The sequence below is a fragment of the Cetorhinus maximus genome, chromosome 1 (genome assembly GCF_964194155.1).
Source record: "Cetorhinus maximus chromosome 1, sCetMax3.hap1.1, whole genome shotgun sequence".
Lineage (NCBI taxonomy): Eukaryota > Metazoa > Chordata > Chondrichthyes > Lamniformes > Cetorhinidae > Cetorhinus > Cetorhinus maximus.
The window spans coordinates 75,531,476-76,108,191 of NC_135879.1; positions in this window are offsets into that span (position 1 = coordinate 75,531,476).

Consider the following 576,716-nt stretch of genomic DNA (forward strand, 5'->3'; position numbering starts at 1 on the left):
GAACCAAATTTTTAATTCCTCTCTGACCACAGGGGAGCTGCCAGAGGACTGGAGAACAGCTAATGTGGTTCCGTTATTTAAGAAGGGTTGTAGAGCGAAGCCAGGGAACTACAGACCAGTGAGTCTCACGTCAGTGGTAGGGAAATTATTGGAGAAAATTCTGAAGGAGAGAATCTATCTCCACTTGGAGAGGCAAGGTTTGATCAGGGATAGTCAGCATGGCTTTGTCAGAGGGAGGTCATGCCTAACAAATTTGATTGAATTTTTAGTGGAGGTGACCAGGTGTGTAGATGAGGGTAGTGCAGTTGATGTAGTTTATATGGATTTCAGCAAAGCCTTTGACAAGGTCTCACATGGGAGACTTATAAAGAAGGCAAATGCACATGGGATACAGGGTAATTTGATAAGGTGGATTCAAAATTGGCTTAGTTGTAGGAGGCAGAGGGTGATGGCAGAAGGATGCTTTAGTGACTGGAAGCCAGTGTCCAGTGGCGTACCACAGGGATCTGTGCTGGGTGCCCTATTATTTGTCATTTATATAAACAACATTGGTGACTATGTGGGGGATAGGATTAGTAAGTTTGCAGAAGACACAAAGATTGGTCAGGTGGTTAAAAGTGAGGTTGAGTGTCTTGGGCTACAGGAAGGTATAGGCGGGATGGTCAAATGGGCAGATAAGTGGCATATGGAATTTAACCCTGAAAAGTGTGAGGTGATACACTTTAGAAGGAGTAATTTGACAAGGACGTATTTAATGAATGGCATGACACTAGGAAGTTCTGAGGAACAAAGGGACCTCGGCGTGTGTGTCCATAGATCTCTGAAGGCGGAGGGGCATGTTAGTGGGGTGGTGAAAAAGACACATGGGACACTTGCCTTTATCAGTCGAGGCATAGATTACAAAAGTAGGGAGGTCGTGTTGGAGTTGTATAGAACCTTGGTGAGGCCACAGCTGGAGTACTGTGTGTGGTTCTGGTCGCCACATTATAGGAAGGATGTGATTGCACTGGAGGAGGTGTAGAGGAGATTCACCAGGATGTTGCCTGGAATAAAATATTTACGTTATGAAGAGAGGTTGGATGGACTTGGATTTCTGAAACTTGAATTGTGAGCTTTACAAATCTAAGGAAAAGATCTAAACATACTAGAGTTCTTTGGAGAGGTAAGATACCCTTTTCGAGAGCTTCCAGTAGTCCTTTGGAATTGTTAACAATAAATCTGAGTGTGGGTAAAAGGTGGATAAGAACTGTGGAACTGTCAAGCTATCAAGTCATTTCAATTCCCTGCCCTTTAAATTTTGAGGGAAAAAAAACAGCCTACTGCGACTCTCTTTTGAAACAAAAAACAGTGCTTGCAATTTCAATAAATGTTTGTTGACATATGCCTGAGGGCTATCATTATGGGGTTAATATTGTTTTACAACTTCCACAACCATTCATTATCACAGCGAGGGGCCTATAAGTTCATAATTTGATTGACAGTTTTAAGTAGTTATAAACGGATTAGCTGCATTTGTTGTGGGCCTAGGAATACAAATGTTTGTTTTTATACGGGATAAGGGTTTAAGTACTTGAGAGGATTTAAATGTATTCAATGGGCTTTTATGAATGAGAATGTCGTTTTTAATATAGTGAAGTCTGAAATAGATACTTAGAACTTTTTTATTTCATCTCAGCATGGCTCCTGAGGTCTGCCCATGGTGGATACTGAGTAACATGGAGGGTGTAAGGGTTTAGGGACATGGGTTAGCATGAGTTGCATGAGTTGGCATTAAGTTGGCATGGAGGCAATGAGGAGCCATGGGGTCAGTAGAGCGGCATGAGGTGGCATGAAGAGTTTGAGGGGCCATGGGGGTGGGTGGGGGGCATGAGACGGCATAGGTTCTCGTGGATGGGGCATGGGGAATGTGAGAGGGGTGAAAGGGTATGAGCGATGAGGACTAGAGGGCCTTCCTGTTTTTATTATATCTGGGACTAAGTCCCAGAGCACCGAGGTGGGCCTTTAAATGAGCACACCTTGGCACTCAGCAGCCTCTGTGTTGCTTCTGCACTATTTCTGGGGAAAGCAGGCCCAACTCCAGAGAGCAGCACTCCAACCCCTTCCCTGTACCCCCGCCCCCCAACCCCTCCTGTCCCCACGAGCCTGAAATGAAAATCTGACCTTTCAGGGAAGTTTCTCCCAAGTTGTGTTTGGGGAGTTGGGAATTTTCCCGACTTTGTGCATCCAACTTAGGAGCACAAATCCGACCCCCGGTATCTGTTTACTGCTGCATTTTCCTGCAAAACAAGAGCTTGGTATAACGAAGGGCGAGCCTAGATTCTAGCCTGCAGCCAAGTGTGAATGTATACTCCATGGGACAGTGTTAGAGGGGTGCCTGGAAATCCCCATTCATTGGAAAATCACCACAAAATGAGAACGCAGACTGTATGTTCTTAAGAGGGCAGATGCCTCTTTACTGCATCCAAATAATGGGGATCGATATCCGTGTGCAGCATCCAATGGGTGAGCAACGTACAGAGCCACAGGGACATGCAGATGGCAAAATATAAGTGCTCATTGTTGGGTGCAGGAAGGAAAGTTGGCAATTTAGCTCCTTTGGGATCAGAGGGAATGTGCGAATACAGAAAGCAACTTATTTCAGTGTCAGGGAAACTGAAAAGAAGGCAGCAGCAGGAAGAAGCTTCAAAACCTCTAAATTCCCAAAGGAATGAAGGAGTGCCTGTCCCACTTCCAGCTTTCCCTCACTAATGGGTCCTTTAAAGAGCACTGTAAATGCTCCTGACCTGTATCACTAATGATTTATTTTTTATTTGTTCATGGGGATGTGGGCATCACTGGCTAGGTCAGCATTTATTACCCATCCCTAATTGCCCTAGTCCAGAGGGCATTTAAGGGTTAACCACATTGCTGTGGGTCTGGAGTCACATGTAGGCCAGGCCAGGTAAGGACAGCAGATTTTCTTCCCTAAAGTACATTATTGAACCAGATGGGTTTTTACAACAATCAGCAATGGTTTCATGGTCATCATCAGACTTTTAATTCCAGATAATACCAGGGGTGGGGGCTGGAACCTGAGGGCAAATTCAGAATAGGGAACGGGAGATGGAGAATTAGTGAGTGACTTAATCTGAAAGGCAGATGAAGCACAGGTTAAAAAGTATGCAGCACAGGAATTTGGCAGTGTTAAAAGGTGTATATGTAAATGCAAGGAACTAAGTAAATAAAGCCAATGAGCTGAGGCCACAGATAGATATATGGCAACATGATATCATTGCTATAATGGCAACTTGGCTTAAAGAGGGGAAAAATGGCAGCTCAACATCTCTGGATATAGAGAGCAGAAATTTTCACTCGGTGGGCGGGCGCGCGCCCGACCCGCTCGAGCGTGAAATGACTTGCATTGATGTCGACCAAGCATGCCAATGTCAATGCGCAGTCATGCAATAGTTTGTTTGGCGGGAGTGTGCTGGAGCTGGCAGCATGCCCGCCGACAATTGAAAGGCCTATCAATGCCATTAAGTTATCAATTAACGCAAATTTTTCGGTGCCCCGTCCAACCTAACGGGGTTAGGTGAAAAGGCCGAGCAGCATTTACATTTCTTGGAAATCTCATCCACGGGCGGGATGAGATTTCCAAAAGCAAATAAAAATAAAACAAAAACTTTAATTTTTCATTAATAACATGTCCCTGCTCATATGGCAGAGTCACATGAGGGAACATGTTTTATTACATTTTTATTTTCTTTGTTTTTTCATATCTCTTCATCTCAGTGACAGGAAACAAAGGGTAATAGTCGATGGATGTTTTTCTGAGTGGAAAAGGGTTTCCAGTGGCCTTCCACGCGGCTCAGTGTTGGGGCCCTTGCTGTTTGTCATATATATTCATGATTTGGACTTAAATGTGTCAGGCATGATTGGAAAGTTTTCAGATGACACAAAAATTGGCCATTTAGTTGATAGTGAAGAGGATAGCTGTTGTCTCCAGAATGATATCAATGGTTTGTTTGAGTGGGCGGAAAAGTGGCAGATGGAATTCAATCCAGAGAAGTGTGAGGTAATGCATTTGGGGAGGGCAAAAATAGCAAGAGAATACTCAATAAATGGGAGGATATTGAGAGGGGTTGAAGAAATGAGAGACTTTGGTATGCATGTCCACAGGTCCCTGAAGATGGCAGGACAGGTGGATAAGGTGGTAAAGACATGGAATGCTTTTCTTTATTGGACAAGGTATTGAATACAAAACAGAGATGTCATGTTGGAACTTTATAAAGCACTGGTTAGGCCACAGCTGAAATTTTGTGTACAGTTCTAGTCACCGCATTACAGGAAGGACATAATTGCTTTAGAGAGAGTACAGAGGAGATTTACAAGATTGTTGCCAGGCCTTGAAAATTGCAGCTATGAAGAAAGATTGAACAGGCTGGGGTTGTTTTCCTTAGAACAGAGGAGGCTGAGGGGTGACCTAATTGGGGTTTACAAAATTATGAGGGGCCTAGGTGGGGAGATAGGAAAGACTTGTTTCCTGTAGCTGAGAAGTCAATCACCAGGGGGCACAGATTTAAGGTGATTGGTAGAAGGATTAGAGGGGACATGATGAAAAACTTTTTCACCCAGAGGGCGGTGGGCATCTGGAATTCATTGCCTAAATTGATGATTGAGGCTGAAACACTCAACTCATTTAAAAGGTACCTGGATCTACACCTGAAGTACTGTAACCTGTAAGGGTATGGACCAGGTGCTGCTGGAAATTGGGATTAAAAATGAGAGGTTTGTTTCTTTTTTCTCTTTTTATGGCCAGCGCAGACACAATGGGCTGAATGGCCTCTTTCTGTGCCGTAACTTCTCTATGGTTCTAAACTCCAAATTTGGAAACTCCAAGATATCCGAAACCAGTGTAAACAAACACAAAATTGAATTTTAGATAATTGACATTTAGAAAACAACACACTATTATGATCCTGGACCAGACCTCCAAGTTTTTGGTGCAATCCAGATAGGGACCAGTAACACTTTGTTTAAACTAGACAAAGTTTGAGATCCAAGGTATTTGTGGATAAAGCCACAAGATTCCACCATTTTTCAACAAACAAAATAAACAAAATAAATTTATGATACAAGGTCAGAAAGATAAAACAATTCACAATATTTATCTTATGCTCTAACGTTCAGAGTTAACTTGAGGTACATGTGAATTAACAGGCAAACTGGTCAAACACTCTACACTAAAAGGCAAATGCAATGACAGATGCCAGGGATTTCTCAGTGACCCAGCCAGATGTCAGTGAACACTGTGAGTCAACCAATATCATTTAAACTCTGTCTCCCTCATAAGGGATTCCAGTCTTCACCTTCCAAGATCCATCCTCTGAATTCACACCAAAAAATGGTCTGACTCAAACTGCCTCGACAACTGCTCACCTCCCAAGACTATGGGCGGATTCATCCCAGATTTGCACTAAATGCAGTCGCAGGCGGGAAAAAGGACGTTTTACCTGTCAGCCACAACAGCGCTTTACGTGCTGTATCGTCCCCTTCCCGGCACATCCCACCTCCTTAATAATGCATTCCCGGGAAACAGGTTAGGTCACTGGTGAGGCGGCCTCTGATTTACCAGTCCCGCCATCACATCAAGCCTTCAGTAAACCGGGCGCCATATTTAAAGGCAACCCATCTTCACTCTTCAAGGGATAGAAAGCTGCTGGGAACTGATGGCTGCCAAAGGGAGGAAAAATGCTGCCTCCAAATTTAGCAATTACTCCGTTAAGCACCTATTGGATGCAGTGGAGGCCCGTCACAACCCCCTAACCCCACTCTGGGTGAAAATCAGCAAGGATGCCAATCCAGCATTGGGGGTGGTGGCAGCAGTGGTCAGTGCCAACGCCTGCAAAAGAGGACAGCTACCCAGTGCAGGAAGAGGATGAATGATCTCTTCCATTCTGCCAGGGTAAGTCATTCTTCTCATCACTCTCAACTCACATACCCACAAACCCATCACACATCCACAAGGATCTCATACCTCAAGGGACATAACTCTCATACACACCCTCATATCTCCATCAGGCTCATATCCTCATCAGGCTCATATCCTCTGGAGCTCGCATCGTCACCCTGTCCATGGCTCCGCTCACCACACAAACATTCCACACAGTCCCATGTGTCCTGCTCACACTCTCTCCATCTGTTTTCATGCAGGAGAAGCTGGCTCACATCAGCAGGAAGAGGTCCCAGACCGGGGGTGGAGTGGCCCACGTTAGGCCCCTCACTCACTTTAGAGGAGTGTGGCATCGCGCTGACTGGTGAGAATGTGGACCCTGCCTGCGACGATGGTGAGGTCGGTGGCGAACACCCACGTGAGGATCCTGCATTACATCATTCCCTCTCTCAACGTAAATATGGGTGCTCTCTCTCCTGCTTTTGACTCTGCTGCCATGCACTATTTATCTCTGCTTTGGTTCACAGGGAGTTCTGCCAAGTGACCAACTCCCTCAGCCAACCAAACCTTCAGGTCCATCACTGTCCTCCCCTCCAGCCAAGAGGACACCTCCTCCATTGAAGAGCTGGAAATAAGCAGCCTGGAAGACCCGTCACAGCGCTTACCCACACCCTGCAGCAGCGCAGAGATGCACATCTTGGTGGGACCTAGATCTAGAGCAGGCTTGAGTTCACAATCTGGTGGTCACCACACAGACATGTGTCCGCAGCAGGAGGAGACAGTTCCAGCTGAGTTCCCTGGCTCTTGGAGGGCTGCTAGGGAAGAGGCATCTGTGAGGTCCGAGTCAGGGGTGTGTCCACCCGTTCCCTGCTAAACTGGTACCACATGTGTGGACACTGAGGTTTCCATGGGGAGGATGGCAGACACCATGGAGATCCTGGCCCAGCAGAACACGGAGATGGGCGCAGACTTGCACTCCATCATGGTAGCCATGGGTGAGTTCCTGCAATGGCAACGCGAGAGGGAAACTGGGTAACCTGATGTCCCTCTAGACGCTCCTCCCCCTTAAGGAGTCAGGCCGGGGCACTCGGCCACCCGAAGGGAGGAGGAGCAGCAGCTGGACACCCCTGGGTCATCCACTCAGGAATCTGAGAGGCTGTTCTCTCCTTCCGAGTCCTTTTTGCTTGTGAGCCCCTCAACCTCATCTTCTGTAACTGCAGAGGGAGCAGCTGGCCCACAGGAGGACAGCCAAAGCAAGCCAGGGGCCTCAGTACCTCGGATCTGCAGAGGATCCACGCCAAAGTCATCAGAGGCAACAGGGCCAGCCATTGCACAGGCTGTCTCCATCCCTCCTGTGGATGTCAGGGCAGCACCTAGAAGAAGTGGTAGGCCTAGAAAAGTTAAGAATTTCTCATGACAAGATGTTGCACGGGTGAACACATTTTGTCACTTTATAATCTGAAAATATATTCACTTTCACTGAGTAATGTGTTAAAGTGTTTTTCAACTTCATTTACAGGCTGCACGAGTCCTCCCCCACGTTGCCCTGCACTAGCAGTTCAGCAGCACATAGTTGGACCACGAGTGATTCTGGAAGGAGAAGTGTGTGTGTGGCAGGGTGTTTTGGAGCTTTGTGCAAGCATTCTCCCACACACGCAGAGCCTTCCTCCATCACACTCATCTCACTGTCCCAGCATTCTCAATGCTGCCTGCTGGGGTTCTCTTTCAGTTGTCCGTCTGAGCTGACCTGCATCTCCGCTGATCACACCCCCGCGCAGCACCTGTGCCCGTCCAACACGAGGCTCCGCTCACTTTCAGTTTGAGAAAGATGGCAGTTGGCACATTTCTGCTTAGCTCCCCCATCCTTTTCCCTCCCCCAGTCACCCGTGTCCTTTCCCCCATCACCATTGACCTCCCGGCTTCACCTTCCACCTCCCCATCGTCACCTACCAACCAAACCCCTTTTCTTTCCGGGGTGTCCAGGTGAACAAGCATGTTGCCTACCATCCTAAGAATCCCACCCTCATCCACATTGACCTCCCTGACCTCCTCCTTCCCATCCCCAGGGTCCATGTCTGCCTCCGAGTCCCCACCAACCACCCTCACCATCCCTTCTACCGTTAACATCGCACCCTCATCCTTCCACTCTTCTGTTTCACTCTGCCCCCTCTCATACTCACCATTCCCTTCTACCACATCCCGCCCCCGGAGGCAGCCATTGACTCCACAGACACCTCTCTTGCACTTTCACCTGGACACACCCCCACTTACTGTCTCCTCCACCCTAACTCCCTCCTCCCCTCGGACTCCTTCCTCGCCATGGACTCCTTACCCCCCTCCGAACTCCCTCCTCCTGCACTCCATCCCCCCACTGAACTCCTTCCTCCTTCCAAACCCCTTCCTCCCTCCCCATACTCCCTCCCCCCTCCCAACCTTACTCCCTGACACCTTTGCTCTCCTCCCTCCCAGCTTCACCCCACCCCCCCAGTACACTTTCCTCTCCCAGTCACACCCAGATCTTCCTCTCCCACTCACAATTGGACCTTCCTCTCCCCGCTTCGATGATCATCCATGACAGCCCATGGCCAAGACCGTGATGTCCCAAAGTAGACATCAATGGAGACCTCCCACCTTCCGTGAGCTGCTTAGTGATGGAGCCAAGGCCATGGCAATCCACCCTCGAAGGCCCAGTAGCTGTAGGGCTCCAGCATCTTCTACTCCTCAGATGTCCACGATGTCAGCAAGGCCCTAACAGTAAGTCCCAACTTTTGCATGTCACACTTGTCAAGAACGTGTTCTGGGCCGGCGTGTTTTCCTGCCAACTTGGGTGGTAAATTTGACATGGGGAATGATCTGGGCGAACAGGCAAGATGATGAGATGCTAATGCATTGAAATTAGTTTCCCAACGTTGGACAGTGAGAAAGGTGGCCCGCCATTGATGGGCGGAGTGGGTGATCGCAAATTGGTTTCACTACAGCGTTAAACTGATTTTTGGCCTTCTCACCATATTGTCCGCTCACGCCCGCCATGATGCCCGACACAAATGGGGGTGGAAAATTCTGGCCTATGTTCCTCTTGGCCTAACAATGGAACAACAAAAAAAATTAAACGCAAGTTCCTTTCCTGGTTTTCTTCTAGTCCTGACAGGTTCCGTTAATCGGAAAAGTTATGAGGGTGACCCTGCCCAGGGCATGGTTAAGATGACAGATAAGTCTTGCTGCCTACTGGTGAGTACTCTGCTCAATTGTTATAAAAAAATAGGTTAATACCAGTACCTGCAGGAAGGCATCAAAGGGGAAAGTTGCAGTGGGCATTTTAACTGCTTGTCTGTCCAGTCTCAGTCTGGCTGAATGGGTTAAAATTTCCCCAAATAACACAAATCATAAGTTTTGCCATCTCCTTGGAATCAGACCGACAGCCAAAAAAGCCGTATATGGTTAGTAGTACTGGTGAAAGTGATAATGACTGCTACGCTAAATTTCTGCATCGCTGAGCTCTGCTAGATATCACAAGGGCCAGTTGGTATACAGGATGCAACATGGCCGAGGTGACAAATGCCCATTTTTTAATGTGTTTTATGAGTTTGTGTTCCTGGTGTGGAGCTGCTCCCTCCAGGATGTATACATGGAAGTTAAATGATGCCCCTCCTGCCTCACAATTTTCCATCCATCAAAATCAATGGATGGAAAAATCATTGATGGAGTGCGGCACAAGGCCTGAATTATCCATATGTATCCCTGTGGCAGAGGCACCACACTGTCCTACACTCAAAAGAATCAACACAACGATACCACAATAGCTGGAGAAGAAGATTCAATTTTGCAAGTCATATGACTTGCCAGAGCACAAGGCATCGCTGATTACACTTATGGCAGCATTCATGTGTCTGCAGGCAATGCTTTCCTTTTGATCAATAAAATGGGTCATTGCTGCACTAACATCCAGATGGTATATTGGAACCAGAGACAAATCTTATAAGTTAATGCTTTTTTTTCACAATATGCTCAATAATGCATATATTAATAACTAACTTGTCTCGAGCGCATGTCCATGTCTTTTCAAAGAGACAAATTGTGCACTTTTAGCTACAAATAACATTAGTGTCCTGAGCCAACCAAACAGCCGCACTTCTAATAATGTCCTTTATGAGTTTGGCAAAGCCTACTTTGTGGAGACTGGCTGCCTTCCACTGACTCAAATTTAAATGCAGTTCAAATGTTTAGGCTGTCAAGCACTCAGCTTTCGCACACAATTGTAGGCGGTCAGACTTCAATGGTGCCAAATTGATTATTCCTGCTCTCAGTGAATTGCAGTTGATACTTGGACAAACTGTGGAAGTTAAGTTAGCAAAAGCGAGTTATTAATTAAAAGCTGAATGTATCATTCAAGGCATCTCACTGCTTGTTAGCCCTTAGAGTTTTGTTGATATCTGACTACCTGCAATTGAAGTTACCAGTGACCGATGTGCTTTGTTAATGTGTCATTGAATACACCTGTTGCTGTTTTATCAGCCATGTTTTTAATGTTATTTAACCGCTGACTTCAAAAACTTGTGTTACTTTGAAAAAGAAAATAGGACCAAATTGCGTAGACCCCAAAAACAGACACAGGGATCACAATGTGCAATTAACCCACACCCGTTGAGTGGAAAGCAGGCAATACGCCAATTCATTATAATGCCTGCTCATTATAATGATTTCTTTGTGCAGGATGTTCTCCCCGCACTGTTTAGTGGCTGCAGGCATCAGCAGGGAGCCAATATTGTTACTAACATGGCTACTTAAAGCTAGTCCACACTGCTTAAAGAAAAGCTGCAGAAGGTGCTGGTAGCCAGGAATCTGATCTGATGGGCAAGTGTTAAGAATGGCTAATGGTGCAGTTAGTAGAATATGCCATTTAAAGATGCAATCACTGACATACTCATACAAGGTCACTAAATTTCTTCTGGCACTGCAACCAGAACCCTTAGACTGTCGGCATTGACCTCCAAGCTATCAGTTCCCATTGCCTGGCCTCGGAAAGAGTGACAAATAGCTAACTGTGGCAAGGAGATCTTGATGAAAAGGGTGGAAAAGAGGAAAGATGTCCTGTTTCCAGAAGGATTCAGGAGATCCTGCAGACACTTTCTTGGAAGGCAATGGGAGCTGATGGCTGTGGAGGTCAATGTCAGGAGTGTCAGTCAGTGAATGTATCTTCAAATGCCATATCATACCAACTGCACCATTAGCTCAGTTCATCATACCCTCATCACTCACTTACCAATAATCTCTATGAATCAGGACTCATACCTAACATTCATAGCTTCACCTTATCCTCACACACTCAGCACTGTTGCATCTCTCAAATCCACATCTCACAGCTTGCATGTAGCACAAGCTATTCAAGCATGACAGTCACATCATTTAAACTCATTGCACAACACTCACTTATACTTTTCTCTATCTTGCTGAAGAAGGTGAAATATAACCTGAGGCAGCAGGAGCAGCAAACTGAGGGGCAGAGACCTGTCTGAATACTTCAACCCCATGGAGGAGACGGGGTGCTGGTCATTATTAAAAGGGCCATTGCTGAGGCTGTGGCCACCGGTGGGTCTGAAGCCATTAAAAATGACAGTATTCTCATACCTAATCCTCCTTCTCACATTCCACTTCTCCCTCATCCCACAATCTCTTCCGACTGGGAAGCTGTAGTTGGAGTAAGCATCCATGGCTTACTTTGCCCTCTCCCATACGTGAACATTACACTAGTCTATTTTCCTTTCAGATATCCAAGAACTTTAACCTGGCCAGCCAGCGGAGGAAGAGCAAGAAGACAGTAACAACAAAGACACACTGCCACTCGATTTCACATTCGCAGCCATCAGTTCAGATACTGGCACTGCGTGCAATTTACATATGCATAGAGGCTGGACTTGCACTTGGTGAGTCACTGGGCACTAATGTACTGCAGCCAGAACAGAGGGAAAGATGGACAAGGCTGTGCATTAGTTCCGCTGCAGAGGACTGGATTGTAACTTTGGTGTCCAAGTTACAGGAGAGCACACCCAAATGTTTGGTGCATTAGAAAGTCTGTCAGAAAGCCTGTGGTCAATGTCAAGGAGGAATTCAGGACTAACTCAGCACAAGGCTTTGCACATAGAACTTGGAGCCCATCTTTTCTAACGTAATGAGTGCTGCACTGGAAGCTCAAACTGAAGTCATGCAATCTCAATTTGCTGCCATTGAATCTCAAATTACAACCAGCACTGCTGTGTATGCTAGTGTGCAAAGGCATTTCTAAATCATCACAGCACTTCTGAAATCTGCTCTCCAACAGATCCCTAAAGATTCTCTGTAGGTATGGCCTCCTGCTGAGAAACTTTAGCCCCTGCTCCTCCTCAATCCTCTTGCAGTTTGACCTGACCTGTGTGGAGTCTACTCATTCCCCAATGCTCAATACCTCACAGAAAACTTACTAGACCAACCATGTTTAGAAGCAACTGGTTTGTGCACAATCTTCAAGTCACCAAAAAACTTCAGCACCCGCAAGTCCATTCCTTATAATATATTGAAACTTTAACAAGTATGGAAAAGCACCTAAAACATGTAGACTTCAGCAATAGCCATCCAGGAACTAACCTGTAAGTAGTAAATGATCCCTTTAAATAGCATTGAGGTGTGAGATCTTTTATGCCGCTAAATGCATGTTCAGGAATTTAAGTGAGAGTGCAAGCTGGAGTGTGGTACTCCAAAATGACAATTTCAGCATCAAATCAGTGTTGCATGCTATGACCTATCTACTTTCCATGCTGTGGGGGTACAATAGGTTCACACGTGTACTAACCCCTTTACCTTTATGGCATCCGCCACACTTCATGCCAAAACCGTGCGTGCATGCTTCATAGCAATCAAAAATCAGGCATGATTTCAGACAATTTCACCCACTGCAACAGCGGTGAACATTAAGATTTCTCATTTCTAACTTTTATCTTTTGTCTTTATCTCCTGGAGTGCATCAAAGAGCCCTGAATAGAGAATTATTCGAAAAGCACGTAAGAAGCCAAGTGATCAAAAAATGATTTTACAAAAGGATAAAGATAAACACCAACTTTTTTTATCCATAAATTGAAAATGAAAATGTATTCCCTTTCCATGTGACCAATTACTTCTAGAATGATTCAATAACACCAATGGATTCAATAAATATTGTGACATAAGCCCTGTTTATGCTCCAGCTGTTTATTCACAGTTGTTGCTGATTTGAAATAAATTATCAATGCAAATGATGCAGACATATTTAGTGAAGTAAAAATACCCCTCTCAATATCAGATTTCATTTAAACTCAGCTCCAAAGTCAGCAGGTTTGCACCAAGTTGATTGTAAATATTTAATACAAACCTCCTGCTGATGCCTGCATGCAGCAGCTAAAAATAAAATGTGTGGTAATTTATTAGTACTTAATGAGGCTAAAGCTACATATAAAATACAGGTTAAATATCTGACACAGTGGGTGATGGCTTTCTGTAAAATCCATTAGAGAATTTCACCTCCATGATTAAAGCACTAGTGTGGCATTATATGTACAGTGTACCTATAAATATTCTGACCAGTGATAGCAATTGTTGCTAATTAATTGATTTAGCTACCCAAAACAGAGCCAATTGACCTTTATAAAAGAATAATAGCATTTTTTGTTGAGACTGTGCTATTTTGAAGGGAAAAGTAGAAAGGATTCACATTTATATGGTGCTGATCAAGTCTCCCCAGTGCCACAAAGTACTTCATAGACAATTTAATACTTTGAAATGCAAATGCCAGTTTTCCCACAAGAACCCACAAACAGCGATCAATTGAGTCAACAGTTAATCTGTTTTTGTTTGATGGAGGATTGTGAGAGCTCCTTGCTCTTTTGCAGATGTGATCTTCAATATATACTGGCCAGACGGATAGAGCCTTGGCTTAATACTTCAAATAAAGGGCAACACCTTGAACAATGTGCACTCTCTCTATAATGCACCACATTTGACAGCCTGGATTATGTGTTCAAATCTGGGAACAAGGCTTGACCCTTCAACTTTCTAAGTCAGAGTGCTGCCTAAAATAAGCTGACACTAAGCTAAAGAAATGTTTCAAACCCCAAAATGGACTGCTGTGTGGAAAATATTTACAAATTCTGTGAAACCAGATATAGTTAGTTCTTTTTAGCAAAACAAAAGACAACTTATATTTATGTAGTGACTTTAACATAATAAGACATTCCAAGATGCTTCAAAATATGACACTGAGCCTTATGAGGACAGATGTCCAAAAGCTTTGTTAATGAAGTAGGTTTTAAAGAGTGTCTGCCGTCTGTGCATTATGTCCCCCACCTACAAAAATGCCAGAATTTTAAACAGAGCCATAAAGGGGCTGAACACTTCCAAATCAATGTCTAATCTATCCATGAATTGCAAAACTTCTTTTTGCAGATTTTCAGTATTAATAGTTTTAAGCTTTGTGCTTGAATGCATATTCAAAATTTGATCCCAAATTTGCAGATGTGCTCATAAAATTTAAAGCATGTAAATGAGAATTGGATTTATACACAAATTTCAATATTTATGGGTTGGACTCTTAATTGACTCTGTTAGTTGATCCATAAATTCCTAGCAAAGCAGAAGAAAGTTCTTTGGATAAATAAATTGCTGACTGGTGTAGCCAAAATAGTTTCCGTGGTTTTGAAAGGCAGAAGGTCACTATTGAGAAAGAAGACTAGTTTGACTCATCTGTCAATAGGGTTTAGGCCAACAAGTTAAACATTACACAGGGCAATGAGGTAAGCACATTATAATGTTCTTACAGTAGAAATATGGTGGTATGCAGATAATTATTTATTTCTGTTTACTTCCAAATGATATGCATAGCGGACAACATGATTAAGTTATTCATAGATAAAGCATAAGTATAAAAGTATACACAAATATACTTATGAGCCCAGATTTAATAGGATAGAGTTTCCCTTGTTTCTGTTGGCAGAAATCAGCAGAATCCAAGGGCAGGATTTTCGGGTCGTTGGGCAGGCGCAGCGGGCAGGCCCAGGAGCAGCCGGGAAACGGCCCACTGCCCACGATCAGCCCCCGACCATGATTTCATGCTGACTGGCCAATAAATGGCCAGCCAGCGTGAAAGGCACGCTGAGAAGCTCGGCGCTGCTGGGGTGGGGGTGGGAGGAGACCGAGCGCTGAAGTCAGTGCAGGTGCGGGGGAGCGTGCAATGAAAGCTCCCTGAAAGTCAGAGAGCTGAAGTATTTTAAACCAATGAATAAAGTTTTTAAGATCTCTGGAAAAAAATGTCCACCCAGCAGACTCGCTCACCTTAACATGTAGATTTGAAAAATTCTGCCCCAAAATTTTTATTTTTTAAAATTTAATTATGGAATCCACATCCTGCCCATGAATGAGATTTTCTCAGAAATCCAAAGGCCTCCTGGCCGATTCATCTGCCCACCAACAGTAATGTTGGACGGGCAGCGAAAAATACAGGTTAATGAATTGATTAATGGCCTTAATAGGCCTCTTAATTGTCAGCAGGTGCACTGCTGACTCTTGCACGTGCCCACCGACTAAAACATCGCGTGAGTGCGCGTTGACGTCGGGACGCTTACCTGACGTCATTGGGTGCTATTTCACGCTTGGGCGTGTCGGGCCTGCGCCTGCACACCGAGTGGAAATTCCTGCCCCAAGAGAAATTGGCCAAACCATTGTAAAGGATCATGGACTTTGAAACAAATGAGTTTTTTCTGATCTTGTACATTGGTTTAAGACTCAATTTACTCAAACTGGGCCCCGTTCACAAAGCATGCCACACCCTCAGATTGAAACTGCAAGTTTCTATCAATTTTACTGGGTCGGAAAGTCTCTACAAACTGCACTCATTTACCTAGGTGCTTAGGCACAAGTAGCCATGTTTCAAAAGTTTATTCATATCAAAAAGTAGTTAATTTACTGAGAAAGCGATTGCTGTGCACAAACAAAGCTATTAATAATTCAGTGTAGTTTTTTAAAAAAAGTGCTTTGCAGTGATTTTAAATCAGGTCACTCATAGGTGGAGAGCTGGATGCCCTTATTAAAAATGTTTATTTTTGGTGATAAGCCCATTTTCACCCGTATTCATAAAATTGCAACAGGTTACCCCTCTTACACACAGGAAGGCATATGTTTAATGGAAAGAAAATAAAAGTAACAATTATGTTCTATTAGCGTGTCCAATGGCACTGGTTCATAACATTTTACTTTTTAGTGGTTTTATGAATAAACTTTATCGAAACAATAATCCAAGCGGTGCAAATTCTGCCGCAATATCCAAGTTGTGGCCAAAGTAGAATCTCTAGCCCAATGTATGTTGTATACTAGTTAAATATGAATATGGAATCAGGTTGAATCGTTCCCTTGTAATTTCTGATAATTCTGTAATAAAAGCAAAATAATGTCTCATACTAACATTATTACAAAACTATTTTAGATTACTTGTATTATAATGTGTCTTAACAACAAAAGGTGGAGTGGAGTTGCAATACAGCCCAATGACTTAAATTTCCGTTCATTCAATTACTAGACCCATATGCGTAAGTGCAAAAGCAAAATACTGCAAATGCTGGAAATCTGAAATTAAAACAGAAAATGCTGGAATTACTCAGCAGGTCAGGCAGCATCTGTAGTGAGAAATACATTTCATATTTCAGGTCGATGATCTTGAGGCAGCATCTGTGGAGGGAAACAGAGTTAATGGTCCGGATTTCTGCTACCGAGGGAGGTAGCTCAAGTCAGGAAAATTTCTGGCTTGCTGCACCCACCTCGGTAGGAAGGCCCCTGAATGGCATGATCTTCAGATGGGTGCAGAATGAAGTTGGGACTGTGGCCCCTGAAGTGGAGCGTAGGTGGCCAATGGGGTAGCCAAGTGCCAAGGTGGGCTGGTTAAAAGGCCTACCGTGGTGCTCTGGGACTTGTATCTAGCCCTCATACCCCCCTCCCCCCATCCACTCCCATGCCACCTCCATGCCAGATCATGCCTACTCATGCCCCCAGACACTCCCAATGGCCCCTCATACCCTCCATGCCAATTCATGGCTCGCCCATGCCCACTCACCCAGTATACCCTTTCCTGCTGTCAATACCCAAACTACCTGCTGGACTTATCCTTTTATGAGTCTGGGCTCTCAGCTAAACATGCATAATGGGGCTTGCCTGAGAATCCAGACTCATAAAATCTTATCTGAGTGGGCATTTATTTGGACATTTGGAGAGAAATGCTGACCTTGCATCTTTAGTATAATAAGTTATTTTTTATGTGATCTCTTCTGTCAATGTTTAAATGTTTAAGTGCACAAAATTAAGAGATGTGAAGTGTTTGAACCCTCTGTTATTGATACTTTAACAGTCTGTTTGATTGAGACTTTTTAGGGTATCCTGGTGAATGAGCATGGAAGGGCCATGAGTTGGCATGGAGCGTATGAGGGGCCATTGGGGGTAAGTTGGGGGCATGAGTTGGCATATAGGTGGCATGGGGTTTATGGAGGTGGCAAGGGGGAATGGGTAAGGTCTTTTGAACATGCCTTTCAAAACGTTCCTGAACCCAGGCTATGATTCATGGCTCCTCTGAGGGGCCATGAACCATGAGTTCAGCAGAAGTTGGCCTAACTCCAAGAAAATTGAGGAGGGCTAGGACATGCTTACCCTCCAATGGAGCTGGCCAAGTCAGGAGTGCATGGTATAAGCTCTCTACCCACACTCTTATCCCATGCCAGGGAAAATTGGGGCTGCCAGGAAAGGGACAGGAAACTGGAATTGGTTCCTGCCTGCCATTTTTAAATAGCTCTGGAGTCATTATGACTCTGCAAAAATCTAGGCCATTAACATTTCAAGTTGATGATCCAAGAGTTTAAAACTGTTTCCACAGATGCTGGCTGATCTGCTGATTTCCAACAGTTTCTATATTGGTTAAGTGCGTAATTGTGTAGTTAGATCAACTTCACCCTGTTTGGACTTGGAATTCTTTGACATGCTCCATATAGTTACCTCATACAGAAGTACAATTTATTGGGTTTCATTTGTGGATTTCAGGATGAATTGTTTTATTTCATCACTCCCACCCTTTCTAATGCTACCAGCTCAAGAAATGGGAGACTATGGTTCACTAACTAGGGAGAGGAGAATTGTACAATAGGCTCTAGTATGGTAACCACACCAATATATAGATCAGTCTAAAGAATTAAGGCCAAGTGTTGGTCCATGTTATTCTTCGGATGGGGCGTCAAGACTCGTGACCTGCCTCCTGATAGAGGTAGGCAGCATGAAAATTTTGTGCTGCCACAGTGCTAGCTGTCTCTGCACTCAGCAGGGTGATGAACAGTGTGTGCTAATGGCACATGGTGCATCCAGCTTTCTGTTCTTAATGGCAGTCTGTCCCTCTTAAACAGCACCTGCACTGAATGATAGGAGGTTGCTGCTGACTATTATTGCTGCAGTTCCAAATAAGGAAAATGAGACACCATAGCAGAAAGAGGGATCCAGGTCATGGATGTGGTGCTGGAAGCCTTAGTGATAGAGGTGAGCTGCAGGAGAGACACCATGGGCAGAATGTTTCCCTTGTTTGGCTGGCTCGGCAGGAGCAGGCGGGTGCAATTGAGAAGCCGACTGCTGCCCACGATCAGGGCTGCACTGCAATTTCACGCCAGCGGGCCAATTAAGACCCATCCAGTATGAAACGCAAGTGGCAGCACTTAACGCTGCCTGTTTTGGTGGGGGGGAGGTGTGGGGTGGGGGGGGGGGTGGGGGGGCGAGGGCAAACTTCACACTAGCACGCAGGTGTGAACTTGAAAATCTCCCTGAGGTACAGAGATGCCTCAGGGAGATGAGCAGTTTTCAAAATAAAAAATTTTAAATGTTAAAAATGTTATAAAAAATGTCCCTTTATGTGTCACTGTCACATGAGCAGGGACATGTTATTAAATAAATTTTAACATTTTTATTTTATTTTTATCCCGCTTGTGGATGAGGTTTCCACAAAAATGCAAAGGCCGCTTGACCTTTTCACCTGCCCGCCAACCATAAAGTTGGATGGGCAGCGAAAAGTTTCTTCTAATTACCTTTTGAATGGCCTTAATAGGCCTTTTAATTGTCGGCAGGCGCTCTGCCAACTTCGGCGTGCACCCACCGACTGAAATATCGTGCGAGTGCGTGATGACATCGCGCGTCACTTTACGCTCAGTTGGGTCGGGCGTGCGGCTGCTTACTGAGCTAAAACTTCAGCCCCATGGTTCCATGGGGAGGTTGGGGGGTTGGTGGGGGAGTGCTAGGGAAGTCCTCAAGGACAAGCCTCAGAAAGCATCGGGGTCAGGTGGCCAGAGAAGTCAATTCCCAATATATGTCCCCAAGGATCTTGCAATCATGCCCCAAGAAGTCTAATAACCATAAGCAGGTGGTCAAGGTTAATAAATGCATCTTCCCATGACATCTCCATCAGTGTCTCATACTGCTCAATGCCCCTATCAAGCCCCTATCACTCACCTAGACGAGTACTACGTTCTCAGGACCACACCAAACATCCAGATACTCCACATCACCCTCACACATCTACCAATGTTGCCATCCTCACATCCATCTCTTGCTGCCTCCACATATCTCCAGCTAAGGCACATCACCTAAACACAGTGCTACATAATCACTGGCATACTGTCTTCTCACTTGAAAGACAAGGTGGCACACAATATAAAGGAGCAGAGCAGACCTGCTGGGAGAATAGGCCACCTGCATTTCCTAAGCTCTAAGGGGGAGATAGCTCTCCGAATCCTGAGGCCGGCAGTAATGCTGTGCTATCCGGCATCACTGATGTATGTTCCTGTGTTATGCCCCTTTTTAACCCCCAACTCACTCACATCCTGCTATCTGGCATGATGAGTAAGGTGCAGATAATGTCACGATGGACCATTTCCTTTCCGTCCTATTCCATCTTCCCTTTCCAATTTCTTGCTTTCAGACACCCAAGGACAGTTGCAAGACCAGCTCCAGCGGCCTCTGGCAGAAGGGAGAGAGCAACAACACAACACTGAAGAGGCCCTGTCACTTGATCTCACATTCACAATCACCAGCTCAGATGTTGGCACTGCACATAACTTAGAGGGTGGCATATAGATGCGGTGAGTCATGGGGCATGAGTGGGCTGCAGCCAGACCAAGGGGAAAGAATGGTTAGTGTACCAGCTCACCAGAGGGTGAGATCGAAGACAAATTCTGTTACAGGGAACTTGGAAAAGGACCTTAATGTGAAGGCATACAGGGGAACACTGATGAGCATGCATGCCAAGATGCTGGGCTCATTGACTGCCCTTTCGGACTCCTGTCATTTCCTGGAGCATAGAAGAATATGATTCAAAGCTGGTAGAGGGCATGGAACAGACCTTACCCTTCCCACAGCCACTGCTCTATCTTCCTGTCATGGTTGTAGAGCCAGAGGTACTGTCACTGCTGCCCCAACACCTGTTGCATGCTTTGTGTGGACTGGTCAGCAAATCCTCTGCCTTCCCTGTGAGGATGCAGCAACACTCCCTGTCAAATCCAGGAAATTGTTCAGCACCTCTTAAAACATTCCGGAGTACCTCCAGAGGCTTTGCAATAGCAGATATTATCCAAAATTATTTTACCAGCAATCTGGGTCCCTTTAACTAATGCTGGTGCTGGGCCCTCCTGCAGTTGAACGCTAGCTCATTGGTTAGTGACAAGCAAATTTGTCCGAGTGCAAATTTGACATTTGAGCCTCACATATGCCAGATTGGTGCATTCAGAAGCTTATGGCGTGTGCAGGGGACACACATGCAAGTGCCCTTCTCAAGATGATGCTCCTGATAAGCTGCACTGGAAGAAGTTGGCGGTGCAGTGTGCATTGCCAGGAGGGTGATCGGCTTCAGAGGCACCATCTCCAGCTGCACTGTGGATCCAATTTTAGCGCCTTACTTAGCACCACGGTTTTTCCGCCTACACAAATCTCACTTGAAGTGACTTAGCTCAGCAAGAAACAGATCCACAACAAAACAATTTATGCACCAAACAGCCAATGATACATTGGCTCACCAACAGTCCATCTATTGTCTGCCAAGCAAGTGGCTATAGGTGATTGGCCTGGGGTTATCAGTAGCTAAGGGTCATTAGCCCCCAAGGTGCATTGGCAGCTGAGGCGCAACAGCAGCTAAGGTACTTCGGCATCTAAGATTAATTAGCATTTAAGGTTTCTCGGCAGCTAAAGTTCATTGGCTTCACTCTGCCCCAGGCATTTGGCTTTTATTCCTATTCTAATTTGCAGTTATCTTCTATCATATGCTCATTATTAAATCTGACCAATATTCTCAAAGTAACCTTTGTTTTTTGTCCATTTCTTATTATCTCTATCTTCCTCCTGTCAATGTAGCTTTGTTCACTTCCGTAGCACCTGATTAATTCGAAGTGGAGACCTCATTGTGGTCAAATAGTTTGCAAGGAAATGGCCAATTTGGAAGAAAGGGCCTCATTCATTTGCAATAATGTTGCAGCATTAAGGATAATATTCTAGAAGCTGGAGGATCAAGTGACCTGAAATGCACTCATCATTCAAACCCATCTTGTGAACTTGTACAACATACCCGTAAGCTGCTGTAGTATCTGCTAATGAAAAAAAAGTAAGTGCTTACTGAATATAAATTGAGCAGTTAAAGGTTTAACTTTCATGAGCTTTAAGTCCCCATCTTCTGTTGTTCAAGCAAACCCAACAGGTTCCATGGAATAATTCACAGACGAAGATAATTCAATCCAGAGTGCTGGCATGGGGTTTGGTGGGGGGGAGGGGGTGGAGGGCAGCGCGTCATGTTGTGAGAAGGCAGTGAGTGGATAAGAAATTAAGTAGGGCACTTCCACTGGTTCGATTAGCTCTTAACCTGTCTGCTGACATGAGCATTCAATATAGCACATGGGAAAAGGAAACTCGGACTGCATTCCCACCGTGAAAAAAGCAACTAAAAAGGGCTCCACAAATTACATTGACCCCAACTGGCACAGTTGAAATGCACATCCAATTTTTCTTGTGGAATACAGATGATGCAAGGAGCAATTTCTAGCCATAAGAGGAGCTGTACACTACAGTCACATTAAAACATATGATACAGAATAAAGTGTTTAAAATGAGGGACTTAAATTATCCTAATAGAATAATAATTGCATAAATGGCAGAGAGGGGAAAGAGTTTCTAAAGTATGATCAGGAGAATTTTCTATACCAGTATGTTTCTAGTCCAATGAGAAAGGAGGCATTGCTGGATCTGGTTCTAGGGAATGATGTGGGACAAGTGGATCATTTATCAGTGGAAGAAGGGAGAGTGATCATTGTGTCATTGGTTTAGGTTGGCTATGGGAAAGGACAAAGAGCAATCCAGAATAAGAATTGGGGGAGAATCAATTTCAATGGGTTGAGAACGGCTTTAGCCAGGTAAATTGGAATCTAAGATTGGGAGGGAAGACTATAACTGAGCAACGGGCTACCTTAAAGCGGAGATGGTTCAGGTGCAGTTGGGGTACATTCGCACAACCTGGAAAACAGGACAAACAAAGCCAGGACTCACTGGATGACAGAAGAGATAGAGGGCGCAATTTAATGCTGGCTGGGAAACAAGGATGAGGTGGGGGGTGTGATGAATTGTGCAGGAGGCGCTGTGCCAGATCGCCAATATCAGGATAAAAGGCCCAAATGAGCCTGGCGGCAGGGAGAAAGGGGATGACAACACTGACACCATGTGATGGGAAGGTCAATGGCTTAGCACATAATCACTCATTAAGCTGGAACCTTTTGTGATTAAATGGTATGTTTGAAATTAACCTTGGGGATCACAGGCCTTCTGTTTTCCAGCCATTTAAAGTTAATGGTGAGCAGGCTAGTTAGTCTATAAGGGAAAGGTGAGCCACTTGGAGCCGCCCAGCACCACTCAACCATTTTCTTCCAAGAGGCAAAAACGTTTGAGAAAAGTTATAGCTCTTTGAATAAAAGGGACAGTAGCAACATGGATACAACATTGAAGAGTGACAGGAAGCAGAGAGTAATGGTTAATGGATTTTTTGGGGGCTGTAATGTTTGTAGTGGAGTTCCCCAGGGGTCCATATTGGGACCCTTGCTTTTCCTGATGTATATTAATAATCTAGACCTTGGTGTACAGGGAACAATTTCAAAATTTGCAGAGTATAATAAAATTTGGAAACATTGTAAACTGTGAGGAGGACGGTGTAGAACTTCAAAAGGACATAGACAAATTGGCAGAATGGGAAGACAGGTGGCAGATGAAGTTCAATGTGGAGAAATATGAGGTTATACATTTTGATAGGTGGAACATGAAGAGACAGTATAAAATAAAGGGTGCAACTCTAAAGGGGGTGCAGGAGCAAAGGGACCTGGGTGTATATGTGCCTAAGTCATTAAAGATGGCAGGACAGGTTAAGAGAGCTGTTAATAAAGCACGCAGTACCCTAGGCTTTATTAATAAGGGTATAGAGTACAAGAGCAAGGAGGTGATGTTGAGCTTGTATAAGACACTAGTTAGATCTCAATTGGAGTATTGTGTATAGTTCTGGACACCGCATTTTCAGAAAAATGTGAAGGCATTGAAGAGAGTGCAGAAGAGGTTTACGAGAATGATTCCAGGGATGAGAAACTTCAATTATGAAGATAGATTGAGAAGTTGGGATTCTTTTCCTTGGAGAAAAGAAGGCTGAGAGGGGATTGGATAGAAGCATTCAAAATCATAAAGGAGCTTGTCAGGGTAGATAGGGAGAAACTGTTCCCATTGGTAGAAGAATTGAGATCCAGAGGGCATAGATTTGAAGTAACTGGTAAAAGAAACAAAAGCGATGTGAGAAAAAGCTTTTCCACACAGGGAGCAGTTAGGGTCTGGAATGCATGGTCTGAGAGTCTGGTGGAAGCAGGTTCATTCGAGGCTTTGAAGAGGGAATTAGATGATTATTTGAAAAGAAAAAAACATACAGGGTTATGGGAAGAAGTCAGGAGAATGGCACTAGGTGAAATGTTCATTCATAGAGCTGGTGCAGTCATGATGGGCCAAATAGCCTCCTTCTGTGCTGTAATGATTCTGTGAGGTAAGAGGAGGTTGTGAATCATCATGGGGAAGGACAGGATCACTGCGGGAGATCAAGGGGCACTGTGGGGAGGACAAGGTTCACCTCAGGAAGGACAAGAGTCATCTCAGGAAGGTTTAGGGTCACTGTGAGGAAGTTGAGGGTCACTCCGGGGAGGTCAAATGCAGATTTAACTGATGGTAGGAGCTTGGCAACTGTGGAAGAGACACTTCCAACACAGGGCTTGTTGTTTCCTGAAGGCCAGGCACCCAGTGGAGGACATACCCTTGCTAGGATCTTGACAACTGTGGAACTTTGGGAGCCAACATGAGTCAAGTTCACTCGATATTCCTGCAGTCTCAGGCACAGGAGGAGCAGTGGAAGGGGAGGCTGAATCTAGGTCCAGAGTCACAAATGGTGGGAGGCCATCAAGGAGCTCAGATTGCAGCCTGACCAAATGCTGAGGATGGTCAAGAGGGAGCCAACCAGGGGCCACTCAGTTGAAGATTATTGCCATGTCCCAGGGTATACACATCTTACCTCAACTACTTCCAAATGTCCAAGAGCCAATGCCAGTTATGATTGCGGGTGTCTCATGAGGCCAGTACGGACCTGTGTCTCCTGGGACTCAGAGGGAACCCAATGCCTATAGCTTTGAAAGTGACAGTGGAATTAAACTTCTGTGCCAATGGCTGCTTCTGGGCTTCATCAAAGTGATGAACACCTTTTTAAAGAGAGCAGGGGAGCTTGTGTGAAACAGGACAATTCCAGAGAGCCAGACCGAAAGACCTGTGGGCTTCATGGCCATCACAGGGTCCCAACATGTGCAGGGGCTATCAATTGCACACAATAGAAAAGGCTTCCATTCCATTAATGTATAATTGGTGTGCGACCACAGCGGGAGACATATCCTCAAGGTATGTGCTCCATTCCCAGGAAGCTCCAATGCCACTTACATTCTGTGCCACTCCCAGCTGCCAAAACTCTTCAGGGCCCCACATGACTGCACAGGTGGATCCTGGGCAAAGGGGTTATCCACTCAAGACATGGCTAATGACACTGGTGAGGTACCCTTGAACTCCAGGAGAAAACTACATGTTGGCACAACTGAGACATGGCAGAACTCATGCCTAGATGGACTCCACCATCATTCGCGCATGGCTGTGCATAGCCTCTGGATGATCTACCAGATGTCCCCTGCCTGTCATTGCATTTCCAATAGGTTTTGTGCTCACCAAGGGCCTGGCTTCCAACAATCCTCTGAATGTAAGGGCGTTCGCTGTCACAGCCTCCATCAGCTGCTCCAGCGTGTCTGTGATGTACTCACCAGAGTGTGACCCCAATTCTAAATGGAAACACCGAGATGACAGATGTGTGTGCTGGTGGTGGGTGTGGGGAAAAGATGTGACAGTGCATAGCCTGAGGCTTTGATGCCCTCCTCCTCAGAGGTGGATTGCAAGATCATGGGTGATAGAGAATGCTGTCCCTCTGGAATGTGAAGATCTGCATTGGAAAACAGAATCCCCCTTCCCATCCATCTCTGACTTGTCTACTTTCTACCCGGTGACTGGCACCAAGCTTGAGGATGCCCCCTCAATCTCTTCTCTCTGCACCCCTGCTTCATTGCCCATGGTTGCATAGCTGCCCTGCTCACTGAAAAATTACACCACCTCTTCCTCTGCAGGTGTGAATGGCCTTGAGTGCTCTTCCAACTGTCTTTGCCTGATCTTTGGCATTGTGGGCCATTTTCTCCTGCAAACAGAAGGGGCGAACAAGTCTCCTCTCTCTAGTGTTATGAACCCCATGGGGAAACCATAAACTAAAATAACCAAATTTACTGAATGAGCCCCAAATGAAGAAATACCACAAAAGATTTCACTTTTGTATCTTTTACTCTAACATGAATCAGAACCAACGTAAATGAATGATACTTAAAATAAAATGGTAAATTTCACTTTAAATAGTGGATACAACAAAGATATATCTTATATAACACAAGCATTCCCCTTCAGCATGAATGGCATTACGTGGCTACACAGTTCCCACAGTTCCACAATATCCTATTCTTTATTCATGCAGGGACCTACCTGACAACAGTTTTCACCTCTGAATTTCATGGATATGATTATCATCAGGAAAACACACTTCTACAAACCCTCTCTCCCTTGGGCCATGACAACCCTGATGGTGCAGCTTTCCAGAGTTCCTTTTCAATTGACCAACCAATAATACCCTGATCTATAGTTTGGCCACTTCTGGGAAAACACCCAGCTCTTTCACATTTCTGGGACATTCACACAGCTAGACTTTATTAGTTAGCTCAGGCATTGTCTCCAAGAGCTCCTTTCTTGTTTTTCGCCAAACAGAAAAACTGACCCCTTCCTGAGAGTGATTTGCTTCTCTTGTCAAGAATTCTGTGTTCCTCTTTTTGTACCTGTCTGCTTTCTCTTTGTGTCTGCACCTGTGCCTTCTCCCTCCAGTTCCTCTGTTTTTAGCTCTCCTTTGTGTCTGCAGCTCTCCATTGTGTCTGGCCACATAGCATCCATACCTTAAATTCCTTCTTGTTGGTACTCCTTCCAGGTCAAGGGCTGCCAGGTCACATGGACCAATATTTCTTATTATCCAAGAAATTTACAATTGACTCCTTTGCAATTGATGGAAACTCTTAAAAATCCTTTTCAAACATTTTTTTTAAAACAAATACAGCTTCCACAGATATTTTAAAGAAATTATACATTTTCCTTACTATACTGCTTCCAGGCTAAAGATTTTCACATTGGATAACCAACCCCCTTATCTGCAGCAATTCCTCAGACAAATAATGGGGCCTCCTGGTTGTCCTGTCCACATTTCCACTCTCACTGCACTTGTACAAAGATGGAAGCATAAACCTCAACTCCACAGTCACATGCATCCAAGCTTCATGATGTATCTGCTGAAGGCTTACACTTCTTCCACCTGCCTGCCCAGTCCCTCCCCTCACTGAGACCTACTGCTCTTTGCCCTCACGGGAGCCACATTGTTCTAATTATTCCATCATGCACATCCTGGTGCCGCAGAGGGGATTGTTGGCCCTCTTTCTACACTGTACTCAGATGCACCTGCAGATACCACTGCTGCTATCCTCCTCCAGGTTTCTTTTGATCAGGCGAGAGGGCCTCCTGATGCCATTGGTGGAGAAGAACACCACCCGTCATTTCTGGGCAGCCTGCAGGAGAAGCTGCAGGGAGGCATTGCTGAACCGTGAGGCTACCCTCTGCTCTGAGCCATGTGCCAGTTGGATGTTCCCTTCTTGACGCCAATCACAGAATCAGGACCAACAATGACAAAGCTGGAATCCTGGGTAATGAGCTTGGCATACAGCTGAAGAAGAAAAGATTGAGGCTGGAGGTCTGTTCAGGAGTTGCATTCCAATCTGCCCCTAATACACTGAACCTGCTGCCTTGTAGCCACAGCAGGCGTGTCCAAATGGTGCTTAATATTGGCACCTGCACCTCTGACCCCATTAACCGATGGTGGGTTCGGAACCTTCCTTCCCCTTCCACTGTATAATTGACCAGGCCCTGTGCCTCTACCACGCTCTTTGGCCAACTGCTGTAAAATCGCAGTCAGCCAGCCGTTCCCGCCACTAGCGACAGTGCTGTCCACTTCAGGGTCTGCCGCCAGGACCCATGCTAAATTGTGCTCAGAGAGTAAGAAGAAGCAGAAAAAGGGAAGATGTCAGGTTGATAATATAAGCATAAACTGGGTTGAACTTAGCTCAGGGGGGAAATTAAAAAATAAATAAAGGTAGCCAGGACAGAATATGAGAATATACTGGAAGCCAATATAAAAAGGAAACCAAAAGTCTTCTATCAGCATATAAATAGTAAAAGGATGGTAGAAGAAGGAGTAAAGCTGATTAGGGACCAAAAAAAAAGGGATTTATGCATGGAGGCAGAAGGCATAACTGAGACACTAAATGAATACTGTACATCAGCTTTTACCAAGAAAGAAGATGATGTCAAGGTTGTTGTGAAAGAGGAGGTAGTTGAGACATTAAAAATTGATAAGGAGAAGAATTAGAAAAGCTGGCTATATTTAACGTTGATAAGCCACATTTTCCAATCCTCCTTACACTCAGGAGTGGTGCCAGAGGACTAGAAAATTGCAAAGGTTTCACCCTTATTCAAAAAAGGGTATAAGTATAAACCCAGTAATGACAGGCCGGTCAATTTAACATCTGTGGTGGGAAAATGTTTAGAGATGCTAATCTGGGACAAAATTATCAGTCACTTGGACAAACGTGGAATAATTGAGGAATGGCAGCACAGATTTGTTAAGGGCAAATCATGTTTAACTATTTGAGTTTTTGATGAAGCAACAGAGGGGATTGATAATGATAAGGTGGTTCATGTGGTACACATGAGCTTTCAAAAGGCCCTTGATAAAATGGCACATGACAGACTTGTCAGCAATATAAAAGCAAAATGCTGTGACAGGAAACAGGGAGTACTGGTGAACGGTTGGTTTTTGGATTGGAGGAAAGTATATGGTGGAGTTCCGCAGGAGCTGGTCCAAGACTACTGCTCTTCTTTATCCATGTCTACGACTCAGTTTTGGGTGGGCAGGGCACAACTTCAAAATTTGCACATGACACAAAACTTTTGTACTGTGAACTGTGAGGAGGATAGCGACCGGAGAGGACATAAAATGGGTTGACATGTAGCAGATGAAATTTAATGCAAAGAAATGTGAAGCAAATACATTTCGGTCAGAAGAATGAGGAAAGAGAAATGAGGAATGAAATAAAGGGTACAATTCTAAAGGGGGTCCAAGAGCAGAGGGACCTGGGACTATTTGTGCATGATTTGTTCAGGGTGGCAGAACAGAATAGATTGTTAATAAGACAGATGGATCTTGGTCTTTATAAATAGAGGCATAGAGCACAAAGGCAAGGAAGCTATGGTGAACCGTTATAAAACACTGGTAAGGCCTCAACTGGGGCATTGAGTCCATTTCCGGGCACCACAATTTAGGAATGATTTGAAGGCTTTTAGAGTGGGTGCAGAAAAGATTTACGAGAATGGTTCCAGGAATGAGGCACTTCAGTTACGAAGTTAGATTGGTGAAGCTAGAGATGTTCTCCAGAGAAAAGGTTGAAAGAAGATTTGATAGAGGTGTCCAAAATCATGAAGGATCTGGACAGAATAGACGGGGAGAAAGTGTTCTCATGAGCAGAAGGGTCAAGAACCAGAGGACACCAATTTAAGGCAATTGGCAAAAGAACCAGGTGAGACATGAGGAATTACATATCAAATGGAATGCACAGCCTGAGACTGTGATGTCGGCAGATTTAATCGTGACTTTCAAAACCGATTGGATGATTATCCGAAGAGAAAATAATTGCAGGGCTATGGTGAAAAGGCGGGGGAGGGGCTGGGGTGGTGGTGGGGGTTTTGGGACCACCTGATTCCATCTTACTGAGAGCTGGCACAGGCACAACGGGCTGAATGGTCTCCTTCTGTGCTGACAATTCAATGATTCTATGATTCCATGGATTGTGACACTTTTTATTGTTGTGACAAATACTGAGTCATGGGATTGCTGTCTAACCTTTGTGAACAAATTAGACTGAAATGCAATAAACTGGGTTTCTTAACGTGCTACTTTTTTGCACAGACCACTTAACTGACTTAAGGTCAAGTTGGGTATCTTGATGAGATTTCAGTACATATTAAATTCGGAATAAGTGATTCATTTAAAATTATAATTTGGTTCATTTTTTAAAATTACACAGTGCTGCATTTTAAAATGGTTTTCTGGAGCGTAATAATGACTACATCTGGATGAGAAAAGTACCTTAAAACCAAATGTCTAATTTTGCTACTTCATTCGCTTGACACTATCAAGTTTAAAATTATAATTACAAACATTTTTTATGAGCTATATGTAGCAGGATGTTATAAGTTGGAAGTTTGCTACAAACTTAAGTATAGCTCAGAACTAATTTTACATTAATTCTTACTTAAACTACATTTTTGCTACTGTATTTGAAATAGTGCCTTATGTTTAAAATATAAACCGGTTTATATTTCATTACCACTCTGGCATGGCATTTCAATGAAAAGAGTTAAAAAATCAGAAATAAGTCGGAAGCTCAAATGCCACAAATATCATTTTGGAAGGCAGTATTTTAAACTATTTCTAATTTTTTCCACCCTGTTGTAATTTATTACTTGTTTCCCAATGCATCTCTTACAGTCAAACTATCTCAGCAGCCATTATTAGAGGAAATATTCTTCATGAAAAGGCATTTGGTAAGTGCGCTTTTATTTAAAAATTTAGAAGAATTGTTCATCACGTTCATCACGATGATGTTACAATAATGTGATGTAATGAAGTGTTTCAGCGCTGTTTATGTCACTGCCCATGTGTTTTGAAACAAATTTAGTACAAGTACTGCCAAGCACGTTTGTGGGAATTTTGTGTTCCTTGAAAGCTGCTCTATCGTTAATCAATGAGTTGGATTTAAAAAGTAACAAAATAGCCAGTAAATGGATAGAAATTACTGTTAATGTCTTATTGGATGTATGCTTATCCTAATTCCTTTCTCTGATATTTCAGCAGAGATATCATTCTAGTTACAATAAATACATGCGATACCCCAAGAGAACTCGGAACAATTGCCTCACGGACAGTTTGCTCCTGTTATTGGAGATGGTTTAAATTAATTTGGCACTAGGATTGGAACAAAGATGTGGTATTAGATAGGATAATCAAGCTGTACAATGGATTGGGAGAGACAGATAACCAAGAGTATGAATTAGTGAGACATTAGGTAGGGTCAGACTAGAAAGGAATATGATAAGATCTAAATTACACTTACAGTGTGTGTATCTAAAGCACAAAGTGTCATAAATAAGGTTGGTGAGCTACAGGCACAAATAGGCACTTGGGAATATGAAGTCATGGTGATGATGAGGACCTGGCTCAAAAAATGGCAAGGCTAGCTGCTAAATATTCTTGGATACAAAGAGTGGGATTTTACAAAATCTGTTGAGGTCCCAACATCAGCCGGAAATGCATGTCAGCAACGCGCATAGGCAGTTGGTGGGATTCACTCTTAACTTTACGGATGGCAGCTAATTAAGGAGCTGCTGCTGGGGATGGCACCCTGTTTAGAATGGCTGCCCACCTCCAAGAGCTGCCAGTCCAATCAGAGAGCCGGAGGCTCAGCAGCACCACCAGGAGCAGTGGCTATTGCAGAGACAGGCAGGGCCACTACTGCACTCAGGAGATAGGCCGAAAATATTTATTAAGAAATAAATGTTTAAGTGATTGAGAGGAAACCTCCCCAAGGAAATTTTATAGTGAAAGAGGAGGTAATTGAGATACTGGATGGGCTAAAATTTGATAAAGAGGAGGCACTAGAAAGGCTAGCTGCACTTAAAGTTGATAAGTCACCAGGACTTATGCATCCAAAGATACTGAGGGCAGTAAGGGTAGAAATTGCAGCAGAACTAACCGTAATCTTCTAATCCTCCTTAGATATGAGGGTGGAGCTAGAAGAATGGAGAATTGCAAATGTTACACCCTTGTAAAAGTCCTCTCCCTTCCTAAGCTTATGGCCTTTGGTTACTGAGACATGGACCAGTGGAAATAGATTTTCTTGATTTACCTTAAAGGTTAAGCAATGCTCTATTTTATAATCTGTGCCCAATTTTATAAACCTAGGATCACACATGCTGTTCTTCTGGCTTTATAAAATTGTCTTTGCGCTTTTAAAACTTCAAGTCTCTAAACCCTTAAATCTCTCTGCACATGTACTTTAAAAGTTTTGCCATTTAGCATAGATGCTTATCCAGTACTTTTATGGCCACCCAAGGGAGTGGACCAGGCCTCATTAATGCTTCATCCAAAAGATGGCACTTCTGACATTGCAGCACTCACCCAGTACTGCACTGGAGGGTCAGCCCAGGTTTTTGTGTTCAAACCTCTGGAGCAGAACCCCAACCCTCTGAGTCAGAGGTAAGAGTTCTACTAACTGAGATAGAGCTGGAACATATATGTGCTATGCCCCTTTTTTGTTGAGTTTTAGTCTTAGATTTGTCATATGTCTCTTTTAAAAGGCTAAATTTTGATTTCAGTTTTCCTGTTCATCCAAGGAACTCCAGCTTTTGCTGAACATCCTTTCCTTCTTTTTGAAATGTGTCTGATCTGTACACCTACCATCCCCTGTTTGAATACTTCTTACTGTTTGTTCATTGCCTTATCTGAAATGTTTTTTTGCCAATCTACTTGAGCCAGCTGCTTCGTATTTTGCTGACTTTTTTTCAATTCCTCTAGTCTTTGATCACTCTCTTGTTTAATTTTTATACTGAAGCTAATTATTTTTTTTGGTCAATGTTTTCTGGATGCACCTCCCCCCTTAGAAGATCACACAAGAAGAAATGTGCAATCAATCTTAATTCATCCTTCAAGAACAATTCTCCATCCTAATCATCTGGTTGCTTCTTAAGCGATTTTCACCTCCACTGCACCTAAAATTGCATTTAAAGGGTTGACTGCATTTTGCGCAAAGAAAGACCGAGGCCGGGGTTTTCCGTGCCCCCTGGCATCAGGCTTGTTCGGCAGTGTGAGCAGACAATATGGCGAGAAGGCCAAAAATAGGTTTCATGACAGCGTGAAACCAGTTTGCGATCGTCCGCTCTGCCCACCGATGGTGGGCTGCGTTTCCCATTATCTAACGTCAGGAACCTCATTGTAATACATCTGCATATCATTATTAGGCCAGCCTGCCGGACTCATCCACCCCCCACCCCCGACTCCCCACCACCCCGGATCGTCTGCTCCCGTCGGTGTGTTTCACAGCAGCACATAAGTGAGCTGCACCTGACAAGCTGCACTTCAGTCGGGACTTCAAGGTTTGTTTGCCTACCTCGCTTCGGTCAGCACTCGCAGTCAGCAGCGCAAGGCTTCACAGACAGCACCACATCACCTTCAGAGGGGCTCACGGGCAGGTCTCTACCTACCAGATCAGGCATATGTGGGTGGCTGTTCAACGGCTGCGGGGCTAGGGCTTGTTTGGGAAACGGGGAGAAATGGCCTCAGGCGAGGGAAGAGGCTGCAGGACGAGAGCTGTACTAGGGAAGGAGGGTATCGTCGGGTGTGTGTGGAGGGGGCACATGTTGATCTGTGCAAGTAGCCTCAAGATAGTGAGGGATGAGGAGATGAGGCCAGGTGGACATGTGAGGGTGTGGGTGTGTGACAATGGGTGGTGATGTCCCTTGAGCTGGCAGTGAGTGAGATGCTTGTAAATGTGTGATGGGCTTGAGTGTGTGGGTTTAGAGTGATGAGATGGATGCCAAACCTGGCTGCAGGGATGAAATCATTCATCCTCTATCTGCATTAGATGGCCAACCTCTTCTGTGCAGCATTGGCATTGACCATCGCTGCCACTGTCTGCCATGCTGGATTGGTGATACCGCTGCCCATCCTGCCGGCAGAGCGGGGTTAGAGGACATCATAGTTGGCCTCCACGGCATCCAAATGACATTCCAGTGACACATTATTAAACCTGGAGGCTGCAGTCTTTTGCCTCTCGTGGACATCTTCCCTGCAGTAGTCGTGGGCTGGAAGCACTGATGTGTGTGTATGCGGCAGGACTTTAAATATGGTGCCCGCTGTGATGGAGCAGCGAGGTGATGGTAGGCGGGCCAATGAGAGCCCGCCTGCCATGGAAACAGTGTGTTTCCTGGGAATGCATAAATAATGTGGCGGGTTTGGGACAATACGGCGTGAAAACCCACCATCATGGACATTTTACCTGCCCACTACAGCACTTAGTCCAAATCTGGGATGATTCTGCCCCGAATATCAGTCTTAAAGTTATTAATTTGAACTTCTGCCTAATTAGCCTACTACCACAGCTAGTTTAAGGACACAATGACCTAATTGTTAGGGTAATGGTCTACTGATGCTGAAGTCCTGAGTTCCAATCCCAGTCTAACAAATTGAGAAAGTAAACTTAGAAATTCTGGTAGTTGGTGAAAATATTTACCATAAAAGCTGGTGGAGCACCGTGAAACCCAACTGGTTCACTAATGTTTTTCAGGCACGGGAATTAAAGTCAAAGGCTTTTTGAAGAGAAAACACCAGAAATGCTGTAATGAGAATGGTGCTGAGCCTTCAGTTGCTGGATATCAAGCATGTGGCTCATACCATCTGGCTGAACAAGCCAAAAAAATAAAAACAAGGACAAGTGGACAATCATGGAACACACAGGTAATACAGAAATAATGTACCTGTGGTGATGACCCGAGAAGTAGCCAAACAATACGTAAGCTGGTAGACAGGCATAAGGCATTTCTACAAAGCTATTTGAGTGGTGTGCAGACATGTTTGATGAAATTAAAAGATAGCAGTTAAAGCTTAATTCTAGCAAATAAGGGTCATCCACTGGAAATGGAAGGTTTCAACAGGGCAGTACTCTCTTTTCCCACAGGAGCTGAGTTGTCGGTGAGAGTTATGGTGGAGTAAACCCCTCCATGGTGCCTGGAGCACAACAACAATATAGATGCCCCTGCTGATTTTCAGAGCCATAGGAATGGCTGATGTATCCAATAAGCAAAGAAAGAAGCCTTAGACAATTAGATGTATTCAGATTTCAAGCCCACCAAAGAGTTTCTAAATAAGATAATTCAAATATCTATTTTTTGGTTTTCAATTTCAGTTTTGTTTCTCTTGTGGGATGTGAGGTGATTGTGTAAACATACTGAGATTAATCTCTCTTCTTAAGAAAAGCCATGGATTTAGCTATTATTAATAAAGGCATTATGCATCAAGCAAGTAATAGATCTCTTGGAGTGTCCTGAAAATAATAAATAATGATGATTGCTATCTACAGCATCTTTCAATAATGGAAGCATTCAATGTACATTCTCAAATATGCTCAAATAATATGCTCACATTAAGACATAAATTTACATTTTGTGCTCTCCTAATACTAATGTCACATGTATAGGTCTGGGGGGAAATGGATGAATGAACATTCTTGGTTAGTCACTAAATATGATCCAAAGTGTAACAGTGAGATTGGATAATAGGTATGTTCCTTTCTCTTGAAACCACAGAGTTACAGATATTGCTCCGAAAGTGGCTTTCTCTTCACTGCAGGTTACCGACAAATGCAAGTCAAATGCAAAAGAATGGTGATCAAAAATTCTGATGACACCAAACGATGCAGGACACCAAATTGGAAGGATGCAGCACTGAAATTGCAAAGAAGAGTTCAGTGAGATAATTAAGCACAATGACAGATGCATCTTAATGTGCACAAGTATAAACTACTGCGCCCAAGAAAAAAATGAGAGACAACATGCATATTGCTGTGTGATGCTGCTGGTGGGAAGATACCATGCTCCTCCAGGGCTGCCTTAAAATCTTTGAAACAGTAGAGTATTTAAAATTATATTGTGCGTTTTGTCACCTTAAGACTACCATACACACATGTACCAGTAGAGGGTGTCTAGAAGGTGAATAAAGGAATCCATGTCTTAACAATACATGCAGCAGGTCTGCTTCTTACAGAAACTTACTGAATCTCACTTGTTTCTTCCCAGCAACTTTACAGAATCCTCCATCCAAAAAAAACACAGGAAAATTTCCAATAGTGAGTATGTACGAGCAGGAAGGGCATAGTGCATGGGAGCTCTGTGAAAGAAAAGTCATAAAATAGACAGTCATTAACTGCAAAGCACAAAACTTAGCTGAGAAATAGGTTTTCTAGGATTCGTTGCAAAGTAGCAAAGTAAACCTCCCCAAAATCATAAAGCACTGGAATCACCAACTCCGAACCCTCCACATGACCAAACCCATGCCCCGTGATCAAAAACACCCAACCCCCTCACAAACAGACCCCTGCCCTGTGATCAACAACGCCCAACCCCCTCACAAACAGACCCTTTCCCCGTGATCAACAACACCCAAACCCCTCACAAACAGACCCTTTCCTCATGATCAACAACACCCAAACCCCTCACAAACAGACCCCTTCCCTATGATCAGCAACGCCCAACCCCCTCACAAACAGGTCCCTTCCCTGTGATCAACAACACCCAAACCCCTCACAAACAGACCCCTTCCCCGTGATCAACAACGCCCAACCCCCCTCACAAACAGACCCCTTCCCCATGATCAACAACACCCAAACCCCTCACAAACAGACCCCTTCCTCATGATCCACAACGCCCAACCCCCTCACAAACAGACCCCTTCCCTGTGATCAACAACACCCAAACCCCTCACAAACAGACCCCTTCCCTGTGATCACCACCTCCCACCCCCTCACAAACAGACTCCTTCCCCATGATCAGCAACGTCCAACCCCCTCACAAACAGACCCCTTCCCCGTGATCAGCAACGCCCAACCCCCTCACAAACAGACCCCTTCCCTGTGATCAGCAACGCCCAACCCCCTCACAAACAGACCCTTCCCCGTGATCAACAACGCCCAACCCCCTCACAAACAGACCACTTCCCTGTGATCAACAACGCCCAACCCCCTCACATACAGGCCCCTTCCCCGTGATCAACAACACCCAAGCCCCTCACAAACAGACCCCTTCCCCGTGATCAACAATGCCCAACACCCTCACAAACAGACCCCTTCCCTGTGATCACCGCCCCCCCATCCCCTCACAAACAGACCCCATTACCCGTAATCACCAACTCCTAAGCCCCCACCATCAGACCCCTCCCCCTATGATTACTGCCTCTTACCCCCCTACGATCAGAACTCCCACACCCGTGAACACTGATCCCTCCCCACTGATTAATCACGCTCCCACAAACACTGATTCCACAATAAAACACAATCCACTAACTAACCACTACCATGCCCTTGTAAGTCCCTTTCCCCCCACCCCACCAATTGGACCTCCTCCTTGAACACTGAGCACCCAATCCCTTTTTCTGCTCTCAATCTGTCTCTTACACAGCCCCCACCACCCCCCACCCCTCCGATTAACCCTATTCTACAAGCAATTTTGTACCAACCTCACTCTCCCTCATGATCTCCACTTCAGCTACGCGAACTTACCTGTTCCAGGATGGAGGCGTCTGCTGCAGTGTATCCCACACCCACTCCATGCTCCACCCACACCCCTTCAGGGAGCCAAATCTGTCAGATCAAACTGGCTTCTGGCCAGGAATCCTGTTTTCAAAAAAACTCCACAGCATTCGGGGATCCTGACCAGAAATCCTCCCATCCCTGGGAATATCTCTGAGGCTGAGGTCACAGGAATTTCCAATGTAAGAAGTCCCTGACATCAGGCCTTATCCAATTGTGTGTCTAGTCTTACAAATGATGCTGGAGGTTCTGTCACTTACAAGGCCCCATGGGATGGACCAACGCAGACTCGTATCCAACTTCCTAGGCTATCTAATCGGGGTGAGTTTTTCCTATGGTGGACAGGCTGTTCAGGAGCGGGCACAGACGGGCACGGAGCCGATCACCGCCCACGATCGCTGCATGCCATCATTTTACCTGGCCACCCAGCGTAATGAGCCACCGGTCAGCGCTACCTATCCAGGCGGGAGGAGGAGGAGGAGGGAGGGTCGGGGTCTGTGCTCTTTCCCATATGCGCGGGAAAGAGTGCAGAAATCTCCCAGAGGCACGTAGCTGCCTCAGGGAGATTAAATTGGTAATGAAACATTTTAATGAATAAAGTGAAAAATTATTTAAACATGTCCCCTCATGGGACAGTGTCACATGAGCTGGAACATGTTTGTGAAGTTGACAAAATTTATTTAATTATTTTACAAAACCTTCAGGAAACCTCATTCCGCCCGTGGATGAGGTTTCCTGAAAAACGCAAAGGCCGCCTGGGCTCTTCACCTACCCACCAACCTTAAGATTAGACGGGCAGCGTTGTTATTAGAGTAAATTAATTTCTTAATGGCCTTAATAGACCGTTGACAGTTCGGCGAGCGCGCAACCACCTCTGACACGCGCCCACAGATCAAAACATTGAAATGTCGCGCGATGACATCGGGACGCACACCTGAGGTCATCTCGTGTCATTTTATGCGTCAGCGTGTCGAGCCCACCCCGCGCACTGACGGCAATATTCTGCCCACAGCCTTAGTAATGCACCAAGAATGCTATATAAATAAGTTACAATTATTTTGACACATTTCTGTCATGTAAAAGGATTCCATCCAAGTCAAAGGGGAGCTATAAAAATGAAATTAGTCAATAGAAAGTGTTACAACCTAGATGGGAGGAGTTCATAAATTATCAAGCCCCAGTACTCTGCAGGCTGTAGCATTAATTTAAATATTTAATTTTCCCACCGACATGGCCAATTGTGTACCTATACCTTTCGTACCCAGAAGAAAAGAGAATCTGACCAAGCTTCTTTCAAAAACTCAGAGTAATTAATTTATTTTAAAACAAGGCTTCTTTTAACAAGTTGCAAGTACTGGTTAACACACAATTGCAATTGGGAAGTATGACCATCTATCTCATCCTAAAGAATTCCCCCAGCACATACACAGAAACACACACAGACAAACACAGGACAAACTGATAGAGTATCTCTGCAGAGATGGGCTTTGGAGGATGGGTGTTATAAAATAAAGGATAAAGGCCACAGGATCTCGATGCAGTCGACCTGGAGTTCTCTCATGTGCTCGTCTCCATGGATGTTCGGAAGTTCTCACCAACTGGTCCAGCTTTACAGGTCAAAATACAGACTGCTCACACTCAGATGAGGGTTCTCTGGCCACAGGTTGATAACCACACACAATTTTAGGCAAGGTGGAGGGAAGGAGCCAGTCAAGGTAGCCTTCCTTCCTCAGCTTGGTCTCCAACAAATCTGCCTTCAAAACCAGCAGGTTCAGAACTTATTTTTTCCCTCTCTCCCATGTGATTGCCTTTTGTCTCCCAGCTTCTCATTAATTAAAGAGCTCTGCAATTCAACACAAACAAATAACTCTTTCTCAAGTACCACATAGGCCAGGTGATTTCTTGGAAGAGGCCTGCTTGTTTACAGTTCCAAGGTGAACTTTTTAAAAAAACTCCCAGGTTAGCATCTACATGTCCAGATCATGCCAAATCCTACTATTTTGTAAAAGAAAACTTCAGTCTTGAGAGATATGATTCTAACAGAAGTAACCTCCCCTTGATTAGTGGTAACAGATCCTGAAGGACACAGATCATAGCTAGCATTTTAACTCATGAAAAAGATATTTATCTCCTAAATATACCACTCAGAATCGAGACCATTTGCTTTCTTACATATGTGACACCTATTTGTAGCAGTCACCCATTTAATATTACTCACTGAAACTGCAAATCTGTTTTCTGCATTGTGCTACCTACCAATATATCAAGTACATCAACATCTTTATAGACATAGGGTAAAACAGATAATTACAGTAATTTATGTTTTTATTTTCAGTCTAATAAAATATAATTGGAATGTAATCTAATTTTCATAGTACTTAAGTTAAAAACAGATTTAAAATCCTAGTATGTAATTATATCTTTATAAATTCAGTTTAGCTGTACAATGTTTCATTAACTGGATGCCTGGCCTTCATTACTAGAAAGCCTGAGTTCCTTTATTTAAGTGTCCTTCAAACTAAATGAAGCATGAAAACTATTGCACTGTAAATGTCGGCATCTGTAGTAAAGAACACTCTCCTCAACACTTTATATTTGAATTTTACCTTAATTATTTCATATATAACATCATGGAAATGACACATTGGCATATAATTTTAGAACCCATTCTTGAAGGAAAAGTTTCAGAAAATTTGATGTTTTATCCCAATTATTATTGTTTTTTGAATTTCACAGACCGTACAATGTTTGAATAGTCAAAGACACTGTATTCTCTTTAGCCTGCCAGAAGCCACAAGTGACAGAATGAATGGAAATAAATCTACATTAGATTCAGTGCTGAGACTTAAATGTCCAATTCATATCTGGACATGAGGTAAAAGTTTTCCACGGTAACTTTTTTTCATTTTTAATACCTTTGTCTGAGATGAAATGGAAGGAAGCCAATTACACAGACGTTACTTAAAATCAGTGATGTGCGATATTGACCCACATGGCCTGTCCCACAAAGTGACTGAAGTTCATTGTCTGAATCTAAACTGGGTCTGCCTGCTATGCATAAAAATGGGGAAACCTTTGGTCTCAATGTGTATTTACTGTCAAACAAGTTCAGCATGTTATTTATTAGCAATACAGTATTTAACCGTTAAATATGGAATAGAAACAGAAAGTGCTGGAAATACTGAGCAGGCCTGGCAGCCCCTTGTGGAGAGAAACAAAGTTAACATTTCGAGTCGAATATGACTCTTCTTCAGAACTGAAGGAGGGTAGACATGAGATGGGCCATCGAAGTGGGAAGAAGAAAAGGTAAGATTTGGGAAAGGGCAGAGGGTGGGAGGGATTAAATGACAAAGTTGTCATGGAACAAAATGCCAAGGGAGTGGTAATGGCCGTAGTAAAGAGGCAATGCATTTGTCCAGAGAGAGTGTACACACCAAAATAATGAACAGATATGTTTGAAAGCAAAAAAATGGAAAACAAGATTCAAACCGACACATGGCTAAAAAGCAGTGTCAAAATGGAGGACAGAGTTCATGATCTGAAGTTGCTGAAGCCAATGTTGAGTCCAGAAGGCTGTGTAAAGTGCCTAATCAGAAGGTGAGGTACTGTTCCTTGAGCTTGCATTGAACTTCAGTGGATCACTGCAGCAAGCCAAGGACAGGAATGAGAGCAAGGTGGTGAATTAAAATTGCAAGCAACTGGAAGCTCCAGACTGAGTTCACAGGCTGAGCATAGGTAACGCCTTTGGAAGAGTGAGGGACAGAAACTAATGAGAGGAAACCATTTACAGTATCAGCTGGTACAGGATCAGGTTCAAAACTGCAGGAGTTGGGTCTCATGAAGAAGTTCCAATGATTGCGGAGTCTAGGGCCAAAAATTAGAGCCAGTTCTTTTAGGAGTGAGATTAATAAATTTGTAGAAGTTTGGAACACTCTTCCGCAAACGTCATTTGCTGCTAGGTCAATTGTTAATTTTAAATCTGAGATTGATAGGCTTTTGTTAACCAAAGGTATTTAAGAATCTAGAGCAAAGACGGATATATGGAGTTCTGTCACAGATCAACCATGATTTCACTGAATGGCAGAATAGGCTTGAGGGGCTGAATGGTCTTCTACTTTCCCTATAGCCAGAATTTATATTCGGCATGCGGGGGTGGGCCCGACACGCCGGAACGTAAAATGACGCGCGATGACATCGGGCGTGCGTCCTGACGTCACCTTGCACCATCATGATATTTGGGTAGGTGGGCACGCCTCTATCCTCATACTGCGTCCGCCATTAATTAATGGGCCACTTAAGGCCCTTGAGGTACCAATTGAATTTGATTTTGCGCAGCCCGTGCAATTCTCAAGGCGTCGCACGGGCCCAACAGGCAGGCGGGTAGACCATATTTTCAGAAACCTCATCCACGGTCAGGATAAGAGGGATGAGTGGGCTTGCTAATGCAAGTTGTTAGTACTTTCGATTATACCTTACTGCTACTTGCTTGTGTGAACAGGACAACTTCATTTCACTTCAGAGCTGCTTTAACAGAAAGAACAGGCTTCAGTTCAGGATTCCAGAGGAGTCACAACACTTGGGGCCTTCCAGGTATCAGACAGCCTTCCCTTACCCTGGGAATGGGGATTGTGGTCACTGCTGGAGGCACCTCCTCTGAGGAGGAAGAGAGGGCCAGTAGGGGGAGGAGGCCAGGTATCCCTATTCAGCATCGAGGGGAGCAACCTGTGGGAGGAAAGGTGCGGGCACAAGGGGCGCAGGGCCAACAGGAAGTCCAAGGTGGAAGGGGCCACAGGGGATGCCATTATCCTGCTGCCAGGGTTTACAGGCGGCAATGCAGCTACCTCAATATGTCTGAGGTGCAATGCCGAAGGAGGCTCTGCTTCTCAAGGGACAGCGTGACCTCCATTTGTCTGATGATTGGCCCTGAGTTCAGCTCCGACTATGCGGGTGCACACCCCATTCCCGTGACGCTGAAGGTCAGGGTGGCCCTCAACTTCTATACCTACGGCTCTTTCCAGGGGTCAGTAGGGGATCTGTGCGGAGTCTCCCAATCAGCTGTTCACAGTTGTGTCAAGCTGGTGACAAGCGCTCTGTTCAGGTGTGCATTGACTTTCATTCACTACCACACGGACGAGGCCAGCCAGGCAGAGCGAGCCAGAGGCTTCGCGGCCATTGCTGGCTTCCCCCGTGTCCAGGGTGCAATAGACTGTACACATGTGGCCATCAAGGCGCCAGCAGGTGAGCCCGGTGCCTTTGTCAACAGGAAGGGCTTCCACTCCATGAACGTGCAGATAGTGTGTGACCACAGGATGCTGATTCTACAAGTCTGTGCAAGGTACCCAGGCAGCTCCCACGATGCCTACATCCTGAGACACTCCCAGGTGCTGGGGCTCTTCAGTGCTCCAGCGCGGCTGGATGGATGGCTGCTGGGCGACAAGGGTTATCCCCTCAGAAGGTGGCTCATGACACCTCTCCGCCATCCCAGAACAGAAGCTGAGCAGCGCTACAATAGGAGCCACGGCACCACAAGGGCGGCGGTAGAGAGAGCCATCAGTCTTCTCAAGATGCGCTTCTGATGCCTGGACCATTCAGGGGGTGTGCTGCAATACCCTCCAGATCATATGTCACTGATAGTGGTTGCATGCTGCAATCTGGCGCTGGAAAGGGGGGACACAGTGGAGGAAGAAGATATTGCTCTGGCTGCAGACAATGAGTCCAGTAATGAGTCCAAAGAACAGCTCACTCAGGAGAATGCTGAGGGGATAGACGCTAACCTGGGCAACCTCCAGGGAGGCAGGGACACCCGGGAGGCTTTGATCCAATGATCCTTCAGTTAGCCTACTAAAGATAAACCACCACCACATGCCAGGGCTGCAGGCTCCATTCTCAATACCTGCGAGGAACATTTGTTTGCTGAACACCTTGCACTATGTGCCATTTCATTAAAGCTCAATGACAAATGAGTCACTCATAACATCATGTATTACCCTGCACCTGCAGAACAAATGAAGCACCCAGAGGCTTGTTGAACACAAACACATTTATTGGTGTGGTGCCTGGCATACATAAAACATAAAACAAATTAAATGTAAACGTGTTCTCCACCGCACCTACTTATATAAAACTTAAAAGTGGGGGAAAAATAAACACTAGTGATAATCCCATGTTGTGCCTAAGGTGACTTACGTTTGCATTTGCAGGTACAACGACTAGGCACTCTCCCCTCGCTGGCACTGGCATTGAAGACAGACTACTCACTCTGCTGTCCTGTTGGCCTTGATGATCTTGGCGGGCGTCCATGGCCCATGGAGCCTTTGCTGGCCCTGCCTGGGAGGGAGCGGCCAGTGGCATGGCTGGCATCTCCCCAGTTGCCACAGCCTTATCGGATGACTCGGTCACTGGCAGAGGGGAAGAGGAGCTGCTGCCCTAACCCGGAGCACCCTGAGAGGAGCCCACAGAGATGACAAGCAGCTCATGCGCCAACATCAGGTCGCTTTGGACCTCCCTGCTCACCTTTGATGGATGGGCACCTAGCTGGGATACTCGGTGCCCAATCCATCTCCCACACTGACACTGACCAGCTGAGGTCAATACCGCTGTGAGGGCTTGCAGGTCCGAGCGCAAGCCCAGGAAACCCTGATTGGTCTCCTGGAGGAGCCTCTCCATGAGAGTCGCCTCTGTCTCCATGGAGGACACATTGCGCTCGGCCATGAGGGTCATTGCATTGCTCATGCTCCACATGGACCCCTCCATCACGGAAACCATGGCACGCATCACCTCATGTATCTCGGCCAGATCCTCCCATTCACCCTGCTGGACTTTCAGCATCTGCTACCTCAGGGACAACTCCAGAGGCCCATCATCAGCCACTGACTGAGCATGTTCCTGGTCCCCAGCAGTCCTCCGACTGCCGATACCCTGAGCACTCTCTGTCCCGACCTGCACCTCAAACGAGTGTGAAGAGCCCTCATTGCTGTGCACCAAGATACTAGCCGACGACCTAAATCCCACCGAGGTGCTGGTATCTGCGCTGGTGCCTGTCTGGCTGAGAGGGTGTGCCGCTGGTGAGTTTGTATCATCTGTGTCCTCTGGGGTGAGCGGCGGAACTTCAGGCTCCTGACCCCAACAGGCTTCTGGTGAGTCGGAAAGGAAGAACAAGGACATGTCATTAGTTGAAGTCATTACACTGTTAATGTGCATGGCACCCGGATTATGGTGCCCTCGTCTTTCCGTTATCAACGGGGATTCCATGTTCGAGGCTCACATCAATATAGAGACTCCAGTGGAATGGTTGCAATGACAGGCATTCTGACCTCGGTGCACGGCACTCTTACCTCCCTGTGGCACCCCAACCTCACCATGGCCGGTTGACCTTGGCGCATGGCACCTCTCCAGCTCCAGTGCCTCCTTCTCGTATCTGGTCAGGATGAGAAGGTGGGGCGCTCCTCCGCCAGTCTGCGGTCACTCGGCATTATTGTGTGCTGTTTTCTCCTGAAAGGACAGAGGAGCATTGATTAGTCCACCCTGTACCTGCAGTGCCTTTGCAGCCTGGCCAACCCCACCTGAGGAATACCTCACAGGGCTCAGCTGATTCATGACCCTCAAGCCAGAAGACACTCATTCCAAGCAACCAGCGCTCACCCCCTTGCCCAGATGCTGCCTCATTGACATTTACCACTCACACTCTAAGAACTCTGAGGTCCGGGGGGTGGAGGGGAGGAGGCGCTCCTAACTGCTGTGCTAAGTGACCCATGCCAACATGGTACCCACCCTTCCCGATCGCAGGAGATCATTGAAGTGCTTACAGCACTGCACCCATGTGCGCCTCACCACATGGGAGCTCACCCTGGATGCCACCTCCACCCTGGCATTTTTGGTGAGGTGGGGGGGCCTCCTCCTCCCATCCCTTGGGACAAAGGTATCTCAGCATGCTGCCACCTCCTCCAGGAGGGCAACGAGACACTCGTCAGAAAACCTCGGGGCCGACCTGCCCTCCCGCCTGCCCTGTTCTGCAACAATGTTCTGCATCGCAACAGTAATGCGAAGTCATTGGCAGCCTTGGCATGGCTGCCTGCACTGTTTATAAGTCTGCCGCCGGGTCGCCATTGGACGGACATTTAGGCTCCTGCCCCTGCCCGCCCCTTCACGCTGATGCTGGAGACGCGCATTACGCTGGGCGGGCCTTAATTGGCCCGCCCGCGTAAAATGGCGGTGCGGACCCGATTGTGGGCAGCGGACGGGTTCCCGACTGCCCCCACCCGCTCCCGCCAAGCCCACCTGACGCGGGAAAAATTCTGGTCTATGTTCCTAAAATGAGATCAGAGATGACATGAAAGGAAAAAGGAGAGAAACCAGATAAACCATTTTGAAAATGCTCAGCCAAGCTGTGGTTAGCATCACTTGCACTGAAAGATTCCCAGGTTGTTGTGATTTTAGTTTAGATAGTATCTAGTTTGGCAATCATATACCATCAGTCAATTACACTATCTGCTCAATGCACATGGCAAGCAGAACAAACTCAATCTTACTGTCAATGAGTTATCTCTTCAATTGTTCCACGTATCACGGGGTTTTGTTACCATCAGTTGGAATGAGAAGTATTTACATCAATCCAGGTCCACAGATGCAAAACCTCTGGTCCCAGTAGTAGTTACAGCAGTTCCGTTTCATGCCAGACTGCTCCACCATTAACATGATGTTTGTAATCACAGCACTGGCACAAAGATGCCTGGAGTTCAGCAAACAGTTTTTCACAGCCTTTGTTGATTTCCAAAGAGGCTATGATTCAATCAATTGCAAGGCTTTATGGCTGCTGCTGCTGGCAGGAAACAAACTGTCAATGATTGAATTGTTATACCATGGCTTCAATAACTACATTCATGTTGGAATCCAGCTAGACTTTGTATTTTGTGACAAGTGTAGTGTTCATTAAGGATGTGTTATGGGTTCTGAATTCCTCATCGCAGTTACAAACCTAATTATGATGACAACAATGATAGAACCAATGGCTGGGATTCACATTGATGACATTTATATTGCTAGGCTTGTGCTACAAATGAACACAATTGTCTGAAACCTGCAGTTGTCTGACCAAAGAAACTATCAGCTTTGGAATGAGAATAGACTGGCCTGTGAGGAAAGAAATGTGCTTCAGTCGACAGCACTTGCTTGCCTGAAAGTTAGAAATGTCACTATGAGCAATGCCATGCAAAAGATCTACTTTTGTAGAGACATCCACTGTGGCAATATTATTCTGGAAAACAGCCAAAGAATTGGCCTTACCTTATTCATCATGTCCAGCCATCTGTGTATCTGTGGTGGAGGAGAATTGTTAACCTGTAGGCAGTCTTCCAAACCTTTCATTAGAACAGAGGAACAAGAGTAGGCCATTCAGCCCCTTAAGCCTGTTCTTCCATTCAGTTAGATCATGGCAGATCAGACCTTGGTTTTCTAACCCTTAATACCCTTGCCTAACAAAAATCTGTCAATCTCTGTTTTGATATTTTCAATTGAAATACCCTCAATAGGTTTTTGTGGCAGAGAGCTTCAGATTTCCATTATCCTTCGTGTGAAAGAGTGCTTCCTGACATCACCCCTGAGTGGCCCAGCTCCAAGTTTAAGATCATGACCCCTTGTTCTGGACTCACCAACCACGCCTTCTTGTTCTTTGTGACAGGCTCAGAGTGGGCTGGATTTTAACTGTTCGATGGGCTAGCAGCAGGGGTTTCCCAGTGGCATGTGAGGATTCTGGATGTTTCAGCAGTATGTTTGTCAACAGTTTTACAGTAGGTTGTTTTTAATGCAGCCATGACATTAGCATTTGACTTCCAGGTTTCCTGCCCAATTAGTGCGACAGGGTATGATAATGACCCACACTCAGCCTGTTTCAGCTGAGCTATTTCAAGAGATTCTGACAGGATGAAAGTTGAAGGGTTGTCCAGGTGCCTCAAAAGAACAAGACACTCCAGCAATGGACTCACAACATTGCAAGACTACAATCTGCTTTACTGATGCCTCCTGAGAGTTAATGGTGTGGGCTGTAAGGGCCCACTGGGAGATTTTCTTCCCTGGTAACCGGAGGAAGAAGTCTGTCACAAAGAACATGAAGCATGGTGGGACTGTAGTGCCATGTTCCCGAATTCAGTGCTGGAAGGGGCTTAATGACCTAATCAGGTCAGGAAAGGTGAGTGGCATGCTGCATCCAAGTATACTATTATGTGCATCTAACCCCAATGCCCTCACTCTACCTCCACAAGCTTACCCCTGTACGTCGCTCCTCATAGCAAGTCACCCTGCACCAGTTGCACCAGTCCCTCTATGTCTCACATCTCCTTCTGACCATCCACCACTGGCACTCACTCTCATCTTAAAACAAAATCAGACCTATCCCCCAGTGACATAACGCAAACGTTATCCATCCACTCAACATATCCCATTACTCTCACTCATAGGTTTCTTCTTTCCCTCCTTGCAGGAGAGAGTGCAGAACATGAGGGAGAGGCAGAGAACCAGGCGTGGCCTTCCAGTCATCTTCAGATTGATTGCGGCAGAGGAGGGGATGCTGGAAATGAGCCCCAACATATCCAGCCATCAGGGATGGAGAGTTGGGGGTCTCCAGCTACCTGGCGATGGAGTTAAATAACACACAACCACATGGCAAACAACACTCACTCAAGCTTAATGATGAAATAAGTGAAATATGCTCTTGTGCACAGTGACGACCTAACACATTCTCACTTTGACCATTTAAAATTGTGCCTCTAAACTCCCGAAGGCCCATCAAGTGTTCCACAGATAGAAGATGAAGACTCCTCAGTGGAGGACACTCACCCTGAGGATGCACCCTCACAGCACTCATGCTGACCATCCATCAGCTCAGATACACACACCTTGGTTAGACCAGCACCCAGTTAATTGGATTCTCACAGGGTGCCTCAGATATCACAAGTGAGTAAGAGCTGATGGTGGAGACAGTGCACAGCTGGATGCAAATGCTGAGCCATTGTTGGTGGGGGTGGGGGGAGAGGGGAGCAGTCATGTATGAGGAGGATAATTCTGGAGGAGCAGCAGAAAATCTATGAGGTTCTGTCAGCCTCTCCAGTCACACTATATATGCTTCAAGAGATTGGATGAGGTCATCTCAAACAGGAGGCCCACCATGTCACAGGCCTTCACAATGATGCCTACGTCCACAGAAAGTGTGGCCACCTGTCTGAAACATTAGACATGGCATTGAAAGGAGTGCATGCTGGCCCTCACCACTGCCCTGCACACTCTGAACACCACCTTAAACGGGACTGATGAAAACCTCGCCTTGGCCATTGAGCGTCCCACTGAATTACAGCAAAGCACTCTCCAGCTCTTGGCTAGTAGCAGAGAAATGGGACTTGATTGTGGGGACTCTGCCGAAAGTGATTCCACTTCTCCCAGATTGCCCCCTTTCAGTCAGTGCCCCACACGTGACCTCCTGCCCTAATGGCCAAGTCTGCCCCTGGACTGGTGCAGGTGGGGTAGCCTTTGATGGGGCCCTCACAGACTTTAAAACCCATAGGATTTTGGCCAAGAGCATTTGAGCAGTCGAAGCAGGGGAAGGAGTAGCCTGCTTCTGGCACTGCTGAAAGCACAGGAGTTACACCATGAAGGGGCAAATAGGGAAAAAAGAGTAAAGAACTGTGATTGCACAAAGGTGTACACATGGGTGTTGAATGCAATGTTAGATTGTTAAGTTTTTGCTTAACTTTTCTGTAAGTTTTATATTCTTTACGCCACTTTTGCATATTGCCCATTTTTAACAGCTGCCGGGCAAGTGACTTTCTCTCTGCTGAGGAAGGGTGAAACAAGAGTTAGAGATGAGCAATAGGTGTCTGTGACAGGGATGCTATGTTGATGTAGGACTGCTTTATATTGATGGACAGGGGGAGGGGGGTGGGCGGTGGGCCAGCTGGGTTCAGTATTCAACTGTCAGATGGGTGCACTGTTTCACACTTACAAAAACCTGCCAAAAATTAGGGAATCCCAGGCAGCTATGTGCACCATTCCTGGCGCCCTTACCACATCAAGTCCCTCCTCCTTTTCCTGTTCTCGAAGCAGTGCGCTCACATTGGGCTGAATTGTTTTCGAGAAGGGTCACATTCCACCTCCTGTGCGGAAATTGAGAGTCTTAGCACCATCACCGGTAGCAGTGGTCCCTGAAGCTGCAGCATAGGGGAGAGGGCATCTCAATATCAAAGCTCCTTCAAAGACGAGTGAGTTTCTTCAAAACAGCCGGGCCTGGCAGGCAGGCCCCAGTGATTGGGGCTATGGGTGGCCAAGCTGGGGAAGTGCCTGGGCTGCAGGGGTGACGATTGCTGCTGGGGGCCCCCTCTCTGGACCCTGCAGCAAACCCCGCTCCCGTGAACCTGCTGGAATGCCACAGTGACGGAAGCGGCCCATAACTGGGCCCTTCGGTGGCTCAAATGGCCAGAGGTTCCCACTGCTAATAACACGCCATGGTGGCAGGAAGACATCGGACTCTCCTCCAAAAGCCTACTCCTGCCACATTACCAGCTCTTCTTCCTCCAAGCCAGTTGGGGGCTGGGAAAATTCAACCCACTGTTAGATCAGTGGCAGAACTTTACGTCTCGCGGGTGGGTGCATGCCCGACCTGTTCGGGTGTAACATAGCGCATGATGACATCAGGTCATGATCTCAGGATTACTACCAGAGCCATGTGCTAGTCAGAGTAGAAATAGCAGGATATATCGGATGAATACGTGGCTGAAGAGATAGTGTGAGGGGGAGGGTTTCAGATTCCTGGGACATTGGGACCAGTTCTGGGGGAGGTGGGACCAGTATAAACTGGACGGGTTACACCTGGGCAGGACCGGGGTTAATGTCCTGGGGGGAATATTTGCCAGAGTGGCTGGGGAGGGTTTAAACTAAAATAGCAGGGGAACTTATGCAAGGAGTCAGAGGAGGGGGAATCAAGGGCAAGAACAAAAGACAGAAAGGGGAATAAGAAAAGTGATAGGCAGAGAAATCAAGGGCATTTTCAAACAGGGCCTCAGTGAAAAATAGTGGGAACGGGACAAGTAATGTTAAAAAAAAGCCATAAGGCTTTGTGCCTTAATGCAAGGAGCATTCACAATAAAGTGGATGAATTAACCGTGCAAATAGATGTAAACAGGTATGATGTAGTCAGGATTATGGAGACATGGCTGCAGTGTGACCAAGGATGGGAACTGAACATCCAGGGGCATTCAGTATTTAGGAAGGACAGACAAAAAGGAAAAGGCGGAGGAGTTGCATTGCTGGTTAAAGAGGAAATTAACGTAGTAGTGAGGAAAGATATTAGCTCCGACGATGTGGAATCTGTATGGGTAGAACTGAGAAACACTAAGGGGCAAAAAACATTAGTGGGGGTTGTATATAGACCCCCAAACTGTAATGATGATATTGGGAATGGCATTAAACAGGAAATTAGAGATGCATGTAATAAAGGAATGTCTGTAATTATGGGTGACTTTAATATGCATATAGATTGGGCAAATCAAATTAGTAACAATACCGTAGAAGAGGAATTCCTGGAGTGTATACGGGATGGTTTTCTGGATCAATACGTTGAGGAACCAACGAGAGAACAGGCCATCCTCGACTGGGTATTGTGTAATGAAAAAGGGAATAATTGGCAATCTAGTTGTGCGAGGCCCCTTGGGGATGAGCGACCATAATATGATAGAATTCTTCATCAAGATGTAGAGTGACGTAGTTGATTCTGAGACTAGGGTTCTGAATCTTAATAAAGGGAACTACTATGGTATGAGGCACGAGTTGGATTGGGAAACGTTACTTAAAGGGATGATGGTGGATAGGCAATGGCAAACGTTCAAAGAGGGCATGGGTGAACTGCAACAATTGTTTATTCCTGTCTGGCGCAAAAGTAAAATCGGAAAAGTGGCCAAACCATGCCTTACAAGGGAAATTAAAGGTAGTATTAGATCCAAGGAAGAGGCATACAAATTGGCCAGAAAAAACAACAGACCTGAGGATTGGGAGCAGTTTAGAATTCAGCAAAGGAGGACCAAGGGATTGATTAAGAAGGGGAAAATAGAGAACAAGAGTAAGTTTGCAGGGAACATAAAAACTGACTGTAAAAGTTTAAATAGGTATGTGAAGAGAAAAAGATTGGTGAAGACAAATGTAGGTCCCTTACAATCAGGAACAGGGGAATTTATAATGGGGAACAAAGAAATGGCTGACCAACTAAATACATACTTTGGTTCTGTCTTCACAAAGGAGGACACAAATAACATACCAGAAATGTTGGGGAACACAGAGTTTAGTGAGGGGGAGGAACTGAAAGAAATCAGTATTAGTAGGGAAATGGTGTTGGAGAAATTAATGGGATTGAAGGCTGATAAATCCCCAGGGCCTGATAATCTACATCTCAGAGTACTTAAGGAAGTGGCCCTAGAAATAGTGGCTGCATTGGTGGTCATGTTCTGAGATTCTATAGACTCTGGAACAGTTCCTGCAGATTGGAGGGTAGCTAATGTAACCCCACTATTTAAAAAGGGAGGTAGAGAGAAAACAGGCAATTATAGACCAGTCAGCCTGACTTCGGTAGTGGGGAAAATTTTAGAGTCCATTATAAAAGATATAATAGCTGTGCACTTGGAAAACAATGGCAGAATCGGACAGAGTCAGCATGGATTTATGAAAGGAAAATCATGCTTGACAAATCTACTGGAATTTTTCAAGAATGTAACTTGTAGAGTTGATGAGGGGGAGCCAGTGGATGTGGTTTATTTAGACTTTCAGAAGGCTTTCGACAAAGTCCCACATAACAGATTAGTGTGTAAAATTAAAGCACATGGGATTGGGGGTATTGTATTGAGATGGATAGAAAACTGGTTGGCAGACAGGAAACAAAGAGCAGGAATAAACGGATCTTTTTCCGAATGGCAGGCAGTGACTAGTGGGGTACCGCAGGGATCAGTGCTGGGACCCCAGCTATTCACAATATATATAAATGATTTAGATTAGGGAGCTAAATGTAATATCTCCAAATTTGCAGATGACACAAAGCTGGGTGGGAGGGTGAGCTGTGAGGGGGATGCAGGGATGCTTCAGAGTGATTTGGACAAGCTGAGTGAGTGGGTAAATGCATAACAGATGCAATATAATGTGGATAAATGTGAGGCTATCCACTTTGGTAGCAAACACAGGGAGGCAGATTATTATCTGAATGGCTATAAATTGAGAGAGGGGAATGTGCAATGAGACCTGGGTGTCCTCGTACCCGAGTCATTGAAGGTAAACATGCAGGTACAGCAGGCGGTAAAGAAGGCAAATAGCATGTTCGCCTTCATAGTCAGAGGATTCGAGTACAGGAACAGGGATGTCTTGCTGCAATTATACAGGGCCTTGGTGAGACCACACTTGGAATATTGTGTGCAGTTTTGGTCTCCTTATCTGAGGAAGGATGTTCTTGCTGTAGAAGGAGTGCAGCAAAGATTTACCAGACTGCTTCCTGGGATGGCGGGATTGACACATGAGGAGAGATTGAATCAGTTAAGATTATATTCGCTGGAGTTCAGAAGAATGAGGGGGATCTCATAGAAACCTATAAAATTCTACAGGACTAGACAGGGTAGATGCAGGAAGGATGTTCCCGATGGTGGGGGAGTCCAGAACCAGGGGTTACAATCTGAGGATACGGGGTAGACCATTTAGGACTGAGATGAAGAGAAATTTCTTCACCCAGAGAGTGGTGAGCCTGTGGAATTCGCTACCACAGAAAGTGGTTGAGGCCAAAACATTGTACGTTTTCAAGAGGGAGTTAGATTTCATTCTTGGGGCGAAAGGGATCAAAGGATATGGGGAGAAAGTGGGAGTAGGCTGTTGAGTTGGATGATTAGCCATGATCATATTGAATGGCAGAGCAGGCTCGAAGTTTTGAATGGCCTACTCCTGCTCCTAGTTTCTATGTTTCTATGTGAGGGTCCCAACGTCATCGCGCACTCGCACGATATTTCCATTGGCGGGCTCAAGCAGACGCTTGAGCCCAGCCCGCCATTAAGAAACAGGCCACTTAAGGCCATTAAAAAGCCAAATGACGGCAATTTTTTTGTTGCCTGTGCTATTTCTCACTCAGCGCACGGGCAAAATGGGCAGATGGGCAGCCCACAATTTCAAAAACTCATCCAAGAATGGGATAAAAAGGGTCAGCAGCATTGCCAGTGTGAGTAGCGAGGAGTTTTGGAGATAGTTTGCAGCTGGTGACTTCATGGTACTTGACAGCTTCATCTCTGTTCCGGGTTTCATTTTTAGCATTTCCAGGCTTCACTTCAGGTCTCCTTGGTGTCTCCAAAGGCCCCTGGAGGATTCAGACCATGCGGACTCTTCCAGGTATCTAACAGCCTTCTGTTATCCTGATAATGGGAATTGTGGTCTCTGCTGGTGGCACCTCCTTTGAGGAGGAAGAGAGGGGCAGAAGGGGGAGGAGGCCACGTGTCCCAAAGCAGCTTCCAGTGGAGTGACGAGTGGGAGGAGAGGTGCAGGCACAAGGGGCTCAGGGCCAGCAGTAGGTCCAAGGCGGAAGGGGCTGCAAAAGGCGCCACTATCCTGCTGCTAGGGTTTACAGGCGGCGATGCAGCTACCTCAATATGTCTGAGGTTCAATGCCAAAGGAGGCTCTGCCTCTCAAGGGAGACACTGACCTCCATTTGTCAGATGATCGGGCCTGAGATCAGCTCCAACTATGTGGGCGGACACCCCATGCCAGTGGCTTTGAAGGTCACAGTGGCCCTCAACTTCTATGCCTCTGGCTCTTTCCAGGGCTCAGTGGAGGATCTGTGTGGAGTCTCCAATCAGCTGTCCAAAGTTGCATCGAGCTGGTGACAGAAGCTCTGTTCAGGTGGGTACTGACCTTTATTCTTTACCATTCGGATGAGGCCAGCCAGGCTGAGCGAGCCGGAGGCTTTGCAGGGATTGCTGGGTTCCCCTGCGTCCAGGATGCCATCGACTGCACACATGTGACCATCAAGATGCCAGCAGGTCAGCCGGGTGCCTTCATCAACATGAAGGGATTCCACTCCATGAACGTGCAGATAGTGTGTGACCACAAGATGCAGACTCTGCAAGTCTATGCAAGGTACCCTGGCAGCTCCCATGATGCCTACATCCTCAGACACTCCCAGATGCCAAGGCTTTTCAGTGCTCCAGCCCGGCTGGATGGATGGCTGCTGGGTGACAAGGGCTATCCATTGAAGAGGTGTCTTATGACACCCCTCTGCCACCTAAGAACTGAGGCAGAGAAGCGTTACAATACAAGTCATGCCTCCACAAGGACGGTGATAGAGAGGACAATTGGTCTTCTCAAGATGCTCTTCTGATGCCTGGACCGTTTACGGGGAGCACGACAATATCCCCCAGAGCGGGTGTCACTGATCGTGGTTGCATGCTGCACTCTCCACAATCTGGCACTGGCAAGGAGCGACCCATTGGAGGAAAAGGATCTTGATGCAGCTGCACAGGCTACAAATGATGAGCCCACTAGTGAGTCAGAAGAGGAGCACGGTGAGGTGAAGACTGAGGGCATGGAGGTAGACCTCAGTAACCTCCAGGGAGGCAGGGACACTAGGGACGCTGTTGTGACCTGTGAGTCCCAAATGCATGCTGCTTGTGAGGTGACCGAGCTGGTACTTCAGAGTAGTTCTGCAGACACTTCTTAGGTGTTTATTCTGTTCATTTACAAGGTACTCAGCAGCTACACATGTGTGCTTCTACACCAAACTCTATCTACATACTTCTGCTGCTCACTTGCTGGCGGCTGACTTCCAACTAACTACGAACTAACTACTGAGTTAGCCCGCGCTACTCCACTATTGGTTACACAAGATCATGTGATCTTCCTTTACAATATTCTTCTTAAAGGTATACTACACATTAAATAAAAACATAATTACCACATCCCCCGTCCTTTACTTGGAAACATATTTTTACATTTACAATTACAATTTTTTCAAAATAGCAAATTATTTGCACTGATAAGTAATTTACAAATTCAGTCTTTCTGGGGGTTTTCCTTTGGCGTGTAGAGGGTTTCATCTCTACAACTTCACATGCTTTGTTAGGAACCTCATTTTCTCGAGTTGTCTGAACATCAGGTTCTTCGGCAGATACCTACAGACCTGTTTCCTCAACTCTTGTAGGCACAACAGGCACTTCAGATATGTCTGTACTAGGTTGAGTTCTCTCAACAGGAAACATTGACTCAGTGGTGAACACTGGTGGAATCATTTATTGGTGATTTGTTTCTCTCTTCCTCAAATGATCCACATGTCTCTGTAAGACTCAGCCTTCCACCTTCACATGGTAAGATAGGGATCCAGTCACTGCACTTATTTCACCTGATAAGCACTTTGGTCCTTCTCCAAAGTTCTTCACATATACCATCTCTTGCATGGTAAATTTCCTCCCACGATCATGCCAGTCGTATCCAGTTTGCTGACTTCCTAGACTCCATTCCACCTTCCCCCACTAAGTTCGGCATTATTAAGGCCAATCTTGTCTTGAGATGGTGTTTCATTAATAATTTCACAGGTGTGACACCTGTTGTTGTGTGAGGTGTGATTCTACAATGAAAAATAAAGCGTGCTAGCTTGGTTGCTAGGGAATCTCCAGTTAATGTTTTCATGCCAGATTTGAACGTTTGAACTGCTTTTTCAGCCAGTCCATTTGAAGAAGGGTGCTATAGTGAAGTTTTCACATGTGTTATGCCATTGAGGCTGATAAATCGTTGAAACTCAGCACTCTTAAATGCTGTGCCATTATCAGATACAACCACTTCTGGAAGTCCATTAATTGCAAAACTTTGACATAGCTTCTCAATTGTAGCAGAAGATGTTGGTGACTTCACCTCATATATGTCCATCCATTTTGAGTGGGTGTCAACAATGAGCAGAAACATTGTTCCCATGAAAGGTCCAACATAGTCAATGCGTAACTGTACCCATGGTCTTCCTGGCCACTCCCAAGGGTGTAACGGAGCTGTTGAAAGTAACTTTTGCAATTGCTGACATTGCACACAATTCTTCACTAAGCTGTCTATTTCTCCATCCATGCCTGACCACTGTAGATAACTGCGTACTATGGTCTTCATTCGGGAAGTTCCTAGGTGTACACTATGTCGTTCAACTAACAATAGCGCTCTTATCTTTGGAAGAACTATCATTCGTGCTCCCCACAATAAGATACCATCCTGGCTGATTATTTCATGCCTTCTGTTAAAGTACAGTTTCACTTTGTCAGATACAGGCTCTTGCGACCAACCATGAAGCACTTGTTCTCGTTCTTGAGATGGGACTGGGTCCCTGCTCCTCTAGTCTCTGATCTGTCCAGCACATACCGGTGATGAATCTAAGAAATTTAATAATAACATGAGTTCTTGTGGAACTGGGACATCATCATCATTTTCTTGTAAAAGCAAACGACTCAGTGCATCAACGTTTGCAATTTGATTTCCAAGCCCATGTACAAAAGGATACTTGTATGCTGCCAGGATCAGGGCCCAATGTTGAACACTTGCCGAGGCTATGGATGGTATAGGCTTGTCCTCGCTGGACAATCTTAGCAATGGCTTGTGGTCTGAAACAAAAGTAAAATGGCAGCCATGTACATACTGGTGAAATTTCTTGACATTTAAGATGATTGACAGGCCTTTTTATTTCTGTGAGTATCCCTTTTCTGCTGTTGTAAGTGTTCTTGACACATAACCTACAGGCCACCCTGTGCCATCGTCCATCCGATGGGAGAGCACTGCTCCCGCTCTGTAGGGGGATGCGTCAAATGTCAGCGCCAATTCTTTCCTCTGGTCAAAATGTACTAATAGGTTGGACGAATGCAACAATTGTTTCACCTTAGTGAAAGCTTCTTTCTGGGGTGCTTCCCAAGACCAACGTTAGTTCTTCTTGAGTAGAGAATGTAGGGGGGCCGGCACTGTAGACAAATTGGGTAAGAACAGCCCATAATAGTCGATCATTTCTAGGAATGATTTGAGCTCTGAGGTGTTCTTTGGCGCAGGTGCCTCTCTTATGGCTCTCACTTTCTCCACAACTGCGTGGAGGCCTTGTGAATCTACCCAGTGACCCAAATAGATTACTCCCTCACTTTGAATGTGAACTTTTTAAAAAAATGCAATTTAGGCTGCAAGAAACGTTTTAAGACATCTAAGTTTGCCAAATGATCCTTTTCAGTAAGTCCTATCACCAGAACGTCATCTAAATAAACAACAACCTGGGGCAGCCCCTGCAGTAAGCTTTCCATTGTTCCCTGGAAGAAGGCGCAAGCTGAAGAGACGCCGAAAGGTAATCAAGTATATTGGTACAACCCTTTGTGGGTATTAATTATGAAAAATTCCTGGGAGGCATTATCCAACTCTAATTGTTGATAATCATGATTCATATCAAGTTTCATGTAGGTGGTTCCACCAGCCAGCTTGGCATACAGGTCTTCAATTTTTGGCATGAGGTGTCTGTCCAGCTTAGCCACTTTGTTAACTGTCAATTTGTAGTCTCCACAAATTCAGATGCTTTGGCCAGGTTTAAGTACAGGAGCTATTGGTGCTGCCCTCTCAGAGAACTGCACAGGTTGTATAACACCCAGTTTCTCTAATCTGTCCAGTTCGGTATTGACATTTTCCTGCAGTGCATGAGGTACTGGTTATGCCTTCATGAATCACTTGTCGCCTTTGGATCCACATGAATTTTTGCCTGCAGCTCCTAGTTCTTCCCAAGTTCATCCATGAAGATTGAGGTGTATTTTTGTAGTAGCTCTGGTATCCCACTTGCTCTTAGCTGGAAAATTTCAGCCCATTCTAACTTAATCTCCTTCACCCAGCTTCGTCCCAGGAAACTTGGCACTTCACCTGCCACCACCATCAAGGGTAGCTTTGCTGATTGGCTTCTGTAATGGAAAGTAACTCTGCTTATGCCTTCGACTTGGATGTCTTCACCTGTGTAAGTTTTTAATTTAGCATCAGTTTCTTTCAAATTTAATTTCTGTTCACTGTAATTCAGATATTTAAGGTGTTGTCACCAATTACTGTAGTGGAAGCTCCTGTGTCCACTTCCATCCAAATAGGTCTGCCATTCACTTTCATTGTTACATAAATTAGTCCTGTTTTCTCTACCTTCAAATTAAATAACGAATAAATATAAGATTTTGTTGCTTCAGGCTCTTCTATGCTGTAAATCTCATGGGGTTTTCTTTTTTGCTTGAAAATCTGCCTGATTCTTTCCTTACACTGTCTTATTATATGTCCATTTCAATGATAACGAAAACATGCATTTTTTTAAACTGCCAATCATTACTAGTCTGCTTATTCCCACCTCTGTTGCCATTATTCCTTATTTTCACTGCTGAGTCAATTCATTTTATTCTTCTGCTAGCGGTGGCTGTTTCCTGCTTCTCGGCAGAGTCTTGCATTTTTGCATCCTTTTTGGCTGGGGCTTCCTGCCCAACATGGAGGACGATGCCATTTTGGGCTCCCTGTATGGCTTTTGAATCCCTTATGCACTTTCCATGGCCAGTGCTATCCCTAGCACCTTCTTAAAACCCAAATTTGTTCTGGACAGCAATTTCTTCTGAATCATGTTCTCATTCACCCACACACTAAAAGGTCTCTGAGAATGCCATTTAAAGATGTATCAAACTCACAATGTTCTGTTAACTGTTTCAAGCTTGCCACATAACAAGCAACTGTCTCCCTCGGGGCTCTATTCCTTGAATTTAACTTGAACCGTTGCAACGTTACCAAGGGCTTTGGCTGGTAATGACCCTTCACGAGGTCCACAAATTCATCAAAATTTTTCGAATCTGGGGCACTGGCTGCCATCAAATTTTGAATTAAGCCATAGGCTTTATTCCCACATGTAGATAAGAGGATCGCCCACTTCTCCTCTTCCCCATAATGTCGTTCGCTTGGAAATGGAACGCAAGGCGCTCAATATAATGAGACCAATTGTCTGTGACTGGATCGAAAGGATCAATTCTTCTGATTTGCGTTCTGTGAGGAGATTACTTTGAGTATTTGGAAATTCTACTTACAATTACTGTGCGAGGTGCAGCCCAATTTCGCTTCTCTCAATTTCTTCCGTTAAGTGATTTTACTCTCAACGCTAATTCGTTCTATTTTCCTTCTATCCTTCCTTTTTCATTGTCGCCAGTTTGTTATGTTCCCATCGCACGTTTGTTGGGTCCCTGTTTTATCCTTGTTTTAGCCTTGTTGCCAGCTTGTTGTGACTTGTGAGTCACACTTGCACGCTTGTTGCAGGGTGACGGAGATGGTACTTTAGATAGAGTAGCTCTGCAGACACTTTTTGTGTGGAACACATTCTGTTCATTTACAAGGTACTCAGCAGCTACACATGTGTGCTTCTGTACCAAATTCTATCTACATACTTCTGCTGCTCACTTGCAGACTACTGACTTCCAACTAACTACTAACTAACTACTGAGTTAGCCCACGCTACTCCACTAATGGTTAAACAAGGTCATTGATCTTCCTTTATAACATTCTTCTTAGATAAAACCATGGTTACCACAGATGTCTTGATCCAATGCTTCTTCAGCTAGTCCACCAAAGATCAGCTTCAAACACATGCCAGAGCTGCCTCCTCCATCCCGGATGTCTGAAATGACCCTTTCATTTGACCCCAAAGCCCACTCAGTGCCTGTGCAATAAAGTTTCAAGCCACCTACGTCCAGCATTACAAATTGGCGTACCCTGCACCACATTAAATAAAAAAGGCCATTACGACAAAAGAAAATTTAACTCACAATGACAGTCCAAACAAATTAACAGAACTTTCTTTGATCTTCAACCCCAAACCAGTAAACGTAAACAAAACATTGCACAACAGAAGACCACCCGTGACTAGACCCTCTTGTGTTCATGGTGCCTTAAACTTACGCTTGCAAGTGCTACATCTTGGTACTCCCCACTCGCTGACACCGGCATTGGAGACAGCCTGCTCACTCTGCTGTCTTGTTGGCCTTGATGACCTTGGTGGTCGTCCTCTGGCCAGTGGAGCCTGTGCTGTCCCTGCCTAGGAGTGAGTGGCCAGTGCCACAGCTGGCATCTTCCCAGTCGCCGCAGCCTCATCAGATGCCGCAGTCACTGGCAGAGAGGCAGAGGAGCTGCTGCTGTCATCCAGGGTGCCCTGGGAGGCGCCCGCAGAGACGACAGGCAACTTGTGTACCAACGACAGGTCGCTTTGGACCTCCCTGCTCACCATTGATGGAGGGCACCTAGCTGGGATACTGGGTGCCTCGTCCATCTCCCACACTGAAATTGACCACCTGAGCTCAGTGCCTGTGTGAGGACTTGCAGGTCCGAGCACAATCCCAGAAACCCCTGATTCTGTTCCTGGAGCTGCCTCTCCATGAGAGTCGCCACTCTCTCAATGGAGGAGGCAATGTGCTCGGCAATGAGAGTCACCGCAGTGCTCATGCCCCACATGGACTCCTCCATAACGGAGACCATGGCACGCATACCCTCATGGATCTCCACCAGTTCATCCTGGACATCTCGCTGGACATCCAGCATCTGCTGCCTAAGGAAGGACTCCAGAGGCTCATCATCTGCTTTCAACTCAGCACCGTCCTGGTCTCCAGCAGTCCTCTGACTGCCAGCGCCCTGGGCACTCTCTGTCACCACCTGCACCTCAACGCTGAGCACCGACATTCTAGCCAAGGATCTAACACCCAGCGAGCTGCTAATATCTGCGCTGGTGCCTGGTTCACAGAGCAGGTGTGACGCAGGTGCATCTGGAGCATAGCAGGCCTCTGGCATCAGGGGTAGCTCTTTGGGGTCCTGCGATTGGGTGTGTAGTGGCAAACCTAAGGGAGAACAATAACATATCATTAGTTTAAGCCATCACACTATCACTGTGCATGCCAGGCCCCCTGGCAAGACCATGGGAATCTGCATCATGGTGCCCTTGTCTTTCAATGATCAATGGGGACTCCAGTTTTGAAGCTCCCATCAGTGATGAGACTACACAAGAATGTTTGCACCATCCAAAACTCTCAGCTCTGTGCACTGCACTCTTACCTTCGTCCGGCCTCTCCACGGCCGGTTGACTGAGGTGCATCCTGCTTGTATCTGGAAAAGATTAGGAGTTTAGTGTGGCTTCCGCCGGTCCACAACCTTTCAATGTTATTATGGGCCGTCTTCTTCTGAAAGAACAGAGGCGCTTTGATTAGCCTCCTCTCTACCCCCAGCGCCATTGCGGCAGCCAACAGCCCCCCAGCACTCCCCCAGCCCACCACCTGCCAACCACTGAAGAGCAGCGTTTCATGCTGGGTGGGCTTTAATTGGCCTGCCAGTGTGAAATCGCGGTCGGGGGCTGATCGCAGGAGGCGGACCGTTTCTTGGCCACACCAGGGCCCACCTGACGACCCGAACATCCTGCCCCAGGAGATCCAGTCCTCACTGCTATTTGGTGTTATGCAAGAGCTGCCGCACACTACTCCATTCTCAGTACCCAGCATGGTGCATACTGAAGGATGCCCCTAGATTTGTCCAGGTATCTAAGGTGCACCTTCAGCTTACAGATTGCTTGCTTAATGTTAGGCGGCTTTGATTGTATCATGGATGCACTGCATCATTGTCTGGTCTCCTAATGAGTGTCATCAACCAGATCATCAGTGGGTAGCCCTAGTTACCAAGGAGCCATTCGCTAACACTATTTCAAGGTGTGAGGCTTAGGGAGACTTGACTGGTGTAGGACAAAAGTATCATGGCACCTCCCTGAGAATCTTGCATAGATATCTATGACAATCTTCTAATGGTTGTACACAAACTGCACGTTATCGCAACAGAAGTCCACATGATTGATGAAGACTCCAGGGTGACCCAGGGGCAAATTTGTGTGGTCGATAACTCCCTGGACTTGAGGGACTTCAGCCAGTGGTACAAAGCTCATCATCCACTTGTTCTGACTGGCCTCATCAGTGCAAAGTACACCTATTTCCCAGCCCTGGCCAATATGTTATTGGTCTCCTGTGAAATGCTTTTGTGGGCAACAGATATTGAGATTCTGCAAATATCCCCTGCAAATCCCTGGAAGGAGCCTGAAACAAGGAAATTAAGGAAGATGGTGACTTTAACAGACACTGGCAATGCATGCCCACCTGGTCCACTTGGCAGAAGGTTTTTTTCCAGTAGGCAGCAAGTGTCAGTGAGCACCTGGCGTGATACCCTGAGCCTCCCAAGGCACTGGTGCTCAGATACATCCAGCAAGCTGATCCTCTGCCTGTGTAGCTTGGGTTGGGTGTATGATCTCCTGAGAGCTGCATCTCTATGCTTGTCCTCAATGTTTGTGGAGTAGCAGGTGGGTGAGGGGAAGGTTGCTGCTACTACTACTCATCTTGGTCCTCATCTGAAGTCCAAGGTAAAGCTTCATAAGTGGCACTGATGCTGCACTTACTTTTGACAGATGGGAAGTAGAGATCAGGCACACAAAACTCCAAAGTAATAGAAATGATCTCCAAGTACTGGAAATCACCTCCCAGGTAGTGAAGACACACTCTCAGCACACTCCTGTGAGAAAAACCTTTAGGTTAGGCAAGGAAGCAGCTGTGGGGTTTGAGTACTATTAGGATTTTTTGCCTGTCATTTATTCAACCCCTTCAATTCGTGCTGTCCCTTCAGCTTGCATTTACTGGCAAACACTACAAAGCCCAGGAAACCACTGCACTCAAAGTTAGATGCGGAAGCCAAATTAAATAAGCTGCTAATTGCTTTTTTATGTATTCTAATTGGCAGCCCACCTTTCCCGAGTGGGTTTCCTGTTTGCAGCCAAAACACACTGAGGTCAAAGACAGAAGTCAGCAGTTTGCTGCTGCTATTTCGGTGCACCATTCATTTCAGCCCTTATAACCAGCTTGACTGGAATTTTCTGCGTCCTTTGGCAACATTCCGGAAGGCAGGAAGGCAGGCAAAGTAAGGCAGGATGACATGGGGGCGGGGTGCCTGAAGTCTTCCCTCCACCATGCCATTTTACCAGCAGCAGAAATTGGCAGATTGGTCGCCAGCTGGGAGGCCAGTTGAGACACTAAAGGGTTACTTGTTGCCTCTGTAAACATTTTGGCCACATCCGGAGTGGGGTCTGCTGCCACACTGGAGACAACCCAATGAAACCTAGTGGCCTCCTACGGTTTCCTACTTTATGGGCACCCCATAACAATGGCCGCCCTGGTGCCAACAGTGCTGCTGGCGCTCAATAAAACCTCCCTTCCCAACCCCCCACCCTGCTGCCGGAGGAGGGCAGGCCTCGGCATTCACTGACTCCACTTAGCTTTCTTTGAGTATGCCTCATCATTTCAGGTGCCCTCTCTCTGGTTTTGCCACCTCAGCAGTGGCCACCGCTAGAAGTGGCGCTGCTGAGCTGCCAGCCCACTGATTGGCTTGCAACTCCTGAGGGTGAGCACCTGACCTTAATAGGGATGGCAGCCCTGACAGCAACCAAATTGTTGTCTGAGCACTGTGAAATGGAGCCAAGTGTCCCGCAGATAGCCAAGGCTGTGTCGCCCAATTTTTGTGCACATTATCAGGAAACCCGCCACAAGAATAAAATTCACACCAACAGAAAGGTCTCACATCGTTCTCATTCCCAGATCTACTGTGACTTTATTGGCTACATGTAATTGATTGATTGACCTTGTCACATACATTACGACAACTGCCTAATTACATACATTCCCACTCATGCAAAAACTCTTTGATGAAATGATAAGAAAAAGGCACGTGAGTTTGAAAGTTAAGACTGAGTACAATCAGAACTCAAACTGAGGAGATTTTGGGGCGGGGAAAAGCAGAGAATTGAACAGTTTTCAAATCACCATATTAATCAACAGTCAAGTTAAAGGTTGGATCACCTAAAGTAAAGTAAGACCAATAAACAATATTGCAAAGTTATACTTCTCGTTCTTTAGACTAGTCTAAATTAATTGAAATTCAATTGAAGATTGCTTTCATGTAATTTGTTATAAGGACAATTTAGCAATGTTTATGGCACTTAGCAAACTCACGATCATTTCTTGTAGAAGATAAAGCACAGGGAAACAAATAAACTTACACACATTCCATAAATGGCACATGAGGCTTCCATTTGCATGAAAGCTGCTAAATCTTAATCAAATCAATTACATCATAAATGGTGTTATTTATATGCAGATACATTCTGTGACCTCAAAGTATGAATCTCTTCATTCAGCACCAGGGTTAATATTAATCTAACTTAAGCAGCATGACAGACAGATAAAAGCTATGCCCCAAAAATCATTAGCAAATAATTTAAAGATTCCATGTATTATAAATAGAAAATACTATAGGTGTACACAATCCTTTTCTCATATTTTCAAAAACCAACAAACCATGTTTGGCAATTCCTTTGAGCTACTAGGTTTATCCTATGCCTCCATAAACTTTCACAGAATCACAGAGTCACAGAATCTTAACGGCACAGAAGGAGGCCATTCAGCCCATCGTGTCTGCATCTGCTCTCCAAATGAACATTCTGACCTAGTGCCATTGCCCTACCTTTTCCCTGTACCCCTGTTCCTTGTTTCTATTCAAATAATCATCGAATGCCCTCTTGAATGCCTCGATTGAACCTGCCTCCACCACACTTCCAGGCAGTGCATTCCAGACCTGAACCACTCGTTGTGTGAAAAAGTTTTTTCTCACGTCACATTTACTTCTTTTGCAAATCACTTTACATTTGTGCCCTCTCACTCTTGATCCTTTTACGAGTGGGAACAGCTTCTCCCTATGTACTCTGTACAGCCACCTCATAATTTTGAAAACTTCTATCAAGTCTCCTCTCAGTCTTCTCCTCTCCAAGGAAAACAGTCCTAACCTCTCCAATCTATCCTCATAGCTGAAGTTTCTCATCCCTGGGACCATTCTTGTAAACCTCTTCTGCACTCTCTCCAATGTGTTCACATCCTTCCTATAATAAGGTACCCAGAACTGTACACAATATTCCAGATGAGGTCTAACAAGGTCTAACTAAATAATGAGGACTAACTATATAAATTCAGCATAACCTCTCTGCTCTTGCACTCTATACCCCTATTAATAAAGCCAAGGACACTATATGCTAAATTAATCCTCTCTCCACCTGTCCTAATACCTTCAATGATCTATGCGCATATACACCCAAGTCTTTCTGCTCCTGCACCTCCTTCAAAATTTCACCCCTTATTTTATATTGTCTCTCCATGTTCTTCCTACCAAAATGCATCACCTCACACTTCTCCGCATTGAACTTAATCTGCCACTTATCTGCCCACTCCAACTTGTCTATGTCCTCTTGAAGTTCCACACCATCCTCCTCACAGTCACAACACTCCCAAGCTTCGTGTCATCCGCAAACTTGAAATTTTCCCCTGCACACCAAGATCTAGATCATTAATATATATCAGGAACAGCAAGGGTCTCAATACTGACCCCATGGCAATTCCATGTACCTCACATCACCAGCATTACCCTCATTGACATTTCTGTTACCTCTTCAAAAAACTCCAGCAAGCTAATTAAACACAATTTCCCTTTTAGAAATCCATGCTGGCTCTTCCTTAGCAACCCATATTTTTCCATGTGATTACTAATTTTATCCCAAAAAATTGTTTCTAGAATCTTGCCGACCACTGAAGTTAAACTGACTGGTCTGTAATTGCTGGGCTTATCCTTACAATCTTTTTTGAACAAGGGCGTGATGTTTGCAATTCTCCAGCCCCCTAGCACCGCCCCTGAGTCTAGGGAAGGCTGAAAGATTATTGCTAGTGCCCCTGCAATTTCTACTCTCATTTCCTTTCAATATCCTTGGGTGCATCTCATCCGGTTCCATTGCCTTGTCAACTTTAAGTAAGGACAGTCTATTCAACACTTCCCCTTATCAATTTTGAACACTTCTAGTGACAGAGTTTCCTCATCTGTCACCATGGCCTGGTTTGCATCTACTTCCTTGGTAAAGATGGATGCAAAGTTAATACCTCAGCCATGACCCCTTCATCCATGTGTAAATTCTCTTTTAAGTCCCTAGTCAGCCCTACTCCTCCTTTTACCACCCTTTTACTATTTATATGCCTATAGAAGACTTTGGGATTCCCCTTTATGTTGGCTGTCAGTCTTTTCTCATAACTGCTCTTTGCTTCTCTAATATGCTTTTTCACCTCCCCTCTGAACCTTCTGTATTTCTCTTAGTTCTCAATTGTATTTTCTACCTGACACCTGTCATAAGCACACTTTTTCTTCTTTATCTTAATTTCAATCTCCTTTTTAATCCACGGAGCTCTGGATTTGTTTGCCCCACCTTTCCCTTTCGATGGAATATACCTTGACTGTGCTCGAACCAAGTACTTTTTGAAGATAGTCCATTGTTCAGCCACAGCTTTTCTTGCCAATTTTTCATTCCAGTCTATCTGGCCCAGCTCTGTTCTTGCCCCACTGAAGTCGGCTTTCATCCAGTTAATTACTTATTTTTAATTCTGGATTACCTATCATCCTTTTCTATCATCATCCTAAAACATACAATACAATGATCACTGTCTCCTACATGCTCCCCTACTAACACTTGATCTATTTGGCTCGCCTCATTTCCAAGAACCAGGTCCAACAGTGCGTCTTTTCTTGTTGGATTGGACACATACTGCTATAGAAAATTCTCCTGAACACAAACTAGGAACTTTTGTCCCGCTCTGTCCTTTACACCACCACTGTCCCAGTCTACATTTGGGCAATTAAAGTCACCCATTATAACTACTCTATAATGCCTGCATCTCTCTGTAATTTCTCTGCAGGTTTGTTCTTCTACGTCCTTCTCACTTGATGGCGGTTTATAACTACACCAAACAATGTAATTGCATCCTTTTTGTTCATTAGCTCTAGCCAAATTGATTCTGCCCTTGGACCCTCTGGGACATCCTCTTTCTCCAGCACTGCACTACTCTCCTTAACCAATACAACCACCTCTCCTCCTTTCCTTCCTTCCCTATCTCTTCTGAACACCTTGTACCCGGGAATATTTAACACCCAGTTCTGCCCTTCCTTGAGCCAGGTCTCTGTTATCGCCACAACATCATACTTCCATATGGCAATCTGTGCTTGTAACTCCCCAATCTTATTTACTATACTCCGTACATTCACATACATGCATAGTAACCCCAATTTAGATTTTGTTACTTTCTCCCTTACCCCAACTTTACGTATTAACTTACCATTCTCTATATTAGTGCTATCTGTCCCTCCCAGTATTTTGTGCACCCTGGTATTTCACTCTAATATTTTTTCTTGGTTCCCACACACTGAGTTAGTTTAAAGCCCTCCCAACAGCACTTGCAAAACGCCCCGCGAGGATATCAGTCCCGGCTCTGTGATGGTGCCATCTCCTCCAGAGCCAGTCCCAGGAATCTAAATCCCTCCCTCCTGCACCATCTTTCCAGCCACGCATTCATCTGCCTTATCCTCCTATTTCTGTACTCACTAGCACGTGGCACTGGGAGCAATCTGGAGATTACTACATTAGAGGTCCTGATTGCTAATTTTCTACCTAGCTCCCTAAATTCTGATTGCAAGGCCACATCCCCCTTCCTATCTAAGTCATTTTCCCAATGTGGACCATGACCTTTGGCTGATCACCCTCCCCCAGAAGAATGTCCTGCAGCAGCTCTGTGACATCCTTGACCTTGGCACCAGGGGAGCAAAACACCATCCTGGAGTCACATCTACGGCCACAGAAATGCCTGTCTGTTCCCCTAACCAATGAATCTCCTATCACTACAGCTCTCCCTTTCTTCTTCCTCCCCTCCTGTACAGCTCATGGTGCCACAAACTTGGCTCTGACTGCACTCCTCTGAGGAACCTGATAATGACCATGAAACCATTGTCGATTGTTGTAAAAACAAATTTTGGTTCACTAATGCCCTTTAGGGAAGGAAATCTGCTGTCCTCACCTGGTCTGGCTTACATGTGACTCCAGACCCACAGTAATGTGGTTGGCTCTTAAGAGCCCACATCCCAGGAACGAATAAAGAAAAGAAAAACAGCACCCTCACCAGCTTCCAAAACAGAAAGCCGATTTTTGAGCGGGACCCCAGGGGACTACAGCACTACCTGCCTACTTCTCTTGGACTGCCTGGTCGTCACCCATTCCCTCTCTGTCTCCAGGCTCTTAAGCTGTGGTGTGACCACCTCTTTAAATGTGCTATCCAGGTAGCTCTCAGCCTCATGGATGTGCCACCGTGACTCCAGCCGCTGCTTGAGCTCTGAAACCCAGAGCACAAGTCTCTGCAGCTGTCAGCACTTCCTGCACATGTGGTCATCCAGACGCCGGTAGCGTCCATGACTTCACACATATTACAGGACATGCATTCTACTTGGCTGAGCTGCCATGCCATGCCTTAACTCTACTTCCCTTATGTTAACTTTATTCTAGTTTGGATTATTTATAATTACTTAATTATATTGGCCCTAAATTTACCTTATTCTTGATGCTTCTCTGTTAAATCCAAGTATAGGAACTTTAAAAATATTACGCTTTTCTAATTTACTCACCAGTTCCTACTTACCAAGACTACCACTCTTCTTTATGAGGAAAGGTAAATAAAGAAAGGAACACCTCCTCCCTTCTCACCGAACTCCCTGTCACCAACCTCCAACTGAAGCACCCTACTGCAGCCAAAGACAGCACTCCAGTGCAGACAAACCAAGTTCTTTTAAGATCACCTCAGACCTCATTATAATTTCCAAATATTAAGGGAATTTATTTTCCCAAAGAACGCCAAACCAATAAATCACTGTCATATATAAAATTAGATACTGGTATTAGGCCCTCTTCCACATAACTCCTCAACTGGACAGAAGATCATAGCCCCAAGGTTAACCTCACTTTACACACTGGCTACGAGAATGTATTATGTGCCATGACTGATCCTACTCTCTTTGGATTGAACATGTGCTTTCAACCTAAACTCCAGCTCTAAACACCAAATGGTATCAGTTGAATGGACAGCAAACAGCTTAACACAGTAAACTGTATATTTACCTAATATCCACAATATGCAAAAAATATAAGGATACCACATCTTGTCTTTATATTGGCCCTGAAATTCCAATGGTTTTGTTGGGTAGAAAGCCTGGCAAGCTATTTGAGTGGCGAGTACAGTTGGTATTTAGGACCTGATCCAATAGTTTCCTATCCCATTTAAGTTCCACTATAAATTCAACAGAAGTAAGGGCAGGAGAAAATCCATTGCCCTAGAAAGAGTATGGTCATGCAAAAGATGCAATTCTAAGCTGATGGCATCAATTATCCTAGCTCGAGGAGCTACCAATTTAAGATATTTTAAAACAGGGGTAACTTAAATCGGTGCATGAGCAAAACTGGTGCTGGATTAAGATTAATTTTAGAGCTCCATGATAATATACTATAGAGTCCAAATTTTACCTTGAAGTGGTTTGTTCTATCAATGTATTTTCTTTATTTTTGAGAATCCAACCTTCATTTGGAAATCTCCCTCAACAATGGTTTTCTTCTTCATGGGACTGCTCTAAGGAATTCTGTACAGCTGTATATGACCAAGGTGCAAAGGTAGTTAAAGAAACAGAGCAGATAGCTTTCTGGTGCTACTGTCCTAAAGAGGTGGAATCCTCTCTTCCTCTCCATCATGGGGATTATTATATTGGTTTACAACTGATCTTAGATGAACAGACCTGACAAAATTATGAATATCCTTTATCCCATGAGGAAGTATCCTGAACATACTGCAAACCCTCCGAAATAGTGCCCTGGGGAATTGAACTTTAAATTATTAACATGTTGTTTTCTCCATATGCTGTCACCCAAAACCTAAATGCCACAACTCAAAACTGGCATATTGAAGATGCCATGTCCCTAAGCCTCTGTGTTCTGCAAAATGTAGGCAGAGGTTCTTGCAGCTGTCATTCACTCCAGCTTCTTTGCATTGCGGATAGGCCATCTTTGATGTTGCCCCAAAGGAAAGCATTTCACTTGACTGCCATCTGCCATTAGTCTCTCGCGAGGCTTTGCAGTGCCTTCCTACACATTTGATGCTCTCCTAGCATTCTTCTTATATGGCAAAAGCCCTGAGATGCTCTTCAGTCAGAGGCTTCACTCAGGCATGTTATGCGCCACTTCCAATATCTCTGCCTGTAAAAAAAGAATGCAAATTCTGGAAACATTCAGTGGGCGAGGCAGCATCTGCGGAGATAATAGACAAGACATTTTGGGCACGGGGCCATCTTCAGATGGTGAACAGTATTGAAAAAATAACAGGACAAATAAGAGGTAGAATGGAGAAGACATGCAACAAAACCACACAGAACCTTTGTTCTGTTCCTTTTTAAATGTTATCATCATATAATTTGTATACTCTATGTATTGCAGTGTATTGTAGTCCTCTGCAGAATCCCATGTGTGCATTGTTCCTGTAATAAGATTATGAGATAAAGTTTTAATAAAGACAAAATCCAAGTTTTTGTCACAACTGGTTTTCTAACATCCTAACAGTGATCAATTGCCATTAAGAACTGTTAAAAATTAACAAACGCTCACATTTTCATAACAAAGTGACAAAGTGTTAATGTCCAAGGTATAAATGTCCTCATTCTGACTAAATTACCTTCTCAACCTTCGAAAATCAAGGGAATACAATGCAGACTGTCCCCAATTTAAATCTTTAATCCCCAGTATCAATCAGCTGAACCTGTGATGTACCACTTTCAAGGCCAATACATCCCTCTTGACGTTCAGTAGCAAAAACTGGACATAAGTGCTGAAGGTGGAGTCTGAGCGAAGACCTCTACAGCTGAAGTCACCGCTGTCCCTTGAGATAAAGGCCAACATTGCCTTAGCCTTTCTGGTTATTTTTTGTACTTGCGCACTAGTTTTTGGCTCAATTTTCAGAATCCACTACCCTGACAACTAAGATAATCCTTTGCAAGGCAACTTTTAAATAATTCAACTTCTTTTCAAAATTCTTACCACTGAGGGAGCCAAATTAATCTAGCCAGTTTCTTGGAAATTCAAATTATTCTCTTATTCCTTTCAGGAGTTTTAGATTGACTGGCTACATCTCTGAGACTTATAAACTGTGAGCCCCTCTCCCTCCAATTCAGACAGAATCATTCTTTAGTATTCTTGAATTTGACCACCTGGATTTTATTTGACCATTCAAACTTAAAAAAGGCAGTGCCAGCTATGTACAAACTGTACAAACTACACAGCATTATTTACGCTTCAGATTTCATTCCTAGCCTGTAACTGATGACTCCTACAAAACTTGGTATAGGAATCTGGATGCAGATTCCTCTTCAGAATTTGACTATAAAGCAACACCTGCGTGGAGTACAAAGAGAAAAACCAATTGGCAAGAATTGTATGCCAACAAAAATGTCATCCCCATTTTTATATTTAATTTAAATGGTCAGAAAACTTCATGGATAGTGGTTGGATTTAAAGGAACAACCTTGAATCAAAATGAGACAAATGTACCTTTTTTTAAAATCATATTATTGTCTCCCAGTTGTGCTGTCAAAGCAGTGCCCGTGAGGAATGAAGACTTAAACATTCCTGATGTGAAGCATTGTTTTTTATTGATTTTTTTAATACAGAATATTGTCTAAATACATGTGGGCCTAAGTTCACACATTGCCTTTTCCATGTGTTTTATGTCTTGGGTAAATGAGTTTGTTGGCCAACCGAGCTCTAACTGCATGCCTTCCTATGTTCTCATCAGTTGCTGTTTGCAATCAATAGCGGGGAGAAAGTGATGTAAGAATAAACAGTAATGGTTTATTGAGACATAGGGCAGAGCATCAGATCATACGTGCTCATCCAGAAACCTCCAGAACTAGACTTCCAGTTCCTAGTTGCCCATGCAGTGATTTGTCAGTGCTGTCACATGATCAGTACACTTGCATTTTCTTAAAGGGATAGGGTATTTCACTTTACCACATACCTCCCACTCTAATTAAAAGTACAGCTAAAAAGCTTAAAACATATTAACTATTTACACAAAAACTATTTACAGGTCAGGTCTTTCAGGAGGCCTTCTTTGATAGGTTGAATGTCGTAGCCCAACAACCTCAGCTGGTGTTTCAGAGACCTTTTCAGGGGCAGCTGCCCACTATGTCCCTCAGTGGATGATTTCACCAACTTCCCGGTGCAGTCACATTCACTCCTGCTGCCCCTCCCCTCCAATTTGAAACAGATAAAGGGCAACAAGCACAAAGTAATACAGCGATGAGCTACATGATGTGTGAGAAGAGGGAGGAAAAGGAAAAAAAAATCCTTTTTGTTTTTCTTTACAAGGAAAATTATTTCTCTTTTCTTCCTGCATGTCCTTTTCTTGGGAGCACTGACCTGTATCTCTATCTTCTCTTTAATTTTGCTGCTGGCTGGACTAGACTCAGGCGTGAGCTGAACATGAATGAGCTCAGTAGTTGGGTTTTCCAACAGCTCTTCTGAGAATTCAGGACCTTCTAGCTTTAAAACTTTGGGGCTTTTACGCAGCTGCTGCTTCAGCTCTTCCAATTTTTTCCTATTCACATCAACAGTTTCCTGGAGAATCATATATTGTTGCCCCTTCCCAACTAAGTCATTCCTTAACTCAGCCAGAGACTGGCTTAACTCTTCCTTTTCTTCTTCATATCTTTCTCATGGCACAAATTTGGAGTTGATTGAATTTTGTATGAAAGTCCTTTAATAGATTTTTCATTTCCTTTCGCAGGGTGCTGACTTCAGCTTTAACTCTGTCCTGGTATAACACTTCTACAGGCTTCTCCCATTGGGTATTTGTGTACTCATTTTTTCTTGCAGCAACACTTTTAGTTTCAAATTGGGAAATTAGTGGGCCCTCAAGATTTATCCCTCCCAGCCTGTTCCTTCCAAGGAGACTTGGTCCCCTGCTTGACATTACAAATAGGGGCAATGTTGCAGACTGTACCTCATACTGCAATTTGACTTGACATATCCCTTTCACATTTATTTCTTCCCTTGTGTATGTCTTTATCTTTGTGTCCAAAACTTCTAACTTCAAAGGGTGGGTTCCTTTACTCAGATATCTAAATGTATACTCCCCACTGACAGACATTGATGCTCCCGTATCAACTTCCATCTTAATGAATTGTCCGTTAACTGTAATGATTACTTAGATTGGTTCGGTTCTACCCACTTTAAGGTTAAATAACGAATGGATGTCTGATTCTACTTCTTCTTGCTCTTCCATGAGCCTTATTTCACAATTTTCCCTTCTGCCTTTATAGTGTTGTTTTAGCCTTTCTCTGCAGTGCCGCCTTATGTAACCATAGAAGTGGCAGATAAAGCACTCGACTTGTTTGAGTTGTCGTTCGCTCACTGGAGGCCTGGATGTATTTCTCTCATTCATGTTGTGGGTTTTCACTGCAGTACCGTTGTTTTTCAATGATCTAGAGCTAGAAAGCAGTTCCCACCTTTCCGTGAAGTCCAAAGTTTTCGCGCCTTTTGTTGCCAGATTGTCCCGCTCGACCAGATAGATGGCACCATTTTGTGTATCTTTTATAACTTCAGAATTTCTAACAGCACTCTCCATCGCATTAGCTAATTCTAATGCCTTACTGAAGTTTAGACTAGGTTCGGCTAGCAAATGCCTTTGGATAGCATCATCTCCAATCCCACATATCAGCTGGGCTCTCAACTTATCACTAATGGACGTTCTGAATTTGCAATGTTCAGTTAGTGCCTTTGAAATGACCACATAGTCAGCTATTGTCTCATCTGGAAACCCTGTTCCTTGAATTGAACTTGAAGCGCTGCATAGTAATTGCACACTTTGGTCTCAGGTGGCTCTGTAAAATTTTTATTAACTAGTCGAAAGCCTTTGAGTCTGGGATGCTAGGTGATGTAAGGCTGTGAATCGGCCCATACATTTTGCTCCTGCATGAGGATAAAAGAATCACCCTCTTCTTCTCCTCCACCACAATGCCGTTAGCGGTAAAAAAGAAAGCTCGGCGTTCAACATACTGAGCCCAGTCATCTGAAATGGGGTCGAATAGATCGACACGCCTGAACTGCGGCATTGTGAAGGACTACAAGGGGACTGCGCTTCTGATAGGCTTTCCAGGTAATGCCAAATTTAGGTGTTTGGCTTACCGCAAAGTTGTGCTCTCTCTGGGGTCTCTTATAATTTTCTGTCCATAGCCATTTTTCATGCATTTATATTTTTAAGTGTATTGCTGCTTTAAGAGCAGTCACCTTTTTTTAAACTCTGTCTCTGCAGCTGTCAGCTTTTCTCTGCTGGGTTTCATGCTCTTAGCGAGTTTTAGCGGGACCCCCATAATCGTGATTCGGCAGGTTTTTAAGAAATTTTAAAGTGCAGCACTGCTTTCTGCTCCGATTGCCAGTTGTCACCTATTTTACTAAAAGTGCAGATGCTCTTTCCAATGCTTTGCTCATCTGCTTTGTGGACTCACACTCAGGGATCTTACAATGTTTTTATCCTTGTCGCCACTTATGTGTCTTGGGTAAATGATTTTGTTAGCCAACCAAACTCTAACTGCACATCTTCCTATGTTCTCCTCAATTGCTGCTTGCAATCAATAACGGGGAGAGGCTGATGTAAGAATAAACAGTGATGGTTTATCGAGATATTGGGCAGAGCACCAGATCACACATGCTCACTCAGAAACCTCCAGAACGAGACTTCCCGTTCCCAGTTGCCCATGCTGTACAGTGATTCGTCAGTGCTTTCACATGATCAGTACGCTTGCATTCTCTTAAAGGGACAGGGTACCTCACTTCAAAATGTGCTTTTTTGTGCACTTACAGTCACAATAACAACTTACACTTATACAGCAAATTTCAGCATAGAAAACCATCCAAAGTGTTTCACAGAAGGAAACAGATGCTGAGTCCAAGAAAAACTTAGGAAGAGGGGATAAAAGATTTGACAAAGAAAAATTCAGCTCTGTAACGCTGCTGCTGCTCCAGGTGATGCAATGTCAATCAGCTGTTTCAACTGAATTTGACACATGATTTACAAACTTGGAATAGGCAGATCCACTCAATATATTTACATGTCACTCACAAAGAACATCCTTACAGCAGTTAGTTAAAGGGGCACGGGTGAGGTGCAGGGGACTGGAGAACAGTTAATGTGGTTCCGCTATTTAAGAAGTGTTGTAGAGATAAGCCAGGGAACTACAGACCAGTGAGTCTCGCGTCAGTTGTAGGGAAACTATTGAAGAAAATTCTGAAGGAGGGAATCTATCTCCACTTGGAGAGGCAAGGATTGACCAGGAATAGTCAACATGGCTTTGTCAGAGGGAGGTCATGCCTAACAAATTTGATTGCATTTTTGAGGAGGTGACCAGATGTGTAGATGAGGGTAGTGTAGTTGATGTAGTTTATATGGATTTCAGCAAAACCCTTGACAAGGTCCCACTTGGGAGACTTATAAAGAAGGCAAATGCACATGGGATACTGGGTAATTTGATAAGGTGGATTCAAAATTGGCTTAGTTGAAGGAGAGAGAGGGTGATGACAGAAGGATGCTTTAGTAACTGGAAGCCAGTGTCCAGTGGTGTACCACAGGGATCTGTGCTGGGTCCCCTATTATTAATCATTTATATAAACAACATAGATGACTATGTGGGGGGGAGGATTAGTAAATTTGCGGATGACACAAAGATTGGCCGGGTGGTTAACAGTGAGGTTGAGTGTCTTGGGCTACCACAAGATATAGATGGGATGGTCAATTGGGCAGATAAGTGGCAGATGGGATTTAACCCTGAATAGTGTGAGGTGATACACTTTGGAAGGAGTAATTTGACAAGGAAGTATTCAATGAACGGTATGACACTAGGAAGTTTTGAGGAACAAAGGGACTTGGTGTGTGTGTCCATAGATCTCTGAAGGCAGAGGGGCATGTTAGCAGGGTGGTGAAAAAGGCATATGGGACACTTGCCTTTATCAATCGAGGCATAGTTTACAAAAAATAGGGAGGTCATGTGAGAGTTGTATAGAACCTTGGTGAGGCCACAGCTGGTGTACTGTGTGCAGTTCTGGTCACCACATTATAGGAAGGATGTGATTGCACTGGAGGGGGTGTAGGGAAGATTCACCAGGATGTTGCCTGGGATGAAACATTTAAGTTATGAAGAGAGGTTGGATAGATTTGGGTTGTTTTCGTTGGAGCAGAGAAGACTGAGGGGCGACCTGATCAAGGTGTATAAGATTATGAAGGGCATGGACTGGGTGGATAGGGAGCAGCTGTTCCCCTTAGTTGAAGAGTCAGTCACGAGGGGACACAAGTTCAAGTTGAGGGGCAGGAGGTTTAGGGGGGATGAGAGGAAAAACTTTTTTACCCAGAGGGTGGTGACAGTCTGGAATGTGCTGCCTCGGAGGCTGGTGGAGGCGGGTTGCCTCACATCCTTTAAAAAGTACATGGATGAGCACTTGGCACGTCATAACATTCAAGGCTATGGTCCAAATGCTGTTAAATGGGACTAGGTAGGTAGGTTAGGTGTTTCTCACGTGTCAGTGCAGGCTCGATGGGCTGAAGGGCCTCTTCTGTACTGTGTGATTCTGTGATTCTGTGACAGGGACCCAATTGGCAGGTAAGGTAATTTAGACTAACTTATTTTACTGTAAAGTTTCTGAAAATACTTTGGAGGCATTGCAGTGAGTTTCTTGATGTGGCAGAGAATGGTGCCACATCCTTACAGGGAGAGCAGAGGATTTGGTGCCCTGTCAACACAAAGGCCACAATTATGGTGTCCCTGGCTATGCAATACGAGACGAAGACCAACCAGGGGCTATGGGAGGACAAGCTCCACACAATACCCTTTGCCAAGTTGTAGCTGGTTTCCTCAATGTTCCAAGACAGTGACAGGGGGCTGTCTCACAGGCCTGCCAATACATCCAGCATCTTGGTGCGTATCCTCATCAGCTTTTTCCTGTATGGTGCCACATTAAAGTCTTCATCTGAGTCCCCTGCAGCAGAACCCATCAACGACCTCGCCCTCTGGTGAATTGGCACTATCCTTTCCCCTTGGCTTAGTTGCAGCTCACTTGTGCCTCCTGACTCATCACATGCAGGTCCTGACTTTGTACTAGCCTCTAAGGTATCTGCGGTGCTCATATTTTAATTGGTGGCTGTGAATATCAGATCAAGTAAGGAGACATCTTCGTCAGTGGTGTGGTGTTGCCCTCTCTCTTCCTCCTTGGGCTGCTGTGGCTGGGCAAATGGCAGTGCTTTGGTGTCTGAAAGATAGATGAATTGATAAATAGAAATAGCATAAATAGAAATAAATGAGCATACTATGATAGACATTTCAGAGGTGTAATTGTAAAGTGACCAGGGCTGGGAATGAATGCCAATCGTATTTGACATTTTGGGAGGATAGGAACAAAGCAAAAGGAGGTGGAGTAGCGCTGCTGTTAAACAATGAGGGTGAGAAACGATCTTGGTTCAGAGGATCAAGATGTAGAATCAGTTTAGGTGGAGATAAGAAAGTACAAGGGAAAGAAGTCACTGGTGCAAGTAGTTTATAGGCCCGGTAACATTATTGGCACTGTAAAGCAGAGTATACATGAAAAATTAATGGGGGCTTGTACAAAAGTTACTGCAATAATCGTGGGTGATTCTAAACTTCATGTAGATTGGACAAGTCAAATTGACAAAGGTAACCTTGAGGATGACTCCAAAGAGGCATTCAGAACAGTTTCTTACAACAGTATGTTCTGGAACCAGCAGGGATAGGCTACTTTAGACCTGGTAATGTGGAATGCAATGAGATGAATTAATGATCTCATAGTAAACTACCCTCTAAGAAATAGTGATCATAACATGAAAGAATTTCATATTCTGTTTGAGAATGAGAAACGTGTGTCTGAAACTAGTGCTTAAAAATTTCTTAAAGGCATTTACAAAGATATGAAGACACAGTTGGCTAAAGTAGACTGGAAAAATAGGTTAAATAGATAATTAAGGAGATAGTTCCTAATTATCAACAAAGATATGTCTTGTCAAGAAAGAAAGACTCTAACAGAAGGATGAGCCATTTACGGCTAATTAAGGAAGCTAAGGATGATAAAAAATTGAAAGAAAAGGCATACAATGCTACAAAGATTAGTGGTAAACCAGAAGATTTTAAAATTTTAGAAGCGGCAAAGGATGGCTGAAAAAATAAAGAGGGAGAAATTAGAGTATGAGAGTAAGCTAGTAAGAAATATAAAAATTGACAGGAAGAGCTTCCATAAGCATATAAAAAGGAAAAGTGTAATTGAAGTAAATTTTGGTTCATTAGAGGATGAGACTGGGGAATTAATATAGGGAAAACAGGGAAATGTCAGGGACTTTGAACACTTATTTTATATCTGTCTTCATAGTAGAAGACACAAAAAGAAACCCATTAATAGTAGAAAATCAAGGGCAAAAGGAAAGGAGGAACTTAAAACAATCACTATCATTAGAGGAAAAGGTGCTAGGAAAACTAATGCGACTAGTGGCTGACAAGACTCCTAGACCTGATGGCCTGCACCCTAGGGCCTTAAAAGAAAGTGGCTACAGGGATAATGGATTCACTGTTGTGATCTTCTAAAATTCTCTAAATTCTGGAAAGATCACAGCAGGTTAGAAAACCACAAATGTAACACTTCCATTCAAGAAATGAAACAGAAATCAGGAAACTATAGGGCATTTAGCTAAACATCTGTCATTGGAAAAATGTTGGCATCCATTATTATGGAAGTAGTAGCAGGACATTAGAAATCATAGTACAGACAGAGTCAACATGGTTTTATGAAAAAGAAATCGTGTTTGACAAGTTTATTAGAGTTTCTTGAGAATGTAGCAAGCAGGGTGGATAAAGGGGAACCAGTTGATGCTGAGTATTTAGATCCCCAAAAGGCTTTGATAAGGTGGCACATAAACTGGTCACGGCACAAGAGCTCATGGTATTGGGGGTAATATTAGTATGGATAGAAGACTGGCTAACTAATAGAAAACAGAGAGTCGAGGTAAATGAGTGCCGCAGAGATCAGAGCCTCAAATCTTTTAAATCTATATTAATTACTTCAATGAAGTGACTGAGTATATTGTAACCAGATTTGCTGACAATATAAAGATAGGTAGGAAAGCAGGCTCTGAGGAGTGCAGAAGTAGTCTACAAAGGGACATAGATAGGTTATGTGAGTGGGAAAAAAATTGGCAAATAGAGTACATTATGGGAAAATGTGAAATTGTCCACTTTAGTAGAAGGAATAGAAAAGCAAAAATACTATATCAATGGAGAGAGATGACAGAATGCTGCAGCACAGAGGATTTTGGGTGTCCTCCTACATGAATCACAAAAAGTCAACATGCAAGTATAGCAAATAGCGAGGAAGTCAAACAGAATTTTAGCCTTTATTGCAAGGGAAATCTTGCTACAACTGCACAGGGCATTGGTGAGACCAAAACTGCACATATTACAGTGTACAGCTTTGGTCTCCTTATTTAAGGAGAAATATATTTGCATTTGAGGCAGTTCAGAGGAGGTTCACTGGGTTGATTCCTGGGGTGAAAGGGTTGTCTTATGAGGAAAGGTTGAGCAGGTTTGGCCTATATTCATTGGAATTTAAAAGAATGAGAGATGATCTTATTGAAACATATAAGATTTTGAAGCGGCTTAACAGGGTAGATGCTGAGAGGATGTTTTCTCTTATTGGGAACTTGGAATCACAGTTTCAGGATAAAGGGTCTCACATTTAAGATGTAGTTGAAGAGGAATTTCTTCCCTCAGAGGGTTGTTAATCTGAAATTTTCAACCGCAGAGAGCAGTGGAGGTTGGGTCATTGAATAGATTCAAGGCTGAGTGTGATGAGATGGTAGACTGGGCAGGTTTCAACAAGAAACAGATAAAATTTATTACAGAGGGCTTTTTCAGATGCTACATGCTTGATCAGGACTCTCATCAGGCAGCCCCACCCCCCAGATTACCCGTGCTTAGGGCTCATTGGTTGAAGCCTCCAAGAAAATTATGTGACCCCTATAGACAGCAGGAGAGGCTATACTTTCAGTTACTACATTTCCCCCTTTAGTTTTTTACAGTTTCTATTTACAGAGAAAAAATTGAATACCCAACAACATTTACATATATACAACTTCAGGTAATCAAAGGTTAAGTCTCTGAGGTGCTCTTCTTACGTGGTTAGAGTGGCATAGATCTACCACTTAAAGTTCCTCCACAGGATCAACATGATCAGGAACTGCAGCATAAGATACATCATTAGAAAGTGACAGTTCAGGGTTATACAACTCTACAGAGCCACTGGGCATGTTTATTCTAAGTTGATCTGTCACCTCAGGGATTGATGGTTCAGTTACACTGCCCTAAATTTCTCTTCTACCAGATGCAAACCCATGGTGTCCATCCTGTAACCCAGGTAAGTAACTTCTGCAACTTGAAATGTACATTTTTCTTTCTTTAATTATACACCATCTTCCATGAATCTTCTTAGCACCTCCTCCAGGTTGGCCTAGTGTTTAGTTTCAGTTGACCCAGTGATAAGAACATCATCTAGATATACTACCACTCAGGGAAGTCCTTGCAAAAGACTCTCCATTGTCCTTTAGAAGATTGCACATGCAGATGATACTACAAAGGGTAGGCGGATACACTGATAAAGACCCTTTGTTGATAGTCACGTATCCTCTAGATGTGCTATCCAGCTCTAATGGTTGATAAGCATGGCTCATATCAAATTTTGTGTAGGATTTGCCTTCAGCTAGCTTTGCATATAAGTCATCTATCCTTGGAATGGGGTACTTATCTAGTTTGGGTGACTTGTTAATGGTCAATTTATAGTCCACAAAAATGCATATGGTTTCATCAGGCTTAACCACCGGATCAATGGGTGCTGCCCATTCTGAGAATTGGTCAGGTTGGATAATGCCCAGCTTTTCTAATTGGCACAGTTCTGCAACCAACTTCTCCTTCAATACATAAGGCATAGGTCTGGCATTAAAGAAATTTGGTGTCGCCTGAGGATCCACATATATTTTTGATGGCAAGTCTTTTAACTTCCCTAATTCCCCTAATTCGTCCTGAAATACATTGTCATTTTTCCTTAGCAGTTCAGGAACTTCTGCTGTTTTCAGATGAAATATTTTAGACCAGCCAAGCTTGATTTTCCGTAACTAGTCTCGACCCAGAAAACTAGGTCCTTCTCCTATCACTATTATCACTGGAAGCTGGGCTGTCTGTTGCCAATAAGACACTGGCACTGTGGCGATGCCCTTTACCTGTGTAGATTCTCCAGTGTATGTTTTCAACTTACGATCGTCCGCTCCAGATTCAGTGGCTGGGTACCTTCATTTAGGTATTTAAATATGTTCTCTCCCACCACTGTGGTTGAGGTTCCACCTCCACCTCCGTTAGTGGTAGCTTCTCATTAACTTGGATTGTGACAGTGATAGGTTCAGTTTTTACAGCGGTGACATTATACAGGGAATAAATGTCGGTGTCAGCAGCTTCAGGTTCTGCCGTATTTTTCAATTGAATCATGTTGGTTTGCTGCTTTACAGGCTGTTTCAACTTTGCCCTGTATTACCTTACTACCTGACCTTTCTTATAGCAGTAATGGCATTCTGCCTCCTTGAATCTGCAAGTGTCTGGTTTGTAGTCACCCCACATCTGTAACAAATTGACCTTGTTGCTGCTGAAGTGTTTCTACTAGTTCTTCTCGTGTTTCTAACAGCGGACGTTGCCTCTCGCTTTGCTGCTGTGTCCCTGGTTTCTGCAACAAGCTCGGCAGTAGGTTTCCGCCCCACATGAAGAACAGCGCCATGTTGTATGTGTTGCAGGTCCTGTGAGTCTCTCACCGCACTTTCCATGGCGAGGGAGATTTCCAGGGCGTGCTTCAAATTGGTGTCAACCTCTGCGAGTAAGCGGTGCTGTACGCCGTCACCCTGAACTCCACAACCTAATGAGTCCTGTAGCATCACTTAGTGTGTGTCCCCAAAGTCGCCGTGTTCTGTCAACTGCTTCAACTTTGCTACATTTTGACTCCATAGTCGCATTGTAAGGATCAATTCGCTGCAGAGTGGCATGACTGGTGAGTAGTCTTTTCTTTTTCTTAAGATTCATTGTATTCACGTCATCAAGGCAAGGTGTAGCATCAGAGCTATCCCATCTTCATCGCCAAATGTAATAACTTGATGGAGTGGACAGGTTTCAACAAGAAACAGATGAAATTTATTTCAGAGAGCTTTCTCAGATGCTGCATGATCGATCAGGGCTCTCATCAGGAAGCTCCATGCCCTGGATTACCCGCGCTTAGGACTCAATGGTTAGAGACTCCGAGAACATCATGTGACCCCTGATAGACAGCAGGAGAAGTTATAATTTCAGTTACTACACTGAGATAGATTTTTGATCTTTAAGGGAGTCAAGGGTTAAAGGCGGGGGTGGAGGTTGGGGGAGGAAGGTAGGGAAAGGAGTTGAGGCCACAATCAGATCAGCCATAATCTTATTGGACAACAAAGCACATAGGGTCAAATGACCTACTGCTGCTCCTATTTCTTATGTTCTTATCTGTGGCCATAGAGCTAGGCATCATCAGCATTCATGTTGAAGCTGTAGATGATAATATTGAGGGACAATATGTAGATAAGATCTTTGATGAACTCTGGAGTTGAGGATGTGGGGTGAGAAAAAGAAAACTCTGCTGGCGATGTTCTGGCTTCGAGTGAATAAGTAAGAGTGAAAACAAACTGGGACAGCCTGATAGGGCTGATTTACTCCAAGATTCTGCTGGAAAAATGTCCCAGCCTAAATTCTGCTCGATTTCTGAGCTGGTTGAAGAAATGCCTGTCTTCCCAACAGCAGCTACATGCAAATAATGGAAAAGGGTGGGATGACACCAACCATCCTAAATTCTGTGATTTCCATCTTCCCACCTACCATGATTTAAAAGACATTGGGTGGAATTGTGCATTGGGTTTGCACAAAGGGTGGCAGTAGATGTGGAAAACGATATTTTACCCGTCGGCTGCAATGGTGGGTTCTCACGCTGTATCGTCCCCTTCCCACTTCATAAATTATGCAGTCATGGGAAACACGCTGTCTCGCTAGTGGGCGCCCTCCAATTTTCCGTCTATGCCATTACCTCACCGTTTCCTCACTCTGGGCGCCATACTTAAACTGCAGCCACATGCACAGTTCTCAATGCTTGCAGCCCAGGACTGTTCCAGTGAAGACATGATCCCAAAAGCCAAGAAGAGTGCAGCCCCCCCACTGACTCAGTGACGCATCCCTGCAACGCCTTTTGAACACCATGGCCAGAAACTTACCTGCGTCGGGTGAGCTGGGTGGGAGAGGGCCAATTAAGGCCCACCCAGCATGACGCACGGCTGGTAGTGCTCAGCGCTGCCTGTGCAGGCAGGGGGAGGAGGGAGATTCGGGGCCTGCGCTCTTCCACACATGCACACAAAAGAGCGCAGGAATCTCCCTGACGCACGGAGCTGCCTCAGGGAGATTAAGTTGATAGTGCTAATTTTTAATAAATGATCTGAAAAATTATTTAAACATGTCCCCTCATGTGACTGTATCACATGAGCTGGGACACGTTTGTGTACTTCTCAAATTTTATTTAATTATTTAATTAAACTTTCAGGAAACCTCCCCCCGCCCTTGGATGAGGTTTCCTGAAAAACGCGAAGGCCGCTTGCGCTCTTCGCCTGCCCGCCAACCTTAAAGGTGGACAGGCAGTCCTGTTAATCAGCTTAATTAATATCCTAATGGCCTTAATAGTGCAGTGGGCATGCAGCCGCCTCTGGCGTGTGCCCGCTGGACAAAATATCTAAATGACGCACGATGACATCAGGATGCATGCCCGACATCATCGCATGTCATTTTGCACGTTGGCATATCGGGCCCGCCCCCGCATGTCGACGGCAATATTCTGGCCCATGGAGGCCCACCGCGATGTCGTCTACCCCCACCCTGGCCGCAGGAGGCCCATCAGTCTCACCACCCTGGCTTGGGAGGCAGTGGCAGTGGTGGTCAATGCCAATGCTGCACATAAAAGGTTGGCCATTCAGTGCAGTAAAAAGATGAATTATCTCATCCGTGCTGCCAGGGTAAGCCAACCATTTCATCAGACTCAACTCACCCACTCACAAGCCCATCACTCATTCACTGGCATCTCACTCACTGCCAGCTCAAGGGATCTCACCACTCACTGTCTCACACACAGCCTCATATCTCCATCTGGCATCATCTCCTCTGAAGATTGCCCCTTCATCCCATCCATGACTCCACTCAGCACACACAAATGCCGGGCATCCTTCCCATTTGGCCTGGCATGCACCTTGCTCACATTCTCTCCATCTGTTTTTATGCAGGACAAGATCACGTATAACCAACGGGAGAGGTCCCAGACTAGGGGTGGAGTGCTGGACATCAAGGTCCTCACTCCCTTCAAGAGTCACGCATTGGAGTTGATGGGAGAGGGAGTTCCTGCAGTGACGGTGAGGTCGGCAGCAAGCACCCATGTGAGGATCCTGCATCACATCATCCCTCTGTCAATGCTACTCTGAGTCCACTGTTCTGTGTGTAACATGGCTGCCAAACACTAATAACCTGCACTTTCTCTCCTAGGCACATCTGCCATGTTGCGCTCAGGCAACCATAACCCCGAGTCTAGCACCGAGACCACCTCAGATGACGATCCTGAGGGCAACACTGTTGAAGACCCGTTATGGAGCTAACCAGCACCTTCCATTAGCGCAGCGACACACTCCTCGGTGGGATCTGAATGTAGAGCAGCTTCGGGATCACAATCTGGTGAGCACAGCACACAAACTGTTCCACAGCAGGTGGAGGCAGGGACATCTGAGGTCACCAGCACTTGCTGGAGGCAAGGAATGTGCTCAGTCCAAGTCAGATGATGGACTCGGTCCTCAATCGGTTATTGGAGCTGTAAAGACAATCATGGGAACATTAGGGGAGGGGATGTCTGGTGCTCTCCTCAGATGACAAGGGACGATGGAGGAGTCCGTCCACCTTAAGCCCGAGGTGTTCACCCCATCATGTTGATGCACTGAGGTCAACACTAGCAGGATGGTGGCCGCCATGGAGACCTTCATCCAAGATATCAGTCCTGCACTGATGCGTGGGCTGAACTCCATTGCTGGTGCCTGAGTTGGCCTCCAACAGTGTCAACATGAGAGGGGTGCAGGGCAGCTCAGTTTCACTCTAGCTTCCCCTTCTCCTCAAGGAGTCAGCCAGAAGCCCTCGGCACCCATAGGAAAGAGGTTCAGCAGCTCAAACCCCGGGGCCATCCACCCAGGTGACTAGGAATGTCCGGTCGATCCAAATATGGTCTTTCTGTGACCCCATCATCTCCATCTCCACAGGCCGAGGAGGGTGCAGCCGGCCAACAGCAGAATATCCAAAGCAGGCTGAGGCCCTCTAGGTCTAGCCCTGCGGAGGATGCCCGCCAAGGCCATCACAGACAGGGTGTAGCAGTCAGCAGGCTGCCTCCACCTCTGCTGTGGATGTCGGGGGAGCACCCAGACGTAGCGGCAGGGTTGGTAAGTTAAGAAGATGTAGTTGCACAGACTGGGCATGGGTGTTAATCATTTGTATATAATGTTCATGATTGTAAATAAACTCCCAAGAATGTCTCCTTGCCTATGGTTCCTTGTTCTGATGAGCAGTGTTCATGTCGTGCTGATGTGAAACTTTGGTTCCTGCACAGGATAAAGGCAGGTGTCTCAATCCAGGGCAATTGCCCCATAAAAACACAAACACAATCACCCCATAAAAAAGCTGGAAGACATTAACAGCAATGGGAAAGATTTTCCATTCATCGGGGATGCTTACTGGAATCAGGTAGCTATGACCATGTATGAGATCGAACTCGATGATTGGAAAGCAATCAAAAGAGGGGTTAGGCAAGGTTGTATTCTCTCACCCGGGTGTTTGTCCCTATACAGCGAATGCATTCTCAGATGGATTGAAGGGTTGGAGGGTATAAAGGTAGGTGCAAGAGTCATGAACAACATCTGCTATGCTGACAACACCGTACTTATAGCAATAAATGAAGAAGGTTTGCAAAAATTAATCAGTACAATTGTAAAGGAAAGTGGTAGATATGAGCTGCAAGAAGACTGTGTGGCTGATGGCAGTGCACATGCCCTCAGTGCTCAGGCTCGTGTCATGGAGACACAGTGGAGACCCTAATAGTCGCTAGATTCCAGGAGGATGATGACAACATGGAGTGAGGACACTCCATGGATCTTCACATTGTCTCTGTGAATGCCTGACTCCTGTGTGGCTGATGGCAGCTCACTTGCGCTCTGTGGTCAGGGTCATATCATGGAGACACAGCCGTGAGCTGTATAAAGGTAGGTGTGAGAGTCATGAACAGCATCTGCTATGCTGACAACACCGTACTTATAGCAATAAATGAAGAAGGTTTGCAAAAATTAATCAATACAGTTGTAAAGAAAAGTGGTAGATATGAGCTGCAAGAAGACTTACACTATGGTAATGACAAAGAGAAAGGACATTCCAGACTGCAACACCATAATAAGTGAAAGCAAGTTAGAACATGTCAATCAATCCAAATATATAGGAAGCACAGTAATATCTGTAACCTTCAGAGCAAAGTGATAGCCCAGCTTCACACTCTCTGGACACATTACTGATGCCTGAACCTCAATGGTGCTTGTCATTGCTGCCAGAATGTTGTGGGCAGGAGTCACAGAGTCCTATCATTCTCCCTGTGTGCTCTCAGCACCTTTGAGGTGCGGCTGGCCCCCATGACAGCATCTGTGTCCGGTGACAGTGTGGTCCTGAAGGGGACAGGTGCTGAAGGCTGTCAAAGGATCGGGTGCACTTAAAGCTCAAGGCAGTGTCTCCATGACCACAGAGCGCAAGCGAGCTGCCATCAGCCACACAGGAGTCAGACATTCACAGAGACAATGTGAAGATACATGGAGTGTCCTCACTCCATGTTGTCATCATCCTCCTGGAATCTAGCAACTATTAGGGTCTCCGCTGTGTCTCCATGACACGAGCCTGAGCACTGGGGGTATGTGCGCTGCCATCAGCCACACAGGAGTTAAATGCTCACAGATGCAAGATGAGGATGTCAGGGCTGCCCTCACTGTATCTTGTCATCATCCTCCATGAATCTTGCGCTATTAGGACCACACGAGCGCGCCTGCCTTGTCCGGCCAATATGATGGCATCATCGACGGAATCCTGGCTTTCGAGGACCTCATGATCCTCATCCCCTTCAATGATCTCCTCATTGGAGGAGTAGTGCAGCTTTTCTTTCTCCTCCTCAACCAGGTCCTCCCCCCATTGCAGTGACAGGTTGTGGAGTGCAGCAAGCTACAATGATGCGTGACACCCTCTGGGGACTGTATTGCAGTGTTCCACTGGACCTGTCGAGGTACCGGAACCTCATTTTCAAACTGCCCATCGTTTGCTGCAGCAAAGTCTGGGTTGTTGGATGAATCTCGTTGTCCCGTCTCTCTGCTGCAGTCTGAGGTCGCCACACAGGTGTCATCAGCCATGTCCTCTGTGGGTGGCCTTTGTCCTTGAGGAGTCATCCCTGCAGCCTCTGTGGACCCTGGAAGCCATCAGGAATCTGAAACCTGCTGAGGATGTGGGAGTCGTAGACACTCCCTGGGAATCATGCACAGACCTGTAGGATGTGTTTGTGGTGGTCGCAAACTAGCTGAACATTCAGCAAGTGAAAGCCCTTGCAGTTCATATATTGGACTGCTTGTTCCTATGGACATCTAAGCACCACATGAGTGCAGTCGATGGCACCCTGAATCTGTGGAAAACCAGAGATCTGCGCAAAACCACACTCTCGCTTCCTAGCTTTCCTGATCCCCGTCAAAATGCACAAAGTTCTGATCCTCCACGAAGCTGTTGTCCATGACCTCCTGGATACACTTGTGTGAGATCCCACACAGGTCACCTGTGAAGCCGTGGAAGGAGCCACTGACATAAAAATGGAGCACCGTGGACACTTTCACAGTCATTGGCAGTGAATGCCTTCGAAGTCCCCATGGTGCCAAATCCTGCAGCAGGTGAAAGGTGTGACTGACCAGTTCCTTAGACTGTGCAGTCTTCAGCAACACTGGTTCTCGGTCATCTGCAAGAATCTGCAAGAGTTGTTCTAGCGAAGCACCTATGAGCGATGGCTCACTGTGGATCTCCAGCTGCGTGCACAGGAGGCCCAGCCGCCCCTTCATCTTGAGGGAGGTGCTCCTCCCTTTGCAGGTAGGCACTTCCTCCACACTCTTCTCCTTATCCTCTGCTCCCTGTAAGCCATGAGGCATAACGCTAGATCACCAGGCTCCATAATCCTGATATTCTCCTCTTGCAGGGTCAAAGAGAGAGACATGTGGCTTAGTATATGTCTCCTAAGGACCTCTCTTCGTTAAGTCTCCAGCTCAGGTTTTGTCTCAAGGCCCCTTCACACATGCCGGAATGTGTTGGCCACCACTTGGATGGCCAGTGTGTAATGCACTTCATGGCTGGCCTAAACCCCACGCATCTCCACCCCACTCCACTTGACAGATTGGCGGCAGCTTCGGCCACTGGACTGAATGCTGTACTCTCAGCTCAGGCACAGGCATTCTCCTAACCCGCACTGCAAGGCTGCGCTGTTAGCTTGAACCATGAGGGATACTGATCCAAGCCTGATTAAAGACATTGTAAGGGGCTGTGAGCACCTCCACCAGTGACTGTGCCATGGCCACCTCTCGCAAGAGAATTGTACAACTTGCCCAGTTGTCCAATTGCTCTGCTGCCCCCTAAAATGCACATTAATTTGCAGTCTGCGCCTGAGGGCTGAAATGTTCTGGAGCATTTCGTGGCACATTCATGCTTTTGGGTGGCTCGACTTGGCAGAAACGCTTCAGGGGCCCGACTCCAAACATGTCAATGGAACTGCTGCTGAACAGTCTCAACTGCGAATGAATGTGTATGGCCGCTTTTCTCACCCTCCGCCCACTTTCCCCCCAACCTCTCCTGCCCCAACATGTGTTTGTGCACTTTCATCAATCTGTGCTGCCTTTCCCCCCCAACCCCCCAGCCCCACCCGCACTGGTAGCCTTGCCCTGGCACCGCACTGAAAGCCAGCCAGGAAATAGCAACTTGCCTGTGCATCCCCTATCACCAGCGAATGCGCAGTGCCTTTTCCTTGATGACCCTCACAAGTGCTGCACAAAGTTGTGTGCATTCACTTCCGAATTCCCCTCGAAGTTCAGCTCGCTTGGTGCACACTTTTTCAAGGCAGCCGTAAATCATGCCATTCTGAAGTTACGCTGACGTGGGAGGTAATTTTGATGTGGGGATTGATTCTGGTGTGCAGGCATAATGATGAGATGCAAATGCATTAAAATTAAGTTCCCGACATTGGACGGTGGGAAACGTGGCCCGCCATTGACATTCAGAGCAGATGATCACAAACTAGTTTCACGATGGCGTAAAACCTATTTTTGGCCTTCTCTCCATATTGTCTGCTCATGCCGCCAAACACGCCCATCGCCAATGGGAGCGGAAAATTCTGCCCATTGCTTATGTGGACGTATTCATCAAGGCAGAAGTACTTTGCTAACAGGACACTCCTCAAATGAAATTCCTTGTGGAGACTTTTGTCAGTAACTTGGCATTCACTATGCAGGTATTGGAGAAATGCCTTCACTCTTAAATTTGGGAAACTTCCAATACATTCTGCCTTACCTTTAAAAAACATTCTATTTCAAGGCAATTATTGAGCTGGAACCTCGGGGCTGCACAATGCAAATGCCATTGGAAGTCAGGGGAGGGTCAAAACAGCCTAGCAATATTCATTGAGTTGGATCTATAAACCTAGATGCACTTTTTGAGACTTTTCTCAGAAACTTAGTCTCAGGAGATTGCGCTTCAATAATCAAGTTTTGGAGGAGCTCTATTCACTGCAAAAATCATGTCCAAAACATGTACTGTTCTGATTGTGGCAAAGAAAGTGACCTCAACTCTCAGGTTTTACACTACAGGGGATTTCTGTCAGAGTAGCAAAGTTGTTGTGCATTCCTTTATGAGGAAAGTGGCAATGCCCTCTTTGCCAGGGCTACTTAGTTTATACAACTGACAGCGGTCCCAGACAAATGAGTGAGAGGATGATCAATCTTTTTTACATTCCTGGATTCCCCAGAGTGGAGCTGTTGTGAACATTGCTTTTCCCAAATGTATGTCCATGAGCCAAAAAGGCTTCCATTCCTTAAATTTGCAGCTCATTTGCAATGAGAGTAATAGCTTCTTGTAAGTCAATTCATGACATACTGGAAGCTGGCAGATATATTTTGTTGTGCACTTCATCAGTTCTATTTCAACAGCAAAGGTAAAGGTTAAAATGATTATTAGGTAAAAAGAGATGGTGGAGATTTCCAAAGCTTCTGCCACCTCTTTGTAGAACCACCAGTTCTGCAGGCGAGCATTACACTGAAGTACAAATGAACCTTCCTTTAAACATCACAACAAATGCAACTTCTTTCTTTAGACAGCTGAAGGGCAAACGTATTTGGCACACCTTCACAGATGAATAGATTACTGTTACTTGGAAATCTTAGCTCATCAAATACCTGCCTCCTCTCATCAACCTCTATACGATATCAGTAAAATTCGTGCTCCATCCAGTCAATCATCACATCCTAAATCTGAGCCTCAACACCAGCATAATCCCATTATCAAACCTTTCAGGAATTTATTCTAACCATTAATAAAAGTTATTAGGTTCTGTCAACATGCACACTCCTTTTAATCACCCAAGATATTATAAGGGGATTTTTAATGACTCCTTCAGGTGCTTAAAGAGCCTCCAAGGTGACTAAGGTTGGATCTTGAGCTGAAATACCAGTCTATCACATGTTTATCATAATCAGGCATCTTAGTAAAGGAATTGAAACACATGCATGGAACAGCCACCTGGAAGATTGTTAAGGGATTGATTTCCACTAAAATTGCCTGCTAGTGCTCATTAAGGAGGCTACACGGCATTTTGCTGGATAGTGTTTGATTTAACATTGTCTGCTAACAGTGAACATTCGAAGGTAAACTGGTAAACTAGTTGTTGTAGAGGATTTCAAATCCTATGTAAAGGTGTCTGACTGCACTTCAATAGTACTTCATTTGCTTTCGGGTGTCCTGTGGTTGTGAAAGGCGCTAAATAAGTGCGAGTCTTTCTTTCATATCACATGTTACTGTTCATTTGCTGCTGGAGATTTGAAAGGGATTTTTGAAACACATTGGGAGACTTCTCTGGGACACTTTCTCAAGTCTCCATGAATACTATCAAAATATTTCACTGCCTGAAAGGGTGGTACAGGCAGAAACTCTCATAACATTTAAGAAGTATTTGGATGTGCACTTACGTCGCCAGGTCATAAGGCTATGGGCCTAGAACTGGAAAATGGGATTAGAATAGTTAGGTGCTTGTTTGACCGGCGCAGACTCGATGGGCCAAAGGGCCTTTTTCAGTGCTACAGACCTCTATGACTATGACTATCTGGAAGTTGTCAGAAGACTTCACCTAAAAACAGTAAGTGCAGTACTACTCTCCTTTATGAGGCACTTTATAAGTAGAAGGAAAAGGGGGTCATGGACATCTTGCTAGGGGTCTCCCTTAGTCTGTGGGAGGAATGGGAAGAGGGCTTCAGGCCAGGCAGAGCAGCAATAGCTGATGCAAGAGAGAGAGAGAAGATGCAGGAAGATGTGGTGGTATCCTTGGCTCCCTGTGGTACAGAGCATCCCTTCTTCTGTGGATCTCCTCCACCATGACCTCCAGTGCTACCAACAAGAACCTGTGCATCATCTCACTTGATCCCTGAGGCAAGCTGAAACCTGTGCACAATGTCAACCAGCACATTCTGCACCTGCAGTGAAAATTGGTGAGTGGAGCCCCCATATAGTGGCCTACAAATATCATGTCTGCTCACTGCCTGAGCACTAAACCTACAGGTTGAGGACCTCTAGGCAAATTCAAATTATGGTAATCAGCAATTTGTACCAACATTGCATGCTAAAACGGACTTTTAAGCTGACACATTTTATTAGCACAGAAACCATTTAGTGCCTGCTTTCAACATTTGACCAAAATGTAGTAAGGATCATCCTCAGAATCCTAATGGCCTGAGTTAGAGAGAAAATTAGATCTGACCTTTCAGACACTCAGTGTGCCTTTGTAGAGGATAAAGGACAAAATGCAATCCATCTTTTCAAAACCTTGGCAGAAAGAGCCATTGAAATGCAAAATTACCTATACCTATGTTTTATTGATTATATTAGAACATTTTATGAACATAATAACCCCATAAAAAAGCTGGAAGACATTAACATCAATGGAAAAGATTTTCCATTCATCAGGGACGTTTACTGGAATTAGGCAGCAATGACTACATATGAGAACGAACTTAATGACTGAAAAGTAGTCAAAAGAGGGGTTAGACAAGGCTGTATTCTCTCACCTGAGTGTTTGTCCCTATACAGTGAATGCATTCTCAGAGGAATTGAAGGGTTGGTGGGTATAAAGGTAGGTGCAAGAGTCATGAACAACATCTGCTATGCTGACAACACCGTACTTATAGCAATAAATGAGGAAGGCTTGCAAAAATTAATCTGTACAGTTGTAAAGGAAAGTGGTAGATATGAGCTGCAAGAAGACTTACACTATGGTAATGACAAAGAGAAAGGATATTCCAGACTGCAAAACCCTAATAAATGAAAGCAAGTTAGAACATGTCAATTAATCCAAATATATAGGAAGCACATCAACATCCGATGTCAAAAGCAATACTGAAATCCAAAAAACGATTGGAGAATCTGGAAGTGTTTTTTACAAATTAAGCAACATCCTCAGAAACGTCAGCTTGAGTCTTGAAATGAGAATCCATGTACTAAAATGTTATGTTTAGTCAGTAATGAATTACGAATTTGAAACCTGGAGCATTGGGAAAGAGACGGAAAATAAAATCACTAGCTTCGAAATATGGTACTTAAGAAGGATCCTAAGGGTAAGCTGCGTGGAGAAAAGAACTAACAGAGAAGTATTGAATGAGGCCGGAAGAGCAAGAGAACTATTAAATAATATCAAAAGAAGATAAATAGAGTTCTTCACGGACATGTTTTCTGTGCAGAAGCATTGGTGCCTAATCACCACCGGAAGGATTCATGGAATAAGAACAAGAGGGTGACAGCAAAGGAAGCAGCTAGACAGCATTAAAGACTGGCTTAACCAGAACTCCAACAACGATGTCATTCACTGTTGCTATGATTAGCAAGCCTGGAAATGAATGGTCACATATACCACTTGGTATGGCACGTTAACAATGATGACCCTATTCTAATACTTCTGCTACATGCCATTCAAGGTCCTGGGGCCTGACATGTAGTTGGTCTCTTCAAGATGTTAGTAACCACTTGAGATGGAGCTGGTCCTTCTTTTAGGGACCGTAAATCCTGAGATTAACATTTTGTTACCAACTCCTTGGCAGCCTGGTCCTGCAAAGTTACTAAATTTACCCACTTTCTTTAGAATTTCTGATGTTATTACAGTATGACTACACTAAAAAGATGAAGTTGATTTAAGTTTTATTGCATTTGGTTGCATTCATGTCATTATGCATTGAATGCATGTTTCCTCGATCTTTTCAACAATGCAAACCTTATGCCCGTCAAAATCTCCCCAGTCAGCAAAAAAATGGCTGAGAGCAGCAATCCAGCAGGTACTACCCTCTGCAATGTGTATACAAGCCAGTCTGCTCCAAGGACATCCATTCTAAGAAGCTAGGCATCCATTGTACCTCTCCAAGGATTCCATTGGAGATCTTTGCTAACTTCATCATGAATATTTGCAAATTCATTCTTCCGCCATAATTGGGAGTCACCCATCCTAACAGCTGATTCTTTGGCTTGGTGTTAATAGTTTACAGATAATGTTTCTGAGAAGTTCTTTGGGATTTTTTTATGTTAAAGGCAGCATATAAATACAAGTTGCAGTCATTGAGCTTGGCCCCATTGACTTGAGGAAGCAAAACTGGTGGTTGAAGCAGGGAAAACAACAGGGTGGAGAAAGTAATTGGTTTGCTAGGAACAAGAGTTTTTAAGCAGAGATAGTGGGGTATTCAGTTGTTATCATGAAGATATTAATGAATATAATATTATTGGAAGCTATTTTTCTTTTAAAACTGAGGTTTAGTCTGTGGATGTGTCTTAATTAGATTAAAGCCAGCTAGTCTGGGTACTTTGATGTGTACTAGTTTTGAGGTGTAAGAGAGGTAGAGTGCATTTGCATTTTTTGAATAAAGCATTGAAGGAGGCAAGTGAAATCTGGCACCTAGCTAGCAGAGGCCAAGCAATGTTTATATTACCAATAAAATTGGTACTATGAAAGGGGTTTTATTGTTAGAAGAGGCTGGTGATGCAATGAGAATTTACATTCTATGAGATATGCTAGGTGTAACTTCAGCAATATTTGTGTGTGCATTGCAGAGGCAATGCAAGATCAAAGTAGTTGTAAGCCTATAACCGTCTCCACAGGAATCAAAGTGAAAGGAACCTCATTTTGAACTTGTAAGGTGAAAATTCTTTGCCTGGTGTCTGGTTAAGTCTATTGGTTGCTGCTGCCTTAATGGAGATTATTTTGGGAATTTGTTAAAAGTTATGATAGTAGTAATTTGTAGCCATGTGTACATATTTAACTTGTGTAAATCAATAAAATCTTTCATTTAGTTTAATATGAAACCTCTCGAGAACTGGTGGTCTGATTCCTGAATTTAGAGTTGCATCTCAAACATACAACTTAAAAATATAGTTTATGACAGTTGTTATAAGTTTCCCTTTGGGATTTTTAAATAACTCAGCTTTACCAAAAGGCTGCCTCATAACAGTTTTACTGGAGGTGTCATTAACAGAAGCAGGGCTAGGGAAAATGAAGTTGAGATATTGAAAACAAATAAAGGGTGAGTTGAGGAGAATTGTATTTATGGGAAAATGGGAAGGATGGTAGGATTGGGGAAGGGGAAGCAATTGTGGTGGTAATAGAAACAGCAATGTAATCAGGGATGACCTTGTCCATGATTGAACCTCAGATACATTTGAACCATAGGAATGGATTATCTACTGTGGTCTTTCTTGATCTGAGTTTTCACTCATTGACAATAGAATGTATAAGTGCCAAAATTAGAAAAGCATGTAGTAAGCAGTGGTTTTAATGAGGAATTTAACTTTCATACAGATTGGAGCAAAAGGACTAGCTCATATCAGAAAGGTAACAAAATTTTGAGTGTGTTCAGGATGATTCTCTGCAACAATATGTCCTAGAACCTCGAATGAGGCCATCCATATTAGATCTAGTAATTAGTAATGAGCCAAATATACTAAATAGCCTCATGAAGTGTAAACGTTTATCTAATAGCTATTAAACCTGCATCATGTGCCTGGGAACTTATGAAGAAGATGGCCATTTTTACTTTGAAAAAACAGTATGGAATATGAACAATTTACCTTGACAAGATGGAAGCGGGTCAGGCAACCTTTTTTGTGTTATTTGTACAGACAGGGAGTAACTCATGTCTGGGCATGTCTCTGGGAGGTCATGAAAATGTAAATGACCTTTTGGGGACATTCCATTGAAGAGACATCAGAGTGAAACAGATCACTTGCTGAGTTAACAGATACCATTGTTTACATGTTCACAAAAATGGAGATACAATAGTTTCTCAGACTTGATATCTGCAAATTGAAATTCTACAAAGATGTGTAAGAAAGTGCAACTGGCCAGCATTTATCCCCCATTGTGTGAACAATGGGAATGCTGACACTTTGGTCACATTACAGAAATTTGTTTGTATAAGGAAACACCTTATTAATTCACAAGGACAGGCCAGGGTAGGCAGTTTGGGACAAAGAACACAAAGGGGCAGAAAAGGAAGAAGCCTGCCTAGAAAATTCACCACAGGCACAGAAGTGGAGCTAATTTGTTTTATCTGCAGAATTGTCTCTTCACAACAGGAGCTCGATCAAGCTCCACTGGAAAAGCCAGAAACCTACTGTTGCTTGGAGTATGCCACTGCAAGTACATCACCAGAAACTTCCAAACTCCATTGTCTTCAGCAAACCAAGAGAGAGACCTCAGGATTGCAATGTTTCCAACTACCATCTTGGCGAGTGACAATAGAAGTAACTTTCTTGATTCTTTATGAAATTGAAGTGCATGCCACATCCCTTGTAACCATCTTTTCTTGCGCGTATATGTTTTGCGTGAACGTGTGGGCGTTATTGCGTTTACGTTTCAGGTGTTGAGAAAAATGAACGTTTATTCTTTATTTTAATTTAAGCCTATGAGAAAGCCTATCTTGCATCTGTTCTTGAAAACAACAGCACTCAAGGGAATAAAACAATAGATCTTGTTGTGGTCAGTCAAGAGGTGGGAAAAGAGGGATATCATCCCACATCTCTCCCCCTCTCTGTAACAGAGCAAAAGTAATATGATTGAGTTCAATGTTGCATTTGAAAAGGAGAAGCGCACAACAGTTAATAAGATTTTAGATTTAGGTAAAGCTGACTCCAACAGGGTGAGACAGAAACTGTTAACAGTAAATAGGACAAATCTGTTAAAGGGTAAAAATCAGTGGGAGGTGTTTAAAACTGAACTTAATGTGATACAGAATCAATGCAAACCACTGAGGGACAAGAGCTCTACTTGTCAAAATTGGCAGCCATGGATGACAAAAGAAATGATAGGCAACATAAAAGCAAAAGGAAAAGCACACAAAGAAGGAAACATTGGCACATACCTTGGTGACTGGGAAAGATGCAAAGAGCAATAAAAGGTGGTACAATGGATAATAAAAACTACAAAAAGGAGTATGAAGTGAAACTTGCAACATATATCAAAATCAAAACAATTTATTATACTTGTAGAAAAACATGTGATCAGGAGCAATTAGGTCCCTTAAAAGCTGATAATAATGATATTGTAGATGAACATAATTAAATGGCAGACCTGTTGAATAATTACTTTGCATCAGTAGATGAATGCATGCCGGAAATCCCAAGGAACCAAATATTGAATCAGCGATGGGAAATCACCAAAATTAACATTAGGAAATCCAAAATAATGAAGAAAATAATGGCACTAAAGAGTGAGAAGTTTTCAGGACCAAATGGTTTCCATCCCAAGGAATTAAAGGAAGTAGGTGAGGGCATTGCTGTGGCTTACCTATAATTTTTGAAAGTTTTCTCAAATCAGGACCATCCCTTTAGATCGGAAAATAACATATGTCACACTACTATTTCAAACAGGTAAGAGAGGGAACCCAGGGAATTATAGGTCAGTTAGCTTAACATACGTTGTCAGGATATTGCTGGAATCTATAATCAAGGATAGAGTGACTGAACACCTTGGCATTTTTCAGCTGATCATAGAGAGCCAGCATGGATTTATGGAGGGTAGGTCATGCCTGATGAACCTGATTAAATTTTCTGAAGAGATGACCAAAATAGTAAATAGAGGAATTTCTATGGAGGTTATTTATATGGATTTCCAGAAGGCATTTGATAAAGTTCCTCATAAACAACTGTTAGCTAAAGTTGAAGCTCATGGAATTGAAGGCAAATTATTGTTCAGGTAAGGAAATTGGCTGAGTGATAGAAGGCAGGTAGTAGGGGAAGAATTTTCGTGTTGGCGAGTGGGGGCGGGGCCCACTCGCCGACGTGTAAAATGCCACGCGATGACGTTGGGTGGGCGTCACCACATGTCATTTAGATTTTCAGTTCAGCAGGCGCGCAGCCAAGTCTGCTGCATGCCCGCCAAACTGTCAAAGGCCTGTTAAGGCTATTTAAATAGTCATTAAAACAATTAACCTTAACGTTGGCGGGCAGGTGAAGAGCCCAGGCGGCCTTTGCATTTTTCATGGAACTTCATCCATGGGCGGGTTGAGGCTTCATGAAGGCTTCATTAATTAAATAAAATATTTTAACAAAATTCATGAACATGTCCTGGCTCATGTGACACAAAAATATTTCCTGTTCTTTATTTAAATTTTTAAACCTTAAACTAATCTCCCTGAGGTACCTCTGTGCCTCAAGGAGATTTCTGCGCTCTTTCGTGCGCATACACATTAATTGAATTTACTAATTAACTTAAAGTTCACCAGCTGCCATGTTGAGATTTGAACCCGTGTCCACAAAGCATTAGCCTGGGCCGCTGGATTACTAGTCCAGTGGCATGACCACAATGCCACCATGTCCCCATAATTGATCAATCTAGAGGTATTAATACATTAATAGATGTTCATAAACTGTGGCAAATGAATTTCAATGTAGGCAAATGTGAGGTTGTCGATTTAGGATCTGAAAAGAGATAAATCACAGTACCTTTTAAATTGTGAAAAGCTTGAAATAGTGGAGGTCCACAGAGAATTAGGAGTCCATGTATATAGACCTTTAAAAAGCCATGGTGAGGTACAGGAAGTAATAATACAAGAAAGTTCAAGAGAATGCTGGACTTTATATCTAGAGGACCGGAATACAAAGGAATAGAAGTTATGCTACAGCCAATAGAAAGGCCAGTTTAGACCACACCAGGAGTATTGTGTTCAGTTTTGGGCCCCACACCTTAGGTAGAATGGGCCTTAGAAGGAGTGCAACATAAATTTACTTTGGGTGGAATCGTCCCAGATTTACACTAAGTGCGGTAGTGGACTTGAAGAAAGTCTTTTTTACCCACCGGCCACAATGGCGGATTTTCATGCCATATCTTCCCCCTCCTGCCTCATAAATTATGCAGTCATGGGAAGCAGATCAGATCGCTGGCAGGTGGCCTCTGATTTACCACCATGCTGTTACTTTGCAGCTTCTTCATGCTGGGCGCCATATTTAAACTGCAGCTGCACGCATGGCTCTCAATGCTTGCAACTCAGGACTGCTACATGGCCCCAAAAGCCAAGAAGAGTGCGTCAGTGATGCGTTCCTGGGACACCTTCTGGATGCTGTGGAGGCCCACCGTGATATTCCCTACCACCACTCTGGCCACAGAAAGCCCATCACTGTCACCACTCCAGCTTAGGAGGCAGTGGCAGTGGTGGCCAGTGACAACATTGCACACAAGAGGTTGGCCATCAAGTGCAGAGAAAGGATGATCTCATCTGTGCCACCAGGGTAAGTCACCCATCTCATCACTCTAAACTCACCCACTCACAAGCCCATCACACATTCACTGGCATCTCATTCACTGCCAGCTCAAGGGACATCACCACTCACACTCTCACACATACTCTCACATGTCCATCTGGCCTCAGCTTCTCTGGAGACTGCCTCCTCATCCTGTTCATGGCTTCACTCAGCACACACACATGCCTGTCAACCTTCTCATTTGGCCTGGCATGCACTTTGCTCACACTCTCTCCATTTGTCTTTATGCAGGACAAGATCACGTACAATCAATGGGAGAGGTCCCAGACCAAGAGTGGAGTGCCGGATATCAAGGTCCTCACTCTGTTCAAGAGTCAGGCATTGGAGCTGGCTGGAGAGGACATTGACCATTCCTGCAGCGACGGTGAGGTCAGCGGCAAACACTCATGTGAGGATCCTGCACCACTTTATCCCTCTCTCAACACTGTTCTGTGTTCAACGTGGCTGCCAACCATGAATAATCTCCACTTTCTGTCCAAGGCACGTCTAACACTTTGCCCTCAGGCAACCTTGAACTCGACCACAGTGCCAAGAGCACCTTGGATAAGGACCCTGAGGACTGCACCGTTGAAGACCCATTACAGCGCACACCCATACCCTCCATCTGCTCAGCGACACACACCTCGATGGAACCTAGAAGAAGAGTAGTCTCGGAATTGCAATTGGGTGAGCACAGAATACAATTTGTTTCACAGCAGGCGGGGGTGGGGGGGAAGATTCTTGGTTGCCAACACTCAGTGGACTGCTGAAGACAAGGAAACTGCTGAGTCCGAGTCAGTTGATGACCCTCTGGAGTCGGTCCCCAATCAGTTGCTGGAGCTGCAAAGACAATCTCGGAAATATCAGGAAGGGATGTCAGATGCATTCCTGGAATTGCAAAGCATGAGGGGGGAGTCCGTCCGGCTTCAGTCTGAGGTGATAGTGTTAGAATGCCGACGCGCTGAGGTCAACATTGGCAGGATGGTGGCTGCCATTGAGACTTTGATCCAGGACACTACCACTCAAGAGTCAAACGTTCACAGGCGCAAGGTGAGGATATCAGGACAGCCCTCACTGCATCACGTCATCATCCTCCATGAATCTTGTGGCTATGAGGGCCTCCCGAGTGAACCTGCCTCGTCTGGCCAGTGTGAGGGCCTCATTGCAGCAGCCTTGCCTTCATGGGCCTCATTACCATCATCCTCTTCGATGTCCTCCTTGTAGGAGGAGATGTGCAGCTCTTCCATCCCCTCCTCAACCAGGTCCTCCCCAGTTGCAGCGCCAGGCTGTCTAGCATGCAGCAAGCTACAATAATGCATGACACCCTCTGGGGAGGGTGTATTGCAGTGCACCACTGGGTCTGTTGAGGCACCTCAACCTCATCTTCAAAATACCTATCATTTGCTTCACCAAAGTCAGGGTCGCAGCATGAGCCTTATTATACCATCGCTCTGCTGCAGTCTGAAGCTGCTGCACAGATGTCATCAACCATTTCCTCTGTGGGTAGCCTTGTCCCCGAGGAGCCAACCCTGCAGCCTCTTTGGACCCTGGAAGATGTCAGGGGTCTGAGACCAGCTAAAGATGTAGGAGCTGTGGACGCTCCCTGGGAATCGTGCGCAGACCTGTAGGATGTGTTTATGGTGGTTGCAAACCAGCTGAACATTCAGCAAGTGGAAACCCTTGCAGTTGACATAGTTGACTGCTTATTGCCATGGGGATCTAAGTGACACATGAGCAGCCAATGACACCCTGCACCTGTGGAAAACCAGACATCTATGCAAATCCCAGTGCTCTTGATTCCTGACTTCCCTGATGCCAGGTGAAATGCACAAAGTTCTGTGCTTTCGTGAAGATGGTGTCCATGACCTCCTGGATGCACTTGTGCACGGAGGCTTGCGAGATTCCACACTGTGGAGCCCTGGAAGGAGTCACCGGCAATGGATGCCGTCCATGTCCATGTGGTGCCAAATCCTGCAGGAACTGGCAGATGTGGTCAACCAGTTCCTGAGACATGCACAGTCTTCGGTGATGCTGGTTCTTGGTCATCTGCAGTCTATAGACACTGGATCTAGTCAGGCACCTACTAGCGACAGCTCGCTGTGGATCTTCATCTGTGTGTGCAGCAGGCCCTGCAGCCCCTTCACCTTGAGTGAGCTACTCCTCCCTTTGCCGAGCCAGGTGCCTCCACTGCTCCCTTCTCTTTCTTCTTCTCCTCTGTTCCCTGTAAGCCATGAGGCAGACTGCTAAATCACCAGGCTCCATGATCCTGATGTTCTCCTCCTGTGAGTCAGAGAGACATGTGGGTTAGCATATGTGTCCTAAGAACCTCTTGGTTAAGCCTGAAGGCCCCTTCACACATGCCGGAATGTGTTGGCCACCACTTGGATGGCCAGTGTGTAGTGCACTTCATGGCTGTTCTAAACCCCACGCATCTCCGCCCCACTCCACTTGACCAATTGGCGGCAGCTTCAGCCACTGGACTGCATGTTGTGCTCTCAGCTCAGGCACAAGCATTCTCCTAACCCGCACTGCAAGGCTGCGCTGTTAGCTTGAACCATGAGGGATACTGAATAAAGACATTGCAAGGGGCTGTGAGCACCTCCACCAGTGACTGTGCCATGGCCACCTTTCAGAAGGGGATTCTGCAACTTGCCTAGTTGACTAATTGTTCTGCTGCCCCCTAAAACACACATTAATTTGCAGTCTGTGCCCAAGAGGTGAAAAGTTCTCATCATTTGGTGGCACTTTCATGCTTTTGCATTGCTTGAGTCAGCAGAAAAGCTTTAGAGGCCCGACTCCAAGCAGATCAATGGAGCTGCTGCAGGACAGCCTCAGCTGCAGAAGAATGTTCACTTTTGTCAAGCTTTCGTGGTGTGCGTGGCCATTTCCCTGAACCCCCTCCCCCAAGCCCTCCCACCCCTGCATGTTCTTGTGTACTTCCTTCAGTCTTTGCTGCCTTGCCTCACCGACCCTCATCCCCGGCCTCACCTACACTGGAGCCCTTGCTCCAGCACTGCACTGAAAGACAGGTGGGAAAAATTGACTTGCCTGTGCCCCCGCTGAATGGGCAGCACCTCTTCCTTGATAAGACCGTAAGACCATAAGATGTAGGAGCAGAAGTAGGCCATTTGGCCCATTGAGTCTGCTCTATCATTCAATGAGATCATGGCTGATCTGATAATCCTCTACTCTACTTTCCTGCCTTGCCCCCATAACCCTTGAATGCCTTACTGAATAAAAATCTGTCTATCTCCGCTTTGAATATTCTTAACGACCCAACTTTTACAGTGCTCTGTGGTAGAGAATTCCACAGATTGACTACCCTCTGAGAGAAGAAATTCTTCCTCATGTCTGTTTTAAATGGGCGGCCCCTTACTCTGAGAATATGCCCTCTGGTCCTCGACTCTCCCACAAAGGGAAACAACCTCTTAGCATCTACCCTGTCAAGCCCCCTAAGAATCTTATATGTTTCAATAAGGTCACCTCTCATTCTTCTAAACTCCAATGAGTACAAGCCCAACCTGCTCAACCTCTCCTCATAAGAAAATCCCTCCATACCAGGGATCAACCTAGTCAACCTTCTCTGGACTGCCTCCAATGCCAGTATATCTATCCTTAGCTAAGGGCACCAAAATTGTTCACAGTATTCTGGTGTGGTCTAACTAGTGCCTTGTATAATTTAATGTCCTACGGGTGATGCTCATGAGCGCTGCACAAGGATCTGTGCACTCACCTTCAAGTTCCCCTTGAAGTTCAGCTCGCCAGGTGTACGCCTTTTAAAGGCAAGTTTGAAGCACGGTGTTCTGAAGTCACACAGATCTGGCCACAATGATGAGATGCAAATCCATTAAAATTAAGTTCCCGACGTTGGATGGCGGGAAATGCAACCAACCATTGAAGGGTGGAGCGGGTGATCACAAACTGGTTTCACAACAACATCAAAATGATTTTTGGCCTTCTCGTTATATTGCCCATTCACACCCACCGTCAACGGGACTGTGTGATTCTGCCCTTTGACGCAAAGTTTTAAATCACTAGGCAGGGCAACACAAACTAAGATTGGATTTCCTAGAATTTAGAAGGTTATGTTATGTTTTTATAATGATATAAATGCACCAATCACTCATCAGGGATTGTGTAAACAAGTTGTGGGTTCATTTATTTAGACTAGGCACATAAGAACAGCTATACAAAGGTAGAAAGCTTGAAAACATCAGCAGCAGAGCTGTGGGTGCCGTGCTGTCTACTCACTGGCAAATGTGAAACAGCGACTGATTACATGACACACTTCCGTTCTAGAGATGGAATACTGCTACCCCTTAAAGGCACATTACAACAGGTTACAGGGTGATTTGATCAAAAATTTTAAGATATTAAGGAGAACTTAGTGGGAAGATAGAGAGAAACTATTCCCATTGGTTGGAGAGTCCAGTGTGAGGGAACATTGAAATATTAGAGTCAGGATTTTCATAAATGAAGTTAGGAAGCACTTCTACATGCAACGGATGACAGAAGTTCAGAAGTATCTTCCGCAAATGGTAATTAATGCTAGGCCAATCTTTAATTTTAAATCTGGGACAGATAGATTTTTGTCAACTAAAGACATAGCTCAATATGAAGCTAGGTCACAGATCAGCTATGATCTCACTGAATGCAAGAACAAGCTCAAGGGGCTAAATGGTCTAATTGTGTTGCTATGTTCTTATGTTCTTATAACCCCATCTCTGAATGCTTGCTCATTCTGTACAATAGATATCAATTCTCCTGTTAACTACTGATTTCTATCAACACTTGTTATTCTAGCTTCATAAACCAGTAAACTGGGTTGACTCAACTGGCTTTAAGGGTTTGTTACTTTGTGTATTTGTATTTTTGATTCATATACAAACAGAAAATTCCAGAGGGAAATGCTGAATCGAAAACAAAAGTTTACATTTATCTAAATATTTATCCCTGCTAAATTTGGGTTTCTATCTAAGCAAATTGGAGGGCAGGTATTGAAAATGCCAAGATTGCAGGATTATTTTGTACAAGTCTTCAACAAGAAAATGCTGCAGTTGATTGCTTCAGGGATTCACACATATTTGTGAATAACAGCCTTGCCTGGCTTTAAAAGAAAAGCTCACATCTCTGTCATTTCAAACATAAATTCAAATCTTACTTATTTAAATTATCCATGACCAAACTTGAAGACCTTCAATATGGAAGACACCATCAACTTAAGCAGAGTAAATTTCAACAGTATTACCCTTTTCCCGAACAATATTTCAATTTTTCCTCCTGATAAGCATTTCACCCAAGGCATCGAGCTGTGCTGTTCCTTCTGCTTGTCTCACTGTTGTGTTGATATAGCTCTGTTCATTTCCTTGGCACTTGTCATTTTCATTTTGTTCAGGGTAGATGAAACCTGACTAATCCATTCTCACCTCAATCTTCAACTTAAGCTGCAATAACACAGAATACTATTTTACTCAAAATCAATTTTGAAAAGGCAGCCCAGGGCAGAAATTTTTTTTAAAATGTCTCAACTGAATAGCCTTTTCTCTACTTACCTAGAAATTCAAATATTCCAGTTGTATACAAAGGACATTTTCACTTTCAGAAATTATTGGCTCAAAATACTCTATCATGAGCCACAAAGTTATCAAATTTACTTCTTAAATGCAACTTTGTTATTTGTTTCACATTTCCTTTCAATGTGTTAAATTCAGCTGCAGTTCAAGAGAGATGGAAAAAATGTGTGCACATTTTTATTAACATACTGTCCCAAAAGTAAATTTTGCAGTGCAATGATGCACCTTGCCATGTAATTAGTATCCATTGGAGAATTGCAGGACAACTGCTATGTCTTTGAAACTAAATACATTTAGGTGTGTCGAGAAGGTAACTGTTTTAATGGTAGTTTATCTGAACTAAACCTTGTCAAGTGCTTGATCATAAGCACATCATTTTATTTCAATGATTCCCTACATTCATTGGTTATAAGGTTTGGAAAAATATTGCCAGCACAATTTACATAAAGGTGGATTTTTCAACCAGCGCGATTGGATCCGCTAATGTGGACTGGACACAAGGTGTTACGTTTGTGAGTTATAAAGGGCAGAATCTTCTGCCTGATGGGCGGGCCGGTCGGGAGCGGGCGTGGAGCCGATCGCCGCCTGCGATTGGCTATGTGCCGCCATTTTACGTGGGTGGGCCAATTAAGGCCCGCCCAGCATGATGCACGCCCAGTAGCGCTCAGTGCTCCATGTGCGGGCAGGGGGAGGAGGGAGAGTCGGGGCCTGCGCTCTGCGAGAGAGCACAAAAACCTCCCTGAGGCACGGAGCTGCCTCAAGGAGATTAATTTCATATTTGAGAATTTTTAATAAAGAAGGTAAAAAATCAATTACACATGTCCCTTCATGTGACAGTGTCACATGAGCTGGGACATGTTTATGAAATGAGCAAAACTTATTTATTAATTTAATAAAACCTTCATGAAACCTCATCCCGCCCGTGGATGAGGTTACATGAAAAACATGAAGGCCGCTTGGGCTCTTCGCCTGCCTGCCAACATTAAGGTTGGACAGGCAGCATTGAGAATTAGTTTAATTGGTGTATTAATGGCCTTAACAGGCCTTTGACAGTTCGGCGGGTGCGCAGCCGCCTCCGGCGCACACCTGTCGAACAGAAAATCTGAATGACGTGCGGTGAAGTTGGGACACACGTCCAATGTCACCGCACGTTATTTTATGCGTCGGTGTGCCACCGAACAGAAGATTCTGCCCAAAAAGATACTTTTCTTTGAGTTCAGTATCACTCTAAAAGAGATAAGAAAGGTGTGCATTTATATAGTGCCCTTTACAACTTCAGGATGTCCCAAAGCAATTTACATGTAAGAACGTACTTTTAAGTGTTGGCCGTACGGCAGCAGCCAATTTGCACACAGCAATGTTCCACAAAGAGCAATGGGAAAATGACAAGGTAATCTGTTTTAATGATATTGGTTGAGGGATAAATATAAGTCGGGATCAATATTGACTCATTTTAATCACATAAAGGGTTTGGAAAAGAGTTTTTATCTGGATTTTCGCATCAGCTGGGAGTTTACGTGACTCCAAGCAGGTCAAGGAGCAGCTGTTTAATGGCCTCAACTGCAGAAGAATGCTCACTTTTGACAAGCATCTGCAAATGTGTGGCTGCTTCCCTCAACCCTCAACCCCCTCCCCACACCACCTAGCCATCTCATAACCTCCAGCATGTACTTGTGTAGGGACTGTCTGGATCACGCTGCATAAGTATCAAGGGCAGAATTTTGCCCTTGGTGTGCGGGCTTGATGGGGGTGGTCGGTCAGCCGACCGCTGCCTATGATCGGGCCCGGAAGGCGATTTCACAGTGGCGGGCCAATTAAGGCCCACCCAGCACGAAACATGAGCGGCAGCGCTCAGCGGGCGGGGGAAGGAGTGGGAGCCGGGCGAGCATGGCCTTCATGCATGTGCACGAGTGCGCATTGTATAACCTCCCTGTGGGAGGGAGAGGGCTCAGGGAGATGAACTGATTTCAAGCAAAAAATTAAAGATTTTATAAATGTTATGAAACATGTCCCCTCAAGTCACTCTGTCACATGAGCAGGGGCATGTTATTAATGAAAAAATAAAGTTTTTATTTGATTTTTATTTGCTTTTGGAAGGTTTCCAAAAAAAGTGCAAAGGCCGTTTGGCAGTGAAAATTTTATTTTAAATAACTTTTTAATGGTCTTAATAGGGTTTTCAATTGTTGGTGGGTGTGCTGCCGAATCCGGCACTCTCCCATCAACTGAGGTATCGTGCGAGTGTGCAATGGCGTCGGGACGCATGCCTGACATCATCGCATGTCATTTTGCACTCAGTCGGATCGGGTGAGCGCCCAGCCGCCAAGCAAAACATTTTAGCCCATGACTGAATTGAACAGTCTAGATGGACTAATTGGTCTTCCCTTGTTAGACATTTCTATATGTTTGTATGTATCATTGGTCACTCCTGGAGTCAAACAGAGAACCCCTATCACTGCATGACTGAAAAAGCCATTTGCCACCTGCATATCTCCCCAAGTTTGGATGGCGAAAGAATAACATGCAGTCAAACTCTGGGTATGAACCTGTAGGCAATTTTATTTAAAATGAAACAGGAAAAGGAAGATAATCATCATAAAGAGTGGGGCTGAAAATTTCAACATTCGGCCTGAATATAACATATCTAGATCCAAGTCTAACTTATGGCTCTATCAACAAATTCCCACTGCAGCTACTGCAGGTGCAAGCTAAACAGGTTGAAGATTTTCAACCTCAATACATTTACAGCAATTGCAAACATTTACTAATCTCTTCAAAATATCAAAAGCAACAATTGTGTCTATTATGCACTAAGCTCAATATAAGAATGACATTCGAAACACAAGCAATTATTTCTGATGCGCTGCTTTCTCTCAGCAGAGCCCTCTGCCTAGGCTTGTAACCCCTGAGGTTTCAATCTGATTCGTGAGGCGAGTGCAGGCAGCAAAAAATAAACCTACAATCCATATTTCCTAACTGCAGAGTTTGTTGTCGAAAGGCCTGCAAAGATCCATGGTGCTCACCAATGTTCCCCTTAAAATGTAATTGTATGGCTGTTTTATCAGTGCGCGGTCCCTTTAAATTGTTCCAAGCATCTGCTATACACCCACATACACACTATGGCCCAGATTTGCACCACATCACAGCGAAAATCCTGAAACTGGCTGAAAATTTTAAGTCCCATCCCCAAATGTTCCATTTTCATGGGAGCGGGGGTGGAGTTGGGCCAGTGCGCATGCATGGCACAGTTTATGGAGCCAGGTGACCATTTAAATCACCAGCTGCCTCCACTGAAGTGGGAATTTGGTCGGCCAGGAGTGTGAAACTCGAAGTATGCAAACTAGAAAAGGCAAAATGAGGTCTGAGCTTGGTGGATTCATTTGGATAGCCAGGATACACCTTTGGATAGCTAAAGGTACTCTTTGGGAGAGGTAAGGCACCCTTTGGGACTGTTAAAAGTGAACATGATTATGCACTTTTTACACACCAATTTATTGGAACTGTCAAGCTGTCAAAGAACTGTCAAAAAATTGTCACGCTGTCAAAGAACTGCTCAGCTGTCAAAGAATTGTCAAAGAGATATCCAGCTGCCAAAGAACTGTCAAGGAAAAGCAGGCTATAAAAGAACTGTCAAGCTGTAATGGAACTGTCAAAGAAATGTCTAGCTGTCAAAGAACTGACAAGCTGTCAAGGACTTGTCAAAGCTGCCAAGCAGCTGTCAAAGGATACTAAGTGAGTTTGCATGGAGGGGGTAAGGGCAAAGGATGGTGAGTGTGTGGCATGTGTTAGTATGAGTTGGCACTAAGTTGGCATAGGGACTATAAAGGGTCATGGCCACATGGGTGGCATAGGGGTTATTAGAAACAATGGAGGCTGGGTAGAGGGGCATTGGTTGGCATAAGGGGTATGAGGGGCTATGGAGGTGGGTAGAGGGGTAAGGGTTGGCATAATGAGTATAAGGGGCCATGGGGGTAGGTGGTAGCCATGAGATGGCATGTGTTGGCATGGATTGAGCAGAGGGAGTGTGTGGGGGTGTGAGGGGGGTCAAGAGTGAGGGCTGGAGGAATGTTCATTGTTTTAGCCTTTTTTGTTTATTTATTTCAACACAGTGCCAGAGCACAGAGGCCAGCCATCTATCCAGCCTTCTTCCGCACACAGCAGCCTCCGCATTCGCTCCAGCAGCGGCAGCCCGACTTCCCATCCCGCCCACCCACCATGAATGTGCATCCAACCTGTGGGTTAACATTTTCAAAGGTCAGGTTCGCAGAGCTGGGAAATCTCTCGTCTCTGCGCACCCGACCCGGGAGCGTAAATCTGGGCCTGTATTTGCCATGGAACAAGGCCTTCACTTCCAGGCTGCTGCATGGCCACATATCCACACAGTCTAGCAGGAACATGGATCCTCACCCTCTCACAGACCTGGCTCAAATATCCAGCTCAGAAAAAGCCATCAATCTAATGTATTACTTTTGGAAGAAAAGATGTCTGAAGTAAGCAGAATGGCCTTAAAATTCTTAAAATTTTGAATGACCTTTGAGATGGTCCACATCCAAGTAAAATGCACATCAAGATCTTGTGACGACATTTGTACAGTACGGCTTATCATCTTTTTGCACACAGATCATAATGACCCCACCCAGGACAGATCACTTCCTGTGACAGGAAGTGGCACAGGACAACCTGCTTCCAGAAGCTTGTGATATCAGGCCAGAAACACTTTCCACCAGTTCTAGCAGAAAATTCTGTGGAAAGAAAATGCCTTTCACGATCCCTTGCGTCATTTTCGGATAACCATCATTCAGCTCCGCAATACCTTTCATAGTCTCTCAGTGAAGAACAAATCTTCATCGCCACATGAAAGGGGAATCAGAAGGACTCAGAAAATCATCCACAAAAACACCAGACTGCCATAGAAATTTCATATTTAGTGACTGAAGGAGATTATTGAGCTCACTACCTGGGTGGTAATCTGGTGAATCAGATTACTCATCCATCATAAAACTTGCCTGATTCCATTGAAAACATTGCCCCGCTTGCACTTTGCTCTGTCTTTTCACTGGGTGGAACCTTCCCAGATTTGCACTGTGCGGTAGCGGGCGGGATAAAAGAGGTTTTATCTATTGGCCACAATGGCGGATTTTTGTGCCGTTTTCTCCTAATCCCGCCTCATTAATCACGCATTCCTGGGAAAAATGCTGTTTCATTGGCAGGTGGCCTCCAAGTTGCCCACCACGCAGTCACCTTGCTGTTTCGTCATGCTGGGTGCCACATGTACAGAGCAGCGATGCGCACACCTCTCAGTGCTTCCAGCCCAGGACTGTTGCAAAGAAAACATGGCCCCGAAAGGCAAGAAGAGTGCAGCCCCCACCCTGGTGCAGTGACGCATCCCTGGGACACCTTTTGGGTACTGTTGGAGCCCGTTGTGATGTTCTCTACCCCCCCACTCTGGCCACAGGAGGCCTATCAGTCTCACCACTCCGGCTTGGGAGGCGATGGCTGCGGTGGTAAGTGCCAATACTGCACAGAAGAGGCTCGTCATCCAATACAGAAAGAAGATGAACAATCTGATTCCATGTTGCCAGGGTAAGGCAACCATCTCATCACCTCATCACTCTGAACTCACACACACTCACAAGGTCATCACACATTCACTGGCGTCTCACTCACTGCCAGCTTAAGAGACATCACCACTCACTCCCTCACACACACCCTCATGAGTCCATCTGGCCTCATCTCCTCTGGAGACTGCCTCCTTAGCCTTCACCCTCTTGAGGCCACTTGCACAGATCAACATGTGCCCCCACACACACCCTGGGATACCCTCCTTCCCCAGTAATTCTCTAGCCCTGCAGCCTCCTCCCTTGCCTGAGGCAAATTGTCCCCCTTCCCCAAGCAAGTCATAGCCCGGCAGCCATTGAAAAGCCAACCCCATCTTATGGCTGGTCTCATAAGTAGAGACCTGCCTATGAGCCCCCCTAAAATTGATGTGGTGCAGCCTGCGAAGCCTGGGGCTGATGACCACCACGAGTGCTGTCTGAAGCCAGGTAGGCAAACAAGCCTCAAAGTCCCAAGCAAAGCCCAGCTCGCCAGGTGCACTTATGTTCAGTTGTGAAACACGTCGGCATCCAATCATGTTGACATGCCCGGGTGATCCAGAGTGAGGGATCATTATAAGCTGGGCTTATAATGAGATGCAGATGCATTACACTGACGTTTCTGACGTGCAGCGGTGGGAAACACTGCCCGCCATTGATGGGCGGGGTGGACGATTGCAATTTAGTCATAAAACCAATTTTTGGCCTTCCTGCCATATTATCCGCTCACGCCCGCCATGACACCCGACTCCAGTGAGCACGGAAAATTCCACCCACCATTTTTAACCACTGCGTACAGATTCCCTAAGAGTCCTCTCAATCAAGCTTTCATGATTGAATTGCGGCTAATCACGCCTGTAAGTCTCACACTGACCATCAGCCCAGCTGGACCAGCACTCTGCACAAGTGAGCTGCAAGGAGCGGTCACAGATGTGGCTGGCTCTCATGTTAGTGACAGTGAATCTATATGAATCTAGCCGGCATAATTGGGAGACTTTGACCTGGGCCTGTGGGGCATTGGGCATGCAAAGGACACACCACTAGAAACAGACACTGCAAGGAATCAGTTGCGCATGTCTGGGGTCCAAAAAATAACCTGGGCTACTGGTGGAACTCCCACCTTCCTCGATTAGGACCAACCTCCCAGGCTTTGTTTGAGGCCCTACAGCTTGCCTGAAGAATTCAAATGAGGAAGGAACCTCGAAACTATGGGGGTCACTCCAACACCGGAATAAGGAGCTGACCAGTGCAATCCACCGGTCAGCTGCTCAAAAGTCAAAATCAGTCTCATTGATTTCAAGGTTGCGATTCTCTTAAAGTATAAAACATGATGTTGCCAACTTTGCCCACAAACATTCAGACATTAGTCCAAAACATATATTTGTATCAAGATCTAATAGACAGACATCAATATTGATGAAGTATGGTCACACTTATCAAGGCTTAGCTTCTTTCGGGCAGGGAGAAGGAGATAATTTTTTAGATTTTCAGTAATCGCAAAACCTAAGCCGGACCTGGAATATGATGTCTCTCAGATTTTCTGGAATCTCACATGCGTGTCCAACCCCAGAACAGCCCAAAAAGAGTAGATATGACAGATCAATTATTGCTTTCTGTTCATATTTCTGAAATCAATTCAAAACCTAGCCCTTATTTCTGTGCACGATAATTCACATTTATATTATTCTCTTCATGTAAGTATAAACATTAGAGCAGCGCTTTCTAAAACTTTTCCTGTTGTGACCCCATTTTAATGCTTCACACTTGGTACGTCCTCAGACTGAAAATTGAGAGAGTGGGTGGGGGAAGAAGCCACAACGCCTATCATTTTGGAGGCTCTGTTGGTGGCAGAGATCAAGCCTCAGAGCCCACTTCATTAGGCCATGACCACCTGCAAAAAAAATCGCACATATTTAAAGGGGCCTCGCAGCCGATCCCAGGGCTGTCAAATCAGAGTCTTTACTCTACAGCCGCCATTGCTGCCTCAGAGCTTATGAACCTGATTGCTCGTCCCCTGACCGCACTGCGGGGGGGATCACAACTCACGGTATGGGATGTTTCTTGTGCAATGGTTCTTGGACATATAGAAGTTCAGCTAAATTGGTGTCTCAGTTCATCTCAGTTTGGTGTCTGATCTGCATTCTGTAAGAAGTTGCACTAAATTATTGGTAACCTGAAGTGCGTGAATACAGAATGCATGAGCTGTGCCAGATGGGACTTGAGTAATTAACCCCTCCATTTTTAGAATAACATTAGTCTCCATGGCAACTCTTGACAAACACACTCTTTGGCATCATATTGTTGACCTCACTCAGAATGCCTGGAGAATGAAAGGAACAAGATAGCAGTAAACTGTGTTCAATAATAAAATAAAGGCCAAAGCAGCAATGATGCACATGCATGCTCACATAAAAGTATGTGATTCATGCAGCCAAATGCTGAAGTCTGAGTCAGATAACATGGTACGATCTAATATATCTTTTCATTTTTCATACAATTTCAGCCTAGAATTTGGCAAACGTCTGTCATGGCATTTTCCAGAGATTTTAAATTATAATAACTGTAAGTATGTACTTTGTCAACCCTTTATAGCTAGAGATGCCCAGAATAACTCATTTATCAATTCTGGCAACAGTAATTTAAAATAATTCTTTGGTATTTGTTTATAACTAGAAAATGCAAAAAACAAGTCAAGCATGCAAAGGCTAGTCTCTCGTCCAAATAGCAAATTTGTACTTTGGAATGAGCTGAATACATTATATGTATACAAACAATGCATTATACAGTCATTCAGTTCTCTGCATTCTGGAGGATCCATTAAGCTCTGAGCTCATTTTCCTACAACAATGTTAGCTTCTGACAGTGTGTCAGGATTCCTAAACCACACGCAGCAGTGGAAATAAAAGATACTCTTTAGGTGATATTGGGTGAGCTGCCAAAGTTCTATTAGTGAACAATATAATTGTAGTTGTAATTTGAGGTGTAGCACTGATCTGATAATACTGGTGATTAGTTCAAAATGAGTCTTATAATCAACAAGAAAGAGATGTAGACCCATTGAAACACGCAAGGGTTGATTTTAAGAAAATGCATGATTACAGTAGGGTGTTCTTCCCATGACTTTCCCATGACCTTCGTGGGAGCTGACTTGCAGGTCCCTGTATCTACTAGCATAATAACACAACCCGTAATAACAGCATCCCCTCCTGATTTGGATTGGATATTTGTGCCTTTCACACACATCCTTCTTCAATCTCTCCAAAGATGGGCCAAGCAAAAACTTGGTAACATTAGGCCAGTTACAAATTGTCAAGCTGCTTCACTTCACAGTAATCTAAAGATACAGGACAGCCATTAGAGCAGACTCATTCAGCTCAATTTGCAATTCATCTTTGCCTAACAATGCACAATAAAAAGCATACCACTCTACCCCAGATCACTGAGGTGTCTTCCTTCACTTACACAAGAGGGTTTCTAAATATTTAGCAAAAGCCTTCATAGATGCCCCCTTAACAAACCATACAGCTTTTGCAGCCTTCCTCACTTAAAAAGCCTCACTGCTCGTCTGTCTATCTCATCACTTGCTACTCACAGCTAGAAAAGGGATCAAACATTTTCCAAAACATTGGATCCAAAGATAAATGAAGTGTTATTTTTACAGTCTTTGGGGAAAACAACATCAGAGCTATCTCATTAGTATTGTAAATACCTATTATTTCAGACCTTCATTTTATTTCCATGGATGCACATTGCAAAAGCTCAGAACAGAGCTCAAATTAATTTTCCCAAAGTTATTTGGTGGAAAATAGGCAAAACATCCTAACATGGTATTTTGATTTCAGATTCTAAGGTTTAATTCCAAAAGGTCCAATACCTCTTTTATTTTACTCAACTGGTACAAAAAACTGAAGGCAATAAATAATGGAGGTGTCTTAATAATTCAGGCCCAGATTTTCATCCTGGGTTGGGCACGCAGGAGCCCAACCTTTAAAAATGGCTGCCTGGAGGTCGGATTTTCAGTCTGGGAAAGCAGGCTGGATTAGAAGTCAGGGTGGGCAACTCGGGAAGAACTGAGGAGGATTCTGGGTGCAGCATGGTGTCCAAAGTTTAAAAATAAAGATTAAAACATGAAACATGGCAGCCCTCAGCCCTCACTCCCTGACACACACACACTCCCCATGCCCCATCCATGCCAACCCATGCCACCTTATGCCCTACAACGCAATCCCATAACCTCTCATACCCTCCATGCCAACCTATGCACCTTTACCCACCCTGATAGTCCTTACACCTACGATGCCAACTCACTTAGTGTCCATCATGGGTAGGCCTCAGTAGTCATGTGGTGATTAGATAAAATAAAGCCCTGTAAAATAAAGTTCAAAGTGTCTATTCTAGACTTCAATCTCTTGAAAAATTTGCTCTTGTTCATAAAAACCCATTTACTACATTTACATTCCTTCAAGTAAATAAAACCTTATAACAATAACATTTCACTCAAGTGTATAATCCCTTATAACAAAAAGCACTGGAATTCATAGTCCCACATCAAATAGTCTACAACCACTTGCTGCTGTCAATCAAACTGTGGAATGACAGGCATCCTACTGTGATAATGGATAGTTGTGAAATCAGCCATGCAACACTAATTCAGGTAGATTGAACTAGCAGGCAATCACTTTTTAATACTCCAGACATTTTTTCCAAGGTTTAAAGGGCTGGAATTTTAATTGCTTTGACAGCTTGACACCTCCCTTTGACAGTTGCCTTTGACAGGTTCTTCTGACATTTCTGACAGTTGATTTTGACAGGTCTGTTGACAGTTCCAATAAACTTGAGAGTAATGAGTTTATGCATATTTTACATACATTATGCCTACTGTTAACAATTACAAAGGGCACCTGACTGACACACTCCAAAGGGTACCTCACCCCTACCAAAGAGCACCTTACATCCCCAAAAGGTGCCCTGGCACCAAATCCAAAGGGATACCTTACCTCTCCAAAGTGTACCCTGGCTATCCAAATAAATCCAGGTTCAGACCTGCTCTCACCTAGACTAAACTGCATACCCTGGGTTTCACACTCCTGGCCTACCAGAATCCCACTTCAGTGGAGGCATTCGTGATTTAAATGGCCAGCTGCCTCTGTAAACCCCGTGTGTTTGAAAAGTGGCCAACCCCCATTCCCACCTCCATGAAAATGGGAAGCACCATTTTTGGAGCAGGACTTGTGATTTTTGACCACTTCCACCATTTTCACCATGCTGGAGGCGCTCTCCATCGTGGCAAAATCCGGGGCCTCAGTCACTGGAACTGAAAACCCGTCTTGTGTGGGAGTAGATAAACTGGCAACAAATTCGAACACTTCCAATTACTATTCACATGTAGCATACTGGGAAGGAATAACATTCATGCAGGCTCAGCATGTGTAATTCTGACAAAAGCCCATGCCTAGGAAGGCAGCGGCTGCCTTAATTGGCAGAGGACCAATATGGTGAGTGGCTAGGACCACTTAAAACCAGCCTGCACCTCTTAAAAGGGAGGTGCATTGTGGCTGGTGGTGATACTGGCAATCATGTAAGAAGTGACTCTGACCAGGGAAATATTGAAAAATGGCAAAACATAGCAGAGAGTGGACTTCATGTTTTTCTGGCACTGCACCTAAGAGGCCTTGTGAAGGTAATGCAAAGTAGGAGAGATATTCTGTCTTCACAGGAGGCCAGGATTCCCTCCAGATACACGTCAGAAGTCAGCGCAGCAGACAGCCATCGAGGTAAATGTCAGTGTTCAGGTCCCGGGGAGCTGAGTTCAAAGGCCTCACACGAGTGGTCAAGGTCAGTCACCCTATCTGCCCAGTATTCTAAAGTCTGCCCAATATTTTCCTGAGAATTGCAATAACCAGTCATATTTCAGTATGTAGAGTAAGAGGGGAGGAGACGGGAGGTGCTCGGTACTTGATGCCTTTGTCTGCTCCTTTCATCTCTAACCCCTGGTTCCCGTTGCAAAGGTTCCTTCCTTTTTATTTTGGCTACATTTATTTGTGCCGTAACATGAGGGGGAGCACTACCTGCACATGTGAAAATATAGTGTCATTATCAATATTAGTGTGTCAGGTGTCTGCATTAAAACAAACAAGTTGGCTTTACACAGACTAACAATAAAGTTCAGGTTACCTATTTTTAGGTCTGTGCAGTCCTTAACCAATTGCAGGTACTTGTCTCTCGTCCACCTATCATTTAGCAACTGTTCCCTCTATAAAACATGTTGCCAATAATTCAGTAAATGATGAAGATAGATAATCAAGAAATTTCTGCAAATGAGATTGCCAACTTCCAATGAACTCAGAGACTGTGGAGAATAGGTTGTAATATTTTGTTTAAGAACACATTTTGGTAAATTAAAAATTACTTTGAGTTAAATATTAAAGGGAAGGATCATCATCCAATGTAGGGCTCAAAATCATGACACTGGGATTAAGAGTCTATTACCTAGTAGGTACCCAGGCTGTATGGGAACTCCCTGCACAAAGCTTTCCAAACCTAAACCAATGGCAATATATAAGCAGCTGTAGCCATGTGTTAGATTTGCCACATGAAAGGATTGTAGGTCAAAATAAATTGACTTTTCACCAACTGCACTGGGAGATCTGATGAAGTTAAGTTGTTCTTCCAGGCAGATGGTAGCATTCTGCAGTATTTGATGTATTTATATTTAAATAACATGTGCACACAACTAATTTTCCATCAACAGTCTCTCCCAGCTAATCAATTTTAGTTCACTAATTCAACTTAGTTTTTTTTAGCCAGTTCTGCCATCAACCGGAAGGGCATCAGGAACAGTTGCACAAGCGTACTCAGCCCACGCCACACCATCAGCACATGCACAACTGTTCCTCATGCCTTCCTGGTCAGTGGCAGGCTTTATTTTACTGATATTTTTCTCTCTCTCTCTCTCACTTTGTATGATTTAGTGTGCCTCTGTTCTGGTTAAACTGGGCTCAGGCTTGGAAAATAAAAAACCCTGCAGTTATTTTTGACAAACCCCTTGAAACCTTTTCACAAATATCTATGGGTCTGTGGAACTCCTTTTGCGAACTCCTGATTTAGAGGATAGCATAAAGGTGGGACCTGAATGAGTGGCCAGTAGCCAGAACAGGGCAAAAGGGTGGTAGAGGGGCCAGCTCCACAGAGGTCACACATGAGTTCAACAGCAGAGGACCCAGAGCACACTTTGGCTGATGGCCTACAGAGAAACACTGATGGGTATTATTATAATCCCCGTGGATACCAATAACCTTTTAAAAGAGATTAATTTTCCAGTGCCAATGGAAATAACTGAAGGACAGGATTTCACATTTTAAGACTTTTATTCCAACAAACAACCTAAAATCAACATATTCCAAGCATTATTTCACAAACAATTAATACACCAAACTAAAGAAAAGGTACTTTAGCATTAATTAACATTTGAGATACAATCTTACGATCATTTTTGCTGTGCACCGCACTTCTGACAGATATTTAGTATTACAGGAATTATCAGCTCTCCAGCAGACTCACTTCTGTTGCACTAGGTCGAAACTTCCAGTGTCCTTTGAAAATCATTCCACTCAGCCTGAATATTCCAGGCCCAACTTTCACCAGCAATGCACGACTCAGCAACTCCTTGTTCCTTAAATCTCCCAAAGTCCCATTGTTCCTGTTTCCTTCTTCTCAAACAGAAAACCAACTCTTACAAGAATCCTGCTTGGCTGCTAACACCAGAAAGCTCTTCATAGCAGTAATTCCTTTTCTCTCTCCCTGTGTGTTTCAGAAAGCAACTGCCTCTTTACTGTGAGTTACTGTGGGAAATTGTGGAAACTGTCGCTTGATGGTTCAGTTTGAGTTTCTTCCCCATGGTTTCCAGATCACATAAGCCTATCTCTGGGTGGAGGTTTTTAATATGATTTCACCATCCACTATCCAGAGCATTCTATTTCACCTTAAATTAAAGGAGACATGTTAAAACATAACCATCTTGTAAGATCCAGTGTTAGTAACAGTATGAACAATCAAATGCTAGGTACATTGGGAACCTACCAGAAAGCCAGCATTCAATGTCCAGGAGAATGGAGAAGTCCAGCACCAACTTGGCACAGGGCTTTGCATAGAGCCTGGAGCTCATTCTTTACAGCATAGTAATGGTGCCTAACTATATTTGCATGCTCATCAATCCAACCATGATGCAGCATTTGATGGTCAGTTTCACAGTTCCTAATCCAGCTCAAACAGCAGACTCCCAATGTTTGCGTGCTGCAGTGGAAGCTCAGACTGAGGTCATGCTGTCATGTTGTTATGAAATAAGCCCATGAGCATATTTGCTACATAAACATCAAGGCACCAATGACGCATAAGGAAGTGGTTAACACATTATTTGTAGGTTCATTTATTAAGGATCAGATAGATAATCAAAATCCCACATTGTTGCAGATCTTGGTAACAGCCTGAGCTGTTTTCTGCTACTGCATACAAAGAGTGAGACTAAGACTGAATCGCAGGATATATTGCACCATTTCCCTTCTGGTGATGTATATGGATACATATTCGTACCTTAAAGGTAAACTGCAACATCCCCCCTTGCTTTTTTTTAAATACCCCTCCTTTCAAAACAACTGTAACTATTTACAATACATGGGTGTGCTTATTTACACATTACAGATTTGTGATCTGAAAAACTCATATACTTATAAGTCCCTGAAGTGTAAAGGTGGTCTGCTTGTATGCCCCAGTTTAGTGATTGTAATATTGTCTGGAGGTTTCTTTATCTTCTCACAGTGGTCTGTGGGAATGTCACGCTTGGATGTTGCTCCTGGTTGCGCTTGGGACCTTGTTCTGGATGCAATAAGATTGCACAGTAGTTGAGGCATTGGTATGTTTCTGATTTGTTCTTGGTTGTGCTTCATCATTGCACTTGTGTGTGTGATGATTTAATAGGACCTTGGTTCCCAGCAGATCCTTGTCACTTCAACTGGTTACCATGTCTCTTCTATGGGATCTTGGATTCAAACTTGTTGTCACAGCTGTAAGCTTGGCAACTCTGCACCTGCATTCCTGTCATCAGTAACTTTCTCCTGTATTCTTAAAAGCTGCTCTCTAGTTTCTTGAGAGTCTTCTCATCTGATCTATGCTCATGTGTGAGTGATGAACCTGTTGTAGTATGTCACATCACAAAGATTTCAGTATGATGACCTGCTTGCCTTTAAAAATGACTCCCCAGGAAATGCCTAGCTCATCCTGATATGACCAAAAGTGTCTCCCATGTTTGTGGACTGCTGAATAGAGGCAGGACATCCTTCAATGGTGGTTTTCGAGAGCTCCTGTAGTGTAGAATCTTTCACTGTTTCTTCTTGTATTTGCTGACATTTGCGTTGTGTAAAATGCAACAGGTCAATTTGCAGAACATCTTCAAATTCAACAACGATCAAGTCAGCCTGCAGATCTAAGGATATGCCTGCTGTCTTCGCTAGATGAGGCACTCTGCTAAGCGCATCTGATGTGACCATCAGGCTAACAAGTCTGTACCTAATCTCGCAGTAGTAACCTTGGGGTGCACTGGACAATGATTTCCTCAAGTCATCTCCAGTGGCTTGTGGTCGGTTTCTACCACAAACCTCTTGCTGAGTAAATAGATGTGAAAACATATAATTCCAAACATCAAGGCTAATGTTTCCCACTCAATGTTAGATTAATTGGACTGCACCATGGATAGGGGTTTCCAAGCAAATGTAATGGGTTTACCTTTCTTAGTATACTTGCTTCTCAACCCTCTTGTGCTGTGTCTGCTTCTAGCTTGATTATCTCCCTAGGATTGTAAAATTGCATTACAAATGCTTCCGATAATGACAGTTTTCGTGCTTCGAAGAGATGTTGGTGGTCTACATGCCTCCTGTTGCAGTTGTATTAGTTGAGGACTGTGACCGCTTTAAATAAATTGCTGCCTCTCAGCTTCTTGTATTTTCCCCTATTCACTTTGACACATTCCACTACTGCTGTAATACCTGGGATGGGTGTCGCTGTTGCCAGCTTTGCAAACTTTTCTGAAACTCCACCCATGAAGATGGGTTGTGGCAGAAGTGCACCACAATACTCCACAAAGTAAATTATGGTATTGTTGCTTTTTTTTTTACCAGCTCCCTATTTTGCCTGTCACTATCGCAACCTTAGCCTGATTTCCACACTGTTTCTTGCCTCTCCTTGTCCATGATTGATCCAGTCCACGCTCCAACTACTCACCTTTCCTGACTGAGCAAAGCCCAGTGCTGGTCCTCTCGATGCGCTGTCTTACTTTTGGAGCTGGAGACAGTGCACTGCGATCCCCCACTAGAGCTCACGTATGCAGCATTGACTAAGCACTGCTACAAACTTCAGTGTTGTCTGCTTACCAGCTTGTTGACTCAGTATGGGCATGGCGCTGTGTTTTCAAAGCTTTTCACTGCAGTCACCATGCTGCATTTTAAGAACTCTTTGATCCTATGAATTTATTGTGGTCTAAAAAGAAAACTCTCTTATCACTGCTACCATGTCGAGGGTATTCTTGAATATTCTCAATGCTGCCACCATGTGGAGCCCTTAAAAAGAAATCCAACGCTGCCACCAGGTTGTGTTCTTATAAAATAAGTCCATGAGCTTATTTACTGTATAAGCATCAAGACACCAGCAACACATAAGGGATTAGTTAACTCACTATTTGTAGATTAGTTAATTAGGGATCAGATAGATAATAGCAGTCTTACATCATTGCTTAGCTTGGAAATGCATCTGAGCTGTTGTTTGCTCACTGAAAACAGAGAGTGAGACTGAGACTGAGGCTGGGATTTTCCGGCCTCACTGCAGGCGAGTGAGACGGTGTCCCGCCAGAAGCGGTGGGACCGGAAGATCCCAGCAGCAGGCAGGTGCTGAAAATCCCTCCCTGGATCACTAGATGCACTGCATCATTTCCTTTCTGTTGATGTATACAGATACATATTCACACCCTTAAAGATATACCGCAACAATGCAAGCTCAGACTTCAGCCTTTATGGCTGTGGATTAAAGTGTGCAAAGGGACTTTCAATGTGCCACAGCAGTCCAGCAATTTGTCCTCCAACAGATCGCTAGGATTGCTGGGACGCCACCCTGGGGACTGGCAGTAACCCCTGGTGTTCAAGTTCCTCCATGGCCTCATACCTGCCTGTCTCTGTAACCACTTTTAACCCTAAAAAGCTTCACAAGCTCTGTGTTGCTCAACTGTAGGCTCTATCCATGAAATTGGGAATTCTCTCCTACAAAATTCTGCTGAGACTAGGTCCACTGAAAATTTAAAAACTTGAGATTGATAGATTTTTTTTTAGGCAAGGATACCCACCCCGACCAGATCCCCATAATACAGGGGATGGGTAAGGCACCCACGAAGGCCTGCCTTTAGGCTTTTGGGGCCCTTAAATGGCCATTTATTGCCCACTGAAGGCCCCCAATCCACCTCCACAACCATAACATGCTAGGCAGTGGCGAGCAGGTGCAAATGAGAAGGCCGCTTTTTTGACAAACTTGTTGAAAAAGCAGGGAGGAAGAGAGGTTAGGATGGTGCAGAAAAGATTTGCGAGAACATTTCTGCAGATGAGGGACTTCAGTTAATTGGATCAATCGGAGATACTGGAGTTGTTCTCTTCAAAAAGAGAAGGTTGAGATGTGATTTAATAGAGGTGTTTAAAGTCATGAGGGGGCTCAACAGAGTAGATAGGGAAAAACTGTACCCATTAGCAGAAGGGTTGAGAATCGGAGGACACTGATTTAAGGTGACAAGAAGAAAAACTTCTTTATGTAGCGAGAGGTTAGAAGTTGGAATGCACTGCCTGAGAATGTGATAGAGGTAGATTCAATCATGGTTATCAAAATGAGATTAGATATTAAGAACTGAAGACAAAAAAATGGTAGGACTAGAGGGAGAGGATGGGTGTGGGACTTACATTGCTCTTGCAGAGACCAGCACAGATATGATGGGCCGAATGTGCTGTAACCATTCTATGATTCTTGATTCTATGTCCAAACTACTTTCAGGTTATCTAATGGCCTAAGGAATTTTTGGCCATAAATGGCCATTTACATTTAAATCTTGCTTACTGGCTCCTTTGGAATTGGTAGCAGTCTCCAGTGTAAAAACTCTTATGGCATATAGAATTTGTGAGAAAATTTAAAATTGTTGAAGATGAAATTCCACTAAATACCGATTCTTATGGGAATTGTATCGCCTAATCGAACTGAATAATTAACAATGTGAAAAAAACATTGATTGAGTTATAGTCAGTTTTATCATCAAAGCAGGACTGTAATGCTCTGAGCGCCCTTTCCTCAAGGCTCCCAATATAATAATCATTAATAAATTCAGAGGGCATTTTAACATTTTCTGACTAATTTTAATCACTACAAAATAATTCCTGATGCATATTCATGCATTTTATACAATTTGCATTGCTGCCTCTATTGATTCAATGCTGCACAGCCTTTATGCAGCAATTGACTAGAGGTAAAAGAACAGCAAAAAGGTTTGATTGTGCACTTATAACAAAAGAATTGGTTTAAATATTCAATAGCTTGATTAATTTTACATAAATATGTAGGTAGTTAGTCCTTGTATAGGAACATTGGAACAGGGGTAGGCCTTGAGTCCCTTTCACCTATTCTGCTATTCATTGAGATAATGGCTAATCTGTATCCTAACTCCATCCACCTGCATTCATTCCATATCCCTTAATATCCTTGGCTAGTAAAAATCAATCGATCTCAGGTTTAAAATCATTAAGTGAATTATCATCTACTGCTTTTTTTTTGGGAATGTCATATGCCTATGACTCTTTGTGTAAGGAAACATTTCCTAATTTCTCACCTGAACTCTGATTTTGTTATGTCCCCTCGTCCAAGATTCCCCCATCAGTGGAAAAAAAGTTTCTTCCCGTCTACTGTATCAATTCCTTTCAAAATCCTCAAGACTTCAAAGAAATCACCCCTTAACCTTCTTTATTCCAGGAAATGCAAGCCTATTTTAAGCAATCTCTCCTCATTCTTTTACACTTGGAGCCCTAATAACATTCTGGTGAATCTGCAATGCACTCCTTCAAAGGTCAAATTATCATTTCTAACATGCAGTTTCCAAAATTGAATGCTGTGCTCCAGATATGGTCAAACCTGGTCTTGGTATATCTGTAGAAAAACTTGCTCCTCTTTATATTCAAGCCATTTAGAAATAAAGGCTAACATTCCATTAGGCATTTTGGATTTTTGCTGCCTGACTATTAAATTTTAATGACATATGTACCTGGGCACCTAAATCTCTGAACCTACACTGTTCTTAACTTTTCAGCATTCAAAAATATACTCAGGTCTATTCCTTTTTAGTCCAAAATTGCATGAACTCACACTTGACTGCATTAAAACTCACCTGCCACAGTTTTGCGCATTCAATCTATTAATATCTCTTTGTAACTTTATGGGCAGAATTTTCACCTTGGCGGGTGGCGTGTGCCCAACCCGCTCGAGCATGAAATGATACGTGTTGACGTTGGACGAGTGTCCCAACGTCAATGCGTAGCCACACGATAGTTCGGTCAGCGGGCGTGTGTGGGAATCGGCAGCAGGCCCACCAATGATTAAAGGGCCTATTAAGGTCATTAAAATATCAATTAATTTAAATTTTTTGCTGACACATGGGGGGACGTGTTTCATAACATTTATCAAATCTTTGTTTTCCTTTTGAAAATTTTTCATCTCCCTCAGGCAGCTCTCTGCCATATCTACTCACCATGTCACCAAAACTTAGGCCAGAATCTTCGGGTCGGCATGCGGGGACGCAAAATGACGCGCGGTGATGTTGGGCGTGTATCCCGACGTCACCACGTGTCATTCAGATCTTCAGTTTGGCGGGCGCGCAAGGGAGTCGGCTGCATGCCCGCCGAGCTGTCAAAGGCTTATTAAGGCCATTTAAAAACTAATTAAAATAATTAACGGAGCTGCCCGTCCAATCTTAAGGTTAGCAGGCAAGGGCAAAGAGCCCAGGCGGCCTTCGCATTTATCATGAAACCTCATCCACAGGCCGGATGAGGTTTCATGAAGGATTTATAATTCAAATAAATGTTTTAATTAAAATTCATTGACATGTCCCAGTTCATGTGACACTGTCACATGAGGGGACATGTCTGAATTTTTTTTTTTCTCTTTAATAAAATTTTTCAAAATGTAATTAAACTCCCTGAGGCAGCTCCGTGTCTCAGGGAGATTTCTGCGCTCTTGCGCGCGCAGCCTCCTCCAACTCAGCCTCCTCCCCCCCGCCCACACAGGGAGTGTTCAGTGTTTCCGGGTGTCCGTCATGCTGGGCGGGCCATAATTGGCCCACTCATGTAAAATGGTTGCGCGCAGCCGATCGCAGGCGGCTATTGGCTGCGTGCCCGATCCCACTCAGCCTCCCGGACAGGGAGAAAATTCTCCTCTTAGGTATCTTGCACTATGTTGTGTTATCTGAGTCTCTGGGCCAGATTTTCATCTCCCATTGGAGATGGGAATTGGGTTGCAAAACACTGAACTTGGTTTTTATTTACTGGAAAATCAATTTTCCTCTGTCTTCCAAACCCCACACCATTTTTGTGTGGCCTTTTCCTGGTTTGGGAAGGTGTTGGGGAGCATTTAAACAACATTGAGAGCTAGGCTGCTGTGTTGGACAACCAAGGCAGGGCCTTCAAACTGGCCTAACTCCACGGCCACACTCCTCATGAGCTCTACTGCAGCTCCCAGAATGCACTGCAAAGCTGGCCTGTGGGAAAAGACAAAAACCCTGGGCAAAGTTGCACATGGATCGGGCGTGCATTTAAGTCGGCACAAAAAAGTGTGAAGAACCGGGTTTTCCCAAGCCCACAGGAAAGTCTGGCCCCTCTGAGGCAGAATGTTATGGGTTTCAGTCCCATTCCAGAGGCTTGAGCACAAAAATCTATGCTGACCCGCCAGTGCTGTCCTAAAGGGCTGCTGAGATATTAAACTGAGGCCCCATCTGCTCTCTCAAGTGGACACAAATAATCCTGTGGTACTAGTTTACAATTGAGCGGGAGAGTTATCCCCAGTGTCCTGGTCAATATGTATCCCTCAATCTACATCACTAAAAAAATAAATTATCTGGTCATTATCACAAAGCTGTTTGTGAGTGCTTGCTGTGTACAAAATTGGCTGCAGCAATCTTTATATTAAAACAGTGACTCCATTTCAAAAGTACTCCATTAGTTGAAAGTGCTTTGGGATGTGCTAAGGTTGTGAATGGCACAATATAAATGCAAGAGTTTTAAAATATTTTCTAGTTAATAAGTTTAGTTAATCATTGAGCTCCCAAAATGGATCCTTGTGAGCCATCTCTAGTCACCTCCTTCCAATTTCAGTACATACCAATTATCCCTATTCAGTCTTCTACTGTATAACTTATCTCCTAACGAAGTCAATAATGTGCCTTCAATCCCATGAGTTTTAATTTTAACTTCCAACCTTTTATATGGGACCACATGAACTAAATCCATCGACATTCCCCTTCCACTACTTTAGTTATTTCCATTACTGAAAAAATTCGATTAGGTTCATTAGAAGTTATCTACTGTTTCCAAATCCATGTTGGCTCTCTCTAATCTGCTCAAATTTCTCTTAGTGCCGGGTCACTCTGTTCTTGATTTTCGAAAGCAATAATTAGAAAGCTCAAGGCAGTAATTTCTTAACTTTTCATTAATGAAACACACTTTAATCAGGGCATTTAGAATCGGGGACAAGTAACAAAATTGAAAACAAATTGACGACACAACAGAAAACAGAGGGCAGAATTTTCCCTGCCTGCTGACATTGGGTGTTCTTGGTGGCATGAGTGGACAATATGGCGAGAAAACCAGAAATTGGTTTCATAGTGTCGTGAAACCAGTTTGCGATCGTCCGCTCAGCCTGTCGATGGCGGGCCGTGTTCCCCGCCATTGGGCATCAGGAACCTCATTGTAATACATCTGCATGTTATTATAAGGCCAGCCCTCCAGAATCATCCCCTCCCCCAACCCCACTAGATCGTCTGCCCACGTTGGCGTGATTGCATACCGGTGCGGAACACATCTTGACAAGTGTGACATGCAGAAGTTGGGACTTACCGCCAGGCCTTTGCTCAAATTGTGGACGTCCGAGGAGCAGAAGATGCTGGAGCCCGACAGCAATGGCACACTGGAGGAATGTCCATGGCATGTTGGGGGGATTCTCATGGACATGGCTCTGGGGCAAAGCAGCTCATGGAAGTTGGAAAATCACTATTAAGGGTTTGCTCACAATGGATGATGGTTGAGGGGGTGGAGAACAAGTCCAGCTGTGTTTGGGAGAGGGAGGTGTACTGGGAAGTGGGGGGAGAGGAAGGTCTAGGGTTGATTGGGAGAGGAAGAGGTGTCAGGATGGGGTGAGGATGTGGGGGTGGGGTGGGGTGATGGGAAGTGAAGGTGCCAGGATGTGGTGAGGTTGGGAGGGAGGGAATAAAGGTGTTGTGGGGGGTGGTGAGGTTGGGAGGGGAGAATAACGGTGACGGGGGGAGGTTGGGAAGGAGAATGGAGTATGGAGGAGGAGGAAGTGACTGGGGAGAAGATGGCAACTGGGGAGGTAGCTGTAAGGGGGGTGGGGGTAGAAGGTTAAAGGGAAGGAATTTGGGGAGGGGAGGAGTGCAGAGAGGGGAGGGAGTCTGGAGAAGGAAGGAGTGTTGAGAGAGGAGGGAGTAAGGCTAGAGGGAGAAGCAAGGGTGGAGGAAGGAGTTGGGAAGGAGTAATGTTGGAGGAAGAAGTAAAGCTGGAGGAAGAAATAAGTTTGGAGGAAAGAGTCAGGAAGGGGAAGGACTAAGTGGGGAAGGAGTCTGCAGTTGGTGGGGGACACCAAGAGGGGTGAGTCGGGGGCGTGGGGGCATGGGGAGGGGAAGGGGTTCCAAGGGGAGAAGGGGTTCCAGGGGGGAAGGGGTCTGGAGGGGCGGATGTCCAGGTGAATGTACAAGGGAGGGCTCTGAAGAGTTCATGACTGCTTCCTGGGGAGTAAACTGAGGGTGGGCGTGGAACGAGGGAATGGTGAGAATGACTGAGGACAGAGCGAGGAGGTAGGGTGGGAGGGCGACGGTAGTGGTAGAGGGTGGTTGGTGGGGACTCAGAGGCAGACACGGACCCTGGGGGTTGGAAGGAGGAGGTCGGGGAGGTGAATGTGGATGGGGTGGGCTTTTCGGGAAGGAAGGGAGCGTACACGTTCATCTAGACATCATTAAAGGTAAAGGGTTGTGGCTGGTAGGTCACAGAGGGGAGGGAAGGTGATCCTGCGGGGTCAACAGTGGTGGGGGAAAGGAAATGGGTGACTTGGAAGAGGAAGAAATGGGGGGGAATGCACGAAAAACTGAATCAAGACCATGCTGTCTAAATTGAAAGTGAAACGAGATTCGTAGTGGGCGAGATTTGGTGCTGCATGGGGATGTGATCAGTGGGTAGGCGGAGATGCAGGTCAGCTCAGATGGACACTGAAAGTGAACCCCAGCTGGCAGCACTGAAAATACACAGGACGTTGAGATGAGTGTGATATGTGAAAGATTCACATGCATGGGAGAGTGCTTGTATGAGGCTCTGAAAGGCCCTGCCACCCACACACTTCTTCTTCCAGAGTCGTTCATGGGCCAGCTTCTCCCTCTGCAGTGACAGAGGATGATGTTGAGGGGCTCACAGGCAAAGGGGACTTGGAGGTTGAGGACAGCCTCTGAGATTCCTGAGTGGATGACCCAGGGGTGTCCAGCTGCTACTCCTCCTTCCTTCAGGTGCCAAGAGGCTCTGGCCTGACTCCTTGAGGGGAAGCATCAGGAGGGTCATCGAGGTGCCCCATTTCCCTCTCATGTTGTCACTGCAGGAACTCACCCATGGTTCCCGCGATGGAGTGCAGGTCTGCTTACATCTCCATGTTCTGCTGTACCAGGGTCTCCATGGTGTCCGCCATCCTCCCCATGGAGACCTCCATATGTCCACATGTGGGCACCACTTCATCAGAGAGCAGGCAGATGCACTCCTCCGACTCACGTGCCACTCTGTTGAGGGTTTCCAACAGCTCTGCGTGATGTTCCCCTGCCTTCTGCTGACTCTCCACAATGAGTTGGAAGGACAAATCCAGAGGCTCATCATCTGACTCGGACCAGCAGTCCTCCAAGTGCCGGGGAGCTCGCATGAACCTGCTTCCTCCTGTTGCAGACACGTGAACGTGTGGTGAGCACCAGATTGTGAACCCAAGCCTGCTCTAGATCTAGGTGCCACCGAGGTATGTGTCTCTGTGCTGTCGGAGGGTGTGGGTAAGCACTGTGACGGGTCTTCCAGGCTGCTATTTCCAGCTCTTCAATGGAGGCGTCCTCTTGGCTGGAGATGAGGATGTTGATGGAGCTGAGGGACTGGCTGGCTGAGGGCGTCAGTCGCCTGGCAGAGCTCCCAGTGAACCAAAGTAGAGATAATTAGTGCATGTCAGCAGAGTCAAAAGCAGGAGAAAGAGCACTCACAGTTGCGTTGAGAGAGGGATGATGTGGTGCAGGATCATCATGAGAGTGTTCGCCACCGACCTCACTGTCACCGCAGGTACAGTCCATGCCCTCACCGGTCGGTGCGATGGCACACCTCCTCAAAGTGAATGATGGGCCTAATGCAGGCCACTCCACCCTCCCAGCCTGGGACCTCTCCCTGCTGATGTGAGCAGGCTTCGCCTGCAGGGAAAGAGGTGGAAAGAGCGTGTGGTGAGCGGAGCCATGGACAGGATGAGGACGCGAGCTGATGGAGATGTGAGGGTGTGTGTGAGAGTTAGTGCTGTTGTCCCTTGAGGTGTGAGATCCCTGGATGTGTGAAGGGTTTGTGAGTGTGTGAGTTGAGAGTGATGAGGTGGTTGACTTACCCTGGTTGAACAGATGAGGCCATTCATCCTGTATTGGCACTGGCTGTATGTCCCCTTTTGCAGGGCATTGGCGCTGACCACCGCTGCCACTGCCTCGCATGCTGGATTGGTGATGCAGCTGCCCTTCCTGCGGCCAGAGCGGGGATAGAGGACATCACGCCAGACCTCCTCTGCATTCAAAAAGTACTCGAGGGACACGTCACTAAACCGGGGAAGTGGGGGCAGGCTACAGCCTTTTTGCCTTCCAGGGCTATCCTGGCTTCCATGCAGCAGTCCAGGGCTGGATGTGCTGAGAGGAGTGCGCGCGGCCGCACTCTAAACATGTTGTCCGGTTTGATGAAGTGGTGAGGTGATGGCCGGCAGGCGAATGAAAACCTGCCCACCATGGAGGTGGCGCATTTCTGGGGAATGCATAATTAATGCAGCGGGTTTGGGATGAAGTCACCATTGTAGCAGGCAGGTAACATGTTGTTACTGCACTTGGTGTAAATCTGGGACACTCCCGCCCAGAGAGTCAGGTTTAAAGACAGTTTCTCAGACTAATGGAAAGTGGGAAGTGCATTCGATAGGGATCAATTCTAGACCCATGTTTATCACCATTTGCACAAATGAGTGGAATCAGGAATTGGGGGTACCGTATAAAATTTGCAAATGACATCAAATTGGAGGATATATTAACACTGAGGAAGGCTGCACCAAAATATAAAAAAGATATGAACATGCTTATAGAATGGTGTGTAGATGGCAAATGATTTTCAACATAGCTAAACGTGAAGCGTTGAATTTTGGTATGAGTAATCAGGAGGCCTCCTCCTCCTTGGAAAATAACTGGGGGTTAGAGGCACAAAGGGATCCAGGGGCACGGATTCATGTATTAAAGTAGCAATGCAGGTTAACAAACCCATAAGAAAATGCAAGCAAAGCACTGAAGTACATTTTTATAGGAATATAATTCTAAAGCAGAAAAGCTATGTTCAACCTATATAGAATCTTTGTTTGACCACACGGTGCACAGTTCTTGTTCCTATATTACAAAGAAGATATAGGAGCACTGGATGAAGTGCAAAAAGCATTTAAAAGGGTGATACCAGAACTTATAAGGTGAAATTATCATGATAGAATGAACAATCTAGGACATTTTTCACTGGAAAAGAAAAGATCAAGAGACTAATGGAGGTTTTTGAAATTATGAAGTGATTCAACAGGGTAGAGGAGATGTTTTCACTTGCGGAGGAGACCAGGACTAGGGGTCATAAATAATTCATTAAGGAATTCAGGAGAAACTTCTTCGCTCAGAGAGTGCTTAGATTGTGAGACTTCTGGCTACATGAAGTGATTGCAGTTGCTTGAATTGATTGATGTGAATAGCATAGATGCATTTAAAGGGACGCTATTACATGGTGGAGTAAGGAATAGAAGTATATGTTAATAGGGTGAGAGAAATAAGGTGGGAGAAGGCTTGTGTGGAGCATAAACATCTTGGGCCATTGTAAATAGCCTGGAGGCAAAATTGGGCTGGAAACACCTATTTTCTGGGCACTATGAATAAGTCCCCTTTGCATCCTAACATGGTATCTGCAACGTGCATGCACTTTTCTGATGCAAAGCGCTCCAGATGTCAAGCTGGTAAAGGCATTAGCACACAGGCACTTAAGTATGCTTGTGTGCCAGAAGTATGCAGAGCAAGCAGACCATGATGTCAATCAGCATGCAACACTGATTTCATTCTAGCACTGCCATTTTGGAGCTCAATGCTCTTTCTCGAACACGTACACCTGAACACGCTAAGTTGCATGAAGTATGCCCCCACTAATGCTATTTAAAGGGATCATCAACTACTTACAGGTTAGCTGCTGGTTTATTTATTTTGACTATTGCTGCAATGCAACATATTTTGGTGCTTCCCATAGTTGTTTCAAGCTTCAAAAGCCTACAGGGAGTGGTCTACAGGGAGTGGTGCAGCAGGAGCTGAAGTACTTTTTGCTGACTTCAATGTTTCTGCACAAAATTGCCTGCTTCCAGACATGGGTGCACTAGTAGGTACTCACCTTGGAATTGAGCAGGACTGGGAGAATAAGCAGAAGCCACTCAGAGCAGGACAGCTTCTAGAAGAGGGAGGGGGAGAAGGAAGAGGAGGATGAGGAAGAGGAGCAGGTGGAAGAGGAGGAAGAAGAAAGGAGGCTGCAAGCTCGACAGCCCCTTTCACTTTGAGCTGTACATAAAGAACAAATTGAAGTGCCATGCCAGTAACCTCAGTACCAGTTCTCCGTTCACCAACAGGCCCAGACTCCTTACAGAGTGCAAATCCTGTACTCTGGACCCCACTACCTCATGGGGCATCCTGCCCATGTGCTCAAAGATCTGTGGGTTGAGAATCAGCCTGTTCAGTCGCATGATGACTAATGGTCCTGAGTAGACATCATCCTCGAATCGAGAGACAGCTGATGACACTGTCAATGTCCCTCTGTCACTGAACAACGCATCGTCTTGACCACAATGCAGAAATAAAAGTCAACAGAAAATACACATTCCAAGTCAGATTTATAAATTAAATCATATCATATTGTATATAAAATTAAACTAACCCCCCCTGGTCCCCTAATCCCCCCCTGAATGACATGAAGATTGGTGGGGTGGTAAATAGTGAGGGGGATAGCCTTAGATTACAGGAGGATATAGAAGGGCTGGTCAGATGGGCTGATCAGTGCCAAATGGAATTTAATCCGGATAAGTGTGAGGTGTTGCATTTGGGCAGGACAAACAAGGCACGGGAATACACAATGAATGGTAGGACCCTGGGAAGTACCAAGGATCAGAGGGACCTTGGTGTGCATGTCCACCGGTCCCTTAAGGTAGCGGGACAGGTAGATAAGGTGCTTAAGAAGGCATATGGGATACTTGCCTTTATTAGCCAAGGCATAGAATATAAGAGCAGGGAGGTTATGCTGGAACTGTATAAAATGCTGGTTAGGCCACAGCTAGAGTATTGCGTGCAGTTCTGGAATCCACATTATAGGAAGGATGTGATTGCACTAGAGAGAGTGCAGAGGAGATTTACTAGGATGTTGCCTGGGCTGGAGAGTTTTAATTATGAGGAGAGGTTGGATAGACTGGGGTTATTTTCTTTGGTGCAGAGGAGATTAAGGGGGGACATGATTGAGGTGTATAAAATTATGAGGGGCATAGATAGGGTAGACAGGAAGGAACTTTTACCCTTGGCGGAGGGATCAATAACCAGGGAGCATAGATTTAAAGTAAGGGGCAGGAGGCTTAGAGGGCATGTGAGGAAGAATATTTTTGGGAATCTGGAACTCACTGCCTGAAAGGATGGTAGAGGCAGGAACCCTCATAACATTTAAGAAGTACTTGGATGTGCACTTGCAATGCCATGGCATACAAGGCTATGGGCCTAGTGCTGGAAAAAGGGTTTAGAATAGTGAGGTACTTGTTTGACCAGCGTAGACTTGATGGGCTGAAGGGCCTTTTTCTGTGCTGCAGACCTCTATGACTCTATGACTATGGTCATTTCCTTAGTGCCTCTTTGAACACTGGTATCCAGAGTAATGATGGCAGCAGTCTGAGCTTCCAATTGCGGCATTAAGACTTCTGGTCGAAGCTGCTTGTGCTGGAATGGAAGGTGAGGCTTCAGCCATCAGCCACAGCTTCATGGTTAGGTCCACAAGTATGTTGATGGGGTTGGTCACCAGTTCCATGCAGGAAAGAATGGGCCCTGTAAGATCTGTGCCAAGATGGTGCCAGTATCTGCCATGTTCCATGACACTGAAAGCTGTCTTTCTGGCAACAACAACAAAAACTTATGTTTATGACACGCCATTAATGTAATAAAACATCCCAGGGCCTTTCACAAAAGCATTATAAAACAAAATATGACACCAAGCTTCATAAGGAGATATTAGATGGACTGACCAAAAGCTGGATCAAAAAATATGTTTTAAAGAGTATTTTAGAGGAAAGAGAGGTAGATGAGTGGTGTATGCAGGGCATCCTCGAGCTTCATTTCAGACCTAGGCAACTGAAGGTATGGCCACCAATGGTGGAGGGATTAAACTCGGTAATGCAAAAGAGGAAAGAATTAGATCACAAAATGCTGCAAAAACTCAGCAGATCTGACAGCATCTGTGGAGAGAGAAACAGAGTTAACGTTTCAAGTCCATAAGACTGTTCTTCAGACTTGAAACCTTAACTCCGTTTCTCTCTCCACAGATGCTGTCAGACCTCCTGAGTTTTTTTCCCACGTTTTCTGTTTTCATTTCAGATTTCCAGCATCTGCAGTATTTTGCTTTTATATAAGAATTAGATCGGCACAGATATCCTGGAGGATTATGGGGCTGAAGGAGGTTACATAGATAGAGAAGGAAGGGCCATGAATGATTTTGAAAACAGGGATAAGAATTTTAAAGTCAAGATGTTGTTTAACTGGAAGGCAATATAGGTAATGAGTATAAGGGTGATAGGCGAATGGAAGTTGTTGTGAGTTACGACATGGGCAGCAGAGTTTTGGATGGTCTTAAGTTTGTTGTGGATAGAATATGGGAGAACAGCATTTGAATGCATTGAAATAGTCAAGTCTAGAGCTAACAAATGCATGAATGAGAGTTTCAGAAACAGATGTGCTGAGGCAGGGATGAAATTAAGGTGATGTTATGAAGGGGAAAATAGATTTAGTGATGGCGAATAAATGTGGATGGGAGCACATCTTGGTCACAGGTCTGACAGCACGGTTGTGAACTGTCTGGTTTAGTCTCAGACAGTTGCCAGGGAGTGGGATGGAGTTGGAATTCATGATTTCCCAATGCACCAAGCATTTCATTGAGTACATCCATTAGCTTTTGCCTGTAACCTGGCTCATCAAAGACCTGACCTGAGTCCCCTGCGGCAGAGCTGCTGTGCAGCCTCATCCTCCCATCAGTGGCATTTATGCTGTCCATTCAGCTTGCCCTTGCTGAGGTGAGGTTATGCCCAGTGTCTCACCATATACGGATCCCACCTCTATACTGTCCTTTTACTCATGTGCAGTGTCAGTGTCTAAGTTGGCTGCTGCAAGTGTGAAATTGAGTGACACTTGTCTTCTTGCATTATCTTCACTCCCTGGCCAGGTTGCAATTTTTGGGTGCCTGAAAGGAGAAACAAAAAAGGGTACGGTTGTGATGTGGGGGCAAGAGACGAAAGTAAAAAGTGCATTCTTACACCATCTGCATCTTGTAAGTCAGAAGAAATTGTGAGATGAGGTGGAGTGAGATGTGAGGAGGATTAGGCATAAGGATACTGTCATCTTTGATGGATTCAGCCCCGCCACTGGCTATGTCCTCAGAAATTACTCTTCCCATAATGGCCAGCACTACCTCCTCCATTTGAGTTGGAACATACATCCATGACCCTCTTCCTCCAGTTAGTTGCTGCTGCTTCCAGTTATGCATCACCTTCCCCTGCAACAGCGGGGCAGGTGTGTCAGTGAGTGTTGCGCACTGTGTTTGGATGATGTGTCTATCATCGCTGAATAGCTAGTGGTATGTGGAAGTTGTGAGATGTGGGTATGAGGCTTGCAGAAATGTTAAGTGTGTGAGGGTGAGGTGAAGCCACACACATCTGGTGTGAGTTCTAATTGATAGAGATTGTTGATATGGGAATGTGGTCAATTGAGCAATGGTTGAAGCTAATGCTGTATTTGATAGGTAATGGCATTTGAAGATGCATCCACTGTCCTTGACGACTTGAGTGAGGTTATTGAACTTCTTCTGGCATCATATAAAAGTCATTGGAGCTAAAACCCCAGCATTGACCTTCAGAGCAATCTGTTCCCATTGTCTTCTCTTTGGATAACCTCCTTGTCTCGTATGGATCCAGGAGAGTTTTCCTCCTTCCCATCTCCACCTCCAGTACAGTATCCAAAATCCTCCTTGCACCCTTTCTCCCACGGTCAATCTTTTTAACTGTCACACAACACTATTCACATAAGGTATTCTATCTTTTCTTCAGTCTTGGTATAAAACCTCGCACTCAATCTGAATATAGCTTTACCTACAATTTTTGAAGTTACTTTAATGAAATATTGTTAAAACACTATTAAAATCCTCCTTAGACTCGGGGGACTGGAGAATTGCAAATGTTACACCCTTGTTCAAAAGAGAGTGTAAAGTTAAACACAGCAATTACAGGCCAGCCAGTCTAACCTCAGTGCTGGTGAAGCTTTTAGAAACAATAATTAGGGACAAAATTAATAGTAACCTAGGCGAATGTGGGTTAATTAAGGAAAGCCAGTGTGGATGTGTTAAGGGAAAATTGTCTTTGAGCAACCTGTTTGAGTTTTTTGAAGAGGTAACAGAGAGGGTAGGTGAGGGTAATTCTGTTAATGTGGTGGTACATGGACTTCCAAAAGAGATGTGAGAAGGCGAGGCACAACTTGTGAGCAAAGTTAGAACTCATGGAATAAAAGGACACCATCAACATCGATAAGAAATTAGTTGAGTGGCCTTTTTCTGCTCTAAATATGATGTAATGTGTAAAGGCTAAACTGTCAGGTCATAACTTTAAAGTGTGGGATTAAGAGTAGGACCTTGAGCCTACACAGCCATTCTGTTGTTCATGGTTGATTGGTACTTGAACTCTATTTAACTGCCTTGCTCCCTATTCCTTGATGTTTGTGTCAGCTGTGGCTCAGTCCATAGCACCCTCGCCTTTGAATCAGAAGGTTGTGGGTTCATGTCCCACTCCCGGAAACCAAGAACTGTGATTGTACTCAAAAGAGTTGCAATCTGTGACTGTTGATAACTCGAAAGAATTTTTGGAGGTGTCAGCTGTGGCTCAGTTCATAGCACCCTCGCCTTTGAATCAGAGGGTTGTGGGTTCATGTCCCACTCCCGGAAACCAATAACTATGATTGTACTCGAAAGAGTTGCAATCTGTGACTGTTGATAACTCGAAAGAGTTTCCTTGATGTTTGTGTTGCAAATTTTAATTAACTCATCATATACTGCTATTGTGAAGGGGAAAGGGATCCTGATTTTCACTAAGCTTTGTGGAAAAAAATGCTTCTTGGTTTTTATGCCGAACTAAACTAGTTCTAATTTTAAAAATCTTGCAGGTCGAGTACAATGTGGGAAAATGCAAAGCTGTTCATTTTGGCAGGGAGAATAAAAAAGCAGAGTATTACTTAAATTGAGAGCGGCTGCAGAATTCCAAGGTGCAGAGCGATCTAGGTTTTCTAGTGCATGGGCAGGATTTTGCCTTTGTCAGGCAGGCTCGGTGGGGGTGAGTGGGAGCGGCCGGGAAGCCGGCTGCTGCTCGCGATCGAGCCGCGAGCGCAATTTCACGCTGGCGGGCCAATTAAGGCTTCAGCATTGCCTGCGTGAGGGTTGGGGTGAAGGGAGAGCGAAAGGGGAACTTTACGCATACGCACGGGTGCACACAGGTAAGGCTCCCTGAGGCACTGAGCTGCCTCAAGGAGATGAAGATTTTAAAAATTAAAAATAAAGAATTTTAAAATGTTAAAAAACATGTTAGTAATGAAATGTTAACATTTTTATTTAATTTTTAATTGCTGTTGGAAACCTTATCCAGCCCGTGGATGAGGTTTCCTAAAAAATCCAAAGCCCACTTGGCCTTTTCGCCTGCCCACCAACCATAAGATTGGACGGGCAGCAAAAAATTTAATTCAATTGGTACTTTAATGGCCTTAATAGGCCTGTTAATTGTTGGCGAGTGCGCTGCCAACTCCCGCACAATGCTGCCAGCCGAAATATTGTGCGAGAGTGCAATGACATCGGGACGCTCGCCCGACGAGTGAAAAATTCTGGCCCATGAGTCACAAAAAGTTAGTCTGCAAGGAGTTGGACATAAAAGTAAGGATGTTATGCTTCAGTTATATACAGTTATATAAGGCATTGGTGAGATCACATCTTGAATACTGTGTGCAATTTTAGTCTCTTTATTTAAGGAAGGGTGTAAATGTGTTGGAGATTGTTCAGATTGATACCTGGAATGAGTGGGTTGTCTTATGAGGAAAGGTTGGACAGACTGGGCTTGTTTCTACTGGGGTTTAGAGGAGTGAGAGGTGACTTGATTGGCGTATATAATATTCTGAATGGTATTGATAAGGTGGATGTGGAAAGAATATTTCCTCTTGTTGATGAGTCCAGAACTAGGGGGCACTGTTTTAAAATTAGGGATCGCCCATTTAGGACAGAGATGAGGAGGATTCTTTTCTCTCAGGGGGTTGTGCGACTTTGGAACTCTACCTCAGAAGCCAGGGTCATTGAATATTTTTAAGGCAGAGGTAGATAGATTCTTGTTAGGCAAGCGAATCAAAAGTTTTCAGGGTAGATGGGAATGTGGAATTTAAAGTGCAAACAAATCAGCCATGATCCTATTGAATAGTGGACCAGGCTCGAGTGGTTGAATGACCTACTTCTGCTCCTATTTCATATGTTCGTATGGCACTGTAACCCTTTGAGTGCAGGATGTCATTATGAGAGTGTGAAATTGGAGTGAGCTGGAGGTTGACTTACCCTGGCAGAGTGGATGAGATCATTTATCCTCTTCCTACACTGGATGGTACTTCTTGGCCGGGTGGCCCACGAGCTGCCCTCCCTTGCAACCGCCTCCCAGGATGAAGAGGTGAGGCAGTGGAACTCTTGGAGCCATCATTTGGGTAGTGCTGGGGGACTCCACGAATGTGGGCCTCAAGTGAGTCATTACTAAACCTTGGTGCAGCTATTTACTTGGGTGCAGACATCTTGAGATGATTCCTAATCACAGCAGGGTTGGAGAGGGTGAATGTTTGTATTCGGGTGGTGTTCAAATATGGCGTCTGGACCTTCAATCCCTTTAGGTAAAAGCAGGGTGGACGAGTCAGTTCCTGGCCCGTCATGTGATTTGGAGAGCTACTCGCTGACGCATAATTAATTAGCTTCCAAGCGTGAAATTGGGCGTGATTTCCTGCCGTGCTGCCCAGCGGGACACGCTATGAAACCCGCCTGCCGCAGCATTTAGTTTCCAAAATGGAAAATTGCCCAAGGAGTATGAAGAAGCTGTTTTAATAAAAGGAGCCATGTTGCTCTAGTCTGTCTCTGTCTGTTTCTAATCCCTAGAACTCTACAAGGCAGATATTAGGAGGAAACAATAAAATAAAAGTACTGCAGGCACTGGAAATCTGAAACAAGAACAGGAAATGCTAGATCCTAGGAGGATGTTCCTCCTGGTTGGGGAGTCTAAAGCTAGGAGTCATAGGGCTGAACTTTTCTTTTTGGTTTGGGAAGGGTAAGTCAGGCCATTTCCCGACATTGTGTTCCCAACTTCGGAAAGTCAGCGCATTCTCTGGAATTTTAGTCTCCTAGAGTCGGGTGTGGGCTGGAGTCAGAGCCATCGCCTCCCAGTGGAGGCCTGAGGTAGAATCAGAGGTGGGCAGGTGCCGAGGCTGGCAGATTAGAAGGCCCACCTCTGTTTACTGGGGCATTGGCCCAGTTCTATTAATCATTGTTAGGCCCTCTTCCTCCTTCACCCCTCATCCACCCTCACCCTCCCACCCACTCTCATGCTCCCCCCCACATTCCCTATTCCCTTATGCCTCATCCATACCAGCCTTGCCCTCACCATGCCTCTAGGTCCCTTCCATGCTCTCTCATATCTCTCATGCCTCCTCCCTAACCCCTCATACTTTCCATCTGCCTCTATGCCCCTCATATCTCCCATGCCCATCCATGTATCCTCCATGGCAACTTACCCAGCATCCATTATGTATGGAACTCATGAGTCATATATTAATGAAATGTTCATGAAAAAAAAATCAGCCATTCAAAATCCCCTTGAATAAACTTGCCCCCTCATACAAGCTCATAGAGCTGGCAATAAAACACAGCCATTCATACTCCCATTGAAAAAAGCTTTAACTAGCAAGTGCTAGCTAGTAACAATATTGGACCCCTGATGATGCATGCAGCCAATGAACAGCGTGGTCAGTGCTGGCTGTTTACAAAAATCATTATAATGAGCAGGCAGCACAAAGTCGACATGCTGTCTGCACTTTTGGGGTAATCACACATCATAATCTCAACGCTCGTTTTCAGGAGCCATTCAATGGAATCCCCATTGTAGTTAAATCAAGATTATACTTGCTAGCGTGTGATTACAAAAACAACAACAACTTGCATTTATATGGCACCTTTAATGTGGTAAAATGTCCCAAGGTGTTTGACACTTTGAGACAATTCATGGCTTGGAGGATTAATGATCCAAGTCAAGATTAATTTGTATCCATCTTGTCCCACTGTGTAAGAGTAAATAAACTCCTGTTCTTAAGCAATGTCTCAGAGAAGACATTATAGAATTTGTCACAAACGTGTAATTGTGAAATTATAGGGTGGAAATTTCCGTGTCAATTGGCGTCGGGGGTAATGAGCGGACAATATGGCAGGAAGGCCAAAAATTGGTTTCACATCATCGTGAAAGCAGTTTGTGATCGTCCGCTCTGCCCATCTATGGTGGGCTGCCTTTCTCGCTGCCAGACGTCAGGAACTTCATTTTAATACATCTGCATATCACTATAAGCCCTGCTCGCCAGAATCATCCCCCCCATGCTGAATCGTCCGGACACGTCGGCGTGATTGCACACCAACATGTTTCACAACTGAACATAAGCAACATGTACTTGGCAAGGCCAGCTGTTAGGCGGGGGTGGCATTTCAACGGCTGCAGGGCTATGGCTTGCTCGGGGAAGGGGGAGAAGTGGACTCAGGCCAGGGGAGAGGCTACAGGGCGAGGGCATTACTGGGGAAGGGGGGTTTCCCAGGGTGTGTGAGGGGGCACGTGTTGATCTGTGTGTGGCCTCAAGAGGGTGAGGGCTGAGGAGGCAGTCTCCAGAGGAGATGAGGCCAGGTGGAGATGTGAGGGTGTGTGTGTGAGAGTGAGTGGGTGAAATGCCAGTGAATATGTGGTGGGCTTGTGTGTGTGAGTTTATAGTGATGAGATGGTTGCCTTACCCTGGCGGCACGGATGAGATCATTTAACCTCTTTCTGCACTGGATTGCGAACCTCTTCTGTGCAGCATTGGCACTGACCACCTCTGCAACCACCTCACTAGCTGGATTGGTGACACTGATGGGCCTCCTGCGGCCAGAGAGTGGGGGTAAAGGAAATTGCAGCGGGCTTCAACAGTGTCCAGGATGGGTTCCAGGGATGTATCACTGAATCAGTGTGGGGGGCTGCAGTCTTCTTGCCTTTCGGGACCATGTCTTCTGTGCAGCAGTCCTGGGCTGGAAGCACTGAGAGGTGTGCGCACGGCTGCACTTTAAATATGGTGCCCGGTGTGAGGAAGCGGCGAGGTGACGGCGTGGCAGTGAAATGGCATGTTTCCCGGGAATGCATGATTAATGAGCTGGGATTAGGACAATACGGCTCGGAAACCTGCCATTGCAGCCGACGAGTAGAACATCTTTTTTCCTGCCCGCTACCGCACTTAGTTCAAATCTGGGATGATTCTGCCCACAGATTTTGGGAAATAGCTAATCTCCCTTTTTAAATGGCCACAAGGAGCCTTAAAATTGGCTGCCAAAAGTCATCTGACCTTTTCAAATGCAATGTGGCCAAGTTTCTAGGAAGCTTTAAGTGGCAGACATCCCCAGACAGGAAAAGACTTTTTAAATTCAATGAGTCCTCAAACAGACAATGGCTTTCCGTGAAGCTATGAAAACCTTGGCCCCAATTTGAACACTGCAGATGATAATGGGGCTTTGGATTGCTAAATGGGATTACCACTTACCTTATTTGGAAGGTGACTTGTCATTTGGTCTAGATCACATGATAGCAGCTATTTTAAGTTTTTGAACTGTATAAAGACAAGCTGCAAACAATCATTTTGTGTGCAGAGCCCCAGGAGGAACTCTGAGAAACAACTTCAGAGGGCCATGGAGGCCATGGGAGGACCAAGAGGAAGGTTTTTTAAAGAAATCAACCGCTGCTACTGCTGAAAAGGACCAGGCAACCTGCAAGTGCCACAGCTGCAGAATTAGTGAGGAATAGGAAACCTTCTTCCTCTCCCAAAAACCCACTGACCTGCTGAATCCACCTGAGAAAGGCAAACACTGACAGGTCAACTGCAGAAGCCATTGCAGCTGCTAACCAAGCCTTAAGTAAGTTTCAACCCCTTCACTTCAGAAAGAAAGGAACTCAAGCAGTTGGCCCGCAATGCTATCTCACAGAAATTGATTTAAAATCTTTTCTTTAAGTATCTTTTTAACTTTATGTGCTTTTAATCTTTGTATTGGTATTTTAGTTAATAACTTTATCACTCTTACCTAAGTAACATTCCGCAGTAGTCTTTGTAATAAACTAACCTTTATCTTGTTTAAGACTAAAGCTTGTCTGCGGGGTTATTTTTAATTGAACCATTCATCAATTACAAGGGGACTACATACACAAAATCTTAGCTCATGGACAACTTCAAGGAAATGATTTTTATGTGGTTGTGACAAAGCATATGACATTTTGGTGGAGATGAATTCCGAGGGAGATGCACAGGCATTTTTCTGCCTATCTCCTCACACCCCCAACCCCCCCAAGCACCCCACCCCCACCCCATGTCGAAACTTCAGTTTGGTGACGTATCTATGGACATTTCCAGCTTCCCCTGGGAACATCTCTGAAGAATTTGGCTTTAATTTATTTGTGCAACAGTGTGCCCCTCTAACTTCTGATCTGCTCTATTGATGGGCAGTCCAATGATGTTGTTACAAGCACTGAAACCTGTTTCTATCGTGGTAATAACAGTGTCCTTGAGACTTCGGAGAGGGCCATGAGGGCAAAAGAAGAGTGCAGAGGTTCCACCCTGTCACAGAGCCATTGAAATTTCTACTCAAAGGTATTTAATAGGACAGATAAATTAAACCAGGAGCAAAACTTCCAGATACATCAGCCAGGCAACAGAACATAGGTTTGTGAACAGAAATATTTAGAAAAGAAATGTTTATTTACGCAGAGGGCGATTAAGAACTGGAATGGGTCAACAGGAAGGGTGGTTGAGGTCAGGATTCTGGAAATATTCAGGAAATAGTTTGATGTGGTAACAGAGGGACGGTGGTGTTGACATTCTGTAAGAGTGAGGTCAAAAGGGCTGAAATACGTTTTTATATTGCACGCTACCTTGTGAATTGATAACAACCTGAACTAGATACCTCGGTTTCCCAGCATCACCTTCACTCTGACCATGATTGAGCTGAGCAGCAGACTGCCCTCCAAAATATGCATATTTGATACTCATATGTTCCTTTGTAAAGCAGAAAATGAATCACCATGATTTAAAGCCTGAATGATTAGAAACAGGGATTGAATTTCGCCACAGTCCTCGGGCTGTCAAAATAGTAGTCAGAGCTTCAAATTTTAGATGCTCTGTGGGCTGCCTGTTTTTATACAATAGCAGTGGTGTTCTTGTGATGTGATGTCTCATCTTATGAACTGCAACAAATTTTAACAAACTCTTGCCATAGCAACAGAGTGCATTGGCCCACATGATCACTGAACTGTGTTGGGTACTATTCCTCCTCCAGCGATGTTAAATATCTGTGTGAAAGCATTCTTTCAATATACTGAAAGCATTGACATTTCTCAGTGCTTTCATTCTTCCTTATAGTTAGGTATCAATTGGACAGGCAATATGACCCATTAGCATTAGGAGCAAAATGTTAAATATGCAACTTGTAGAACGGAAATCATAAATTGGCTGATTTTTTTTTTATATTGCCTTAGTGTCATTGCAGGTTATTCACATTTCCGGGTATGCCTGATCTTTACATTGATAATGCTGAAAGGGTGAAATGTGCTGCCTGCTGACAGATTATCGTGAATGGTCCCTACAGCTGGCTGCTTAGCGATGGTAGACATCATCCTTGCAAGATGACTCTCGTGACTTTTCTTGGCTCCTGCTGGAAGAGACACTCTTCAGTGGATCTAGAATTCCATGCCATTCATGGAAGTTGTTGCTGATATTGCTATCAAGCGGCACTTACACAAAAGCCATTGAATACTTTGCATATCTTGGCAGCTACCTTTCTCAAAAGGTTACCATCGAAGAGGAGATCCAGCACAGAATGAGCTGTGCCAGAGCAGCTTTCCAAAAATTACGTAACCAAGCCTTCAACAACAGAGATCTCCATGAGACGATAAAGGCGTTAGCCTATAATGCTGTTGTTGTCACCATTCCTCTATATGGCAGTGAGACTTGGGTCACCTGCCAAAGGCACCTTCGGGTGTTGGAAAATTTCCACCAGCGGTGTCTCCACTGGATTCTCAATGCCAAATGGGAAGACAGGTAAACAAACACCAGCATCTTCATTGGAGCCAATTCCTCCAGCATCACAACCATGATCATAGGAAATCAGCTCCGCTGATCAGAACAAAGCATCCACAGACCAGATAGTCGGCTTCTGAATCAGCTCCTCTATTCACCACTTACGGTTGGCACCTGACCTCAAGGTGGAGAGAGAAAATGTTTTAAGGACACGCTGAAGGCATCATTGAAAAGTGAACAAATCGACATTGATACATGGGATGAGTGGCCATGCCATGTGACAATGCCTCATCCAGCAAGCCCCAGCACAGTTAGAAGGTGACTGCATTAACTCTGATGCTAAGAGGCTACAAAAGTGGAAGGAGAGAGGACAGAACCTTGGCTCGAGACAGCACCCCCTCCCTCAGGGGAACTCCTGTCCTCTCTGCCCAAAAATCTCTGGCTCCAAGATTGGCCTGCTGGATAATCTGAGGACACACAAATCATGAAGACTGGCAGAGGTCATCTTCATTTCGAGAGACGGGTGACAACGAGGATGACACATCAGCTCACCTGTACTAAATTTGGGGTTCCACCAGTGCCACTCATTTCTATGCCTCAACATAGCCCTGGTCCAAATGTGGGCACAAGAACTCAAGAGGTGAGGTGAGAGTGACTGCACTTGACAGCAAGGCAACATTTGAATGGGTGTGGCCTCAAGGAGCCCTAGCAAAACTGAGCTCAATGGGAATCAGAGGGAAAACTCTCCACTGGATGGAATCATGCCTAGCACAAATGTTGTGATCGATGGAGGCCACTCATCTCAGCCTCAGGCCATCACTGCAGGAGTTCCTAACCTTCAGCTTCTTTATCAATGACCTTCCCTCCATCATAAAATTGGGAGTGGGGATATTCACTGAAGATTGCACAGTGTTCAGTACCATTTGCAACTCCTTAGATACTGAAGCAGTCCATGTCCATATAAAGCAAGGCGGGGGCAACATTCAGGCTTAGGCTGATAAGTGGCAAGTAAAATTCATTCACACAAGTGCTAGGCAATGACTATCTCCAACAAGAAAGAATCTAATCATCTCCCTTTGGCATTCATGGCATTACCATTATTGAACCACAACCTGAAGATGGTTGGGCTGAAGACACTACCTGAGGAATTCCTGCAGTGATGTGCTGGAACTGAGGTGATTGACTTCCAACAGCCATAACCATCTTCCTGTGTGCTAGGTATAACTCTAACCAGTGGAGAGCTTTCCCCCTGATTCCCATTGACTCCAGTTTTGCTAGGGCTCCTTGATGCCACACTCGGTCAAATGCTGCCTTGATGTCAAGGGCAGTCACTCTCACCTCACCTCTGGAATTCACCTCGTTTGTCCATGTTTGAGCCAAGGTTGCAATGAAGTCAGGAGCTGGCGGAACCCAAACTGAGCATCAGCGAGCAGGTTACTGCTAATCAAGTGCTGCTTGATAGCACTGTTGATGACCCCTTCCATCACTTTACCAATGATCAAGTGTAGACTGATGGAGCGGTAATTGGTCAGGTTGGATTTGTCCTGCTTTTTATGAACAGGACATATCTGGGCAATTTTCCACATTTCTGAGTAGATGCCAGTGTTGTAGCTGTAGTGTTGCCACAGTTGGCTAGGGGTGTGGAAAGATCTGGAGCACAAGTCTCCAGTACTAAAGCCGGAATATTGTGTGGGCCCATAGCCTTTGCATATCCATTCCCTCAGCCATTTCTTGATATCACGTGGAGTGAATCGAATTGCCTGAAGACTGGCATCTGTGATGCTAGGGACCTCCAGAGGAGGCCCACTTGACTCTTCATCTTGAAGTACAATTACAGCTAAGGTAGTAGTGGCAAAGTTAACCCAATTTTTTACTCAATATGGATTACTGATGGAGATCCAGTTGGATCAAGGGTCCAATTTTATGTCTAAAGTTTATCAAAACACAATAGGCAGAATTTTTCGTACCTGCTGGTGGTGGGTGTGTTTGGCGGTGTGAGTGAACAATATGGCGAGAAGGCCAAAAATCGTTTTCACAATGTCATGAAACCAGTTTGCAATTGTCGGCTCTGCCCGTCATTAGCGGGCCCCATTTCCCACCATCGGACATCAAGAACTTCGTTGTAATACATCTGCATATCATTATAAGCCCAGCTCACCCGAATCATGGATCATCCAAGCACGTCTGTGTGATTGGACGTGAATGTGTCTCACAACTGTACATAAGTGACGTACACCTGGCGAGCTGCACTTCACTCGGGACTTTGGAGTTTATTTACCAACCTTACTTCGGGCAGCACTCATGATAATCAGCATCAGGCTCTGACAGCACCAGATCACTTTTAGGCAGGCTCACGGGCAGGTCTCTACCTACCAGGCCAGCTATAAGGCCGAGGTGGCTTTTCATTGGCTGCAGGGCTAGGACGTGCTTGGGGGAGGGGGAGAAATGGCCTCAGGCAAGGGAAGAGTCTGCAAGATGAGGGCTGTACTGGGGAAGGAGGGTATCCCAGGGTGTGTGTGGGGGTACAAGTTGATCTATGCAAGTAGCCTCAAGGTGGTGAGGGCTGAGGAGGCAGTCTCCAGAGGAGATGAGGCCAGATAGAGATATGAGGGTGGTGTGTGAGAGAATGAGTGCTGATGTCCCTTGAGCTGGCAGTGAGTGAGATGACAGTGAACGTGTGATGGGCTTGGGTGTGTGAGTTTAGAGTGATGAGATGGTTGCCTTACCCTGGTGGCATGAATGATATCATTCATCCTTTTTCTGCACTGGATGGCGAATATCTGTGCAACATTGGCACTGATCACCACTGTCAACGCCTGATCATTCAAGCATTGGTAATGTTCCTGCCCGACCTGCGGCCAGAGTGGGGGTAGAGGACATCACAGCGGACCTCCACAGCATCCAAAAGGTGCTGGACGGATGTGTCACTAAACCTGGGGCTGAAGTGTTATTGTCTTTTGGGGCCATGTCTTCATTGCAACAGGAAGCACTGAGAGGTGTGTGCGCGGCTGCATTTTAAATGTGGTACCCGGCGTGAGGAAGCAGCGAGGTGATGAGGTGTGGTGAGCAAATTGGAGCCTACCCACCTGTCATCAAAACAATGTGTCTCCTGGGAATGCAGTATTAATGAGGCGGGATTGGGATGATACGGCATCAAAAGCCACCATTGCGGCCAGCGGGTAAAAAGTTCTTTTTGCAGCCCACTATCACACTTAGAGCAAACCTGGGACAGTCCTGCTCACTGTGTAGCTTAGGTATAAAACAGCTAAAATCCACAGCATATCATCCACAACACAGGAAGCTTTAGAGAGGTATCATCAAACCCTCAAAACAATGATTAAAGCATATTGTCTTGAATACCCCCATGATTGGGACAAAGAACTGGATTATCTTTTATTTGCTACCTGAGATTTACCAAATGACTCTATTAGTTTTAGTCCTTTTGAATTAATTTATGGGCATGAGATAAGAGGTCCTCCGAAATTAATCAAGGAAAAATATTTAGGAGAGAGGGACAAATCCTCAATGTTAGATTATGCGTCCGTGTTCCAGGAACAGCTTATGGGAGCCTGCAAAGTGGCTCAAGAACATCTTAAAGTTTCTCAAGCAAAGATGAAGGAGTGGACAGATAAGCAAGCTGTGACCCGAAAATTAAACCAGGGAATGAAACGTTAGTGTTATTGCCTTTACAGGAGGGACCTCTGAAAGCATGTTTAAGTGCCCGTAAAAGTAATCAAAAGGTTTGGGAAAGTAAATTATTTGATAGACACCCCAGATTGCAGGAAGAAGTATCAGTTGTGTCATGTCAAATGTTAAAACAATACCATCAGAGGGACGAAGGTAAAATGGAACAGCTATGTCAGGTAGTAAGGACAGTGGAGGACAAAAGAAACAGCGAGAGTGAGGTGAAAGGAGATTTAGGCAGTCCACAAATCGAGCCTCTTACTATCCAGTTAGCTAACACTGAAATATTAGGATAGTTAGTCACCATATTTTCATACTTAGAGGTGGGACGACAAGAGGATTTAGTAGGGTTACTTACAGAATTTAACAGAATCTTTAAGGACAAACCAGGATGTACAACATTAGCTTTGCATGATGTGGATGTAGGGGAATCTTCACTTATAAAGCTACACCCTTATTGCTTGAATCCAGAGAAACCAGCTCAGTGACAGCAGAAATTCAATATATGGTAGAAAATCACCTAATCGAGCCTAATTAAAGCAGTTGGAGTTCTCCAGTGGTGTTAGTTCTTAAAACTAACGGGGCCTACCAGATTCTGCATAGATTATGGAAAGGTTAACGCAGTAACAAAAATGGATTCCAACCCAATACAGGCTGTGCCACGTTCCTTACTAAGATAGATTTGTTGAAAGGATACTGGCAAGTACCTTTAACGTCGAAAGCTAAGGAGATATCGGCTTTTGCCACGCCAAATGGGCTATACCAATGCCGAGTAATGCCATTCGGACTAAAAAGTGCTCCAGTCACTTTCCAAAGATTAATGAATCAAGTAGTCAAGAACGTTCCTAACTGTGTGGTTTACTTGGATGATGTATTGATTTATAGCTACACATTGAAAGACCATCTAAAATGATTGGAAGCTTTATTTAAACAATTACAGTCGGCAAATTGAATAACAAACCTTGGCAAGAGTGAGTTTGCGAAAGCGCAATTAACTTATCTAGGGCATAGGTAGGGCAGGGACAAGTATTGCCAAGAACAGTAAAAGTACAAGCTTTGATGGAATTTCCTGTCCCTAAAACTAAACGGGAAATCATAAGATTTTTGTGATGTGCCGCTTCTATCGTGAATTTGTGCAAAACTACAGCACAATAGCTGGAATAATGGATTTATTGCAACAGCAGGCAAAGGTGGCATGGTGAAGAGAGTGCCAGATAGCTTTTGAGAAGCTGAAAGCGATCCTAACTATTGAGCCAGTGTTAACTGTTCCTAATTTCATTAAACCCTTCAAGATTGCAATTGACGCTAGTGACTTGGGGGTGGGTGTGGTCTTATGCAGGAAGATGAATCAGATATAGAGAAGTCAGTGGGTACTTTCTGAAGAAATTACGTCGGTATCAAAAGAGATAAGCCGTGGTAGAAAAGGAAACCTTGGGATTGTTACTGGCTCTTAAACATTTTGAGGTATATGTCTGTCATGGCTGTAAAGAAACTCAAGTATATACTGACCGTAATCCTTTGGACTTTATGGAAAGATTTAAGACTCAGAATGACAGACTGTTCCAATGAAGCTTGCTAATACAGTCTTATAACTTAAAAATTGTTCATATTGCCAAGGAAGATAATATAATTGCTGATGCATTATCAAGAATGTAAATTCTTTAAAATTGTCTGGAAAGAAAGAAAGTCAGAAAACTGTACAGATTCTGCACAAGGAATGAATGACTGAGTGAGTGCATGTTTAAATTCTGTTTATATGTCATACGTATCTTTTACTGTACACTTTGCGATGAAACACATTTGGAAATGATGTTTCATTTCTTAAAGACAGTGGCATGTTGGAAGCATATCCCTCAAGACTGAATTTTTTTTACAAAATGGAAGGACTTGGCATTATCTGTACATTTGGATGCTGAACTGGGATTTTTTTTTAAAAAAAGGTTGTAAGTTCAGCTTGGAACAGTCAACAAGCAGGCCTCTTCCAAGAAATCACCTAAACTTTATGGTACTTGAGGAAGATCTGGTTATTTGTTTTGAACTGCAGTCACTTTAACTGATGAGGGAAAATACTGAAGAAAAGCAAAGGCTAGAAACTTGCTGGAAATCACATGCAGAGAGACAAACATTTAAGTTTTGAACCTGCTGGTTTTGAAGGCAATTTTGTTGGGCAACCAGCTGAGGAAGGACGGCTACCTTAACTGGCTCTCTCGCTACCTTGCCTAATATTGTACACGGCTATCAACCCGTTGCCAGAGAACCCTCACCTGAGTGTAACTAGTCTGTATTTGGAGCTGTGAAGCTAAGAGCAGTTGGTGAGAACTTCCAGATGTCCACCGGGACCAGCGCCCGTCTTCACATGAGGGAATCCAGGTCGACAGCGTCGAGACACTGCACACTTTATCCTTTACCTAATAATGCCCATCCTCTAAAGCCCATCTCTGCAGGGAGAGTCTATCTCTTTGGGCTTTGTTTGTCTGTGTGTGTGTGTGTCTGTGTGTGTGTGCTGGGGGAATTCTTTAGGGAGAGATAGATAGTTAAACTTCCTGACTACAATTGTGTGTTGACCTGTACTTGCAACTTGCTAAAAAGGAGTTGTGTTTTATAATAAACAATCATTCTGAATTTATTGAAAGAAGTCGGGTTGAACTCTTTTATTCTGGGCGCCAGCAGGGGAAATGGGTGATTGGCTATTTTGGTGAGAAAATTAAACTTTTAAATTAATGGCGCAGCCTGCAGAGTAGGGGCTGGGTCATATGTGCACTCCTCCCATCCCGGTTGTAACACAGGCCAGGAAACGACCGCCACCCGTGATCGGGGCCTAGCCACGATTTTCAAACTGGCGGGCCAATTAAAGCCTGCCCAGCGTGAGACACGCACGAGAGCACTGCCTGTGTAGCAGGGGGAGGAGGGCGAGCGCAGAAGTATGTACATGCACGTGGGTGAGCGCAGGTAAAGCTCCCAGAGTCACAGAGCTGCCTCAGGGAGATGAAGATTTTTGAAAACAAAAAAGAAAGATTTTTAAAGTGTTAATAGCAGGTCCCCTCTGTCACATGAACAGGGACATGTTAGAAATGAGTTCGAAAAAATGTTAATTCTTTTTTAAATGCCTGATCAAAACCGCATCCCGCCCGTGGATGAGGTTTCACAAAAAATCCAAAGGCTGTTTAATGGCCTTAATAGGCCTGTTAATTGTTGGTGGGCGTGCTACCGACTCCCGCGTGCGCCCGCTGGCCAAAATAACGCGCGAGTGCTCAATGGCGTCAAGATGCTTGCCCGCTGTCATCACCCGTCATTTTACGCTTGCTTGGGTCGGGCGCGCACCCGCCTGATGAGCGAAATATTCTGCCCTCAGTTGTTTAATTGTCCACCACCATTCACAACTGGATGTGTCAAGACTACAAAGCTTAGATCTGATCCGTTGGTGAGCATCCCAACGTCATCACCTACTTGTGCGATATTTCGGTCGGCGGGCACACGCAGGGGTTGGCAGCGTGCCCACCGACCATTAACAGGCCTATTAAACCCACTAAGGCTGTGGAATTGCTTAGCTCTGTCTATCACTGGCTGCTTACATCTTTTGGCATGCAAGTAGTCCATGTCTTGCAGTCCACGTCCAAATGCAGCAAGACCTGGACAGTATCCAGGCTTGGGCTGACAAATGGCAAGTAACATTCGTGCTACACAAGTACCTGGAAATGACCATCTCCAAAAAAGAGAGAATCTAACCATCGCCCCTTGACATCCAATGGCATTACCATCACTGAATCCCCCACTAGCAATATCCTAGGTGTCACCATTGACCAGAAGCTGAACTGGGCTAGCCATATAAATACTGTGGTTACAAGAGCAGGTCAGAGGCTAGGAATTTTGCAGCAAGTAACCCCATCTCCTGACTCCCCTAAGCCTGTCCACCATCTATGAGGTACAAGTCAGGAGTGTGATGGAATACTCTCCACTTACCTGGATGAGTGCAGCTCCAACAACACTCAAGAAGCTTGACACCATCCAGGACAAAGTAGCCCACTTGATTGGCACCCCATTCACCACCTTAATTATTCACTCCCTCCACCACCGAAACACAGTGGCAGTAATGTGCACTATCTGCAAGCTGTACTGCATCATCTTGACAATGCTCCTTTGACAGCACTTTTCAAACCCATGAGCTCTACCATCTAGAAGGATAAGGGCAGAAGATGCTTGGGAATACCACTACGTGCAAGTTCCTCTGCAAGCCACACACCATCCTAACTTGGGACTGTATCGCTGTTCCTTCATTATCACTGGGTCAAAATCCACGAACTCTCTTCCTAACAGCAATGTAGGTATATCTACACCAGATAGGTTACAGTGGTCCAAGAAGGCTCCTCACCACCAACTTCTTAAGGCAATTAGGGATGGGCAACGAATGCTGGCCTTGTCACCGATGCTCACATCCCACGAAAGATTAAAAAAAAGCAAAGGCTAAGCAAAGTTTCACCCAATTAATATTCTTGCAACTTCATTGCTGATACGTTATTTGTGAATAATTGATAAATAGGATTATCATCAAACCATAACCGTGAGCGTTAGACTTATTCAGAGTACATGTTTATTCCAATTTCCGCTTAGCAAAAAGCTAGAGAAATATTATATATAGCTTTGTGGTAAATTAAGGAGGTTAGTAGGTTTGAAATTCATGGTTCTTATAAACATGTAACATGAGCTGTCATTATTTTCTTTCATCCACTAATATTAGCAAATTCACTGTGAGTATTATGCAAATTAAAGAAAATATATCCCAGTGACTTGATCTAAGATACCTATTTTGAAGAATAATTAGACTGACCTGAACAACAGTGAATAAAAATAAATGCCTACAATGTCAGTGGTTGATGTACAAAGGCTAAGAAGGCACATCCCCATTAAATTGATGTTTATTTTCATATTGTTGTTAAAATAAGGATGCTATGTAACACAAAACACAGTCTGTACAACATGTCTGTTTAACCACCTCTAACCATTGTGTTATGAATGAGCGAGGAGGTGTGAGCTGGTTCCCCTTTTATTCAGCCTCCTTGGCAGGTGGCAACAAAGGTTTTAAAAATTATTTTCCCCATAGACATCTTTTCTAGTTCAAACATTTTACTAAGGAGCCAATCAAACCAGGCTTTATTGAATCAAAGAAAGAATACTTCATTAGTTACTAAAATCTGAGAAAAATAATAAAAGACACAATGACACAGACACACAGAGATATCAGAAGTAAGAAAATTTAGAGTCCAAATGAAAGTTTAAAGAATATATGAGTAAGTCCTTTGCTTGCCTGTGAGGTGTAGATTGTGGAATGTTGCAGCCATTGAGGTTAGATGGTGTCTGCTAGATTTCTGGAATTAACTTTGTTCAGGTTTGCACTCTGTTGAAAACACACTTTTTTTTTCCCAGAGAAAGAGAAATAGAGAGAGAGAGAGAGTACTTTCCTCCTCTTTCTCAGCAGAGTTCTTAGATGACTGTCTTGTTTCTTTTCCTCCTGCTTTCCCGCCCCCCCTCTTCTGTTTGTCAGACCCAATTTCAAACTAATTTCTGTATATCAGAAGGGAATTCAATTAGCATGTCTTGCATCCATTGTTGTAGTGATTAGTTTTTGTGATCTTTCAAGTTAGAAACCCTTTGACACATTTTTGAGATATAAATCAACACAAGATGGAATTATTTCATCCTCCACAAGGGGTTTGGAAAGTCTGATGCGTACCTGATCGAAGTCCAGCATTTTGCATCTTTAATGCCTTCCTTTCAACAATGTCCCTGTTTGAAGTGGGTCTTGACACCCCACCAGGTGTGCAATTCCATGTATCAGGTCTGCAGTGCAATTTATTTAGACTTTCCAGAGAAGTGGTCAACTTTACAATATCAGACATCATTTGACTGCTGGTATCCATCTTTGGTCAGTGCCTTTGTTTGCATTTTTTAAAAACAGGCCTTCTTTAAACAGTTCAGTATGCCTGTGGTTAGCTGGTGAAGTTGTAGGCAGCTCTCACTCTGTCACAATACTTCTGTTGCCGTAACAAATGTTGGCAGAATACGGATATTTGTCTGTGATGTTGACACGGCCAAAGCAGAGGTAAATGTATAAACAACTGTGAAATTCATATAATTATATTCCTAATACAGCACTCCATAGTTGGATTATTTCCCTCCTTTAGCACTGACAAGTTATAGTAGGCAGCAAGTGCAGTTTGTTGCCTGTGTCATCTTCTGCTTATATTTTCTGAACATATTTTTCTCACAGAAGATGTTTTGGCTGAATAAACAATCTCTGATTTTCTTCCTGTGGAGATCCAAGTCCCAGCATGACTTTGTGGGATGAGGTAGAATGACTAGAAGTGAACCTTTGACAATAACCATGGAACTGCTTGATGAAGTTGCCCAGCCTGAACAGAATGCTTCAATCCCTCCCCTCCCCCCAAAAAAACATTAGGGCTCCTTGTCTTAGGGGATCCAAGCTTTGATTTTCAGGTTGGCCTCACATCTGTCCCTGTTCATATGGAGAGGTTCCAAGTACCAAGTATGGCATTCCTCTGGGTATTTTTTTGTTATAATGTTAATGACGAATCAGGGAAGTACACAATGGAGGAGATGAGAGTGAGGCAAATGATTGCCCTCCTCCAAAGATTTTACAGGATATGCAGATTATATGACAGTTTTAATGGCAAGGTCTGGATGTAAAGGGTCTGGTTTGTGAATTGTATATTAACTGTCTTTAAATGTAGGCAGATGAGGGGCATTAATTGGGGATTCACTTGCGCTCCTATAATCAAGAACAGACTGAAACTGTGATTGTTGGGTGAGTATCTGTATGTTTGTGAAGAGCATCTATGTAAATAAATATTGATATAAGTGTGTAAAGATTGGCTCTAGTTCTATCCTTCACTGTTTGGCTTTCTGAATATAACATGACTCGCTTAAGAGGCAATACATGAGCTGTGCCAGCTACAATTTTCAACTGGCTGAGATTCTATAATCAGGGGAACAGATAGGCGCTACTGTGGCCGTCAACATGACTCCAGGATGGTTTGTTGCCTCCCTGGTGCCAGGGTACGGGATGTCACTGAACGGCTGCAGGGCATGCTGAAGGGGGAGGGTGATAAGGCAGAGGGCATGGTAAAATGTTGGTACCAATGACATAGGTAGAAAGAGGGATGAGGTATTGCATCAAGAATTCAGGGAGTTAGGCAGTAGACTAAAAAGCAAGACCTCTCAGGTTGTAATCTCTGGATTACTCCCAGTGCCACGTGCTAGCGAGCTCAGAAATAGGAGAATAGCACAGATGAATACGTGGCTTAAGAGTTGGTGCAGGAGGGAGGGTTTTAGATTCCTGGATCACTGGGACCGTTTCTGGGGAAGGTGGGACCCTTACAAGCGGGACGGTCTACATCTGAACCAGAGCGGAACTAACATCCTTGCGGGCGGGTTTGCTAGTGTTGTCGGGAGGAGTTTAAACTAACTCGACAGGGGGAGGGGACACAGAATGTTAGCAGAATAGGGACACATCATAATACAGTAAAACAATCAAGTCAGAGGGAGTACAGTTGCATTAAGTTTCAAGGGAGTAAGGAAAGGCTGGATTGCCTCTACTTTAATGCCAAGAGTATTACAGGTAAAATGGATGAGTTAAGAGTGAGGATTGACATGTGGAATTGTGATATAGTAGCCATCACTGAGACGTGATTGAGGGAGGGGCAAGATTGGCAGCTCAACATTCCAGGATATAGAATTTTTAGGCGAGACAGGGGAGGGGATAAAAGAGGAGGAGGCATTGCATTATTAGTTAAGGAGTCAGTTACTGCAGTAAGGAGAGATGATATCTTGGAGGGGGCATCGAATAAAGCTTTGTGGGCAGAGTTTAGGAATAAAAAAGGGGCAGCCACATTGTTAGGTGTTTATTATAGACCCCTAGATAGTTAACGGGAAATTGAGGAACAAATATGTGCACAATTTGCAGAGGTATGTAAAAACAATAACAATAGGGTAATTATATTAGGTGATTTCAACTTTCCCAACATTAATTAGGATAGACATAGTGTTAAGAGCTTGGATGGAGTGGATTTCTTGAAATGTGTGTAGGAGAACTTTTTAGATCAATATGTAGAGAGTCCAACAAGGGACAGCGCAGTGCTGGACCTAATTCTGGGGAATGAAGTCAGACAGGTGGCTGAGGTGGTGGTGGGGGAGCATTTTAGTGATAGTGACCACAATATGGTACAGTTTAAGTTTGTTATGGACAAAGAAATAGGCAAGTTGCAAAAAAATGTTTTGGATTGGGAGAGAGTGGATTTTCGTAAAATAAGGCAGGATCTGGCCAAGGTAGACTGGGAACAGCTACTTGTGGGGAAATCTACAGAGGAGCACTGGGGGGCATTCAAAAAGGAAATGGGGAGGGTACGGGCTCAACATGTTCCCTCTAGGGTGATAGGAAGGAGTAACAAGCCTAGAGAGCCATGGATGACCAAAGGTATTCAGGTTACGATGAGAAAGAAAAGAGAGGCTTTTAGCAGGTACAAGGGAAGCAAATCAGCAAAGGCATTCGTGGAGTACAGAAAGTGCAGGGTGGAGATTAAGAAAGAAATTAGGAGAGCAAAGAGGGGATATGAGAAAGCTCTGGCTAGTAAAAGTAAGGAAAACCCTTATAAGGATTTATATATATGTATATCAATGGGAAGAGGATAACCAGGGAAAGAGTAGACCATGGGGGCAATCTATCAGTGGAGCCAGATGATATCGCTAGAGTGTTGAATGAATACTTCACATCCGTCTTCACCCAAGAGTATCAGGATGAAGGTATCGAACTCAGGGAGAGAGGCTGTGAGGTACTCAAGCAAATTGATATAGGGAGTGACAAGGTATTGGAGGTGTTGGCAGGCTTAAAAGTGGACAAATCTCCAGGTCTGGATGATTTGTGTCCCAGACTGCTGAGGGAGGCAAGGGAGGAGATCGCAGGGGCTCTGACCCAAATTTTTAATTCCTCTCTGGCCACGGGGGAGGTGCCAGAGGACTGGAGAACAGCTAATGTGGTTCTGCTATTTAAGAAGGGTTGTAGAGAGAAGCCAGGGAACTACAGGCCAGTGAGTCTCATGTCAGTGGTAGGGAAACTATTGGAGAAAATTCTGAAGGAGAGAATCTATCTCCACTTGGAGAGGCAAGGTTTGATCAGGGATAGTCAGCATGGCTTTGTCAGAGGGAGGTCATGCCTAACAAATTTGATTGAATTTTTTGAGGAGGTGGCCAGGTGTGTAGATGAGGGTAGTGCAGTTGATGTAGTTTATATGGATTTCAGCAAAGCCTTTGACAAGGTCCCACATGGGAGACTTATAAAGAAGGCAAATGCACATGGGATATAGGGTAATTTGATAAGGTGGATTCAAAATTGGCTTAGTTTTAGGAGGCAGAGGGTGATGACAGAAGGATGCTTTAGTGACTGGAAGCCAGTGTCCAGTGGCGTACCACAGGGATCTGTGCTGGCTCCCCTATTATTTGTCATTTATATAAACAACATATGTGGGGGATAAGATTAGTAAGTTTGCGAATGACAGAAAGATTGGCCGGGTGGTTAACAGTGAGGTTGAGTGTCTTGGGCTACAGGAAGATATAGACGGGATGGCCAAATGGGCAGATAAGTGGCATATGGAATTTAACCCTGAAAAGTGTGAGGTGATACACTTGACTTGACAAGGAAGTATTCAATGAATGGCATGACACTAGGAAGTTTTGAGGAACAAAGGGACCTTGGCATGTATGTCCATAGATCTCTGAAGGTGGAGGGACATGTTAGTGGGGTGGTGAAAAAGGCAAATGGGACACTTGCCTTTATCAATCGAGGCATAGATTACAAAAGTAGGGAGATCATGTTGGAGTTGTATAGAACCTTGGTGAGACCACAGCTGGAGTACTGTGTGCAGTTCTGGTCGCCACATTATAGGAAGGATGTGATTGCACTGGAGGGGGTGCAGAGGAGATTCCCCAGGATATTGCCTGGGATGAAACATTTAAGTTATGAAGAGAGGTTGGATAGACTTGGGTTGTTTTTGTTGGAGCAGAGAAGACTGAGGGGTGACCTGATCAAGGTATACAAGAGTATGAGTGGCATGTACAGGGTGGATAGAGAGCAGAAGGGCCAGTCACAAGGGGACATAATTTCAAGATGAGGGGCAAGAGGTTTAGGGGGGATGTGAGGAAAAACTTTTTTACCCAGAGGGTGGTGATGGTCTGGAATGCACTGCCTGGGTTGGTGATGGAGGTGGGTTGCCTCACATCCTTTAAAAAGTACCTGGATGAGCATTTGGCACGTCATAACATTCAAGGCTATGGGCCAAGTGCTGGTAAATGGGATTAGGTAGGTAGGTCAGCTGTTTCTCATGTGTCGGTGCAGACTCGATGGGCCGAAGGGCCTCTTCTGCACTGTGTGATTCTGTGATTCTGAGATCATCACTTAGGACAACTCTGCGTGTGTCTATGAAAGAGGCAGCTGAACTCTGTCCGCTACCTACTCATTTCAAGAAGCAATGGGAATGTGGGAAATGTCTTTGAGGGTGTTGACTAGACATACATTCTTCAGAACACTGACCCAATGTTTAGCAGACGTGGAGAATTTGTTCAGTTTAATATGGCAGCATGATAAGGCCAGTCACTATTTTTCTTTTCTCATTGCTAGGCTCCACAAGTTGCAGGGCACACACAAAAGGCAGAACCATCCCAGATTTACACTAAGTGCAGTAGCAGGCGTGAAAAAAGGCGTTTTACCTGCTGGTTGCAAGGGCGGGTTTTCATGCTGTATCGTCCCTTTCCTGCCTCATTAATTATGCAGCCATAGGAAAGATACTGTCTCACTGGTGGGTGGCCTCGGATTTGCCCGCCAAGCCATTATCTCGCCGCTTCCTTACGCTAGGCACCATATTTAAACTGCGGCCGCATGCACACTTCTCAATGCTTTCAGCCCAGGGCTGCTGCAGTGAAGGCATGGCCCCAAAAGCCAAGAAGAGTGAAGCCCCAAATTCAGTGACGCATCCCTGGGGTGTCTTCTGGGTGCCGTGGAGGTCCACCATGATGCCCTCTACCCCCACTCTGACTGCCTGCAGGAGGCCCATCAATTTCACCACTCTGGCTTGGGAGGCGGTAGCAGAGGTGGTCAGTGCCAATGCTACACACATGAAGTCGGCCATCCAGTGCAAAAAAAGGATGAATGACCTCTGAATCGCCCGCCACACTATTACCTCACTGTTTTCTCACTCTGGGGTGCCATATCTAAACTGCAGCCGCGCACACAGTTCTCAATTCTTGCGGCCCAGGGCTGCTCCAATGAAGACATGGTCTTGAAAGAGAACAGTTCAGTGACCTGTCACTGGAATGCCTTTTGGAGACCCACCGTGCTGTCCTCCAACCTCGCCCTGGCTGCAGCAGGTCCAGCAATCTCACCACTCAGGCTTGGGAGATGGTGGCAGAGGTGGTCAGTGCCAACACTGCACAAAACTGATTAGCCGTCCAATGCAGAAAGAGGACGAATGATCTCTTCCATGCTGCTAGGGTAAGACAACCATCTCATCACTCTAAACTCACATACTCACAAGGCCATCACACATTCACTGGCATCTAACTCACTGCCAGCTCAAGGGACATTACCACTCACTCTCTCACACACATCCTCACATCTCCTTCTGGTCTCATCTCCTCTGGAGACTGCCTCCTCGGCCCTCACCATCTTGAGGCCACTTGCACAGATCAACATGTGACCCACATACACCCTGGGATACCCCCCTTCCCAGTAAAGTTCTTGCCCTGTGTAGTAACTAGATGTATTGTCCCTCCCTCCTGTCAATCACTCATCATGTGATGCGATTACAGGGGCTTCGACCAATAAGCTTATTGCATGGGTAATCCTGCGGGTGGGGCTTCCAGCGGAATGATCGTGTCTAGAGTGCAAGCACCTCTACATGCCTCCTAAATAAAGTTTCGTCAAATCTGCTGCTCCATCAAGTTATTACATTTGGCAATGAGGATAAAACTGACTTCCGCTGCGTACTTCACCCTGGCTGATTTGAGTAAAACGAAGTTGAACAATACTTACCACTCATGCCGCTGTTTGGAAGAATCGATTCATACGATGCTAACATTGAAGATGCCCCGCTCACAGGATTACCTGTGCAATAAGCTTATTGGTCGAAGCGCTCGTAATTGCATCACATGATGAGTGATTGACAGGAGGGAGGTACAGTACATCGAGTTACTACATAGGGCAAGGGCTTTACTGGGGAAGGAGGTATCCCAGGGTGTGTTTGGGGGCACATGTTGATCTGTGCAAGTCAGTATGTCGAGGGACTCGGGTTCTATTTCATTGCGAATGAGATTACTGCTGAAGAAAAACGTAAAGCTATCCTGCTGAGCGCATGTTGAAAGCAAAACATATAACCTGATTTGAAACCTGACTGCCCCGAACGCGATCAGCTCTCAGTCGTACAGTGAGTTAGTGGAACTTGTAAAATCACATTTTCAGCCCAAACCATCTGTGATCATGCAGCACTTCAAGTTTTATTTGAGAGATCGTGCCCCAGGAGAGTCCATTGCTACCTTTGTGGCGAATCTGAAACAGTTAACCGAATACTGTGAGTTTGGGGATGCCTTGAATCATATGCTGCGGGACAGACTTGTATGCAGAGTCAAGGACGATGCCATACAGCGCTGCTTGTTAGCCGAATCCGACATCGATTTCAAGCGCGCCCTGGAACTTTCTCTTGCTATGGAAAGTGCTGCGAAAGGCTCGCAAGCTTTGCAGCATGTGGATAATGGCGCCATACTCCATGTTGGGCGGGAACCTGCCACTCAGTGTGGCAAGAAAACCGGTACAGCAGATTTTAAATGTAATTCTATGCCCACTACACGAAGACTGAGAAAGCCCAATGGTAACGCATCAGCTAATAAGATATACATTTGCTACAGATGTGGGGGAAATCATGGAGTAGGCGTTTGTAGATTCAAAGAGGCAGAATGTACTTATTGCCACAGGGAAGGACACCTGCTTAGGCAGTGTAGAACAAAGCATAAGCAAACAGCAAAACAACAAACTAATCTAATTGAGCTAACTGATACAGCAAAGGCTGAGGCTGCTACTGCTGATGTATACTCTCTGTATCGTGTGACTGCTGTTAAATCTGAACCCATTACAGTGAAAGTGCAAGTGAATGGCGAGCAACTGCAGATGGAGGTGGATACCAGTGCTTCAACTGTTGTTGTTGGGCAGCACACGCTCAAATATCTCAGTTCAAATACCTCCATTGACATTGGAGGGGACGTCCACCAAGCTGAGAACTTACACTGGAGAATCCATTCAGGTCGAAGGCACTGTGTAGTCATCTGATGTGTAATATACCTTTAAGACAAGTATTTGTAATGTAAGGTCACATGATCTTAATATCCAATAGCAGAGTAGCACGGGCTACTTCTATGTGACAGTCTTGAGTTAGTCACTGATGAGTGAAGACAAAGTTTTATTTTGTGAGCAGACAAGTATAGTTGTAGAGTTAAGTTTGTAAATAAGCAGCATGTGTTTATTCTAACAACAATCTCCTGATGTTCTCTGTCTCTTTACCAACTCAGTCACCCTGAATCAAGTGTGCAACCCGGATCCTTTAGCCCCAACAAACGAAGGGCACTGGTTCCAACACACTTCTGCTGTCCCATTCTGCTCCAAACAACAGACAGCCCAGATGTAATGTTCAAGAACGCTCCACTCCGGTTAATTAACGTGTATGGCCCGGCACAAGGGGCTGAGCGGCTGGAGGTTTTTCAGCTGCTCCCACTGCTGCTGGCGACCTCCAGGCCGGTCATTCTGGGCGGGGACTTCAACTGCATCATCGATGCGGCTGGACGATCCGGCAGGGCCGGAAGCAGATTGGACGCTACGTCCAGATCCCTGATGGAAACAGTTAAGGATGCCAAGCTGCACGACGTCTTCAGCAACCCTGCAGACGGAGCGCAGCGTAGATACACCTGGTCGCGGCCAGACGGGTCCATTCGTTCCAGGATAGACTTCCTGTTTGTGTCCCGTGCATTCACAGTCAGATCCACCGACGTCAAGCCGGTGTTCTTCTCTGACCACTGCCTCCTACTGGCGGACTGCCACTTGGAGGAAGACCTGAGGGTGGGCAGGGGGGCATGGAAGCTAAATGTGCAACTGCTGACCCCAGAGAACATTGAGGAGCTCAAGAGGGATTACAAAGGTTGGAGAACCGTGAAACCCCTCTTTGAGTCCCTGACACACTGGTGGGAAGTGATCAAGGGAAGCATCAAGAGGTTTTTCATCCGCAAAGGCACCCAGAAAGCTAGAAAGGAACAGAGGGAAATGTCCCGACTCCAGGAAAAGATGCAGAATCTGCTCCGGCTGCAGTCGATGGGGGTCGATGTCAAGGAGGAGCTCCAAGAGGTGAAGGGCCAGCAAGCCTCGCACTTTGCCTCGGAGGCCTCCAAGATCATCTTCCGTTCCAGAGTCCGCTCCGTGGAGCAGGATGAGACGTGCTCACGTTTCTTCTTCCAAAAGGTACACAGAGAGCGCTCTGTGATCAGCAGCCTGAAGGAAGAAGACGGCTCAGTAAAGTCATCACGGTCCGACATTCTGAGGATCAGCAAATCCTTTTATGCCGGACTGTATGACGTGAAGCCCACGGACAGCACGGCCTCCCAGTCCTTCCTGTCCTCTATCACGGAGGTCTTAGACCACAGTACGCGGGAGAGCCTAGACAAACCGCTAACTCCTGACGAACTGACTAAGGCCCTCGAGTCCTTCGAGAAGAGTAAAACCCCCGGAAGCGACGGCCTGCCGGCGGAGTTGTATTCGGCTCTGTGGGACTTGATCGGCCCAGACCTGCTAGAAGTGTACGAGAGTATGCTCCTGGCCGGCAGCATGTCAGAATCCATGAGGAAAGGCATCATCACCCTCATCTACAAGCACAAGGGGGAAAGGGAGGAAATTAGAAATTGGCGACCCATTTCACTGTTGAATGTGGACTATAAGATTCTGTCCAAGGTCATCGCCAACCGGGTCAAATCCGCTCTGGAATTGGTGATTCACCCTGACCAGACCTGCTCTGTGCCAGGCAGGAAGATCTCTGACAGCCTGGCGCTGCTCAGGGATACGATTGCCTATGTACAGAACAGGGGTGTGGATACCTGCCTCATCAGCTTGGATCAGGAGAAGGCCTTTGACAGAATATCGCACACCTACATGGGGGATGTGCTCTCCAAAATGGGCTTTGGGGAGGGAATTCGAAATTGGATCCAACTGCTCTACACTAACATCAGTAGCGCAGTCTCAATCAATGGGTGGGAAACAGATAGCTTTCCGATTAAATCTGGAGTCAGGCAGGGCTGTCCTCTCTCGCCTGTCCTTTTCGTGTGCTGCATAGAACCCTTTGCCGAATCCATCAGGAAGGATCCGGGCATAAGAGGAGTGATGATCCCAGGCAGTGGAGGCACTCAGGTAAAAGCCTCCCTGTACATGGACGACGTCGCCGTCTTCTGCTCGGATCCGCTGTCGGTGCGCAGACTGATGCACGTCTGCGACCAGTTCGAACTGGCCTCGGGAGCCAAGGTAAATCGTGGGAAGAGCGAGGCCATGTTCTTTGGGAACTGGGCTGACCGATCCTTTGTCCCCTTCACTGTCAGGGCTGACGGCCTGAAGGTGCTGGGGATATGGTTCGGAGGGACCGGGGCATGCGTTAGAAACTGGAAGGAGCGAGTGGCTATGGTGAAAAGGAAACTGGGCATGTGGGAGCGACGCTCCCTCTCCATTGCGGGTAAGAACCTGGTCATCAGGTGTGAGGTACTCTCGCTGTTGCTGTACGTGGCGCAGGTCTGGCCCATTCCACACTCCTGCGCGATGGCGATCACTCGAGCCATCTTCCGCTTTATCTGGAGGTCGAAAATGGATCGTGTCTGCAGGGACGCGATGTACAAGCCTCTAGATAAAGGGGGAAAAAACGTGCCCAACATCGCCCTCATACTGATGGCCACCTTTGTGTGTGGCTGCATCAAGCGGTGCGTAGACCCTCAGTACGCAAACACCAAGTGTCACTACGTGCTGAGGTTCTACCTGTCCCCGGTGTTGCGAAGGAGGGGTCTGGCCACGCTGCCGCGGAACGCTCCAAGTAGTTGGACCGTGCCGTACCACCTGTCCCTGGTGGAAAAATTTATGCAGAAAAACACCTTTGACCACAAGTCCATCAGGCAGTGGTCAGCACGTAACGTCCTAGAGGCCCTGAGGGAAAAGGAGAGGGTGGACCCTGTGGGATGGTTCCCCGAGCAGACTGTCAAAGTCATTTGGCAGAATGCCTCATCGCCAGAACTTTCCAACAAGCACCAAGACGTAGCTTGGCTGGTGGTGAGAAAGGCCCTCCCCGTCAGATCCTTCCTACACGCCAGGAGTCTCACCCCCTCTGCACGTTGCCCTCGAGGTGGCTGTGGTGGGGAAGAGACCGTTGTTCACCTCCTTGTGGATTGTGCCTTTGCAAAGAAAGTCTGGAGAGAGATGCAGTGGTTGCTGTCGAGGTTCATCCCGAGCAGTTCTGTGACACAGGACTCTGTGCTCTACGGGCTGTTCCCAGGGACACACACCGAGACAAACATCAACTGCAGCTGGAGGATCATCAACTCGGTGAAAGAGGCGCTTTGGTCTGCCCGAAACTTGTTGGTCTTCCAGCACAAAGAGTTGTCCCCGACCGATTGTTGCGGACTGGCACAATCCAAAGTCCAGGACTACGTGCTGAGGGACGCACTAAAGCTTGGGGCAGCTGCCGCAAAGGCGCAATGGGGAAGGGTCGCTGTCTAAGACCTTTCTACCACAGCGCACCGAGAGACTGGGAACTGTTTAGAGCCCCTCGGGCTGTACAGATCAAAATGAAAGGCTGTAAATGATTGTAATATTGTTTGTACTGATGCACCTGGTGATACATTATGTAAAAGTTTAACCTGGATTGTACCCTTGTAATGTTGTTTTTGAAATGGTTTGGAATGTGATTGAAGATAATTTATGAATAAAGTATATTTTTACAAAAAAAAACAGACAGCCCAACTGCCTGTGATAATCGTAAAGGGGAGGGGCCCAGTCTATTGGGTCGAGATTGGCTGCAGAAAATAAAACTTGACTGGTCAGAAATATTCCATCTGAAGTCCAATGCAATTCTAAAGCTCTTGAAGAAATATGACACTGTTTTTCAAGACCAATTGGGAAAACTGAAGGGCATGCAAGCTAAAATACACGTAGATCCCCAGGTAACACCATAGTTTTTCAAGGCCAGACCAGTACCTTACTCACTAAAAGAAAAAAAGTGGAAACAGAAATGTGCAGGTTGGAAAGTCTGGGAATAATTTGGCCTGTCCAGTTTTCTGAGTGGGCCGCACCTATAGTCCCAGTTGTCAAGCCAGGCCAGACTATACATATATACAGTGACTACAAACTGACAGTCAACAAAGCAGCAAAGTTAGACAAATACCCCATTCCTAGAATCGATGACTTGTACTCCAAGTTAGCAGGAGGCAAGCCATACACAAAGCTAGACATGAATCATGCCTATCAACAATTGCAATTGAATAGCACGTCAAGAGAATACATGACAATTAATACCCGTAATGGCCACTACCAGTACACCCGATTACCTTTTGGAGTTTCATCAGCAAGCGCTATTGTTCAGTGAACCATGGGGAGTCTCCTGCAGGGACTTCCACATGTGGTTATGTGCTTAGATGACATTCTCATCACTGGACTGACCAAAGCTGAACCTTGAGGAAGTGCTGAGAAGATTTACGGAAGCAGGTATGCATTTGAAGTGAGAAAAACGCACATTTCAAGCATCGGAGATAACCTGCCTGGGTCACAGAATGGACACTATGGAGTCACTTCCTGTTGAAGACGAGGTCCAAGCAAGTAAAGATGCACCATTAGCCTCTAATGTGACAGAGCTTAAATCTTTCCTAGATATGATTAATTACTATAGCTGGTTTTTACATAATCTGTCCACTGTACTGGCACCACTATGTTTGTTGCTGAGGAAGAACACTGCTAGTCATTGGGCCACAGCAAGAAGAAGCCTTTGTAACAGCAAACAAACTGCTTCATTCATCACACCTGTTCATACATTATGACCCATCTAAAGAGCTAGTGTTGATGTATGATGCTTTTCCTACAGTGTAGGAGCTGTTCTGTCACATCAAATGGAGGATGGATCAGAAAGACCCATTAGCTACATTTCAAGAACACTTTCCCCAAGCTGGGAAGGGCTACTCTCAGTTGGAAAAAGAAGGATTATCGGTTATATCTGGTGTCAAGAAAATTCACCAATACCTACACGGGTGACATTTTACGATTGTGTACGACCTTAGAACACTGGCAGGTTTGTTTAGCGAAGACAAAGCTATTCCGTTTATAGCTTCGTCGACAATCCAACGTAGGACTATGGTGCTATTAGCTTACGAGTACACATTCATGTACTGCCCTGGCTTGCATATAGCCAATGCAGATGCACTTAGTTGTCTTCCATTACCGGACAGTCTTGTCAATACACTCATTGCACAAGAGTAAGTGTTATTGTTAAATTTCTTGGATTCATTGCCCGTGTATGCCAAACAGATCAAGAATTGGACAAACAAAGACCCAGTACTGTCAAATGTCAAAGATTTTGTTTTACAAGGATGGCCAAGAACACTTGTGTCTGATGACTTACAACCATTTTATTCCAGAAACACTGAACTGAGTTGTCAAGACGGAATTTTGCTGTGGGATTCAAGAGTCATGGTCCCATCATATGGTAGAGTCACTCTTGGCAGAGCTCCACAGTGCACATCCAGGCATATCGAAGATGAAGATGCTGGCATGTAGCTATGTCTGGTAGCCAGGATTAAACAGTGACATTGAGAGCATGGTTAAACACTGTTCCCTTTGCCAGCTACACCAGAAGCTACCTGTTTCAGCTCCTCTTCACCCATTGGGATGGCCTGCTTGACCTTGAGTTAGACTGCATATTGACTATGTGGGACCATTTTTAGGCACCATGTTCCTATTAATCATCGATGCACATTCAAAATGGCTTGGTGGCTACGAAGTAAAAATGCCAACTTCAGCCGCAACTATTGTAAAGCTGCATCATTGCTTCAGTATACGTGGTTTACCAGAGAATATTGTTTCTGATAATGGAACAGTTTTCATCAACGTGGAATTTCAGAGATTCGTGGACCTGAATGGTATCCGGCACACAAAGACCACTCCCTGGCATCCTTCATCCAATGGTCTTGCCAAAAGAGCTGTCCAGACTTTTAAATCTGGTATGAAGAAGTTATCTGGAGGTACTCTAGAGTCTTGCCTTTCAAGATTTCTCCTAAGTTACCGCACAACACCACATACTACTACAGGCTTGACACTTTCACAGTTACTGATGAAATGCCGTTTGCTTACGCATTTACACTTGGTGTTTCCAAATCAAGAGGGGAAGGTGACACAGAGCCAGAATAATCAAAAATGGAACCACGATCGACACAGCAAGGCTCATACGTTCCATGGAGGCGACCTTGTGTACGTGTGTAATTTTGGAAGTGGGCCCTGTTGGACTCCAGGAGCCATCATTTCAGAGACTGGTCCATTATCTTTTCAAGTGCAAGTCAAAGACAGAATTGTACGTAAACATCTTCATCTTCGATATGCCGGGGTGTGCACTGTGGAACTCTGCCAAGAGTGACCATCTACCCTCTCTACATGTAGATCATAATAGGGTTAGAAAAACATCCCAATGAATGCAAGATCGACCTGCGATTGATGTTTCGCTGCCGAATTCTGAGGGGTGTGATCGTCCTAGAGCTGACATCCACACGTATCTAAGGGGTTGCCAAATACAGAACTAACCAGTTCCAATGATGTATCTCCTAATGCAGCTGCAGATCCCATTAATCTTGTTCAGGAGCCTCCTTCGGTGGAGCTAAGCTGCTCTAACCGTCTCCGCTGAGCTCCCCAAAGACTTGATTGGTAATCACGAGAGACTGTACAAATGTTTGCTGTTTTTTTTAACATTTTTAAAATTGTAAAGGCAAGAAACTTAAAGGGGGAGGAAGTGTTGTAACTAGATGTTTTGTCCCTCCCTCTTGTCAATCATTCATCATGTGATGCGATTACAAGGGCTTCGACCAATAAGCTTATTGCGTGGGTAATTCTGTGAGCAGGGCTTCCCACGGAGAGATTATGCCTTGCGTGCAAGCAGCTCTACATGTCTTCTAAATAAAGTTTAGCCTTTTTTTCACTGAACCTGCTGCTCCATCAGGTTATTGCACCCTGCAGCCTCTTCCCTTGCCTGAGTGAGTCCAATTCTCCCCCTTCCTCAAGCAAGCCCTAGTCCTCCAGCTTTTGAAAAGCCATCCCCGGCTTATGGCTGATCTGGTAGGTAGAGACCTGCCCGTGAGCCCTCCTAAAAGTGATGTGGTGCTGCCTGTGAAGCCTGGTGCTGATGACCGCGAGTGCTGCCCGAAGCAAAGTAGGCACACAAACCTTGAAGTCCCGAGTGAAGTGCAGCTTGCCAGGTGCACGTCACTTATGTACAGTTGTGAAACATGTTGGCGTGCAATCATACCAATGTGCCCAGATGATCCAGCATGGGGGGATGATGCCAGTGAGCAGGGATTATAATGAGATGCTAAAGTATTGAAATTAGATCCCTGACGTATGGCAGTGGGAAACGTGGTCAGGTGGAGCGGACGATCGCAAACTGGTTTCACGGCATCGTAAAACCAATTTTTGGCCTTCTCGCCATATTGTCTGCTCATGCCCGCCATGATGCCCTCCACCAAATGGACCAGACAATTCATGGCATTTTGAGCTCCTATCATTAATACTCTCACCTGTCTTGCTAAATATCCAGTTTGTATGTGGCCAGATGCAAAGAATTTCTTCATGTCAATGCCAGGTTTGCTAAAAGTTGCCATGAGTTCTCACAAAATGCCATCAACCAGAAATGTTAACTCTGTTTCTTTCTCCACTGGTGCTGTTTGACCTGCTAAGTATTTCCAGAAATTTCTGTTTTTATTTCAGACTCATGCAGATCACCTCCCATCTTTGCCATTCTACTAGGTCCTGAATTGTTGCTCCTACAGATCAGTGAGTTGGTTGGCCATCTGGCTGCTATCAGCTCTGGGAGGCAGCAGCCTACAACCCTGCTGTCTGGCTCTGGAAAGGATGTCTGCAGACTACTATCTAATCTGTCTCCTCCTGCCACCAGGGCAGCAGTCAACTAAAGCCATCAGCTGTGACTTTAGCCCGAGGTTGAGAATGTAAAAATGTGATCCTAGGAACAATATGATTGTAATAGAGTGAACAGTCGACAATTGTCTTAAAAAATGTGAAAGAACCCTGCCATATGACCCAGGATAGGTCTCAAAAGATTATAATTTCCTCCTGTGTGAATTGTCATTCAGAAAGAGTTAATCCTTCTGGGGATGAGGAGGAGGATGAAGGAACAGACCTTCCATTATTCGATCATGTGGAGGAAGTCCTTGGGGCAAACAGGAAATTCTGGGAAATCAATTGCCAGAAGCTTGCGAAAAATAGCTTCACATTATTAACCACTAATTTCAATAAATATCAACGGTGGGATTCATCAAAGGCTATGATCCAATGGAAACTTCCCTTTGATTGCCCAAGGCTGACAACTAGTCCTCAAAACAACCTTTCTTTGTCTCTTTTAGGGAGAAGTCTTTCCTTCACAAAGTTGTCATAAAGAATGGAGATCCCTATATAGCATTGGAATAATGTGCAGTCTTTGGCAGACAATTTTCCAGTTTACTAACGAGAAATTTAAAGCTAGCGGCTCCTGTGCCTAACAGCATACTAATTCATGTTTCTAACTTCACTATGAGGTGCTTCTTGAGAGACATATGCTGGAGGGCTGGCAGGCTTCCATTAGAGTCTTTGAGAACCAAGGAGACAATCGCCTCAGTGATGCTGATTGCCTTGCAGAGCTTTTTTTCCAGTTTTTTCTCTCAGGTAGCCAGGTCCAGGTCCGAAGTTCGTGCTGTCGTGCTGTCGTTGATGGTCGCACAAAGTACAGAGCCTAATTGTCACTATCCTGAGCAATAGGGAATTTTGTTTTTACACTGCATTGCACTGAAGCTGGGCATGGGGTCAGTGGATCAAATTGTTGCCATGGGAATAGGTAGAATAATCCTTTTTAAGCCCCAGAATCTCTGTGAAATAGTGCCTTGAAAGCTTTCCTACAAGGCCCCAGTCGAACTGGTTGCAGCAGCCACTCTGAAAATCATTCTTATCCTTAGAACCATCTCCTGATGTCTTGTTGCCACAGATATTCCCAGACTGCACACTCTCCAATCTGTTTTAATATTTGTGGCATATATTGTTACCACATTGTTACAGAGATAGGTAATGACTTCCTCCACAACTCTTATCACAATCATGGAAACATCCTATTTCACTTGCACATGAGAAGAATCCTCCTGTATTATTGTTCTCTTAAAAACTGGGACCTTAACTTCAGCTCCTCGGCTGAGGTAAATCATTTCTCTGGTAAGCCATGATTGCCAGTTTCCAGCTCCTCCTGCTTAGTGATTCACTCAGTGGTACTCAGTCTGGCTCATTAATTAAATGCTCCTGAGTTAGGTTCCAGGATGCCCTCAAGACTGGATATCTTCAGGAGGAACACCACGTAGAAAGGTTACAATGGGAAAGCTTTTCGGCAATGGGCCCTCACACGTGACTTTGAAGGAGTAACCAAGAAATAATAAGCAACCCTACAATTTAGGTGAACTTCTGAAGACTGTAACAACTCACTGCACTTTAGTCAATCCCTTCCATTACCAGCCTATCTCTGACAGCTCACCTCCCTGTTCCTTTTTTGTTCCCTCCTTGATGTGTTTCCCAAGGAGTTTGCTTGGTATTATTAAGTGGTCAGATGGTTGCAATTCCTATACCGTGACAGTTTTGCAGCCAATTGCTTTTTCCTTAATGTGGTAATTATGGTTTTATCTAATGTGCAATATAGCTTTAAGAAGAATGCTGTTAAGGAAGATCACATGATCTTTAGTAACCAATAAGAGAGTAGTGCGGGCTACCTCTGTAGTTAGTAGTTAGTGGCATGGTGATAGGGTTTGAAGTGAAAACACACATATAGACCTGAATTTTTCCCTCATCGGGTGGGCGCATGTCCGACCCGAACGAATGTATAATGATGCGCGATGATGTCGGGCGAGCGCCCCACTGTCATTGTGCACTCGCGCGATATTTCAGTTGGCAGGCATATGCGGAAGTTGGCAGCGCACCCGCCGACAATTAACAGGCCTATTAAGGCCATGAAAGTACCAATTGAATTAAATTTTTCACTGCCCATCTAGCCTTATGATTGACGGGCAGGCGACAAGGCCAAGCGGTCTTTGGATTTTTTGCGAAACCTCATCCACTGGCGGGATGAGGTTTTGTTCAGCCATTAAAAAAAAATAAACATTTTTCAAACTAACAAAGTCACATGAGCAGGGACATGTTATAAACATTTTTAAATTCTTTATTTTCATTGTTCAAGATCTTCATCTCCCTGAGGCAGCTCTGTGCCTCAGGGAGCTTTTCCTGCAAGCATGCGCAAGTTTTCATGCTTGCCTTCCTCCCCCGACTTCCCCCCCACAGGCAGCGCTGAGCACTGCCGCACACATTTCACACTGGCCCACCAGCATGAAATCGCCTTCCGGCCCGAGCGCAGGCAGCAGTTGGCTTCCCGACCACTCCTGCTGGCCCTCGCCGAACCCACCCGATGAGGGCAAAATCCTTGCCATAGTTACTGCTGAGTACCTTTGTAAATAAACATAATGTTTTCCACCTAATGAGTGTCTTCTGATCAACTCTATCTATAGTACCAACTCAGCCACCACTATCCACAAGCGTGCGATGAAGCTCCATAAGGTCCCACAAACTGACAAGAATAAAGTGAGGATAAAGCAAGGATTAAACAAGTTAACGGAAGAAATCAAGAGAAACAAAATCGGGCTGTATCTCACACAGTAATTGTAAGTAGAAGTTCATTCAAATTAACAAAATAACTCCCTCTCAGAATGCCGCAATTTGGATGAATTGATCCTTTCGATCCAGCCATGGATGATTTGGCAAACTTAGAAGAATTCTTTAAACATTTCTTGCAGGCTGGAGTGCATATAAAAAAAGAAAAGTACATGTTCCAAGCCAGGGAGGTAATCTATTTGGGTCACTGGGTAGATTCACAGGGCCTCCACCTGGTTGAGGAGAAAGTGAGGGCCATAAGAGAGGCACTTGTACCAAAGGATGCCCCTGAGCTCAAATCATTCCTAGGAATAATCAACTATTATGGGTATACTATATCCAGGTATATCCCAAATGAAGACCATAGCACACAGCTACCATGGTGGCCTGGGACGGGTGGAGAAATAGAAAGTTTGGTGAATACTTGTGTGCAATGTCAGCAACTGCAAAAGTTACCTTCAACAGCTCCATTACACACTTGGGAGTGGCCAGGAAGGTCATGGGTACGATTACACATTGACTATGTGAGACCTTTCATGGGAACAATGTTTCTGCTCACTCAGAATGGATGGACATATATGAAGTGAAGTCACCAATGTCTTCTGCTACGGTTGAGAAACTACGTTAGAGTTTCACCATCAACCTACTGCCAGAAGTAGTCGTTTCTGATAACAGCACTGCATTTACGAGTGCTGAGTTTCAATGGTTTGTCAGCATCAATGGTATCACTCATGTAAAAACTGCACATACCACCCTTCCCCAAATGGATTGGCTGAAAGGGAGGTTCAAACATTCAAGGCAGGCATGAAAAAGGTAACTGGAGGTTCTTTAGCAATCAAGCTAGCACACTTTCTTTTTCATTATAGGACCACCCCTTACACAACAACAGGTGTCGCGCCTGCAGAATTATTGATGAACCGCCATCTCAGGATGAGATTGTGCTTGGTAAGGCCGCATTTGGGGGACAAGGTGGAAAGCAGTCAGGGAAGCCAGGAAACTAGACACAACTGGCATAGTCACGAGAGGAAATTAACTGTGGGAGAGATGGTACCCGTGAAGAACTTTGGAGAAGGACCAAAGTGGTTACCGGGTGAAATAGTGCAGTGACTGGACCTCTATCTTACAGCGTGGAGGTGGAAGGCCAAGTCATATGGAGACATGTGGATCATCTAAGGAAAAGAGAAACAAATCGCCAAGAAATGATTCCACCAGTGTTCATGACTGGGTCAACGTTTCCTGTTGAGAGAACTCAACCCAGTGCAGATGTGTCTGATGTGTCTGATGTACCTGTAAGAGTTGAGGATACAGATCTGCAGATGGCCACCGAAGCACCTGATGCTCAGACAACTCCAGAAAAGGAGGTTCCTGAGAGGGCATTAGAAGTTGTAGGGCTGAGACATTCTACACGCCAAAGGAAAACCCCAGAAAGACTGAATTTGTAAATTACTTACCAGTGTAAATAATTTGCTATCCTGAGAAAATTGTAATTGTAAATATAAAATTTATTTCTGAGTAAAGGGGGAGGATGTGGTAATTATGGTTTTATCTAATGTGTAATATACCTTTAAGAAAAATGCTGTTAAGGAAGATCACATGATTTTTAGTAACCAATAGGAGACTAGCACGGTTTACCTCTGTAGTTAGTAGTTAGTAGTATGGAGAAAGGGTTTGAAGTGAAAACACATGTGTAGTTACTGCTGAGTACCTTTGTAAATAAACAGAATGTTTTCCATCTAAGAAGTGTCTGTTGATCAACCCTATCCCTCGTACCAACTCTGCTACCACTTACAATAAGCGTGCGGCGAGGATCCAACAAATGAATACAGCATGAGGAACACATCTAATTGACTCAATCAAAATCCTAATCATGAAATCGTCAACTAATATGTTATCTTGGCAGTAGCTCCGCTTTCAGTCTGTCAGAATCAAATTACATGTATTGAATGTGCACAACATGTTTAATTGCTCATTTTATCTTTGAAGGACCCCTGTGAGATGGATAGCTTTCTCTTTTGCATAAATAATTACCTGGGTTGATTATATTGAGGAAAATTGGATGGAGTGGATCACTCATAAGAACTGGAGCCATACTGATTTCCTATCATTAACATAAATGGTGTGTTCAACACGTCCATGTGATGTGTCTTGTGTGTAGGGGAAAAGAGTTTGCATGCTTTCTGCTTTTGAACACTAGTTTGCTTCACATTTCAACCTACACCGCTAGCTAGCAGCAATGTGAAAAACAGAGCCAAGTATGTAAGTCTTTGACCGTCAGTACACAGCCTTTCCATTGGCAGGTCCTCAGCTGTTTCTCCTCCTGGTGACACATGGAAACTGGGTCCCTCGTGGTCCCAGGTTAAAGATTGAGAGGTAAAGGTTCAAAGGAGTTGCCCATTTTGCCCTTGTCAGACTACAGCTCTTGGCTGAACCCATCTATCCCGAATCCCAGTGTGGTTTCAGAACTGGAAGATCTACAATTGACATGATCTTCCCAGTCAGGCAGCTGCAAGAGAAATACTGTAAACAAAGGAAAGCACTATAAAGACATTTTTCGATCTCAGCAAGGCATTCAACCATGTGAGTAGAGGCTGTTTACTTAAGCTGCTGGAGAAAATTGGCTGCCCGTCGAAGCTGCTCATTGTGATCTCCTCTTTCCATGACAACATGTTGGGTAAAGGCAGCTATGATGGGGAAACATCGGAATACTTTGAGATGCATAGTGGGGTCATCAGGGTGGTGTTCTGGTGCCAGCACTCTTTGGCATATTCCACTCTTTGCTGCTGACATATTTCTTAAGGTCATCTACAGGGTGTCTACTTAAATACCAGAACTGATAGAAAGCTGTCCTGTCTTGGTCTTCTGAGGTCCAAGACAAGTCATCAGAGTGTTGTTCTACGCTGACAATGCCACACTGGCATTCTATACTGAGAAACACCTCAGCGGCAAATGGGCAGACTCTCTCACACCTGTGAAGAGTTTGATTTAACCATCAGCAGCAGGAAGACAAATGTCATGGTCCCCAGGTTGTTGCCATGCCGCCATCCATCAGCACTGACAATGTGATCCTAGAGGTTGTTGATAGCTTTGCATATGTAGGTTCTACCAACAATCTATCACTTGATGCCTAAATCAAAAGCTGCAGCAGTTATGTCTAAGCAGTGTAGGAGAGCGTGGAACAACAGCAACCCTGACTGAGGATATCAAACTGTGTCCTCAGCGCACTCCTCTACAGTGGTGAGACCTGGAATAAATATGCTAGGCAGGGGAAAAGGCTAAACAGTTTCCACCTCCACTGTCTCAGACATATCCTTGACATCTCTAGGCAGGACAAAGTCACCAACTCAGAGGTCCTGGAGTGCACTAATTCCATCAGCATACATTTGTTAATAAACCAACAATGTCTGCACTGGTTCAGCCATATTCATTGGATGGATGACAATCATATACCTGAAGACCTTCACTAAGGTGAACTGGCCGCTGAGTCATGAACTCCTGGTGTAGAAGTACACCTGCAAGCAAAATGTGAAGATGGCAGACATTGACACTGACAACTGGGAGACAGTTGCTGACGGTCATGACCTCTGGAGGCTGACTGTTTGGAAGGGCATTGGAAGAGGCAGGCAGGAATGGAAAGCACAGCTGACTGAGGAGAGGACTAAGGGAAAGTAGAAGACAGCAAATTATGTACCTTCTCAGCCCACTCTCTTCCTCTGCAGCAAATGCAGCACAGACTGCCATGCCAGAATAGAATTCCTGAGTCACACCAGGCGATGCTTAAAACAGAGTTGACCATCATGCTGAAACCAATGTCTTACAAGGCTTAAATGATCCTTTCACCATCACCCAGTGTCATGAAGAGATGTTAATGTCTATAATGTTACTGGAAATTATTTTTAAATTGGAATTGTATTGGGGTCTGTGTCTATGTGTGTGTGTCTATGTGTGTGTCTGTGTTGCTTAATTGGATTAAAGCCAGCTAGCCTGGGTGCTTTGATGTATAGTAGTTTTGAGATGTTAATTAGATAAACATAAGGAGGAAAAAGTAAAGTGCAATTTGCATTTTTAAATAAACCATTCAAAAGAATGGGTGAAATCTTGCACCTAGATGGGAGACACCAAGCAATGTGTTTATATACTAATAAAATTGGTTGAATGAAAGGATTGTTGTTAGGAGAGGTAAAAATTTTTAAAAACTAGTAATACACTGAAAAATGTACATTCAAAAGAAAAGCTGGATATGAACAGAAAGGAGTTTGTGTGTGAGAGTCAGAGGCATTTAACAACTAACCAGCCTGTAAGCCTACAACTGTGTCTGCAAAGGAAATAAATTGAAAGGAACCTCATTTTGAATTTGTACGGTCAAATATGCTTTGCCTGGTGTCTGTTTAAAGTCTATGGGCTACTGTTGCCTTGGTGAAGATTTACCTGGGAGTGAGTAGTTTGGGGATTTATTTAAAAGCTATAATAGTAGTAATTTGTAGACATGTGTTTGTGTTTAATTTGTTGTTAAATTAATAAGTGTTTAATTTAGTTTTATATGAAAAACCTCTTGAGGCTTGGTGGTTTTATTCCTGAACTCAGAGCTGCATCTCAAACATACCAATTGAAAATATAGGTTATGACAGTTGTTCAAGTTTCCCTCTGGAATTTAAACAACTCAGCCTTTACCAATTGCTGTGTCACAACAACCAGCACCACCTTCTCACAATTTCCTCCATGTATTCTGCCCAGTCAGTTATACACCAAAGCACAACAAAGCAAAATTGAGTTTTCCTCCCATCTTTCATATAGTGCAGTCACACAGTAGAATGTCACCACATAATATTGGGGAAAGAATGCAAAGACTATTAGCTTCTCAGGGAAAGTAGGGATGGGACATGAGTGCAGCACTAACAGCATAGCATACTTCCTGAGGACAAATAAAAATAAATTGTACAAATACCTGACATGCTTTTATGAAGTTAACGGGTTAACATCTCCAACAAAGAAGATGGGAAAAATATTTCACCCGACACATTGAATATTCAAACACACTTAGTGAAAAACACAATTCCATCCACAAAATCATTAGAATGTTGTTAAATTTTAGCAAGAACTGTGCCAGCAAAAAAAGAAAGTGCAGGACACATGGAGAATAAAAGCCAGTCCCTTTGAATTAAGCTCTCTGCATTGCAGGACCTAAATTATTCAGTGCTGTCAAGTGCAGAAAAAGCCACTGGCAGCATAGTACACTGAGTTTTCCTTCTCCCATCCCTCTCCTCTTCACCTAAATTTAAGCATCTGACAAAAACACACCTTATGCTTTAGCTTTGTCAACTTTGAAGATATAATACAATGTACACATGATGTTACCATGATTGTTGCATCATAGATAGAAGGAAACAGCTTGACCTTGAATTTAAGAACTAGCCAAAAAAAAATCATGGGCGGAGCTTTCTGTGCCCTGTGACGTTGGGCATCATGGCGGGCGTGAGCGGACAATATGGCGGGAAGGCCAAAGTTCAATTTCACAATGTCGTAAAACCAGTTTGCAATTGTCGGTTCCGCTCATCAATGGCGGGCTGCGTTTCCCACCGCCGCACGTTGAGAACTTCACTGTAACATATCTGTATATCATTATAAGCCCAGCTTGGCGGAAGCATTCCCCCACGCTAGATCATTCGAGTAAGACGGCATGATGTCGACATGTTTCACAACAGCATTTATAAGGCGTGCACCTGGCGAGATGCACTTCGAGGGGAATTCGGAGGTGAGCGCACAGTAACGTTGCGCAGCGCTCGTGAGTGTCGCCTGTTGGACCTCAAGGTTGAGGCGCCGTGCATTCAGGTGAGGGCACAGACAAGTCGCATTTTCCTGGCTGGCTGACAGGGTGGTGCCAGGGCAAGGGCTGCCCTTCGGTTGAGGCGAGTTGGTGGTGGGGAGGGTGGGGTGCCAAGGGCTGCACTGCGGTTGATGGTAAGGGGATGTGTGGAGGGAAGTGGCCACGCATTAGGGACACCTTGTATAAAGTTACCATTCCTCCATAGCTGAGACAGTTCAGGCACAACCATACTGACATGCGTGGAGTCAGGCCTCTAGCTTATCTGCCCACTCAAGAAATGCAGAGGCCTGAAAGTGCCACCAAATGTTCCAGAGCTTTTCACCCCTCGGGCACATACTGCAAACTAATGAGCATTTTAGTGGACTGCTGAACAGTTGGACAACTGGGCACATTGTGCAATCTCCTTGCTAAAGCTGTCCATGGAGCAGTCACTGGTGGAGGCACTCACGGCCCCTTGCAATGTCAGCATCCCAGTTTAGACCAATCTCTCTCATGGTACAAGCTAACAGCGCAGCCTTGCAGTGCAGGTTAGGAGAATGCCTGCGCCTGAGCTGAGAGCACAGCATGCAGTCCAATGGACAAAGCTGCTGCCAATTGGTCAGGTGGAGTGGGGCGGAGGAGGGAGAGGTTTCGGGCAGCCATGCAGCACACCAAACTCTGGCCATCCAAGTGGTGGCCGGCACTCTCTGAGATGCATTAAGGGGAGTTCAGACTTAACCTGGAGAGGTTCTTAGTACACCATGCTAACCCACATGTCTCTCTCTTTCATCCTGCAGGAGGAGTACATCAGGATCATGGAGCTTTTGATCTAGCTCTATGTTTACAGGGAGAGGAGATGAAGGGGAAGAGAGTGACGGAGGCGCCTGACTGGAGACAGTTAGGAGCAGAGCCTCAGGAAGAAGGGGCGGCTGGGGCTCTCGTGCACACTGCTGAAGAGCCACAGCGAGCCGTCGCTGTCGGCACCTAGCTACACCCCTATAGACATCGCCTTTCATTCATGCAGATGGCTGAGAACCAGTGTTGCGGAAGACTGCGCATGTCCAGGTGAACTGGTCGATCACATCTACCACCTGCTGCAGAATTTGGCACCACGGGGACATGGAGGGCATTGACTTCTAGTAGCCATGAAAGTCACCACTACAACAGACCCAGATTTCTGTGCAGGTTATCCTTATCTCTTGCTGCTATGTAGTAGGTGATTAGCATAATCCCCAAGGAAGCATCATAACCACTGAAATAAAGTTATAGCCAGAGCTCATAGACCTTTGGCTTTGAATCATGATTTAACATTGTGTTCACAACTTTGTTCAAGTAGCATTCAAAATAATTTTACTTGAGCTTATTAACCCCTTTGTTGGTAATAATTGCACTGTGCAATTTTAACACAGAATCCATACCACTTAGAGCATTCTCTGAAATGGTTCTGATGGTTTCTGGGAAGTAATTTCCCTTTCAAAGTATTACAGGCTTGAGGTTGTATTTTTTTTACTGCCTGACTCATAGCCAGAATGTGCTTGTTAGGAGCGATGGAAGCAAGCATTACAGTGGCAGTGTACAGCAATTATCCACCCTTCTTGGCTTCATCTACTTCACAAATGCTGCTTTTGCTAAAGATGTTTAATCTAAGTAAGCTTAATAAACATCTTCTTTATTTATTTCAAAAGCAACTGCTATCATTTGAATAAGAAAATCAAGCTGGAAAAACAACGTCCATCTAGAATATTCTGAGATTATCTTGTATTTATGACATGATCATTGCCAATAATGTTTCTATAAGAGGATGGGTTTCCAACTATTTGTACCGAGGAAATACTCAATTATCAGGCTGAAAAGGAGTAATGGAAGCACATGAGGCTTGTTGTATCAGACCCCTTCCTCCAAAATGTTGTCCCAAGATTTCCTGACCCATCTCAAAATGATGTATCTGGTTCTGTGCCTGAAGTAAACACAGTCCTGCTGCACAAATGTTAATTAAAGACAACTATTTACCGTAGTGTTTCCTGGGATTGTCACTGGCATAAATCCATGATAAAATGGGTGTTATTAGCTGGAGTGCTCATTTTAAAAAGGCAGTTGCAGACTTCAGCACCAGACTAGAGGACAAGATAAAGATAAAGGAACAGTGCTTGGCTCACTCTTAGATAACTTCTCTGTGCCTCTCATCGACATTTTATAATGCTTTTCAAAATGCCTACAGCAGGATTCTCTAGAGCAAGCAGCCAAACAACACAGCAAGACATGGTACCCAAGCATAGAAAGGAAATACAGAATATTTCTGAAATTCTCATGGAAAATGTTGGAAACCACTCAGCAAGTCAGGAAGAGGATTGTGAGGTTCCTATTTCAGATGGATGACCTTTTGTCAAAACTGATCTTTTTCTGACTCAGACCTCAAGCCTCCTTTAAAGAAATTGAATTAAGGAGGCCCAAGTACCAGTGTGGTGGTGTCAGCAAGTCAGGGTTGTCATTCATGCCACCGAAAGGGAGTTGGCACTGAGTTTAAGAAATTCAACATGCTTCATCAGGTCAGGAAAAGAACATCCAATATCGTCCTTTCGTTCTTTATCCATCCTGGGAGGCAGTGCACTATTCACCTTCTTAAAGCTGGTTGCCAGTTCTAGATGGTTGCTAGCTTCCCTCTCAAGGAAAAATCTTTTAATGGGTCACCAGTACCTACCCGCCCATTGAAATATTTTTGAAAATTCTGGTTACAACAGAAAAACAATAAACAGAAATTAGTATGCTTTTATGGCAAAAGTATCTTTCTCAACTGTTCAGAAAAATGTCTAGAGATATTCATCATTTCTAGTGGTAATGTTTTAACAGGGTGACACATATTAAAAACAGATTCTATTGACAATGATCCCCTCCACCCTTTCTACAAAAATACCTATGGCAAAATTATGTTTTAAACGGGACATATATTTGCTTCACTTATCTTTTTATTCAAATGATAGTTTATGATTTTGGTCTCTTGTGTCTTAAATTGCATGCTTATGCTACACTTGAGTTTAGGTTGGAATTTGGAGTGTTCCAGGCCTTTAGTGTCTCAGCAATGACAATATTCCATTGTGGAAATGCCACCTCCACACGTGCTGTAATACCTAAAAACACTAATCCCTCTATCACTCTCTGGCTTCCTCATATTGCTGAACCTAGAGATCGTAAATGGCCTTTGGTAAGTTTTTGTCAAATTGTTGGATATTCTGCATTATCCATTTTTAAAATAGTTCAACGGATACTTTTCCAAATGATAATGAAGGCTGTGAGGTTGGGTTCCGCACCGCTGCTGGTGACAGTGCTGTGGAAGCTCCAGACTGAGAAAGCTGCCCCAATCACCACTGGTCACTTCCAGGGTAGACCCATCAGCATGCCCTCAATCACAGGGTGCTAGCTCAAACATGCCATCCATGCAGACTGGGTGGATCATGCCAGCGCGTAATGCAGATTTGATGCACGATCTTCCATTTTGAATCACGCAGATCCAGTTACCGCCCTGTTTTAAACACTTCAAGTTCAGCTGCACAAGAGCCCTCCTTGAGCCTGATTTAAAGGGCACAGCATCCAAGTTCAAGGCGAGGTGCTTTTGCCTTACCTTTGCTAGCGCATAGTAAATGGACATTGTGTTATTGGAGGAGTTTTGCAAACATATTCGATTTTCAAGATATTGGTGCTGGGACTTGACAAGGAGGCCCGAGGAGTTGTTTGGCCTATTGGGAGGAACCCTGGTTTCAGTAATGGGATCCTTAGCTGTAGTTCCTCTGGGGCTGCAGCATGATATGGGTCGGGATTTTCCGGCCCTGTCGTGGGCAGGACCCGCCGTGGGCGAGGCGGTGCCCCAGCCAGAAGTCTATTGACTTGTGGCGGGACCAGAAGATCCCGGCGGTGGGCAGGTGTGGAAAATCCCACCCATGAAATGGAGCACAGACAGCAAAGAGGGGAAGCTGTGCACAGAGGGAGGAGAAGGAGGAGGAGGGGGGCCCTCAGTTGAAAGCTCAAGCCACCAAGGACCTTTATGGATACTTTTCCTACTTCTATCTCAGCCAGGAGCAATGCCTGAGGCACTCATGTTTCATAAAGGAGGTGTTCACTCAACTGACCTACAGCTGCACTGCAGGGCAAAGATGGCACTGCTATTTTCTGGCAAGGTCACCATGACCCTGAATTTCTGTGCCTGTGGATCTTTCAAAGCCTAAGCAAAGTTCTCACCTGTGCCCTCTGCAGCAGAACTCTTAAACAGCCTCATCCTCCAGTGAGCTGGCATCCACACTATCCTTTCCCCTTGTGTTGGCTGAAGCCCTCTTGTGTCTGGTGCACGTGCAGGTCCCACCTCTTTACTAACTTCTAAAGTTTGCACAGTGCCAGTATCTGAGCTGATGGTTGCAATTGTCAGATCAAGTGAAGGTGCTTCTCTTCAGAGGTCATGTCCATTAGTAAGCCTTACTCATAAGGCTGTGACTGGCCAGGCAACAGGTCTTAGGTATCTGAAAGCATAAATGCAGAAGTGGAGGGGTTGGTGTGAGAGAAAAGGTTGTGGGGTGGAAAGCAAGAGCGCCATTATCACACTGGTTGCAACTTGCACCTCATGCCAGATAGCTGGGTGAGGCTGAAGTGGGATTTAAGAAGAGAACAGAGGAACATAGGAGCAGGAGTAGGCCATTCAGATCTTGGAGCCTGCACCACATTCAACTAGATCATGGCTGATCATAAACCTCAACACCACTTTCTTGCACTGTCCCCATATTCCTTGATGTTATTAGTATCTAAAAATCTATCGGTCTCTGCCTTGAACATGCTGAATGACTAAGCTTCCAAAGCCCTCTGAGATAGAGAATACCAAAGATTCACTACCATCTGGGTTAATAAATTCCTCCTCATCTCAATCCTAAATGGCTTAAGCCTGGAACATAATGTCATCCGGACTTCTTGCGATGTTTGATACTACGACCTCAGTGACAACTGGCCACATGATGCAGAATATCCTCTCCTTCAGAGAGCTCAGGTGATGCAGGAATGCCTATCCATCAGTTCTGCTCTGCCCCCACCCTGTTATGAGCCACCTTGCCCCGCAGGAATGAGGAGGAGGAAAGAATGTCAGTGAATGTATTGTAATTTGTTTCTGCTATAGCTGGAGTTATGCTATGCAGCGGCAAGAGGTGAGTGTGAGGTTGGCAGTACTGATAGGTGAAAGTGAGGTGGAAGCTCTGCATGTTAGGCCAGAGTCCTGATTGCTAGGGATTGCTGGTGGGTGAGTGATGTGTCTGTAGTGCATTGAGTAGTGTGAAAGGTTGGCGGTGTGGTGGATAGATGTCATGTGAAGGTGTATTTACTGACCTTGACTATGCATGTAAGGTCATTGAGCTTATTCCTCCACTGAAGCCATGCTCTTGGGCCAGACACTGGGAATTTATCCCCCTGGCCACCTGCTCCCATTTCCTTTTCAGGGCTTGCCTTGAGGGCCTCCTGGCTCCCTGCAGATGAATTGTGTCTCTGTTCCTTCCCACCACCTGGACTAATACTTCCAGTATCAGAAAACCTGGGAACATTCCCTTTTGCTTGTTGTTTCATTTTCAGTACTTTTGCTCCTGTCCAAGTATCCCCTTGACAGTCTGCAGTTCAATGACTGCAGCAACCTTTTGAAGAGAGCCAGGCTGCCTTTAAGAGGTGCAAGCTAGTCATGTGTTAAGCTAGCCATTCACACTACAGGGTCAACTGTGGAGCAGGCAGCCAGTCAGCAGATCATTTCTTGCTGGGCTACGTGCTGAAATAATTTTGATGAAGAGGCAGCAGAAAGTTTGTATACACGCCTCATGAGGCTGACCACGTATTGTGATCCCTGCACACAAAAATGGACCTTAACAAACTTTTCCCCTTAAATGTTCACAAAGGCACTGGGCAGAATCTTATCAGCCCCGTGGAGGCATGGCTGGAGTCAGGACCAGGAGCAATATTTGGAAACAGCCCATCGGATTGGCTCGCCGCTGTGTTCCCACCTCTGAGTGCTCTTGCCTGAGGAGGCCACAATATCTACCTGTCCAGCATCGGTGGGTAAACAATTAGGCAAATTAAGGGGTCAGTTGCTGCTGCCGCCAGCTTCTTCCAGATGTTGGATGGGCCCCCATTGAGGCCAGAGCCCGACCGATACCTGGAGTTGGTCTCCCGACAGTATAGGCCCAGGGCCATCCGCACTTCCCCTTAATTCCCCCATCATGGGGCTACTGGGGTGTGAAGGCCACAGGTAAGGCCATTAATAATCCTGTGTGTGGAGGGGCTCCCCTCTGAAATGGTGACCTGACCTGGCCATTTTCTTATTTTTTATTTTTTAGAAGACTTCAGAGGGCGCTTCATTTTGAGATGCCCTCACACGCCCCTATCAGCGTCTCCCAGTGGGGCTGTTGGCTGTCCAGAGCGTCAGGCCCTCTGACTGGGCGTCCCTCCGCAGGAATCCACTCATCCCTCTTTTGGCCCTCAACGTTGGTAAAATCACACCTACTAAATCAGAGTGAAGTTCAATAAACAGCTGTTTACCTTGAACAGCTTTTGCCTACATTGAATGTCTATAGTTTCTATTTCAAATGTTGCAAATTGCAGATTTTTTTCAGTAAAGTGAGCTTCCCAATTTATTGAGCCTGCTTAAGGCATAACATTAATTTCAGAAATTATCACATTTCATTCACCTGTCAGTTTTGATTATTTGTAGTTTAAATAAGAAACATTCTTCATTTTCTTTAAAAATATAAAGTGGTCCATTTCACAATTCTTTAAAAAGTAATTTCTTTAGTGTTTTTCACCAATAACCAATCCTGGTTATTAAAATATTTAAGGTTTCAGCTAAAATGCATCCTCGGCTCCATAGGGAAGTAATGGTGGAAATTGTGGAGCATCTGGCCACAGTCTTTCATTCCCCTTTAGAGGGCTGGAGGACTGCCAAATATTACACCTCTGCTTAAAAAAGAGAAGACAGATAGACACAGGAATTACAGGCCTGTCAGCCTAATGTCAGTGGTGGAGAAACTTTTACAGACAATAACCTGGGACAAAATGAATTGGCACCAAAAATTTATGGGCTAATAAATGAAAATCAACATGGACTTGTAAAAGGCCAGTCATGTTCGACTGGCTTGATCGAGTTCTTGGATGGAGTAGTGGAGAGAGTAATAAGACCATAAGGCATAGGAGCAGGAATTAGGCCATTCGGCCCATCGAGTCTGCTCCGTCATTCAATCATGGCTGATAAGTTTCTCAACCCCATTCTCCCGCCTTCTCTCCGTAACCTTTGATCCCCTTACAAATCATGAACCTATCTATCTCGGTCTTAAATACACTCAATGACCTGGCCTCCACAGCCTTCTGTAGCATTGAATTCCATAGATTCACCACTCTCTGGCTAAAGATGTTTCTCCTCATCTCTGTTCTAAAAGATCTTGCCTTTACTCTGAGGCTGTGCCCTCGGGTCCTAGTCTCTCCTACTAATGGAAACATCTTCCCCACGTCCACTCTATCCAGGCCTTTCAGTATTCTGTAAGTTTCAATCAGATCCCCCCTCATCCTTCTAAACTCCATCGAGTATAGACCCAGAGTCCTCAAATGTTCCTCATATGTTAAGCCGTTCATTCCTGGGGTCATTCTCGTGAACCTCCTCTGGACCCTCTCCAGGGCCAGCACATCCTTCCTGAGATACGGGGCCCAAAATTGCTCACAATATTCTAAATGTGGTCTGACCAGAGCCTTATAAAGCCTCAGCAGCACATCCCTGCTTTTATATTCTAGTCCTCTCGAAATAAATGCCAACATTGCATTTGCCTTCTTAACTACTGACTCAACCTGCAAGTTAACATTAAGAGAATCCTGGACTAGGACTCCCAAGTCCCTTTGCGCTCCAGATTTCTGAATTCTCTCCCCATTTAGAAAATAGTCTATGCCTCTATTCTTCCTACCAAAGTGCATGACCTCACACTTCCCCACGTTGTATTCCATCTGCCACTTCTTTGCCCATTCTCCTAACTTGTCCAAATCCTTCTGCAGCCTCCCCGCGTCCTCAATACTACCTGTCCCTCAACCTATCTTTGTATCATCTGCAAACTTAGCCAGGATGCCCTCAGTTCCTTCATCTAGATCATTAATGTATAAAGTGAAAAGTTGTGGTCCCAACACTGACCCCTGCGGAACTCCACTAGTCACCCGCCGGCATCCTGAGAAGACAGCCAATCTTCTATCCATGCTAGTACCTTGCCTCTAACACCATGGGCTCTTATATTACTGAGCAGCCTCCTGTGCAGCACCTTGTCAAAGGCCTTCTGGAAGTCCAAGTACATAACATCCATTGGCTCTCCTTTGTCTAACCTACTCGTTACCTCCTCAAAGAATTCAAACAATTTGTCAGGCATGACCTCCCCTTGATGAAACCATGCTGACTTTGCCCGATTTTACGATGTATTTCCAAGTATTCTGAAATCTCATCCTTAATAATGGACTCTAAAATCTTACCAACGACCGACATCAGGCTAATCGGCCTGTAATTAACCGTGTTTTGCCTCACTCCCTTCTTAAACCGGGGGGTTACATTAGCGATTTTCCAGTCCTCTGGGACCCTCCCTGACTCCAGTGATTCCTGAAAGATCGCCACTAACGCCTCCACTATACCTTCAGCTATCTCCTTCAGAACTCTGGGGTGTAATCCATCTGGCCCAGGTGATTTATCCACCTTCAGACCTTTCAGTTTTCCTACCACCTTCTCCTTGGTAATGGCCACCATACTTACCTCTGCCCCCCGACTCTCTTGAACTTTGGGGATGTCACTCGTGTCTTCCACTGTGGAGACTGACGTAAAGTACCTATTCAGTTCCTTCGCCATTTCTTTGTTCCCCACTACTACTTCTCCAGCGTCATTTTCCAGCGGCCCAATGTCAACTTTTGCCTCTCTCTTACCCTTTACATATCTAAAAAAACTCTTGCAATATTCTTTTATATTACTGGCTAGTTTACCCTCATATTTAATCTTCTCCCTCCTTATTTCTTTTTTAGTTGTCTTCTGTTGGTCTTTGTAGGCTTCCCAATTCCCTGGTTTCCCACTGCTCTTCGCCGCATTGTATGCTTTCTCTTTAGCTTTTATGCTGTCCCTGACTTCCCTTGTCAGCCATGGTTGCCTCGTCCTCCCTTTAGTATGCTTCTTCTTCCTAGGGATGAATTTTTGCTGTGTCTCCCAAATTACTCGCAGAAACTCCCTCCATTGCTGTTCCACTGTCTTTCCTGCTAGGCTCATCTCCCAGTCAATTCTGGCCAGCTCCTCCCTCATGCCTCTGTAGTTGCCTTTATTCAATTGTAATACCGTTACATCTGATTCCAGCTTTTTCCTATCAAATTGCAGGGTAAATTCTATCATATTATGGTCACTTCCTCCTAAGGGTTCCTTCACCTTAAGCTCCCTTTTCAAATCTGCCTCATTACACATCACTAAATCTCGAATTGCCTATTCCCTAGTGGGCTCCACCACAAGTTGCTCCAAAAAGCCATATCGTAGACATTCCACAAATTCCTTTCCTTGGAATCCACTACCAACCTGATTTTCCCAGTCTACCTGCATATTGAAATCCCCCATGATCACTGTAACTTTGCCTTTCTTACACGCCTTTTCTATCTCCTGGTGTATCTTGTGCCCCACATCCTGACAACAGTTCGGAGGCCTGTACATAACTCCCATTTTGTTTTTTTTTTACCTTTGCGATTCATCAATCCTACGCACACAGATTCTACATCATCTGACCCTACGTCATTTCTTGTTATCGATTTAATTTCATTTCTTACAACAAAGCAACCCCACCCCCTCTGCCAACCTGCCTATCTTTACGATAGGATGTATATCCTTGGATATTTAGCTACCAGTCCTGATCCCCTTGCAGCCATGTCTCCGTAATGCCCACCACATCATACCTGCCAATTTCTATCTGCGCCACAAACTCATTTACCTTATTTCATACACTGCGTGCATTCAGATACAACACCTTCATTGTCGTCCCTTTATCTGATGTGCTTGAAGTTAGATTCCTAGCACTTTCCAAACACTCTGTCCTATTTTGTGTTCTGGAGAATTTAATAGCCTCTCCTGGGCTCTCCTTTCTTTTCAGTTTTTTCATAATTTTCCATGAAGTTGAATCCACCCCCCCACACGCTAACCTGCTGCTTTGTTTCCCATTAGTCATATTTCTTGGAGTTTTACCCTTCCCTCCCCCCCCCCAACTTTCTGGTTTAAAGTCCTATTGACCACCCTATTTATCCTTTTCACTAGAACATTGGTCCCAGATCGGTTCAGGTGGAGACCGTCCCAACGATATAGATCCCTCCTGTTCCAATACTGATGCCAGTGCCCCACGAAATGGAACCCCTCTTTCCCGCACCACTCCTTTAGCCACGTGTTTACTTCCCTTATTCTCGCGTCCCTATGCCAATTTGCACGTGGCTCGGGTAGTAATCCGGAGATTATAACCCTTGAGGACCTGTTCTTTAATTTAGTTCCTAATTCCTGATAATCCCCAAACATGTCGTCTTTCCTAGTCTTACCTATGTTATTTGTCCCGACGTGGACCACAACAACTGGATCCTCCCCCTCCCTCTCCAATATCCTTTCAAGCCGGTCAGAGATGTCCCTCACCCTGGCACCGGGCAGGCAACATACCATGCGGGACTCTCGATCCTGCTTACAAAGGAAGCTATCAGTTCCCCTAATTATAGAATCCCCTACAACTACCACTTGTCTTTTTGCTCCCCCCTCTTGAATGGCCTCCTGTCCCACGGTGCCGTGGTCAGCTGGCTCATCCTCCCTACAGCCCTGTTCCTCATCCACACAGGGAGCAAATACCTCGTACCTGTTGGACAAGGTCAAGAGCTGAGGCTTCTCTGTTCCTGAACACAGGATCCCTCTACCTGCCTCACTTGCAGTCACACCCTGCTGACCCTGACCACTGACCGGACTTGAGGTACTTAATCTACCGCGTGTGAACGCCTCCTGAAACAAAGCGTCCAGGTAACTCTCCCCCTCCCGGATGTGCCGCAGCGTCCGGAGCTCGGACTCCAGCTCATCAATTCTGAGCTGGAGTTCCTCCAGCAACCAACACTTGCTGTACATGTGGTCACTGTGGCTCGCAATGGGATCTGCCAGCTCCCACATCATACAGCTACAGCACATCACCTGCCCTGCCATCTCGACTTAGATAATTATTTAATGCAGTTGATGTTGCATATATATGGAATTTCAAAATGCTTTTGATAAAGTATCAACTTCAGACTTTAGGAGGACATAGAAAGGCTGGTAAAATTGGTGGAGTCATGACAGAATTAATTTAACACAGCTAAGTGCGAAGTGTTGCATTTTGGTAGGAATAATGTGGAGTAGTACAATTCTAATGGGTTGGGGTATACATAGACAAATCTTTGAAAATGGCAGGACCAGTTGTGAAAGCTGTTAAAAAAGCATATGGGACCCTTGGTGTCGTGGTAATGTCACTGGACCAGTAATCCAGAAGCCCAGACTCTGGGGACATAGGTTCAATTATTACCACAGCAGATGGTGGAATTTGAATTCAGTCAATAAATCTGGAATATAAAGCAAGTCTCAGTAATGGTGACCATGAAACTATCATTGACTGCTGTGAAAAAACCCAACTAGTTCACTAATATGCATTCTCCTCCATGTTGAACACCACTTGGGGGAAGCACTGAGGGTGGCAAGGGTGCAGAATGTACTCTGGCTGGGGGATTTCAATGTCCATCACCGAGAGTGGCTCAGTAGCACCACTACTGACCGAGCTGGCTGTGTCGTAAATGTCATAGCTGCTAGACTGGGTCTGCGGCAAGTGGTGTGAGGGAACCAACAAGAGGGAAAAGCATACTTGACCGCATCCTCACCAACCTGCCTGCCGCAGATGCATCTGTCCATGACAGTATCGGTAGGAGTGACCACCACACAGTTGTTGTGGAGACGAAGTCCCGCCTTCTCATTGAGGATACCCTCCATCATGTTGTGTGGCACTACCACCGTGCTAAATGGAATACCTTTTGAACATATCTAACAACTCAAGACTGGGCATCCATGAGGCACTGTGGGCCATCAGCAGCAGCAGAATTGTACTCAAACACCATCTGTAACCTCATGGTCCGGCATATTCCCCACTCTACCATTGCCATCAAGCTTTGATAATGTAAATAAAGACAAACTATTTCCAGTGGCAGGACGGTTGGCGACTGGAGGACATAGAGTTAAAGGTAATTGGCAACAGAACCAGAGGCAACGTGAGGAAACAATTTTCTACATGGCAAATTGTTGTGACCCAGGAATGCACTGCCTGAAACATTGTTGGAAACAGATTGAATAGTAACATTCAAAAGAGGATAAATATTTGAAAGGGCTCTAGGGAAAGAGCCAAGGAGTGGGATTAATTGGATAGCTCTACCAAAGAATTGGCACAGACATGATGTACCAAATGCTTCTATATACTGTATCATTTTATATGATTAGTGGAGACAGCCTACCAGTCTTAAGAAGAAGAAGAATTAACCCAGCATGTTGATGAAACAGGAACAGGGCTCTGTATAACTATAGGGTCCTAAGAGAAGTTTTCAAGTGAAATAATATTTGTTGGAGCAGTTTTTCCAACTACACACCCCACTTTCCCATTTACCCAGCTTGCCCTTTCCCTTCCTCTTCTTCTATGTCATCTAGCAAGCCTGCAGGCTTATTCCCTGCTCATCTGGATGAATGGGTTCACAGGTTTATCTCCAGTGCTACTCTGGTAAGCCAGCACAACTTGGGTATAGGCAGAGGAATATCTGATGTGCAGCTGGGTCCCTCCTATCTGATTCCCAGATTTCCGACCAGGCATGACAATGAATAGTCATTCAATTATGCATGTCTTCCTGGCCCCTGTTTTAAGTAATGAAGATAAGTTAAGAGCAGATCTGCTTTGAAAAACAAAGTTGCTGTGAGGCCTATTAATAGAGATTCACATCATTTTTAAGGTTATGGTGAAACCTGCTATCTCCCTCAGCAACATCTCTCAATTGTTGCAAACCTCTGTGATCGGAAAGTGAACATAATCTGCATTTAGGCCCACACGCCCCATTTTAGACAGTACTTTGCATGCGCTGGGTATAAGGGGCCATTCCCTAAGCACTACATCAGAGAATCATGCTGAGAGTATCTTCCTCCATACCATGTCCACCCCCAGTTCACTCCGCAGGAGGCAGGCATGGACCTATCCAAACCCTCCCGTGCATGTTCACCTGCACATCCCTCCCTCCGCACCCCTTCCCCCCTTGCATCCCTTCCCCCTCATGCCTCCCCAGAACCCCTTGTTTCCCTGCAGCCTCTTCTCCCCACCCTGGAACCCCTTCTGCCCCAGCCCTCCCCCTACCTCCCTGAACTTCCCCCTCCGCTTAGTCCCTCCCCCTTCCTGATTTCTTCCTCCACCATTACCTCTTCCGCCACTTTTCGTTCCTCCCCTCTCCTCATTCCATCTAGACACCTCCATTCCCCCCACCCAACCTCAGCCTTCCGACACCTCCTCCTCTCCCAGCCGATCCTAGCCCTTTCTGTTCCACTTCCTCACCCATCGCCTGTTGTGAGGATCAATGGTGACTTTTCCAATTTCTGTGAGCTGCTTCGTGGCAGAGCCATGTCCATGAGAATCAACCCAGCATGCCATGGACATTCCTCCAGTGTGACATTGCTGTTGGGCTCCAGCATCTTCAGCTCCTTGGATGTCAGTGATGTGAGCAAAGCCCTAGCGGTAAGTCTCGACTCCTGCATGTCACGCTTGTCAAGACATGTTCTGCACCGATGTGCTTTCCCGCCAACATGAGCGGACGATCCACAGGGTGGGACGACTGCAGCGGACAGGCCTAATAATTATATACTGATGCATTGCAATGAGGTCCCCGACGTCCGATGGCAGAGAATGTGGCCTGCCATCGGCAGGCTAAGCGGAAGATCACAAACTCGTTTCACGCCGTCATGAACCGATCGCGCCACATTGTCTGCTTGTGCCACCGAACACGCCCGATGCCGCTGGGCACAGAAAATCCCAGCCGTTGTCCTTGCACAGGTTTGGTCAAGATGTTTGGCAGTGGAAAGGTTAGGTTTGTACATACAGGTCATGTTTTACCTTCATGAAAAAGAAGGAAGTTGGGAAGAATCAATAGAGTCTGAGGAATTGGATAGTTGGCATATGAATAGAGTAAAGTTACTCTAACACAAGTGGTGCCTGAAAAAAGTTCATATCTGAGTCAGGGTCAGACAGACATGTCTGATGAAGTGGGAAATTTAATTGAAGGTCAAGATCAAAGTCAGTCTTTGTTGGAGAAAACTTCTCCTTAGACAAGATGGGTCAAGGTCTTTGCCCAAATTCTGAAAGTTTGGGTCAAGAAAGAAAGTATCCTCTTAGGAATAGGAACCCACTGGTTAAATTTGATGTTTAACTTTTAAATAAATTAAAAACAAGAAATGAACATAAGTTATATGGAACTTGAACATTGTGTAACATTTTTACTAAGGATAGAGGAGTATAATAACATCCTATTGTGGCCATCTGTGTATGTATATTGAACAAAACTGAAATAAACCAGTTCAGCTTGGTACTTGATCTCCATGGGCAGAATTTTACACATCGCAGGCGGGCGCGTGCCTGACCCGATCGGGTGTAAAATAACACAGGATGACGTTTGGTGAGTGTCCAGACATCATTGCGTACTCGCGTGACATTTTGGTTAGTGGGCACACGCAAGAATTGGCAGCCAGTCTGCCGACAATTAAGAAACCTATTAAGGCCATTAAAGTATTAATGGAGAGAGATTTTTCGCTGCCCGTCCAACCTTACAGATGGCGGGTGGGCGATTTGGCCAGGCGGCCTTTGCGTTTTTGAGGAAGCCTCATCCACGGGCAGTATGAGGTTTCTGACAGTAACAAAAAAAATTAAAATGTTTTGACATAATTTTCGTTATGTATATGTTCATGTGAGTGAGTCCTATGTGGAGACATTTTTTTTCAGATTTTCTAAACATTTATTTTTGATTATAAAATTCTTCAGCCCCCTGAGGCAGCTCTATGCCTTCAGGGAGCTATCATTGTGCACTCCCTGGTGCCTGCGCAGACTTCAGCACTTGCCCTCCTCCCACTCTCACCCTGGCAGTGCTGAGCCTTATTAGCCAGCGTGAAATCGTGGTCGGTGTCCGATCACGGGCAGCGGACCATTTCCCGGCCGCTCTCGGGCCTGCCCACCGCGCTCGCCCGACAACCCAAAAATCCTGCCCCTAACAGTGGCTGACAGTGTCTTTTTGACTTTCAAAGCCACCACAACAACCAGCTTCCATGGCACCACAAGGTGCTCCAATGGAAGACTGAACAGCCTCTACTGCACTACTCAAATTTTCCTCTGAATGGCAAAGTTTTGCAGTGGAAGCTCAGGTACTGGCATGTTGGCTATGGGCTCCTCAATTGAAAGTGGCTTACAGGTGTTTCAGCTGCTCAGTTATCTGTCCTGCAGCATGTCTCTGTGCTGGCTGAAGAGATATCGTGAGGGTAGTGGAGTGAGAATCACAAAGCAGGAACCCACTGCTTCTCTCTGGATGGCAGAATTCCTGCTCCCTCTCCTGCCACTCCACCGTTGCCATACAAGCATACGAATTAGGAGCAGGTGTAGGCCACTCGGCCCCTCAAGGCTGCTCCGCCATTCAATGAGATCATGGCTGATCTGAATGTAACCTCAACCCCACATTCCTTCCTACCCCCGATAACCTTTCACCACCTTGTTAATCAAGAATCTATCTAGCTCTGCCTTAGTAATGTTCAAAGACTCTGCTTCCACCGCCTTTTTAGAAAGAGAGTTTACAAAGATTCGCAACCCTCTGAGGGAAAAAAATTCGCCTAATCTCTCCTTAAATGAGCAGCCCCTTATTTTAAATAGTGACCCCTAGTTCTAGATTCTTCCACATGAGGAAACATCATCTCCACATCCACCCTGTCAAGGCCCCTCAGGATCTGAAAGGTTTCAATCAAGTCGCCTCTTACTCTTTCTTCTGAATTCCAGTAGATATTAGCCTAACCTGTCCAACCTTTTCTCATCAGGCCATCTGCTCATTCCTGGTATTAGTCTAGTAAACCTTCTCCAAACAGCTTCTAATGCATTTACAATAAGGAGACCAGTACTGTAAACAATACTCCAGATGTGGTCTTACCAGTGTCCTGTCCAACTGAAGCATAACCTCCCTACTTTTGTAATCAATTCCCCTCACAATAAATGATAACATTCTATTAGCTTTCCTAATTACTTGCTGTACCTACATACTAACCTTTTGTGATTAGTGCACTAGGACACCCAGATCCCTCTGAATCTCAGAGCCCTGCAATCTCTCACCATTTAGATAATAAGCTTCTTTTTTTATTCTTCCTACCAAAATAATCAATTTCACATTTTCCCACATTATACTCCATTTGTCAGATCTTTGCTAGCTCACTTAACCTATCTATGTCACTTTGTAGCCTCCTTATGTCCTGCTCACAATTTACTTTCCCACCCATCTTTGTGTTGTCAGCAAATTTAGCCACCATTCCTTCAGTCCCTTCATCCAAGTTATTTATATAAATTGCAAAAAGTTGAGGCCCCAGCACTGATCCTTGTGGCACACTACTCATCACACCCTGCCAACCAGAAAAAGAGGCATTTATGCCAACTCTCTGCTTCCTGTTAGCTAACCAATCTTCTATCCATGCCAATATGTTACCCACTACACCATGAGCTTTTATTTTCTGCAATAACCTTTGATATGGCACTTTATCAAATGCCTTCTGGAAATCTAAGTACAGTACATCCACCGTTTCCCCTTTATCCACAACACATGTGACCCCTTCAAAGAACTCCAATAAATTGGTTAAACAGGATTTCCCTTTCAGAAAACCATGATGACTCCACCTGATTGACTTGAATTTTTCTAAGTTCCCTGCTATAATGTCTTTAATAATAGTTTCTAACATTTTCCCTATGACAGGTGTTAAGCTAACTGGCATGTAGCTTACTGCTTCCTCTCTCCTTCCATTTTGAATAAAGGAGTTACATTTGCTATTTTCCAATCCAATGGAACGTTCCCTGAATCTAGGGAATTTTAGAAAATTAAAACCAATGCATCAACTATCTCACTAGTCACTTCTTTCAAGACCTTAGGGTGAAGTCCATCCAGACCTGAGGATTTGTCAGCCCACAGCCCCAACAATTTGCTCAGTACCACTTCCCTGGTGATTGTAATTTTCCTGAGTTCCTCCCTCCCTTCCATTTCCTGATTTACAGCTATTTCTGGGATGTTACTTGTGTTCTCTATAGTGAAAACCGAAGAAAAATACCTGTTTAATTCATCCGCTATCTCCCTACTTTCCATTATCAATACCCCATACGCGCTTTCTATAGGGCGAATGCTCACTTTGTTAACTCTTTTCTTATTTAAATATCTAAAGAAACTCTTATTATCCATCTTTATATTCCTAGTTAGCTTTCCCTCGTACTCTAATTTTTTCCTTCCTTGTTAATCTTATTGTCATTCTTTGCTGCTCTTTAGATCCTTTCCAATTTTCTGACCTGCCACCCATCCTTACACAATTAGATGCGTTTCTTTAAGTTTGATACTGTCTTTAACTTTTTTAGTTAGCCACAGAATATGGGCCTTCCCCTTGGAATTTTTCTTTCTCATTGGAATGTATATATTCTGTGTATTCTGAAATATTCCTTTAAATGTCTGCCACCGAACTTCTATTGACATATCCCTTAACCTCATTTGCCAGTTCACTTTAGCTAGCTCTGCTTTCATGCCGTTGTGATTGCCCATAATTAAGTTTAAAATATTAGTCATGGACGCATTAATCTCTCCCTCAAAATGTAAAATTCAATCATATTATGATCGCTGCTACCTAGGGGTGCCTTCACTTGGAGGTTATCAATTAACCCTATCTCGTCAGTCAATACTACATCTAGTATAGCCTGCTCTCTGGTTGGCTCCAGAATGTGCCATTCTAAGAAACTATCCCAAAAACATTCTATGAACCCTTCATCCATGCTACCTTTGCCCATCTGATGTTTCCAGTCTATACATAGATTAAAATCCCACATGATTATTGCAGTACCTTTCTAACAAGCTTCCATTATCTCTTCTTTTATACTCTGTCCTACCATGTAGTTATAATTATGGGGCCTGTACACCACCCCCACAAGTGACTTCTTGCCTTTATCATTTCTCACCTCAACCCAAACCGCTTCTATATCCTGGTTCTCTGAACTTAGGTCATCCCTCTCAAAATGCTAATACTGTCATTAATTAACAGAGCCACCCCTCCACCTTTTCCCAACTTCCTGTCCTTCCTATATGTCATGTAACCTTCAATGTTCAGGTCCCAATCTATGTCACCCTGTAGCCATGTCTGTGTAATGTCTATCAGATAGTACTTAATTATTTCTAATTGCACTATCAATTCATCAATGCTACATGCGTTTAGATACAGAGTCTTTAGTTTTGTCCTTTTATTATTTTTGTAGCATCTATCCTTATCTGCCGATTTACTCTAGATTTGTACTCTTTGTCCCTTTCTGTCAAAGTCTGCTCATCACTTTTCATATCAATGCCTTCCTCTCTTGCCTTATCTCTACTCTTTGGTTTATCACATCTTCCAAAATTTGATCCCTTATGCCCATTATTCAGTTTAAAACCCTTTCTATTTCTCTAGTTATTTGGCTCGCGAGGACACCAGTCCCAGCACACTTCAAGTGTAGACCTTCCCAACAATACAGATCCACTTTTTCCCAAAACTGGTGCCAGTGCCCCACAAACCAGAACCCACTTCTTCCAGACCAGTCTTTGAGCCATGCATTCTCTATCATTGCCTGTCAGCCAGGTGGGCCACACTGCTGAATCCCATGCTGAGATGCTGCAGCCTGAGGCAGGGGCATCATGGCCTAGAATCACTCAAGAGAGTCGCAGAAGGGCACCTGAACTGCCTTCTTCAGATTTTCAAAAAAGCATCCACCTCACATGCTGCTGCTATGTGGGTTGGGTTCATAGAAGTGCTTACAGAAAACCAACTGGGGGTAAACATCAGGTGAATGGATTAATAATTGTTAGTATTGTTGGTTGTGGCATGTTTTTATTGTTTGTTTTTACTCTAGAAAAAAGGCTGATGATGGTAATTGGGTATTAGTAAGGTTTCTTATACTGTGTTCTTCATGGGAATGGGTTAGAGGGATTGAGTGCAGATGGTTGGAGGATGGGCTTCCTGCTGGATCCTCAGTTGTGGGAGGTAACGCAGGTGGCCATTGTGCTCTGATATCTGATGTTGGAAGATGTCTCTCAGAAGTGCTCTCCAGTTGGATTGTGGGAGATCCTCTTTCAGGCGCAGGGCAGGTCCTGGAATCCTCTGGTACTCCTCCCATGTCTATTTCCTCCTCTTCCTCAACCTCATCCTCCTCGATTCCTGCCTTCACCTTTTCTTCAACCTCCTCTTCCTCCTGTCACTCCTGACCCTCTGGCAAAATAGCTGCTGGTAACAGCTGGTCTCTCATGGTCGACAGTTTATGGATCATGCAGCAAGTCACCACAAATCTGAAGCCCTCTTCACCACCTGTTCCTCCTCTCTCTTTCCCTCAGCTCCAGCAGCTAGAGTTGTTCTACATGGTCTCATCTCCTTATTTCCTTTTCCAGGCCAAGGTGGACCTCTAGCAAGATTCCCATAACCGACCACTCTCTTTCTCTTCGTGACTCTTATAAGGTCTCCAATAAGTTACAATAAAACAACACTTACCCTATTTAGGTGAATTCATCAGTGAACTTGCAGAATAAAGTTTGATAGAATTTTAAGAAGGCAGGTTGACAGTATGCACCAGAAAAGTCTTCAGGGCGGAATCGTTCCGGATTTGCACTAAGTGCGGTAGCAGGTGGGGTAAACAACATTTTACCCATCAGCTGCAGTGGCGGCTTCTCATGCCGTATCGTCCCAAACCCACCGCATTTAATTATACATTCCGCAGAAACATGCTGTTTCCATGGCGGACGGGGCTTCATTTGCCCACGTCATCACCTCATCATTTCATCACGCTGAGTGCCACATTCAAAATCCAGATACGCGCACACCTCTCAGTGCTCCCAGCCCAGGGCTGCTGCACAGAAGATATGGCCCCAAAAGGCAAGAAGACTGCAGATCCCCGGTTTAGTGAAGCGTCCCTCGAGCGCATTTTGGACATCATAGAGGCCCGCCGTGATGTCCTCTACCCCTGCTCTGGCCACAGGATGGGCAGCTGCATCACCAATCCAGCATCAGAGGTGGCAGCAGTGGTGGTCAGTAGCAACGCCCTGCCGTGTAAGAAAGGCAAGGTTACAGTGATCATGGGGGATTTCAATATGCAGGTAGACTGGGAAAATCAGGTTGGTAGTGGATCCCAAGAAAAGGAATTTGTGGAATGTCTACGAGTTGGCTTTTTGGAGCAGCTTGTGGTGGAGCCCACTAGGGAACAGGCAATTCTAGATCTAGTGATGTGTAATGAGGCAGATTTGATAAGAGAGCTTAAGGTGAAGGAGCCCTTAGGAGGAAGTGACCATAATATGATAGAATTTACCTTGCAATTTGAGAGGAAAAAGCTGGAATCAGATGTAATGGTATTACAGTTGAATAAAGGCAACTACAGAGGCATGAGGGAGGAGCTGGCCAGAATTGACTGGGAGATGAGCCTAGCAGGAAAGACAGTGGAACAGCAATGGCAGGAGTTTCTGGGAGTAATTTGGGAGACACAGCAAAAATTCATCCCTAGGAAGAAGAAGCATACTAAAGGAGGGACGAGGCAACCATGGCTGACAAGGGAAGTCAGGGACAGCATAAAAGCTAAAGAGAAAGCATACAATGCGGTGAAGAGCAGTGGGAAACCAGGGAATTAGGAAGCCTACAAAGACCAACAGAAGACAACTAAAAAAGAAATAAGGAGGGAGAAGATTAAATATGAGGGTAAACTAGCCAGTAATATAAAAGAAGATTGCAAGAGGTTTTTTTTAGATATATAAAGGGTAAGAGAGAGGCAAAAGTGGACATTGGGCCACTGGAAAATGAGGCTGGAGAAGTAGTGGTGGGGAACAAAGAAATGGCGGAGGAACTGAATAGGTACTTTGCGTCAGTCTTCACGGTGGAAGACACGAGTAAAATTTCCCAAAGTTCAAGAGAGTCGGGGGGGCAGAGGTGAGTATGGTGGCCATTACCAAGGAGAAGGTGCTAGGAAAACTGAAAGGTCTGAAGGTGGATAAATCACCTGGGCCAGATGGATTACACCACTGAGTTCTGAAGGAGATAGCTGAGGAGATAGTGGAGGCGTTAGTGGTGATCTTTCAGGAATCATTGGAGTCAGAGAGGGTCCCAAAGGACTGGAAAATCATTAATGTAACCCCCCTGTTTAAGAAGGGAGTGAGCAAAAGACAGGAAATTACAGGCCGTTCCACCCAACGTCATCCTGCGTCATTTTATGTGTCGGCGAATGGGCCCCGGCCGCGCTCGCCTACCGGAAGATCCTGCCCTCTTCCGCCACCTTTAGTCCTTCCCCGCACCCTGACTCTTTCCGCCAGCCTTACTCCTTCCCCCTTTCCAACTCCCTCCTCCACTCTTACTTCTTCCTCCACCCAGACTCCATCCCCTCTCTGCACCCCTTCCTTCCCCTGGACCCCCTCCCCTCTCCACACTCCTTCCTCCCCCTGGACTCCCTTCCCGCTCCACACTCTTTCCCCCTCCGAACTCCTTCCTTTACACCCTCCACCTAACTCCCCAGTTGCCCCCATTACCCACTTCTCCCCCTGTACTACATCCCCTCTCACAAACTCCCCCAATATCTTTGCTCCCCCTCACAGACTTACCCCCTGACACTTTGTTTCCCCCCTCCCAACCTCACACCCCCAACACCTTTCCCCCGCCTCCCAACTTCATCCCCCCCACAACCTTACCCTCGACACCTCTTCCTCTCCCAGTCTCTCCCACCCCCCAGTACACCTTCCTCTCCCAAACACAGCTGGACCTTTCCCTCCACCCTCTCGACCATCATCCCTTGTGAGCAGACCATCAAAGGTGACTTTCCAACTTCCGTGAGCTGTTTCGCAGCAAAGCCATATCCATGAGAATCCACCCAGCATGCCATGGACGTCCCTCCAGTGTGCCATTGCTGTTGGGCTGCAGCATCTTCAGCTCCTCGGACGTCCACAATTTGAGCAAGCTCCTGGTTGTAAGTCCGAACTTCTGTACGTCACACTTGTCAAGATGTGTTTTTCACCGAAATGCAATCATGCCAACTTGGGAGGATGATCCAGCGGTGGGGGTGTATAATCCTGTTGGGCTAGCCTTATAATAATACGCAGATGTATTATGCAAAGGTTCCCGGTGTCTGATGGCGGGAAACATGGCCCGCCATCGACAGGCTGAGCGGACGATCGCAAACTGGTTTCACGTCTTGAAACTGATTTTTGGCCTTCTCGTCATGTTGTCCGCTCACACCGCCAAGCATGCCCGATGCCACTGGGCACAGAAAATTCCATGCTCCGTCTCAGATGTCCTCTTCACATTATAGTCAGTCGACCTCAGTCAGAAAGTGAACTATGAAAGCTGCATATGGCTTTAGGTATCATTCGCAATCGTCAGTAATGACCTCTTTACTCCTGTTTAGCTGGCCGCTGTTACTAGAGGTTAGCAAGCACAGTGCTAGTCTGCAAAATGGCATGCAGCCTCTTTAATGACTGTTCAGTCACGTTTTAATTGGTGATCAGAGGTTTAGTCATTCTCTGGTCAGTGGTTCCTCGTGTGTACTTGAATCCCTTTACGAAGATGGTGACTAATGGTGGGCTAACTTAGCATTGCAGCTCAAGGCCTTGGTCATCGTGAAGATTTTGTAGTGCTAAACTACCACTGCTATAGTGGGAAAGATAGCCCCAATGCTGTTTTCTATTCATTGATATCAAACACAGCAGTATAAACTAGTACTCAATCATTCTATATATTGTGCACTGTTGAATTAAAATGTGAAAATGAGAGCCACAAGATTCTTTGCTGAAAACAGAACTTCACCCCAACATTCAGAACATTATTACTTATATTTTATCTAATCACTACTTTTATTCATCAACCTAGTTTATGCTGTCACTTATTTTAAGTGGGGGACATGACTCCATTCAAACATTTCTAAAGGGCATGCTATTGTTCCTAATAGATTGCAGCAGTAATAGAAGAAGGTCCCTGGTGCCAAGAATCAACTATAGTGTGTATTATTATCTGAAGTTTGGTTCTATCTGTGTTTGCAGTGGTGATCAGTGTGATTGCTGAGCAAATTATAGCTTTTTAACTCTACTTATTAGCTTACCATTTGTCTGTAGACAACATAGGCAAATAATAGTCATTCAGATTTGATTATAGCCCCAAAGGGATATTTCCTTCTGCCTATTAACTTATGGGTAAAGTAAACATGAGCTAATGGCTAGGCAAGTGGTGATAGATTTTATGATAGTTATTGTTGTGTATGCTTCAAAGTGTAGCAGCATGCCATTGTAGTGTAAAGGTGTTCAGCAGAGCAAGAGTTAATGTAGACTGGAGGAAAGTACCACCCACGTCATGATGCAGAGAATCACATGACAGTAGAGTGTGTAGTAGAGAATGGAAGGAGTCAGCATGGAGGCAGCGCCTATGCATGGCAGTACCTGGGTTATGCACAGTTATAGGTTAACAATAAACGGTTTATGTTTAAACATAAAAGTCTTCAGACCTCTTAGTGAGACACCAAATGAACATTTACAACATGCTGGCAGCTAAATAAATGAACCCAGAACCTCAAAGCAGCTGGAGAAGGACACCAGAATCCAAGGTATGAAAAACTAAAGAAACCGAAGCCTGACCTGAGAGAAGTGCATCTAAAGTTGTTATGAGGCAGATGATGTGCACCAGGCACTTCAAATCCATGAGGGAAACTTGATCACGCAATTTGTATTTTATTTTGAGATGCATGCCCTGAATTCAGAAGTAATAAGAATACAACAACTTCAGAGGCTTTTTTAGAAAACTAAATAAAACATTTATTAACAAAAGAAGATATTTCAAGCACATACATAGGTCTACAAATTACTACTTTAATAACTCCTAAAGCCCCTAATTAATCAAACTCCCAGTTACACCTCCATTAAGGAGACAGTAAAAACAAATAGATTTAAACAGACCCAGGCAAAACAACATTATACCCGGAATAGTGAGTTTCAAAGTGAGTTTTCTCAGCTTTGGTTCCTGTCGACAGCAACTTGATGCACAGAACTGGAGGCTTTTCACACTTATTAGATCTTAGAATGCTTTCACCTCTGACACATAGCCTCATCTCCTTTATACATGTTTCTCCCTTTGTAATGCAAATTCCATTATCCCCCATATGTTTTTGCTACTTTACTTTTCTCACAATACAAACCTTTACATAGTACTAAGTTTATCAGTAATCTTTGGGAAAAATAAAAACACTGTTCAGCTTGGCTTCTTCTGGCTCGGTGTAACATCTTGCCATCTCTTTAAAATTCAAACTACCCTAATTTATCAAAAAATGCAGATGTTCCTTACACCTCACAATCTAAAACATTAGCCGTGTTTACGTACTTAGCATTTCAAACCTAGCTTCTTGTCGATAACTCAAAGTCTCCAAACCAGCTGTCTCCAATTCAATTAAATCACACACACACAAACACACACACAGAAACTAATTCAAATCCCACTATTAACCCACTTATACAATAAATCACAATAATATTATGAAAATTATTATTTTTCATGACAAAGTGATGACACAGTTGAAAATTGCCTAAAAAGAGAAAATGACGACACAGTTGGAGATTGCCTAATTAAAGAGCTCCATTACAGATGTGGGGGTTGAAAGATGCCACCAGGGCATGTGGAGGTCCATTGCCAGACCTGATCAAAAAACACAGAGTCAAGGGGCTGAATTTTCCCCCTGTTGGGGAGGGGAAGTTGAAGAGCGGGCACGTACAGGCGCGCCCCAGATCGGAGGCGTGCCGCCATTTTACGTGGCGGCCCAATTAAGGCCCACCTAGCATGACGTCCGCACGGAAGCACTATGCACTCCCTGTGTGGACGGGGGGAATACCAAAATCAAAAGAGCGCACTCATCTCGCTGAGGCTAAGTGCAGCCTCAAGGAAATCGGCTGTAAATGTAAAAAAGATAAAAATAGAAAAATAAAATTTCCCTAACATGTCCCCTCATGTGACAATGTCACATGAGTTGGGACATGTCCATAATTTTTACAAAACCTTTATTAAATTTTCTTAAAGCCTACATGAAACCTCATCCCGCCTGTGGATGAGGTTCCATGTTTTATCTAGTTCCCGCCGGGGCTCCTCGCATGCCCGCCAACCTTAAGGTTGGGCGGGCAGGTCCTTTAATTACTTAATTGACCCTGTCAATGGACTCAATTGGCCATTGACAGGTCGGTGGGCACGCAGCTGACTTTGCTGTGCTCCCGCCTCCTTGAAAATTTAAATGGGGTGCGGTGACGTCAGGTGTTCCCCCCAGCGTCACCGCGCGTCATTTTATGCGTCGATGAGTGGGCCTCGCCCCCACTCGCCAACGCATAACATCCTACCCCAGGAACTTGACCTGATTGTGAAAAAAAGGCTGAGCAAATTTCAAAAAATGGAAAGGAAAAAAGGATGACAAAAGAAAAATCCGCTGTATAGAAGAATCCATTGTGTAGCTGAAGAGAGCAACCTGAGTGAAGGCGTAGTTCAGAGACCTGGCAAATCTCAAGAAGGATGAGCAAAATACAGTTAAAAACAACAGAACTTACCTTTTAAAATAGGCAGTCACCAGGGTCAGCAGAGTTTGTTCAGAGTGACTTTAAATTCATTTTGCTTCTCTTCACAATGGTCCAAAGGAACAAATTTTGACTAAGGGACCCTTGTAAAGTGTAAAGATCCTTCAGCAGATTTTCCTTTTCTTTGCGAAGCTCGATTGCTTTTTCTTGAGTTTTCATGTAATGCAGCAGAGTCTCCTTGAGTTCATTCTGCTGTTCTTCCATTCTGCCATTTAAGAGAGTCTTCAGAGTTGTAAGAAAGCTGCAGTGCAAGCCGGCACCATAACGAGAGATGGCTGAGTTGGTCTGAAGTAAAAAAGAAAGTTTTAAAAATGACAGTAAGAGTAAAAAACAAATCACCTTGAAATCAATTTTAAAAGGACAGAGGCATGAATTGCCAGCAAACACAATCAGTTTTAAAAGTTTTTTTTTGTGGTGTGCAGAGTTGAAAAAAAAAAGCCTGTGGTTAAAGTTGGGAGCATGCCGAACCAAACAAAATATATGAAGTTCAGAGGAAATAAAACAGGCAGCAGCGAAGCCATATTGACCACAGGGGGGGGAAAAACCAGCTCCTGCATAGCTGTTTCTAAAAGGGCAATGACATTTAAAGCAGCAACTGAAAAAAAAATTAAATGGTCACGGGGAACCACCAGACCCATTTTGACTAAGCAAGGGCTAAACCAAGCCCAAGATTGGGAGTCTTGGAGAAGAAAAATTTAAATTACAGGAGTATATCAGGATTAAGTATGGAATCAAAAGAAATACAATTGATAAGTTTCTATGCTTATTTGGTATGTGTGTGGATGAAACAACCATAAGGCAAGGTATAGATGGTGAATTTGGTGAATTATCAAAAGGCTTTGATTAATATTTTAAACTCCAAGTTATGAAAATAGCAAAAGAAGGTCTAGAACACCCCTGGTAAAGCTCAGTAGGAGCAAGGAGACCCCGGAATGGGGGAGGCAGAAGACCCCAGGCTGGGGAGACAATACTCAAGCAAGCCACCAGATGGTTACAGGCTATGTCAGTGTAATGAAGTGCATGAGCTGAAGAGTTTAGTGCAGAAGGAAGAAAAGGTTGAGAAGCAGTGAAAAGCTTAAAAATAAAGCTTTTTGAAAGTGCTGACACAGGACCCAAACTGTAACAGCATATGGCAGTGCAGAGTGAGTAGATGGCTGTGAATGAAGGAAAGCTATCTGAGGTAAGCCAAAAGGAACAAAACCTGCAAAAAGGAAATGAAGCTATTCCACAGGAAAATGTTCATATCAACGCTGAGCTGGAAGATTTGAAGCGTAAGGTTCAAGCTGAGCATATACCATTGAAAATGGACAATAAACTGAAGCAAGAGCAACTTTGGAGCTATCAATAGCAACAAAACAATGCACTGAAGTGCAGTGTGAGTTGGCAAGAGGTCAACAAGAAAATAAACAGTTGAAAGAGCAGCTGATTGTTTTTTAAGATCAAATGCAAAAGGAGTACATAACCCTTCAGCGGCATGAAGAAATGAAGTCTCTCTTAAACAGCAGAATGGAAGAACAGCAGAATGAACTCAAGGAGACTCTGCTGAATTATAAGAAAACTCAAAGACAAAGCAATTGAGCTTCGCAAAGAAAAGGAAAACCTGTTGAAGGATCTTCACACTTTACAAGGATCCTTAGTTGAAGTTTGTTCCTTTGGACCATTGTGAAGAGAAGCAAAATGAATTTAAAGTCACTCTGAACAAGCTGAAGAACCAGTTGGCAGAGAAGACTCGGTAATTTTCAATATTCCAGCGGGAAGCCAAAAAGTACAAGAAAGAGACTGAAGAGCTGAAGAACCAGCTGAATGGAAAACAGGAGGCCTTGAAAGCAAAAGCCTTGTAACTTTCCAAACTGTGAGTGGATAATGAAACTATACATAGCACAATTACAGGACTGAATCAAGTTAAGATGTTGTTGGAGACAGACATGGCCTACAGTGAAACCAAAATGAAGGACAAAGACAAAGCTCTTCTGCAGACAGAGAAAGAAAAGACAGGAATAAGATCGGAAAATGTAAATCCAATGTTGAAGCTCAAGGAACTAGAAGAAAAATCACTGGATGCCTCAAACAAATTTAGAACCAATGAGTTGTTGAAAAATGACATGGCTGAAATGAAGATCAAGAACCAAGAATGTCAAGAAAAAATTGAACAATTGCGAGGGAAAGTAGAATTCTCACAAAACAACATGCAAAGTCTCAGAAGCAATTAGCAGAAGTAAAATTAAAGAATGTGTGCTTGAAAGATAGCACAGAGGAATTAGGCTCTGCTAAGGAAAAATGGATCAGTTTAGAGAACCAACTTTCACGCATGAAAGAGGAGTTTGCTAGTGACAAACAAGAACTGATGAGAACATTGGAGTGTCACTCGCAGGAAGTTGAAGACTTGAAACAGGATTTGAAATGCCTAAATAATAAACTTGTGGAAGCAGCTCAACAAAGACAGGTCTTCGATTAAAACTTGATGAATTTCGATGTTAAATATCATGAAAAATGCCTGGAACAGGAGAAGGAATTGCTGATGAATCAGAATAATTGGTTGAATGTGGAATTAATAACCAAGACTGCTGAAGCTCTTGAACTTTGGTACAATCTGAAGAACATGAAAAATGAAATGCGCAGTACAGAAGAGCAAATCCACACTTTAAAAGCAGAAAAAGAAAATTCTAAGACACAGATTGGTGATCTGATGAATGAATTGGGAGAATCTAAAGAGCAGTCAGTCACCATGGAAGAAATACTCCAAAAGGAATTGCATTGGTGCTGTTGTTAAGTGTGTATAAGAATTTTACAGATAGCTCTGAGATAAAGGCAACTGAACTCACCTGAGTAGTTGCTGAGCTGAATGAAAAGATACATAAGCTTGAAAAAGGATTGGAAAATAAAAGAGTAAAGAAATATTTGGCTGAAATTGTGCAGTGAGTGGAAATAAAGGTTCCATTTTTGAAGCATCAACTTCCAGCAGAATATGGAAAAGAAAATCCCAGTCCACTCTAGGAATGAATGGAGTCAGATTCCCTTTGGGAGGAGTGGGACAAACCCACAGTGTCCAAACAAAACAGACGGGTTGTCGATAAAGAGAAACTCAACTCGAAGGAGCACAAAAAACGAATCAAATGGAGACAACCAAGTACCCGAAACACAGAGTACCACAATTTCACCGCTAAACCAACAACATCAACCCAAAGCAATGGAGACTACCATTCCTCTGAATATGACAGACCAAGATGTAAAAGAATTGTTCAGTCTCAAAAACGTCTGAATTTATAAAGTGAGAGATTTGAGGGAGGTGGGGAAGGGGGTGTCACGTAAAGTAAAAATTGTATTGTGAATAGTTAAACCTCGTTGGAAGGGAGGGAAGGTTTTTTTAAAAAAAGAAAGGGGGTTGTTGTATATGATTTAAAGGGTAGCAGCATGCCATTGTAGCACAAAGGTGCTTGACAGAGCAAGGGCTAATGTGGGACTGGAGAACAGTACCACCCTTGCTATGATGTAAAGAGTCACATCACAGTATAGTGTCTAGCAGTATCTACAAGGAGCCAGCATGGAGGCAGCACCCATGTATGGCAGTATTTGGGATATGTACAGTTATGGGTTAACAATAAATGATTTATGTTTAAACATGCAAGTCTCCAGATCTCTTAGTGAGACATTAAATGAACTTTTACAACAGTTATATTTTAAAAATAGATGAAAAATGCTGGTGGAAAAAAATGTACATGAGAGGCATTCAAGGCTTTGTTAAAGGTTAATCAAGGAAAAAACTCATGCAGAATTTGAGGGTTACAAAAAGCTTTAAATGGAAAGTAACTCCCAAACTCACATTTTAATCTTAAAGAATGCGCTGCAGCTGCCTCTCGAAAGTTTTCTCCATGCCATTCCACTCTGCATGGAGGGATTTCCTGTATGGACTACTGCTGGACCCTCTCCACTCCATTTCCCTGATCGTCTTCCATCCAATCATGAGCTGGCATTCCATCTTGCTATCCAGCAGAGGCAGGAGTCCCCAGTGGAGAGGTCTCTAAGTGGGAGTCCTCCTCTGTTCCATTGAGCAACTTATTTTTATTCATTCATTGATGTTGGCGTCACTGGCTAGGCCAGCATTTATTGCTGATCCCTAATTGCCCTTGAGAAGGTGGCGCTGAGCTGCCTTCTTGAACTGCTGCAGCCCATGTAGGTACACCCGCAGTGCTGTTAGGAAGGGAGTTCCAGGATCTTGACCCAGTGACAGTGAAGGAACAGCAGTATATTTCCAAGTCAGGATGGTGAGTGGCTTGGAGGGGAACTTCCAAGCGGTGGTTTCCCATGTGTCCGGTACCGTTGTCCTTCTAGATGGTAGCGGTTGTGCGTTTGGAAGATGTTGTCTAAGGAGCCTTAGTGAGTTCCTGCAGTGCAACTTGTAGATAGTACACACTGCTGCTACTGTGCGTTGGTGGTGGAGCGCGTGAATGTTTGTGGATGGGGTGCCAATCAAGTGGGCTGCTTTGTCCTGGGTGATGTCAATCTTCTTGAGTGTTGTTGGAGCTGCACTCATCCAGGCAAGTATTCCATCGCACTCCCAACTTGTACCTTGTAGGTGGTGGACAGGCTTTGGGGAGTCAGGAGGTGAGTTACTCATCGCAGGAAAGTTTTTCACTGGCCAGTTTTTCACAGGCCATTCAATTTATTTAAAGCAGTGTCACAGACTCCCAGCCTGTCTAACTTCTGCAGCATAGGTAAGTTGAAGAATCATGTATCTATTGAGTGTGAGAGGTTTTTAGCCCCTCTTCCATCTTTTCAAGTGGCTGCTCTTCAATTTCTGGCTGCATCAAAGTTACAATTTTTGGTTACTTGATGTGGAAGGCAGTGGATAAATCAAAAGATTTCCTCATAGGTTTGGTCCTAGCCTGGCCAAGATGGCCATTAACAGGTCTGGCAGAACATGGTCGGTGGAGTTGTTTGGTCTGACTGCCTGCCCTGAAAGTAGAGCACAGAGTGTCCAGCAGTAAAGTTGAGGCCTTCACAACTGGTGTGCACTGGAAGGACAGGAGCGCATAGTTGACACATAAGGGCCGGAGAGCATTAGTGTAATAAGAACAGGAGTATGGCATTCAGTTCTTTCAGCCTGCTGTGCCATTCAATATGATCATGGTTGATCTTCCCTAAAGCGTGGCTCTTTCCCTCCCCCACAAATCCACCCCCACCCCGCACTAAACTCTGGCGATCCAAGTGGTGGCCAGCACTGTTCAGGATGAATTAAGGGGCCTTCATAGTTAACCAAGACAGGTTCTTAGTACACCCAAGCTAACCCCTGTATCCCTCTCTTTAATCCTGCAGGAGGAGTACATCAGAGTCTTGGAGCCTGGTGAGCTAGCTGTGTGTCACGTGGCTTATAAAGAGTGAAAATGATGGGAAAGAGAGCGACTGAGGTGCCTGGCTGCACAGAGGGAGGAGCAACATCCTAAGGAAGAAAGGGCGTCTGGGGCTCCCCATACACCACCGAAGAGACACAGTGAGCTGTCGCTGGTTGGTGCTTAGCTAGACACAAGATCTATAGGCACCGGCTTTCATTCCTGCAGATGACCAAGGACCAGTGTTGCTGAAGACTGCGCATGTTGGTCACATCTGCCAGCTACGGCAGGATTTGGCATCATGTGGGCATGGAGGGCATCCAATGCCAGTGGCTGTGAAAATGACAACAGCGCTCAATTTCTATGCCAGTGGCTCCTTTCAGGGCTCCATAGGTGACCTCTATGGGATATCATAAGCCTCCACCCACAAATGCATGGACGCCATCTTCGTGAGGGCACACAACTTTGTGCATTTTGCCTGGGACCAGCAAGAGCGATTGGATTTGCCCAGATCTTGGGTTTTCCACAGGTGCAGGGTGCGATTGACTGCACTCAAGTGGTGCTCAGATCTCCATCGCACAGTCAACCATGTCAATCGCAATGGATTCCACTCGCTGAATGTGCAGCTGGTGTGCGACCACCACAAACAAATCCTGCAGGTCTGCGCACGGTTTCCGGGAAGTGCCCATGACTCCTACATTCTCAGTCAGTCACAGATCCCTGAAGTCTTCCAGGGTCCAAAGAAGCTGCAGGGTTGGCTCCTCGGGAATAAGGGTTACCCACAGAGGATGTGGATGATGACACCTGTGCGGCAGCCTCAGACTGCAGCAGAGCAAAGGTATAGCGAGGCTCATGCTGCAACTCACATCTTGGTGGAGCAAACCATCGGGATGCTGAAAATGAGGTTCCGGTGCCTGGGCCGGTCTGGTGGAACCCTACAATACAGGCCACAGAGGGTGCAATGCATCGTTAACACTTGCTGTGCCCTTTACAACCTGAACTGCAATGAGGAGACGAGCTGGCTGAGGAGGAGATGGAGGAGGACACTGACGGGGATGAGGGTGAGGAGGTCCTCGAAGGTGACGATGATGGTAATGATGCCAGAAGAGGCAGGTGCGCTCAGGAGGTCCTCATAGCTGCTAGGTTTGTGGAGGATGATGACGACATGCAGTAAGGAGACCCCATAGATCCTCACGTTGCATCTGTGAATGTTTGATTCCAGCCTGGATGATGGCAGCGTGAATACGCTCTGTGAGATTGCTCCTGTCATGGATATGCAGTGGAGGCTCTAATAGTGGCTCGATTGCAGGATGATGGTGATGACATGTAGCGAGGACACTCCATTGATCTTCACATAGCCTCTGAGAATGTCTGACTCCTGTCTGGCTGAGGGCAGCTCAGTTGTGCTCTGTGACCAGGGTCATATCATAGAGACAAAGCTATGAAACTTTAAAAGCATCTGATCCTTTGACAGCCTTCAGCACCTGACCCCTTCAGGAGCACAGCATCACTGGTCACAGATGCTGAAGGGATGTGGGTCAGTCCCACCTTAAAGGTGCTGAGAGCACACAGAGAGAATGAGAGAACTCTGTGAAGTCTGCCCACTACATTCTGGCAGCAATGACAAGCACCATCGAGGTGCAGGCTTCACTAATGTGTCCAGTGAGTGTGAGGCCGGACCATCACTTTGGTCTGAAGGCGGTACAGAGCACAGGGAAGAGGCCCTGGACTGAGACACCTGCCTTTATCTTGTGCAGAAAGGTTTCACATCTGAGTGACACAAACACTGTTCATCAGAACAAGGAGCCACAAGCAGGGAGACATTCTCGGGAGTTTATTGACAATAGTGAACAGTATGTACAAGTGATTAACACCCATACCCAGGCTGTGTAACTACATCTGCATACCGAGGTGTCAGCTGTGGCTCAGTTCATAGCACCCTCGCCTTTGAATCAGAGGGTTGTGGGTTCACGTCCCACTCCCGGAAACCAAGAACTGTGAATGTACTCGAAAGAGTTACATGCGATCTGTTGATAACTCGAAAGAGTTACATCTTCTTAACGAGGTGTCAGCTGTGGCTCAGTTCATAGCACCCTCGCCTTTGAGTCAGAAGGTTGTGGGTTCACGTCCCACTCCCGGAAACCAAGAACTGTGAATGTACTCGAAAGAGTTACATTCTGTGACTGTTGATAACTCGAAAGAGTTACATCTTCTTAACGAGGTGTCAGCTGTGGCTCAGTTCATAGCACCCTCGCCTTTGAGTCAGAAGGTTGTGGGTTCATGTCCCACTCCCGGAAACCAAGAACTGTGAATGTACTTGAAAGATTTACAGAGAGAGCTTTTGGCACATTGGTAGTGTCCCTATCTCTGGGCCAGAAGCTCTGTGTTCAAGTCCCACTTCAGGGCTTGATAGCCCTGGAAAGTCCACCCATAATGTGGCCAAGCAGGTTGATTATCAGCCTGTAAATTCTTCCAATATGCATGATGGCAGGTGATAAGAGCGGAAGAATTCCCTGGTCAGTCATACTGCGGAAGGCAACGGCAAACCACTGCAGTACTTTGCCAAGCATAATCATGGGTGAAGTCCATGGTTGCCAATACCCTCTTAGGACAGAGGACCTGAAGGAGGAGGAGGAAGTCCATATACACATCAACTTTACTGCCCTTATCCACTCTCTCTGGCTCCCGAGTTGGACAGGAACGCCCGGCGGAGGGTCCAAACGTTTCTCGCTGGGCTCCTGAGGGAGGGGAAGGATTAAAAAGTCCTCTCCTTCTTTTAAACAAGGTGACGGTGTATATACTCTTTGACAATGAAGACAACTATAGCCAGCCTCAACATCCGTGGCAGCAGGGACGCACAGCGCAGGTTCCGGAACTTCTCGGTCCTCAGGGACGGGAAGTATGCGGTGTGCTTCCTGCAAGAAACCCATACCATTCCGGGAGACGAAGCTACGTGGCTCCTGGAGTGGCGAGGGGGGGTCTGCATGAGTCACCTAGCCTCCAATTCAGGCGGGGTGGCTATCTTGTTGGCCCCGCATTTTCAGCCCGAGATCTTGGGGGTCAAGGAGCCGGTGCCAGGCCGGTTGCTGCACCTGACTGTGCGCCTGGGGGGCGCGGTGCTTCACTTTGTGAATGTGTACGCTCCCCTGGGCTTGCAGCAGCAAGCGAGCTTCTTTGAAGAAGTGTCCACTCATCTCGGCTCCATCGACGCGGGCGAGTGCATCGTCCTCGGGGGGGATTTTAATTGCACCCTCGAGGCCCGGGACCGTCACGGTACCCAGCACCGTACGCGAGGTGTGAGTAAGTTACGGGACTTGGTCAGGTCCTTCGACTTGGTGGACGTCTGGCGAAATCTCCATCCCGATTCCAGCGTTTTCACCTTTGTGTCACCTGGAGTCGGAGCGTCCAGACTCGACCGTCTTTACGTTTCCAAGGCGTACGTGTCCTGCGTTCCGGCGGCTTCCGTGCAGCAGGTGCCGTGCACGGACCACCGTCTGGTGTGGGCGGAGCTCGCTCCGTTTTGCGCTCGGACGGGGTCCGCGCACTGGCACTTTAACAACCTGTTGCTGGAGGACGAGCGGTTCCTGGACTCGTTTCGTCGTTTCTGGGCCGGCTGGAGAAGGAAGCGGGGAGGCTTCCCCTCCTTGAGGCTATGGTGGGACGTGGGCAAGACTCACGTCCGAGTTTTCTGTCAAGAGTACGCGAAGGGGTCGACAAAGAGGCGGAAATCCAGGGTGGAGGAGTTGGAGAAGGAGGTGCTCGACCTGGAGGCACGTCTCCGTCGGCCCGACGCGGACCCGGCCCTGCGGTCGGTGTACGATGAGAAGAAGGGCGCGTTGCGGGACCTGCAGCTCGCCGGGTCCCGGGGCGCATTCGTGAGGTCACGGATCCGGTTCCTCAAGGACCTGGACCGTGGCTCCCCCTTCTTCTACTCGCTGGAAAAAAGGCACGGGGTTCGTCAGCAGCTCTTTACGCTGCTGGCCGACGACGGATCCCTCGTCTCGGATCCGGAGGGCATCAGGGCCATTACCGGGAACTTTTACACTGCCCTGTTCTCTTCGGATCCGTCCAGCGAGGATGCTTGCAGAGTTTTGTGGGAGGACCTGCCGCAGGTCGGCCCGGAGGGCGCCGGAAAGCTTGACTCCCCTATAAGTCTGGGGGAGCTGACCGGCGCCCTCGATGGTCTCTCCAGGGGAAAGTCCCCGGGACTTGACGGGCTGACCGTGGAGTTCTTCAGGGCGTTCTGGGACGTCCTGGGGGGCGACTTCGCGGGGGTCCTGGGGGAGAGTATCGCTACCGGGGAGATGCCCCTTTCGTGGCGCAGGGCCGTGATTGCCCTGTTGCCGAAGAAGGGGGATCTCCGCCTACTTAAAAACTGGCGCCCGGTCTCCCTCCTCAGCACGGACTATAAAATATTCGCCAGAGCCATGTCTTCTCGGCTCGGCACCGTGCTGGACCGCATGATCCACCCTGACCAGTCCTACACCGTCCCGGACCGCTCGATTTACGACAACGTCCATCTGGTCCGGGACATAATCCACCATTCCCAGAGGGCTGGTCTGTCGAGCGCCTTCCTGTCCCTTGATCAGGAGAAGGCGTTCGACAGGGTGGATCACGAATATTTACTCGGGACTCTGCGAGCATTCGGTTTCGGGACGCACTTTGTCGCCCGGATCCGACTTCTGTACACCGCCGCGGAGTGTCTAGTGAAGGTTAACGGGTCCCTGACGGCGCCCCTTCGCTTTGGGAGAGGGGTACGTCAGGGCTGCCCCCTGTCCGGCCAGTTGTATTCTATTTGCGTGGAGCCTTTCCTGCGCCTCTTGCGGAGGAGGTTGTCGGGATTGGTTCTGCGCGGGCCGGGCATCGGGGTGGTCCTTTCGGCATACGCCGATGACGTGCTCCTAATGTTTAATGACCCGGCTGACCTGCGGAGGATGCGCGAGTGCCAGGAGGTCTACTCTGCGGCTTCTTCTGCCAGGATCAACTGGGAGAAATGTTCTGGACTCCTGGTCGGCCCGTGGCAGACGGATCCCCTACCCGAGGAGCTCAGGCCTTTCACCTGGAGCAGGACCAGCATCCTCTACCTGGGGGTCCATCTCTGCCCTGCCGAGGAATCCTGGCCGGCCAACTGGCAGGAACTGGAGGCGAAAGTCACCGCTCGCCTGCGGCGCTGGACAGGACTGCTCCGAGTGCTGTCTTACCGGGGTCGAGTTCTGGTCATAAACCAGCTGATCGCCGCCATGTTGTGGTATCGGCTGGTCACTTTGACCCCTCCCCCGGACTTTGTCGTGAAAATCCAGAGAATGCTAGTCGACTTCTTCTGGGACAAAAGATTGCACTGGGTCGCCGCTGAGGTTCTGAGTCTCCCGCTTAGGGAGGGCGGTCAGGCGCTGGTGTGCCTACGCACGCAGGTGGCGACTTTCCGTCTTCAGACCCTGCAGCGATACCTTTACGTCGAGCCTCCTCCGAGATGGTGTGCCCTGGCGACGTATTTCTTCCGCCAGGTGCACGGCCTGAATTACGACGTGCAGCTCCTGTTTGTAGATCAGAGGGGCCTCGGCTCCTTCCAGGTGTTGCCCGTCTTTTACCAGGACCTGATCAAAGTCTGGAACGTGGTCGCCACGCGACGCAGCTCTCCCCCGTCAGGAGTAGCGGCTATCGTCAGAGAGCCGCTGCTCAGGAATCCGCCCCTCCGTCCCTTTCAGTGGCTGGCGGAGAGGAGGGCTGTGGCTGCCGGGGTGACCAGGGTCGGGGACGTGCTGGGTGGCGGAGGACTGGGCTGGATGCTCCCGCAGGAGTTGGCGCGTGGCGCGTCAGTGAGTGTCCAGGTCGCAGCCGATGCCATCCAAGACCTAAAAACGGTCGTGCTCGGACCCGAAGTCATTTTAGGTCTGGAGGTGGCCCAGGTGCGCGGTGATCTTCCGGCTGAACGTTCCCCTGTTCGGACGGAATTCCACATTGGCCCCAAGCCCCGAACCCTCCCTCGGGTGCCGGTGCCCCGCAATAATATGAGCCGCCTCGGGGACATGCCCTCCGTGCCATTTGGCACGGTGCGGAGGGGTTTTCTGTACGGACTGCTGCTGCACACCTTCCATTTTCTCGCCCTGGTCCGCCGCCCGGACACGCCCTGGCGTGCCTTGTTGCCGTCCGGCGGCGGAGGCCCCCGATGGGAGGCCCTCTACGGAGGTGTTCTCCCACTTTCTATCGGGGACCTGGGTTGGAGGGTGTTGCATGCAGCAGTCCACTATAATCGTAAAATGTGTAGGTTCACGGACTCCCAAGACACCTGCTCTTTTTGCGGTCTTGTGGAGTCCGTGGACCACGTGTATATAGGGTGTCTTAGGCTGCACTCCCTTTTTAGTTATTTAAAAAATCTTTTGTTACTGTTTTGGTTGCACTTCAGTCCCACGCTCCTGATCTACGGACACCCGGTGCGGAAGGGGGTCGGGAAGGAGGAGGACCTCCTCGTGAACCTGCTCCTGGGTCTGGCCAAGTTGGCCATCAACAGGTCCAGGCAGCGGGCGATCGACGGGGGAGTCCCGCCCGATTGTTTGTCCCTCTTCCGCGGCTACGTTCGCGGCCGGATGTCCCTGGAAAGGGAGCACGCAGTGTCTGCCGGCACCATCGAGGCCTTCCGTGCTCGGTGGGCACCGCGGGGTCTGGGGTGTTTTGTTGACCCCTTTAATCACATCTTAGTTTGATGTTTGTAAGGTTCCTTCAAAGTTTTTCCTTGATTTTACAGCTGACCTGACTTAGGGGCTGTGCTTGTTTTCTCCCTTGTTCTTTTTGCTCATTTAGTTTATTGTTTTGACTCAAAAGAGTTACATCTGCATACCGAGGTGTCAGCTGTGGCTCAGTTCATAGCACCCTCGCCTTTGAATCAGAGGGTTGTGGGTTCACGTCCCACTCCCGGAAACCAAGAACTGTGAATGTACTCGAAAGAGTTACATGCGATCTGTTGATAACTCGAAAGAGTTACATCTTCTTAACGAGGTGTCAGCTGTGGCTCAGTTCATAGCACCCTCGCCTTTGAGTCAGAAGGTTGTGGGTTCACGTCCCACTCCCGGAAACCAAGAACTGTGAATGTACTCGAAAGAGTTACATTCTGTGACTGTTGATAACTCGAAAGAGTTACATCTTCTTAACGAGGTGTCAGCTGTGGCTCAGTTCATAGCACCCTTGCCTTTGAGTCAGAAGGTTGTGGGTTCATGTCCCACTCCCAGAAACCAAGAACTGTGAATGTACTCGAAAGAGTTACATGTGATCTGTTGATAACTCGAAATAGTTACATCTTCTTAACGAGGTGTCAGCTGTGGCTCAGTTCATAGCACCCTCGCCTTTGAGTCAGAAGGTTGTGGGTTCATGTCCCACTCCCGGAAAACCAAGAACTGTGAATGTACTCGAAAGAGTTACATTCTGTGACTGTTGATAACTCGAAAGAGTTACATCTTCTTAACCTTCCTAACCCTGCTGCTACGTCTCGGTGCTCCACCGACATCCACAGTGGAAATAGAGGCAGCCTGCTGACCGCTACGCCCTGTCTGTGATGACCTTGGCAGGCGTCCTCTGGAGGGCTGAGACCTAGAAGGCCCCGGCCTGCTTACGGGGTCCTGCTGTGTGGCAGTGGTGCCCTCCTCGGCCTGTGGAGCTGCAGCTGCTGAGGTCACAGGAAGAGGGGATCCGGATAGGCCACACACTCCCAGAGTCACCTCAATAGATGGCCCTGGGGGAGTGTGGGGGGGTACACCTGCTGATCTTTCTCCCTATGGGTGACCTTGAGGAGAAGGGGTAGCTGCAGTGAGATCGAGCTGCCCTGTTCCCCTCTCGCGTACACACTGTTGAAGGCCAACTATGGTGTCGGCGATGGAGTTCAGCCGGCGCAGCAAAGCAGGGGCGACACCCTGGACCAAGGTCTCCATGGCGGCCGCCATCCTATCAGCTTTGACCTCAGTGCATTGGCATACCGACGCTATCACCTCAGCCTGAAGGGGGACGGTGTCCTCCATTGTGCCTTGCAATCTGAGGAGTGTAGTGTACATCCCTTCCTGATGTTCCCGAGCTTGTCTTTGCAGCTCCAGAAACTGTGACATGACTGAGTCCAGAGGCTCATCATCTGACTCAAACTCAGCAAACTCCTGGCATCCAGCAGTCCTCCGAGTGCCGGACACCAGGGAAGTCCCTGCCGCCATCTGCTGTGGATCAGACAGTGCGATGTTCTGACCAGATTGTGATCCTGAGGCTACTCTAAAGCTAGGTCCCACCAAGGTATGGGTGAGCGTTGTGACAGGACTTCAAGGAGGATGCCTTCAGATTCCTCTTCAGAGGCTTGATTAGAGGCCTTGGGTTGTGGATTCCATTGGCTGTTTGGCAGATGTGCCTGCGGAAGCAGTGGGAGATAATTAGTGCATGGCAGTGGCCTGTGAAACAGGGCACATCACTCACGGTATGGTTGTCTGATGGTAGTTGCATCACTGGATCTTTACTTGGTAGAGCAGCGCCGACCTCACCATCAGCACAGGAAACATCCAGATCATCGCCGGCCAGCTGGATGGCTCTGTTTTCAAAGCCTGTGAGGACCTTGATTTCAGGCTTTCCTCCACCAGTCTGCTGCATCTCCTTCTTGTTGTGTGCCAGCTTCTCCTGCATGAATATAGATGGAGAGAGTTTCAGCGGGATGTCTGTCAGGCCAAATGATAAGTATGCCTGGCATGTGTGGGTGGTGAGTGGTCCCATGGACGGGATGAGGACAATGAAGGTGTGTGTGAGAGAGAAAATGGTGATGTTCCTTGCACTGGCACTTGTGGCATTAGGTGGCCATCCTCTTTTGCAGTTTGTTGGCGCTGACCACTGCTGCCACCACCCCCCAAGCAGGATTGGTGATGTTACTGCCCACCCTGAGGCCAGAGCAAGGGCAGGGTACATCACGGTGGGCCTCTACGGCATCCAAAAGGCACTCGAGGGGCATGTCATTAAACCTGGAGGCTGCAGTCTTTTTGCCTTTCAGGGCCATATCTTCCGTGCAGTAGTCCATGGCTGAAAACACTGAGAGGTGTGCGCAAGGCTGCACTTTAAATATCGCGCCCGGTGTGATGAAGCGGCAAGGTGATGGCATGGAGGGCGAAGGAGAGCCTGCCCACCATGAAAACAGTGTGTTTCCCAGGAATGTATAATTAATGAGGCGGCTTTGGGACGATATGGCGTGGAAAGTTGTCATTGTGGCCAGCAGGTAAAACATCGTTTTACCCACCCAGTACTGTACTTAGTGCAAATCTGTGCGGATTCTCCCCATGCCTCATTCTTCTACATTCTAGGAGATGGAGGACTGGTCTAATCAATCTTTCCTCATTCTTCTCAGCCCATGAAACAGTCCAGTGAACCTTCATTGCGCTGTCTCCAAGGCATATCCTTTCTCAGGTAAGGAGACCAAAACTCTACATAGGGTCTTACCGAGACCTTATATAATTGCTGTAAAACTTCTTCATTATTACCCTCAAACCCCTGTGAAATAAAGGCTGTCATACCATTTTCCTTCATCATGACCTGAAATGTTAACTCTGTTTTTCCTTATCATTGCTGCTTGACCTGTTGAGTACTTCCAGCACTTTTTGTTTTTAACCCTTATCATAAACCTGTGTTAACTCTGCCTAATCATATTATCATTCTTCATGTGCTCTCTCTCACCACATTTTCATAATACATGTTAGCAATTTTAGCATTTTCCCTACTTGATGTCAGGCTAACTGACCTATGATTCCCTGTTTTTCTCTCTCTCTCTCCCCCTCTCTCTCTTTCTCAAATAGCAAATTTACATTACCTTCTAATCCATGGTGACTGTTCTACAATCCAGGGTATTTGGGAAAATCAAAACAAATGCATCCACTATCTCTGTCATTACTTCTTTTAGAACATGGGCAGGATTTTCCCAGACGGTGGGGTTTTCCTGCCCTGCCAGCCAAAGAGTCAGCGGGAAACACATTGCCATTGATACCGGCTGCCCTGTAGCCTTTTTAAATTCCAAGGAGCATTAATTGGCTGGAGATGGGACTTCTACCCCTCACTCGGGAGGAGGTCCTGCCTCCGAGAGCTGCCGACCAATCTGATTGGCTGGAATCTCTGTAGCCCCAGCAACGCCAGCGGCAACATGGGCCAGGACTGGGTGTTCAAACGGTCCCCAGGTTCAAAGTCCCGGAGTCCAAGGCCGGGTAAGTGCAGGTGCTCGCACGGGTGGGGAGCTGAGACCAGGGGAGGTGATGAGAAAGGGGCGGGGGACTTCATGGGGAAACCGGGGGAGAGGGGGTACCTGCGGCAGGGTGGGAATGGGGACAGACCTTGGTGCGGGGGAGGGGGCACCCGATGCGGAAAGGAGGTTGTTGAGGGAGACACCCCCACCTTCCCGCTCGAGGCCCAAGCTGGATGACCTGCCAGGCAATGCCCCTGCCCCTGTATCCCTCCTGCCAGCCTCAAAATTGAGGCCGGGTAGGAAATGACCCTTAAGTGATTATTAACTGAAAACTTAAGGGCATCAATTGGGGTGAGGGCAGGCGGGTCTCCCTAGGCTTGTCCATTCTCCACATTGTGGATAGCTAGGAGTAGGCAGCAGTGTGGTAGGAAGACCACCCAGGGAATTTTACAGGGCCCTCCTGCCTGCAAAACCTCCAGTGGGAGGCCGGAAATTTCCGCCTCACGGACAACAACGTTTCAATTTGATATGTTTCTTTTTATTTCATTTAAATTTTGGAGTTTATTGCTTGTACTTCTTTAAAAATTTGGCATTCTGTTAATTTTATTTCTGTTGATTACAATATCATCTTAACTGGCATTTAAAAAGAAAAGCCGGCATCACCTTTATCATAGCAAATAAGAATGGGCAGCAAATGCGGCCTTGCAACCATCATGCACATCTGAAGAAAAAACAGTTTAGCTATTGTAGTCTGCTATTCCCAATACTCCAGTTCACCCTGTCAAACATCCACTTGCATTGGAATTTCCCTCAAATATTTTTAACCTGGTCAATAATTTTAAATGTTCATCACTCTTTAACTAATATTTTTTTCTGATAACTGTTGTGATTTGAATCCCACAAAGCACAACCTGCTCACAATTAGATTGTTGCCCTTCTCTGCACCCACTCCAACATGCTTTTGCAAGTGTAGTGACACAAACTCTACATAATATTCCAAAGTTAGTCAGTGTAATTTCTGTGGACTTAGGATCTGCAAAATTAGAGTCCATAGCGCTGGCAGTTTCAGTGCTATTGGTGCCGTTTTTTAACCGATATGGCATCCCCGCCATGTTCACGCACTCCTGATGTGGCACTTGCCAAATATCATCTTGGTGAGTGCATTGGGAGCTTGTACTGTAAGTATTATGAGTCGGCAGATTGTGGCTTCAGTCAGTGTGTAACACTGATTTGATGTCAGTGCTGCCGTTTGCAACCTTGCTGCTTCAGCTAGTGCCCTCTCTTAATATAGCACAGCCTAAGCATTCAGGAGCAGGAAGGAACACCGACCAGCACTGTTTAAGCAACAACTTGCGATTTGATTGCTGATTACTTTCTACCAGCTCCGTTTGAGTTTGTGGGAATGCTGGGTTTTTTTGAGGAGTTGATAAGAGTTGCTGAAGTCTTCAGGAAGTGGGGAGGCTTTGATTGGTTGTGCAAATGCTCTGAATACACCACTTGCCCCCAGTCTAGGGGACTATAGCTACAGACCCCCTTGGGCTGCAGCATGAGAGAGAGATGGAGCAGAGGTGGCAAAAAAGAGAACATGCTGCTCACCAATGAAGGAGTAGGAGGGGAAAAGGGCTTTTAAGAGCAGGCCTTATCCACCTAGGATCTACGAGGGGCACATCACTTCCCTCCACCTAAACCAGTAGCAGCCTGTGTGCCGACTGTGCTTTCCAAAGGAGGCACTCACAGAACTAGAAGCAAACAGGCTTCCTCAGGACAGGGTGAGGTTGGCACTGCCAGTGGTGTTAAAAGTGACCATAGCCCTGATTCATTTCCTGTTGGGATCCTTCCAAGCTGGGCCAAGTGACATATGTAACATATCCTCATCAATTCACACATACACTCTCTCACTCCTCTCACACACACACATACACACACATACACACTCCTCACACACACACACTCACACATACTCCTCTCACACACACATACACACACACATACACGCTCCTCATACACACACATACGCACACACACTCCTCTCTCACACACACACTCCCCTCTCACAAACACACACACACATACACACAAACTCCCCTCTCTCACACACACACGCATTCCTCTCTCTCACACACACTCCCCTCTCACACACACACTTACATACACACAAACTCCCCTCTCTCACACACACACCCCTCTCTCTCATTCACACACACACACAGTCCCCTCTCTCTCACAAACACAGATGCGCACACACACCCCTCTCTCTCACACACACACACACTCCCCTCTGTCACGCACACAGACACACACAGACACACAGCCCTCTCTCTATCTCCCTCTCTCACACACACACTCCCTCTCTCTCTCTCACACACACATACACACACACACACTCCTCTTTCACACACACACACTCCTCTCACACACACACATACACACACGCACTCCTCTCTCTCACATACATACACACACTCCCCTCTCTCTCACACACACACACAGACATACACACTCCTCTCCCTCACACACACTGCCCTCTCACAAACACATACACAAACTCCCCTCTCACACACACACACGCATTCCTCTCTCTCACACACACTCCCCTCTCACACACACACACTTACATACACACAAACTCCCCTCTCTCACACACACACCCCTCTCTCTCATTCACACACACACACACTCCCCTCTCTCTCACTCACACAGATGCGCACACACACCCTCTCTCACACACACACACACACCCTCTCTCTCACACACATGCACACTCCCCTCTCTCACACACACAGACACACACACACACACAACCCTCTCTCTCTCGCCCTCTCTCACGCACACACACACACACTCCCCTCTCTCGCACACAACTCCCCTCTCACTCACACACACACACACACACACTCCCCTCTCTCACTCACACAGATGCGCACACACACCCCTCTCTCTCACTCACACACACCCTTTCTGACAAACACACACACACACACACACTCCCCTCTCTCTCTCTCACAAACACACACACACTCCCCTCTCTCTCACACAAACACACGCATGCATGCACACACACACACTTCCCTCTCTCACTCACACAGAAACACACACACCCCTCTCTCTCTCTCTCTCACACACACACACACACACACACACTCCCCTCTCTCACTCACATAGACACACACAAACACACTCCCCCTCACTCTCTTTCTCTCTCTCACACACTCACACACACACCCCTCTCTCTCATTCACAAACACATGCACACACACATTCCCCTCTCTGTCACTCACACAGATGCACACATACACCCCTCTCTAACACACACACACACACTCCCCTCTCTCACTCACACAGATGCGCACACACACCCCTCTCTCTCTCTCTCTCTCACACACACGCACTCCCCTCTCTGACTCACACACACACATCCCTTTCTCACTCGTACTGACACACATATACACACACCCCTCTCTCTCTCTCTCACACACACGCACACTCCCCTCTCTCACTCACACACACACATCCCTTTCTCACTCGTACTGACACACATATACACACACCCTTCTCTCTCTCACACACACACTCACACACTCCCCTCTCTCTCTCTCACACACACACACACACCCTCTCTCTCACTGATGCACACGCACACGCACTCTCCCCTCTCTCTCTCTCTCACACACATGTACTTCTTATACTTGAGATAGGACTGGGTCCTGACTTGCCCAGTCTCTGATCTGTCGAGCACATACCAACAAGGAATCTAAGAAATTTAACAGTAAAACAAGTTCCTGTGGAACTGGGATGTGCTCATCATTTTCTTGTAAAGGTAAATGATTATTGGCATTGGCATTTGCGATTTGTTTGCCAGCCCTATGTATGAAGGTGTATTTGTATGCTGCAGAATTAAAGCCCATCGTTATATTCTTGCTGAGACTATGGGTGATATAGCCTTATCTTCACTAAACAATCCAGCAATGGTTTGTGGCCTGGGACGATTGTAAAATGGTGGCCGTGTATGTACTGGTGAAATTCCTTGACACCAATATGATGGACAGGCCTTCTTTTCCTATCTGCGAGTATTCCTTTTCCGCTGTGGTGAGCGTACTTGATACGTAACTATTGGCTGTTCCATGCCATCGTCCATCCGATGAGAGAGCACTGCTCCACTCTGTAGGGAAAGGCAAAACATGTCAGCACCAATTCTTTTGACTGGTCATAATGCACTAATAGACTAGAGCAACAATTGTTTTACCTTTATGAAAGCTTCTTTCTCGGGCGCCTCCCAAGACCAATGTTGGTTCTTTTTGAGTAGAGAATGCAGGGGGGCCAGCAATGTAGAGAAATTGGGTAAATATCGCCCATAATAGTTGATCATTCCTAGGAATGATTTGAGCTCTGAGGCGTTCTTTGGTGCAGGTGCCTCTCTTATGGCTCTCACTTTCTCCTCAACAGGGTGGAGACCCTGTGAATCTATCCAGTTACCCAAATAGATTACCTCCTTTGCTTGGAACGTGCGTTTTTTTTTTAGACACACTCCAGTTTGCAAGAAATGTTTGAAGATTTCTTCTAAGTTTGCCAAATGCTCTTTCTCAGTGAATCCTGTCACCAATACATCGTCTAAATAGGCTACAACCTGGGGCAGTCCCTGCAGTAAGCTTTCCATTGTTCTCTGAAAGATAGCACAAGCAGAGGAGACACCGAAAGGCAATTGTGTATATTGGTGCAACCCTTTATGGGTATTAATTGTGACAAATTCCCGGAAGGCATTATCTAACTCTAGTTGTTGATAAGCATGGCTCATGCCAAGCTTTGCATACATTGTTCCTCCTGCCACTTGGCATACAGGTCTTCAATTTTTGTAATGGGGTGCCTGTCTAGCTTAGCTACTTTATTAACCGTCAGTTTTTAGTCTCCACAAATTCAGACACTTTGGTCGAGTCTAAGGATGGGGATTATGGGCGCTGCCCATTCTGAGAACTGAGCAGGTTGTATGATGCTCAGTTTCTCTAGTCTGTTCAGTTCAGTGTCAACTTTTTCTCACAGGGCATATGGCACCGGTTTTGCCTTCATGGAGTGAGGGGTTGCTTCTGGATCCACATGAATCTTGGCCTGCAGGCCCTGGATTTTCCCAAGTTTGTCCTTGAAGTTGATGGTGTACTTTCTAAATAGCTCTAGTAGCCCACTTGCTCTCAACTGGAAAATTTCAGCCCATTCTAACTCAATCTCCTTTAACCAATTTCACCCCAGGAGGCTTGGCCCTTCACCTGCTACCACCATCAAGGATAGCTTTACCGATTGGCTTCCATAATGGACAGTTACTCTGCTTGTGGCTTTTACTTGAATGTCTTCACCCCTATATGTTTTTAGCTTGGTGGCTGTTTCTTCTAAACTTAATTGATGTTCACTATTATTCAAATATCTGAAGGTATGTTCCCCAATTACAGTAGTGGAAGCTCCCGTGTCCACTTCCATTCTAACAGGTTTGCCATTTACTTTCACTACGACAAATATTGGTTCTGTATTTCCAACTTTCAGATTAAACAACGAGTAAATGTCTGAATTTGTTGTTTCCGGCTCTTCTACATTGTAGATTTCATTGGGCTTCTTCTTTTGTTTACAAGCCTGCTTGAATCCTTCCATGCACTGCCTCATTATATGTCCATTTCTGTGACAATAGTGGCATTTGATTTTTTTAAACTGCCAATCGCTAAAAGACTGCTTGTTTCCACCTCTATTAAAATTATTCCTTGATCTCACTGCTAAGTTATTTTTCTTTATCCTTCAGCTAGTGGGGGCTGTTTCCCGCTTCTCGGAAGAGTCTTGCATTTTCATGCCCTTTTCAGCTGGGGTTTCCCGCCCAATGTGGATGATGGCGTCATTTTGCGCGCCCTGTATTGCCTTTGAATCTCTTACAGCACTTTCCATGGCCGGTGCTATCTTTAGTGCCTTCTTGAAATCGAAGTTCACTTTGGACAATAATCTTTTCCGAATAGTGTCTTCCTACACACCACACACTAAACGATCTCTGAGCATATCGTTCAGCATCGTACCGAATTCACAATTTTCCATTAGCTGCTTCAAATTTGCCACGCAACATGCAATGGCCTCACCCAGGGCTCTATTTCGTGAACTAAACTTGAATCTCTGTGTCGTGATTGAGGGCTTTGGGTGAAAATGACCCTTTGTGTGGTTTACCAATTCATCAAAATTTTTTGAAACTGGGGCACTGGGTACCATCAAACTTCGAATCAAACCATAGGTTTTGCTCCCACAAATACTCAAGAGGATCGCTCGCCTCTTCTCTTCTCCGTAATCTCTTTTGCTTGAAAAAAGCATGTGAAGCATTCTATGTAATGAGACCAATCATCTATGGCTGGTTCAAAAGGATCAGTTCTCCCAAATTGTGGCATTTTTGAGAGGGGATAATTTCTTCAACTCTAACAGAGCTTGCTGCTTACAATCACTGGGTGAGGTACAGTGCCGATTTGTTTTTAACTTGATTTCTTCTGTTCAATGCTGTTTTATCCTCATTGCCAATTTGTTGTAAGGGTGGCCGAGTTGCTACTATTAATGATAGAGTTGATCTGTAGACACTTCTTGGGTGGAAACATTAATTTACAATATACTCAGCAGCAACTACACGTGTGCTTTCAACTCCAACTCTATGTCTACACTGACTGCCGAGGTAGCCTTTGCTACTCTCCTATTCGTTACTAAAGATCATGTGATCTTTCCTAACAAGTATTATTCCTAAAGGTACATTACACACTAAATAAAACCATAATTACTGCAAACACACTCATTCTCCCTTCTCTCCAACAAACTCTCCATTCTCTCTCCCTCACACATGCATACACATACACTCATCTCTCTCATTCTTTCTCTCATACACACACACATATGCACGCGTGTGCACACACACACACACTCACATCCTCCCCTCTCTCCCATGCACACACACACACACACACTCACATCCTCCCCTCTCTCTCACTCACGTACACTCACACACTCTCCCCCCTCACACACTCATGTACACTCTGCCCTCTCTCTCACAAACACACACACACTCATACACAACTCACACTCTCCCAACTCTCATCCACAAATGCACACTCTCCCAATTCTCTCTCTCTCACCCACACACACACTCTCCCCTCTCTCCCTCTCTCTCCCTCACACACACACACGCTCCCCTACTCCCCTCTCTCTCACCCATACACAGATACTCTCCCAATTCTTTCTCACACACTCCCACCTCTCTCTCCCTCACACAAACACTCACATTCTCCCCTCTCTCTCACCCACACACACACTCTCCCTATTCTCTCTCTTGCACACAGACATGCACTCTCTCCTCTCTCTCTCTCTCTCACACACAAAAAAACACTCTCTCCTACTCCACTCTCTCTCACCCACTCTCCCCTATCTCTCTCTCACACACACACACACATAGGCACGCACATGCACAAGCACATGCACACACTCCTTTCTCTCACCCACACACACATGCTCTTTCCTCTCTCTTACCCACACACTCTTCACTCTCTTTCACCCACACACACACGCACACACACACTCCCCATTCTCTCACCTACACACAAACACTCTCCCCCTCTCTCTCACTCACCCGCACACACTCTCTCCTCTCTCACATGCTAGTGAGCCCATTCTTCTCCTCCCCTTGAGGCTAGCTCTCACTCTGAGGTCTGCTCTCACTCCAATGCCCCTTCTGCCTCTTGCCCTGAGGGCCACTCACCCTCTCGATCTAAGGCCCGCTCTCTCTCTCACTCCAAGGCCCACTGTCCCTCTCATTCCAAGGTCTGATCTCCATCTCGCTCTGAGGACCACTTTCTCTCACTCTTGCCCTGGAACTTACCTTGAAAACTTACTTCCCCACAGATTGGTTTCTCCATGCATTGGCCGCTGATAGCCTATCAGCAGCCAACGATGGGAGAAATCAGCCTCTGATTGGGCAAACAGGTTTACAAAATGTTTTAAATGTACGTCAGTTGAATGTCCAGCAAGGTTGGTGGGCCGAATCCAGAGGCCTCGGGGGCCACCATCTGGCCCGCTAGCCATGAGTTGGACAAGCCTGATCTAGAAGGACAAGGGCAGCATGGGAACACCACCACTTGGAAGCTCCTCTCCAAGCCTCTCACCATCCTGTCTTCACTGTCGCTGGGTCAAAATCCTGGAACTCTTTCCCTAACAGCACTGTGGGTCTACCTACACCATGTGGACTGCAGCGCTTCAAGAAGGCAGCTCACCACCACCTTCTCAAGGGCAATTCGGGATGGGCAATAAATACTGGCGAGCCAGGAATGTCCACATCCTGTGAATGAATAAACAAAAATTGTCACCACTAGAAGGGTTGGGCTCTAAACACTACATGATGTCCTCTACCATGTTTTTTAAATTAGTTCATGGGATGTGGGCATCACTGCCTCAGCCAGCATTTATTGTCCATCCCTAAATACCCTTGTTCAGAGGACATTTAAGAGTCAACCACATTGGTGTGGGCCTGGAGTCACATGTAGGGCAGACCAGGTAAGGACAGCAGATTTCCTTCTCTAATGGACATTAGTGAAACCAGAAGCGTTTTTATCAGCAATAGTTTCATGGTCATCATGAGACTTAGATTTTTATTGGATTCAAATTCCACCATCTGCCATGGTGGGATTTGAACCCAGGTACCCAGAGCATTACCCCTAGGTTTCCAGTCCAGTGACAACACCACTACGTCATCCTCTATGCTCCTTGAGAGTGACAATAGGCTCTCTGGCAAGCCTGCCAATGCACCAAGCATTTCTATGTGTATACCTATCAGCTTTTCTCTGTACTCTGCCCCAATTAAAAGCCATAAATGAGCGCTCTGTAGCAGAAGGCATGGGTGCTTTCCCCTGTGCCCTGGCAGCAGCCTACTCATAACCAATGACTCACCATGTGCACCTTCCAAACCCACGACCACTAACAACTAAAAGGACAAAGACAGCAGGTAGATGGGAATACCACCATCTGGAAGTTCTCCTCCAAGTCACTCACTGTCCTGACTTGGAAATATATTGCTATTCCTTCACCGTTGCTGGGTCAAAATCCTGGAATTCCCTTCCTAACAGCACTATGGATGTACCTAAACCACATGGACGGTTCAAGAAGACAGCTCACCACCACCTTCTCAAGGGAAACTAGGGATGGGCAATAAATGCTGGCCCAGCCAGCGAAGCCCACATCCCGTGAATGAATTAAAAAAAAGCTTCTCACTCTATGCTACGCCTAAAGTACCTGCAGAGCTAGTATCTGAGGTGGCATCTGTGCATGTGAGATCGAGGAGAGTTTCTTCAACATCAGTGTCCCGCTCTTCTTGGCCTTCATGCTCCTGCACCACTGCCTGGCCAGGTGGCAATTCTTATTTATCTGAAAGGAGAAAGGCATATGGTTAGTGTTGTGGTGAGGAAAGCTGTGTGATGGGGGGGAAGTAAGAAGTGCACGCTTACACTATCTGCAGCTTGTATATCAGAAGAGATTGTGGGATGAGGGAAAAGTGGGTTGTGAAAAGGAGGATTAGGTAGGAACACGCTCTTATCTTCTATGCTCTCAGCCCCACTGCTGGCCATAGCCTCAATGACAATCATTCAAATTATGGTGACCACCGTATCTTCCATGGGAGTCAGGAAATACAGCTATGTCCATCCCTGCCTGTTAGCTGATCTTGCCACTTATTATGGACCATCTTGTTGGGCAGGAGAGAGGGAAGTGTGTCAGTGAGTTTGGTGCAATATTTTGGGTACTGAAGTTCTCATGGTTAGGTAGTAGTGAGTGTAAGCTGTGAGATGTGGTTATGAGCCTTGCAACAATGTTAAATGTGTGAGGGTGAGGTGTGACCAAGAATGTTAAATATGGGGAATCGAGATTGTTGGCAGGCGAATGAAGGTGCTGTTGTGAATGGAGCAGTGTGTGAGGCTAGTGGTGTAGTTAGTAGAATATGGCATTTGAAGGGGTATTAACTGATCGCTGATGTGAAGTCATTCAACTTCTTTCTGCACTTCATCCAAGTCCTCAGAGCTGGACTGCTGGCTTGTGTGAGGGTGAGGTGAAACTATGAATGTTAGATATCAGTCATGCTTGGTAGAGGTTGTGGGAATGAATGAAGGAGGCTTGTGGTGAATTCCGCTGTGTTTGTAACTAGTGGGACAGTTGGGAGGGTATGGTATTTGAAGATGAATTCATTGACCTCAATCCCTTGCGTAATATTATTAAGCATCTTGTGGCACTGCTTCCAGCTATTCGGGGCTAAACTATTCGCATTGACCTCCATGGTTGTTTTCTCCCATTGCCTTCTAAATTACCTTCTTCGTTGGGTGCTGCTGCCACAATACTCTGGAGCTCAGCGTTTTCCGTCATACTCCGCAGCAGATTACTATGTACCTGTCTGGCAAAGGTCACTACACACATATCTTGTTGACATTCAATTGGATGAATCAATGTGCAGCATAACATCCCCATAACAGCCCTCCCCTGGCTTCCTGCCCTCACAAACATCACTCCCCTACACATTCACCAACTGACGGAAACCCACAAGCTGGTTGAAACCACCCATGCTGCACCTCTCTTATCACCATGGTGAACTGTCCAACTGACCCACCTGCTGCCTGCCTTCCATCTCACTGCCCCATATGCTTCAGCCAGAAGTGCCAAGTGGATGATCCATCCCGGTCCCCTTTGGAGGTCCCCAGCACCACAGATGCCAGTCTTCAGCTAATTCGATTCACTCCACATGATGTCAAGAAATGGCTGAAAGCACTGAATACTGCAAAGGCTATGGGCCCTGACAATATTCTGGCATTAGTACTGAAGACTTGTGCTCCAGAACTTGTTCCACCCCTAGTCAAGCTGTTCCAGTACAGCTAAAACACTGGCATCTACCTGGCTATGTGGAAAATTGCCCAGGTACGTCCTGTACACAAAAAGCAGGACAAATCCAACCCAGTCAATTACCGCCCCATTAGTTACTCAACAGTGCTATCAGGCAGCACTTGCTTAGCAATAACCTGCTCACTAATGCCCAGTTTGGGTTCCGCCAGGGCCACTCAGCTTCTGACCTCATTACAGCCTTGGTTCAAACATGGACAAAAGAGCTGAATTCCCGAGGTGAGGTGAGTGTGACTGCCCTTGACATCAAGGCTGCATTTGACAGAGTGTGGCATCAAGGAGCCCGCGCAAAACTGGAGTCAATGGAAATCTCTGCTGGTTGGAGTCATACCTAGCACAAAGGAAGATGGCTGTGGTTTTTGGAGGTCAGTCATCACAGCTCCAGGGCATCACTGCAGGAGTTCCTCAGGGTAGTGTCCTCAGCCCAACCATCTTCAGCTGCTTAATCAATGATCTTCCTTCCATCGTAAGGTCAGGAGTGGGGATGTTCATTGATGATTGCACAATGTTCAGCACCATTCACAACTCCTCAGATACTGAAGCAGTCCATGTCCAATTGCAGCGAGACCTGGACAATATCCAGGCTTGGCAAGTGATAAGTAACATTTGTGCCACACAAGTGCCAAGCAATGACCATCTCCAACCACAGAGAATCTAACCATCGCCCCTTGATGTTTAATGGCGTTACCAACACTGAATCCCCCACTATCAACATCCTTGGGGTTATCAATGATCAGAAACTGAACTGGACTAGCCATATAAATACTGTGGCTACAAGAGCAGGTCAGAGGCCAGGAATCCTGTGATGAGTGACTCACCCCCTGACTCCCCAAATCCTGTCCACAACCTACAAGGCACATGTCAGGAGTGTAATGGAATACTCCCCACTTGCCTGGATGAGTGCAGGTCCAACAACACTCAAGAAGCTTGACACCATCCGGGGCAAAGCAACTCTCTTGATTGGCACCTCATCCACCAACATTCACTCCCTCCACCACCGACGCACAGTAGCAGCAGTGTGTACCATCTACAAGATGCACTGCAGGAATTCACCAAGGCTCCTTCGACAGCACCTTCCAAACCACAACCACTACTATCTAGAAGGACAAGGACAGCAGATGATGGGAAAACCACCCCCTGGAAGTTCTCCTCCAAGTCACTCACCATCCTGACTTGGAAATATATCGCTGTTCCTTCATCGTCGCTGGGTCAAAATCCTGGAACTCCCTTCCTAACAGCACTGTGGGTGTACTAACACCACATGGACTGCAGCGGTTTAAGAAGGCAGCTCACCACCACCTTCTCAAGGGTAACTAGTAATGGGCAATAATGGCCAGCGAAGGCCACATACCGTGAATGAATAATAATAAAAAAAGAATTCTGATTGTGCACTGTACTTATGTATTCACTCATACAATGTCTATCTCTGTTTACTGAAGTTTGAATATCACAGAATGAAATGCATCTGACACCTGACAGGTGCAGTCATCCATCAGCAGATCATTTTAGATCACCTTATGAAAAATTGCCCTGTCTATGTTCAAATCCTTTAATTAGCCCAGACCAGCTCCCCTTCTCAATGACCAGATGTTAGAAACTATGGAGTTTTTATCTTTGGAAATGAAACTATTATTTGCAGTTACTTCTATTGATACTTCCTCTGCACTCTAATCTTCTTTCGACCATGACCAGGCTCACCCCCTCGCTGACCTCTCCTACACGAGGTTAGTAAACAAAATCAGAGCACATGGGATTGGGGGAGTAATATAGTGGCATAGATTGAGAATTTGTTAGCAGCCAGGAAATGGAGAATAGGACTAAATGGGTCATTTTCAGGTTGGCAGGCTGTGATGAGTGAGCTGCCACAAGGATCAGTGCTTGGGCCACAATTATTCACAATCTATATCAATGATATGGATCTGGGGACCAATTGTAATATTTCCAAGTTTGCTAATGACACAAAGCTAGGTCGGTATGTGAATTGTGAGGAGGAAGCAAAGAGGCTTCAAGGGAAACTAGACAGGTTAAGTGAGTGGGCAAGAACATGGCAGATGGAATATAATTTGGAAAAATTTGAAGTTATCGACTTTGGAAGGAAAGATAGAAATGCAGAGTATTTCTTAAATGGGAAGTGTTGATGCCCAAAAGGATCTGGGTGGCCTTGTTCATGAGCCACTGAAAGTTAACATGCAGGTGCAGGAAGCAATTAGGAAGGCAAGTTATACGCTGGCCTTTACTGCAAGAGAGTTTGAGCACAGGAGTAAAGTCTTGCTGCAATTGTATGGAGTCTTGGTGAGACCGCACTGGAGTATTACATACAGTTTTGGTCTCCTTACCTAAGGAAGGATATATTTGCCATGGAGGGAGTGCAACAAAGTTTCACCAGGCTAATTTGTGGGATGGTGGGATTGTGCTTAGAGGAGAGAGTGAGGAAACTGGGCCAATATTATCTAGAGTTTAGAAGAATGAGATGTGATCTCATTGAAACAACAAAATTCTTGTAGGGCTCAACAGGGTAAATGTGGGAAGGATATTTTCCCTTGGTTGGGGATCGAGAACAAGGGGCAAAGTCTCAGATTAAGAGGTAGGCCATTTAGGGCTGAGATGAGGAGGAATTTCTTCACTCAGAGGATGGTAGATCATTGGAATTCTCTACCACAGAAGTCTGTGGACGCTCAGTCATTGAATATGTTCAAGACAGAGATAGATAGATTTCTAGATAGCAAAGAAATCAAATGATATGGGGATAATACAGGAAAATTTTGTTGAGGTAGATCAGCCATAATCTAAAACAAAAACAGAATTACCTGGAAAAACTCAGCAGGTCTGGCAGCATCGGCGGAGAAGAAAAGAGTTGACGTTTTGAGTCCTAATGACCCTTCAACAGAATCTAGTTGAATAGCAGAGCAGGCTCGAGGGGCCAAATGACCTACTCCTACTCCTATTTCCTATGTTCCTATTTTCCTACCCTTCATCCCTCTCCACTCAATTCCTAATGACTGAATTAATTTTCTTTGCTCCATTGCTCTTGAATTTTATGAATAAGAATTTTTCATTTTATTATTCCCATCCATTCCAAAATTATCAGGAATTTCCCCTCACAATGACTCTCATTGATTCTTATTTCTTCATCAATTATGACACAACCTCTGACCTCCCTCTTCTCTCTCAGAGCCTTTGGTGTACTGTTATCACCCAGCTGCATGTTCACTTCTTCCAAAATATCTTCCATTTGGCTTCTGCCTTCCCAAAGCACTGCCCTGGTCAAAGACGCCGACTTTTGTGATTGCAGCCATGGCACCTTATCCCTCTATTTCCTCTTTGATTTTTTTGCATGGTAGTTGACATGATCATCCAGTCTTCCTCTTCTCTGTAATGAATCTCCATGAGCCTGCTGATACATAGTCCCATTCCTACTTGTCCACAGAAAGAATTGGTTCTACTAAGGGATTCAAGAGCAAAGTAGATTTAACAACAGGACTTAATACTTCCCAATTAATGCTGCATAATTAACACAGACTTGACAATCATCTATACTTCAGTGAGGAGCAATGTTTGTCGGGGCTGCACTTCTGCAGGGATGCGCCCATAACATAATCGACATCCCAAGTCATTTTTATATTACGGGTAAGACTTAAGCAGGAGTAGGAAGTTGACTACTACTGGTGCCTGGAAGGATCCAATGTCAATGATGTTTACTGTACTGTTCATTTTCCTTTTCATTGATAATACCAACTGGATGCTCTGGCTAGAATGGCAGTCTAGTTGCCATATTGCATCATTGACATGGATCAGTGTTTGTGAAAATTGTTGCTCATTGAGGTCCAGGGAGCCGCTCAATCTGTTGTCCATTCTCTATACTCCCAGATCAAGGCCACCTTTTCTGCAGTTCCTGCTCTTCCTCCTCAATGAACTTTCCTTTACCAAACACTTAATTACAGCAAATAAATGGAGGTGGTAGGGCAATTAAAATGCTTTAATTTGAATATGCAGTTGAATAATAATAATTAACATATAACACTGGTATTCAGCCTTTCAAGTTATTAGAAAATCTATTTACTTTTAGCAAATTTTAAAATTCTATGGGAAGAATTGCTAGCCTTTTAAAGGCAACATTTTGATTGATACTATGGAGCGGCATGAGCGGGTAATATGGCGAGAGGGCCAAAAATCAGTTTTACGTCGTTGTGAAACCAGTTTGTGACTGTCTGCTCCTCCTGTCAATGGCGGGCCGCAATTCCTGTTGCTGCACACCAGGAACCTAATTTCAATACTTTAGTGTCTTATTATAAGCCCTGCTCGCCGTAATCATCCCCCCATGCTGGATCATCTGGCACGCCGATGTGTTTCACAACTGCACATAAGCGACATGCACCCAGCGAGCTCAGGATTTTGAGGTTTGTTTGCCTACCTTGCTTCGGGCGGTCATCAGCACCAGGCTTTGCAGGCAGCACAATATCACTTTTAGGGGGGCTCAAAAGCAGGTCTCTACCTACTAGACTAGCTGTAAGGCAGGGGTGGCTTTTCAATGGTTGCAGTGCTAAGGCTTGCTTGGAGAAGGGGGAGAACTGGCCTCAGGCAAGGGAAGAGGCTGCAGGACGAGGGCTGTACTGGGGAAAGGGGATATCCCAGGGTGTGTGTGAGGGGGTACATTTGATCTGCAAGTGGCTTCAAGATAGTAAGGGCTGAGGAGGCAGCCTCCAGAGGAGATGAGGCCAGATGGAGATGTGAGGGTGTGTGTGAGAGAATGGTGATGTCCCTTGAGCTGGCAGTAAGCGAGATACCAGTGAATGTGTGATGGGTTTGTTAGTGTGTGGGTCTAGAGTGATAAGATGGTTGCCTTACTCTGGCAGCACAGATGAGATCATTCATCCTCTTTCTGCACTGGATGGCCAACCTCTTCCATGCAGCATTGGCACTGACCATCACTGCCACTGTCTCCCAAGCTGCAGCGGTGAGATTGTTAGGCCAGAGTGAAGGTGGAGGGCATCGTGGTGGGTCTCCAAAAGGCATTCCAGTGATGGGTCACTGAACTCTTCTTGGCTTTCAGGACCATGTCTTCACTGGAGCAGTCCTGGCCTACAACATTGAGAACTGTGTGCACGGCTGCAGTTTAAATCTGGCACCCCGAGTGAAGAGCAGTGAGGTAACAGCCTGGTGGGTGATTCAGAGGCCGCCCACCAGCGAGACAGCATGTTTCCTGTAGCTGCTTAATTTATGCAGCGGGAAGCGGACAATATGGCATTAGAACCCGCCATTGCAAACGGTGGGTAAAACGTCATTTTTCACGCCCGCTACCACACTTAGTGCAATCCTGCGATGATTCTCCCCATGGGCTAAATTTTCAGCACACCTGCGGTACCACCCTCAGGGCCAGAAGCAGGAGGCAGTGCTGTCTGGGTCAGTTGGGGGGGGCGGGGTGCAGGGCAGTCGGCGTGGGCTAGGGACTTCTATTGTGCGGTGGCCAACCAATTAATGTCTGGTAGGTAGAGGAGAAATTCAATAAGCGCCAGTGGTGTGACAGCACGAGGTCATAATGCTAGAAATGCTACTGTCACCTTTATAGGGTGCCAGCCCTTTGATAGATCCACTGGCAGGAACAGCAGTGAAAGTTGGTCCTTCTAATAATGGCAGAGGCAAGATCTCAGATGGACCCATTCCTGCAGATTGTCCCCCAGGCTGTTCGGGTAAGCTGGGAGGTCCTCTACCCCCAGGGCGGGAGAAAGAGACCTGCTGGCCAGACCAAACAAACCTGGATGGAAATCACAGAGGAGGTCAGCAGCCATGAGGTCATCCCTAGAACCTGGCTGCAGTGCCACATAGTAAGTGACCTTCATCACAATGCATCACACCTTGCTTGCCTTATGGACTTCATGTTGCAATGCATTAAGGTAAGTTTGTTCGAAAAGGAATACCAACTCCGTTCCTGGCAATGGGACTAGGCAGCAGCATTGGCTGTGGCAGGCATGGTAATGCATTGGTGCATGGTCCCCTCCCATCTGAAGAGACTCCTGTACAGCCATTTCTGGATGGCCACATGCAGAAAACATTCATGCGGCACTGTTACAGACAGGCAAGCAGCCAGCATTATAATCAATGCATATGACTTTGTCAGGCAACTAACAAAAGTTACTGTGTGCTTGCAAGAAAAGACATCCGACAATACTCAGGATAGGATGAAGACCATGGAGCAGGAGGCACTGGAACGTGGAGGGCAGCACAGAGGCCATTCCATTGCTGATGGTGAGGCGGGATAGAGACATGAGAGAGTGAGAGGCCTAATGGATGGGCAAGCGAGTCCCTGCTAAACATGAGGCCGCTATGTCCACCACAAGTCTCATGGGGCTCTACTAAGTGTCTCATTAAGCACCTCTGCTCTAAGGAAAGCAACCACAGTTTCTTTCGCCTCTCCTGTATTCCTGTGAATTTCCTCTGCAGTCACTCTGAGGCCTTGACATTATTTATGGAGTGTGTTACCCAGAATTAGCCAAAGCTGTTCAGCTGGGGCCCAACCAATGATTTAGAAAGGTTGCCACAACATCCTTATTTTTGTACTCTATGCCTCAGTTTATAAATTCACAGATCCCACATAATTTTTCAAAAGACTAATCTTCTAATACTGCCACCTGCAAAGATATATTTTCCCACAGGTCTTTCTGTTGCTGCATCCCTTTTAAAATTGTACTATTTAGTTTACATTGCCTCTCCTTATTCTTCCGACCAAAATGCAAACTACACACTTCTCTGCATTAAATTGCATTTGCCATCTATTTGTTCATTTCAGCGGCCTAAGTCCTCCCCGTGCCTGTTGCTACCTTATCAAAGTTCATGTTATCTGCAAACTTTTTTGTTTAGCAATTGCATGCTAGAGGTCATTTGTTAACCCATAATTTTCCAAGTGACAGTTCTGCCTGAGATTATTGTCTCTAAAAATTCTCCACCACCAATGTCAGGCTGACTGGTGTGTAGTTGCTGAGTTCTCTCAATTTTGAACAAGGGTGCAACATATGTAATCCTCCAGTTCGCTGGCAATGCTCCCGTATCTCAGAAAAATTGGAAGATAATGATCAAAGCCTCTGCTTACCTCAGCAAGATAGGATGCAACCTGTTGGGACCAGGTGACTTTTCAACTTTGAATGCTGCCAACCTTTTAAGTACAATACCTCTTTATCTATTTTTATTTTATTCAATTTCTCTACTAGCCCCCCCTTTTCTGTGACATTGGCAGCATCTTCTTTATTAGTGATGACAGATGTGAAATATTTGTTTCGTTCCCCAGACATGTCCTTTATCTCCATAAGAATATTTCCTTTTTGGTCCCTAATCTGTCCTACCCTTCCTTTGACCACCCTTTGACTATGGTTAGAAAGGACCTTTGTGTTCCGTGTTATATTATCCACTAATCTTTCCATAGAAATGTATCTGGTCTCTACAATAACTATCTCTTCTTCAGTATTGCTGAAAAAAGAGATACGCTGTCAAAGGTTTTCATCTTGCACTCATCAGGACAGAGTCACAAGAATAACTTTTCATTGAACGTGCCCTTCCAACACCAACCCCCACCCCCTAAAATGTTCATTTAGCATTTTGCTTTCCAATTAGTGCTCCAACTTATAACTGAAGTGATGATATGGATATTTTGAATTTGTGACCTCTACCACCTAGAGGGATAAGGGCAGCAGACACATGGGAACAACACTGCCTGCAAGTTCCCCTCCAAGTCACACACCATCCTGACTTAGAACTATATCACTGTCCCTTCACTGTCACTGGGGCAAAATCCTGGAACTCCCTTTCTAACAGCGCTGTGGGCGTCCTTACCCCACATGGACAACAGTGGTTCAAGAAGGTGGCTCACCACCATCTTCTCAAGGGCAGTTAGGAATGGGCAATAAATGCTGGCCTAGCCAGCGAAGCCCACATCCCTTGAACGAATAAATAAAAAAAATTCTAAGTGCTTTGTTCACATGAAGAATGGCCAGTGAAATATTAATGGGCAATAAATTTGAATTTAAAGCTCACCTGCAGCAATTAACTTTGAATCATTCAGCAGGAACACACGCAGCTGGTACAGTACATTTAAATAATAACATTCACAAGCTTTATTTTGTGAGGCATCAAGGTCAGTGATTCATATTACAGGTGTTACACACCTTTCGAGGAGTGAAATTGTTCTTCAACAGGAGTGCCAAACGGCCTCGTAGTGAACAATAGCACCATTTCCCATTGGAAGAAAATTGGCTATTGATTGATACATTTTTGGACTTTTAGGAATCAAGGAATATGGAGATCAGGCGGGAAAGAGAGGTTGAGGTTAAGGATGAACCATGTTATTATTAAATGGTGGAAGAGGCTTGAGGAACTGAATGAGTCCTGCTCCTGTTTCATATTTTCTAATGATGTAACAGAAGCTGTCAATTCACTGTGAGTTCATTCCCCAATTTCACCCTCTTGACATTCTTGGAAGGTAATAATGATTAAGACGAAACCTAAAAATTCATTATGGGATAATTTATGTGGCAGGTACTTGTTGGTAGGAAGTTTCATATGGTCAACTGGTTCTGAAAGAAGAGCACCCAGACTTCATAGGGCTGAATTTTCCATGCCAATTGGAGGTGGGCTGGGAGGCTGAAAGGGTCAGAATATTGGGCCAGAAGGCATCGGTATGGAAGCCCGAAGACATCAGAACTAGGTATCATGAAAGGCGGCAGGCATGACGGAAGGACCTCACACTTGCACATGGCTTGGAGGTAGTTAAGGCTGTTTTTAATTTTACCAGGGGTTTTCTAGACCTATATACCATGAGATTTCAGAGCCTCATCAGGAATAAGGAGGCAGTGAGCTAGTGGGAGGCCAGTTGTGCCTCAAGAAATTAGCCACCATGAGTACTAGCTTGCCTTGGCAAGGAGGGCAGAACAACCTGGGCATTAGCATTGTCAGCCAGGAGAAGAAACGTGACAGGGATGCAAGGGTATACCAACGTTGTAGCATATTGAAATGGCACTTCTGTGGGTAAAGGCAGAGTATAAAGAGGTCTGGAGACTGAGTGAATTAACATGCCTTGGGCCTCAATCACTCAGGCTTTGGTTTGTCCAGAGGGGAGAAGCAGCTTAAAGGGAGAGAGCTGTAGCAACAGGGAGTGGATCAGCAGCAAGGAGAGGGGCAAAAGGAGCACCAGCCTCAGGGGTGTCGTGGGTGATGTAGGGGAAAGGCACAGGGGGTATATGCAACCAGACTCCTGTTCAGGGTAAAGGTTACCCCCAGAGAGGCTCTACAGGCCGTGGCTCAGCTACCTTCAGATATTGGAGCATTGACTTTATTGGAATATCTCTTACTGTGTTTACATCTTTCCATGAAGTCTACAAGAGAGAACGGTATCATGAGAGTTTGCATCACTCCCTGTGATGATGTATACTGTGTCTCATTAGCACGCCACACAGTTAGAATTAACTCCTTATACTACAGGAACCATTGTTGGATTCCCCCAGTGACAGGGTCCCAACAACTGCATGTAAGTGCCCATCAATGTACCCACTGACCAACCAGCAGTTTTCATTAACAGGAAGGGGTCTCGCTTGCTCAATGTACAACTGGCCGTGACCACCTCAAGTACTTCCTGCAAATGTGTGCAAGGTTCTGGGGAAGCAGACATGACACCTATATAACTAAGGCAGTCTCGGGTACCAAAGGTTTTTAGGACTCCAAGTGCCTTCAAGGATGAATGGGCTACCCATGGAAGAATTGGCTACTGATGTATTGATCTAAAGGAAAGATACAACACCTGCCAAGGCACAAATCAAGCCAGGATCAAGCATGCCCTAGGGCTTCTAAAGATACAGTTCCAATGTCTGGGTAGATCTAGTGCAGCCCGTCACTATGCCCCAGCGAGGGTCTTATGCACCGTGGTGCTGCGTGCCCTGCACAATCTGGTGCTACAGAGGGGAAAGCAATGGAACAATGAGGATATTAGTTGAGCAAAATGCCTTCTCCAAAAGTGAGGAGATGGAGGAAGATGATGACCTGGCGCAGGATGCTGAAGAGGCCAAGGGAGCTCAGGCCAGGCACCATGCTTAAATGCAAGGGATGCTTGGGACTTGCAAATACAGACATGGTTCACATGATCTTTACTAACAGATCCATGCAATCCAATAAGTCTTTAACATTCTACAGCCCTGCTGTTGCCTCCTTCATTGACCTTGCCATTTCCCTGCATTCAGTTAGACATCACATGTTTTTTATTCATTCAAGGGATGTAGGCTTCGCTAGCTGGCTCGGCATTTATTGCCCACTCCTAATTGCCCTTGAGAAGGCGGTGGCGAGTGGCCTTCTTAAACCGCTGCAGTCCATGTGGTGTAGATACACCCACAGTGCTATTAGGGAGGGAGTTCCAGGGTTTTGACCCAGCGACAGTGAAGGAACAATGATATATTTCCAAGTCAGGATGGATTGTAGCTTGGAGGGGAACTTCCAGGTGGTGGTATTCCCATCTGTCTGCTGCCCTTGTCCTTCTAGATGATGGTGATTGTGGGTTTGGAAGGTGCTGTCTAATGAGCTCAGTGAGTTTCTGCGGTGCATCTTGTAGATGGTACACACTGCTGCCACTGTTCATCAGTGTGGAGGGTCTGAACCTTTGTGGGAGGGATGACAATCAAGTGGGCTGCTTTGTCCTGGATGGTGTCAGTCTTCTTGAGTGTTGTTGGAGCTGCACTCATCCAGGCAATTGGAGTTTTCCATTACACTCCTTGTCGATTGTGGACAGGCTTTGGGAAGTCTGGAGGTGATGGCATGGAAAGTGCCTCCACCCCACACTTATCATGGCTGCGATGAATGATCACCTTCCTCTGGCTGCCAGAGTCCTGGGGGGCCCTGGCATGCTGAGGGGCTCCTGCCTCTTTCATTGCAGCTGGGTGAGGCAATTGTGTCACTGACAGAGCGGCTGAGGAGCTGCTATCAATGCCCAGGGGCACACTGAGAGTAGCCCCATATGCTTCAGGAGTGGTTTCTTCTCCATTGCAAGGCATGCCTGTATTCCCTGCTCACTTGAGGTGTCCAAGGAGCTGTCTATGAGTCCATTTTCCTCATCCCTTCTTGCCAAACCATTGCCGCATAAGGCTCATGAGTTGGCGATGACATACAGCTCTGTGTATCTCTCCAGCACCCACCAGCTTGTGATCCCAAATCCATGCACAAATGCATACCCACTGGGTATACTACTGTATCTGACTATCCATGAGAGTAGACAATCTCTCCATGGAGGAAGCCAAACATGTACATGCCAGAGACATGGCAGTACTCATGGCTTGGATGAACTCCTTATTATCCGTGCCAGAATGTGCTTACCATTTGCGATCTCTGTTCGATGTTACTTCACCTCCTATTGTAGCTGTCTTGCTGTTGACTCCAGAGGCCCATCACCAGCCCAAAGCTCAGCTTTGCCGGGCCCTCTAGCAGGCCTCTGACTGTAAGTGGCCTGGGCTGTCACAGCCTGCGTCAGCTGCTCAGGTGAGTTTGTGATGCACTCACCAGCTTGTGATCCCAAATCTATGCACAAACACATACTCACCCAAGCAAAGGTATCTTCCCTGGTGGAGGGTGTAGTGGAATGATGTGACAAAGTCCCCTCTGAAGCTCCCTTTTCCTCCTCAGAGGTTGTTAGTTGTCCTCCGGCCTTTTGCTCTGACTGTTTTTCTCTTTGACCTGCATGAGTGCAAAAATTAATTCATAGGATAATGCACATTGCATCACCCCCTTCAGTCTTCAAAATCATGAAGAATTTTGCAGAGCAAATAAGAAGAAACTGTTTCTAGTGAGCAGAAGCATGGTAACCAGATTTAAAGCGAATGGGAAAAGAACCAGAGGCAAAATGAGGATTTCTTTATTAAGCAGTGAGTTTTTGTGATCTGGAATGCACTCCCTGAAAGGCTGTTGGTAGCAGATTTGATAATTACTTTCAAAAGGCAAGTGAATAAACACTTGAAGACTTGCAAGCCTAAAGGGGAGAGGAATGGGACTCATTAGAAAACTTTTTCAAAGAGATGACAGAGGCACAATGGCCAAAGTTTTCTTTCTGGGCTGCATCATTCTGATTATTGCACTTCAAATCTTATAAACATTATTTCAGTGCATTGTTATTCTATAGCAAATATTACTGATTTTTTTTATTCATTCATGGGATGTGGGCGTCACTGGCTAGGCCAGCATTTATTGCCTATACCTAATTGCCCTTGTTCAGAAGGCATTTAAGGGTCAACCACATTGCTGTGGGGCCTGGAGTCACATGTAGGCCAGACCAGGTAAGGACAACAGATTCCCTGAAGAACATTAGTGAACCAGATGGATTTTTACAACAATCAACAATGGTTTTGTGGTCAACATTAGACTTTTAATTCCAGATTTTTATTGAATTCAAATTCCACCATCACACCCAGGTCAGAGCATTACCCTAGATCTCTGGATTACTAGACAGTACCACTACGCCACCACCTCCCTAGATTGTTTGCTGTCAATATGAGCATATGAACACACAATGCATCTGCCTAACAATCCACTGTTCTCTATTTAATTGAAACATTAACCCTCTTAAAAGATAGGAATAGCTAGTGGCACTGCTAAAATAGGAAATAGAGGAATGTCAAACTGATGAATTAAAAATATATTACCAACAGTATTATTAGGGTTTAGTGTAGTTTGTAGCTGCTGTCCTTCTGGAACAAATACTTCTGATCATTACATTACAAGTTACTTTAAGTCATGTTCAGTTATTTTTTTCCAAGGGCCATGAATTATTGCTATTTTTGCTTGGATGGGAAATAACCTGTGATTTCCATTGACATGCTTATTTTTGGGATTAATATTAATTTTGAAAACTTGGCAATTCAAATTTTCCTGCATTAATGCTGATTTCAAACTTTTCAAGCGCTTTAGTTAACCCAGCTGTGGAAAGCTTAATTCTGTGGCTGGTACATCTCAGCCATGTAATTGAAAAGCTTTCTGCTCATGGCTGTGTCTGAATTTGTGGATGAAAGGCTGAAGTGCAAAGATGGCCTCTTTTTAATCCTTAGAAATTATCAACACTGAGGCCAGGGAGGAAGTTACTGTGAAGGTGACTGTTCTGTGCATGACAACCCTCCTCGCCCACACCCAGATCAGGGATAAGCACAGGCTGAAGTTCAATGACTTGTGCAACACTATGAGGGCAAGTCAATTCTAATGCATAAAGCAAGACAGCTGAATGAATAGCCTTTACCTTGGTAACGGGAAAGCCCCTGAACTGTTTGCACTTGTTAGAGGTGAGGATGAAGGAGGCAGCTGGGAATAAGGGTTTTCCTTTGCTCTCTTGAAATAAGCCTAAAGGAGTGGGCAGTTTTACCAGAGGAGAGGGATGCCCACTAGAGTTTGCTGTGGCATAGTGAGATATTGTAATTATTTGACTAAACAGCTTCTGCTCCACAAATGTCCGTGTCTTGCATATTAGACTTGAGAGAGCGAAGACAGAAGCCAGGATAGTGGGAATGCCTGAGACAGAAGACAATAAAGAGCAGAAGGCCAGGTAGTTGGAAGCTTGAAATTGCAGTTGTAAGTGAATGGTGCAGAGGGAATTGGGGTTGGAAGGGTGTAAGGGATGGACTGCATCATGTATCAGCTGTGGCTTAGTTGGTAGCTGTCATGAACACTGAGCTTTACAAGATTGTTATGATTTGAAATGTACTTTTAACTCAAAGTAAAACAGAGAATTCTGGATAAACCCCTCAGCTCAGAGATATGCCCATGTGATCTGGTCACCATGTGGAGAGAAACACAAAGAGAAACACTTGAAATGTGATAGCCTTTGACCCAGAAGCAACAGCAATAAGGAAAATTTGTAATTACATTAAAACTTTTGGGGAATCTGTAATGATTTATAAAAATGTTCAAAAAGAACTTTTAAGAATTTGTATCATCTGTAAAAGGCTCAATTGTAATTTTTGGATAATAAGAAATACTGGTTCATGTGACTTGATGACCCTTGACCTGGAAGCAGTACCAAGAGGAAGGAAGATAAAATACATCAAAGAAAGAAGGAAGAGCTGGGGATGGAGGACAGGCAATGAACAAGCCAAGCCAAGCCTAGCCTGAGAACTGGATACCTTAACAGTTGGAATGTAAATTATTGCTGTCACTGTTCCTTTCACTTCCAAGTGATTGAATACCCAGAATTGGACAGACCATGTGGAGATGAAGGTAGTTCTGGTGAGTGCATGCTACCATGAATGACAGGAACTGAGAGTTGAGAAGGTTCCAGAAAGTGATTTGCCATATAGGGAATATTGCACAAGCAGAACCCTGTTTATACAGATACTGCTTCCTGTGGAGAATTAGCTAAGTTATTTAAGGAATTCTGCTTGGAAGAAAAGTGTGGCTAAAATATAGACCAGGCAGGTGGAGGTTTTTTTATTCATTCATTGGATGTGGGCACTGCTGGCTATGCCAGCATTTATTGCCCATCTTTAATTGCCCTTGAGAAGGTGGTGGTGAGTTGCCTTCTTGAACTGCTCCAGCCCATGTGGTGCAGATACACGCACAGTGCTGTTAAAGAAGAGTTCCAGGATTTTTACTCAGCAACAGTGAAGGAATGGCAATATATTTCCAAGTCAGGATGGTGAGTGGTTTGGTGGGGAACTTCCAGGCGGTGGTGTTCCCATATATCTGCTAGGAGTGGACTGTCTTCTATCTTCATGAGATAGTCTTTGCTGTATCTGCCATTCTATGTGGAATTTATAATTTGTATAGACTGTGGTTTACTTATTAATTAATGTTTAATTTACAGTTATTCTGATTCATGTTAAAACATGGTTACAAAAAGGGAAAGCAGTGGTGTGGTTGTGATGTTGCTGGACTATTAATCCAAAGGCCCAGGCTAATGCCCTGGGGACATGGGTTCAAACCCCATCAAAATCCTGGAAGTCACTCCCTATCAGTAATGTGAATGTATATTCATTACATGGACTCCAGTGGCTCAAGAAGGCAGTTCACCACTATCTTCTCAAGGGCAATTAGGGATGGGAAATAAATGCTGGCCTAGACAGCAATACCCATATATTGAGAATGAATAAATTTTAAAAAGTGATATCTTGCCCAGTAATTTCTTCATTTGGGGGTCATTCAATAAATTTGATTCTTTGCTTTACAGATCCCAACAAGGATCAAAACAAAATTGGGGGCTCTTTTGAGATTGAACCAGAGACTGAAATGGGTTCACTGAAGCTTTCTAGCATTTAAACAAATACAATTTTACATTTGCTTCTGCTGTACTTTATTGGTAAATCAATACGAGGCCCTTTGAAGATCAAGCCTTGTTGAGAGAGAGGATCTGACTCTCAGAGACTTGAAACAGTTGAGAAAATATCACTTATAAGCTGTAGAAGAGCACATGCGGATTAACATAAGATCAGGAGCTAAGAAGGGTAGGATCTTGAAGACTTGGCTAAGTATATGGTGTTCAAGGAAGGAAAGGCCAGTTCTGTTAGTGATGGAGTACAACTGTCCAGAATTGGAAAATAAATAGAGCTAAAGAACTAAGGAAGATTGACTTAGAGGGAAATTAGCAAGAGAGGAAAGAGGTAAGGAAAGAGAGGAAAGAAATAAAGAGAGAGATGTGAGTTCCCATTACACGAACTTGGGTTGACGCGGAGAAGCCAGACTGATTCAGAGAGAGCGCCTCTTAATTTTGATCGGTGAAGAATTTTTGCTGAGTACCTAAATTTAGTGAGGAGGAGTGGAGATGTATTTTGTGTCCTTCGAGAAAATTGCCACAAATCTCAATTGGCTGAAAGAGCATTGGGCTACGCTCCTACAAAGTTATTTTTATAATTAAATTTTTTTCATAGGCTGTAGGCATCACTGGCAATGCCAGCAAGGCCTGGAGGGCAGATTTCCTTCCCTAAATAACATTAGTGAACTAGAAGATGGGTTTTTAAGTCAACAATGGTAATTTCATGGTCACCATTACTGAGACTAGCTTTATGTTCCAGATGTATTAATTGAGTTTGAATTCTACCAGCTGCCATGGTGGGATCTGAACCTGTGTTCCCACACCATTAGCCTTGACCTCTGGATTACTAGTACAGTAACATTATCACTGCCACCATCATCCCCTAATTTGATAGGGAAGTGTTTCGAGATGTATTCATCTCAATCATCAGAGTAGTTGTGTGATTATAAGGAAGTAAAGACTACTGTACTCAACTCTTACCAGTTGCTGCCAGAGGCCTATAGGCAGAAATTTAGAAATCTGAAAAAGAGAACTGGCCAGACCTATGTGGAATTTTCCAGGGAAAAGGAAATGGCATTTGATAGGCAGTATAGGTCGACAAATGTGGAACAGAACTTTGATAACCTTAGGGAGATGATGTTGGAGAAATTCAAAAATAGTGTCCCTTTAGGGTTAAGGCCTCACCTGGATGACCACAAAATTTGTGAAATGAGGGAAGCTTTGATAATGGCAGATGATTATGAGTTAACTCATGAGATGATTTGGAAAAAGGCTTTACTTTGGAATCTTCCAGAGAAACTAGAATGAGTGGAAGGTTAATGATGTGAAGAGGTCAGGCCCTGCTGAGAAAGGGGGAAAGGTAAATAACCAAGCCCTTTTGGGGTTAGTAGATGTGAAGTTCAGAGAACATGTTTAGTTCAAAGGGACCAATATGCTACTTCTGTCAACCGAAAGGATGTGTGAAGGGTCAATGTTGCAAGTTAAAAACCAAGCCTTTCATTTTTGTTCAGTCAAGGGGTGTTCCTCAAGTGCTAGTGACCTGTCCAATAAAGTTCATGACAAGCAGGGAGTCCTCCCCACATTCACTGAGAGGATGAAACAAGTGATGGGAAGCTATAGAGATTTTTTGCTTGAGGATAAACTGTCCTCTTGTTCATCTAGTGAGACAGGCAAATCCTTTATTATCCTTAGAGTTATAGGATCAGCACAGTCATTGATGGCAGGTGACATGAAATTCTGTCCGAAAGGTTTACTGAATAGAACGAAAACAAAAACAGAATTACCTGGAAAAACTCAGCAGGTCTGGCAGCATTGGTGGAGAAGAAATCAGTTGACGTTTCGAGTCCTCACGACCCTTCGGCAGAACTGAAGTATAGTTAGGAGAGAGGTGAAATATAAGCTGGTCTAAGGTGGGGGGCGGGGGGAGAGAGAAGTTGAGGGTGGGGTGGTTGTGGGGATAAGCAAGCAGTGATAGGAGCAGATAATCAAAAGATGTCACAGACAAAAGTATCAAAGAGGTGTTGAAGGTGGTGATATTATCTAAGAAAAGTGCTAATTAAGAATGGAAGGCAGGATACTCAAGGTACAGCTCTAGTGGGGGTGGGGTGGAAAGACTAACAAAGTTTTAGTTTTAGATTTAAAAATAATGGAAATAGGTGGGAAATAGGTGGGCCGTGTCCAGCCCATATCCCGCGCATCCGCCCTCATGCCTTCTCCTCCTTCCCAGAAACATGATAGGGGCCCCCTTGTCCTCAATTATCACCCCACCAGCCTTCGCATTCAAAGGATCATCCTCCGCCATTTCCGCCAACTCCAGCATGATGCCACCACCAAACACATCTTCCCTTCACACCCCCTTGCGGCATTCCGTAGGGATTGTTCCCTCCGGGACACCCTGGTCCACTCCTCCATCACCCCCTACTCCTCAACCCCCACCTATGGCACCTCCCCATGCCCACGCAGAAGATGCAACACTTGCCCCTTCACTTCCTCTCTCCTCACCGTCCAAGGGCCCAAACAATCCTTTCAAGTGAAGCAGCATTTCACTTCACCCCTAACTTAGTCTACTGCATTCGTTGCTCCCAATGCGGTCTCCTCTACATTGGAGAGACCAAACGCAAACTGGGCGACCGCTTTGCAGAACACCTGTGGTCTGTCTGCAAGAAAGACCCAAACCTCCCTGTCGCTTGCCATTTTAACACTCCACCCTGTTCTCTTGCCCACATGTCTGTCCTTGGCTTGCTGCATGGTTCCAGTGAAGCCCAACGCAAACTGGAGGAACAGCACCTCATCTTCCGACTAGGCACTTTACAGCCTTCCGGGCTGAATATTGAATTCAACAACTTTAGATCTTAAACTCCCCCTCCCCCCATCCCCACCCCGTTTCTTCCCCCTCCCCCTTTTTTTTCAATAATTTATATAGATCCTTCTTTTCCCACCTATTTCCATTATTTTTAAATCTAAAACTAAAACTTTGTTAGTCTTTCCACCCCACCCCCCACTAGAGCTGTACCTTGAGTATCCTGCCTTCCATTCTTAATTAGCACTTTTCTTAGATAATATCACCACCTTCAACACCTCTTTGATCCTTTTGTCTGTGACATCTTTTGATTATCTGCTCCTATCACTGCTTGCTTATCCCCACAACTACCCCACCCGCAACTTTTCTCTCCCCCTGCCCCCCACCTTAGACCAGCTTATATTTCACCTCTCTCATAACTATACTTCAGTTCTGCCGAAGGGTCGTGAGGACTCGAAACGTCAACTGATTTCTTCTCCACCGATGCTGCCAGACTTGCTGAGTTTTTCCAGGTAATTCTGTTTTTGTTTTGGATTTCCAGCATCCGCAGTAGCTTTTAGCTTTTTGTTTTTATCTCTGTGTTTAATTGACTGACACCTCTCTTCAAGAAATGCCCTCCCTGAAGAAGTACTGTTCTGTTATCTGACAGGATTTCCGCCTGTCTCTTCTGCCCTGCTCACCTTCATTGCTTTCCATTTCTCTCCTGGTGTTTGACAAGGTGTTTACTAAAACCCGCTTTCACAGCCATATTTCCTTTCTCAGTGACTGTCTCCATCTCCGACTCACCCCATGTGGATTTCAACTGAAATTCCATCCCTCTTGTTTCGAACCCACCCAGGATTACAGGTACCTCCGGGACATAAAACGTTTCTCGGACTGCTGTTCCCATCGCATTCTGAGATCCACACTCAGTGCCATGCGCCGCCATATGAACACACTCGACCTCTCCCTCCAGCAGCACCGCCGCACCCTTTTTCAAAGCTGCGCGTGCCCCCAGTTTCATTTTATTCTTCGCCTCATCCGTCGCCTCAACAAGAAACTATTTCTCTTTCTCTCAAGTGCTAAGGAACGCAAGCTCCAACAACTCATCGACACCAACACCCATCTGGGACCCTCCACCCCTGCTTGTCCCTCCGTCCCCACCCCATCTTCCAATCCCAGCCCCAGCCGCGTATTCACTATACCCCCTGACCTTCCCCTCTCCGATGCTGAACGTTCAGTGCTCAGCAAAGGACTTAGCTTCATACCCTTACGCCCTCATCTCAATGAATTTCGGGCTCGGCATGATGCTGAACTCTTCTTCCGCCGTCTTCGTCTCCGTGCTCACTTCTTTGGGCAGGAGTCCTCTCCCCGTTCAACGGATCCTTTTACCCGCCTCCAATATTCTCCCTCCACCTGGACCCCTCCCTCTGGATTCTTACCTTCTCTTGATCTTTTCATTGAGAACTGTCGGCGTGACATTAGCCGTCTCAATTTCTCTGCTCTTCTCACCCATTCTAATCTGTCTCTCTCTGAACTTGCTGCACTCCGTTCTCTCAGGTCCAACCTCAACATTGTCATCAAACCCGCTGACAAGGGTGGTACTGTTGTTGTCTGGCGCACTGACCTCTACCTCGCAGAGGCTGAGCGTCAACTCGCAGACACCTCCTCCTACCTCTCCCTGGACCATGACCCCACCACAGAACATCAAGCCATTGTTTCCAGGACTGTCACTGACCTCATCTCCTCTGGAGATCTTCCTCCCACAGCTTCCAACTTGATAGTCTCCCAACCTCGGACGGCCCGCTTCTACCTCCTACCCAAAATCCACAAACAGAACAGTTCTGGCAGACCGATCGTGTCAGCCTGTTCCTGCCCCACGGAACTCATTTCTCGTTATCTTGACTCCCTTCTCTCTCCCCTTGTCCAGTCCCTTCCCACCTACATCCGTGATTCCTCTGACACCTTACGTCACATCAACAATTTCCAGTTCCCTGGCCCCAACCGCTTCCTCTTCACCATGGATGTCCAATCCCTCTACACCTCCATCCCCCACCAGGATGGTCTGGGGGCCTTAGCTTCTTCCTTGAACAGAGGCCCCAACAATCCCCATCCACCACTACTCTCCTCCGTCTGGCTGAACTTGTTCTCACACTGAACAATTTCTCCTTTAACTCCTCTCACTTCCTCCAAATAAAAGGTGTGGCTATGGGTACCCGCATGGGCCCCAGCTATGCCTGTCTCTTTATGGGGTATGTGGAACATTCCTTGTTCCAGTCCTACTCCGGCCCCCTCCCACAACTCTTTCTCCGGTACATCGATGATTACTTCGGTGCTGCTTCGTGCTCTCGTCGGGACCTGGAAAAATTTATTAATTTTGCTTCCAATCTCCACCCCTCCATCATTTTCACATGGTCCATCTCTGACACTTCTCTTCCCTTCCTTGACCTCTCTGTCTCAATTTCTGATGATAGACTGTCCACCAATATCCATTACAAGCCTACCGACTCCCACAGCTACCTCGACTACAGCTCCTCACACCCCGCTTCCTGTAAGGACTCCATCCCATTCTCTTAGTTCCTTCGCCTCCGTCGCATCTGTTCTGATGACGCTACCTTCAAAAACAGCTCCTCTGACATGTCCTCCTTCTTCCTTAACCGAGGTTTTCCACTCACTGTCGTTGACAGGGCCCTCAACCGTGTCCGGCCCATATCCCGCGCATCCGCCCTCACGCCTTCTCCTCCTTCCCAGAAACATGATAGGGTCCCCCTTGTCCTCACTTATCACCCCACCAGCCTCTGCATTCAAAGGATCATCCTCCGCCATTTCAGCCAACTGCAGCATGATGCCACCACCAAACACATCTTCCCTTCAACGCCCTGGCGGCATTCCGTAGGGAACGTTCCCTCCAGGACACCCTGGTCCACTCCTCCATCACCCCGTACTCCTCAACCCCCACCTATGGCACCTCCCCATGCCCACGCAGAAGATGCAACACCTGCCCCTTCACTTCCTCTCTCCACACCGTCCAAGGGCCCAAACACTCCTTTCAAGTGAAGCAGCATTCACTTGCATTTTCCCTAACTTAGTCTACTGCATTTGTTGCTCCCAATGCGGTCTCCTCTACATTGGAGAGACCAAACGCAAACTGGGCGACCGCTTTGCAGAACACCTGCGGTCTGTCCGCAAGAAAGACCCAAACCTCCCTGTCGCTTGCCATTTTAACACTCCACCCTGTTCTCTTGCCCACATGTCTGTCCTTGGCTTGCTGCATGGTTCCAGTGAAGCCCAACGCAAACTGGAGGAACAGCACCTCATCTTCCGACTAGGCACTTTACAGCCTTCCGGGCTGAATATTGAATTCAACAACTTTAGATCTTAAACTCCCCCTCCCCCCATCCCCACCCCGTTTCTTCCCCCTCCCCCTTTTTTTTCAATAATTTATATAGATCCTTCTTTTCCCACCTATTTCCATTATTTTTAAATCTAAAACTAAAACTTTGTTAGTCTTTCCACCCCACCCCCACTAGAGCTGTACCTTGAGTATCCTGCCTTCCATTCTTAATTAGCACTTTTCTTAGATAATATCACCACCTTCAACACCTCTTTGATCCTTTTGTCTGTGACATCTTTTGATTATCTGCTCCTATCACTGCTTGCTTATCCCCACAACCACCCCACCCGCAACTTCTCTCTCCCCCCGCCCCCCACCTTAGACCAGCTTATATTTCACCTCTCTCATAACTATACTTCAGTTCTGCCGAAGGGTCGTGAGGACTCGAAACGTCAACTGATTTCTTCTCCACCGATGCTGCCAGACTTGCTGAGTTTTTCCAGGTAATTCTGTTTTTGTTTTGGATTTCCAGCATCCACAGTAGCTTTTAGCTTTTTGTTTTTATCACTGAATAGAACGATACTGATTAAGGGTATTGATGGAAATAGTTACCCATTCCTTTGTATAACATTAATTTAAAATGTGCTTAGTTACTGATCCTGTTCCTATGGATGCTGTTCCTATTTTACCTGTCAAAAGTGTTGATTTCTTGTTAGGAAATGACTTGGCTGGGGATAAGGTATAGCTGTCTCCAGTGGTTTTGGTAAAGCACATTTGGGCTGTTGAAATAGGAATTGTAAACACCATCTTAAAGGCAGGTAAACATATTGGGTTTTATAAGATTGGAAAGTACAATTGTATGCTTCAAATGAAGCTTGTTTTGCAAATGTGATGTATGATTGTTTTACCTGTGTAAAATTTAATATGAATGTTAAAGTAGTTATGGTGCTAACAGCTTGCTGTAATCTGAACACTGTTGTAAAGAAAACATTACTGTGGTAAAGCTTTCTTTTCTTTTCAAAGGTGGGGTGGAAGTGTAATAACATTTGACCCAACACCAGTACAGTAAGGAAGTTATAATTTCTTTAAAATGTCTGTGGAATCTGTAATTGTTTTTAAGAATGTTTGAAAAGGACTTTTAGGGGTTTGCATCAATTGTAAAGAGATCAATTGTAATTTCCTTGGAAACTAAGAAATACTGATCCATGTGACCTGGCAACTCTCGACCTGGAAGCAGTAGCAACAGGGAGGAAGTTAAAACAAGAAATCCTAAAATTGAGGTGAATAACTCAAGCATGCAAAAGAGCTGAGAGTTTGTATCAGAGGACCTTATTATGAACCGGGTACTGTCGGTTGGTTGGTTGAAAAGGAGCACTGGAAAGCTAAATCATTAGGATTGACATGACCGGACTGAGAGAGGGTTCATACACGTGTGCCTTGTCAGTGTTAACGCAATCTGGGGACCTCAGATGAAATGCAGCTGCCGGTGAATGTGACTCAATGACTGAATCGATTAAGTGGGAAAGTAAAAGATCCTACATTCATGAGGCCAAGCTAGAAAGACTGTGAGATTACACATGGTGCCACATCTCTGTAGGAAGTCATGTGGGTGCTTGTGGTTTGTTGTATCGGCTATTCAAAGTGAAATTTACATTTCTATTTGAAGTATCTTTTGCCTGTTAATTCATGTTTAAGTCAAAGCTACAAAAGGTATAATCTTGTTACTAATTTCTTCATTTGGGGGACCTTGGGTAAATTTGGTTAGTTTGGTTTATGGTTTCGTAATGGGGAATATTTAACTAGAGTTCAAAGGAGGGGCAAAAATAGGAAACAGATGCTTGACAGGCACCGTCTGCAAACACGGGCTTGGAATTCCTGCTTTGCCCACAATCCGGCCACAAATTGTACACAAGATTGTGCTCATTTTGAGAAGTCTCTTTTCCCTCAAATTTCCACTCAAAGCCATTTGCATTACACCGAATGTAAAACTGACATGAACTAGCTCAATAGAGCAGCATCTTAGAATGTAATTATTTCTTAAATGTTTCTTTCAAGAATATGTCTTGACTTAGGGGTGGTAACTTTGTGATAAAATGGATTTATCATAGAAAATGAACACTTTTAATCATTGTCTAGTTCACCCCTTATGAGGTAATCAAATTTAAATAACTGAAATTGACTTTTTAAAAATTATACAGAGCTATTTGCTTGTCAGCCATGACTCAGTTGGTAGCACTGTTACCCGAGTCACACAATTTTGGCTTCTTTGCTACTGGTAAAGTATTAACCAGAACTTGGATAGCTTTGAGTTAATTAAGGAGAGCCAGCCTGAATAAGTAAAAGGCAGATCATACTTGACTAATCTAGTTGAATTTTTTGATGAGGGGAATGCAGTGAATGTTATCTACGTGGGTTTTATTAATGCTTTTGACAAAGAACATCATAAAACGCCAGTTAACAAAATTGAGGCGCATGGAAAAGGCAGACCAGTGCCAGCTTGGATTAAAAATATAGCTCCTGGACTGAAAACAGTGCATCATAGTAAATGGTTATTTTTCAGAATGAAGGACGGTTGACAGTAGTGTTCCCCAAGGGCCAGTGCTAGGAGTCCAGTATTTTTTTGATATATATTAATGACTTTGATCTTGGAATACAGAGTATAATTTCAAAAATTGCCAATGATATGTACTAAAATTGGAGGTGTGGCAACAAATGAGGATGATACCAATTGACTGCAGCAGGACATAGGCTAGAAGAATGAGTAGACAAATAGCAGACGGAATTTAAAACTGAGACATGGGAGCTGATGCTTTTTTTCAGAAGGGATAGGGAGAGGCAATAAAAATTTAATAGCATTGTTCTAAAGAGTGTGCAGGGACAGCGGGTTTATGTGTGGAAACCCTCGAAGGTGGTAGGGCATATTAAGAGAGTAGTTAGCAAAGCATATGGGATCTTGGGTTTCATAAATAGAGATATTGAGGACAAAAGCAAGGAGGTTATGCTGAACCTTTTGTAAAGCTCTGATTAGGCCACGGCTAAGGTATCGCGTCCAGTTCTAGTCACCACAATATAGGAAGGATGTGAGGTGCAGAGGAGATTTGCCAGAATGGTTCCAGGGATGGGGGATTTTAGTTACAAGGTTAGGTTGGAGAAGCTGGGGTTGTTCTCCTTGGAGCAAAGGAAGTTGAGGTGAGATTTGATAGAGGTGTACAAGATTATGACAGATTTAGATAAGTTAACAAAAGTGTAGCTGTCCCCATTAGCTGATAGTACAAGGACTAGGCTACAGAAATTTAAGGTTTTGGGCAAGAGATACAGGAAGGATTTGAGGAAGATCTTTCTTACACAGCACATGGTAATGACCTAGAAAACTTTGCTTACAAGGATTTGTTGGAAGCGGAGACAATCAATGATTTCAAAGATAAGTTAAATGGCACTTGAGGGAAGAAAGCTTGCAAGCTGCAGGGACAGGGCAGGGGAATGGAACTGACTGGAATGCTCTACAGTTGACATGGACCCAGTGTGCTGAATGGCCGCCTTCTGTGCCGTTATGACATTGCCTAGAAGCAGAGATGTTTATTTGTCTTTTAAAAAGTGAAATGCATAGCAAAAAACTAAATTATTATTGTCAAAGGTCAACTTTCCCTGTTCCTCGCTACAGGATAGCTACATGCGGTGTGTCTAAAAATACAGGATTTACAATGAAGAGTTGTGGCCAATATGACACTTGCTGGCACATCATATTAGCTGTACTCCTGCAGTTAACAGTAAAGTCAGGTGCAAAAATAGCACTGCAGTGTTTGTAGCAGCCCAGAATCATGACTAACTCGCACAGGCACCCATAAAAAAGGAGCGTATTCGTGGTAATACTGATGTTACAACACTTTTTTAATTTCTTTCCTTGTAATGTAGTGTGGCCACATTTCTTCTGCTTGGCAGCCTTACACAGCCAGATCCTGGGACTGAGATGGCTCTTGATCTTTGTTAATAATACCCATGATGGATCTGCTTCAGGCTGCAGCATGTCCATAAGTACTGGAGCCGTAACACTGGACAAAAAGGAATGAGTGACTCAATACCAAGCGATGTGGGAAAACAATAATTTTTATGAGATAACTATTAAACAATTATTAATGATTAAGAGAAAAGGAAAGAAAGATTGCTTCATTAGCAAAAAAGAAAACAAAAGATTTTGGCCGGAATCATCCCAGATTTGTATTAAGTGCGGTTGCGGGCGGGGAAAAGAATGTTTTACCCGCTGACCGTGGTGGCGGCTTTTCATGCCGTATCGTCTTAATCCCACCTCATGATGTTTCGAAGGCAGGTGGGCTCTCATTCGCCCACCATGCTGTCACCTCACTGTTTCCTCACGCCGGCACAATATATGAAGTGCAGCCACCATAGGCCTCTCAGTACTTCCAACCCACAACTGCTGTACAGAAGACATGGTCTTGAAAAGCAAGAAGGCCACACTCCTCGATTTAGTGACGTGTCCCTGGAATACCTTTTGGACACTGTGGAGGCCTGCCGTGATGTTCCCTACTCCTGCTCTGGCCACTGGAGGGGCACCAATATCACCAATCCGGCTTGGGAGGCATGGCAGCGGTGGTCAGTGCCAATGCCCTGCAAAAGAGGACAGCCACGAGTGCCACAAGAGGATGAATGATCTCCTCCTTTCCACCAGTGCAAGTCACTCTTCTCATCACTTACAACTCACACAGTCACAAACCCATTCACTGCCAGTTCATGGGACATCACCATTCACTCTCTCACACATTTTCATTGTCCTCATCCCATCCATGGCACCGCTCACCGCCCACACATGCTAGGCATACTTATCATCTGGCCTGGCAGGTGTCCTTCTTACATTCTCTACATCTGCCTTCATGCAGGATAAGCTGGCACAGGACAAAAGGGAGAGGTTGTGGACTGGCAGAGGAATGCCTGACATCAAGGTCCTTAGGGACTTTGAAAATTGAGTCATCCAGCTGGATGGCAAAGATCTGGACCATTCCTGTGCTGATGGTGAGGTCAGCAGTGTTCAACCAAGTGAGGACCCAGCTGTACAACATCCATCAAACAACCATGGTGTGAGTGATGTGCCCGCTTTCTCAGGTGACTGCCATGCACCAATTATCTCTCCTTGCTTTCGCAGGCACGTCTGGGAAACAGCCAAGGGAGTCCATGATCCAGGCCCTCGACTCAAGCCTCGAAGACACCTCGGAAGAGGAATCTGTTGAAATCCCAACTGAACAACCATCACAGCGCACACCCATATCCTCCACCAGTGCAGACATGCGACTTGGAGGGACCTAGTTCTAGAGCAGTTTCAGGGCCACAATCTGATGAGCACGTCTCACTGTCTGATCCACACCTTGTGGCAGCAGGGACATCCCAGGTTTTTAGCACTCGGAGGACTGCTGGAGGCCAGAAATTTGCTTAGTCCGAGTCAGATGATGAGCCTCTAGACTCAGTCATACCTCAGTTGCTGGAGCTGCAAAGGCAAGCTCGGGAACATCAGGAAAGGATGTCTGCTACACTGCTCAGATTGCAAGGCATGATGGAGGACTCCATCCACATTCAGTCTGAGGTGATAGCGCCAGCGTGCCAACGGACCGAGGTCAACACTGGTAGGATGGCAGTCACCATGGAGATCTTGGCCCAGGACATCAGTCCTGCACTGCTGCATGTGCTGAACTCCATCGCTGATGCCATAGTTGGACTCCAACAGCGTCAACGCAAGAGAGGTGTCGGGCAGCTCGATCTCATTCCAGCTTCCTTTTCTACTAAAGGAGTCAGCCAAGAGCCCTCGGGCACCCATAGGAAAGTGGATCAGCAGGTGCACATGCACACCCTGGGGCCATCCACCCAGGTGACTCGGGGAGTGTTCGGCCCATCCGAATCCCCTCTTCCTGTGACCCCAGCAACTCCAGCTCCACAGGCCGAGGAGGGTGCCACCGCCACACAGCAGGACCCTGAAAGCAGGCCGGGGCCCTCCAGCATTCATCCCTCCAGAGGACGTCTGTCAAGGTCATCACAGACCGAGTATAGCAGTCAGCAGGCTGCCTCGAACTCTGCTGTAGATGTCGGGGGAGCACCAAGACGTAGTGGCAGTGTCAGGAAGGTTAAGAAAATGTAATTGCACAGCCTGGGCATGAATGTTAATCACATGTGCTTACTGTTGACTATTGTAAATAAAGTCCCTAGAATGTCTCCTTGCCTATGGCTCCTTGTTATGATGGGCAGTGTTCAGGTCACTCAGATGTGAAACCTTGGTTCCTGCACAAGATAAAGGCAGGTGTCTCAGTCCAGAGCCTCTTTCCTGTGCAGTGTGTAACTTTCAGACCAAAATGATGGTCCTGCTTCACACTCACTGGACTTATTACTGATGCCTACACCTCGATGGTGCTTGTCATTGCTGCCAGAATGTTGTGGGTAGACATCACAGAGTTCTATCATTCTCTGGGTGCTCACAGCACCTTTTTAAGGTAGGGCTGGCCCCCCATCTCCTCAGCATCTGTGGCCGGTGACGCTGTGCTCCTAAAGGGGTCAGGTGCTGAAGGCTGACAAAGGATCAGATGCTTTTAAAGTTTCACGGCTGCGTCTCCATGATATGACCCTGATCACAGAGCACAAGCGAGCTGCCCTCAACCAGACAGGAGTCAGACATTCTCAGAGGCTATGTGAAGATCTATGGAGTGTCCTCACTGCATGTTGTCATCATCCTCCTGGAATCTAGCAACTAATAGAACTTCCATTGCGTCTCCATGACAGGAGCCTTATCATAGAGGGTATGTGCGCTGCCTTCAGCCAGACTGGAGTCAAATATTCACAGATGCAATGTGAGGATCTATGGTGTTGCCTCACTACATATCGTCGTCGTCGTCATCACCTCCACAAATCTAGCAGCTATGAGGGCCTCTCGAGCATACCTCCCTCGTCTGCTCAGTACGATAGCCTCATCGCCGACATCCTCACCTTCAAGGGCCTTCTCGCCCTAAACCCTGTGGAAGTCCTTGTTTTGGCAGGCAGGTGGAAAATGCCAAGCTGCCCAAATGCCAGAGGGAAACTTGAAGCAGCTGCCACAACTATTTTTGCAATTTGTACTTATTTCAAGATGCAGACTTTGAATTCAGTAAAAAGGCGGCCACCAAGTCTTATAGGTTTCTTACAAAACTAAATTAAACCTTTTTTAATAGAAGAAATGATTTTAAGCACATACATAGATCTACAAATTACTACTATGATAACTTCTAAATCCCCTAATTAATCGATCCCGCCCCACTCCAGTCATACCTCTGTTAAGGCAACAGGAAGACAACATGGATCTTAAAAGACCCAGGCAAAGTAACACACAATATCCTGAACAGTTGAATTCAAAGTGAGTTTTTCTCAGCTTCAGTTCCTTATAGACAGCAGCTTGAGGCTTAGGTAATGGAGGCTTATCACACTTGTGTTAGATCTTAGAATTCCTTCTTCCCTACATGCTACCTCATCTCCTCCTTTATTCAGATTTCCCCTTTGAATGCAAATTCCCATTGTTTCACTATGTCTTTGGACTTTACCGCTCTCAAAATAAAAATTTATCATAATAACAATTGTTCCAGTAACCTTTGGGAAAAATAAACACACTGCTACTTAACTTTTCCTGGCTAGGTGAAACATTTCACCCCCTCTTTTGAAATCAATCTAGTCTGGTTTATTTAAAAATACAAATGTTCCCTTTACACCTTTTATATTCTAAAACTATCCCCATGTTTAACTACATAACATTTCAAACCTAGCTTATCTTCCAATACATCAAAGCCTTCAGACCAGCTTTCGTTTATATAATTATGTCCCACACACACACACACACAGACTCCCTATTACTCTACTTTACAATAAATTCCAATAACATTATGAAAGTTATCACTTCTTCCTGACATTCTCCTCATCCAAGGAGATGTGCAGCTCCTCCAACTCCAGCTCCTCTCCTCGTTGCAGCACCAGATTGTAAAGGACACAGAAGGCGACGATGATACATGACGCCCTCTGTGGACTGTATTGCAGGGCTCCACCAGACCAGTCAAGGCACCAGAACCTTATTTTCAGCATCCCAATAGCTAGCTCCACCAAGTTGTGAGCTGCAGCATGAGCCTCGTTATACCGTCCCTCTGCTGCAGTCTAAGGCCACTGCACAGGTGTCATCAGCCACGTCCTCTGTGGGTAGACCTTGTGCCTGAGGAGCCAACCCTGCAGCTTCTGTGGACCCTGTAAGACTTCAGGGATCTGAGACCTGCCAAAGGTGTAGGAGTCATGGACACTCCTTGGGATCCATGCGTAGATCTGCAGAATGCATTTGTGGTGGGTCACACACCAGCTAAACATTCAGTGAGTGGAAGCCCTTTTCTTGATGTAGTTGACCGTTTGTTTTTATGGAGATCTGAGCCCACATGAGTGCAGTCGATCATGCCCTGCACCTGTGGGAAACCTGAGATCTGGGCAAATCTCAGGGGTCTTGCATCCTGGCTTTCCTGGTCTCAGATGAAATGCACAAAATTACGTGCCTTGTGGCAATGGTGCCCGTGCTCCCATAGATGTATTTGTTGGTGCAGGCTTGTGATATCCCACAGAGGTGACCTGTGGAGCCCTGAAAGGAGCCACTGAAGTAAAAATTGAGTGCTGTGGTCACTTTCACGGGCACTGGCAGTGGATGCCCTTTATGTCCCTGTGGAGCCAAATCCTGCAGTAGCTAGCAGACATCACCGACCAATTCCCTAGACACGTGCAGTCATTTACAACTATGGTTCTCGGTTATCTGCAGGAAAGAAAGGCGTGTCTATAGACCCTGGGTCTAGCTAGGCGCTGACCAACAACAGCTCACTGTGGCTCTTCAGCAGTGTGAGCAGGAGCCCCAGCCACCCCCTTCTTCCTGAAATTGCTGCTCCTCCCTCTGCCCAGTCAGGCGCATCCGTCGCCCCCTTCTCCTTCATCTCCGCACTCTGTAAGCCATGAGACATACAGCTAGTGCACCAGGCTTCATGCTCCTGATGTACTCCTCCTGCAGGATGAAATAGAGATGCATGGATTAGTGTGGGTGTTCTAAGAATCTCTCTTGGTTAATTCTGAATGCCAGTTAGCGCATCCCAGAGAGTGCTGGCCACCACTTGGATGGCGAGAGATTAGTGAGCTGCATGGCTGCCCGAAAGCCCACCCACCTCTGAATGGTGATAGCTTCGCCCATTCGACTGCATGCTGTGCTCTCAGGCACAGGTATTCTCCTAACCCACACTGCAAGGCTGCACTGTTGGCTTGAACCATTGGGGAGACTTTACAAGGGACTGTGACCACCTCCACCAGTGACTGCTCGATGGGCAGCTTTAGCAAGGAGATTGTGCAACGTGACCAGTCGTCCAACTGTTCTGCAGTCCACTTAAATGCTCATCAGTTTGCAGTCTGTGCCCAAGGGGTGAAGAGCTCTGGAGCAATTGGTGGCACATTCATGCCTCTGCATTGCTTGAGCGGGCAGATAAGCTGAAGGCCCGCCTTCAAGCATGTCAATGTGGCTGCATCTGAACTGTCTCAGCTGCGGAGGAATGGTCACTTTATACAAGGTTTCCCCATTGCATGGCCACTTCCCTCCCCCTCATACCCTGCAGGTGCTTGTTTCACTACCATCAACTGCAAGGTGGCCCTTGCCCCCACCTCAACACAACTCCTCACCTCTGGAGTTCAGCCTTTGCCTTTACCCCCCCCCCACCCCCCCCCCCCCCCCCCCCCCCCCTTCCAAATTGCCTCAACCACAGGGCAGCCCTTGCCTCGGCATCAGACTGTCAGCCAGCTGGGAAGAAGCAACTTGCCTGTGCCCTTGCCTGAATGTGTAGTGCCTCAAATGTGAGGTCCAACAGGCGACCCTCGCGAGCGCTGCACAACGTTACGGTGCACTCACCTCCGAGTTCTCACCTTGCCAGCTTCACTCCTTATGAATGCAGTTGTGAAATAGTACCCGGGTGATCAGATAGTTCCAGCACGCTGGGCTTATAATGATATGCAGATTTTTTTTTATTAATTCAGGAGCTGTGGGCTTTGCTGGCTAGGCCAGCATTTATTGCCCATCCCAAATTGCCCTTGAGAAGATGGTAGTGAGCTGCTTTCTTGAACCGCTGCAGTCCATGTGATGTAAGTACACCCACAGTGCTGTTAGGAAGGGAGTTCCAGGATTTTAAGCCAGCGACAGTGAAGGAATGGTGATATATTTCTAAGTCAGGATGGTGAGTGACCTGGAGGGAACTTCCAGGTATGGTGTTCCCATCTATCTGCTGCCCTTGTCCCCCTAGATGGTAGTGGTCGTGGGTTTGGAAGGTGCTGTCTAAGGAGCCTTGGTGAATTCCTGCAGTGCAACTTGTAGATGGTACACACTGCTGCTACTGTGCACCAGTAGTAAAGGGAGTGAATGTTTGTGGATGGGGTAGCAATCAAGCGGGCTGCTTTGTCCAGATGGTGTCAAGCTTCTTGAGTGCTGTGGGAGCTGTCCTCATTCAGGCAAGTGGGGATTATTCCATTCCTCTCCTGACTTGTGCCTTGTAGATGATGGACAGGCTTTGGGGAGTCAGGAGGAGGATTGTTAACCTCTGACCTGCCCTTGTAGCTGCAGCAATTATATGGCTAGTCCAATTCAGTTTCTGGTCAATGGTAACCCCCAGGATGTTGATAGTGGGGGATTCAGTGATGGTAATTGTTATTACACAGCAGTTGGTAAAGGCTGAGTTGTTTAAATCCCAGAGGGAAACTTGGACAACTATCATAACCTTTATTTTCAATTGGTATGTTTGAGATGCAGCTCTGAATTCAGGAATAAGACCACCAAGCCTCAGGAGGGTTTTTATATAAAACTAAATTAAACATTTATTAATTTAACAACAAATTAAACACTTACACAAGTCTACAAATTACTGCCATAATAACTTTTAAACAAATCCCCAAATTAATGACTCCCAGGTAAATATTCACCAAGGCAACAATAACCCATAGACTTGAGGTCCCTTGCAATTTGGTTCCTTTGCAGACACAGTTGTAGGCGTACAGGCTGGTTAGATCTTAAATGCCTCTGACTTACACACACAAACCCCTTTCTGCTTATACCTAGCTTTTCCTTTGAATATAAGTTTTCATGCTATCCTAGGCTTTTAACGTCACATCTTCTACAATAAAATTTTTATCCCACTAGTTTTATTAGTAATATAAGCACATTGCTTGGCGTCTCCCAGCTAGGTGCAAGATTTTACTCCCACTCTTGAATACTTTATTCAACAAATGCAAATTTCCTCCTTGACACCTATGTTTCTAAACTTCTCCATATTTATCTAATTACTATTTCAAACCTCCTTCTTTCTATATATCAAAGCACCCAGACTAGCTGGCTTTAATCAAATTAAGACACACAGTCAAACACATAGACACAGACTCTACTACAATTCCATTTTAAAAATAATTTCCAATAACGCTATAGACATTAATGTCTCTTCAAGACAGTAATGCCATTGAATGTCAGGGGGCAGTAGTTAGATTCTATCTTGTTGGGGATGGTCATTGCCTGGCACTTGTGTGGCGCAAATGTTATTTGTCACTTGTCAGCCCAAGCCTGGATATTATCCAGGTCTTGCTGCATTTGGACATGTACTGCTTCAGTATCTGAGGAGTCACAAATGGTGCTGAACATTGTGCAATCATCAGCGAACCTCCCTACTTCTGACCTTATGATGGAAGGAAGGTCATTGATGAAGCAGCTGAAGATGGTTGGGCCTAGGACACCACCTTGAGGAACTCCTGCAGTGATGTCCTGGAGCTGAAATGACTGACCTCCAACAATCACAACCATCTTCCTGTGTGAAGTGTTTTGTCATTTCTTAACAATTAATAATACACACACAGCTATTTGCTTCTGAGCCCCAGCTTCCCTGTGAAAAAAACAGAAAGTTCCTTTATTCCTTATGCTACACCAGAGGGCAATACATCCAAGACTGAGAGGTTTTTTTTTTATATAACATTTCTTTTTAACTAAAATGTCCTTTTACAAAAAAAAATCATAAATGCACAAACATCACATCTCCTCCCCCTTAAGCCAGGAACAAATCGGTCAGGTGGTTTGCAGATTCGCTTTGGCCTAGAGAGGAGTGTTGGCTTAGATATCTCAGTTTGTTTGCTTAGAAATGGAAGGTTCTGCTGTTCCACTTGTTTCTGTTCAGGTTCAACAGTTGTAGTTACAGGTGCTATAGGTTTGTCAGTTGAATCAAGTCAGGTTTCACCAACTGGAGCAGATGCTTCCCAGAAATCTTCCACTGTGACTGGAGATCCCTGGAAATTTGGTTCCTTGGATTTGGCTTCTCTAATCTGGTCAGTGTATCTCTTCCAGGTTCCACAGGAAGATTCAACATCATAGGCCAGCAGTCCTTGACGTGTGATGATTTTTCCCAGGAGCCATTTTAGGGTTCCACAGTAATTTCAGACCCAAACAGACTGACTAAACTCACAAGCAGGTTTACTTGTGTCATGTGACCTTTTCTGATCAAGCTGCCATGAACCAATCTTTCCTTGCAAATCCGGACACAGCAAATCCGTTCTGGTATGCTGTTGTCTTCCAAACATCAGCTCATCAGGAGATACGTCTGTTGTTGAATGTGAAGTGTTATGATACATCATCAAAAGGTTCTTCAGCTTCAACTTCCAATCTGTTTGCGTCCTCCCCTTCAATATGGCCGTTTTGAATGCCTGACCAAAGCATTCCGCTTCACCATTTGAGATGGGTAGTAAGGCGAGATGAGGGTCTGCTTGATCCCATTGTTTTTCAGTAATGTTTGAAATTCACATGATGTGAACTGTGTGCCAATGTCAGACACAATCTGCTCTAACAATCCAAAAGTAGTGAACACATTCCGGAGAGCGTCAATGGTCTTTGCTGAAGTAGTCAACTTTATGGGAATAGCGTGAGGCTGCTTTGTGCAGGCATTCACCGCAATCAGGAATGTATGTCTGAGAAGTGGTCCGGCAAAGTCCACATGAAGTCTCTGCCATGGGTGGTCAGGCCAAGTCCACGGATTTAATGGGGCAGGTACAGGAGAAGACTTCATTTCTTGGCATGGAAGGCAATCACTGACCATGCCTTCAATATCTTTATCCGGGTGTGGCCATCATACATGTAGATGAGCTAATGCTCTCATTTTGACAATTTCCATGTGACTGGGGTGAAGTTCTTCTAACACTCATATTTGGAATTTTGGAGGAATAACAACTCTGATCCCCCATAACAAACAACCGCCTTGCAGAGTCAGCTCAAATCTGCGCATGTAGTAAGGTTTAAGCTCAGTAGTCACTTCTTGAGGTATATACCAATCCTTCTGTGTGTACAGGTAAACTTGGGAGAGCACAGCATCTTTTGGCATTTCAAGTTGAATTTGATCTGCTTTAACAGGTAACACACCTATCAGGTTCACATTGAAAACAGTGACTTCACTTCGGGTTATGGCGCTGTGGTGTAACGGAAGTCTGGAAAGTGCGTCTGCATTTCCATGATTCTTCGTAGAGCCAAATGTAATTTTGTACCAGTAAGCAGATAAGAACAATGCCCACCTTTGTAGGTGTGCAGCGGCAAGTGTTGGGTTTGTGACTTCGGGCTAAGTAACCAAGTCAAAGGCTTGTTGTCTATAATTAATGTGAATTTACACTCATACAAATACTGGTGGAACTTCTTGACTCCATAGATTAGCCTAAGAATTTCCTCCTCAATTTGGGCATCATTTTGCTCTGCCTTGGACAATGTGCGTGAGGCATACGCAATGGGCCTTTCGCTGCCATCGGGAAATGTGTGGGAGATGACAGTTCCAACATCATATCCAGATGCATCAGAAGCCAGGCTGACAGGCAACTTTTCATTGAAATGTGCCAGGACATTAGCAGAAGTGAGTTCTTGCTTGAGTTACTCGAAATCTTCCTGACAGGCTTGTGACCAATCCCATTTTGCATTGTTCTTCAGCAGATTATTCAGTGGTGCTGCCTTGGTAGCCAAATTGGAAGTGAACTTGCTGTAGTAATTCACAAGTTCCAAAAACGAACAAAGCTCCTTCACGTTTAACTGCCTCCATCTTTCTGGGTGAGGTTGAGGGGCCAGTTTCATCGATCATATGTCCCAGGCACTTCACTGAGGACTTCAGAAATGAGCATTTGGATTTCTTACAGCAGATGCCGTGTTTTTCCAGTCTACGCAGGACTCTGCCTAGGTTCTCTAAATGAGTTGGGAGGTTTTTCCCAGTGATGAGCATGTCGCCTTGGAAGCAGGATACACCAGGGAGGCTATGCAGTACTTTGTCCATGGTCTACTAGGTTAAGGCTGGTGATGATGCGATTCTGAATGTAGTCGTTTGTATTGATATAGACTTCTGTGTGTGCTGATGGTTGTATACTTCCTGGAATCTTCACTCAGCTGCATTTGCAAAAGTGCCTGTGATAGGTCAAGCTTTGTGAATAATTCACCTCCATTCAGAGCAGCGAACAGGTCCTCAGTTTTCGGTAACAGGTGCTGATGCACTTCCAGGAAAGGATTAATGGTGACTTTATAGTCACCATATATTCTGATAGGCCCATCATCCTTCACTACTGGGATTATTGGAGCTGCCCACTCTGCATAATTAACTTTCTCAATTATCTGAAAGTTTTCAAGTCATTCTAGTTCCTGCTTGATTTTCTGTCGCATTGAGTAGGGAACTGAACGTGGTTTGAAGAACTTTGGAGAAGCTTTGGCCTTCACAGCAAGTTTAGCTTCAATGTCTTTAATAACTCCAAGACCTTCTTTGAAGACATCAGTATGCTTGTCTAATAAGGACTGCAGCATGGGGTTGCAATGCACTTTATTTGTTTTACTCCAGTCCAGCCGAATTTCTTTTAGCCAGTTCCTGACATAAGCGATGGACGATCCCCTATCACAATAATAAATAGCAACCTTGCTATTTGATCTCCATATTTAACTTGAACGGACATTTTTCCAAGTATATTCACAGGCTCACCAGTGTAGGTGCTAAGCTGGAGGAGGATTTTCTCTAATGGACATTTCTTGAAATTTTTCCCCCAAGTCTTCTCTGAAGCAGTAGAAACAGATGCTCGAGCGTCAACCTCCATTAAAACAATTTTACCATTTAAGGCAATGCCAACTTTTAGTCCTTCAGTTAGTTTCAGATCAGACCGAATTCAATACAATTGCTCTTCTGCATTGTCGCTGTTAGCTTCATTTCTGTCTTGTCTGGACTCGCATTACTTTTGTATTTTGTTTCCAAGTAATGTGTCTTTTTAAACTGCCTGTTTATTTTCAAGCGTGAGTTGTCTGTGTGCTCCTCATGATGCCCTTTTCTTGGTGGTACTGCTTTACCGTGATCAGTCTTTGATCGACACATGGTGCATGTGTCCTTTTTTTCCACAGTAACAACAATCAGCAGGTTTCCATTTACAGGCCTCTGCATTATGCCCTATTCCATTACAGTGGTAATATGTTTGGAAACAAGTATACTCTGACTTTACAATTTTAACTTTGACATTGTTACAATGCACTTTCAAATCTCCAGTTTGTTTCTCTGCCAGTTCTATGCTTTGCGCAATCTCGAATGCTTTCTTAAGTGTTAACTCAGTCTCCACTAACAATCTACGCTGAAGCAATCCAAGCGATCACACAACGCTTCTTCCAGGTAACCTTTAAAGTCACAATGTCCTGCTAATTTTTTCATCTGAGCCAGGAACTGGGAAACTGACTCACTCTCATGCTGTTCTCTTCGGTGAAACTTGAATCTCTTGGCAATAATGGCTGGTCTTGGATCGAAGTGCTTTTTCAAAACGTCCACAAGGTCTTTAACGTTTTTATTTGCTGGCTTGTCAGGAGTAATGAGATTTCTCAGTAAAGCAAAAGTTTTCATTCCGATGACTGTGAGAAACACTGAGGTCTGCTTTTCCTCTTCAATCTCATTCGCAATGAAAAACTCTTCCATTTTCTCGGCATAAACTACAAAGTTCATAGTAGCAGGATCAAAAGCCTCTAAAGCCCCAAAGAATGATGATCCCATCCTCATCGCCATTTGAAATGTTTTGTCACTTCTTAACATTTAAGAATACAAACACACACAGCTATCTGCTTCTGAACCCCAGATTCTTGTGAAAAAAATCAGAAGGTTCCTTTGTTCTGTATTCTACACCAGAGGGCAATACATCTGGGACTCAGCACACCCTACTGACAGGTTTTTTATATAACACTTCTTTTTAACTAAAATATTCGTTTACAACAAGTCACAAACGTTAAGCACAAACATCATATTATGCGCTGGGAATGACCCCAACCAGTGGAGAGTTTTCCCCCGATTCCCATTGACTGCAGTTTTGCTAGGGCTCCTTGATGCCACACTCGGTCAATTGCGGCCTTGATGTCAAAGGTAGTCACTCTCACCTCACTTCAGGAGTTCAGCTCTTTTGTCCATGTTTGAACCAAGGCTGTAATGAGGTCAGGAGCTGAGTGGTACTAGCAGAACCCAAACTGGGCGTCATTGAGCAGGTTATTGATAAGCAAGCGCTGCTTGATAGCACTGTTGATGACCCATTCCATTACTTTACTGATGACCGAGAGTAGGTTAATGGAGCGGTAATTGGCTGGGTTGGATTTGTCCTGCTTTTTGTGTACAGAACATAACTGGGCAATTTTCCACATAGCCAGGTAGTTGTCAGTGTTGTAGCTGTACTGGAACAGCTTGGCTAGGGGCGCAGCAAGTTCTGGAGCGCAAGTCTTCAGTACTATTGCCGGAATATTGTCAGGGCCCGTAGCCTTTGCAGTATCCAGTGCCTTCAGCCATTTCTTGATATCACATGGAGTGAATTGAATTGGCTGAAGACTGATATCTGTAATGCTGGGGACCTCTGGAACAGGACAACATAGATCATCCACTTGGTACTTCTGGCTGAAGATTGTAGCAAAAGCTACAGCCTTATCTTTTGCACTGATGTGCTGGGCTCCTTCATCATTCAGGATGGGGATATTTGTGGAGCCACCCCCTCCAGTGAGTTGTTTAATTACCCACCACCATTCACGACTGGATGTCACAGGACTGCAGAGCTTAGATCTGATCAGTTGGTTGTGGGATCGCTTAGCTCTGTCCATCACTTGCTGCTTATGCTGTTTGGCATACCAGTAGACCTGTGTTACAGCTTCACCAGGTTGACAACTCATTTTTAGCTTTGCCTAATGCTGCTCCTGGCATGCCTTTCTGTACTCTTCATTGAACCAGGGTTGATTCCCTGGCTTGATGGTAATGGTAATGGGGGATATGCCGGGTCATGAGGTTGCATATTGTGTTCGAATGCAATTTTGCTGCTGTTGATGGCCCACAGTGCCTCATGGATGCCCAATCTTGAGTTGCTAGATCTGTTTGAAAACTATCTCATTCAACACGATGGTAGTGCCACACAACACATTGGAGTGTATCTGTGGCAGGCAGGTTGGTGAGGATGAGGTCAAGTATGTTTTTGCCTCTTGTTGGTTTCCTCACCAACTGCCGCAGATCCTGAGTGGCAGCGATGTCATTTAGGATTCGGCAGTTCGATCAGTGGTGCTACCGAGCCACTCTTGGTGATGGACATTGAAGTCCTCCACTTGGAGTACATTCTGTGCCCTTGCCACCCTCCAAGTGGTGTTTAACATGGAGGAGCTCTGATTCTACAGCTGAGGTAGGGCGGTAGGTGAATATCAGCAGGAGGTTTCCTTGCCTATGTTTGACCTGATGCTATGAGATTTCACGAGTTCCAGGGTCAATGTTGTGGACTCCCAGGGCAACTCTGTCCCTACTGTATACCACTGTGCTACCACATCTGCTGGGTCTGTCCTGCCATGGGATAGGACATATCCAGGGCTGGTGATGGTGGCGTCTGGGACATTATCTGTAAGATATGATTCTGTGACGATGACTATGTCAGGCTGTTGCTTGACTAGTCTGTGAGACAGCTCTCCCAATTTTCGCACTAGCCTCCAGATGTTTGTAAGGAGGACTTTGCAGGGTCGACAGGGGTGAGTTTGCCATTGTCATTTCCAGTGCTAAGTGGTCTATCCAGTTTCATTCCTTTTTTGAGACTTTTTAGTGGTTTGATATAACTGAGTAGCTTACTAGACCATTTCAGAGGGCAGTTAAGAGTCAACCGCATTGCTGTGGGTCTGGAGTCACATGTAAACCAGACCAGGTAAGGACGGCAGATTTCCTTCCCTAAAGGGCATTAGTGATCCAGATGGGTTTTTTTTTCAACAATTGACAATGGTTTCATGGACATCATTAGACTTTTAATTCCAGACTTGATTTGAACCCAGGTCCCCAGAGCATTACCCTGGGTCTCTGGATTACTAGTCCAGTGACAATACCACTACTCCATCATCTTCCCTGATGCATTAAAATGTAGTTCCCGATGTCCGGTGGCAGGAACCGTGGCTCGTCATTAAAAGGCAGAGTGGGCGGTTGAAAGCGTGTTTCACGATGGCATGAAACCAATTTTTGGCATTCCCACCATATTGTCCGCTCATGCCCGCCATGACGCCCGATGCCCGCCATGACGCCCGACGCCAGTGGGCATGGAAAATTTCACACTTTGTATTACATATATATTAAAAGAAAGGAAGTTAGACGACTTTACGTAGGTACTATATGTACTATATTACAAATACATACAAGTTTGTTTTATTCATTCACAGGATGTGGGCTTCACTGGCTGGGCCAGAGTTTATTGCCCATCCCTAGTTATCCTTGAGAAGGTGGTGGTGAGCTGCCTTCTTGAACTGCTGCAGTCCATGTGGTGTAGGTACACCCACAGTGCTGTTAAGAAGCGAGTTCCAGGATTTCGACCCAGCGACAGTGAAGGAACGGCAATATATTTCTAAGTCAGGATGTTGAATGACTTGGAGGGGAACTCCCAGGTGGTGGTGCTCCCATCTATCTGCTGCCCTTGTCCTTCTAGGTGGTAGTGGTCGTGGGTTTGGAAGGTGCTGTCAATGGAGCCTTGGTGAATTCCTGTAGTGCATTTTGTAGATGGTACACACTGCTGCTACTGTGTGTCGGTGGTGGAGGGAGTGAATGTTTGAGGATGTGGTGCCAATCAAGCAGACTGCCTTGTCCTGGACGGTGTTGAGCTTCTTCAGTGTTGTAGGAGCTGCACTCATCCAGGCAAGTGGGGAGTGTTCCATCACACTCCTGACTTGTGCCTTGTAGATGGTGGACAGGCTTTCGGGCGTCAGGAGATGAGTTACTCGTCACACGATTCCTAGCCTCTGACCTGCTCTTGTAGCCACAGTATTTATATGGCTAGTGCAGTTCAGTTTCTGGTCAATGGTAACCCCAGGATGTTGATAATGGAAGATTCAGTGATGGTAATGCCATTGAACATCAAGGGGCGATGGTTGGATTCTCTCTTGTTGGAGATGGTCTTTGCCTGACACTTGTGTGGCGTGAATGTTACTTGCCACTTGTCAGCCCAAGCCTAGATATTGTCCAGGTCTTGCTGCATTTGGACATGGACTGCTTCAGCATCTGAGGAGTCACGAATGGTGCTGAACATTGTACAATCATCAGCAAATATCCCCAATTCTGACCTTATGATGGAAGGAAGGTCATTGATGAAGCAGCTGAAGATGGTTGGGCCATCATACTATGTTATAAATGATAGCCCCAAATTGGTCTGATCACAAAAGCTCCCCAAAATGGTAAAATTCTCCTTGGTTCATACATCACCAAGTCTCCAAATAACCTTGTACATGGGTGAACCCTCCCCCCCTCCCCCGGCCCCAGGTCAGCCACTCTGTCAATGGGCCTCTACCTCTGGAAGTCTTGAGTGGTTGACTAATCCACTCCATTTTCAGCCCCAAATGTTGGACGCTCCATTCCAGCCTTTCAAGGTTTTCTCAAAACAAGTGTCTGCTAAATATGAGTCCTTATCAAATTCTCCTCACTAGGCACTTTAAGGTTTTCAGACTTCACAAAATTCCAGTTGTTTACATATCTTTTGATGGTGTCTCCCATCTGCCATCGATTAGGTTATATATCGTCCATTAATCAAACTCCATCTCCTGATTCTACACTCTAGTTGACCACCTCACATGCAAGGTTATTCAATGGCCAGTATTTTGACATTGGCGTGCAGGGGCGGGCCCGACATGCCGATGCGTAAAATGACGCGCGATGACGTCTGGTGTGCGTCTGGAAGTCATCGCGCGTCATTTAGATATTACATCCAGCAGGCGCGTGCCCGCCGAACTGTCAACGGCCTATTAAGGCCATTAAAAAACCAATTAAAGTAGTTATCAACACTGCCCATCCAGCCTTAAGGTTGGCGGGCAGGCGACGAGCCCAAGCGGCCTTCGTGCTTTTTAGGAAACCTCATCCACTAGCGGGATGAGGTTTCCTAAAGCTTTTATTAATTAAATGATAAAATTTTCCTGAATATAAAAACATGTCCCAACTCTCTCTCCTCCCCCCTCACCCGCACAGGTAGCACTGAGCACTACCGGATGTGCGTCACGCTGGGCAGGCCTTAATTAGCCCGCCCATGTTAAATGGCGGCACGCAGCTGATCGCGGGCAGCGATCGGCTCCATGCCATCCCGCACCTGGTCCCAACCCGCCTGCCCGACATGCAGAAAATTCCCCCCATTGTCTTGGCTTGTAGTTAGTTCAAGGGTCATCGAATGCAGTAAAACAATGCTTCCTATTACACAATAATAACTTTTATCTCAGCACTAACCCCAAAAGGAAAACAATGGTTTAAAGATGAAATACCAGCTGTGAACGTGGCCAGTATGAAAAACAATTTGGAGAAAACAAGCCCATAGTTAATAATCTCACCACTGATTAATTATTTGACTTAAAGCACAATCACATTTAGTTTTAAATCAAGGTCTACAAAGTAATTTTTAAACATTCAATTCAGGCTTAATACAGGTTCTTTTAAGATCAAGAGCAAAGCAGAAATAAAATGCAAAAATATATTGCAAACATTAGTGACTGCAGGCCTCAGGCCTTCAGCCTTGCCTGCTTGTTAAGGTGGTAGAGTGTTGTGAATGTGTTGCAATCAGGAATCAGAATGCCATCATCAATTGGCAGGTCTGACCTGGTCCTGCCCTTGGCCCCCATGTCGCTGTGCCTGCTCATCTGTGGGTGAGTATAGACACCACAGGCAGATTACCCACTCTTCCAGTGAAGAGGGCAATTTACCCCATTAGAGCTGTGTAGGTCAGACAGGTAGGGGTGGTAGCTTTCCTTCGCTAAAGGACATGAGTGCAGCAGTTTTTTAAAATTTATTTTTCTTTAGTATTAACCTACAAACTAACACATTTATTGAATCCAATTTTAATGATTCAATTTGGAAAGGTAGGGAAAGTAGACGGAACGGTGGTGAGTAGCTGTGTTAATCAGAAATGACATAATGGTAGCAGTAACAAAGGACACAACCAACAAAGGGATTGAAATAGAATCCATGTTTAGAATGATTACAGCAAAGAAAGAGGCCATTTGGCCCATTATGTCTGTGCTGGCTCTCTGCAAGATCAATTCCGCTAGTCCCAGCCCCTTGCTCTTTCCTCGAATGGTTTTAACAACAAAAATGCAGGAGTTAACTTAATGGCATGGTGAGTGCTGGGATAAAATTAGATTTGCATAAGCCTAGTATCAAAGTATAATTAACATGACATGTAGGGATAACTGGTCCAGTTAAACCATTTTTAGATTTAATTACAGCAATAAACTTCAAGTGGATATTGCATATCTACAATTAGCACACAGCTGAAGGTGAAAAAAGAACTCAAATCCTAAAATGATTTTGATTTTGACATGAATACCCAAATTTCTGTTATTGTTAAATGATTTAGCTCTCATTGAATCTCCATATTCAGTGATAGAAATTGTTACCTGCAATTATTTGGAGATTGTTGGAGAAATATTTTGGGCAATATGGGATTTAAACCATCTGAATGGGTCTAAGGGAATTTTCATGCATTATTGAGCTCTTAAAGGCACAACAACAACTGCAATTTTTATTTTTATATAGCCTTTAACATAGTAAAACATTCAAAATAGGATACTGAGGCACTTATGGAGATATCAGGGCAGATGACCAGTAGCTTGGTCGAAGAAAGAGGTTTTAAGAGGCCTTTTGAAGGAGGGTTGAGAGATAGACAGATAGGTTTAAGGAAGAAATTTCAGAGCTTAGGCAGGTGAAGCCAGGGCACCAATATAGAATGATTAAAATCAGAGGATATATAAGAGATCAGAATTAGAGCAACACAGAGATCTGAGAGGGTTGTAGAGCTGGAGAAAATTAAAGAGATAGGGAGGGGCCAAGGCCATTAGGGCTTCTTAAACAAGGATGAAAATTGAGGCATTGCTTAACCGTGAGTCAGTGTAGGTCAGCAAGTGCAGGGGTGATGGATGAACGGAAAGTGGTCCAAGGTAGCACTTGGGTAACAGATTTTTAGGTTAACTCAATTATATGGAATGAAAAAGAAAGAAAGACTTGTATTTATATCACACCTTTCATGATCACCAGACATGTCAAAGCTCTTTACAGCCAATGAAGTAATGTTGAAGTGTAGTCACTGTTGTGATATAAGAAATGGAGATTGTAATGGAGGGTAGAATGTGAAGGGCCAATTCGAATGGGCATTGGAATAGTCAAGTCTCGAGGTAACGCATGCATAAATGAGGGTTTCAGCAGCAGATAAACTGAGGCAGGGACAGAGTCGAGTGATATTACAGAGATAGAAGTAGGCAGCCTTAGTGATGGTGCTGAAATGTAGCCAGAAATTCTTCTCGAGATCAGATATGATAACCAAGCTGTTCACAACCTTGTAAGCCTCAGACAGTTATCAGGGAGAGAAATGGTGTCAGTGGCTAGGGAACAAAGTTTGTGGTGGGGTGGGGCAGAATACAGTACTTTGGGCTTTCCAATATTTAGTTGGAGGAAATTTCTGCTCATCCCAAAATGGATGTTGTACAAGCAGGCTGACAATTTAGAGACAATGGAGGGATTGAAAGAGATGCTGATGAGGTAGAACTAGGCTTCGTCAATGGTACGTGTGGAAAAAACATTTTTGGATGATGTTGCTGAGGGGCAGAATGTAGATGAGAAATAGAAGGGGGCCAATGATAGATCCTGAGGGGACAGCAGAGGTAATGGTATGGGAGCAGGAAGAGATGCCATTGCAGGTGATTCTCCAGCTGTGACTGGATAAATATAAATGGAATCAGGCAAGAGCTGTCTCACCCAGCTAAACAACCATGGAGAGACGTTGGAGGACAGTGATGTGGTCAACTCTGTCAAAGACTGGAGACAGGACAAGAAGTGCAAGAAGGGCTAGTTTGCTTTTGTCACAGTCATATAGGATATCTGTTATTGTTGTGTTGCCTTGGAAGACAATGGGTGCCTTATTCTAGTAAGAGATCTGGCTGGAGGTAAAGATCTTTCCTTAAAAGCTCTTTTATTTACATAACTAACTATATACAAGGTTACAGAACATCAGGACAGAGCTACTGCTCCTCTCAGGCTCTTCTCACTCATCTTTCTCTGAGTGACATCATTATGACATAGCACCTTATGCACATGTGCAGTAGCTATTATTAGAGCAGTGTTAGAGGTAACCTTTTACTTTACAGATGCCATTTGTGCTATGGCAGGTGTGGAAACCTGATTGGAGGGATTCACGCATGGAGTACCAGGAAAGATGGGCACAGGTTTTGGAGGTTACAGTACGTTTAAGAATTTTGGAGTGGAAGGGGAGGTTGGAGATGCGGTGGTCATTTACAAGGATGAAAGGGTCGTGAGTTATTTTTTCGAGGAGCGGGGTCAAGAGGGCTTGAAGGAGGTGGGTGTCGGAGGGTGGTGGTGGTGGGGGCAATACCTGAACACAGAGAGAGAGAGTTGTTAACAATATCAGCTTATTGAGCTTATTTGAACACAGCGATGGATCGAACTTTGGTAAAGATGCAATGCAGGTAATTTAACTTCACCACTTGCAGTGTCAGTGTTTGAGCTGGTGATGGCGAGTGTGATTGAAGTGATGGTGCTGTGCCTTGTTGCCTTCTTGTTGGTGTGCCTTCACAGCCTGAACAGATTTTGCCTCTTCTGAAAGGAAAATGGCACACGGATAGGTTTGTGATGTGTGGGGTGGGGTGAGCAGAAAGTAAGAGGTGCAGGGTTACACCAGAAAGGTGCGTGGGTAGGGGGGAGGATGGGGGGGTTGTGGAATGTGAGAAGGAGGATTACGTATGAGGATACCATTATCTTTGATGGTTTCAGCCCTGCTGCTGGCCACAGTCTTATCAATGGGCGGCACAGTAATAATGATCAGGATCACCTCCTCCATGAGGGTTAGAAAAGCCCTGCCTGTCCCCCTCCAGTTAGTTTCACCTGCCTCTGATTGTATGCCACTTTTTCCTGTGAGAGAGAGGCAAGTGTGTTAGTGAATGTGGTATAATGGGTGGGATTTTCCGGTCCCACCCACCGCAGGACTGGAAATTCCCGCCCAAAGTCAACGAACCTTTTGCTGGTCCATCAAATTTCCTGTCCCGCCTGTGATAATTCGTGTGGCGGGCGGGAGTAGAAAATCCCACCCAATGTGTTTGGTTGACGTGGCTGTCACGTTTGACTAGCTGGAAGAGTGTACAAGCTGTGCTACGTGGTTGTGAGGCTTCTAACAGTGCTACGTGTGTGAGGATGAGCTGAAGCATATGAATGAGTGATGAGGGTGTAGTGATTTGAGCAGTGTCTGAGGATGGTGGTGCATCCGTTTAGATATGGTATTTGAAGATGCACACACCTGACCTTGACACTCCTGGAGTCATTAAACTTCTTAAGGCATTCATGGGGCTTAACTCCTGGTATTGACCTCCAGGACTATTTGCTCCAACTGCCTTTTGAGCATATGTTCAGAAGGCCTTCTGGGGATACAGGACATCTCGACTACTTTCCGCCTCCTCCACCAAGACCTCCAGTGCAGCATCTGAAAACCTTGGAGTCTGTTCTATCCCAAGTTGCGCCACCCTTCAATGTTGTCCAGGTCAGATTCACAGCCTGCATGACTGTCAGCACCTCCTCCAGCTACAATGCACTTCCTTTAATAAGACTAGGCTAGCTTTAATTGGACAGGATAACTTTAAATGGTGCTGGCAAGTTACAATTTTGGGATCCCTGCTGATATGTGCAGCCAATGAACAACATAGTTATTGCTGCCTGCATGCAGCAATTTGGGAAATAAGCAGGCAGCATAAGGCTGGCAAGCTGCTTGCATTACATTGAGCAGGCATGGTTTCATCGCAAATTCTAATCTTTAAACCTGTTTTCAGAGGTTATCCAATTTAGTCCCCCACTATTATTATGTGGTAAACCTGGCGTCCATTTCTCGTGCCTGTGCGGTTAAATTTAGAAATCCCGAAGTTGCTGACAGAGGTGCAACTCCTTCAGCTTGCAGCACTGTTGTAGCCCTTGCCATTAAACTCAAAACTGAAGTGATTGCAACAACATTATTTCAGCAATGGCGTCTTATTCCCTATTTGGCAGCCTCCTATGCACTAGACCACTTTTTCAAGTCACTGTTCATGAACTATGTTGAATATCAAATGGGAGTATTGACGAAGGACAAGAATGAGAGACAGGTTAGTATCTTTACAAAGTAGTATACAAGTATCACGTGGAGCTAGACCCGCTTTTGAAAATAGGTAAAACTTGTAAACAATACCTATTAACAATTCTTTTCCCTGAAAGTACACATTTGTCTTAAGAGAGCACCTCACTGATTTGGCAAGCAAATGATTGAGATTCAGTGCCGGATTCAGTGAGATGATAATATCCACATTTTGTTACCAGCACGCAAGATTGTCATTATAACAATAGAGTCAATCAGTTGAAAATTGTTCCAATACTGAACTATGATAATATTGCTATAACAGAGACCTGGCTCAAAGAAGGGCAGGACTGGGCATTAAATATTCCTGGGATGTGGAGGAACAAATTTGTAAGGAAATTATGGAGAGGTGCAAGAATTATAGAATAATCATAATGGGGGACTTCAATTATCCAAATATAGACTGGAATAGGAATATTACAAAGGGACAAGAGGGGCAAGAGTTCCTGGAATGTGTTCAAGATAATTTTCAGCAGCAGTATGTTTCCAGTCTAATGAGAGGACATGCCTGGTTCAGGGGAATGAGTTGGCCCAAGTGGATCAAATACAAGTGGGAGAGCATCTAGGCGTCAGTGACCATTGTATCATAAGGTTTAGGTTAATCATCGAAAAGGAGAGAGGACAATCCAGAGCAAGGATAATTAATTGGGGGAAGCCAACTTCGATGGGATGAGAATGCATCTGAGTCGAGTGAGTTGGAATCAAATATTGGCAGAAAAGACAGTGGCTGAACAATGGGCCGCCTTCAAAGAAAAAGTATTGCAGGCAATGTCAAGGTATATTCCCTTGAAGGTGAAAGGTAGGGCAAATAAATCTAGAGTGCTCTGGATGATGAGAGAGATAGAGGTAAAAATGAAAAGAAAGGAGTGTGCATATGACAAATGTCAGGTAGAAAATGCCATGGAGAATCAGGCTGAATATAGTTGGACCAGAGGGGAAATGAAGAAATGAATAAGAAAAGCAAGGAGGGAGCATGAAAAGAGTCTGGCAGCTAACATAAAAGGGAATCCCTTAAGAAGGTTACACAAAGCACAGGGAAGAGGCCCTGGACTGAGACACCTTCTTTATCTTGTGCAGGAGCCAAGGTTTCACATCTGAGTGACACGAACACTACTCATCATAGCAAGGAGCCATAGGCAGGGAGACATTCTTGGGAGTTTATTGACAATAGTGAACAGTACGTACAAGTGATTAACACCAGTGCCCAGGCTGTGCAACTAATTCTACTTAACTTTCCTAACCCTGCTGCTACGTCTTGGTGCTCCTCAGACATCCACAGTGGAGATGGAGGCAGGCTGCTGAATGCTATCCCCTGTCTGTGATAGCCTTGGTGGGTGTCCTCTGGAGGGCTAAGACCTGGAGGGCCCCGGCCTGCTTTCAGTATCCTGCTGTGTGGCAGTGGCACCCTCCTTGGCCTGTGGAGCTGGAGCTGCTGAGCAAAAGGGGATTTGGATAGGCCGGAGTCACCTGGATGGATTGCGCCAGGGGGTACACCTGCTGATCCTCTTCCCTATGGGTGCACAAGGGCCCTTGGCTGACTCCTTGATGAGTAGGAATAGCTGGAGTGAGATTGGGCTGCCCCACACCCTTCTCACATACACAATGTTGGAGGCCAACTATGACATCAGCGATGGAGTTCAGCTCACACAGCAGTGCAGGAGCGACGTCCTGGACCAAGGTCTCCATGGCAGCCACCATCCTACCAGTTTTGACCTCGGTGCGTTGCAATGACGGCGCTATTACCTCAGTCTGAAGATGGACAGACTCCTCCATTGTACCTTGCAATCTGAGGAGTGCAGCGCACATCCCTTCCTGATGTTCCCTAGCTTGCCTTTGCAGCTCCAGCAACTGTGACATGACTGAGTCCAGAGGCTCGTTATCTGACTCGGACTCAGCAGATTTATGGTCTCCTGTAACCCTCCGAGTACAGGGGACCTGGGAAGTCCCTGCCCCTGCCTGCTGTGGATCAGACAGTGCGATGTGCTCACCAGATTGTGATCCCGAAGCCACTCTAAAGCTAGGTCCCCCCCAGGTGTGTGTCTCTGCACTGGTGGAGGGTGTGGGTGAGCGCTGTGACGGGACTTCAGGGAGGATGCCTTCAGATTCTCCTTCAGAGGTTTCTTCAGGGCTTGATTGGAGGCCCTGGGTCAAGGACTCTGTCGGCTGTTTGGCAGATGTGTCTGTGAAAGCAAGGAGAGATAATTAATGCATGATAGTGGCCTGTGAAACAGGGCACATCACTCACAGCATGGTTGTTTGATGGATGTTTCACTGATGGATCCTCACTTGGTAGGGCACCGTTGGCCTCACCGTCAGCACAGGAACAGTCTAGATCTTCACTGGCCAGCTGGATAACTGTATTTTCAAAGTCTGTGAGGACCTTGATTTCCTCCATCGGTCTGCGACCTCTCCCCCTCTTTTGTGTGCCAGATGGTCCTGCATGAATAGAGATGGAGAGAGTGTAAGTGGGACGCCTGCCAGGCCAGATGCTAAGTATGCCTGGCATGTGTGGGTGGCGTGTGGTCCCATGGACGGGCTGAGTACAATGACGGTGAGTGTGAGAGACTGAATGGTGATGTCCCTTGAACTGGCAGTGAGTGAGGGCGTTCCCAATCCTCAGGTCTGTTGTTTTTTCAGGCCAATTTGTATGCCTCTTCCTTGGATCTAATACTATCTCTAATTTCCCTTGTAAGCCATGGTTTGGCCACCTTTCCTATTTTACTTTTGCACCATGTGCATGTGTTGGTAGTGAGTAGCCCCATGGATGGAATGAAGACAATGAAAGTTTGTGTGAGAGACTGAATGGTGATGTGCCTTGAACTGGCAGTGAGTGAGGGCCCTGTGGATGTGTGCTGGGTTTGTAGTGTGTGAGTTGAGAGTGATGACAAGAGTGACTTACCCTGGTGGAACAGAGGAGATCATTCATCCTGTTTTGGCACTGGGTGGCTCCCAATCTGGATCGATGATGTTGCTGCCCATCCTGTGGCCAGAGTGGGGGTAGAGGACGTCACGGTGGGCCTCCACCAGCGTCCAAAAGGCACTTGAGGGACACATCATTGAACCTGGTGGCTGTAGTCTTTTTTCCTTTCAGGGCTGTTTTCCATGCAGCAGTCCTGGGCTGGAAGCACTGAGAGGCGAGTGCCCGGCATGATGAAGCAGCGAGGTGATGGCGTGGCAGGTGAATGAGAGCCCGCTCGCCATGGAAACGGCATGTTTCCCAGGAATGCATAATTAATGTGGCGTCGTTTTACCCGCCTGCTAGTGCAAATCTAGGACGTTTCCATCCTTATGCTCTGACAACTTAGGCAGTAGTACAATGGTGCAACAACTTAGCTCTTTTGTCCAAAATCTGCTTTTGGGGTTTGAACTGGCAATTGTCTGGCTTGGAGGAAAAGATAATGCCAACGGAGCCAAGATGATGCAGTAAGGATCATATTCTTTTTAATATTGATATGAATTCTTTTTAATATATATTTTTCTTATTAAGTAATGTTCGAATCAAAAATGGGTCCTTCTACATTTACTAATTGTGTAAAATATGTTAGCAGGTCCCCTATGACATTGCCCAAGGTTGTTCAGGGGAGATGATGCTTCCAGAAGTTCATGTCTGTCGTGTTCCTTGTGAGTTAAATAAGTCAATGAAAGAGAAAATCGACTGAGGTGTAAAATGGACTGCTGATTAGTTATCAGCTATTTTTGTGGGATTGCTGAAGACTAATTTCACACCTTCAGTTTCTATTGTCAGCAAATGAAGCAACAAAAACTTGAATTTATTTAGCATTTTTAACATAGCAAAATATCCCAAGGCACTTCACAGGAGCATCATCAAACAAATATGACACTGAAAGTGGAAATGTCCGCTCCCGTTTGCGATGTTAGTGGGCGGGAGGGGGAAATATTGAGAGATCGCAAAAATCGGTTACACGTCATCGTAAAACCTGTTCGCAATCATCCGCTCCACCCATCAATGGCGGGCTGCGTTTCCCACCGCCACACGTTGGAAACCTAATTTCAATACTTTAGCGTCTAATTTTAAGCCCTGCTCGCGGGAATCATCTCCCTACACTGGATCATCCGGGTATGTCAACGTGTTTCACAACTGTCCATAAGCGATGTGTACCTGACGAGCCGCACTACTTGTTTGCCTACCTTGCTTCGGGCAGTGCTCATGGTCATCAGCTTCGCAGGTAGCAACACATCACTTTTAGGGGGGCTCACGGGCAGGTCTCTACCTACCAGACCAGACATAAGGCGGGGGGTGGCTTTTCAACGGCTGCAGAAGGGGGAGAAGTGGCCTCAGGCAAGGGAAGAGGCTGAAGGGCGAGGATTGTACTGGGGAGGGGGATACTTTAGGGTGTGCTGGGGGGACATATGAAGATCTGTGCAATTGGCCTCAAGATGGTGAGGGCTGAGGAGGCAGTGTCCAGGGGGGATGAAGCCCTGAGAGTGAGTGGTGCTGTCCCTTGAGCTGCCAGTGAATGTGTGATGGGCTTGTGAGTGTGTGAGTTTAGAGTGATGAGGTGGTTGCCTTACCCTGGCAGCACAGATGAGATCATTCATCCTCTTTCTGCACTGGGTGGCCAACCTCTTCTGTGTAATGTTGGCACTGATCACCACTGCCACGACCTCCCAAGCCGGAGAGGTGAGATTGCTAAACCCCCTGCTGTCAGAGTGGGGTTGGAGGACATCATGGCAGGTCTCCGAAAGGCATTCCAGTGACGGGTCACTGAACTCTTCTTGGCTTTTGGGACCATGTCTTCACTGGAGCAAACCTGGGCTACAAGCATTGAGAACTGTGTGAGCAGCTACAGTTTAGATATGGCGTTCGGAGTGAGGAAAGGGTGAGGTAATGGTGTGGCGGGCGATTCAGAGGCTGCTCACCAGCGAGACGGTGTGTTTCCTGTGGCTATATAATTAATGGGGTGGATAGCAGATGATAAGGCGTGAAAACCAGCCATTGTGGCCGGCAGGTGCATCTTTATTTTTCACACCTGCTATATACTTGGTGCAATTCTGGGATGATTCCACCCTGAGCCACATAGTAAGATATTAGGATTGATGGCCAAAAGGTTTGACAAAAAGATTGATTTTAAGGAGCATCTTAAAAATAGAGAGAGAGAGAGAGAGGTGGAGTGGGGGGGTGGGTGGTGAGGTTTATGGGGGGAATTCCAGAGCATAGGGCCTAGGTAGCTGAAGGCACGGCATCCAGTGGTGGAGCGGTTAAATTTGGGATTGCTTCGTCGGACTTGGAGGAGTGCAGAAATTTCAAAGGCTTTGTAAGGCTGGAGAAAGTTATGGAGATAGCAAGGCTTGAGGCAATGGAGAGATTTGGACAAAAGCATTGGGGAGAAAAAGAAATTAGATTAAACCACATGAGAAACACAAGAAGCTGATCTGTTTGCAAGGTTTACTGGCACTTGTATTTCTTTGGAGCAGCAATGTCCTTTCTGTTGCTGTATATGCCTGGCCATTGAGTAATACTGGCTGAGGGATAGTGGGAATTCAATATAGAATGTGTTGGTGTGCCTGCATGGCCAGAAGGTTCTTGATCCAGAAATGTATCTGCAGGTAGCAGTGACCTTTGACATTAAATGTTTTAGGTTACATCTTTGTTTAAAGTCCATTGCTGCTCAAGGGGATGTTACAAAGTCCACATGCTGCACTTCTTAATTTCTTCAAGCTTCTCATGGTCCATTTCCATTTCTCACTTTTCAGCATAAGAAGAGCTAGTGGAATTGTTACTGGTGTGAAATATGAACTCTCTTGGCCAGACGGGTTATCTGGATGCTCTGGGTTGCCCCCAAACAAAAGTCTACAAATTGCTTGTCCATTCCACAATAAAGAGAAATACTTGAAAATTTCATTTCTCAAACCTAGAGGCGCAACAAAAGGAACTGGTCAAACAGACAATGACCAATAAGCTAGCCAAAGCAGATGAAAAGATACAGGGGCTGTAATTCAATCTGTGTTCTCCACCCCACGATTTTCCATCCAATGAAGTGTCACAGGGTGAAGCCTAATTTTTCACCCATCTAAATTTATCTTTTAGAGGCTCTAGAGGCTGCTGCACTTTGCTCTGTTTTTTTTTGTTGCACTAGAATGCCACTGCTCCATTGATGCAAGGCAGCACAGTCACTAGAGATGTTTTCCATTGCCCCCAAACCACCCAATGCATATTTTAATGGGAATTGCGCCATGAGGCATGACAAAGGCCAGGATTTTCCGGCCCTGTCGCGGGCGGGACCCGTCATGGACGAGGCAGCGCCCCAGCCAGAAGTCCATTGACTTGCTACAGGATCGGATGATCCTGGCAACGGGCGGGTGCGGAAAATCTTTCCCAAAGTCTCTTGTGCCCCTGAGCGGACACAGGAAAAATGAAGCACAAATGTAGACCTGACCCACCAATGAAAATTTAGAGTTTCTGCTGCGCCTGTGCCAGTTTTGCACCAGTAATACGATGTTAGTCCCCAAGGTATTAACTTTAGGAAAGCTCAGTGACGACTAATTTGGGAAATAAAATGAAATTCACATTTGTACCACAAGAGATGATATTCTGCGATTAGTATTGTGATACATTGGAGGCGATTTTCATCTACTACTGCTTGGACAGTAAGTAATTGGATGGAGCAAACAAACTTGGCCATTGTAAAATCTGTTTCATTTTCATCCCATAGATGAAAGCTTAGTTTTCTACAATGGATGGATGGTCAGCTTCCTAAGTTCTGTCCAAGAGGTTGAAGATGAAATTCACCCCTGTTGTTCCGGCAGATTTCTAGAGCTTGCCTTTGCTAAACTATACATAACATTCCTCTAGGCTGATATGAAAGCAAAATACTGTGAATGCTGGAAATCTCAAATCAAAACTAAAGAAAAAATGCCAGAAATACTCAACAGCATTTGCAGAGTCTGTGGAATGAGAAACAGAGTTCATGCTTCTGGTAGGTGACCTTTCCTCAGAATGCTAGGCACAATTTTAACTCTGTGCAAGTGGGTGTGTTTTCATTTGGGTAACATCGGGACTGCCCATTAACTCTGTCTCTCTCTCTCTCTCTACAGATGCTGCATAACCTGCAGGGTATTTCCATCATCTTTTGTTTTTATTCCTTTTTAGCTGATACTAGATGCCAGAAGCTTAAAGTAGACAAAACAATCAGTAAATATATGAATCAAAAATTAAATAAAACCATAATATTCGACTCAATGTGAAATACTATGACTGGCTTTCTGAAAGGAACAATTGCTACAATCGGATAGAATGAAAATATCTGTGAAAAATGGTCGTCAGTAAATGGCCTTATATCAATGCTGCTGCAGTTCAGCTCCAAATCTTTCTTCTTTTGTTGTAACGTGATGGCAGAAATTCAGATCACATTTTGGATGGAAGTTGAATTTCTCAACTGTGATTTCAGAAAATTATACTCTGGGTTCCCACGTGGCTTTTTTGTGTGAACTAATTGGATTTCTGTTGCCTAGCTACTGATACCACACTAAATGGGATTCCAAAACCAGATTAAGTGCTGCAAATCAACATTCTTTTTTGGCAGCCACATGAACAGAAATAAAATAATTGTTTTGTATGTGGTTTGCTTTCAACTTTAACAGTGACACCCATGGCATTTCTTTTAAAATAGCTTTTGATTTTTGAAAGGCTTGTGTCTTGTCCTAGATACTGAGTGATTTTTAATCAGAAGTAATTAGGTATAACTCTGATTACATGATTATTTAGCATGGATGCAAATTGAATATTAAATATGTTTAAATGAAACTGAAGATACATATAAATAAATAGATTTAAAAGTTATGTATCTAAACTTAGGAAAAGTTCTACCTGAAAGGCTGCTAAGTTTAAAGCAGTTTAGACTTCTGGACCTGAACTGGATTATACAAAAAATCATGAATGCGAAGAAGATGGAGGTAATTGTTGGCAGAGTGATATCAGGATCAGATACAATATTTCATGGAGTATCATAAATTAATGTTGGGAAACCCGTTACTTCTAACTTATCTAGAATTCAGAAATCCAATGCAATTCTTGTAAAACTTACAGCTACCAAACCCACAACATCTAGTACCTAGGAGAAGGACAAGGACATCTGATGCATGGGAACACCACCACCTGCAAGTTCCCCTCCAAGCCACACACCACCCTGACTTGGAAATATATATAGCCATTCCTTCACTGTTGCTGGTTCAAAATCCTGGAACTCCTTTCCTAACAGCAGTGTGGGTGTATCTACACCACATGGACTGCAGTGGTTCAAGAAGACAGCTCATCGCCACCATCTGCAAGGGCAGTGGGAGGCAGTGGCATGGTGGTATTATCACTGGACTAGTATTCTGGAGACCCAGGATAATGCTTTGGGGACCAAGGTTTGAATCCCACCATGGCAGATAGTGAAATTTGAATTCAATAAAAATCTGGAATTCAAATGATAATGAAACCATTATCAATTATCGTAAAAATCCATCTGGTTCACTAGGAAAGGAAATCTGCCATCCTTATATCTGGCCTACATTTGACTCCAGACCCACAGCAATGTGGTTGACTCTTGGGATGGGCAATAAATGCTGGCCTAGCCAGTGATGCCCACATCCTAGGAATGATTTTTTTTAAAATTAGGGATAGGCAACAAATGCTGTCCATGCCAGTGATGCTCACATCCCATAAATGAATAATTTTTAAAAATTGTGCAGCATCTGTGATATTTGGATTGCATTTTAGGGAAACTGGAGTCAGAGTATCCGTTCACAGACAGGTTGTCTGGAACAAGGAGGTCCTGAATGTTTCAATGCTACCTCCTCTTTCCCTACCTCCTCTGGCTCCTCCTACTCCTCACTCACTGCACTGTTTCCCCTCTCTACTGCTGTGTTCCATTTTCAAATCATGTAGCAGCCCAAGAGTGACTATAAACCATTACTGAAGCAGACTTTCTCCTGACAGGCCAAACAGCTCCTCTGACTTCCTTAGAAAGATCCAGCCCCAGTCCCTTGAAAATCTAAAAGGTTTGCAAAACTCCTCTAATCAGAATGAACATAGTACTTCCACTACCTAGCAAAAGTAAATCAAAATCATCTCACTTGGAATTTGGATGCTTAACCGTTTAAATTATGCTCATGAGGGCTCCCTCATGTGGGAGTGTTTAACAGAGGATGTTAATAGAATCTGCTTCGTCCAAAATGGGAGATCATACATTAAATCAGTATCGTGCACACGCCATGTCTCTGTTCGTCATGGCCACACTGCAGGCCACAGAGATGGTTGAATGCATTTCACTCACCATTATTTTACTTCCAGGCTACAGAGTCCAATTTCAGGGCCATGTTGTTCTAATAATAGCCCAGAGTCTATTGCCTCTTCTTACTGATTTGCCAATCAGTAGAAAAAAAATTATCGATTTCCCTTCAAAACTTTGCATGCATCTATTAGATCCTCCACCATTTTTGTTCCAATGAAATAAGCCCTACTTTTGCAAACCTTCCTTAAGAATTACAAAACTCTCACTCCTAGTGCCATCCCAGTGAATCTTCACTATCTTTTTTGAGGGTTCTCATTACCTTTCTAGAATGGCACTAAATGCCACAACCATGGCCTAATGAGCATCATGCACACATTTAAAATCACTTTCTTGCAATATACAGTGGGTCCTATACATAAAACACAGAATCCTATTTGCCATTTTATTGCCTTCTCTGCACGTACCCCCACATTTGAATGCTATCTCTTTGATGTCCTGGATCTTTATGTAACTACATGCTGCTATTATTAACAGTATACTCTTTCTCCATTCATTTTCCCCAAAACATATGGTTTCACATTTCTCTTATGGATTTGCTACTGTACTGTCCTGCATTCTCTCAGTTTATCATGCCCCCACCTCCCTAATTTGTTATCAGCAGAAAATTTCAGTATCATTCCTCTTCCAGCTGTCATGTCTGTGTGAATCTTGAGTTGGTATTACAGTAAACTTTGTGTTATCAGGAACTCCAACAACTAGGATTCTCCACCAACTGGAATTTCTGATCTTCCTTGAACATGAATCATCACTTTACCAACCAGAAGCAATTACCAAGTTATCCAGAACCCATACCTGTATAATGTATTATTTATACTTTAATTTATGTTTTAATGTACTGTTGAGGATTTTTGTTGGCTATCCCTCGCTAGTGAGGATGACTGTATTCCATGAGTCTGAAGGTGGCTGATGAGGCCAATTCAGGATCTGCAGACTTCATGGCACATAGAGCATTTGCTGTTATATGGGATGTCCGGTCGTGTATTACTAGTTCAGATCATGGCATGTTCTTTTCACCGGTTTTGCTTTTCCTCTTCATTTTTGTTGTCGTTGTGTCTCAAAACGCTGGGATCCTTCCCACAGACTCTGCTGTCATTTGGTCTGATCCAGAACAATGGTCTCCAAGGAGTTGACGTCAATGTTGCATTTCTTAATGTTGGCTTTCAGAACATCCTTGAAGTGTTTCTTCTGTCCTCCTCTGGTGCCTCTGCCCTGACTGAGCTGGGAGAAGTCGACCTCCTTTGCGAGCCTGGTACCTGACAGCTGAGCTAATGACCGACCTAACGAAGCTGATGATGGATGGTCATTGCCTCATTGCTTGTGGTGCCTGTTTGTGAGAAGAGACTTATGTTGGTGCATCTGTACTCCCACTTAATATGTAAGATCTTCCACAGGCAGCATTGATGGTATGACTCCAGTGTTTTGAGGGTGCCTCCTATACATTGCCAATGTTTCAATCCTTACAGTAAGGAAGGCACGAAAACACGGTAGACCATGAGCAAGGTTTCAGTTTTGATGTCACAATCTTCAAGCATTCAGGTAGCCAAAGGATGCACCAGCAAATTTCAGGCAATGCTGGATTTCATCAATGTCAGCCTTTTGTGCAAAATAGCTTCTGAGGTACTGGAAGCGTTCCACATTTTCCAGGCATTCATCTTGAATCCTAATCAATCGGCTGGAGCATGCACATTTGGAGCTTGGCTTTGGTCTTCTGAATGCTGAGTGTAAGTCCCATTTTCTCATATGCCTCAGTAAATAGGTCGTTGATTCTCTGGAGATCCATTTCCAACACAGCATTTACTGTAGCATTATCAGTGCATTGGAGCTCAGTGACTGAGGTTGGGGTGGTCTTAATTTTTGATTGGAGTCATCTGAGATTAAATAGTTTACTGTCCATTTGATAAATAAGCAGATTAGAAGAAAAAGGAATACTGTACTTCCTGAGTACTTGCCTGTGAGTTCAAGTATTCCTTTGGTAAATGGAACTCTGTTAACTGGCATTTTTGATTAACTGGCACTATCAATTCCCCACATGCTGGATAATAAAGATCTTATTGTAGTGAGCTACTCAACTGCAGAGGAGTGTTACAGCTAAGACCCATCCTTCTAGTAGGGATGGGAAAATGGATATGGAGCAAAGGCAGGAAAATGAAGATGAAGTGCAGATCAGCTATGTTATAATTAAATGATAAGGCCTGAAGGGCCTCTTACAGAGTTACATAGATAGCAAGTGGGAACCCTTGTTTACTTTTTTGTATTCTAGCCCAAGAACACTGAAGCCAATTATAGAAATCCTGGCAGTGGTTCAGTCAATCTGAATTAAAACCTGGTGTCTCCCTGAGATCTGTATGGTTCAGTTTCTCACCGGATCAACTTGCAGAGCCAGTGAGTCAATGGTGAACGAACTTAGGCCCATGGCACAAGGTACAACAAAGTGTGGGAAGAGAGATTCAATAACTTAAAAAGCTGAGTTTATGAAGTGGAATTACCTGTCCCAAATTGGGACATAATGGAGACTAGTTGGAGAAAAAAAATGGCTGCTGAGCAGGGGGACATAAGTTCTTCCTCCGTTTCCAACCTCCGACATTTTCAGTAGTGCGGGAAAGGGCACAGGTCTCAGAACAGACCTGTGCCTATTATGTGGCCAATTGAAATCATTAAGACCTTAATAAAAGGCTTCAGATCCAATGGAATTTTGTGGGAGGCAGCTGTGATTCCGGAAACCTCAGCAGCCCATTTAATGCATAGACCTACCTGGTGTCTGTTGCATGTGCCTGCATGCAATTTTAATGTAAAGGTGCTCGGCAGAGCAAGGGTTAATGTAAGATGGAGAATAGCACTCCCCACAGCATGATGTGTGGGAGACAGAAGATCACAGAGTGAGGGAGACAATATTCAAGTAAACCACAAGATGGTTGCCAACCATGTCAGTGCAATGAAATGCACAAGTTGAAGAGTTTGGTGAAGAAAGAAATGGCTGAGAAGCATCCATAAAATAGAGCTTTTTGAAAATGCTGATGCAGTACCTATGCTGCAATGGCAGGTGGCAGTGCAGTGAAAAGATGGCTGTGAATGAAGGAAAGCTGGATGAGGTAACTCAAAAGAAGCAAAATATGAAAAAAGTAACTGAAGCTGTTCTACAGCAAAATGTTCCCATTAGAGCTGAACTGGAAGGTTTACAGCGCAAGATCCAACTGAATATATAACTTTTGAAAATGCACGGTAAACTGAAGTCTTCAATGAACCAAACCATTCGAGGTCTGAACAAATAAATTTCAGAGACGACACAAAGTTATAAGAAGAAATAAACAACCCTCCATTCCACAGTTGGCAAATCAAAGCAGATGTAGAGCCAGGCAAAACAGCAGGTAGAAAAGGCACGTAAAGAAGGTGGGATCCTGAAAGACTCATTGAAAAATCAATATGTAACCAGGGAAAAACATGGAGCTAGAAAGGATGTTGAATATTACTTCAGGAAAAGTTGCTTTGGAACAATGAGTAGCAATGAAATGATGCACTGAAGCCCAGAGTGATTTGTCAAGAGGTAAACAAGAAAATCAACAGTTGAAAGAACAGCTGATTGTCCTTCTAGATCAACTGCAAAAGCAATGTATAATCATTCAGCAACATGAAGAACTGAAGACTGTCTTAAACAGCAGCAGGGAAGCAGAGCAGAAGAAACTCTAGGAGATGCTGCTGAATTACAGGAAAACTCAAGGTGAAGCAAGCGATCTTTGCAAAGAAAGGGAAAACCTGTTGAAAGACCTTCACACGTTACAAAGATTCCTCAGCTTAAGGTTTGTATCTCTAGAAAATTATGAAGGGAAGCAGAAGGGATTTAATGTCACTCTGAACAAACTGAAGAACAAGTTGGCAGAGAAGTCGGCAATGATCCATATTCCAGGAGGAAGCTGAAAGCTACAAAAACAAGATAGAAGAGCCAAAGAACCAACTGAATGACAATGAGGAGGCATTGAAAATAAAAGCTGTAGAACTTTCCAAGCTGCGAGCGGATAATGAAGCCATGAGTAACACAATTACAGAACTGAAACAAGACTTCACTGGAGACACACCTGGCCAACAGTGAAACCAAGACGAAGGTCAAGGACAAAGCTCTGCTGCAGATAGAGAAAGAAAAGACAGGAATGAGATTGGAAAATCTAAATCAAACACTGAAGTGCAAGAAACTGGAAGAAAAAGCAGTGGCTGTCTCAGACGTGTTGAGAACCACTGAGCTGAATGAAAAGATTCATAGGCTTGCAAAATGATTTGAAAATAAAACAGCAAACAAATGTTTGATTGAGATTGCAAAGCAAATGGAAATGAAGCTTCCATTTGCGAAACGTATACGTCCAGCAAGAACCTGGTGACAAAAAATTTGAGTCTGCTCTAGGAACGAATGAATGCACATTCCCTTCAGAAGGAACAGGACAAACCCACAGCATCCAAAAAAAGCAGATGTCACATGGTAACAAACTCTGAGAACAAGCTAGAAGAAACCTGCATGGAGTAGCACCATGCATGGCAGTAGCTGCGATCTATACATAGTTAAGAATTACCAATAAATGATTCATGTTTAAACATACAAGCCTCAAGCTCTCATCAATGAGACACCAAATGAACCCATAACACAAAGTGCCCCCTTCAGACAGTCCTGCATTGTACTTCCCTTGCTGCATCAGAGGAGGTGGAGGCAGAAAGCTCACATCTCTGCCTTTCTGGTTGTAATGACAGTGCTAGTCATCCTCATCTTGGAGGGACCCTTTGAGGCCTATTCTGAGGCTGCTCTGCCAGCACCTCTGCAAGGTCAGCCCTCAACACCAGGCCCTCCTCCATGGATGCTTCCTCTGTAGAGGGGCTGAGGAAGGGTAACGGTGCTGCGAGGAGTGTAGCACTCCCATCCTCTTCAGGCACATCCTTATACCTTGGTTGGCACTCTTCCTGCCTTAAGGTTACTGCTGGCGTACCACTGGCACCCCCTCCAACCACCTGTGGGCCACATGCATGACTGGCCCATCCTGCCTGCAGCTCATTTCATGTATTCAATGGACTGCAGAGCTCAGGTGCTGAACTGACTGGTCTAAGCAGCAAAAAGCAGCATGAGCTTTGTGCAGGACAGGGTGCTGCTCCTGCACATACTCCAGGCATTCCGCATATGTCTCTCCATGAAGTTTGCAACCCTCTCATTAGAGGAGCTGATGTGCTCCAAGCCCCAAGCATGGTCGAGCTGATTTGCTGCAAGGACTCGCACAGCTTCAGGGAACTCCGACAGATGGGGATACATCTGCTTCTGGTTCTCCAAGTATCAACCCTCAATCTGTGATTCATGAGGGCCCTCATCATTGCCAAGCTGAGCATCACTATGACTGTGTGCAGGCCATCGTGAAATGGCTTCCTGTGTCAAGGTTATTAAATGCTAGACCTCATTTTGCTCTTCACCCCCATGGGATAGTGTGAAACCAGGAGTGCTCAAGGCTTTTGAAAGAGGTTATTTTATTCAGGGTTACATGTGAAGAGAGGCCTCCCAAAGTGACTGGTCTGCTCAATTACACCACTTTGCTGGCACCTCCAGCAGCTGCATGTTATAGTCTGCACACACAGGCAGGAGAGAAGAGAGAATGCTCAGGGTTTTGTCTTTGTAATGGGTCCCCTGTGCCAGGAGAAATGAAGGCTCAAATGAACGGGCCTTTCTAAACCTTTAACAAATGATTTTGTGCTCTTTATGCGGAGCTAGTTTGCAGAGGGTCATACAACCAGGGGACCACAGAGAGAGGCTTTGGAATAGATTTTTGTCTTACCTGAAGGTCCCTTGTCAGCACTTAAAAGTGAGTCTAATGATTCAGGCACACCACTGGGGGCTGAGGCAAGCCTTTTTATTCTGCATGCACCAGAGTCGGCGTGCCTTTGTTCCCATGTCCTGGCAGTTTAATGGGGTGGCAGACCCATCTCTTACCTCATTAAGGCCCTGACCCAGGGAAAATCACTGCTGGTACCAGATTCGCAATGGAGGGGGGATCTTGACCTGAAACCGAGCCCATCTCCTGATCTCCTGTTTCCCACCTCCTACAGGAAACTTTGGCCCCAGGTGTTGCCAAGCCTGACATTTTAAAGTTTGCCATTCTTTTCACATGTTCATTGATGCAACAAAAGTCAGACCTAAAAAAGGGAATACATTTCTGCTTGGGCACTCATTGTCATCTTTGAGTTCTATCAAAGGGAATAACTTGTGTGTCTGCTCTAAAAATCTGCCTCAAGCTCAAATTCAGAACACCAATTCACCAGGGTGAATTCTTGAACTTCACACATCAGCCATTCCAGAGACAAAACACAAATGTCAAACGCCATAAAAAAAAATGTGCTCATCCCCTCAGCAACTTCAGGTTTAAGAAATTCAGTGCCTCCTGAGCTTGCTTATTCTTTAAGTTTTGACCTCACCTGCTCTGCTGTTGAAAAAATAGTTATAACTCCCAGAGTTTCCACCGGAGCTTTGGCAGCAAATAGCAAAATTCTCTGCACTTTTTTGATGACTTTTCACGTCAAAAGGCTAATCTGTTATTCGAAGCAATCAGCTGCATTACAGTAAGATAACGGTCATTTTAATCAACATTCGGTTCAAGTCACAGCAACTGGTTTCCATTTCACCATGATTTTGTCAATAGTCTGCATTCTGATTAAAGCTGATCTGTAGAAAACCTTCATAAAGAGGAAACTGGTGGAGAAAGAAAGCACACTCTAGTTATCCAATTGTTTTGCTAGTGGAAAATACCACTCGTACAGTCATTGCTTCATAGCAGCATGAAGTGGCCCTTAACCCGGCACTCAAATGTTTGAATCCCCACCAACAGAATGCTGCCGTCAGGTCAAAAATGACTTGCTGCCTACCACACAATTGAGCAATGCCATGTATAAGTTTCAGTGTTGCTGCAATACCAGGTACCTAGGCCTTATGCCCCAAAGCTCATCAAATCAAATAAATCATTTATCCCTAATAGGCAGAGTACAGGCCATACTCAACCAACCCACGCTTGCAAAACTCAAAACAAAATGTCTATTGTTAGATACTGTTGGACACCATCAGATATTGCCCAGGTATATCCTGTACACAAAAAGCAGGAAAAATCCAACCCAGCCAATTACCGCCCCATCAGTTGACTCTCGATGATCAGTAAAGTAATGGAAGGGGCCATCAGAAGTGCTATCAAGCAGCACTTGCTCAGCAATAACCTGCTCATTGATGCTCAGTTTGGGTTCCACCAGGGTCACTCAGCTCCTGACCTCATCACAGCCTTGATTCAAACATGGACAAAAGAGCTGAACTCCCAAGGTGAGGTGAGAGTGACTGCCCTTGACATCAAGGCAGCATTTGACCGAGTGTGGCATCAAGGACCCCTAGCAAAACTGGAGTCAATGGGAATCAGGGGAAAAGCTCTCCACTGGTTGGAGTCATGCCTAGCACAAAGGAAGATGGTTGTGGTTGTTGGAGGTCAATCAGCTCAGCTCCAGGACATCACTGCAGGAGTTCCTCAAGGTAGTGTCCTCAGCCCAACCATCTTCAGCTGCTTCATCAATGACCTTCCTTCCATCATAAGGTCAGAAGTGGTGATGTACACTGATGATTGCACAATGTTCAGCATCATTCATAACTCCTCAGATACTAAAGCAGTCTGCATTCATACACAGCAAAACACAACATTCAGACTTGGGCTGATAAGTGACAAGTAACATTCGTGCCAAATAAGTGCCAGACAATGACCATCTCCAATAAGAGTGAAGATAGCCATCTCCCCCTGACATTCAATGGCATTACCATAGCTGAATCCCCCACTATCAACATCCTGGAATTACCATTGACCAGAAACTGAACTGGATTAGCCATATAAATACAGTGGCTACAAAAGCAAGGTAGACGCTAGAAACCCAGAGAAAAAGCAAAACACTGCAGATGCTGGAATTCTGAAAGAAATACAGAAAATGCTGGAAAAGCTCGGCAGGTCTGACAGCATCTGCGGAGAGAAAAACAGAGTTAATGCTTTATGTCCATGTGACTCTGCCTCAAAGTCCTGTAGTGAGTAACTCACTTCCTGACTCCCCAAAGCCTGTCCACCATCTACAAGGCACAAGTCAGGAGTGTGATGGAATACTCCCACTTGCCTGGATGAGTGCAGCTCCAACAACAATCAAGAAGCTGAACACCATCCAGGACAAAGCAGCCCACTTGATTGGCACCACATTCACAAACATTCACTCCCTCCACCACTGATGCACAGTGGCAGCAGTGTATACTATCTACAAGATGCACTGCAGGAACTCACCAAGGCTCCTTAGACAGCACTTTCCAAAGCCATGACTGCTACCACCTAGAAGGACAAGGGCAGCAGACACATGGGAACACCACCACCTGCAAGTTCCCCTCCAAGCCACTCACCATCCTGACTTGGAAGTATATCACCATTCCTTCATTGTCACTGGGTCAAAATCCTGGAACTTCCCCTCCCCTAGCAGCATTGTGGGTGTACCTACAATGGTTCAAGGCAGCAGCTCACTACCACCTTCACAAATGCAATTAGGAATGGGCAATAAATGCTGGCCTAGCCAGAGACATCCACATCCTATGAATTAATTTTAAAAATATGATTCCATGATTAGGCAGCACTTGCTGAATAATCCTGAGTTTTTTAATAGCTACATTATAATAACCAATTTAAGATAATCAGTCAAACTTGTAACATGACTCATTTACGCTTGCTAGAACTAACATATACTCATACACAGGGACCCATTTTCGCAAAGCAAAAGAAATACATTCAAACCTTATGTCTTATTTCTATTACCAGAGAGCTTAGGGAGCCTATAATTCCCTGTTGCTTTCTCCATGGCAATGCCCCATCCAATCAAAGTTGACTTGCCAACCAATGAGCACCCTTTTCTCCTGTAGTATAAATTGTAGTGATTATTTGAAATTTGGAATTCTTGCATTTGTCCTGATGTGTGCAAAATGAATAACTTCGGCTACATGTCTCTTGCTTCTGCAATATTCAAGCTTTCCAATTCCTTTTTGTTGTTGAAAATCCTAGAGCCAGTGCCACTTTTACAGCCACATGGTTGAAAAAGATATGGGGGAGACAAAAGACGTCACTAGGTATTGATTTGTCAATATCAAGCTCAGGTGTTTGTTACGGACATGAGGAAGAGGCAAACCTTACCCTCTCACTGTCTGTCGTGACCACACACGCACACATGCACATCCTCCCAGGAATTGTTGGTCAGATGCAGTGTCCTGCCTAACACTCACCTCCTCCACAGGACCGCAAGGCACTCATCCGAGAAATAGGGCCGAGTGCCCACCCAGCTTACCCTCCCTCCTGACGTTTCCAACCGCTGGTGAGCATTTTGTTTGAATGAAATTGTTTCCTGGACATACTCCAAAGATTCTCCCCTGGCAGCCTTCAGGTACCTGCCTCTGCTGGTTTTAAAGCACCTTCCGGGTCGCCATTGGACCTATCACCCGACAGGCTCCCGCCTCTGCCCAGCCCTTCCCTACCATGTCTCACGCTGGGCAGACCTTAAATAGCCATCCAGCGTGAAATCACATTTGTAATGTGACCGTGGCCAGGAGTGGATTTCTACATCCGCTTCCAATCCTGCTGACTTGGTGCACATGCCAAGCGTGAAATTCAGGCCTATCGATATATTTTGTAAAAGAGTTAACAAAAGTGAGCATTGGTCCTATACAAAATGAGCCTGGGGAATTAATAATTGAAAATAAGGAGATGGCAAAATGAATTGAACCAATATTTTGCATTCGTCTTCATTATAGAGGATGCAAGTAAGATCCCAGAAATAGCTGTAAATCAGGAAATGGAATGGAGGGAGGAACTCGGGAAAATTATAATCACCAGGGAAGTGGTACTGAGTAAATTGTTGGAGCTGCGGGCTGAGATATTCCCAGGTGCTGATAGACTTCATCGTAGAGTCTTAAAAGAAGTGGCTAGTGAGGTAGTTGGTGTTAATTTTCCAAAATTCCCTAGATTTGTGGAAGGTTCCATTAGATTGGAAAAGAGCGAATATTCAAAAAGGGAGGTAGACAGGAAGCAGGAAATTATAGGCCAGTTAGCCTAAAATCTGTCATAGAGAAAATGTTAGTTGCTATTTAAAGACATCATAGAAAGGCACTTGGAAAAATTCAGAGTAATCAGGCAGGGTCAACATGGTTTTGTGAAAGGGAAATTATGTTTAACCAATTTATTGGAGTTCGTGAAGCAGTAACATATGCTGTGGATAAAGGGGAACTGGTGGATGTACTGTATTTAGATTTCTAAGAGGCATTTGATAAGGTGCCCCATCAAAGGCTTTTGCAAAAAATAAAAGTACATTGTGTAGAGGGTAACATATTGGCATGGATACAAGATTGGCTAGCTAACAGGAAACAGAGGGTGAGCATAAATGAGTCATTTTGCTGGTTGGTAAGATGTAATGGGTGGTGTGCACAGGGATCAGTGCTGGGGCCTCAACTTTTTACAATTTATATAAATGACTTGGATGAAAGGACTAAAGATAGGGTTGCTAAATTTGGTGTTGACACATAGATAGGCTGGATAGTAAGATGTGAAGAGGACACAAGGAGGCTGCAAGCGTTATAGATAGGTTAAATGAATGGGCAAAGACCTGGCAAATGGAGTATAATGTGGGAAAGTGGGAAAAATATCCATTTTGGCAGGAAAAATAAAAAAAAACAAGTATATTGTCTTAACAGTGAGAGATTACAAAGCTTTGAGATACAGAGGGATCTAGGTGTCCTAGTCCATGAATCGCAAGTAATTAGGAAAGCTAAAAGAATATCATTTATTGCGAGGGGGATTGAATACAAAAATAGGGAGGTTATGTTTCAGTTGTACAGGGCACTGGTGAGAGCACATCTGAAGTACTGTGTACAGAATTGGCCTCCTTATTTAAGGAAGGGTGCAAATTTGTTAGAAGCAATTCAGAGAAGGTTTGCTAAACTAATACCTGGATTGGACGTGTCTTATGAAGAAAGGCTGGACAGGCTAGACTTGTATCCACTAGAGTTTAGGAGAGTAAGAGGTGACTTGATTGAAATATACAAGATCCTGAGGGGTCTTGACATGGTAGATGTGGAGAGAATGTTTCCTGTTGTGCAAGAATGCTAGGGGCCATTGTCTAAAAATAGAGTCACCCATTTAGGCTAGATATGAGGAGAATTTTTTTGTCTGTCAGAGTGTGGTGCATCTTAGGAACTCTCTTCCTCAAAAGGCAATGGGAGCAGAGTCTTCGAATATTCTTTGAATATTTTTAAGGCAGAGGCAAATAGACTCTTGAGAAGCAAGGGGGTGAGCAATTATCAGGGGTAGGCGGGAATGTGGAGTTGAGGATACCATGAAATCAGCCATGACCTTATTCAATGGCAGAGCAGGCTCGAAGGACCAAGTGGCCTACTCCCATTCCTAATTCATATGTTCATATGAGATATTAGAATCAACTTTGATTCCAGTACAATGAAAGATGTGGAGAGGAAGGAGAAACTGCAGGAGTCTGCTTTGGAGGAATTAGAAAAAGAAATACGAATATACATACGGACATACGAAATAGGAGCAGAAGTAGGCCATTTGGACCCTTGAGCCTTCTCCGCCATTCGATACGATCATAGCTGATCTGTTTGTTTTGAATTCAACATTCCCATCTACCTCCGATAACCTTTGATTCCCTTGCATAACAAAAAACTATCTACCCCTACCTTAAAAATATTCAATGACCCCACTTCCACCACCTTCTGAAGCAGAGTTCCAAAGTCGCACAAACCTCAGAAAAAAATTCTCCTCAATCGCCATCCTAAAAGAGCAACTCCTAATTTTGAAACAGTGGCCCCCTAGTTCTGGACTCATCCAGAAGAGGAAACATCCTTCCTATGTCTACACTGTCAATACTGTTCAGGATCTTATATACTTCAATCAAGTCACCCCTCACTCTTCTAAACTCCAGTGGAAGCAAGCTCCGCCTGTCTAACCTTTCCTCATAAGATAGCCTGCTCATTCTAGGTATCAATCTGATAAAACTCCTCTGTAGCACCTCCAATGCATTTACATCTTTCCTCAAATAAGGAGACCAAAGCTGCACACAATATTCGAGATGTGGTCTACCAATGTCCTGTATAACTGAAGAATAACATCCTTACTTTTATGTCCAGCTCCTCTCGTAATAAAAGATAGCATTCCATTAGCCTTCTTAATTATTTGCTGTACCTGCATATTAACTTTTTGTGACTCATGCACTAGAAGACCTAGATCATTTTGCAACTTATAATTCTGCAGCTGTTCTCCATTTAAGTAATATTCTGCTTGTTTATTCTTCCTGCCAAAGTGAACGACTTCACATTTTCCCACATTATACTCCATCTGTCATATTTTTGCCCACTCACTCAACCTATCTATATCTGTCTGCAACCTCCTTATGTCCTCTTCACAACATATTTTCCTACCTATCTTTATGTCATCCACAAATTTAGCTACCATGCGTTCACTCCCCTCACCCAAGTCATTAATATGAATAGTAAAAAATTGAGGCCCCATCACAGACCCTGCAGGACTCCATTCGCCACATCCTGCCAATCAGAAAAAGACCCTTTTATGCATATTCTTTGTTTTCTGCCAGCCAGCCAATCTTCCATGCAAGCTAATACATTACACCCTACACCATGAGCTGTTATTTTCCGCAATAACCTTTGATGTGGCACATTATCAAGTGCCTTCTGAAAATCCAAGTACAGCATGTCTACAGGCTCCCCATTATCCACAGCGCATGTTACTCTTTCAAAGAATTCCAATAAATTGGTTAAACGTATTTTCCCTTTCACAAAACTATGCTGACTCTTCCTGGTTACCTTGCGTTCCTCTAAGTGCCCAGCTACAACCTCATTAATGATCGATTCCAACACCTTCACCACGACAGACATCAAGCTAACTGGCCTATAGTTTGCTGTTTTCTGTCTCCCTCCCATCTTGAATAGAGGGGTTATATTTGTTACTTTCCAATCTGGTGGAACCTTTCCAGATACTAGGAAATTTTGGAAAATTAACACCAATGCATCTACTACCTCATTAGCCACCTCTTTTAAGACCCTAAGATGAAATCTATCAGGGCCTGGAGACTTGTCAGCCTGCAGCTCCATCAGTTGCTCAGTAACACTTCCGTAGTGTTTGTAATTTCACCAAGTTCCCTTCTGCTTTCCACCTCCTGATTTACAGCTATTACTGGAATGTTTTTTGTATCCTCTATAGCGAAGACAGAAGCAAAATATTTGTTCATTTCTTCTGCCATTTCCTTATTATCTACTATTAACTCCCCACCGTCACCCTCTAGAGGACTAACACTCAGTTCCTCTTTTTCCTTTTAAATACCTGTAGAAACTCTTGCTATCCGTTTTTACATTTCTAGCCACTTTCCTCTCATACTCTAATTTCTTACTCCTAATTCATTCTCTGACATGCGTTATATCCTGAGCAATCATCTGACCTGCCACTCATCTTTGCGCAGTTAAATGCTTTTTCCTTAAGTTTGATGCTTTCCTTAATTTCTTTAGTTAACCCCCACGGATGGTGGGTCCTCCCTTTAGAGCTTTTATTTAAAGTAGGAATATACTTATTCTGAGTATTCTGAAATACCCCCTTAAGTGTCTTCCACTGCTTCTCTATCAATTTATCTCCTAGTCTAGTATCCCTGTTTACTTCAGCTGGCTCAGTTTTCATGCCCACATAGTTGCCCTTATTTAAGTTTAAAATACTAGTCTTAGACTCACTCTTCTCCCTTTCAAACTGGATGTAAAATTTAATCATATTGTGGTCGCTGCTACCTAGGGGTGTCTTCATTCTGAGGTCATTAATTAATCCTGTCACATTACCCAAGACCAAGTCTAATATAACCTGCTCTCTGGTTGGCTCCAGAACATGCTGCTCTAAGAAACTATCTTGAAGGCATTCTAGGAACTCTTCATCCAGGCTACTACTGCCAATCTAATTTTTCTAGTTTAGATGTAATCTAAAGTCACCCATGATTATTGCCGTTCCTTTATCACAAATGCCCATTATTTCTTCTTGTATACTTTGTCCTAAATTGTGGCTACTGTTAGGGGGCCTGTAGACTACACCCCCTAGTGACTTCTTTCCCACACTATTCCTCATCCAAATGGATTCTACATCCAGATCTCCTGAACCAAGGTCATCTTTAACTATTGCACCAATGTCATCTTTGATCAACAGTGCTACCCCTCCACCTTTACATAGTTTCTTATTCTTCTTGACTGCCATATACCTCTCAATATTCAGAACCAAATCCTTGTCAGACTGCAGTCATGCCTTCACAGTGGCTATCAGATCATATTTATTTACTTCAATGTGTGCTATCAATTAATTTACTTTGTTATGAATGCTACATACATTCAGATACAGAGCCTTTAGTTTTGTCTTTTTGTTATCTTTGTAACATCTAGTATTCCTAGGTTTAATCTCTCTGTCCCTTCCTGCTATTATATGACCCTCATTTCCCATATTACTATTATGGTCTCCTGCCGTGAATCTACCCCTTGATTTGCCACATGTACCCAAGCTTGGTCCCTCAACAACACCCCCCCCCCCCACCCCCGTTTTGTTTAAAGCCCCCTCTAATTCCCTAGTTATGCAATTCACAAGAACACTTGCCCCAGCATGGTTCAGATGTAGACTGTTCCAACAGCACAGCCCCAGCCCCTACTTTCCCCAGCACTGGTGCTAGTGCCCCACAAACCGGAATCCATTACTCCCACACCAATTTTAAGCCACACGTTCATCTCTCTGATCTTATTTGCCCAATGCCAATTTGCATCCAGAGATTGTTACCTTTGAAGTTCTGCTTCTCAATTTGGTACCTAGCTTCTCATACTGACTATGCAGAACCCCCTCTGTGTCCTGCCTATGTTTTTGGTATCTACATAGACCACGACAACTTGAGCCTCCCCCTCCCACTGCTAGTTCCTCTCCTGCCCTGAGCAGATATCCCAAACTCTGGCACCGGGCAGGCAATACAGCCTCCAGGACTCTCAGTCTTTGCTGCAGAGAACAGTATCAATCCTCCTCACCATACTGCCCCCTACTACCACTTCATTCCCTGTTTGCTCTCCCTGCTTGAACAGCTTCCTGTACCATGGCTTGCTGGCTCATCCACCTTGTAGACATCATTTTCATCCACACAATTTGTGAGCACCTCAAACCTGTTTGACAATTGCGAAGTCTGAGGCTTCTCCACTATAGTCCACTCAGTCCCGTTACCTGCCTCATTCATGGTCATATTCCCCTGTCCCTCATTGTTGACCAAAACAGATGATCCTATTCTAAGATCCATACCAGCTTCTGGAGCAAAGCGTCCAGGTATTTCTCCCCTTTCCATATGTTGCGTAGTGCCTGCAGTTTGGCTTCCAGATCAATAATCCTAATCTGGAATTCCTCTAGCTGCTTATACTTGCTGCAGGTGTGTTTGTCCTGCATCACCTTGACATCCAAAAGCTCCTAAATTCCACAGCTGCAACATAACACCTGTCCTGCCATCATTATTTATGTTATTTAGTTAGCTCAATTTAATTACTCACTTAATTAACTTAGAATAATTCCTATATATACCACACCTCTTTCCCGCATATACTGAATTCCCATGTGAACCAAATTCACTACTCACGTAGCCTCCATCTCACTGTGGTATAGTAACCTGGCTCCTCATGCACCCTTTACTGATCGTGTGGTTTGAAAAGCCTGTCTCTTTTATAGACCCTCTAATGAGTCTTTAGCTAGCTTAACTTCCTGCTACAGTAATTAACATCACTTGAACCAATTGCTTTCAGGTGATTGACAGATAACTGCCACTCCAGGCAGTTCTCTACTTAACAAGCTAACCTAACTGATTTGAAGTTTAGCACTATGTCAGATCTTGATTCTTAACCTATAGTTAAAACCTGAAAAGGAAGTACCAGAACTTTTCATGTGAACCTAATTTGCTACTCACTCAGTCTCTGTCTCACTCCGGTGTAGTCACCTGTCTCCTTGCACGCCCTTCACTGGGACTGTAACATGAGATGAAAAAGATGGATGACAAATTGGTTCATATTGCTGTCCAAAGAAGTGTTAACAAGCTAAAAAAAAATGCCAAACACTTAAGTTTGTACTAATCCATCAAGAGATTCTTCTAATTATACAAAAAATAATTAATATTATTATCAACTGCTATTAATCTTTTAACTCCAACCAAATGAGGAATGATAAATTTTCAGTATGGTCAATTAAAGAATCAAAAAGCCAACATTCAGATACATTTAACCATTTGTTTGAGTCAAACAAAATGTTTTGTAATGAAAATAAAATTGTATCCCTTTTTGGTATAGAAACAATAATAAATACAACTCACTCTGTTAGCAGTCACGAAATCCCATCCAGTGCCTAGCGTTGTTTTCCAGGATTATTGCACAACTTCAAGAGCATTGTTTCTGGCCTGACACAATGATTCTGACAGTCACAGGATGACTCTGCTTCCTCACTTAAGGCAATGTTCCAACTGAATGGTTCTCGTGACCTCTCCTGTAAACAAAATCATGTCAAAGTGAAATTTCCATTGAAATTCTATGGTACCTGTGCAGAGATAGTAACTGTGTATATATGTGTGGAGTGTGTGTGCTGGATGGATAGACAATGTTCTTATACAACAGTGAATTTGCCTTATTTTCTCCTTTACTTGGAAGGAAGCTTCTCCTGATGCAAGAAACTGAAGTGTGAAGTTCTTTCTGAATCCAAAATTATTATTTTCTACTCAAGCACAGTCACCCAAATTTAACAAGGTGCAAATTAACATTTGGCACTGAAGTGACAGTTCAGCTTTGCTTGAAATACCTGACAGCTCGCTGTTTAGGTTCATAGCAGGATGGAAATAGGATCCTTTGGCACTGTTCCCAACCTTAAATGGAGGCCAAATCCCCTCAATATGGAAAAACTGACAATACCATCAATGTGTTTAGAGGAAACTTATGCCCAATAAATGGTAGAAAGTAGGCCTAAACCCAGTGCAGCGAGCAAGAAATGTCTAATTACTTAAATAAATCACTGACAACCTAACCAAGATGAAGGTACAATATCAATCTTGGCTATGGTTGGTTCCAGAGCAATTCATGCATGCAATTCTATTTTGGCAGCCACTAGAATTACCATCTTCACTCATATATTCATCATAAGGTTCGTATAGGTTTTCAATAGACGTAAAGCATAAAGGGAATCAATGCAACGTCGACCATGGATTAAATTTTGCATAACTAGATTCAGTGGGAAATTAGTAAATATTTAAACCTGCATAGTCCACTAAAAGTTGAAAAGCAGATCGACTTTGAAAGCAATTCTCTTGGTATTGCAGCTTTTCTCCTTATTCAGTAATAGATAGCAAAGCAACCCCCAAAATATTCATAATTCACTTATTGCTCTTTTGAGCTACAAATCCTATAATCTTTTATTTCTCATTTGGGAGGCTGAAATGTTAGATATTTTGCCATTAAGAACACTGAGACCTGGAAGTTCCTGCAGTATGCACCACATGGTTATGTTCGGTGAAGGCTCAGTCAAAGTTCAGAATTTCTATTGTAAAGCCTGGAATCCAGGTTACATGCATGAACTGCAAGGACCACAGGCTATCAGGACACAACTGTGGCCACCCCGGCTTTTCCAATTCAAACTTTTTGTTGGACATCTTGGAGACTTAAAGATCAACAATCAAACTACTTCAAAGCAAAACAGTGAAAAACAGCAGGATAGCTCAACGAGGAAATAAGTGAGTGGGGCTTCATCAACCAAGAGTGACTAAAGTATAACTTTAATGACTAAGGTAATAAACATAGGTAGAGATGTCAATTAACTATAGTGTATAGGTGGGATGTTTAGAAAGATTAATTGCTAATAAAACTACTCAAAGGATCCAAGAACGGATAGGTCAGGAAGTCTTGTTAGAAGGAAGTATCATTGAAGTAAACAACCAAGACTGTTTATGTAAACAGGCAGCTCTCAAAGGGTTCAGAAGCAGATGAATCCTGAGGTTCTCCTATCTGCAACATTTATCTTAGATATAGGCAAACTAAGGGTTTTTGCGGGAAGACAGTGGTGTAATGGTATGTAACTGAATAGTAATCCAGAGGCCCAGGCTAATGCTTTGGGGACAAGGATTCAAATTCCAATGCTGCAGCATCTGGAATTTAAATTCAATCAGTAAAATCTGGAATTGAAAGCTAGTCTCAGTGATGGTGGTGACCATGAAACTATCACCCATTGTCATTAAAATCCACCTAGCTCACTAATGCCCTTGAGGGAAAGGGATCTGCTATGCTTACCTGATCCAGCCTACATGTGACTCCAGATCCACAGCAATGGGATTGACTCTTAACTGCCCTCTGAAATGGCCTAAGCCACTCTGTTCAAGGAAAATTAGGGATGGGCAGAAATGACTGGCTTTGCAGTGAAATCCACATCCCATGAAAGAATAAATTTTTAAAAAGTTAGTGAGCTCCAATGATTTGGGGTTGTGGAATTTTTGGGCCCACAAGGGCAGGAAACGTGGCATGTGAAGTGACTTAATTAGGCAGGGGTGGGACATTTCGATTTTCTGATGGCGGGTTGCAATGCAGAGATAAAGTCAGTGGAGTGTACGTGGTGTGTCGAGCATTACACTAGCCTGTGGCGGGTTCCTACTTGCCTTTTGTATGCCATAAATACTCATTAGTGTAAAACTTTTTTAAAAATTACATCTTACCTTCAAGGTAAAATCAACAGCACACAAGAATCTCATGGCACCTGGTTCATGATCGTTTAAATGTGGCGTGCACCAGTCAGCTTTGTGCCATGAGGTATGCCAGTACTTTTAGCTTTCTGACTAAGCTAGTCTCAATAAATAACGATGTTGCATACATGAATAAAGTGAAAGCAAAATAATGTGAAATACTTACAAGTGAAATTTTATTTTGAAAATCACCAGTCCCACCATTGTGCTCTCAAGTCTTAAGTCAATGGCAATGTAGTTGAGCAGGAAAGTTGTGGCCGTAATGCAGAGCCTCCCTATTTTATCAGAAGGTTCTTTAATAGGCAGCCCATAGATGCAGTATTGTCAGCTGATGGCGGGTTTCACCAATGAGAAGCTTTCCCTGCTGCTAAATCAAGCGTGTTTTGTATGTACACTGCTGGTGCTTAGAATTTCAATTATAATTGCATGGGAAACGGCAAAAAGAAAGTGGAAGTGGTGCACAGTTCTAGTTACAACGTCAGGAATGACACGCTGTTGACAAAATCCCAGTCATAGAAACTGAAAGTCACACTCTTTATATAGTTAGATTAATCCTGGTTCTCCCTAGCCTATTCAGTTGAAAGAATTGGTCCATAATTTAGGCTTTTCATTACTTTATAAACCTCAATTAAATCACCCCTAAGCTTGCACTTCTCTGAAGTATACAGACCCAGCTCTTTCAGATCATCTGGTTAACTAAGATGTTTTAAACTAGGCATTAATCTTGTGGCCCTCCTGTGCACCCCTCCCAGATACTTACGCCGCAATATTTGTTCGATTTCAGAACTTGGGGGCAAGAGTTATGGTCAGGAAATGGTTGCCTGAATGCTGTAGAGCTTTAACTCAATGGTGTTTTTTTTTAAACAGATTCCTGCCCAGAAGCCAGCCTGATTGACAGGCTTTGAGGCTTTTTGGCAGTGAAATCATGCAACACCAGGCAAATAGGTTTTATAGATCCTGGAGGTAGAGACAGCCAGGTGGGTAGGTAGAGAATGCTTGGGAGGGTGGGAATTGATTACAGGGTAGTCGAAGTTCATGGGGCTTCAGGGAGCGAGCAGAGGGAGTTGGAGATTCAGGGTTTGTACTGGAGGTAATAGGTGAGCACTGGAGGATTATTAGTGATGGAAATGGGTCAGCTAGAGATCATGGAGGCAGGAGGAGTGTTTAAAGATAAGCTTGTTGGGCCTGGAGGAAATACTCCTACTTCTCCTGGCACAAAAGCAGTGCTGTAAATCTGTGTAACTGGTGGATTCAGCCCTTATTGTCTCTTTTTTTATGTGCTGGGTTTCCCAAGGGCCAGGAAACCAAGCGAACATGGGTTAAAAATAGAAACTCTAAAAAATATACACACAGTCTCCTTAAATAATTTCAATGACTGTCCAGTCTCCTGAGAACAAACTGGTCACCCAACCCTTTTCAGGAAGTTAAAATGACCCCCTCAATATCTTCCAGCAGATGAGGCCAAAACCGGAAGCATTAAAGCTGAGGCCTAACCAAGGTCTTGTACAACAACTAAATGGTGTTTCTTGTTTCATAGAGAATTTTCCTATAAATAAAACCTTGAATCCTGGTTTCTTTAGCTATTGCCTCATAGCATTGTCCATGAACATTTAGAGTGATGCACTTCAACACTCTTACCTGTTTCTTTCACTACTGGTTTTAATTCTGTTCGTTAAAAGGTGTAAGCATATTCAGCATTTGATTTGCTCACATGCATAAGGCTAAAATTTTCTAAGTTTAACATAAATTTACAAGCTTGTGTCCATTTTCCAACATATTAAGATCTGCTTGCAATATTCGAGCACTTTGTATAGTCTTAACACTTGCACGCAAATTGCTTTCATCCTCAAACTTCCAGATTATTCCCCCAACACTTATAGTAATCAATAATGAAAATAGTAATGATCCTGACACTGATTCCTAAGGGATTCCAGAGATAACCAGTCTCCATTGAAATCCAAATTCATCAACTACAAACTTCTGCCTCGAGGCAGTCAGGTAATTCTAAACCCATCTTGTCAGATTGCCATTAGTTTCATAAGATTCTCTTTGTAAAGAAACCCCTTGTGTGGTACCTTTCCAAAGGTTGCATAGAAGTCCAGGAAGACAATGAGTCAGATTTTCGTCATGGAGGTGGAAAGCTCGAGTCAGGTAATCTCCAGGCTCTGCAGAGCTGTCTCCATGGAAACAAGTCCCACACGCATAAATTTTGCTCCAGGGGTAGGGGTTGCAGGGATGTGATCGAGTCTGGCCTCCCGCCCCTGGAGGCAGTTCAGAGGCAGCCATGGAGATGGGTGAGTGCTGAGGCGGGCTATTTAAATCGCCTTCCTTGGTCCTCTAGGACTTTGGCCCAGTTTTCTAAAAGGGTGGTAGACCCTCAGCCTCCCAGCCTCATCCTTCCCACTGACCCCATGCCACCCCACACCTCCATGCCACCTCCATGTTATCTCATACCACCATGCCAACTACAAGCCACCTCATTGCCCCCCATGCCATCTCCATGGCCTCTTACTAGTATCCAGTATGGGCAAACCTAAGGAGCCATGTAGCCATGTGGAGATGAAAAAAAAACTTCTAGCAATCTAAGAGAGCTCTCACTCAAACACATTTGATACACAAAAAAAATTCACGAAACCCATGCAAAGATTTTAAATCCCCACAAGTGGTTAATCTGTTATGAAAACAAACTTCTACTCAGCAACCACATCAAAGACGGCTAATCCATTAATAACCTCCTAAAATTATAAATAAAAATGTGAATTCAGCCAAGCATAAAGATCTCCTCTGGCGTCGACCTGACTCTGGGAAAATCTGGCTCAATTCCTCCCAAATTATCCTCATCCTGGTTACAATAAGCAATCATGAGTGAAATTTTTTTCTACAATGGTATGGTAAACAATGGATCAAATGGCCTGTAAGTTTCTATGAATCACCAGATGGGGTAATTTGATGAAGCTGAAAGAATTTGGTGTATCACTGGGCAAGGATATGTTTGACACATGATGCAGTCTCCAGCGAGCAATGCCTGAACAGATTCATCGTGAATCAGGACTAACTGCTGCAACAATGCATGAGGACAGGGTCAATATAGCTCTTAAGCATTCACCTCTGATCCTTTGGGAAACATCACATCCTTCATGAGCACAAAAGATCTTACTCAGACAATACAATTAAATCAGAATTTTCATTTAAACTGTATAATGAGACATTCATATGAAATATTTTTTAAAATTTTTGCCAATTACAATTCACTGATGTTATTTGTAAAGTTTCTAAATCTTCAAAATTTTTAATTCTCCCATTTTGGCAGTCAGCCAAGTCTTTTGGTGCAAGGTCAGATTCAACAAGCTGTTCACTTCCTTCCTTGGAATCCAAGATCACCCTTTCAGAGTTCTCTTGCTGAACCATTTTAACCTGTCCCCAACTTTTTATTCTTTTTTTTCAGCCTGTATGATGCTGCCCAAGACTTCTCGTTTTGCTGGTCTGGCACTGGCTAAACTAACTTTCTACTCTGGAATTAGCCTTCTGGCCATTTCTGTTCCCTGAACCTTTCAGCCCCAACTGCAGCCTTCCAGAACAAAGGCTCTTTCCAGCATTTAAATGGCCCCTCCTCAGATACTTTCCCATGCGTAACCATTTCATTTTATCCTTTGTTTTATTTTGTACTATTAATTTAATCATAATTTTTAAGGCTTCTATTCATGAATATTTATTAACAGAATCATCTTTTACATCTCATTTAGATTATTGAATTCATAACTATCTATTAATATAGCTATCTCTAAAAATTAATTTAACGTTTTTCAATTAATTAATATTGATTCATTTAATCATGTTTAATATTTGATTTTTAAATTTTAATTTTATGAATATTTATACATTTATAAATTTAGATACTTTTTTATTCATTAATAGAATATGGGCATCTTTGGCAAGGCCAACATTTATTGCCTATCCTTAATTGCCCCTGGGAAGGTGGTGGTGAGCTGCCTTCTTGAACCATTGAATCCCATGTGGTGTAGATACACCCACATTGTTGTTAAGGAGGGAGTTCCAGAATTTTGACCCAGTGGCAATGAAGGAACATTGACACATGTTCAAATCAGGATGGTGTCTGACTGGGAGGGGAACTTGCAGATGATGATGTTCTATTAAGCATGCTTCCAGGAGGTAGAGGTCATGGGTTTTGAAGGTGTCAAAGAAGCTTTTGTGAGTTACTGCAGAACATCTTGTAGATGGTACACAATGCAGCCTCCATGTGCACCAATGATGGAGGGAGATAAGGCACTATTGTGCATGGAGAACAACATGAGACCATGAAGTAGCACACAATGCAGTGGGAACCAATGTCACCCATAGCTGCAGCTGGATACCAACTAAAAAGGAGTGATAAACTGTTGCCTCTGACTCACTCTGGTCAACACCCCAGGAAATAGACTAGTATATGTGAAGTATACATGTTCCCTACAGTTGGTGGCCTCATGTCTGTTTGCCAGCAGAGAAAGGGGGCTTGGGAGATGTGACTTGGAGAAACAGCAGAGCCACCTAGTGATGGGAGTATTGAAAGGCACTTATAATAATAAATGTAGGCTATTTAATATTTATGTTACTTATACTTATAATCAAGCTTTCTCTAGATATTACTACATGTGACAGAGGCATGAAAGAGATGTGAGAAAGTTTGACAAAGGTATGATAGATTGGGTGACAAAACCACAACAAAAGAAATACACACAGTTACAAGGGCTTCAATGTTATAAGTGGATATATTGTATACGATTAAAAAACTAAAAAGTATTCTTGAAACTTTGTACTAGTTTAAAGAAATTGCTTCAGGTTCAAACTGTAAAAAGCTAAAATGTAATAAATAATAGTGGGACAGTGGGTGTGTAGGAGTGTTTAGAGATTTGACATTTCTGATATGCAGAATCATAATGTAACACAGCACAGTAGGAGGGCAAGGCCATTCAGCCCATTATGCCTGTGTCACTTCTTTAGTGGAGGTATCCAACTGGTTCCACTCCCCCATTTTTTTGCCCATCATCCTGTATTTTTTTTTCCTTCAAGCATGTACCCAGTTCCTTTTTGAAAGTTACTATTGAATCTTCCTTCATTTTGGAATGGTAACATAGTGGTTATTTTACTGGAGGAGGAATCCAGAGACCTGGACTAATAATCAAATTCCACCATGGTAGCTGGGATTGTAATTCAGTTAATTAAATAAATCTGGGGCAAAAAATGGTATCAGTAATGGTGATCTTGCCACTCCAGACCCATTAAGAGAAGGAAATCTGCTTTCCTTATCAATCTGGCATATGTGTGACTCCAGATCCACAGCAATGTGGTTGATTCTTAACTGCTCTCTAAGATAGTTTAGCAAGTCACCGAAACAGCATGACAAAGTAAATTAAAGACAAAACCAAATGGATCACTCAATATCGACCTAGGCATTGGATTTGCAAAGATAAAGGCGCATTCAGCCCACCAACACTGCAAAGTCCTTTCCACTAACATCTGGTTACTTGTGCTAAAACTCAGAGAGCATACCAAACAGATGTCAAACAACAGCCTGACATAGCCATACTCACTGGATTATTCCTTACAGCCAATGTCCCAGGATCCTCCATCACCATCCTTGGATATGTCTTGGTCCGCTGGCAGGACAGACCCACCAGAGGTATCGGCACAGTGGTAAACACTTTGGAGTGAGTGCCTCCGAGATTCTTCCATATTGACTTTGGACCTCATAAAGTCTCATGGCATATGGTCAAATAAGGGCAAGGAAACCTCATGCTGATTATCACCTATCACACTCCCTTCACTGATGAATCAATACTTCTCCATGTGGAATACTTGGAAGAAACATTGAGGGTAGCAAGGGCACTGGGTGGGGGAGGGGGAGGGGGTGCAGTAGTGGGACTTCAATATCCATCACCAAGAGTCGCTCAATAGTACCACTACTGACTGAGCTGGCAAAGTCCCTAAAGACATGTCTGTCAGATTATGTTTGCAGCAGTTGCTTAGAGAAGCTGGTGACAATACAACACAGGATTACATATATGCTCATCAGTTGGAAGCAGCATACTATAGGCAGAGAGCTAAGCGGAGCAGATAAATGTTCTGCAGTCTTGCCATATTCAATCAAAAATAGCATTGGATAATTAAATAACTAACAGAAAGAGGCTCCATAAGCATCCTCATCCTCAATGTTGGTGGAGCTCAGCACATCAGTGCAAAAGACAAGGCTAAAGCATTTATAACCACCTTCAGACAGAGGTGTTGATTGGAAGATCCTCTCGGCCTTCTTCTGACATCCCGACTATCACTGATGCCAGTTTTCAGCCATTTCAATTCACTACACTGGTATCAAGAAATGGCTAAATGTGCTGGACACAGCAAAGGCAATGAGCCCTGACAACATTTAAGTTGTAATGCTGAGGACTGGTGCTCCAGAGTGAGCTGTGCCTCCAGCCAAGCTGTTTCAGTACAATCATAGCACTGGTATTTATGCAACAATGTGGAAAATTGCCCAAGTATGCCATGTTCATAAAATGCAGGTCAAATCCAATCTGGCCTATTGCCGCCCCAGCAGTCTACTCTCAATCTTTTTTTTATTTATTCATGGGATGTGGCCGTCACTGACTTGGCCAGCATTTATTGACCATCCCTTACTGCCCTTGAGAAGGTGGTGGTGAGCTGCCTCCTTGAACTGCTGCAGTCCATGTAGTAAATTATCAAAACAATGTGTTGTCAACAGTGCCATCAAGTGTCAATTACTCAGCAACAAGCTGCTCAGTGACACTCGATTTTGGTTCCCCTAGGACCTCTCAGCTCCAGATCTCATTACAACCTTGGCCAAAACTAAAAAGCTGACTTCCAGAGGTAAGGTGAGAGTGGCTGCACTTGATATCAAGGTAACATTTGACCTAGTGTGGCACCAAGGAGCACCAGTAAAACTGAGATCAATGAGAATCAGGAGGGTGGCTCTCCACATGAGCACAAAGTCATGTGTTTGTAGTTATGGTTGTTGGAGGCTAGTCATCAAGGAAATCTGTGTCTTTACCCAGTCTGATCTATATGTGATGTCAGGCCTACAACAAAGTGGTTGACTCTTAATTACCCTCTGAACTAACCTAGTGTTGTAGGGTGGCCAAGTTGTACTATTAATGATAGAGTTGATCTGCAGACACTTCTTGGGTGGAAACATTAAGTTTATTTACAATATACTCAGCAGTAACTACACGTGTGCTTTCAACGCCAACTCTATCTCTACACTGACTACTGTTGTAGCCCACGCTACTCTCCTATTCGTTACTACAGATCATGTGATCTTCCTAAACATGTATTATTATTAAAGGTACATTACACACAAAATAAAACAATAATTATTACATTCCTCCCCCTTTAACTTGCCAAACATATATTTACAAGCATATATTTTTCAAGACAACACGATATTTACACTGGGTAAGGAATTTACAAGTTCAGCCTTTCAGGTGGTTTCCTGATACGTGTGAAACATCGCAGCTGCACAACTTCAGATTGTCAGGAACCTCCTTTTCCGGAGTTGCCTGATCATCAGGTGCTTCGGTGGGTGCTGGAAGTTCTGTATCCTCAACTCTTATAGGGACATCGGACATGTCAGTCCTGGGTTGAGTATCGGCAACAGGAAACGCAGACCCGGTCATGGTTACCGGTGGAACCAAATCTTGGTGATTTGTCTCTCTCTTCTTTAAATGGTCCACCTGTTTACAAATGATCCGGCCTTCCACCTCCACATGGTAAGATTGAGGTCCAGTCACCGCACTTATTTCACCCGGTAACCACTTTGGTCCTTCCCTGAAGTTTTTCACGTATACCGGCACTCCCACAGTAAATTTCCCTTTCGCAACTATGCCAGTCGTGTTTGGCTTTCTGGCATCCCTGACTCCTTTCCATCTTCCCCTTTAAATTCAACATTATTAAGCTCAATCTCATGCTGAGACAATGTTTCAACAATAACTCTGCAGGTGTGACACCTGTTGTTGTGTGAGGGTTAGTCCTGTAATGAAAAAGAAAGCATGCTAGCTTGGTTGCCAAGGAATCACCAGAAAGTTTTTTCATGCCTGTCTTGAATGTTTGAACCGCCCTTTCAGACAGTCTGTTTGAGGAAGGGTGGTACGGTGCTGTTTTCAAATGAGTGATACTGGTGAGACTGATAAACCGTTGAAACTCAGCATTTGTGAATGCCGTGCCATTATCTGAAACAACGTCTGGTAATCTGTGAATGGCAAAACTCTGATGTAGTTGCTCAATTGTAGTGGCCGGCATTGGTGACTTCAGCTCATATACTTCCAACCGTTTTGAATATGCATCGACAAAGAGCAGAAACATTGTAATTGTTCCCAGGAAAGGTACGACGTAGTCAATGTGTAACTGCACCCAGGGTCTATCTGGCCACTTCTATGGGTGTAATGGAGTAGTCACTGGTAACTTTTGCAATTGCTTACATTGCATAAAGTGCTTTACTAAACTCTCTATTTCGCCATCCACTCCAGGCCACCATAGATAGCTGCGTGCTATGGTCTTCATTTGGGAAATTCCTGGGTGGGCACCGTGTAGTTCAACTAAAAGTGGCCCCCTTCCCTTTGGAGGAACTATCACTCGTGCTCCCCACAATAAGATGCCATCCTGGCTGGTTATTTCATGTCTTCTGTTGAAGTACGGTTTCAGCTCATCAGAACCGCGCTCTGGTGGCCAACCATGTAGCACTTGTTCTTGTACCTGTGATAGGACAGGGTTCCGACTTGTCCAGTCTCTGATCTGCTGAGCACATACTGGCGAGGAATCTAAGAAACTTAAGTAAAACAAGTTCAAATGGAACTGGGACATGCTCATCATTTTCTTGTAAAGGCAAACGTCTAAGGGCATCGGGGTTTGTGATTTGATTGCCAGGCCTATGTACGAAAGTGTATTTGTATGCTGCCAGAATTAAAACCCATCGTTGTATTCTTGCTGAGGCTATGGGTGGTATAACCTTGTCCTCACTAAACAATCATAGCGATGGTTTGTGGTCTGAAACAATTGTAAAATGATGGCTGTGTATGTACTGGTGAAATTTCTTGACAACAAAGATGATGGACAAGGCTTATTTTTCCATCTGCGAGTATCCCTTTTCCGCTGTGGTGACCGTTCTTGATATGTAACCTATTGGCCTTTCTGTGCAGTCATCCATCCAATGAGAGAGCACTGCTCCCGCTCCGTAGGGAGATGCATCACATGTCAGCACCAATTTTTTCGTCTGGTCATAATGCACTAATAGATTGGATGAGTGCAACAATTGTTTCACCTTTATGAAAGCTTCTTTCTGGGGTGCCTCCTAAGACCAACACTGGTTCTTTTTGAGTAGAGAATGCAGGGGGGCCAGCACAGTAGTCAAATTGGGTAAGAACCACACATAATAGGTGATCATTCCTAGGAATGATTTGAGCTTTGAGGCGTTCTTTGGTGCAGGTGCCTTTCTTATGGCTCTCACTTTCTCCTCAACCAGGTGGAGGCCCTATTAGTATTTCTGTACCTTCTTTTTATACGCAGTTTTCTTTCTAGCACAGACTTAAATTTTGGCCTTTTTGATTTCACTGTTGGCCAGACTTCTCTCAGATGCAAGCTCAACCTGTCTGAGCTCAGTGGCTGAGTCTCCCAAAATTTCATCATCTATCTGCCTCTTGGGAAGTTCTGCAATTTTTGCTTCCAAAGCCTCTTTGGCTTCATTCAGCTGATACTTCAGCTCTTTGCTAGACAGCTAGCTTCACTGACCTGGCACTGCCTTGGAGTTTATCCAAACTCCTGTCTCTTGGCTGTATCCAGCTATTCGTGACTCCCAGGGCTTCCACTGAATCCTCTTCGATCACCAGGGCTTCCCCTGCATCTTCTTCACGTTTCTTCTGCCATGCTTCCATTTTACTGTTTGAGACAGTCTTCATTTCTTCAACAAAAACAAAAATACCTGGAAAAACTCAGCAGGTCTGACAGCATCTGCGGAGAGGGATACAGTTGACATTTCGAGTCCGTATGACCCTTCATCAGAACTAAGACATATAGAAATGAGATGAAATATAAGCTGGTGGAAGGGGGTGGGACAGGAGAGCTCGATAGAGGGCCAGTGATAGGTGGAGGCCAAGAAGAGACTGCGAAAGGTGTCATAGACAAAAGGACAAAGGGGTGTTGATGGTGGTGATATTATCTAAAAGATGTGCTAATGGGGACATTAAGGGAAGCAAGCTAGTGGCAGATGGCCCTAGTGCGAGTGGGGTGGGGGAAAGGGATCTAAATGGGCTAAAAGGTGGAGATGAAACAATAGATCGAAATAAATTTAAAAATAGGAGGGAAAAGAAAAAAATATTGTGTAAAAAAAAGTTATACATTATTGGAAAAAGGGGGATTGGAAAGGGGGTGGGGATGGAGGAGAGAGTTCATGACCTGAAACTGTTGAACTCAATATTAAGTCTGGAAGGCTGCAAAGTGCCTAGTGGGAAGATGAGGTGCTGTTCCTCCAGTCTGCGTTGAGCTTCATTGGAACATTGCAGCAGGCCAAGGACGGACATGTGGGCATGAGAGCAGGGTGGTGTGTTGAAATGGCAAGCGACAGGGAGGTCTGGGTCATGCTTGCGGACAAACCGAAGGTGTTCCGCAAAGCGGTCACCCAGTCTGCGTTTGATCTCTCCAATGTAGAGGAGACCACATTGGGAGCAGCGAATGCAGTAGACTAAATTGAGGGAAGTGCAAGTGAAGTGCTGCTTCACTTGAAAGGAGTGTTTGGGCCCCTTGGACGGTGAGGAGGGGAGAAGTAAAGGGGCAGGTATTGCACCTTCTGCGGTTGCATGGGAAGGTTGCATGTTGCTGAATAGTAACACATTCCTTTTGCATTTGATCTTGAAAGACATGAAAGAATTCACCAAGGCTCCTTCGACAGCACCGTTCAAACGCACGACCACTACCATCTAGAAGGACAAGGGCAACAGATAGATGGGAACACCACCACCTGGAAGCTCCCCTCCAAGTCTCGCACCATTCTGACTTGGAAATATATTGCTGTTCCTTCACTACCACTGGGTCAAAAGCCTGGAACTCCCTTCCTAACAGCACTGTGGGTGTACCTACACCACATAGACTGCAGTCGTTCAAGAAGGCAGCTCACCACCAACTTCTCAAGGGCAACTAGGGATGGGCAATAAAATCTGGCCCAGCCAGCGAAGCCCACATCCCAAGAATGAATAAAAAAACACTGTTATTTAAACCGTTTAATTTCTTGTTACCCTCCCTCTGGGATCTCCTGCTGCCCTTACTGAAGTTGCCTTCTCTCTGGGGTCTCTTGTTCCCTTCAGTAGAGTTATCTCTCCTCGGGCAGAGTTGCCCTCTCTCTGGGGCCTCTTGTAGCCTTCCACATAGCTGCCCTCTCTCTGGGGTCCCTTGTTGCCTTCTGCAGATTTGCCCTCTCTCTGGGGTCCCTTGTTCCCTTCGGCAGAGTTGCCCTCTCTCTGTGGTCTCTGTTGCCCTCTTTCTGTGGTCTCTTGTTCCCTTCTGCAGAGTTGCCCTCTCTCTGGGGTCTCTTATTCCCTTCTGCAGAGTTGCCCTCTCTCTGGGGTTTCTTATTACATTCGGCTGAGTTACCTTCTTTCTAGGGTCTCTTGTTGCCTTCTGCAGAATTGCCCACTCTCTGGGGTCTCTTCTAATTTTCTGTCCATAGCCATTTTTCTTGTATTTACCACTTTAAATGTATTGCCACTTTAAGAGCAGTCACCTTTTATTTTTAACTCGGGCTGTCTCTGCAGCTGTTGGCTTTTCTATGCTGTGTTTCCTACGCTTTGAGTTTTGGCAGGATCCCCGCGATCGTGTGCCTTCTCTTTTAACTTTGTAAAACTTTGTTCCTGTTCAGAAAATAAAAACACAGCAGCAATTTCTTCACCCTTTTCTGGGTGATTCTGCAGATTTTGTTTTTAACTCTGCAGGTTCTTTTGATGTTGGACGTCTCGCACTTCAGGAGACCCAGTGGCCCAATTGGGGCATTTATTTTTTGTTCAAATTTAAAATTGCAGCACTGCTCTCTGCTCCAATTTCTGCCCCCCTCCTTCTCCTTGCAAGCTGTGTGCCAGCCTCTCTAACCTACTGAGTCTGCGGGTCAGCCACCTATTTTTCAATGTACAGATTTTCTTTTTTTTAATGGTTTGCTCACCTATCTTGTGGATTCTCACTCGGGTCTTGCAATTTTTGTATTATTTTTTAAATGTCGGGAATGTTCTGGGGGACTTTTCAGCCATTTGGATCGGGCCCCATTTTATCTTTAACTTAAAGCGACAGCATACCTGGTGAGTATATATTCCTTTCTTTTTAATTATCTTAAACACTCACAATCGCCGGGCGAGAAGCAGTGCCAAATTCTTTCTAATTTGATTTATTTTGTTCAATCCTGTCTTATCCTTATCACGAGTTTATTGTAGGGTGGCTGAGTTGTACTATCAGTGATAGAGTTGATCTGCAGACATTTCTTGGGTGGAAACATTAGTTTATTTACAATATACTCAGCAGCAACTACACGTGTGCTTTCAACTCCAACTCCATCTCTGCACTAACTGCGGAGGATAGCGCAGGCTACCAATTGCGCTATTCTCCTGTTGGTTACTACAAATCATGTGACCTCCCTTAACAAGTATTATTCTTAAAAGTACATTACACTGAATAAAACCATAGTTACTATACCTAGCAAGCCTCTCAGTTGTGTCAACCACTAGAAAAATATTTAAGAAGATCACCATATAACTGTAGTGGTTGAAGAATGCATGTCACCACCATCTTCTCAAGAGCAATTAGGGATGAGCAATAAAGGCTCACCTTGCTAGCCATGCCTACATCCCTAGAATGAATACAATGCCTCAGCCCCAGGACATCTCTGCAGGAGTTTCCTCACGGTAGTGTCCAAGGCCGGACCATCTGCAGTTGCTTCATCAATGACAATCTACTCATCCTAAGATCAGAAGTGGGGATACTGGCTGATAATTGCAGAGTCCAGTTCATTCACACCTCCTCAGATATGGAACCAGTCTGTGCCTGCATGCAGCAAGACCTGGACAATATCCAGGCTTGAGCTGGTAAGAGGCAAGCAGTATTTGTGCCCCACAAGTGCCAGGCAATAACAACCTTCCAAAAAAGCACCTTCCCTTGAGAATAAATGAGAATACGCCTGTCAAATCCCACACCCACCAACATCCTAGGGGTCACCATTGACCAGAAACTTAACTGGACCAGCCATATAAATATTGTGGCTACAAGAGCAGATAAGAGGCTGGAAATCCTGTGGTGAGTAATTGAAATCCTGATCTCCAAAGCCTGTCCACATAATCGGCTTCTGAAGTAGATCCTCTATTCACAAATTAAGGATGGTGCCTGATCTCAAGAACGACAGAGAAAATGTTTTAAGGAGACTCCAAAGACTTCATTGTAAGTGGACAAATTGACATTGAAGTGTGGGATGAATTACTCTAAACCATGCCATGTAGCAACTCCGAATCCAACTATTACCCCTTGATGTTCAATGGCATTACCATCACTGAATCCCCCACTATCAAAATCCAGGAGGTTACTATTGATCAGAAATAGAACTGGACTAGCCAATATAAATACTGTGGCTACAAGACCAGGTCAGAGGCTAGGAATCGTGCAACGAGTAACTCGCCTCCTGACGCCCCAAAGCCTTTCCACCATCTACAAGGTACAAGTCAGGAGTGTGATGGAATACTCCCCACTTGCCTGGATGAGTGCAGCTCCTACAACACTGAAGAAGCTCAACACCGTCCAGGACAAAGCAGTCTGCTTGATTGGCACCACATCCTCAAACATTCACTCCCTCCACCATCGACACACAGTAGCAGCAATGTGTACCATCTACAAGATGCACTGCAGGAATTCACCAAGGTTCCTTAGACAGCACCTTCCAAACCCATGACCACTACCACCTAGAAGGACAAGGGCAGCAGATAGATGGGAACACCATCACATGGAAGTTCCCCTCCAAGTCACTCACCATCCTGACTTGGAAATATATCGCTGTTCCTTCACTGTCGCTGGGTCAAAGTCCTGGAACTCCCTTCCTATCAGCACTGTGGGTGTACCTACACCACTTGGATTGCAGCGGTTCAAGGAGGCCTTCTCAAGTGCAACTAAGGATGGGCAATAAATGCTGGCCCAGCCAGCGAAGCCCACCTCCCATTATTGAATTAAAAAAACCAACCACAATGCGGTCAGAAACTGACTGGATAAACTCTGCTGCGGAGAAGCAAAAAAAAGGAAGGAGAGAGAGCCAAAACCTGACTCAAGACCCCACACCCCTCCCTCAGGGAAACTCTTGTCCTCTTTGCTCAAAGACCTGTGGCTCTAGGGTTGGCCCGCTGGGTCACCTGAGGAAACACAAGTCATGAAGCCAGGCAGACGCCATTCTCATTTTGAGGAACTGATGAGATTGGCTCAGCAATAACCTGCTAACCGATGCTAAACTTGGGCTCCACCTGTGCTATTCAGTTCTTGAACTCAATGCAGCCTTGGTCCAAACATGGACAAAATAACTCAAGATGGGAGGTGGGAGTGAATGTGCCTGACTTCAAGGCAACATTTGGCCGAGGACAGAATGTTTAGATCGGTGGGCAGGCACGATCGGCGGGTCTGGGATCAGCTGGGGAACAGATCACCGACCGCAATCGACCCCCGATGACGCGCTGAAATGCTGGGGTGGGGCAGGAGGAGGGCGAGTGCTGAATGAAAGCTCCCTGGAGGCAGAGAGCTGCCTCAGGAAGCTGAAGACTTGAAAACGGCTAAATAAAGTTTGTAAAATCAGGAGAAAATGTCCAAACATTACAATCAGTTACCTGAACATATACGTGATAAAAATGCTGTCCATAGATTTTTTTTTTTTTACATTTAATAACAGAAACCTCATCCCGCTCTTGAATGAGGTTTCATGAAAATGCAAAGTCTGCCTGGCCGATTCACCCGTCCACCAGCCGCAAGGTTGGACGAACCACGAAAAATAGGAGACAATTAACAACTTTAATGACCCTAATCAGCCTCTTATTTGTAGGTGGGCAGGCTTCCAGCTTTTGTGCATGCCCGTCGACTGAAATATCACGCAAGCGTGGGATGAAGTCAGTTTTCACATCCGATCAGGTCAGGCGCAGACCCGCACACTGACCTAAAAATTCTGCTCCGAGTGTGGCATCAAGGAGCCCTAGCAAAACTGAGGTCAATGGGAAACAGAGGGAAAACCCTCAGTTGGTTGGAGTCATATCTAGCACAAAGGAAGATGGTTGTGGTTGTTGGAGGTCAATCATCTCAGCTCCAGAACATCACTGCAGGAGTTCCTCAGGGTAGTGTCCTAGGCCCAACCATCTTCAGCTTTTTCAAAAATGACCTTCCTTCCATCGTAAGGTCAGAAATGGGGATGTTCGCTGATGATTTCAGTGTTCAGCGCTATTTGCAACTCCTCAGATACTGACAGTCCATGTTCATATGCAGCAAGACATGGACAGTATTCAGGCTTTGGCTGATATGTGGCAAGTAACATTTGTGCCACAAAAGTGCCAGGCAATGACCATCTCCAACAAGAGAGAATGTAACCACCTCCCCATGACATTCAATGGCATTACTGTCGCTGAAACTGCCACTATCAAAATCCTGGGGGATACCACTGACCAGAAACTGAACTGGACCAGCCACATAAATAATATGGCTACAAGAGCAGGTCAGAGATTGGGAATTCTACAGAGAGTAACTCACCTCCCGTCCATCATCTACGAGGCTCAAGTCAGGAGTGTGATGGTGTCATGATAATAAAGGAAAAAACACCAAACTGCATCCAGAAATATTGGACCTTAAAAATAAGACCTGAGTTTTTAAAAAATGCACATAAGCCACTGGCTGGAATGTGGCAGAGTGACTCCCTAAGAGGTAATGGAACCGCACCCTGTTCCGGGCAAGGTACTTCTAAAGACATCCAGAAGCTAATTGCTCCCTCCAGTAGAGACAATGAGACAGAATGGGAGATGAATATATTCTCATCAAGAAATCCTGTGAGCAATGCCCAGACAGAGTTATGAATTTGCTTCCCACTTGGAATATACAAAGGAAGGTTAAAAATGAGCTGAAAAGCTGCCCGAATTCTGTCTGTTGGTGGGTGTTCTGAGAAAGAGCAAGTGCTGGAAGCTTCACTCAGAAGTAACAGCCACACACAGTATCCCTGCAAATTGCCATTTTGCAGATATTCCGATCTCTTTCCCTCCCTACCGAATTCAACACTACTTGAACCTTGAAACCAACTATTCCTCTACTGGAGTGTCATGAAGAAATTAATGTCTATAAGATTATTGGAAATGTTTTTTTAAAATAGAGTTTAGTGGTGTCTGTGTCTATGTGTGTGTTTGTGCATGTGTCTTAACTGGATTAAAGCAGCTGGTCTAGATGCTTTGATGTATAGAAAGGAGTAGTTTTGAAATGGTAATTAGATAAACTTGGGTAAGCTTAGAAACATAGGTGTCAAGGGGGAAATATGCATTTTTAAACAAAGCATTCAAAAGAATGGGTGAAATCTTCCACCTAGCTGGGAGATGCCAAGCAACGTGTTTATTTTTTTCAGTTTACTAATAAAATTGGTGGAATCAAAGGATGTTATTGTTAGAAGAGGTAAAATTAAAAACTCTAGTAATACAATAGGAAATTTACATTCAAAGAGAAAGATATGTATAAAGGAGAAAGGAGTTTGTGTGTGTAAGGCAGAGGAATTTAAGATCTAACCAGCCTGGAACCTGTGTCTGCAATGAATCTCATTTTGAATTTGTAAGGTCAAATGTGATTTGCTTGGGGTCTTTTTAAATCTATGAATTTTACTTTTTTTATTCATTCATTGGATGGGGACGTCACTGGATAGCCCAACATTTATTGCCCGTCCCTAAATGCCCTCTGAGCAAGGGCAATTAAGAGTCAACCACATTGTTGTGGGCGGAGTCACATGTAGGCCAGACCAGGTAAGTATGGCAGATTTCCTTCTCCAAAGGACATTGATGAACTAGATGGTTTCAAGGTCAACATTGGACTTTTAATTCCAGATTTTTAAACTGAATTCCTGCCCGTGGTGGGATTTGAACCTGGGTCTCCAGGTAAATACCACTACACCATCGCCTCTCCTGAGCGTCCCTTTTGCCTTAACAGGGGTCTAACTGAGATCCTGATTAATTAGGGTATTTTTGTAGTTATTATAGTGGTGATTTTGTAGACATACATTTGTGCTTACAATTTTTCTTGTATTAATAAATGTTTAATTTAGTTTTATAAAAAACCTCGAGACTCTGTGGTCTTATTCCTACTGAATTCAAAGCCTGCATCCCGAAACATACAAATTGCAAAAATAGATTATGACAGTTGTTTCAAGTTTGCCTCTGGGATTTGAGCAGCTCAGCCTTTACCATCGACTGTGTCAAAATAAGTGTCAATTCTACTGGAATCTCGAATTACAACGGCCACAACACTCAATCACCTACTCCCTACAAGTCAAGGACTGTTCCGTATCCCTTTTTTTATATATAAATATTCACTTTATATATAAATATTCACTTATTCCCACATTTCTGAAGTCCCTCATCCCATGGTGCAATTCTAGTAAATTCCTTCTGCATCAGCTCTAATGCCTTGACATCCTTCCTAAAGCATGGTGCCCAGAATTGAACACAGTACTCTAGGCCTGATTAGTGTTCTATAAAGATTTAGCATAACTTCAGTGGTTTTGTAAATAATGCCTCTATTCACAGGGTTCTATGTGCTTTTTTAACAAAATTGTCAACTTGTCCTGCAACCTTCAATGACTTGCATGTATAAGTTGCAGCACTCTCTGTTTCTGGATCACCTTTAAAATTGTACCATTTAGTTTATACTGCCTTTCTTCATCCTACTAAAATATAGAACTTCGCACTTCTCTGTGTTAAATTTTATCTGCCATGTGTCTGCCTATTTCAATCTATTAATGTCATCCTCATATCTGTTGCTATCCTTTTCATTGTTTACTATATCTGAGTTTTGTATCATCTGTAAACTTTGAAATTATACCCTCTATAAACCCAAGTCCAGGCCATTAATATACATCAAAAAGTGCAGAGGTCCATGAGGAACACTACTGTATACTTCCCTCCAATCTGAAAAACAACCATTCACCACAACTCTGTATTTTCAGTCCTTGGGCCAATTTTGTATCCACGATTACTGTCCATTTAGTCCGTGGGTTTTAATTTTGCTATCGAGTCTATAGAGCAGTGCATTATTAAACACCTTTTGAAAGCCCTTATAAATTTTTGACTTCCAGTAACAATGGTAACACAAATGTCTTCAGATAACGATCAGACTAGTAATAGTCTGCTGCCAGAGTTCAACAAATAAAAGTAAAGATATGACCTGCTTTAGGTCATGGAGAGCGACATTCAAATTAATTCAGGTTCTGCTTCATTAAGCCTTGAAAGGGGGAAAATTGGCTGATGTTGAAAGGTAGAGGGATTTGAAATTCAAACTCACAAGCCATTAAAGGCACCACCTCAAATAGATAAGACCATTAAAAATAGCTAATAGAATACTGGGTTACATGGCAAGGAAAATGTAATGTAGGAGTTGAGATGTAATGATGAGTTGAACTAAAACCTGAATAAGGCTAAAGTCGGAGTATTGTGCACAGTTTTAGGCTTCATGGGACATTGAGGCAATGGTTGGACCAAGGATGCTGCCTAATATGAGGAAATACGAATGCAACAGAAGACTTGAAATATTGAAGCAGTTGTTAGAACAGAGAAGTCTACAGGGTAGTTTGATAAGTGATATAAGAATAAATGGAAGTGATTTAGAATGGACAAAACTTGTCTGGTAAATTACAACCACCCTTCCCCGCACACACATGCACATATACACAGACACGCATACACACACAAACACAGTGTAGGACAGTGTTCAAGATAAAATATTGTGTGCTTGTGACATAGGGATGGCAATAATCATGGATGATTTTAATCTACATAAAACTGGAAAAATCAGATTGACAGTAGTAGCCTGGATGAGAAGTTCTTAGAATGCTTTTGAAATAGTTTCTTCGAGCAGCATGTTCTGGAACCAACCAGAGAGCAGGCTATATTAGACTTGGTATTGTGTAATATGACAGGACTGATTAGTGACCTGAGAGTAAAGGCACCCCTAGGTAGCAGCGATCACAATATGATTGAATTTTACATCCAGTTTGAAAGGGAGAAGAGTAGGTCTAAGACTAGTATCATAAACTTAAATAAGGGCAACTATGTGGGGATGAAAGCTAAGCTAGCGGAACTGAACTAGGAAACTCGGCTAGAGGATAGGTCAATAGAGAAGCAGTGGCAGACACTTAAGGGGGTATTTCAGAGTATTCAGGATAAGTACATTCCTATTATAAAGAAATGTCCTAGTTGAGCACGATTTTCATAGAGTCAGGCCAAATTTTCAAAGTGGTGGTTCATGGCACTTCAGAGGAGTCGGGAACCATAGTCCGTATGAGGGAAACTTTTGAAAGGTAAGTTCAAAATTCCCCCTCATGCTCCCCAAACCAAGGTATGCCCCCCATCCATGACCTATGTCCGATCATGCCGCCATGCTAAGGTATGCCCCCCAAGCAACCCCTATGGCCCCTTATGGCCCCTGTGCAAATGTATTCCCCCACCTACCTCCTATGGCCCCTCAAAGCCCCCATGCCAAGGTATGCTCTGCAAACAACCCCCAATGGTCCCTCATGTCCAGGTATGTCCCCCACTCACTCTCTATGGTCCATCATGGTCCATCATGCCCTCATGCAAAGATATGCCCCCCCACCCATCCCACCTCCTATGGCCCCTATGGATTTCTGTGCAATCAGCCAAGAATGTATAATGAGGCTTGGCTGAGTGCACAGAAATCCATTAAACTGTTCAAGCACCTGAAACCCAGGGAAAATATTGCTTGATTGACAGCTATTCTGTCAATTTCACAAAGTTTATTTATACAAGGTGAAGAGGTTTCAAACACTTGCAGTTTCAGCTATTTGAATGATTGACACTTTTATTGGGCTGTAGTAAAATTATTTTTTTTCAGAAAGTAGAATGTTATCAATGAATCACCTTTTTAAAGCTGCTTTTGCATATTCTACTATCACAATAGCTTTCATTGCTACTATGTAGTATGTAGTAGGTGAATGAACTTGGAAGTACCATAGTTTGCAGAGCATACTTTGGCATGGGTGGGGGGTATGAGGTGGCATGCTTGGGGCTTGGGGAGTGCGGTAGGCGAAGGGGTGTGAGGGGTGAGGGCTGGAGGGTCTGTTTATATTATAGCTGGGGCAAAGTCTCACAGCACCAATGTGGGCCTTTAAACAGCCCACTTCTACAATCAGTAGCCCCTGTGACAGCCTCCAAGCCTTATCCCTGATCGGTTGGCCTGACTTCAGCCAGTACCTGCCCCCCAAAGTGAAAGTCCCTTGTAGGCAGTCTCTCTCGAGGTGGGCGGTCAAGCACAGAATTTTCTCAACTCCTGCTACCCGCCTCAGGATGAAAATACAGCCCAATAATCCATTTAGTGAATTTGCAGCAGGAATTTTTCCACAGGATTGTGATACCTATTACAATAGGTCAATGGTTACGGGTAACTTCTGACTGATCCAATTTGTTAACTAAAATGGTACAGTCAGCATGATAAATATCCTGATCTTAACATTTATTCTAGCCATCAATTTACTTCAAAATGCACTAGTACTAAGAGTGATTGATATCCTTCACCCTTCTTTCTGATGGTACCACTAAATCAAAAGACCTTGTCCGTGAAAGAGGAAGAGGGGTTTAGGGAAGGAATTCCAGAGCTTGGGGCTGAAGCAGCCAAAGACACAGCCACCATAGATAGAGCAATGAAAATTGGGGATGTGCAAGAGGACTGAAATGAAAGAGCATGGATATCTTGAAGGGTTGTCGGGCTAGAGGATCCATGGGTAATCATGAAACCAAGAATGGTAATGTTAAAGCCAAAGAATTGCCAAACCAGGAGTCAATGTGGTTCAACAAGCACATGGGGTGATGGATGAATAAGACTTGATGCGAGGTAGGACACAAATCGCAGGGCTCAAGTTTACAGAAAGTGACATGTAGGAGGGTGGCCAGGAGAGCATTGGAGTAGCTCAGTCTAGAGATAATAGAAGGATGGAGGAAGGATAAAGCAGCAGATGAATTGAGGCCAGGGCAAAGATGGGCAACGTTACAGAGGTAGACAGTCTTAGTGATGTAGAGGAGATAGCTCAAGATGGTGAACGGTCTGTTTCAGGCTCAGACAGCAGCCAGAGAGGAAAATAGACATGGTGGTTAAGAAACAGAATTAATGGCATGCATTAAAAATAATGGTTTTGGTGTTCCTGCCCAGCTGGGCAATGGAGGACAGGTGTCAGAGGAGAAAGATCTGGTCAACCAAATCAAGGACTACAGACAGGGCATGAATGGTGAGGAGATATAGTTTGACGTGGGTACAGTTGCATAGGATTTTATTTGTAACTTTGGTAAGGATCATTTCAGTGTTGTTGCAGGGATTTATACTTATTTGGACAGCTTGGAAAGATGGACACACATTTGGAGAGTTGACAACACAGCATTCGATAGTCTTTATCTGGAGCTATCCATACAATCCATTTATCCAATGTTTTTTTCTGAAGCGTTGAAGTATTAATAAGCACAGCTTTAATGCTTTATTTTGGATTCAACATCATTCTGCAGAGATCAGTTTTCATGCCTTGCAGATTTGATAAAAGACTTATGACAGATTTTACTCATCTTTGTGCTGGGGTTAAAAGATTCATCACCAGTGGGAGGAAAATAAAAATCTTTTCAATCTCAAACCTTGCTACAGGCTTGTTAATTTTATACTTTTATCCAATTTGTATGCAGCCATAATCAAAGCAAAATAACAACATTATCTATTCTTCTTAGAACCTTAAAACTGACCCTTTCTCCTACTCATCTCTTTCTCTTTAATGGAAAACTAGTTCTCAATTGATAACCAAGCCTATTAAATCAAATGTAATCTCTTCACATATCTCTAAGCTCTTTTTCTACACATCAATGTTCCTTCAAGTTTAGGTAAACAAAACATACACATATGGTGTATGTGGTCTCACCACTGATGCATATATAAGATTGAGATAAACTGCCTAATGGATTTTCATAAAACAACACCCTTCAAAAATACATGCCATAATTTAATTCACTTTTGAAGTCACTGTCCCAAAACTTAGCCCGCCTATTTTGTCACCAAGCATTGATTGACCTACTTTGTGTTTCCGGCATGTTGTGTATTTGTTTCAAGATTCTAGGATTTGCAGCTTTTAAAATTATTTTTAACAATAGGTTTATTCATGTCAATCTTTCATTATAATGCATATTAAGATCTCAGTGATCCCACGATTGTGCTTTCCAGCTGATAAACACTTCTTTCATGATGCCTTCCTTTGAAGTACATTTAGTTTTATTTGCTAGAGATCTGTTATTGTTATTTCCTAATTTGACAAAAAATTTGAAGCAAATTTCCCCTTTGCTTGGACACAAAGGGTCATCTGGGTACTGTGGAGAAAGAAAAATCAGACAGGGAGGGCATGTAATGGAACTGCCTATTTTTTCTTTATATGCTGCGCTCAGTTGATCTTTTATATGAAATGCAGTAAAAGGAGCATCAGCCTCCTAAAGTTTTCTGCATACTTGACACTTATCCTGCAGTATAGTTAAATATACATGATATAACATGGAAAGATTAACTGGAGAGTGTGCTGTGGTTGATCTGGCTAGACACAGAAACGTATACCTTTCTGTTGCCTACCTTATCAACTATCTATATAATTCTCTATTTATTTTTCTTTCCACACTATTTATCTGTACTGTTGCCCTGAATAGTCTATTCCATTCATTCAATTTCTCTGCATAAAATAGTTAAATCTAAACTGTGCCTTGTGTCTTGAAGAGATAAATATATATAATGTTATTGGAACTTATTTTTTGAATTTAATTGTAGTGGGATGTGTGTATCTTAATTGGATTAAAGCCAGCTAGTCTTGGTGCTTTGATGTATGGAAAGAAGTAGGTTTGAAATGGTAGTTAGATAAACATGGAGAAGTTTAGAAACATAGGTTTCAAGAGGGAAATTCAAAAGAATGGGTAAAATCTTGCACCTAGCTGGGAGGTGCCAAGCAATGTGTTTATATTACTAATAAAATTAGTTGGATGAAACTTTTATTGTTAGAAGATGTGAAGTTAAAAGCCTAGGATACCATGGAAAATTTACATTCAAAGGAAAAGCTAGGTATAAACAGAAAGGAGTTTGTGTGTGTAAGGCAGAGGCATTTAAGATCTAACCAGCCTGTATGCCAACAACTGTGTCTGCAAAAGAAACAAATTGCAAAGGAACCTCATTTGAATTTGTAAGGTCAAATGTGCTTTGCCTGGTGTCTGTTTAAAGTCTATGGGTTACTGTTGCCTTGAAGAAACAGTGTTGGATTTTGCCAGCCCTCTGGACTGGGAGATGGAGGTGCCCGTCAAATGACACAAGAAGGTAGGGTGATGGGTGTCATGTGGCCATCATCTTCCCAAATTTTGCCAGCAATGGGAAAGGTGGTGGATAGCCCTCCCGCCCAGAGGCCAATTGAACCACTTTAGTGGCCAATTAGGGGCCTCTTACCACCACCACAGCCATTTTACCAGCACCATGAGGTAAACTTGTTGACCTCCCAGGGAGTTTGTGGGGTTAAGTGGGGGCAGGGATGCTCTCCTATCAGGCATGCAAGCCCACCCAGTGGCAATGGCTGCCCCTGCAGCAACAGTGCTGCCTGCTCTCACCAACTCTCCCACCCCTACCGCACTGGGACCTGCCTGACACCCCACCCCCACTTACCTGATTGCAAGAACACCATCCATCCATTCTTTTTTATTCATTCATGGGATGTGAGCATCACTGGCTTGGCCAGCATTTATTGCCCATCCCTAATTGCCCTTGAGAACGTGGTGCCACTGCTTTCATTGTGGAGGGAGTGAATATTTGCACCTTCTTCTTTCAGCTGCAGCTCCAGCAGTGGCCATTGCTCCCAGTGGCACTGCTGAGGCTACTGAGTTGCTGGCCCTGTGATTGGTCAGCAGCTCCTGGGAAAGCCTGGTCTGGCAGCAGCCAATTGATTGGCTGCTGCTGACAAGCTGCAGCCCTGGCTCCCATAGACCATCAAAGTGGGGTCTACACCCACTTTTGGGCAAGTCGGGCGGGACCCTCACCACGATAACAAAATTAAGCCCAAAGTTTCTGTGCAAGGGGCAACAAATTTGGAAGGGTGGGATTAAAAAAATAGGGAACAGGCAAATTAAATCTAAGAATCTGCATAAGTTGGGAAGGATAACTGATGAATGGAAAATGGTATTTATTGTGAACAAAGTCAAGGTCAAATGACAGTGGGAATATAAACTAAATCACACCAGGCTACAGAACATGTCAAGGCATGTAATCTGGAGTATCGGTGGACAATGCACAGAAACCAACAGTACAATCATATCTAAGGGTATAATGCAAGAAAGATAGAGCAGAAGTCCAAAAAAGTGGTCATGAGTTCTTGGAGTACTATGTAGAATGCTGGAGCCAGTGGAGGCAGTGTAGAAATGGATAAAAAAAACATACATCTAATTTAGACATACGAGAAATGAAGAGGAGTTGAAGAGTCCGGAATTGTTTATCTGGAAAAGAGAGGAATTGGGGATAACTCAGCAATTTTTTTTTTTGTTGTTTCTATGACAATCCAATTGTTTCATGGTCATTTTATTTATTGACGTTCTTGTCATGATAATAGTTGATTGTGGAAGTGGACTCCAGTATTAGATACTATACGGTACTTTGTACTAGTTAGGCAGTCACCTGACCTGGGATTGAGGGTCAGATATCACATGTTGGAACCTGTTTTGATAGAATTCAGTTATTGCAGATATGTGTTTAAATTAGGAAAATGTGTTATCAAGAAAGTTAGCTCAGCTACAATGTCGACGGCCTGTGTGCACCATTGAAACAAAAAACAAGACATGGGCCAGGATTTTCCATTCGTTGGGCGGGGCGGGAGCAGTGGGCGGGCCCGGGAGCAGCCATGAAATGGCCCACTGCCCGCGATCAGCCCCCGACCGCAATTTCACACTGGCTGGCCAATTAACGACCAGCCAGCGTGAAATGTGGGCTGAGAAGCTTAACGTTGCTGGGGTGGGGGTGGGAGGAGAGCGAGTGCGGAAGTCTGCGCATGCGTGGGGAGCACACACTGAAAGCTCCATGAGGGTACAGAACTGCCTCAGGGAGCTAAAGAATTGGAGAAACAAAGATGACATAAACATGTCCCCACATATGAATCAGTCGCATGAAGGGGGACATGTTTAAAATTATGGTGAAAAATATTTAATGGATTTTTATTTACCTTTGGAAACCTCATCCCGCCCATGGACGAGGTTTAATTAAAAATGCAATGGCCGCCTGGAATATTCGCCTGCCTGCCAACCTTAAGGTTGGATGGGCAGCAAAAAATACAAATTAATTAATTGCTTAAGGGCCTTAATAGGCCTCTTAATTGTCGGCGGGCAGGCTGCCGACTCTCACGCTTGCCCTCCTACCGAAAGATCGTGAAAGCGCACAATGATGTCGGGACGCTCGCCCGATGTCATCGCGTGTGATTTTACGCCCGATCATTTCAGGCGTACGTCCTCCCAATGAATGTAAAATCCTGCCCATGGTGTCAAAAGTAAACTAAACATAACAATGGAAGTTCTGAAACCACCAACAGAGCTCGGTTTGGAGGGAAATCTCACCAAAAACTGGAGGAGGTTCTGGCAGGGATTCGAGTTGTACCTCACAGCAATGGGCAGTGATAAAAAAAGACCCTCAGTTCCAGTCTTCCATTTTGCTTCAGATAGCAGGGGAAGCAGCCCTAGAAATCTATAACACATTCACATTTGAAAATGATGAGAAACAAAATGATTCGAAAGAAATAATGGAAAAATTTTAAATCTACTGCAGCCCTAAGAAAAACATCGCATATGAAAGATATCAATTTTTTCATGCACACACGGCAGTGACAACATTAGTCAGTACGTAACTGAGCTAAGAAAATGAGCTAAATCGTGTGAATTTGGAGAGCTTGAAGGACCACTTATCCAAGATAGAATGATTTGCAGAATCGCAAATGACACTGAGAGAACATCATATGAAAGAAGTTGACCTCACGCTGGAGAAAGCAATAAATATATGCAGAGCCCCAGAGACAACAAAATGCCAGATTAAACAGGTGACAGAAAATGATAAACCACACACGGTCAAGCAGTCAGATGCAGTTAAACAGAAACAGCTCCGGGAAAGAACAAATAGACAGCCTGAAGGTAAAAAGAACAAAACTGTTATTAAAATATTTAAATGCAGCCAATGTGGAACAAAGCATTTACCATCTAGTTGTCCAGCCTATGGAAAGCAGTGCAAGAACTGTGACAAACTAAATCACTTTACTAAGATGCGTAAATCAAAGAAAGTGCACACGATTTACACAGACACTGAAACTGAACTTTTTGTTGGTGCAGTAACAACAAATTCCAAAGAAGATGAATGGAAGGTTGATTTAAAAATTGCCAACATGATGGTGAATTTCAAGCTTGACAAAGGTACACAAAGCAAACGTTGTAAGCTAAGCAAAGAAAAACAGCTAACTAAAACAAAAATGAAGCTGTCTACTTATACAGGTGAAAAAATTGCTGTTGAAGGCAAGCTCACACTTAAAGTGAACTACAAAAAAAAACAGTCCCAAGCACTTCCATTCATAGTGGTGAAAACTGGTGCAAAACCGATTCTTGCAACCAAAGCTTGAAAATCTGAAGCTAATCAAGAGAATAATGACTGTCACCATTGATGACACCGAGCGAGTATAAAGATGTGTTCCAGGGGATTGGCTGCCTAAAAGGAGAACACACCATTAAGATTGATGAAACTGTGACACCCAAAATACACCCGCCCAGAAAAATACCAGTAATGCTGAGAGACTGACTGAAAGCAGAGTTGGACAGAATGAAGAAACTTCACATCATCAAGAAAATCAAAGAACTGACAAAGTGGGTTAATCTAATTGAAGTTATCGAGAAACCAGATGGGAATCTGCGAGTCTGTCTGGATCCCAGACACCTAAACCAGACAGTACAAAGAGAGCATTACCAACTGCCCAAAGTAGAAGCGATCTTGTGTAAACTAGCTGATTCTAAATACTATTCAGCCTTGGATGCGAGTTCAGGCTTCTGCCAGGTCAAGCTGGGTAAACACAGCTCCTATCTCTGTACCTTCAACACACCATACAGGCAATACAGGTTTTTACACTTACTTTTCGGTATTAATTCAGCTCCGGGGGTGTTCCACAGAACAGTGAAGCAGCTGTTTGAAGGGTTAGAGGACATGGAAACCTATATCGATGATGTGCTGGTCTGGGGAGCCTCACGAGAAGAACACAACCACAGACTGAGGCAGATGGTGGCCAGAGCTAGAGAAAGGAACCTCAAGTTGAAGAAGGAAAAGTGCAAAATAGGTCTTCATGAAATCCTTGGGACATGTGCTAACAAGTGAGGGACTGAAGCTGGACCAGAGTAAAATCGAAGCAGTCGTGAACATGCCACCCCAGAATGTAGGAAGGACTTGGAAAAGTTTTTAGGAATGGTGACCTATCTTGGGGAATTCATTCCAAACATGTCAGACCTGACAGCTCCTCTCAGAGAACTTCTACATAATGATGTGGAATGGCACTGGGAACAAAGTCACCAGGAAGCCTTGACCAGTCTGAAGAGAAAACTGACCCAGGCACCAGTGTTAAAGTATAACAATGTCAGTCGGCTGGTCAAGGTCTCGGTGGATGCTTCAAAGTCTGTCCTAGGAGATGTCCTCTTGAAAAATGAGGCAACAGTTGCATACACTTCAAAGGCAATGACCGAAACACAGCAGCAGTATGCCCAAATAGAGAAAGAAATGCTAGCAATTGTGTTTGGCTTAGTTTGTCTATGGCAAAGACGTGGAGGTAGACCCCGATCATAAGCCTTTGGAAACTATACTCAAAAAGCCCCCGAATTGAGCGCCACCAAGAATCCAAAGATTATTGATGTGTCTGCAGAAGTACCAGGTCAGGGTTAAGTACAAACCAGGCAAGGAAATGTACATAGCAGACACTGTTACGTGCAATCCTACCCATCACAGAGGAAGAGGATAAAGAAACGGATGCACAGGTTCACATGCTGACAAAGAACTTACCTGTGGCTGTAACCAAACTGGATGAGATCAGGGAAGCCCAAGAACGATGCCATCCTGAGAAAACTGCAGCCAGTGAGCTGCAGCATGCAGGACCTGCTCAAACTGAGACAGCAGAAGCAGAAACAGTACTTTGATTGAGGCGCCTGACCTCTGCCTGACCTGAGCATGGGAGTGACAGTGAGGGTTCAGCATGAAGGGATCTGGAATCCTGCTGTTGTCACAGGAATCACAGAAGAACCAAGGCCTTACATAGTGCAGACTCCAAACAGACAACAGTACAGGAGAAACTAAAAATTCCTATGGAAAACAAATGAAACGTAACCTTGCTCTGAACCAAAAAGTGCAGCTGAAGATGAAAAAACAGAATGCACCAATGAAGCAATAGATAACCAGACAAAGCCTGAGGGTCCTGAAAACTATCCAAAGGGTGATAGTGACACAGAGTTGGAGAAGGTACTTTGTCCTTCAAAATCACCTCTGTCACCATTCAGAACATCCAGTGGAAGAATTGTGAAGAAACCACAGAGGTACAGATTTGAGTAAAAGACAAAACAGACTGATCAAAATAGAGTGAGAAAGAATAGTTAAGGAACTTTGTTTACTTGAGTTGTATAAAAACTTTCTTTTTAAAAAGGGAAATATTATGATAATAGTTGATTGTGGTAGTGGACTCCAGTATTAGATACTATATGGTACTCTGTACTAGTTAGGCAGTCACCTGACTTGGGATTGAAGGTCAGATAGCACATGTTGATATCTTGATTGAATTCAGTTACTGCAGATATGTGTTTAAATTAGGAAAATGTGTTATCAATAAAGTTAGTTCAGCTACAATGTCGATGGCCTGTGTGCACCATTAAAACACAAAAACAAGACAGTTCTGAAGGAGCCAACCCATTTACCCAGTACTTTAGAAAATTTGGGGAATTTGTGCTTCCTTCAGGTTATGGAGATCATTCACACTGGAAAATAAACATATAATGAATGATGAAATTACAGAATAGTTACAGAACATAAGGAGGCCATTCAGTCTGTTGAGTCAATGCTGGTCCTCTGCAAGAGCATTGTAGCTCATCCTACTCCCCCATCCTTACCCCGTGGGCCTGCAATTTTTTTATCTCTTCAGTTGCTTATGCAATTCCCTTTTGAAGGCCATAATTGAATCCTCCTTCACCACACTCTCAGAAAAGTGCATTCCAGATCTTAATCACTTGCTGGGTAAAAAAGATTTTCCTCATGCCACCATTGGTTCTTCTGCCATTCACCTTATATCAGCATCCCATGGTTCTTGAGCCTTCCATCAATGAGAACAATTTCTCTCTGTCCAATTTCTTTCTGCCCAAACCCTTCATGCTTTTGAACACTTCTACCAAATCTCCTCTCAACATTTTCTTCTTGAGGTAAGCTATTTTGTGGGTGACCCCACACCATCTATATGGTCCGTAAATGGTACCTCTTCTGCTGTAGTTTTACAGCTGTTTGAAAAAGTGTTTTTGATGGTGCCATATGATCTTGGACTGCCCAACTTTCCAACTGTTGCCGCATCTCAGAACTGAGTTTAATGCAGCCACAAGCATGTTAAAAAGGCAACTATGATTAAAAACTGAAAATGCTGGAAAAACTCAGCAGGTCTGGCAGCATTTGTAGAGAGAGAAACAGAGTTTACGTTTCAAGACCAATGTGACACTTCTACAGAACTCAAATGGAAGACATCTGTGATCTTGATTGTTCAGCTGTGAATCAGACGTTAATGAAGTCCTGAAAGGACCATATGGCATAACAATTTAATACTGCGATCTCTATTAGCAATGGAGTGTAAATTCTGCTCTTATACTGTAATCTCTTATACTACTCTTATAATTCTGGATCCAGAAAATGGCACAATTCTTCTGTCGTGTTTCCAGTGAAGCAGATCCTCCTTAGCAGTACTCTGAAATGAGATTGAGCCCGCTCTATTGCCAACAGCAGACATATTGCTTTGGGTGATAGCAAACCTTGGTGGTTATACTTCCATGGCCGCAAATCCACCTGGATGTCATTTGCTACTTACTCTGTTTCTTCCAAACAGATTCAGAACATTGACACTTAATGTTTAATGCTTAATACTGAATACTTAATGTGCTGAAACCATTGATTAGATCCATTCTGGACTCCAGCCAGTTCCCTCCATTGCTCAAACACTAAGTTATATTGTAGCAGCATCAAAATGATGTGCAGACTTGGCTAAAAGAATTTGCATTGTATCTTATTACCAAAGGAAAGAAATGATAACCTGGCTCTGCCCATGAACAAGCATTAGACCTGTTCATTTCCAGGAGCAACTTGCAAAGCATGGGCAAATGTTAGCAATCACTTCATTCGCATTGACATATAGAATTACTTGATAATTAAAATATGCCCCAATTCTAAAGTACAAGCAACTACAACATCTTGGAATCGTGTGTTTAGTTCTGGTCACTCTGCCACAAGAAAAGAATAGAGGCAGTGAAAAAGATACAGATGAAATGATAAGACTCATCCCCATTGTAAACTCAAGCTGTACAATTTACAAAGAAGGTAGCTAATGGGAAAGTTCAGTGCCACCTCCTCAACCTCTGATTTGTCACGCTGCTCTTCCAACATTAAGTAGCAGATGAGCAAAAATTTCCTCCATTGCCTTAGGTCTCTGTCGCTAACTCCATTTACAAGGCACCGACCATTGCCTTCTCTGCCCACTGTCAGAGACAGAGCATTTTTGCAACATTGGCATCCTATTTGAACCTGAACAGAGCTTCCTACCCAATGTCCTCTCCATCGCCAAAACGACCTATGTCCATCTCCATAATATCACAGGAATCTGCGTCTATTTCAGTGCATCTGCTGTTGAAACCTTCGTACTCGCCAAGTCCAATGCTCCCCATGCCAGCCTCCTATATTCTATTGTAAATTTTGCATCACCGATCTACTGATAGGCAAATAGTATGTTGGCCTTCACTGCAAAGGATTTGAGTACAGGAGTAAAGAAGTTTTTCTGCAATTGCATAGATCTTTAATGAGACCGCACTTGGAGTATTGTGTACAGTTTTGGTCTCCTTATCTAAGGGAGGATATGCTTGCCATAGAGGGAGTGCAACGGAGGTTCACCAGACTAATCCCTAGAAGGGTGGGATTGTCTTAGGAGGAGAGATTGAGTAAACTGGGCCTGTATTCTCTAGGGTTTTCAAAGAATGAGATGTGATCTCATTGAAATCTCCCATAATGAATGTTTGAATGGAGTTGGTGGATCGGAATCTGCCTTAACAGAACAATATGGATGCATATTTATAGTGAAGAAATTTCTCTCATCTCAGTCCTAAATGGTCTACCCCGTATCCTCAGATTGTGACCCCCTGGTTCTGGACTCCCCCACCATCGGGAACATCCTTCCTGCATTTACCCTGTCTCATCCTGTTAGAATTTTATAGGTTTCTATGAGATCCCCTCATTCTTCTGAACTCAAGCGAATATAATCCTAACCAACTCAATCTCTCCTTATATGTCAGTCCCAGCATTCCAGGAATCAGTCTGGTAAACCTTCATTACACTCCCTCTATAGCAAGAACATCCTTCCTCAGATAAGGAGACCAAAACTGCACACAATATTCCAGGTGTGGTCTCACCAAGGCCCTGTATAATTGCAGCAAGACATCCCTGCTCCTGTACTCGAATCCTCTGGCTATGAAGGCCAACATACCATTTGCCTTCTTTACTGCCTGCTGCACCTGCATGCTTACCTTCAGCGACTGGTGTATGAAGACACCCAGGTCTCGTTGCACATTCCCCTCTCTCAATTTATAGCCATTCAGATAATAATCTGCCTTCTTGTTTTTGCTGCCAAAGTGGAAAACCTCACATTTATCCATATTATACTGCATCTGCCATTCATTTGCCCACTCACTCAGCTTGTCCAAATCACACTGAAGCATCTCTGCATCCACTTCACAACTCACCCTCCCACCCAGCTTTGTGTCATCTGCAAATTTGGAGATATTACATTTAATTCCCTCATCTAAATCATTAATATATATTGTGAATAGCTGGGGTCCCAGCACCGATCCCTGCGGTACTCCACCAGTCACTGCCTGCCATTCAGAAAAAGACCCGTCTATTCCTACTCTTTGTTTCCTGTCCGCCAACCAGTTTTCTATCCATCTCAATACACTACCCCCAATCCCATGCGCTTTAATTTCACACGCTAATTTCACATGCTTATGTGGGGCTTTGTCGAAAGCCTTCTGAAAGTCCAAATAAACCACATCCACTGGCTCCCCCTCATCAACTCTACTAGTTACATTCTCGAAAAATTCCAGTAGATTTGTCAAGCATGGTTTCCTTTTCGTAAATCCATGCTGACTCTGTCCGATTCTGCCACTGTTTTCCAAGTGCTCAGCTATTAAATCTCTTAGAATGGACTCTAGAACTTTCCCCACTACCAACGTCAGGCTGACTGGTCTATAATTCCCTGCTTTCTCTCTACCTCCTTTTTTAAATAGTAGGGTTACTTTAGCTATCCTCCAATCTGTAGGAACTGTTCCAGAGTCTACAGAATCTCGGAATATGACCACCAATGCATCCATTATTTCTAGGGCCACGTCCTTAAGTACTCTGGGATGTAGGTTATCAGGCCCTGGGGATTTATCGGCCTTCAATCCCATCAATTTCTCCAACACCATTTCCCTACTAATACTGATTTCTTTCAGTTCTTCCCTCTCACTAAACCTTGTGTTCCCCAACATTTCTGGTATGTTATTTGTGTCCTCCTTTGTGAAGACAGAACCAAAGTATGTATTTAGTTGGTCAGCCATTTCTTTGTTCCCCATTATAAGTTCCCCTGTTCCTGATTGTAAGGGACCTACATTTGTCTTCACCAATCTTTTTCTCTTCACATACTTATAGAAACTTTTACAGTCAATTTTTATGTTCCCCGCAAGCTTACTCTCGAACTCTATTTTCCCCTGCTTAATCAATCCCTTGGTCCTCCTTTGCTGAATTCTAAAGTGCTCCCAATCCTCAGGTCTGTTGTTTTTTCTGGCCAATTTGTATGCCTTTTCCTTGGATCTAATACTATCTCTAATTTCCCTTGTAAGGCATGGTTTGGCCACCTTTCCTATTTTACTTTTGCGCCAGACAGGAATAAACAATTGTTGCAGTTCACCCATGCACTCTTTGAATGTTTGCTATTGCCTAACACCGTCATCCCTTTAAGTAACGTTTCCCAATCCATCATAGCCAATTCGCGCCTCATAGCATCGTAGTTTCCTTTATTAAGATTCAGAATCCTAGTCTCAGAGTCAATTACGTCATTCTACATCTTGATGAAGAATTCTATCATATTATGGTCGCTCATCCCCAAGGGGCCTCGCACAACTAGATTGCCAATTATTCCTTTCTCATTACACAATACCCAGTCTAGGTTAGCCTTTTCTCTCCTTGTTTCCTCAACATATTGGTCACGAAAAACATCCCGTATACACTCCAGGAATTCCTCCTCTATTGTATTGTTACTAATTTGATTTGGCCAATCTATATGCAGATTAAAATCATCCATAATTACAGATGTTCCTTTATTGCATGCATCTCTAATTTTCTGTTTAATGCCATTCCCAACATCACCACTACAGTTTGGGGGTCTATATACAACCCCCACTAATGTTTTTTGCCCCTTAGTACTTCTCAGCTCTACCCATACAGATTCCACATTGTCGGAACTAATACCTTACCTCACTATTGCGTTAATTTCCTCTTTAACCAGCAATACAACTCCACCGCCTTTTCCTTTTTGTCTGTTCTTCCTAAATACTGAATACATCCTTGATGTTCAGTTCCCATCCCTGGTCACCCTGCAGCCATGTCTCCGTAATCCCGACTATATCATACCTGTTTACATTTATTTGCACGGTTAATTCATCCACTTTACTCTTTGCGTTAAGGCACAAAGCTTTAAGGCTTGTCTTTTTAACATTACTCGTCCCGTTCCCATTATTTTTCATTGAGGCCCTGTTTGATTCTTGCCCTTGATTTCTCTGCCTATCACTTTTCTTATTCGCCTTTCTGTCTTTTGTTCTTGTCTTTGATTCCCCCTCCTCTGACTCCTTGCATAGGTTCCCATCCCCCTGCCATTTTAGTTTAAATCCTCCCCAACCACTCTAGCAAATACCCATCCAGTTTGTGCTGGTCCCACCTCCTCCATCCCATTCTCTCAGTTCCTTCGCCTCCGTCGCATCTGTTCTGATGACGCTACCTTCAAAAACAGTTCCTCTGACATGTCCTCCTTCTTCCTTAACCGAGGTTTTCCACCCATGGTTGTTGACAGGGCCCTCAACCGTGTCCGGCCCATCTCCCGCGCATCCACCCTCACGCCTTCTCCTCCCTCCCAGAAACATGATAGGGTCCCCCTTGTCCTCACTTATCACCCCACCAGCCTCCGCATTCAAAAGATCATCCTCCGCCATTTCCGCCAACTCCAGCATGATGCCACCACCAAACACATCTTCCCTTCACCCCCCCTGGTGGCATTCCGTAGGGATCGTTCCCTCCCGGACACCCTGGTCCACTCCTCCATCACCCCTTACTCCTCAACCCCCACCTATGGCACCTCCCCATGCCAACGCAGAAGATGCAACACCTGCCCCTTCACTTCCTCTCTCCTCACTGTCCAAGGGCCCAAACACTCCTTTCAAGTGAAGCAGCATTTCACTTGCATTTCCCCTAACTTAGTCTACTGCATTCGTTGCTCCCAATGCGGTCTCCTCTACATTGGAGAGACCAAACGCAAACTGGGCGACCGCTTTGCAGAACACCTGCGGTCTGTCCGCAAGAAAGACCCAAACCTCCCTGTCGCTTGCCATTTTAACACTCCACCCTGCTCTCTTGCCCACATGCCTGTCCTTGGCTTGCTGCATTGTTCCAGTGAAGCCCAAAGCAAACTGGAGGAACAGCACCTCATCTTCCGACTAGGCACTTTACAGCCTTCTGGGCTGAATATTGAATTCAACAACTTTAGATCTTAAACTCCCCCTCCCCCCATCCCCACCCCGTTTCCTCCCCCTCCCTTTTTTTCAATAATTTATATAGATTTTTCTTTTCCCACCTATTTCCATTATTTTTAAATCTACAACTAATACCTTGTCAGTCTTTCCACCCCACCCCCACTAGAGCTGTACCTTGAGTGTCCTGCCATCTATTCTTAATTAGCACTTTTCTTAGATAATATCACCACCTTCAACACCTCTTTGATCCTTTTGTCTGTGACATCTTTTGATTACCTGCTCCTATCACTGCTTGCTTGTCCCTACAACCACCCCACCCTCAACTTCTCTCCCCCCACCCCCCACCTTAAACCAGCTTATATTTCACCCCTCTCCTAACTATACTTCAGTTCTGTTGAAGGGGCATCTGGACCCAAAACGTCGACTCTTTTCTTCTCCACCGATGCTGCCACACCTGCTGAGTTTTTCCAGGTAATTCTGTTTTTTTTTTTGGATTCCCAGCATCCGCAGTAGTTTTTTGTTTCCACCTCCCCCAGAACTGGTCCCAATATCCCAGGAATCTGAAAACCTCCCCCTCACACCATTTCTTCAGCCACATATTCATCCGATATATCCTGCTATTTCTACTTTGACTAGCATGTGGCACTGGTAGTAATCCTGAGATCATGACCTTTGAGGTCCTACTTTTCAACTTGCTTCCTAACTCCCTATATTCTGCTTTTAGGACATCATCCCTTTTTTTTCCTATGTCGTTTGTACCAATGTGTACCAAGACCACTGACTGATCACCCTCCCCCTTCATTCTGTCCTGCAGCCTCTCTGAGACATCCTTGACCCTAGCACCAGGGAGGCAACATACCAACCTGGAATCTCATTTGCAGTCACAGAAATGCCTATCTAATCCCCTTACAATTGAATCCCCTATAACTATTGCATTCCCACACTTTTTACTCCTCCCCTGTGCAGCAGAGCCAACTGTGGTGCAACAAATTTGGCTGTTGCTGCTTTCCCCTGAGAGGCCATTCCCCCCAACAGTATCCAAAGCGGTATACCTGTTTGGCAGGGGAATAGCCACAGGAAATTCCTGCACTGTCTGCCTAGTCATCTTGCTCTGCCTGGTGGTCACCCATTCCCTTCCTGCCTGTGGACTCTTAGCCTGCAATGTGACCACCTCTCTATACATGTTATCCACGATACTCTTTGCCTCGCGGATGCTCCACATTGCCCCCAGCCACCGCTCCAGCTCCAAAACCTGGGTTTCCACAAGCTGCAGCTGGATACACTTCCCACACACATGCTGGCCCCGGGCAATGGAAATGTTCCTGATTTCCCATATAGAGCGGGAGGAGCACACCACGGCTTTGAGCTCTCCTGCCATGACTTATCCCTTTAAATTAAGTTATCTTTTGGAAGATACTCAATATCAAATAATATCAATTACTCTAGGGCCCTTCTTCCCTGCTCCTCGTTGTTACAGAATATAGCCCTTACAAACAATGAACCACAAAATAAGACCTTAAAAACTATAAGCAATAAAACTAGGAAATACTTACCTCACAGTACTCAAAGGAACACCTTGTTCCCTCCTCACCGAACCCCCTAAGTCCAAATTCCAACTAAGGCACTCTGCAGCCCAAAGCAACACTGTAAGGTGGCCTGTTTTTATACTCTCTGAATCTAGCCTCTGAAAACCTGTTTAAGCCAGTTATCTAATTAATTAGTTGTAGCTGCAAGCAGAGCCTGTATAAACCCTGTTTTAAAGCTGGCTTAAAACTCACCTTCTTCCAATCCAAACAGCAACTTTTAGTTAATTACTAAATTAAAGCGAGACTAGACTTTAGATAGAAATTAACCCTTAAATTCCCTAAGTCACCAAACTCCAACTTAAGCATTCTACTGCAGCCCAAAGCAGCACTCCAATGCAGGAAACGTCCTGCTTCCCCAGCAGGAATTCAAAGGGAATGGCTGGGGGTGGTAGAGGAGGTCAGAAGTCACAATTTTACCAGGAATACATGGGTCCAGTGCTGCAAGCACTTCACCGTCCACATAAGATCTGGGAAGGCAAGTGGCATCTGGGTGAGAGGTCTCCAACTTTATAAACAGCAGCATTTTACATGAGCTCAGCAGACTGAGTACCCATTGTGCTCCCTCGTATTCTCAGAGCTAGTGTCCAGTGTCATTAGTCCCTCACATGTGGGGTGAAATTGAGAATGGGGCACAGCTGAGGAGCACAGCAGTGCTAGTTTATGTAATACTCTGAGAGTTGAGGGAGAGCGGCCTACTCGTGCATCATCTTCCCCTCACCTTGCAGGTGAAACATGTCCACAATAGCCGGGAGATGGCACAGACAGGAGGTGGAGTGTCAGACCATCACCAACTCATGGCCATCGTGGAAGTGACATTGGATATGGGTGGGTGGGGGGGGCAGTGGGTGGGTGGGGCTGCCATCCTGGCAGGCCATTAGCAATGGCAAGGCTGCAAGCCAGGAAGAGCAGGGTCATTTTATAGCTCTATCCTCAGGTGATGGGCATGGAGGAGGTTTTTTTGCTGTGGTGTGTAAACTGCTGTTATCTTTGCGGTTGTTTGTACTAAAGTATCTGCTGAGCTGTCTGAGTTCTCATCAACACCTTCTTCTTCCTGTCTTCCCTACAGGGCCTGCAGCCTGGGCCATGCAAAGGGAGCCAACGCCTATGTCGCCAGCCTCCTCAGCTGGAGCCACTCCACAGCCAGCACCACCACATCCGACCTTCACACACTCACCCCAGAAGGGCCACAATCTAGACCAGAGCAGGGAGAACAAGGTGGATAGCATATAATGAGTGAGCAGGAGGGGGAGAGTGAGGCAGAGTCAGCTGTGGGCAGTGCCCCTCAGAGAATGGAGGACAAAACACAGGCATGATCCGCAGGTTTAAGATGCTGGGCCCTGTGGATCACACACAAGGGGGGGTCTTGCTGGAGCATGGGACGTTAATGAGGTCCCTGTTGTTGGGGATTCCTGAGGCATTGCGGAGCCATAGACAGACAATGGAGAAGCCCATATAGCACTTCCTCAGGTAGTGTCCTCAGCCCAACCATCTTTAGCTGCTTCATCAGTGACCTTCCTTCCATCGTAAGGTCAGAAGTGGGGAGGTTCGCTGATGATTGCACAAAGTTCAGCAACATTTGCGATTTCTCAGATACTGAAGCGTTCCATGTCCAAATGCAGCAAGATCTGAGCAATATTCAGGCTTGGGTTGACAAGTGGCAAGTAACACTCATGCCACACAAGTGCCAGACAATGACCATCTCCAACAAGAGAGAATGTAACTATTGCCCCTTGAATATCAATGGCATTATCATCGCTGAATCCCTCACTATCAGCATCCTGGGGGTTACCATTGACCAGAAACTAAACTTGACTAGCCATATAAATATTGTGGCTACAAGAGCAGGTCAAAGGCTAGGAATCGTGCAGCGAGTAACTCACCTCCTGACTCCCCAAAGCCTGTGCACCATCTACAAGGCACAAGTCAGGAGTGTGATAGAATACCTACAATACAGGGACTGCAATGGATCAAGAAGGCAGCACACCGCCGCCTTCTCATGAGCAATTAGGGATGGGCAATAAATGCTGACCTAGCCAGTGATGTCCACAACCCATAAATGAATAAAAAAAAGGTGCTCCATCTTGGCTCAGGGATTTAAACATATGAGCTCCTCCACTGAGAGAGTGGCCACTGTCATGGAGAACCACATGCAGCACCACTCTGAGTGGATGCAGGAGCAGCACACTGACATTCACAGAAAGAGTGAGACTTTCTGTAGCATTAAGTGATCAGTGTCGCTGATGGCAAAGAGATGCATGGACTGGATGCCAGCTATACCTCCAGGCAGTGGCCTCATCAGCAATTGACAGTGCCTTCAAAGAGATTGATGAGGAGTCCACCCCTCAGAGCATCTCATCATCATCATCCTTTGCCTCTTCAACCCCCGACTCAGGAGCAATCTGTGCCACAAGTCCCTGTGACAGAGGCTGCCCCTACAATGATACAATGCAGAAACCTGTGGAGGAGCCCCCATGGGCACCTCCAAGACAAGGACAGATGTCATAAGCATCTCAGCCAGATGCAGAGACAAGGGAGCAGGCTAGCTCCGCTTACGGCAGGGAAAGGGGCATCACCATGTAGGAGTGCCCATGAGCGCAAGGCACCACACGGTTTGTTTCATTTTACGGGTCACCTGAGTGATGTTTGCTCCGTTTGTGTTTTCAATGATTTGTGTAGTCATTAAAATATTATTTGATGATATCACTCAGACTTCTATGTGTTCATGGATTGTAGTAGAGACTGAGGAGAAGACTGAGGGGGTAGGAGGGTTGCAGGGGGTTGAGGGAAGTGCCTATAGACTTGCTGCAGGTGCTGCGTCTGTGAGGTCAGCCAATGGTGGCAATGGAGACCCTAAGCTCCATGTTGATGGATGGCAATGGGAACATCCAATGTGTGCGCTGGATGGAAAATTGTCACGGAGGTTCAGGATCCGATTGGGAGTCATGTGACATAGGCCAAAGAGCCACTTAGGTGAAGTTGATCAATCGGTGTGGCCAGGCAAGTCAGCCAATCGCCGTAAGGCCAGGGATGGTGTCAGTGGCCTCCCTCCAAAGCACGGGCACCGGGTTTCTCCGCAGCATCCACTTTGGCCTCATCTACCCCCTCATCTTCCTCCTCTCCGCCCTCTTCTGAGAAAGAGTGGTGTATCATTCCCTCTTGCGCATCCAGCTCCAGTCCACTTTGTATAGGCACAGCGTGCAGCAAGCAACCACCAGTATGGAACACACTGGCTGGTTTGTTATGGAGGGCACCATCTGATCAGTAAGGCTACAGTAGCACATTTTCAACATGCTGATTGTTTGCTTATTTCAGGTTCTTGTAAGCACATGACCCTGATTCTAACATGTCTCTGTTTCCATGTCTGGACACCAGACTTGTGTCAGGAGCCACCTCCTCAGTGGATAACCCTTATCCCTCAGCAGCCTGAAGAAGCATGGTACACCACATGGACTGCAGCGGTTCAAGAAGGTGGATCACCATGACCTTCTCAAGGGCAATTAGGGATGGGCAATAAAAGTGCTGGTCTAGCCAGTGACGCCCACATCCTGTGAAAAAATAAAATGATTTGGTCTATAATGCACACACACAACTGAGCATACACCTGCAAGATGCACTTCCTGTAGTCACAGATCAGGAGGGCATTCAGTAAGTGAAATCCTTTTCTATTGAGGAATCTGACAGGCCCATCCATCAAGGCTATGTGGGTACAATAACCCCCTGAAGCTGGGGGAATCCATTGATGGTGGCAAAGTCTAATGTCTTTAGTGTCTGTGATGGCCCCTCTGTATCTAAATGGATGTATCCCCTGGTTGTTCTCTGGAATAAGGCATCTGACATGCCTGATGGTGTGATGAGCTGCCGATTGTGATATGCCACCCAAGTCCATGGTAGACCCCTGGAACTACCTGAACACATAAAAATTTATCACAGTGCTGACCTTGACAGCTGCAGGTAGAGGACTGCTGTGGGAGACCGTGTGGATGCAGCTCACTATGCATTATAGAGCAAATCATTTTATTTTTTTCACAGGATGTGGGCATCACTGGCAAGACCAGCACTTTTATTGCCCATTCCTAATTGCCCTTGAGAATGTGGTGGCGATCCACCTTCTTGAACCACTGCAGTCCCTGTGGTGTAGGTGCACCCACAGTGCTGTTAGGGGAGGGAATTGCAGGATTTTGACCCAGCGCCAGCGAAGGAGCAGCAATATATTTCCAAGTCAGAGTGATGTGTGACTTGGGGGAGCTTCCAGGTGGTGGTGTTCCCATATATCTGCTGCCCTTGTCCTTCTAGATGGTAGAGGTCAGAAGTTTGGGAGGAAAGTCTGAGACCATCTGCCTTGATAGGCACAGACTCCAGCAATGGCACTTGGTCTTCTGCAGGTAACTGATTCATGGGCAGTATAGCCAATGTCTTGGGCAGTACCTTCTTCATCTCGCAGCCTCCTCCTGGCCAGGAGAATGTCTCTGCTGAGGCTCCTCCTCGTTGCTGTCAGAGTAGCCTGTTCCTGTCTCCAGTCCCTCAGCTGTCAGTGGTTTGTGCAGCAGGGCTTTCTCTGCCAGCCTCTGCTGCCCAGGTGAAGCTTGCAACCTGACGCCCCTCTCAGGACTCCAACCGCACAATAGTGAGAAATACAAGCCTCTCAGCACCAGTGATGCAACTCTGTGCCACTGGTTGAGCAGCTCAACATGATTGTTCATCTTTTATATTAGTCGATCAACACCCCCAGTAGTCCTGATGCCTCCCCTGCTATGTGTACGCCAGCTTTACCCGTGTTCCAGACACCGTGACCTGGATTTTCACCAAGTCGGGATGACTTGAGAGTCTTTTAAGAATGGCGGGTGGGCCCTGATTCCAGAATTCCCAATCCCATTCCCGGGCTGTCTGATTTTCGGAATTGCCTTTACCAGGCGCCATCTGTTTGCTGTAAAAAGCCCACATCTGGCATTCCCAACCTGGGCAGCTCCATTGCGGAGAGAGATATCTCCTACTCATCTGCAATTTTCATTAAGTCAGGCTAGGTTTTTAAAGAGTTGTGACTCAAGATCTGCACGAGGAGACCTTGTCAAAAGTAAGCTCAAAAGGTCCTCCTCATGTCCTCCATGCCACACTCTAACCTTCCACCCACCTCCATGGCCCCTCATGCCTCCTTATGCCAAGCTAGGGCACTTACATGCCCATTGTCCAACTATACAAAGTATAGAACCAATGAACAGGATAGAGTCAGTAGGATGTGTTAAAGAAATCTTTTTTAAAATTCATTCATAACTTCCTACTATGTGAAAGAAGGCAATAAAAGTGTCAATCATTCAGACCCTTTAAAATAACAATAATAAAATCCACAAACCCTTGGAACCACAAGGTTGTGTCAATAAACATTGTGAAATTGACAGCAGAGGTCAAAGAGCCTGAGCTGTCAATCAAACAATGTTTTCTCTGAGGCGCAGCTATTTCAACAAACCTAATAATTGTCTGGACTCTCAGCCAAGCCTCATTATGTATGCTTGGCTGAGTGCCAAGACATCCATTTCTCTTCTTGAAACACCTTCCCCTGCAATTGAAAACCCAAAACTGGCCGGATGATGCATTTTAATTGGCTCCATAGCTAAACAGGCACTTAATTGGAGGTGTGGCAGGTTCCACACCCCCGCCCAGTATGTGGTTCGATGCTGGGTGGTACATCCAGTTTCATTCCTTTTTTGAGGCTTTGTTGCAGTTTGATACAGCTAGGCAGCGATAGGGCATTTTTAAGAGTTAACCAAATTGTTGTGGGTCTAGAGTCACATGTAGGCCAGATCAGGTAAGGACGGCAGATTTCTGTCCCTGAAGGACATTAGTGAACCAGTTGGGTTCGACAATCGACAATGGTTCCATGGTCATCATTAGACTTTTAATTCCAGATTTTTGTTGAATTCAAAATCCGCTATCTGCTGAGGCATTACCCTAAATTTCTGGATTATTAGTCCAATGACAATACCACTATGCCATTGCCCCGTCATAAGGTTAAAAAAGCAGAATATTTTTTTTAAATGTGTGAAACTAAATGCTGATGTTCAGAGAGACTTGGGCATACTTGTACAAGGAACACAAAATGTTAGCATGCAGATACAGCAAATAAGTAGGAAAGCAAATGGCATTTTAGCCTTTATTACAATGGGATTGGAGTACAGGAATAAGCAAGTCTTGCTGCAGTTGTATAGGGCTATGGTGAAATCACACCTGCAGTACTGTGTGTAGTTTTGGTCTCTATATTTAAGTGAAGATAAACTTGCATTGGAGACAGTAGGGCAAAGTTTCACTATATTGGTCCCCAGTGAGAGGCGAGTAAATTGGGTCTATATTCTCTGGTGCTTAGAAGAATGAGAGGTGATCTCATTGAAACATTCAAGATTATGAACGGGCTTGACAGGGCATATGCTGAGAGGCCGTTTCCACTGGCTGGGGAATCCAGGACATGAGGGCACAGTCTCAGGAAAGGGTTGGGACTGAGATGAGGTGAAATTTCTTCACTCAAGGGGTTGTGAATCTTTGGAATTCTCTATCCCAGAGAGTTGTGGACTCTCCATTGTTGACTATATTTATTGATGAAATAGATTTTTGGTCTCTCAAAATTAAGAGGTATGGAGTTGAAACCTAAGATCAGTTATGATCATATTGAATGGTAGAGCTGGCTTAATGGGCCTCATGGTCTACTCCTGTTCCTATCTCTTGTGTTTTTGACTGCAGTGTGGTAGCTAGCTATTGGTTCAGTCTTATACTTCTTTGTGTGGCCACATAAATCTCAGATGCACATTGCAACCATTGGTTCCTTCAGGAATGTCTATACCATTTCTTGTTCATCGTTGGTTCAACGTTTAGTCAGTTATTTCCCTACATCGGCTACGTGCCACTTGTTCCTTCCTAGTAGGGTTTTACGTCAAGACTATACCAATCAGACCTGTGATTCTATAGCAACCCAAGCTAGTTGTTAGGAATGTTTAAAACAGACTTTTCCTCCAAAATAAATGCAAAATCCTCAACAATCGAGTATTCCCCAGTAATGACGGGCGGGATTTTCCACACCCGTCCCCCACTGGGATTTTCCAGTCCTGCCGCAAGTCAATGGACTTCTGGCTGGAGCACCGCCTCGGTTGCGGCTGGTCCCACCTGCGACAGGGCCAGAAAACCCCAGCCGTAATTTTAATATTCTTCTTTTGGGGTGAACTTTAAAACCAAACTCAGATCACACAGAGGCCCCAAATTACACAATTTCATTTTGCCAATATCACATTTAGTAATTTTCTTCACTAGCATAGTTATGCATAATCTATATTTCTTTACTACCACCATTACCACTCCCTTTGCCTTTTGTTCCATGGCATTATTGGTATTTAATTTCTCCCACCCTCTAACGTATCCCAGACCTTCCTTTCTGTTCCACCTGACCCCCCTCCTTTTTCAACAGCATAATGCCAATACATTCCTACCTCTCTTCAGTACCAAAGAAGAGTAATATTGGGCTCAAAACATTAACCCTTTTTCCTCTCCACAGATGCTGCCAGAACTGCAGAGTTTTTTCCAACATTTTAAGTTTTTATTTCAGGTCTCCAGCAACTGCAGTACTTTGCTTTTAGATTATTATGCATAATCTATCTTGTATTTCTGCTGCTGAAACTCTTATCCATGATTTTGATACCTCCAGTCATGACTATTCCAATATAATAAAAGCATAATACTGCAGATGCTGGAAATCTGAAACAAAAATAAAAATAGCTGGAAAAACTCAGCAGGTCTGACAGCATCTGCGGCGAGGAACACAGTTAACGTTTCGAGTCCGTATGTCTGTGTTCTGATGAAGAGTCATACGGACTCGAAACGTTAACTGTATTCCTCTCTGCAGATGCTGTCAGACCTGCTGAGTTTTTCCAGCTATGACTGTTCCAATGCTCTCTTGTTCAGCCATCCATGTTGAACACCTTTCTTTTAAATTGAGCTCATCCAAATCTGCTGCCCATAACCTAACTTGCACCAAGTTCTGTTCATCCCTCACTTGTATGTTCTCAGAACTACTTGGGCTCCCAGCTAGCAATGTTTTGATTGAAACATTTTCATCCCTCCCTCCAGGGCCTTTGCCATTTTTATCTCGGTAATGTCCTCCAGCCCACCAACTCTCTAACAGTTCTGCAATGCTACAATTTTTGCCTTTCGTGCATTTCTGTTTCTCATTGTTCCACCATTGGCAACCATAATTTCTGCTATGTAGACCCAAAGTTCTGGAATTTCCTCCTTAAACCTCTCTACCTCTCTCTTCCTTGACATGCTCCTTAAAATCTACCTCTGTGACCATATTTTTGATCATTTGTCCTAACTTCTCATTATTTTGTTTGATAATACTCCTGTTGTTGCCCTAAATTTTAGCTAAAAGTCTATTTGCATAAAATCAGTGAATTTAAGACTCTAATTGAACATTGCACTTGAAATTGGATTTTACCTCTCGGTAACAGCATTAAATGCAGATAATGATGTTTCAAGGAATGAATATACCTAGTTACAACAATCTTTCTCCAAGCTGTCAAACCTGCTCAATTTGTCAGCAGTAATTTCTCATTGTGAAGAAGTCAGTAAGTAAATGCCAGGAATTCTCTCGGGATCATACCTGTTTTGTTGTTCACCTGTGAAGCAATAATGGGATTAATTTCCGCTTCAAATAGCTCTTTTTGTGAAACATACCAACACTAAAAGGCAAAATCCACTCGTGACAATTTTGATGAAGTAATAAAGCAACATTGAAAGATACTTTAATAAATGATATGATGATAAATAGTTCACTTCTCTGTTTCTGGCTGGAGCAATGATCAATTTTTCTGGTGAGTATGATTATTTTTACCAAAAACATGCCATTTTTTTCAGGTAGGTTAATCAAAATGGTAAGATAGTACTTAACAAACATGGAAATCAATCTGTTAAATGTTATTGTTCACAATTGGTTAGAATTAATAACAAAACCTCAGACTCTGAGCAGCTGATAGAAGCAAACAACGTACCTTGTACCTCAAATGCTCATCTGTTTTTTTGAGGGAGGTCTTGACGAACAGAATGCGTTGTCAAGTGATAATGGGAGTGAATGTGATACACATAATAGAACTATTACATTACAGGACAATTACCCAGAGTGGGTGCTCGGGTGACAAATGCCCCATAGGATTCTAATGGATGGAGGAATGCAACAATTGTCAGGTGTGGAGGAAAAGCTACTGGCAAGTTCAAATATTGGTTGAATGTTTACGATGATGGCCAAGAAGTGAGGTCCATGAACTGACAGAAAAGGATGAAAAAGTGGAACATAAGGAAGTGCAGTGCAAGTATTGATAGTGGGCACAGAAATGATTTTTTTGTCATGAGCTGTAGAATGTTTTACCAATAGTGCAAGAGGGAGATCTCAAAGTCATAGTCCCCATAGACATAAAGTGAAAGTAGGGGCCATAGCTTGAATAGATTAGCCAACAAAATAAAGACCATAGAACAGTCAAGAAACAGAAGTCCTTATGATAGTCAAGTTTTGATGGCTGCCAATAAGCCTGAGGATAAACTAATAAAAGAAGCAAAACAAAAGGAGCTAGATGGTTGGAGAAAGTTTAGAGTTTATTCTGAGTACCAGATAAGAGTCAACAAGCTTTATCACATAAGTGGAGTTGTACTGAAAAAGTCCTTTAAAGCTAAAGTGGGGTTAGTGTCTCAGGATTCTGAAGAGTGATTGGGCAATACGGATGTTAGAGTGGACTGCACAACAGCTGAAAAAGTAATCATAAAATTCTTTTTAGCTCTTTTGGCCCTATATTTATGTATGTCCAGTGACATAAAGGCCACATTTCTTCTGGCCAATACTTTTCAGAGAAAAGTGTTTCTGAAGCCATCCATAGGGGCAGCAGATCCTGAAGGAAACTATGGAAACTAAACAAATTCTTTGGCATGAATGATGCCTCCAGAGTATCATATTTTTTGGTGAGATCAGGTTTTCTGAAAATAGCTTGTATTCAAGTAAAAGCAGATCCCCACAATGTTTTATTGGTACCGTGAAGTAAGCTCTCATAATACATCTTGTTGATTTCTTATGGGGTGATATTGTAGAATTTGAGAAATATATTATTAATAAGATTTGGGCAGAATTTAGACCCAGACTTGTGGGGCCTTTAAATATATTGGTTTAGATATTCATCTAAGTATATCTGGAATAACTTTAAATCAACAATCCTATTTAGAAAGTGTTACTATCATCCAAATTAATCATATTAGGTAATCACAGAAGAGTGATCTTACATCTAAAGAGTCAGAGCAAATGCGAAGCTTGGTTGGCTAGTTAAACCAACTGTGCACTCAGACTAGGCCAGATGCTAGTTTTGATGTGTTGGAATTAAGTACTAGAATGAAACACCCTATAAAGTATGGGATATCTTAAGAGCAAATAAGCATTGCAAAAATTACATCTGGAAAAAATGCGCACATAATTTCCCATCCCGAAAGAACATGAAGCTATATAATTTTCTTTTAGTAGATTTTCTGATGATAAATTTCTTGATAGGTATAGGCTGGTTTCATAGGGCAGAATTTTCCATTTGATGTGTGGGGGCGGGCACCACATGTCCACGTGTAAAATGACGAGTGTTGACATCGGGTGAGCGTACCGACGTCACCGCGCGCCATCGCGATATTTCGCTGGGCATGTGCGCGATGAAGTCTGACACGCCCACCAATAATTAACGGGCCACTTGAGGCCCTTTAGTCTTCAATCGACGCCGATTTTTTGGCGTCCGTGTGATCTTCGGGTTGGCGCATTGGCGCAACGGGCAGGCGGATCGGAGACATTTGTATTAACCTCGTCCACGGGTGGGATGAGGGCTCAGTGGGGTCGTGAATTTTCTCTGTGAAGTATTTATTGGTGAAAGTTTTTCAAACATTCCTGTGTGATCTGCAGTGCTTCAGAACCTATCCCAGCTGCTTTTCCTGAACTCTTAACCTTCAGGTCAGCACTCTGCAGTGAGGAATCTTTTCTGGGCCTGCAGGTTTCAGGAAGCCTTCCCTTAGCCTGGGTATGGGATCTGATCTGTCCACTGAAGGCAGCTCCTCTGAGGAGGAAGGGAGGGCTAGAAGGGGGAGGAGGCCAGGAGTGCACATTCAGCCTCCAGGGGAGCCACCTTTGGGAGGACAGGCGCAGGCACATGGGGTGCGGGCCAAGAAGTAGACCAAGGAGGAAGGGGCTGCAGAATACGCCACTATCCTGCTGCCAGGGTATACAGGCGGCGAAGCAGCTACCTCAATATGTCTGAGGTGCGGTGCCGAAGGAGGCTCCGACTCTCAAGGGAGACAATCAACTATATCTGTCGGATGATTGGCCCTGAGATGTCCCCTAACTGTGACACCCCATGCCAGTGGCTCTAAAGGTCACAGCTGCCCTCAATTTCTATGCCACTGGCTCCTTCCAGGGCTCGGTGGGTGATCTTTGCAGTGTCTTCCAATCAGCTGTCCACACTTGTGTCAAGCAAGTCACAGACTTTCTGTTTAGGTGTGCATTGACCGTCATCTACTACCATTGGGACCAGGCAGGCCGGACATAGCAAGCCAGAGGCTTCGCGGCCATTGCTGGCTTCCCTCATGTCCAGGGTGCAATAGACTGCACACATGTGGCCATCAAGGTGCCAGCAGGTGAGCCCAGTGCCTTCGTCAACAGGAAGGGCTTCCACTCCATGAACGTGCAGATAGTGTGTGACCACAGGATGCAGATTCTACAAGTCTGTGCAAGGTACCCAGCCTGCTCCCATGACGCCTACATCCTCAGACATTCCCAGGTGCCAGGGCTCTTCAGTGCTCCAGCCCGACTTGATGGATGGCTGCTGGGTGACAAGGGCTATCCCCTCAGAAGGTGGCTCATGACACCTCTCCGCCATCCAAGAACAGAAGCTGAGCAGCGGCACAATAGGAGGCAGGGCGCCACAAGGGCTGTGGTGGAGAGAGCTATTGGTCTTCTCAAGATGCACTTCCGATGCCTGGACCGTTCAGGGGGCGCACTCCAGTACCCCCCAGATCATGTGTCGGTGATAGCGGTTGCATGCTGTGCTCTCCACAATCTTGCACTGGAAAGGGGGTCACAGTGGACGAAGAAGATGTAGACACAGTGTCTGCGGCTGCACACGATGAGTCCAGCAGTGATTCAGAGGATGAGCATACACAGGGGAATGCTGAGGGGGTAGACGCTGTCCTAGGACCACTCCAGGGAGGCAGGGACACCCGGGATGCTTCAATCCAACGGACCTTCAGCTAGCACAACACAGATGGATCACCAGGACAAGCCTGGGCTGCCGCCTCGATTCTTGACACCTAAGTGCAAAATCTGCCAGGTCAGCAGCACTAACTAAGGCCCTTGTAAATAAAGCTGAATGTCCAACATATCACTCATTACACTTTTGTCAACCATACACATGCAGAAGAAACAAGGCACCCTCAGCCGTGGTCACACATCTGGCATTTAATATGTGAAATAAAAGAAGTTATCACAAATAGAAAACAATAGTGTAAACAATCAAAAAGAAATCATAAGGACCTCATCTTGGGCCAACACAAAAGCACCAGTGAAAAACCCGTGGTGTGCCTAAGGTGCCTTATGCTTTCGTTTGCAGGTGCTACATCTTGGTGTTGCCCCATCGCTCGGAGTGGCACCTGAGCCGGCCTGCTGTCTCTGCTGTCCTGTTGGCCTTGATGACCTTGGCTGTCGTCCTCTGGCCCGTGGAGCCTGTGCTGGTCCCACCTGCGAAGGAGCTGCCAGTTCCACAGCTGGCACCTCCCCAGTTGTCACAGCCTCATCAGACGATATGGTCACTGGGAGAGAGGCACAGGAGATGCCGCCCTCAACCGGAGCGTCCTGAGAGGAGCCCACAGAGACAACAGGCAGCTGCTGCACCGATGTGAGGTTGCTTCGGACCCCCTTGCTCACCGTGGATGGATGGGCAATGAGCTGGGAAGCTTGATGCCCACACTATCTCCTACACTGGCACTGACCGGCTGAGGTCATTGCTGATGTGAGGGCTTGCTGGTCAGAGCACATCCCCAGGAAGCCCTGGCGGCTCTCCTGGAGCAACCTCTCCATGAGAGTCGCCACTCTCTCCAAGGAGGACGCATGGCGCTCGGACATGTGGTTCATTGCTTCAGGGATCATCCGCGTAGACTTCTCCACCACGGAGGTCAAGCCAAGCATAGCCTCATGTATCTCCCCCAGATGCTCCCACACACCCGGCCGCATTTTATGCACCTGCTGCATTGCGGACAACTCCAGAGGCACATCATCAGGCACCGACTGAGCATGTGCCTGGTCTCCTGCAGTCCTCTGACTGCTCGCACCACGGGCACACTCTGTCTCTGCCAGCTCCTCCAGCAAGTGTGAAGTGCCCTCACCGCTGTGCCCTGGGACATTAGCCGTTGTTGTAATTCCCACCGAGGTGCTAGTATCTGCGCTGGTTCCTGCCTGGCAGAAATGGTGTGACGCTGGTGAGACTTCAAGCCACTCAGATGTGAGAGGGGGCCTCTGCTGCTCCTCCTCCCGGCCCTGTTCCGATGATACTGAAAGGAAGAACAAGGACAGTGGATCAGTTAACGTGCAGACAATGACAAAGCTCATCCCTGTCCCCCCGGCTCATTATGAGCTCAACCTTCCATAACCAATGGCCCAGCAATGTTGCAACAATAACTAATTTAACAATCATCAGTGCTATGGCTGTTGGGGGGACAATGCTGACCTCACTGTTGGGCTTAAATACCTGGCTGTGTCATCCCAGCCTCACCGACACCAGTGGACCTGGGTGCATGGTGCCTCTCCAGATCAAGGGCCTCCTGCTCAAAGCGGCTTAGTATGGAATCCTGTGCCTGGACACCTCCAGTCCTCACACGCTCGGCCGCGTTATGCACATTCTTCTCCTGAAAAAGAGAGAAAGTATTGACTAGAGCAAATTGCACATGGACTCTGTTCACGCACGGCCCACCCCAAACAGAGCCTCAAGTGCCTCCTCACCCCCCTGCTGCCGATCACTCACACAAAGATGCTAGGCCTGCTCCCCACCCCCTCCACCTTGGTCACATGCTGACTACATCACATTAAGAACCACACGGTATTTCCTCCCGTAGTAAGGAAGCGCAAGCACGTGCATCGTAGAGGGCAGCAGATGGTTCATTGCCACGCCACTTTGAAGCTCCCCTTCCACCATCTCATCACCCTGACTAGGACATGTCCTGCAGTTCTGAGTCTGCGCCCAGGTGCAGCTCCTCCAGGCTGTCCCCAAACCAGTCACGTGGGACTCAGATCAACACATGCTGTGGTGGAAAACTCGTCTCCTCATGACCCACTCAGGCTGACCTCAGCATGGGCACTATCTGCTTGCCCACCCAGCAAAGGAAAAATGTCATCAATGATTCAATGCAGTCATGACACTGAGATTTGGGGGAGGGGGGAGGGGGGAGGTGCCGCAGATGGTAAGGCTACCTGCTGGGTTAAATGCCTAATGCCAACATGGTACTCACCCTGCCAGAGTGCAATAAATCATTGAAGCGCTTACGGCATTGGATCCAGGTGAGCTACACCACGTCGTGGGAGCTCACCACCTCCGCCACCTCCTCCCAGGCATGTTTCATCAAGTGGGGGGGCCTCCTCCTCTCATCCTGAGGGACCAACACCTCCCACCGTGCTGCCACCTCCTCGAGGAGGGCAGCAATGCAGTCATCTGAAAAATGAGGGCGCTCTGGCCCCCCGCTGGCCTACCCTCCAGCCTGGCCTGCTCCGCTGGCCTACCCTCCAGCCTGGCCTGCTCTCCCAAACCCCTCTGCTGCGGCCAAGCGCTGGCCATTGTGAGTAGCCTACAAAAAGGCTGCTAGGCCTTCTTTTATATAGACTGCCGAGTCGCCACTGGACCCAGCGGTCTGTGCACGCCCGCCGCTGCCCGCACACTCCTGCTATCCTCGGGAGTTGGGAAATACGCTGGGCAGGCCTTAATTGGCCCATCCGCATAAAATGGCAGCGCGGACCTGATCGCAGGCAGTGATCATTCCCATTCCGCCCCCCCGCCAGACGGAAAATTCTGCTCATAATATTTCTAATACGTGAGAATGGGAAATTGTGTCCTTTAGCTTGGGAAGTTAAGAAAATTAAAATGATGGTTTAAAATACTCTGGCTGGGGAAACACTGGCTCCTGTGGAAACAGTGGATATGGGATTCTGTTTGCCAAATGTTTTCAATGAGCCTCAATGGGTCTAATGATGATGGTATACCAATTGAATGCTACGTAAATTATCGTTCATTGGGGGATAATTTACATTCTACGAAAAGGGTGAGTGAGAAAAGGTAACAGATTGAAAGGAAATCTCTAAAATTAAATGGATGGATTCAAGCCACCAACTGTCAAATTGTTTCACCAAAAGAAATGCAAGTAGGAAGAAATTGTTAGAGGAGAGACATCTCACAATGAATCGTTCGTGCCCTCTGGCGTCGGGCATGTTCAGTGGCGTGAGCAGACAATATGGCGAGAAGGCTAAAAATCGGTATCATGGCTTTGTGAAACCAGTTTGTGATTGTCCACTCAATCCACCGATGGCGGGCCACGTTTCCCGCCATCGGACATTGGCCACCTCATTGTAATACATCAGCATATCATTGTAAGACCAGCCCACCGGTCTCATCTCTCCCCGCAGCTGTATCATCTGCCCATGTCGGCGGGAAAACACACCGGTGCAGAACGCGTCTTGACAACTGTGATGTGCAGAAGTCGGGACTTACTGCCAAGGCCTTGCTCACATTGTGGATGCCGGAGGAGCAGAGGATGCTGGAGCCCAACAACAACCTGGAGGGATGTCCATGGCATGCTGGGTGGATTCTCATGGACATGGATCTGCTGCGAAGCAGCTCACGGAAGTTGGAAAATCACCGTTGATGCTCACAAAGGATGATGGTCAAGGGGGTGAGAAGGGAAGGTCTAGGATCGGCTGGGAGAGGAAGACGTGTCAGGGGGTTGAGATTGGGAGTGGGAGAATGAAGGTGTCAGGAGGATGTTGGGGGGAATGAAGGTGTTGGGGCAGTGAGGTTGTAGGGGGAGGGAGTAAGCGGGGGTTAGAGGGAGTAATGGGGGAGAACATGGCAACTGGGGAGGTAGGTGTATGGGGGGTCGGTGTAAGGGAAGGAGTTTGGAGGGGGAAAGGAGTGCAGAGAAGGGAGGGAGTCCAAGGGGAGGAAGAAATATGGGTGGAGGAAGGAGTTGGGAAGGGGTAAAGCTGGAGGAAGAAGTGAGGGTGTCTGAGGGAGACAGGAAGGGGGAGGGACTAAGTGGGATGAAGTCTGGGGGAGTGGGAGGACCAAGGTGGGGGGTAAAGTCTTCTGTGGGGGAAGGGGTTCCAGGGGGAAAAGGGTCCAAAGGGGGAAGGGGATCTGGTGGGGGGAAGGGGTTGGAAGGGGGGCAGGAGATCCGGGGGTAAAGGGGTCCTGAGTGGGGGAAGGGGTCCGAGGTGGTGGGGGGGTGGTTGCTGGATGTCCAGGTGAATGTGCGAGGGAGGGTTCAGTTGCATCCCTGACTAGGGAGCGAACTGAGTGTGGGTGTAGAATGAGGGAATGGTGAGAATGACCGAGAGCAGAGTCAGGCAGTAGGGTGAGTGTTCGGCAATAGCGGAAGGGATGGTGAGGGTGGTTCATGGGGACTTTAAGGTAGACAAGGACCCTGGTGGGGGGAAAGAGGAGGTCGGGGAGGTGAATGTGGAAGGGGGTGAGATTTTCGGGAACAAACCTGGACATCCCCAAAGGAAAAGGGTTGTGGCTGGCAAGTCATGGGGGCGGGGTGGTGAATCCAGACCATGCTGTCCAAATTGAAAGTGAAACAAGAGTCGCTATGGGCGAGATCAGGTGCTGCATGGGAGTGTGATCATTGGGTGGGTGGAGATGCAGGTCAGCTCAGATGGCCAACTGAAAGCGAACCCCAGCAGGCAGCATTGAAAATGCTCAGAACAGTGAGATTAATATGGTAGCTGAAGGATCCACGTGCGTGGGAGAGTGCTTGCACAAGGTTCTGAAAGACCCTAACAGAATTACCTGGAAAAACTCAGCAGGTCTGGCAGCATCGGCGGAGAAGAAATCAGTTAACGTTTCGAGCCTTCATGGCCCTTCGGCAGAACGGGCCATGAAGGCTCGAAACGTTAACTGATTTCTTTTCCGCCGATGCTGCCAGACCTGCTGAGTTTTTCCAGGTAATTCTGTTTTTGTTTTGGATTTCCAGCATCCGCAGTAGCTTTTAGCTTTTTGTTTTTATCTGAAAGACCCTGGCCCACACACACTTCTCCCTCCAGAATCACTCGTTGGCCAGCTGTTCCCTCTGTGGTGCCAGAGGACGAGGTTGAGGGTCTCATAGGCAAAGGGGATTCTGAGGGAGATGACAGCCTCTGAGATTCCCGAGTGGATATCCCAGGGGTGCCCAACTGTCTCTCCTCCTCCCTTCAGGTGCTCAGGGGCCCCGGCCTGGCTCCTTAAGGGGAAGGAGCATTTGGAGGGAAGTCGAGGTGTCCCGTTTCCCTCTCATGTTGCTACTGCAGGGACTCATCCATGGCTCCCACGATGGACAGCAGGTTTGCACACATTTCCATGTTGTGCTTACCAGGGTCTCCAAGGCATCCACCATCCTCCCCATGAGGCCTCCATACACGCACATGTGGGCACCACTTCATCAGAGAGCAGGCAGATGTACTCCTCCAACTTGCGTGCCACTCTGCTGAGGGCTTCCAACAGCTCTGTGTGACGTTCCCACACCTTCTGCTAACTCTTCACGATGATTTGGAAGGCCAAATACAGAGACTCGTCATTTGACTCAGGCCTCACAGAAGTCTCTTCCCCAATAGTCCTCAGAATGCCGCGGAGCACAGCTGAACCTGCCTCCTCCTGCTGCGGACATATGTCCGTGCGGTGACCACCAGATTGTGAACCCAAGCCTGCTCTAGATCTCGGTCTCACCAAGGTATGTGTCTCTGCGCTGGTGCAGGGTGTGGGTAAGTGCTGTGATGGGTCTTCCAGGCTGCTTATTTCCAGCTCTTCAATGGAGGAGGTGTCCTCTTGGCTGGAGGTGACGACCTGGATGGAGTTGAGGGACTCGCTGGCTGAGGGTGTTGGTTGCTTGGCAGAGCTCCCTGTGAACCAAAGTAGAGATAATTAGTGCATGTCAACAGATTTAAAAAGCAGGAGAGAGAGCACTCACATTTGCATTGAGAGAGGGATGATGTGGTGCAGGATCCTCAGGTGGGTGTTTGCTGCCGACGTCATCATCAGGCACGGTCCACATCCTCACCAGTCAGTGCACACTCCTCAAACTGAGTGAGGGGCCTAATGTGGGCCACTCCATCCCCTGGTCTGGGACCTCTTCCTGCTGATGTGAGCAGGCTTCTTCTGCATGAAAACAGATGGAGAGAGTGTGAGCAGGACACATGGGACTGTGTGGAATGTTTGTGTGGTGAGCGGAGCCATGGACAGGATGAGGACGCGAGCTCCAGAGGATATGAGCCTGATGGAGATGTGAGGGTGTGTGTGAGAGTTAGTGGTGTTGCCCATTGAGGTGTGAGATCCCTGTGGATGTGTGATGGGTTTGTGAGTGTGTGAGTTGGGAGTGATGAGAAGAGTGACTTATTCTGGTGGAACGGAGGAGGTCATTCATCCTCCTGCGGCACTGGGTGGCTGTTCTCTTTTGCAGGGCATTGGTGCTGACCACAGCTGCCACCACCTCCCAAGCCAGATTAGCGAGTTTGCTGCCCATCCTGCAGCCAGACTGGGCTAGTGGACATCACGGCGAGCCTCCGCTGCATGCAAAATGCGCTCGAGGGATGCGTCATTTAACCAGGGCACTGCAGTCTTTTTGCCTTTCGAGGCCATCCTGTCTTCTTTGCAGCAGTCCTGGGCTGGAAGCACTGAGAGGTGTGCACGTGGCTGGACTTTAAATATAGCGCCTGGCGTGACGAAGCAATGAGGTGATGGCGTGACGGGCGAATGAGAGTTTGCCTGCCATGGAAACGATGTGTTGCCCGGGAATGCATAATTAATGCAGTGGGTTTGGGAGGATACGGTGTGAAAATCCGCCATTGCGGCCAGCGGGTAAAATGTTGTTTTACCCGCCTGCTACTGCACTTAGTGCAAACGTGGGACAATTCCACCCTGTGACTGCGAGACTTTGAGGTACTTGTTTGTAATCTGTGTCTCTGTAAATAAAGTGTATAAAGATTAGCTGCTTTCACCAACTTGCTATCTGGAATAGCATACTAGGGGGAGAATTGAAGGGTTGGTGTGAGTGGGGAGGAGAGATCAGAAGGGTTAAGGGAGATTGGAGGTCACAGCCAGGGAACACAAATGAATGAAGGAGGAATTGGAAAGGCCAGCTGTAAGAAAACTGTGGCTCAGGGGGACATCATAGCTCAGGATCTGGGTATCTGATTGCAAAGGAGGTGGCAGAAGGCATATAAGCTGAATCTAGCGAGGAAGTGGAAAGATGATTACCTGAAGGATCCACTAGTCCTCACATATCTTTAGCTGTCAGGTTAAATTTAAAATGGAGATTAAATCTGATGTACACAGCTTTGCTATAATATTTAAATGACCAGCCTGCCGTCCGGGAGTGAGTTGGCTGTCCAGCCCATGCCCCGCCTCCATTAAAAACGCAAGGGTGTGTGTTCAAGGCAAGTTGGCTTTGGGTTTGAGATTTTTAACACTTTAACATCCCAACTGATCCGAGCCTTCCCTTCCCCCCATCTTTGACAGTTAAAATTCTCCTCAAAGTCTCAAGTTGAGAGATCATGAATCTGAAGCGTTAACTCGATTTCTCTCTCTACAGATGCTACCTGACCTATTGAGTATTTCCAGCATGTTTTGTTTTGTTAAAGCTACACATACCCTGGACAATGTGCTTAGTAAGAATAAAGAGGGAATGCAGAGTAAGTTTCCGTGCACATGGAGGAGAAAACAGTTTTGGTTGCTCAAAGGCAGTTGTCAAGCTTGATCCATTCATCATGTGGGTGCCATCAGTACAAAAACCTTAATGCTTCAAGAAGACCTATCACCATCTTCGCAGGGCAATTAGGGATGGACATTAAATTCATCTTTGATACTTGCGGCCACTCCGTAGGAGCATTTTTTTTAACGAAGACAAAGGACTCCAGGTTGGAACTCAGCAATGTAGCAGTTCACAGATAGGAACATATTAGACAAGTCAGGTGGCAACCATGGAAACTGGAGAGAATTTAAGTTGAATGCTATTGTCCTAGAAATAATTAGCTTAAGGAGTTTAACATATGTCTTCCACTGGGCTTTCTAACTGTAATCAGGAAGTGTGGGAATTAAAGGAGGATATGATCGTTAGGGGTTAAATATGCATCCTCTTCATGCCCTTGATATTATTGTGATCTAACCTACAAATAGTACAGGCATTCATTGTAATATCAGCAGTCATTCCCAGCCTGCTGTGCTGCTTATTATTTGTATAATGAAATTATAGAAGTAATTTGCTGACCTTATGCTCCCAGTGAGGAGCCTCCCCTGTTGAGATCCCATATTGGATGGCCAGAAAATTGTAGGCAATACATGCTCACACTTACGGTATATATTTTCACTGGGTGAGGCTTCCCACTGAGAGAATAAAGTTGTACAATCTCCCCTAATAAGTTCACCTTGACAGCTCAATGGGGAAGAAGAGCTGAATTACGGTCAATTATGTTAAATGAACTGTAGAATTACTGCACATAAGTCTTAGTAAGTTTTAAGTTTCATTATATCTTCTAGCTAAAATCATTAAGTACAAATGACCAAAGAGGCCAAAAACCTGGCAGGTAATTAAGAGAAGAATCAAGTAATCAATAACTTGCATAGATTTCTGGATCCAACATTTGTTGAAATTGTTTGTTTAGTAAAATAAGAACTAATTTGATTGAGGAATGAATAGTTCAATTGTGGAAAAAAAAATGCTCTTGCTCCAGAAGTGAACATGACACCATAATTTGCCATAGCACATCATCTAGTCTTGCACATTCAAGATTAAATTTTTAAATATTTCTGCATGGGAATTTGCTGAATTTGTGAGTAGGAAACAGGAGACTGGATTTTCAAAGTGGTGTTAGGAAGCCAATACCTGGATTATTTCTGGCTCCAGGCCCCATGCCTCAACTTTGACACTCTCGCGACATGATCTTTGAATTTTAATGGTATAATTCGCCTGGAAGTGAGCTCAATGACCAATTAAAGGCACCAAGTTCAACCAGGAAGTGGGAGCTGCCTGTCTGTTGCCAGAAACAAAGACAGGCAGCAGCCATGTTTGGGGCTGCCATTGCCTTGCCAATTACAGCAGGCAGCTCCTCAGATGGCCAGGAAGTCCAATGCAGTGGATAAAGGCCATGAAGGACAAGGTTAGGAACAGCACCCATTTTTGTCTCCTTTGCTCTAATCTCAAAACAACAAAAAGTAACTTAATTGGGCCCGTGACAAACCCACTACTGTGCACCAACACTGGAAAAAAATGTAAAAATTGCAACCCGAACAGACAGGCCTCTTAACAAATTCATTGAGGACCTCAAGGTATTGTTAATTGGTGGGGAGTGGGTTTCCCACTCCCACCCTTCTGCCAGCCCCTTGAAAATTCAAAACTATTCTGGAAGTGTCGGGATCCCAAGACAATCCCTGGAACCATGATTTGGAATTTTGACCCACACTTGGTCCCAACCCCACGGCCCTTTGAAAATCCAGCCCAGGGTATCAGGGACCAGAGCAAACAGGGCAAGCAACTGCATATCTCCTTAAACAATCAGATTGATGGATTGTGCAATAAACAGTGTAAGGGCTGAGAAGGAAGTATATATTAGCGTGACTGAACTCAATGTTAAATCAGGTATAGAGAAAGAAATTGAGAGGAAAAAGATTGATGTTGACAGGCAGGAAGAGAGAGCTAGAACAGAGCCAGAAAGAAAAAGTAAAGAAAAAAATAAATTTAAAATTTTACATTTTTTAAATCTTCAGTCATTTAATACCTAAAGTAATGAAACTCCACATTAGTAACGGTTAATTTTCAATATCAGGGAGGTTGTTTGGCAGTAATTAACACTTATCATATTGTGAAAATGATACTTTGACATGGCAAGACATTTTCCAACTCTGTCAAGCCCGCTTCTACCTCCTTCCCAAAAATGTCTCCCAGGCCCACCCAGCTTGTTCCTGCCCCACCAAACATATTTCTTCTATCTTGAAATTTTTTCCCCTTGTGCAGTCTCTCCCCACCTACTTTCATGATTCTTATGACACCCTACAACATTTAGGGAAACCTCATTTCAACAATTTCCAGTTTCCTGCCCCTAACCACATCCTCTTCATCCTGAACACCCAATCCTTCTACACTTCCATCCCCCACCAGGACAGTCTCAGGACACTCCACTTTTTGGTTGTATGGGGGCACAAACAATCCCCACTCACCTCCGCCTGGCTTCTTTTTTTATTCATTCATGGGATTTGGGTGTCACCGGCAATGGCTTCATGGTCTTCATGAAACTTTTAATTCCAGATTTTGATTGAACTCAAATTCCACCATATGCCGTGGTGGGATTTGAACCCAGGTCCTCAGAGCATGATCCCGGGTCTCTGGATTACCAGTCCAGTGACAATACTACTATGCCACCACCTCCCAAACTTGTTCTCTTATTGAACAATTTCTCCTTTAACTTGTCTCACTTCTTCCAGATAAAAGGTGCGTGTTGGATTCTAGTCGCCAGTTTGTTGGATCCTATTCGCATCTTGTTGTAAGGGGTGGACAGTTTGGTTCTAATGATTATGTTGAATAGCAAACACTTCATAGGTAGAAACTATGGGCAGAATTTTATGCTTGGCATACGGGCGCCCACCCAACAGGCCCGAGCCTAAAATAACGCGTGATGATGTCAGGCTTGCGTCCCAACCCCATCGCGCACTCACCAGATATTTCATTCGGCGGGCACGCGCCAGAGTCAGCTGCGCACCCGCCGATAATTAAAAGGCCTATTAAGGCCATTAACAAGCTAACTAATACAAATCTACACTGTCCATCCACCCTTAAGGTTGGTGGGCAGGAGAAAAGGCCAAGTGGCCTTTACATTTTTAGGAAACCTCATCCACGAGTGGGATGAGGTTCCCTAAAGCAAATAAACATTAAATAAAAACTTTATTTTTGAATTAAAATCATGTCCCATCTCATGTAACAGAGTCACACGAGGGGCCATGTTTTATTAAATTTTTACTGTCATTATTAATTTTTTTAAAAAGCGCTTCAATCTCCCTGAGGCAGCTCCGTGCCTCAGGGACATTGAAGCGCTCTTTCTCATGCATGCATGAACTGCGCACCAGGCCCGCTCTCCCCCCTCCCCCCACCCACACAGGCAGTGCTCAGCGCTGCTGCTCACGATCCGCACAGGGGGGGCCTTAATTAGCCCATCTGCGTGAAAAAGCAGTGTGGAGCCAATCACAGGCACCGCCCCGCCTGCCCCCACCGAGCACCCCCGCCAAGGGTAAAATCCTGTCCTCTATGTTTATTTACAAACACAACAGCAGCAACTAAACATGTGCTTACACTTCAAACTCTATCTCCACACTACTGCTGCTACTAACGACTGACTACAGACCACTAACTACAAAGGTAGCCCACACTACTCTGCTATTGGATACTAAGATCATGTGATCTTCCATTATGACATTCTTCTTAAAGGTATATTACACATCAGATTACCACAGTGTGCCTATGGGTACCCACATGGACCCTAATTATGGTTGTCTTTTTGTGGGCTTTGTGGAACATTCTTTGTTCCAGTCCTAATCAGACCTCCTCCCGCAACTCTTTTTCCAGTACATCAATGACTGTATCAGTGTCATTTCATGCTCTCATCTGGAACTGGAAAATGAATCAATTTTGCTTCCAATTTCCACCCCTCTCTCACCTTCACATGGTCCACCTCCAACACTTCCCTTCCCTTCCTTGACTTCTCTGTTTCCATTTCTGGGGATAGTCTGTGTACTAATATTCATTGCAAGCCAACCAACTCCCACAGCTACCTTGGCTACTCTTCCTCATATCCTGTTTTCTATAAGGACTCCATTCCATTCTCCCAGTTTCTCCATCTCTGTTGCATTTGTCCTGATGATGTTACCATCCACAATGCTTCTTCCAACATGTCTTCCTTTTTCCTCAGCTGAGGATTCCTCCCCACAGTGGTTGACAGAGCCCTCAACCATGTCTCACACTTCTGCCCTCACCATTTCCCCTCTCTCCCAGGACCAGGATAGAGTTCCCCTTGTCCTCATTTTTCACCCCACCAGCCTCTGTATTCAAAGGGTCATCCTGTGCCATTTCTGCCACCTCCAGCATGATGCCACCACCAAGCACATCTTCCCCTCCACTTCCCTGTCAGCATTCCATAGGGAATAGTTCCCTGATCAACACCTCTTTCACCCCCAACACCTCATCACTTTCTCACTGCACCTTCCCATTCAATTGCAATTGGTGTAACAGCTACCCCTTTACCTCCAATTTCCTCACTGTCCAAGGCCTCAAACACTCTTTCCAGGGGAAGCAGTGATTTACCTGTACCTTGTTCAATTTAGTATACTGTATTCGCTGATCACAATGGGATCTCCTCTACATTTAGGAGGCTGAACCCAGATTAATTGACCACTTTGCAGAACACCTCCGTTCAGTCTGCAAGCATGACTCTGACCTGCAGGCCGCTTGCCATTTCAATTCACCATCTTGCTCTCATGCTCACTCTTCTGTCCTTGGCCTGTGGCAATGTTCCTTTGAGACCCAATGCAAGCTGGAAGAACAGCACCTCATTTCCATTTAGGCACTTTACAGCCTTCCAGACTCCACATTGAGTTCAACAACTTCAAACCATGAACTCTGTCCTCCATTTTGAATCTTTTTTTTTATCAAGTGCCAATCTGTATCTTATCTTTGTTTTCAGACTGATCTGACCTTTATTCTGCTATTGACACCTACTCTGGGCCTATTCCTTGTGTCTTTACTACAACCATTACCGCTCCCTTTGCCTTTTGCTCCATGACATAGTTGGTATTTAATCTTGACCACCCTCTAACTCTTCCCTGACCTTCTCTTTTGTTCCACCTGACCCTCCCCTCCTTCTCAACATCATAAAATCCACACATTTCTACCTTTCTTCAGTTCTGAAGAAGAGTCATATTGGACTCGAAATATTAATTCTGTTTCTCTCTCCACAGATGCTGCCAGAACTGCTTACTTTTTCCAGCACTTTGTTTTTATTAACATTTTCCAACCTCAGGACCCAAGCTGCAGATCTTTTCTATCTACACCAGGGGCTCTCTCTGTCTGCAGCCACCTTCCACCCTCTCTTTAAGAGCTGCTGGCTGGCTTAAAGTGATGTCAGAGATGTCCAATTTCACACCACCCCCAAACCCGTGCACAGTCATTACACAGAGCAGGTAACACTGGCTGTATTCTTGACCAATTATAGTCAACTGCGGGCACCACGATTACATGCTTCCTGTGCAATCAGATTTCTAGACCACTAAATTTGCCTGAGCAGCAAACACAACGCAGAGTCCTGGAGGAGCAGAGCTCTGCTTATTTTCCATTCATGTTCCAGCTAATGTTCAATCAGAACCCTGGGGAAAATTGGATGAGGCAGCAGGCAAACCTCATGCTGCCTGATAACTTTAATGAGAGTAACATGCAACCCAGCACAAAGTGCACTGCTTTGCAGCTACACATTTCTACAGAAGGGTGCAAGTTCACACAAGGCTGTCACTACCTAAAGTTAGGCCTCCAGTTCTTAAAGCCAGCCCACACTTCTCAAAGCTGAAGTGCAGTCTGTCTACAGCATGGGCAGGAGGTGGCTGAGAAAAATAATTGAATCAAGAAGAGTAAATAAGGCGCAACAAGCCAGAGAGCGTGCTTCCAGGTTCTCAGGTGGAGCACTAGAGGTGCAGAAGCCAGACAGGAAGAGAGGTCATGTACTCACAAGGTCCAGGAGGCCCTGCAGACAAACTTTGCAAAGGCAGAGGGAGCAAATGATGGTCACGGTCAATGCCAGCAGCATGGCCCTGTGTATCTGGATGTACAATGTTCGATGTGAGTAATCAAGGGCAGTGATGGCTCCTTATCTACAAAACAAAACCTACTGGTCTCACACACTGCTCCATTCACTAACACCCCTTCACTCACCTACCAAAACCTCTATCAACAGCAACTCATGCTTCATATTTGTATGCTTCACCTCATTCTTGCACACTTAGCAATGTTGCAAGATTCACACCCACATCTTACAGTTCTCACATGCTTCCAGCTATTCATTACGACAGATACATCACTCAACCAGATAATGCAATCATTGGAGTGGCCATGACTAAGGCCATGGCCAGTGGCAGGATTGAAAGCATTGAAGATGGTGGGATGTTCTTACCTAATCAGTCTTTTCAAATCTCTCTTCCCCCTCACCCCACATTATTTTCTTATTTACAAGCTACAGCTGGTGTAAACATGAATGACACTGCCCCCCTCCCCACCCCGCCTCCCCTTCCTCATCTTAACCTTACAACTGTGCTTTTCTTCTTTCAAATACCCAAGAACAGCAGCCTAGCCAGGGAGTGACGCAGGAGCGTGAAGTCCAAAAGGAAGAAGAGATTGGTGTTGAGGAAGCCCTATCACTCATTCAAACATTCGTAGCCACCCGCTCAGATCCCAGCACTAGGTTGTCATGAAGCTACTAATGCATATAATATTTTGGAAAATATTTTTCTTTTAAAATAGAGGCTAGTCCATGGGTATGTCTTAATTGGATTGAAGCCAGCTAGTCTGGATGCTTTGATATGTACTAGTTTTGATATGTAGGAGAGATAGCGTGCATTTGCATTTTTTGAATAGAGCATTCAAGAAGTGGGGTGAAAACTTAACACCTTTCTAGCAGCTACCAAGCAATAAGTTTATATTACTAATAAAATTGGTACAATGAGTGGGGTTTCATTGTTAAAAGGTAAAGTTCAAAGAGGTTGTTGATACAATGAGAATTCGGATGTGCAGGGCAGAGGCAATGTGAGATCAAAAGGCAGCTGCAAGCTTCCAACTGGCTCCACAGTGAAAAGAACCTCACTTTGAATTTGTAAGGTGAAAATGCTTTGCCTGGTGTTTGGTTAAGTCTATGGGTTGCTGTTGCCTTAATGGAGATTAGTATGGGAGTTTGTTATAAGTTATGATAGTAGTAATTTGTAGCCATATGTAGATATTTTAACCGGTGTATATTAATAAAATGCTTCATTTAGTTTAATGTAAAACCTCGAGAACTAGTGATCTGATTCCTTAGTTTAGAGTTGCATCTCAAACATAACATTTAAAATTATTGGTTATGAAAGTTGTTTAAAGTTTCCCTCTGGGATTTTTAAAATAACTCCACTTTTCCAACTGCATCAGTCATAACATAGGTATTCTGTAGAGAGTAGCATAAACGTGGTGTCTACATGTAGAGAGTCATCAAGCAAGAGGTCTGTAACTAGGGCATGGGGTTAAAGTGTAGTGCAGGTGCCAGTTCTCTGGAGGACATGGTCACAAACGAGTTCCACAGCAGAGGACTCAGCTTTGGACATGATGGGGTAGCATATAGGTAAAGGCTGATGAGCATGCACAATGAAATATTTAGGGCATTGGCAGACCTGCCAGAGAACCTACTGTCACTGGACTTTAATTATGCCAGTGTGGAGTGGGATAGCAATAATGTAAAGGACAGAGGGGAGGAAGAGTTTCTGAAGTGTGTTTAGAAGAATTTTCTAGATTAGTATTTTTCTGATCCATGAAGAAGTATGGCATAGCTGGATCTGGTTCCAGGGTATGAGGTGGGCCAAGTGGATCAAGTGTCAGTGGGGGAACAGTGATCATAATGTCATAAGGATTAGATTAGCTATGGGAAAGGGCAAAAAGCAATCAAAACTAAAAATAATTGGGGGAGAGCCAGTTTCAGTGTGGTGAAAACAGGTCTTAGTGGGGTGAGAATGGATCTGGCCCAGGTATAGTGAAATCTAAGAGTAGCAGATAAAACTGGCACAGAACAATGGGCTGTCTTTAAAGAAGAGATGGTCTGGGTGCAGTTGAGGTGCAGGTCCACAAAGAGGAAAGGTTGGACAAACAAAGCCAGACCCCCTGGATGACAAGGGATAGAGAGTAAATGAAGCAAAAAATGGGAGCATATGACAGGTGTCAAATTGATAATGCAAATAAAAGCCAGACTGTATATAAAAAGTTCAGATGAGAAGTGAAAAAAAACACATAAGAGCAGCAAGAGAGAGGATGAGAAGAGACTAGCAGCTAACATAAAAAGGAATGCAAAAGTCTTCTATTGGCTTTCAGAAGGGAATTAGATAATTATCTGAAGAGAAAAAATTGCAGGGTTGTGAGCAAAGGGCAGTAGAATGGAACAAGCTGAGATGCTGTTGCAGACTTGGTCTTATTGAGCCAAATGACCTTCTTTTGTGGTGTAGCCTTTCTATGATAATAGTTCCAGAGCTGGTCGAGTTTGTGTAAGGCCGTGTATAGACTACCACACTGAAAATCAACAGCCTTCCAGCAGCCATGCTGCAATGACTGGGTTAACAGTACATAAGAACACTAGGACGGGTTAAGGTACTCCCAAGACAGGCACTATGGGAATGCACAACAGTGATGAGTTGACTCTTAACAACAATATTGGATGTTTTATTTGGTATGTACGATTGCAATATTTGTTTTGTGGTGGCTTTTATTTCAGTATTGTAGCCAGGAGGGCATTGGGATGGCCAATGACAGAGGGAAGGTGAGGTATGGGACTGTTGTGGAATAGAAAATTTGGGCTGTATTTACTGATACTGTAGTCAGATGAGCAATCATGGATAGTCTGGCCTGAAAGGGGTTGCATTAGTTGTCTCCTCTGCTCTTCCTCTTTTATCCTCTCCACTGCTCCTCACATATGCCTGGTCATTTATAAACCGTGACTGCAAGCCATTTGTGTGCAGTTGATGGCACTGTGCATGATGGGGGAGCCTGTTATCCTGGAGAAAGCACATGCGCTCTATTCTTGCTTCTCTCTGGTCACAGAGAACGCTATGTACTTGCCTCTTCCAGCATAAAGAATGTTAGTCACCTTTCTTACATAGCAGAAGACAGCAAACTGGGAAATGTTAGGGATTCCACCTGATTCAAGCAGGATGGAACCCAACAAGAAGAAATTCATGGGCATGGTCACATTCACAGTCACTGGAAGCTCAGTCCTTACCCTGTCCTGCAGCAGCAGGTCTGGCTGCAAGAATGACAGATTTCATTGAGCAGCTCCTTAGTGAAATGGAGGTGTTGCACACATTGCAGGTTCTGGCTTAGTTTGAAGTAAGGGAAGTGTTCCCTGAAGACCCTGGTGGATAGGGCCTCCTGCAGGAAGTTCTTCTACCCTTCCCGCTCCACCCTCTGCGAGCAGTTTGTACTTGCCAGTGCTGCCCCTGCTCTATCTTTAAGCTGAATGTGAGCAAGGGATCTGACCAGAACACTTGGCATCAGAACAGAGGCATCAGTAGAAAATCCACAGCACTTCTACAGATTCAGCAAGAGCTGGTGGAAATCAATCAGTGATAATCAATCAATGAGAATAGTTGATGATCTGTTTAAATGGCACTGTGGAAGAGGTTTGCAAGACTCACATTCAGCTGCGCGAGTCGAAGGGAGGGTGTTATGTGCAGCAGAAAATGGCAGTGTTGATCTCAAGTCTGCGTATGCACGTATTTCTGGTGCACTTTCCCAATTCCCAAAATGGCATCCAGCACGGGCCACACCACAGTGGCATCCTGTAACAACAAAACTATGGGCACCACAGAGCCAAATTTTGCGGCCTTAATGTTACATTTTATGAACACTGGATTGAAGGAAGGTCAATTTTATGTTTAGACCCCAGTTGCATAAATAATAAAATGTAGCTGGAAATCTTGCATGTACAGCAACTAATGCAAATGCCAACCTGATAATTAAAAATGCTGCCCTGCATATATAACAGTCCTATATTTAAACTCAGCTCATTTAGAAAGTAAGATGGAAGCACCCATCAAACAGCAAATCTTCTGAAATATTCAGGGCACAAAAGAATGATTGGCCACCCACGGATAAGATTATTCATTTTGAAATCAATTTAAATGCTTTCAACTACTGAGTGAATATTAATTACAACTAGCAGTTCTCCTGTGGTGATGCTCGTGGTAAGTCAGAGATTTCTGGGATGTTGCATTGAAAGAATTTGGAAAGAAGTTTCCCACATCGGATAAGAAATTGGCAGCGATGTAAAACTGGCAGATAATTCACAATTTTGCACTGCTGGCATTTGCAATTTCACGCCCGGTGCCTCACACCTGTGTACTTTGCAATCCAAGGTAACAATGAGGTCTCTGGACAGGCTCCTTAAAAACTACAATCTTTCATTAAAGGAGTTGATTGACTTGACTTGGCTGGATGTCTCTTAAACAGGGATTAGGTTTGCAGATGATACAGCAGCTGTCACTTTCTCCAGGCTGCCCTCTGATAAGTTAGGCTCCAGCAGGGCAGTGGGCTCCAACACTATAGCAGTCATTTCCTGCACACCTCATACGAGGGAGATGCGGGTGAATAGTGCAGTGGTGAGCTCTTGTCAGGAACGCAGAATACAAGGTCTTCTATTTCAGCAATGGCTTCCATTGTTTCCTGGCTTGCAGGCCTCTGCAGGATGAGATCATTCCTGTTAACTTTGGAGGTGTTCTATCATAATCAACTACATCATGGATCTACACAAGAGGGATAGAAATTGGGCAGTTGGGCCTACCCCGTTAAGGATTGTTCAGTGGTCACCAACAACAGGTAATGGCTTTTAACAAGGAGCATAACCTTTCTGTAGAGCCAAGAGGAGCAGGCTTGATATCAACAACCACATGCTCCATGCGGTCAACGCCCCCATCCCCCACTTACACCCCACTCACACCTTTCACACCTCATCCTCTGAGGGTCTTACCTGAGGGCTACTGCTGTCTGCCTGGTACTCATTCCTCTCATGGCGGGGAGCTGGCTGTGGAGGTGCGATTGGTGTCAGCCCACAATTCAATTTCAGGACAACTTCAGACTTCCCTGTTTGGGCATGCTGAGATCATGCAGTGCCAAGCCTGGGCCTGAAGATGGACCTGGACTGCTTTCTTCTCAAAAGACACCTATATTTCAATCCCTATCTGCCACAGCTGTTTTTCTCCTTTATGTGCCATAAACTGCCAGATTTTGTCATATCCTTCCCCTGAAAAGTAGGAGGAGTACTTTTTAAATATTTCTATGTATTTTGATTTCCATCTCTTCATTCAGTACCTGAAATTCTTGAACATTGTGTGCAGTCTTCTCCAGGAAGAACATACAGTGTTAATGCATTGCTGTAACCTCCAGATCCTGCAGCCATAATCGGTATAGATTTGAGAATTGGATGGGAATAATCAAGTTCTTATCAAGGACCAAGGACTTAAGCTGTGAGATTTTGGTGAGCAAGCAATATGTTACAGGATGTGAAATGTTGAACGAAACCATTGTCAGGTGCCTTTACCTCTGGGATGAGAAACATGTGGTATTCTAAAGGCCAATGCTTTGCTATTGTTCTATGGAATATCCATGTGCTTCTCTGTGATTCAGTTATCTGCCCCATTATTCACTTGAAAGCACCTTTGCTGTTCTAGTGAGTTCATTAAATTTACTGACCTTGCAAGGAACCAGGTCCTTAGATTTGTTTGAGGGCCCAGTCACAAACATAACTATCTTCTTCCACATGACACAGGCAGCTGCATGCAATAGCCTTTTACGTGGTACTCCACTAATGGCATCCCTAAATTCTCCAATATGGACCAGCAGCATTTTTACATCAGCCTGTGAAAATTAGGAGAATTCCTCTTTTCCTTTATTAACTTCAACTATTTTGATCCTTGTTCCAAGGGCAGGTTTGAGCCTTTTAAATAAGAAAGCAGAGTTTATGGTCTGACCTCTTCCTGAATTTTCCAGGAGTGTATCTAGCCCCTTTCTGCCTGGACACTGGACTCTATTTAAACTGGCCGAGCCTGGAATTTCTGATGTTGTCAGCCTCCTCTGACTTTTTGGGCATAAATCCTGCTCTGTCAGACTTATGCCACTGGACTGGGGCTGTTGGAATTACCAGGCTAATATTTTATTAAATGGGCAAAGAGAAATTCTGGGCTAGGAATTGGTTATGGCTCATTTTCAGCCAATGGCACACACACATACACACACACACAGGGTGCTGAAACCAGGACTATGGAACAGAATACCAGGCTGGCCCTAACAGGTAGCCAGTGCAATACAGTTCATTATCTATCTCAGAATCTCAGAACAATTCCATCACTTATTTAACATGATGGAATGAATTGACAGCGCATTTTTTTTAATTAGACAGGATTCAATTTTCATTTCTTCATTGGAAACTAGCAAAGTTAAGACCACAACTCTCAAACATTGACGATCACCTCAGTTTTAGTACTCAAAGACATCTTGAGATGAAAGATACAGCGCAGCTTTAAAAAATTGAATTAAGCCACTTGTTCTTTTCAGATGTGATTAAAGACAAAACATTAGCATTGCTCATGGGAGTCAGCTGTAAGGTCGACCTGTCACTCATTCAGCCCACGTCTGCCCACGCACAGTCTCCAGTGGGAGGAACAGTCAGGCTGCTTATCGCATGCTCCATTAAGCACACCAGTACTATCACTGCCATGCTACCTTGGTGTTTTACTCTGACATTTCTCATCAAAAAAAAATTAAGTGTTTTTTTCTAGCAGATAAAATAATTGTGAGTGCTGAACAAATGGAATTAACCCACAAAGCTCCACAGCGATCTGGCAAAAGTCAGCAAGCAGCTATGTCCCAGCAAATTACCTTTAACATAACCCTGCTGGTTTTGTTTAAGTCAGCTAACTCTCTCTGAAACAGCACAGGAATAAAGTAATTATTACCACCCTTGATAATTGCATATGAAGACTTAATGCATTTATATCAAATTCCTCACTTTACTATTTTAATAGAAGCATTAAAATAGACAATAGATGAATTTGACAGGAGCAAATTAGGTGTGATTATTGTGACAGTCGAGATAGTGATTCTACCCATTGCATAATTAAGGGCATTCTGTTCGACACAGTAGCCCTAATTGTAACCTGAAACAGCAGTGTGCTGCTGGTGTCTGTGGCAGGAGATAAGGGGCTGGATTTTCATCTCGCAGGCTGCCATCGGGAGTTGAGCCATTTCTTGACATCATGATCCCACCTCCTGCCCCTTCATGATATCTTCATGGTGGGGTGGCGTGGCCAGGCTAGAGTTGAATTTATAAATGTTATGAAACATGTCCCCTCATGTGATAGAATCACATGAGCAGAGGCATGTTATTAATGAAAAAAAAAGTTTTTATTTGATTTTTATTTGCTTTTGGAAACCTCATTCTGCCGGTGGATGAGGTTTCCAAAAAAGGGCAAAGGCCGTTTGGCCTTTTCACCTGCCTGCAAACCAAAGGTTAGACGGGCAACTTTTTAATGGCCTTAATGTGAGTGCATGATGATGTCAGGACTCACGCCCGATGTTATCGCGCATCATTTTACACTCAGTTGGGTCAGGCGCGCAGCCACCGGCCAAGCTAAAAATGTTACCCTATAATCCTACTAGAACCTCATAAAACTGTCAAAATAAGTAAACAGTCAAAAAAAAACTTAAAACTGTATTCTATGAAGAGGCTTAAAACTGTCAAAATAACCAAGCTCTTTGATAGCTACACCTACAACCCTGCTGAGCTGAATCCATTAATAGGTTTGGAGCTGAGCCAAGTATTCATAATGAGATTCCATTGCACAGTTGTGCCACAAAATCCCCAAAGTTTACTATGTTAAAGCTATTGAAGGCAGCCAGAAGCTCAGCCATCTGTCGAAGCTTTGAAGCAGTGAAACAGATGGGTGACCTGTCATTCAAAGGACTAATGCATCTCTTCAAGCTTTAAAGCAGTGACATAGATAGCTGAACTGAAATTAGATGAAAAGAGGAAAGTAAAAGGGACATTTGACAAAGTCAAATATGAACTTCAATATTGTTCAATGCAGAAGAACACTTTATCTAGTGGATAATGTACTCTGATGCACCTAAAGACTTTCCATTTTCATAATGCAAGTCAATTTAATGGTCACTTGCCTTTTTAAAACAATACCCTTTCATCAATCACTGTATTAAAACATATATAACTTATCATGTAGGATTTCATTATACCATGTGAAGATGGCAACATCTTTTGAACTTACCTGTGTTATGGCACAACAAGTGGTAAATGCTGAGTTGTTCAAATCCTTTGAGACAACTGCCACAACATTTTTGCAATTTGTATGTTTCGAGATGTGGGCTTTGAATTCAGTACTAATAAGGGCACTGAGTCTTATAGGTTTTTAAAGAACTAGATTAAACATTTATTAATAAGAGAAATGATATTAAGCACATACATATGTCTACAAATTACTACTATGATAATTTCTAAATCCCCTACTCAATCTAACTCCCAGTTACACTTTTGTTAAGGCAACAGTAAGACACAAAGATTTTAAAAGACCCAGGCAAAGAAATATGATACTCTGAACAACCCAATTCAAAGTGAGTTTTCTTAACTTCAGTTCATTGTAGACAACAGCTTGAGGTGTAGATGCTGAAGGTTTTTCACACTTGGTATGTCTTAAAATGTTTGCCTTTACACACAGCCTTCTCTCCTTTATAGATATTTTACCCTTTGAATGCAAATTCCCATTGTTTCACTATGCCTTTGAACCTTACCTCCCTGATCATAAAAAATTATCATGGAACCAATTTTACCAGTAATCCTTGGGAAAAATAAACACACTGGGCTGCATCTTACCTATGCTGGGTGAGCTGGGCAGGAGTGGGCAGGGGTGGGTGCAGAGCTGATTGGCACCCGTGATCGGCTGTGCACTGCCATTTTACATAGGTGGGCCAATTAAGGCCTGCCCAGCGTAATGCATGGCCGGTAGCGCTCAGCGCTACCTGTGTGGATGGGGGGAAGAGGTAGAGTCGGGGCCTGTACTCTTTCGCACATGCACGCAAAAGAGCACAGCAATCTCCCTGAGGCATGGAGCTGCCTCAGGGAGAATAAGTTGTTAAAAAAATTTTGTTGTAAATAAAGTAAAAAATTATTTAAACATGTCCCCTCATGTGACAGTGTCACATGAGCTGGGACATGTTTGTCAAGTTCATCAAATTTATTTATTAATTTTATAAAACCTTCAGGAAACCTCATCCTCCCCATGGATGGGGTTTCCTGGAAAACGCAAAGGCCGCTTGGGCTCTTTGCCTGCCCACCACCGGCAGTGGTGTTAATGATCTTAATGATTTTATTAATGGCTTTAATAGACTTTTGACAGTTCGGCGGGCACGTAGCTGCCTCTGGCACATGCCCACCAAACGCAATATCGGAATGATGTGCGATGACGTCGCGACACACGCCTGACATCATCTTGCATCATTTTGTGCATTGGCATGTCGGGTCCTCCCCCACACGTCAACGGCAGTATTCTGGCCACTGTTTCTGAACTTCACCTGGCTAGGTGACACATTTCACCCCTCCTTGAAAAACAATTTAGTCCGGTTTATTTAAAAATGCGAATGTTCTTTTACGCCTTACATTCTGAACTTCCCCCATGTTTGCCTACTTAACATTTCAAACATAGATAACCTTCTAATACATCAAAGCCTTCAGACCAGCTGCCTTTAACCCAATTAAGCCTCACTCTCACACACACACACACACACACACACAGACATATATAGATACAGATACCACTATTTTACAATAAATTCCAATAACATTATTATATCTTCCTGACAGCTGTCAAAAGGTTCCCAAGTCCAGATAGAGTTCCTGGATGGTGTACGACACCTCTGAGCTGGTGTGAACCAAACCCCCTACAAAAGCAGGCCTGACTCATGAAAATTATGGGGCTCTGAAATGTATGTCACCGTAAATGAGCCTGCAAAGTCAGGACAGTTTCATGTGGGCTCACAACCGGCACCATTATCCTACACTCTTCAAAATTGCTAGCGATGGCAATGAAGGTAGAAATCCCAGAATTGGGTGGGCCAGTTCTAAAGCACACCCAACCGGGGTTGGCCCTGTGTCAAAATGGGAAAATCTGGCCCTGGGACCTGTCGTGGTGCTGGCATTGGCTTTGCCGTTTGAACTCCCAGGCCTCATTTATATTGGGCAATGATGACTTTCAACCAAAGCCGGTGGGATTAACATGAAAAGGTCACCAGCATAGTGACTAATGGGTGGGTAGGATAAATAGGCAATCATATTCTCCAAAGTGGATGGGATACCCTAAACAGATGAGGTCAAATGTTCTTTGTGATCTTGATGTGTTGGGGTAAAGGGTGTGTTTGGCACATGTTATTTAATTTAGACATGTGCAGTAACATACATATGTGCATAATCAATGCTGAACAAATGTGTACTTTACAAGGAACAGAACTGAAGCCAGTGGTGATAGGGGATGCTCTCAGTACCATAGTTCATAGCTCTTTGAAGGCTTCAACAAATGCAAAAAAGCTATAGTTTGACAGGCAATATGATCAGCGCAGGCTTGGAGGGCCGAAGGGCCTGTTCCTGTTCAGTACTTTTATTTGTTCTTTGTTCTATAGCAAAAGCAAATGCTGCGTTGCATTTACAGGACTATCCATTGCAAAATTAAAAATACAAATTTTCCCATGTAAAAGACCAAGAAAGACAAATTCTAAATGGTGAGAAACTGCAAACTGTGGAGGAACAAAGAGGTTTGAGTCTCCATGTGCACGTATCACTATAGGATAGTGGACAAAAAGCAATCACATGCGCTAATGGACTGTTGGACTTTATCCCAAGGGGGCTTGGTATACAACAGGGAGGAAGTTATGTTTCAGTTGTAAAAAACCTAGATCAGACCCTAATTTGAGGACTTTGTTCTGTTCTGGGTGCCGCACCTTAGGAAGGCTATATTGACCTTATTGGGAGTGCACCACAGATCCACCAGCACATCAGGATAAAAAGATTAAATTACGAGAATAAGTTGCATAAAATTGGCTTGTTTTCCTTGAGTATAAAAGTCGATGGGTGATCAAATGGAGGTGTTTGAGATGATACAATGATTTGATAAAGTAGAAAAATAATCTATTTCCATTGGTGTGGAGTCAGAATACAAGAGCAGAATCTTAAAAATAAAACTAGACCATTGAAGAGTGAAATTGGGAATCATTCCTTCACAGAAAAGAGAGTAGCAATCTTTTCCAAAAAATGGGCTGTGGATGATGGATCAATTGAAATTTTCAAGACTAACAGCAATAATTTGATGTTAGACAGGGCTATTAAGGCCCTCACATCTCCTCTCATGGTGGGTAATATAGAGGCTTTGGAAAAGGTACAGAGGAGGGCCAAAAGATGATTTTCAATTTAAATCACCTTGAATACTCAGAAAGGCTTAAAGAACAGTGTCTCGGTACATTACAGAAGTATAGACTCAGGGTTGATTTGATTGAAATCTATGAAATAATGGAGGGATTATATTATTTGCATACTGAAAAGTTATTTCGATTTGATAAAATGGAGTGGACCAGGAGGTAACAGAAGATTTTTTAAAAATTCATAGGCTGACGGTGTCACTGTCTAGGCCAAAATTTGTTGTCCATCCCTAATTACCCTTGAGAAGGTGATGGTGAGCAGCAGTTATGCTGAAGTTATGCAGTTCTCCTTGTCTCAAAGAATAGTGGACCTGTGAAACAGGCTTGTGCAATAGGTGCTTATAGACAGAGATCACATCATAGGTGCTTATAGACAGAGATCACACCATACAAGCAGTAAACACTAAATAACAAATATATATATATAGCTTCTTTAATGTAATGAAATGTCCCAAGACACTTCACAAGAGCATTACAAAACAAAATATACATAAGGACATATTAGGTCAAATGACCGAAAGCTTGGTCAAAGAACAAGAGGTTTTAAGGGGTGTCTTAATAGGTAGAGAGGCAAAGAGGTGTAGGGAGGGTATTCCAGAACCTGGAGCCTAGCAACTGAAGACATGGCTATCAATCATGGAGCAATTAAAATACAGGATGCACAAGAGGCCAGAAATGGAAGAGCGCAGATCTCTCAGAGGGTTGTGGGGTTGGAAGAGATTACAGAGATGGGGGGGTGGGGTGAAGCTATGGAGGGATTCGAAAACATGGGTGAGAATTTTATAATCAAGATGTTGCTTGATTGGGAGCCAATGTAGGTCAGCGAGCACAGGGATAATAGGGGAAGAGACTTGATGCAAGTTAAGACATCGGTAGCAAAGCTTTGGATAACCTCAAGCTTATGCAAGGTAGAAAGTGAGAGAGCAGCTAGGAGTGCATTGGAAGAATCGAGTCTAGAGGTAACAGAGGCATGAGTGAGGGTTTCAGCGGCAGATGAGCTGAGATAGAGGTGAAATCAAGCAATGTCACAGAAATGGAGATAGTGATCTTAGCCTAGTACAAATATGAGGTCAGAATCTCATCTCGGGATCACATGTGACACCAAGGTCACAAACACACTGGCTTAATTTCAGACCATTGGCAGGGAGAGGGACAGAGTTGGTAGCTAGGGAACAGAGTGTGGTACCCATTAATATAAGTCATGGTCCATGTGGTCTATCGGGCTAGTTTCAATTACCTGGAGGAATCAGCGAGGAATTTTTCAAAGACGTTAACTGGCCTAGGAAGGTTTTGTTCTAGTTTTTCATCTTTCTCAGAAGACTAAAAGGCACATAGGGAGTAGAGAATCTCTTGGCCTGATATATAAGACCTCACAACCATATGTGGGCAGGCTACACGGATCAGCTTTCTTTTTCCTTTAGGACATTTTCTTATGCTTGTATATCTTATTGATTACACTGTACAAAGTCAGCCTAAAAGTGCCATTGACCTGAAAAAGGCACAAGAATGGCAGATAGCTGCCTCAAAGACTTTTCAATGCCATTTGAGGGGCCTTGGCATTGCAGGTGGGCCACAGTGGGATTTGAGGTCTTCCAGCCAAGCTTTACAAAGGCAGTGAGACCAGATAGCTATAGCAGTTGATGTCAGAATCCAAGCCCCGAGGATCTGGATGCAGCACTATTAGAAGCTCAATGACCTCACAGGCATGGTCAAGGTCAGTAAATGTGTATTCAAATGTCATATCCCAGATCACTGGCCTCACACCCTGCTCAATTTGCCAAATCCCATCTCTCACCTACCAACAATCTCTATTAATCATACTCAATGCTCATCGCTTCATCTCACCCTCATACATTTAGCTGGTAGCCTCAAACCCATATCACAGCTTGCACACACTGCCAACTAGTCAATCATGAGAGCCAAACACATTGCACCAGACTTACTGACATACTTTTCTCTTTGTGCAGAGCCCATAAGTAGAGGCAGCAGCACCTGACCGGCAGGGACCAGGCAAAGCTGCATGCCCTTACCCAAAGGTGGAGATGGTGCTTACTACCATTGGAGTGTGACGAAACCATCGAGGATGATTGAATGCTCATACGTAATCCTATTTCTCATACCCTACTTCTCCCTCAGCCCACAATCTCTTCTAATTTACAAGCAGCAAATAGTGTGAGTGTAGACCTCTTATTTTCCCCAACTCCTGTCACCACAATCCTACCTTTGTACCTTTCCCCTTTCAGATACCCAAGAACTTCAAACTGGCCAGGCACTGGTGGAAGAGAAAGAGGTAGGAGAGCAGGATGACAGCGATGAGGAAGGAACGCAATCAGTTGTTCTCACACTCACATACACCAGCTCAGATTGAAGCAATGCATACTTTAGGGGATAGCTTTGAGATAGCAACTACATTTGGTGAGCGAACGGGAATAAGTGGCCTGAAGTCAGGGCAGGGGACAAGGGTAGCACAGATGCCAACTCCCTGGAGAACAAAGCCACACATGAGTCCTGCTGCAGAGGACACCAATGTGGATTGTGATGGGGCAGCTGACAGAAGATGGCTGACAGGCATGTACAATGAAATGCTTGGTGTGTTGGCAGGCCTGCTTTGAAGCACAATGCCAAGGAACATGGACGAATCCAGCACCAACTTCTCAGAAGGCCTTGTGCAGAACCTGGCACGCATCCTCCCAAGCATGCAATTGGTGGCTAGCTTGATGACAGCAACCATGATGCAGCACCTCACGGCCAATCTGTCAGCTTTCATTGCAACTCAAGCAGAAGCCATCCCACATTTGGGTGGAAGTTCAGACTGAAACCATGCAAGCTCAGCTTGCTGTTACACAAGATAAAACTGCTCTTATGCAAGCAGTTGGTGGATGGGGTGCCTAATGCTCATCTGGAGAGCCAGTGCAAACATGATAAGCTGAATGGCTTCCTTCTCTGCCATAACAATTCTGTGATTCTGTGATTCTATGAAGAAATTTGGTCCCTATAATGTTTCATCTGCTCTCTTCACAGAGTAGGGGAAATACAGTTGTCCACAGGATGGAAATCGAGTGCACCATAGCACCAATTTGAACAACCTTATCTGGAAGAAGCACCAAGCCAAATACAGGAATATTCCAAGAACTTGTGAAGTGGTTGAGGATTAGCACAGCCAAGATGGGAGGGATGCATGGTTGATCTAGACCCACTACTCCACAGGCCTTACCATTAGTTTCAAAGTTTAATTTACTCATCAATGTGGCCAATTGTTTAGCTTCACTATTGGTACCCAGAATGAAAGTGACTTTAACCAGGCTTCTTTCATTAAACAACAAACCTATTAGTTTATTATAAAACCAGTCTTGCGAAATAGAAAGGCAAAGCTTATCGACATACAGTATGGAAAATGAAATTATACAAATTACTCTTTTGAGATACCCTAAGTCTTACACACACACACACACACACACACACACACACAAATGAAAATAAAATAGAAATGGAGTAATTCAGCCAAAGGTTGAAGTTAATGCTTCAAAGTCAAAGGATAGATGGTGGAGCTCTTGAAATGGTGTCCAGGTTATATGATTGGTGTCTCAGCACTGATCCATGAAATAATCAATGACTCTGGCACTGCATTTCAGGTGGATTCATGGAATACTCAAGGATACTCTATTCCAGCATTTAGAGCATCTCAAGAGCAGCTTATATTCATTTCCGGCTGTGGACTGGCTCTGGACTGCAAAAAGCTGCTGTCTTCCTCCTCAAGCAGTTGGTCCTTCTATTCTCAAAGATAAAACAAAAACCCACTTTTAAAACACAGTCTTCCAGGCATGGTTTTTTCAGAGCCATAAAACCCATGTGACCCCCTTTGTAAACAGTTCATCCGGGTCAAGGGGTTGACAACTTTTTTTCAACCGCATAATTACCCTTTCTTGTAAAAGGGTGCTTTTTCCAGGAATAGCAAACAGAGTCCTGCATTAACCCTTTAAGGGACAGTGTCTTTAAAAACACAAATTCTTCAAGAATGTCCTAAATCCTTGAAGATGAACTATTTTCTGTGATTAAAGTGTACGTGATAGGATGAACAAGATGAAGTACAAAGTTCATATAAAAATGAAGGGGACTGTTGAGGGGGCAACAAATACAACAAAAGCATCAACTTGCATTGATATGGCACCTTTAATGTAAGAAAATGTCCTAAGATGCTTCACAAATAAAATATAAAAAAATTGGATATTCAGGTGGAAAGGGAGGAACTAGGAGCTGTGAGCAAACACTTGGTCATAGGGGAGGTTTTTAAAGGTGAAGAGTGTGATGCCAAGGCAGAGAGTTTAGGAATGGATTTCCAGAGAGTAAGTCCTCAGTAGCAGGGGATCTGCAACCAGTGGTCAGCAAAGGAAGGGGCGAGAAGGTTATGGACAGGGTGAAGGACCACTGTGTACTGCGCACATCCTGAGTTAGAAAAAATATAGAAACTAGGAGCAGGAGTAGGCCACTCAGCTCTTCCAGCCTGCTCCGCCATTCAATATGATCATGGCTGATCCTCTATCTCAATGCCATATTCCCGCTTTCTCTCCATACCCCTTGATGCCCCTAATATTCAAAAATGTATCAATTTCTTTCTTGAATATGCTCAGTGACCCGGCCTCCACAGCCTTCTGTGGTAGAGAATTCCACAGGTTGACCACCCTCTGAGTGAAGAAATTTTTCCTCACATCAGTCCTAAATGGCCTGCCCCATACACTGAGACTGTGGCCCCTGGTTCTAGACTCCCCAACCAGGGGAAACACCCTCCCTGCATCTAGTCTGTCTAGCCCTGTAAAAATTTTATATTCTTCAATCAGATCCCCTCTCATTCTTCTAAACTCTAGCGAATATAGGCCCAGTTGAATTAATCTCTCCTCATACGACAGTCCTGCCATTCCCGGTATCAGCCTAGTGAAACTTCGCTGCAGTCTCTCCATGGCAAGTATATCCTTTCTTAGGAAGGGAGACCAAAACTGCATGCAATACTCCAGGTGTGGTCTCACCAAGGCCCCATATAACTGCAGTAAGACATCCCTACTTCTGAACTCAAATCCTCATGCAATGAAGGCCAACATACCATTTGCCTTCCTAATTGCTTGCTGCACTTGCCTATTTACTTTCATTGACTGGTGTGCAAGGACACCCAGATCCCTTCGTACATCCATATTTCCAAATATATCACCATTTAAGTAATAATCTGCCTTTCTGTTTTTTATACCGAAGTATATAACTTCACATTTATCCACGCTATACTGCATCTGCCATGTGTCCAACAGAGGGCGCTGGTGAGAAGTGACTGAAGCATTCTGGGAGAAGTCACCGCAGCCACTGCGACTCAGGAGGGAATCGAGGAGAAGGACTCTTGCACTCAACAGGAGGAAGAGCATCCAACAGAGGGTGCTGGTGAGAAGTGACTGAAGCATTCTGGGAGAAGTCACTGCAGACACCGCGAAACAGGAGGGAATCGAGGAGGACCCACTGTCAAAAAGCAGGATAGCCCCAAACATTACATTGCTGTAGTGTTTCCATCCCTCCCTCCTCCTCAAACCTAAAAAAAAAGAGAGAGAAGAAGAGGCAGTGCCTTCAGGAGAGCACCAGACCAGCGAGGGACACTCTTCTGAAAGTGGATTTTAAAGAAAAAGCAGCTGATTGGTGAGTAAATCCTGGGAGCAGACTCGGAGGGAGGAGCACCGGAGCGGTGAGTATAAATCTAGCTTACCTCAGGGATTCACGGCCTTGTCTCCAGGGAGCAGACTCGGAGGGAGGAGCACTGGAGCGGTGACCTCGGGGCACAGAGTAACTGAAGCCAAAACTGAAAAAGTGACAACACAGGAAAGCTGTGAACTGATTGGTTGGTGGGAAATCTGCACCAAAATTGAAAAAAAAAACACTGCAAAGCTAAGTCGAGATGGCTGGACAGGTGATGTGCTGTAGCTGTATGATTTGGGAGCTGGCAGATCCCATTGCGAACCGCAGTGACCACATCTGCAGCAAGTGTTGGTTGCTGGAGGAACTCCAGCTCAGAATTGATGAGCTGGAGTCCGAGCTCCGGATGCTGTGGCACATCCGGGAGGGGGAGAGTTACCTGGACGCTTTGTTTCAGGAGGCGGTCACACCCGGTAGATTAAGTACCTCAAGTTCGGTCAGTGGTCAAGGGTCAGCAGGGTGTGACTGCAAATGAGGCAGGTAGAGGGATCCTGTGTTCAGGAACAGAGGAGCCTCAGCTCTTGACCTTGTCCAACAGGTACGAGGTACTTGCTCCCTGTGTGGATGAGGAACAAGGCTGTAGGGAGGATGAGCCAGCTGACCACGGCACCGTGGCACAGGAGGCCATTCAAGAGAGGGGAGTAAAAAGACAAGTGGTAGTTGTAGGGAATTTTATAATTATGGAAATTGATAGCATCCTTTGTAAGCAGGATCGAGAGTCCCGCATGGTATGTTGCCTGCCCGGTGCCAGGGTGAGGGACATCTCTGACCGGCTTGAAAGGAGATTGGAGAGGGAGGGGGAGGATCCAGTTGTTGTGGTCCACGTCGGGACAAATAACATAGGTAAGACTAGGAAAGAGGACCTGTTTGGGGATTATCAGGAACTAGGAACTAAATTAAAGAACAGGTCCTCAAGGGTTATAATCTCCGGATTAATTCCCGACCACGTGCAAATTGGCATAGGGACGCGAGGATAAGGGAAGTAAACATGTGGCTAAAGGAGTGGTGCGGGAAAGAGGGGTTCCATTTCATGGGGCACTGGCATCAGTATTGGAACAGAAGGAATCTGTACCATTGGGTCGGTCTCCACCTGAACTGATCTGGGACCAATGTTCTAGCGAAAAGGGTAAATAGAGTGGTCAATAGGACTTTAAACTAGAAAGTGGGGGGGAGGGAAGGGTAAAACTCCAAGAAGTATGACTAATGGGAAACAAAGCAGCAGGTTAGCGTGTGGGAGGGGTGGATTCAACCTCATGGAAAATTATGAAAAAACTGAAAAGAAAGGAGAGCCCAGGAGAGGCTATTAAAGTCCCCAGAACACAAAATAGGACAGAGTGTTTGGAAAGGGCTAGGAATCTAACTTCAAGCACATCAGATAAAGGGATGACAATGAGAAAGGGGCCGGGAAATACAGCACTGAGGATGTTGTATCTGAATGCACGCAGTATACGAAATAAGGTAAATGAGCTTGTGGCACAGATTGCAATTGGCAGGTATGATGTGGTAGGCATCACGGAGACATGGCTGCAAGGGGATCAGGACTGGGAGCTAAATATCCAAGGATATACATCCTATCGAAAAGATAGGCAGGTTGGCAGAGGGGGTGGGGTTGCTTTGTTAGTAATAAATGAAATTAAATCGATAGCAAGAAATGACGTAGGTTCAGATGATGTAGAATCTGTGTGGGTAGAGTTGAGGAACCGCAAAGGTGAAAAAACCATAATGGGAGTTATGTAAAGGCCTCCGAACAGTAGTCAGGATGTGGGGCACAAGGTACACCAGGAGATAGAAAAGGCATATAAGAAAGGCAAGGTTACAGTGATCATGGGGGATTTCAATATGCAGGTAGACTGGGAAAATCAGGTTGGTAGTGGATCCCAAGAAAAGGAATTTGTGGAATGTCTACGAGATGGCTTTTTGGAGCAGCTTGTGGTGGAGCCCACTAGGGAACAGGCAATTCTCGAATTAGTGATGTGTAATGAGGCAGATTTGATAAGGGAGCTTAAGGTGAAGGAACCCTTAGGAGGAAGTGGCCATAATATGATAGAATTTACCCTGCAATTTGAGAGGAAAAAGCTGGAATCAGATGTAACGTTATTACAATTGAATAAAGGCAACTACAGAGGCATGAGGGAGGAGCTGGCCAGAATTGACTGGGAGATGAGCCTAGCAGGAAAGACAGTGAAACAGCAATGGCAGGAGTTTCTGGGAGTAATTTGGGAGACACAGCAAAAATTCATCCCTAGGAAGAAGAAGCATACTAAAGGGAGGACGAGGCAACCATGGCTGACAAGGGAAATCAGGGACAGCATAAAAGCTAAAGAAAAAGTGTACAATGCGGCGAAGAGCAGTGGGAAACCAGGGGATTGGGAAGCCTACAAAGACCAACAGAGGACAACTAAAAAAGACATAAGGAGGGAGAAGATTAAATATGAGGGTAAACTAGCCAGGAATATAAAAGAAGATTGCAAGAGTTTTTTTAGACATATAAAGGGTAAGAGAGAGGCAAAAGTGGACATTGGGCCACTGGAAAATGACGCTGGAGAAGTAGCAGTGGGGAACAAAGAAATGCCGGAGGAACTGAATAGGTACTTTGCGTCAGTCTTCACGTTGGAAGACACGAGTAACATCCCCAAAGTTCAAAAAAGTCGGGGGGCAGAGGTGAGTATGATGGCCATTACAAGCCATTACCAAGGAGAAGGTGCTAGGAAAACTGAAAGGTCTGAAGGTGGATAAATCACCTGGACCAGATGGATTACACCCCAGAGTTCTGAAGGAGATAGCTGAAGAGATAGTGGAGGCGTTAGTGGTGATCTTTCAGGAATCACTGGAGTCAGGGAGGGTCCCAGAGGACTGGAAAATCACTAATGTAACCCCCCTGTTTAAGAAGGGAGTGAGGCAAAAGACGAAAAATTACAGGCCGATTAGCCTGACCTCGGTCATTGGTAAAATTTTAGAGTCCATTATTAAGGATGAGATTTCAGAATACTTGGAAGTGCATGGTAAAATAGGGCAAAGTCAGAATGGTTTCATCAAAGGGAGGTCATGCCTGACAAAACTGTTAGAATTCTTTGAGGAGGTAACGAGTAGGTTAGACAAAGGAGAGCCAATGGATGTTATCTACTTGGACTTCCAAAAGGCCTTTGACAAGGTGCCGCACACGAGGTTGCTCAGTAAGATAAGAGCCCATGGTGTTAGAGGCAAGGTACTGGCATGGATAGAAGATTGGCTGTCTGGCAGGAGGCAGAGAGTGGGGATAAGGGTGTCCTTCTTAGGATGGCGGCCGGTGACTAGTGGAGTTCCACAGGGGTCAGTGTTGGGACCACAACTTTTCACTTTATACATTAATGATCTAGATGAAGGAACTGAGGGAATTCTGGCTAAGTTTGCAGATGATATGAAGATAGGTGGAGGGACAGGTAGTATTGAGGAGGCGTGGAGGCTGGAGAAGGATTTGGACAGGTTAGGAGAATGGGCAAAGAAGTAGCAGATGGAATACAACATGGGGAAGTGTGAGGTCATGCACTTTGGCAGGAAGAATAATCTATGGACTATTTTCTAAATGGGGAGAGAATTCAGAAATCTGGAGTGCAAAGGGACTTGGAAGTGCTAGTCCAGGATTCTCTTAAGGTTAACTTGCAGGGTGAGTCGGTAGTTAGGAAGGCAAATGCAATGTTGGCATTTATTTCGAGAGGACTAGAATATAAAAGCAGGGATGTGCTGCTGAGGCTTTATAGGGCTCTGGTCAGACCACATTTAGAATATTGTGAGCAATTTTGGGCCCCGTATCTCAGAAAGGATGTTCTGGCCCTGGAGAGGGTCCAGAGGAGGTTCACGAGAACGATCCCAGGAATGAAAGGCTTAACATATGAGGAACGTTTGAGGACTCTGGGTCTATACTAATGGAGTTTAGAAGGATGAGGGGGGATCTGATTGAAACTTACAGAATACTGAAAGGCCTGGATAGAGTGGACGTGGAGAAGGTGTTTCCATTAGTAGGAAAGACTAGGACCCGAGTGCACAGCCTCAGAGTAAAGGGAAGACCTTTTAGAACAGAGGTGAGGAGAAACTTCTTTAGCCAGAGAGTGGTGAATCTATGGAATTCATTGCCACAGAAGGCTGTGGAGGCCAGGTCATTGAGTTTATTTAAGACCGAGATAGATAGGTTCTTGATTGGTAAGGGGATCAAAGGTTATGGGGAGAAGGCGGGAGAATGGGGTTGAGAAACTTATCAGCCATGATTGAATGGCGGAGCAGACTCGATGGGCCGAATGGCCTAATTTCTGCTCCTATGGCTTATGGCTTATGGTCTTATGGTTTTCCCACACACACAACTAAATTGCCCTGAAGCCTCCTTGCATCTTCCTTACAGCTCACAACCGCACCCAATTTTGTGTCGTCAGCAAACTTGTAAATATTGCATTTGGTTCCCTCATCTAATCATTTATATATATCATGAATAGCTGAGGCCCAAGCACTGATCTCTGTGGTACACCACTAGTCACCGGCTGCCACCCAGAAAAAGACCCATTCCCACTCTCTGTTTCCGGTCTGTCAACCAATTCTCAATCCATGCCAGTATATTATCCCCAATCCCATGTGCTTTAATTTTGCCCACTAACCTCTCATGTGCAGTTGATTGAGGATGCAGGCACCTTAAAGATTGCCACAGTGATGGTCAAATTAGACCCCTTTGGCTCACATTAAGATCCCAGAATTTCACAGGAATCATAAAAAATAAGCATAATTAATCTGATTATTTAGCCCACCTTATTTTGAGTAACCCAATTTTAAACAGCTGAAAATAATGTTAATAAACTATACACAAATCTTTACAAGTTTAATTAATGTACAGTGGTCAGCCTCCCGGCCATTTAAGGACTTTTGAATATTGAAGAGCTTTGAAACGCACCTCTTAGTGTCCTTGCACATAAAAAAGTATGGCCCAAATTTTCACTCCCGGGCCAGTTGAGCAGAATTGTGAAATTTTGCGACGCCCCAAACCCAACTCGGGAGAAACTTGCCTGAGCAGCCTGATTTCATTCCGGGAGGATGCTTGTGTGCTGGGAATGGGCCTGCCGCCCCTGAAAACAATGTGAAGGCAGTCACAGGGGCTGCCGAGTGTCGAGGCAGGCTGGTTAACAGGCCCACCTCAGTGCTCAGGGACTTTGTCCCAGTTGTAATGAAAGTAATTAGGCTTTGTAGCCCTCACCCCTCACCCCCATACTCTCCCCATGCCCCATTCATGCCAACCTATGCCACCTCACACCCCCATCCACCCCCATGGCCCCCATGCGCTCTGTGCCAACCTATGCCCCTACACCCACCCACCCCACAGACTCAATACCCTCCAGGCCAGCCTATGGCCATTTACCAACACCCCTTATAGCCACTATGCCAACTTAGTGCCAACTCATGCCAACACATGCCCTCATTCATCCCTATGGCCCCTTAAATCTCCAACGTCAACATATTGCCAACTCATGCTAACCCACATTCCCCCAAATATCCCCATGGCTCCTTTTAGCCCTTATGCTAATTTAGCGCCAACTTATGCCAGCCCATGCTCCCCACCCATCACCCTTTGCCCATACACCATATATGCCAACTTACCCAGTATCCACCTTGGTCAGGCCTCAGGAGCCACCCTGAGGTGAAATAAATTAAAGCTGTAAGTATCTTATTATAGGCTACAGTATATAAAAAAAACTCTCATTGATAAAAGCCCATTCAATTCATTTAAATCTCTTCAAGTACTTAATCTGTTCTCAAAACAAGCATTTGTATTCATAGCCCAAATCAAAGACAGTTTATCCCTTGATAACCCCTCTGAGCCATCAATCAAACTGTGAACTTACGGGGCCCCACTGTGGTCGTGATAGGCTTTGGAAGCAGTCAAGCAGTATTACTACTATAATGATAGTTCTCAGGCTGATGTCACAAACAGCCCTGAAATTGCAAGCACTGATTTTTTTTCACCTGAGAAACACAGCAGGGTTTTTTTTTTTGAAATTTGAAGAGCAGGGGATTTAAATGATTTGACAGCTTGACAGTTCCAGAGATCTTATCCATCTTTTACGTACATTAAGGACTAATCTTAAAAATCCCAATAGGGTACCGGACCTCTCGAAAAGGGCATCTGATCTCTCCAAAGAACTCCAGTAATGTGATAAAGTGAGGTACCCTGTTCCTTTAAGAGAATGCAAGTATACTGATCACATGACAGCACTGACAAATCACTGTACAGCGCGGGCAACTGGCGATGAGGATAAAGAACAAAAGAATCTAAATTTCAAGACAGGCAAGCAAAGCTTTGGAAAGAGCATTTGTACTTAACTTGTGAAATAGGTGACAGCTGGCAATTGGAGCAGGAAGCATTGCTGCAGTTTAAATTTTTTTTTAAATCCTGCAGAATCACAATCGCGGGGACCCCCCAAAACTCAAAAAGAGTGAGAAACCCAGCAGAGAAAAGCTGACAGCTGCAGGGGCAGAGTTCAAGCTGAAGTCAGCATCCTTTGAAAGGAAGTGGAAAATCTGTTAAAGGACTTTTGTGTGCTACAAAATTCAATCAGTTCCCAATTTGTACCACGAAAAAGATATGAAGAAGAAAAGGAAGAGTTAAGCCTGTCCCTGGTGAATTAAGGAATGAATTAGCTGAGGAGGGGCAGCGATATGCGATTCCCCAGGTAACTATTAATGAGAATAGGAAGGAATAGGAAGAGCTGAAGCAGCAACTGCGTAAAAACCCTGAAGTTTTAAAGCTAGAAGGCCCTGAATTCTCAGAAGAGCTGTTGGAAAACCCAACTACTGAGCTCATTCATGTTCAGCTCATGCCTGAGTCTAGTCCAGCCAGCAGCAAAATTAAAGAGAAGATGGAGATACAGGTCAGTGCTCCCAAGAAAAGGACATGCAGGAAGAAAAAAGAAATTATTGAAGTTCTTGGAGAGAAAAACAAAAAGATTTTTTTTTCCTTTTCCTCTCTCTCCTCACACATCATGTAGCTCATTTAGCTACTTATATTGCTTTGTGCTTGTTGCCCTTTATCTGTTTCAGCTTGGAGGGGAGGGGCAGCAGGAGTGAACGCGATTGCACCTGGAAGATGGTGAAATCATCCACTGAGGGACATAGTGGGCAATTGCCCCTGAAAAGGAGGTCTCGGAAACACCAGCCGAGGTTGTTGGGCTAAGACATTCAGCCTGTCAAAGAAGGCCTCCTGAGAGACTTGACCTGTAAATAGTTATTGTGTAAATAGTTAGTGTGTTTTAAGCTTGTTAGCCGTACTTTTGAGTTAAGGGGGAGGGATGTGGTAAAGTGAGGTACCCTGTCCCTTTAAGAGAATGCAAGTGTACTGATCACGTGACAGCACTGACAAATCACTGTACAGCGCGGGCAACTGGGAACTGTAAGTCTAGTTCTGGAGGTTTCTGAGTGAGCACGTATGATCTGGTGCTCTGCCCTATGTCTCAATAAACCATCATTGTTTATTCTTACATCATTCTCTCCCTGTTATTGATTGCAAGCAGCAATTGATGAGAACATAGGAAGACGTGCAGTTAGAGTTCAGTTGGCCAATGAACTCATTTACCCAAGACATAAAAGGTAGGTTTAGACCTTTTCTTCGAATTTGTAAATCTCATGAGTCCTGTTTAAGAAACCTCAATGATTAAAATTGCTTCTGAGTAAAGGTGGCTGCATTTTGAAATGTGCTGCTTACTCAGTGAACTGCGCATATGTGAAATATGCCATCCCCCAATTCTCCCCCATGGCAAAAATGCTGGGTGCTGGATATGGGGACGAGACTTCCGGATTCGGGGCTCTGGCACCATTTGGTTAAGACACGGAGCCCTTCCGTCTTTTCAAAAATTTGGGCCTATATCTTTAAGAGCCTCCTCATAGGCCCTCAAATGAATGCAACTAGCAGACACACGGATTGGTCATTAATGTGATTCAGGGGCCTGGCTTTTGTGGGCGGGGATGGTTTCTTGCTCAAAGTTTTTTGCACCAGTGCAAAAAAAATCGCAGGAACTTGACTTGCGCTGGACCTAACTTGTGCTTGAAATTTCTCAACCTTTTGCATTGGGTTGGTCAATTTCAAGTGGATTGCATTGAAATTTAGCAGCACAACATGGTAGAAGCTCCAGGCCAATCTCAGTGGTTCTACGGTGTATGATGGGGAGAAATATAATTTTTGCACCTCTTCTGTAACGACTGAAAAGCAAGCATTTGTACTGACATTTCTCTCGTACCTCTGCCATGCACAGGTTTAAAAAATTCTGCTCATTAGTCCTTCTGCTGCAAAACCTATATCAGTGTCACATCATCATAACATGACACCGACATTTTCAGTTAAGGTTCAGGTGTCTATTGTTGATTACCACCCACACTAGGATACGCTATACTTGCAATCCACAAAAACACTGTAACATTTTCGATTGCTGCTTTAATCTTTGAAGCATCATAGCAGAAATGATAAATAAGCCAACAAAAAGCATCAGAGAAGAGCAGACTAGAAAATGAAGAGTGGATATTACTTAGTGCATTAAACTTATCATCTGGTCGCACACAAATGATAAATATCACAGCACCCCTGCCATACCATCCAATGTTACACTCTCCCACCCACCCCCACCCCACCACCACCTTCCAGCCCACTCCCAGGAGGGTGTAAAATTCTGGCCTTGATGGGTTCCATTAGAGGTGTGTGATCCTCTCCAGCTAATTTTGTTCGATATGCTCTGTCCAGATAATCCTTAACACCCAAGCGTCTTAAGAGAAAAATATGTAGTGGCACAATGAAATGGAACTGAAACTAACAGGACAATCTCTCAGTCATTACGAAGGCCAGGCAAATTTCCTGTAGATGATATTGCCTATCAACTTGATTACCTTGAGGACTGATGACAATGGATAGCCCCAGTCTTCCAGCATTCAGCTGCCATCTTGACTCATTCAAGTCCATTGCTTTCAGATAGGCGATTTGAGAATGTGGCAACATCCTTGTGTCAATGGTAGAGGCAGTGAGGCAGAGCTGGGTGTAATTCTTCTACACATAGAAGCTGATGCCATGCTTCTGCATAATGCTGCTGAATGGTAGCATGTATATTGGTGAAGAGAAAGAGTCTAAGAATGGAATGCAGTGCAGGTAACTATATGAGCATAGGAACAGAAGCTATTGGCAGTAAAGTAGAGCCAGCAATGTGACACTTAAGAGTGGAAGGAGGAGAAAGCAATATTCTAGAGAGGGATTGTAAAGGTAAGATTTTGTAGGAATATGAGATGATTAGTGTTGTTAAAGGAATATAGGAACATAGGAGCAGGAGTAGGCCATTCAGCCCATCGAGCTTGCTCTGCCATTCAAACAGATCATGTCTGCTCACCTACCTCTACGCCATTTTTCCCCACTACCTCCACATCCCTCGATGTCATTAGTCTCCAGAAATCTATTGATAGCCGTCTTGAACGTGCTCAATGATTGAGCTCCCAAAGCCCTCTGGGGTGAAAATTCCAAAGATTCAGCACCCTCTGGGTGGAGTTTTCCGTGCCTGCTAGTGTCAGGTATCATGGTGGGCGTGAGCGAAAAATATGGCAGGAAGGCCAAAAATCAGTTTCACAACGTCATGAAACCAGTTTGCAATCATCTGCTCCACCAATCAATGGTAGGCTTCATTTTCCACCGCCGCACGTCGGGAACTTCATTGTAACACATCTGCATATCATTACAAGCCCAGCCCACCAGAATCAGACCCCCACACTGGATCATCTGAGCATGTTGGCATCATGGCACAGTATTGTTATGCAGTGCCCGCAAGGGTCGCCTGCTGGACATCAAGGCAAGGGCACAGGCAAATCACTTTTTCCCAGCTCGCTGATAGTGCACTGCCAGGGCAAGGGCTGCACTGTGGATGAGGTGAGTTGGGGGGCAAGGGCTGCACTGTGGATGAGGTGAGTTGGGGGGCAAGGGCTGCACTGTGGTTGAGGCAAGTTAGGGGGGTGCAAGGGCTGCACTGTGGTTGTTGGTAGTGCACAAGCATGTGTGGGGTGGCGGGGGGGGATGGAAGCGGCCACACATTAGGGAAACCTTGTATAAACTGACCATTCCTCTGCAGCTGAGACTGTTCAGGCACAGCCACATTGAGGTGCTTGGGGTCAGGTCTCTAGCTTACCTGGCCACTCAAGCAATGCAGGGGCGTGAAAGTGCCCACCAAGTGCTTCAGAGCTTTTCAACCCTCAGGCACAGACTGCAAACTAATGAGCGTTTTAGTGGACTGCAGAACAATTGGACGACTGCACACGTTGTACAATCTCCTTGCTAAAGCTGGCCATGGAGCAGTCACTGCTGGAGGTGCTCACAGCCCCTTGCAATGTCAGCATCCCGGTTTGGACCAGTCTCCCCCATGGTTCAAGCTAACAGTGCAGCCTTGCAGTGCGGGTTAGGAGAATGCCTGTGCCTGAGCTGAGAGCACAGCGTGCAGTCCATTGGGCGAATCGTTCAGGTGGAGTGGGGTGGAGGAGGCTGGGGTATCAGCAGCCATGCAGCGCACTAAACTCTGGCCATCCAAGTGGTGGCCAGCACTCTCCGGGATGCGTTAAGAGCCCTTCAGACTTAACCAAGAGAGGTTCTTGGTTAATGCTAACCCATGCATCTCTCTCTTTCATCCTGCAGGAGGAATACATCAGGACGATGGAACCTGGTGAACAAGCTGTATGACTCGTGGCTTACAGAGAGCGAAGACGAAGGAGAAGAGAGTGACTAAGGTGCCTAGCTGAGTAGAGGGAGGAGCAGCACCGCCTGGAAGAAGTGCCAGTTGGGGCTCCTGCACACGCCACTGAAGAGCCACAGTGAGCCATCGCCGGACGGTGCCTAGCTAAACCCAGGTCTATGGATGGTGCTTTCATTCCTGCAGATGGCCGAGAACCAGTGTCGCTGAAGACTGCGCATGTCCAGGGAACTGGTTGGCCACATCTGCCATCTGCTGCAGGATTTGGCGCCATGTGGACATGGAGGGCATACGCTGCCAGAAGCTGTGAAAGTGACCCCGGTGCTCAAGTTTTATGCCAGTGGCTCCTTTCAGGGCTCCACAGGTGACCTCTGTAGGATATTGCAAGCCTCCACCCACAAATACATCCATGAAGTCACAGACACCACTTCTGCGAAGGTACACAACTTTGTGCGTTTCGCCCGGGATCAGGAGAGCCAGGAAGCAAGTGCGCTGGTGTTTGCCCAGATCTCAGATTTTCCACAGGTGCAGGGTGCCATCAACTGCACTCATGTGGCACTCAGATCTCCATGGCAACAAGCGGTCAACCATGTCAACCGCAAGGGCTTCCATTCGCTGTATGTTCAGCTAGTGTATGACCACCACAAACGCATCCTGCAAGCCTGCGCATGGTTTCCAGGGAGTGTCCACACTCACATTTAGTCTCAGATCCCTGATGTTTTCCAGGGTCCACAGAGGCTGCAGGGTTGGCTCCTCAAGGACAAGGGCTACCCACAGAGGACATGCTGATGACACCCGTGCGGCGGCCTCAGACTGCAGCAGCGAGAAGGCAAAATAAAGCTCATGCTGCAACTGGCACTTTGGTGGAGCAAACCATCGGAATGTTGAAAATGATGTCCCGGTGCCTGGACCGGTCTGGTGGAGTCCTGCAATATAATCCGCAGAGAGTGTCACGAACCATCTTTGCCTGCTGCACCCTTCAAAACCTGGCGCTGCAACAGGGAGAGCAGCAGGCTGAGGAAGAGATAGAGTAGCTGTATGTCTCCTGAGATGAGGAGGATGTTGACGGGGATGAGGGTGAGAAGGTCCTTGAAGGCGAAGATGATGGCGATGAGGCTATCGCACTGGCCAGATGAGGCAGCTGCACTCAGGAGGCCCTCATAGCTGGTAGATTCATGGAGGATGATGGCAACATGCAGTGAGGAGACACCATAGATCCTCACATTGCATCTGTGAATGTTTGACTCCTGTCTGACTGATGGCAGCGCACATACCCTCTGTGATAAGGCTCCTGTCATGGAGATGCAATGGATTCCCATTGCCCCTACATTCAGGAGGATGGTGACCACATGCAGTGGGGACACTCTATAGATCCTCACGTAGCTTATGTGAATGTCTGACTCCTGTCTGGCTGATGTCACATCGCTTGCACTCTCTGAACAGGGTCATATCATGGAGATGCAGTGGGGAAACTTTAACTTGTCCTGATCCTATGGCATCCTTCATGAGCTGAACCCTTCAGGGCCACACTGTCACCGGACACAGATGCTGATGAGATGGGGGGCCAGCCGCACCTCAAAGGTGCTGAGAGCACACAGAGAGAATGATGGAACTCTGTGCCGCCGGCCCAGAACGTTCTGGCAGCAATGATAATCCCCATTGAGGTGCAGGCATCAGTAATGTGTCTAGGGAATGTGAGGCCAGACCATCGCTTTGGTCTAAAGGCTGCACAAAACACAGGGAAGAGGCCCTGGACTGGGATACCTGCCTTTATGTTGTGCAGGTTCCACATCTGAGCGACACAAACACTGCTCATCAGAACAAGGAGCCATAGGCAAAAGACATTCTTGGGAGTTTATTGACAATAGTGAATATTATGTACAAGTGATTAACAGCCGTGCCTAGGCTGTGCAACTACATCTTCTTAACCTTCCTAACCGTGCCGCTATGTCTTGGTGCTCCCCGGACATCCACAGCGGAGGTGGAGGCAGCCTGCTGACTGTGATGCCCCGTCTGTGATGACCTTGATAGGCGTCCTCTGGAGGGCCGAGACCTGGAGGGCCCTGGGCGGCTTTTGGGGTCCTGCTGTGTGGCAGTGGCACCCTCCTCGGCTTATGGAGCTGGATTTACTGGGGTCACAGGAAGAGGGGATTCGGATGGGCCGGGCACTCCCGGAGTCACCTGAGTGGATGGCCTCGGGGTGTGCCTCTGCTGATCCTCCCCCTATGGGTGCCGAGGGCCCCTGGCTGAGGAGATGGGGTAGCTGGCGTGAGAGCAGGCTGCCTCACACCCAGCTTGTGTACACAGTGTTGGAGGCTAATTGTGGCGTCAGCAATGGACTTCAACCCACGCAGCAGTACAGGACTGTGTTGACCTTGGTACATTGGCATGCCGGCGCTATCATCTCAGCCTGAAGATGGACGGACTCCTCCATCATGCCTTGCATTCTGAGGAGTGCAGCGGACATCCCTTCCTGATGTTCCCAAGCTTGCCTTTCCAGCTCCAGCAACTGTGACATGACTGAGTCCAGAGGCTCCTCATCTGACTCGGACTCAGCAGATTTCTGGCCTCCAGCAGTTCTGAGTGCTGGAAATCTGGGAAGTCCCTGTCTCCACCTGCTGTGGATCAGACAGTGCGATGTGCTCACCAGATTGTGATCCCGAGGCTACTGTAAAGCTGGGTCCTGCTGAGGTGTGTGTCTCTGCGCTGGTGGAGGGTGCAGGTGAGTGCTGTGATGGGACTTCAATGAGGTTTTCAGCAGATTCTTCTCCTGAGGTGGTTTTGTGTCTTGATTGGAGGCCCTGGGTCATGGATTCTCTCAGCTGTTTCCCGGATGTGCCTGTGCAAGCAAGGAGTGATAATTTCATGGCAGTGGCCTGTGAAACAGGACACATCACTCACAGCATGGTTGTCTGCTGAATGTTGCACTAATGGATCCTCACTTGGTAGAGCAGCAACAACCTCACCGTCAGCACAGGAATGGTCCAGATCCTCACCCACCAGCTGGATGGCTCTGTTTTCAAAGTCCGTGAGGACCTTGATTTCAGGCATTCTTCCACCAGTCTGCGATCTCTCCCTCTTGTTGTGTGCCAGCTTGTCCTGCATGAATAGAAATGGAAAGACTGTAAGCGGGATGCCTGCCAGGCCAGATGATAAATATGCCTGGCATGTGTGGGTGGTGAGTGACGCCATGGATGGGATGAAGACAATGAAGGCGTGTGTGAGAGAATGATTGGCAATGTCCCTTGAACTGGAAGTGAGTGAGATCCCGGTGGGTGTGTGATGGGTTTGTATGTGTATGAGTTGAGAATGATGAGAAGAGTGATTTACCCTGGCAGAATAGATGAGATCATTCACCCTGTTTCAGCACTGGGTGGCTGTGCTCTTTTGCAGGGTGTTGGCACTAACCACTACTGCCACCATCTCCCAAGCTGGATTAGTGATGTTGCTGCCCCACCTGCGGCCAGAGCGGGGCAGAGCACATCACGGTGTGCCTCCACAGCATCCAAAAAAGACATCCCAGGGATGTGTCGCTGAATCAGAGGGCTGCAGTTTTCTTGCCTTTCCGGGCCATGTCTTCTGTGCAGAAGCCCTGGGCTGGAAACACTGAGAGGTGTGCACAAGGCCACACTTTAAATATAAAAACAAAAAGCTAAAAGCTACTGCGGATGCTGGAAATCCAAAACAAAAACAGAATTACCTGGAAAAACTCAGCAGGTCTGGCAGCATCGGCGGAGAAGAAATCAGTTAACGTTTCGAGCCTTCATGGCCCTTCGGCAGAACTGAAGCATAGTTAGGAGAAGGGAGAAATATAAACTGGTTTAAGGTGGGGTGGGGGGGGGGGGGGGTGGGGGGGGTGGGAAGAGAGACGTTGAGGGTGTGGTGATTGTGGAGATAAGCAGTGATAGGAGCAGATAATCAAAAGATGTCACAGACAAAAGGGTCAAAGAGGTGTTGAAGGTGGTGATATTTGTCTAAGAAAAGTGCTAATTAAGAATGGAAGACAGGATACTCAAAGTACAGTTCTAGTGGGGGTGGGGTGGACAGACTAACAAGGTTTTAGTTTTAGATTTAAAAGTAATGGAAATAGGTGGGGAAAGAAGAATCTATATAAATTATTGAAAAAAAAGGGGGGGTGGGGGGGGAGAAACGGGGTGGGGATGGGGGGAGGGGGAGTTTAAGATCTAAAGTTGTTGAATTCAATATTCAGCCCGGAAGGCTGTAAAGTGCCTAGTCGGAAGATGAGGTGCTGTTCCTCCAGTTTGCGTTGCGCTTCACTGGAACAATGCAGCAAGCCAAGGACAGACATGTGGGCAAGAGAACAGGGTGGAGTGTTAAAATGGCAAGCGACAGGGAGGTTTGGGTCTTTCTTGCGGACAGACCGCAGGTGTTCCGCAAAACGGTCGCCCAGTTTGCGTTTGGTCTCTCCAATGTAGAGGAGACCGCATTGGGAGCAACGAATGCAGTAGACTAAGTTAGGGGAAATGCAAGTGAAATGCTGCTTCACTTGAAAGGAGCGTTTGGGCCCTTGGACGGTGAGGAGAGAGGAAGTGAAGGGGCAGGTGTTGCATCTTCTGCGTGCGCATGGGGAGGTGCCATAAGTGGAGGTTGAGGAGTAGGGGGTGATGGAGGAGTGGACCAGGGTGTCCCGGAGGGAACGATCCCTACGGAATGCCGTCAGGGGGGGTGAAGGGAAGATGTGTTTGGTGGTGGCATCATGCTGGAGTTGGCGGAAATGGCGGAGGATGATCCTTTGAATGCGGAGGCTGGTGGGGTGATAAGTGAGGACAAAGGGGACCCTATCATGTTTCTGGGAAGGAGGAGAAGGCTTGAGGGAGGATGCGCGGGATATGGGCCGGACACGGTTGAGGGCCCTGTCAACGACCGTGGATGGAAAACCTCGGTTAAGGAAGAAGGAGGACATGTCAGAGGAGCTGTTTTTGAAGGTAGCGTCATCAGAACAGATGCGACGGAGGCGAAGGAACTGAGAGAATGGGATGGAGTCTTTACAAGAAGCGGGGTGTGAGGAGCTGTAGTCGAGGTAGCTGTGGGAGTCGGTAGACTTGTAATGGATATTGGTGGACAGTCTATCATCAGAAATTGAGACAGAGAGGTCAAGGAAGGGAAGAGAAGTGTCAGAGATGGACCATGTGAAAATGATGGAGGGGTGGAGACTGGAAGCAAAATTAATAAATTTTTCCAGGTCCCGACGAGAGCACGAAGCAGCACCGAAGTAATCATCGATGTACCGGAGAAAGAGTTGTGGGAGGGGGCCGGAGTAGGACTGGAACAAGGAATGTTCCACATACCCCATAAAGAGGCAGGCATAGCTGGGGCCCATGCGGGTACCCATAGCCACACCTTTTATTTGGAGGAAGTGAGAGGAGTTAAAGGAGAAATTGTTCAGTGTGAGAACAAGTTCAGCCAGACGGAGGAGAGTAGTGGTGGATGGGGATTGTTGGGGCCTCTGTTCAAGGAAGAAGCTAAGGGCCCTCAGACCATCCTGGTGGGGGATGGAGGTGTAGAGGGATTGGACGTCCATGGTGAAGAGGAAGTGGGTGGGGCCAGGGAACTGGAAATTGTTGATGTGACGTAAGGTGTCAGAGGAATCACGGATGTAGGTGGGAAGGGACTGGACAAGGGGAGAGAGAAGGGAGTCAAGATAACGAGAAATGAGTTCCGTGGGGCAGGAACAGGCTGACACGATCGGTCTGCCAGAACTGTTCTGTTTGTGGATTTTGGGTAGGAGGTAGAAGCGGGCCGTCCGAGGTTGGGAGACTATCAAGTTGGAAGCTGTGGGAGGAAGATCTCCAGAGGAGATGAGGTCAGTGACAGTCCTGGAAACAATGGCTTGATGTTCTGTGGTGGGGTCATGGTCCAGGGAGAGGTAGGAGGAAATGTCTGCGAGTTGACGCTCAGCCTCCGCGAGGTAGAGGTCAATGCGCCAGACAACAACAGTACCACCCTTGTCAGCGGGTTTGATGACAATGTTGGGGTTGGACCTGAGAGAACGGAGTGCAGTGAGTTCAGGGAGAGACAGATTAGAATGGGTGAGAGGAGCAGAGAAATTGAGACGGCTAATGTCACGCCGACAGTTCTCAATGAAAAGATCAGGAGAAGGTAAGAATCCAGAGGGAGGGGTCCAAGTGGAGGGAGAATATTGGAGGTGGGTAAAAGGATCCGTTGAACGGGGAGAGGACTCCTGCCCAAAGAAGTGAGCACGGAGACGAAGGCGGCGGAAGAAGAGTTCAGCACACTTTAAATATGGCGCCCAGCGTGAGGAAGCAGCGAGGTGACAGCGTGGCAGGCAAATTGGTGGCCATCCACCAGCAAAACGGCATGTTTCCCAGGAATGTATGATTAATGGGGCAGGATTGGGATGATATGGCGTGAAAAGCCGCCATTGCGGCCAGCGGGTGAGACGTTTGTTTCCTGCCCGCTACTGCACTTAATGCAAATCTGGGACGATTCTGCCCTCTGAGTGAAGAAAGTTCCCCTCATTTCAGTCTTAAATGTCCTGCCCTTTATTCTGTGTCAGTATCCCCTGATTTTAGACTCAGCAGCCAGGGTAATCATCCTATCCACATCTACCCTGCCATGCCCTATAAAAATTTTGGAGATTTCAATGAGATCACCTCTCATTCTTCAAAACTCTAGAGAATATAGGCCCAGTTTCCTCAATCTGTCCTCATAATACAATCCCACCATCCCAGGGATTAGTCTGGTGAACTTCCATTACATGCCTTCTATGGCAAGTATATCCTTCCTTAGATAAGACCAAAACTGTACACAATACTTCAGGTGCAATCTCATCAAAGCTCTACACAATTGCTGCAAGACTTCTTTACTTCTGCACTCAAATCCCCTTGGAATGAAGGCCAACATACCATTTGCCTTCCTAATTGCTTTCTGCATCTTGTTCATGAGTCACTAGCTTTTAGTGACTCATGAACAAGGACACCAATGTCCCTGTGGACATCAACACTTCCCAACCTCTCACCTTTTAAGGAATACTCTGCTTTTCTATTTTAAACAACAGAAAGGCTGAGAATGCTGAGAATAGAAAGAGAGCCACAGTTGCTTTGCAGAGAATAATTTCGGACTATGAAAAGTAGGGTCTTGGTCCTACAAGTGGGACAGAAGTCAGATTGGAGGGGTTGAACACAGAGTGATAATAGAGGTGGGAGTGTAGCTGCAAGACAATAGCCAGAATTTTATGCTCGTGATATGGGCATACGGTGGCCCCGGCCAATCATGAAGTAGTGAGCGATGATGTTGAGAGGGTGCCCTGATGTCATTGTGCCACCTCACGATATTTTGGTTGGCCAGCGTGCGTGGAAGTCGGAAGCACGCCCACTGACACTTAAAGGTCTAATGAAACTGATTTAAATGGCAATTGACTGGGATTTTACCTGGCCCGTGCACATTTACGTTCGGCGCATGGTCCACTCAGTCAGGCAGCCTTCGCATTTTTCATGGATTCTACATTCGGGGTGGGATAAAAGGCCCACAGGCAGATCCACAGGAGTTTGGCTGTGAGTGGTTTGGGGCTGGTTTATTGATAGTTTCTGGTATTTTTGTGTTGTTCTGGAGAACTCACTGCTTTGTTAGCATTTGCAGAGGCCTTCAGCCAATAAACCCCTTCAGTGCAGAAACCTGTGGAAAATTCAGCACAGAAATAGGGATAGTGTACTCTGCTGGATGTATCTCCACAGAAGAGGAGGAGAGGGCCAGAAGGGAGAGGAGGCCAGTTGCCTGCAGGCAGCATCCCAGAGTGAGACCCATGGATAAAGAGATGCAGCCAAAAGGGCTACAGGGCCAGCAGGAAGTGCAAGGCAGAAGGGTCTGGAGATGGCGCCATTACCCAGCAGGCAGAGTCTACAGGCAACGCTCCTGCTACCTGGATATGTCTGAGGTTCAGTGCCAAAGAAGCCTCAATCTCTCCAGGGAGACTGTCACCTCCATATGCCAGATGATTGGTCCAGAGATCACCTCCAACTTTGTAGGTGGTCACCTTATGCCAGTAGCTCTTAAGGTGACAGTGACCCTGAACTTTTATGCCTCAGGTTTCCAGGGGTCAGTGGGAGATCTCTGTGGTGTCACCCAATGGCTGCCCACAGCTGCATCAAGCTGGTCACTGGCACACTGTACAGTACATTCATTCATTTCTGGACCGACGAGGCCAGCCAGGCTGAGTGAGCCAGAGGCTTCACTGCAATTGTAGGATCCAGAAAGCCATTGAGTGCACGTATGCGACCATTAAGGTCCAAGTCGGGGAGCCAGGCGCTTTCGTCAACAGAAAGGACTTCCACTCCCCTAACGTCCAGATTGTTTGTGACCACAAGATTCACATACTGCAGGTTTGTGCCAGGTATCCAGGTAGCTGTCACGATGCCTACATCCTCCGTCACTCCCAGGTGTCAAGACTTTTCATAGCTCCAGCTTGCTTGGATGGTTGGCTCCTGGGGGACAAGGGCTATCTCCTGAAAAGTTGACTCATGACTCCACTGAGACACCCAAGGACAGAAACCAAGGAGAGCTATAATTGCAGTCATGCCTCCACAAGGGTCGTAATTGAGAGGACAATAGGCCTACTCAAGACAAGGTTCCGCTATCTGGACCACTCGGGGGAGCACGTTAATATCCTCCTGAGCGCGTTTCTCCTGTTGTAGGTTGCTGCGCACTGCACAGTCTAGCTCTGTCAAAGGGGGTCCCGTTGGAGGATGAAGACAGTGATTCTGCTCAACAGTCCACAGAGCACGACTCAAGTGCTGAGCCTGAGGAGGAGCCGGAGGAGCCCCAGGGTAAGGATCAGGATCCCGATGTGAGGATCCTTATGGAAGGTAGGGAAACCAGGGAGGCCTTGATCCAAAGGGCTTTTAATTCAGAATCCAAAGCAAGGAGTCAGATGGCAAGGGATACACCACCTTACTAATCTCTCCTGAAAAGGCAATCGTGTCACCCTTAGGTCAAGGTCCAATCTCTGAAATAAACTTTGCAGCCCTTCCTCTGTGTCACACGTAAGTCCCAGGCATCTTCCCTATCAAATGCTTGAAGTGCACTAAGACCATTGCAAATAATGAAGATTTTTATAATGAAAGCAAATATACAAACGAACCAGCACACACGTGCCAGGGAAACATAAATCACCCATGACAACCCCTTATGTGATCATAGTGACTTAAACTTCTGTTTGCAAGTGCCCCCACCCCCTCTCGCTGGCAGCTGCATTGGAGGTAGCCTGCTGATTCTGTGCAGGTCCAGTCTGGACAGGAGAGTCCAGCGCCATGGTTGGGCACTCCTCAGTCATCGCAGCCTCATCAGGTGTGACATTCACTGGTAGAGGGGCAGAAAGGAGATTTCAGATGTGTGTTTCCCCTCGTCCACCAACATGAGGTTGGTTTGAACCTCCCTGCTCACCATAGATGGACAGGCAGTTAGCAGAGTCACTCGGTGCCTCATCCATCCCTCACACTGGCAGTGACTGGCTGAGGCCTGATTGAGCTCCTGGAGCTGTCTCTCCATGAGAGTTGCCACTCTGTCTATGGAGGAGGCTGTGCATTCTGAGCTCTAGCTCAACGCAGTGCTCACTCTCCAAATGGACTCCTCCAAGACAGGGACCTTGATATGCAATGGTATCCTCAGAGATCTCTGCCAGACCTTCCTGTACATCTCGCTGGACTTCTAGCATCTGCTGCCTGATGGATGACTCCAGAGGCTCATCATCTGCCTCAAACTCAGCATCATCCTGGCCTCCAGCACTTCTCCGACTGCCAGTGCCCTGTGTACTCTGTCTCCACCAGTACCTCAAGTGAGTGTGATGTGCCTTCACCAGTTTGCACTATCATCCAATCCGAGATGCTTATACCCGCCAACGTGCCTGTATCTGCGCTGGTCGATGGTCCAGAGGGAGGATGTGACGCAGGTGCATAAGGCAGATGTTACTCCTCGGGGATCAAGGGGGGGTCCTCTGGGGCCCTTTGGGGTCATGATGATGAGGCATCTGAGGGAGGAAGCAAAAATGTCAGCATGGACCATCATTACGAAGCCTAAGTGCATGCAGCCCGCTTTCTCATTACACTTGAGCAAATACTTTCAGGTGGACGAGCAACGAGACTAAATGCATTTCACATGTCAATCTTACAACAGCCCCACATCTCTGGGACACAATACCAATCTCTTCCCTTTCCATTGGACTCTTATCCTCATCCAACACTCCTGTTTCTCTGCAACCTGTGGACCTGGCTGCATGCTTGCAGTCCATTTCCAAAGCCTCCCCCATCAGACTGAGGATAAGCAGGTTTGGTAACCCCCGACCAGTCTGTCCTCACTCCAGCAAATTGTGACTCCTCTTCTCCTGAAGACAAAAAGTGCTTCCATTAGTCCCCCACAGCATGCCACCACATTGCAGCCTCCCCATCTCCAAAGATACAGGAACAGTTGTCCGTCACATTGTCGCACATCATCCTGACCTACATGCCAGCCATGATCTATCAAGGCACATGATATGCCACATTACACTCTGCATTTCACATCCTTAAGCACCAACATGTGCTGCCAACCACAAAGACATCTACCCAAGGTTCCAACTGGAATCAGTCCTCACCCTGACAGAGTGTAGAAGGTCATTGAACCTTTTGCGGCACTGGATCCAGCTTTGGCATACAACATCATGACTGCTAACCAGGGCCACCACCTCCGTCCAGGCCTTCTTGGTGTTGTGTAGTCGCCTCCTCTTGCTGTCCCTTGTCAATAGGATGTGACGGCAGTCATTTACTGCCTCCAGTAAGACCCTGAGGCACTCATCTGAGAAACAGAGGGCAGGCTGGATCCGAGCATTGTCTGGCATGGGATCAGGGCATCGATGCCAACTTGCATACTGGAGTAGCACTGCAATTCGGTAAGGGAGTCCAAGCACTGCAAGTGAGCTCCCTGAGGCTCTAAACGCAGACTTCCAGCCTGCAGGGAGCTGCATTTAAATCCCTTGCTCACAGCCTTCCTGTTCCCGGCACCTGCCCTCTTCCTGCCCCCGCCGATAACACTGAGCTTCTCTCAGCCCGCGTTTCATGCTGCTGACAGTTAATTGGCAAGCCTGCGTGAAATTGTGGTCAACAGCCAATCATGGGCGGGAGTAGATTCTACATTCTCTTCCAGGCCCATCGATCATGCTCGCATGCCATGCTAAAAATTCAGACCAATGTGTTGCAGAGCTTTGGGGCAAAAGGGAACTTTAGAGATAAGGCTTAAACTGGAGGGAGTGGAGGGATGTAGGGTGCAGTTGATTCAATGGTCTATTGCTCCAAGTAACTGCATCAGGTGATTGTAGGCACATAAACAGCTGAATTGTGCTGTTATGATCTAGACTTTATAACACAAGGGCCCAGAGGTTCTCCTGCAATCTGGCAGTGCAGTGGATTCCCTGTTTATCCACTGTACTGCCAGCAAAGTTATGGGAGCAGCTCTGAGGAAATTTTGGGTCATTGTGGTGAACATGTGGGAAATGATTTTGTTTTACTGTTGTTTTTTTAGCAGAGGAAGTTACTTTTAAGGTGCTCTATTGTGGTATTTTATAAAAATTGACATTTGGAAGCATATACCTCAATCAACTTTGTGTAATATTTTAATTTCAGCCTTATTTCCAGCTATTAGTAAACAGAGTTGCAAATTATCATGTAATCCAGGTTGTACAGAATTATCACTATGACTGAAAGTATGACTTCATGGGATGGCAACTGATTTTAAAATTCCCATCCTTGTTTTTACATCTGTCCATGGCCTTGCCCCTGTCTATCTCTGTAACCTCCTCCAGCCCTAAAAACCTCTGGGATCTTTCCACTCCTATCATTTTGGTCTCTTGTAAATTCCCAATTTTAATTGCTCCCCTATAATTGCTATGCCTTCAATAGCAAAGGTCCTAAGCTCTAGAGTCCCCTCGCTAAACCACTCTACCTTTCTGTCCTCCTTTAAGACACATTTTATAATTTTCCTGTCCTAATATCTCTTTATGTGACCCAGTGCCAAGTGCTGTTTCATTCCTGTGAAGCACATGATGTTTTACTCTATTAAATATGCTGTATTAATTCAAGCTATTGTTGTATGCTTGACTTGGGCTAAGGGTCAGACTGCTTTGTATATAAGTAATTGAGAATCACTGCTTTACGCGGGTCAATAAATAGTATTTATGACTGATTAAATGGGTCTGAAATGATATTCAGAAGCACAGCAGATGTATATCCTAATATAGACCGGGAGAGTAGAAGTGTAAAGGGAGCAGAGAGGAAAGAGTTTCTGAAGTGTGTTCAGGAGAATTTTCTTGATCAGTGTGTTGCTGGCCCAATGAGGGAGCTGGTTTGTCATGGGGAATGAGGTGAGTCAAGTTATTGTTATGAAATACACTTATGCACTTGTATGCAGTAAGCGTAATTTTCCAATTTCTCACTCGTGTGGGGACATCACTCACTAGGAGCATAAAGTGAAAGTTCAAGCAACTGAGACACACAATTTTACAACTGTTGGAAAGTCAACAGAGCAGAACAACCCTGCCTCCTTTTGGAAAAGGTACAGTGTGTGATTTGTGAATAATGGAGCTCCAAGAGAGCACAATAAGGTGAGGGGTTGGAAAATACATGTTTCAGTAAAAAATAAGCAGTTTTATGTTGCTGACAATTTTTGAAACACCTACACAACAACTGTGTACATGGCACTTTAGTTATAAATAGAAAAAAATGTCAGGAAAAATTCTGCTTGCATTCTGATATTCTCTCCCAACATGTACACCCAAATGATTTGTATTGTAAAATGGAAGTGCTGCAAATACTGGAAATCTATATAAAAATTATTGAAAATACACATGTCAGCTAGCATCTATAAAGGGATGAGACAAATTATGAACATTGGGCGTACACTCTTCATCATACACAAGATGAATGAGTAACACCTGATATGTCTTCACCTTTTCCCATTTTCAGATTTAGTGATAATATGCATCAAGTAATATCAGCTAGGCTACTCATTTAAACACTTCCAACAACTTCAATGGATGCAACAATTAGGGAAGGTTTTTATCAGGTGACAAAGCCAATATCTCAAGCTTTACACTATCGTCAAATTCCCAAACTGTGTATAAGTCTCATAACCAGAAAATGGTATTTTCTTATGGCAATTCACATGCAGAAGTTAAAATGTTCATATTTCTCGTAAAGTGTAAAGCTCCATAAACCATGCATAATCAAGTTAAATTAATCCAAATAGCTGAAGGCTATTTCACGTGCAATTCAAACTGGATTCAGCAATGCAACCACGTAATATTAGTGCTTTAAATCTGTGCACCAACTGCGTGTAAGGTTTAGAAATGTCTGAAATTGCAGGAAATCACAAAACGCACTTGGAGTGCCCAAGAAGCAATCCAGGCACTCAACACTCATTTGAAATGAATAGTTCAAAGAAGGCCATGGAAAGTAAATAGCAAGACACCATTGATGGGAGGCCTTCCCCTCCATATGGGGAAATCTTTGATTTCAAGGCCTACTGCATTATGTCTGCAGACTTTTTTAAAGCCATGTAAAATAAAAAAACCCAGCTTTTAGGACAACTAGCAGCGCTTTAACAGCTGACATCATTGGCTTACCCACCCCTGTGACTGCAGCACTCACAGCTCCATGCCCCAAGGACATCATATAAGTATTTAGCTTGTAGTATCCAAGGGCTGGAGAGTGGGGAAAATGGTTGGTGTGCTCTAATGGTATTTATTAACCTATGATGCAAGTGCATGCATATAGATGCCAGTTGAGAACAAGATATCGCTCAGCTGAAATGGCCCCAGCGCATGGTCACTTGGGTGAGGCATCAGATTGCCACAGTTGCCTTAAGAATCAACAAACATCACTTGTGCAATACCGTTATGCCAAGTAAATACATGTCATATTCATAATCTTCAAGATACAAACTTTATTCTATGTAGACTCTTTAAAATTGGTCATTTTTAAAAGTGAAAAGCCAATGTCGTGCAAAGATGACGACCAAAAGTCAGGTGACCTGGCTTGTGTATTCAAAACTGTGGCGCTGTTTAACAGATGTTATGATGCAGCATTTCAGTAAAGCTGAGTTATTTAAAAATCCCAGAGGGAAACTTTAAACAACTGTCATAACCTATATTTTAAGTGGTATGTTTGAGATGCAGCTCTAAATTCAGAAATCAGACGATCAGTTCTTGAGACATTTTTATATTAGACTAAATAAAACATTTTATTAAGCTACAACACATTAAACACATACACATGGCTAAAAATTACTACTATCATAACTTTTAACAAATTCCCAGACTAATCTTCATTAAGGCAACAGCAACCCATAGACTTTCAGCAAACAGCAGGCAAAGCATTTTCACTTTACAAATTCAAAATGAGGCTCCTTTCACTTTGGTTCCTGTGGGGACAGGTGTAGGCTTACAGCTGCTTTGATCTTACATTGCCTCTGCTCTGCACACACAAAACTGCTAAAGTTATATCTAACACAGCTCAGTGAATGTAAATTCTCATTGTATCACCAGCCTCTTTGAACCCACCTCTTCGAATGATAAAACCTCTTTCATAGTACCAATTTTATTAGCAATATAAACGTATTGCTTGGTCTCTGCTCGCTAGGTGTGAGATTTCACTCACCTTCTTGAATGCCGTATTCAAAAAATGCAAATGAACTCTACCTCTCTTACACCACAAAACTAGTACACATCAAATCAACCAGACTACTTGGCTTTAATCCAATTAAGACATACCCACAGACTAAACCTCTATTTTAAAGGAAAAATATTTTCCAATAATATTATGTACATTAATAGCTTCATGACACAAAGACAAAAGGGCACATTCCAGTTAATGTGTTAATAACACATGTCCTGAAACCATCAAAAGACATTCTCAAATTGAATGGGTCTTTTTTGAAACAAAGAAGGTGATCGTCTCAACCCCTCCCCAATAACTTGCCATCCAACCCCAGGATAAATGTCATAAAACAACAAACCAGGATGTGATTAATCAACCCAAGGTCACCAATATATTTGGAATAGACCTGTCACTGGAGGAGTGACATGTTAAGGGAGCCATGTTTGTCCCTTTGCATTCTTTAAAAATGCAGACTGCAGAAAGTAAGAGACAGCAGCAGCAGAAGGGGCAGTAACACCCATGCCTTAAAAGAATTGGAGAGTGTAACATTGCAAGGTCTCCAAGCCTGTTCCTTTATGAGTCCACCAATACAGCAAACTGAGCTCCTGGTAATGAGACTACAAGTAACTAACTTCATGACCTGCAGAAAGTCCATCACTTCGAGAATATCCCAAATGACTTCATCATATGAATTTAGCTGTTAAATTCACCTAAACTACACTTCAGAAGTGAAGATGTCTTCTTCATCAGACCTGCAACATGTGTTTTCCAGAACAAGACAATTACGTGCTTATAACTTGTAAAAGTGCACTATTCTCTTCAACTGTCCTTCCCTGCAGTGTGTTGGTGTGTGTGACTGTGTGATGGAGTACTATAGCATTATATTTCAGGGTGAGCTTGTAAATAAACAATCCTCTTTATTTAAATCCATGTAAAGCTTGCTGCTGGCTATTCAAATTGTTCACACACTCAGCGGTTAAAAAGCACACACATCTTCCTTTCAAAAGCTTACTGATTGCAGATAGTTGGGAAGGGATCTGTGAATTCAGCAGTTCTCTCTCACCCTGTCGTAACAGTAGTCAGTACTCCCCCATATTTCTGAAGAAGTGTGTATCACTGTCAGATACAACAGAGGAGATATAGAAGGGGTTTCTGCTGCACATTTGGCTAAGCTACAACAGCAGAGTGACAACAGCCATGAAGAAGTGCCTAAAAACAAAAAACTACTGCGGATGCTGGAAATCCAAAACAAAAACAGAATTACCTGGAAAAACTCAGCAGGTCTGGCAGCATCGGCGGAGAAGAAAAGAGTTGACGTTTCGAGTCCTCATGACCCTTCAACAGAACTGTGTAAAATTAGGAGAGGGGTGAAATATAAGCTGGTTTAAGGTGGGGGGAGAGAAGTTGGGGGGTGGGGGGGTGGTTTTAGGGACAAGCAAGCAGTGATAGGAGCAGATAATCAAAAGATGTCACAGACAAAGGAACAAAGAGGTGTTAAAGGTGGTGATATTGAAGAGAATGTGCTAATTAAGAATGGATGGCAGGACACTCAAGGTGCAGCTCTAGTGGAAGTGGGGTGGAAAGACTGACAGGGTATTACAGGTATAGATTTAAAAATAATGGAAATAGGTGGGAAAAGAAAAATCTATATAAATTATTGGAAAAAACAAAAGGGAGGGGGAAGAAATGGAAAGTGGGTGGGGATGGAGGAGGGAGTTCAAGATCTGAAGTTGTTGAATTCAATATTCAGTCCGGAAGGCTGTAAAGTGCCTAGTCGGAAGATGAGGTGCTGTTCCTCCACTTTGCGTTGGGCTTCACTGGAACAATGCAGCAAGCCAAGGACAGACATGTGGGCAAGAGAGCAGGGTGGAGTGTTAAAATGGCAAGCGACAGGGAGGTTTGGGTCTTTCTTGCGGACAGACCGCAGGTGTTCTGCAAAGCAGTCGCCCAGTTTACGTTTGGTCTCTCCAATGTAGAGGAGACCGCATTGGGAGCAACGAATACAGTAGACTAAGTTAGGGGAAATGCAAGTGAAATGCTGCTTCACTTGAAAGGAGTGTTTGGGCCCTTGGACCGTCCACCATGAAAATTTGGATACAATTGTGCCGTTAATGGGCTTCATTTCCCTCTTAATTGTCGGCGGGCATGCTTCCGACTTTTGCGCGCACCCGCCGACCGAAATATCGCATGAGCGTGGGATGACGTTGGGACGCTTGCCCTACACCATCTTGCGCGATTTCACACCCGATCAGGTCAGGCGCGCACCTGCCTGATCAGCGTAAAATTCAGCCCATTATTGCAGCTCACAGATCATAATCTGTATTATTGATTCAGCTGCTTCATTAAAATTGGCCCTTAAACGTCTCCTTGTTCAATCTATTCTATCAACTCCTAGCCTGTCCCTGAAGGCTTCCCCTCATAGCATTTACTTTTCACTGTTTACCCACTTATATCAAGGGATAACAGCGTCATAAAAATTGTACTTAATTGCTCTTTACATTATGAATAATTGAATACCTGGGTCTAAACACTTGGAACTATCTAGACAGTATAAATGATTTCATTAAAAATACAGTACTCTATTAACCTATTGCATCCTTTCCTAACAAGGTTACTTTTCATGAGCATCAATTTATTTTTTAAAGTTTGATTTTTAATACACCATAAATGAATGGAAGTATTTTTGTTAGACTCTTGAAATGTATTTATTTTGATTGCATTTGCAGAGACTGTTAAGTCCAGCTTGTTGCTCAAAGTGCTCCAACCATTCAATAGCTGAGTGAAAGACATTGTGCCAGTTTGTTAGGAAACCAGGCAGCCCTTTTCTGTTGGTGCAGCCTGTAAGTATGTGTGTTCTAATTGGACACAGCGAAGGAGGAGGTCACAAAGGCCAATTTCTAATCATTTGCTACAGATCTCATCGCTCTACATCTATAAAAACTAGGAAACTGAATGGTTGACTCTGTCACTATATAAACATGAAGCTTATTCTTGTCACCTATTATGGCATCTAGAGGTAACAGATAGGGCCCTTAAAGAAATTATCCAAATAGGGTGCCTTGCGCTAAGGTAGGGCCGGAGGTGTCGTGTTTTGCACACAAAGGGGCAGATTCTGCAAGGCATCCTGATGTCAGAAGAGGCAATATTGGACAAGACCAGTAGCAGGCCTGCTTGGCTGATCTCATTGTACTATATATTATTAGCAGTGTTTCACTCAGCAGTGTGTACTAGTTCTGTGGAAGAAGAGGTGAACCACATTAGGGAGCAATAATATGTGACAGAATAAGACAAGCCATCCCAGAGTGTTGCTTTGCATTGACTCCCCCATGTTGAACCAGTTAATTTGCTGATTAATTTCTTGAATTTATTTTAGTGCGTTCTTGCTAAGGTGCTCTTTGAAAGACATAGTATTGCCCAATATAATACAGGCTTTGGGTCATGCTCCAGCTTCTGACTATTCAGTAAGATATTGAGCTGTTTGTAAGCCTTTGTTTGATTTTGAGTGAATCAGCCGGAAACAATCGTTTTGGCATTTCTTTATAGTCTCCATCTTTAGAATTGGTGGACCATCAGGGCTTCTCCTGGGTGACTGAAATCCTGGTCCTATACTGCCAGACAGACACAGGGGAGAAATTTTAATCCTCAAGAATGGGTGGTTTGAAAGCAAGAGGGAGTTATTTTTTTTAATTTTCTTTAGGACTGGGTATTCAACCTGGGCCCAACACGCCCAAGTCAAATGGAGGCAGTTCAGATAGCAGCAAGAAACCTATTCGCTGAAGTCAGAAATTTAATCATTGCAAGTCTGTGTGTAGCTATTAGTGCAATTAAGATCACTAGGAGACATTAGTGAGGTTTTTATAAATTGATTTTAACTCTGCTCCAAATTTAACATCTCCAACATGGGTTTCCTGGGGCTAGGGAAACTGACTAGGGAAACAGAGGCAAATTTGGACAGTAGTTCAGTTGAATATTTAAACTTGTCATCAGCCCATCAGAATATAAGCTCACTTATTGCTGCTGCTGCCTCTTGACTTTCTGTTAAACATTTAGTATAAGCTCTTTATTTGGTACAGCTTTTTTCAACCTTGGAAACTTTCTAACTGATGCTGTCAGGACTGTTTGACAGTGGTTATGTTATCAGATTAGTAATCTAAAGGCTTGGATAAATGATCCAAGAGGCATGAGTACAAATCCCACTGTGACAACTGGGAAATTTAAAACCAATTAATTAAATAAAATTAACTAAATCTAAAATATTGCTGAAAAGACAGACATGTTACTGAAGCTTTTCAACTTGCACTCATCAAGACAAACACAAGAATGCCAAATTTCAAACAATCACGACAATTTATTCTATAAGAGAAAGGGAAACAGATTTGTTGGCAAATCAACTCCGATTGGCCAAGGCATTGCCATAGAGAAAGCAACAGGGAACTATAGTTTCCCCAAGCTCCCAGGTAATTCAAAAAAGCACAAGGCTTGAGCACATTCCTTTCATTTGTAGAGAATGGGCCCCTGTATTTGAATGTGTGTGACTTCTAGCAAGCATAAATGAGCCACATTACAAGTTCAGCTGATTATCTTAAATTGGCTGTTTGTGCAGCTATTAGCACACTCGGAATTATTCAGCAGGTGTTGCCCAGTCGTTGGAAACACACCCGACAGTAGATGTTTTGTCTTGGGTTTTGCAAGTGCGAGCTGGTTGAGTATGGCCTGTACTTTGCCTAATACGAACAACCAAAGCAGCATGCTATTTGATTCTATCAGCCAATTTTAGGCATTTATGCATTTGCCCTGATGAGTGCAAGATGAAAAGCTTGGGAAACATGTCTCCCTTTTCAGCAATATTCAAGTTCTGTACTGCCAAGCGACTGTAAATCTGGAATGAAAATCTAGTATCAGTGATGGTTCACTAATGTCCATTACAGAAGGAGTTCTGCTGTCTTCATCCAATCTGTCTTCCATGTGACTCGAGACCTACAGCAATGTGGTTAGTGCCCTCTGAAATGGCCTAGCAAGCTACTCAGTTGTATCAAGCTGTTACAAATAAGTCTAATGAGAATAAAAATGTATGGAGCACTCATCATTGATCTAGGTGACCAGACATGATAAAGGCACAGACAGCCCAGCCGACCCTGCAAAGTCTTCCTCACCTACATCAGGGGACTGGCATCAAAATTTGGAGAGCTGTTGCATAGATTTGTCTAGAAACCACCTGGAAAACACAGCCTGCTTGATTGGCACCCCATCATAAACAATCATTCCCTCCACCACCAGCGCACAGTGGCAGCAGTGTGTACCATATAAGTTGCACTGCAGCAACTCACCAAGACTCCTTCGACAGCACCTTCCAAACCCATGACCTCTACCACCTAGAAGAATAAGGGAAGCAGACACATGGAAACACCACCACCTGCAAGTTCCCCTCCAAGTCACACACCATCCTGACTTGGAAATACATCACCACTCCTTCACTGTCACTGCGTCAAAACTCAGTCTGTAACAGCACTGTAGGTGTACCTGCACCACACGAGCTTCAGTGGTTCAAGAACATGGCTCACCTCCAGCTTCTGGGATGGCCAGCAAATGTTGGTGCTGCCAGTGATTCCTCATATCCCACAAATTAATTAAAAAGAAAATAGGATAGGAAGGCACATTTCACAGCACACCAGAAGAAGACTATCACCATGCATGACAGTGATGCGTTTAATAAGTGCTCAAGAGAGAGTCGCAGTGGAAGGAGGTGCACAGGAGGGAAGTGTACAAGAGAAAGTCACACTGTAGAGGGGCCGAGGTCACAGTGTTTACACATGGTGCAATTTGCTTGGTCTCTCAGAAGATTCCATAGGCTGAGGTTGTCATGTCAGGCTATAGCTGACAGCTGCACCCTCCTACAGGAATTCATTCCTGCTGGACCCTGATAGACACATATCAGTGTTGTGAAAGTGACAACTAAGCTCAACCTTTTTTCTTTCAGGTCTTTCGAGGGTATTACTGGGCATACCCTTGAACTCCCAGGTGGCTGCACATAAATGCATAAAGCAGGTCACTGATGGCTTGTTTGTCAGGGCCAGCAATTATTTAAATTCCCTATGATGAACATCAACACAAGGGGAAAGCACTTGGCTTTGCCTCACTGGCAGGATTCCCACAGGTACAGGGAGCCATCAATTCAAACCACATGGCAAACTGAGCTCTGTCACAGCAACAAGCAGCTTTTATAAACCACAAGGGATATTTGTCCAGCAATGTGGAGCTGGTGTGCAACCAGAAGAAGGGTTCACGCTGGCCTGTACCAGATTCCCTGGGCGATGACATGATGCAATCATGCTGGGGAAGTTCAACATTGCAAATGTTCTCATTGTAGGAAACAGAATTAAGGTTTGGCTCGTTGGAACCAAGGGATGTCCATTCTAAAGTTGGCTCATGTCACCTGTGACAAATCTGCCAATAAGGTGCAGGAGTGGTACAACTCGAGCCATGTGACCACCAAGTGCATCATAGAGCTAACCACTGGAATGTTAAAGATGTGCTTCAGGTGCTTAGATAGGTCTGGAGTATATTATTGTGTTGTTAGGTTGGGGTAGTTTCAATAACACCTGAAGAGTCCCAGCTGCAAACATTCTAACTTTATTGTAACATATTTATAGTTATGAGGACACTCCCTTACACTTTTCATGCTGCTTTCTCCTGGACTCTCAGATCACATGAGTATATGTCACTTCCTTCTATGACATCACAGACTATTACAGTTAACCCTTTTTTGTGGGACTTAGTCTAACGTATTCCATTTTACTACATCTTTCCCCAGATCTTTGTTCAAACGTCAGTGTTCTCTGACGTGCCTGGAAACCCAATGCTTCAGTCTCCTGGTCATTCTGAACATTTCAGATTTTTGAAATCTCATAGGAAATGCAGCTTCCTTTGCTATAGGTAAATGTCAATTTTCTTTCCCTCTCCACATTCTCTTCTTGTCCTCTCTTCCCTCTCCTTCCTCTTTTTTTTGAGATTCTCACCTTCTCTTACATTGATAAGTGTTGTGGTGCTTTCACCAGTCTACCGTACCTCATTCTGCACTCATTTGCAGAGAATAAGGACACCTCATTCGGCTGTTGGTTCTCTGGATGCTGTTGAATAAAATTCATACTAGTAGATGGTTTGGCATTAGCTGCTTCAGTGTCTTCTTTCATTTCCACAGATTGTGACCTCTCTTGTTCCTGATCTTCACTCTGCTGCTCAAATGCTCTTCTGTTTCTTCTGACTGTTCCCTGTTCCATCTGGACAATGTAAGATCTCGGATGTGGTGCTTTATCCACTATTTCTCCAAATTTCAATTGATCCCTGATCCAAATCTCTTCTCCCTATCAAGATCTGATAATGTTCTTGCTCTGTGATGACTATCATAGGGCCATAATGTCTGATGGAGTGGCAATTCAGTCAAATTGCCACTCTGCTCGAAATTACTTACCTGGATATCCAGGTGATCCTATTTCACCTGACCTTCCAACTCAGGTTGGGTAAGACCTGCGTAGTGCAGTATGCTGCATGCTCCCAGGGCCTACAGTCGCGGGCAGCTCAGTCACAGATAGATAGGCCTTTTTTTATGGCACTAGCCTTAGAGCACGAGCTGTTTAAAGGTCTAGATAAGTTTAAAGGTCTTTGACAAGCCAGGGAGAAGGTAAGTACATAAGATAAGTGGGTAGGATTTTGGGGGTTGGGGGTCAGGAGTCAGGCCTGAAAGGTGGTCAGGAGTCAGACCTTGGGGGATGGGGGTCGAGAATTGGGCCTGAGGGAGGAGAGAGGGGGAGGGAGCCAGGAGTCATGCCTGGGTGGGAGGAGGGAAGTCGTATGGGGGGTTCAGGGAGTTAGTCCTGGGGTGGGGTCAGGATGGGTCAGTGCTATAATTACTTGGAAGCTAGAAGTGGTTTTAATTCTTCCAACTGTTTCTAGCTATTGCTGTAACACAGTCAGAACCATTCAAGGTTTGTGATTTAAATCACATTGTCAGATGGTTCCCAGTGCAGGGAAATTGCCTATTGGAAGTTTGACCTTACCAGGCAACTGCCGTGCAAACCTTACCTGGGGACATCCAGAGGGTGGGGGGATGGGGGAGATGGAGGGGAGGTTTCCCAGCGCATGTTCGGGGTATCCCCCAGATACACTGCCCAGAGCTCAGACATTACGGCCCATAGATTTTCATCTGTTTACTTCACTAAGTTTGTTCTCTTTCTCATACTTTCCCTAAGTCTGTGGCTGGGGTTTCTCGTGCCCGCTGGCGGTGGGTGTGTTCGGCGGTGTGAGCAGACAATACGGCGAGAAGGCCAAAAATCGGTTTCACGATGTCGTGAAATCAGTTTGCGATCGTCCATTCAGCCCATCAATGGCAGGCCGCATTTCCTACCATTGGACTTTGGGAACCTCATTGTAATACAATCAGCATTTCATTATAAGGCCAGCCCACCAGACTCATACCCGCCCCTCACTCCCCCGCTGGATTGTCCACCCACATGGCAGGAAAACATGGTGGTGCAGAACAGGTCTTGACAAGTGTGACACGCAGAAGTCAGGACTTACCACCAAGGCCTTGCTCATATTGCAGACATCTGGGGAGCAGAAGATGCTGGAGCCCGACAGCAACGGGATCCTGGAAAAATATCCATGGCATGCTAGGTGGATTCTCATGGACATGGATCTGCTGCGAAGCTGGAAGTTGGAAAGTCACCGTTGATGCTCACAATGGGTGATGATCAAGGGGGTGGGAGACAAAGGTCTAGGATCGACTTGGAGAGGAAGAGGTGTCGGGGAGGTGAGATTGGGAGGGGGGGAATGAATGTGTCAGGGGAGGTGAGGTTGTGGGGGAGGAATGAAGGTGTCGGGGGGGGGGTGAGGTTGGGAGGAGGGAATGAAGGTGTTGGGGGGGTGAAGTTGGTGGGGAGGAATGAAGATGTCGGGGCTGAGGTTAGAGGTGGGGAGGGAATACAGGGGAGGAAGGGATAATGGGGAAGAAGATGGCAAATGGTGAGGTGTAAGTGGGGGTGGAAGGTGTAAGGGAAGGAGTTCAGAAGGGGGAAGGAGTGCGGAGAGAGGAAGGATTCCAGGGAGAGGAAGGAGTGCTGAGAAGGGAGGGAGACCAGGGAGAAGAAGATTGCAGGGAGCAAATAAGCATGGGGCATGAGGTAAGGGTGGAGGAGGGAAGGAGTAAAGCTGGAGGAAGAAGTGAGTATGTCTGAAGGAGTCAGGAAGGGGGAAGGAGGAATGCTGGAAGAAGAGGTAAGACTGAAGGAAGGAGTCAGGAAGGGTGAAGAACTAAGGGTGGTGGAAGAGGTAAGAGTGCCTGAGGGATTCAGGAAGTCAGGAAGGTGGGGGGAGACTAAGCTGGGGGGAGTCCAAGGGAGTGGGAGCACTATGGGGACGGAAGGGGCTCTGGGGGAAAGGGGTTGGGAGGTGGTAGAGGTTCCGGGGGGAGGGGTCCAGAAGGAGGGGTGTCCAGGTGAATGTGCAGGGGAGGGGCCTTATGGGGCCATGACTGCCTCCTAGGGAATGAACTGAGGGGAGGTATGGTTTGGGGGAATGGTGAGAATGACCCAGGACATAGTGAGGCAGTAGGGTGGGAGGGCGAGAATTCGACAATAGCGGTAGAAGGGACAGCAAGGGTGGCTGATGGGGACTCGGAGGCTGATGGGGACTCTCGGGGTGGGAAGGAGGAGGTTGGGGAGGTGAATGTGGATAGGGGTGAGATTTTTGGGAAGTAAGGGAACATGCACATTCACCTGGACATCTCCGTAGGATAAGGGCTGTGGCTGTTATGTCAAGGAGGGGAGGTGGAAGGTGATCCTGGGGGGGTCAATTGTGATTGGGGAAAGGAAATGGGTGACTGGGGGAGGAGAAAAGATGGGGGGAGCTCATGAAAAATCGAATCCAGACCATGCTGTCCAAATCGAAAGTGAAACAACAATTGTGATGGGCGAGATCAGGTGCTGCGTGAGAGCATGATCATTGGGTGGGTGGAGGTGCAGGTCGGCTCAGATGGACAACTGAAAGTGAACCCCAGCAGGCAGCATTCAAAATGCTCAGGACATTGAGGTGAGTGTAATACGTAAAGGATCCACCTGAGTGGGAGATTACTTGCATGAGGCTCCAAAAGACCCTGCCACATAAACACTTCTCCCTCCAGAACCACTCGTTGGCCAGTTGCTCATTCTTTGGTGACAGAGGACGAGGTTGAAGGGCTCACAGGGAAAGAGGACTTGGAGGGAGAGGACGGCCTCTGAGATTCCTGAGTAGATGACCCAGGGGTGTCCAGCTGCTGCTGATCCTCCCTTCAGGGAGCTCCGGCCTGACTCTTGAGGGGAAGGAGCACCTAGGCAGACATCGAGGTGCCCATTTCCTTCTCGCGTTGCACTGCCGGAACTCACCCATGGCTCCGACGATGGATTACAGGTCTGCACACATTCTGCATTCTGCTAGACCAGGGTTTCCATGACCTCTGCCATCTCCCCATGGAGACCTCCAGACACGCACATGTGGGCACCACTTCATCAGAGAGCAAGCGGACTCCAACTTGCATGGCGCTCTCCTGAGGGCTTCCAACAGCTCTGTGTGATTTTCCCACACCATCTGCTGTCTCTCCAGGATGAGTTGGAAGACCAAATTCAGAGATTTGTCATCTGACTCAGACCTCAGCAGTCCTCTGAGGGCCGGGGAGTGCACACAAACCTGCCTCCTGCTGCTGCGGACATGTGACAGACCTTCCGTGCTGCTTATTTCCAACTCTTTTGTGGAGCAGGTGTCCTCTTGGCTCTAAATGAGGGCTTGGATGGAGCTGAGGGACTGGCTGGCTGAGGGTGTCGGTCACTTGGCTGTGCTCCCTGTGAACTGAAGTAGCGATAATTAGTGCATGGCAGCAGAGTCAAAAACAGGAGAGAGAGCATTCACATTTTCTTTGAGAGAGGGATCAATTGGTACAGGGTCCTTACAGGGGTATTCACCACCAATCTCACCATCACCACAGGCACGGTCCATGTCCTCACCAGTCAGTGCAATGCCACACTCCTCAAAGGGAGTGAGGAGCCTAATGTGGGCCACTCCATCCCCAGTCTGGGACCTCTCCCTGCTGATGTAAGCAGGCTTCTCCAGCATGAAAACAGATGGAGAGAGTGTGAGCAGGACACATGGCAATGCATGGAATGTTTGTGTGGTGAGCGGAGCCATGGACAGGATGAGGACACAAGCTTGAGAGTATATGAGCCTGATGGAGATGTGAGGGTGTGTGTGAGAGTTAGTGGTGTTGCCCTTTGAGGTGTGAGATCCCTGTGGATGTGTGATGAGTTTGTGATTGTGTGAGTTGAGAGTGATGGGAAAAGTGACTTACCATGGCAGAACGAAGGAGATCATTCATCTTCTTGCGGCACTGGGTGGTTGTCCTCTTTTGCAGGAGGGCATTGGTGCTGACCACCACTGCCACCACCTCCCAAGCCGGATCAGTGAGGGGTTAGAGGACATCACTGCTTCTAAAAGATGCTCGAGGGACTCACCATTGAAGCTGGGGGCTGCAGTCTTTTTGCCTTTCAGGGCCATGTTTTCTTTGCAGCAGTCATGGGCTGGAAGCACTGAGAGGTGGCATGGCTGGACTTTAAATATGAAGCAGTGAGCTGATGGTGTGGTGGGTGAATGAGAGCCCGCTCGCCATGGAAACAGCGTGTTTCCTGGGAATGCATAATTAATGCAGCAGGTTTGGGACAATACCATGTGAAATGCCACCATTGCAGCTGACTGGTAAAACGTTGTTTTATCCGCCCATTACCGCACTTAGTGCGAATCTGGGACAATTACTTCCTGTGTCTTTGACCTGTGGTATCAATGTGTGTGGGAGAGTAGAAATCTGTGTCTGCATCCTTCTTCCCATGAGTAACTTGCTCAGAGCCAATCAATTCTGCAAGGGTGTGGATCTATAATTCAAGAGCTCTATTTGAAAATTCTCATTCTTTTTCATTAATGCCTTTACAATTCTGACACCTCTCTCTGCTTCTCCATTAGCCTGATGAAACCATGGTGAACATGTTGTGTGGCATATTACAAATAATCCGATAAACTCTTGAAAATCTATGTTTACAAATTGTGGACCATTATGGGGAGAATGTTCTCTCCATCACGGGGGCTAAGCGGGAGCGGGCACGGGCGGGCATGCAGCCAATCACTGCCCACGATCGACTGGGCACCGCTATTTTACGTGGGCGGGCCAAATAAGGCCCGCCCAGCGGGACGAGCACACGGAAACGCTGAGCACTCCCTGTGCGGGCAGTGGGTGTAGGCTGAGTTGGGGCCTGCGCTCTTTCACGAATGCGTGCAAAAGACCGCAGAAATCTCCCTGAGGCACGGAGCTGCCTCAGGGAGTTTAATTACATTTCGAAAAATTTAAATAAAAAGAAAAAAAAATTCAGACATGTCCCCTCATGTGACACTGTCACATGAGCTGCGATACATCAATGAATTTTAATTTAAAAATTTATTTGAATTATAAATCCTTCATGAAACCTCATCCCGCCCGTGGATGAGGTTTCATGATAAACGTGAAGGCCGCCTGGGCCCTTCACCCACCCACCAATCTTAAGGTTGGATGGGCAGCTCAGTTAAGTACTTTAGTTAGTTTTTAAATGGCCTTAATAGGCCTTTGACAGTTCGGTGGGCGCGCAGCCGACTCCAGTGTGCGGCCACCAAACTGAAAATCTGAATGACACGCGGTGACGTCGGGATGCACGCCCATGGTCATCGTGCGTCACTTTCTGCGACAGCAAATGGGGCCCACTCCCACACGCCGACCAGCAGATTCTGCCTATGTGATATCACAATGTCAGGAGTCCCACGGATTGTGAAAATTTCCTTCAATGACATTATCACTGCTTCCAATATGTGACCATCTAACTGTTTCACTTTAATCTACTTTCCCTTTATGCGCTAATAAATCCAATCCTAGGCATTCCCATGGACTTGTAGGGAAAGGTGACCTTAGTGAATCCTTTCATTATGTCTGTGAATTGTACATGTGATACATCTGGATGTCATTTCTCCCAATGACTTTGAGAGATCTGGCCACCGAAATGAATGCCATGGTCTGACTCTGAACTTGGTAATACCTAAATGACCTTGATGAAGGCGTTGTAGGATTTCAATTCCCAATGCTCTTGCGATTACTATTCTATCATCGTATGTCTATAAATCATCGATCACTGTCAGCTGTGCTCTCTGCTTTAACTATGGTCTCAAGATAGAACAATGTGGTATTGGCCATCCCATCAGACAAAATTTTCTCATCTGCTTACACTCCTTGTCTGGTTTTTGACTCTCTTTGATTTCACTCAATCTTTGTGTAGTTGCCTGTAATGTATGGACTGTCATTATAACAAACTACTTGACTTCTTCCACAAATTCAATACCGCATTTTCTGGGTTCTCTTTTTCAATGCATGTTAATTTGTCTGCTGTTCTCTGTTGCTTTCCTTGAACATATACTGTATGAGTATCAAACCACATAAATCTTAATTTAAACTCTTGATGACATCGCTGCAAGCTCTTTCGAATTCAATTTTATAACTAAAGGTTTATGGTGTGTTTCTATCATAATGTGAAGACCTAAGGTTTAGGTTGGCATTGGGCGTGCTCAGCAGCATGAGTGGACAATATGGCGAGAAAGCCAAAAAACAGTTTCACGACGTTCTGAAACCAGTTTGTGATCACCTGCTCTGCTCATCAATGGCGGGCTGCATTTCCCACCATTGGATGTCGGGAACCTCATTGTAATATACCTACATTTAATTATAAGGCCAACCCGCCAGAATCATCCTCTCATGCGGGATCATCCGAGCACGTCGGTGTAATTTCATGCCAACGTGTTCCACAACAGCATAAAAAAGGCGTGCACTTGGCGGGCTGCACTTTGAAGGGAACTCGGAGGTGAGTGCACAGTAACATTGCACAGCACTTGCGAGATTTGCCTGTTGGGCTTCAAAGTTGAGGTGCATGGGGGGAGCGGTGGCAGGAGTAAGGGCTGCCTTGCGGTTGAGGTGAGTTGGGGGTGGGGGCAAGGACTACATTGCAATTGATGGTGGTGCACAAGCACGTGTGGGTGACAGGGAGCAAAGCAGCCATGCATTAGGGAAACCTTGTATAAAGTGACCAATCCTCCGCAGCTGAGACAGTTCAGACACAGGCACAATGACATGTTTGGAGTCAGGCCTTTAGCTTATATGCCCACTCAAACAATGCAGAGGCATGAAAATGCCACCAAGTGCACCAGAGCTTTACACCCCTCTGGCACTGGCTGCAAACTTAAGAGTGTTTTAGTGGACTACAGAACAGTTGGACGACTGGGCACGTTGTAGAATCTCCTTGCTAAAGCTGGTCATGGAGCAGTCACTGCTGGAGGTGCTCACAGCCCCTTGCAATGTCATTATTCCAGTTTGGACCTGTCTCCCCCATGGTTCAAGCTAACAGTGCAGCCTTGCAATGCACCTGAGCTGAGAGCACAGCATGCAATCAAGCGGGCAAAGCTAATGCCAATTGGTCAGGTGGAATGGGGCAGAGGAACGTAGGTTTTTGGGCGCCATGCAGCGCACTAATCTCTGGCCATCCAAGTGTTGGGGTGCGTTAAGGCACCATCAGACTTAACCAATAAAGGCTCTTAGAACACCCAAGCTAACCTATACATATCTCTTTTTTATCCTGCAGGAGGAGTACATCAGGAGCATGGAGCCTGATGACCGAGCTGTATGCCTAGTGGCTTACAGAGTGTGGAGACAAAGGATAAAAGAACAACGGAGGTGCCTGGCTGTGCAGAGGGAGGAGCAGCACCCTCAGGAAGAAGGGGCGACTGGGGCTCACACACACGCTGCTTAAGAGCCACAGAGTGCCGTCGCCGGTCAGTGCGTAGCTAGGTCCAGGGCCTATAGACGCCGCCTTGCATTCCTGCAGATGACTGAGAACCAGTGTCACCGAAGACTTCGCACGTCTAGGGAATTGCTTGGTCACATCTGCCTGCTGTTGCAGGATTTGGTGTTGCGGGGACATGGAGGGCATCCACTGCCCGTGGCTGTGAAAGTGAAAGTGGCGCGCAACCTTTATGCCAGTGACTCCTTTCAGGGCTCCACAGGTGACCTCTCTGGGATATCATATGCCTCCTCTCACAAATGAATCCATAAGGTCACGGACACCACCCTCGAGAGGGCACACAACTTTGTGCATTTCGCCCAGGGCCAGGAAAGCCAGGATGCAAGAGTGATTAGATTTGCCCAGATCTCAGGTTTCCCACAGGTGCAGGGTGCTATCGACTTCACTCACGTGGCACTTAGATGTTCGTGGCAACAAATGGTCAACTATGTCAACTGCAAGGATTTCCGCTCGCTGATGGTGAGAATGTAAGCAGGAAGCCTGCCAGGCCAGATGATAAGTATGCTAGGCATATGTGGGTGGTGAGTGGTCCCAGGGACAGGATGAAGACAATGAAGGTGTGTGTGGGAGAGTGAATGGTGATGTCCCTTGAACTGACAGTGAGTGAGGGCCCATTGGATATGTAATCGGTTTATGAGTGTGTGAGTTGAGAGTGATGAGAAGAGTGACTTTGGCAGAACGGAGGAGATCATTCATCCTTTTTTGGCATTGGGTGGCTGTCCTCTTTTGCAGGGCATTGGCACTGACCACCGCTGCCACCATGCTGGATTAGTGATGTCGTCTCCCATCCTGCATCCAGAGCGGGGGCAGAGGACAACACGGCGGGCCTCCACTGCATCCAAAAGGTGCTTGAGGGACTCATAATTACACTGGGGGCTGCAGTCTTCTTGCCTTTCCGGGCCATGTCTTCTTTACAGCAGTCCTGGGCTGGAAGCACTGAGAGGTGTGCGCGTGGCTGCACTTTAAATATGATGGCCAGTATGATGAAGCAGTGAGGTAATGGTGTGGCGGGCGAATGAGAGCACGCCCACCAATGAAACGGCATGTTTCCTGGGAATGCATAATTAATGAGGCAGGACTGGGATGATACGGCGTGTAAAGCCGCCATTGCGGCTGGTGCGTAAAATATTCTTTTTCCCGCCTGCTACTGCACTTAATGCTCCAGGCCAGCAAATTTCTCTCATGTCCACATGGCTGCTAATGCCTCCTTTTCGATTACTGCATATCTCTTCTCGGTATCTGTCAATGAACGTGATGCATAATAGACTAGCTTGCGTTTTCCATCTCTTTGTATCTGAAAAAGCACTGTATCCAATCGTGTAGAGGATATAGCTGCTATTATTATTGTAAGTAGTTCCAGATTGTAATGCGCTAATATCTCTGATGGCATCAATGTCTTCTTGATTTTTTCAAATGATTTCTGCTATGCTTCTTCCGAACGCCATTTGTTGTCTTGGCGTAACAACTGATATAGCGGCTTATTAAGCTCTGTTAAATTTTTTAGAAATTTTGCCACTTGATTCACCATTTCCATGAACCTTTGTAGCTCTGTGATGTTCCTTGAAGTTGGAAGTACTTTTATGACTCTGGTCTTCAGTGGTTCAACCTTTATTCCTGATGCACTCACTTTACGACCAAGAAAGCTGATTGATGGCTGTGAAAACCTGCACTTACTGTGGAGTGTCAACCCTGCCTCTTGTAGTCTTTACAGTACTGCTCTCACTCTCCACTCAGCTTGAGTCGACCCATGTATCAACATGTCATCCATGTGACGAACAACTCTGTGTAAGCCCTCCAAAAGATTTGACATTGTTCTTTGAAGGATCTCTGGTGCTAATGTTATTTCAAAGGGTAACACCTGTTAAAGCAGAATCTTCAAAATGGTGTTATGAAAGTTAAGAGAAGCTTGGGCTCCTCTTCTAGTGGTATTTGCCAGAATCCATTGTAAGTGCCTAATTTAGAGAATATTAAGCTCTTCCCTAATTTAGCTAAACTCTCATCTACTGATACCATTGAATGGACTTCTCTTTTCACAGCTTTATTACGTTGTGTGTGATAAGCATATTTTCTTATGGAACCATTTGGTTTTGGAACCAGCATCATCACTGAGCGCCAACTCATTGGCTTTTTTACAAGTGAAATGACTTCTTGGCTTACAATTAAATCCATCTCTTTCTTTACCTTTGGAAGCAAAGGGTGTGGAATCTTTCTGGGTGTATATTAGCAGATTGGTTTTGCTTCTGAGCTTAGTGTTATAGGCTATGCTGTTTTTAGCTCTGTAAATAACCTTGGAAATTCTGCTCTGAAGTCTCCTGATTGACCTTCACCATTCTTTATTTCTTGTATTCTGTGGATTAGATTAAATTCTGTATTTGCCTTTCTGCTTAAAAGTGAACAACCCTGATCTTGAATTACATACAGTACTTCAGTAATTATTTTCTCCCTGTGCTTTAAAGCAGCTGTTAATTATCCCAGAACCTTCAGCTCTGTTCTCCTTGATCCATGTAGCTTTTTGTAGGATGGCTGAAGAACCCTTTTGTTTAATCATGGTTCAGTGTCTGAAAAAACTGGAACTGCTGCTTTGGAACTGGAACCTAATTTAAAGTGTATCCTGTGACCTTCTACCAGGATCTCTGCACTCCAATTGTTCCCACTTAATTCTTTAATCTCTCCTAAGAAGGGTATCTCAATGTCTTATGAATCTTCAACTTTATGGACTTTTTTCTTTTAAAATGTTTTCTTTTTGAGTGTTCTGCTAGTTTTCTCTACTGTGACTTACTGTCTGAAAATGCCATACCTTTTTGCACCAATGGCATGCTGTGTCTTTGGCAGGACAATTCCCGGGCCGACGCTTTCCTCTGCCAGACCAGCAACAGCTAGGCTGGGCTGCGCCATTAATTGTTTTCCTTGCCACAAATATTTCCTTCTCTCTATTTTCCCTTTTTTTATGTCTGATTGATTCAGCTGTATCTTTTACTTTGGGATTCGGGCTGTCTCCCTTCTCCTCTGATTACCAATTGGATTTTCCTCCTGATCTTGGCTTGCAGCTATTTAACTGAATTGTCTTCGCCAGCACCAAGTCATCTTGGGATTACAGATTATTTGATAATGCATTATCCACCACTCCAACAACTATTCTGTCACAAATGAGCTCCTCTTTCAGATTACCTTGCTCATTGTCTTCTGCGAAGCAGTATAAATCAGTAATACTTGCGTCAATACTTACCCTGTGTCTCTGGGTACATTTATTAAAATTTGTGCATTCCATGATGGTGGTCTTGTGGAGACTGAAATATGTCTCCAATGAATCAGTGACTTTGGCATATGTAGCTTTACCCTCATCAATCCCCAGAACAACTAGGATGTCACCCATACCATCACCCATTGTATATAATAGTGTACTGACGTGCTCAAAGTCTGGCTTCGCTGTGAGACCTGATGTGGTGTGAAATTGAGCAAATCTCCAGTACTACTTTGGACACATTTCAGGCTGATTTAGGCCTGCAACTTTCTCAAAGCGCCCTGATAGAGGTAGAGATTTTTCTATCACCATATTTTTAGCGCTTGCCACCATATATTATAGTGTTGTTGGGTTGAAGTAATTTCAATGACTCCCGAAGATTGCCAGCTGCCAACTGTTTAACCTGATTGTAACATATTTACAGGTATGGGAACACTTCCTTACACTTATTTCCACGTTGCCTTCTCCTAGACTCTCAGATCACATAAATATATGTTATTTCCTTCCATGACATCACAGATTAATACAGTTAACTCTAGTCTAACATACGTCATTGCACTACGTGGACATTCCCTTCAGTACTCACCAGCTCGGGTATCCAGAATAACAATACTGTGATGCATACTACACAGTATTGCACAGTAAAGAGGACTGCAGGTGAAGGAGAAAGAAACAGTTCATCACTCATCTTTGGATGAGGAGGAAATAAGGAGGAGGATGTAAATGGGGTACCCGTTGCCAGACCAGCCACTTACATTGTTGTCCAGTGTGCCAGGGAAGGCCCAGCATTGCGACAGTTCACCTAGCATGAAAGGTAAGAGATGAAATCTTGTTGTCCACTCCCACCAGCAGGACCACCCACCCCACACCTATTCTGCATCCCTCCACCCCGCATTCCCACCAATTCCTGTCACGTATTGACGTTGATCATAGAATGAGTGAAAGGGCAAGTTGGCCCTCAAGATTCAATAATGGACACACTGTGCGAATGGTGATTATCAATTAACACTATATGCTATAACAAGAAAAAGGAAACTTAACAACTTAACATGCGCATACCCTTGGTGAATTACCATTGGTTTGCCAAATATATATAAGAGAAGGATTAACAGGTAGCTTATTTTAAAAAGTTGTGTCATATAGAGCCACTGCCATTATTGTTTCTGAAACACTTGTATGATGTACAATAATTTCAACAGGCAATTGTATTTTATCTTAATTGGTTCCTACAATATAGCTTAATGGTCACTAACATGAAACTGTCCCTTACCATTAGCCAAACCATTTGTTTTGATCATTTTCATTTAATATTGACAACATAAATCTCTGTATTACAAGTTCATGCTCGCAATCATTAACATATTCCCAACTTAAATGCTTAAAAGCCGACAGGGAGTAATGTTGCCAATGCTGAAAAATTTTATCCTGACTACAGCACAAGCCAGTTTCTCCTGGACATGAAATGGTAATGCATAAATAGGTAATGCATTTTGGAAGGTTTAATACAGGCAGGAATTATACAGTAAATGGCAGAACCCTTAAGTGCATTGACGGGCAGAGGGATCTGGGTGTACAGGTCCACAGCTCACTGAAAGTGGCAACGCAGGTGGATAAGGTAGTCAGGAAGGCATATGGCATGTTTGCCTTCATTGGCAGGGGTATTGAGTATAAAAGCTGGGAAGTCATGCTGCAGCTGTATAGAACCTTGGTTAGGCCACACTTGGAATATTGCGTGCAATTCTGGTCACCACATTACCAGAAGGACATGGAGGTGTTGGAAAGGGTGCAGAGGAGGTTTACCAGGATGCTGCCTGGTCTGGAGGTTATTAGCTATGAGGAGAGGTTGGAGAAACTTGGATTGTTCTCACTAGAGCGACGGAGATTAAGGGGCGACTTGATAGAAGTTTATAAAATTATGAGTGGCATGGACAGTGTAGATAGTCAGAAGCTTTTTCCCAGGGTGGAAGAGTCAATTACTAGGGGACATAGACTTAAGGTGAGAGGAGAAAACTATAGAGGAGATGTGCGGAGCAAGTTTTTTACGCAGAGGGTAGTGAGTGTCTGCAATTCGCTGCTAGAGGAGGTGGTGGAAGCAGGTACGATAGTGGTGTTTAAGAGGCAGCTTGACAAATACATGAATAGGATGGGAATAGAAGGATACGGACCCCAGAAGTACAAAATGTTTTAGTTGACGGGCAATATGATCGGCGCAGGATTGGAGGGTTGAAGGACCTGTTCCTGTACTGTACTTTTCTTTGTTCTTTGTTCTTTGAAAGCAGTAATTGGATTTCCCATTGGAATACAGAATGATTTGGAGAATGAACACAGAGCAGGTAGTTAGAAGAGGGAGGAGGAGGAGGGGGAGAAGAAACGTCAGCAGGAGCCCATATCTGCCCAGGGAGTTCAGAGACCAATTCTCATATCTGAATTCAATGAGGGACAATGTGTGACACGCCAATGCTTCAGTGAGAATGACATCCTCATTGAAATCTGCTATCTGCTGCAGCCATAACTGCAGCATCAGAGCAGGACAAGGATCACATTCTCAACCTTTGTGAAGATGACCATGACAAAACATTTTTATATATCTGGCTTCTTCCAGGCTGGAGCTGGAATTTTTTAAAATATTTATTCGTTCAGGAAACGTGAGCATCGCTGGCAAGGCCGACATTTATTGCCCATCCTTAATTGCCTTTGAAAATGTGGTGGTGAACCACCTTCTTAAACCACTGCAATTCATGTGGTGTAGGTGATGCCCACTGTTAGGAAGACAGTCCCAGGATTTGGACCCAGTGACAGTGAAGGAACAGCAATATACTTTCAAATCAGAATGGTGCTGGAATGGTTCCCCCTGGAGGGGAACTTACAGGTGCAGAGGTGTTCCCATGTGCACCTTGTTCATCTAGATGAGGGTCGTGGGTTTGGAAGGTGCTGACAAAGGAGGCTTTGGTGAATTGCTGCAGTGCATCTTGTAGATGGTACACACTGCTGCTACTGTGAATTTGTGGTGGGGTGAAGCAATATTTAAAATGGTGGATGAGATGCTGATCAAGCAAGCTGATTTGTCCTGGATGGTATTGAACTTCTTAAATGTTGTTGGAGGTAGCCACTCATCCAGGCAAGTGGAGAGCACTCCATCACACTCCTGACCTGTACCTTGTGGACGGTGGAAAGGCTTTGGGGAGTGAGGGGGTGAATTACTCGTTGCAAAATTCTCAGCCTCTGACCTGCTCTTGTAGCCACAGTATTTATATGTCTGGTCCGGTTCAGGTTCTGGTCAATGGTAACCTCCAACATGTTAATTGTGGGGGATTTAGTGATGTTAATGTAATTGAATGCCAAGGGGAGATGATTAGATTCTCTCTTGTTGGAGGTGGTCATTACCCGGCACTTGTGTGATGTGTATGTTACTTGCCACTTATGAACCCAAACCTGGCTGTTGTTCAGGTGTTGCTGTACACAAGCACGGATTGCTTCACTATCTGAGCAGTTGTGAGTGGTACTGAGCATTGTACAATCATCAGTGAACATCCACACTTCTGATCATATGATGGAAGGAAGACCATTGATGAAGTAGAGGAAGATGGTTGGGCCTAGGACACTACCCTGTGGAACTGCTGCAATGATGTCCTGGGGCAAAGTTAATTAACCTCCAATAACCAAAACCATCTTGCTTTGTGTTGGCTATGACTCCTACTGGCCGACAGTTTTCCCCCTGATTCCCACTGACTTCATTTTTCCTCGATGCCTCACTCAGTCAAATAGTGCCTTCATGTCAAGGGTAGTCACTCTCACTTCATCTCTAGAACTCAGCTTTCTTGTCCATGTTTGGACCACATTTGCAGTGTCTCTCAATTTGCCTTCCACTGTTGCCTAAGGGAGGTCACACTGAGAGCCAAGAAAGCAGCACACAGGATGAGCAGGCAATGATTGTTAGCATCCCCAAGATTCAGGGTGCAAATGACCACAACATACCATTTTGTGGGTACCACATTTTAACTACTGCAACTGGTGTCTGACCATATGCAGTATATCATGCAGGTCAGTGACTGGTATTCTCTCAGCAATCATGATGCTTTCATTCTGTGCCAGTACACTGTGCCATCCACATTTGAACACGAGAAACCCAAGGGTGGGCAGTAGGTGCCAAAGATTATCTACTGATGACATGGTTAATTGCCCATTGTGCAACCCATGCACCCAGGAGCAGCATGCATACAATAAATGCCATGCCTCCATAAGAAATATGGCAGAGCAGATCATTAAGGTGCTGAAATAATGCTTCTGCTGCCCACATCTACCTCTCCCCCCACCCTGGAGGGGTTCTGCAATACACAGCAGAGGAACTGTCAAGGATCGTGGTGGTCTGCTGCATGCTGCACAACCACGTCATCATATGGGCAGAGCCCCTTTTTTTCCAAAAAAACTTTAATTATAAAATATATAAAAGTACATTACAAAACATTTCCACTTGAAAATTACAGAAAGTGCAATAAAATTCAACTTGTCTCCATGCAGCATGTTCCACTCTGATGTTCCTCAATACAATTTTAATACTCTTGATATTTGCAATATATGCTCCATTGCAGGCAGACAACCAAGGGGTTCCAGACAGTTACTAGCCCCTCAGTGTACTAGGGCCTTACACAGTGACCTTCCCCTATTGCGTCTCTGCTGCGGCTGCCCCAAGCTCTTGTACATCACTCAGCACGTAGGCCTGGATCTTGGAATGTCTGCAACACTCAGTCGAGGACAATACTTTGCACTGGAAGACCAGCAAATTTCAGGCAGTCCAAAGAGCATCTTTAATTGAGTTGATAGTCCTTCGGCTGCATTTGATGTTTATTTTGGTGTGTGTCCCTGGGAACAACCCCTAGAGTGCAGAATCCTACATCACATAACCGCTTGGGATTTTTTTAATATTTGTTTATGAAATGTGGCCGTTGCTGGCCAGGCCAGCATTTATTGCCCATCCCTAATTGCCCTTGTTCAGAGGGTATTTAAGAGTCAACACATTGCTGTGGTTCTGGAGTCACATGTAGGCCAGATCAAGTAAGGACAACAGATTTCCTTCCCTAAAGGACATTAGATGAACCTCAACAAAACCAATTGCATCTCTCTCCAGATCTTCTTTGCAAAGGCACATTCCAGAGGAAATGGATAACAGTCTCTTTCCTACCACAATCACCTCGAGGGCTACGTGCGGAGGGGGTGAGACTCCAGGTGGGGAGGAAGGATCTGACGGGGAGGGCCTTTCTCACCACCAGCCAAGCTACGTCTTGGTGCTTGTTTGAAAGTTTTGGTGATGAGAAATTCTGCCAAATTACTTTGCAGTCTGCTCAGGGAACCATCCAACAGGATCCACCATCTCCTTTTCCCACAGGGTCTCTAGGATATTAAATGCAGACCACTGCCTGATGGACTTGTGGTTAAAGGTATTTTTCTGCATAAACTTTTCACAAGGGACAGGTGGTATGGTACGGTCCAACTACTTGGAACGTTCCATGGCACATGGCCATACCCATCCTTCACAACACTGGGGACAGGTAGAACCTCAGCACATGGTGACACTTGATGTTTGCAAACCGAGGGTCTATGTACAGCCTGATGCAACCACACAGAAGGGTGAACATCAGGATAAAGGTGATGTTGGGTACATTTTATCATGCTTTATCTGGAGATTTGTACACTGTGTAACTGCGAACATGGTCCATTTACAACCTCCAGATAAAACGGAAGTTCTCGGGTGATCGCCACAGCGCAGGAGTGAGGAATGAGCTACACCTGTCCATGTACAGAAACACTGAGAGCGCCTCACACCTGATGGCCAGGTTTCTACCCGCAATGGAGAGGGAGCGTCAGTCCCACATGCCCAGTTTTTGTTTTACCATAGCTATGCGCTCTTTCCAATTTTTAGCGCACCTCCTGGCTGCTCTGAACCATATCCCCAGCGCCTTCAGACAGTCTGACCTGACGGTGAAGAGGACAAAGGGTCGGACTGCCCAGTTCCCAAAGAATATGGCTTCGTTCTTGCCACGATTTACTTTGACTTGCAAGACTAATTCGAACTGGTCGCAGAAACTCATCAGTCTGTGCACTGACTGCAGGTCAGAGCAGAAGATGGTGACGTCTTCCATGTATAGAAAGGCTTTGATCTGCATGCCTTCACTGCCTGCGACCATCACCCCTCTTAAGTCTGCATCCTTCCTGATGGACTTGGCAAAAGGTCCTATGCAACACATAAACAGGACAGGGGAGAGAGAGAGAGGACAGCCCTGCCTGACTCCAGATTTGATCGGAAAGCTTTCCGATTCCCAACCATTGATTGAAACTTTGCAACTAATGTTTGTGTGGAGCAGTTGGATCCAATTGTGGATTCTCTCCCCAAACCTCATTTTGGAGAACCCGTGAATCATGCTGGTGTGTGGTATTCTGTCAAAAGCCTTCTCCTGGCCCAGTCGGATGAGGCAGGTTTCCATCATCCCCCTGTCCCGCACAAAGGCAATCGTATTCCTGAATAGCAGGGTCTGTTCAGGATGGATCACCAACTCCAGGGCAGACTTGACCCGATTGGCAATGGCCTTGGACAAAATTTTGTAGCCCGCATTCAGTATATGGGCTGCCAATTTTTAATTTCCTTCTTTTTCCCCTTCCACTTGTAGATGAGGGTGATGCCTTTCCTCCTGGATCCTGACATGCTGCCGGCCAGAAGCATGCTCTCGTACACTTCCAGCAGGTCTGGGCTGAATCAGTCACATAAACAGTCAAATACAATTCAGCCAGTAAGCAATCACTTCCGGGGGTTTCCCTCTTCTTGAAGGACTCGAGGGTCTTTGTCAGCTCACCCAGTGTTAGTGATTTGTCCAGACTTTCCTGTCTACTGTCGCCTAAGACCTCTGTGATAGAGGACAGGAAGGACTGGGGAGCCATGTGGCACAGCCCTGCTCACAGCTATATAGTGAGCAGCTGAGGAAGAGAAGAAGGACCAGGGGAATGAGAAATAGAAAAGAAGCAACCCCGTACCGGTCAGGCTGTCTGTGAACAACTCATCCAACTGCAATATCAGCAATGCAACCAGGGCTGTCCAATCAACAACACTTTCACACCTTCCCTTCCCTCTGTTACTATCAAGGCACCTGCTTGGTCATGATGGAAAAATAAAAACCACCACTAAATTAACACTCCAAACCAAATTTATAAATTAAAGAATTTCATATTGCATACAAATGTAAATGAATCATTGTTGTGTGTTCCGTTAATGCCTGTCTTGTGTGAGCCTTTGTCTGTCCTAGTGCTGCCATGCTGTTCTATCCCAGCGGCTGCAACATGGCTGGTGGAAGGCTGCTGACTTTCAAAACAAGGAGACTACAGGTACTCTTGGAGGGCAAGGCCTCCGCTTACATTAAATAAACCTGAACTTCCATTGCAGCACTCGGACATTGGGCAGTTTCTGCTTGTGCTAGAAGTTTTATTTTATTCATTCATGGGATGTGGGCTTCACTGGCTGGGCCAGCATTTATTGCCCATCCCTAATTGCCCTTGAGAAGATGGTGGTGAGCTGCCTTCTTGCACCCCTATAGTCCTTGTGGTGTAGGTACACCCACAGTGCTGTTAGGGAGGGAGTTCCAGGATTTTGACCAAGCGACAGTGATGGAACGGCGGTGTATTCCGCAGTCAGGATGGAACTTTCAGTCCCATGTGCCTGTTACCCTTGTTCTTCTAGGTGCTAGAGGTCATGACTTGAAAGGTCCTGCCAAAGGACCCTTGGTGAATTGCTGCAGTGCATCTTGTAGATGGTACACACTGCTACCGCCATGCACCTGTGGTGCAGGGAGTGAATGTTGAAGGTGGTGGATGGGGTGCCAATAAAGCAGGCTGCTTTGTCCTGGATGGTGCCCATCTTGTTCTTGGAGCTGCACTCATCTCAGCAAGTGGGAGGGTATTCCATCTCACTCCTGACTTGTGCCTTCAGCATGCCCTGGGAGTCTGAGGAGCAGAAGCAGAAAAAGAAAGAAAAGAACATGGAAAAGGCAATCAGAAACTCAGTAATGAGGCCAGGAGCATGCCCGGGGGAGCCATCTGTACAAATAATGTCTTCATGGGCAGCAGCCAGTGAATAGAAGGTCTGTCCCATTTTAATTCCGCTATAATCCTGTGGTGGTGGTGAAATTCCTCTGAAAGTTTGAATGAATTGATTAGACTCAATTTTGAAAATAGTATTCCATTCCTCAAAGGTGATTTAGTAGCTCGCCAATATCTTTTCTATTGCATCACATTGGTTTTATTTCTTCAAAATAGTCTCTTGAAATGAAACTCATTTTCATTATGTTTTCCCTGATATAGTGAGTTTTTTATCAATGATATTTTGGATCCTCCAATAGATCTGATGACAGACGTATTTCCCAATTTGGTTGCTTGGTATAAATGTACTATGGTGTAATATTAAGCCACAAAGTTCACAATAGTCCCAATTTTGATTCCCATTTTATGCTGGGGTAGCTGATTACAGCTGAGTTTTTGGTAGGAGATGGTAGAATTGTGCTTCATATCCCTTGTCGACTGAGAAGAGAAAAAATCAACGACAATTTGTGCACTTGACACGGCCGAGTAACTCTGGGTATTTAATGTCTGAGATTGCTGAGGCTTACCATTGGAAATTCATGAGCAAAGAAGATAAATTACAACCAAGACAGTAAAGACAGGAACAAAATTACATTGCCATGTTGTTCTTCTGCAGCTCTTCCTTTGAGATGGACTATCATAGTGGCCGGAATATTGCACTCATCGGGCAGGCCCGACCCGAACAAATGTAAAATCATGCGCGATGACGTTTGGCGAGCGTCCCGACATCATCGCACACTCGCGTGATATTTCGGTCGACAGGTGTCAGCAGCGATCCCGCCGGCAGTTAACAGGCCTAATAAGGCCATTAAAGATCTAATGGAATTAAATTTTTCACTGCCCGTCCAGCCTTATGGTTGGCGGCAGGCAAAATGGCCAAGCGGCCTTTGGATTTTTTGCGAAACCTCATCCACGGGCACGATGAGGCTTCGATCCGTCAATAAAAAAAAACATTTTCAAACTGATTTCGAACATGACCCTACTCATGTGACAGGGACACACGCAGGGACATGTTTTTTTTAACATTTTATAATTCTTTATTTTTAATTTTCAGCAATCTTCATTTCTCTGAGGCAGCTCAGTGCCTCAGGGAGCTTTTCCTGCGCGCATGCATGAACTTCCGCGCTCACCCTCCGCCACCACCCACCCCCTGCTCCCGCATAGGCAGTGCTGCGGCACATGTTCATGCTGGGCGGGCCTTAATTGGCCTGATTTCGGGCAGCGGTTGGCTTCCCGATTGCTCCTGCTTGCCCCCACCGAGCCCGTCCGACGAGCGCAATATTGTGGCCAGTGGGTGTAGCTGCTGCAGGCTGAGGTGGCTAAAATGTCTGGAGCCCCCAAAAACCAAAAGGTAGCCCCTAAAAATCAAAAAGTGGTCCTTGACAAAATTAAGCTAGGCAGTTTTTTTCCCAAAAAAGACCCCTCGAAAATAGAATTATTTTGACCCCTGCGGAAGAGTCAGCATTGTCAGGGGATGCAGGGGAGGGGTAAATGAGCATTGCTCAGGGTGAGTGGGGGAGGGTGAGCCAGAAAGAGGTAAGCATTATCCAAAAGTGAGGGGAGGAAGGCAAGCATTGTCAGAGGTGAGAGCGGTGAGGGACCATTGTCAAGCGCTGAGCATTGTTAGGGTTTAGGGGGGAAGATGAGTAATGTAAGAGGAGCTGAGCAGGTAGGGTGAGCAATGTGCTGGGTGAGGGGGAGCAATATTAGGTTGAGGGGAGAGAGTGAGCATTGTTGGGGTTGAGGTGAAAATTTCATTGTACATTTTGTCCACTTAAGGCTACCATACCCATATATAAATAGAGGGACTCTAGAAGGAGAATAAAGGAGCCTATGGCCAAAATTTTAAGGGGGTCCCACTGACCCTGAGTGTTAAGTGGTTGCAGGCAGGAGTTCCGCCCCTCACTTGGGAGGAAGCCCCACCTCAGAGAGCTGCCAGCCAATCTGATTTGCCGGCAGCTCTCCCGTCCCTGCAGCGACAAGAGCTGCAGTGGACAGAAGAGGAATTACATGAGGGTGCCTGAGTCCGGACACCAGAGGCCCAGGAAAGTTTAAAGGGTCCCAGGGCGGGGAGAGTAGGGAAGGCTGGGTGGACGCTAAGAGGGCAATTGGAGTCTCAGGGGAGAGGCCGGGGGCTGGGGTTAGGGCGGTGGGGCAGGGATGTCCAGAGGCCTACGGTCTTTAAGGGGGAGTGCGCCCAACTTCAGAAGGGGGCTTCTGATGGAGCCGCACCCCCCCCACCCTTCCCTCCCAGGTTCTAACTCCGTTAATATTCAGGCTTCCCTCACGTAAGGTCAGTCCTCCCACCAGCCTAGAAATTAGCCTAAGGGCCTGAATTGGAACAAAGCCGGGCTTCCTGTCCGAAGCCTTTCTTGCCCCAGCGTAAAATCACTCTATGATAGGGATGGGTGGGAACCTGGGGGGAATCCCGCCACTTTAATTTCATGCTCCCCCACCTACCTAATAACCCACTGGTGGGGGATTGTAAAACTCTGGCCTGTGTTTTAATAACACGTGCAGTTCCAATTCTGATTCTTCTCACTGAATCCTACTGTTTCTTCCCAAGAACTTCACACGAGAGTGGGGAGAGAGTGAGCAAAGTCATGGGGGAGGGTAGAGAGGGCTGAGCATTGTTGGGGGGGCAAGTGGGGAGGGTGGGCGTTGTCGGGGGTGAGGGGGGAGGGTGGGCGTTGTCAGGGGTAAGGGGGGAGGGTGGGCATTGTCAGGGAGCGAGGGGGGAGGGTGGGTGTTGTCGGGGGTGAGGGGGGAGGGTGGGCGTTGTCAGGGGTGAGGGGAGAGGGTGAGCGTTGTCGGGGGTGAGGGGGGAGGGTGGGCGTTGTCGGGGGTGAGGGGGAGGGTGGGCATTGTCAGGGAGCGAGGGGGGAGGGTGGATGTTGTCGGGGGGAGGGTGGGCGTTGTCGGGGAGTGAGGGGGGAGGGTGGACGCTGTTGGGGGGTGCGGCGGGGCTGAACATTGTCAAGTTTGTTGAGTTTTATCAGGGGTGTCGTGATGCTTCAGTGCATTGACATTCCAGCTGATTTACTTTGAGCCGCACTCCTGTGCAGGCTTTACACCTGCTGTGAGCTGGAAGCAAACACTTTTAAAAATAGCGTAAAGTATAGGGCAAACAGCTCAAGCCTGCTTGGTTATGGCCATCTTACCCGACTGTCATGGGGAATGGTGCAGCAGTCTGGGCAGGGTAAAAGCAGCAGTTAGAGGATTAAACTTCCCACGTGAGTACCGCACTTGTGAGCATGCTGGGAGATCCACAGGATCCCGATGTGCATCAGCAGCTTAAGAGTCATTCAGCACTCCCCATCTCGGAAGATTCAGGCCAATATCTCCTTATGTGACTTGCTGCCATGCTCGGGGTGGGATTTTCCGGCCTCCTGTGACGGGCAGGACGGGAACATTTGGAATGCAGCCAAAAGTCAGCTCCTGCTGAAGGAAGGATGGTTTGCAATTTTCCGCTTCCGAGTTTCATGGCGGGTCAGGTAGCCCACCTCGCCGCGTCGGGGACTGCATATGCATGCATTTGAGTATCATGAATGCTCATTAAAAACCCTGCTCACCGGAGTCATGCCCCATCTCCCCAGATCAACGGACCACACTGGCAGCTAATTAGACTGGCGTGAACCAGGGCCGGATATAACTGATGAGCTGGTGAATGATGATGCTGTGGGTGAGCTGCACTTCACTCGTGACCTTGAGGTTTGTGCTCACAGCATTCACCTACCCTTTGCAACGCTGTGTTCGAGGCTGCTCCAACTGCAGACCAAGGCTGCTCAAGCAAGACCAGTAGGAGGGCAAGTGGTGGGGGGAGGGGGAGCGCTGCTGGAAGATAAAGATTTGACTGGGGGTGGTGGAGGGGTGTTGGTTTCACTGGGGCCTGAGGGGACGGGATGGAGGGAGACACATGACTGGGGGGTGGAGGGTGGAAATTAGTCAGGGCCATAAAACTGACACTGTCCTGGGCATTTGCGCATCATGCCACGAGGCTGTGCTTGGCACACATGTCCGGGTCCCAGTCCAAGGAGGGGGATGGTCTGCCCGCCCTGTGTGAGTCATACAAGCATGGTTTGCAGGGTGTGGTCAGTCCCTCACACACTTCGGTCCTGGGGGTCGGTGGCTTAATACTGGGCCGCAGGTGGTACAGTCACAGTCAGGGGAGGCATCTGCAGCCTGCAAATGAGAACAAGTAATACAGTCGGGGCACTCGATGGTCAAACGTGGGGGAGGAGGGTCTCAGTATGTCAACGTGCATTGGGCCTCAAGATGGGGAAGGGTCAGATCGACATAGGTCATCAACATCAAATGGTCCAGTGGGGAGGACAGGGATATCTACTGCAATCATGATGGGATCCAGGATTAGAGAGGGAGGAAGGAGAGTGATCAGAAGAAGGGAAACCTGCACATGATGCTCTTCCAGCACGATGGGAGGGATTTCAACAGTCCAGGCAGACTTGGGGGTGGAGGGAGGTGGTGGTGTTGGAAGTTGGTCCCATAATAAATCTGAGCACCGCCATTTCACTCACTGATACAATGACGCAGTCGAAAAATGTCCTGTGAAAAGAATCGCCAGGAGATCGGTCTGACAGCTTGTGAAAGAAGTGGGCTACTGAACCTTCGGGCCATTTGAAATGGCACTCTAATAATTTCTGCTGTAGCAAATGGAGAGCACAGCTCAGCTGAGACATGTTAGGAATACTCAAATGCAAATGAAGGATTTGGGCACCTTAACTCGTGGTGTACACTCTTGTAAGATCCCATTCTGGCTTGAGGCTAGATTTTGAATGGGATCCACTGACCATTTGTCCCTTTCATAGGAAAACGCAAAGCTCGGAAAGATCTAACTGTAAAGGGGCAATGGCCAAAGCGCATATGCCAAATACCCCAAAGACCTCTACACATTGCCTCAATGATTACAGTTATTATATTAGTGCAAGGCTGGGCTCTAGTCTAATCCACAGAGGCAGCCTGACAGTGCCCTGACGGAGGCTGGTAGTACCTGGCTGTACTCATTCAGATCCAACCCACTTTGTGAAAGCATTGTCTTGCCTGTGGCTTTTGGGTGGGGTTTGGGGCTGGGGGTGGGGAAGGGGAGGCAGTCAGTTTCCAGTGATCCATAAGGTTGTGCAACAGCTACAAGGGACGATCAGTGCCTGGAATGATGGCAGTCCAAGGGCTTAACAATGACTCCCAGGCTTGGCAACGGAAGGTGATCTTTGCAGTATGTTCAATCATATCTCTGTTCAATATACCGCAGAGATGAGGAGGAGTGATAAGTAGATGGAGCAAGCGACGCTACCTTTCTCATAGCAATTAGGCAACTGAGGAGGAGAAGAAGACAGGCCCATCACTGTCAGGCAAAGCAAAGGGAAGAGCCTCGCCCTGAGGAACACAGGCCAGCAGGGCCCCATCAACACCCAGAGGCTGAAGCTAACAGGCCAATTCCATGGAGGCATTTGGTTCGACCAAGGGTGTACCAAAGATGCTTCTCACACCTGCAGATGAGTGAGAGACAGTGCCAAAGAAGCCTTCGCTTGCCTAAACATGTGGTGGCTCACATCTACTACATCCTTCGGGATGAGCTGACACCGCACAGCCTGGGAGGCCGTCCATTGCCGGTGGCTCTAAAGGTAACTGCCGCAATCAACTTTTTTGTGTGTGGCGCTTTCCAGGGCTCCACTGGGACTTGCGCGGAATTTCCCAGACCTCCGCTCATAATTGCATCCGAGAGTTTACCGATGCCCTATTTAACATACAATTACATCCAGTTCTCCCTGGATGAAGCCAGCCAGGCTGCCTGAGCTGTCGGATTTGCAGCGATCTCCAGATTCCTAATGCTGCAGACATGTGGCTTTAAGAGCTCCTGGGCAGCAGCCACCATGATTCCTCAATAGAAAAGGCTTCCACTCTCTCACATGCAGCAGATCTGTAACCACCAAAGCAGACTATGCAGGTCTGTGTGAGATACCCTGGGAGCTTGCATGACTCTCACATCTTGATTCACTCGCAGGTGCCACAGATCTTCAAGGGCCCTCAGCGCATCCAGGGTGGGCTCATCAGTGACAAAGACTACTCTGAAAAGACATGGCTAATGACACCCGTCCCGTGGCCATAAAGGGCTTCAGAGGAGAGGTACAACGCGGCCCATTCTGCATCATGCCATGTTGAAATACGTTTCAGATGTCTGGGCCAGTCAGGTGACAGTCTCCAGTATTCTCCCCAGAGGGTCTCCCGTATCATCGTAACTTGACATGCTCTACACAACCTGGCACTACCAAGTTGGGGGTCGGTGGTGATTTGCCAGATGGAGAGATGGAGCAGCTGTACATCTCCTCCGATGTGGAGGATTTTGAGAGGGATGAGTTCGATGAGGGCAAGAAGTTGGGGCTCCAGAGGGAGAGGCCATAGCACGGGCCAGGCATGGCAGATGTTCCCATGAGATCTGTATAGCCGCAAGATTCCAGGACAATTAAGACTAGCTCATACATGCCTCTTTCACCTGTGCCCACCACGAGGCTCGACATCAGCACCTTTGCTATCCTTAGCATCTCAATGAAGGACATCAATCTCAGAAGGAGTATTTACAGCCTTGTGTGATGATGGCCTCAATTTGGAAGGCTAGGCAGCCTCTGGAGCATGTGGCCTTTCTGTTACTGGATAAGATGAAGATGCACGATGAAGAAATTAGACATGGTGCAGTCTTTTCAAGCATTGCACTAACATTTCACTGCCTGTGGCAGTCTACAAGAGGCAGGAGCAGCTCTGCAATCCTCAGTGCACTCATGGCAGTACCCCTGGAGCATCACAAGGTGCCTCAAGGGGGACAATCACTGGTTCTCACATGAACATCTGAGGTCTGCTCTGAATCCAGACTGCAGCATCTCTCCATAGGCCACCCCTAATGCAGGAATAATGTTCTGGCCTCATCCTCATACTGAGTCTCCAATATGAGATCGTTCTTTCGGGCACAGTGATCTGTCACTTAGTCATGGATGCGAGCCTGTCAGCTTTGCTCTGATCCCATTTGAGGAATCCACATTTTCATTCCAGCAGTTTCCCACAGAAACCTGGCACACTAATGGACTAATGGCACTGTCACTATCAGGCAACCATGCCGATTGCACATTGGGGAGCTGGCTCAGGGATTATGTCAAGCCACACTAGCCAAACGTTCGGGTCCAGAGCAGCACCTTCCAATCTGAGGCCTTAACGCACACCTCTGATCTCATATAGTTGTTGCTGTCTAGCAGACATTTCAAGGCTCACCAAGTGCTAGCTAGATCCATAGCTCTGCACCATGCAGGTGGGGAACGGGAACTAGTAGGGGTCATGTCTAGCCATACACGTGGTCACAAGATAACACCATGGGTCGCCATGGATACCTGAGATCTCCGACTGTTACTTGAAATGTAATCTACACTCAAGCCTGATAGGCATTACATGGAGGCTATTGAAAGATGCATTAAGTTACATTGACTCCAATGCAGGTCAACATTATAACCTGTAAGATCCATATTGTGCAGTCTTTAGTGCAGCAGCATCAGGAGAATAAACCAAACTGCAAAATCTATACTTATGAGGCCACATGATATGATCCTCTGATACAAGCCTAAAAAATGCACTGGACAACCACCATGTTGTCCGAGCTAGAGGCTTTGCTCATGTTGCGGCTGATAACAGAAAGGCAATGAGACAGTGCGAGACATCATAGGCCTGAGACACTCAATGGGAGAAATGTGAGGAGGGGGGGACACCAATTATACTTGTATGACCTTGGAGCATTGCATCAGATTGAAGAGCCATTCACTAGATGAGAATCTCAGAGAAACAAAATATATTTACAGATATGCAAAGTATATGCAGTGAGTGAACACCAGTGCCACTTTTTGCTCCCAATGTTCTTAAATTTTTCTTACCCTATGGCTATGTCTAGGTGCTTCCCCGACAGCCACAACAGAGGTGGAGGCAGCCCGCTGCTTGCTACACCCTGTTGGCTGCGATAACCTTGGCGGGCGTCCTTAGGAGGGCCAAGGCCTGGAGGGCCACAGCCTTCTTTGTGTCTCCTCCTGTCGGGCAGTTGCACCCTCCTTGGCCTGAGGAGCTGGAGTTGCTGGGGTCACAGGCAGAGTGGAGTTGGAGCAGCTGGATAGCCCAGGAGAGTACTGGGTGGATTGCCCCAGAGTGTCTGAGTGTCTGGCTGACGTTCCTCCTCCCTGTGGGTGCCCAGGGCCCCCTCCCTGACTCCTTGAGGAGAAGGGACCCCTGGAGGGAGATCGAGGTGCCCCGTCACCCACTTACGTAGTCACTGTTGGACACGGCGGAAGCGATGGTATGCAGGTCCTCCCACATACCTGGCACAAAGTCCTGGACCAAGTTCTCTGTGGCAGTCACCACCTTCCAATGGCGACCTCGATGCACTGGCATGGCAGTGCCATGACACTAGACTGAACGTGGACAGACTCCTTCGTCCTCCATTCTAATCTGATGCAGGCCTCTGACAACCCTGTCTGTTGTGCCCTTGCCTGTCTTTGATTCCAACATCTCTCTGAGGCCGATTCCAGAGGACTCGGACAGAGAGCAGCCTGGCCTCCTGCAGTCCACTGAATGTCAGTGACCTTGGTCATCACTGCCTCTCCCTGCCATGGGCCAGAATCTGTGCTGTGCTCACCAGATGGTGACCCCAAGCCTGCTCTAAAACTAGGTCCCACCGAGCTGTGTGTCTCTGCGCTGGTGGAGGGTGCAGGTGAATGCAGCGATGGCTCTAGATCTAGTGGGCCCTCAATGTCCTCATCCGAAGTGATCTAGGGGCTGGGGCTAATTGGCTGGTTGCTGGTGCCTGTAATAGAGAGAAGAGATAATTAGTGACTGGCTAGATAGTCAACCACATTAAAAGGCATTTATAGTTTCGATGAGTTGGCAAAGAGTAGTGGATGGAGCCTCACTGGCATGTTGGGGGGTGCAAGCTCGTCTTTGATGTAGGCACGGTCCCTGTCCTCACTGGCCAATTCTGCTGCCTGCTCCTCAAAGCGGGTGAGTGACCTGAGTTCTGGCATCCCCCCTCCGGCCTGGGATCTCTCCCTGTTGTTGTAGGCAACCTTGTCCCACATAAAGACAGATGGACAGACTGTGAGCAGGACGAATGGCAAAGCAGATGATAAGCATGCCTGCCTTCTGTGTGTGCTTATTGGACCCATGTAAGGGCTGAGGTTACGACTTGCACAGGGCGTGAGAAGAGATTAAGATGTCAAAGTGTGTGAGAGAATCAGTGATGATGTCCCTTATGATGTGAGTTCCTTCTGGACTGTAACCCTGAAAACGCCTGATGGCCTTATGAGAGTGAGAGTTGAGAGTGAGGGAAAGGTTGATTCACCCTGGCAGAGCGGATGAGAACATTCATCCTCTTCCTGCACTAAATGGCAGTACTCTTCAGCACTGCATTGGCGCTGACTGCACTGGCGACTTCTTCCCAAGCCTTTGTGATGAGGTTAGTGGACCCCCAGCTCCCATCACAGGGGAAAAGTATCTCCCGCTAGTCCTTGACTGCCTACAGGAGTGCCGCCAGTGCGTTGACGCTGAGCTTCGGAGCAGTTGGCTTCTTATTCCTGGGAGCCATCCCAGTGCTTGCCATGACAAGTCCTTGGCTGTAGACGGGGAATGTGTGTGCGGGTTCCGTTTAAATGTGGAGCCCTGAAATATGAGCTGATGAGGTAGCGGAGGGGCTGATGATTCCATGCCCACCCCGACATGCAATGCAATGTGCTGCACGTTTATGCACATATAGTGAGCTGAGAAGCAGACGACCTGGCACAGAAACCCACCATGGCGGCCGGCGGGAAACAAGCCGCCTTTTCCACCCGCTACTGCACTGGGCGTGTTTGGCGGCGTGAGCGCAAAATATGGCGAGAAGGCTAAAAATCATTTCATGACATCGTGAAACCAGTTTGCGATTGCCCGCTCAGCCCGTCGATGGCGGGTCGCGTCTCCCATCATCAGACATCGGTAACCTCATTGTAGTGCATCTGCATATAATTATAAGGCTAGCCTGCTGGACTCACCCCCCCACCCCCACCCCACCCCCACGGTGGATCATCTGGGGCATTTCAGTGTGATAGCATGCTGACATATTTCACAACAGCACATAAGCGAAGTGCACATAGCGAGCTGCACTTCACTCGGGACTTCGAGGTTTGTTTGCCTACCTTGCTTTGGTCAGCACTCACAGTCACTAGTGCCAGGCTTCACAGACAGCAGCACATCACTTTTAGGGGGGCTCACAGCAGGTCTCTACCTACCAGATCAGCCATAACGCGGGGGTGGCTTTGTACTTCTGCAGGGCCAGGGCTTGCTTTGGGAAGGGGGAGAAGTGGCCTCATCCAAAGGAAGAAGCTACAGGGTGAGGGCTGTTCTGGGGAAGGGAGTGTATTCCAGGGCATGTAGGGGGGGGCACAAGTTCATCCGTGCAAATGGTCTCAAGGTGGTGAGAGCTGAGTAGGCAGTCTCCAGAGGCCAGATGGAGATGTGAGGGTGTGTGTGAGAGAATGAGTGGTGATGTCCCTTGAGCTGGCAGTGAGTGAGGTGTCAGCGAATGTGTGATGGGCTTGAGTGTGTGAGTTTAGAGTGATAAGATGGTTGTCATAGCCTGGTGGCATGGATGAGATCATTCATCCTCTATCTGCATTGGGTGGCCAACCTCTTCTGTGCAACATTGGCACTGATCACCACTGTCATCACCTACCAAGCCGGAGTGGTAATGTTGATGCCCATCCTGCGGCCAAAGTTGGGGTACAGGATGTCACAGCGGGCCTCCACGGTGTCTAAAAGGCACTTGAGGGATGCGTCATTAAACCTGGGGGCTGCAGTCTTTTTGGGGCCATCCTGTCTTCTGTGCAGCAATCCTGAGCTGGAAGCACTGAGAGGTGCACGCACTGCCGCACTTTAAATAAGGCGCCGCAAGTGAGAGCCCGCCCGCCATGGAAACGTGGACGTAAAATGTCATTTTTCCCGCCTGCTTCCACACTTAGTGCAAATCTGGGGTGATTCCGCCCTCAGTTTCCGAAGCGGAAAATTCTGCCCTTAGTTTTATAATGCTCCTGTGAAGCGCCTTGGGATGTCTCATTTCATTCAAGGTGTTTTATAATTATAAGTTGTTGTTATTATTGTTATTGTTTTTGTTGTACTGGTCCAGGCCCCAGATTTAAGTCTCCCCTCTCCAGACTCAACCCCTTTTCCCACACTTACCTGAATACAGGCAGCTGGTCAAGCACTGTCCAGTTGTCTGGAGGGACAGCAGACACTTCCTACGTGGGGACCTGCGACATGTTAATAACTGTTACACTCACCATGGTCTCACTGCTACTTGCTGGCAGGAAGCCAACTGAAAGTGGTTCACTCCTGGAATCCTCCTAAAATGATAGTACATGAGGTAAATCGAATTCTAATTGGAATTTTATGAGACATTTCTAACCATGGGGTGGCTACTTTGATGACAGGCCAGTGAACAGTGAATTTAAAAGTAAACAGCGCAAACCACATAGTCAAACAATCAGCAGAATCAGTAAGTCCACAAAACTGAACCAACCCTATGAAGAAACCTACAGCCAGACAGTGCAAATCAACTGTTTTTATTTTGCAAACCTGTGCCCGCATCAATGGGGATGAGCACTGATCTAAGGTAGCAATTTAAATTCAATAAAACTTGATCAGTTGAAGCTCATGTTTCTTGTAAGATGAGAAAATTCCTCATTACATGAAATCCAAACTCACATCAACAAAACATTGGCATTGAGCCATGGTTTCATTTGTGCTTTTCATTATGATAAACATTCTGGTGGTTTGTGCAATTTCTACTCTTGGATCTGTTTGCCTTGCTTATTTTAATGAATATAGTAAAAAGATGGTTTGTTATTCAGGGCAAACACTGAGCTACCTGGGGTAAGTATTGAGCTCTGGGAATCAGTACATGGATTGAGCCTCTCGGGACAAAGGGACAGATGCATTATCAACCTTGCCTCCCGTGAAATGAGGGTTTATGCCTTGGTGATCCACTGTCTGTTAACCTTTGCCTAATATTGTTCAGGAGACCCATTCTCAGTGTCTCATTCACTGCAGGTGAATACAGTGAGCTGAGAGCGTGCAGGATTCTTTGCCCTCTGTTTTCTCTGGGTTCTCTTCTCAGACAGATGTGCTTTATGTTTTTCCTTGTGTCTTCCAATGCCCTTCCAGACAGTCAGTCTCCAGAGGTCATAGCCATCGGCAACTGTTTCCCAGTTGTCTATGTCAATGTCCGTCATCTTCATATTTCGCTTGCAGATGTCCTTGTAGCAGGGGTATGGACACCCAGGGGGTCATGACCCAGTGGTGAGTTCACCATATAGAAGGTGTTTTGGTATGTGACTGTCATCCATCTGATGAACATAGCTGAATCTGTGCCATTGTTGGCTAAGCAATAAGTGTATACTGATGGAATTAGCACACTCCAGGATCTCTGAGTTGGTGACCTTGTCCTGCCAAGAGATGCCCAGGATATATCTGAAACAGCGAAGGTGAAAACTGTTCAGCATTTTCTCCTAGAATATGTTGGTCTCATTACTGCGAAGAATGCACTGAGTGGTAGGCTCAAGGTTTCGTGTTCTCAGTTAGGTTGCTGTTGTTCCACACTCTATTACTCAGCTTGGACACAACAGCTGAAGCTTTTGCAATGTGCATGTTGATTTCAGCATCAAGTGACAGATTCTGGTGATTGCGGACCCTAGAAATGTGAAGCTACCCACAACCTCCAGTGTCACATTGTCAATGCTGATGGATGGCAATATGACAACATTCTAGGCCATGACATTTGTCTTCCTGATGCTGATGTCAAACCAAACTCTTTACAGGTGTGAGAGAGTCTGTCCATTTGCCGCTGAAGGTGTTCCTCTGTGTTGGATGTAGGGCGGCATCATCGGCATAGAGCAACTCTCCGATGTGAACTTCGCATACTTTTGTCTCAGATCTCAGGCACGCAAGGCTGAACAGCTTTCGTCATTTCTAGTATGTAAGTAGCCATCCTCTGTAGTTGAAACGAAGGGCACTGACAGTAGCAAAAAGAAGAATATGCCAAAGAATGTCGACAAAGAGTGGTCACGCTGCAGATTTCAAAGGGTTCTGATGTTGCCCTTATTCATCATATTGTCATGGAAAGAGGAGATCACATTGAATAGTTTCATCTGGCAGTCAATTTTCTTCAGCAGCTTAAATAGACCACCACTGCTCACATGGTTGAGTGCCTTGGGGAGAGCGATTAAGGTATTACATAGTGGGCTCCTTTGCTCATGGCATTTATCTTACAGCTGCTGAACTGAGAAGATCACGTGAGTTGTAGATCTTCCAGCTCTGAAACTACACTGGGAGTCAGGATAAATATGTCCAGACAGGACCTGCATTCTGACATAGGTAACACAGACAAATGCTTTTCCCACAATGCTCAGCAGGGAGATGTCTTGATAGTTATTGCACAATATTTGGGGTCACAATATTTGCATCACGCATATCCTGGAGTACCCTCTCTCCTGCAGTGACAGAGAAGTTTATGCAGACACTGCATAGTGTTAGTTTCCCGTGCTTGATAAGCTCAGGCGGTATAGCATGGAGCTTTGTCCATGCCAGGCGAGTCAATAGCTCCTCCATCTCTTCCATGACATGCAGGCTTTCCATGGTGTCCAGAGCTTCCCCCAATAGCCAGATGTTCTCTTCCTACTAGAGTACAACTCAAGTTAGTGTCCCATCCATCTCTCCAACTGTTTGTTGCAGTTGGTGATGACCTTCCACCCTTTTTTTCTCAATGGGGCTGTTTTCTTTGCTAATGGGCCTGTTGCCTTTTTAATCCCATCACATATACCTCTAGCATTTTCCGTGTCAAAGGGCATCTGGATGTTCTGGCAAAGTTATAACTAGTGATAATTGGCGCAGGGCCTAGTAGTATGTTGGACACTACTTGGGGAAACTCTTAGTGCATTCAGTGTCTTCACAAATGGATCCCTCTTGTAATTAATAAGAGCGATCACTTGGCTTCAATGACAGATTCCAGTATTGTGATGTTAGCGTTTTTCCTTTCTAACTTCCCATATGTTGAGAGTGCAGTATTGTAAATGGTGTCTTAAGGATGTTCCATTTCACCTCTGCGCTCTGTGTGGGAATGTCAGAGAACATCTGTTAAATCAAGTTGAGGAACTGTTGGTTTTTATTTAGTAGGCAGTATGGCTGATGTTGATACAAACACGGCCTTTCTGCTTTGAATGACAAAGCTTGAAGGATTGCATCCTAACCCTGGTGCACACCAGGGAATGTATCACAGTCAGCTCTGTGGTAGCTTTGTGTGTTGAGAATGCTGTTGAGAAGAGCCAAGTCTTGTGATGACCAGGTCCATTATGCCAATGGTGCCAATGTCCTGATCTTGGATGTCTCCAGGACACCTTGAGGCATGGCTTGTTCTAAAAGAAGTGTTAGTTGCACTTTAGAAACACAGGGGCAGGAGCCATTCAGTCTTTTAAGCCTGTTCCACCATTTAATTAGATCCTGGCTGATCTGTATCGCAACTCTATTTACCTCTCTTAGTACTTGTCTAACAAAAATCTATGAATCACAGGCTTGAAATTTTTACCAAATTGAAATTGACCAAACCTCAACAGCTTTTCGCAGGAGAGTTCCAGATTTATCTAGCCTTTGCTTGAAGAAGTACCTGTCACATCACCCCTGAAAAATCTAGCTCTAATTTTAAGGTTATGCTTTTTCTGGACTCCAACCAGAGAAAATGGTTTATCTCTATCAACTCTATCAAATCCTTTAATAATTGTAAATATTTCAATTAGATCACACTTTAATCTTCTACACTGAAGGGAATACAAGCCTAGGTCCATACAATTTGTGGTGACAATTTAACCCTTTTAACCCTGATATTAACAGGAATGAGCATTTCACCAAAACATTCTTGCTGAGAACAGATAAGGAAATGAGTTCATCATGAACTCAGAGTGCGCCTGAACCTGCAAGAAAATCTATTACTTGTGCGTATGTTGATTGTGTTGTATGTGAGGATTTATGAAGATTGACCACAGGGGAGGCACTAGAGTTGTGAGAGGGTATGAAGAGAAAAGGTAGATGACTCTGTGTGGGACATTTGGCTGAAGCTGGAGTTCAGCATTAAAGTGCAATTTCTTTGAAACTAATTTCAGATCTGTGAGTATCTTTTGATTGTGTTTATTGTGATTTAGTAGCAGAAGTTGTGTGCAATTTGCATGATATGGGAGTTTATATTGAGTGCCCTGCACTGCAACTGCAATTGTAACAAGCTGCCCCAGGCAAACTGACTTGAGCTGGGAATATGAAGAAAGGAAGGAAATAGCCTTAATTAGAGAAGCTACATTTAGAATATTCTAGGGAAAGAAATGGAGATGAGTTTCAAATTTATCCATGTTCAAACTATAAAAATGTACAAATTTGTTTCCAATTTCTCAGCAAAACTATAGTTTAAAAAGTTGTAAAACCATGAACGCTTTTAAAATAAATGAAAAGTAATCATTAAAACTGTTTTGAATCATTGCGGATCGAGGCATACTCTCAATGATTCATCCTTCTTTATGACATATGTGATTGAGCTGAAGCAATCTGTGTGCTCTTGAACTCTTCTAATGATTCAGTCTTTCTCCATTTTGCCTCATTCAACCTTCAATTTGTTTTGTATGCGGATGCTGCACTTCATGCGTGCGGTGTATCAGTTGTTGGACTTGCATTCTCCTGCAAGTGTAATATTGCAGCTCTCTTGAAACTGCCAATTTTGTCAAAACATTCAGGATATTTTGATGTTAGGTCATGAACTGAAGTGATAAGAGTCGTGTCTGAGGTTGATCTGCCTTATGATGTCTGACTGATTCCAAGGATTGTTACTAGTGTGAAGTCCCGTCATGCCGGTGGACCTGTAATTGCTGGGCTTTTAGTTTCCATGATGCAGAACATCTGTGACACTCGGGAGGGCTGCTAATATTTGCACTCCAGAACTATGGATCGTGCACATGGAGTAAGTGAACCATTGTACACTGAAAGTTTCACAGCAATAGGTTGGCCCTAGCCTTCCACATCTGTGGATACATGCTTTTTAGAATTTTCAAAGGTAGTATGTGGCACTTGCTCCTGTGTCAATCTTGGCCAATAATTAATAGTTACCAACTTTCTCAGGAGAGATAATTCGAATCTTGGCAAACATTTTGGATGTTGTGACGGCACCTATGTTTGTCAAGAGATCGACAGTGTGAAACATGTGTTCGCTGCTCTTCACCTCAACATGCACATCATTGTCATTTTCTGGTTTGTTAATCACCTCATGTATATGTCTCTGACAGGACACCGGTTGGTCATTCTTATTGTTTGAATGTACCCATTGTGTCCGGTCTGAATGGAACAGTGCAGATCTGTTTGTAGCTGCATTAGCCAGTGCACTGTCACTGCCAATGATCCTTTCTGCCACATGCCTTGCAGAATCGCTGGAAAGTTGAGCATTTCTTTGGTGCATTTAGGAGACCACACCTTCTACATGTCTTGCTAGGTTTGGGTATTCTAATGAGTGCATCAACAATTGGGATTATACTTATGACCTGTAAGCTTTGTCAACCTGCGAGGATCATTTTGTACTTACGTCCGTCCTTCAGGAGCTCTTTGATGGTATATATTTTAGGCTTGTCTCGTAGATCTTTCTGGAATGCTTTCTTGGGAGTGAAGGTGATCACCAACACAACAATTCTGTCTGCTAGCTCTGTGTTTGAAAAGTCACAGTACATACCCTTTTCTCTGCATCTGCTGATGAAGTGGTCTATGGATTCTGTAGGATGCTGTTGAAATGACATGAACTCTAGTCGATGACTATGAATGTTTAACCTGATTTTGATCCAGTCATCCAATGTAGATCATATTATTTGGGGATCCTTTAGCTCTTCTGCTGTCAATCTTGACATGTTCAGCCTATGTAGACCTTCATTCCCAATTGCTATGTGAATTTTTATGGCTTGCTTGGCTGGCTCAGACACACCTGTGTCAAGAAACCATAGCTCTGTAGGCTGCTTAAACATTTTAAATTTGGGTAGTAGGTCAGCTGCATCCCAATACAAACTGGGGAATTTTGTGGACGTTCCAACAATATCACTTTGACCTTCTCTCTTCTGTGATATTTGGAATGAGTGTTACTGTAGTGCTTTTCTGAAGCTCCGCCCACAAGGATGAGCTGTGATGGGAACGCACCAAGGAGTAATGGCGTCTTTGCTTTTTATTGAATTTATTGTTCAGCAATTCCCAGATCTACCCATTATAATTGCAATCTTCTCTGGCCCGATTTTTGTGACAGATTTTTTTTTTTGACTCTCCCTCACTCACTATCGATCTGGCCCAAACCCTGATCGCGACTGAACTAACCCAGTGCTGGTCCTCTTGTCGCACAGTCCCACTCATTGAACTGGCAGGCTATGTGCTGCAATCTCACCGCGAGGGATCTGTCTCTTACCAGCTCTTTAGCACTAGCACGACGCTATGCCTCCAAAGCTTTTATTTGCAGTCAGGATGCTGTGCTCTCAACACTCTCCAATGCTGCAACATCTTTGTGGTCTAACCAAAACGTCAAGGGTCATCTTATGCCATGTAACACAATCTAAGGCTGTTCACCATGTTGTACCTACCTGTACTTAATCTTGCTGCCACCTACCTTTCACCATAGCTGATCACCATGTCATGTAATCACCAATCGCTCATATGGGATTGGTTAAACATGTTACTGCTGTCCCTTAAAAGGCATATTACAACAAAATCAACCCAGCTTTTTTAGTCACACCACAGAACTGAAACCCCTCATCCTTGGTATTATCCCAGTAAATCTCCGATAAACCCACTCAAAGACCTTGGCATCATCCCAAAAATGTGTTGCCCAGGAATGGACACAACATGCTAGCTCTCCTTATGATATAGAATATCTTCTGACTTACTATGAGCAGACGCACAGGGGACTGACTAGTTTCAAAGTAGTATTAGGGATATTCCGTCTTTTTCTCTCAGACCTATTTCCAACTCCTGTCTCTCATTCAATTTTTACTCAGGCTCCTTTCAAGGCTTTATTTTACTGGATGTATATTTGACCCTGGATAAAACAACAGACAAATCCATCCATCTCTATATTGAACCTGTAATGAAATATCTTAGAATTGAAATGTACGCTTCCTGAGAGATTTCAAGTGTGGAAATGAGAAAAGATCTGTCAATCATGATGCCAATCAGGCAGCAGAAATCTCAAACTTCATTCATCTAGCTGTGAGTCCCAATTTTTGTGCAAAATAGCTGAAGAAAGAGAAAATCTCAGCACTGCCCTGTAAACGCTGTCAGCTGTGAATGTTCCCAGCTCTATCTCCAGTAATGATGCACTCTGCCTAATTCTGCCAAATGAACTCATCACACAGCCTTGGCATCGTCTCAGTGGTCAGAACCACTTTTGTTCCTGTAATGTGCATTTTTTTCTTTATTCTCAGAATGTAGGTGCCGCTGGCCAAGCTGGATATTTTTTAACCATTCTTTGTTCCTAGAATCATAGACTGTCAGTGCCATTTCCTTCCACGAATCATACAGCACTAAAGGTGGAGACCATCAGCCCATTGTGCCTGTGCCAGCTCTGTGAAAGAACCTTCTAATTAGCCCCATTCCCCTGTTCCTTCCCCACGTACTGCCCCACAACACTTTTTTTTTCCTTTTCAGGTGGATCATCTTTTAAAAGTTGCTATTGAATTTTCTTCCTTTCTACCCTTTCAAGCAGTGTATTCAAGGTGATGGATATTAAAAAAAGCTCCATTCATCTCCCCTCTGGTTCTTCTGTCACACCGACCCTCCTGCCAGTGGTAAGAGTTTCTCCTTCTTTATCAAAACCCTTCATAAGTTGGAAAACCTTTTATAAAATCTGTCCTTTGTTGTAGGATGCTGGATACGGTTAAGTCAGTGTTAGTGAAGTCCTCATAGTCTTAAGTAGGTTAACTGTATCTATTTTTTAACTACAAGCACAGTGTACATATATACAGTAAAGGGTTCAAGCTAGGAGCTGTCTCCATGCTTGCTTGTGCACACAGCTCTGTCCAACACTAGACTGACCCCAAGATGTGGGTCATGTATTCGCTTACATCACTGTATGGGCAGTACTGTACTCAGTCTCACGTTAACCCTATATGTGCCAGACCCTTTCCTACACCTCCACCCAAGACTTTTATCCAATGTATTTCAAGTTATTCTAGTTTACCCCATGTATTTACATCATTACTACTACACCATTTCCACCCTTCAAGTCTCTGAGCTCATAGGTTCAGGTGATCTGGAGACCTTATAACACTTCCATATCACATTTGCACTACTTTCGGAGGAGTGATAGGCTCTGTTGTTGCAGGTAAACTCTGCTGATTTGGAGATTGTTCTGGCATCTGGGTATCTTCCTCGATATCTCTACACTGTACTGTGGGAACAGGCGGCCTAGGGATGAGGAGGAGACTCCTGTTTCTCCTGACTGTACCCACTTGGATGCTAACCAGGTAGGACTGATGTTAATCATCATACTTCCTGATAATAGTACCCTCTGTCTTGAGGTCTTCAATCCAGAACTTGTCATCCTTTCGTAGTTGTGGCAAGTGTCTGGCGCGGTACCTTTTGTGGTAGGCAGAAGCTTGTAGGACTGCTCTCTTGCTTGGATGACAGGGTAGTCATTGGTTACCAACCCTAATATTAATTTTATTGGCAGGATTGGAGGCTGTGTGCCAAATTTCATGCCAACCAGGAGTTTGGATAGGGACAGGCCGCATTGTAAGGGGGTGGACCTATAGGTTAGCAGTTCTGTGAGGAAGTCCTCATTCTATTTTAGGGGGAGTTTTACTATATAGACCCCTGTTCTGGCCTCCGCATTTGACTGTGGGTATCACAGGGAGCTGCTGCGGTGCTGGAAGCCAGATATAATGGGGAAGTGTGTGAAGTACTCATTTGAAAATTGTGGGCCATTACCAGACACGATCTTGTCCGGGATGCTGTGGATCATGAACATCCCTTTTAGTACCTTAATTACTGCCTCTGTGGTAGTTGCATATGGCTGGTTCACCTCAACCCATCTGGAAAAGTAATCCACCACTATAAGGAACAATTAACTGTTGAAGACAAATGGGTGAATTCCCAGCCTCTCCCATGGCCTGGTAGGGAGGAGCTATGTGGGCATGAGGGGCTGTCTTTGGTCCTGCCTGTGCAGTACATACACCTGACAGTTTGCTATGGTGTCCTCAATCTCTCTGGACATGCCTGGCTACTAGACAGCAGATTGGGCCTGTGCCCTGCACTTGGTGATACCCAGGTGGCCCTGTGTATTTTTTGAAGGATCTCCAGCTGAAGGGAAACTGGGATGACCAGCCATTTATTGTAGACCAGGAGATTATCTCTAACTGTAAAGTGTTTTTGTCCTTCAAACTGAGTTTTCATGGTACTACCGTATGGTATCTGTTGTGGCCACCCTTGTTGGCAGTAACGGCAGATGCTGGCACACCTTCATTACGCATTTGCTCCTGGTGAATCTATTGGAGTTTACTTGTGGTCGCCAGCAGGTTTCTCCTTGTTAATTGGGAGTACGTTTCCAGCTCTTCGATGTGATTGATGTCCTGTTTTGTTCGAAAGCCTTCTGTGGCCCTGGAAATTGTGTCTGCCATTGTTTAGTTTTTACATTGGACATATATCATCACATAGGCAAACATCATGAGTCATAGGCATAACCTCTGGTTTCTGAAAGGCATCTTTTCTAGTTCTTTCTCATCTAATAATGAGACTAGTGGCCTATGGTCTGTTTCAATTGTGACCTTGAGACCAATGAGATAGCCTGAAAACTTCTGTCATGCCCATGTGACTACAAGGGCTTCCTTTTGTATGATGGTGTATCTCATCTCCGTGTCCGACAGCCCTCTGGAAGCGTAGTACACCGGTCGGTGACTTCCATTCAATTGTTCATGGAATAGGACCGCTCCAAGGCCCAGATGAATCATCTGCTGCTATGGTGGTGGGCAGGGATGCGTTGTAGTGGGCCAGAATATCAGTGGAGACTAGCATTGCTTTGATGCAAGCGAATGCTTGCTCTTGATATGATTCCTTGCATCATGCATGGTCTTCCTTAAGCAAATGCCTCAAAGGTTCTGTGACCTTTGGTAAATTTGGTAAAAAAAATTGGCAGCTGGTTCACCATCCCCAAGAATCGCTGGAGTTCTGGAATCGAGGTTGGGATTAGGAACTCACAAATGCCTTTAGTTTTCTGTGGGATCGCCGTGATGTCATTATTGCTGACGATGTGCCCCAGGAACTGAATTGATGTTTTGGAGAGTTCACAATTCTCATTCAGTGTCAGCCCTGCTTTCTTTTTATTATTCCTTTACAGGATGTGGGCGTCGCTGTCTAGGCCAGCATTTATTGCCCATCCTTAATTGCCCTTGAGACCGTTGCAGTCCCTGCAGTGTAGGCACATCCACAGTGCTGTTAGGGAGGGAATTCCAGGATTTTGACCCAGCAACAGTGAAGGAATGGTGAAGTATTTCAAAATCAGGATGCTGAGTGGCTTGAAGGGGAACTTTCAGGTAGGGGGTGATGTTCCCATGTATCTGCTACCCTTGCCCTTCTAGATAAGTAGTAGTTGTGGGTTTGGAAGGTGCTGTCTAAGGAGTTTTGGTGAATTCCTGCAGTGTATCTTGCATCAATGGTGGAGGTAGTGAATGTTTGTGAATGTGGCGCCAATCAAGCGGGCGGCTTTGTACTGGATGGTGTCAAGCTTCTTGAGTGTTGTTGGAGCTATGCTCATCCAGATAAGTGGGCAGTATTCCATCACACTCCTGACTTGTGTCTTGTAAATTGTGGGTAGGCTTTGGGAAGTCAGGAGGTGAGTTACTCGCCACAGGACTCTGACCTCTGACCTGCACTTGTTGCCGCAGTATTTATATGGCTAGTCCAGTCAGTTTGTGGTCAATGGAAATCCCTTGGATGTTGATAGTGGGCATTCAGCTATGGTAATGCCATTGAATGTCAAGGGGTGATGGTTCGATTACCCCTTGTTGGAGATGATCATTGCCTGGCACTTGTGTGGCGCAAATGTTACTTGCCACTTGTCAGCCCAAGCCTGGGTATTGTCCAGGTCTTGCTACATTTGGACAGGGACTGCTTCAGCAAGTGCTGCTTGGTAGCACTGTTGATGACCCCTCCATCACTTTACTGATGATGGAGGGTAGACTGTTGGGGCAGTAATTGGCCGGGTTGAATTTGTCCTGCTTTTTCTGTACAGGACATACCTGGGCAATTTTCTACATAGCTGGGTAGATGCCAGTGTTGGAGCTGTACTGGGGGGGTTGGCAAGTTCTGGAGCCCAAGCCTTCAGTACTATTGCAGGTGCCATAAGGCTGTTGTGTATCTCTTGTCATGTTCCTCCACTGTTGCAGCATGAACCAATACATCTTCCATGTGGTAAATCACTCCCTGAAGGCCCTGCAAAATGGCCAACCTTGTATGTTGGAATATTTCAGGTGCTGACATGATTCCAAATGGCAGGCAGTTAAAGCAGAATCTGCCGAAGAGGGTAATGAATCTGGTAATTAGCCCGCACAGTTCATCAAGGGGAAGGTGCTAAAAGCCACTGCTGGTGTCCCGTTCTGAAAATACCGTGGTCTTCGAGATTTTAGTCAGGCTTTCGTTTACTGAAGACATGGGATATACTTCTCTGGTTATGGCTTTACTGAGCTGTGTCAGGCTGATGCAAATACGGATGGACACATTCGGCTTTGAGACTGAGACCATCCCGGAACACCATATGTTATATGACTGGGGAGATGACTCCCATGTTTGTCATCTCATGCCAGCTGCAGCTGCACTTGTTTCATGAGTGGTTGGGAAATCTTTTGTGGCATGAATAGGCACACAGTTCTGGCATCCTCCCTCAGTGTGATCTTGTATACGTTTTTCAGTCATCTCAGTCCTGTAAAGAGCTTTGGGAACTCACTTTTATACTTGGAGCCAGGCCCTTGGTTAACCTCGTCAATTTTTTGTTGAAGGTTAAGTTTGACACAGGCTTTGCGGCTTAGTGGTGAACAGTCCTGGCTGTGGACCACAAATGGAATCTTTCTGATTCCTTTATCCTTGTACCTCAGTGTCGTCTGCAGAGTTCCTTTCATCAGGAGATTTATGTCTCCCACTCCTTATAGGTGTGTCATGGGTGGCATCAACAGTTGGGTCACCAGCCATGGTCCTCTGTCTGACAGGACCATAACACTGACTCCCAATGTGGTAACTGAGGGTATAGCCCCTCCTGCTGTCTATCAGGGATCACATGATGTTCTGTTAAGGCTCTGAGCAGCGTGCCCTAAGTGTGGGCGATCCGGGGTGTGGGGCTTCCTGCCGAGAGTCCTTATCAAGCACGTAGCACATGCAAGGCTCTCTGTAATAACGTTTAGCTGTTTCTTGTTGAAACCTGTCCACTCCGTCGAGTCATTACATTTGGCAACGAGGATAAAATTAGCTCCGACTCTGCACCTTACCCTGTTACTGTTTGTACATTGAAATTTAAGAAAAAAAGACTACTCACCAGTCATGCCACTCTTCGGCAAAATTGATCCATAAGACGTGACAATGGAAGACTGCAGCCAGTATGTAGAGTGCCTCATATTTTACTCCATAGCAAACTAAATTACCGCGGAGGAAAAGCAGAAAGCCGTCCTCTTGAGTGTATGTGTCAGTAAAACATACAACCTCATTCGCAAACTGATGGCCCCAAGCGGGACAGATAGCAAGTCTCAAGCTAAGGAAAAGACCCAAAAATCCGGGGAAGTAGAACAGGGGAAAGTACCAAGCAGACCTTCTAGTCAAAGGAAGGACAGGAACCTGGAAAGGCCCTGTTAAGTGAAGTTAAGAGTGAGGGGCAGAGAGAAAAGCTCCAAGCTTCAGATTTAAAGAGACAAAAGCTGCAGAAAGCAGAGTTAAAGCAAGAATAGTTTTCAAGGAGCAAGCAGATCCAAAGAGACAACTGAAAATCTGTAACTCTTTGCTATGGGCATGTGAAGCAGTGATACTGTTGACGGCTGAGTCGCTGAGAGAGAGTGCATGGAAAACAGCTTGAATGCATGTGGTGACCCAGGGGAGAGGAACATCAGAAGGAAAGTTCGAAACCCTGATGGTGAACTTTTGCGGAAGGTGTCTGACGGAAAGTGTCAGTTTGGGAGAAGATTCCAAGGCAAGTTCTTGGAAAGCATAGACTGGAAACCCTCATGTGAAAGATGAAGTGCAGTGAGACCAGTGGCTCATGGTGTGACAAGCACCGGGTGGGGGGGAGTTGATGAGTGATCCATAGCATCTGTTTGAGGTGGCATCTATTATTTGTTTTCAGAGTGTGCTGTGTCTGGCCACAGGTCGCCTATTGATACATGGACCGTCTATCTACTATGGACATTAGAGTATAAGATAGCTTTTGTAACTTGTGTTATCCTTACAAATCTGTATATATCTGTAAAGGCATAGTTGTGGGTGAAGGAGTATTGTAATATAGTTAACCTTTTCTTGTTGAATAAGTATTTTATTCTTTTGTTAAAAGTTCATCAGCTGACTCCTATGACTCTGTTCAGTAGCCCCTCTCCACGTATCTAAACAAACAAATAAAAGTTTAGATCTATCAAGCTGGGTTCCACCCTGGGATCAGGCTTGTCCAGTGGTAACCTCAGCTGGGGATCAATACATAGGACATTGATCTCACCTGTGGAGGTTGCTCTCCTGTCAGGTCTCTCAGGTTACTCTCCTGATTGGTTAGGGTATTGCTTCCCTTGGCCAGGAGTGTCCCTGTTTCTGTGCTGTTTTACTAACTGGACTGTGGGGTTTCCTTTGTACCATAGTTACTTTCTCCTCTTAAAATGGACCTGTGCTCCACACAGAGTTCAGACTGCCTAACAAGCTGGATAGCTTTCTCGAGTGTTAGATCTTCCTTTGCTTGCAGCATTTCTGAGAGTGTGTCGTCCACTACTCCAACAACTGTTCTATTCCTGATTAGTTCAGATTTTAGGTTTCTGTGTTCTCAGCCTTCAGCCGTCCTGTACTGATCATTAATGAATGAGTCAACAGGTTCTCCTGGCTGCTGGACACGTTTATTAAATTTAGTCCTTTTGAGGATTTTGTTACTTTTTAGATTAAAATAAATATCAAATGATTTTAGTACTGCTTCAAATTTAGCAGATGATTCGTTGATTCCTTGTCTTGCAATAATGTCACCCGCAATCAGGCCGACCGAGTTAAAACGTTGTTAACTTGTTGGGTTTCTGTCTTTTTAAACAGACCTGAAGCAATCGTGTATCTAAGAAATCTTTTTCTCATAAGTCTCCAATTATATGATTGATCTGGGCTTTGGAAAAATCCAAATTGATACGGAAGAGTGGATTTCTGATCCATGGTTAAAAAAAATTAAAGTGTAGTAAGGTTGAGCTTTAAGAAATAGCTGAAATTCACGATGGCACTGCTGTCTTTTTGGAGACAAAGGGTTTTTCTGCACTTGCTGGTTTTGGAAGGCTCCTGCTGTAATGGCATTCATGCTCAACCTTGAAAATATTTTTAAACAATGGCTGCTTAGATGAACTGGCTACAGACTTCTCTGTTTCAGCTCTATGCTTTAGGGTCACAAAAGTGTCAAATCCTCATCTTATCTGGTTTTTAAAGCTGATTCTTAAGTCGCGATTCTTCCAAATTGTTTTTTTTTCCCTTTTCGGAGTGAGGTCAGACACCACGTGCTCAGGCGCTGACTCGACTTAATTTAGTTCTTTTGCATCTGAATTATAAATCAGAGGCCTGCCCTCTCAAGGAACACTACTGCAGCCATTTATACACTGTAGCAGCTCCATATTTCCCATTTCCTTTCTACATTACCGCCACCAGAGGCGAGATCCCATTAGGTACTGTTATTCATGACTGGAGTCTGCCTTCATTACTATAATGAGGCTTATCTCACAAAATTTGGCAGGATCATTGCACTGGGTGGACATTCTGTCTCAAAGCATTTTTGGCAAGAGCTCACCAAATCAGCCAATAGCTGTAATGAAGAATAAAGGAAACAGCGACAACCAGGTGCAATATGGAATCCCTTTTCAATTTAAAGTCAATTTTAGCAATATGCATAGAGGTTTATCATGACAATTCATAACCAGACTGTATGTTTTTCTATCCTCTTTATGTTACTAAGTAGGAAAGGTACTCAGTCAACAAATTGTAAAGCCTCATCCTTATACACACACCAAATGCCTGGCCCAAGTCATTTCAAAGTCCTTGGAGCAATAGTTTCAATTTTTCAGTTACCATAAATAACATCTTTCTAAATAAAAATACAAGTTACAAAGTTTTATAAAATGAATGGTGTATTTTTTGGAACCCCAATGTCAGAATAAAAAGCTGAACAGACAGTGCTAGAATGTAATAAATTTAAAGAAGTAGATTTAAAGAAGAGCTGTTGTTCATGCATCACCTGGACATTAAATAGCTAATGTTTTGGTTGAATTAATTACAGCTTCTAGATTCTTTGATGTGATCACTGTAAAAATTTTCTTTTCCAAATATTAATTGTGTTATTTGCATACAGAGGTAAAGAAACATACCCAAAAATACATCAATGCATCATTGATGATTACAATGCAAATATTTATTAAATTAGAATCTGTGTCATTCCTTAGTGCAGTCATTTGTGCCCTTAGATCGAAGAGTAATGAGGAGTGCACCCATTTTAAATAGGCTCATTTAGTTTAAAAAAAAACTATGCAATAATTTCTGCTCTAGCTGTATCCAGGCATTGAGTCTGCTGGCAATAATCTGAATGTATATTTACCAGTAGCAGTGAGCCCATGTTTTCAGCAGACATTCTATTTGCCTGTCATTAGAAGTGCTGATGGGAAGGCAATACCACCAGAGCTCAGGAAAAGGGACAGGATAAGAAGGCTTGCCAGCAGTACAGGGAAAATGTCATCTGATTTTCTTATTTTGCAGTATCACCAGTAGTTATCAAGTTAATGTATCCCAATTTCATACAAAGACATGAGCATACATAAATGATGGTCTAGAAAAGACCAGCTGGTACATCCTTCCCTTTGTAGTTGCCTACAACTCCCAGCTCATCTCCCATGATAGTAGTGGCCTAACATCCAGCTCCTGGCTACACAAGATCCAACTGTGCAATGAAATGCATGTCAATATAAAATATAAGACATTGAGCATGAAATGCATGGCACAGCCACCTATGCAGCCTATGCAGCATTTATTACTGATATGGGCGGGCGTAAGTGCATCCCCTGCACGTGCCCAAGACATGGCGAAAGCACTTTCTTGATGTCACAATCAGCCCAGCCAGCTAATGTGATGCCAAGATATCAAAACTGGACAGCTCAGGTCCTGTAAACACCTGCATTGTCCACTCATGAAAAAAAAGCATGGAACAGCAAGATGGGCCCTGCAGTAACGTTCTTTAAAGGATTAGGCACTAATGGCAGGTAAGTAAAATTTATGGAGCCTTTTCTATTGCAAACAATGCTATCGGCACCCCTCGCTTAAAGCAGAGGTCGCCATCAGCTTTGTGAAGAAGATACTAATATTGGAAGTGAAGATAATGGTGCTAAAACCATGCAGAAGAAGTGGGTGAACCAATCTTGTATCTTAACTACCTCGATCTGAATGGGTGAAGGCAGGCCACGATGACCCCTGCGCCCATAGACATCATGCCCATTGGTAACAATAACTTGCATTTGGTGCCTTTGACATAATATAATGTCCCAAGGAGTTTCACAGAAATATAATCAGACAAAAATTGACACAGTACCACATATTGAAATAATAAAACAAGTGACAAAATACTGGTCAAACAGGTAGATTTTAGAGATGGTCTTAAAGGAGAGGTGGAAAGGATTATAGGAGGAATTCCAGAGCTTAAAGTGGAGATATATGAAGGGACACTCATCAATGATGGGATGAAGGAAGTAGGGGATGGAAGGAGGCCAAAGTTGGAGAAACGCCAAGTTGTTGGTGTGTTGTAGGGCTGGGGGAGATTACGGAGATGAAAATTTTAAAATGGAAGCTCCCTGAATTCTGGAGCCAATGTAGGTCAGGGACCATGAGGGAAATAGGTGAACGGGACTTGGTACCAGTTAGCATACTACCAGCAGGGCTTTGAATGAGTATATATTTACGGACAGTAGGAGATGGAAAGCCAGCAAGGAGAGCATTGGAATCATCATGCGTTTTCATATTAAAAATGATGCATGCCAAACAATGTATATCAGAACATGAGAGACAGGAACAGGAGTAGGTTATCCAGCCCCTCAAGACTGTTACGAGGCTGCTCTTTCCCCTCAATCCTACATTTTCCCCATATCCTTTCATTCCCTTAATATCCAAAAATCGTTTAAACTCCTCCCGGCATCTACCCTGTCAAGTCCCTTAAGAATGTTATAAGTTTCAATGAAATAATCTCTCTGCTTAAAATAGGGAAAAGCTTGATATTAACCAGCACCTATAATTCCAGCAGTATTTCTAGGGTTAAATACTGCTGCCCATCCTTTGGAAAATTGTGTTCATGATGTTTAAATTATAGATTGATTTTTTTTATGGTTTCCTGTCGTCCCTCAATTTTATTTTGTTTTAACTTTTATACCTACTGTAACTGGAGAGCTGATATTCAGCATAGAGCCTGGGTGTAATACTCATGTTACATATCAAACACCCATTATGGAAATTGCTCAATTTTTATTTCCACAATGGATACAACAACAACTATAATAACATATTGAATTTTTTATAGCGTCGTTAATGTACTAAAATGTCCCCAAGGCACTTTATGGGAGAATTCTCAAACAAAGTTTGATGCTTTCTATAACAAGCAGCCACTTCACCACTCAAGTTTATCTGAGCATTAAGTTCAAAATTGAACCCAATACTTATTTCAACATGCAGTTCAAATCCCAATTCAAGTGAGATGATTCACACATACTGTTGTAATAAATAAGAAAAATAACTTTTCATCTTAGCATACAAAACAGTTTATATCTGTTATCAAATATTGCCTAAAACAGAAAGAAGCTAAAAATGTCTGTGGATCTTTTGAAGTCATTATTTCGCTATTAGTTTTTCACATGTTCACAATTTCTCTCCTGCTTAACATCTCAGCTATTAAGTAAAAATGAAGTACTGCAATTGTTTTTAGTTTAATATTTATTATGAATTACATTCTAATGCATGCTATCTTTTTGACTGCTTACTGCAGCAAAGCGCACAGTCTGAACTGCCTTTGGTTTAATCCATATTGGAGAAGGCCCACTGAGGCAACAGCACCACGGCCAGTAAAAGTAAACAGCTACTGCTGATGGCGTCAGTCTTACCCACAATTTTTCCTGACCACAAATTGGCTAAGTGCTGTTTGTGATGAGGGGAGGCCTAGTGGGCAGAAATGAAATAGCGAGCAGAAACAGGGGTTGTGTTGTTGCCAGTCCTACAGAATCTGTCCTGCAATATAAATGAAGTAGGTGCTACAGCATTGGGAACTCCAACTATTCACCATATTTATTAACGACTTAGGTGATGGAATAGAAAACCACATATCCAAATTTGCTGATGACACAAAGATAGGTAGCATTGTGACCAGTGCAGATGGAAGCATAAAATTACAGAAATAATGCTTGATTACAGGGCTTGTTAGCTCAGTTGGATAGATTGCTAATGTGTGTTTCAGTATAATGCCAAATGTGTGAGTTTGATTCTCATTCTGGCTGAAGTGCACTTGGGACCTGTCTCCTCGCTCTGAGGATGGAAGGCAATGGCAAACCACCACTGACAAAAAATGCCAAGAGAAAGGGCTCAGGATGAAGCATCGGTAGAAAATGAGCCAGGGCCCACCTTCAAATAAGTGCACATGATGATCATTGCTTGATTATGGAAATAGACAAAACTGTGGCAAATGGATTTCAATGTAGATAAATATAAAGTTGTTGTGGGCTTGATTTTCCAGACAGGTTTCTCATTAGAAATATCAAACTTTATTTACAGGCTGCAGCAACAGTTACATGCTTCCATCAAGCTCCACAACTAGAAGAAGAACTCCCACTCTAAGGTTCCCCATGCTTAGAGTTGATTCATTCACACTGCCATGTGATACTGTATAACACAATAAGTCTTAAAGCTACAGTCACTGCATTCCATAAAGCTACAATTACTACAGAAGTCATCCACTTTTGAACTAAAAAGGAGTAGAACAGGGTATTTTCCATATGTTGGAAAGCTAGAAACAATGGAGGTTCAAACAGCCCTAGAGGTCCAGGCACACAGACTATTACAATGTTATGAAAAGGTACAGAAAATAATGACAAAATCTAATGGAATGATGGTCTTGGCTCTAATGGGCTAGAATATAAGTGGGTAGAAGTGTACTACACTTATACAAATCCCTGGTTAGGCCACACATGGAATATTGTGAGCAGTTCTGGGCATTATTGACTAGGAAGGCAATGCAGCATAGATTTACCAAAATTGTACCTGGATTTCAAGTATTAAGTTATGAAGAAAGATTAGACAACTTATGGAATTAAGAAGGTTAAGGGATGACTTGATCAAAGTTTTCAAACTATTATATGGAACAGATAGGGTAGATGTAGAAAAAATATTTCTGCTGGTTGGGAGTATAAGACTCGGAGGCATCATCCAAAATTTAGAGCTAAACCCCTCACAAGTAAAATTAAGAAACACTGCTACGCATAAAGCTTGATGAAAGTTTGGAATACTCTTCTGCAAGCAGGAATTGATGCTAGAACAATTATTAATTTGAATTGATAGATTTTTGTTAACCAAAAGTATTAAGAGATATGGAAAGGTTGGTTTATGGAATTAAGTCACAGATCAGGTATGATCTCATTGAATGGCAGAACAGGCTCAAGGGGCTAAATAGCTTCCTCCTATTTCTAATTTCCCGTGTAACCAAGCAATAGTATAATGTAAAGTGGACAGAAGCAAATTCAGTGAGCATAACGAAAGAATGGGTGATGTAAACATGTCCTAAAGTGTTACAATAGAAAGACTTCCACTGTAACAAGATGCCATAGGGTTACCAACAAAAGCCTGCACAATATATGACAGGGACCAGCAAAATAATACGACCATAGAGAGGGTCATACATTTGATATTGCATAGAATCACTGTTAATTGCTATTTGTTGGCCTCCCTCCAGAAGCAAAATTGAGGCAACAAAATGTGCTCAAGCCAGAGCATGTGCATAAGATAACTCTTCAAATCCCAACAGAGAAATCGAAGTCACTGCCAGGCCAGGTCAGCAATCAAAGTCTCAGAGAGACTGAAAGTAATTACAATTGGTTGTAGCTCATGGGTGAGGTAGGAGCTATCATTGAGTTCCTATTGTGTCAACCATGACTCAGTTGGTAGCACCCGTGCCTTGGTTCAAGTGCCACTCCAGGACGTAAGCAACCAAATCCAGGCTGACACTCCGGTGCTGTGCTGAGGGATAGCTGCCAATGTTAGAGACGCACTTCTTCAGATGAGATGTTAAACTAAGGTACCATCCGCCTTCTCAGATGGACATAAAAGATCCAATGGCACTTACTTTGAGGAAGAGCAGGGGCAATATTCCTGGTGTCCTTCCCAATATGTATTTCTCAATTAACATCACAACAGATCATTTGGTCATCATCGCATCGCCGTTTGTAGGATCTTGCCGTGTATAAATTGGCTGCTGTGTTTCCTAAATTACAAAAGTCCCTACACTTCAAAAATATTTAAATAGCTGTGAAGCAATGTCTAGTGGTCATGAAGGACTCAACATAAACGCAAGTCTTTTTTTCAGCCAAAAGTTAAGACCAATGAAAGATGAAAAGTTAAGACCAATGAAAAGAGCAACTGGGATGCAGTGACGGATAAGATAAACATTGTTGTGCAGTGTATGAGAAAGCTAGGCTGATCATATTAATGTCTGTAAATTAACTCTTCTAATTTATGCAGGGTATCCCACTCTTTAAAAATCAAAGATTTGAAAGAAATGTACCAAAAAATAGCAGACATGGGATGGAATTTTCCGTGCCCGCTGGTATCGGGCGTGTTTGGCAATGTGAGTAGACAATATGGCGAGAAGGCCAAAAATCAGTTTCACAACATCATGAAACCAGTTTGTAATCATCTGCTCTGCCCGGGCCACATTTCTGAACTTCAGTGTAAAACATCATTATAAGCCCAGCTCACCAGTAACATCCCCTCGCGCAGGATCATCTGAGCAAGTTGGCGTGATTGCAGGCTGACGTATTTCACACCAGCATTTATAAGGCATGCACCTGGAGAACTTTACTTCGAGGGGAACTCAGAGGTGAGTGTACAGTAACGTTGTGCAGCACCCACAAGGGTCGCTTTTTGAACTTCAAGGTTGAGGCGCTGCGCATTCAGGCGAGGGCATAGGCAAGTCGCTTATTCCCGGCTGGCTGACAGTGTGGTGCCAGGGCAAGGATAGGCCTGCGGTTGAGGCGAGTTGGGGGGTGGCAGGCAAGAGCTGAACTGCAGCTGAGGGTAGTGCACAAGCACATGCGGTGGGGAGTGCTGGAGAGGAGGGAATGGGGCACGCATTCATTATGTCCTTTAGGGAAGGAAATCTGGCATCCTTACCTGGTCTGGCCTACTTGTGAATCCAGACCCATAGCAATGTGGTTGACACTTACATGCCCGCTGAAATGGCCTAGCAAGCCACTCAGTTGTAACAAACCACTACAAAGTCACAAAAAAGGAATTAAACTGGACGGACCACCCGGCATTGACCTAGGCACCAGAAACGACAACGGCAATCTTAGTCCTGTTAATCCTGCAAAGACCTCCTTACTAATATCTGGGGGCTAGTGCGAAAATTGGGAGAGCTGTCTCACAGACTAGTCAAGCAACAGCCTGACATAGTCATCCTCACAGAACCATACCTTACAGATAACGTCCCAGACACCACCATCACCATCCCTGACCCACCGGAAAGACAGGCCCAGCAGAGGTGACGGCACTGTGGTATACAGTCAGGAAGGCGTTGCCCTGGGAATCCTGAACATCAACTCCAGGCCCCATGAAGTCTCATGGTATCAGGTCAAACATGGGCAAGGAAACCTCCTGCTGAATATTATGTACCACCCTCCCTCAGCTGATGAATCAGTGTTCCTCTATGTTGAACACCACTTGGAGGAAGCACTGAGGGTGGCAAAGGTGCAGAATGTACTCTGGGTGGGGGACTTCAATGTCTAACACAAAGAGTGGCTTAGCAGCATCACTATTGACCGAGCTGGCCGAGCCCTAAAGGACATAACTGCTAGACTGGGTCTGCGGCCGGTGGCGAGGGAACCAACAAGAGGGAAAAACATACTTGACCTCATCCTCACCAACCTACCTGCCACAGATGCATCTCACCATGATAGTATTGATAGGAGTGACCATCGCACAGTCATTGTGGAGATGAAGTCCCGGCTTCATATTGAGGATACCCTCCATCGTGTTGTGTGGCACTACCACCATGCGAAATGGGGTAGATTTCAAACAGATCTAGCAACTCAATACTGGGCCTCCATAAGGCGCTGTGGGCCAAAGACAGCAGCAGAATTGTACTCGAACATAATCTGTAACCTCATGGCCCAGCATATCCCCTACTCTACCATTACCACGAAGCCAGGGGATCAACCCTGGTTCAATGAAGAGTGCAGGAGGGCATGCCAGGAGCCGCACCAAGCATACCTAAAAATGAGGTGTCAACCTGGTGGAGCTATAACAAAGGACTACTTATGTGCCAAACAGCATAAGCAGCAAGTGATAGACAGAGCTAAGTGATCCTACAATCAATGAATCAGATCTAAGTTCTGCAGTCCTGCCACATCCAGTTGTGAATGGTGGTGGACAATTAAACAACTCACTGGAGGAGGAGGCTCCACAAATATCCCCATCCTCAATGATAGAGGAGTCCAGCACATCCGTGCAAAAGATAAGGCTGAAGAATTTGCTATAATCTTCAGCCAGACGTGCCTAGTGGAGGATCCATCTCAGCCTCCTCCAGAGGTCCCCAGCATCACTGATGCCAGTCTTCAGCCAATTTGATTCACTCCACGTGATTTCAAGAAACAGCTGAAGGCACTGGATACTGCAAAGGCTACAGGCCCTGACAATATTCTGGCAATAGTACTGAAGACTTGTGCTCCAGAACTTGCCGCGACCCTAGCCAAGCTATTCCAGTACAGCTACAACACTGACATCTACCTAGCAATGTGGAAAATTGCCCAGGTATGTCCTGAACACAAAAAGCAGGGCAAATCCAACCCGGCCAATTACCACCCCATCAGTCTATCTTGATCTTCAGTAAAGTAATGGAATGGGTCATCCACAATGCTATCAAGCAGCACTTACTGAGCAATAACCTTCTCACTGACGCCCAGTTTGGGTTCCGTCAGGGCCCCTCAGCTCCTGACCTTATTACAGTCTTGACTGAAACATGTACAAAAGAGCTGAACTCCTGAGGTGAGGTGAGAGTGACTGCCCTTGACATCAAGGCAGCATTTGACAGAGTGTGGCATCAAGGAGCCCTAGCAAAACTGGAGTCAATGGGAATCAGGTGGAAAACTCTCCGCTGGTTGGAGTCAAACCTAGCACAAAGTAAGATGGTTTTGATTGTTGGAGATCAGTCATTTCAGCTCAAGGACATCACTGCAGGAGTTCCTCAGGGTAGTGTCCTCGGCCCAGCCATCTTCAGCTGCTTCATCAATGACCTTCCTTCCATGATAAGGTCAGAAGTGGGGATGTTCACTGGTGATTGCACAATGTTCAGCACCATTTGCGACTCCTCAGATACTGAAGGAGCCCATGTCCAAATGCAGCAAGACCTGGACAATATCCAGGCTTGGGCTGACAAGTGGCAAATAACATTCGCGCCACACAAGTATCAGGAAATGACCATCTTCAACAAGAGAGAATCCAACCATCACCCCTTGATGTTCAATGGCATTACCATCACTGAATTCCCCACTATCAACATCCTGGGGGTTACCATTGACCAGAAACTGAACTGGGCTAGCCATATAAATGCTATGGCTACAAGAGCAGGTCAGAGGCTAGGAATAGTGCAATGAGTAACCCACTTACTGACTACCCAAAGCCTGTCCAACACCTACAAGGCACAAGTCAGGAGTGTGATGAAATACTCCCCACTTGCCTGAGTGAGTGCAGCTCCCACAATACTCAAGAAGCTTGACACCATCCAGGACAAAGCAGCCCGCTTGATTGGCACCTCACCCACGAACGTTCAGTCCCTCCACCACTGACGCACAGTAGCAGCAGTGTGTACCATCCACAAGATGCACTGCAGGAATTCACCAAGGCTCCTTCAACAGCACCTTCCAAAGCCACAACCACTACCATCTAGAAGGACAAGGGCAGCAGATAGATGGGAACACCACCACCTGGAATTTCCCCTCCAAGTCACTCACCATCCCGACTTGGAAATGTATCGCTGTTCCTTCACTGTCACTGGGTCAGAATCATGGAACCTCCTTCCTAACAGCACTGTGGGTGTACCTACACCACATGGGCTGCAGTGGTTCAAGAAAGCAGCTCACTACCACCTTCTTAAGAACAACTAGGGATGGGCAATAAATGCTGGCCCAGCCAGCGAGGCTCACACCTAATGAATGAATAAAAAAAAGAGAGAAATCTTGTATAAAGTGACCATTATTCCTCAGCTGAGACAGTTCAGATGCAGCCACATTGACATGCTTGGAGTCGGACCTCGAGCTTATCTGCCCACTCAAGCAATGCAGAGGCATCAAAGTGCCACCAATTGCTCCAGAGCTTTCCACCGCTCCGGCACAAACTGCAACTAATGAGCATTTTAGTGGGCTGCAGAACAATTGGACGACTGGGCACGTTGTACAATCCCCTTGCTAATGCTGGCCAGGGAGCAGTCACTGGTGGAGGTGCCCACAGCCTCTTGCAAAGTCAGCATCCCGGTTTGGACCAGTCTCCCCAATGGTGCAAGCTAACAGTGCAGCCATGCAGTGCAGGTTAGGAGAATGCCTCCGCCTCAGCTAAGACTATATCAATCGCAAGGGCTTCCACTCGTTGAATATGCAGCTTGTGTGCGACCATCACAAATGCATCCTGCAGGTCTGCATTTCGTTCCCAGGGAGTGTCCACGACTCCTACATTCTCAGTCAGTCACAGATCTCTGACGTCTTCCAGGGTTCACAGAAGCTGCAGGGTTGCCTCCTTGGGGACAAGGAGGATGTGGCTGATGACACCCTTGCAGCAGCCTCAGACTGCTGCGGAACAAACACACATCAAGACTCATGCTGCAACTTGCACCTTGGTGGAGCAAAACATCAGGATGCTGAACATGAGGCTCCAGTGCCTGGACCAGTCTGGTGGAGCCCTGCAATATAGTCCACAGAGGGTGCCACGCAACGTCGGCGTCAACTGCGCCCTTTACAACCTGGTGCTGCAACAGGGAGGAGCTGACTGAGAAGGAGATGGAGGAGCCCTTCAGGAGCACAGCGTCACCGGTCACAGATGCTGAAGAGATGGGGGTGGCAGCCCCACCTCAAAGGTGCTGAGAGCACACAGGGAGAATGATGGAACTCTGTAACGCCTGCCACAACATTCTGGCAGCAATGACAAACACCACCGAGGTGCAGGTATCAGTAATGTGTCCAGGGAGTGTGAAGTTGGACCATCACTTTGCTCTGAAGGCTGCAAAAAGCACAGGGGGAAGCCCTGGACAGAGGCACCTGCCTTTATATTGTGCAGGAGGCAAGGTTTTACATCTGAGTCACACGAACACTGCCCTTCAGAACAAGGAGCCATAGACAAGGAGACATTCTTGGGAGTTTATTGACAATAGTGAACATTGTGTACAAGTAATTAACACCCATACCCAGGCTGTGCAACTACATCTTTTTGACCTTCCTAACCCGTCCCTACGTCTTGTTGCTCCCCAGACATCCACAGCAGAGGTGGAGGCAGCCTGCTGACTGCTACGCCCTGTCTGTGATGACCTTGGCGGGAGTCCTCTGGAGGACTGAGACCTGGAGGACCCCAGCCTGCTTTCGGGGTCCAGCTGTGTGGCAGTGGCACCCTCCTCGGCCTGTGGAACTGGGGCTGCTGAGGTCACAGGAAGAGGGTATTTGGATGGGCCAGACACTCCCGGAGTCACCTGGGTGGATGGCCCCGGGGTGTGCACCTGCTGATCCTTCTCCCAAGGGCCACTGGCTGACTTCTTAAGGAGAAGCAGAAGTTGCAGTGAGATCGAGCTGCCCCGCATCCCTCTTGCATTGACACTACTGGAGGCCAACTATGGCTTCAGCGATGGAGTTCAACCCACGCAGCAGTGCAGGACTGATGTCCTGGACAAGGTCTCCATGGCGGCCACCATCTTACCAGTGTTGAACTCGGTGCATTGGCATGCCGGCGCTATCACCTCAGCCTGAAGGTGGATGGACTCCACCATCGTGTCTTGCAATCTGAGGAGTGCAGTGGACATCCCTTCCTGATGTTCCCGAGCTGCCTTTGCAGCTCCAGCAACTGAGGTATGACCGAGTTCCGAGGCTCGTCATCTGACTCAGACTCAGCAGATTTCTGGCCTCCAGCAGTCCTCCAAGTGCCAGAAATCTGGGAAGTCCCTGCCTCCGCCTGCTGTGGATCAGACAGTGCGATGTGCTCACCAGTTTGTGATCCCAAGGCTACTCTAAAACTTGGTCCCACCGAGGTGTATGTCTCTGCACTGGTGGAGGGTGTGGGTGAGAGCTGTGACAGGTTTTCAACGAGGGTGCCTTCAGATTCTTCTTCTGATGTGTCTTTGGGGCTTGATTGGAGGCCCTTGGCATTTGACTTCCTCGGCTATTTCCCAGATGTGCCTGCGAAAGCAAGCATGGCAGTGGCCTGTGAAACAGGACACATCACTCACAGCATGGTTGTTCGATGGATGTTGCACTGCTGGATCCTCACTTGAAAGGACACCGCCAACCTCACTGTCAGCACAGGAATTGTCCAGATCTTCAGTGGCCAGCTGTATGACTCTATTTTCAAAGTCCATGAGGACCTTGATTTCAGGCATTCCTCCACCAGTCTGCGACCTCTCTCTCTTGTTGTGTGCCAGCTTGTCCTGCATGAATATAGATGGAGAGGGTGTAAGTAGGACACCTGCCAGACCGAATGATAAGTATGCCTGGCCTGTATGGGTGGTGAATGGTCCCATGGACCGGATGAGGACAGTAAAGATGTGTGTGAGAGAGTGAATGGTGATGTCTCTTGAACTGGCAGTGAGTGAGATCCCTGTGGATGTGCGATGGTTTGTGAGTCCATGAGTTGAGAGTGATGAGAAGAGTGAGTTACCCTGGTGGCACGGAGGAGATGATTCATCCTCTTTCGGTACTGGCTGGCTGTCCTCATTTGCCGCATTTTGGCACTGACCATCACTGCCACTGCCTCCCAAGCCAGATTGGTGATGTTGCTGCCCCTCCCATGGCCAGAGCGGGGGTAGAAGACATCATGACTGACCTCCATGGCATCCAAAGGTCATTCCAGGGATGTGTCACTGAGTCAGGAAGCTGCACTCTTCTTGCTTTTTGGGGCCATGTCTTCTATGCAGCAGTCCTGGGCTGTAAGCATTGAGAGGTGTGTGTGGTTACACTTTAAATATGGTGCCTTGCGTGAGGAAGCGACAAGGTGATGGCACGGTGGGCGAATGAGAGCCCCTCCGCCACCAAAACGGCGTGTTTCCCGGGAATATATGATTAATGGGGCGGCATTGGGACAAAATGGCGTGAAAAGCCGCCATTGTGGCCAGAGGGTAAACTGTTCTTTCACCTACCCTCTTTTAATCTATACACCAGTAATTAGTAAACTTGTTACATCATCATCTCTCCACTATTCTGTAAGCACGGGTGTTTGAAAAGTCCAAGCTGCATTTGCAGTTCTTCTGATGTGAATTTCTTTAAGAGAAAGCAATGAGAAAATGCATCAGAACCCTTCTTCAGAAAATGTCCTTTCAAATTTAAGCTTTTTTCTAATCTATGTGGAGAGGATGATGCTTTCCTCTTTATGCTTGTTGATGACATTTAAATAAAGAACTGAATTTTTGAAGAGTCTTAATATCAATCAGTTTGCAGCAAAAAAAGAACAGTCCATTGTGAGTGTTTTACTAATGAGTACTTTGGACAACAAGTGCTCCGGAAATAACATACATAGCAAAAGGGTCCCTTTTTCCACGGTGTGGAATTTATTAAATGAGTTTTAAAACAGGGTTGATTTTTCTTCCTGACAGTGGTCTTCATCTGAGGCCTGGAAAATTTTAAGTGTCAGATCCTATTTCGGAACATGGGAATATGTATATTCAGCCATTCTAACCAGTACCCCCCACCCCCAGTTAATTAGATCATGGCGGATCACCATTCTAACTCTATTCACCCACCTTGGTTCCATAACCCTGAATACCTTTTCCCAACAAACATCTATCAATCTAGGTTTTAAGATTTTCAATTGACCCAACCTCACAGCTGTTTTTGGGGAGGGTTCAAAATTTCCACTGCTTTTTGTGTGAACAAGTGCTTCCTGAAAAGCCAGTGACTTCTACATTTGCCTGTTACAGCGTGCTAAAAGGCATGGGTTCCAATGGCTTCCTTCTACTACTTTCTCTCAGCTCTGACTCTATTATAACCTTGTGGTACCCTGAGAAAGGGCCCCATAGTCCAACAGTGTGCTCCTCCCAGATTGCCTCAGACCCCTCCCTTGCAGATTTGCTTCTACTTTCGATTTATAACTGCATTATTACTTCAGAAGTGTAAGATGGTGGCTCTACGCTATTAAGTCAAGACCAGATTTGATGATCTGCCTCTTACTGTTCACATCCCAGTTACAAAGTGAGAATGTGCGAGAAACAGCATGGTCTTTACAGTGAGAGAGTACGAGAGAAACAGCAGGGCCATTTATAGGGTGAGAGCGTGATAGGAACAGCGAGACCATTTACAGTGAGAGAGTGTGAGAGAAACAGTGGGGTCATTTACAGCGAGAGAGTGTGAGAGAAACAGTGTGATCATTTATGGGGAGAGGGTGTAAGAGAAACAGCGTGGTCATTTACAGGGAGTGAGTGCTAGAGAAACAACCACTGGGGCTATTTACAGGGAGAGAGTGTGAGAAAAACAGCGGGGCCATTTAGAGGGGGAGAGTGTGAGGCAAACAGTGTGGTCATTTACAGTGAGAGAATGTGAGAGAAACAGCAGGGCCATTTACAGGGAGAGAGTGTGAGAGAAACAGCGGGACCATTTAAAGTGAGAAAGTGTGAGAGAAACAGTGGGGCCATTTACAGGGAGAGAATGTGAGAGAAACAGCGGGACCATTTACAGCGAGAGAATGTGAGAGAAACAGCGGGGTCATTTACAGTGAGAGAATGTGAGAGAAACAGCGGGGCCATTTACAGGGAGAGAATGTGAGAGAAACAGCGGGGTCATTTACAGTGAGAGAATGTGAGAGAAACAGCGGGGCCATTTACAGGGAGAGAGTGTGAGAGAAACAGCAGGACCATTTACAGTGAGAGAGCGTGAGAAAAACAGCGGGGCCATTTACAGGGTGAGAGTGTAAGAGAAACAGCAGGGTCATTTACAGTGAGAGAGTGTGAGAGAAACAGCAGGGCCATTTACAGGGTGAGAGTGTAAGAGAAACAGCAGGACCATTTACAGCGAGAGAGTGTGAGAAACAGCAGGGTCATTTACAGTGAGAGAGTGTGAGAGAAACAGCGTGGTCATTTACAGTGAGAGAGTGTGAGAGTAACAGCGTGGTCATTTACAGTGAGAGAGTGTGAGACAAACAGTGTGGTCATTTACAGCGAAAGAGTTTAAGAGAAATAATGGGGTCATTTACAACAAGAGAGTGTGAGATGAGCAGGGCCATGTACAGCAAGAGAGTGTGAAAGAAGAGTGCAAGACCATTAAAGAGTGCGAAAGGGAAAAGGGCGCGGAGAGCAATTGATTGGTGAGTAGTATTGGTTAGTATTTCTGGTCTTTAAAGTAAAGTAAGGTTTTTAGTTTGTGTTTAGATCTCTAGTCCTTTTTTTAAAGATAGCTTGTTAGGTATAAGATCGATACTGGTGTGTATAAAAAATAATTATAATAAAGTCTAAAGAGAGGGGATGCCAGATTATAAATTGAATAAAATACAATAGTGATGGCAGGACAGGTGATGTGTTGCTGCTGCAGCATGTGGGAACTGCTGGACACCAAAGTGATCAAGAGCGAACACATCTGTACCAAATGTTTACAGCTCAAGGAACTTCAGATCTGAGTTAAGGGGCTAGACTCCAAGCCGCAGAGATTGCGCCACATCAGGGAGGGGGAAAATTACCTGGACACTTTGCTCAAGGAGGCGGTCACACTCCTCAGATTAAGTAATTCAAATTTGGTCTGTGATCAGGGACAGGAGAGTGTGACTGCAGGTGAAGCAGGTTTGGGGACACAGTGGGTAGCATTCAAGGAGCCTCAGCCCCTGCAAATGTCCAACAGTTACAAGGTTCTTGCAAGCTGTGTGGATGAGAGCGGGGACTGCAGGAGGATGAGTGAACTGACCACGGCACCATGGGAGCCATTCAAGTGGGGGGAGAAAATGGGAACGTAGTAGTGTTAGGGGACAGTATAATTAGGGAGATAGATACTGTTCTCTGCAGCCGTGAGTGTGAGTGCCAAAGGCTGTGTTGTCTGGCCAGTACCAAGGTTAAGGACATCTCCTCAGGGCTGGAGAGTAACTTGGAGTGGAAGGGGAGGGATCCGGTTGTCATCATCCATGTTGGTACCAATGGCATTGATAGGACTAGAAAGGTGGTTCTGCTGAAAGAATTTGAACAGTTAGGAGCTAAATTGAAAAGCAGAACCTCCAAGGTAATAATCTCGGGATTTCTACCTGAGGCACAGGCAAACTGGCGTGGGGTAAATAAAGTCAAGGAGTTAAATTCATGTCTCAGAGATTGTATGGGAGGAATGGGTTTCAGTTCATGGGGCACTGGCCCTGGTACTGGGGTAGAAGGGAGCTGTTCCGTTGGGACAGGCTTCACTTGAACCCTACTGGGACCAGTCTCCTGGTGAACTGAATAACTAGGGCTGTAGAGAGGGCTTTAAACTAAATAGAAGTGGTGGGTGTTCTGGGTAGGGGGTATGTAGGCTTCAAAGCAAAAGGACATGGCAGCCTTGCAGGGCAACTATTTAGGTTACGATACCCAGAGTGTGACAGGAAAGGACGGAGTGTACAAACATAAAAAAACAGCAGAAAATAGGGTAAAAAGGGGAAAAAATGATAAAAAGGCCAAATTAATGTCTCTTTACTTAAACGCATGTAATGTTTGGAACAAAATAAATGAATTAATGGCACAAATAGAGGTTAATGGGTACGATCTTATAGCCATTACGGAGTCGTGGTTACAAGGAGATCAAAGCTGGGAACTATATATTCAGGGATATGTAACTTTTCAAAAGGACAGGTAGGAAGGAAAGGGTGGTGGGGTAGCTTTGTTAATACAAGCTGGAATAGGTACAATAGCAAGAAAGGATGTTGGATTGGAAGATGTGGAATTCATATGGGTGGAGGTAAGAAATAACAAGGGAAAGAAGGCACTGATGGGAGTAGTCTATAGGCCCCCTGACAGTAACTATACTGTAGGACAGGGAATAAATCAGGAGATAATGAGGTTATGTGAAAAAGGCAATACAATAATCACGGGTGACCTTAATCTTCATGTAGATTGGGAAAATCAAATTGGCAGAGGTAGACACGAGCAAGAATTCATGGAGTGTATTCAGGACAGTTTCTTAGGTGTTGTGAATCCAACCACAGATCTGGTTATTTTGGATGTGGTAATGTATAATGGGGCAAGTTTAATAAATTATCTCAGAGTAAAGGATCCCCTAGGAAACAGTGACCATAATATGGTAGAATTTAGCATTCAGTTTGAGAGTGAGAAACTTGGGTAGGAAACAACTATGCTAAACTTAAATAAGCATAATTACAAAGGAATGGGGGCAGAGTTGGCTGGAGTGGGAAAGCAGTTTAACAGAAAAGATAGTTGATGAACAATGGCAGACATTTAAGAAAATAGTTCATGACTTTCAACAAAGATATATCCCAGTGAGGAAGAAGAATTCAAGGAAGGGGATAAACCAACCATGTTTTACCAAGGGAGTTAAGGATAGGATCAAATTGAAAGAATAAACATATAATGTGGCAAAGATTAGTGATAAGACAGAGGACTGAGGAAGTTTTAAAAACCAACAAAAGATGACTAAAAAAATAATAAAGAGGGAGAAAATAAACTTTGAGGGTAAACTAGCAAGTAACATAAAAATAGACTGCAAGAGTTTCTTTAAATATATAAAAAGGGAGAGAGAGACCAAAGTGAGCATTGACCCCTTGGAGAATGAAGCTGGGGAAATAATAATGAGGAACCAGGCAGAGGAGTTGAATAAATACTTAGCTTAGTCTTCACTGTAGAAGATACCAATAGCATTCCAAAAATACAAAATAATCAAGGGGAAAATCACTATGTCTTTGGGCTTTACCTCTCTGATAATAAAAATCTCTCATATTACTCGTTTTTTACTCGTAATCTTTGGGAATAATAACACACTGTTTCTGAACTTCACCGTGGATGCCCTCCATGTTCCCTTGGTGCCAAACCCTACAGTAAGTGGCAGATGTGAGGCACCAGAAATAAATAAATAAATAATGGGGAGGAAATAAATATAATAACTATCGCTAGAGAAAAGGTATAGGGAAAGCAATGGGGCTAAAGGCTGATAAGTCCCCTGGACCTGATGGGTTCCATCCTAGGATATTAAATGAAGGAGCTACAAAGACAGTGGATGCACTGTTAGTAATCTTCAAAGAATCCTTAGATTCTGGAAAAGTCCCAGAGAATTGGAGAACGGCCAATGTAACACCAATATTCAAAAATGGATGGAGTCAAAAAAAAGGGCTATAGGCCAGTTAGCTTGGGAAAATGTTGGAGTCTATTTTAAAGGATGTAATAGCAGAGCATTTATAAATACATAATCTAAACAAGTAGAGTCGGTATAGCTTCATGAAGGGGAAATCATGCCTAACAAATGCAATTGAATTATTTGAGGATGTAACAAGCAGGATAGATAAAGGGGAACCAGTAGATGTAATATATTTGGATTTCCAAAAGTTGTTCGCTAAGGTACCGCACATAAGGCTACTTAATAAGAGCCCATGGTGTTGGGGGTAGTATGTTAGCATGGATAGAGGATTGGCTAACTAATCAAAGACAGAGAGATGGGATAAGAAGAGCATTTTCAGGATGGCAACCTGTAACTAGTGGAGTGCCACAGGGATCAGTGCTGGGGCCTCAATTATTTACAATATATATTAATGACTTAGATGAGGGAAGTGAATGTACTATCACCAAGTTTGAGGATGACACAAGAATAGGTGGGAAGGCAAATGGTGAGGATGACACAAGGAGCCTACAGAGGGATATAGACAGGTTAAGTGAGTGGGCAAAAATTTGGCAGATGGAATATAATGTGGGAAAATGTGAGGTTATGCACTTTGGCAGGAAGAATAGAGGAGCTGAATATTATTTAAATGGAGAAAGACTGCAGAAGGCCACAGCACAGAGGGATTTGGGGGTCCTCGTTCATGAATCACAAAAGGCTAGCATACAAGTTCAGCAGGTAATAGGGAAGGCAAATGGAATGTTGGCCTTTATTTCAAAGGGAATGGAGTATAAAAATGGGGAAGTCTTGCTAAAACTACACAAGGCACTAGTTAGACCACACCTAGGATACTGTGAACAGTTTTGGTCCCCTTATCTAAGGAAAGATAGACTGGAATTGAAGGCAATCCAGAGAAGGTTCACTAGGTTGACCCTGGGTATGGAGGGATATTTTTTATGAGGAGAGGTTGAGTAGGCTGGGCCTGTACTCATTGGAATTTAGAAGAATGAGAGGCGACCTTATTGAATCATATAAGATTCTTAGAGGGCTTGACAGGGTAGATGCTGAGAGGTTGTTTCCTCTTATGGGAGAGTCTAGGACCAGAGTACAATCTCAGAGTAAGAGGGTGCCCATTTAAAACAAGATGACAAGGAATTTATGCTCTCAGAGGGTAATCAATCTGTGGAATTCTTCACTGCAGAGGGCTGCAGAGGCTGAGATAGACAGATTTTTAATCAGTAAGGGAATCAAGGGTTATGGGGAAAAGGCAGGAAAGTGGAGTTGAGGATTATCAGATCAGCCATGATCTCATTGAATGGCGGAACAGACTTGATGGGCTGAATGGCCTACTTCTGCTCCTACATGTTATGGTCTTATGGTCTTATCCCAGATATTTACCAGAAGATAGAGCTCCCTCCTGGTTTCTCCAGCCTCCCCCAGTAATACCAGATCCCATTGTTGCTGTGGTCAACATTCCTACTCCCCTCACTGAGCCCATACTGTTGATGTGTCCATGCCCCATGTGGACCTTTATCCTCCCCATCTAGAGGATGTGTGCATGGTCACCTACAGAGGAGATTCCCCCCCACCAAGAAAGCTTCACATACTCCTCTCCACGCTTTATTATGTGCTCCCCATATACAGACTGCAGATGCCTCCCACAACGATTACCATCCCATCTGCAGCGTGGTACACAGCCAGACAAGCCAATAGGCACAGACTGTGAAAACGCCCTGCACACCAAGCTGTGCATTATCCTGTATGAGCACACAGCCCTTGCCCCTCCATGGAGCAGCTTTACAATGTGCTCCCATGAATAGCCCTGCAGCATGGCCTGTTGCACCTCAGGACTGCCTGCAGTCTGTCACTCTTGACTGTGAGGTCCACTGAGCCCAAGAACTGTCTCTGTTCTCTCAGTCCTGACTGTGTTCCCCAAGACTGTCTCTAATCTCTGACTCCTAACTCTGAGCCCAAGAACTGTCTCTGTACTCTCTCACTCCTAACTGTGAGACCAAGGAGTGTCTCCACTCTCTCACTCCGACCTGATGACCCCAGACCAAGGGCTTTGACTTTCAATGAGTTCCCCATTGTCCTCATGACTGAAGACTACACTGTCTCCTTTCCCATTGGCTCCATCCCACCCCATGAGTCTCTGTGCGACTCTTGTGCCACACTAACACACACCCCCTTTCCTATTCTGGAGTCTGCGTGATCCCTTCCCATTTATACAAGTGGAATCCCATCCACCCCTTGTTTGTCAATGTTTCAGTTTCCCTTGTAGGGCCCCATCTTCCCAACCTACGGTCTCCCCTCTGCCTGCCATCATTCCCCTTAGCCCAGCTGAACCCGTGGCAATGCCTTCCTGCCCCTTTGCCCCCATGTGTTCTCCCTCCCCCTCATCCCCTTGAAATGCCTTCCTGCTCCTTTGCCCCCACCCCCCAAATGTCCAGTATCCTTTCGCCCCACCACCACCACACACACTGCACACACCACACACCCCCCCCTCCCCCCCCGCCCTTTCCACCCCAGTCTCTGCTTGACTGTTCAGCATGGCCTGAGTACCATTGCACAGTGGTCTCCTCCAGGGCTATGGAGGCAGCCACCAGGAGCAGACCAACCCTACACCCCCAGCAGTGTGGCGTTCCACTGGCATCTCAATAAGACCGGTGCGATGCTGTGGCAGGTAGGCTATGAATGTTGCATTCACCTCGAAGCCGTGAGCAAAGTGAGGTCTGACCGCTGATGCCACTCTTTTCCACGCGTGATTCAAACCAGCGTGATTTCCCCTGGCATGACGCAAGATTGGAAGACACCATGTAATTCTGGTGAGAACAATATTTATACATGTTATGATATGGCAGGTGGTATCTGCCAGGCTGACCAAATCCTCAAGGGAAACTTGTCCATGCTATCACAACACTTTAGCAATTTGTATTTATTATGAGAAGGCTGGTGCACTGAAGTCAGAAGTAATGAGCCCACTGCCACCTTTAGAGGTTTTATAGATTAAATTAAAACATTTATTAACAAAAGAAAAGAAAAAAACTTAAACACACAAGGTTATAGTTATACATTCATAATAGATCCCAAAATTTCTACTTAACCAGACTCCCAACTACACATCCCCTTTAAGGCAATAGTCAAAATACATTACAAATTTATAAAGCCATCCGGCCATATTACCAACAGCACCCACTGGACATTGGACTTCCATAGGCGTTTAATACAACTTTGGTTACTGGAACAGCAAACTTCTGCAGGGTGGCTTGAGGCTTTTTCCCCAGTCTGTTTCATATAGTCACCTTTCACGATCTCACATCGCCTCACCTCACACAGCCTTCCATCCTTCTTTATATATATTTCTCCCTTTTTGATCTGTAAATCCCATTGTTTCCACTTGTCTTTAGAAATTACTTTTCCCAGAATCTAAAAATCTTTTATGTTCTCATTATGACCAGTACTTTTGGGAAAAATAAATTTAATCAATTTGCCTTACTTATCGTGCCAGTTGTAAACATCTTCCATGCCCCTTTGAAAATCAAACACTTCTCCACTTATCTAAAAATGCAAATTTTATTCACACCGTATAACCTGAGACATCACCCTAGCTTCACTCATCGCCATTTCAAATGCCTGTTTTACACCTCATTTCTTGCAGCCTAATCGTCTCTAGTGTAATTAAATTAGCCTCACACACAGAACCATACATACACGCATAAACCTGCTTTAAAATATCCCACAATAATATTAGGAAAAATATGATAGTTTCTTTATATGGACATGCATGAGATGGTAATGAATGCAAATGGTGTTCACATCACTAGTCAGTGGGATACCCAACCCACCATCAGGAGAATTGCAAACTGTTTCCCCGCTGGCAGGAATCGTAATTTTTGACTCCTGCTACACTCTCCACTCCCACCCATCAAAAAACCCACCACGGGCAAGATGGGAAAATTCCACCCAGGGTTTCTGGCTTCAGGGACTGTTAAAGGGCTATTTGTTGCTGTGACAGACCAATTGTTGGAACAAAACAAGTACTTCATTCAATGAGGAGCTACAGTGAAGAAAGGTTCATTCAGAGCTGAGGGCCACCTTCCATTCAGGATCTGTGTCAGAGCAGCCTAGGTGGAGGTGATGGAGCAAATGCTCACAGTGTTGGGACAGGTTTTCCCAGCCTTTGGTTTGTTCCAACATTAGATAGGCATAAGGCACCCAAAGCGGGTGCACCTGTCCAGGCCACACAATGGCTGGTAATGTGGAATGGACCCTGTGGCCTAGTCACATTCTTGGCACAGCAGCCCCTTCCGCTCAGAGTCAGACAGGGGAAGAAAAATGGGCACAGCTGCAAGCCTCAGAGTCCTGCAGCAGCAGATGAAGCTGCTGGTATCAGGGCCTTCAAACTGAGAACATCCCCAAAGCCACGAACATCACCTGGCTGCTGAAAAAAATAAATATTTGCAGCTACCTTGGGGGTCTGCTTCAGCCAGGTCCCACATCTGTCCTGCCTGGGAGATTATTGCATCTGGGCCACCCTCATTCACAGTGAGAGCAAATTGTGACAGGAGACTGAGGATACTCTGTGCTGCCACACTAACTTCTGAACACAGGGCCTCTACTCAACGCTACTCAACGTGCAGAACCAGCTCTGCCTCATGGCGTCCTAGAAATGCCAAGGGAATGTAACAGAGCCTCCTTTCCCATTCTTCACAACAAGAGAATTAGAACTCCCCTTGGGAAGAGGCCAGGAAGCTTCATCTTCTCGCTGCATTCCACAAATAACATCACTTAACTTGAATATTGATCATTTCCTATTTTGTAGTTTAATCCAATATTCCTGTCGCTTACATACTCTGAGCTAGCCTCCCTTCTTCCCCATCTCTGCCCTCTTGCTCTTACTTAATCAAAGTGTCTGGTGTAAGGTCAAATCCCACAGAAAGAATGAACAGATGATGCAAACTATCATACTGTCAAGGTCAATCTGACAGCTGATGAGAGAATTGAGACAATGTTATTTACCAGGCTCTCTTATGTAACTCGCTCTCCTGAAATGAAGCAATGCCTTAGTCAAAGTATTACTGCTCAATTATAGCCTCTTCTCCCATATCTCTGATTTCAGGAACCTAACATAGCCGATAACAGCACCACGATTATTTTAATATAACTTAGAGGAATGATACATTTCTATGCCTGTCTCTTAAGATGTCAAACTTCAAGAATATTTCTAATGTTTTAAGAAAAATAGCAGAGCTGATTAATGACAAGTGGAGGTCAGAAGGTTTGCTGTCGGCACTCTTGATTTGTACTGTGCTTTCAACTGTATGTGAAACATTACATCGATCTGTGTTTGTGACCCATTCTGTACCTCCCGGCAGAAGTAAAGAGTACCTTGCTATCATTTATCTTTCACAAAGGCACAGAAACCAGGCCCATGAGCAATGTCACTGGAAAGTAGGTGTTGAAAAACATATGAACTCGCCAGCTGCTGGATAGTGACACATTGAAAATAATTGCACTGTCCCTGGCAGAGTCATTCTTATTAACTTCAGAATAAGTTGGTTTTATGCTTCATTCAAAACTGATTGAAGATAATCTTCCCTTCTCACTGAAGGATATCAACCCCGGGCTGGAAATTCTTTCCTTAGCATCACTGAATTGGAGTTCTTGTGGTTCAGTGGGTAGCATTCCTGCCTCTGAGTCAGAAGCTCGGCGTTCAAGTCCCACTTCAGGACTTGCTGGCCAAAGATGGTAAATTCATAATATGGCCAAATAGGTTGAGTATCAACTTGTAAATCTTTCCAACATACACTAAAGGCAGGCAGTAAGAGTGGGAGAGATTACTGGTCAGCCATGTGATGGAAAGAAGTTGGAGCCTCTACTATCACTATTCACAACTCCAAGCTACAACATGCACATAACAGTGTATGTTTCCACAGCAACTTGGACTCCTTGGGGGGCTGGTTGGCTGGATGGCTGACCAATGTGGATCAGTTGGTGCCAACAACATGAGGTTTGATCCCCATTCTGGCTGGGGTGGATTCGGCACCTGCCTCCTTGCCCTACCTGTGGTGGAGAACTATGGTGCTGTGGGTCGGACCTGCTTTTGTTCAGAGAACTGAAGAGGAAGACCCATCGCTGAAGGTGGGGCTACTGAATCCTAGTGCTGCTGTTATGGGGTGCCTCGTGTCACAGCTGCATCCTGTGCATTACATCCTGCTCTATGAGGAGAAGGGCACCCACAGGAGCCACCCCAGCATGTGCCAGAAGGCCTTGAATCAACGCTATCCTCACACTACACAGCCTAACCGATTGATCTGACACTCAGACCCCTAATTTGGGATTAATCCTGGCACTTAATTCATAGATCACTCTGCAAACATCATGTGTTCTGCATTTTGTAAAGGGCCAGAAACAAAATTACAACTAAGGTGATTTTTTAGAACTGTTTCAATTGAAAAATGTCTGGAGGTACTGTGGAGAATTTTTGGAGGTGTTGTGGTGAGTTCCTAGATCTGACAGGAAGTGTTTCTGCGGTGGGTACGGTGGGTGGGAGAAAGAGGAGCAGTCAGCCTAGCTATACAAAGACAGTAGCAGGTATGGGGACAGCAGTTTCAGTCTCCTTGGGTCTGCAGGATGACAGAGATGAAGCAAATGCTGCTGAAAGGGTCTGAGTCCTTTGCAGCTGAACCCATCTGTGATCTTGCCCTCCAGTGAGCGTGACATCCTTTCCTGAAGTCTGGCTGCAGCTCACTCGTGCCAGTATGACACGCCACATGCTGATCCTATCTCTAGCCTTGCCTCCAATGTACATACGGTATGAGTATTTGAGCTGGTGGCTGCGAGCATCAGATCAAGTAACAGGGCCTCTTTATCAGTGATGTGCTGTTGCCCTCTCTCTTCCTCCTTAGGCTATTGTGGCAGGACAGGCATCAGTTCTTAGGTGTCTGAACACAGGAAATCAGAAAGGGTAGGTGGGTGTGAGGGAGGTGTTTGTGGTGGAAATCAGGAAGCCTGTGATCAGACCATCACCAGCTTGCTCATCTTACCAGGTAGCAGGATGAAGGTTTGCTGGAAGTTAAGAAGGGTCATAAGGCAGGAACATAGCGTCATCCTCAATGTTCTCAACAACGTCAGATGCTGTAAGCTCCATCACAGCCGGCTCTATGGTGTTGAGAGCCATCTCCTCCATTGGACTCAGCAGATGTAGGACTTCGCACCCTTATCTGCTCTGCTCTGCCACCTTGTCCCACAGGAGAGAGGGCAGAATGGCAGTGATTGTATAGCAACTGAGTTCATTTCTTTTTGCTGTGCTACTGAAAAGTAGACCTTTCCAGTCTTGCCATTTCAATCGACATATAATTATGGCAACCTGAGGGCAATGTCCATTCACATCCTGTTCTCATTGAATTGTGCAGTGTTCAATAGTTTTGAAGTGTAAGTAGCTGTTAGTGATACCAAAAACTGACCTGTGATTGTCACGGTCAATAACCTGAAATGTTGACCCCCACCTTTCTCTCTTCATAACTGTTGTCTGACCAGCATTCTTTGGCTTTTATTTCAGGTTTCCAGCATCTACAATACTTTTTGTTTGTTCTAAAATGTTAAGTTATGGTGCTAATCCTACCTAAATGGTAAAATGCTACTAGCGGTCAAATTTCAAGGATCAACACATTTGCATAATTCATTACTGAGCTGGATATCGGGAGAGTCAAATGGAAAAGGTGGGAGTGGAACATTGTGATTAAGTGAAATTGAAAATGATGGGGATAATAAAAAGCAAATGCCACAACGGGGAATAAGAGCCTTTAGAAAGGCTAGGAAGGCAGCTGAACTCATTTGAAGTTTTTGCCAAGGCTGAAGGAGCCAAGATGTGAAACAGGAACAGACCAAAGTAAATGCAAAGAAAGCCCATATGCAGCTTTGAGGAAGGATGTTTGGGAAGCTGATCTTTGTTTGAAATGTAAAGCTGGGTGTTCTGGATCTGGAGAATATGTACAAGCATCTTATCTGATCGGTGCAATTATTAGTCCAAGTGTCAGTAATAGATTCTGATACTTGTTCATTTTATTAGGGAGCAAAACAGGTCAGCAACAATGAGAAACAGACAAGCATTTCCGGGAAAGTTCTGTTATTGAGCCCATCCCAAGAGTACATATTGACAGCAGGTATCTTTATAACAAAGGCCACAGCTCCTCATCTGACAGTTTCTACCAAAACACTAACCCACAGTCAATGTCAGGTGGCAATGACATTTGTAAAAATTCATTCATGGGATGTGGGTGTCGCTGGCTGGGCCAGCATTTATTGCCCATCCCTAATTGCCCTTGAGAACGTGGTGGTGGGTTGCCTTCTTGAACCGCTGCAGTCCATGTTGTGTAGGTACACCCACAATGCTGTTAGGGAGGTTCAGGATTTTGACTCAGCGACAGTGAAGTAAAGGCGATATAATTCCAAGTCAAGATAGTGAGTGGATTAGAGGGCAACTTCCAGGTGGTGGTGTTTGCAGATATGGTTAGAGGACATCATGACAGGTGTGACCACTTACTGGCTGATAATCATCCTGCCATACTACAAGAAAAAATAATAGGCAGTGACTGGAGTGTTTCTTAACATATACAATATAGCAGTTAGTCAGGTTTTCAAACTGCAAGCATCCATGCAATTGTGCTGCTGTCACAACCGACTTTGGCATTTCAGGCCTCAGTCTATACTAAGTGTCATGATAAGGAAGAAAAAAAAACATCAAATTGCGTACGGAAATATTGGACTATAAAAATGAGACCAAAGTTTTTAAAAATGCGCACAAGCCACTATCTGGAATGCTGCAGGATGACTCCCTAAAAGGTAATGGAACACCGCCTTGCTGCCAGACTGTCCCGGTGTCTGTCTGTTGGTGGGTGTTCTGAGAGAGAGTAAGTGCTGGAAGTTTGACTCAGAAGCACCAGCCACACACAGTACCCCTGCAAATCGCCATTTTGTAGGTATCCCGATCTCTCTCCCTCTCTGCTGAACTCAACACTACTGGTACCTCGAATCCAACTAATCCTCTATCGAATTCAACTCTACTGGAACCTTGAATTCAACTATTCATCTATCAGAGTCAATTCTACTAGAATTTCAAATCGCAACGGCCGCAACACTCAATCACCTGTTCCATATACCTTTACGTGTGTATAAAATATACATATATATTTATATTCACTTACTTCAAGCTAAGTTCTTACTTTTAACCTGTATGACAGTATATGTATGTGTTTTATCGTTTCTTGCCTTTAGCAGTTAATCAACTTACTCTTACCTTTAACTCAAAAAAGTCTGGTCGAATTGGTTCCTTCAAAACCAAAACGATTGGATCTGGGGAAGAGGTATCTATGAAAGATACCCTTTTTAGATTAAATCTTGTTGCGACCAACAGAAGGGGGGTGGGGGACGCTGAATAAAGACAGGGTGCCAGTTCATCCCTCCTCACCTGGGGCATAACAAGTTGGGGTTGTCCCAGCCAGATGGTGACAAATTGAGGGGTCTCGTCTGGATCAACAACTTCGGGGAGCCTCGCCTGGGGGTGGGTTGTAATATAACCATCTGCCAAAGTAATGTCTGGACTGCTCTGGGTGTACAGTTACCAGCAGGTGGGCACACATCTCCTCCAAGCCACCGTGACCTGCCTGCCATCCTTTTGAGCCTGTTTCCCTGCACCATACATTAGGATCTCCCATGAGAAACCCAATGTTGTTGTTGGAAAAAGAAATAAATAAAATGGCAAAAAGCTTCATGAGAATCCATGTACCAAAGAAAAAAAGTTTTCTGTGGTGCTTGCATTTCATTGTTTACGCTGCTGATTGCCTGGCAAGCCCGGGTCAGTTATAATGCCAGTAAATGAGAAATGGCCTCAAAGGCACTCAGTGCTTGATCGAGTGGCTGAACATCAGGAAGGGGGTGCCCCACTGAGAGCCAGCCCCCTGCCTTTGCTTCTGAATACCCTGAACCATTATCCCACAACCCACACACATTGAAACCACCCCACCAACCTCACCCCACCACATCACTTACCATTGTCCTGGGTCGGTCCACAATCCTGGGGCTCTGGGGGTGTCCTCCTGGTAGCCCAGCCACGGCCTCCTCTGTGGTGTTGCTCAGCACAAGAGCTGCCGGTCCCTGGGGACCTGATTCCAAGAGAAGGCCTGCCGTTGGCCTCTCCACTGCCCGGTCGGCATGTGGTTCAGTAAGCCATCCGGCAAAGAGGCAGCACAGTTCCCTTGCTGGCTCTTCAGCTGGCAATCGAGACTCCCGACGCCTCAACGTTAAAATGGATAGTGCTCAAGGGAGTGGTCAAAGCAATGAGTGCAGCAATATTTTATTTGGCATTATTATTGTATTGTAATACACAGTTATGTGATTTATGTGCATTATGTGCAAGGATCATCACATTTTTGAGATAATAAGATGCTATTCTAAATGACAGTCCAAAACATTCTAATTCTATTCCACAATATACTCTGCTTTTGCAATTATTTTCATTGGGATGTTTGCCTGATTGCTGTAGTTTCTCTCATTAAACGTTATATTAAATAAATATGTATTGTGCACCAAGGAAAGCTGCCATATTTTCCTGTGCTTTCTCCCTAAGCATAATTATATGCACTCTTTCTGTTGACTTATAACCATTTTGAAACAAAGAACCGTCATTACATGCTCCAGACTCAGAGGTGACCCACAGTGCTATGGCAACAATGAGTAATCACCATCTGGTGCTGAGTGATTTGTCTCTGAACAGCTGCAAAGTTGTTTGTTTTCAGAACATAGTTTTTATTCAAAGTCTCAGGTGGTGGTTTAAGGATGTTCTCAACTGAGCACCTTGACAAAGACCAATTACAACAAATTTGGTTTCCCTGCTATAAATAGTGTGCATGAGCCCTGGTGTGATGAAACATTTACATAGGGAATGAGTGCCATAGTACACAACATTGCTGGAAGGTATGCTTGGCTCTAGATTTTATCCATCAGTCCAGGTTGTGTATTATGTAACCTGGGAAAGATCACAAAATGATATAATAATTGTGATCTAAAAACATGCCTCAGGTTCACTTTTCCATCTCATTGTCCACGACCTCTCCATCATCTTTGATGATACTGACCTCTACATTCTTCTCATGGAGCTTTCTTCTGCAGTCCATCACGATAGCATTCTCATGAATCCACTCATTTCTGTCCAAAGTGGTTTCCTCTCCTCATACCAGCATAGTCACATAGTGTGGCTCAGAATTCAAATTCGATATTAGGTTCGAGGGGGTGAATATACAACACAATGTCTTAAATTTAAATCAGGTGGACTTTGGAAGGATGGGCAGAACTATTAACAAATAAAACTACAAATAAAGAGTGGGTAATGTTCAAAGAAGTAATTATAGAGAATACAAGGCATGTACGTACCCCTAAAGAGCAAAAGCACTCCACTTGTGTAATCAAACAACCTTGGTCAACAAGAGATGTGATAGTAGAAATCAAAGAGAGGGCTTTTAACAATGCAAAGAACAGTAGAGAATCCACAAACTAACTGAGATGTAAATAATTGCAAAAAGGGAATACAAGAAAAAAATTTGTGAGGGTCATTATTAAAGAGTTTTAAAAGTAAATTAAGAGAAAAAGCCAATAGTAAAAACTGAAACAGATGACATTGTAATTGAAAATCAGGAACTAGCAGAACTGCTAAATAATTAGTTTGTATCTGTCTTCACAGTACAAGATTAGGATAAAGTACCAAAGATATGTGGAAACCAACACAATAATTCAAGGTGAGGAACTTACCAGATTTATTATAAGTTTTAAAACATGGTAATGGAGAAAATGAGACTGATGATAGACAAATCTCCAGGACCGGATGGATTCAAAGTTCACCTAGGATATACGGCACAGAAACCGGTCCAACCATTTCATGCTGGTGTTTTGCTTCACTTGAGGCTTCTCCCGTCTTTCCTCGTGTAAATCTAGCATCATACCTTCTCCCTCATATCCTTGTCAAGAAGCAGGTGAAGAAATTGTAGATGCTCTTCCAAAACTCTTTTCATTCAGGAACTGTCTTATTGCATTGGAAAATTACCAATGTTGCTCCATTATTTAAGGAATGAAGGAGAAACAAACTAGGAAATTATAGTCAAATAAACTTAGTCTATCAGCCAAGATCTATCATGGGTAAGTGACTGAGCACTTGAATAAATATGAACTAATCAGAGCAAGCCAGCATAAGCAAATGTAAGACATAGTTATCAAACCCAGTTGGATTGTTTGATAAAATAGATAAAGGAGTGTGTATTTTGTTTAAGAAGAAGTAAGACTTGCACTTATACAGCATTTTTCACAACCACTGGATGTTTCCAAGTGCTTACAGTTAATGAAGTACTTTAAAATTTTGTCACTGTTGTAATCTAGGAAAAACAGCAGCTAATTTGCTCACAGCAAACTTCTACACACAGCAATATAATAATGACAAGGTAATGTGTTTTAGTCAAAGAATTATACAGCACAGAAAAAGGCCCTTCGGTCCATCATGTCTGTGTTGGCCATCACGCACCTATCTATTCTAATCCCATTTTCCAGCATTTAGCCCATAGTCCTGTATGCTATGGCATTTCAAGCGCTCATCTAAATACTTCTTAACTGTTGTGAGGGTTCCTGCCTCTACCACCCCCTCAGGCAGAGTGTTCTAGATTCCAACCACCCTCTGGGTGAAAAAATGTTTCCTCAAATCGCCTCTAATCCTCCTGCCCCTTTACCTTAAATCTATGACCTTATAAATGCTGTTGTGAAATACGTCAGCTTGCTATGATGCCAACCTGCCCGGATGATCCAGCATGGGGTGATGATTCTAGTAAACTGGGCTTATAATGATATGCAAATGTATTAAACTGAAGTTCCTAATGTGCGGTGGCAGGAAACACAGCCTACCATTTACGGGTGGAGCGGATGATTGCAAACTGGTTTCACAGCATCGTGAAACTGATTTTGGCCTTCCCGCCATATTGTCTGCTCATGCCTGTCATGACACCCAGTGCCAATGAGCATGGAAAATTCCACCCAAGAGTGCTACCAACTGAGCCACAACTGACAGTATAGTACAGTGTCCCAAATCCGGCTGTCCACAAGACAGAGATGTCCGAAAACTGGGCATATTTATAATGTGCCATGTATCAATTTTAATTAAGTGAAACAACAACAAAAAATAATTTCCCTGGACAATTCGGTTAAGCAATGCATTGGCACTGTGTGGCACCTGACCAGTTAATCCCTTCACTGCTTGTGCACCTGTCTATTCCCTCACTCTGAGTGATCCTTGACTCCACTTGACCCAACTTGACCTGAACTGCCCATGACCCGAACTGCCCAATCTGAAATTCAGCGTGTCCTGGGTCCCAAAGTTGCCAGCTTTGAGACACTGTACCTGTATTTATATTGGCTTCAAGAAGGCATTTGATAATGTACAATATAAGAGATTACTAACAAAAATGACAGTGCATGAAATTGGAAGCAACCAAGTGACATGGGAAGAGAATTAGTTATGAGGAAGAGACAGAGAGTGGAGATAATGGCTATGTACCCAAATTGGCAGGACATGACTAGTGGTGGATCTGTACTCGGGTTCCAGCTTTTCACCATATATACTAATGACTTAGATGAAGGAATAAAGAGCCATCCATCCAAGTTAATGATATTAAGTTAGGTGGCACAGTAAATGCTGTAGATGGGAGCAGAAAATTGCAAACGGGCATTGAGTAAGGGGGCAAAACTGCAGTTGAAGTTCAATGTGGGGAAGGAAAAGGTTATTAAATTGGACCTAAGGAAGGTAGATTAGAACATTTTATAAATGGGGAGACTTAAGCTAGAACTGTGAAGGAGCAGAAGGGTTTAGGATTCCTAGCGCAGAAAATGCATGACAGGTACTGAAATAATGTAAAAGATTAATTGAATGTTGATCTTTATCTCAAGATAGCTGGAATAGAACAAAGAGGAAGTAATGATACAGTTAAATAAAACTCTGGATAGATCCCATTTAAAGTTTGGAAAACACACCTCAAGAAGACTATATTTACTTTGGAAGGGGTGCAACACAGATTCACCAAAATGATACTGAGGCTAAATGGGTTTAATTATGAGGACAGATTGTAAGGATTAAGTTTGAATTTAGCCCTTGAATTTAGCAGATTGAGCTGTGATTTAATTGAGGTGTTGAGAAGTTATTTCCTCTAATGAGAGAGTCCAAAATAAAGGGTCATTATATCATAACACTGGGTCTTAACCTGGAACCAAGGCTTCTGGAATAGTCTTGATAAGACTATTGCCATAAAGGGTGAGTACCAGGGTCTCTGAACATAGTAAGGGAACTTTGATAAACAGGGTTTGCATTGCCTGGAAGAGGATTAAGGTGTGATTTGATTGAGGATTTTAGGATTTTGAAAGGAATTGAATTGACAGAGAAGGCAAAACGTTTTTCTGATGGATAGGAGTCTTGGACAAGGGCACAATGAAGTAATTTTGAGACATAACCACAGTTGTAATGTAGGAAATACAATGGGCAGAATTTTACGGCAGCGGGATTTTACCTTCCCGCTGAAGTCAATGGGGCTTATAATGGCTCGCCGCATTTTACGGCCCCAACCCAGCGAAACGGGGCCATAAAATTCTGCCCAATAGCTAATTTGTGTAAAACAAGGTCCCATAAACAGCAACATGACAAAGCCCTAATAATCTCTTCTGGAGATGTTGGTTGAGATGTTGGTTGAGGGATAAATATTGGCCAGGATGTGGAGGAACTCCCTAATTTTCTTCAAAATCGTAGTATTTTTTACATACCTGAAAGGGCCTGGATTTAACATCTCATCCAAGGGACAGGATCTCCAACAGTGCTACACTCCTTAAGCATCAGTTTAGATATTATGTTTAAATCTCTGGAGTGAGACTTGAACCCACAACCTACTGATTTAAACAATATTAATAGAATATTATAGAAATAAATCATATAAGCCAGGGATACTTCCAAAGACATGCTATTTTAAAATAGTAAATGAAAGCATTAGCATAATGCACAAAGGTTCAGGACAAACTATAGCAATGGTCATTCTTTGTCATCTTCTTAAATATGTTTAGAAACGGAATACAAACCAAACTGCATTTCAGCTATATACATATATATATATATATATTCTGAGTTTTGAATCTCAAAATGGCAGTCAATCATCTTAAAGTCGATGCCATAATACACATAACTTTGCAAAACCATAAACTCTGCCCATCAGGCCAATTGGAATGAAGACAATTTAAAAGATCTTGAGTATAATTTAAAGCCTTTATTATGCTAATTTTTTTAACTTTGATGAGCAGCTTCATTTTATCATAATGGATTATTGTTTTTGCTTAGTTTCCCCCCTAGCTGTCATAATGTAAAGCATTTACTGAGCTTCAAGGTGTTTCTTCCTTCCTCTCATCACCTATTCATGAATTGCCTCATAATTAATGATTCTGGTGCTGAGCTTTACATCTGCACCATGAATAAAGAACATTCAGATATTGTCAAATGCTCATCAGTTTAGTCACATAGGAGGTGAGGAGATAGAATTATAAAGTGAATAAGAATTATATGCATAACCTGTAAGTAAATGTTTTTAAAGCTGGAAGGTTCAATTGGAGAAGACTTTTCATTCTAAACATCTCCTGTAAAAACACACAAAGTTGATCGATTTTTTTGATCACCTTGAATGGGTGTAAATGTTACACTTGAATTCATCAAAACCTTGGTCTTTGACTGTAGCACAGAACTGTTGGTAGAGAATCGGCAGCCCATTTTATGCCTTGTCTGTTCTTTTTCCATTGAAGTAGAAAACTGAACAGAGTATAAATCAATGTTTCAGATTTCCAGCATCCGCAGTATTTTGCTTTTATCTTGGGGTATAAAGCAAGCTGTCAATTTGTTATTCCCCTGTTATGTGTTACTGCCCAAGATCAATTAGATCCTCATTTCTTCTAACCATTCAGGAGTACACTCATGCTGGAAAATTTAGGCTAATGTCTTTCTAGTGTGTAATAGGAGTCTTGAATTTTCACAAGGGTCCGCTGGACTTCTTGCTAACTTCAGTTAGACCAGGCAGAATCCCTGAGGGAATGGCATTAGCAATTGAAAATGGATGTTTACAAGATTTCTCTCCAAATTCAGTATGTGAGATTGGGAGAGGAACTGTGGAAAGTGAAGACCACTGGGGGCGAATTTTGGTTTGGGCATTGAACGGATGTGGTATCGGGGATGTGTCCACCTAGTCTATGCAATGTGCCAGTCAGAATACCTGAATCTCTATCAGGTTTGGTCTCATTCGCATTCTGCTGGCCAGCTGTGGGCACCAAGAGTGTCTAGCTACAATTTACCAGTTTCGTGATGTGATAAATAGTCCAACCAATCTCAGCGTAGGGGAGGGGATGTGGTGGGGGGTGGGCAGGGTGGCGGGAAAAGGCAAGGATGGTAGAGAGAGGGTGGTGGAGGTGGTGGTGGTGGTGGTGGTGTGAGAATGGGCCAGTAGTGGGCTGGACAATTTTTGTGGGACCTGAGGAACATTTCTGCTCCTCCTGGCCTGACAAAATGTTAAAATCCAAAAACATCCCTTTTTGGAAATCCTCCAATAGTCCCTTTAAGGAGCATTTGTTTTTCAATGCCTTTCTTACGCTCTTCAACACTCTTTGGAAATTACAACTGGGGTTCATACAATATTCATAGGACCCCAATTTGCGAACATAAGCAGCATTACACCTGTTTCGTGTAGGAGAGCTCATTGCCAACATAAAATTGATTCTGGCAGCAAATAGTTGTACAAAGTGTTCACCAGTTTTTCAAACATTTGTCACCTATTCATGTGAGAATCAAACAGCCAGCAGTTGAAAGTCTCCTCCATTGTCTTTAAATTAAAAATCTATCTCACAGTCACCATAAAGCTTGAAATGGAATATTTTGTGAAACAACAACAGCTTGCATTTATATTTAATGTAATAAAACTTCCAAAGGTGGTTCACAGGAGTGCTATAAAACAAATTTGACACTGAGTCAAGAGGTATTAGGGCTAAAAGCTTGGTTAAAGAGGTAGCTTTTAAGGAGTATCTCACAGAAGGAAAGGGAAGCAGAGAGGAGGAGAGAGTAATGGAAAGAGTTCTAGAGCTTAGGACCTAAGCTGAAGGCACCTAGCTTCCAATGGTGGAGCAATTAAAATCATGGATGCTTAAGAGGCCAGAGTTAGGGGAGTGCAGATATCACAGAGGGCTGTGAGACTGGAGTTTAATTCATGATTTTAATATTGTATACTGTCCCAGTTCTAAAACTTCCAGCTTCCATCACTAGACTTCTTAAACCCCATTTAAAAATAACCTGCTGAGACTTTGGCCTGAATTTTTCAGGCATCGGGTGGGCTCGGCAGGAGTGGGAGGGGGTGATCGCGGAGCGGACCGCCACCCGCAATCGACTCCGCACCACCATTTTACGCGGGCGGGCCAATTAAGGCCCGCCCAGCGTAAGATGCGAGCCGTAGCAATCAACACTACCTGTGCGGACAGGGGGAGGAGGGAGAGTCATGGACAGTGGTCTTTCTTGCACATGCGCAAAAGAGCGCTTCAATCTCCCTGAGGCACAGAGCTGCCTCAGGGAGATTGAATCGCTATTGAAATTATTAAATAAATGGTTTAAAATTTTAATTAAGCATGTCTCCTTATGTGACTGTGTCAAGTGAGATGTGACATGTTTTTATGTTTCGGAAATTTTTTTTATTTAATTAATAAAAGCTTTAGGAAACCTCATCCTGCTCGTGGATGAAGTTTCCTAAAAATGTGAAGGCCGTTTGGCCTTTTTGCCTGCCGGTCAACCGTAAGGTTGGATGGGCAGCGTGAACAATTACATTAATTACTTCCTTAATGGCCTTAATAGGCCGTTTACATATCGGTGGGCATGCAGCCGACTCCGGTGTGCACCTGCCAAACAAAACATTGCAAGGCAGCGCGATGATGTCGGGACGCGTGCCCGACATCATCGCGTGTCATTTTACACATTGGCGTGTTGGGCCCGCCCCTCGCACGCCGACTGAAAAATCCTGCTCTTTGCCTTGTTAGAGTTTGCTCAGTGTAAATGTTCAGTTATCCTTTCTCTCACAGAACTGCATAACTAATTAAATAGTGCACATCAAAGGAAATGGATTTTCATCAGTGTCAAGCTCAACCTACCGACTACCACTGTAAATATATTGATGACATTAGAATAGTTCCTGAAAAAGCAGTCGTGGGCTTCTACCTGTCAAATGTGAGGAGGGGAAAAGGATATGTCTCATTATTTTATGCTGACAACAGAGTGTATTTTAAACATCAAAAATAAATAACAAATGATCCAGAAACACTAAAGTTCAACCCCTGCTCTGAGGGGGCAGAGAGGTGGAACATTTATCTTACACTTTGATTATCCCATATTCAACTTTCTTAGGGTTCATGTAGAAAGGAAAAAAAAAATCGCAATCTCAAGACATCCCAAAGCAGTTTTTAGTGGTATTGCTTGAGAACCAAATGTTGGCTAGAAATCCTTGGTCCTTCAAATAGTGCTATGGAATCTTTTACATCCACTTGAGACAACATATGTGGCCTCAGTTTAACAAAACCTCTGACAGCGTAGCACTGAAGTAGCAGGCTGGATGTGCACTCAAATCTCTGGAACAGGATTGGAATCCACAATTTTACATTCAGAAGCAAGAGGGCAACCAACCACCGAGACAAAGTGGATATGATGGAAGGTTTCCAGAATGCTCAGTTAATTGCTTGGCAAAACACAAACTTACTAGCATTAAATGGAAATCCTGTATGGAAAGCTTTTCATTTATATCTGTTTGAAACAGGGCCTTCACCATTTGATCAATTTATAGAGACAGCTCCAGGGCACATGCACAATATTAACAAAGCCATTCTTGCCAAACAGCTACCATATGTAAAATATGTCTTTAGGAATATTCATTATCATTTTCTGTCAAATGTTTCTCTCTATCATGGGGAAAAAAATGATCAAGAAGAATGAGAATCTGCGATTTTATATTGGTTTTCATGCCCTCAGGACATTGCAAAGTGCATCACAGCCAATGAAATACTATTGAAGTCTAGCAACTATTGAATTGTAAGGAAATACAGTAGCCAATTTCTCAAGGCCCCATAAACGGTTCTAAGATAGATGACTAAATAACCCATTTCAGACCTAGTGGGCTAGTGATGGGGCATGCATCTACTAAATAGGGAGATGTTGTTGAACCTGTGCTAATCAGTGAAGTATCCAGTAGATCACTGCCAAGGGAGGGAAAAATAGAAGTGGGGGGGTGTGGAAGCATCCAACTTTTCTCTTCCAAAGGGTAGTTTTACCAAGCAAGAGAGCATATGGCAAATTCAGACATGCAATAACCTTGATTTTCCAACCACTTTAAAGAAAATGGTTAGAAAGACCTAGATAGTGCACCCCTTCTCATATGTGTTCTCAGTGAGCAAGACTTTCCAGCAATGGCATGAATTCAGAAATGACACTTCGATTTATTTTCTCAAACAAGCAACTATTGGCAAGTATGTACTGCAATAATTTCCTGTTGGTACGTAGTACGCATCAGATAGCTGCAATTAAATGGCCTATGCTTTTCTTTCAGTCCTGTTCAAGCAAAACATTTGGGACGGTCAGAGCTGAATGCTGAATTCAAACAATTGCCCCTCTGTGGCAGAAGGATCTGAAAGTGAAAGTGAACAGCATTTTCCTACTTTATATAAAAGTGCAGAGTTCCTTTTCCATTGGTTTTCTCCTCTCAATTGCTGTGGAAACAGAAGCCAATGTAAATCATGCCCATGTGAAATATGCACCTAGGATAGTGGTGCAGTAGGTATATGGCAATTCATTTAAATAATGTTATGATCTTTCTTCATTTTATTTTTATTTGTTTCTTTATGCCTTGTTGGCACCAAAATGATGTACAGGTATATGAGGGCTCCAGCAAGAAGAGTTGCCACATTTTGGATTCCAGAGGGCAATGTACAGTATTGCACTATTCCTGTAGCACTGGATAATAAGGCTCAATGTCGTGGAACAACTTGCGGGGCCTGGCAACAAATGCACTGGAGGACAGCACACTTTACGGAACTGGCAAGGAAAGACTACTCAACATGTATCTTGCAGACAACCTAAGATTGCATGCCAGGTATTATTGCATGTCAACATATTCTATGTAAAATATTCACTCATCCCAAGTGGACATACATGCCCAAGTAGTCCCGGCAAAATATTTGGATAGATAATGGCAGGTCTGTTATTCTCGAGTACACAGAGCACAAAAGGAATTTCAAGGGAATTGACCATCCCACCTGCTGCATATCACAGTGAAATTCCCTTGTGTGGTACGTCATAAAATGAGGACAAAGTGAAGAATCCTGCTCCGTACAGAAAATAGGCTTCATAGTCTTGACTATATTAATAGCAAGTCTCTATTAACAACTCATAACTATATACATATGTACAGTAGAGGGTACAGGTATGGAGCTGACTCCATCCTAGGTCTTCACACATCTCTGTCCATCTCTAGACTGACCCTAGCTCTGGATCATGTGACTTCTTACATCACTGTGTGGGCGGTACTTTACTCAGTCCCACATTAACCCTGTATGTACTAGACCCTAAGACTGCACCTCCCCCCAAGTCTTTGGGCAGAATTTTTAGGTCTGTGTGCAGGCGTGCGCCCGACCCGATCGGATGCAAATTCGCGCGGGATGACGTCAGGCCAACGTTATCCCGTACTCACGCGATGTTTCGATCAGCGGGCATGCGCAAAAGTCGGAAGCGCGCCCACCGACAATTAGGAGGCCTATCGAGGTCATTACAGTTGTAATCATCTCCAATTTTTCGTGGCTCGTTCAACCTCATGGTTGGCAGATGGGCGAATCAGCCAGGCGGACTTTGCATTTTTCATGAAACCTCATCTAAGGGCGGGAGAAGGTTTCTGTTATTAAATTTTTTTTTAAAAATCCATGGACAGCATTTTTATCATGTACAAAAACAAAAAAGTGCTGGAAATCCTCAGCAGGTTTGGCAGCATCTGTGGAGAGAAAGACAGAGTTAACGTTTCGAGTCCATATGACTCTTCTTCAGAACGCCATACGGACTCGAAATGTTAACTCTGTCTTTCTCTCCACAGATGCTGTCAGACCTGCTGAGTTTTTCCAGCACTTTTTGCTTTTGTTTCAGATTTCCAGCATTTACAGTATTTTGCCTTTATTTTTATCATGTATATGTTCAGGTGATTGATTGTGATGTGTGGACATTGTTCTCCTGACTTTACAAGCTTTATTTATTGGTTTTAAAGTCTGCAGCTCCCTGAGGCAGCTCTCTGCCTTCAGGGAGCTTTCATTTAGCGCTCGCCCACACCCGCGCTTACATCAGCGACCGCCCCCGCCCCATTTCAGCACGCGCTTCATGCTGTCTAGCCGTTGATTGGCCAGCCAGCATGGAATCACAGTCGGGAGCCGATAGCAGTCGGCGGTCTGTTCCCTGGCTGATCCCGGGCCCGCCGATCGCGCTCATCTGCTGACCTAAAAATCCTGCCCTTTATCCCATGGATATAGAGTTACTTTAGTTTACTTTAACTCTTACATTGTTACAAGTCTTGTGCATTTACCTTATTGTTATAACCTTAATGTTATTTCAGCATTACTGCTATTATTGTATTCACAATAACAACATTCTTGTTACCCGCACCCCCCACCTTCAAGACCTTGAAATTAAATATTCAGGCGGTCTGGAGGCCTTATCACCTTCCACATCTCGTTTGCCGTTCTGTCGGGAGTGGTAGGCTCTGGTGGTTCTGGTTTGTGTTGTCGGCTTGGAGGTTAGACCGGCATTTGGGTATGGTTTCAGCCGTTTCTTCCATTGCTTGGTGTTAAACCTAGTTGGTCTGGCTCGTTTGGTCATGCATGGTTGTTGTTACTCTTGGACAAAAATGCTATTTGTCTGCTTGGCAGTGCCTCTTCTTCTTTTTCTGTTTTGGGCTACTGGGGAGCTCTCTGAGGCTGAGGAAGTGTGTTCCTGTGGCAAGAAGAAGATTGAGTAGCATGCTCACTTCTTGTTGTTAATGATGCAAGAATGCAGTGAGGTTCCAGCATCCTTTGTGGTTCTGGCATGCTGGCTGGAAGTTGCTGTGCGTGCACAGTGGTTGGTGTGTCTACCAATTGTACCATCATCATAGTTGGAGGTAGAGATCCCTCAGACTGTTTATCCTTCTCTGGTACCACTTCCACTGGAGGTGCTTTGGTAATCTTGTGTGGGGTAGGTTGGTCTGACCATTAGGGAGTTTCCCAGGCCTGGGATGATGATGGACAACCCTGCCCCACAAAAAGAGGAGAGATCACAGGTGAAAGCAGAGTCTGAATACTTTTCGAGGACTCAGGACTGTGCTTTTCTGGCTGGCTAATGAGAATGATGTCTTTGCATCTTCTGCCGTCTGGAGGAGATCTAGGGTTACATAGGCATCCCTGCTCAGGAGAGAGAAAGGCTGATTCTGGACATCATACTTCAGTTCAAATATCTGTTTGTTGGCATACCTCAGTGGTTCCAGGACTATGCCCAATGACTGGGAGTTGGACTCCCCCTGCTCCAAAAATTGGGGTGTCCGCCGTTCAAAGTGCCATGGTTCCTTGTCTGACAGGACTGGCACACTGACACCTGAATCTAATTTGAATTTGCTAGATGACTATTTGCCAAGATGTCGACATTCCAAATGAAGAGCCGCATTTTCTGATGTCCCCCAAGAAGCATGGTTGTACATCTTCAGGGTTTTCGACCTCGACCTCGTGGATTACCCTTGGGATCTCTGTGCAGTGCTGGTGCTTTGACTTGCACAGTTTGCCAAAGTGCCCCTGTCGGTTGCAGTGGAAGCATTGAGCAGCGCTCGCAGGACACTGATCTCCTGTGAGGGCGCTTCACACTGCAGCACTGTCAAGGCCACTCTGCTGGGCAGTTCAGGAATTGCTTCTACCCTTAATGTCACCATTAGCATATTCCTTAGATAGTATCACCACCGTCAACACCCCTTTGTCCTTTTGTCTATGACATCTTTGGCAATATCTTCTTTGCCTTCACCTATCACTGGCCCTCTATCCAGCTCTACCTGTCCCATCCCCCTCAACCAGTTTATATTTCACATCATTTCTATTTTTCCTTAGTTCTGATGAAGAGTCATACGGACTCGAAACGTTAACTGTATTCCTCTCTGCAGATGCTATCAGACCTGCTGAGTTTTTCCAGCTATTTTTGTTTTTGTTTCAGATTTCCAGCATCCGCAGTATTTTGCTTTTATCAGGAATTGCTTTCCCTGACTTGGACGGTCCGTGAGTTCTGTAATATGATATGGTGGGCTGAGGGTTGGTTTCTGCCTCAAGTAGTGTCCTCTTCCCTTAGGATGGTCCTGTGTTGTTCACGGAGCTCAGACAGTCTAATGAGCTGGATTGTTTTTTCTAACATCTTTAGCTTGTGAGAGGTCAGAGAGTGAATTGTCTGCAACACCCACCACAATTCTGTCTCCAATGAGCTCAGGCTTTAAATCGCCATATTCACATCCCTCTGCCAGGCTGTAGAGATTGTTTATGAAGGAATTGACTGGTTCCCCGGATAGTTGGACTCTCCTATTAAACCTAGCTCTCTCCAATATTTTATTGGATCTCCGGTTGAAATAAGCGTTGATGGGTTTTATAGCATCCCCAAATATGGCAGATGACTCATTGATAGCTTGTCGTGCAATGATGTTGCCTGCAATTACCCCAACTAAGTAAAGAACAGCGTTGGCCTGTAGGCCTGTAGTAATGCTGTGCCTTAAAAATCCTTTCCTCCGAAGACACCAATACTGTGACTGGTCTGAGACATAGGTGAATCCCAATGGAGCTGGAAGTGTGGAATTGTGATCCATTTGAAGATTTTTAAAAGTGTGGGTACAGCTTTAAGAGATTACAGGCTTCCAAGATGGCATCGCCGTTCACTGCCAAACAATGGATCTTCCCGTGCTTACAGGTTTTGGTGGGCCTTCCAAAATGGCGGTGGCATGCTCTTGACTGAAGAAAAAGGGCCCGCAATGGCTGCGAGGATCAGCTGGCTGCTGACTTAATTTAATCAGCGGCATAACGTTGTGATTTTGGACGCAAAGACAAGAACTGCAGGCTTGCTGTTTAGGAAATCAGATGGTCGCACGTACCCAAAGGAGAACAAATTAAGCAATTATTTTTCTTTTCTCCTTTTCTGAACTTGGGGGCCACGTGTTGAGACTCAGAGTTGGGGATCGGGATTAGCTTCGTGCTTCTCAGGATTGGCTGGCCTGGAATTTCAAAAATATTGGGCGGAATCGTCCATGCCCGTTGGTTTCGGGTGTGCTCGGTGGCATGAGCGGACAGTATGGAGAGAAGGCCAAAAATTGGTTTCACGACATCGTGAACCCAGTTTGCGATCGTCTGCTCGGCCCGTCGATGGCTGGCCGCGTTCCCCGCCATCGGATATCGGGAACCTCATTGTAATACATCTGCATATCATTATGAGGGGAGCCCGCCAGACTCATCCCCATCCCCACCCAACCAAGTCGGTGTGATTACACACCAATGCAGAATATGCCTTGACAAGTGTAATGTGCAGAAGTTGGGACTTACCGCCAGGGACTTGCTCACATCGCGGTCATCCAAGGAGCAGATAATGCTGCAGCCCAACACCAAAGGCACAGGAATGTCCATGGCATGCTGGGTGGATTCTCATGGACATGGCTCTGCTGCAAAGCAGCCCACGGAAGTTGGAAAGTCACCATTGAGGGACTTCTCACAATGGATGATGGTCAAGGGAATGGAGAGGAAGGTCCAGATGTATTTGGGAGAGGAAGGTGTACCGGACGGGTGGAAGAGGAAGGTCTAGGATCAACTGGGAGAGGCAGAGGTGTTAGGATGGGATGAGGTTGCGGGGGGGAATGAAGGTGTCAGAATGGGGTCAGGTTTGGAGGGAGGGAATTGAAAGTGTCAGGATGGAGTGAGGTTGGGATGGGGGAATGAAGGTGTCGGGGGGAGGTTGGGAGGGGGAGAGGGAGTACGGGGGGAGGAGAGGGTAACATGGGAGAAGACAGCAACTGGAGAGGTAGGTGTAAGGGGAGTGGAAGCTGTAAGGGAAGGAGTTCGCAGGGGGGAAGGAATGCGGAGAGGGGAGTGAGTCCGGAGGGAGGAAGGAGTGCAGAGAGAGGTGGGAGTCCAGAGGGAGGAAGGAGTGCAGAGAGGGGTGGGAGTCCGGGGAGAAGAAGGAGTGCAGAGAGGGGTGAGAGTAAGGCTGGGGAAAGAAGTAAGGCTGCAGGAAGAAATAGGGGTGTAGTAAGGAGTCAGGAAGGGGGGAGTAATAATGCTGGAGGAAGAAGTAAGGCTGGAGGAAAGAGTAGGGAGGGGGGAAAGATTAAGGGTGGCTGAAGAGGTAAGGATGTTTGAAGGAGTCAGGAAGTGGGAAGGACTAAGTGGGGGTGGAGTCCTGGGGATGAGATGACAACGGGGGGAAGGGGGGAGAGCCGGTGGGGTGGGAGGGTGGGGGGAGTGGAGAGGTCCGGAGGGGGAGATGTCCAGGTGAACATGCAAGGGAGGGCTCTGATGAATCCATGACAGCCTCCGGGGGACCAAGCTGAGGGTGGGTGTGGAACGAGGGAACTCTGAGAATGACCGAGGGCGGAGGGGGACGGTAGGCTGGAGGGTGAAGGTTTGATGGTAGCGGTGGAAGGGACAGCGAGGGTGGTTGGTGGGGACTTGGAGGCAGGCATGGACCCTGGGGGTGGAAAGAAGGGGGTCGGGGAGGTTAATGTAGCCGTTAATTGGCCAGCCAGCATGAAATGGCAGTCGCAGCCCGATCGCGGGTGGCAGTCCAATTCGCAGCCACTCCTGCCGAGCCCGCCCAATGACTGGAAAATTCTGGCCCAAAGGTTTTTAGACCCAGTGTGGACTCCCCCCTCACTGACCCAACTGAAATTGACTAATTTAGTACACACCATGGAATGGTCAAATCTGATACTTTCCCCAGTCTGCATGCCTATAAGTTGCTCAATAAATTACCCTGCTGACCCATTGAGAAGCCAAGTACAAAGTAATTACAAGTAAATCTAATACTGTGGATGTAATCACTGTCAAAAGACGGCTTTCTTACATATTCCAATTATGAGAACAAGTAATGCATCCCACTCAAAGAGATCATTTTAAAGGCGACCTTTCTTTCTCCTAGTAATACTGCACATGTAACTTCACATGCAAAAGTATATTTGTACAGCTATCTGGCCAAATGTGACATTTATCATTAGCTAAGAAAGGATTAACATTTATCTCAATGTAATTACTTGCTAGAATATTAAATTAAAAATTTAACAATATTTTCACTCGCTGTAATTTGATTTATTCAAAATAGTGCATAATTTGTTCGCTTACATTGTTGTTACATTGCACAGCTGTTATTCAGTTCACTGCTTTCTAATGACACATGATACAGCATAAAATTCAATAAGACCCAAAAATGGGTGTAGAGATTGTGATGTTCTATTAACCACGCTGTTGCTTCTAAAGCAGGCAGCACACAACCCTTGTGCTGCCTGTTCTTTTAAATGTATGGAGCCAGCAGCCTGCACTAGGTGCACTGTGGAGCGGAGCAAGTCTGAGTAGAGGGCACAAAATCATCAGAGGCTAACACAAGTTAAAGCCTGTGCTACAATAAGACATCTGCATCTCTTAAAGCGGAAGTGCATTTTGGACAGAGCTGGTGCTGGAATTCACTGCACAAAATGACTTTGACTTGGGAAAGACACATGAATGGCACAACATGGCAGAGAGAGGGCTCCAAGTTTTTCCAATACTACAGGCTTGGTCAAGGAGTTGCAGAAGAGGAGAGATGTCAGCTATCCATAGGGGGCCAGGAGACTCTGCAGACAACCTCTCAGGAGGCAGTGAGAGCAAATAGTTGTGGAAGGCAACACCAGGAGTCCAGCCCCATGGATTTGGATGCAGTGCCACAAACAGTTCAATCATTTCACACGTGTGGTCAAGGTACGTGAATATATCTTCAAATGCCAAATCACAGCAACTACATCACTAGCCTCACACATTGCTCACTGACTAATAATCTCTTATCAATCAGACCTCCTACCTGCATAAGGGAATAAGAATAAAAGCAGCAGTAGGCCACACAGCCCTTTGAACATGCTCCTTTATTTAATAAGATCGTGGCTGATGTGATCTTGGGCTCAAATCCACTTTCTCACCTGTTCTCCATAACACTTGACTCCCCTTTGGTTCAAGAATATATTCAATGGCCAAACCTCCACAGTTCTCTCAGGTAGAGAATCCCAATAAATATTGATTCTCTGAGAGAAGAAATTCCTTCTCTTCTACCTCTTGAATGGGCAAACCCTCATTCTGAAACTATGTCCCCTAGTTCTAGATTCCACCCGCACCCCCCCACACCATGAGAAGAAACATCCTCTCAGCATTTGACTTATCAAGGCCCTCAGAACCTTATATGTTTCAATAACATCACCTCGCATTCTTCTAAACTCCAGCAAGTATAGACCCAACCTGCTCAACCTTTCCTCATAAAGCACCCCTTCATCCCAGGAATCAAGCTAGTGAGTCTTCTCTCAACTGTTTCCAATGCAAGTGTGTCTTTTCTTAAGTAAGGAGACTAAAACCTAATATTCACATTCTCCACCTGACCTTGGCACACTGAGCACTGCTACAAACCACACTCTCACATCTCACATCTCGCAACAGGCTGTCAACTATTCAATCATGACTGCCAGATCAGCCACGTACATTGCGTGACATTGAAAGACAAACTTCCCTCTGTCCTGCAGAACAAGATGGTGCAGAACCAGATGCAGCAGGATCTAAAAGACGGGGAACAAGTGCGCCCATATGTCCTCACCCCCATGGGAAAAGCAGCACTCTCCATTTCAGCAGCCATCACTGAGGCTGTGGCCAGGAGCACAGCTGAAACTATTGAAATGACGGTTTGTTCATTTTAATTCTCCTTCTCACATCTCATTTTCTCCTCATCCCATAATCTCTTTTGATAGGCCAGTTGCAACTGATGTATGCATGCACCTTTTAATTCACCGCCACCCTCAACACAAACCCCCCCCCAACTCCCACCCTCAGCAGTCCGCCACCCTCACGTAACACTGCCCTTTAGCCTTTCTCTTCTCACATTCCCGAGAGCTGCGACCCACCCAGGCAGTGGTGGAAGAAAAAGAGGTAGAAAAGTACGAAGACAGCGACGAGGAAGAAAACGATGAAGAAGAAACAATGGCCGTGTTTTTCCAGTCGTGGCAGGACCTGCCATGGTGTATTCGGTGGCCCAGCCAAAAGTCCATTGACCTTTGGCAGGACTGGACGATCCCGGCAGTCGGCAGGACCGGAAAATCCCACCCAATACCACGTTTAGACTTGCAGAACATACACTGACACTGTGGGTACATTAGATGACAGCTTAGAGGTGAGATCTGTACATGGTCTGTACAGGCACATGGGCGGAGTGAGCTGCAGCCAAGGCAGGGGTCAGGATAGCACAGCTTGCCAGACAACAATGCCACACATAAGTTCTGCTTCAGACAATGAGGATTTTACTGGGGTGACGGGTATGCAGACAGAAATTCTTGATGCTTTAACAGGCCTGCCAGAAAGTCACGGAAGGAGCCCAGTACCTACTTGGCAATGATTCTGTGCAGAACTTGGAGCTCGTCCTTTCCAACATGGAAGTGGTGGCTAACTCCATCAGAGTACTTGTGAGCCAAACCATGATGCTGCGAATGATGGCTGATGTCTTAGCTTCCATTTAGCTCAAGCAAAATTCACCCAGTGCCTGGGTGATGCAGTACAAGCTCATACTGATCTTGTTGCAAGTTCAGCTTGCTGCCAGGAAAGCTCAGGCTTCTGCTGTTATAACTGTGGATGCCAGTGTATACCCACCGATGTGAGAGTATAATGGAAGATGCAGGAAAATGACGTGATGTCTTGCCCTCTGAGGATCCCTCCTCCTCCTCCACAGTCTCTGTAGCTGTCCATCCTTCTGGAGTGCCAAGACCTGCATGTGAGAACACAAACATTTAAGGATTAAGAGCTTCGCATCTCCTCATCCCCATCAGGCCTGATGTGGACCTCCAGATGTGCTGAGGTGGCCACATGAGCTCGATGTATCCTCACTCCCTTGGGTTGACCCTCCTGTCTCACCATCAGCAATCACACGGCCTTCCTAATGATTCAGCACTTTCCAGGGCCCCCATCCTTGTCAGTGTCAGAGATCAGATATCAGGTCTGTTCTCAGCAGTTGCTGGGGTGAAGTGCTTCACCTGTGGGATGTGGGAAATCTGTGACACTTCAAGTGTCCCGGACAACTACATCTGCAAGAAGTGTACCCAATTGCAGCTCCTCACAGACCGCATGGATCGGTTGGAGCAGCAGTTGGATGCACTTAGGAGCATTCAGGTGGCGGAAAGCGTCATTGACAGAAGTTTTACAGACGTGATCACACCCAAGGTACAGACAGATAGATGGGTGACCGCTAGAAGGGGCATGCAGTCAGTACAGAAATCCCCTGTGGCTGTCCCCCTCTCTAACAGGTATACCATTTTGGATACTGTTGGGGGGGATGGCCTATCAGGGGAAAACAACAACAGTAGCCAGAGCAGTGGCACCATGGCTGTCTCTGTTGTTCAGCAGCGGGGGTCAAAGCACAGAAGAGCAATTGTCATAGGGGACTCTATAGTCAGGGGCTCAGATAGGTGCTTCTGTGGTCGTGAAAGAGACACCAGGATGGTATGTTGCCTCCCTGGTGCCAGGGTCCAGAATGTCTCTGATCGGGTACGGGACATTCTGAAGGGGGAGGGAGAACAGCCAGAGGTCGTGGTACACATTGGTACTAACGACATAGGCAGGAAGAGTGACGAGGTCCTGCAGCGGGAGTTCAGGGAGTTAGGCAGAAAGTTAAAAAACAGGACCTCTAGGGTTGTAATCTCAGGATTACTCCCTGTGCCACGTGTCAGTGAGGCTAGAAATAGGAAGATAGTGCAGCTGAACACGTGGCCGAACAGATGGTGTAGGAGGGAGGGTTTCCGATACCTGGATCATCGGGATCTCTTCCGGGGCAGGTGGGACCCTGTACAAGAAGGACGGGTTGCATCTAAACTGGAGGGGCACCAATATCCTGGCTGCGAGGTTTGCTAGTGTCACTCGGAAGGGTTTAAACTGGTATGGCAGGGGGGTGGGAACCAGAGCAATAGGTCAGCAGATGAAATAAAGGACTGGGAACCAGTGAATATGGCCAGTAGGACTAAGAGGAAGGGCAGGCAGGGAAAAATTACTGAACACAGTGGGACTGGGGGTCTGAAATGCATTTGTTTCAATGCGAGAAGTATAACAGGCAAGGCAGATGAGCTTAGAGCTTGGATTAGTACTTGGGAATATGATGTTATTGCTATTAAAGAGACTTGGTTGAAGGATGGACAGGATTGGCAGATAAACATTCCAGGATTTAGATGTTTCAGGCAGGATAGAGAGGGATGTAGAAGAGGTGGGGGAGTTGCACTGCTGGTTAGAGGGAATATCACAGCTGTATGACAGGAGGACACCTCGTTGGGCTTATGCAGCGAGGCAATATGGGTAGAGCTCCGGAATAGGAAGGGTGCAGTCACAATGTTGGGGGTTTACTATAGGCCTCCCAATTGCCGGTGGGAGATTGAGAAACATTTATGTAGGCAGATTTTGGAAAGATGTAAAAGCAATAGGGTTGTTGTGGTGGGTGATTTTAACTTTCCCTATATTGACTGGGAATCACTTAGTGCTAGGGGTTTGGATGGTGCAGAATTTGTAAGGTGCATCCAGGAGGGCTTCCCGAGACAATATGTAGATAGTCCAACTAGGGAAGGGGCAATACTGGACCTGGTATTAGGAAATGAACCCGGCCAGGTGGTCGAAGTTTCAGTAGGAGGGCATTTCGGGAAAAGTGACCATAATTCAATAAGTTTCAAGGTACTGGTGGATAAGGATAACAGGAGTCCTCGGGTTAAGGTGCTTAATTGGGGGAAGGCTAATTATAACAATATTAGGCAGGAACTGAGGAATCTAGACTGGAGGCGGATGTTTGAGGGCAAATCAACAACTGACATGTGGGGGGCTTTCAAATGTCAGTTGATAAGAATTCAGGACTGGCATGTTCCTGCTAGGATGAAGGATAAGTATGGCAAGTTTCAGGAACCTTGGATAACGAAGGATATTGTGGGATTAGTCAAAAAGAAAAGGGAAGCATTCGTAAGGGCTAGAAGGCTGGGAACAGATGAAGCCCGTGGAGAATACAAAGAAAGTAGGAAGAAACTTAAGCAAGGAGTCAGGAGGGCTAAAAGGGGTCATGAAAAGTCACTGGCAACCAGGATTAAGGAAAATCCCAAGGCTTTTTATACATATGTAAAAAGCAAGAGGGTAGCCAGGGAAAGGGCAGGCCCACTCAGGGACAGAGGTAGGAATCTGTGTGTGGAGCCGGAAGAAATGGGAGAGATACTAAATGAATACTTCTCATCAGTATTCATCAAAGGGAAGGACTTAGCGGTCGATTTGTCTAGGGAAGAGTGTGTAGATAGCCTGGATCATGTTGAGATCAAAAAAGAGGAGGTGTTAGGCGTCTTGAAGAATATTAAGGTGGATAAGTCCCTAGGGCCAGATGGGATCTACCCCAGAGTACTGAGGGAGGCAAGGGAGGAGATTGCTGGGGCCTTGACAAAAATCTTTGTATCCTCACTGGCTACGGGTGAGGTCCCAGAGGACTGGAGAATGGCCAATGTTGTTCCATTGTTTAAGAAGGGTAGCAGGGATAATCCAGGAAATTACAGGCCGGTGAGCCTTACATCAGTGGTAGGGAAATTATTGGAGAAGATTCTTCGTGACAGGATTTACTATCATTTGGAAGCAAATGGGCGTATTAGTGAGAGGCAGCATGGTTTTGTGAAGGGGAGGTCGTGTCTCACTAACTTAATCGAGTTTTTCGAGGAAGTGACAAAGATGATCGACGATGGGAGGGCAGTGGACGTTATCTATATGGATTTCAGTAAGGCCTTTGATAAGGTCCCTCATGGCAGACTGGTACAGAAGGTAAAGTCGCACGGGATCAGAGGTGAGCTGGCAGGATGGATACAGAATTAGCTTGGTCATAGAAGACAGAGGGTAGCAGTGGAAGGGTGATTTTCTGAATGGAGAGCTGTGACTAGTGGAGTTCCGCAGGGATCAGTGCTGGGACCTTTGCTGTTTGTGGTATACATAAATGATTTGGAGGAAAATGTAACTGGGCTAATTAGTAAGTTTACAGATGACACCAAGGTTGGAAGAGTTGCAGATAGTGAAGAGGATTGTCAAAGGATACAACAGGATATAGATCGGTTGGAGACTTGGGCGGAGAAATGGCAGATGGAGTTTAATCCGGACAAATGCGAGGTAATGCATTTTGGAAGGTCTAATACAGGTAGGAATTGTACAGTAAATGGCAGAACCCTTAAGTGCATCGACGGGCAGAGGGATCTGGGTGTACAGGTCCACAGCTCACTGAAAGTGGCAACACAGGTGGATAAGGTAGTCAGGAAGGCATATGGCATGCTTGCCTTCATTGGCAGGGGTATTGAGTATAAAAGCTGGGAAGTCATGCTGCAGCTGTATAGAACCTTGGTTAGGCCACACTTGGAATATTGCGTGAAATTCTGGTCGCCACATTACCAGAAGGATATGGAGGCGTTGGAGAGGGTGCAGAGGAGGTTTACTAGGATGCTGCCTGGTCTGGACGTTATTAGCTATGAGGAGAGGTTGGAGAAACTCGGATTGTTCTCACTAGAGCGACAGAGATTGAGGGGCGACTTGATAGAAGTTTACAAAATTATGAGTGGCATGGACAGAGTAGATAGCCAGAAGCTTTTTCCCAGGGTGGAAGAGTCAATTACTAGGGGACATAGATTTAAGGTGAGAGGAGAAAACTATAAAGGTGATGTGCGGGGCAAGTTTTTTACGCAGAGGGTAGTGAGTGTCTGGAATTCGCTGCCAGAGGAGGTGGTGGAAGCAGGTACGATAGTGGTGTTTAAGACGCAGCTTGACAAATACATGAATAGTATGGGAATAGAGGGATACGGACCCCGGAAGTACAAAATGTTTTAGTTGACGGGCAATATGATCAGCACAGGCTTGGAGGGCCGAAGGGCCTGTTCCTGTGCTGTACTTTTTCTTTGTTCTTTGTTCTTGTTCTCACCAGCCTTTACCCTCTCCTTGATGTGTGCCCGTGTCTTCAGCAAGTAGAGGGAGGGGCACTGTTAGTTTCCTCACCAAGATTATCACAACACTTATGCTGCTGGCAGCCATTTGGCCCAGGATTGGCCCAACTCTCGAATGCCTCCTCCATACATCCGCTCTCCAGGGGCATGGTGAGGATGGGGAGCAAAGACGCACAGCTAGCTGTCACCCAGATGCCGCCATTCATCTGAAGGGATTTTCTGCTGCCTCACCCACTTGCCACTGCCTGGCTGGTCATTCCTGCCCGTGTAGTGCACCAAACCACAATGCCATATGAAAGCCCATAGAAGAGAACAGTATGGAACTGTATGGAGGACTCACACTGCAGAGTGAAGGAGGCTGTTGACCCATTTGTAGCACTGCCCCCAGGAGCAGGGAGTAAGTCCATGACTGCTGACCTGCTCTTAAATCTCCATCCAGGCTGGCTTGGTCAGGCTGGCTGGTCTCTCCTTCCCATCCATTGGAAAGAAGACCTTCCTATTTTCCCCTGCAGTCTAGAGGAGAACTTGCAGGGCGGCATCATTAAACTTTGGGGCCACCCAGTTTCTTCCTTCCAGCATGTTTGCTGCAGCCTCCTAGTGCACCACTTTTATGTCCTCTGTTGAGACTGGAGTGATCTTCAAGGGTCTTGACTATAGGCACACGGAGATGGGAGAGTGCAGACTGGAGGTAAACAGTTCTTCAGGGCTGCTGCTGCAGCAATCTAATTCAACAAGGCAGGATCCCATGCAGGACAGGTAGCACATTTACATTTCCACTTCATACAAAGTAAAGCTTTGAGTCAGCTCTGCATAAAGGAAAAAGGTGTTAGCAGATCATGAAACAGGATCCCTGTCAAGATAATGGAAAGTTACCAAAAGAATTCTTCCTAACATTCTTTTGGACAGAAGTATTTAAATGTCAGGCTGTAGGTAACTTGAACTGTTTCACTATGTTATCATCTTTAAAACAACCCGTTGACTGAACTCCTGGAAATTCATGAAATTCTTTCGAGAAAGGAACTAAATCCTATAAATAGCTGAAGCCAAAATATATCTTAGCTGGTTGCAATCGAGTATGTTGGTGTGAAATGCCCAGAGTCAGGGAAATTTGCTTCTCATGTAGTATGTTTGTTAACCTGGGAATTGCCAGGCAGTCATTTAGCAATTCTTGTCATGCTGACTTTTCCAAAGTTGAATGATCATTAATGCTGGTTTCAATTGCTACTTTGAGTATGTTAACTGAATTGTGCCAGATTTAAAAATAAGTCTTGTGTTCCATTATAGATTCCCTCCACAAAGCTGACAGAACGTTGTCTATGGATTGCACCACTACAGGGATTACTATTCAAAAATGCTTCATTAGCTTGAAAATGTTTTGAGACACCCTGAGATTATTGAAGGCATTATATAAATGCAAGGCTATGGATGCTGGATCAATTGAAATTTTTAACACTGAGTGATTCCTTTTTATTTGGTGAGGGAATGAAGGGTGATGGAACAAAGGCTGGTAAATAGAGTTGAAGTACAGATCAGCCATTATCCAATTCAATGGCAGTACAGGCTCAAGGGTCTTCTGACGGAGCTGCTTCCCCCAACCCCACTTCCCACGCGAGGCCTAAGCGTGATTATTTTTGGGCTTCCCTCACACCGGGGAAATCCTCCTGCCAGTGTAAAAATTGACATTGGGTGAGAAATGGCTCTTAAGTGGTCAATAATTGGCTACTTAAGATCCTCAATTAGGGCAAGTAATGGGGAAGTAGTAATGGGGCATTTGGAAAGTCAAAATGCAACCCATCAGAGTCAGCATGGTTTTATGAAGAGTAAATCGTGTTTGACTAATTTGCTAGAGTTCCTGACAAGCAAAGTGGATAATGAGGATCCTGTAGATGTAGTATATCTGGACTTCCAGAAGGCCTTTGATAAGGTGCCACACAAGATAAGATCACATGGAGTAAGGGCTAATATATTTGCTTGGATAGAGGATTGGCTAACCAACAGAAAGCAGAGAGTTGGGATAAGTGGGTCTTTTTCTGGATGGCAAGCTGTACATAGTGAGGTGCCACAGGGTTCGGTCCTTGGGCCCCAACTATTTACAATCTATATTAATAACATGGATTCAGGGACAGAAGCTACTATAGCTAAATTTGCAGATGACACCAAAATAGGTGGGAAAGTAAGTTGCATGGAAGAAATAAGAAATTTATAAATGGATACGGCAGATGGAGTTTAACGAGGATAAGTGTGAGGTTATCCATTTTGGTCGTAAGAATAAAAAGGCGACTTATTATTTAAATGGAGACAAACTTCAAAGAGCTTCAGTGCAAAGGGATCTGGGTGTCCTTGTGCATGAATCGCTGAAAGCTAGTATGCAGGTACAGCAGGTAATAAGGAAGGCAAATGGAATTTTGGCATTTATTGCTAAAGGAATAAAGTATAAAAATAGGGAAGTGTTGTTGCAACTGTACAAGGCATTGGTGAGACCACACCTGGAGTACTGTGCACAGTTTTGGTCCCCTTACTTGAGGAAGGATGTAATTGCACTGGAGGTGGTTCAGAGGAGGTTCACCTTGTGGGACATTCTAGAATGAGAGGCCATAGTTTTAGGCTAAGGGGTGGTAGATTTAAATCAGAGATGAGGAGGAATTACTTTTCTCAAAGGGTCGTGAATCTGTGGATCACTACCTCAGAGTGCAGTGGATGCTGGGACGCCGAATAAATTTAAGGAGGTGATAGACAGATTTTTAATTAGTAATGGGTTGAAAGGATAGGGACAGGGCGGGAAATTGGGGAGTTGAGGCCAAAATGAGATCAGCCATGATCGCAATGAATGGCGAAGCAGGCTCGAGGGGCTGAATTGCCTACTCCTGCTCCTAGTTCTTATGTTCTTATGTTCTAAGGGTAGGTGGCCCATCCAAGGCCTCGCCTGCCCCAGCATAAAATCGCTGAGAGGTCAGGGAGGACAGGAAGCCCATTCGTTCTATTCCACACTCCCCCCACCCCACTTAAAAACCCACGGGTGGGGGCATGTGAAATTCAGACCCATTAAACCATTGTCATTGTCATAAAAACCCATCTGGTTCACTAATGTCCTTTAAGGAAGAAAATCTGCCATCTTTACCTGGTCTGGCCTACATGTGACTCCAGACCCACAGCAATGTGGTTGACTCTTAACTGCCCTCTGAAATGGCCTAGCAAGCCACTCAGTTGTATCAAACCATTGGAAAATCCATAAGGAATGAAACCGGATGGAGCACCTGGCATCACTTTAGGCATCGGAAACAACAATGGCACGCCCAGCCCTTTCAACCCTGCAAAAGACCTCCTTGCTAAAATCTGGGGGCTTGTGCCAAAATTGGGAGAGCTGTCTCACAGACTAATCAAGTGACAGCCTGACATAGCTATACTCATGGAAGCATACCTTACAGATAATGCCACCATCTCCATCCCTGGGTACGTCCTCTCCCACTGGCAGGACAGACCCGGCAGAGGTGGCGGCATAGTGGTATACAGTCAGAAGGGAGTTGCCCTGGGAGTCCTAAACATCGACACTGGACCGCATGAAGTCTCATGGCATCAGGTCAAACATGGGCAAGGAAAGCTCCTGCTGATTACTACGTACCATCCCCATTCAGCTGATGAATCAGTGCTCTTCCATGTTGAACAGCACTTGGAGGAAGCACTGAGGGTGACAAGGCTGCAGAATGTGCTCTGGTTGGGGGACTTCAATGTCCATAGCCAAGAGTGGCTCGGTAGTACCACGACTGACCAAGCTGGCTGAGTTCTAAAATACAAAGCTGCTAGACTGGGTCTGTCACAGGTACTGCGGGAACCAACAAGACGGAAAAAATATACTTGACCTCATCCTCACCAATCTGTCCATGACAGTGTGGGTAGTAGGCACCATTGTACAGTCCTTGTGGAGACGAAGTCCCGTCTTCATATCGAGGCTGCCCTCCATCGTGTTGTGTTAAATGGGATAGATTTTGAACAGTTCCAGCAGCTCAACACTGGGCAACCATGATGCACTGTGGGCCATCAGCAGCAGCAGAATTCTACTCAGCCACAATCGGTAACCTCATGGCCCGGCATATCCCCCCACTCTACCATTACCACCAAGCCAGGGGAACAATCCTGGTTCAATGAAGAGAGCAAGAGGGCTTGCCAAAAGCAGGACTGGTCATACATAAAAATGAGGTGCCAACCTGGTGAAGCTAAAATCAGGGCTACTTGTGTGCCAAACAGCATAAGCAGCATGTGATAAACAGTGCTAAGCGATCCCACAACCAGTGGATCAGATCTAAGGTCTGCAGTCCTGCCACGTCCAGTGGTGAATGGTGGTGGACAATTAAACAACTCACTGGAGGAGGAGGCTCCTCAATGATGGAGGAGGCCAGCGCATTAGTACAAAAGATAAGGCTGAAGCTTTTTGCAACAATCTTCAGACAGAAGTGCCGAGTGGATGATCCACCTCAGTCTCCTCCGGAGGTCCCCAGCATCACCGATGCCAGTCTTCAGTCAATTCGATTCACTCCACATGATATCAAGAAATGACTGAAGGCACTGGATTGAAGGCAAAGGCTACGGACCCTGACAATATTCTAGCATTCTCGCAATGGTACTGAAGACATGTGCTCCAGAACTTGCCGCGCCCCTAGCCAAGCTGTTCCAGTACAGCTACAACACTGGCATCTACCGGCAATTTGGAAAAATGCCCAGGCATGTCCTGTACACAGAAATTAGCGCAAATCCAACCTGGCCAATTACCGTCCCATCAGCCTACTTTCAATCATCAGTAAAGCAATGGAAGGGGTCGTCAATAGTGCTATCAAGCTGCACTTGCTTAGCAATAACCTGTTCAATGACGTCCAGCTTGGATTCCGCCAGGATCACACAGCTCCCGACCCATTGCAACTTTGATTCAAATATTGACAAAAGAGCTGAACTCCAGAGGTGTGGTGAGAATGACTGTCCTTGACATTAAGGCAGCATTTGACCAAGTGTAGCATAAAGGAGCTCGAGCAAAACTGGAGTCAGTGGGTATCAGGGGGAAAACTACACAGGTTGGAGTCATTCCTAGCACAAGGGATGTTGGTTGTGGTTGTTGGAGGTCAATAATCCCATTTCCAAAATACCTCTGCAGGAGTTCCTCAGGGTAGTGTCCTTGGCCCAAACATCTTCAGCTGCTTCATCAATGACCTTCCTTTCATCCTAAAGTCAGAAGTGGGCCTGTTCGCTGATGATTGCACAATGTTCAGCACCATTCGCGATTCCTCAGATACTGAAGCAGTCCATGTCCAAATGCAGCAAGACCTGAAAAATATCCAGGCTTGAACTAACAAGTGGCAAGAAACATTCATGCCACACAAGTGCCAGGCAATGACCATCTCCAACAACAGAGAATCTAACCATTACCCTTTGACATTCAGTGGCATTGCCACCACTGAATCCCCCATTATCAACGTCCTGGGGGTTACCATTGACCAGAAACTGAACTGGACTAGCCATATAATTACTGTGGCTACAAGAGCAAGTCAGATGTTAAGAATCTGGCAGTAAGTAACTCACCTCCTGACTCCTCAAAGCCTGTCCACAAGGCACAAGTCAGGAATATTCTCCACTTGCCTGGATGAGTGCAGCTCCATCAACACAAGAAGCTCAACACCATCCAGGACAGAGCAGCTCGCTTGATTGGCACCCCATCCACAAACATTCACTTCCTCCACCACCGACGCACAGTGGCAGCAGTGTGTACCATCTACAAGATGCACTGCAGGAACTCACCAAGGCTCATTAGACAATACTTTCCAAACTCACAACTGTTACTACCTAGAAGAACAAGGGCAGCAGATGCATGGGAATACCACCACCTCGGGGGGGTCATGTGGCAGAGGGGTACTGCTGGGGTTAAAGCTAAAATTGTAAAGGTCCCCTCCTCTCAGAGACAGTCTTTATTATTCATTGAATGCACAAAAAAGATTTACAATTGTCTTTAAAAAATCACACAGATGCTGTCACCTTTCCCAGCAGAACCTGCTGGTACATTCATCCATAGTCCATCATGACAACCACCACCACCTGGAAGTTCCCCTCCAAGCCACTCACCATCCTGACTTGGAAATATATCACCGTTCCTTCAATGTCGCTGGATCAAGATCCTGGAACTCACTCCCTAAAAGGACTGTGACTGCACCTACACCACATGGACTGTAGCGGTTCAAGAAGGCGGCTCACCACCGCCTTCTCAAGGGCAATTAGGGATGGGCAGTAAATGCTGGCCCAGCCAGCGAAGCCCACATCCTGTGAATGAGTGAAAAAAATAATCTGCTGCACTCCTTTTGTTGGCTGAACCAGCCGATTCCGGAAAGGCAGAGCCTGCCACAAATACCTCACATGAAGTTGCCCCTTGCTGGTGGTGCAGGATGATCACTGCTGACACCTTGTTTGCAGGGCTGGTGGTCTGTTTTGGAGCTTCTGAAACCACTTGTCATTGTGGTGGTGAACTCCTGCCCACAGCTGGTGTCATTATTTGCATCAATCATTAGTAAGTTTCCCACTTGTTGTGATTGATGTCAAGGGCTTTCATGTTTCTTTTGACAGCATCCTTGAATCAGAGCTTTGAGCACCTTGCTGGTCTCTTGGCATGGGCTACCTACCCGTTGAGCGTATCCTTGGGGATGCAGCCATTTTCCATCCTGTGCACATGCCCAAGCCAGATCGGGCATCAGAGGGAAGAAAGTTTGTAAGTTTTTTACTGGCAGCTAAAATGAGATGGCACAAGGACAACAGACAAGTCCTACCACTCGGACTATGGATGAATATACCAACAGTTTCTGCCGTAAAAAGTGGCAGCATCCCCAAGGACACGCTCAACACGTAGATAGCCCATGCCAAGAGACCAGCAAGGTGCCCAAAGGTCTGATTCAAGGATGCTGTCAAAAGAAACATGAAAGCCCTTGACATCAATCACAACAAGTGGGAAACTTACTAATGATTGATGCAAATAGTGACACCAGCTGTGGGCAGGAGTTCACCACCACAATGACAAGTGGTTTCAGAAGCTCCAAAACAGACACCAGCCCTGCAAACAAGGTATGATATTTTAATGACAATTTTAGATCTTTTTTGTGCATTCAACGAATAATGAAGACTGTCTCTGAGAGCAGGAGACCTTTACAATTATAGCCGTGACCATAGCATTACCCCTCTGCTGCATGACCCGCAGCCCACGGGGCTCATCTCAGGACTCACAAGTTATGAATTCACACCAAGGTATGATTGTTATTCCCCTGTGAATGTAGCTGCAACAAAAATCCAACACTATATTCTTTTTTTATATTAACTCAAAGTCACAAGAGCTGACTTTATTATGACATCTAAAAACAGCCATGAGAAACTGGCCCTCATAATAGCTGCAAGGTTGGAAGGGAGCAAAGAAAAGGGTTTGTGTTCAGAAAGCAATCTTCCTTTGTACCTATAATTGACCTTCTTTCCACCAGACGGCCACCAAATCGCCCTCGACACTTGACTGATGTAAGACTCTTAACCAGGGGCCTCACTACCCTCTAAGGTCCTCACCCCGTACTTGGTATCAATGACACAAAACAAACTATGGACGCAATTTCCACTTTATGTAGAAAACTTTTTTTAACCCGTTAAGCAATAATAAAAACTTACAAAACCAGTTGCTTAGTAAGACCCGTGTGCAGGAGCTCGTTCCTGGGTGGTCGGTACACTGAACAAAATTTTCCACAAGACTTTCCGTGACTGACCAAATCACCCTTCCTGGTTGCAGCTGTGATGTTCTTGGGAGCTGTGGCTTTATATCCCTTTCTGACCCTGGTCTCTCGGCATATAAGGTAATGCCTTAAATCGAGTCATCTGATTGGATTATCAATCCCACCCTGACCATGCAAAGGCCACCTGCATGTGGTCATTTCCTGCTCTTAGCACGGGGTGTCTCCAGATACCTGCCAGCAATGAATATGATTTCTGTATCTTGGGAAGGCAGGAAGAGAGCCACTCATACATACCCGAGAGGCCATTGTCTAGGTCAGCTCCTGTGATCAGGCTGTCTGGTGGTTACCCACAGCCCCCAGTGGCATATCCTGACATGCCTGTGTCTCTGCATGCTTGTCCAGTCTTTATTTTTTAAAAAGTTCCACATAAGCCTGAGAGTTGATGTCTTCAGTCAAAAATCTTCTCCCTTTGTCCAATATCCTCCGCACTCCACATTCCTACCACCTGGTTCTGAGCTCAGGACATTGGTCCACCTCACAACTGGTTACATTTTGACACAAGCATAAAGATAATACATATTTTTAAAAAATAAAGGGAGGCCTTACAGAATCACAGAAATACACAAAATATCAAAATGCCTTATATTGGATGTGCAGAGACAGCAGGGCTGGAGTGAGGGGACCCCACAATTTCCATTCCCCCTCCCTCACCCTGCCGAGAAACGTAAAATCCAGCCTGTTAACTCAGTTTCTCTCTCCGCGGATGCTGTCTGTTCTGCTGAGTATTTGCAGCATTTTCTGTTGCTGTTTTAAATGTATTTTTCACATTTTGCCTTGAGCACGTACCTCAGAAGCTTATGATTAGCTGTATTGGTTCTCCACTTAAAAGTTGGGAGTTGTGTATTCCTAGAATTAATAGGGAAAGTTCTTCATAAACTCATGTGGTAAAGAACCACCTACTTCATCACCTTAGTGTGGGTTGTGTTACTATTATTTTTGACTGTTCTTGTTCCATGAAATGAATGTGTATACACTGAATTCGTTATTTTCTAGGAAAACACACTTCCTTCCTGAACAAGTTATGGTCAAACACAAAATGAGATATAAAATATGTAAGGAAAGATTCTCCTTTGAGACAGTACCCTGAGTTGTCAATGATATCTCAGCTACTGTTTCCTGGTGGAGCCCTTGGATATTCTGGCTGCTCGACAGGCCAATTTCCAGCTGCGGCAGCAACTTGTGCTGGGCTATTGCTCACCTTCCTTATGCAGAAATTACTGGGCCAGCTGTCTCATGACAAACTTGTCTGCCAATTATTTCAGTTGCTCTGAGAAAGTTATGTCTCTACTTACCCATAACCAAGCGTAGCAAAATCTGCATGGCTTGTGCTGAAGAGGAAAGAGATGTACAGTAATTTTTCTGCCGGAGCCTCCTGATGACACTACAACAATGCTGGGACTGTTAGAATTGGCTGTGTGCTTGTCAAGGTTCTGATGGCCTGCTGAGCTCCTAATAGAAAGGCGGTGAATAGTTTTGCTATGGAAAGAGAAAAAGTACAAAATTAGTCCCACACATGTATGAGAGAGGCAATTATTTTCTTCTGATACTCAGTCATGTGGTACAAAATAATAACATGCTTGTGGAGACAGTTTAAGGCATATGGATTTGTTCATACATTAAATCAAGGCTTGCCTCTCAGCAGGCAGCCAATTAACAGATTACGCCAATTAACAGGAGCGTAGCATTCATCCATTTTCATGCTCAATCAATAATCTTGGCGATATTGGGGAAAATTCCTACAACAAGATGCATTTATAAAGAATGTTGAATGTAGAAAATAAAAAAACCAAAAGACTTCACAGAGGTGGATTCAACAAAGGAGCCCCTGGGTCAATAGCGATATGAGATGAGGTGGCCAAAAACTTGATCAGAACTGGGTTTTAAGGAGACTCTTAAAGGAGGAGAAGAAGGTTGGGAGGTGGGAAACCTCCCTGCTCCAACTTCCCTTGCCACTGCTGGGATCACTGACTCCAACCTCCATGCCCACTACATGCAAATAATGGAGAGAGGACAAGGTCTGGGTTGCTAGTGTATTTCCCTACCATCTGCTTCTCTGGGCCTTGAGCAGGAGAGTGGCAGTAAGCTTTAGAAAGTGACATTAACGGTCCTGAGGTAGATTAAGAAGACCATGTGGTGGCCTCCGCCTCCTTCATTCCAGGCCTTACTTACCTTTTGTGTGTGCCTCAGTCTTTGCAGACCATTCAACCTCGGGATTATTCTTCCCCTGGAGCTGCCCACAGCACATCTGTTCTGATGCACACCCTGGATGTTATGGCTGGAGCATGGTGGGCTCCCTTTTAGTCGCATCAACAGAGCTAGGACCATGTATAATTGAACAAGACCCTGAGTCAGTCAGAGGTCCTGTGTGAATCCAGTGGAAGGACGCCTATACAACATGAATGGCTGTTGGCCTGATCATTTTGTGAGCTATTTTTATATTACCCATTGCAAACATGCCTTTTCACAATCAAGCATGTGTAGGTTTGATATCACATTCAGTAGGTGGTGTCCAATAAAATGAAGGGGCTCCAAAACCAAACCTTTGCATGGGGCCCCCAGAAAGCAAATGCCACCCCTGTGTGATGGTAAAAATCCCACTGGGACCCTGCCATGCATAGATGATGGACCCATCCTGGGTTGGGTTCCCAGTAATGTGGGAGGGATGGATAGATTAATAGGAGAACTATCCCAGTTCTGGCTATTAGATCTTATTGGATACTAGTGAGAAGATCTACCTTTGGCAATTTTCTTCACTAAGGGATTCTGGATGAGTTATCGCCATGATGACCTGCATAGAATAAGCTTATATTCTTTTGAATAAAGAAAATAAGAGCTGATCTAACTGAAGTGTTTAAATAATTAAATGATTTGACAAGGTAGATACAAAGAAATTATTTTTTATGGTGTGAGAGTCCAGACCAAGGGGAACAACCTTACAAGAAGAGCTATCCAGTACAAGGGTCGTATCAAGATGCACTTCCACACATAAAAGGAAATGAAAGTCTGGAACTCTCTCCCCCGTGAGAGACTTGGTTAATAAAATATTCAAAAACTAAGACTGATAGATTTTTTTGTTAGGCAAGTGCATTAAATGTTACAGAAGCAAGACGGGTAAATTCAGCCAAGATTTAATTGAATAGCGGAATAGGTTTGAAGGGTTGAAAGGCTTCATCCTGTTCCTGTGTTTAATTAACTAAACAGTGTTGCCTGTGAGTACAGCTCTGAGCTTTAATGTTACAGGCTTCCAAGTTTCAACCAGGGACTTTTGTAACATTAACAGGGAGCCTTCAGGCCTGTAAATGTCACATTGCTGATATCTTCTTCAGGAGAGCTAGGGACTTCATCCATTATGGAGTGGATCCTGGGCAATAACATGAAAAGACTATTCAGATCTGACACATTGTTGTATTCCCTAGAGTTCAAGGCACTATAAAGGCCACAGCATTGAACTCTGGGCCCCTATATTACAACAGCTGACTAAACTTCACAAGTGCTTAATTGTGTTAGGAATCCATATTTCCAAGAACTATATGTTTTTTTAAATGGAAGGACATTGAATTATTTGGGCACTTTCTTGGGAACTGGCCTGGGTTTTTTTTTAAAAGGTTATAAGTGCACTCTGAACTGTGAGCAGGCTGCCTTACCAAGGAGTCATATGACTTCAGCTAAATAACCAGCAAGGCATCTGAGGAGATAAGGAATATTTGTTTACTGAAGCGTTAATTGCTGAAGAAAAAAAACCCTACTGTTTCAGAGGTAGAGTCCTTGGGTTTTTATTGCAAACTGCCTGACTAAGAGGAGTTTCTGTTTTGAACTTGTGTTTTGAACTCAGTTTTGGGAATAAACCGAAAGGGGAAGGTTGTGCAACTCATGCTCTCCCTGCCTTGCCGGAATTTCAGTGTAGTTATCAGCATCCAGCTGGAGATCCTCATCTCAGTATAACTCATCTGTATTTGGAAACTTGAGAAGCCAAGACAAGAGAATGATGCCAAGGACATTGATCCAGTTCTGTTCTCCTCTACACCGTAGCTCCTTTGGAAATAACTTCCAGACAACTACTTTGACCAGCAATTCATCTTTGCACTCAGGAACACCAGATTGACAGCATTAAAACTCTTAAAAATTTTATCCTTTCTCATAAAGTTTTCCCATTGGCCAACCTCTGCAGAGAACCTATTTGTTTTGCCCTTTATGTATTTGTGTGTGTGTGTTGGGATTTAAAGGGTTATATATGTACATTTGTGGTTTGCTGTCCCAATCTGATTGACCTCATGAGCTCATAGAGCAATAGAGTTAATATAAAGTGTGACATTCTATTTGTTTTACAATATTTAGAATTTACAAAACAGAAACAACCCATTTGGCTGAACTATGCAAGTGTTTATGCTCCTCACAAGCCTGCTTTCATTCTATTTACTTAATCTCCCTTATCAATATATTCTTCAATTCCATTCTCCCTCATGGACTTACCTAGATTCCCTTTAAATGTACCCATGCTATTTATCTGAACCATTCCATCTGGTAATAAGTTCCACATTCTCACCACTCTCTGCATGAATAAAGGAGTTTCTTCTGAGCTCCTTGTTGGATTTATTAGTAACTATTTTGTATTTACAACCTCCAGTTTTAGACTCTCATACAAGTGGAAATAATTCCTCTTCATCTACCTTATCGCAATGTGTCATAATTTTAAAGATTTCCATCAGATCAACTCTCAGGCAGGGATTTTCCAGCCCCACCAGCAGTGGGTTTGTTGTGGGTAGGACAGGAAAATTTGGAGAGTGGCCAAAAGTCAATTGGCTTTTGGCCACTCTCCAAATTTTCCCATCCCAACTGCGATGATACTTGCTGCTGGCAGGGCTGGAAAATTCCAACCTCAGTCTTTTCTATTCCAGGGAAAATAGCCCCAACCAGTTCACTCTTTCCTGTTATTATGACCCTCTCGCACCTCTGGTTCTGGTATCATCTTGTAACTTATCTGTACTTTCTCCTGTGCCTCTATAACCTTTTCACAATATGGAGACCAGAACTGTGTACAGTACTCTCAGTGTGGTCTAAGCAAAGTTCTATGTAAAGTTAACATAACTTCCCTGCTTTTGAATTCTATTACTTGAGAAATGCACTGTAAGTCTCAAACCTGCATCTGCACATATGCATCCCCCGGGTATTATTCTAATCCGAGTGCTTTGTCTAGTTGTCATATGAGGGCCAGGGCTATGAGAGGGGGTTGGCTGCTGCAAGAGGCCTTTGAAACTTGATTGTTGTACCTTGGGAAGCACTACTGTGGCTCCATCATTCATGCATGTGCCTGGGAATCCTATGCATTTTTTGAGTAGGTCTCTGAGGGGATAGACAGGAGTTCTCGTATCTGCTGTTAGTCTGAGGAACCAAGCCTTGGTTCTGGGTAGCCACTGATTATCAGAATGGCACACCTAATGCCTCCTACCAGCTCTTGTAATACACAAGAGAGTACCTTCTGGAAGCTGGCCTAAAGTTTCTGGATTGTAGGACTCTCTCTAGCTTATCATTTGGGGTCCCCAATGACTTGCCTCAGTGTGCCAGTTCTCCTGAAATAATATTAGTAGATGTCAGCTGTTCGACATTGCTCTGGTGACTGCTTCCGGAAACAAGGTGCTCCTCCAGGTTGCCACCACCTCTAATAGTACCTCCAGGGAAGTGTCGCAAACAGTGGGGCCACCCTTTGATGGGTGCATGCCATGCTGCTGCCATACCCAGGATGCTGGCATTCACAATTATGGCTGCTGGGTTCCCTTTAAATCATCTACACATGCCTCCTCAATGTACCCGCTGTTCCTAATTGGCCACCCCCTTCAAAGTTAGATATCCAGCAGTGATGTGGAGTGGGGTCAGGATCCGAAAATGGTCCCAGTGTCAAGATCCTGACCCTGAAGTGAAAATTCAGTCTATTGTTGTAGATTATTGTCTTCACTACTTGGGCCATAATCTAGTGGAGTGGATCACTGACTGATTATACAACAATGAAATTAAAATAAGGGGGGTTTCACAACAGGGGGGTGATCTGCTCTACCTACTTACCACCCAGATGGTGAAAAAGTCAAATGGACTGCCAACCCATAAACATGACTAGTACACATGGTCAAGATCTAGCCTATGTGCAGGAGAGTTCCACTGTCCAAACAACAGCAGGAACAGGTAGAAAGGTTTGGACCTGGGAACAGTACAGATTTTCAATTGCACACACAGGTAAACAGATAGTGACTCCAAAACACTGATCATCCAAGTGACACAGAGAACGTTTGCATGTATCATATTCACTTACTTAACAACTGTGATGACATTCACATTAATTAATTGTATGAGGAAGACTTGGGGGCATTTCTGAGTAGGGTTTCCAACCATCCAGGATTGGCCTGGAGTCTCAGCCCAGGGAACAACCAAGGGGTAAAATCATGGCAACATTAAAGAACAGTTCAACACTTTTCTTTATTACTTATTAAAAATGTTGGTGATGGGAAAGACAAGGCTGTTTGGCTAACAGTAAAGAATCATCCAATCGCGTAATACAGAGTCCATTCACTTTCCCATTGGCATGGGGAGGCGTTGCAGCATAAATGAGAATGGACATGTTGAGCAGCAAATGGGGACTAGCATGGGGACAGGGCAGTGGATGGAGGAGGTCATGTGATGAAACCTCCAACAATACATTCAACCAGATTTGGCAACCCTCTTTCTGAGCATTGTGATATGATTCTTAAAAGTGGTTGTCAGAAAATACAATAATTTTCACAATGTTATAGGAATTTATTGTAAAGTAGAGTAATAGTGGGGTCTGTGTCTATGTCTGTGTGTGTGATTTAATTTAATTAAAGGCAGCAGGTCTGAAGGCTTTGATGTATCAGAAGAAAAGCTAGGTTTGAAATGTTAAGTAAGAAAACAGGGGCGAAGTTTTAGAATGCAAGAGGTAAAGGGAACATTTGTATTTTAAATAAACCAGACTAGTTTGAACTTAAAAGGAGAAGTGGAATGTTTCACCAAGCCAGGAGAAGTTAAGAAACAGTGCGTTTATTTTCCCCAAAGCTTACTGGTAAAATTGGTGCTATGAGAGATTTTCAGTATTAGAGAGGTAAAGTCCAAAGACATAGTGAAACAATGGGAATTTGCATCTAAAGGGGAAAATAGGTATAAAGGAGAGGAGGCTTTGTGTAAGGGCAGGCATTCTAAGATCTAAAACAAGTGTGAAAAGCCTCCAGCATCTAAGCCTCAAGCTGCTATCTACAAAGGACTGAAGTTAAGAAAACTCACTTTTAATTGGATTGTTCAGGGTGTTGTGTTTCGTTGCCTGGGTCTTTTAAAATCTATGGGCAGAGTTTAGCCCTTGTTCGGTGGACTCGGCGGGGGCAGGCATGGGCAGTCGGGAAGCCAACCACTACTCGCAATCGAGGCCAGAAGGCAATTTCACGTTGGTGGGCCAATTAACACCCACCCAGCATGATACACGAGTGGCAGCACTCATTGTTGCCTGTGTGGGGGGGAGAAGGAGGGTGAGCGGAGCGAGCGCAAACTTTGCACATGTGTGCAAGTGCGCGCTTGAGAATCTCGGTGAGGCACAGAGCTGCCTCATGGAGATGAAGAGTTTTCAAAAGAACACAGAATTGAAAGATGTTATAAAACATGTCCCCCAACGTGACTCTTTCACATGAGCGGGACATGTTATTAATTAATAACATGGTGGATGAGGTGGATGAGGTTTCCTAAAAAGGGCAAAGGCCACTTGGCCTTTTCACCTGCCCTCCAACTGTAAGGTTGGACAGCAGCGAAAATGTAAATTAATTGAGACTTTAAAGGCCTTAACAGGACTTTTAATTGTTGGCGGGCGCGCTGCTGATTCCCATGTGCACCCACCAACCAAAATATCGCGAGACTGCGCATTGACATCGGGACGCTCGCTCGACGTCAATGTGGGTCATTTTACGCTCAAGTGGGTCAGGTGCGCGCCCGCCCGCCAAGGTAAACATTTTGCCCTATGTGTCTTATTGTTGCCTTATCAAAAGTGTAACTGGGAGTTAAATCAACTAGGGGATTTGGAAGTTATCATTGTAGTAATTTATAGATCTATGTGTATGCTTAAAATCATTTCTTTTATTAATACAGGTATAATTTAGCTTGCTAAGAAACCTATAAGCCTCTGTAGTCTTATTACAACTGAATTCAAGGCACGCATCTTGAAATTTATGCAAATTTCAAAACAGTAGTGGCGGTTGTTTCAAGTTTCCCTTTGGAATTTGAGCAGCTCAGCATTTATCATCGGCTGTGCCATAACAGTGGTAAAGTTAAATCATTGCTTTGCTCTAAGAAAGAAAGACTTGTATTTACAGTGCCTCTTTGAAGTGTAGTCACTGTTGCAATGTAGGAAATGCAACAGCTAATTTGTGCTCCACAAAGTCCCACAAACAGCAATGACCAGAGTTATGATGCCAGCTGAACCTCGTCGCCAATGTCTGCCCTTGTTGACAATAGGCTGCCAAGGTAAGGAAAGTGGTCCAAGTTGTCCAAGGCCTCATCATGGATTTGGATAACTGGGGGCAGTGTGGTGTGGAGGGAGCAGGCTGGTAGAGGACCTTTGTCTTATGGACATTTATTGTAAGGCCCATGCTCTCATACACCTTGGTGAAGGCATTGACAATGGCTTGGAGCTCAGCCCCCAAGTGTGTGCAACTGCAAACATCATCTGTATACAGTAGTTCAATGGCAGAGGATGGGACGATCTTGGATCTGGCCTGCAGGCAACACAGATTGAACAGGTTCCCACTTGTTCTATAGTTTAGCTTCACTCCAGCGGGGAGCTTACTGAGGGTGAGATGGAGCATTGCAGCAAAAAAGATCGAGAAGAGTGCCTGTATGATGACACAGCCTTGCTTGATTCCGGTCCGAACATGGATTGGGTCTGTAGTGGTCCTGTTGATCAAGATCATGACTTGCATGTCTTTGTGGAGCAGGTGGAGAAAGGTGACAAACTTTTGGGGGCAGCCGAAATGGAGGAGGATGCTCCATCATCCTTCGCGGTTGACAGTGTCAAAGTCTTTTGTGAGGTCAACGAAGGCCATGTACAAGGGTTGGTGCTGTTCCCTGCATTTCTCTTGCAGTTGCCACATGGTGAAGATCATATCCGTTGTGCCCCTTAGTGGGCAGAATCCACATTGTGACTCTGGGAGGAGCTCTTCAGCCACAGAGAGAAGGCGATTGAGGAGGATTCTTGCGATGACCTTCCCTATGGCCGACAGCAGGGAGATTCCTCTATAGTTACCGTAGTTGGACTTGTCACCTTTCTTGAAGATGGTCATGATTACAGCGTCTCTGAAATCTCCTGGCGTGCTCTCCTCCTGCCAGATAAGTGAGGTGAGGCCATGTATTCGTGCCAACACCACCTTCAGTGTACCAGGGCAGCTTTCGATTGCCTGAGAAAGAGAGTGTTTGAAGACCAGGACCTCAAACCCAGCACCAAGCTCATGGTCTACAGAGCAGTAGGGATACCCGCCCTTCTATATGGCTCAAAGATGTAGACTTTGTGCAATAGGCACCTCAAAACTTTGGAGGAGTACCAGCGAAGTTGCCTCCACAAGGTCCTGCAAATCCAATGGCAGGATAGATGCACCAACATCAGTGTTCTTGCTCAGGCCAATATCCCAGCATTGATCATTCTCGATCAGCTCCACTGGGCATATCATCCGCATGCCTAACACAAGACTCCCGAAGCAAGTGCGCTACCCAGAGCTTCGACACAGGAAATGAGCCGCAAGAAAGCAGAGGAAATGTTTCGAGGACCCCCTCAAAGCCTCCTTGAAAAAGTACAACATTCACACCAACATCTGGGAACCCCTGGCCCAAGACCGCCTGAAGTGGAGGGAAAGCAACCAGGAAGGAGCTGAACCTCTCAACCTTCTCTACAGAATACAACCACAGTTTCTCCAAATCTGTCCACGTAACTCAAGTCCCTCATCCCTGGAAACATGCTTGTAAATCTTTTCTGCATTCTTTCTAAAGCCTTCACATCCTTCTGATAAAAAAAACACTTCATCCTGAAGTTGACTGCTCCCTGCTTTCATTTCCACTGAACAGGATCTTGTTCAAAATCCCTGTCCTTGTCCTTTGACTTAACTTAAAGGGCTTCTTGGGACCTTTCTCCTTTTCCTTTAGGACCTGCTCCCTGTTGTTTTCTCTCCCAGTAAACTGCTGACAACTTGGTATCTCCTTTGAGATCCAGAACTCACCCAACATTTGCTGTTACATTAACTTTAGAGCAACTCATCTAATATTCTTAGGCTTATTTTCCTCATCAATCTGCTAGTATGCCCAGCTAGAGAGAGACTTAAAACTGCTTCCTTCACCTTAGAGCATAATGACTAACTAAACTTAAACACTTTTCTGTTTCTCTCTGCCTGTCTGTGTGGGCCTCCTGTTGCTAGTTTTTCTACCATGTATTTGTTTTAACTTCCCATCAAGAGTCATAAAAATTATTAAAATGCAGGCATCCTTTAAAGTGAAACTAAAACTCAAGTTCCCCTCTTTCTTAACACACAAATATAGAAATACAAATTAAATTAAACTTCAAGCTGAAGCTCATCCCTGACACCCACAAATACAAATATAACTTACTTAAACTATCTCTAGTTCCAAACACCAGGTAATTTTTGTTGTGTGATGTTGATTGAGGGATAAATATTGGCCAGGACACCAGGAAACCTTCCAAGAATTGCCATAGAATATTTTACATCCACCTGAGCAGGCAGATGCGGCCTTGGTTTAACGTTTCAGCCAAACAACAGCACCTCTGACAGTTCCATGCTCCCTCAGTGCTGCACTACAGTGTCAGCCTTGAGTATTGTGCTGAAGCCCCAGAGGCCAGTGTCAAGTGTTCTAAGGGTTAAATCTTAAGATATGCATTTGGCTCCAAACATTATTTTTACTGCATTCCACATCTTTCTATAATTTATATTATTGAAACAAGATTCAGAAAAGGTCTCGTCACTCTACTATGAATATGCTGACTATTGCTTTTAGGCATTCAGACTGTCAATAAGACATGGACATGTTCCGTACAGTCTGTTCCATAACCAGTACATAAGTGCAAACATATGGATTTCATAATACACTATGCAACAGCTGACTCCCTGCTGGCTTCATGCAACTTTAGAGAATATGCATAATCAATTCTCCGTCCACACCTTCATGACAAAACCTTCACAGTGTTTTCCTCTGCCATTCCTTTCACTATGAAAAATCATATTTTTGGAAAGCCATCAAAGACCTGGTGGGAACTGAAGTGCCTCAATGGCAACTGATGACTTCCACAGAGTGCTCCAGAAATAAAGAACAGCAAACCAGCAGCTGAAACAAGAGGGTGAAGTTGAGATATAACATGAACAGTTTGATTAGAAGGTGATTTTCTAAATAACAAACACAGGCGAGGAAAGCAGGACATCCTGTAATATCTAGCACACTGACTATAAAATAAATAAATTTTGCTTTACAGTTTTACACATTATTTGTAAGTAAGTGGCTTCCAAACTGGAACATTTAAATGTGAATACAGCAGTCAACTTCAGGATGAAGTGCTTTTTTTATCAGAAGGATTGAAGGCTTTAGAAAGAATTCAGAAAAGATTTACAAGAATGTTTCAAGGATGAGGGACTTGAGTCACGTGGACAGATTTGGAGAAACTGTGGTTGTATTCTGTAGAGAAGGCTGAGAGGAGATTTTATTGAGGTGTATAAAATTATGAGGGGAATAGATAGAGTGGACAGGATAAAATTGTTTCCCTTGGTGGAGAATTCTAGAACCAGGGGACATAGATTCAAGATAAGTGGCAGAAGGTGTAGGGGGGACATGAAAAAGAACTTTTTTATGCAGAGGGTAGTGGGTGTCTGGAATTCGCTGCCCAAGTTGGTGCTGGAGGCAGAAACTCTGAACTATTTTAAAAAGTACCTGGATCTGCACCTTAAGTGCTGTAAGCTGCAGGGCTATGGGCCGGGTGCAGGAAGGTGGGATTAGAAAGGGTACCTGGGTGTCCTCGGGTTGGCATGGATAAGATGGGCCGAATGGCCTCCTTCTGTGCTGAAACTTTTCTATGGTTCTATGGTTCTATGGTTCAAGCCACGAGAAATCAAGACAAAGTAAATAAAGAGAAGCCATTCACATTGGCAGAAGGGTCGAGAACCAGAGGGCACCGACTTAAGATGATAACAAAACAAACCAACAACAACAGAAGTAAAGCGTTTTTACACAGTGAATGGTTAGGATCTGGAATGCACTGCCTGAGAGTGTGGTGGAAGCAGATTTAATTGTGGCTTTTAAAAGGGAATCAGCTAAGCACCCAAAGGGAAAGATTTTCAGTGCTCATGGGAAAGACATGGAATTAGCTGAATTGCTCTGCCAGAGAACCAGCCAGGACATGATTGGCCAAATGGCCTGTGTCTGTGCGGTACCATTCTATGATTCTATAATGTAAAATCCCAATTATATCATATGGTGACATAAATATTTTCTAGCAGCTTTATTTCTTTCAAGAAAAATCTTTAGCTGGGGTTTGAACCTAGATATCGCAAGAATAATCATTTCAATTCTGTGAAATAACTGTGTGTCAAGCAAATCCAACAGTCGATAACAATGGAATAAATTATTGAATTGCTGCTGATGCCTGTGTAGTCACTCATACTGAACAATAGGCACCAGAACCCTCCAACATCTCCCCAAGTGACCATTCAATCCTGCACAGGAGGCTTTCTAATGATGGAAGGTATCAAGAGATCAGCCCAATGATCCTCACCCAGGATGTCATGGAGGTAACATTGACTTCTGAATATTGAAAGGGGAGGATGGGGAAGATACGTTTAGCGCTGACATTACACTGGAGGTGGTGGAAATGACAGAGGATGATGTGTTGAATCTAAAGTTTGGTGGAATGGAAAGTGAGTAGGGACATGTTATAAGTAAAATTTTTAAAAATTTATTTTATTTTTATTTGATGTTGGAAACCTCATCCCACCCGTGGATGAGGTTTCCAAAAAAATGCAAAGGTCATTTGGCCTTTGCGCCTGCCCACCAACCGTAAGGTTAGACGGGCAGCAAAAAGTTTAAGTTAATTGATACTTTAATGGCCTTAATAGGCCTTTTAATTGTTGGCGGGCGCTCTGCCAATTCCCACGCGCACCTGCCAACCGAACTATCGCGCAACTGCGCGTTGACATCAGGACGCTTGCCCAACGTCAACGCACGTCATTTCACGCTCGAGCGGGTCAGGTGAGGCACGCCCACCGAGGTGAAAATTCTGCCCCATGCTTCAAGTCCAATATGACTCTTCTTTGGAACCCTGAAGGCTCGAAATGTTAACTCTGTTTCTCGCGCCACAGATGCTGTCAGGCCTGCTGAGATTTTCCAGCACTTTCTGTTTTTATTTCAGACCTCCAGTATCCGCAGCGCTTTGCTTTTATTTGGATCCTGGCTATACCTGCCTTTTCGTGGGATATGCGGAACAGTCTTTGTTCTCATTCCCTCCCTCACCTGACCCACTTCCAGCCTGCTTTAACTGAGGCAGGGAGTGGGGTGGTTAGCCATATAAATGGTATAATGGGCTGGGAGTCTCATATTTAACCTGCTTTTCATGTTTAACTTTGACTAGCTGTGTGTGTCAGGCCTCAGGAAAGCCAATGGTTCAGGAGAGGTGAGGACACCTTGAGGAAAGGGTCCTTGCTCTCACAGTACTGCTTTTGGGCCAGGAGGAACAGAAATAGATTTTGGATTTAGCTTAATACTTGATTGAAGCATTAGCATTTAAGGGAATATCTCTGGATGTTCATGGCCAAACTAATCAAGAAACATACTTTTTCAGAATCGTCCCAGATATGCACTAAGTGCAGTAGCAGGCATGAAAAACGACATTTTACCAGCCAGCCACAATGGCGCGTTCTCTCACCGTATCAACCGCTTCCTGCCTCATTAATTATGCAGCCACAAGAAACATGCCGTCTCGCTGGTGGCATCCACTGAATCGCCCGCCACACCATTACCTCACCCTTTCTTCACTCCGGGTGTCATATCTAAACTTCAGGGTGGAACGGATGATCGTGAATTGGCTTCACTTTGGCATAAAACCAATTTTTGGCCTTTTTGCCATATTGTCTGCTCACACCCACCATGACACCTGCCGCAAGATGATTCTGTCCAATGTCTTATCATTAAAGCTTCAATGCTTCTTTTAATTTGGATTTAATAGGAGAAATGGGATTAATAAAAGTATAGTCAATGTTATCATTTATATCAGAATTTCTTATTCTCTTACATTGTTAGATTTTATATTTACAACAAGGATGTTTGCTGAATACAAGCATTATCAACTTGCTTAAAATGGGGGAGAGGTTTGTTTGTGTAGTGTTGCTATGCCAAGTACATTGATCCCCCAAGGCAAGCAACAATGTGGGCCACTACTGGCACAGTCCATACATTCTTCAATGTGTCAGGAAGATATAATAATTTTCATAATGTTACTGGAATTTATTGCAAAATGGAGTAATAGTGGGATCTGTGTCTATGTGTGTGTGTGTGTGTGACTTAATTGAATTAAAGGTAGCTGGTCTGAAGGCTTTGATGTTACAGAAGATAAGCTAGGTTTGAAATGTTAAGTAGGTAAACATAGGTGTAAAGGGAACATTTGCATTTTTAAATAAACCAGACTGGTTTAAATTCAAAAGAGGGAGTAAAATTTTATACCTAGCCAAGAGAAGTTAAGAAACAGCGTGTTTATTTTTTTCCCTAGGTTAATGGTAAAATTGGTATTATGATAGATTTTATTATTAGCGAGGTAAAGTCCAAAGGCATAGTGAAACAATGGAAATTTGCATTCAAAGGAGCAAAGGCTATGTGGAATGGTAGGCATTCTAAAATCCTACAAGTGTGAAAAACCTCCAGCGTTTATACCTCAAGCTGCTGTAGACAGAGAACTGAAGTTAAAAAAAAACTCACTTTGTATTGGATTGTTCAGGGTATCATGTTTCTTTACCTGGGTCTTTTAAAATCTATATGTCTTACTGTTGCCTTAACGAAAGCATGGCTCAAAGTTAGATTAACTAGGGGATTTAGAAGTTATCACAGTAGTAATTTGTAAAACTATGTATGTACTTAAAATCATTTCTTCTAATAATAGAGGTTTAATTTAGTTTTGTAAGAAACCTATAAGACTCTGTAGTCTTATTACTACTGAATTTAAGGCATGCATCTTGAAATTTATACAAATTGTAATACAGTTGTGGCAGGTTCCCTCTGGGATTTGAGCAGTTCAACATTTACCATCGGCTGTGTCATAACAAATGGTCTCAATGGGGCACCGCATGCACAAATTTCTCCCCAATGAGTTCTGACAAAAGGTCACAGACCTAAAACGTTAACATCGTTCCTCTCATGCTACTTGACTTGCTGAGTATTTTTAGCATTTATTTTTATTACCTAAAATAATGCAAGGTAAAAATAGGTTCATTCTTAAAATTTATGATTCCAACAAAGTGGAAACCTCTCATAGTGGGTCATTGAACATAATCAAACAAGCCCTTCTGCTCATTTCCAAAGGTTTCATACTGCTAAATAGGCTCTACCCACTCCCTATCCTTTGGCTCCTTTGAGAGAATTACTCACTGACACAATTTGTGTTAAGCTATTTGTAGTGTAATTTTCATTCCGTATTCCAGCTGGAATTTAAAAAAAAACATTCTTAGGCAGTGTTAACACTGGCAAGTTTGCATTTATTTGCTATTCCCTAGATGTCCTCAGAAGATGAAGGTGGGCTAAACAGCTTCAGCACAAGATCAGGGATTTTGGATCAGCAGCACTAAGTCACAGAATCACAGAATCTCACAGTGCAGAAGAGGCCCTTCAGCCCATCGAGTCTGCACCGACACAAGAGAAACACCTGACCTACCTACATAATCCCATTTACCAGTGCTTGGCCCATAGCCTTGAATGTTATGATGTGCCAAGTGCTCATCCAGGTACTTTTTAAAGATGTGAGGCAACCCGCATCCACCACCCTCCCAGGCAGCGCATTCCAGGACGGTGTGTGACTTGAAGGCGAACTTGGAGGCAAAGATGTTTGAGTGATGAAGCTCCTCTTTTATTTCTCACTGGCAGGGGCCACTGGGGTGGGAGGTGCTGTCAAAGTAAGCTTGGTGAATTGCTGCAGTGCCTTTTATAGATAATACTTAAGCCATCCATAATTTGCAAGAAGTGGAGCATATGGATATTGTGTCCAGTGACAGGGCACTCAGTCAAATGGAATGCTTTATCCTGGGTGTATTGAGATTCTTGAGTGTTTCTTTCTGCAGCTGCATCCATGGGTGCATATTCCTTCAGACCTCGAATTTAAGCCTTGTAATTGTGGAGAGGTTTCAGGGTCAGAGAGCAACCTTCATGTCACAAACTCTGCCCTGTTGTAGAACTAAAGAACTGTACAGCATACAGAGGTTATTTGGCCCATCATGTCTGTATTGACTGTATGCTAGAGCAATCCAAATCCACTCTCACTGCCATGCCAATTAAGGTCCGCCCAGTGTAAGATGCAAGCCATAGCGCTCAGCGCTACCTCTGTGGGCAGGGGGAGGAGGGAGAGTTGAGGCCAGCATGCACGCAAAAGAGCGCTTCAATCTCCCTGAAGCCCGGGGCTGCCTCAGGGAGATTGAATTGATGTTGAAATAATTAAATAAATGGCTGAAAAGTTTATTTAAGCATGTCCCCTTGTGTCACATGAGATGGGACATGTTTTTATATTTAGGAAATGTTGTTATTTATTTAATAAAAGCTTTAGGAAACCTCATCCTGCTCATGGATGAGGCTTCCTAAAAAACGTGAAGGCCGCTTGGCCTTCTCGCCTGCCCGCCATCCTTAAGGTTGGATGGGCAGCGTTACCAATGAGATCAATTACTTTCTTACTGGCCTTAATAAGCCGTATACACATCGGCGGGTGCACAGCTGACTCCGCGCGTGCCTGCCGAATGAAATATCGCGACACTGTGCGATGACATCTGGACGCACACCCAATGTCATCGCACATCATTTTACACATCGGCGTGTCGGGCCCGCCCCCGCATGCCGACTGAGAAATCCTGTCCATGGTCACTGAGTCAGTGAAGAAGGTATTAGGAGAGGGAACTACTAACTTGATCAAAAAGGTGGATTTTAAGCAAGACTAGGAAGGCACCAGACCTGTCCAGGAATCAAAATCAATGTCTGAGAACTCCAACAAGATCTTCCTGGCCTTCCTCTTCTCTACCTTTGTAAGATCCTCTAGAATGGTTTTAAAAGAGCTAAGGAAAGAAAAAAATAATACCAATCTACTCACAGTCCTTCAATTTGAGTCAGTACTACTATTCCATTTGCGTTTTACTTACCTAGAACCTTTCCCATGGGCGAATTAGTTTCTCAATTTTCTAAATTATGATAATTGAATTATACATTATTCAATTAGAAAATGGCACCGTTACCATTTAGCTTAAAAAAAACTCAATAATGGAAAGGTGCAGCTACACAAATCCCAGTAATGAATCTTCACATTTAACACTGATTGAAGCCTGCACCATAATCCTGAACCATATCCAGAGCAAACATTGGCTTACAATTGATATGGAGCACAGAAAAAAAAGGAGCGATATAGATTTTAAAAAGCACATTACAGTTCCATAATCATAGTAAGTGATGCTGAAGAAGGAAACTATTGTGAGGGCTGACCAAAAGCTTTCTCAATGAACTGGCTTTCAGGGAATGTTGTAAAGAAGAGGATGATGGAAGGGTTAAGGGAGGAATTCCAGTTCATGAAGTATAGGTGATTGAAGATGGAGCAAAGGAAGGAGGCAGAGACAGAGGAATTTTTTAACATTAAGGAGCATGTGGGTTTAGCGGGTAGGGGATTAAAATTGTTAAAAATGTCAGTGCGCCGGAAGGCCCTCTCCAACATACCTACTTCTGGGTATAACTTGGAAGCACTCGGCTGTGCGTGTGGTAGACTCCCTCTAAGACATGGGTTAGTGATTTGAATATTTAAATCACTAATTCCAGTGATATTTCAGCTGGCAATAAGAATTAACAGTGATGCACAAATTTCCCAGGCTTGCTGAAACTTGCCATTGAAACCAAGATGAGAACCGAACAATAATTCAGGGGCTCTTTAAAAGTCGTCCAACTACGGTGATGAATATTCATTGCTCACAGCTGCTCTCATGCCTACCACTGGGATAGTGTTGGTTGAAGATATTTAGGATGCGAGGCTAACTTCTGCTAATTTCTGGAGTGACCATTAGAGAAGAGACCGAACTGGACAGCAATGTGAAGAAGAGCCATACAGATTCAAAACGGTAACTCTGTTTCTTTATCCATAGATGCTGCCAGACCTGCTGAATTTTTCCAGCATTTTTTGTTTTTATTTCAGATTTCCAGCATCTGCAGTATTTTGCTTTTAGCAATATAAATGCTGTGGCTGCACGAGCAGGACAAAGGCTGGGAAACCTGCAGCAAGCACTCACCTCTTGACACCCCAAAGCCTGTCCACCATCTACAAGAGACAAGTCAGGAGTGTGGTAGAATACTCTCCATTTGCCTGGGTGAGTGCAGCTTCAACAACATTCAAGAAGCTCAATGTCACCCAGGACAAAGCAGCCTGCTTAACTGGCACCCATCTACCACCTTATACATTTGCTCCCTCCACCACCGACACACAGTGGCAGTAGTGTGTACCAACTACAAGATGCACTACAGCAACTCACCAATGCTCCTTCAACAGCAGCTTACAAACCTGTGATCTCTACCACCTAGAAGAACAAGGGCAGCAGATGCATGGGAACACTGCCACCTGCAAGTTCCCTTCCAAGCCATACACCATCCTGACTTGGAATTATATTGGCGTCCCTTCACTGTTGCTAGTTCAAAATCCTGGAACTCCCTTCCGACCAGCACTGTGGGTGTACCTACACCACATGGACCACAGCAGTTGAAGAAGGTGGCTCACCACCATCTTCTCAAGGGCAATGAGGGATGGGCAATAATTGCTCGCCTAGCAAACTGTGCTCATATCCCATGAATAAATATTAAAAAAAAGAATTGGACATGCAACATGGTCAACTTCCTTGACCTCTCAGAAGAGCAGTTCCCCTGTAGGCTGAGGTTGTCTTGTCAGGTGGGTGCAAAAATTGACAGCCTCCTACAAGAAAAGCTGTTCTCCTTTGGACCTGGCATTAAAGTGTCACTGGTAACCATGAAAGAGACCACCACCCTCAACCTGATTGCCTTCAGCATATTGCAGGAAGGTGCCAGAGACTTATCTAGGATCTCCTAGTCAGCTGCACAAAAATACACAAGGTAGGTCACTGATGGCTTGTTTACCAAGACCGGCAATTTTGACAGCGTAGCCTGTGATAATGTGAGTCAGAATGAGCAGGTGCTTGCAATTATCTTTCTGGCTGGACTCCCAAAGGTGTAGGTGGCCATCGGCTACACACATGGAGAAATCCATGCACCACCAGATCAATCAGGAGCATTCATCAATTGCAAGGAGTTTCATTCCATTAAGGCTCTGCTGGTTTGTAAACACAAGAAAGTTTTATGTAGGCGTATGCCAAATTTCCCAATGAGCTGCCATAATGCTTTCATCCTGCAGCAGTCCAAGTTCTAAGAGCTCTTTGGACCTACAAACATACTCAGTGGGTGGCTTCTAGAATATAAAGAGCACCTCTTTCAAACTTGGCTGATGATACTCATGAGAAACCCAACCAATAAATCCAAGATTGGTCTAATCATGAAATATTGAACTTGTCATTGAACAAGCAAGTGGCATGTTCAAGATGTGCTTCAATTGCTTGTACAGATCTGGAGACGCCTTCAGTACTTGTCATCAGGGTCTCCAGAATGATCGTGGTGTGCTGTGCCTTGCTCTGCACTGATGTAACAATCTCATCCAATAGGCACTCTCCGCCATCCCATCTCGTAAATCCCACTGACATAGCACAGTCCTATAACCAATCAACAACTCACTGCACATCACCCCACCAGTCAGCATCAATTCTCGACTACAGAATTAATCAACAATTGCCATGCAACAACCAAGAATGAACAACATAGGAAAGTGATGTAAAATAATACATTTTATGTGATTCCACTGAATAGTGGGAACTTAACAACATAACATTTTCTCATACAACCTTGTGCAATGACAAAGTTTTGCTCTTCCTTTTCCCACCACTCCTACATGATGCAAGCCCTGTGGTTTCCACAGAGATAGAGGTAGGCTACTCAGATCCCTGCTCTGCTGAAGTGTTCTTGACCAATGGTCTCTGACATTGGGTCTTGAGAGGTTTCCCCAAAGACTGCCGCACTTGCACTTGTGTACAGGGGCAGACTCGAGGAAGTGAGTCATGTACTGGCTGGGGTGAGTGGGTGGAGGGAGGCAATGCCAAAAGCTGAGACAAAAGCTGGGAGCACTTTGAATGGAGTTCCCACTTCCATGTCAGCTTCAACATTGTCCCTCTCATGGGCCAGTGCCAGGTCACTCCTACCATTCTGCTGAAGGATACCTTAGTGCAGATCAGTGAAATACTGTAAGGCCAAGACAAAAGTGTATATTATCCTATTTAAGGTGCCCGGCATGTTGTCATTCAGAGCCTGCATGGCCATGGTCAGGGCCTGCATGGACTCCTTTGATTATCCATTGCAAGAGCAAAATATTGCAGACACTGGAAATCTACAATAAAAACAGAAAATGCTGGAAGTGCTCAGCAGGTCAGGCAGCATCTGTGGAGATGGAAGCATAGTCAACATTTCAGGTCAATGACATTTCATCAGAACTGGAAGAAGTTAAATGTGTAACAGGTTTTAAGCAAATAGCTGCATGGGTAAAGCAGGGGTGTAGAGGAAAGGAACAAAAGGGAACTGTGTGATAGAACGGAAGTCCATTAAATAGCAAAAGAAATGATGCTGTAAGGGAAAGTGATAATGAGACAAGTGAAGAAACAAATGATTTGTCTAAAGAAGGTGTAAATGGAAAAATGTAAACCATCACCAACAGCTGCCATCCAAAATCAAACAAAAAACAAAAACAGAATCAAAGGTTAGGATCTGAAATTGTTGAATTCGGTGTTGAATCGGGAAGGCTGTAAAATGCCTAATTGAAAGATGAGGTTCTATTGCTGGGACTTGCCCAGTGAACTTCATTGGAACAGTGTATGAGATTCAGGACAGAGAGGTCAGATTGAGAGTGGGAAGAAGAGGCAACGAGAAACTCTGTGTCATGCTTACAGACTGAATGGAGGTGATCTGCAAAGCAGTTACTCAATCAGCATTTAGTCTCCCCAGGGTAGAGGAGACTGCATTGTGAGCAGTGAATCCAATATACTAAATTGAAAGAAGTACAAGTAAATCACTGCTTCACCTGGAAGGAGGATTTGAGGCTTTTGGACAGTGAAAAGGGAGGAGGTAAAATAGCAGGTGTAACATCTCCTGTGCTTCCAATGGAAGGTGCCATGGGAAGGGCAGGAACTATTGGGGGTTTCTGAGGAATAGATCAGGGTTCTATGGAATAGGCCACTCTATCCATGGAAGAAGACACCTTCATAGTTTCCTACAACATCAACCCAATCATGCTTGGCTTAGACTCCTCTGTTCTCTCTGCAGTCATGGACAATATGAATAAAGGGCCTGCCAATATGTCACAGATTTTCTGATGCCACTCAATGATTAACCTTTTCATCAACATAGAACAGCAACTGTACCCAGCTGAGCAGAGCTTGGAGAAGGTTGTGTCCTCTGATGCAGACTCTCCACAGCACTAACTGCCAAACGTTTTGTTCTTTCTCACTTGTGAACTACGAGTCACCATGTCAAAACCCAACTATTGAGGTGTAGAGCGCCATAGTGGTTATATTACTGGACTAGTAATTCAGAGGCATGGAGTCATGGTCCTGGGATGTGAGTTCAAATTCAAACATAGCAGCTGAGGAATTTGGATTCATTTAATCTGGAATAAAAAGCTAGCATCTTCTCATGGACAATAAATGTTGACTTTGCCAGCACAGCCCACATTCCACGAGCAAAATATAATCACTAATGGTGACCATGAAACTACTGGTTTGTTGTAAAAAGGCATCTGGTTCAAAGGTGTCAGCTGTGGGTCAGTTGGAAGCACTCACACCTCTGAAGCACATGGTTATCAGTTCAAGTCCTGCTCCAGAAACTGGAGAACAAAATCTATGTTGACACTTGAGTGTTAACTGTTAGAGGTACTATCTTTCAGATAAGACTTTAAACTGAGGCTCTGTATGTTTTCTGAGGAGCACGTGAAAGATCCCATGCCTCAATTTTGAAAAAAGGGGAGTTTTCCCCAGTGTCCTGGCCAAAAATTATCCCTTAATCAACATCACAAAAACAGATTATTTAATCATTAGCAGATTGTTGTTTGGGGAAAGTTTGCTGTTCACAAATTGGCTCCCGTGGTTCCTGCATTACAACAGTACCAAAACCTCAAAAAGTACTTCATTGGCTATAAATCAATTTGTATGTCCTTAGATCATGAACAATGCTGTACTGTGTATATGTAAGTATTTATTTTCTTTCATTCTTTAACTTTTTCTTCTACCTGATCCACCAAAGTGTGAGTATTGAACTGGTAAGTATAAGTCCTGGCAAGTATAAGTACTTTCTCAGGAGAAATCAGTTCCTCTGAGGTTTAGTTGTCCAGGAGATCCACCAACTGCTGCTGTACATGTGAATATCTTGGCGGAGAGAAAAAATATGAATTCGTACTGGAAAGGTACGAAAGTTGCAAATTAGCTGTATATGAGGTGACTATATTTCACTACAAAAACAGAATTACCTGGAGAAGCCGATGCTGCCAGACCTGCTGAGTTTTTCCAGGTAATTCTGTTTTTGTTTTGGATTTCCAGCATCCGCAGTAGTTTTTTGTTTTTATCTCTGACTATATTTCACTTGCTGCTGAAATGAAGTCAACATAACTGAATGTTGAATGACATGTTGGTCAATTATATTTAATTCATAGGTAACTGGCTAGTTCCAATCTCTCCATCTCTGAGAGTTAAGGACACTGAAATTCCCTGATCCCCAGTGCTTCTTCCTCTTTAGATGTCAACTGTGAAATATTTGGAGGACCACCTCAGGTTCTCTCCCTCTCCCTTATGTTCTACATTTTCTTCTTCTGGAACATGGCAATGTCATATGATCACCAGATAAATACAGTACATTTGGTTAGGGTGACTATCAGGTAGAGGCACCAAATTGCACAGGGATCAGGGTGAGTGGGAGCAGTGGGTTGATAGGTTGGGTTGTGAGGAAGTGCACAGAAAGAGAACGGTGGGTGCTCTTGCAATGCAAGTGGGTATGAGGAGTGATATGAAGAAGTAGGCTTGAGAAGGCAGATTGAGCAGGTGGGATGGTGCTCACAAGGTTTAGGTGGCTGAGCCACTATACTCAGCTTTCCTGAACTGGTTCCTGTTACTGACCTCCTGTAGCCCCTCCAGCCAGGCCTTCTCTGTTCCACCAGCAGGTGTCTTCCTCCTGAAGCTAGGGAACAGTATATTTCTACAAGTCTTCACTGCATCCAGCAGTACATCATTGCTATTGTTATTAAATGCAATCCACACTTGTACTGAATGTATGATTAAACTCCTCCTTCTCTTTACTCAAACTCCTAACTTTTCCAAATTCAATTTTTGCATTGGTCTTTTAATTACTCTAGTTTAGATTGTGTCATGAAGCTATTAATGTATATAATGTTTTCGGAATTTTTTTTAACAGGGTGTGTCTGTGTGTGTTCTAATTGGATTGAAGCCAGCTAGTCTGGGTGCTTTGATGTCTAGTAGTTTTGAGATGTAAACACAGAGGTAGAGAACATTTTCATTTTGTTGAATAGAGCATTCAAAGGGTGGGGGTGAAATCTTGCACCTAGCTAGGAGACACAATCAATGTTTGTATTACTAATAAAATTGGTATTATGAAAGGGGTTTTATTGTTAGGAGAGGTGGAGTTCAAAGGGCCTGATGATACAATGAGAATTTGTATTCAAAGGGGAGTGCTGGGCATAACAGAAGGGTAGTTTTGTGCGTGCAGGGCAGAGGCATGTAACATCAAAGCCTGTAAGCCTACAACCGTCTGCAAAGGAACTAAAGTGAAAGGAGCCTCATTTTGAATTTGTAAGGTGAAAATGCTTTGCCTGGTGTTTGTTTTGTTGCCTCAGTGGAGATTAGTTTGGGAATTTGTTAAAAAGTTATGATAGTAATAATTTGTAGCCATGTGTATATGTTTGACTTGTTAAATTAATAAATGTCTCATGTAAAAACTTCTCGAACTGGTGGTCTTTTTCCTGAATTTAGAACTGCATCTCAAACAAACCACTTGAAAATATAGGTTATGAGAGTTTTTAAGTTTCCCTCTGGGATTTTAAATAACTCAGCTTTTAACAACTGCTGTGTCATAACAATTGTATCTGCACAACACCTGTTGCCACATATTTAATGCCAGCAGTAAGATTAGGTTATGTGCCATTTTAAACTACCACAGACCACTGTTGGAGGTTCTTTCTAGTATTAGCAAGGCATTTGACAAGTTCCCATATGGCAAATTGGTCAGGAAAGTAAAAGCCCATGGGATTCAGAGTAATGTGGCAAACTGGATAAAAGGTTGGCTTTGTAACAGGAAATAAAGGGTAATGGTCGATGGATGCCCTTGCGAATGGAAAGTTGTCTCAAGTGGTGTTCCACAGGGCTCAGTGTTGGGACCCTTGCTGTTTGTGTTATATATTAACTATTTGGACGTGAACGTGGGGGGCACGATTGGGAAATTTGCAGATGAAACAAAGATTGGCCGAGTAGTGGATAGTGTAGAGGATAGCCATAATCTCCAAAACAATATAGATGGGTTGATGGAGTGGGCGGTAAAGTGGCAGTTGGATTTTAACATAGAGAAGTGTGAGGTCATACGTTTAGGGAGGTCAAACAGTTACAGGGATTACAAAATAAATGGGAATATACTAAGAGGGGTAGATGAAGTGAGAGGTATTGGCGTACAAGTACACAGGTCCCTGAAGGCAGCAGTTCAAGTAGACACGGTTGTAAAGAAGGCATATGGAATGCTCTCCTTCATTGGAAGAGGTATAGAATATAAAAGTAAGGATATAATGTTGGAATTGTATAAAACACTGGTGAGGCCACAATTGGAGTACTGTGTGCAGTTCTAGTCACCACATTACAGGAAGGACGTAATAGCTCTGGAGAGAGTGCAGAGGAGGTTTACAAGAATGTTGCCAGGGTTAGAAAAGTGTAGCTACGAGGAAAGATTGGATAGGTTGGGGTTATTTTCCTTAGAACAAAGAAGGCTGAGAGGTGACTTGATTGAGGTGTACAAAATTATGAGGGGAATAGATAGACTGGACAGGATATAATTGTTTCCCTTGGTGGAGAATTCTAGAACCAGGGGACATGGATTCAAGATAAGTGGCAGAAGGTGTAGGGAGGACATGAGGAAGAACTTTTTTACGCAGAGGGTAGTGGGTGTCTGCAATTCGCTGCCCAAGTTGGTGGTAGAGGCAGAAACTCTAAACTCTTTTAAAAAGTACCTGGATCTGCACCTTAAGTGCTGTAAGCTACAGGGCTATGGGCCGGGTGCAGGAAGGTGAGATTAGAAAGGGCACCTGGGTGTCCTTGGGCTGGCATGGACAAGATGGGCCGAATGGCCTCCTTCTGTGCTGTAACTTTTCTATGGTTCTATGGTCCTAAGCCAGTAAAGTTCTACAAAAATGTTGGTTTTCCATTTAACAGTGAGAAGAAAACTAGAATTCCAGAACCTCTTGGGAAGCAATGTATGAGCAAGATAAAAGGGACTGAACCTTAAGAAGTGGCGCAATAACTCAGATATGTGAAAGAGCTGGGAATTTGTATCAGATGGCCAGATCGTGAACTAGAGAGTTATCATTTGGTCGACTGAAAAGGAACTCTGGCAAGCTATACCATCAGGACTGTCATAACCTGAGGGAGAGAGGATTTGTAGAAGTGTGCCTTGCTGATGATAAGCATAACTGTGAAACTCGAAGGTGGAAGTTGTTGTCAGATAGGACTCCTGACCTACCCTGCGTGAATAAAGAACAGAATGAGTGCAACTGTGTAGCTACGTGGTGTCTCATGTCTGCGGGGAGTGATGTGGGTGCTTGTGTATGTGTAAGACGTATCTTTGTTGCATCTACTTTTTAAAGTGAAATTTGCCTTTTTATTTGAAGTATAGTTTGCCTGTTAATTTGTGTCTAATTTACGTTGGTTCAGAATCATTTTAAAAAGTTTAAAAAAGTGAAATTTTGATGGTAATTTCGTCATTTTGGGATCTTTCAGTAATTTGGGTTATTTTAGTTTATGTTTCCCCACAGGGATCTTAACATCCATTAATGATATCTATAATAATAGAACATATTATTATACAGGGTGCATTCAATTTAATTCAGTAGTCTATTGATTGAAAAATGCAGCAGAAAAGTTCACACAAGAAAAATAAGCACAACAGATGTTAAATTTCATAAATACAAATGAGCCATTAATGTATTTGTATCCCAGAGTTCCCTTCATTTGTGTTTTGTACAGAATAATAATTAGCAAATAAATCCCAAACACAACACAGCTTTCAGTTCATCTCCGACTTGGCAGAAACATTTCAACAAACACACTAACGTTCATGGTGCAGTAAACATTAGGCACGGTAGAAGGAAATTATGTAAATTTATTAATAAACTCACCTAAGGTTTTTACAAATTCAATTTACTATTTGCAGTCTGCACTATTCCAATGCCTATCATGTAGCTAATATTTTTGCCATGTACAAACGCAAAATCACCTATAATCCAGGACAATCAGATAGCTTTGTTTTTTTTCTTTGGTCTCTGTTTAAACAAATGCTTTGATGTATACAAGAATGGTAGCCTTGCGCATATGTATTAATACAGCTGAAAATGGATGTTTCACCAAAAATAAGCATTTTTGATTAGGATGTCTAGTCCTCCAACTACAAGCAACCGTGATATAAAATCACTGAAAGTGGTTTAATAAATGTACACTGAATCATTTAATAATTTCATTTGAGTACACTAGTCACTTTCTTAGTAAATTAAATATTTTTTTAATCATTTAAAACATTCCTACTGGCACTTAAGAAAATTAAAACTATTTGAAAAGCCTTCTGGAACCAACATAATCAGCAGAACCTCACAATTTGGACCTGTAGACATGCTCAGCTTTGTGGTTGGGGCCTGATTCAGGCTAATTGAATCAAAAACCAATGTAAAAAGAAATGAAGAAAACACGGGCACAAGTGTTTTTTAGCATAACTTGCCCACGTTTAAATTTGCTCATCTTTTCTGTTAGTTCAGACATTTCCACCCAGAATTAAATGAAATCTGGCGCAAGCCTGGCAGCAACTGGTGGAAACTTCTATTCTGGGCATTCATTTACAGACTGGATGGGCTGGACTTTAATGTGCAGAAGTAGCATGGGGGAGTGAACATGTGTGGGTGACCCGGAAGTACGTGCATCATGTCTGTCAGTGGATTTTTAACTCAGCCACCTCAATGTCATCTTACTGCCAGGTTTATCCGTCCAGTTAAAATCAGTGGAAGTAATTCTTTTTTTATTCATTCACGGGATGTGGGCGGAATGCTCGGCCAGCATTTATTGTCCATCCCTAATTGCCCTTGAGAAGGTGGTGGTGAGATGCCTTCTTGAGCTGCTGCAGTCCATGTGGTGTAGGTACACCCATAGTGCTGTTAGGGAGGGAGTTCCAGGATTTTTACCCAGCGACAGTGAAGAAACGGCAATATATTTCCAAGTCAGGAAGGTGAGTGAGGGGAACTCTAGGTGGAGGTGTTCCCATGCATCTGCTGCCCTTGCCCTTCTAGATGGTAGTGGTCGTGGGTTTGGAAGGTGCTGCCTAAGGAGCCTTGGTGAATTCCTGCAGTGCACCTTGTAGATGGTACACACTGCTGCTACTGTGCGTCGGTGGTGGAGGTAGTGAATGCCAATGCACATGATGAGATTTCAACTCTAGTAATTAAAGAGAGACTCAAAATATGTAAGTTGAAGCATTTTGAAGCTGTGATGGAAGGAATAAATCTGCTGCTAACATAAAGGGAAAAATCTTATCAACATTGGACGGAATCGTCCCAGATTTGTACTAAGTGCTGTAGTGGGCAGGAAAAATTATGTTTTACCCATCGGCTGCAATGACAGCTTCTCATGCCGTATCGCCCCAATCCTGCCTCATTAATTATGCATTCCTGGGAAACACGCTGTTTCAATGGCGGGCAGGCTCTCATTCACATGCCACGCCATCACCTCACCGCTTCATCACATCGGGCACCATATTTAAAGTGCAGCTGCGTGCACGCCTCTCAGTGCTTCCAGCCCAGGACTGCTGCATGGAAGACAGGATGGCTCTGAAAGGCAAAAAGACTGCAGCCCCCAAGTTTAATGATGCATTCCTCAAGCACCTTATGGGGGCAGTGGAGGCCCACCATGATGTCCTGTAACCCCGCTTTGGCCACAGAATGGGCAGCAACATCACCAATCTGGCTTGGGAGGCGGTGACAACAGGGGTCAGTGCCAACACCCTGCAAAAAAGGACAGCCACTTAGTGCTGCAAGGGGATGAATGATCTCCTCCATTCTGCCAGGGTAGGTCACTCTTCTCATCACTCTCAACTTACACACAGACAAACCAATCACACAACCCTAGGGTCTTCACTCACTGCCAGTTTAAGGGATGTTACCATTCACTCTTTCACACCCACCTTCATTGTCCTCATCCCATCCATGGGCCCACTCACCACCCACACATGCCAGGCATACTTATCATCTGGACTGCTTACACTTTATCCATCTCTATTCATGTAGGACAAGCTAGCACACAAGACGGAGAGGTTGCAGGCTGGTGAAGGAACGCCTGAAATAAAAGTCCTCACAGGCTTTGAAAACAGAGTAATCCAGCTGGCCGGTGAGGATCTAGCTTTAGAGTAGCCTCGGGATCACAATCTGGTGAGAACATTGCACTGTCTGATCCACAGCAGGCGGCGGCAGGGACTTCCCAGGTGCCCGCCATTCGGAGGACAGCTGGAAGCTAGAAATTTGCTGAGTCCGAGTCAGATGATGAGCATCTGGACTCGGTCATGTCACAGTTGCTGGAGCTGCAAAGGCAAGCTTGGGAACATCAGGGACGGATGTCTGCTACACTCCTTAGATTGCAAGGCAGGATGGAGGAGTCCATCCACCTTCAGACTGAGGTGATAGTGCTGGCATGCCAACACACTGAGGTCAACACTGGTACGGTGGCGGCCACCATTGAGGCCTTGGTCCAGGACGTCGCTCCTGCACTGGTACATGTGTTGAACTCCATCACCAACGCCGTAGTTGGCCTCCAACAGCGTGTATGTGAGAGGGGTGCAGGGCAGCTCGATCTCACTCCAGCTATCCCTTCTCCTCAAGGACTCAGCCAGGGGCCCTTGGGCATTCAGAGGGAGGAGGGTCAGCAATTGCACACCTGGGCCATCCACCCAGGTGACTGCAGGAGTGTCTGGACCATCCAAATCCCCTCTTCCTGTGAGCAGCTTCACAGGCCGAGGAGGGTGCCACTGGCACACAGCAGGGCCCCAAAATTAAGCCGGGGCCCTCCAGGACTTGGTCCTCCAGAGGACGCCCGCCAAGGTCATCACAGACTGTGATAGCAGTCAGCAGTCTGCCTCCACCTCCACTGTGGATGTTGGGGGGCACTAAGGCTTAGCGGCAGGGTTAGGAGGTTAAGAAGATGTAGTTGCACAGCCTGGGCATGGGTGTTTAATCACTCCTACATAATGTTCGCTATTGTAAATAAACTCTCGACAATGTCTCCCTGCCTATGGCTCCTTGTTCTGATGAATAGTGTTCGTGTTGCTCAGATGTGAAACTTTTCTGCACAACATGAAGGCAGGTGTCTCGGTCCAGGGCTTCTTACCTGTGCTTTGTGCAGCCTTCAGTCCAAAGTGATGGTCCGGCCTCACACACCACACTCACTGGACACATTAGTGATGCCTGCACCTCAATGGTGCTTGTCATTGCTGCCGGAGTGTCATGGGCAGGCGCCACAGAGTCCTGTCATCCTCTCTATGTGCTCTCAGCACCTTTAAGGTGGGACTGGCCCCCATCTCTTCAGCATCTGTGACCAATGATGCTGTGCTCCTGAAGGGCTCAGGTGCTGAAGGCAGACAAAGGATCAGATGCTTGTAAAATTTCATGGCTGCGTCTCCATGATATGACCCTGATCACAGATCAAAAAGTGAGCTGCCCGCAGCCAGACAAGAGTCCGACATCCTCAGAGGCTATGTGAAGATCTATGGAGTGTCCTCACTGCACATTGTCATCATCCTACTGCAATCGAGCAACTATTAGGGCCTCCACTGCATCTCCATGACAGGAGCATTATCACAGTGGGTATGTGCGCTGCCATAATCCAGACAGGAGTCAAAGATTCACAGATGCAATGTGAGGATCTATGGTGTCTCCTCATTGCATGTTGTCATCCTCCACAAATCTAGCAGCTTTGGGTGCCTCTTGAGCATGCCTACCTCGTCCATCCAGTGCGAAGGCCTCATTGTCTTCATCGTCGCCCATGGGGACCTCCTCGCCCTCATCCCCGTCGACATCCTCCTCATCGAAGGAGACCTCCAGCTCCTCCATCTCCTCCTCAGCCAGATCCTCTCACCGTTGCCACACCAGGTTGTAAAGGGCGCAGCAGACAATGACGATGTGTGACACCCTCTGTGGCCTGTATTGCAGGGCTCCACCAGATCGGTCCAGACACCGGAATCTCATTTTCAACATCCCGATGGTTTCTCCACCAAGTTGTGAGTTGCAGCATGAGCCTCGTTATACCTTCGCTCTGTAGTAGCCTGAGGCTGCTGCACGGGTGTCATCAGCTACGTCCTCTGCGGGTAGGCCTTGTCCCCGAGGATCCATCCCTGCAGCTTCTGTGGACTTTAGAATACATCAGGGATCTGTGACCGACTGAGAATGTAGGAGTCATGGACACTCCCTGGAAACCATGTGCACAGACATGCAGGATGCATTTGTGGTGGTCACACACCAGCTGAACATTCAAGGAATGGAATCCTTTGTGGTTGACATAGTTGACCACTTGTTGCGACAGAGATCTGAGCGCAATGAGAGTGCAGTCGACGGCACCCTGCACCTGTGGAAAACCTGAGATCTGGACAAATCCAATCACTCTTGCATCCTGGCTCTCCTGGTCCCAGGCGAAATGCACAAAGTTGTGTGCTGTGCCTTGGCAAAGGTGGCATCCGTGACCTCATGGATGCTTTTATGGGTGGAGGCTTGTGAGATCCCACAGAGGTCACCTGTGTTGCCCTGAAAGGAGCCACTGGCTTAAAACTTGAGTGCTGAGGTCACTTTCACAGCCACTGGCAATGGATGCCCTCCATGTCCCCATGGTGCCAAATCCTGCAGCAGCTGGCTGACCAGTTCCCTAATCGTGCACAGTCTTTAGTGACGCTGATTCTCGGCCATCTGCAGGAATGAAAGGCGGCGTCTATAGACCCTGGGTCTAGTTAGGCACCAGGCAGATGGCTCGCTGTGTCTCTTTGGCGGCGTGTAAGGGAGACCCAGCCGCCCCTTCTTCCTGATGCTGCTGCTCTTCCCTCTGCACAGCCAGGAGCCTCCATCGGCCTCTTTTCCTTTGTCTCTGCTGTCTGTACGCTATGAGGCACACAGCTAGTTCACCAGGCTGCATGATCCTGATGTACTCCTTCTGCAGGATGAAAGAGAGAGATGTGCGGGCTAACTTGGGTGTACTGAAACCTTCTCTTGGTTAAATCTGAAGGCCCTGTAACGCATCCCAGAGACTGCTGGCCACCACATGGATGGCCAGATTTGAGTGTGTTCCATGGCTGCCCAAACCCCTACACTCCTCCGCCCGACTCTACCTTACCGATTGGCGGCAGCTTTGTCCACTGGACTGCAGGCTGTGCTCTCAGCTCAGGCACAGGTATTCTCCTAACCCGCATTGCGAGGCTGAGCTGGCAGCCTGATCCAAACCGGGATGACAACATTACAAGGGGGTGTGAGCACCTCCACCAGTGACTGCTCCATGGCCAGCTTTGGCAAGGAGGTTGCACAACGTGCCCAGTCGTCCTTCTGCAGCCCACTAAAATGCTCATTAGTTTGCAGTCTGTGCCTGAAGGGTGAAAGGTTCTGGAGCATTTGGTGGCACTTTCAGGCCTCTGGGTTGCTTAAGCGGGCAGATAAGCTAGAGGCCTCACTCCAAGCATCTCAATGTGGCTGCACCTGAACCATCTCAGCTGCAGAGAAATAGTCACTTAATATAAGGTTTCCCTCATGCATGGCCACTTCCCTCCCCTCACCCATCATGTGCTTGTGCTCTACCTTCAACCGCAGAGCAGCCCATGCCCCCCCCCACAAGTCACCTCAACCTTGAAGTCCAACACGTGACCCTCGCGAGCACTACGCAACGTTACTGCGCACTCACTTCCGAGTTCCCCTCAAAGCGCAGCCTGCCAAGTGCACGCCTTTTATATGCTGTTGCGAAACAATTTGGTGTGAGGGTAGACGATCCAACGTGCCGGGATGATATGCAGATGTATTACAATGAGGTTCCTGACATCCGAGGGTGGAAAACGCAGCCCACCATTGATGGGCTGAGCAGATGATCGCAAACTTGTTTCACAACGTCACGAAACTGATTTTTGGCCTTTGCGCCATATTGTCTGCTCAGACTCCTGAACACACCTGATGCCAGCGGGCATGGAAAATTCCAATCATTGTTTTTAAACAGGAGCTGGGCCCATTTCCAGGTCCTGACCCCAGTGGTGTCTGAGGCTTGCCCGCCTCCATGATTGGCACCAGGCTGGAGTCCTGTGCGATTTGGGAGTGGTGAGCTAGCTGCCTAGGCAGGAGGGATGATTGGAACGTCCGAGGTTGTTATGCAGTTGACAGCCTCAGGAGGAGAGGTTGGTGCTCCTGGTGTAGGTGAGTAACTGCAAAGGTGTCTCAGGAGGTACCCTCTGAAGACTTGTGAATTTTTTTTAAAAGTGTGGCCATGGCTGCCAGTCTGTTGTGGAGGGGTACCCTTCCCTAGGGTGGCCTGCAGCTGCAGCTGTAGCCCTTTAATCCCTGCTACTCCGGGATGGATCCCCAGCCTGCCATGGGGAAGCCACTTCTAGGTGCCTGCTGGGCTTCAACCTCAGCTGGAGGAACACGTGCCATCAAAAATATCCTGGTGCCATCACCAATTTCCACATAAGTGTGCGTTTAATTGATCCTAATTAGCTGCCTTGCACTGTCAGGGAGGTAGCTGAAACCAGTCAGAACACTCCTCTGACAAGATTGCATGGAGGCAGCAAAGCATCAAATAGACAAACTGAGGCGCAACTTTCAGAAATATCATTCCCTTCTGCCTCCAAAGCCACCTCCATGTGTCTGATAATGCTTGGTTGCAGGTTGCTGAGGAGGTTAGCAGCAGGAGCGTTGTGTCCCACTACTAGGTCCAATATAGGAAACAATTCAATGATCTCAGAGGGCAAGAAAAACGAGAGCAATGGCACATTACCCTAAATCCTGACATGCATATTTCCTAACCCTTCACTCTGTCTTCTCAAGCCTGCTCCAGCACATCACTACTCACGCCAACATATCTTGCAGGTCAACCCTCCCTCTCTGTCCTTGTGCTAGCTCTCATCCACATCTGCCCAACCACCCTTGTCACTGACCCCCATCCTTATGCAATGTCATGCCTCTTACTTATAGTCGCCCTTACCAAACAGTCTCCATCCAATAGCTGAACATATGTCATTGGCCTCAATCATAGGCCTTGTGAGGATAAGCTGACAGATACCCTAGACTTGATTATTTATCACCTTCCTTGCAGGAGGAGAAAGTACAGAACACCAGGGCAAGGCAGGGAACCTCCAGCCATCTCTCTATTATCATCAGCAGAGGACAAGGTGCGGGAGATCAGCAGAGTCTTGGCATGCCTGACCAGCAGAAATGGGAAGATACGGGCCTTCCCGCTACCTGCTAAAAATAGCAAGCAGCCACATGGCATACAACACTCAGTCATGCTGAATTCACGTCAGCAGCCACTGAAAAATGATCATATGCATAATGATAACTTCAAGTATTCTCACCCTGAAAGCACTCATTCATTTCTTTTATCTCAAAAAGAGCCTTCCTTTGTCCAGCAGAGTGAGGTCCAGATCACCGACAGGAATGACAACTCCTCAGAGGAACTCACTGCCTCTGAGAGTGCACTGTCACAGGACTTATGCAGACAATGTTACTCACACATCGATAGGACTAGCTTGATGATTCAAATGGTGACTCAGACTTCACAGTTGAGCAAGAGCAGATGATGAAGAGAGGGGCTGCAGTGGAGAGTCTGCATTGGAGGATGCAGGGTGCTCCAAGCTCTGTTCAGCTGATGCAGATGATGAACCTCGGAGGGCCCTCAACGAACAGAATACACCTTGAGCAGCAGCAGAGAATGTGCAATGGTCCGTTCCAGTCGCACTGTGTGTGAACACAGTGAAATGGAAGGAGTGTTTCTCATGCATGAGTGGCTTGATGACGCAGGCCTTTGCGATATTTCCTTCCATGGAAAGTGTAGCCAACGTATCATCATACGTTACAATGGCATGTGTGTATGTGGCCCTTCACCGATGAACTTACACACTATGTATGTCACTGTAATTGGATGACAGATATCCTATCCTTGGCCTTTTATCACCCCCATTGTTCTGCAATAAAGTGTTGTCTAGTACATTGCTGGAAGGGAAATGCAGTTGAGTCTTGAGAGGAATAATGGTGAAAGGGAACATGGAAGTAGGAACTCAATCAAAGCGCTCCCACCTCTTGCTCATTGGCCCCACCCTCAGTTAGTACCTCATGTCTGCCTCATGTCCTGATGGCTGATCTGCCCCTGCACAGGTTGGGCAATCTTTGAAGGGGCCCCTCACAGGTTCCAAAAGCCAGAGGATGTTGAGCAAGTGAAGCTCAACAGTCAGATCAGGGATCTAAGCAGCCTACCCCAGCTTCTACTGGAGCCATAGGGGTTGCACCACATGGATGTGCTAGGGAAAGGAAGAGTAAAGGTTTATAAAAGCAAAAAACTGCAGATGCTGGAAATCCAAAACAAAAACAAAAATACCTGGAAAAACTCAGCAGGTCTGACAGCATCTGCCGAAAGGAACACAGTTAACGTTTTGAGTCCGTGTGACTCTTCAACAGAACTAAGGAAAAATAGAAAAGAGGTGAAATATAAGTTGGTTTAAGGGGGGATGGGACAGGTAGAGTTGGATAGAGGGCCAGTGATAGGTGGAGATAACCAAAAGATGTCACAGCCAAAAGGGCAAAGAGGTGTTGAAGCTGGTAATATTATCTAAGGAATGTGATAATAAAGGTACAGATAGCCCTAGTGGGGGTGGGGTGGGGGGGAGGGATCAAAATAGGCTAAAAGGCAGAGATAAAACAATGGATGGAAATACATTAAAAAATAATGGAAATAGGTAGGAAAAGAAAAATCTATATAAATTATTGGAAAAAAGGGGATCGGAAAGGGGGTGAGGATGGAGGAGAGAGTTCATGATCTAAAATTTTTGAACTCAATATTCAGTCTGGAAGGCTGTAAAGTGCCTAGTTGGAAGATGAGATGCTTTTCCTCCAGTTTGCATTGAGCTTCACTGCATTGTTCCAGTGAATTTTAGATTTTTTTTTTCCCGCCTATTTTCATTATTTTTAAATGTATTTCCATCCATTGTTTTATCTCTGCCTTTTAGCCTTTTTCGATCCCTTCCCCCCACCCCACCCCCACTAGGGCTATCTGTACCTTTATTATCACATTCCTTAGATAATATCACCAGCTTCAACACCTCTTTGTTCTTTTGTCTATGACATCTTTTGGTTATTTCCACCTATCACTGGCCCTCTATCCAGCTCTACCTGTCCCACCCACCCCCCTTAAACCAGCTTATATTTCACCTCTTTTCTATTTTTCCTTAGTTCTGTTGAAGAGTCATACGGACTCGAAACGTTAACTGTGTTCCTCTCTGCAGATGCTGTCAGACCTGCTGTGTTTTTCCAGGTATTTTTGTTTTAGTAAAGGTTTACAGTTGCACAAGGGTATGCACATAAGTGTGTTACAATGTTAATTTGGTGAATTTCTTTCTTTATATTTGAGACACATAAATATTATCCTTTTGAAACACTGTCCTGTCTTATCCTTACTTGGTTGCTGGCTGACTATTGGCCTTCTCAGTTGGGTGATGGTGAATGGGAAATATATGAATTGGTGCTGAGCAATGGAGAAAGACATATGAGTTGTCTTGAGAGCTGCTTTTTGGTTGGGGAGTGGGTGGGGTGGGGGTTTACAAAAGTGAATTTGCAGGTGGTTGTTAAATGTGTGCACTGGTGGAACCTGAGGGAACCTTAGCAATAATGAAGCACCCCAGGCATGCCAGGGAGCAACATGAGCCGCTGGTGGTTTATAGTTGCACAAGGGTATGCACATTACAATTGCCCACATTACCTTCCACCTCCTCATCTTCCTTCTACCACTGCCCTTTGGAATCACCAAGAGAAGCTCTCTTTGACAGCCATTGGGGTGTGACCACCAGTTCTAGTTGGGGGCAAGTCTTGTTTCAGTATTTATTCACATTTTTCTTTGTACTGCCTTCAGTTGGCTCAACTGCCATTGTGTTCTCACCCTGCTTCCTCTGGCAAGTTCCTGGCAGCCCAAAAGACCTATCGACCCAAATTTGATGCGCAAAACCCATGTTAATATTGGTCTAATTGAGGGATAAACATTTGTTTATTGACAACTCACTTCTCCCAAAGGGGATGCACACATGAAACAAAGTTCTGGAATGAAATATGGAAGTTGCCGAATTGAAGCCAGATTCAACATGCAGTTGTCTTATTGACGGATTTAATCCTGCATCTGCACTCAACTCCTAAACTCCAATTTAAAACTCCCCCTGATGAATATACATGATGTACCAGAGGAACTCCAAATACAATTAGTGAACTGCAATGCAACAATGTTGAAGGACCACTTTTCAAATTTGTTGTGACCAAGTTTTATCAATACCTGGCACCGAATTATTCCAAACTGAAGTCCTTTGCATCGAGAATTCTATCCATGTTTTAGGTCATGTGTATGTGTGTGGAGGTATTTGATATTGTGAATATCAGTAAATCCAAACCACATTCTTAACTTTATGACAGATGCCCAAACTCATCACTCAAACTAGCTGCAGCCAGTAATTTGCTCCAAATGCAATGGTTGAAACTAAAAGGTTTTGGGGATTGTGGAGAAGCAGTAGTAGCAAATATAACTTTCATTTATATATATAACACTTTTCATGACCTGAGGATATCCCAGATGACTTTATTGGCAATGAAATACTCTTGCAATGGAGGAAAGACAAATCCCAAATATAATGTGTTCTGGCATGTTTATCTTTATCTATTTCTATTTCACAACTTTTGCTGGATGTAGCCAGTGCAAAGACGCAGGATATCACTTCAGGATCACCACTCTAAAACAAATTTGACTCTTTCTTAGATAACCTGCTTCCTCCCCATTTCGGATATCAGTAAAGATGTTTCTTCCCTGTTAATCTATTCAGCCTGTCATTGTGATAGGTTAGTGGTGAACTTGTGTCACCAGTGTCACCAGATACTTCTCCCTGTGGAAGGGCCCCAAGCACTTCAGTGCATCACTTTGAGGGACTGCTACACTATCACAGGTGCAGTTTTTAGAGTGAAATGTTAAACTGAGGTTTTGTTTGCTCTCACGGCTGTGAAAGATTTCACAGCATTATCTGAAGGAGAGTGGAGTTACCTAACCAATATTCATTCCTCAACTAACATCAGTAAAACAGATTATCTGGTCATTTATCTCATTAAGGCCTTGCCGTGGAATAATAGTGTTGTGTTTCCCTACATTACAGCAGAGACATTGGGCTGAATTTCCCCAAAAGCTAGATAGCCCCGCCACCAGGACCAAAAGCAGGTCCCAAGGCATGTGGGCAGACAGAGGAATCCTGGCAGGATTTTACTGGTGGCTGCCTCTTAATTGGCCATTGCCAGGACCACCATCCAATTAAGGGCAGCTGCCTGCCTCTCAGAGCTGTTGGCCCACACAAAGGGCTGGCAGCTTGGCAGTCTTGTTAGCAATGCCAGTACAAGTGGCCACTGCTGAGGCTGCAGGAAGAAGAAGAGATCATGTCCATGTTGAGGCGTCCTCGAAGGCCAGGTAAGGTTTTTTCACTGTTCCGTGGCCTGTCTGCCTGACCAGAGGGGTGGACCTTCCAGTGGCAGCAGCAGTGCCACAGCGGTGGCCATTGCCACCAGGAGGGGGCACCTACAGGGGCGAAGGAGCAGCCATACAGGAGGATCCCCCCACCCCCACTCCAGGAACCCTCTGGGAGCTGCTTGATATACCTAGTGATCTTTCCACACAGCGGGAGCCTATCCCAATGCTGGTAAAATGCAGGCAGGGTTGCAAAGTGACCATTAACTGACCAATTAATTGCATTAATTGGCCACTATTTTACAAGGCCTCTCGCCTCCCAGACCATCTCCAAAAGGCTGATAACATTCAGTCCTCTACTTTCTTCATTATAAAATTACTTTGGAATATACTCAATGACTGAGCATCCCTAGCTCTCTGGTGTAGAGAAATCCAAAGATACACATCTGTTTGAGCGAAGACTCTTCTCAGTCCTAAATGGCCAACCCCTTATTTTGAGACTGTGAACCCCTAGCTCTAGACTCCCCAGCCAGGGGAAGCCTCCTCCTGGCATCTATCCCTTTAAAATTTTATGGGCAGAATTTTTCCCAATGGCGTGCGGGATCAGCGGGGGTGGTCGGAAAGCCTACCACTGCCCGCAACCGGCAGCACTCTGCAATTTTACACGGGTGGGCCCATTAAGGCCCGCCCAGCGTGATACGCGAGCGGCAGTGCTGAGCACTGCCTGTGTAGGCAGGGGGAGGAGGGCGAGCAGGCCTAGTGCGCACTTCACACATGCGTGTGAAAGAGCGCTAAATAATCGCACTGAGGCACGGAGCTGCCTCAGGGAGATGAAGAATATATTGAAAACATTATTAAACAACGGAAAAGATTAATAAAACATGCCCCCTCATGTGATTCTGTCACATGAGCAGGGACATGTTTTTAATTAAAAATTAAAGCTTTTATTTCCTTTGTATTTGCTTTTGGAAGCCTCATATCACCCGTGGGTGAGGTTTCCAAAAAAATGCAGAGGCCGCTTGGCCTTTTCGCCTGCCACCAATCGTTAGCACAGTGAAAAATTCAGGACAATTGATTTCTTCAGGGCCTTAACAGGCCTTTTAATTGTCAGCGGGCACACTGCCGGCTCCAGCGCTCGCACACCGACCAAACTATTCCATGGCTACATGTTGACGTTGGCACGCTTGGCATCACTTCAGGCTTGGTCGGGTCGGGCGCGCGCCCGCCCACCGAGTTAAAGGTTCTGCCCTATATGATTCAATGAGATCACTTCTTATTCCTCTAAACTCTTAGAAATATAGGCCTATTCTACTCAATCTTTCCTCAGAGGACAATGCTCTCATCCCAGGAATCAGCCTGGTGAACATTTTTGGACTCTCTTTAAGGCGAGTATATCCTTCCTTAATTAAGGAGACCAAAACAATGTACAGTATTCAGAAACAAAAACTCTGAAGAAGGGTCATATGGACTCGAAATGTTAACTCTGTTTCTCCCTCCACAGAGTGCTGAGTTTTTCCAGCATTTTCTGTTTTTGTTTCAGATTTCCAGCATCCGCAGGATTTTGCTTTTATCTGTAGTATTCAGGTGTGGTCTCACCAAAGCCATATATAATTGCACTGAGGCCTCTTTACTCTTGTACTCCAATTTCTTTGCAATAAAAGCTAGCATATCATTTTTTTTCTAATTGTTTGATGTGCCTGCATGTTAACCTTAGTTCATAACGATACCCAGATCCCTCTGAATACCAACATTACCCTATCCCTCACCGGGTAATATTCTACTTTTCTATTTTTCCTACCAAAGTGGATTCCTTCACATTTTTCTACATTGTACTCCATCTGCTACATTCTTGCCCAATCCCTCAGCCTGTCTCTATTTGTTTGACATGCCTTTCCAGCCCCACAGAGCTTATTTTCCCTCCTAACTTTGTATCATCAGCAAATTTGGATACATTACACTCATTCCCTTCATCCAAGTTATTGATGATAGTTTGTAAATAACTGAGGCCCAAGCACTAATCCTTGTGGTGTCCCACTTCTTACAGCCTGTCATGCTGAAAACTATCTGTTTATTCCTTTTCACTGTTTTCTGATCATTAACCAAACCTTAATCCACGTTAATGTATTTCCCAATTGTATGAACCACAATTTTGTATGCTGTCGTGTGTGGCACCTTAAATGTGATTTTGAATTTTGAACTCAAACTAAAATTTTGAAAATCCAAAAGACACTAGGAACATTGGAACATGGGACTTAGGGGCAGGTGTAGGCCATTCAGCCCTTCGAGCCTGCTCCGTCATGCAATAAGATTGTGGCTGATCTGATTGTGTTCTTAACTCCCACCTTCCTGCATGCCCCCATAACCCTTGGCTCCTTTGTTTATCAAAATCTATCTAACTCAGCTTTGAATAAATTCAATGACTCAGCCTCCAACCGCTTTCTGGGGAAGAGAATTCCTCAGACTAATGACAATCTGAGAGATTATTTTCTCATTGCCATCTTAAAAGGGAGACAACTTATTTTTAAACTGTCCCCTGGTTCTAGTCTCTCCCACAAGAGGAAACATCTCCCCGGTATCCACCCTGCAAAGCTGCCTCAGGATCTTATATGTTTCAATAAGATCACCTCTAAACTCCAATGGGTATGGGCCCAACCTGTTCCGACTTTCTTCAAAAGATAAGACCTTCATCCCAGGAATGAGTCGAGTGAACCTACTCTGAACTGCTTCTAATGCAGTTATATCCTTTTCATATAAGGAAACCAAAACTGTACACAGTACTCCAGATGTGGTCACACTCAGGCCCTGTACAGCTGCAGTAAAACTTCCCTATTTTTGTATTCCATTCCCCTTGCAATAAACTCCCAACACTCCATTTGCTTTCTTAATCAATTGCTGCACCTGCATATTAATCTTTTGTTATAACAGGACACCTAGATCTCTCAATGCCATCAAGTTCCTCAATCTCTCTCCATTTAAATAGTATATTGCTGAAAAAAGACATTTTGTCAAAACGTTTCAGCTTGCACTCATCAGGCCAATTGCATGAATACCAATGTCAGGAGAAGCAACAACTTTTTACGTATGAGAAGAAAGTGTTGATTGATTGATAAGTGGACTCTGATTGGTAGAGGCATTGCCATGGGGAATGCACCAGTTAATTGTGGCTGACAGTTAACTGCCAAGTACTGTTTGAAATTTAAACCAGGCAGCTCGAGTCTGATTGGTCAAGGCATTGCCCTGAGGAATGAACCAGCAAATGGCTATCACTTATTTTGTTTAGCTGAAACAGATGCAATGTGTGTACATGTTCATTCTGTCTGCAAAGAACAGGGCCCTGTGAATTAATACATGTAGCTTCCAGTACATGCAAATGCACCACATTGTGAGCCAAACTGACAATCTTAAATTGGTTGCCAGCATAACTTTTTATCACACTTAGGATTATTTAGCAAATGTTGTCCATTCGCGGGATCACATCTAATGTTGAACACTGCGTTTTGAGTTTTACAAGCATGGGCTGATTGGATACGGCCTGTACCTTGCCTGTTGCGAACAGCAGAAGGGACATGCTGTTTGATACAGTCTTTGGAATGTATGGCCTACATACCTAGCATCACACTGTGAAACTCATATACCACATTACTCATTTGTGTGATAAGCAGAATGCCTTTTTGGCTTGACGGCAGCATCCTGTTAGTGGCGAATTCCAATTGTGTTGCTATTGCATAGTAGCAACATGAAACAGCTAGCTTTATCTGTTGTTCAAATTTTTGAGATACCTTGGCTTCCAGGGTAATCTGAGGCAGACTGGGCACTTTTCAGGACCAAAAGTGACAGCCTTAGGCCCATTCATGAAATTGCGCGATATACAGCGCAAAATGATGTGATCGGGGTAGCCATTATCCTGCAGTATGCCTTTGGTGCCTGCTGTTTCAGCATCAAGCTTTCATGGTGAGCAAATTTCTTGGGTCCTATTTATGAGGTTGCTGATAAGGCCAATCCTATAGCACATGGAACCATAAGAATCCCAATGCATATATTGACCAGTGAAGGTAGGCTTGCGGTACACCATGGTAGAGAACCCCTCTGGCAGATTTCTCAACTAGCACGTCAAGGAAGGGGAGTTCATTTGACTGCTCCATTTCAAAAGTGAATTTGGGTGCAGGATGGAGCCCATTAAGACCTGCAATGAAATTATTACATGCTGCTGCTGATTTAAATATAGCAAATGTATCGTCCACATATCGGAAACATGTGAGGGGTAGGAGGTTATGTGTCATTCCATCGAAAACACATTTCTCATGGAATCCATCAAAGCTGCTTGTGAGAGCTGGGCCTAGAGTGGATCCTATGGCAACACCATCTATTTGGGCATACATGGTGTCATTAAAACTGAACTCAACTGCGCAAGCTGCCAGGTTCATAAAATCAATGGCGCCAGGTCTAGATCGCCATGATATAGTGCTGTAGCACAAATATCTATGGCTTCCTTAAGTGAAATCTTGGTGAATAGACTAGCAATGTGAAATGAGCACATGGACACAACATTATTAACGATATGCAAGTCCTGTATGGTCTTCGCAAATGTGAAGGAATCTTTCATTGTGTATCTGGAAAACTTGTTTCAGACAGCCAATGAACACGCTACACACTGGCCATTCAAGTAGTGGCCAGCACCTTCCTGCATGCATGAAGGGGCCTCCAGACTTAATGAAGAGAGATTCTTAGTACACCCAAGCTAAACCATGTGTCTCTCTCGCTTTCATCCTGCAGGAGGAGAACATCTAGATCATGGGACCTGGTGATTTAGCGATATGCATCATGGTTTACAGGGAGTGGAGAAGAAGAAAAAAAGAGCAGCAGAGGCAACTGGCTCGGCAAAGAGCGAAGCACCTCCCTCAAGATGAAGTTCCACAGCAAGCCATCGCTCACAGGCATCTCGCTAGACCTAGGGTCTATAGACAGTGCCTGTCATTCCTGCAGATGGCTGAGAACCAGTGTCACATGTCTAGGGAACTGGTCAATCACATATGCCACCTGCTGCAGGATTTACCGGCATGAGGACATAGAGGGCATCCACTGCCAGTAGATGTGAAAGTGACCACAGCACTCAATTTTTACTCCAGTAGCCCCTTCCAAAGCTCCACAGGTGATCTGTGCAGGATCCCACAAGCCTCCACGCATAAGTGTATCCAGGGAGTCTCAGACACCATCTTCACAAAGGCACAGAACTTTGTGCATTTCACCCAGGATCAGAAAAGCCAGGAACCACGAGCACTGGGATTTACGCAGGTCTCAGGTTTTCCACAGGTGCAGGGTGCCATCGACTGCACTCACGTGACGCTTAGATCTCCATGGCAACAAGCAGTCACCTTCATCAATAGCAAGGACTTCCACTCGCTGAATGTTCAGCTGGTGTGCAACCACCAAAAACACATCCTCAGGTCTGTGCATGGTTCCTAGGGAGCAACCACAACCCCTACATCGTCAGTGGGTCTCAGATCCCTGACATTTTCCAGGGTCCACAGAGGCTGCATGGTTGGCCCCTCGGGGACAAGGGCTACCCACAGAGGACGCGGCAGATGATGCCTGGGCAGTGGCCTCAGACTGCAGCAGAGAGACGGTACAACAAGGCTCATGCAGACACCCGGACTTTGGTGGAGCAAACTATTGGCATTTTGAAAATGAAGTTTTCCTGTGGAGCATTGCAATACAATCCACCGAGGGTGCCGTGTATCATTGTCTCTTGCTGTATGCTACACAATCCGGTGCTGCGAAGTGGGGAGGACTTGGCTGAGGAGGAGTTAAAGGAGACGCACATATCCTCCAATGTGGAGGACATCAAAGGGGATGAGGGTGAGGGGGTCCTCGAAGGCGACGATGATGGCGACGAAGCCTTCACACAGGCCAGACAAGGCAGGGGTGCTCGGGAGGCCTCAGAGCCGCAAGATTCATGGAGGATGATGACAAGATGCAGTGAGGATAGTCCTGGCATCCTCACCTTGCTTCTGTGAATGGTTGTGGCTGATGGCAGCACACATACCTTCGGTGCTCAGGCTCATGTCATGGAGTTGCAATGAAGGCCCTAACAGTCACTAGATTCCGGGAGGATAATGACGACATGGAGTAAGGGCACTACATAGATCTTCCACATAGCCTCTGAGAATGTCTGACTCCTGTCTGGCTGAGGGCAGCTCGCTTGTTCTCTGTGATCAGGGTCATATCATAAAGACACAGCCATGAAACTTTAAGTGCACCTGATCCCTTGACAGCCTTCAGCACCTGACACCTTCAGGAACACAGCATCACTGGTCACAGATGCTAACGAGATGGAGGGCCTGCCTCACCTTAGAGGTGCTGAGAGCACACAGAGAGAATGACAGAACTCTGTGACGCCTGCCCACGACATTCTGGCAGCAATGACAAGCACCATCGAGGTGCAGGCATCACTGATGTGTCCAGTGAGTGTGAGGCCGGACCATCACTTTGGTCTGAAGGTTACACACTGCACAGGGAAGAAGGCCTGGACTGAGACACCTGCCTTTATCTTGTGCAGGAACCAAGGTTTCACATCTGAGTGACTTGAACACTGCTCATCATAACAAGGAGCCATAGGCAGGGAGACATTCTTGGGATAAAAACAAAAAACTGCAGATGCTGGAAATCCAAAACAAAAACAGAATTACCTGGAAAAACTCAACAGGTCTGGCAGCATCGGCAGAGAAGAAAAGAGTTGACGTTTCGAGTCCTCATGACCCTTCAACAGAACCAGCTTATATTTCACCCCTCTCCTAATATTACTCAGTTTGTGTCCTGCCATCCATTCTTAATTAGCACATTCTCTTAGATAATATCACCCCTTTCAACACCTCTTTGTTCTTTTGTCTGTGACATCTTTTGATTACCTGCTCCTATCACTGCTTGCTTGTCCCTACAACCACCACCCCCCAACTTCTCTCCCCCCACCCCCCCCCACCTTAAACCAGCTTATATTTCACCCTTCTCCTAATATTACTCAGTTCTGTTGAAGGGTCATGAGGACTCAAAACGTCAACTCTTTTCTTCTCCGCCGATGCTGCCAAACCTGCTGAGATTTTCCAGGTAATTCTGTTTTTGTTTTAGACATTCTTAGGAGATTATTTACAACAGTGAATATTATGTACAAGTGATTAACACTCATGCTCAGGCTGTGCAACTACATCTTCTTAACCTTCCTAACTCTGCCGCTAAGTCTTGGTGGTCCCCTGACATTCACAGCAGAGGTGAAGACAGCCTGCTGACTGCTACGCCCTGTCTGTGATGACCGTGACAGATGTCCTCTGGAGGGCCCCAGCCTGCTTTCAGGGTCCTGCTGTGTGGCAGTGGCATCCTCGTCGGCCTGTGGAGCTGGGGCTTCTGAGGTAACAGGAAGAGGGCATTTGGATAGGCTGGGCACTCCCAGAGTCACCTGGACGGATGGCCCCAGTGTGTGCACCTGCTGATCCTCCTCCCCATGGGTGCCCGAGTGCCACTGGCTGACTCTTCGAGGAGCAGGGGAAGCCAGAGTTAGGTCGAGCTCCCCTACACCCCTCTTGCGTTGACACTGTTGGAGGTCAACTATGACATCAGTGATGGAGCTCAGCCCGCGCAGTGGTGCAGGACCGATGTCCTGGGCCAAGGTCTCCATGGCAGCTGCCATCCTACCAGCGTTGAGCTCGGTGCATTGCCATGCCAGTGCTGAAAGCAGACAGAATCCTCCATCCTGCCTTGCAATCTGATGAGTGCTGTAGACATCCCTTCCTGATGTTCCCGAGCTTGCCTTTGCAGCTCCTGCAACTGTGACATGACCAATTCCAGAGGCTCATCATGTGACTCGGACTCAGCAAACATCTGGCCTCCAGTAGTCCTCTGAGTGCCAGATACCTGTGGAGTACCTGCCTCCACCTGCTGTGGATCAGACAGGGCATGAAAACAAGGAGAAAAAGACAGAAGTCCAGGGGATAATGAAAATCTCCTGGAATACTGTGTAAAAGCCAGGTCACAGTAAGAAATAAAGAACTTGCATTTACATTGCACCTTTCATGACCTTTGAACATCCCAAAGTGTTTTACATCCAATAATTGGAGTCACTCTTGTAATGTAGTCCAATATCGCTAAATTTGGGGGCAGCACGTTTCCTCTCTTTGGCAGCCATGATTTTCCAGCTCCAATCCCTTAGAGAGAGCTAGCTCTGTGCCCTTTACATATGGCGCCAGGTTTACTGAAGGCCCGAGGTGACAGTGGGGCGGTCGAATCAGAAGCTGCCCTGCCAGCGATCCAGCATGTTTTCTGGGAATGTATCATTAATGAGGTGGGACGGGTCGAGAATGGGACGATATGGTGCCAAAAACTGCCATTGCAGCAGGCGAGGTTTTTTTTATTCATTCATGGGATGTGGGCTTTGCTGGCTGGGCCAACATTTCTTGCCCATCCCTAGTTGCCCTTGAGAAGGTGGTGGTGAGCTGCCTTCTCGAACCGCTGCAGGCCATGTAGTGTAGGTACACCCACCGTGCTGTTAGGGAGGGAGTTCCAGGATTTTGACCCAGCGACAGTGAAGGGATGTACTTTTTCCTGCCCACTACCACACTTCACGCAAACCTGGGACGATTCCGCCCAATGCCTCTGCTATTTCTGCAGTCATTTCTTTTAAGACCTTAGGATGCAGGTCACCTGAATATCAGATTATATTTCCAACCAGCATGTGACATTTCACACGTTAGATCTACCAAACAAAAGTTCTTTTGATTTTCTATTAATGTGATGGTCACTACAGGCATTGCTACCCAACACTGATCTTTGCCTTTATATCCAAATGGATGTGTTCATTATGTTAGAAACATATGCATTTTTTTTATTTCTTCAAAGTCATTTTAGTTCGATCAAAGATATGGTACAGTGGGATGTACCAAATATGGGGAGAGGCTTTCCAAAAAATGAACATCGTGTACGCCTGTTTAAACTGACCCAAGGCATTAACATTGGCTTTGGCAAACTCATTTCTTTGGCTTAACTTGTTGGATCACACAGTACATTGCTGAGAATATTTTTAAAATGTGAACACTTGGATATTCAAAGGAGCTGCTCAGCATCAAATGGGTTCCTTTTTAAGCCCTCTGACATTAATGGGATGTTGACAGCACTATTTGGCATCGCAGTGACTTTTGATAAGGTGATTAAATAAAAGGTTGGAACTTAATTGTTTGCAGTTTTCTGGGACTATTTTAGTAATACATTTAATTCAGTCTTTATTATTTAATGATTAGTCTGCATTTCTGTTCTGCATGTTAAAACTTGGTATTGAACTTCTTAAACTGCAGATTCACAAAATGCTCGAGAGTCAGAGAACTGTTGAGCACTCAGTTTGTTTGGGATATTTTAAAATGATTATTATCCTTAGTGCCACATTGGTGGGCAATTCTAACTTAATCTGTCCAGCAGAAAATTGATGAGATAGGTCCCCACCTAATTTTATGTTCTATTCCAAAAAGAATACAATCTGTGACAACTGCACTATATCATGGGTTTACTGTTATGGTGATCATGTGACTGTATAGACGAATCAGCCCTAAGCGTGGGGAATCTTAATGGCAGATATTTTTAGCCTTGGCCTTGGAACAAGCATGTAGCCTCACCTGGAGTATGTAAATAAAGTTTACTGTTTCTCCTGCACTCCAAGTTTATTACAATTGGCGACAAGGATAAATAGTGCCGACGCAGCACCTCGCCTCGCGACTGTGAGTATTTCAATTTTTAAGGGGAGAAAAGAAGTATACTCACCAGCAATGCCTCACTTTGGCAGAACTGAACTGTATGACTCATCCATCGAGGACTGGAGTCAACATTGAGCGATTAGGCTTCTACTTTGTAGCTAATGAAACAATGGTGGAGGAGAAACAGATGGTCATTCTCCTAAGTGGCTGCGGGAGGAAAATCTATAACCTAATCCATAGCTTGACGGCTCTGAATGTGCCAAATTCCAGATCCTTCACCGAGCTAGTAGACCTCGTGAAAGAGCATTTTTAGCCTGAACCCTCAGCGATCATGCAAAGATTCAAGCTTAACTCTTGAATAAGGGCCGCAGATGAGTCAGTCACAACGTACATCATGAAGTTAAAATGGTTAACAGAGCACTGTGACTTCGGTGATACTTTAAACAACATGTTGTGAGATCGTTTGGTTTGCGGCATAAAAGACAAAGCCATTCAGCATTGTTTGCTTGCAGAAGTTGAGAGAGATCTGAAGCGCACCATGGAGATAGCGCTAGCAATGGAGAGTGCTGAGGGGGACTTACAGGCTTTGCAAAGTGTGTAACATGGCGACATTTTGTAGCTAGGGTGGGAACCTGCCGCCAGGTGTGGCATGAAGACCTGGGAGGCTACAGTGATGCAGGACATGATCACTACCGCTAGAAAAATGAAAAGAAATGCTGGAAGCAGCTCACCAGTAACCCAGAAGTTAAAATGTTACCGTTGTGGGGGAAATCACGCACTCGAAGTCTGTAGATTTAAAGAGGCAGAATGCTACTACTGCCATAAAAAGGGACATGTTGTTAAACAATGCAGGGCTAGATCAAGACAGCCGTTCAGACATCAGGTCAAGTTAAATGAAGTGCACAATATAGATGAGCCAGAAGTTACTGAGGCTGTAACTAAATCTAAAGGCCAGGAAAATTGAACCAATCGCTGTTACCCTTCAAGTAAATGGAAAGCCTCTGGTCATGGAGATTGACACAGGAGTATCGAACACAGTAGTGGGTGAACACATCTTTAAATACTTCAGCGAAGGTATCCAGCCATTGAGTTTGGAGAAAACTGCTGCTCAGTTAAAAACATATACAGGAGAAGCAATACAGGTGAAAGGCATCACCTCTGTACCTGTGGCATACAGGCAACCGACAGCTCAGCTGCCAATAAGTGTTGTAACTGAAGAAGGACCTAGCCTTCTCGGCCGTGATTGGTTGAAAGAAATCAAACTGAATTCGTCAGGAGTTTTTCAGGTCAGGACAGGAGGAATTCCAGAGTTGCCAAAAAAGTATGACAGAGTATTCCAAGATGAGTTGGGAAAACTCAAAGGCCTACAAGCTAAAATATACGTGCACCCTGAAACAACACCCATTTTTTTTAAGTCAGGACCTGTGCCTTACGCGCTAAAAGAAAAGGTAGATGTGGAATAATGTTATTTGTAGAAATTAGGGGCAGAATTTTCTGGCTGGTGGGCCAGCGGGAGGAGTGGGAGTGGGAGTGGGCGCAGGTGGGCGTGGACCCGATCACCACCCGCAATCGGATCCGCGCTGCGATTTTACACAGGCAGGCCAATTAAGCGTGAATCACGGCTCCTCAGGACAGCGGGAGTGGGTGGGCAGCGGCAGGACTGCAATGACCACCGGGTCCAATGGCAATCCGGCAGCCTGTTTTAAAAAGCTGCTGCAGCCTTTCAAAGGCTGACAAACATGGCCAGCACAAGGGCTCCACAGAGCGCTGCTGGTGAACAGGCCAGGCAGGAGGGCAGGGCAGGAGGGCACTGTGACCTTTGTTTTTCGGACGATTGCCTTGCTGCCCTCCTCGAGTACGGCGGGAGATCTTCGTACCCCAGGACGGGAGAAGGAGGCCCCCCTACATGTCCAAATATGCCTGGAAGGAGGTGGCAGAGATAGTGAGCTCCCACGGCGTGGTGCGACACACGTGGATCCAGTGCCACAAATGCTTCAACGACCTCTTGCGCTCACGAAGGGTGAGTACCATGTTGGTATTGATCACTTAACCCAACAGGTAGGCTTTCCCCCTGGCGCTGCCCCCCCGCCACCAAGTCTGAGTGCAGTGACTGCATTGAATCATTGACGGCATGTGTCCTTCGCTGGGTGGGCCAGCAGATATTGGCCATGCCGAGATCGCCCTGAGAGGGTGGTGAAGAGATGGGTTCTGCACCCGCAGCATGTGGTACACTGAGACTCACATTACTGTTCTGGGGGCAACCTGGAGGAGCTGCACCTAGGCGCAGTGCTGGAACTCCAGGACATGTTGAACTCAGGGTGATGACATGCTGGGAGGGGAGCTTCAAGGTGGCATGGCACCGATCGATCTGCTGCCCTCTGCACTCCATATGCTTGCACCTCCTTGCTATGGAAGGTTAGATTGTGTGGTGCCAAATGTGATGTGGGCAGCGTTTGGCCAAGGGTGGGGGGCGGGGGGTGTGGGAGGGTGGGGAACAGGTCTGGCATCTTTGTGTGAGTGTTCGGCAGCAGCGGGCTGAGGAGGCACTGGAGCCCTGCAATGTCCCACTCTGGTTGGGGTGGGCCGTCCATGAAGAGAGTCCAGGTACAAGTAGCACTAATCAATGCTCTTCTCTCCTTTTCAGGAGAAGAATGCACATAATGCCGCCGAGCGGGTGGGGATTGGCGGAGGGTCCCCGTCTCACACCTGAGGGCCCTGAAATCTCAGACTCACCAGCGTCACACCATCTCTGCTAGGCAGGCACCAGCGCAGATATTAGCACCTCGGTGGGAATTAGATCATCGGCTAGTGTCCCAGGGCACAGTGGTAAGGGTACTTCACAGTTGGTGGAGGAGCTGGCAGAGACAGAGAGTGCCCATGGCGCCAGCAGTCAGAGAACAGCAGGGAACCAGGCACATGTTCAGTCGGTGGCTGATGATGTGCCTCTGGAGTCGTCTGTGACGCAGCAAATGCAGGAAATGCGGCCGGGTGTGCGGGAGCATCTGGTGGAGATACACAAGGCTATGCTTGGCTTGGTCTCTGTGGTGGTTGAGTCTATGCGGACCATCACTGATGCAATGAGCCTCATGGCCGAGCATCATGTGTCCCCCATGGAGAGACTGGCGACTCTTGTGGAGAGGCTCCTCCAGGAGACCAACCAAGGCTTCCCGGGGATGCACTCGGACCAGCAAGCCCTCACATCGGCATTGATCTCAGCCGGTCAGTGCCAGTGTGGGAGATGGTCTGGGTACCAAGTTTCCCAACTCAGTGCCCATCCATCCACGGTGAGCAGGGAGGTCTAAAGCGACTTCACGTCAGCGCAGCAGCTGCCTGTTGTCTCTGTGGGCTCCTCTCAGGACGCTCTGGATGAGGGCGGCAGCTCCTCTGCCAGTGACCATTGCATCTGATGAGGCTCCGATGACTGGGGAGATGCCAGCTGTGGAACTGGCAGCTCCCTCCTAGGCAGGGCCAGCAAAGGCTCCACGGGCCAGAGGACGGCCACCAAGGTCATCGAGGCCAACAGGACAGCACAGTGAGCAGGCTGTCTCAGATGCCAGTCCCAGCAAGGGGGCAGCACCAAGACGTAGCACCCGAAAGCGTGAACATAAGGCACCTTAGGCACACCACGGGTTTATCACTGGTGCTTTTGTGTTGGCCCACAATGAGGTCCTTATGAGTTGGTGTGATGTTGAACACCTTTGTCATTTTGTTCTCTTAAATTCCTTTTGTTATAATATTAAATTCAGACATGTCACCATGGCTGAGGGTGCATCTTTTCTTCTGCAGGTGGATGGTTACCAATAATGTTATGAGTAAGTTGTGGGACATTCAGCTTTATTGACAAGGCCGTTAGTTAATGTTCCTATCCAGGCAGATTTTGCACTCAGGTATCAAGTATGGAGCCTGCAACCCAGGCTTGTCCTGCTGGTCCATCTGTGTTGTGCTAGCTGAAGGTTCATTGGATTAAAGCCTCCTGGGTGTCCCTACCTCCCTGGAGTATTCCCGGGTCAGCATCTACCCCCTCAGCATTTCCCTGTGCACGCTCATTCTCGGATTCACTGCTGGACTCATGGTGTGCAGCCGCAGCCACTACATCGATGTCTTCATCGTCCACAGCGTCCGCCCTTTCTAGTGCAAGATTGTGGAGAGTGCAGCATGCAACCACTATCAGTGACACACGATCTGGGGGGTACTGGAGTGCGCCACCTGAGCGGTCCAGGCACCGGAAGCACATTTTGAGAAGACCAATGGTTCTCTCCACCATAGCCCTTGTGGAGGCATGGTTCCTATTGTACCGCTGTTCAGATTCTGTTCTTGGATGGTGGAGAGGCGTCATGAGCCACATTCTGAGGCGAGAGCCCTTGTCACCCAGCAGCCATCCATCCAGCCAGGCTGGAGCACTGAAGAGCCCCGGCACCTGGGAGTGTCTGAGGATGTAGGTGTCGTGACAGCTGCCTAGGTACCTTGCACAAACTTGTAGATCACACACTATCTGCACATTCATGGAGTGGAAGCCCTTCCTGTTGACGAAGGCACCGGGCTCACCTGCTGGCGCCTTGATGGCCACATGTGTACAGTCTATTGCACCCTGGACACGGGGGAAGCCAGCAATGGCCGCGAAGCCTCTGGCTTGCTGTGTCTGGCTTGCCTGGTCCCAACGGAAGTGGATGAAGGTCGATGCATGCCTGAACAGAGCATCTGTGACCTGCTTGACACAAGTGTGGACAGCTGATTGGGAGATACCGCAAAGACCACCCACCAACCCTTGGAAGGAGCCAGGGGCACATAAGTTGAGGGCAGCTGTGACCTTTAAAGCCACTGGCATGGAGTGTCCACCCACACAGTTAGCGGAGATCTCAGACCCAATCATCTGATAGATATAGCTGACTGTCTCCCTTGAGAGGCGGAGCCTCCTTCGGCACTGCGCCTCAGGCATATTGAGGTAGCTGCTTCACTGCCTGTAAACCCTGCAGCAGGATAGTGACACCTTCTGTGGCCCCTTCCGCCTTGGACTACCTCTTGGCCCTGCACCCCTTATGCCTGCGTCTCTCCTCCCTAAGGTGGCTTCCCTGGAGGCTGAGTGTGCACTACTGGCCTCCTCCCCCTTCTCGCCCTCTTTTCCTCCTCAGAGGAGGTGCCTTCAGTGGAGAGCTCAACTCCCATCACCAGGAAACCTGCAGGCCCAAAAACGATTCTTCACTGTAGTGTGCTGAAGATTGTGAGTCCAGTCCAAGCATCTGGTATGAACATGAATGGTACATTTTGAAGTATTGTAGCTCACACAGGCAAGTATCAGTAACTTTGCAAATTAAGTACTTGACAGAGCACACTCGCAGCCCCACTGAGCCCTCTTATCCCACCCGTGAATAAGGTTTATACAAATGTGTCCTACCCGCCTGCCCGTTGCACCCATGCAATGACCCGAAGATTGCACGGGCACCACAAAATCGCCGTTAATTGGTGCCTCAAAGGCCTTAAGTGACCCGTTAATTAATGGCGGCCCACATCGGAGATCATTGTGCTCCTGCCCAATGAAATATCGCAATGGCGTGTGATGACATCGGGATACTCGCCCAGCGTCACCACACCTCATTTTACATATCGGCATGTGGGTCCCGCCCTCGCACGCCAACAGGATAATATAGCCAGTCCAATTTTCAAAATGGGCAACACCCAGAGTACCTATGCAGAAACCGGACCAAACCATTTGCACCTGTGGGGATTATAAATTAACAGTAAGCAAGTCTACGAAATTAGACAAATATCCAATCCCAAAGACTGAAGATCTGTGTGTTAAACGCACAGGAGGGAGATCCTACACTAAACTGGACATAAGCCACGCATATCAACAGCTCGAGCTGGACAACAGATCAAGAAGTTATGTCACCATAAACACGCACAAAGGGCCTGTACCAATATACACCCCTACCCTTTGGTATGTCCTCTGCCTGTGCGATTTTCATAAGAACCACAGAGAGCTTACTACAAGGACTTCCCTGAGTTATAGTTTACCTGGACAACGTCCTGATCACAGGATCCACAGAAGCAGAGCATGAGGCAAACCTGGAAGAGGTTCTGAAGAGATTTATGGAGGCTGGCGTTTGTTTAAAAAAGGAAATGTGCAGCTTCCAAGCAAAGGAAGTTGTGCACCTGGGTCATCGAGTGGATGCCCAAGGGTTGCATCCATTAGAGGAGAAAGCCAGGGCAGTCAAGGAAGTCCCCTCCTACTCATGCAGCTCAAGTCTCTTTTGGGCTACTATGGTCAATTTTTACCTAGTCTATCAACAGTATTAGCCCCTTACACTTAATATTGAAGAAAAACCACAGATGGTTCTGGAAGGCACAGCAAGAGGAAGCTTTCACAAGAGTCAAGAAGCTTTTACACTCATCGTGTCCGCTAGTGCACAATGACCCATCTAAGGAATTGATACTCACTTGTGATGCATCTCCAATGGAATAGGAGCAGTATTGTCATACAAGATAGAAGATGGACCTGAAAGATAGATAGGACATGTACCCAGGACCCTTTCTGCAGCCGAGAAAGGATACTCGCAAAT